General features: G+C 41.0%; 33 protein-coding genes and 1 long non-coding RNA gene across 61 annotated transcripts; 10 read left to right on the plus strand and 24 right to left on the minus strand.

Annotated features, from left to right (window-relative positions):
* Window positions 1-302: 302 nt before the first annotated feature.
* LOC117494217 (homeobox protein HOX3-like) lies at window positions 303-3017 on the minus strand. Its single transcript, XM_034145006.1, has 2 exons — window positions 2684-3017; window positions 303-1452 (listed from the first exon to the last, which is right to left on the minus strand). The coding sequence occupies exons 1-2, from the start codon at window positions 3015-3017 to the stop codon at window positions 905-907; spliced, it is 882 nt and encodes a 293-aa protein (XP_034000897.1). The 3' UTR covers window positions 303-904.
* LOC117494216 (homeobox protein Hox-C10a-like) lies at window positions 2832-56976 on the minus strand. Its single transcript, XM_034145004.1, has 6 exons — window positions 55981-56976; window positions 52826-54142; window positions 32712-32987; window positions 17693-17738; window positions 3180-3329; window positions 2832-2856 (listed from the first exon to the last, which is right to left on the minus strand). Exons 1-2 carry the CDS (start codon window positions 56654-56656, stop codon window positions 53865-53867), a joined length of 954 nt encoding a protein of 317 aa, XP_034000895.1. The 5' UTR covers window positions 56657-56976; the 3' UTR covers window positions 2832-2856; window positions 3180-3329; window positions 17693-17738; window positions 32712-32987; window positions 52826-53864.
* Window positions 11642-12956, minus strand: hoxc4a (homeobox C4a). Its single transcript, XM_034145008.1, has 2 exons — window positions 12521-12956; window positions 11642-12008 (listed from the first exon to the last, which is right to left on the minus strand). The coding sequence occupies exons 1-2, from the start codon at window positions 12954-12956 to the stop codon at window positions 11650-11652; spliced, it is 795 nt and encodes a 264-aa protein (XP_034000899.1). The 3' UTR covers window positions 11642-11649.
* Window positions 21562-24403, minus strand: hoxc5a (homeobox C5a). The gene is made up of 2 exons (XM_034145014.1): window positions 23815-24403; window positions 21562-22575 (listed from the first exon to the last, which is right to left on the minus strand). Exons 1-2 carry the CDS (start codon window positions 24284-24286, stop codon window positions 22367-22369), a joined length of 681 nt encoding a protein of 226 aa, XP_034000905.1. The 5' UTR covers window positions 24287-24403; the 3' UTR covers window positions 21562-22366.
* On the minus strand, window positions 25967-27147 carry hoxc6a (homeobox C6a). Of its 2 annotated transcripts, none has more exons than XM_034145013.1 (2): window positions 26754-27147; window positions 25967-26293 (listed from the first exon to the last, which is right to left on the minus strand). In XM_034145013.1, the coding sequence occupies exons 1-2, from the start codon at window positions 27145-27147 to the stop codon at window positions 25986-25988; spliced, it is 702 nt and encodes a 233-aa protein (XP_034000904.1). In that variant the 3' UTR covers window positions 25967-25985. The 2 variants fall into 2 exon arrangements, with proteins under 2 accessions (XP_034000904.1, XP_034000903.1); XM_034145012.1 differs by having other exon boundaries at window positions 26751-27147.
* Window positions 36335-39857, minus strand: hoxc8a (homeobox C8a). Of its 3 annotated transcripts, none has more exons than XM_034145011.1 (3): window positions 39228-39857; window positions 37703-37923; window positions 36335-37660 (listed from the first exon to the last, which is right to left on the minus strand). In XM_034145011.1, exons 1-3 carry the CDS (start codon window positions 39661-39663, stop codon window positions 37571-37573), a joined length of 747 nt encoding a protein of 248 aa, XP_034000902.1. In that variant the 5' UTR covers window positions 39664-39857; the 3' UTR covers window positions 36335-37570. The 3 variants fall into 3 exon arrangements, with proteins under 3 accessions (XP_034000902.1, XP_034000901.1, XP_034000900.1); XM_034145010.1 differs by having other exon boundaries at window positions 36335-37666; XM_034145009.1 differs by having other exon boundaries at window positions 36335-37923.
* hoxc9a (homeobox C9a) lies at window positions 43776-45825 on the minus strand. Its single transcript, XM_034145015.1, has 2 exons — window positions 45273-45825; window positions 43776-44220 (listed from the first exon to the last, which is right to left on the minus strand). Exons 1-2 carry the CDS (start codon window positions 45814-45816, stop codon window positions 43976-43978), a joined length of 789 nt encoding a protein of 262 aa, XP_034000906.1. The 5' UTR covers window positions 45817-45825; the 3' UTR covers window positions 43776-43975.
* A 7279-nt stretch (window positions 56977-64255) lies between the features above and the next one.
* Window positions 64256-67370, minus strand: hoxc11a (homeobox C11a). Its single transcript, XM_034145003.1, is given in 3 exon segments — window positions 64256-65196; window positions 66511-67241; window positions 67243-67370. Coding segments are annotated over 3 exon segments (1092 nt in total). The 3' UTR covers window positions 64256-64963.
* Window positions 67371-76519: 9149 nt separating this feature from the next.
* Window positions 76520-80293, minus strand: hoxc12a (homeobox C12a). The gene is made up of 2 exons (XM_034145007.1): window positions 79705-80293; window positions 76520-78621 (listed from the first exon to the last, which is right to left on the minus strand). The coding sequence occupies exons 1-2, from the start codon at window positions 80291-80293 to the stop codon at window positions 78383-78385; spliced, it is 828 nt and encodes a 275-aa protein (XP_034000898.1). The 3' UTR covers window positions 76520-78382.
* A 7684-nt stretch (window positions 80294-87977) lies between these two features.
* Window positions 87978-91221, minus strand: hoxc13a (homeobox C13a). The gene is made up of 2 exons (XM_034145300.1): window positions 90558-91221; window positions 87978-88381 (listed from the first exon to the last, which is right to left on the minus strand). The coding sequence occupies exons 1-2, from the start codon at window positions 91219-91221 to the stop codon at window positions 88125-88127; spliced, it is 921 nt and encodes a 306-aa protein (XP_034001191.1). The 3' UTR covers window positions 87978-88124.
* Window positions 91222-130596: 39375 nt separating this feature from the next.
* On the plus strand, window positions 130597-143640 carry calcoco1a (calcium binding and coiled-coil domain 1a). 2 transcript variants are annotated; one of them, XM_034145059.1, is made up of 15 exons: window positions 130597-130766; window positions 131963-132116; window positions 132204-132306; window positions 134787-134989; window positions 135135-135347; window positions 135638-135786; window positions 135883-135952; window positions 136069-136224; window positions 136660-136914; window positions 137560-137685; window positions 138167-138262; window positions 139149-139236; window positions 139410-139723; window positions 139924-140015; window positions 141579-143640. In XM_034145059.1, the coding sequence occupies exons 2-15, from the start codon at window positions 131985-131987 to the stop codon at window positions 141604-141606; spliced, it is 2025 nt and encodes a 674-aa protein (XP_034000950.1). In that variant the 5' UTR covers window positions 130597-130766; window positions 131963-131984; the 3' UTR covers window positions 141607-143640. The 2 variants fall into 2 exon arrangements, with proteins under 2 accessions (XP_034000950.1, XP_034000951.1); XM_034145060.1 differs by having other exon boundaries at window positions 139410-139657.
* A 3105-nt stretch (window positions 143641-146745) lies between these two features.
* rarga (retinoic acid receptor gamma a) lies at window positions 146746-189627 on the minus strand. Of its 5 annotated transcripts, XM_034144554.1 has the most exons (11): window positions 189551-189627; window positions 189321-189422; window positions 184118-184183; window positions 176368-176735; window positions 152712-152860; window positions 152181-152322; window positions 151036-151223; window positions 150437-150613; window positions 149959-150163; window positions 149613-149771; window positions 146746-149451 (listed from the first exon to the last, which is right to left on the minus strand). In XM_034144554.1, exons 4-11 carry the CDS (start codon window positions 176534-176536, stop codon window positions 149090-149092), a joined length of 1551 nt encoding a protein of 516 aa, XP_034000445.1. In that variant the 5' UTR covers window positions 176537-176735; window positions 184118-184183; window positions 189321-189422; window positions 189551-189627; the 3' UTR covers window positions 146746-149089. The 5 variants fall into 5 exon arrangements, with proteins under 5 accessions (XP_034000445.1, XP_034000444.1, XP_034000446.1 ...); XM_034144553.1 differs by lacking the exon at window positions 189551-189627 and having other exon boundaries at window positions 189321-189500; XM_034144555.1 differs by lacking the exon at window positions 189551-189627 and having other exon boundaries at window positions 151036-151199; window positions 189321-189496.
* A 3506-nt stretch (window positions 189628-193133) lies between these two features.
* nr1d4a (nuclear receptor subfamily 1, group D, member 4a) lies at window positions 193134-204155 on the plus strand. The gene is made up of 8 exons (XM_034144559.1): window positions 193134-193709; window positions 198778-199086; window positions 199178-199266; window positions 199359-199503; window positions 201468-202006; window positions 202106-202291; window positions 202421-202631; window positions 202757-204155. Exons 1-8 carry the CDS (start codon window positions 193688-193690, stop codon window positions 202951-202953), a joined length of 1698 nt encoding a protein of 565 aa, XP_034000450.1. The 5' UTR covers window positions 193134-193687; the 3' UTR covers window positions 202954-204155.
* A 1079-nt stretch (window positions 204156-205234) lies between these two features.
* On the plus strand, window positions 205235-207800 carry mfsd5 (major facilitator superfamily domain containing 5). Of its 3 annotated transcripts, none has more exons than XM_034144589.1 (2): window positions 205235-205358; window positions 205756-207800. In XM_034144589.1, the coding sequence occupies exon 2, from the start codon at window positions 205837-205839 to the stop codon at window positions 207301-207303; it is 1467 nt and encodes a 488-aa protein (XP_034000480.1). In that variant the 5' UTR covers window positions 205235-205358; window positions 205756-205836; the 3' UTR covers window positions 207304-207800. The 3 variants fall into 3 exon arrangements, with proteins under 3 accessions (XP_034000480.1, XP_034000482.1, XP_034000481.1); XM_034144591.1 differs by having other exon boundaries at window positions 205236-205401; XM_034144590.1 differs by lacking the exon at window positions 205235-205358 and adding an exon at window positions 205416-205567.
* Window positions 207801-208443: 643 nt separating this feature from the next.
* Window positions 208444-213828, plus strand: LOC117493991 (protein lifeguard 2-like). Its single transcript, XM_034144593.1, has 12 exons — window positions 208444-208715; window positions 210389-210473; window positions 210582-210670; window positions 210825-210889; window positions 210970-211023; window positions 211126-211176; window positions 211274-211313; window positions 211445-211482; window positions 211705-211792; window positions 211932-212027; window positions 212280-212333; window positions 212448-213828. The coding sequence occupies exons 1-12, from the start codon at window positions 208701-208703 to the stop codon at window positions 212595-212597; spliced, it is 825 nt and encodes a 274-aa protein (XP_034000484.1). The 5' UTR covers window positions 208444-208700; the 3' UTR covers window positions 212598-213828.
* Window positions 213829-214328: 500 nt separating this feature from the next.
* si:dkey-21c19.3 (sentrin-specific protease 1) lies at window positions 214329-221018 on the plus strand. Of its 3 annotated transcripts, none has more exons than XM_034144596.1 (18): window positions 214329-214957; window positions 215183-215238; window positions 215473-215531; window positions 215616-215691; window positions 215803-215995; window positions 216120-216255; window positions 216342-216460; window positions 216864-217147; window positions 217271-217334; window positions 217595-217633; window positions 217727-217811; window positions 217903-218058; window positions 218180-218308; window positions 218792-218995; window positions 219086-219165; window positions 219296-219380; window positions 219738-219833; window positions 219909-221018. In XM_034144596.1, exons 1-18 carry the CDS (start codon window positions 214824-214826, stop codon window positions 219969-219971), a joined length of 2058 nt encoding a protein of 685 aa, XP_034000487.1. In that variant the 5' UTR covers window positions 214329-214823; the 3' UTR covers window positions 219972-221018. The 3 variants fall into 3 exon arrangements, with proteins under 3 accessions (XP_034000487.1, XP_034000485.1, XP_034000486.1); XM_034144594.1 differs by having other exon boundaries at window positions 214330-214957; window positions 215350-215531; XM_034144595.1 differs by having other exon boundaries at window positions 214330-214957; window positions 215350-215531; window positions 217903-218043.
* A 75-nt stretch (window positions 221019-221093) lies between these two features.
* rbms2b (RNA binding motif, single stranded interacting protein 2b) lies at window positions 221094-240543 on the minus strand. Of its 5 annotated transcripts, none has more exons than XM_034144599.1 (14): window positions 240426-240543; window positions 232793-232986; window positions 229918-229976; window positions 228968-229059; window positions 226510-226667; window positions 226193-226272; window positions 225920-226029; window positions 225782-225828; window positions 225598-225691; window positions 224866-224916; window positions 224603-224713; window positions 223981-224061; window positions 223805-223880; window positions 221094-223698 (listed from the first exon to the last, which is right to left on the minus strand). In XM_034144599.1, the coding sequence occupies exons 1-13, from the start codon at window positions 240495-240497 to the stop codon at window positions 223818-223820; spliced, it is 1212 nt and encodes a 403-aa protein (XP_034000490.1). In that variant the 5' UTR covers window positions 240498-240543; the 3' UTR covers window positions 221094-223698; window positions 223805-223817. The 5 variants fall into 5 exon arrangements, with proteins under 5 accessions (XP_034000490.1, XP_034000488.1, XP_034000489.1 ...); XM_034144597.1 differs by having other exon boundaries at window positions 223805-223895; XM_034144598.1 differs by having other exon boundaries at window positions 223599-223698; window positions 223805-223895; window positions 232793-232983.
* Window positions 240544-247263: 6720 nt separating this feature from the next.
* Window positions 247264-333430, plus strand: lrp1ab (low density lipoprotein receptor-related protein 1Ab). 2 transcript variants are annotated; one of them, XM_034144957.1, is made up of 89 exons: window positions 247264-247859; window positions 258707-258838; window positions 269567-269704; window positions 275646-275765; window positions 276078-276206; window positions 276421-276681; window positions 284093-284255; window positions 284977-285199; window positions 286378-286567; window positions 286668-286811; window positions 286963-287199; window positions 287348-287528; window positions 287883-288105; window positions 288552-288741; window positions 288834-288956; window positions 289241-289381; window positions 289716-289841; window positions 291372-291488; window positions 291602-291682; window positions 291774-291941; window positions 293112-293294; window positions 293683-293880; window positions 293982-294227; window positions 294894-295091; window positions 296274-296478; window positions 296673-296837; window positions 297085-297329; window positions 298151-298282; window positions 299236-299463; window positions 299594-299768; window positions 300090-300184; window positions 300312-300461; window positions 300627-300767; window positions 301031-301159; window positions 301251-301382; window positions 301495-301629; window positions 301725-301854; window positions 301993-302119; window positions 302642-302793; window positions 302934-303058; window positions 303331-303702; window positions 307747-307936; window positions 308123-308327; window positions 308425-308617; window positions 309508-309633; window positions 309727-309855; window positions 310223-310342; window positions 310460-310573; window positions 310687-310836; window positions 310926-311048; window positions 311194-311310; window positions 311435-311563; window positions 311678-311803; window positions 312560-312700; window positions 312800-312987; window positions 313720-313903; window positions 313996-314081; window positions 314189-314308; window positions 314448-314635; window positions 314769-314974; window positions 316696-316884; window positions 317533-317681; window positions 317907-318000; window positions 318112-318228; window positions 318958-319077; window positions 319195-319317; window positions 320032-320154; window positions 320256-320372; window positions 321359-321465; window positions 321575-321707; window positions 322181-322303; window positions 322429-322551; window positions 322656-322793; window positions 323328-323465; window positions 323575-323694; window positions 325442-325698; window positions 325787-325965; window positions 326085-326191; window positions 326686-326805; window positions 326924-327100; window positions 327219-327359; window positions 327508-327681; window positions 328559-328720; window positions 328927-329098; window positions 329331-329432; window positions 329660-329733; window positions 329815-329908; window positions 330659-330803; window positions 331634-331914. In XM_034144957.1, exons 1-89 carry the CDS (start codon window positions 247787-247789, stop codon window positions 331769-331771), a joined length of 13614 nt encoding a protein of 4537 aa, XP_034000848.1. In that variant the 5' UTR covers window positions 247264-247786; the 3' UTR covers window positions 331772-331914. The 2 variants fall into 2 exon arrangements, with proteins under 2 accessions (XP_034000848.1, XP_034000847.1); XM_034144956.1 differs by having other exon boundaries at window positions 247265-247859; window positions 320032-320157; window positions 331634-333430.
* A 199-nt stretch (window positions 333431-333629) lies between these two features.
* Window positions 333630-364738, minus strand: fmnl3 (formin-like 3). Of its 5 annotated transcripts, none has more exons than XM_034144960.1 (26): window positions 364186-364738; window positions 350190-350273; window positions 349961-350041; window positions 349625-349701; window positions 347837-347920; window positions 347269-347415; window positions 346270-346378; window positions 346058-346134; window positions 345514-345607; window positions 344214-344288; window positions 343991-344101; window positions 343486-343635; window positions 342764-342865; window positions 342196-342556; window positions 341634-341720; window positions 341417-341541; window positions 340879-341081; window positions 340491-340794; window positions 340320-340400; window positions 340056-340185; window positions 339435-339595; window positions 339171-339272; window positions 338214-338306; window positions 337996-338119; window positions 336198-336241; window positions 333630-334979 (listed from the first exon to the last, which is right to left on the minus strand). In XM_034144960.1, exons 1-26 carry the CDS (start codon window positions 364297-364299, stop codon window positions 334941-334943), a joined length of 3159 nt encoding a protein of 1052 aa, XP_034000851.1. In that variant the 5' UTR covers window positions 364300-364738; the 3' UTR covers window positions 333630-334940. The 5 variants fall into 5 exon arrangements, with proteins under 5 accessions (XP_034000851.1, XP_034000849.1, XP_034000853.1 ...); XM_034144958.1 differs by lacking the exon at window positions 336198-336241 and adding an exon at window positions 336763-336874; XM_034144962.1 differs by lacking the exons at window positions 336198-336241; window positions 347269-347415 and adding an exon at window positions 336763-336874.
* Window positions 364739-365072: 334 nt separating this feature from the next.
* Window positions 365073-379423, minus strand: esyt1a (extended synaptotagmin-like protein 1a). The gene is made up of 31 exons (XM_034145083.1): window positions 378557-379423; window positions 377295-377336; window positions 375672-375806; window positions 375376-375449; window positions 375080-375152; window positions 374899-374988; window positions 374766-374821; window positions 373971-374091; window positions 373589-373765; window positions 373037-373119; window positions 372812-372860; window positions 372452-372541; window positions 371585-371680; window positions 371424-371495; window positions 371260-371346; window positions 370886-371035; window positions 370209-370391; window positions 369938-370114; window positions 369760-369842; window positions 369617-369665; window positions 369440-369529; window positions 368838-368933; window positions 368555-368626; window positions 368372-368458; window positions 368104-368250; window positions 367147-367271; window positions 366880-366972; window positions 366660-366791; window positions 366478-366583; window positions 366309-366358; window positions 365073-366185 (listed from the first exon to the last, which is right to left on the minus strand). Exons 1-31 carry the CDS (start codon window positions 378875-378877, stop codon window positions 366158-366160), a joined length of 3234 nt encoding a protein of 1077 aa, XP_034000974.1. The 5' UTR covers window positions 378878-379423; the 3' UTR covers window positions 365073-366157.
* A 4584-nt stretch (window positions 379424-384007) lies between these two features.
* Window positions 384008-385052, minus strand: LOC117494491. The gene is made up of 4 exons (XR_004557077.1): window positions 384987-385052; window positions 384864-384890; window positions 384594-384616; window positions 384008-384350 (listed from the first exon to the last, which is right to left on the minus strand). It is a non-coding gene; the product is annotated as an uncharacterized LOC117494491 (long non-coding RNA).
* Window positions 385053-386113: 1061 nt separating this feature from the next.
* On the minus strand, window positions 386114-392205 carry pa2g4b (proliferation-associated 2G4, b). Its single transcript, XM_034145027.1, has 13 exons — window positions 392000-392205; window positions 390027-390155; window positions 389841-389946; window positions 389658-389727; window positions 389460-389552; window positions 389305-389368; window positions 389117-389195; window positions 388944-389022; window positions 388721-388854; window positions 388524-388618; window positions 387322-387449; window positions 387178-387231; window positions 386114-387074 (listed from the first exon to the last, which is right to left on the minus strand). Exons 1-13 carry the CDS (start codon window positions 392085-392087, stop codon window positions 387015-387017), a joined length of 1179 nt encoding a protein of 392 aa, XP_034000918.1. The 5' UTR covers window positions 392088-392205; the 3' UTR covers window positions 386114-387014.
* A 1054-nt stretch (window positions 392206-393259) lies between these two features.
* On the minus strand, window positions 393260-406928 carry erbb3b (erb-b2 receptor tyrosine kinase 3b). The gene is made up of 28 exons (XM_034145026.1): window positions 406682-406928; window positions 404739-404893; window positions 404476-404662; window positions 404225-404350; window positions 404056-404118; window positions 403776-403894; window positions 402781-402922; window positions 402572-402685; window positions 402367-402484; window positions 402204-402277; window positions 401611-401701; window positions 400693-400895; window positions 400379-400511; window positions 400187-400280; window positions 399390-399547; window positions 399247-399303; window positions 398496-398637; window positions 398285-398404; window positions 397843-397941; window positions 397522-397707; window positions 397271-397426; window positions 397093-397168; window positions 396839-396985; window positions 396414-396511; window positions 396147-396323; window positions 395965-396036; window positions 394988-395273; window positions 393260-394848 (listed from the first exon to the last, which is right to left on the minus strand). Exons 1-28 carry the CDS (start codon window positions 406758-406760, stop codon window positions 393932-393934), a joined length of 4389 nt encoding a protein of 1462 aa, XP_034000917.1. The 5' UTR covers window positions 406761-406928; the 3' UTR covers window positions 393260-393931.
* A 2318-nt stretch (window positions 406929-409246) lies between these two features.
* Window positions 409247-413926, minus strand: arf3a (ADP-ribosylation factor 3a). 3 transcript variants are annotated; one of them, XM_034145364.1, is made up of 5 exons: window positions 413883-413926; window positions 412317-412499; window positions 412129-412239; window positions 411675-411799; window positions 409247-411572 (listed from the first exon to the last, which is right to left on the minus strand). In XM_034145364.1, exons 2-5 carry the CDS (start codon window positions 412462-412464, stop codon window positions 411411-411413), a joined length of 546 nt encoding a protein of 181 aa, XP_034001255.1. In that variant the 5' UTR covers window positions 412465-412499; window positions 413883-413926; the 3' UTR covers window positions 409247-411410. The 3 variants fall into 3 exon arrangements, with proteins under 3 accessions (XP_034001255.1, XP_034001256.1, XP_034001257.1); XM_034145365.1 differs by having other exon boundaries at window positions 412317-412554; window positions 413883-413902; XM_034145366.1 differs by lacking the exon at window positions 413883-413926 and adding an exon at window positions 413775-413793.
* Window positions 413927-417273: 3347 nt separating this feature from the next.
* wnt10b (wingless-type MMTV integration site family, member 10b) lies at window positions 417274-430954 on the minus strand. 2 transcript variants are annotated; one of them, XM_034145362.1, is made up of 4 exons: window positions 430901-430954; window positions 419026-419288; window positions 418426-418877; window positions 417274-418292 (listed from the first exon to the last, which is right to left on the minus strand). In XM_034145362.1, the coding sequence occupies exons 2-4, from the start codon at window positions 419186-419188 to the stop codon at window positions 417792-417794; spliced, it is 1116 nt and encodes a 371-aa protein (XP_034001253.1). In that variant the 5' UTR covers window positions 419189-419288; window positions 430901-430954; the 3' UTR covers window positions 417274-417791. The 2 variants fall into 2 exon arrangements, with proteins under 2 accessions (XP_034001253.1, XP_034001252.1); XM_034145361.1 differs by lacking the exon at window positions 430901-430954 and adding an exon at window positions 419880-420033.
* wnt1 (wingless-type MMTV integration site family, member 1) lies at window positions 422839-426626 on the plus strand. The gene is made up of 5 exons (XM_034145363.1): window positions 422839-422912; window positions 423196-423301; window positions 424946-425199; window positions 425378-425643; window positions 425761-426626. The coding sequence occupies exons 2-5, from the start codon at window positions 423201-423203 to the stop codon at window positions 426250-426252; spliced, it is 1113 nt and encodes a 370-aa protein (XP_034001254.1). The 5' UTR covers window positions 422839-422912; window positions 423196-423200; the 3' UTR covers window positions 426253-426626.
* Window positions 430955-438984: 8030 nt separating the features above from the next.
* ikzf4 (IKAROS family zinc finger 4) lies at window positions 438985-447037 on the minus strand. 2 transcript variants are annotated; one of them, XM_034145217.1, is made up of 8 exons: window positions 446457-447037; window positions 444888-444942; window positions 444683-444790; window positions 444281-444583; window positions 444024-444191; window positions 443019-443171; window positions 442738-442869; window positions 438985-441670 (listed from the first exon to the last, which is right to left on the minus strand). In XM_034145217.1, exons 2-8 carry the CDS (start codon window positions 444925-444927, stop codon window positions 440856-440858), a joined length of 1719 nt encoding a protein of 572 aa, XP_034001108.1. In that variant the 5' UTR covers window positions 444928-444942; window positions 446457-447037; the 3' UTR covers window positions 438985-440855. The 2 variants fall into 2 exon arrangements, with proteins under 2 accessions (XP_034001108.1, XP_034001109.1); XM_034145218.1 differs by lacking the exon at window positions 446457-447037 and adding an exon at window positions 445072-445159.
* A 221-nt stretch (window positions 447038-447258) lies between these two features.
* Window positions 447259-452218, minus strand: dnajc22 (DnaJ (Hsp40) homolog, subfamily C, member 22). Of its 2 annotated transcripts, none has more exons than XM_034145222.1 (4): window positions 452042-452218; window positions 448024-448633; window positions 447624-447916; window positions 447259-447471 (listed from the first exon to the last, which is right to left on the minus strand). In XM_034145222.1, the coding sequence occupies exons 2-4, from the start codon at window positions 448571-448573 to the stop codon at window positions 447295-447297; spliced, it is 1020 nt and encodes a 339-aa protein (XP_034001113.1). In that variant the 5' UTR covers window positions 448574-448633; window positions 452042-452218; the 3' UTR covers window positions 447259-447294. The 2 variants fall into 2 exon arrangements, with proteins under 2 accessions (XP_034001113.1, XP_034001112.1); XM_034145221.1 differs by lacking the exon at window positions 452042-452218 and adding an exon at window positions 449335-449405.
* On the plus strand, window positions 451494-466847 carry lmbr1l (limb development membrane protein 1-like). Its single transcript, XM_034145219.1, has 17 exons — window positions 451494-451717; window positions 456855-456939; window positions 458844-458877; window positions 459212-459351; window positions 460258-460361; window positions 460710-460833; window positions 460922-460990; window positions 461081-461145; window positions 461247-461319; window positions 461417-461506; window positions 461635-461711; window positions 461817-461894; window positions 463062-463135; window positions 463350-463440; window positions 463545-463611; window positions 464417-464578; window positions 465113-466847. Exons 1-17 carry the CDS (start codon window positions 451655-451657, stop codon window positions 465196-465198), a joined length of 1482 nt encoding a protein of 493 aa, XP_034001110.1. The 5' UTR covers window positions 451494-451654; the 3' UTR covers window positions 465199-466847.
* Window positions 466848-472088: 5241 nt separating this feature from the next.
* Window positions 472089-477533, plus strand: dhh (desert hedgehog signaling molecule). Of its 2 annotated transcripts, none has more exons than XM_034145055.1 (4): window positions 472089-472345; window positions 472694-473116; window positions 475629-475890; window positions 476256-477533. In XM_034145055.1, exons 2-4 carry the CDS (start codon window positions 472808-472810, stop codon window positions 477053-477055), a joined length of 1371 nt encoding a protein of 456 aa, XP_034000946.1. In that variant the 5' UTR covers window positions 472089-472345; window positions 472694-472807; the 3' UTR covers window positions 477056-477533. The 2 variants fall into 2 exon arrangements, with proteins under 2 accessions (XP_034000946.1, XP_034000947.1); XM_034145056.1 differs by lacking the exon at window positions 472089-472345 and adding an exon at window positions 472355-472480.
* Window positions 477534-481212: 3679 nt separating this feature from the next.
* On the plus strand, window positions 481213-512694 carry kmt2d (lysine (K)-specific methyltransferase 2D). The gene is given in 56 exon segments (XM_034145057.1): window positions 481213-481537; window positions 483907-483989; window positions 484218-484329; window positions 484448-484650; window positions 484817-484926; window positions 485028-485190; window positions 485800-485971; window positions 486103-486217; window positions 486372-486550; window positions 486644-486936; window positions 487213-487332; window positions 487475-488241; window positions 488348-488461; window positions 488551-488664; window positions 488780-488884; window positions 488963-489144; window positions 489817-489981; window positions 490201-490310; window positions 490449-490490; window positions 490599-490769; window positions 490864-491034; window positions 491132-491254; window positions 491394-491515; window positions 491613-491748; window positions 491850-491930; window positions 492011-492088; window positions 492196-492354; window positions 492512-492581; window positions 492744-492982; window positions 493113-493186; window positions 493736-493786; window positions 493906-495513; window positions 495602-495778; window positions 496049-496167; window positions 496306-498224; window positions 498623-498746; window positions 499226-499307; window positions 499392-499458; window positions 499565-499797; window positions 499907-501722; window positions 501725-502965; window positions 503051-503200; window positions 503281-503445; window positions 503920-504067; window positions 504172-504253; window positions 504342-504514; window positions 504638-504762; window positions 504848-504983; window positions 505237-505358; window positions 506330-507896; window positions 508002-508138; window positions 508385-508515; window positions 508901-509186; window positions 509383-509456; window positions 509545-509653; window positions 509763-512694. Coding segments are annotated over 55 exon segments (15474 nt in total). The 5' UTR covers window positions 481213-481537; window positions 483907-483940; the 3' UTR covers window positions 509856-512694.
* Window positions 512695-515639: 2945 nt separating this feature from the next.
* On the minus strand, window positions 515640-529104 carry acvr1ba (activin A receptor type 1Ba). The gene is made up of 9 exons (XM_034145100.1): window positions 528896-529104; window positions 521209-521439; window positions 520861-521118; window positions 520419-520649; window positions 519631-519798; window positions 519306-519462; window positions 518535-518659; window positions 518253-518383; window positions 515640-517913 (listed from the first exon to the last, which is right to left on the minus strand). Exons 1-9 carry the CDS (start codon window positions 528957-528959, stop codon window positions 517788-517790), a joined length of 1491 nt encoding a protein of 496 aa, XP_034000991.1. The 5' UTR covers window positions 528960-529104; the 3' UTR covers window positions 515640-517787.
* A 3734-nt stretch (window positions 529105-532838) lies between these two features.
* acvrl1 (activin A receptor like type 1) lies at window positions 532839-543292 on the minus strand. The gene is made up of 10 exons (XM_034145153.1): window positions 542736-543292; window positions 539304-539375; window positions 537656-537886; window positions 537116-537309; window positions 536927-537026; window positions 536690-536836; window positions 536275-536550; window positions 535555-535752; window positions 534528-534658; window positions 532839-533882 (listed from the first exon to the last, which is right to left on the minus strand). The coding sequence occupies exons 2-10, from the start codon at window positions 539371-539373 to the stop codon at window positions 533736-533738; spliced, it is 1494 nt and encodes a 497-aa protein (XP_034001044.1). The 5' UTR covers window positions 539374-539375; window positions 542736-543292; the 3' UTR covers window positions 532839-533735.
* Window positions 543293-551378: 8086 nt separating this feature from the next.
* On the minus strand, window positions 551379-553395 carry ankrd33aa (ankyrin repeat domain 33Aa). Its single transcript, XM_034144623.1, has 4 exons — window positions 553138-553395; window positions 552880-553009; window positions 552658-552798; window positions 551379-552178 (listed from the first exon to the last, which is right to left on the minus strand). The coding sequence occupies exons 1-4, from the start codon at window positions 553393-553395 to the stop codon at window positions 551379-551381; spliced, it is 1329 nt and encodes a 442-aa protein (XP_034000514.1).
* Window positions 553396-558890: the final 5495 nt, after the last annotated feature.

The raw sequence follows: 558890 nt of genomic DNA on the forward strand, positions 1-558890 counted from the left end.
TGGTTGGAGTACTGGAAAGACTGCCTTGTCTCAGTGATTAATGGTGGGGAACTCGGAGGCAGGAGCGAGGGAGAGGCTTATGTGGCAAGATTGTGCAACTTGAATGCACAATACTGTAGAGTTTTCAATGAATCTAAAGCATGCCTTAATTTGATTACTTTCCGATTTTATTTTCCCCCTTTGGGATGTAGTCCAGGAATCCTTAATCATGAAATACTGCTGGAAAAATGTAACTCTAATCAGCGATGAATAGGGTAAACATTGCACAAGAGCTACAGTTTTCCCAAATGCATTTATTAAGCATGTACAGTATATGACATCTCAATTAATCAAGAGCTGTATCAAAGACTTGCTGTATCCTTTAATGGCTTTAACAAAAATATAACATTGGTCGATATGAACATTTTATCACAGTTAAAACATTTTACACAAATTACCTGCTATTAACAGTAGATAATAAAAAAGGGGCCAAATGTGACACTTAGAAAATATGACAACCACTTAGCTATTCTCTGACAACAGAGGGAAATAGAAAAAAAATACTGTTAATATGATTCACACATGCATCTAACATGCAACGACAATATAAATGAAACAACGACAAAATTACAGCAAAGGGTGTCATTTGAAATAGCTTGAATGTCTTGTTCATGCAGTGTACAATACGAGCAGCAAGTTTAACCTGCAGTCTTCCACGCCTGAGAAACACAAATTATATCACTGTAGCTCTGCTTTAATTAAGATATGTTCATAGTTTAATTAAAATGTTTCATGAATGGCGAACGTTAAGGGGATTTCAACCCAGGGATTCTAATAAGACATACCCCAGTCTTTCATAAGTAAGTGAAAGTGGATGTATCATTGAAATTTGGATGAGCACAGGAGGGATGGCCATTATGGGGCCCTAGGGCCAGTTTAAAATGCCAGCATAGTGATGACTATCTACGGCTGTACAGGAAGGAGGTGGACCATTTGCAACAGATGGAAGTATGCCGCATTGATGGGACAGGTATGCGGGGTGAACACACTGACCACTGCCGACCTCACTGTAAGGGCCATAAAGAGAGGAGGACGTAGGAGCGTGATCCATGATGTGCAGCTCTGAGGAGGAGGAAGTTCTTACAACACATGCACCCGGAAACCCCAAGTGATCCCCACATGAGCTCGAGCTGAAGGAAGGCTTGCAGGGAGACCCCTGTGAGGAACCTGTCACCTCTCCATCCTTGTGCTCCTTCTTGTACCTCATCCTGCGGTTCTGAAACCAGATCTTGACTTGCCGATCGGTGAGCTGCAGCCCGGCGGCCATCTCCAGCCTCCGAGGACGACACAGGTAGGGACTGAAGTGGAACTCCTTCTCCAGCTCCAGCAGCTGGCTGTTGGTGAAAGCCGTTCTTTCCCTCCTGACACCCAGCCTTCCTCCGCCTGTCAGACCCACCGCCACATTGCCACTGACTGATGCAGGAGGGAGCACATAAAGAAGAGAGGGTGTTAAAAGCCACATTTCTAACAAGTCTATCAACCTCCACAGAAGGACTTCAAGTGCCAGTAAGGCCCACGTTAATCCTCAGCCAATCAACCTGGGACAAAGTAGGGCCCTCAGCTCTTCCTGTGTATTCAGTCATGCTTGAGACGCTATACAAGACTGGCTGTCTACTGTGTCATGTGTTCAGGGAAAGTTACCTCCCGAAGAAACAGTCTGGGGGAAACATCTGACGCCACTACGGCTGCCTGACAGGCCACATTAATCACAGCTACACACGGAAGCAGACCTGTCAAATCCCCATCTCAGTCACTTAAAAGGTACCTTGGGACCACCACTGAAAATAACCACAATTAGAGATTTTATTTGACATGTATATGAGCGATACCAGGGTCCTGTTGATAACAACATAACACACTGGGGTTAATGGATACTTAATAAGGCCTGTGGTGACCTTAGAGTGTAAAGTGCTCTCCTTATCACCAGACAGGGAGTCTGTAGTTGGTTGTATGCTAGCTAATGATGTTTATATATTTCTCTGAAAAAAGCATATTGGGGAATCATATACAGTTTTATTTTATCCATTTAAATCAATTTTTGTAATTATAACCATTTGTCGTAAAAATAACTGTCATTTTACACTCAAAATAAACATATTTTAGATTTTTACAAGATGCAAAATAATAGAATTAGGGTATTTGCAGATACAGGTTCATAGTTTTATTTAACAATAATTATTTACTGCAGCTTGTGACCATTACTTTGCCTATACCGACCCGGAAGTACAAACAATGTGAGCAAGACTGATATTTATTTAAAACTGCTGTAACATAAACACTTATAGATGTATTTAACTTAATAGGGAAGCAAGAGCCTTTACATCTGATAAATGTGTTTGTGTGCATGATATAAAAAACATGAGAAGTCAGACTTTTGCTTGCTCTGTGTGTAAATGTGTTAGTAGAAAGTGTTAACAACCAGGAGCTGACTGTGTAGTTTCAGCATGTGTCTTTGTGCAACAAAGAGTCTATAACAGCTAAGGTCAGATATCAGTTATGCACTCAATGAACAAATGATGGAAATGCTCATTAAATTTAAATGTATGGATTCACCCCATCAGAGCATCTAATGAAGATTATGTAGACTCACGTATAGCTTTAAAGCTTTAAAAAAGTAAATGACAATAAAGGAAAGCAGAGTTACCAGATTGTTCAGAGTCAGCTGTCCGTTGATTCATCCAGGGAAAGATAACTCCTGAGCGGCAGATGGTGAGTAGACTGCAGCTCCTGCTCTTCATGTCCAGCCTGCCCTTGGCATGGCAGTGAACCAGAGGCTCCAGTGGGCACCCAAACTGTTCACCTGGGTTCAACCTGCAACTGACACGAGCAGAGGAGGTCATGGTTTGCTGATGAAGACCAGCATCTTGGCCTCCTCCTCCTTCATTGTATCCAGCACTTAGTTTTGGCACTTGTCCAGAGCTCATAGCAAAACTGTTGCCATGCAGCTGCAGTGGGAGGGCAGACGGTTGGGGGTCCATCATGGACCCAGCTCATCAAACTGTCTCAAATAAATCCCTCAACAGTACTAAAGACTTGGACTTCTGTCTGTCTAATATCAGATCACAATTAACATGAATGTCTAAGCCCATGCAGGGATGAGCACTTGGAGTAACCATGTGGAATATTTGAATAATATTTACCAGAAGGGTGCCGTATAGTCACGTGTGACCGTTCTCCAATGGCAGAGCTCTGGACTTCAAAAGTATTCCGCTGGCAACTTGGGGCGCCGAAAGAAGCTTTTGCGATATTTCTTCAGACAACATTGCTTTGAACAGCCTGCATTTCTTTACCTAGGGAGGGAAAAAAACATATAACAGAATATGAGTAGAGGCCAACAACTGTAATCCGTGTGTGAGAGAGAAAGAGGGAGAATTGTTTATACGGAGAAAGAAAAATGGCAGAGGGGGGAGACAGAGATTACCATGTGTGGTGAGAATCGCCTCATTACAAACAGGGTTAGTTTCTTGTAACATTGTAAATCTTTTGACAGGACGCATTTTTTTTAGAAGGAGCCATCGCTTGCAGCTGCACATCCTGAAGTTTTTGTGGTAGGTTTTATCAACGCGACGACTTCCTGCTATAGTAGGCTGCTGGAGCTCGAGTAATATACTGGATAATAACACATTATCCACTACAACTCATTATTCTGCTGTATTTTTTCAGATGTAAAATGGGTTTTAAATACATCGTGTTCCAGGTTTATTTTTGACCAATTAACTCTAATGATAAATAATATATTTATTCCCGTATTTTCTTGGCTGCTCTATGGGCACTCTGCAATAAGCCTCCTTTTTGCCTGTAAAATAAATCTTTGCGATTATAATGGATAATTTAGTTTGCATCTCATTTAACAGCCCAGTTTTTAAAAATCGGCGGGATTCTTTAAATAACAATGCTTATAACTGTCTGAGTGGAAGTGTACGTAGCTTTGGCTTAATAGGATTCACGGGGAGTGGTCAAACAAAGGCTTGACAGTCATTGCCACACAAAGACAAAGGAGGCAATCATTAGAGATTTCTTTTTTCAGCGCATTTGCATTAATCAGGCATCACTGTACAGTATCAAGTGTCCCTGTCTATGGCTCTGTGAGGCAACAGTCAAACACTGCGGACGTTTTGGATGGTAAACATCCCGCTTGCTGCACGGCTGGTGGACAAAAGAGCAGAGGGAGATGTTCAGCAGTGCCCGTATGTGCGCCTGTTTACGCTCACCACACAGAGCACACAACACCAGGAACTTGGGAATATATTTATAAAGGTGCAAACCACTTAAGTCGAATGGGATTTTTGTAACTTCATTTAAAAAACCCATAATAAATATTTGTAGGGGTAAATTATGTTGGCTAAATACTACATCAAGTGTGGCCTAACTGAGTTACACTTTGAAAAAAAAATCTCATAAAACATAATTGCTTAATTTTCACACAGTACAATTTATGCAAAGTGCATAAATAACTAGAATAATGAAGCCATCACATTTTTTTAAATTATGCACCCAAAAGTATCTTCCAAAACTAGAGGGCTCTGTATATTTTGTGCGTATTAATCTTAGTTAAAGCAGGCTTTGGATATAAGTTCCATTTGGTGATTCTCTACAACAAAGCTGTCGAGAAAACCCTCTTTAGATGTCTCTCTGCGTGATGGATTATGCACTCAGGGTTGCATAGCTTGGAAGAAAAGGAGCCTTCCCCCTTTTTCGTTTCACCCCTGCTGCCACCGTCACTGAGGTTTTACCTGAACACCTCCACAGTGGAGTCACGTCCTTGGATTTGTTTTTAAATAAATGAAATATTTTTGATTTGTATTTCCTTTCAGTTCAGTTTGGATCAAGGGCACAATACCACAAACATGGTCCCACACTTTGGCGTATTATTGGTAACCATCGACATTAAAATGACTGCTACATGATGTTATTGTTGATCATAATTAAAGTTTAAACATAAAAAGGCTAGCTTGGAGACTTGGTTTTAATTTGGAAATAAAAACAGATTTTATTTTTTAAGACTGTCCATTAAAATAGCAGTGAAGTGCTAAATGTCTCTTCTGTTAATCTTGGTATTGGATGAATGTAGGCCATTAGAGCTAAAATAAATATAAATTTAAATATAATGGCATCTTCTTGTGTCTTGTTTTAACACCCCCCAATAAAAAATACAATAACAGTTATTATTATTATTATTATTATTATTATTATTATTATTTACAACAACAGGCGAATCAGGTCGTATACATCAGCGGTGACAGAAATGGAGGAAAGTAATTAAAGTCGTTTTGTTTTTCTTACCTCACACCCTTGAACACACTCTCTGAATTGGAGATAGGATCTATGATATACTAGCTCAGCAAGACCATAATTTAGCTCCTCCGCGCCTCCACCACAATTCTCCGTGAACTCTGTTTGAACCGCCTCAGTGGCAATAAATCATTTTTCTCTCTCACACAAAAGCGCGCCGGTCGCTCTGGATGTCAACCCTTTTACAATTCCTCCTTACCTTCTGCGCTCTCTCGCCTGCTGACACAAACAACCGAGGAAATCGTCGATAAACTTTTATTTTCCATACCAATAACTAACAGGGGAAACGGTACTGAGGTATAGGGGAGTATATGCAACCGCAGGGGGAATCTGTGCAATGCAACACCATCTTGCATTTTCTACTCGTAAATTATATATTCCTTACACTCAAAAAACATAATTGTTTTTCAGAGCTTAAGAATCGCACGGATGATCAGTTAATGTATTTCCAGGGGATAGAGCTGGGCAGATAAGAGGAGACTGAGAGAGAGAAGGGGAGAAGACGTTAATGGGCAGAGGATGCTGTCGGTTAAAACGGTGCATACAAATGGCGCTGTCTTGGCAGAGCAAGGAGAAGATTTATGAGCCCGGTGCCCTATATTGCTGTAAACAATGCAGAGTGAAATGAAAGGACTAGAGTTTGCAGACTGCACTTCATACGTGAGGAAAAGACACACATTGTCAATTTCCCAAACAAGTCCTGACTCTGCATTAGCATGTGCATTAACATAGAGTATTAATTTGGGCCTGTTTAAAGCACAGCTCACTGTAAATCCTGGCCTGTCTCTGCAGAGTGCACACAGCATAAATCCTGCAGCTCTGGGCCAGGGAATATCTGAAAGTGTCACATTTTGAGTTTTTTTCACTCAGGGGAAATATGTTTTATTCTGAATATTTAAATGTTTCGAATGAAATAATGCTGCAGCATAAAAACAAATATGTTATATATATTTTTCATGTGAAATCTGATCATAAAAACATATGCTATCTGTCTTCCTAGAAACCTTTAATGTTAAATATTAATATCTTAAATATAGCAATCATTTTATCAAAAGGTATATGCAAATCATTATGTGTGGGATGGCAGATTGTGTTTAAAGAAATGGAAGGGAGTTTTCCCTTTTGTGTTTACATTCAGATGATGCACTTTGCCTTTAACATTGAATTATCAGTAGCATGCTATTCAACAATATTTAACTATATGTTCAAATTGAATCCAAATGCTGCAGCATCTGTCTTCAGAGTGTAAGTATGAGAAGACTGTTGTAGAAATGCAACTGGTGGTCACACAAATGCACAAGAGAATCATTTGAGAGAGCAAATCAAATAAAAAGAGCATTTTCACTTAGCTTATAATTGTGGATCTATAGTCTCAGGATCCCATATTCAGATCATTTTTGCTAATGAAAAGTGGGCCCCCAGTGACACCTTGAACTGAGGGGAAAATACTTTAATTTCTAAGGTCTTCAACGATGCAGCAAATAGGCTAATGACACATTTCTCAGAGGCGTTATGATGACATAAAGTATTACTGGCAAGTTTACACAGGCCATCATTTCCTATGTGATGTGATGTTGGAGTGTACAGTGGGATATCAGGGTGTTGATCCAAGTTGCTTTGTCGGCCCCCTGCTTGAAATGTTTGCCAGCTCTGACAGCAAATCATTGTAACATGTCTGATGGAGTTTTAAAATCTAGTTTTATGTAAATGCATTAAACACACACACACTAAACCACACACACACCCCCACACACAGACGCAAAGGAACAAAAAAAAGAAAGACATGGTGCATCTGCTCTCTAGAGTGAACGGATGGGAGAGAGATTTACGGATTTATGACACACCCACTGCTGGTCAATGCGAGAGAGCCTCTCTGTCCCTGGAAAATAGCAGCGTGACCCCTGTTTCAACTCTCAGTCTTTATGCAACTGCCATGGCTGCCGTTTAAACACACTACACACTAACAATGCACTGGCCCCGGACCTTTCATCACACACCAGAGTGGCTGAAGAAGACACTCACCTGAGACGAGTGGAGAAAAAAAAACACATTTGTACTCTGACAATAAAAAACAGGTAATAAACCACACCAACGACACAACATCTGATCATATTGGTGTCATATTCGCCTCTTGTTCAAACATTTCGATTGCTGTTTGTGTAAAGTTTGTATATCTTCCAAGAGAGAGTCCTCGTCTGAGGTTCTCATAAATCACAGAGAGCCTGCAGCGGTGCAATGTGAGCTGAAAATCATGTGTGATTCAACAGTCTCTCTCCAGTCGGAAAAGAAACCAGTAAGGACTGAGTAAGTGTTCAATAAACACTGAATATCAAACATATAAAGACTACACCATATTCCGGTGCTGAGGTTAAGAACAACTACAGCCACTCCATTTTTACAGATTAAACCGAGTGAAAGCGGCAAGCTACAGGACAAAACTAGAAATAAAACAAACTATTTTAAACTGTAAATTTGAAATAGATACTATGCTGTTATTTTTGTTGTGTTGATCTTCTGATAGGTTAGAATAACTTTGACGTTAATGATTTAAGGTATCATTTGCTTCGTTAGCTCATGTGTATATGGTGTGCACTTTCTATCATGGTGACGCATATCTGTGCAAATATTGAGTTTAACTATGCACATAATCTCAAAGTTTAGTATCAAAAAGCGAAACAATCCTGATTTATGACTGACAAACGACACGAGCTTTTGTTTAAATAATAGCTTGAAATCACACTTTCTGTTTATTCTCGTAAACCAAACAATGCCTTATAAAGCCGTGTTAAGTAAATCATTTTCCTTGGCATGGAAAACAAAAACATAACACCAGCAAAGTATGCCTAATATTTTTACTTTACAAAAAAAACGTTTTAAACAAAATAAAACTACATCCGGTCCGTGTTTAGAGTGTAATTTTAAATGTGTCTACCCAAGGGAAGCTGAACAATCACTATACTATCAGATTAGTTGTTTAGGTTTCAGTGACAGCTGTTTATCTTAAAAGGCATGTTGTCGAATATTTTTCTCTCAGCGTTGAATATTATTATCATGGCCACAGAAGTGACCAAACGTTTTCAAATAATCAAAATAAGAATATTTAAGTTTGCTTGCGAAAACAGTAAACATAGTTTCTTATCTAAAGACAGTAGCATATATATTCTGTTTTTATTACAAACAATGATGCTGTTGAAGCGTAGAAGAAAACTTGCATGGGCTTCATAAGTGTCCTTCTATCTTATGTGCATGCGTAAAAATGTGCATTTGGATTACAAATGAAACTTTGGCTGAAGAGTGGGGTGTCAGTAGAAAGTTTGCAAGGTTTTAGTAACTAGAGTTGAAGGTCCCTGTCCATAAACTAATCACAATGACCAACTGTCCCAGTACTGTCAGAAAGACGTGGCTATAATTGGCAGCTTGCTTTTGAGAGGAAGTACTGACCTGAGGCCAGTTATTCTCTTAAACCACACAGAAGTCAAGTGACTATTTTTACTGGCCTAATGTTTTTGGAGACTTTGGGGGATTTAATTAATCCCTTGAAAATAGGACTTTTTTTAAAAGCTTTGTGCTAATTTGACTGAAATTGTAATTTATCAGTTTAAAATGAGTGTATGACTTAAAGATTCCTCTGCAAAATTGTTTTTATTATTATCTGTTTTAAGGTACCAAACACACAAATCTGATTGCATCCATGTACACTTCTGTGGTCATCAACTCGGTGAAAGTCAGCCCACGGTTGCCAGCTCGGTGTCAGATGCTCCAAAGAAGGTGCATGTTTGGAAGCCCGTCTGTTGGATGCAGAGAAGAGGACTTGTCCGAGAGTTTAACACTGTCCTGGGTCACTCTGACTAACAAAGGGAGCAACACTTTCAGTGATGCCCCACCGCAGGCCTCCCTAAAGGCACCATGCAGAAAGTCCACAAAGAAAACCGAGGCCAAGGGGGACCAGTTAGGGTGCTCACAGAAGGTACACGTATAGAGAGGGAGTCAGGTCACAGGGTGGGAGAGGTCGGCCATCCAGACTGAGATGAGCCTAATGGGACAGAAAATGTGTCCTCGAAGTGAACTCGGCCTTCTCCCACTTCGCCTCCTAACTTTAATAAAGTACCTTTTCAGCTTCGCGACATGGAGGCGACAGGGCCTATAAGGGGTTGGAGGGATGCTGCGACTCTGGCGAGAACATTAATTTCTCTAATCTGTCCAGCAACATAAAGGCTTCTAGATTCATTTCTCAGAGCCGTCTCACCACCATTCTAGTGCCTTTCCAAAAGACACGTCCAGAAAGCAGATGTTAACCGCTCTGGTCCACTTAATGTGCTTTATTTCAAAGTCAATTTAAACTCTCACGTTTGGGAATAATGTTCAAGGATAAGGCCGTGTACATAATATTTGGTAAACTCAAAACTTGCTGCTGTCGGAGCTGTTTTGCAGAATAACACAAAGCTCTGTAGTGAAAGATTGATGATGGAGAATACCTCTTCCCTTTGTGCTCCTTTGCCCCCCACTACGAGAGGCATTTTATAAGCCCTATTCATGTCACAATTCAATAATTTATCAAATTCTTGCGTGTCTTTGGGTTTAGTCATGTTAAAACGGAAAACCTTCTGTCCAGAAAGAACGACAAAAAATGAATGCATCTCTGTGAGAAAAATAACATCTCAAGACACTTTAGTGGAGGAGTTCAGATTAAGAAGTATTTCGTCAAAATGTTGTATGAGTCCAGCAGATCTAGTCGTAAATAGTTCTGCAGTGTTTTGGTCCTCCTAGACGATGACGTTGCAGTGAGACGCTTCGCGTTTTTTTTATTGTAGTTTTTATGAATTCTCGCGAGCTGCTGCACACTCTGGAGGCAAAGTGCCCACAGGGGAGACAGGAGAATATGTTACAGAGTTTACACAAGCACAAGTCAAAGAGTGAACATACAAATAAACATCAGCATTCCTTTCTTTTGGCCAAGGCAATGCTACAGAGCCTGATAACAAAGGTCAGCCAGTTTACTCCCAACACCACATGACGCATTACATTGAGTCTATCTGCACGACTTTATTTTTATTTTTTTTATTTCTTTACATTTGAAAACTCAGCCGCATGAAGCAGTGAACTATAGAAAAGCAGGGAAGCTACTCATGTAACAAAATGATTAAGAATATTTTCACAACAATAATCTCTAACAAATGTCCTATAAATTAAACGCATGCAGCTTTGTGTTCAAATCAGAACGAAGGGAGCAGAGGCAGTGCAGAGGGCCTCAGTGCTTCTCCATGGAGCTAATTGAATGCCCTTCAGACTGATGAGGTTGCACATAATGCACAGCAAAAACTATTTCACTTTTTAGAAATAACTTCAGTCCATTATAACTTAGGCTTTAAAATACACACGCACACTCACAGACATACACACACTCTCTCTCTCTCTCTCTCACACACACACACACACACACACACACACACACACACACACACACACACACACACACACACACACACACACACACACACACTGCCTGTACACATTGCTAATTCAAAGACGCAAGAATGAGCTGCAGGATTTACAAACACAGTTTGAAAACACAGTGATTCTTGTTACCCTCATGAAATGTTCAAGTATTCACACATCTGTACATTTTTTAGGGCAATCCCACAAAAAAAAATCCAAAACAATAGCAGACCTCATCTTGCCTAAAATGAAGTTCGACCAAACGTATTTAAAACTAGTAGACACTCACTGTTTTATTGACCAATATGATTATCACAAGTACACTACACTCCGTTTATTGCATTTCACAATAATCTGCTTTTAACGGTCTAATAAACACAACATCAACACCACAAAACTAAATTGTAAATCAAAATCCTGTTTCTGAAATACACGAGGTAATTCACACATTGGTTTTATCCAAAACATACAAGTTCAAGATCAATGGTGTGTTCCAGCTTTTTTATACCAAAAATAACTATTATTATATTGATTTCCTTCCAGTGTTGTTTGAAATAAATAGATTGTGCATTTCACATTGGGCAGCAGGGCAAAACAATGGCCCACAATAACATTTTGATAAAATGTATATTTTTTTCTACTTTTTCATCCTTCATTCAAAACATTTTTTAATAAAAAACATCATTTTAATTCAGCTTCAAATAAATTAAACCCTGTGTCACGTAAAAATAATTCATCGGTATTCGCAGTAATCCATGCTATATAACATGCATTGTATATAACTGTGGACTTAAAGGAAACCGCACAAGATAGCTACGAAAACAAAATATATAATTGTTCTATAAATAACCAGTTCTTTTTCTACCCCCGATCTTCTTGGTTTTATAACCTGGTAATATCCTCGCCTTGCTGTGCTCCGGAGAGTTCGTCGGGGGCCCCAGTGTTAGTGGCCGAGGCAGCGGCAACAGCGCCGGCTGCTGAGCTTGTGTTGGACCCGGAGGAGGAGGAAGAGGATCTCACTTTGGTGTTGGGAAGCCTGTGGTCCTTTTTCCATTTCATCCTGCGGTTCTGAAACCAGATTTTAATCTGTCGCTCGGAGAGAACCAGGGTGTGGGCGATCTCGATGCGCCTCCGCCGAGTTAAATATCGGTTATAGTGGAATTCCTTCTCCAATTCTAAGACTTGCTGCCGGGTGTATGCTGTCCTAGACCGCTTGGTCTCCGTCCCATTGTAACCCGAAACTGGAAAAAGGATAAGTGGAGAGAAAGGAAGGAAGACAGAGAAGGGAGGAAAGGAGGGGTAAACAAGAATGGCCTGAACTGAGATATGGCTAGAAAGATTTATTGGATATATGAATGTTTAGCTGTTTGAGAAATTTAAATGGGAAGTTAAGAACTTCTCAGGGTAATGAGAGGACACTCACATCCAACTATGAGCTAAATTATTAATGCAAGATTACAAAGCTCAATTTTTTTCTTATTCATTTCTCCCCCTCTCTCTATCGCGCAATACATAACAGCAGAAGCCACATGGTGATACGGCTGCCCTGAGTATACCTCGGCTATAAAATTTATGGTGGGTGTAATTACCAATGCCGAGTCGTAAATCCGCCTCAATTGTGCCATTTCAAAGGCTTCCCTGCTATCGGAGCAGGGGCTGGCAACGAGATGGGAGTCAGAGGGACTGATAAAGGGAGGGAAAGGGAGAGAGGAGCATGAGGAGTGCAGGGAACATAAACACACAAGTTGCCTACCATTGTTGGCGTGAATTTTCTTCATCCATGGGTACACCACGGGCTGCTTGGAGGAGGCTGTGCTGTTTGGATGCTCCGGGGTAGCTTGGTTGCAGGCGGAGGTTGCGGCCGGTGGGGTGGCGGGGGACATGGACAACTGTGGGGTTTCACAGGAAGCAGGTTGCCCTTTCCCTACCACCAGGTGCGCAGATTGGGGTACTCCATGTCCCCTTGGCGAGTCAGGTTCAGGGATGCTTGCACAGTTAAACTGGCGGTCCTGGTAGCTCGCCCGCGGAGGATATAACTCCTGATGGTGATGCTGGAAGCCAGACTCCCTTGCGCGGCTGTAATATTCTGGACTATGCTCAGGGATGTAGTTATTTTGCGAATATTCCTCGCATGGAGGAAATTTCGGATCAATGTAGTTAGACTCCATCAAATACGAGCTCATGATCATTAATTTCTAGAGTGGAAAATAATTTTTCTAGCTTTGTCGTTTTTCTGCTCCATAAAGCCCTCCTACTTGCGAGCAGCCCTGTAAAGTTACTTTTACCACGTGACCCAATGGCCCAATAGCAGAGTAAGAGGTAGTTCCCGGATAAGGAACCAGAGGTATTTAGCATACCTACAGTCACCATTGTGGGAACAAATCTCTCTCTCTTTCCCTCTCTCTCTATCTCACTCACTCCCTCCTCTCTCTCGTTGTCTTACCAAGGCAATTGATCTTGGGGACAAAACTAGTCGCTAGTTGCTGACCAAGGAAAAAATAAAATAGGCAACATCTACTGGTCTCAATTATTCAAAGGTAGAATGGGTGATCCGCCAAGGATAAGGCACAACAATAGCAAACCAATCATGTTGTTAGCCTGCTCCTTATATAAAGGTTATCTTCTAATTAATGAAGGCACATGCTTTACCAACAGCTCTTCAGCTGTGAAACATATTACGGTCCATTAATACACATAGGCATTACAGCTGCATCAGTTTTGTAAGATTATATAAGCATTTCAGCACTAATATTGAATAGTGAATCTAAATGTCATAAAGTGTTGAGATGCTCATGGAGGTGTGGTTGATTTTTTGAAAGTAGGGCTGGTAATTAATAATGTTGCAAAAAGGTGGACAGGAAGAGTCAGGCTGCTGAAACAAAAGCCTTCATTCAATTATGAGAGATTTGTCTATTTTGAAATGATGTCCATTTTCTTCCCAGGCTATCAATTAAAAGTCTCAGCCTTCAACTTTTAATTGGAATTTGGTGAGAATAACATAAAAAATGTGCCTGATTGAAAGTGTCAGGCATGTACTTTCAGTATAGCTGCTTTGAATGTCAAAGCAGCATAAATCAGCTGGAACCAAAGGGGTTTTACAAAAAAGGATTTACAAAAAAACAAATAAGGTGATAAGAATTAAGAAAAGCCATGTTCTAGAATATGGTATAAAAGGATAAAAGTAGAAAAAGAAGAAAAGCCAAAGTGTAAGATGCTCCTTTAACTTTTAATGATATTGTTATTCTGTAAGATACAACAATTATTAAACAAAAGCTTTGAATAATTACATTTAAATATGAATATGGTAATTGTGATGACACCATCAAAACAGTGTAGAAAAGCTCACAATACAATTATAACATCAGACTCCAGTGGATCAGCCAACAGGCCAAACTTACTCTATATGCTGTGAAATCACACAGTTCATAAAACAGCAGCCCCACTGCAGTGTCACAAACCTGACAACTGTTCAGAGCATCATGATGTCACAGACCAGCCAGCATGGGAACACAGGGTGTCTCAGAACCAATATCATAATAGAGAGTCTCAAACATAATTATCTGCTGATTTAACTGCAAGGGAGTCTTATGTATTGTGTCACAGAGAAGTTAAATGTGGTCGCTGCAGACCAGTTAAAGCCGTTGACCTCCCTCACTTTTAACTAAAGAGCTCACATGCAGCAAGTCCTGCTTGAAGATACATATGAAAAAATACCAAACACCATTAAAAATCATTTAAATTCTGAGGCTTTTTCTAACAAAAGTGCTGCTCTTGTCTGTATTATGTTCATCTTCTCCCGGCCTTCTGTTTTAACAACATTGGAATGTCATTACCTTTTACTAGCAAGACATGTTTGACCTTTGTTATGGCCTACAATAAAAACATGTGGCTACAATGTAATTCAGCCGACTGTGTGTGGACCTGCTACAACCCATATTATCTCAAAGAAAATGCTGAGAGGAAGTATTTGAAAAATGCCATACAGAAATACATGCAACTGATTTGTTTACTCTGTAGTTTTCTTTAAACTATAGTCCTACTTATTTCAACTTTGTAAAAAGAGGAAAAAAAACTATTAGAACATTTGCATAATATCTGAGTCTTGCTGCCTTCAAATGTTACATGCTATTCCTGGCTGAAGCCCTGACCACATTACTGGAGGTCTGCTGGTAAAAAACTGATCCTGCCTGGCTGTGTAAACTTGTCATGTGCTGTATGCTTCCCATTCTTATCTCAGAGTCAGCTGTGGTTGAAGAGAGGAAGATTAACTCCCTTTAATAGATTAGCAGCCTCCCAACAAAATCTAGATTATTATAAACAATGTTATTGTGGTTGTTTGCGCGTCAGCAGCGAAAATAACAAGGAAAAGATCATGATAATAATAATAATAATAATAATAATAATAATAATAATAATAATAATAATAATAATAATAATAATAATAATAATAATAATAATAATAATAAAGAAAGTCATAGGCTCCCACTTGGAGAAACATTAAGCCTCAGCAGAAGAAACACTCTATGGGTCAAAAGCAGTAAATTGCCAGTTAACCGATGTATCTATTTTCACAGCAATAACTACATAATATGGTTAAAAACGAGACGTGAAATGACATTTCTGGCTGTCCTGTTTGTACAGAATGCACACGACATTTCTATTACCCCTAGCGAGGATGTTAGAGGCGTTTTATAGAGCAATAAAAGCCGTAAATCAGTCACTTTTAAACGACCCCTGGTTCCTAACGTGTTTTACAGGGTCTGAGACAGTAGTAGCCGCACACTGCACACATGGGTTTGCTCTCTGTGGCCTACCTACGCAATCTACGGCTGTCTGGACTATGAATACACTTTGTGACAATGTTATTGCATTGCTAGTGCCTGGATATAGGCGGTATGTGTATATCACTGATGCTTGTGTTTTCAATAGCAGGGAATAGGAAGCCAGAAGAGACGTGAAGAGGAGCAGAAGCAGAAGAGTCCATGGCGTGGTATTTCAGTTGCCCATGTATTCCTGTAGAGACGTATTTGCGATTGTTTGTACTTCACACAAATTCGGTTCTACAGGGTACATATAGACAACTAATGTGTTTTAGGGTACACACTGCAAAGGAGATCTCTCAGGCAAACCTCTATGCAAGCAGGGTAGCAGGTCTGAAAAAAGTAGTGTCAGAAGAAATATTCAGGCTGCGAGAAATACTGCACATGAGATGTCGTTTATAAAAGAAATCATATAAATGGTGCTTTTCTGTCCAATAAAATGTGATTTTAACATGTGTTGCCCTATACAAAAAAACGCATATGCCTGCACACGCACACACAAGCGCGTCGTGTGCAAAAGGGACAAGGGGGTCTCTTTTCTTAACGTTCAACCTCTGCCTTTGAGGTAGCTCCTATATATGAATATTCAGTCACAAACACGGCGGATACAAAGGGACGGCGTGACAGCACAGATGAAAAATAAGTTTCCATTGTTCCCAACCATTCCTTCTGCTTGCTATTACCATACTGACCGCTCGGTAACCTTTCTTCCTGCCACTCTGGAAGCTAATGAGAAAAGCCTCGGATGAAAAATGCAATATCAGACATGTGACCCGTTTCGGGGTTATTAAAAACAGCAAACATGCTCAGATTGTGAATCAATGGAATTGATTACAGTGGAAATGCACAGGGGGCTTCAAACACTGTCAGAAATTATCTCAATCTACATATTTCTCCGAGTGTGTATCAATTTCATAGATTGCTTGTATTGAAGAACAAAGAATGTTTAGCCATATAACAGTGAACAAACGAACATTGTCACAAAAAAACAAACCCATGTTAATTTGACTTTGTCATATGCTCATCTAAATGCATGCAGTTTGTTGTGCACGCAGTCAGTGTGAAGGAGCTGCACGCACACCACATACTCCCTCTCGCTCGCTCCGGCGCACGCATTTTAATATTAGTTAGACAGCCTGACCTGCGTTTCACCCCTCGCGTTTGACTGATTCCAATAGTTCACTGCCAAGGATTATTGATGGGGGGACAGCAATGAATTCGTTCTCCCCACAAATGGCTTTCAGATCGTGCACCTAGTTCAATAACTAGTTATAATGTAGAAGTACAAAAAATGGGGCCCTCAGGCGAACTAATTTGATGTTTCATTTGTTCATCTGAGAAATTGTTAAACTCTGTTTTTCTCCCCATTGCAAAATAACAGCAGTAGTAACGTGTTCACACATGTTCATATGTAAACAAAATAAATCTGTGCAAAACTATGAGGAGGTCGTGGTTGTGTCCATGTATGGCACGTTTTTAATTTGGTGGCCCAGCAGCAACTGACCTGGATGCAGACAGTGCAATAATCTGCTCCCTGATGAACATTGTTACGATGCGCTTTTAATCAAACCCTTAACCTAATAGCCTTTACTCTCCCCAGGTGTAATAATGTTAAACTGGATCGTCCAGTTAAAATAAAAAGTTTTAATGAAGTGCAGACAGACTGGAGACTAGTTGGATATGAATACCCTCTAACAGCAGCCGCCAGGGGAGCAGAGGTGCTTTCAGATACCGGATGCTCACAGAAAACATGGGTAGGTTTGCAGTTCATTAGAGCAATGCTGTGGTTCATTAGACTCACACTGCAGACTTAAATCCAGTTCACCTGTGCAACTAGAGTGCAACTTTTCTGGCTATTAAAGCAAAAGTACTCTGCAGGAGGACAGTAATTCAATTTTTAGTGTTTGAAATAAAAACAAAAAAAGTAAAAACAATGTGATTTTTAAAACCGCAGTCTTTATGAACACCAGTTCGCTAAGAGTGCAGACACCAGTACCCGGGGTTAAGCCAGCTGTTTGTCTACAGCCAAATAACAACCTCCACAAAGTGTCACTTCTCTTGACTAAAGCCAGGTGGAAAGGCGTGGGGAGATTGAAAACACTTACTGATAAATCCACGGTCCCATGCATTCAATTTGACCCGATGGACTGCCTGAAAAAAAGAAAAAAGAAAACGAAAATCAGGAGCAGTCTTTTTTTTTTGTGAACATGAATTTTGTATCCAACCTGCACAATTAAAATGTGTGACAAAGGGCCCAACATTCAACACATTTTAAAATGTATATTTACATTTAAACAAATACATTTTGAATATCTACTGACCATTCCTGAATGAATCGAGCAAGTAGGTCAAATAAATCATGCTTAAAACGTTGAACTGAATGAATGCATTGTGGTCCATATGTCGTTTTTGCTACATTTAAAATTGCCACAATATCATACAAAGGTACTATTTCATAAAGAAGGGATTTAAATCAAATCATGAGCAACAGATGATATAAACGAATCAAAAACTCTATATTTATTCTCAGAACATTTCCCCTACAACTTGACTAAAGTTCACCTTGCAGTGAGAAAACACAACGAACTTTTTATGTTTCGTTATCATTTCATTTTAATGATGCTTCAGTTTGTCCCTCTGCGCCTGATCTCTGTCATCTAGCCTAATTGAAGGGAGGCTGCCCTAGAAAAGCTTTGACATGTGTGGGCTCGTGCAGAACTGGGACCGAGGACAGAACAATTTAGAACGGGTCATATTCAGACAGTAAAAGTAAATTTACAAGCATTTTGGTATTTCCTTGGGCAAATGTTCTATGAATAGAAATCCCTGGACTTCAACGGTGCTGAATTATTGCGCACAGTCCATAACAAAATCACGACTTTGTCTTCACATTGTAAATACATTTAGGCTGTGTTGGGAAACGATGTAATGAGACTTTATGGTTCCTTTTTGGACTGAGACAAAGGGAAGTCTGTGCCTACCCGGAAATGACCTCTGTGGATTGAATGATGACATGTGTCAGCTCCACAGGTCAAAGAAAGGAATACAGCAGTACAGAACATAGCAGTGAAAACGGATGTTTAGACTGTTACACTTTTAGTGAAGTGCTATCATTGTTTTAGGCTGGAGTGACTTTGATTCAGAAGCTTGATTCAAGCTTCCTCTGAAGATGCAAGGACTGAAAGTCATTAGAAAAAACACAACTTCGGTTATAATAAAAGGTCCTGCATCCTCTAAGGTGTCATATCGCATAATACATTTGTTCCCTATTGTAGCAGAGATACTATTTTACGTTCTGAAGGAACCAACTCTCTAAATATTATATTATTCTTTTAGTTTGGGAGTTTGATAATATTGTTTCCTTCTGATAACAGTAAAGAGTACAACGCAACTGCTCAAAAAATAGGACAATATAAAAATAAAATGATGCAATGGACAGAGCACTAATCCATACTTTTACGTGGACACATTACCCCCACAGTATGTCACCCACACATGAGCGTGTTACACAGTGCCCCCTATTGGAGGTGTATAATTCATTATCCTGCACACCTGAAAACATACTGAATAGTTATCCTATTGTTTTAGTTTAAACAATAAAGAAAATAAGGTTAATCAGGGTTTACAGATTCTAAAACATCTGAACCTGAAGCCTGGACACCCATCATTTGATTAAGAGTCGAACCTGCTGCACCTTGCTCTGCCAGCTTAACTAACATACAAAACGTATAATTCCAAAATGAGCAATTTGCAATTCCACACATTGATTAATAAAATGGAGGTATTTCCCGTCTGAACAGCTGAACATGTTGAAAAGTAAATAATGTACAATAGAGCAACAGAAAGATTATAGAGATTAAAATCACATCGCCTCATCAGTCTCCAAACTGATCAAATCAGTGATATGCAAAGAAGACAACAAGTCAGAAGGGGTATGCGGGTGGAGAACACATATTCCTTGTGCAAAAAAAAGGTGCATTTTTGTAAAACATGCAATAGTCACACTCACATCCTCACTGTGTGTTTCACACGCTCTGAGTTTAAACATGCCATAATTACACTGCAAAGTGCCTTTGAATCAAACCTGACTGTTGGCCCAGACATGACCCTAAAACAACAGATGCTCACCAGGACAAACACTAACCTCAAGGTGACACAGTGAGATGAAGCAGTTTAATAAGGAGCTTATGTGCTTTATAGCTTTTATGGTGCAGTATTTCAACTAGAACAACATTTTAGCATCACACACGGAACACAAGTCACATTATATTTTAAATAAACTGTTTCGGTTGCACTATCTGCACCCTTGAAAATAAAGGAATTAAAACAAGAATTACTCAAAAAGTGCATTGGTAAAAAAAAGTGTCCGTAAGTCTATGTTGAGAGAGAAGGAGAGGTGGGTGGACCGTGAAGCTGATGAAGATTTTTGATAGTCCTGTCTGACTTTTATTTCCCTCGGTCACCTCTCAAATATGTGGCTTGTTATTTTACATGCCAAGCAAACTGTTGAATCAAACCGACTGCCAATGTGTCTCATATCTTTTGAGATGCATTAAAATACCCTTTTTTGCATTTAATAATTTAACTAACCATGTACAAATATAAAGAGGATTCTGCAAAAACAATCATCCTCATTACAAAACAATAACCATGAGCGGCATTAATTCCGTTTCTTCCAGACTAAATATGCGACAACAAATCTCCTTAAAAATGCCTCAAAACAACAGTTTCACCAACATTTAAAAGACAAAAATAATAACATAATAAAACGCATATTCACCATCAATTAATACAGTTAATTTTGACGGTAGTGGTATAAAACGTACCCAGTATTTTCCCCATTTAAATAACGGCACAGTCGCAGGCCTGTGAAGGCGAAGTTAAAAGCAACTTACTGCAGTAGCTCGCAGTCCTCCGCACCACCGACTACTACACAGTCCGGAGAAAGGTACTGCATCCTCACTGCCACAAAGCCCTTTCTTCCTCAGATAAGGGGAAGCCAGCAGCTGCGATTCCGGACAGTTAAGATTATATATGATGTGTATATATCGAAGGTTTGTCAGCTCTTCCAGGCCATAAAACCCACTTAAATGACACCACGTGCTTCCTGCGCACCATTCACAGGCCCTGCTTGGGGCAATTGGCATGTGTAACCTTGTAAACTTTAAAATACCCTAAAAGAAAGACATTCAAAAAGGGATTCAATACATTGTCCACATATAGGTTAGGCCCAACAGAGCGCAGAGAAAGTGGACGCTGTGCTGACCGGTTCTCATAACCGTCAAGGGAGTTTAATATGAAGCTATTAGTTGAGAGGTGAGTTGATTTTTATTTTCTTTACTATAGAGAAATTACCTCACAACCTTGGGCTATGCTGCGTCATACTACTACTAATTCGACGAAAGCTGTTGGATACAGACACCAGGCAAAAGCATGATATAAGGTCACTATAGTGTTGTTTTAACTTCAGTGTAATGATGCCAGAATTAAAGAGCATGGCGATATCATAACGTTGCCATATGGCCTCAGCATTGATGACGCGTTTGTCTGCGGCCACAGGAAACCAAAGTTTTGCATCCATGTTGTGGGCTAGTGTTATCACAGGCAAGTGTCCCTTCCTTCCCTGGCAAAACAGGAAACGGCAGTCTGCCTGTGGTGGAGTGCTGGAAAAAGGGGCAATAAAGTTTTATGAGGGCCTTAAACTTCAGAGCGCGTTTGTCAGTCAATGAAATTCAGTGGATTCTGAGCCAGGCGCAAAGAAAACGTGATCAGTGGAATAAAACAAAAGAATATTTAAAAAACGTAGTCTCCTTTTTTTAGGGTACAATTTTTATGGTAGTTAAATTCAGTAGACTTATAGCACACAAGTCATTAAATATACGCGAGCTTTGTGATTCGAATACCTATCCCTGATATGAGAAAAATAACGAGACAAAAGTGCATACTGACCATAGGAAAATGTAATTTAATTTGATGAGACTTTATTGGTTACAATCGACAATCGAGCCATCTATCAGTTATTCCAGGCACCGTAAGTTTACAGAGGGCAAAATAAATGGCTTCATTGCACATCACAATATTATCACACACAGTGACTGAATAATACATAATGATTCAAATTCACAAGGATATAACAAACAACAGGGAAGATGCCTTCACAGAAACCCACTCACAACGATATTATCTCACAGGACATTATCTCACCTTCAACCACTGCAACATGGTAGAGAGTGAGTTCCAAAAGTAGAAAGAAAAAGTATTTTTACTGGAGATAAACTATCTGTTTATTATTTAGGAAAGATTGCAGCCAGAAATATTTGTGTCTTTCTATATTGATTCACTGACCTTAAAGTTTTATCACATGATGATGATATTGGAAATGATACAGGCCTTTGCCCAGCCTCCACTACTATTATCCTAATTAAAAACATATATTAGTAGCATTGTGCCTTTCAGTGCACTGCAGATCACACAGCCTTGCAGCGTGAAGGACCCCAGCTCCCCTCAACCTCTTGTCCCCTTCGTGCAGCAAAGTGAGGTTATCATCGCATGGGCTGCAAATTAATTTAGAAATGTAAACCGATTGATCAAAGAGAGTGATATTCAATACATTAGGTCCCAAACTGCAGCAAGTGACACATAATTGGTGATGAAGCACACAGAGCGGTGTCATGATGTCATTGCTCCTAGCAGTTCATCCGGAGGTCAGGCGGCACTCCAGCACTGTGCAGTGTGGGGCTGAAAACGTGCTGCATGCACCCGGGTCTCTCCTGCACTTTTTACTCCTTCACTTTGATCTTTGAGTCCTTCTTCCACTTCATACGTCTGTTCTGGAACCAGATTTTGATCTGCCTCTCGTTTAGACACAGGGTGTGGGCGATCTCTACGCGCCTGCGGCGGCTCAGGTACCGGTTGAAGTGAAACTCTTTCTCCAGCTCCAGAGTCTGGTAGCGGGTGTAACTGGTCCTGGAGCGTTTACCCTCCGATTCTGAAGTGGTATTAAAATCAGTTAGGAGCATTATACTGTTTAATAAATATAATAGCAGGCTTATAGTATTACATTTATTTTTAAAAGATTGACTATCCATACAAAAATTACATTACAAGCATACATCTATTAATTTATGACGAAACCCCCTTCCCTTGTTTAAAATATGCAATATATGTATTTAACATAATTTAACCTGATATCCTCACTGTAGATATGTGTATTAAAAGTGTATGTCAGCCTCATGAAGATGTTAAGATGCAATACATAAACTCAGTTTTAAGAAAGGAGGCCCCTCTTTCTTTCCTGGCATTAACACAGTAAAATATATATTTATATATATATATATTAGACTTAAGAAATGTTATGTTATTGTGATATGTAAAACAGGATAACTAATAATGTGCTGGCCTCCCTGTAAACACTGGCCTCGGCTTAATACGCAGCAGGAGTATAACATCGTGGGAGAAAAAACAGATGTGTAATATCTAAAGTCTAAGTGGGATTAGAAAATGGAATCTGATGGTTTCCAGATATGGTTCCCTATTTATAGACTTGTTCAGCGTGCTAAGTAAAGCAACAGGCCTTTTTCTGCAAATGGACTTGTATATTTTGTACGTCCATGCTGTGTGCTCCAGGATGTTTGCATATGGAGCACAAAACAAAAGTAGCTTCTTTTCGCAGCTAATGTGTTCACTGTCCATCTGCAGCAATTGTCAAGCAGTGGCTCCAAGGCATGGACAAGAAGCACGCATATTCAAATTTTTTAGAGGTGAAAAGTTCATGATTGGGTCAGGGCATTGGTGTTTCCCAGAGTTCAATTTAAGGCTAAAGCATCCCCCCCACACACACACACACTGACACACACACACATACACACATACACAGTGAGTCTGATAATGTAAAACATTAACTAATAATATAAACTCATCAGGGCAAAAACTAATACTTGGAGCTGAATTTGTGAATATTATTTCATAGTTTTATCAGTTTTGTTCTCTTATCCAATTATACCTCCATAAATCAGCCCACAGATCACCTCTCCACCGTAACAGAGCAGGTTTACGAGCAATGGATGCCTTTGTCATAAAATTTATGACCGCGAGTTTTTATTATTTCCTGCGTTTGGCCTATAAAACTCAAGAGGGAAACTGGATTGGGCGAAAAGAAGTGTTGCAGCGTAAAGAGTGAATAAGGGAAAGCATCTTAGTCGCACTTTAGAAAATAGGCAAACTTTACCGTGGCTCATGTGCAGTTTTGTCATCCATGGATAAATCTGTGGCCGCTGCTCACTGTCCTGACGCTGGTTCACATTTGTGTGTCGTTTCACCGTTTGCGTGTTCTCCGCGTTTCTCTCGCTGTCGTTGTTACCGACGGATTTTGCGCTCCTTTCCGGGTCTCTGTCCACCCCTCGTCCAAGCAGAGTGCTGCTGCCGTAGTTCAGCCCGCTTGAGTCCATGGACGAGCTGCTGGAGACCATGGTTATCTGTGGTCCTGACGGGAGAGGAGTATCCGTAATGCCACGCAGGCTAGTTTTCATCTCCTCCCGTTCAACAGAGGTCGTGGGGACGGGACAAGTGAATATCCCGTTCACATTAACACCCTCATAGTGGCTGGACGGGCGCCCGGAAAGATCGAAACTAAACATAGTGTTAGGAGAAGTTGTCTCGCTTGTTTGCCTGAGATTGCAGCTGTCAACATAAGAGCTCATTTTTTTCAAACTATCACCGACAATTTCTTTCTAAACTAGCGATAGCTGCGGGATGCAAGTTGCGGTTATTTCCCTGTTTTTGTTGATCATTGCGTTTCTTTGTAGCCGCTTTTGGAAAATTCAGAGCTGTCTTCCCTTAAAAAATAATCCACGATTTATAGGTGGAGTAGGCTTTGGTATCTTTTTTTTAATTCTTGATCCGACGTGCGCTGCCCAAATATGGGGTATTTGTATGGGATCACGTGCACATGTTGGCCAGTCATAAATTGGCTTTGATACTCAATGGGGATATTGATGAATAGCAGAAACGTGTCCGGTAAACTTTGAGCTGTTGTTGAGGACCAGGCAGGGATCTTTAGCGCAAAAAGGGCAGGACAGTAAGACAAGAGCGTCATCTGGTGTCTGGTATGGGGCAGGACGGTCAGAACCGGCCAGAAGTCTCTGTCCTGACACACTGCGAGTGCACGAACAGCCCCATATCATAGGCTACTAATAAGAACAATGACAACAATAATACAAATAATAATAATGACGATTACACTTTAAAGTGCTCATTTGTTAGAAATATATTTACGCATATGGAAGTGAACATTTTACGTGTCTGGAAGTTGTGTTATAGGAGCACAACTAGAAAAATGTAGAGATATTGGAACATAGCTCATTCCCGGGCTCCTATGAAGCCAATTAAGCTGCATTTTTCATATTAAAGAGGCCAGCATTTGCTTAAAAATCACTTAATTAGCTTATTTGTTTCCCAATTGCCTTAACAGCCTCAATTCCCCATAAAGGTAATGATGATATTAAAATGTAATAACAAACCAGATTCATGCTCTGAGTTTGGTGCGTATTATAACGAGTCTTAATATATGCGGTCATCTGAAGTGCAATGTTCCCAGAATCAAGACGATGTTTAAGTTTTTACAAATATTTTATTGCATGATACACAGTTATGACAAAACATGAATTCGTAACTCCCAAACAAATGTGAAGAATTACTAGTGTACAAATCTATCTCACAAGGAAAGCCTACTGTGTCAATGATCAAACAAAAGAGGGCTAAGCGCAGTTTTATGTTATGCAGCGTCTATCAAAGCGGCTAAATGCAGTCCTCATTGGATTTACATAGTATACTGTTACTTTGATTATATACAGGCATTTCAGTTGTGTGTGGACTGTAGTCTATATCCGTGCAACTTTCATGTTTATGCAGGACACTTTTCTGCAGATGATTCAAGTACTAGTTATACTAGGATCAAATAAAGTGTCCGTCCGGTCCTTTGCTTTGCTTCCGTGGAATGTGTATGTACAACATTGAGTTAAGTCTGACCAACACTGTATTTTATGAGGTGATCAAAGAGTTCACAGTGATGGATGGGGTGTTGGGGGATAAATACATAGATTTTACTGGCATGAGAAACAACGTATAAATGAACACTTCTTTTTATTTTCACAATACAAGTGAGACATTGCAATAAAAAAATCAGCGCTCCAAATGTCAAAGGGGGCCATATATGGCTGAAATAATCTTGATATCTATGGCTCAACACTCTTGTGGTCAGCATGGGATATAAGTGGGAGAGCTGCGGGCTAGCCATCATGCAGTGAAGTCGCTCTCAAGTCCATGTCGATTTTTTTTTAGGTAGTTATGTTGGGTTTTAATGGTCATCAGGTGTTCTTTCCCATCATCTTTTAAAAAAAACTATTCTTTCTTCTTGTCCTCATCCTTTTCTTCTTCAATTGCGCCACTGCGTTCCTCTTCCGGAGAGGCTGCTGTCTGTTCACTTCCAGTCACCGTGGATGTCAGGTTGCTCTCTTTCTTCCATTTCATGCGTCGGTTCTGAAACCAGATTTTGATCTGCCGCTCTGTTAAACAAAGCGCATTGGCGATTTCGATGCGTCTGCGCCGGGTCAGGTAGCGGTTGAAATGGAACTCCTTCTCCAGCTCAAGTGTTTGGTAACGAGAGTATATTTGACGTCCTCTGCGTCTGTCTGTCCCGTATCCCACTCCTGCTGAAATGCAAAGTGAATTCACTGATTTAATTGTTTATAAAGTTAAGAACATTTTAAATAAAAAAGGCATGCTTCTGTCTGTGATCTAATAATACTTTAATGCAGTTAGGAATAAGTTTTATCTCATTTTATCATCGTAATTGTTATTCAAATCCACTAAGAAAACCAAACACATTTTAACTGATAGAGAAATCCTATCCCAAAGGGCATCTTTGCTTTATTATCTAAAATAATGAAAGCATCATAATGTATTCTCCCTGTCTCACGCTACTGATTATAGCTACTATATCTCTCTTAATATGAAAGCTGTTTGTTTGCACATGTAAAGGCCCATCTACAAGTCTAGGGGATACAGTAATGTTTTATGGGGCCATAAAAAGTAACTTACTCTCTTGGTAAGACATATCGTAAAACTGGCCCATTTCCTTAATTTATTTGTCGTAGTAAAACTCACCGCTGTGTGAGTTCATTCGCTGCATCCACGGGTAGATCGGGATGTTGGCTTTCTGATCCTGCGCTCCTGCTCTTCCTTGGTCCAAACTATACTCTTGAGCAATGTGGCTTTGTGAATTGAGTCCCATGTTTGTTTGCCGGCAACTAGGGAGCACGTCCTTGTCTTGAAGAAACACGTTTGATCCATATTCATATTGTGCCCTGCCAGAGCCAAAAACGACATTGTCTTGAGGAGAGTAGAAAGGTGCATATATCCGATTCTGGGTCACAGCAGCACCGTACGACGAAAAATGTCTGACTGTGTCATAGGTGGTGGAGTTCAGGGGTACGTTAGGCAAAACATCTTGACCACCGGATAAATGGCAGGAGAGCGACGGGTTTGCGAAATAAGAATTCATACCTTGCCTGTAACCCTCTCTCCAACTCTCCCCACTTCTTTATCGGTCGCTTTTCAATCTCCTTCTCAGTAAATCTCCTTCCCGTCTGTGTCAACCAACCACACCTTTCTCCAATGTCTTCTTTTCCCCCCTCGACTTTCTTCTTCTCTAACTGGACGTGGACTAGTTTGAGGATTCTATATTATTAATTTCCAATCTCCGGTTAAGACGCACAAACCCGAGTGTTATAGCCGAGGCTTGGCTCGGTGAGAGACAATATGACAACGTCAGCTGACCGTTCTCAACCAATTGAGAGGCAGGAGTTAAGGAGAAACTGTAGCTTTTAGCTCAGAGCTTGAACATTAGTGCTAAATGCCGATAAACACAACGTAGAGTTGGATTGGCACTCTGTGAGCGAGGCTGGATGAGAAATGTTTGACTTGAAGTTTAAGAATATATGATATTTGAGGAGGAAGTATATGCTAAATGTGGGCAATGTCATTCAGTAGCCTACAGTGATCACATTCAAAGCAAGGCACAACATTTGCATAAAAACACATGTGAGCACAACTCCAACGGTGTGTTAAAGAGTTTATTTCAGCAATCAGCAATTACACACATTTACTCAAATATAGGTTAAGTCAAAACCCTTCCCTGCGATTTTGAATTCTCGAGATTTCTGGTAGATGTAGTGTGTGTGTGTGTGTGTGTGTGTGTGTGTGTGTGTGTGTGTGTGTGTGTGTGTGTGTGTGTGTGTGTGTGTGTGTGTTTCCAAAAAATCTGTTTTAATTTCACAACACCATTGCAGCGATGGTCTGCAATATCTACATGCCCTCATCCCGCAGGACGGACAGGCTTTGTGTGGATACTGAAATTAATATTGGCATTTATTGTTTATCTCGGTCATATCGACGAGTTTCTAACATTGTTAATGTTTCCGTATGAATTATCTGGCATGTGAGCAATTTCAATGCTTTTGCAGTGAACTGGGGGAGGGTGTAGGTGGTAAGAATGCGTTTATGGTCTCTCTTCTGTGAAGGCAATAAAACAAGTGACGTTCCACAGCACACCAACAACTATCTCTGCAGCAAAGCCCTGCAACACGAGTAGCAATCTCCCAGATCCAGAAATGAACGCACTGCACAGCACGTGGAGGCATAAAGTAAAGGCAAACAGCGTGTGTAGGTCCGACTTACTAGTAAAGAGCTGCGTTTCAGAGGATCATTTTTGCATTTTGAAAATCTAATCAGTTATGCGACTGTCCAGCAAACGTCAAACCAACTGTGCCCGGCGATAGCCCTCAGGTACAGTCTCTTTAACTCATAACAATAAATTATCCTTTCCTTTTTACGCACCAACATAGGAGTAAAATGCAACGTGTTAAAATGCTTATGCATGTCCCAGTCTTTTTCCACTGTTCTGATCATACTTCGACATTCCTCAGACACACACAGGGGGAAGGGGAACCGATAATTATCTCAGTAGCAAATTATGGGTTACAAAATGACTTCAGAGGTGTTCTGCAAAAATTTAACAAGACGCCTGACATAGAGAAATTTGCTACCTCTAAATGCGTAAAATTCCACATTAATAATATAAAAGAGACCAGCTTCAACCACTCTATTTTTGTGTTCAATATAATTAAATTACTTTGTGTACACCTAATAAAAACGCAGGTTTCCACCATCGGCATTTCAAAAAATAAAAATAAAACAAGCGCGTTTAGACAGGATAAAACAATGCAGCTCCACATATTAATTTAAAACAATATCATTCACATTATCTTGTTTTTTCCGCAACAGTCAATAATAGATAACAATAAGAATAATCAATACAGTTATTGAATAATGTCTGTTCAAACGCAGCAGTCTATTGGTCCACATCATTGATTTCTTCAATAGGGTGAATACTTGCAGCCTAAACGTGCAACACTGTTTGGTCTGTTGTTTGGGATCCTGAATAGCCCATAAAAGAGACAAGAACAAAGAGAAGGAAGTAGCTGGTGCAATAAAAGTTTCCCTTCACCTTATTCGTGGCCATATGTGACATCCTCGTCGCACACATTGTAGACAAATAAAGCACTAAAGTTGCTTTCCTGGCATTATTTCATCCTCCCTTTTATAATAAGTAACGAATCAGTTTAAAGATGGGACGCACACTCATACATGGGAGAATAAAACTTCTGGGAGACCCAATTTGTCTAAATGCATTTTTAACCCACAGTGTTGCTAAATGTTACAAAACAACAATTTACAGAAAACAAAAAAAAAGTTGTCACTATTTTGAAGAAGTAAATTCGAATTGAATTGTCCACAATTCAAATGAAGCTCAGAATGTGATTCATTTGATGAATGGCAGTCAGTGTTACTTTCTTGATTTGTCATACTCACTGCGCCAGAAACAGCATGAGAACACGATTATGTATTGTTTGGTTTATTATAACACTTTCTGTTGTCGTTACTAAGCAATTGGTGTAATTTAATCAATATAAAACGCGTTTACTTTTTTAATTAATATACCTGTTAAAAGCTTTATCTAAACTATATATAGAAAATATTTGGATTTCAAAACACAGATCTTCCCTAATTGTTATTCACAGCCCCACTGGTCCATAAAGTTTAGGTTGTAAATAAAGGCTGAACACTAAAGCCAATGTGTGGACTGGAGAGGCAGGAATGCAGCAGAGGCTGTGGCAGTGTGCAGAATTAGAAAGGTCATTCTTCCCCTCGTGTTTTAGTGTTTTATTGCGGCCCGTGAGGCAAATCACATGCACGGCTTTTGATGCAGGAAGGAATGGAGCCGTTTGGTCCACGTTTCCACGATCTTTAAAAGGATATTAAGAGCGGCGATGAACGAAAGTACTAGGAAGGACTGAGACAAAAAATATAAATTATTAACAATAGCCTGGTACTAAGTACTAACCATGGATATTATTAATTGGAATTAATAATTCAATAATGAATAGTGTATCCTCTTCATGTGTAGTAGTTATCCACGGTGAATGCGCAAGGAAGGCTATACGCATGATGGAAATAGATCATCCGCAACAGGGCTATATTATTATAAATATTATAATCATTTATATTATTATTGTTATATCTTTGAGGGATATTCGACTACTATCATGCTGGATTGGTTTTAACGTGGCTCTTAATTGGTTATTCAGCTGAAGGCCTTACTTTATCAGCCTGCTCCCCATACAACACAACAGGGCCCATCCACGTCCATGAACCTCTAACTTCTCTTTTGCATTCTTATACATCAATATCCCACAGCACAACATCACTCAGAATTAGTTATATGGGACCTGTAAAATTTCTACATTATCGGCCATGATTAAAAACACAGCAAAGAAGGCAAAGCGTGGTCTACCCCTGATGCTTTTTCCTCTCCCCCGCTTCTAACCTTACTAATAAGGAGTAATTCACATACTAACAATGTAAAGCCCTCTATAAGCACTTTACCATCGCTGGCTAGCCCAATTAATGTCCGGAAGTGTTCGACTTTATGCTCGTTAAGCACTCAGGAAGCTGTTGCCCAATGAGCGCATGTTGATCCACACATCATAAATTATGACCATTAGAAGGCAAAAATTTTGCCCTGTCGGGATTTGTAAGTGAGGTTCTAAATGTGGTGATGCGGACAGATTCATGACTTCATGGAGTTTTATGCGAAGCTATCTCTGGTTTTTAAAACGCTGCAGGGCAAAACAATAGTCTGTGGTTTTCCCCTCTTATATTTAAACTAAGATTTACCTAACAACCCAAATGTCATGTATTAAATGGACTCTCTCTCTCCCTTTCTTTGTTTCTCTAACTCTCTCTCTTTCTCTCTGCAGGCATATTGGGCAGCAGCGACACGATCCATTGCAACAGCAATGTTTCATAAAGGAAAAGCAAACAACGTTTGTAACAGTAGGTTATAAGACTTTAAAGGCTTCCAGAACGAGGCTTGCCAATGAGTGTGTTTTACAACATTGAAACGCAGAGACTGTTGAGCTTCAGCAGGGGACACAGACGCATGAAATCACTTTACGACACTAAAAATATTTGGTTTCAGCACAGACAATAATAAAACACAGAGGGAGCTTTTCAGCAAACTGAGCTTTGAAAAAACAAACGCTTTCAACTTCAAATGCACACAAAAATGTACTACTGCCACACACACACACACACACACACACACACACACACACACACACACACACACACACACACACACACACACACACACACACACACACACACACACACACACACACACACACACACACACACACACACACACACACACACACACACACACACACACACACACACACACACACACATGGCGGTGTGGTATTTAAGATGCCATTGGATACTTCTGCAATTACTTTGTTATGGGGTAAAAGGACAATAAAGTATCCCTTGCCTTCTATATTAATATATCTTTAACAATTGGTTGTATCTTATATTGTGTGGGGGGGTGTACACACACACACACACACACACACACACACAAACACAAAGGAACACAAAAACAGGAATGAAAATGGGTTTCATCTTGATCTGTGTTATTTTCCATATGCCTATAGCATTTAGAAAAACATCTGACATTTTTAATAACATTTCTTTCAGTCAAAATAAATCGACGAACTGCAGTGCATATGATCACAATCTGATTTGGTGTACTACATGCTGTTCAATGATATCACCCTGTCCCTGTCCACTAATGTTAAAATGTGTGTCGTTATTGCTGGTGGTTTGGATGATAATGAAGATGATATTTGTGATGCTTTTATGCAATGGGGTGAATAAAATCTCATGGTGCTCATCATAATGTCGTCAGTGGTTATGTCACAGCATCTAATAACACATCGCTGCATCTCGTTATATCAGAACAAAACCATAGAGCAGACCAATCTCTCATACTTCGAGGTGACAACAACAAATCAGACACAGGAACCCTCCTCGGTGGCAGCATTGTAACAGCTGGGTCAGCTGACATCCGCAGTGAAACGCCGCCGAAAACCAGCAGCCATAAACAACAAGCCTCAACATCCGCCCACTTCCACATGCCACGCTTCTGATCGCTAGGGGGCACTGCCGGGATCTGTGTTTCAGTGGGTGCATATGTGTGTCTGCGTGCATGTGCGTGCGTAAAAATGCATGTTATATCCAGGCCCTTGGCACAGACTAAATATAACAAGTGACAACAACTATGGGAACCAGATCTAATAAGAGCAATTGACTGCAATTTGTCACTGCCTGGTCAGCAGGGCCTGTGAGTGATGACAAAGTTTACTATCATTAGGCAATTCATCACCACACATTGGCACAGCATCTCTTAAATGCCTCGCTAATGTAGGTTTAAGCGGCCAGTACACACATGCAGGTGCTTCCACATCAGCCAGTAAAGCACAATGCAAATTGCCGTGGGCATCAGCAGCCTCCCAGGCTACAGGTCAGGTCACAACTACACAGAATAGACATCTCACTCACTCTTCTGCATCATTCATCATTTCAACCCGGCCAACACCGGCGGATTGCCAAACACAACATGAAAACATTAAGAAAGAGTGATAGAGATATGTGTAATCTTACCCCAGATAGGCTCGCCGTAGTTTGTGGCTTCGCTGTGGTCCAACAGAGCAGCTGAGGGGTCACGATGGCGAGAGGGAAATATCAACAGAGTGCACATCTCCCGCGTACTGTCTTCACACCCTGGCGATAAGAAGCCCGTGGAGGCAGGCTGTCTGTTTGCCGAGAAAAGTCTTTTCTAGCATGGCTCCTTTTTTCCTTCACAGTCGCGGCTTTATTGCCTCCGGGGGGGGGATAAACGCAGCGGCTGGAGAGGCGGTGACTGTCCCGAAGATCCCTCTGTCAGGAAGTCGGAGAACGGATGAATATCACACGAATCAGCGCCAAGATGTCTGTGCAGTGATTATATATGAGAATAAAGAAAAAAAGACGTTTCTACGCCCCAGCTTAGTCTGCTGCTGATACAAGGGAAGGACCAGAGAATAGACAACAGCATAAAGTTCATGTTCATAGAGCGTGGGCCACGTGGCTCGCTGCAGCCAATCGCAGAAAGGATTCAGTCGTAAACTTTTATTACTCAGCTGTAAATTTCTCCCTTTAACAACCAGGAATGTTTGCACCCATCTCTTCCCCTTTCTTTTTTTCGATTGCACAAAACTAAAAATGGCCACACGCTATGGAGCACGATGCTGAGATTTCCCATAAGTCACAGATCAGACGTGCGTCAAAAAAATATGACAGTTCCCCTGGTGGACAAGCAGTATGCCATAGTGTACCTATCCAAAGGGAAATGGGAAATAAAGTGTGTGAGAAATAATCAGAGGGAGGGAAGACAGGAAAAGAGAGAGAGAGGAGCATGAGACCTGGAGATGTCTGATTAAACTTCAATTAGCTAAACTACACTTTCCTATCAGGGCCTCTGTGTACCTGACTGACTCGGATATGTCAGAAAGCAGATATCATGTTACCCTCTTCATATCAAACATGAACTACATGCCCGAGCATGCGTGATGAAATGAAGAGTATATGTCAATGTGAGTGGCTGCAGGGTATTATCATTTTAAACTTGAAAAGCAAGAAAGGTAGAGATTGTAAGCCTGCAGAGAACACACACACATACACACACACACCCCCATAACAGCAGCTTCCAACCTTCTGAAAACAACATATAGCCTACTGTAAATCCGGTTCGAATTTACAACAGGATAAAATAATTACACCCACCGACAAGGACAAAATACGTACATTTGTACATTTTAGAAACAAGGACAACATAAGGCGGCCACAGGGTTTACAGGCAAATGTCTTCACCTTCAACAAATATATTGCAATGAAATACGTTTATTAGAAAATAGAAAAGAAAGAAGATTCCAGATAAAAAGAACAATAGAGGAGAAATATTTTTAATTTAAGCGCAGTTGTTGTCTTATAAATCCACTAGAGCAGGAGCTTTTAGTTTAAAAAAGAAAAATGAAATGATGACATTTAGTCTGCGTAACTCATAACATAAATGTCCTACATCCAAATATTAAAAAAGATGTGAGTTACCTACTCGGATGAGCGGTGCATCTTGTCCTTGCAGGCCGTGATATCCACACTGAGCCTCGGCACACACAGACAAAAGATGCAGAGCCATCCAAGCCGAGCCTTTACACCGCCAATAAAGTTTACAGCAGGTACACTAAAGTTTATTGGTTATGTCAGCCCTGTGGTAAAAGTACACACACACAATGGTGCAGAATAGCTGTTACTTGGGGGACACATCCGGAATTTTCTAAAGACTACACGCACCTAAAGAGAGCTATAAACACCCTGGGTAAAAAGGCTGCGTTTTGACGCAACATTGTTTCATTCAGAAAAACACAAGACACAATTGAAGGGAAAAGCCCTAAAGTAAAGATCTGCCAGAATGCATTTCCTTTTCAGCTTGGACTTAAATCTAGAAATTAAAAAGCAGCTTGCTGGCAATCTGCCTTTTATTACAGAGACAAAATGCAATCGAAAAGCCTGTTGGTAACACGGGGTTTTCGTTGCGATATTGTTGTATATATACACTTCAAAACTCACCCAGATTAAATGTTTTACCTTCTATATTTATCTAGATGTTCGTTTTGATTAAAAATAATTACATGGCTTAAACTATTAAGAATCAATTGTTTATTGAAGAAAATGCATGGCTTTGTTCATATGTGTCCTGTGTCTAAACATATGATTCCGTTTTGGTCTTACTTTTTCAATTCTCCTAATCTACCTTTAATTATAAAAAAAAAATTAAACTTTGTAAAACATGTTAAGAACCCAATAAATAAATAATTGAATAATGTTTCAATGTATTTGTATTAAGTATTTGCTTTCCCAATGTATCAGCCTACAGTTTATTCAGCTATTCTCTAACTGAGCGGATACAAAGCAGACTGGCTGCACCAGGAGTGTTAAATAATTTAGCTTCATGAAACTGAAACCACCACAAGGAGAGACGCCCATAATCAAGAAGAAAACTAATATTACATCAAAGTAAAACAAATATATATTTTATAAGCCTTCAAAATAAAAAATAGAGCTCGTCTTTCAGTTAAAAGTGGGTAAAATGGTGTTGCAAACATGGAGAAAAGGTCCAATTACTATTGCAAAAGAACGATTACATTTATGTGTATAATAATAATAAAGCTATAGCCTATTGTATCTGGTCAATTCTAAGAAGACTTTAGGTGACCTACATTTCTGCACCGTCTGTGCTACTTCAATGATATTGGGATTTTATGTTGACTCCTCATTTCCTCCGTTAATCCTAAAGCGTCATAATAAACGCAGCAGCAGCTGGGCAGGAGTGGAGGAAACACAAGGTGTTACCTGCACTTGGCCTCTTATTTCCGCTTTGATTTCTACGCTCCGATGCTTTCCGGAGGTTTGTCTGGACACCATGGATTCACACAACACATTGCATGGTATAGACAGATAAAGCCTCCCTTATGCTTTGCAATTATTTAGTCTCATCATTAATATCACGCCAGATGTTTGTTCATCTCATCTTAAACAGCCATTATTCATCCCAAGATTCATTAAGAAAAGCTTCGTGTTCTCCCTGAAGAGAGGAAGTTTCTTATTAAGAGGATGAATCAAACACGACTGGCTTTGGAGAGTATGCATGCTGTGAACGGGATTCGCAACCTTTCCTTAAAAGGTAAAAGGATACGTTTGCAAACGCACGTCTGGCGTGTTATTTTTATCGAATAAGTTCTAAAGTTTAAATTAGGCAATCTTTGATTCCTCTTCCCTCCTGTCGCCGAGAGTAAATGTTTTGAGCACATATGTGCTAAAAATCAAGTGATCATCAAAGCATCAACATGGTTGCACGTTAAGCCACCTCCTCGTTGAGTTGTTGGGATTGTCTGCATCAAAAGACTTCTGGATATGAAAACTATAAGGCGCATATTTGCCTCTACAGCCTTCCAAAGAGCATACTTCGAGAGAAAAGCAAAGAAGAGGCAAAAGGATGACATGTGTATTAAACTGCATATTAGATTGTACTCTTTGTAAATGTATGTGTGTGCGCTATACATGTTAACATGTGTGTGGGGGGGAAAGGTAATCATGTCAGTAACCGAGGCTGCAATATCAATAAAAAACAGAAATGGTAGTGAGCCATCTTGTTTATTTGTGATTTTACATCAACAATGGCGGGGACACACAATTCTGTCTTTCACAGGAGAAACACCAGGAAACGAGCATATTGTTAACATCAATATATAACAAGACGTACATAAAGATTATATTCAGTGCAAAACAACTACGCTATGTCACCAGCACATTAAAATAAAAAAAATCCCTTACTTTAAAATCATTGTAATTGTAGCAGGTTTTATCTTACACAGTTCATGTGCGTTATAGGCAGTTTTAGTTGTTGGGGAAATAGATTGCAATCAAGTCAGAGCAATGCCACAAGTGAGGAATATAAATTCAGCAAAGGCAAGGCTCTGAGTTTAGGTAGTGCCGTAGTACAATCTCAAAATTGTTTGCTTGGCTTTGAGCTAATTGTCTTTCCCAAGACTCACAAATTGTCTTCAACAAGTGTAATATTGTATATTGGGTAAATGCTACATACATAACTTAATAATATAATGTTGATATAGAACACTTTTAAAATTAAAACCATATGAAATCTCTATATTCAGAAATCTCTATTGCAATTCCCCCAGGTTTAGGTAGCATCAAAGGATTTCAAACGATTGCAATTCCCTGGTAAATCCTAGAAAAAGATGTCTGAGGAGCTAATGGCTATCTTTGTCTAGGCCATTCACATGAAAACGAGTAAAACAGTAACAGTAACAATTATAATAATAAAACTTGTGGTTTCTACACAGGCCGTTAGCCGATGCAACTGCTGCGATGATGTTTGAACACTTAATACTAAGTTATAGGCCTACATTTCGCTTACATTTTCGGAAAGGCTACTCTGAAATGACGTCCATGTTCTTTTAAATGTAAGCTATAATCTATTTACAACAAAGGTCGGCGTTGGTCATGTTTTGATATTAATTATCTTAATTGGCTATGCTTTTGACGCAGTTATTCAAAGCAAATTGTAAAAAATAGCTAAGCCATTTTCCATCTTACATGCGATTTAATTTACCCTTTTTTTTGCAAGGGCGACTGTTCTATAAAATAAAGTATGCTAAAGCTTTGAACATTTGAAGCTTCTACAGAAAAATCGAAATGCAACTCATTTTAGAATAATCGCGAGAAGGGATAATTTTGTCTATTTATGACAGCAATATTAAGAGGGATTCCTGTTGCCTCTTGACAAAATGAAAGGGGTGGTCATAAAGTGGACGCTCTCTGCCTCCTTGTGACTCTTCGTCTGTTTATGGGACCTCTCTTTTTTTCTCTTTTTCAGCCATATAACCATAAAAAGGACCATAAAATCACTCCTTGGTCTCTTCTTTCTCTTCCGCTTCTTTCTCTTCTGCCTCTTCCACTTCACCGTCCTCGTTGCCCTCTTCTTCCGCCTCAGCCTCAGCCTCAGCCTCGGCTTCAGCTTCAGCTTCAGTTTCAGCTTCTCCTCTCTGACCCGGAAACTTGTCTTTGTTGTTCTCTTTTTTCCACTTCATCCTCCTGTTCTGAAACCAAATCTTCACCTGCCGCTCGGTGAGGCTCAGGGCGTGGGACACCTCGATCCTTCTCTTGCGAGTCAGGTAAGGGTTGAAGAGAAACTCCTTCTCCAGTTCAAGAGTTTGGTAACGACTGTAGGTTTGCCTTCCATTCCGTCTTCCTGGGGCTTGAATAAAATAAAGCCAAAAGGTTAGCTGGGCTGACCACGGTCCCCCATAAAAAATATATTCAGATGACTTGTAATTAATTCTCCATTTGCTTCCCCTCAGCATAAATTCTAGTCGTTCAGCTTTCACATTCACTCATACAGAGCGGGGGAAGTCCTTATTTGAAGTGTGAGATTGTAAATGTACTACTCAACAAATATAAGTCATATTGTACAAAATGTGTGTAAATATCTCAAATTAATGTTATGTTTATACCATTTACAGATCTATCTGCAGGAGCTGCGATTTTCACTTCACTAAGGGGTTAGTGTGTAAGTGTGATTAAGATACTGTATTTATGTAAAATGGCTATCAATTATTAATTCATATACCTGTAAGTTTGGGTCAAAGTGCCTTAATTGCCATCTGTTTGTTGATGCTAATACAAACAAAATCAATATGTTGTATTTTAAATAAGTAGTCAAACTACAGGGGCACATAAGAATATGATTTTCCTCACAAGGGCCTATACAAGCCTGGTTGAGATTTTAAGTCACACACACAGTGACACACAGAGGGGGGACACGAGAAGAGGGGGGGAAAGTATGCGAAAAGAGGCAGATTAAGCTGCCCTGTAACAACAGATGGGAGCAGACTGATGATAAATATATCTGTGAGCAGATAAAAACGAAGCTTACACCTGTGTGGAGTTAATGTAGCCTGATAGCCTGAACAGAATGATCCATGAATGGAGGAGGTAATATCTACAAAGCCCTCATGATTATGGCTGTAAATGTCCGGGGCACATTGGGCCTGTGGGTCAAATTACCCCCAAACCCCTAAAACCCGGATTCTGTTTAATCGTGGCATGTTGTGTTTCAGCTAACCCTCCTGTCACTCTGCATGCTGGTGTGTGTGGCAACACCATATTTTAAACTATGACTTATTTATCCTTCCCCTAGTGCGTTTACAGTTTGTGAAATATCTTATGTCAACGATAATTGACTTCAAAGAGCCTGTGTTATGAGCTGTGATCAGCAATTCAGTGTTTAAAGGCACTTTTGAAAGCAAAAATTCAGCCCTGTATGGACATGTGCTGCAGAGTAACAGCAGCCTGCAGTACAGGTTGTATGTGTCCCATCATGTTCCCTGACTTATTTCGTTTTATAGTTAAGAGATACACTGACTGTATACTTAGGCATATTTAGAACACGTGCACACATACTTACAGACACACACACACTGACGCTCACACACACACACACACGCGCCCGCGTACACATAGTAACACAGAAAGAATAGGAAATAATTGTATGATTCTGACCGTGGGGTCTCATCCAAGGAAACATAAGAGTGGGAGAGGTGTTTTGATTTAAGTGGCCTTGTCCTTCTCCGGGGTTAGAGCTGCTCGACGATTTACAGTCTGGGTATTGCGCTAGGCTTGCGTCTTGCTGGGTACCATAAAGCGTTTGCCTCGGAAGGGCTTCATATCCATAAAATTTCGTTGCGTCTCCGTGGCAAGCCAAAGCGCACGGGTTCTGCTGGAATCCGGGGTTGGAGATCCCGGTGGTCCCGTGGTGGAAAAAGTCCTGCACATGATGGGACGGGTGCTGAAAGCCCGGTGCGGCTGCTCCGGGTCCGTAAACCAGCGTGTGGCTGCGGGCAACGCTTTGTGGAAACCTGCAGTCGTAGTAAGTTGGCTCCAGTGACTCGCCGCCTTTGTACTTAGAAAAAAGAGGGTTAACAAAATAGGAGCTCATGTTTAGTTAGCATCAAGCAGACGGGCTCTCTCGCAGTAGAATATCTCCTTTAGGATGATGGCAGCCTTTTGTTTAGGGTCCCAACTCGCACAGCGCGCACAGGCAGACAAACCGGAACTAGGAGAAACGCTGCCCCTTTGGACAATCTACGGCAGCTCACTCTCTCTGAGCCGTTCCTCTCATCGGATTTCGCTCGCAGTCGTGAGTGTTTTTTTCAGGTTTGCAGGCTCAAACCCGGCTCATGGCATGTGCTTTAGATGTGCGTTAGCTTGGGTTAAAGCTGGCTTGCTCAAAGCGGCACAGTCACAGCCGCTGCTCTTTTCTTTCTTTTTCCTTTTTTTAGCTTCCCACCGAACCACCCCCACCACAAGCGCCCCCCACCCTCCTCCACCCCCACCCCTTCATCTTCATACGACCGGTCAGACGTGGGCCCTACGTATATCCACCTTGAGAGGAGCTGCACTAATCATAAGCAACAACCCAATAGGCTTTAAATATGATCAATGATATGTTTATCACAAAAAATGCTTTGTTGTAAGATGATCAATGGAGTTATGGAGTGGTTAAAATATGAAGAGACACATGGTAGTACATTTCACTACAGTCTGATTTGAGCTAGTTGTCTTTGCATGGAGGTTATGAGGTGTTTAAAGCAAGGAAGGTCCCCTCTTTAAAAACGGATAAAGTTGTTATGAGTTGCTGTTTGTCATGTCAGGCCCTAATGATGTTTTACACTAATTTCCAGAAACTAGTTTAGATTTTATGGGCACTAGGGGGTCAACATAGCATTTCATGTTCTTGAAACCCAAAATGTTGCATTAAACACTACACATATAAAGCAAGATGCAATTCTAGTCATCACACAATAGTAAATAATGTATGAGAATAAAACAAACACATCCTCCTCGTGTAATCGAGTAAAGGCTAGGGCGACACACTTGCACCATGCGCTGTAAAACACCGACACACGCAAATATAAACACGACCTGTGAATACTAGGTGCCACTTACTGACCCCGTAAAAACCGACGAGGATACGCAGTAAATCTCCCACGTGGAGGAGTTCATAAAATTTTATATCGGATGTTTAGCTACAATGAGCACCCGCACAATTCCCAGCTCAATAGTTGTATGGGCTCTCTCTCCAAATATGCCAGTGCGGTTTTTGTGGGGTTACTGACGTTTTATACACATCATCGTAAAATATGAAGGCGCACTGGGCGAATTTATAGACCTTTCACACTCTATAAATATGCAGATTGCCAATCATTGTTGCATACTTCTTGGGGACTTTGAGCTACACACGTCACAACCAACACATATTAGGATATACAAAATAAGCAGTTAGATGTTTTTTTGTGTTTAACACACAATGCAGAAGACACTTGAATTGTTGTTAATATTTTTGGCATTATGATATTTATTATTGTACATATTCGTATTATTAAGTATTATTATGGTTAACATGTCAGTGTATTATGTAATTGTTGTATTTGATTTTGATGTTTATGCTGTTGTGACTTCTCTCAGTTTTGATTCTTTGGTATTGATGTAACTGATGCAATTTTCATTAAAGTCTTTATATATTTAAATATTTTTTTCTGGCTTTTCATTTAATATGTTATGATGTTATTATGTCAATTATGTATTTATTTTTTCCCCACTAATAGTATTTTAATGAATTTCATGACCATTAAATCCTTTGTTATTTATCCAAATAAAATACAAAATTGAAAAACAAATAAAGACACAGGATACAAACGCATAATGCCAAATTACTAATACTACTAAATGCAGATATTATTGACTTTTGTCAAAACTAAAACTTGTCCTATTTTAATGGGAACGAAATTCTTACAAGAAAAACTACATTTTCACATCTCCAGTAACTTATGAATTCAAGGACATTAAAGACGTTTCAAAGTCTAAAACAGGGAGCACAATACAAATTTAGCTCACAAGACAAAGGAAAATAAATAAATGAGAAATAAGTAGAAAATAAAAATCATGTTTATGCTAAAACTCTGTGCGCAAAACAACAACCAGCTAGCTGTATTTGGAGTACTGCTTTGTGGCCTATTACACATAATGCGGTGAGGGACCATATCTGTCATTTTGTCATCGATAGGTTACTCTTCATTTTTCAGCCAAGCCACAGAGCTGTAAAGAAGCCCTTCAACACACAGATCCTGCTCAAAACATGGACCAACAGCGTCATCTAGTGTTCAGATGTGGGCCTAAACCTGAATGAATCCACCAATCAGAAACTACAGCGATGTGGACCTAAAGGGTCTCCCCATTTATCCAAACCTTGTATATATCACGTTGTTTTCCTTAAATATGGTAGAGTTAAAGAAGCAGTTAACCCGATCTGTAACCATTGAATTCGTTGTTTTGCTTTTTTGTTTTTTTTGTTCGTATCATGGCTGCTCTTCTATAAGAGAGATAGCAGTGCTCTGCAGCACTCATATTTATGCACAATAACTATCGACGTTTCCTCATCTAATTGTAGGCTAATAGACCACTCATGTGATGAAGTGCGGGGGGGTTGAGGCAGGCCCATCAGGCAAAAGTCCCCTGAACGGTGCGCATGACTCTCCTTTGAAGGAGTCCACCACCAACGTCCATTAAAACCATAAAGTAATTTAGCCCAGACGTCTAGCCAGTTAGTCGAGTTTGCTTTGTTCGTCTGCATTTGAGACAAACAGCCGAGCTCCAACAGGGGCTGTAAAACTGGCATTTTTGTCCGAGCAGAGCGGAAATGCACTGGATTAGGCTTTGAAATTACAGCATCCTGTCCGTATTGTTTGCCACCACAAAAAGGCAATTTAGACCTATCCCAGGAAACAAATGGGAGACTTGGGAAATTGTCTCTCACTTCGACACTCAAATGTTCAAATTTAGACCCAGATTTTGAGACCGCCATGTGGGCCTGGCGAAAGGATACAACTATAAGTCTAAAAATATTTTCTAGAAGGTTATTTATGAAGAAATATACTTATTATATACCAATGCGTTCTCTGAAATGGGACTAACGCACAAACAGCTTTAAACACAAAGGCATATATGGCGTGGAGCAATAAAACAAATCACACATGCCTGATGCAATTGTGTTATTCTCTTTGGCTAACAGAAGGTGTTGTGTACGATTGAAGTAAACTATAGTTGTTATGGCTGCAGATTAATTGTATTTGAAAAAACGTACACAAAACAGCAGAAATGAACTTTTAACTCGTTTTCCCATTAAAAGACCAAACACGGCTATTTGTGCCTTTATTTCGTAGTGAGTGCACTTTTACCTAAATATATGTTCAACTTTAAATGCACGTGGCTGGGGATTAAATAAGGATAATTAAGCCCCAGTTCAAAGCTAAATTAAGACAGTAGCCTTTCTAAAGCCTCGCTGACAACATATATGTTAGACCTCGCCATTATTTTCGGTGGCAGATCTCTTATAGGCCTTAGCTGTTTTTGGAGCAATGATCGTCGGGCAAAACATGTTATGAATAATTGCGATGGCATACTTATTTAGCATATACCTCTCTGTTTGCAATATCTCGCTTAACCAATTAGTGATTTGGTAATTAGATTTTCTGCGGTTTTTTAATCAGGAAAACATTTAAACTGATATTGAATGAGATTCAGTTTGTTCTTAAACAGGCCCTTTATGTAGGCCTAACCAATATGCGTTTACATGCATGATATCCATATTAAGTCACAATGAACACAGCATACAACAACTTAGTGATTAAGTTTATATTTGCAGAGGTCTGTATCTACACTCTATAGTTAAACTCGTTAGCTACAATAAAAAAAGAGATGCACAAATACAACAACTATCACAAAATACAAGACAAACAAGTCCGGTCGCAGATGCTCTGTGTCTGTACAAAATACTACACCTGCACAACAAAGTACAAAGGAAATAAACATGAGAAAAAACATTTACATCATAAATTATGGATTTGTGAAATTCAAAAGAATTCAAGTATTCTCTTTCTTCAGACAGTTGTAACGTGTCTAAACTGCACTAATTTATCTTACAAAAAACACAAAGGTATTTCGAAGTGAAAGCAGAATTATTAATTGTAATTATCTCTTCAGAAGTTATTTTTTCTTTTTTCTTATACGGTGGACATATAAATGTGCACTGTAAAATAACATAATCAGCATCAAACAGTTTCGAAGATTAAGGTTAATAAAAAAATCCAACTAAGTGATACATATGAAGAGATTGGGAAGGTTGATTTGGTAAATCTGTGCTGTCCATGTGACTAGTGGTTATTATTGTTGTTTTGTGACTGCAGTCCACATTATTGTTCTTTTCTGTCGTTCCTTTCTTTGTTCATTTTCTTCATCTTCATTCGCCGGTTCTGAAACCAGATTTTGACCTGCCTTTCGGTCAGATTCAGGACCCTAGCGACCTCAAAACGGCGGTCTCTAGTAAGGTACATATTGAACAAAAACTCCTTTTCCAGTTCGAGAGTCTGGTACTTTGTGTAGGGGCATCGCTTCTTCCTCGTGGAGCGTGCGTGTATCCAATTTGCCACAGGGTTATCTGTAATTAAAACCATAATATAATATTAATAATAACAAAGACAGAACAACAATGTGGGACATTTAAAAACACGTAAGCAATGACTAATGAACACCACATTATGCTGAGCATTTGAAAAATGTGCCTCTGCATTTACAGCATTCATGTGGGCTAATTCCAATGTGCAATCATTACAAACCATGTCAAATCAAACATAGCTTTGATGTTTACCATTGTAGCTTAGCTGATAGTAAACATTTTAAGGAAGTATTCTAGCTTCAGACTATCCAACCTTACACTGATTTGCTTCCTTGTCCCCTTGACTTGTGAGTAACACCGTCGTAAAATACTCAATGCGCTTATTCACTTTATTGGCCCATAAAATGGCCCGTGGTTCAAGCCTTTACAGGTCCGTGGTGAAAGTCCTCCAATATGTCCCTACATTCCTCAAGTTGGCTGGAAGAGTCATGTGAATTAGTTTTGGACCCAGAAAGAATATGCAACTATATCTAGAGCATCTTATTATCATTATTATGTGGGGGAATAATGCACATCATTACTGGGGATAAAATAGAGCCTAACAGTGTCTTTCACTTAGAAGACGGGCCTACATTAATATAAGGACTGAAAGTCATCTTGTAGGGCTGCATGTGCCTTGTGTAATGGCACTGGGTCAAAATATGGTCGTAAAACTGTATCATAAAGCATTTACTGATGAATATTATTTCATATGTCGGTGTATGTCGCTCGTTTAAAAAGAGCACCTTGTATGTTTTTAACATCATGCAATAGCCTTCCAAATTCAACGTCTTCCTGTAGGTTTGAGTCCATGTTTACAACCCCGTCTGGTTTTATAGCCCCAATATTAGCCTAGTAGCGTTTGTCTTTTATAGTTCCTAAAGCTTTCCCCCTAGCAGAGGTTACTCTGGGCTGAGCTGAAAAGGGGGGATGAAACAGATTATAATTGTACTTTATGCATGCCGTTAAAATGCCTCTCGTCAAGAGCAGATTGACAGATTTTCAAACCAAAACTCCCACCCGGTTGTAAAAGACTGTATGGAGCTTGAACTTACTCGGATCTAGCTCCGGCTTCTCTTCTTTATGTTTCCCTGAAGCCAGGAGCTCCGACTCGGGAGAAGGGATACTCTGCAGCGCCTTGTCTCGCATGTCAGTGGATGAGCAGTACAGATAATCCGTGTAGGTACGTCCGCTGGAGCCGAGACACTCCGCGGCTCTGTGCTCCTGAAAGGCGTCGGGCTTCAGCCCAAAGTGCCTGCTGTTCCCCGGATAGGCATGGAAAGGCACGGCGCCTGATATCGGCTCCAGCCATGACCGCATATACCTCGAGTCTGTGCTTAAGTGAGGCTGGTGACTGTATGGATGGTAAACTACTGAGGACTGGGAGTGTACAGGGGTCCATGAGGTGGAGAAGACGGGAGGCTTGGGTGCGAAGCTGCAGGAAGGATAGTCGGCACACTCCGGTACTAGGGACGTCGTACGAGAGCCGGCTGGGTGAGAACCGGGAGCCGAAAACCGAGCTGCAGCAAGGACATCCTCGTTTTCATGGTTGATCAAGGAGTCCACATAATAATTACTTATGGGACCCGTGGTCGACATGTCGAAGCTTCCCCGACTCTTTTACATGCATCCGATTATTATATGGAGTGTATGTGTACTTTTTTATCTAGCCATAGAACAATCAAGGCAGGTAATTATTTCTCAACGCTTCCCTGGCTGCGATTGGCTGCCTCAGCGACACGTGATTATATTTACCCCCACAAAAATTGTACAGTGGATCAATGCGCCACTTATCCTCGGATCCAATGCACATAAATCGGATTAAAGAATGTGCTCTTTTGCTCTCTCTCTCGGACGTATTAGAGGTAACTTTAACAACCATGCTTCTTTATAAGGAAATGTGCCTCTGTAGAGCTAATAGTGGATCTTTATAGTCGCAGCACAGACCTGCGCACATTACGTCTAAACCCGAGCAAGGCACTATTTGATGGTGTAATCAATCTCTGTCTGGCGAAATCCGTAGCCCCGTGTTATTCCAATGGATAGTATTACAACATTAAAGTGTTTATTGAATCGTTTGCGCCTTTTATCTTTATCAAAGCAGCACATTTGATACAGTGAAGGGTTTATAACTTCCGGTGGAATGCTGTTTATTTCTTAATAGAGAGAGAAGGCTTCACAGTAGCTACATATAGACTAGACAGACGGGAGTGGTAATCATAATACGGGATGCAGGATAAACCAACAATTAAGTTTGCACCGTTTTAACGAGGACGCAACAGACCAACCATTTTCTAAATGGGATCTGCGGAGATAGGAGAGGAGGGGATTTGGATTCTTGACAAGCAGCCCACTACAGCGGGTTATATTCGGCTAGTGACCGTCCATGTTTTTATGCCCATCAATAAATTTTAACGAGGACCATTTGATTGTTCATAAACGTGTCGTTAATAAGGTTGCATCCGAGTTCCTCGCTTAACATAAAACCACCACCACGTTATGCATGTGAAACAATTCTTATGAAACAGAGGCCGAAGACAGGAAACAGAAGACTGCAGAGAGCAGAGGAGGTAAAAAGGTTCGTTAAAGGGCTAACTATGAATGCTTTCATAACAGGGATAATGTTACTGTTGTATCTAATGGCAGGAATTTACTGTTTTTCCCTGCGATATAGTGTAGCTTGTCAGTCAGTCTGTGAAACATCCCTGAACTATTGGGTTGCAGCGGCAAGGCAACAAAAGACCAATATAATTGATACTAATGTCACAGGTAATACAAATCAGACTAATTGTGGTTTAATGCACATTTTAATTAAGGATGAGGTCCAAAACAAAATAGTTGATGCATTATAAATACAAAAAGATGCACACATCATATTTTTGTGACGTGGTGACTTTGGTGCAGAGTGAATTTGCACATTTTAAGAAACTTTGATGCTGACGTTCTTACGGATCTTATCTGGTTTATGTGTGTTTTAGGCTATTTGTTCTATGTGATGTAGCCTATGATGATGTGCGTAATAGCCATTAGAGTACGATGTGTTTTTATTTAACTATGGATTAGTAGTAGTAAAAAAACGGAATTGAATGATTGTAAACTTTAAGACGAGGGAGCTAAATATGAATGTGGAGACCTCCAAAAGTTAAATCACAGTAGCTGCCTAACAAACTACAATTCGCTACGTTCACATTAACTGAAACTGAGTGCACTGAGTTCCATAAATAAGAAATGACAGTTAAGTCAGGGACCTAATTTCAAAATAAACCCTAATTTACGAGTGATAATTACTTGCTCTGTAGGAAAATAAAAACTGTAAAGTCATAGGATTTGAAAACAAATCTCCCCTTTGTCATCGCCAAGCTACAAGGGTCACATGACATTACAACTTAGTGCAGACTAAATTGAACTTCAGTTAAAATTCATACTTATACATGGAAATGATCATAATATGTAATATTTCGACTCCATTATGCTTAATGTTATCATTATAGGCGTTAGGATGTGCGATGTTTGTCATGGCTGCTGAGTTCAGATTCAACCATGAAATGTAAAAGGCCAGACGCCAGACCTTAACCCGGTTAACACCAAACGGCGTCCTGGTGAGCGTTGATGAATGCGCAAGTCTGCGGCTCGTCCAACATTTCCTCAAATGTTCACAGAAAAACAGCCGTTCAGTAGGTTAAGCAAATCTTAAAATAGATTTTTAAAGTGTTGTGTTTAATGCATTTTGAAGGGCGCAAGTCCATTTATTTTGCAGCTGCCATCAAAAAGGAACAAAAATGTGCATAGTGGCCATTTATTACTATAACATATGGTCATATAAAAACGTTATATAGCTCGTATCTATGTCCAAAGTAATCCACTTAATAATCCTTTGTGTGTCTCTGGTGTGTGTGTGTGTGTGTGTGTGTGTGTGTGTGTGTGTGTGTGTGTGTGTGTGTGTGTGTGTGTGTGTGTGTGTGTGTGTGTGTGTGTGTGTGTGTGTGTGTGTGTGTGTGTGTGTGTGAGAGAGAGAGAGAGAGAGAGAGAGAGAGAGAGAGAGAGATCTATAACAAGTGAGGATGTTTGTTTCTTACAATGTCTTATTCAACTCTTTTATCCATATGTGATATGTGTTGTGCTACAATAAAAAAAATGCATAATTAAATATTCCTTTGTTGTTGGTTCTTATCTCTGATAGGTCTGCCTTTTACTGTTGTTCTCCGTAAATACAAGTGAACTTGCAACATTTCTTCGGCAGTAAAATCTTAAAGGGCATGTTTTTTGCATCGCTACATTTGTGTATTTAATATCTAAGTATCTAACTTCTTCTTAACATTTCCCCGATACACCACAGCCTTATTTGGCAAACAAAAGCACTGTTCAGACAATTTTGTTTTAACCATTTATAATCCAGTATCAGTTATGTATGAACATAAATAATGTAAATTGAGAAATAAAGCAACAGTGCTCGTTTAGAATAAGACAAACCATACAGAAAGTTGGGATGATTTGCATTTAGACGAGGTGTTTGATCGTCTATAGTCAATGCAAGTCCATTTTTATCATAAATTACCAAATCACAAATTTGCCTATAGGCTTTTTTAATCTCAAAAAGTATATGTAGCATTTTGTGTTTTCATATTCACGTATGGCTTCTGGTTTTAAAGTACGGGATCAGGGATGAGCTGGATTTGATCAAATGCAAATTCATTCATAAGCTTATAACCAACTAATCAATTGATGCCGATAACAATGCTTGAAACTGGCTCTCATATTGCTATACCATTCGGTTTTTCTCTTGATATAAACACATACACACATTTTAATATAGACAACTCTTCTTGTGCAATATAACGTAAAATATATTAGTACTTATCGCATGATCACAGCTTTACTGAGGTTGACAATGTTTTTTCTGTTTAAACTTAAGTTATGTAAAGCTTTTTGCCTATATACATATGGTCGACGCTAACGGGCAAAAACATTTAAAGTAAGACTAAGTCTTTTTGCATGAGCGCCGCCGCAGTGCAGTGATGTTTGAATTTGGATGTCTTGGCAAAAAGTAGTGTTTTAGGACATATGCCGTTAGATCTAATGGCTAAATATCATTTCGGTTTAATTGCTTACTTCACCTAAATCGGTTTATAGGGTTAACATGCAAAAAAATATAATTATTGAAAATTGCAGCTTCAATTGAGATGATTAATCTGAAAATAGATTAAACAACAAGTCCCATTCCTCAGACCGGCCCAGTATGCATGTTCAAATGTGAGATTATCACATGCTTCAGATTTCTCTTTGTACTATTATAATCATAAAACAGATAAAGAAACAGCTCGACATGTTAAAGACCAACACACCTCCTGTTAAGGTAACTGTAATCCATCTTCATTGTCATGGGAGTCTGAACATTGTTTGTTTTCACCTCCGTCCTCACAACACGTTTGTGTGATTGCTGGTTACATGAACAACAAACAAAGAATTGAAGCTCTTAGTTCGTTGCAACATGACTTTCCCATCAGACACGTGCGGTCATATTTGCTAGCTTATGTGTGACGACAGGGCGGAGGCGTATTATTTAGCTGTCAATAATGAAGATATTAAGTGTAATTTCCTTCGAGAAATAGTCACAGCATTTGCCCATTAAAGCACACAAGAAACAAATAGTCTCTTAAAACAAGCTCACGGTGCAATTTAACCAAATAAATAAATACAAATGTGTGCAGCATTTGGATCATATTATACACGCTGAAACTCTACATATAAAAAATTCCCAAAGTCGATATATGAAAAGTTATTTATAAAGACCCATGTGCTCAGCAGAACCTTGTAATCCAAACTGAAGCCTATCAATGTCCTCGATAACCGCTGCATTTAACAGTTTCATCATAACACTGCTCCTAGTTTATTTATTAAGATTGTCCTAAAAGCAAACCCCTCCCTCTTCAACACATGTGCTGAGAAATAATGCTAATCAATAGGCCTGAAGATATCCTCATGGTGATGACTGCCGCACATTTTGCATTTTGGTCCTACCGGTTTTCTTAATTAAAGAGGCGAAGTAAGTCATACCGGCAAGTGATAATAATCCATTGATTTAGAATTTTAAAAAATGGCTAAGTATTGTTTCTGCTGCACAGCTGATCGCCAGTTTCAAATCATACCGATAAAATACACCCCAATAAATAATTGTAGATACATTGTTGCTGAAAGCGGCATATTAAATGTAATTTCTTCAGCAATCTTCAAAGAAATAAAACATCTGAAAATGTTCCAATGAAAGAAAGCTAGTGTCCATCGTTTTCTTAATTCCATGGTCCATATAGTAAAAAACAATAACAATAACTTCCTCATATATCCTAAAATAAAGCTAATAATAATAATAATAATAATGTCAAAATATATTTAAAAAAAAAGTAAAGCCGTTAGAATATTTTGCTCATGTCTGATCAGGTGGCAGTAACACATCTTCAGCTGTCCGGAGGAAGTGGCTGACTAAAGCCTTTAGTTCCTGTGCGCCACTACAAAGTGAAATAAATGGCTTTATGTGTATATGGTTTTAGGGTGAATCTGCGCAGCTCTCGGGGCTGTTTCCAGCGCTGTAAAGTCTTTGTCAGTGATGCATTCCAAGGGAGACCCTCATTCACTGAGCTGAATGAAAGTGACTTTGGATTCCAGACTGTCTCTTCCAGTTGCACTACCGGGGAGGGGGGCTGAGAAAACAAGGGGAAATTGTGACCAGGATAAACACTGGACTGCCTTAGGAAAAATGCTGACTGCGACACACAAACAGACCTTTTACGTTTTCTTCCTTTTAAAATAAACTCATCACTTTCTGAGGACTTTTATTTCACATAATGGCCGATATTAATCCACTCCTGCTTAGCACATCAATTATCTTAATAATCAAATGGAACTATGAGGCGAGGCTTAAATAAAGTTAGGCCTATACTTGTATTGGTTAGTGGCTCACTGACGTGCTATCGATAACAATATATAGGCCTATGTTATTTTCCGTTAATCAATTAAGTTAGTGCTATTGGACTACAATATCATATCAGTGATGCTATTCTAATCAAAAGAAGATAGAAGTATTATTATCAATACACTCCGCCAAAGTCTTAAAACTGTTTCTTTATTGATACAAATTAGGGTAATATAATATATTTAACTAAATACAAAATAAACGCAGCATCATCCCGATAAAGGTTCGTGCAAAAACAATATAAAAAGACAAAGTTTAAATGCAAACTATGTCATTAAACAAGATAAAGGACACCTAAAGCATGACATGTCGACTTAAACTGTTTGATGTGCAAAAATAATGTTTGCAGGAATTTTCCTGAAGAGAAATCCAATAGGCCTCAATTACCAAAATGTGACTTCTAATTGGACGATTGTTGCGAGTGTAAGTGTAAGGAAAAAAATACTTTCAAAGTAAAAATTATTTTTAAATAATAAAGTATCAAATATGTTTTAATTGTACACCACCTCACACTGCAACAAAGTGAAAATGGAATTACACGACATTTTGGAATAAAACATTTAAAGCAGAGTAGCATTAACAGGAACAAGACATATGCTCAAACACATAAAATGATGGAAATGTCAATACGCATCCATTTCCTGTTGTGGAGTCTGATTAATTTGTCACATAATTGAAAGAGTCAAATATGTGGCATCTATCTACTGGTATCAACCCATCTCTCTATTCAGATCATCATAAAGCAGCTGAAACCACTAAACCTCAGCAGACAGCCAGTGATGACAGATGCAATACAACGTAGTCTAAAACTTTGCCCCATGTTGTTTACAACCTATTCTCCTTCTGAGAGCCTCGGAAGGGTTTACAGCCCGCCACAAAATAACAGCAAAGAAAGAAAGCGTCTCTGTCCAAGGTATTGCAGCTCAGTTCATTTACAATGCCATTTGCGGGGACCTGGGTGACTATAGGGGGTAATTCAGCGGAAATTGTGCCCTTGATGAAGACGAACTGACGTAATCAAGGCAGTTTCTTGTTGCCGAGCCAGGAAGCCAACCCCAACAACATGAAACTACCTAAACCACGCTTCAGCTTCGCGCAAAGGGGTTTAAAATCCATGGAAAGGACAATATGCAAAATCCAAGAGAGGATTAACACTATTCAGCACAAAGAGAAAGGCGAGTACCAACACAATAAAACATAACATGACCCACAAGCGCTAGATATCATACTTTATAATCACAACTTGTATAGCCCGGCATGCCTTTACTCGTTTGCTCATAAAAACAGCGTCAGTTTTAAAGTGCTTTTGTTCTAAACCCATAATTAGCACAGTAGCAGCACACCACAGCAAGTAATTCGGCAGTTACAAAATATGAGAAAATACAATGTTTTTGTATACCCAGAAACATAAAGCAAAAATATGAATCAACCAGCATTATAAAAGCAGAATAGAGGAGAGGAGAAGAGAAGAGAAATAAAACAGAGATCAGCAGCGCTGATTGATCAACAACTTATAAACTATCGACATGTGCAGGCGTGCACCATGCGTGCCACAAGAGCTGTCAAGCAAGCTCCCCCTGACAGATGTGGCATACTTTCCAAAACAGGAAATAACAATATTCCATAAAATGTGAGTCCTACCTTCACTCGCTTCCTGCAGACGCTTTCCCGGTGTGTTTAGTTATCCACGTGTTTGCCGTGATGCCTGTTGTTATTGTTCCTGCAGCCGTCGCGGTCCCTTTTATCCACCATCTTTCTTATCTCCTGCTCCCATGAAGCTCCATTATCCTGGGTGGAGGCGGCTGCTTCTTCCAGCCCAGCGCCCCGGCTGGATCCTGCACATTGCAGTCTCTGCTGTGTGGATTAGCCCTCCTCCACACACCTTTAAACGCATCTTTACTGCTGCAGCACATTATATTTGCAGATCATAAAATCCACCCCCAACGCTTTCCAGGGCGAACCTGACATTAGAATTTTATGACCTTGACTTACTGTGGTCACCTGGATAATATTTAAATCAACGTTATGGTCTCTCTCTTCTATTAAAACTGCCATGATCTCCCTTTTCTCATCCGCAGTGTCTCTCCCTCCCTCTCATTTGCACCACTATGCCAGGGGAAGGACAAAGTTGGTAATACCTTTCCATTTCCCCCTCCTTTTATTGTTTTTGAATGGTTTGCCATGAGCTTCATATCGTCTTGTGCATCCACATTACATTGCACGGCTATGCCAGAGCAACAGACACCAACGAAGAAGCGGCACAAGTGGCTTAACATTCATTATAGCTCAGCAAAAAAAAACTGCTTACATGCCAAGAGTTATTTATAGACTGATTGGGATTGCCTCCTCCTTTTGTTTGCTTCATGTTATATTATAATTATCATCGGAAGGTAATTGCACCTCATCGTTCCAACGCTGTTACAAGTGTTCACCTGGTAGCTACTCAAGTGTAGTCTGCAGCGAGTTCAAATGAAGGCACGCTGTGGATATGTGAATGTGTGTTCGGTGTATGTTTAGCGTGTAAGTGTGCATATAGATACATTAGATAGATAGCCTATAATGATAGCCTACTGAATGCATAAGATTACACATGCATGTCTGTATATACCTGTCATGTAAATGCATATGTGTGGGTATGTGTATGTGTATGTGTGTGAGTGTGTGTGTGGTTTAAATGTCCTCAGGAATAGTTATAAACTGCATTGTGCCCCCTTTCTCGGCTCTCCCTGCTAAGCTTCTTGAGCTTCATGCGTCTGTTTTGGAACCAGATCTTGACCTGTCTGTCGGTCAGGTTGATACTCCGGCTGATCTCCAGGCGGCGCTCCCGAGACAGATACATGTTGAACAAGAACTCCTTCTCCAGCTCCAGCGTCTGGTGCTTTGTGTAGGGGCAGCGCTTCTTCCTTCCACTTTTGGCTTTTAACCAGCTTCCCGGTGTCTTTTCCGCGGATAAATCATCTACCGGAGCAAAAAAAAAGACAACGATGAACAAATGTGGCCAAATCCGGAGAGTAATTTTGTGCAGAAATCATGCAGCCTCCATGAGTACGCTAGATGCTATGTCCACGCCCATATCTCACATGCCCATTCACTAACGTTGATCTGGATCAAAATAGTTTAGAAGACCAGACTAACCGGTGTGGACCCTCCGACACTCTCCCTTGAACAAATGAACAACGTCGAACATCCCAGCTTTTGCTTCAACTCCTACTGCTTTCAAATTGCCTTTGTGTGATGTACAGCTATAATTAGATCAAATCAAGCTAGGGTGTGTAAGCACTTCTTTTGTCTGTGTTGGACCTCAGACTCCCATAAAATGTTATTACCTTTGCACGCCGGAGTCAAATGATTTTTTTTTTTGGAGGTTCATCCCAAACAAAACAAAGTCTCTGTAGCATAATACCAGATTGAGCAAAACAGTTATGTCGGTATTAGCAGGGAACACACACCGCTGCTAATTTCTTGATTAGGTTGCAGGCTCAAGGGAATAACGCCCCTGTTGCGTACACAGACAAGCAGAGGCGTACACACAGAAACACACCCACACACACACCATGCAGGTTGCAGTAATAATTATACTAATGTGAAAACTCAGTGTGTGGCCCAAACATAATCATTACCAAACATTTAATTCAGTACACACACACACACACACACACACACACACACACACACACACACACACACACACACACACACACACACACACACACACACACACACACACACACACACACACACACACACACACACACACACACACACACACACACACACAGAGAGATCCTATTGCATGCATGTATTTTTCGCAAATTACACATGAAATTGGAACTCATTTTTAAAAAGAGTTAAAGAAAGGTAGCAGAAGGGTGAACCATATTTCTGTAGGAGCTTTAGCATAAATTACTAGCATCCATTATAAGGGCAGTCTAATGACAACAATTATTCTAACGGTTAAATGTGTGAGTGTGTGGTGTGTGTGGGTTTTAATTATTATCAACCAATCGTTGCAGTTTACTAACAAAAACGGTTAAAAAAAGTGAATAAAGTTATTATTGCTAAAGTACATATTCGTAATTTTGTCAAACGGAAGAAGACAAATTTGCCCGAATCTTATTGAGCCGCTAGTGTTAGCATGAAGGAAATGATCATGAAAGAAAATGTCTCAGACGTGGATTTAAGTTTTAAAAACGGGACTGAATTATCGTTAATTATCCGTACAGCGAATTATAAATGTATTTCTGATAAATAAAATAAGGGAGAATTGTTCTCTGCGGTTTTAAAAAATCAAGGTAATTTTTCCAAACGATTTTTTCTGATGGAGTTAAGCTGTATAGTTTTACGTTGGCTAAATACCACAATTTTGATGCGTAAAATTGGCAATGTTAAAATGGTTAAGTTTCACAATGTAATTGGCCAATGTAACAGAAACAAAGAATGTGATAACGTGTGTGCGTGCGTGTGAGCGTGTTTATTTCGATGATAACTGCCCATCTCACATTCTCAAATTAAAGGAAAGGTGTTAAATGCCACGGGAACCATAACCCATGCCAAGCAGGCCTGTCAAATGCCCATACAGCCAATATGACTGCTTTCAAACACAAGTCTGCATTACTGGGTCATGACACAACACAGCATGCACACACAGCACTGATATAATTAATGCATGTGTGAAAATAGTTTTTGTAAGCACGTTGTGTGTCAATGTGTATGTGTGTGAGAGTGTACGTAAGGGAAGAGGAAGAGGAGGGGGTAAAGTCGTCTACCTTTTAATTCCCCGTCCGAGTTATCTGAGCAGCTGTCACTCTTGGCCTTCTCTTCCTTCCTGCTCTGACTCTCATCTGTGTTTAAAATCTCTCTCGCTGTATCCTGCGCCGATTTACTGCAACTTAGTGTCGATTCTGAGTCAACAGATGTCGCCAAGTGGGTAAGAGAGAAGCCGGAGGGGAACTGCTGCTCGTCCTGCTGCGGCCTCTCTCCGTTGAACACCTGGAAACAGCCGCTGGACGAGGCGGTTTGCTCAGGCCGGGAGCTATTGTCTCCGAGCCGGATGTAAGTGGCCGAGTCTGTTGTCTCTTTGCCCTTATTGCTGTCATCCTGATAGAGGCAACAACACGCCTCCTCTTTGACGTTGCCCGCTGGAAACAAGCAGGGTTGTAAACACTGGGCAACAGGTTGTTCGTCCCTACTGGTTTTGGAGCCTGGGGTCCATGTGGCCAGCTGTGTTGACAGGTAGGACGCATCCTGGAAGCCGCTGAGCGACACACCGCCCGGAGGAACCTCGTCTCTTTTGGGGAGTGAAGATGGTCCAACCTTCCCAATGTTTCTCATCACTGAATATCCGTACTCTGCAGCTGTGTGGATGTACATCCCGGGGTTGCTGGAATAACCCTCACCTCTGAAGGAAGATGACCCTCCCATTAAGGAATCCATCAGGAAGTTACCGGGAGCTATGTTATTCGGACATGACATTTTTGCATTTGGCAACACGGTAATCGTTAAGTGTGTTCCACCGAGTCTGAACTACGGGATTTCTCCTGGAGAATAAGGACAGTAGGATGCTGACATCTTTTGGAGGGGGGTGCAAAAATATCAGTAACATAATTATGGATGCTGGGAGACATGTCATGTGAATTCTAGGCCAATAGCGTCGTGGAAGTGGCCTTGATGCTCCAGACTGACGTGACGTCAGCTCGGTCAAGTTGGGGAAGCTGGAGGGTTTTTGATGGAGCAAGAGCGCCACCTAGCGACCAAACGCTGGCCAAGACAGCAGGCCAACACCAGGGGAACAAAGGGCGACTGCTGCAGTAGGATTTTTCTAAGGCACTTCCTACGTGGCTTTTGCTAACAAAAATATATTCGGTTTAAGTTAAGAACTTCTTTTGATTTGAAAGAAAACGTGTCTTTTCTTCACTGCGCTAGCGACGTGGAGAAGCCATCGAGGAGTATTCATTTGAGAGTGCATTTCGTGTCTGTTTTTGTATGTTTTGGTCGATTTGCTTTGTTGTTGACACCGATTTAGAAAGGTAAGTCGTACGCAGGTGTGTTATTAAAACAAATCTTAACAGAAATACCAGAAATGCGAAGTAGCCTACTTAATGAATTTTAAATTGAAAAAAGTCGTTGCAGACTAGGTTTAACCCTTGACATTGTGGAGTAGCTTCTAAATAAAAAAGGTTCGCTTTTGCCTAACCAGTTAAAATAGGATTATATTATCTTTTGAAATGTGTTACTGTCCTCCTTTTTAATATTTACAAAAATTGATTTTATGAATTATTACGAAAACCGTTTACTTCGGTCAGGTGTTTTCTTTTGACTTTCAGATTATTTATGTTTTCTTCATATGACTTTACTACTCCGACATAATTACACCATAGAATTCGTTAACAAGCAAACATATTAGATCTTGTTAGACCAATTAGTTAACTTTAACTAGACTGGGCTGGGCTTACTCAAGAAGCCGCAAACGGTTGTTAAACTGCTTTTCTTCTTGAAATGAGCAACAAAATATTAACTAGACTGTGGAATCTGTGCACCAGTGGATGAAGGGCCTATAAGGATATTTATTATTGTGGTGTAAAAGGAAAACCATACAGATCTACGTCAAGAGTAATGCTTCCCTTTTACAGTTCACACAAAATATCTTACAGGCTTATAAATAATTCATTGCATACCTGAGCTATTGTTATATACAATTCTATATTGTTTTCAGGATGTTTTCTCGGTAATTGTATGTGCTTTTATTTTGGTAAAGATATGAAATGGTGTTTACTATTTATTTTTGTTATTTTTTTCAATTAGGTTAGTACCAGAAGAGCTGGTATGTCGATTAAGTGTGGCTCTCATTTAAATGAATGCGTATTCATGCACTGAGACTTTATTTAAACACGCCCTGTGGATTAGTATCTATTGTACTTCTCCTTAAAACTATTTAGACGTTGCCAACATTATCGTTTTAGTTGAAATGTGTCCTGTTCAGTTGAATGTTTTTTTAAATAGTTGTCAGTAGCAAAAGGTTAACAAATGTGCTGTGCTGCAGTGGCTACGATATTTAAGAGGTAGACTGTTACGAAATGTGAATACGACGAAATGAGGAAACTACACTTATCTCGAATACACATATTGAAACACCTAAACTAAAACTCACGAAAATACAATAACGTGTGTGTAATATTTAATTAATTGGGACAAACATTAAAGGTGTTATTGAATATACCATGGAAGTGTGAATTGTTAATCTTCTTCTGTCAATGTTGCAGGTTAAAACTATGAAGTGCGTGTCTAACCTCCATTATTTTCTCACCCACAGTGTTGTGTTGGCTGTCTTTGTTTCGTGTGTGTTGCTTTGTGCCAGGCCTGTTTTCTGTATTGCAATCAGTACGTTTTAAGGACATCTAGTCCAAACAATCCCGCAGAATTGAACGATAATCACACTGCTGCAAAAACCTCACAGGCTTATAATTGTTGTTTTAGTTTGATAACGTGATACAAATCTCTACCGCACAAATACAACAATGAATGATGATATAGAAGCGGACACTGTTGGATTATTTTTCGTATTTGACATAAAAAGGACATTTTATAAAACTAATCTCATATCTTGTATAGATATTATCTAAAATGTCCCATTTGAAAAAGTCCTCCAAACGGCCATTGAGGCTGCAGTAATGTAACATGTCTAACACGTATAAGGTTTTAGGACTGAGTCTCAAAAGCATTTTGGTCTTTAAATAATATATTACTAACAGTTCTCTAGCAAACACTTCCAGACGGATGCAGGCAGATAATGATGGCATGCGTCTAGCCAGTTTTAAATCAGCTGCTGTCCTAGTTGTGTTTTGTTTGCACGCTCGCCTGTCTGTCAGTCCGTCTGTCTGTGTTCAGTTCACAATCATTTCCAAAGGCAAGGGCAGGATAGGCCGAATACAATTATAATTGCATTTCTTTACATATTTGTTATATATGTGTGTACAATGACGTTTCCACATGAAATAAAACCTGTTTTTGTATGTTATACTTTGAATGTAATTGAAATAAATAATAAGCAAAAACGGATAAAGAGTGTATTTCATGTTATCTCAATGACCAACATCCTACAGATTTATGAAATAAATAGGGCCATTCATAGCTAAATATGAAAAAGGTGTTTTATATAGAGGGACGTATAACTTTGAGTGTGCAGAACATGTTCCTCTTGAACCCTTTTAAAAACTAAAAATATAACACTATAAAACTGGCGTGTTCCGGTGAGTTTAAAGTAGGCCTACATGAAGTTCCTTAAAAATATAATTTGGAGAAGGACGTTTTCCCTCCAAATAACATGAAAATCCTGAAATAAAGGATTATTAAATTAAATAATTCTGACATATTTTGTAATCCCCACAGACGTTTTGACTTGTTTGGGATTAATTAATAAAACACACCCAATATAGTATACAAACTCTTTCACACACAAAATCTGTTTTATGACACATTCACACCTAGCCTGCACTTCGACTCAGCATATAGCACGAAAAAGGCATGCACATAAAAACAAATTATATACAACTTTTCAAGAAGCACAGAGCTCGAAATAACAACTATAGGCCTACATTTCAAATGAGACGCAGAGAACATATGACCTGCTATTATAATCCTACATGGCGGGTCATGTAAAGAGGTATTATTATACCATAGGCCTGTAATGACGAGTGGGACAGTATTCTTGTTGGAATTTCACACACATGAGAGAATTAGAGAATACATAGGGCGATGTCGCAGTAGAGTGTGTGTTGTGACGGCACAGTTAGTTTAGTTTCAGAATGTCCGTGGCAATAACATAATATTGTGATGTCACTGACCGAACAATGTATTAACATTGGCATTGTGAGGCCTCAGACGTAGTAGGCGAGTTTGTTATTTATCAGTATACTGCCAGTATAGAATAACCATTATCATGGCACATGCAAAATAAAAGAAGGTCTATGACTGTAACACGCACACGAGATTGTGTATCGGCTACACAAAGTATTATGACACAGGGTTGAGAATAGCAAACAGTTGCTTAAAAAACGACTTTGATGCTGTATGCTCAATAGCGGGCAATTCGTGAATATATATTTGAGTAGATTGGGCTTGTTAGCTCTACAGTTGTATATGATGAGTTATAAAAACAACACGGCTCTTCCCAAACTATAGAAAGGTTTTGACTGAGCAAGCATACCTTTTTGCTTCTATAAAATTCCAGACAGCTTTTTTCTCCATCCAGTTGTACTTCAATCATTGAAACACAAACGCAACCATGTATACCACAAGTCCATTCCTACACAATTCGTAATGTGTTTTCCTTGCAGATGTGGTGTTCAGTAAGCGTTAAGTAAAGTTTAACACACACACATACACACACACACACACACACACACACACACACACACACACACACACACACACACACACACACACACACACACACACACACACACACACACGACTGTATTTTACCACGGTCTTTACACTTGTCTAAACTAGAGCCAACACTTTCGCCACTAAATTGTCGACCAATTGATTGCAAACCTGGAGGCTGTTCTTATATTGCAAACAGGTATGGGTGTTGAATGCTGCAGGGCAGAAGGATGTTGTAGGCTACTAATCAGGATCCACTGCGACACAACTAATTTGCTCCTGCATGGCAGCCACTTTGAGATATATTTGCAGTTGGACGTGAGGAGGTTCTGCTTTGTGTCCTTTTTCATGCTGCTGTCCACTCCATGCGCAACTGCAAATGTATGGTGCCAGAATCATGTAAGTTCTTAATTAAAAACCAGAGTGGTAACCGCCTTTAAAGTAGAGCATAGCCTACTACATTATTGCCACTGAAGACCACACCAGATACACACACCAGCCGCCATATCTGACTTAAAACTTACGACAAATTACAGTCACACTAAACTTGGTAGCAACCATAAATAAATGGAAGCGTACAAATGCACTAATGTAAATTCAAGCGTTTTGAGTTATTTGGTTGCAGCAATAGCAGGAGCTCGTTTTACAGCGTCGAACTGTTTTATGGCCCTATAGAACAGGATAGGTGCTGAGATGCGAATAGTAGTGTATAAAACCATTCAATAGCCTATAACCCTTTTGATTAGGACGTGTAGAGAAAAATAAAGGAACACCCCTACATTTATAACACAATAACATTTTTTTAAATTATAACCGATGAATAGTTTCCTCAAATCAACAACAAAGAAATAAAAATGTTACAAAAACGAAAACACTTAAACATTTTTGCAGATTCCCCCGATAATCTACCGTCTTTTGTATTTATTTTCGAGGTATTTTTTATATTTTAATATTTATATATGTATATAGTTTATGTTTTGTATATATATTTAAACATTTGGTCATTTTCTATTGCTATGGAAACAAATTCGTTTTTATATTCAGTTAGGCCTACACGTTTATAATTCCTAATGTTGCCATACCATTTTTGTTATATTGTAAATTATCTTAGACATTTCAATATAAATACACACCTTTCCCTTGACTCAAAAAGCAGATATGTTTTGTTTATAGCCTCGTTAAATTCCCAAAAATAAAATAAAGTCTTATTGATAGTTTATAGCATCATATCGAAAACTGAGATTCTTTAAAACTATTCCTCAGATTTTATGGAGCTGAATCAATCAATGTTTCTTTTGCATTTTAATGGCACCAGGCTTCATCTTTCCCTCCTGGCTCGCCTCATCTACATAAAACGCACCGCCATTTTCATTCACCACCACAACAACTAAACAGGAGTGATCTCAGGAGCTGCATTCCAGCAGAGTGGACTGTACTTCTGTCACAAAACACACCTCGAAGTGGATGTTTCGAGGACTAATAATACTACTGTGATGTCACCGAGGCATCCATCTCAGGAAACGCTTTCAAGATCCCGTTGAGGAAACAAAACAGTGCAGAGGCCGGGATACTCCTGGCCCTCGTGTGGTTGATAGACAACATTTGCAGGAGCCTCTGCAGCCCTATACATTAGTGACGTTGTGTGTTGCTGAAACCATAGGCTACAAATTACCCACGTCACCGTCCCAGGGCCAAGGTTGGTGGGTGTGGCGAAATGGGGGCTCCTATAGCCTTGATCTCTGCTAGTGTGCATCGCCTTTCTTTTGTCAGAACAGCCACCTGTCCTTCCTGATATTACACCGACATATGCAGATTGAGCCTAACCTTAATTCCTGTAACATTTCTGCCAGGTGTTCATTAATACATGCACTAAAAAGTGTGTATTACGTGGATATCCACCAGAGTTTTCTTCCCCTTTTATCTTTTCTTTATTTGCATTAAAATAATGTAAAACCCTTGGCCAGAACCTTGACCGAGCCAGATCTAATTAAACACTCGGAAGTAAATAGAAAGCCATGCAATAGTCTGCACTGTAAAATCCACTTGATCCATGCACAGCAGCATGAGCAGGGTTCACATCTAAAGACAGATATCAAAGGATAGGCTGACTCACGTATACCCACGCACGCACAAACCGTCATGTTTGCCCTATAAAGGCCATTATGACTATAGCACGGTGCGACAGGCACACAACAACAACAAATTGTCTTCAGAAAAACAAATATAGGTCTACAGTTTATACCAACATGTTTTAAAACGTCTCATGCGTGAAAACGTATACATTTTACAAGGACAATAAAGTGTATTTACTGGGCGTGCTAAAGCTGGCCAAGTTACCTGCTGTAGTTTAATGCGAGGGGTCAAAGTTGGGCTCTGTACACATTCCATTTTCTGTTCCCACTCACTCCCATTGGCCCATTCCGCTGGTGCACACATTTCCGGGCTAAAGGGGCTCCTTGATTCCACTTTATTGCAGCGGGTTAAAGGTGAAGGCCTTGACATTATTGAAGTTCAAAGACTACATTTAATTATAAATTGTAGTTAATGCACACGTGCAATCATCATGCACATATGTTGGGGAACACACATAGGCCTATATACACATGCGCTCAACCCAAGGGACACACACGCACACATATTGCATAAAAAGGACATGCTAATTATGATTTCCTTTCCCCTCGCTATCTCTTCTTAGAACTTTTACCACGTGTTCCAATTAGTGGACAATCATTTATTCATAGCTGGCGTGTTGAAATAGGCTGAGGTTCGATGTCAGACAAATAGGCTACTATCTCAAATGCGTGGCTGAATCGGAGCAGCAAAACATTACAAATCCACGAGGTCTCTACGAGGCCAAATCCAGACAATTCAATAAATAAATAAAACTTACTCAATGGAAAATCTGTCCTCTGGAAACACTGGATTTGCCGCGGTTGTCCAATATTGAGATTAGAGGAATAGCGGACATGGCGGTTGTGTGCAGAGGGGGTTGGGATGGTTTGACGTTACAGACTACACAGACCTAGTTCATGTCGAAACCTCTTTTCCCCCTCTTGGACATCCAGGGTTGCTTGTTTACTATTTACTGCGGAAGTGGACGCCATTCCCTCCGAACAGGCGGTGCAATTAAGAGAAAAAAATAGCTATTTAGTGCCTCTGTCTTTATGGCAGTGTCTAGACTACAAGTGGCGATTCCATTTAGTGGGCACTAAAAGAGGTTATCATTCTAGTCTCTTTCTCTACATTTCTAAGATCTGAGCTATATCTTCGTTTAACATGCTTGATTACATTTAAACATGATCTTCCAGAGTGTTGTTATCTTAAAATCGCCGAAAATCTGACAAGTGTAGGCCCGCCTGACCTTTTCCTCAGTTTCACAACCGCCACCAGATCTGCCACAGCAAAATCGTGTATCGCCATGAACTAGCCTGAACACAAGTTTAAAGTGTGCTAATGTTATGTATGAGGGCCAGTTTTAAGTGAAACAGTTATGAGGCAGTTGCTTTTTCCAAAAAGCTCCGACTCACGAACGAGTAAAAGCAGCGAACATTTCGTGCTTTTATGAATAAATACATATTGTAATTGCAATTATGATGGCACAAAAAGCACAAAGTCGTTGAGTTTTGCCTATATGTTTTTGTTTATTTCATAGGTATTATATTAATGATACACAGGCCAATAATCTGTTGCTCCTCTCTGAAATCCAAAGCACCAATGTTTAAGCAAATAATTTAACGAGTGTTGGCGTTAAAGCTGTTAAAGTTGTATGGGCAGTGTACTGAAAAATAGCAGCAGGGATAGGGGAAAGGAAATTCAACATACGCCTATTTACAGTCACGAATGCCTAGGCTACTATGTACAGGGAGATATACTTTCACAGATTGGACGTCACAGTTGTTAAATGGTGAAAAAAATGTAGCCAGTATATTTGCTATAACTTGTTCATACTCTGGTCAAGAAATAATTAGATAATGATATGCTATATACATATACCAGAGGGACGGGGAAGAGCTAAAAGTTGTCTGCCCAATAAGGATTTAAACTGTTTGTTACATTTGATATTTTAACAACAAATATGTCTATATGAACAATATAATAACACAATAAAGAATCGTGATAAATAGAGAGACATATTCAAGAACAGCATAGGTATAAATGATTATTCTAACCATGTAGGCCTTTCTGGGGACCAGCAAGAAATTCACCGCCGCCCATGGGGCAATAAGAAAATGGCGACTTTATCCCATGCAGGCCTATTACTCCCACTGTCCACTTTAACATTGCACTGTTGGTGATATGGGCTCCTTTAGAAAATGGTTATGCCCACAATTACAATTCAATCAGATAAGAGTGGGCCTCAATGTCACTGACAAAGATTGTGACACTTTCTGCTCCTGCTCACAATAGGGGGTTTCCAGAGAAGTACTGGAGGCGATCTCTGCTCAGCTTCTTTTCTTTCATTCTTCTATTCTGAAACCAAATTTTAACCTGACGGTCGGAGAGGTTTAGCATTCGGGAAAGCTGAAGCCTTTTCTCTTTGTTGATGTAAACGTTAAAGAAGAATTCCCGCTCCAGCTCGCGAATCTGAAACTTAGAATAGGGACACCTCTTCTTCCTTGTGCGAGGAGTGCCTGAAAAAAACAAACATTTAAAATAAATTATTAGTATTAATTGCAATACATCACAGGCATTAACAATAATAATATGTATACAAAATAGGGGACTTTAGTTCTGATGTGACTAGGCTCACCAGATGCATATAGAATTCAGTTTCAGTGACATTCTGATAACATTTCAGTCAACATTCACAAGGCAAAGTGGCTGAGGCTATCATAAACCAGCCATAAAGAGTGTTAAATATCCGAATCGCTTAGAGGAAATAATATCAATTTACAGGCTCTAAGTACGTGTTTATCTGTTATAAATATACAACAACAAAAGTATTTCACCGCATTATGTCCACCACATTCCTCTGGAGCTAAACTAACTATTTACACAATCTTTTGGCAGTGAGTTAAAATACATCACCAATGGTTGCAATGGCCTATGTAGACCCCTGTGGCCTTATAACTTCTTATCAAACTGGTGACTTGGGAAATAGATGGAGTTTTTTATGTTTTCTGTGGGGAAGAGGGTCAGTCTCAGTTAGCTTGTGTCTGCAGCCTGGTTGGGCCAATGCAATGTCCATGAGGCTGAACACCAATGTCTAACAGCTATTTAGGAATTTTTTAATTAAGCATAATTTTACTAAAATCTTGACATTGAAGTTAACAGTGAACCCAGTTTACATCAAGGGAAGTCATATTGAATGGGGACATGGATTTGGAATTAAGATTTTTTTAAGAGGCTAATAATGTAATAGCTTAAATTGCAGACACATGCATTCTTCATATGGACGATGCAAAACACTGGATTATCTAACACTGATTCATTTAACCTACTGCCTGTTTGTAAACGGGGGAAACGGTTTCTAATCTGTCATTAGATAGATGGTTATCTAGATAGATGTCTATAAAAGGACGCATTTAACCGTAAAGTCTGTGATACACTGTGTAGCATGTCTTTTGCGGGCAAACCCAGTGCTAAAAGAAAATTCACAAGACGCCAAAAGCAATGTTCTGCCCAATTGGTTTTTACTCTCGACAGCCCAACGAGAAAATCCTTTAAAATGCCCAACGCAAGTTCATGATCAAAGTTAACATTTGTCACAATAGCTCTCTCTTAAAAATTTCACAGACTCTCACCATAGAGGCGTCTGTGTATAACATCCTCTTTTTTTCAAAGCGCTTTCCCATCGTAAAAATTCTTCTCGTAGCAAGAAAGAGCTTTGTAGGGTTATAATAAAATCCTTTGAATGCTTATAAAACTCCACATAAAATCTGACCGACAAAACACCGGGCTAGTCCCCTTAACCTTCCCCCATTTTACAGCTTCGGTATACCTACTCGAGTGGCTGCTCTTGTTGGCGGTGCCGTCCTTGGTTGTTGCGGAGGAAGACGTGCATGAGCCTGAATTTGTATGTTCCTCCTCATCGTCTGGGTCCTTTTCCTGCTCCGGGGCTCCGGCTACAGAGGCTATGGGCTGCTCCTGCTGCTGCTGGGAGTCGCTTTCCAGCTTTCCCCCCTCGCCCTTTTGTAAACAATTGTCTGACTGATTGTCCGTGCTGCTGCAGTATGCGGTCTCAAAAAAGCGGTCGAAACCTTGCGGGAGGACGCTGTTTTTCCCCACGCCGGAGTAAAAACCCGTGGAGGGGTGATTGGAACCGGGATGGGTGTGATGGTGATGGTGGTGGCTGTACACACTCTCGTTCTTCATAAGCATTTCTGTCATGGTGGATGGTGGGAGACAATCCCTATGCACCAGATCCTCTCCCGAGTAGCACGATGCATAATTGCTTCTGTGGTGCCATTTACTAGCAGGGTCCAAGCCATATGAAACTTCCCGAACCGGCTGTACTTGAGACAGATTTGTGGAATAAGGGTAGCTGATTTGCCGGGACGGGGCCTGGGGAAGAAACGAGGAGACGGCTGAAAACTCGGGGACGTAGTAGGTGCAGCTGGGGAGGTAGATGTTGGACGCGCAGCCCGTCCTGTCCCCAAACTCGGATGTCCGGTCTTTGCGCGTCTGGGAGCAGAAGTTGCCCAGATTCACCGAGTTAAACATCTTTCTCTCTCTCGTACTCCGTACTATAGATAGATGTTTTGGATACGAGCTGCAGCAGAAGGGGAAAATTTGGGAAGGCGAGATGACGCGCAATCCGTCTAAGTCGCCCCGCAGACACGTGATCGAAAGTAGATATTGTCATATATCAATTTGGAAGAGTTGGATGTGTAGGAGTGGTTGGCTTTAGGTAAGATCGAGGAGGTTCAAACGAATAATTTTCAAACACCACAGGCACACACAGAAAACCAGTAACAGATTCCTGCTTGCTGGGTTATGACAATTAGAGAGATATGTGCTGTGTTTATGTTTATGGGCTGGAGGTAGGCTAGCTAAACAGCTACAGCTCCTTAAACAGGCATAGCACAAACTGCAGGGTGCACTCAGTGACATGCATTTCATAATGTTATGGAATTTTGCAGGTAAGATAATTATTATTACTATTATTAAATTAGTTTTATTCATTAATATTATGATCATTAAGATACATTTCCAAATCACAAACTATTGTAATTTCAATATTTTAATAATAGAATGAGAAATGATATATGACACTGTTACGCACAGTACAACATATGCAGTAAGAGAGTATGGATTGATTAGAAGAATCAATGAATGTACAGCCAATAAAGTATAAGCCTGTTAAAAAAAAAATCCCAGGAGGATATAATCATAGTTTCACTTTTTACAAAAAGTTTAACAAATCACAGTGAATGAGTCGTGTTCTTCTACAACTTTTTACACTGTGGTCTGTGAATATGCATGATATTTTTCACAAGGGTTATATAGATTTGTTCTCCTATCTCCTGTTATTCCCTATACCACACGAGTCTGCTGCACACACGATTATCAATCAAATATTATGCAAAATATTAATTAATCATCCGTTTTTTCAGGGTCTTCTCTCTTACACTAAATGACACATCTTGCAACACTAAACTGGTTGTGTACAATTAGGCTGTGAAATGAAGTTGAACCAACGGTTGGGCAATGTAGGATGCACAGCATGCATGTTGACTGTAAATTAAAGTAATCGGCCAGTTTTCATTATTCCCTTTGACTTTTGATCATGACAGAGTCCATTGGAAACCACTGCGCAATTCAAGACCACATTGCAGGAGTTTCTGCAGGAGTACTACCAGTGAAGCCCTGGGACCTTGTATCTCATCCAGTGGGGAAATGCACCCTGACGATATAAACACAAACTCAGAAAAACGTAATTACTCCCCTCAAATTGCTGGATTCAGCGTTATTCCCTTTGGAGTGGTTATTGACAACACCGCCCACAAAATCTCCGCGATATGTGACCCTCTTCTTCTGAAAATATTCAAATTGATATGTTGGGATATGTCGTCTCATTGGACTCACTAGTTGATCTAAATTACATGCTTTGGGTTTGCATCTTAAGTCGATAAGCTTCAAAGCAGAACAACAATTAGTCTTCTTGTAAACGGCTATTTATACGCCACTCAGAATGGGCCTATTGAACAAGCACAATGAATATCCGACATTTGCCTCTAAAATGAAATAAGTCCCAGCTGATATTCCAAGCTGATGTGAACATTTTATTTTCTATGGTATGTCCTTTGAACTTTTTTTTGTATAAATGTTTTTATTTTAAATAAAATGTCATAAATTAACAGTTTGGTGAAAAGGTGCGCCTGCGTGTTCTTTCCTGCGTCATTGTAAACTTTTAATTGTACTGTTGAGGGCCATTTACGATTTTTTTATAGACTAACTGATACTATCACAAGGTGAAATTAATATGATGGCCCATTGGTTATGATTATAGGCTATTTCCTAAATGTTGCAATAGAGTTTTGAATTATTATCCAATAGTTTAATAACACTATCGTGTTTTATAAAAAATCACTTATATGACACGTGTTGTTTAAAAAAAAATGGAAACCAAAGTTTGTCGTCGGTGACTTCCAACAGCAAGAACAACAACAAACAACATTATTAGACCTCAGGATTGGACATGTGAGTCCATTGCAGGCGTATTTGTGAAAAAGGTGGCATTGGCATTAGCTTGTTTACTACCTCTACAGACAAAAGGTTGTCTCACATGATGCATCCTGCATCCAAGTACAAAGAAAGCAGACAGCTGTCCAGACACAGCACTTGAATTTGACCACTAAAATCCTCTCTATGTCCACCATAAAACCCCGAATGGCTGTAGCAACGCTAAATCCCTTTGAATCCCTTAGAAAACCATAAACCTTGAGAATGAAAAGAATTTGTATTTCAGCAACTAGATATTCTACAACTTTAATAAAAAAAAAAAACACTAGTCACATTTCCAGACCGAACAGAATAACGCTATTCTGCAGCTTGGTTTTGGTGTCCCTATTAAAACTGTAGCGATTACGGCTAAACTAATAATAGCCTAACAATGCCTCAACAATTCTGTGTTTTGACATGTTTTGCATTGATAAACATTTCAGTCGAATAAAATAAAGAGATCATGAATGTGACCAAGAATACGAAAAAAACAAGAAAATATAAGTGTGTGCAGTGAAGCACAGCTACTGGTGTAATTTTAAGTAGATTAATAACCGCAGCTATATAAATATTTGTATAAACATTCTGGCCTGTGGCCTTTATGGACACATGCTCGACACATGCTGCGGCATTCGTGTTTTGTAGCTGCATAACAATAATAATTGGCACATTATTAAATGTCAGTTCCTTCTAACATTATAAAAGATAAAGTGCACTTTGTAATTAAAACAAAATAAACGTGAGGCATGCATTTGCAGTTGAATTCCTTAAAATTGAAAGGCCGCCATACTAATTGGCCTATCATAAAGGTTTTGAATAATGAAATGTAAACGTATCAGTATGTCAACATTGCTCTGATCACAATCTCATCTGTAGAATGAAATACAAATAAAACATAACAATAAACATAAATTACAAACTTTTCTTCCAGCAGACAGATAGTCCAAAACCATTATGTCAAATCATTTCCTCATCATAATCATTCCAATGATGCGTATTAGCACTGTATAAATAAGTAATGTGAAGATATGAATAAGTGATAAACTAATAACATTTAAAAGTGAGGGCTTTAATCAAGACAACTGAAAAATGCTAAAGAGAAGTTTAAAGGCTACGTATACAAGACGAAATAAAGCCTTTAAACGAATGGGAAATAGTACTCCTGGCTGCCTTAAAGTCGCAGGGTTTGTCATAATGTGACAAAATATGACCAGTCAACGGCCATCACTTGGAAATATCCGCATTCCCATGGTTTAAACACTGGCTATTTTTGTCTTGGTGCGCTCAGACCATGAGTCAAAAAATAAGGTTTACCATGTGTTAATTTCCTTAGATGGACTCACAGCAGCTGATATTCTGCTAGCAGTAGGACCCAGGAAAGTTCAATTTGGTTGCACCAAATAAGCCGGCTAAGTATGCAGAGTTTGCACGCAAAAGTGGCTGCATCTAAGTTAGAAGTCCTCTACTTATTCTATTTTTAAATGACTCATACAATGATAAATACTATTGTAAATGTATGTCCTGGCTATTCTAAGTAATAGACTAAACGTTCTGCGTTGTGCTCCAAAAAGAAGGTGTTGCAAACATTTGCCATTCTTTGCTTAAATATCACTGTTGGAGCACTAACTTTACGACTGTGTCTGTGGAATTTAAGCTATGGATTACCTATAGAAACATAATTACAATGGTTAACCTAGGTGTCACCATCTTGAAAAAAAAACCTCTGTTCAAAAATGGCGCTCCTTAATATTGCAGGGTTTTGGCTCTGTCGATAAATCCTGTGCCAAACGATACAACACTCAGCACACACACAAACACAGCGACACAAACACAGGCGACACACACACACACACACACACACACACACACACACAATGGGCGCAGTTCACAAAGACACTGCTTCACAGTTAGCTGAAGTCAAGGCTAAATGCAGGAAGCCCGTGTAATCATATTACTGTCCCCTCATGGCCTAGATAAGTTTAATTGGATGTAAGTCGGGCAGTTAAACTTGGCTGTATGAGCTGCGAACAGTTTCAAGCAACACTAAAGAGCCCTGTTTTTTTACTGAGTTCTCAGTGAATGCACCTAGCGTGCAGCGACTGAGGTGGCAACAATAGCTTATAAGATAAGGATGTGTGTTGCTGTTACATTTAGAGCAATCTCTAGAGTGTATTTCTCTTTCAACCACCAGGACATAAAGCTTTCACAACAATGTGTTAACTTTTTTATTAGAAGTATTAAATGATTTCACATCTCAAGAAATTGCCCAATAGTGCTGGCTCCAGCTCCTGTGTGTTATTTAGATGTCCTGGAAAAATCTGGAAGTTCTGGGCAAAGGGACCGTAAACACGGAATCCATCTATGTTTGAACACATTCTAGTTAACTAAAAATAAGCTTGTGTGTGATATTTCTCTAGAGGGGTTCTTAGTTCATGCTTAATACCACTGTGCAAAAGTCAAATAAAGAGCATTTTGTGCAGACTGTACTTCAGGCTATTGCTTGTCACATGCCGATATATAAAAAAATATATTTGTAGGCGCTGCCTGTTTTAGACCTCTATTATTTGCACAATTAATCTTCTAAAATATCTGAATCACCTTTAAAATCAGCAAGGATAATATTCCTAGTGTTTGAACATAATTCAGGGTCGACTAAATATCTAAATTAAACAGTTTTTCCAATGCTTTGGAAATTACGCATAAGAAGGCACAGAATTACGCACGAGCTGCAAACTATTACCCAATGTTTTTTTTTTGTATGTGTTAACATACAAGTGATATAATTAGTTTAGTTACAATAAAAAAAGATTACAACTACACTTTGATCATATTTTGAAAGTATTTTGTATGTGCAGCAATTCTACAAAGAGATTTTTGACAGGATCAAGCCTTCGTACCTTGATGGTATATTTTTCTCCTTATTTGGTCAAATCTTGTTGAGGACTGATCAGGGTGCTTAAACTACCATAACGTGTTTTTCTCACTGTATGTCCAGTAAGCCAAAATTCAATGTGTATTATGAAAATATATTGAATTTGAGCCAAAGCGCTCACTGGTTGGTCTTCACGCACTGGGGGTCAAAATGCATTATTTTAGTTTGCGCTGGTCTTGCAGAGTATGTGGACCCAAAATAGAGCTCTGAGCCTCACGGTACAGACTCAGGTATCATTAAAAAGCTTACTCAAACATTTTGTACAACCATTTGCCCTAGCCGTCTTAGCTGCAGGTTTTTTTCAAGTTTTTCTTCAGAGCCAGGCGGTTAAACACATCGGGAAACTACATACAACATGTTGGTATTCTTTTAGAAAAAAGTATTGGATAAACTGAAAGGGCAATGAACCGATACAGGATAAACTTGAACAGGTGGCAGAGAGTTTTTAATCTTTGTAAATAGTAAGAGCTTTTAGCAGGCAGCGCCAGTTGTGCTGCTGTGTGCTGCATACTTGACCTTCAGCGTCGGCCTGGAGGGGATAGCCTACTTCCAAAATACTACACATTAAATAAAAAGTCCTATGTGCAGCAGAGGAAAAGGGAATTCTCTATTTTTATACAAAACATTGAAAACACGATTGACAAGCTAAGAATAAATTAATACTCTGCATTATAAGTAGGCCCTACATTATTTACACTCACTGACGAATGTCTTACACGTTGTCAAAATGTGGCCACATGATTTCAAAAATGCTACAAAAACAAACACAAATGGAAATGGACTGATGTGCAACCTCAATCCATTTGAATCGATTCTAAAAAACGGATCTGAGAGAAGTCCGGCTCTTCAAAGGCATACATGAAACATTTACGCCCCGTATTAAGGGGTTGTTTGACGTGCGATGCTAAAACAAATTGATAAGATAGTACATTTCAGAAAAATGGAGCCCAGAGAGCGCATTTCAAATCATGTCAAAATCAATATATAACAGTTCTGAAAGAGAGAAACTATCTTTCATGTTAAGCTGCCTTCTTCTATCTTTCTATATCACATTAGCATTTTCCTTCAAAGCGCACACACACTCTCACCCCAGACTCTCACGCACATCAACACACTCTACACTGCCCGACACAACACACTCACACTGACTTTAATAACATTGCTTTCTATTTCCCCAGCCAGCTTCGTACCATAAACGGCAGAGGGGTGGCGAGGGACGCAGACCACATGCCACACAAGTTCTCTGCGAAGGGCACTGTGAAGCTCACTGACCTTTGGGACGCGGAGACAGGCCGCCATAAACAGATTTAGCCAGTCTCAAAGTCAAAAGTGCTCAAGAGCAGTGAAAGACCTATTGTAATGACCTGCAAAGCCAACAGAGATTTCATCCTGTTTTACAATCCAAATATCTCGAGGTTCTTGGCAATGGTTTCTTTGAGGTTGTTTTTTTTATTCCGTCCTTTATCCTGTATAGAGTGAATTATACCGTGGATAATTAATATAATGCAAACAAGGCAAACAACAGAAAAATTATGTTAGCTTTTACACAGGATTATTTCTAGATTTTGAAGAGAAGGGGTGGTATAGGGAAAGACGCAGTGTGTTGTTGTATATAATGCAGTTGTATTGTTTGTTTGCCGTTTCCAGCAGAAGAGTATTTGCCATAAGCAACATGAAAGAGTATACATATCCAAAGAAATAGGATCCAGCATAAAGTTTTCCGTAACATAGGAAGATAAATCTTGTTTGAAGTTCAAGTTAAAACTACTTGTTTAAAGGCCAGTCCGCCATGTTGTTCAGTCCAAATAATCTCACCGTTTTACACAACAATCACCTAACTAGCCAGTAAAAGCACAAAGAAAGTTTGCATCATGAAATGTAGGACGCGGTTCACGCTGTGTTCATTGTTGTGAGTGGTTAAAATGCTTAAACTAATTTTCTCGTTGTCAAAATACATGTTTATTAACACATTATGCACATTATCGCCGCTGTGTTTTTATGTTAACACTTTCCTCAGTGAACGAAACGCTTGTCTACAATTGTATAATAATATACATAAATATATAAATAAACAAATTATGGATCCTGGATATATCTATCTCCCGCTCTGTTGTTGCACATCAGAGTGTTTGGGCATGTTGATAAGCACCCAGGCGTATAAAACTAGAAATATAAATAATTGAACCTAATTAAGTTATTACACATATTGATGTTTACATTTCAATAGCGTGTAAACGGAAGAGTTTCTTGAAGTCTTTTAAAGTTTTTTTGACAATATTATAAAACGTTGACCTTGAAGATTTCTTTTACAAATAATGGCTGCGTTACAGGACAGCGTCATGGAGCATTTTGCATCCATTATTCTCCTCTTACCCATTTAACAAGGCAATACACAAACATAACACACTAGTCTATCTTTTTTATAGTCACCAGCGCGTTTGATAGGCTAAAAAGATTGGTGTTGTTATGAATGATGTCATCTGGATGGTCTAATTCAACACATGCAATTAAATATGTCCTCAATATTATTTCATAGTCTTGGTAAGTATCATACGGCAGATAATACTTTGTACACTTCAAAACAAATGCATAGTCTTTTCCTCGAATTAAAAACATTCAGACGTATGTTGACATCGGTGCGTAAAAGGGTTAATATCCAAACATTACGCATGTATTTCGCTTATAATGCAGAGGAAACACCTGAAAATCCAATGCCTTATTTCCTCTGATATTCATGTTCAAATTCTAGGTATTCATTTAGTTGAAATGAATCTTCAAACCACCTTTAATCAGATGCGTAAATGCACATGATAGCGTTTTCAAAAACATATAACCAGCGGATGTCATTATTATATCCTGTCTCATTTTGACTATACGTATTGTATATTCAGAAATAATTTGACTTATTGCCATGATTTGTTTGGTATATTTCCATAAGTTTTACAACAATTTATAATGATTACTTTTCGGTATCAGTAAACTAAGGCATTTTGCATGTTCGAAAAGCTGCGCGTCCAGGCGGATTTTTCTCTGTCATGAAGGGTATTACAGTCTTATATTAATTCCATACATATACTGTTCACAAATAACTATAAGGTATTATGTTGATGGATGGAGGGCATGTGTAGCCTATTTGGGGAAGCTGCAGGTTTGGAGTAAGGCAAACAGTCACATATCAGAGGCTTCTGTTACCATCACTACAGTATGAGAGCACACTCAGCTAAAAGCCTCGTCGTAAAAACATTGAATCTGAAAAATATATATAATTGACAAACGTTCAATCCATTGGTTAATACAGCACCAAGAGGACTGTGTTAAGTAATGAGCTCACGTTGTTTTACATGTGTGCATTTGTCTTGAAGATCAGACAGACCAACCAAGGAAGGCCGGTTGCAGGAGCAGCCGTTCACAGTTCACTGAAAAGGCAACATCTGATCTCAACATTGAAACAGCACAAGAGTTTCCAGTTGGACGTACTTTATCTAACCGAGACTGGAAGCTGTTGAGGACAAACGCATTCATGGATTTTAAATCATATGATATGAAAACACCGCATAGCCCCGCATGACTTTACACTTCCTTGCCAGTAGGGAGCGCTTTGCGGATTAATGAAAATAATCTGAGTCATGTGTAAAAATGAATTAGTGTGAAAGCATTTCAGCTGTGTGTTAAATGACTGAGTTTTGATGTGCAATTATAACGTGTTTAAATCCCTAGTGCGAACCATAAGACACAGGCTGTACAGCCAGTCCAAGAGGGCTGACTATATATGGAGCACTGGGGTGTAGCCCTATTACTGCTTTACAGAGCTATTGCGTGTTTAGCTGAGCCGTTATAGGCTTGTAGCATAGCAGTGACATTGATTATGTTGAACTTCAAGGGAAACACCTTCAAAAGACTTAAGAACATGTGAAAACAAACATGTTGCTTAAGCCATAGTTGTATAAAGTAGTAATAATATCCAATGCAAGACGGGGTTCAATAGCCTATATGCACCTGGCCGCCATTTTGCATGTAAAGATATTATAGCTAGCCTACTTATAGCCTACCTTTGTATTCGAGCATATAACAAGACCAACCTGTGTGGGTTCCTATTGATTGTAGTTCAAAGCGTGTACAATTATGTGCCAACAAAACACCCTCTCAAATACTTCCAAATGTCCCATTAATGTTCATTTCATTGCGTTTGACACATGTAGCCTGTTTTTAAACTGTGTTACAGGTCACTAATAAAATAATCCCACCAGTCAGCACTCAGAAAGCGGATTTTTAAAGCAGGACATTCACAGAGGCAACCTAATGACAGACTGAGGAACACCAATAAACGTTTCAATATTCTGTTTATTGAAGACCTTACGCATATACATTCATATCATTATTACTTTTACAAGACAACGTAGCAATCCTTACAAGCGCAAAGAAGGGAATGCAATGAGGGACGAAATGAAAGAACGACAAACAACTACTACACTGAAAAGGGGTTTGTTTAAATGCCATGTATAGTGACACTTCGTCCATACTATTTCTTATATCCATTTTATCATAGAATAATAGTATGATATACTAGGCCTACATTTCCAACCCGTACAACCACAAAGAGGTTATATGGAATGCGATGTACAAGACGATCAAAAACATAAAGCACTATTACATAGCGATAAGGGATCCTCAGGCTGGATGCAACTAGTAACATATGTAATTTAATTTTACAAAGTTATACACGAGTACAAGTTAATGAAAGAGACAACATTGAGCACATTGCAAGGAGCAAACATGTATAGGCCTAAGCCCTCCGTCCTTTCATCTTAATAATAATAAACATTATCATAATACATTCTTTGTAGACATTTGTGTCAAAAATGTTTAAGGTTTTGTTCGATCTTGGATTGTTTTCAGGAAAAAAAAGGTATAAAAAAGTCACCTACAGAAAAAGTGGCCCGCAGAACATGACTTATAGCTATTTCACATCAATAACATGCTCATAATACATTTCACTGTTATATCTTACTCGTTATACATTACAGATGATGCACTGCATTCGCCCAATATTAAGAGAGCACACACGTAGACCTATGATTAACTTTTTCTAAATTTCTAAATATTTATTTTTATAATGAGCACCAAGTTTCAGAGATGCTCTCTCGGGCCTAAAAACGTATCCCCAACCCCAGTGCCCACTATATGCGGTTTCCTTGTTTAACCGAGTTGGCCTAAAATGTACTGCTGAACATTTCCAATACAGATCCTGGCGGGTTTAATTATGAATACACTATTTTAACGGGCAAAATATGGACATAGACTTTTAATAGCAGCTCAAAGTCGTATTTAAACGATGACCTCACTCAACTAAAGAAATACAATCCATGCAGGATTCTGGGATTTTTGTTAATACAAGGTAATACAAGGTAATACAAGGATGAAAAAATACCTTTAAACTTGTTAGCACATGAGCAAAGTCATGGCAATTCATGTTTCAATGCGCAGTCATGACGATATTGATACGGATTACATTGCGGTTTTAGCCCTCCCTCTTCTCATGCAGACTTGCAGACTTCCTGCCCGTGACCGTGAACGTGCCCACAAAGCCTGGAGAAAACTATAGGAGGGAGATAAGGATTATGTTCCTCTTACCCAACACATTGTGGCAGTGGAAGTATTAAGCAACCGAGAGGGAGATCTTAATTATAAATTCATAACCTCAGAGAAATGATTGCGCGGATGCGGCTGCAACTGGGCTTCTCTGTCTTTCTGGCTACACTGTTATTTCTAGGCCTATTTTTTTTATTTTACCAAGTGGCCTCCCTTCCTCCTAATTTCTCTGACAAAAAAAAAGTAACAGAAAGGATGTTTTCATAATTTGTCATCCAAAACGGAGCTATTGCCCCGACAGCATACTTCTCATGGTTTGCATGTGACTCATCTCTTGACCAATCAGGACACGCAAGAGATGTATCCATAACACATTCTCACATATTTTTGTGCGATTATACCAGACATGAAGGCAGTCTCATGACATGTCGATTATAGCTTTGACTGCCAGATATTGGCTGTTTGTGGATTTACGCAGCCCGCACCTTTGAGAAGAAATAATATCAGAACATTTCGTAATAATTGTTTGCAACCTAAAAGATGGATAGATGAGTGCATGCATTGAAATAAGACCTAAGGGAGCGTAGAAGGCTTGGCTTTTACTGCCTATCGATTCACCTTCTGCCGCATCTCTAAAAGTAGGCCAAGGCTTGCTCCCTCATCATGAGTCTCTTCTTCTTCATCCTGCGGTTCTGGAACCAGATCTTCACTTGTTGGTCGGTGAGGTTCAGACGGTCGGAGAGCTCCCTCCGCCGCTGCCTGGTGATGAACTCATTCAGCATGAATTCACCTTCCAGCTCAGCTAGCTGAAGTTTGGAATACGGTTTGCGCTTCTTTCTGGTCCGAGTGTGCATCGGGTACCATGGGGCACCTGGAGGAGAGGGGGGAGGAGGAGGAGGGGGAGACGGTTAAGTCACCACAGTTGCAAAATCACGGTCACCTCCAAGGTTACGAGGAGCCTATGGGGGCGTCAGTTGTCCAAGCTTGGGTAACAGCCTTACTTTGCAAGTGAATTGAACATTAACTTGAGCAGTAAGCTGGAGGGCAATATAACAAAGATATCTATAGGTCTGATTACATTATGGAGATAAAGCAATTCCTAAATATTTCGCAAATGTAGACAGTGTGATCCCTGCCAAATATCCCAGATGTAGGGATATTATGATTCAGAGAACTGACGCCCCTGGAAGCTGTCACTTCCTCCACACAAAGCCAAACTGGATTTGTTTTGGTCTCTGCCTTGACATATCTGACATATCAAATGCATCAGTGCAACCAGATCTGGCCCAATTCTATGCATTTTGTTTATCATAGGAGACTTTAGTGCATTTTTCAGCTCTCTATTTAGAGAGTAAGAGTATAACGACTTGTGTCACAAGACTTTTTATTGTTGTAGTTAAAGTAGCATTAACCTGATAATTAAGCCTGCTTGCAAACACCCCTACTTATTTGCGAGTTTCAGAGCATATTAAATGACTCTTGAGTACACAGCGACAGATATTAATTCTGTTTACGAGTCATTAAAAAGAAAACTCTCTCTACTCAATGCAGTCAACCAAAGCGCAGGTCCTCTTTAAATCACAGCGCTAATTTGTTTATATAAAGTATAACAATTTACCAACCATGTATATGCCTGAATCACATTTTTTTCGTTTAAGGGATGGACGTGCAATGAACGGACAGATCATTTATTCATAAACTGGTGGGCATTATGGTTTGGTGAGGTTATCTGTAACTGTATACAACCACATGGTGTGTGAGGCATTTTAGGGCAACCCCTAGCGGCGTTTGCACACCACGCAAGTACCCTGCAGACTAATCATGCTGCAACTTGTGCATCAAGATAACGAGATCTAATCACGATGTATACGCAAGTGTGAGATATGTGCAAGTCTCTAATACATATTGTGAACATGCGTTTATGATAATGTTGGTAGAAAAAAGGATCACCCACCTCCGCCTGCAGCTATGTTGCCTGAATGGCTTCCCGGTGACACCAGGGTCTGTGTGTCGGTGGATGGAGGCTTGCTGCCCTCGTTTAGCAGAGAGGAGCTGGAGTCGGATTCCAGTGACTGACAGGATGGCGGATCTTGTGTGAGCTGCTCGGTCCCATAATCGTATTTGGAGAAGGCGGCTGTATTGCCAATTCCACTGTGCATCCCGTGGTCAGATGTTAATGATGATGTGTCTCTCGCCCTATCCTCTCGTTTGAGGCTGCTGCCACCTGAACAGGTCTCCCTGTTCCCGTTGCCGTTGTTATAATAACATTTGCCATCTTCTGGTCTGCTGATTTCACACGACCGATTGAAAGAGGGGTTGATAGAAACGGGGCTGCCAAAGTAGGATTGAGAGTATCCATTGCACGGCTCCGAAGGATTCCACGGGAGGGAGCAAACATTGTCCCTTCTCGGGTAGGAGAGCGACGGTAGCCCCGCCAGTTGTCCCCCTGAGGCTCTAAAATTCGGAAAGTAAAATGTGTCTCCAGTGTGGATGTTTACCAAAGGTCCCACAAACCCTGGATTAAGGAGATTATGCTCGCCCATTTCCGCGGGCCCGACCAACAGCTTCTAGTTTATTGCAATCTGACATTTAACATAGTTAAACCTGGAGGGGCTCCTGATTGGTCCGCCCCAAACCACGTGTCCAGGCGAACTCCTGCTACACATGGTACCACCCACTCGGTCCTTCTCAGACAAAACAAAACATTAACTTCTGTAATACAGAGGTTTATATGCTTTTTAAAAATACTATAAACCTTTTATTAAAAATGTAGGATCTTGTTTTTCTGCACTTGAGTCACACTGAGTCCAAAAGGAGCCCAGGCTGCTTCTCCCTTTTCACTCGTGGAACTGTCCATGGCCTCGTTTAATATCTTTATAAGCTGGCAAAAGTTTTTAAAATGCTATTGCTTATGAAAACTATTTTTCTTGAAGGAGAGGGTGCATGTGACATCTTGTTTTCTATCAAATTATGGTTGAATCCCATGTCATATAAACCTGTGATGTCCCAATTTTACAAGCTTGTTTTAAGAAAAGACTGATGCTCATTGCCGCACTCTACTCATATTTACAGAAACGGGGTCAGCAGGTTGAAGCCACTGGCTCTGTAAAAGTGAACGATATTCTACAAGGTTACTTTAAGAGGGTATATTTCACATAATATTCCCTAGTACACCTCACATGAACAACTTTAACAGATACCTCCAATAAACGTTCACAGCCAAACTCTGGTGGGATTGTTATACCTCTCACAATTCTTTTATATGAATTTTACAAGCTATCAGAGGGCACGTAACTGATTCAATCAGCCGAGAGTCTCCTGCTTTATATCTGGCTAATTAGTTGATTTGTAGATGCAGCTCTGAAGACACTAAACAAATATATTACACTGTAGTCACGCCCTTTTTCTGACAAAAAGGCCTCTTTTTAACAGACATTTTTTTTCAGGGACCACAGCACACTTTGTTTGTAGAAAACTTCTCCGTGATGTGCAAAGGATTCAGGCATTTTGCCAACAGCTGGCGCAAGAATTTCTAATGTGGTTTTTGGTCATCAAACTGCCCAACCATCCTCCTCAAACATATCCTTATGTCTGACCCTTGCCTTTTGCATTCCTCCCTCTGGTCTACAGACTTTGCATGAAATGAAAAAAATCTTGTTTTTTTTCACCCAATCTTTATAACTTTCTATTATGTTATATCACTCCATATTTTGCTATGCCGTCCCTCTCATTTTAAATTCATTATTTAACACATCCCTCCTCTTGACTGCATGAAAGACAATATCAATGTATTGATCTCAAAAGTTTCCACAACTCAGCAGTGCAGGGCTGCTTATGTCTCAATTATGGAAATCAAAAAAAGATCGGACTGCGTCAAGGACAAAAAGTTAGACTCATCAATGACACGGTTTCCCAAATATAACCATGCACACACTTATATACGACTATACGCCGCCGTCAATCCACCCAAGTTCACGACACAGTCACGGTGGGTTGAACTTGATATTGAACTCAAATACTCCATTTAAATAAATGAAAGAAGAACATTTACAATAAACAAAAATAAACCTATTAGTTTGTGGCAGGTTAAAGTAAGTGCTATCAGCACGAGTTATATAGGCCTAATACGAGTATATTCCAATATGCTCACCTGGCTATTTCACTCATTTAAAAAGCACATATCATATTCATGAACATGAAACTCTGAAAATAAAATAATTGAGAAGTTTCCAAGTACTAAAATTAAACAAGCTGTTTAAATTAAATATGAATGGATGTGGAGTTAGGGATTAAAAAATGTACAGGGTTACAGCTGCTTGCACATGCGTGCTGACGGGCGCTGCTGCGTGCTACAAATTCGCCAATGAAGTGTTATGTGAGTACATTCATTTAAACATGGGTTTGTGAACGATTTGCAAGTCAGCCGATATTTGATAGCTGCACCCGTCACCAGTAACCATGTATCCTAGCTTACCCAAAGGCACCGAACCTTGCTCCAGCCTTAAATAGAAAGACAAATATCAAATGTTTAAACTGGAGAAGCTCTCAGGGATCCATTGCGGCTTCTTTCTGTCTCTTTGACTCATTGCCTCTCATATCACTGCACATTCTTGCATCTAGTTAGTGAGCCTCGCAATGCAGTAACAACAATCCAATATAATATTTTGTGCTTTATTATGAGGAGCAATGGGGTGTCGTGGCAACACTTGTCGTGATATTATAACGGCAACTACAGCAAAGCATTGCAGTGTGATGTTTACAACAAAATGGCCCGGATGCTCATCCAGTGAGAGAGTAACGTGAAGGCTTAAATCGCCACTTTACCTCGGAGAAAGAGCCCATGTGTTGCGCCTCCTTGCCTCGTCTCCTCACGCCTCCGATCCAGTCCCACAGATCCGCATTTCACATTCAAACAACTGATCGTCTGTTCAGTGCGTCTTTAGCTCAGCTAGCGATGATGTCATATATGTGGTATTGTGGTATCATTTAGCAAAATCAAAACCTGCTTCTTTTAAAAAAAAGAGTTTTGTAAAACGAGCACTGTCAAGGTCACTGTCTAGTACACCGTCTGCTCGATATTGAAATTACCCTCCTGGAATCCACTGGTCCTGTCCAGACAGGGCAATAGCCTAAACAAAGGGCTTTTCTTTCCCTATTCTCTCTTTGATTCTCTGCAGGCAGGTTGCCACAGTTATGGCCTTGTGCGACCCTTTTAAAGCTTCCTTCAAGGAGAACACACCGCCCAGGGAAGCTTAAAGAAGCCACAAAAGTGGTACCGTTTAAGTTGAAAGGGTTGGCTGATCTTTTTTATTTGTTTACAACAGACAATATTTCATTCGGCTTTGTGTCATCATTCATTCTCTAACAAAGTTCAGGAAAAAACATATGTAGGCTATTTTATATATTTTTTTAGGATTGTTCATAGGCCTATCTATCTGAAAATAAAATATACATTTCTTAAATGTCAAAGAAACAATTCAAATATAATAAATGAAAATAGCCCCTCACTTTGTACAATTTCTATGTACATGACAATGTTTATATGCAAAATATACATAGCAAACTAGCATTAGTAAAACCTTTGCGTCATTTGAATTTGACGTTCATTAAGTAAGAAAACGTTATGCCATGAGCAGCGACAAGATTTGCCAACATATTTAATTTACTTTATTAAAAACAATTTTGCAATTCCAGAATGAAAAATGTGTGTGTGTGTGTGTGTGTGTGTGTGTGTGTGTGTGTGTGTGTGTGTGTGTGTGTGTGTGTGTGCGTGTGTGTGTGTGTGTGTGCGTGTGTGTGTGTGTGTGAGCGTGTGTGTGTGAGCGTGTGTGCGAACTGTTGTCAGTCAGATTGGATACGTTTTATAACCCTTTCACTGTGTCACTTTTCAAACTACAGTGTTTTCAAATGTGTTAATTATAGCCTACGTGTATGACCTAAAACCATATAGCCCAAGGACATCAAGGAAAAAATCAAAACATAAATAAATCAAATTTGAAATCGTTGTAATCTGTGTCCCCTATCTCCGACATTTGATCCCACAATATCGGATATATTTCCACAGACCACCCATTATATATAAAAACAATGCCTTGATTGCTATAATGTACAATTAAATATAAACAAACAACTAGCCTAGTTTCAAAACAGCTGAAAACATTTTAGGACTCGTGTGGTTTCAGTTGTAATATATGTATTTTCTGTATCATACACCAAGCAGGCCTTACTGTAACCTATGTAAAACACTTTCAGAAATTATGAGCATTGTCAACTCCATATTTTATTAAAAAATATATATTATCAACGGCACTGGGAGAAAAAAAATCCACCACTGAGTTTAATGAGTCGTAACAATGCAACAACAAATCAACGAAACGACAACATCCCCAATTTAGAGACTGTTGCAGCACTTCCTGATAGTTTCCCCTGGTCACCACCAGAGGTTATCAGCCCCCCGTCTCATGCGTCTGCTCACAGCGGCCTGCAGAGTATAACGCCTCCACACACACAACCAAAAGCAATACAACTCTTCATACATTTGACATTTCAAGGTAAAAATCAGCAGCTGAAGATGCGTCCAAAGAGTCTAAAAAGTTGTGTTAATCTTGTGTTTGTATTTGAAAAGATGCTGTCCAGTTTAGTATGAATTCCGTGTTTTCCTAGTAACTGTTAATCCCGGGAGAGTAGACCATTTCCTTATTTTAGGTGACAAAATAAACCATTAAAACATTACTTTCTGGAAACTGGATATTGCAGTGCTGGGATAACGGAATATAATTCTATATTTCCTTTTACCATTGAATATAGAACTATTTTAAAGATGCGTATTTGGATATTTTTGTGATAACCCGTTGTGAAATGTTACATTTCTAAATACATTTCAAATTTAAATGTAATATCCATTCAAATTAAAAATGAAATGTGACATTGTAAGTATAAATGAAAGATCATTTGCATATTCTTACAGTTTTATCTCATTGTTTAAGATTATTAATGTTATGTGGCAGACGTAGCCTTATGTCATGTTGGACGCCATAAACACAATTATAATGTAGGCTATGCTTTAATATTGTTAAATGTCAGGAGTTAAATTGTAATTAAAGCTGTCTTATTTTATTTTTCTCAACTACATCACCGCATCGCGCTCTTTACTTTGACAAAAGTAATCACTTGTAACACGAAATACAAAATATTACTCTAAATTAGTTTTGTTTGTTCAATGAACAGCGAATTGTGTAAGCTACACAGCCTAAACAGCCACAACTATCCACGTAGGCGTAGGCCTACCGCCAGTAGGAAGAAAACGGCCTACCTTTAATCGTTATATTGTGGGCGACGTCGTATTATAATTTCCTCTCGCTGTGCAGACAGTATGGCTGCTTGCTGTGGGATTACTGGTGCGGTGTGAGACGTCAAAAGTCCTACCTGTCCTCCGTGGTCAATAACACACACCTCACGATGTGTGCATGAAACCATTGGCGGTTCAGAGTGCATGGGCCACAGCTATAACTTTTTGGCAGACTTCTGCAGAAAACACAGAAAAAGAACAGAGCCCAAATGTTAATGCAATGCTCTGAGAGATGGTCAGAAATGCAGGTCAGAGGATATCGCTACACTTCCCCTTTTTTATGTATTTATGGCATGTCATTAAGCTTGGCTGTCTAGACAGGGAAATAACACCTTGTTTGCCTACAAACAAACCGCCAACGTTGGTGTCCAGCCCCCTATTTATTATTCACAATCTGCTGTGATGTCAAGGTCAAAGTGACTGCATAGTCATGGTCAAGGGTAAATCAGGAGACCCAGAACTTTCCACAATGATTGAAAACCCAGGAAGCAGACAAACAGAAACTTGAAGTCCGACGGCTTGGATTCTAATCAACAACCTCAGAACATCCGAAGAGCTGGAAAAAGTGATAGGCCTGCCAAAGACTGACCTACAGAAAAATTAAACTACAAAAACACCAGCACACTTACATATATATTGCAAATGATACTGTATGATGTTTTCGGAAAAAGCTACAACATTAGACCTGTAGTATGGCTAGGCCTCAGACGTGATTCATTTTAACAAAAGCACAGGGGCCGTATTTATTTTTATTTACATCTAACCTTAAGACCAATCTGCGTTTATTAGGAATGGAAAGAAAATGATCATAGACTTGAGATAGATAGTCCTAGTAGGTTAAAATGAACCATCTTGAATTTGAATCTCATTTTTAAATATAGGCACATTTTCCCACATAGGCCTATATTTATTTTGTATAACTACAACTTAAGTAACCCAACTTGCCTTTAGGACTATAAGGTCTTAATACTCAATAACACTGGTCGCATGCATTCAAAAACACGTCCCGCAACCATACACACAAACACACACAATCTGCAAATAAATACACTATATCTCTAAACCAAACTAGAAGCTCAATCTGCAGTGCTGCTTCGGACCGATATGTGTACTTTATCGTATGTGTATTTCCGTTATTAGGTGTTTAGATTAATACAAATAAGGGGTTCATAGGTAACATTATAAAATGTATCTTCAAGTTCATTGCTAAACTCACCTGCTTTTTAACAGTGATAACAGGGTCTAACTTACATCCAAATACGTGCGGGTGATGCTACACCAAACAGGCATTGTGTGCTTCAAAATGTATGAAAATGCTTTGCCATTTTAAATTGAGCATTAATTGTTTATAAATGACAAAAAGCAGAATCAGCTAAATATGTGTGGGCCTTGTATAAAGCGGACAGGTAAGTGTAAGGAGAAGTCCCCGTGGAACTCGTGTATTGTGCGGGAACAATTCTCGTAATTTGAACAAATAAATTGTACCTGTGGAATATCAGAATACATGAAAATAATATTGTGCGGTCACAAGTTACACGTTTCCGTGATAGCGGACTCTTTTAATTTTGGTTTGTTTGTGATGATTCTGAAAACTGCAAAGTATCCTAGCAGGTAAAACACCTTTGACATTCACTTGGATAAAATGCGTTTGGATGTCAGGGAGGATTCGGACAAACAACACGAGTTTCTCTCAGCCACCGACTGTGTTCCTCTTAACTGATTATTTTTGAAAGATCCAACCCTACAAGTCTTCATATATAATATCTGGAATATAAATTTAAATATTATGATCCATTTTGTATATTGCAATGTGAGAAAAGCCGCCATGCTGTTCACCAACGACGCGCAATTACTACATCGTCTACTTTCGCCATTAACAACACTCCAGGATGCCCAATAAGTCTTAATCAAGCACTCCGCAGCATAAAATCCGCACCCACCCATCCGCTGCTGATGTTATGAACCTGAAGAGCAAAGACGACATTGCTTAGAGCTTCTGCTGCTTAATGACACCAGTGTAACTTGAAACGAGAGGAAATGCTGCAAGGATGGTTGATTGACTTGAATATTTAAGCATTTTCATAATCATCATTTATTTATGAAACACGTTACCAGTACGTAATTCAACACCACAATACAGTTCACATACTGCACGAAAGTAGAAATAGACAGGCTTCGTACACGGCGTGTGATCAGCTAATGCTACACTAACATTAAACAAAGACAAAAAAGTAATAAAACGATTGTGCATTTATGTGTAATACTCACTGACTTTTTAATGGTTTACAATCATTCCAGTTGCATGACAGAATCCTTCACTGACAAAGGAAAAACATACAGGTCTTGGGATATTCCAGTTACAGTTCCGCCATACAAGATAATATGAATTAAATAAAAAGGCATTGCACTATACAGATTAACAACATAGGAGCCTTTGTTTTATCACAGGCTTATTAAATGATTCCCCCACACAGAGAAACATAGCGTTTGAAATTAAGTAATATTTTTAAAAGAAGATCATTCTCTCTTTCGAAAGTCCTCTTTGTGAGCTTTTTGTTGAAGAAGTCTCTAAATCAGCGCGTCATTGCTCCACAAATTATGTCCATGTGGCGATTATCTTTCTATAATGACAGCAAAAAGTCTCCTCTGTTCTCATATGCTCATCGCAAGTTTAGAAATCAGTCCTTTTTTGAGATTTGGCTTGAAGAAAAAAAAAAAAGAGAAGAAGAATAACACGCAATACTTGTCTTTGAAATACAGATATCGTTTTAAATATTATATATTTATATATGTACATTCATATAAAACAAATGTGAAATGGATTTTCAATATTTTCACAGTTTTTAGAGCATGTACTCTAACTTGAAAACAGGGGACGTGGTAGCATGGTCGATGGAGATGATGGAAGTTAAATAAAAAAGCACTGCCAAAAATGTTTTTCAGCCACGATTTTATATGCAAGAGGTAAATATATGGCATGATGTTGGAAGGTATGAGTTGCAGCTTCAAGAAGGTCGAGGATCTTATCAAGTGGTGTGCATGTGATTGCTTTTGGATTTACTGACAAATTTCTTCTCCTTGACTCGCCGGTTTTGGAACCAGATGGTAACTTGACGCTCAGAGAGGTTGGTGCCGGCCGAGATGCGCCTTCTCTTGTCTTTGGTGATGAACTTGCTGGCTGCATACTCTTTCTCAAGCTCCTTCAGCTGCATCTTGGTGTAAGGGACACGTTTTTTACGCCCGCGGCGGTAACTGCTGACCTCAGGCTGCAATGGCACAACATCTAGAGAAAGAGGGAAAATGCCAAGCAAAATGTTAATGATGCGCAAAAACACCGCAATGTGCGACTTCACAAAATCAGCAGAAATTGTATTTGACAAAACTGGTCTATTTCTGAACAAACTTGCCAAGGTTGATATATAATTACTGACTTTAACTGATAATAAATAGGAAACTAGTTGCAAGGCAATTCAATTTTCAAGGTCGAAACTCGAAGGTGTGCGTGTGCGTGTGTGTGTGTGTGTGTTGTTTTTTTTTGGGGAAGGTGGAGGGGGTCATAACCAAAATGCAGTGAGGATCTCAGGTGTACTGCACCTGACATGTAAGAGCACAATTATAGAATCGTGGCATAGAGTTCACTATGTAAAATATACTCTTTTGTTACAGTGTTGAGCAAGCCTATATTTTCGTACATGCACAATCAGTATCATGTTAGCCACTACCATTGTCCTTCGTTTCAAATGAAAAGTGATCAATGTTGTTCCTTAGGTGCATGTCGATACTTAATCTACTATTAACTATCTACTACACAACCATCCTTGTAAACGCTATCTTAGGTCAATCTCTCACATGTGTAATTGAACTGCTGGGTACGATTGTGCAAATATAAACTGCAATAAGTCTCAATGTGGGTGCATTTCGCACTAAAAAACGTTTTGAAAATAGAAATCACAGACCATAATGCATTTAAAATGTGTTCTCTGAATTGTCCTTTAAAAAATAGATACATCATTTTGTTCCACTATGTGTTTTAGAAAGCCCCAAAACCGTCTGGCAGTGGCAACGGTTTTTGTTCAGGTAAAGTTCTGGGATTACACCCTTTCGCCAAGACTGGAGTTTAGTGCAAGACAGCCAATGAAAAACATGACAGGACAAGCATGGCAATACCTTGTGAAATAGTGGCAAGCTGTGACTCATTAGGCTTTTTAACCCATGTCATTTTAAATTCAAGAGTTGTGGATATTTAACCACAGTTTGTGTGAATACAACATTATGGAAGTTCTTAATTTGGTCAATCATAATTCAAATATTATCTTCAAGATATTCTTATTGTTCTTAAATATTTAGTTATAAGTACGTTAAGGATATCTGTAAGAGGTTACCGTTTTATTATCTTAAAGGAAAATAGTGTAGGCCTATGTCTGTTTTTGTGTATGTGGTTTGTGAAGCAATACAGAAAGACATGGACAGCGCGCTCTTGTGTTTTTGTGCATGTGTGCGCGCGCATTTGACTGCGTGCTCGTGCTTTCGTGGCTTGCTCTTGTGTATTTTTAGGGCAAATGTCGTGTGATAGAGCCAGTAGAGGTCTGAGAACTTCCCTGTTGGAAATAAAAATTCCCACAGATTTCACATACTTAATAAACCCTTGTGGTAAAAGAAGCAGTGTAGTAAACACTCTGTAAACTGCATACTGACCGGGCCTGTGTGTCAATGAGCATATATCGTGCATGTATGAAAGTAAGCAAAGCAAAAGGAGAGCTTGAATATCAAATATTAACTGATCAGTGGTTGTGAAGTACTAAAAAACTGATGTCCCTGCAATGCAAATATTGAATAAATGAATCCTACAAGCAGAGGACTAAACAGGTCGCTGAGATTTATTGGCACCACCCAAACACTGTAGCCTATAGTCACTATATATTGTCAAACAGGGGGCAAAGGTATGCACTGTTGTACCTTCCTTTTCTACGTGACTGAAACTATATTCATCATATGACTTCCGAAGAATTAGAATACAGGCTGTCGAACGGAAATGCTCCATTTATAGATGTATTATAACTATTAAAAAGGGGCCATTCAACTGACATTTCCTTGAACTCACAATTATGATTTTTACGCACAGTTCTAGTAGAATGCATATTCGTTTAATGTTAAATGTAAGAATAACATTACCTCTCTAACAGAGTAGGCATGGACATATGATAACTGACATACGACTTGACAGCTGTATGTGTATTCAGCAAACGTATAGTTTCCATGGAGGTATTTCATAAGTAGATATTGGCTCTTTTACGCAGTACAATATATAAACTAAGCAATAACATCAAGGCGAAAATAAAATGCATTTAAATGGCTATTTGGACGTCATGACACGTGTATTAAAAGCATACACGCGGTGGGACTAACGTGAATAACAGCCTAAAGACAGCTTTAAAAAACTTAACTGAATTTGTACATACCTGGAAAGGGTGATTTCCAAAGATGAGATGACTGCGTTTGTTCTTTGGAGCAGTACACCTGCCCATCCCAGCCATTGGAGAGAGCCCAGTGTTGGTAACCATCCATGGGGATCAGGGCGTCGTGCCTTGGTTCGGGATGGGCACTGATACCGGGCACCACTGACACGTCGAGATATCCAGGGACAGCCTGATATGAGCTGGCGAAACTCGGGTAGAAGGCAAACTCTTTCGCCCTGGTGGACAGTTCTTCCGTGGGCAGCGCTGTGCTGGTCTCGGCATATTTATCTGCGGGATGGTACGAGCAGGGCTTCTGCTGCAAGTTCACGTTGTGCGAATGAGACAATCTACAGCCGTAATATGGGTTTCCAAACGGATAACCGTAGCTCAAAGATGCACTGGATGACGTTTGAGGAGCGGGACACTGACGGCCGGCGTCTGGAGAAGAAATATCCGAGTAGACGGAGCCCTGGTGGGTCGCTATGGAGCCAGAATGTCGTCCCAGCGCGGGGTGCGACATTAGGTCCCTGCAGTGGGTCGCAGGGCAATTACCGCTCAGTCCCTCCATTGTTTGGCTTTTATTCTGGTTGTTTTCATTCGGGCTTTTTTCATAAACGTACATCAAGGTGTCCGCCCAGCGTGGATGCAGAACCAGCGAAGTCGTCATATCAGGGGCTGCCGATGCTTTTTAAAAGTCGACTACTCCAAGACGGACACCTCATTTCCAACTACATTTTACACCAAGCGCATGCGCACACAAGACCCCCGTGTGTCCACTTCATTAAGAATCTGGCACGTGATACGCTAACAAGTCCTACGAGATTGGGCTTGCGAGTTGGGGCAGAGCAGCCCTTTAAAGACCCACTGCCTCCCATGTCACCGTTTTTTCCTGCAGAATATCGAGACATATCATTGGTTTAAATCACCTAGACCCACACCCTTAAAGGGGAGTATATGGACACTTTTAAGATCGAGGCAAACGAAAACAACCTGTGAATTTTGGCCGACTCCGAAGACTGCCAGATAATATGATAACATACGAGACATGTTAGTTGTTACATGGAAAGGAGAACAAATAATATATTTCAATTGAATCGCTCAACTGAAATATATGTGTGCGTTTGTGCAGGCATGTTGTGTTTCACTCGTGACAGGGATATGTTCGGCTATTTCATGTTATAATACATATAACGTGATTTAATCTGAAATTCATGCAATGTAGTCAATTGGATGTGTATTATATAACAAAGTATTCAACATTAATAAATACAGTGCTCTCAACGCTAAGAGCACTGCTCTCCCCGTATTACACTTCCATGGGTCAACTATTAACATCCTGAGATGAGATTCTGTGACTAGTTGTGGATTATTACTTTTCCAAAAGGACTAATATTTATGTTTTCTACTAATCTTGCCTTTCAGAGATTGATATTGTGTGTAGCCTAAATATAGCGGAATAAAACTCTTGCAAGTGTAACCATTCAGTCAGTCAGAAATAACATCTACTTATCTACAGGGTGTATGCGTGTGTTTTCTGTGGTACAACCAGAACTAAGACTTTGACAAAGATAAATGTGTTGAATGGTTGTAGTTGCACCTTAGCATTAACAGCCACAGGACGAGGTGAAAGCTATTTCAGGTAAGATACTGTCATTTGTATTACCGTTCAGTAGCCTACACAGTGTATCTTCCATGTGAAGGGATAATTACAGTAATCAGCTACGATGAATCATATATTCTTATAGTTTATACAGGTTACATCTACTTGTGAGCGAAGACATTTTCAGTTGTAGTATTCTCGATTAGGCCCAAAAGATTTTTCAGCGACAACGTGACCAATTTAAATGAGGATTAAACGACTTCATGTGATGTTTCTGTATCACTAAGCTATTCATTCATAACATTGAGTAAGAGGACGCTCTAAGGCGAAAATAGGAACAATGGTCGCTTTCAGCAGGAGTATATTTACAGATATCACACAAAAACACTTTAATTGAAATGCGGACCTGTTTTCCATAAACTCCTCTGTTATGCACGCATCGTCCTTTAGATTTGAAAATCTGGTTACAGCTCTATTTTGAATCCAAAATGTATTTTTAGTTCATCTAATTTCCGGGCGTTGTATCACAATGCTATATCCATCTCCTTTTACAATAAACACTCCTAAGTTATTATTTAAAACTGTATTTTTAATTGAAATTATTAGATTGCACAGGCCCAGTTGTCCGTCAAATTGAGTTTTAGCGATGCCTATCCTATGAGTCACTCATAAAGCAGGCTACAAGCTGCCCTACGAAGGGTTCCTAGTTTATCAACGTTATTGCACTGCTGAGTTTCCTTGGGAATAATCAGGCCACCGTTTAGTATGTGTGTACCAAGGAAGCTAGACCCCTGTCCCCCCTCGGACAGAGACTATAGTTCTTTTGTCTCAAGGAAATTACAACTAACCCTCATCCAAACGGCAGCTGCACGGAAGTCCAAGGTCAAGGTAAAAAAAACGCAGACAAACAGGGTCGTAATCAGAGTCTAGACAGACAAGAATGAACTTCACACTAGAGTATGCATGCAAACTAGCTGTTATTTAGAGACCCTTACTCTAAAATATCTTCTGTGTGTGAAGAGAGAGAGAGAGAACTCTAAATAATGCCTTGTGGGTTGATTTTTTCCAAGGATCAGGAATTTGACAGCTTTTGTGCTGCAGGAAACCGGCTCTTTCAAAACGAACATTTTCCATGAAAGCTCAGACCTCAACACAAAGTTTCATCATCATTTACCAGTTTTTAAATGATAGTAGGCCTATATTATTTTTAGTTTGTTGCATTTTTTCATTCAGCTTAACTTCCACATCAAGCCAAAGTGTTTGTGGTCATAGTTTCCCCCCGTGGGATATACGGACCATGAAGCTTTGGTCAAACAGGCGGCATAGTCTTATTTATAAAGTTGTTCAATAAAAATAAATACCAGGGTTTGATTAAGTCAATTTTAATGTTGCAATGATCATAAATGACACGTCAAGCGTCTTTTTGAATCTCCAAATCTAAGATTGAAAAGATGGATAAAAAAATACATTCTCATAACTTATGTTTTACGAAAGAGAAATACAATTACAAGAAAGTACAATCTAATATAAAAGGGACAACTAAATAATTCACAACGAAATATTTTCTATTTTGCAATAACTAATAGACTAGAATTATTCGCGTTGGAGCCAGCAAATTAATGATTAGCCAAATATTAAATATTTAAGCCTCTGGCGCATTTCCACATTAGGCCAACAGCAAAATGAGCACTGCAGCGGCCAAATCTAAAACCAAATATATTCATGCGGCGCTATTATCTAATACACATCCTGCTAAAAGAAATTCACAATGAATTATAATACATCCAACTAACTACTGCTAACGTTAATTATTTTCTTCATTAACATGTTCAAGTCACACAGGTGGATTCTTAAAGGATGTTTTTCTTTTTCAATTTTCACATTTCAGGGCAGTTTTGTATTTTAATGTTACCACCTATACTGCCTATCAGGATGGTATTTAAAAATAATCCACCTAACCGCCTATTGTACTTTTAAAGGCAGCCAATGGATATGTAAGATTATATTTTCTAACCATCTAAACTATTTATTGATGCAGCGTTGGATGTTGGGTGGTGCCTTTGATGTGTATGAATTAAAAATAGTATGATGCGTAAACCGAAATGTTATTAATTAGAAATAATTAGTTGGGTTTACATTTAAATGTATACACAATTCCTAACACTCAAACAAGTAGCCATGGGCGAAAGGACAAATAATATTCGCGTGTAGCTGTCAGTATTATTTAACCACATTCGAAAATCCAAGTCCACTAAAATCAACCAAAATCCAAGACAGGAAGGAAAAGAACTACACACCTGCGTCATTAAAGCAAAAAATACAATATATAATCACCGATAGGTTTCACATAAATATAATATAATATAAAAAACACTGCTGCAGTGTCAGTTTGTGCATTAGAAGTGTTTAAAACGTCAATATGTTTGCTGGTTATTACAACTATTCATACAGTGCTCTGGTAAAACTTTACTGGAAAAATATATGCTTTTAACGAATGTGTTCACATTTCACTGTTTTACGCTCTTAAAAAGCGTAAAACAAATCTACCAAAAATGATTACTTTTTCGCTGCAGTTTCACTTATTTCAGGAATTGTTAATTGAAACCACTACCAATATCTCCACAACCAGCCATGATGTGCTGCTGTAAATATCTTGACAACCAGACATCGTGTCCTTCCAGACAGGCCCTGTCAGAGAGAGCCCGTCTGAGGCGGAGGTTTGTGGGGGAGGGGAGAGCACCCATCCCCATACAAATACTGCCTACCTGCGGCTTCCGCTCTCAGGAACTGACTGCATATGCACGTGAGTGAGCCGATGGATTTCATGTACACAAAATATGCTCTTCTATACACACAACGTGTACAAGTAGCATCTGCAGAAGCCTACGATGCTCCACCCTATTGAAATCATTCAAAAATAGTTCCTATTTTTCACATTACTACAAAAAGACTCCAATGGAAACTATTCAACATTGTCATTTCTTTGCCTTCATTTAAGGGAAACCTTTTGGCTACACTTTCTGCTGTGAGAGCCCTCCATCAAAAGGACTCCGTGTTTTGTTAAACGCCGCTAAAATGCCAGTAAAAAGCAATACTATCACTTGTCAAACATTGTCTCACCGGTCTTGAGAATGATGCAAATCCCTGGGCATAAAACAGTCTTTGAAGAGGCGAAGTAGCGATCCAAGAATGTGTTGACAGCTTGCAGGTATACTCTGCGCCATGCATGCTGAAATCAGGCTGCGTTTATGTTTACGAGTTTTCAGCCAGCTTCAGGCTTAGCTATGAGAACAGTTTTTTTATAATAATCAAAGTACACCAAGTGGTAACATTGACAGTGGACAAAGTGAACCAAAAACAAACAAACAAATAGATTCTCACAGCAGTATAAAGGCCAATTGCATTTTCAAAATGAGGATTGGAAGATTTAAGTGAATGAACATGTCACATTCAATGGAATAAACTTTGGACCCATTAAGTGTCTGAACTAATTAAATGGACAAAAATCTGACAGTAGTGCATACATAAATCTCATAATAAATCAAGGCTGATTTGAAAGTTGCGCATGACTCATGTGCGCATGGTCTGGCGTAACATGTATTTAGCATTTTGGTTCATGTCCTGCAACACTTTCCACAGCAAAATATGAACTTTCGCTTCCTTATAGTACTTCACGTGGCGTCTGTGTGCGTGTGTGTTTTAAAAAGAATTGGCCTGTTGTCCAGCACGATGGAGGGAGAGCAGAGCAGTCCACTGTCATGAAAACATTCCTCCAAAACTAAAACAGCATCTGAATCTGGTGTTTTCCCTCCGCCTGGCTTTAATTTACGATCAGAAATGTTCATAATTGCATAAAGCAGGACCACTTGCCTTCTATGCCAGCCGTCAGGGCACGATGTTGGCAATAACATACTAAAATGTTGTCTAAAATATACATAGAGCAGTGCAGTGTTGATGCGTAACAAACAGGAATAAATGGCTTCAACAAGAGAGGGACATTTCAACACAATCGTTATGCGTAAATAGAGTACTATGGACAGTTCTGTTTTCCATTTCGGCTAGCCACAATCCTAACGTATTTTCTAGTTCACTTTACTTTACTCACAGAATCTCACTGCATCTGCAGGAACGCATTTCCAACTCAGGACTGACACAAGCATGCACCATTTTGGACTATTATACAACACAAACTATAGAGAGCAAGGCAGCCCTCAAGTTAAACAAAAAACATCTATTGCAACTGTGCCACTGGTTGAAAGCTGTGTTTGCAAACCACACCGACATTATCTTAAGTATTCGTGAAACGACATACAGTGAATAGGGGACACAAAAAGTATCGAGTTTTAGCGTATGGAGGGAGTAACCCCCCTCACACTCATTTTACACCAACACTTTCTTACATATGTGACTCTTCTTAATGTCATCGAAGATATGCAGTGCCGCACATTTATCAAAGTAGATGCTTTAAATTAAGACATTAGGACTCCTTTAAAATTCAGGAGATTTCTGGATTGTTTCTGTATGATAATCATTACGAGGTAAATACATATTTTCTTATTTACCACTGATTATATATATTAGTCTATATACTAGCTGTTGAAAGCCATGCATGAGATAGATTAGCTCCAATACTGTTTAAGGCTAATTAACTTTGGATTAATTTTGGATTTGACTCGTTTAACCTCATCCAAAGCAGGTAGACTAGAGGATGGCTGTGGCTAAACCGCAAAATGAAGCAGGCAGGCGGAGTCGCGCCCACAGGACGGAGGGCAGGCTGGCACCGCTGCAGCCAGGCCAGACTGGATCTACGAAATACAACACAGGCTTTACAGCTTTTATATTCAGTGCACTTATCATATTGTTATTAAACCGTCAGTTGGTCGTTACTCGATGCGCACTGCCAGATTTGTACCAAATTTGAGAGGAAAATATCTATGTGCGTGTCTGGTGGAGTATAAAGTGGAATATCACAATTTCGAGTAATATTAAATTACAAGTAGGCTAGTACTAGAATAGAAGTGCGGATCACTGGCAAGCATGTTACTCTCTCACCCTTGCAATTAAAGCTTACGTAAAGAAATGATTGACTTTAAGATGAGTCTTATTACAATTTTTAGACAGAAATAGTCTACAACTTTAGACAAATACATATATTTGTGTATCCTAACATGAAGTTGGACATGCGCGACTGCATGAGATAATATGCATCTTTTACGCATGGTCACTAAAGGACTGTGCATATAGACAATGTTCATAATTCAATGTTTTGAGGTTGATACCTTATTACAATATATGTACCTTTAATAACATTTTAGGCCCTAGCAACAATTGAACAACTCATATCTTGACAATATTGTGGGCCTCAGCATACCCGGTCTAATATCTTATCAATAAAGAACTTGGCTTGTTATTGTTTAATTAAATGGGGCCAACACATCACGTTATCCTTCTACAATTAGTCATAACGCAGAGGATTATTCTTGCTGCAGATCGGTTGGTAAACCGGTGAGAAGCAGACAAAAATAAAACCACAGTTGGACACGTCTCGTCGGAAGTCCAAGTTCAAGTTAAGAGAGGCGGTCGCTCCATCCGTCCAGACAGCAAAACAAAAGACCCACACGTCCATCATTAATCATCTCACTTCTTCTCTCACAGAAAAAACAACCCTTTCAAAACTTTCAGCGCATATTTCAGACAATATGCAGGCTTGCCTAAACGGTACAAACATGCGTTGATGTGCATTTTAAAAGGTTTTGGGCCTCAATGGAAAACTTCTTGTGGATGTATTTCTAGAATTAGTTTGAAAGTTATTTATGGCATAACATGTGTATTTTAAATGTGATTATCAGTTATAAATTGATAAAAACAGGGTCATTTTTAGACCATGTGAATTGTGAAGGTCACCCCAGTTTCAATGGGCAGCTTTGCTTTCGTGCGTGAGGAGTCCCCTAGAAAATACAATCTGTATCACAATAATCTTCTTCTAGGATATCTTCCTAAATCTCAAAGCTTGAGTTTGGGTCATATTTCAACGCCACTTAATGTGAATGTAACACAGTGCAGCTTTCAAATGTTCACAAATAGAAAATGTGTCAAAATGCTGAGGACACGCGCTTTGCATTGTGTGAGCTTAACACATCGCTATATCTCCAACTGAAAAACTCTTTAGACAATAAAGTTAAATTATAAACTTGTTTTATTATAGTATTAAGATATATACAAAAGGGCAAATACTATACGTTTAAATCATGCCTGAAAAGTGATAGTGAATAAATGTGAACGAACTTCAATTGCAGCATTACCACAATTATTTCTCTATAATGACTCAAATTAAAATAGCACATTTCTCGACTCGTTCCTGAAATCACATTGTAGACGTATCTATGGCAGGCACATTTACACCTTACATTATCTTTAAAAAAAGAAAAAAATGCGTTAATGTTCTTTACATTTAATCAGGCCAAATTCAATTTACGTAAAGATACAATCTAAGGAATCAGTAAGATATATTACTTTCTTTACACTATCCAGTTGTTAATAGTGCAACACCTATACGAGCTGTTTTGCTGTTTAAAACGTAAATCATGAAGCTTATATATTTGGTATTGGAAAATGGTTTATTTATATATCCGACGCTGTTAAGACCACTCTGCTCAAGGACCTCAAATAAAAATCCGAGAAATGTACAGAAAGTGAGTTTAAGGACAACAACTTCCTCATTCTGCAGTGAATGCATGGAGATCCTAAAATCAACACGTTTTGCAGGGGGGAAATTAAAAAAATAGCTAATATGAGAATCTTCGAGAACACAGTCTGGTGCAAAGAACAGCACTATGCCACATCTATGTTTGGAGCTTTTAGCAAAGCAGCCATGTTATGATTTAAGAGATTATCGATGTATTTGGTAAGTAGACATTTCCAATCAAACGGATCAGAAGAGCTGTGCTACTGGAACTTGCGGACTGTGCCTTAGCCAACAAAGTATACCATGGTGAAACAAATACAACTCTGGGGCGATGGGGGCTCTAATGTCTATTTTGTAAACTGACAGTGAAGCTATAAGCAAAGCTGAATTCAGTCAGATGAAAATTAAATTTTAGACAGTCCAGAAACAGAAGTAACGGCATATGTTCTACTCTATTTAGTGAAGAAGTTTAGAGATGGCTGCGCTATTAAGTTGATACTGTAGGTCTAGTCCACATTGGAGGGTTATTACAAACAATAACAAACAGCTTGACATAGCTCCAGTACTTTGTGTGTGCAATGTGATATTTCTCAGTGCACCTATACCTGCAATCAAACACATGTGGTACTTACGCAACGATTGGCTCAAACCTCTAAGCCCACGTCACCCGCAGGATGTAAAACCAAGTATTTGTATTCATGCATGTTCCAACATTTGCCAACTGCTGTCCTCACATCGGCCCATTGATGTAGTTTTCACGCGATATTTCCATCAGAAAAGGTATTGATGTGAACTTAAGTATTGCAAAGAAGTCAAGCTTAATATGAAATACAATACATGTAATGATGTGAAAATAGCATTAAGTGAATCCTAATATAATTAACACATTTTAAAACACTTATTGAAAAAATACAATATTATTAATTGTGTACAAAGATTCAGCATATGTTAGAGGTATTATTTCTGGATTTAAAGTAGATTTGCTCAAATGTAAATTACTTCCAAGTCTAAGATCCCTCCCATGGTCTTTTTGGACCTATAACATACAATAAACACGAGTTCTTGTCCTGAGGACTGAGTTTTTGGCTTAAAAAGCGAAAGCAAACATACATTCTTCCGTATTTTTCAAATGTCCCATTTAAAAGTCGCCCCAGGTCACTACGCAAAAAACAAAGTACACAAAGCAACCAGAGCTCGAGTTAAATGAAAGGCCGAGAGGAAAATCAAAGTGGGATTATGGTGAAGTTTGTGTGTCGCCTGCTGTCTGGTGAGTCACAGCTCATTCTGCTCTGGATGTCTTTTGGCCTAAATGAACGGAGATTGATAGGCCAACGAGGCGCGTTTATCCACGGACTATAATTAGTGCAGGTTCACTTGTGGCAGTGAATTGCAAACATTATGAAGATGAGCAAGGCGAAGTTCAAGTTCAAAGTCGCTACTCAGACAGAGCAGGGTGAGCAGAGGACTCCCCTCACCTCTCTCACCTCGGCCATAAATCGAAAACAGTAGCCGTTTGCATACACGGGGTCCAAATCCAATCCTAATGTAAAAATAGCCGAGACTCCGATTCAACCTGCGAGCCAACAACAAAACATAAACTGTGAATAGTCTTATCAACCTCTCCAGAGCGAGTTCCAGTTACTGACAAATCACCAGGCATCTTTTTTTTCAATTGACTCCCCATGAACCAGCTTTACTTTCATCTATAAATAATAATGTTAAAGCAGTTGTCTGTAGACAGATCGGGCTCTTTATTAACACTGCTCGAAGATGCGTATCTACTGGTCTTTTGTTAATTTAATTGTGAATGACACATCAACTATATTATGTGTGAGATTTCCTTTACTCGGGAAAAACGTAAGCAACAAAGCATTGGTTTATAAATCCGATTAATTTACATTTGTATATCTAAGTGTTGGTAGGCCAACCCAAACTGTTGTGTGTTGTTGATCACCGGAAGAAAGGGATGTGAAACTGCGGCTTGACTGTAGATTTTCCTCTGAATTATTAATACTAATTCATTATTAATATTCATATGGATCTGGACAGACATCTGACACACATCAATGCAAGAAAGACACAAATTCAGTATTTTTGTTGTTATTTGAATCATAAAAATTAATAAAAATACTACAGATTTCCAAACTGGTCCCGGCTGTTCCGTGTTTTCTATTTTGTTAGTGCTTTTGAAAAGCTGTGCAGGGTTTTTCTCTGCATATTATTCTATAAAGAACACTTTAGTACAAACCAGCACTTTTATTAACATATTCAGAGGAGTAATAGGGCGATGAAAAACCTCATTCTCTCATTTTTTTTCTTCCTGCGTGGGATTTTATGGAAAAGCCAACAAAACTCCAAAACTTCAGACCCTGACTTGTGATAGGCTACTGTACCACCAGAAAAGTGCATCGGCGCTTCAGAGATTTCATTAATTTTCTATATAATTGCATAATTAACGATTGAAGGGGCTGTAAATATTCCGCATCGGTAAAATATTAAATGCGTTAGAGGGTTTTACATGAAGTTATGTGGCAATCTTTTTTAGAATAAGGTACAGGGTACAAATTAATAAGCAACATCGAGCAATCCTGACCGGACTGAACAAGACAACAAAAACGCCTTTATTAAATAAAGCCAGATATAGACTAATCAGTACAATTCTCGTGGCATAATACCAATCAAAATAATACAAAAGATGAATACTCATCATCAAATCTCTACAGTATATTTACACAACATTACACCATTTGAGGAAAAGTTTGGGAAATATTTATAAACGAATAATAGCATTATTGACCGTTTAGACATGCATAACAGTGCATCTTTTTGCGGGAGATATGTTGCCATGTTAAACAAAAAAATGTTTTACATCACTACAAACAATGTTTCATACTCGATAAATCCTTCTTAATGTGAGAGGTTGTTATAGTTGTACATTTTAGCATATGAATATCCTAAATGGCTAGGTGTATATTTTCAGATTAAAGGGTAATTCAATATAATATCTTTGCATTTTTGCAGCAAACAACATATCTAAATGAGAGCAGCTGCATAATTTGATTCAAATCATCTATTCAGGGGCCTTATTAACATTTAAACATTACATTGACAAAAGTAAACACTGTCACAAAATGGAGAGCGAATACAGATAAAATGTTTTAATAAATCATAACCTTTTTAAAATGAATACTGGTGGTCCACAAAACACCTCCCTGGCACAACTCCCATGACCGTTGTGGGATCCGGGAAATATCCAAGTAGAAATATTTGCTCATGACCTTGCTTAAGGTCACAATTAACACAAAAAGACCATTTAGCTTTTGCAGAATTGGGCCAGGAATCTGGGTAAATCCGTTCCAAGGACTGGTAGAGTTGTACAGTATACTAATGTTCAGCCATTCAACCTTACATAATAAACTGCCATTAAATAACTTTCTAAAACTACAGATTGAAGTGACTGTGAGGAACTGGCTCTTAAAGCCGAGGAATTGATCGGGGAGGGGGCAGTTTTAAGCTGGAGCCAGATGTGACCCGCAGGCTGCTAAATGAGCATCACTGTTTTAAAGAAATTAGGAAATGCTGCAGTTTGAAGCATTCATTCTCACTGCAGTGATGTTAAAACGATGTCTTATATACATCTATAACAGCATTTAATAAAAACACTATTAAGTTGTGTTGAGAATTGTGAGTGCCCATGAAGAACCTCTCTGCTGCACCCAGACCCAGTATAATTTCTGTAGTTTTACATTTTTTATTTACTTTGTTGGGAGTGCTGTATACCTGGCTAAAGTTATAAAGCTATACAAGTAATCAAAGGAGTCATTTTTTCATTTATGCAATTCGTTTTAGCTGCAAAGTTATAATATAACAATCGAATATCATTTAGAAAATAAACTAGTTGAGGCATTACATTTTATCAATATTTTTAGAGACAAATCTTGACCAAAATATGATGTGATATAAACATGTCACCCTTGCCTATGTTTCTCGTAAAAAGGTAATCATTGTTCTGTTTTGCCTTGAGCCTTAACGTTATGTCTCCTGCTAATGAAAGGCAGCAAACTCATGAAAGATATCACATGGATTCAGTTCAATAGTGAGCACATAATTTGTTGGAGAAATACTGTTTTTTGTCGCAGATCTGGACTCTGTTCCTGCATTATCTAATTAATGCAACACGCGAAACTGAATGAGGAAACAAGGAGCAATTATATATCACAAAAGAAAACAGTCTATGAGGACTAGTTTTTGTATTTAATGAATCAATTCCGCACGAGAGAACTAATTTGTGAATGTAGGTCAACTGTTCACAGGAACATCTGTTTTGTTGCAAACTATTTACTATTTTACTTCTTGTTAAATCAAACATTTTCAGAACTTTTATAAGTAAAAGAGAGGATAATTATCTTCGGAAACTGTTGTCTACAGTAGGATATCAGATTTTAATTCAATAAATTGATGACTGTCTCTTTGAGGTGTGTTGCATAAGCATTACAGCACATTGAAGTAATTTATTCGAAAGACAACTAATGGGATCTGCATAGATTCTCAGTCCTCTCTTTTCAGACTACACTCTCGTGCAAACGCATCGACTTGACTCAAAGCAGTTTTATGGAGAGTGATGGATACTCTGGGCAGAAAGATTTTGTTTGTGTTTATTTATGCATACTTAGGCCACTGAGCGAGGAAATGTCATTTTTATAACTCATTCCCATAGTGCTTGTGGGTATAATAACCGCAAGAGAGGAGCTTTTCCAACACCGGATATCTACCAATTGGAAAAAGTCTCACAGTCTCAATGTCTCTGCACATGTGCGATTTTCAAGCAGCCAAGCAGACCAAAACACCACTTCTTACAAGTTAGGACCAAACAATAGTTTTTACCCATGATTACTTTTGTCTGTTACATTTTAAGAAGATCAAAAATAAGTAATTGTACTAATGAGTTCAAGAAAAAGAGGAATTATTTTACACTTTAGACAAAAACATTTGTATATTTCTTGTTCATTTCCATCCTTCCCATGTTTCATGAAAAATATCTCAATCTCAATCTTTATTTATTTATAAAGCACATTTAAAACAACCTCAGTTGACCAAAGCGCTGTACAGGGAATAAATACAATATAAAATAACACAATGGGAGTAAAATAACAAAACAATGATTAAAAACATGATAAAAGCACAATAACTAGAAACATATAAAAACACATACAAATGTAAAGATGTTATGTTCAACTAGTGTTAAAAGCCAGTGCAAAGAGGTGCGTTTTTAGCTGAGTGTACTTTGTACATGATTTAAACATACTCTTTTTTTAAATAATTGTGTTATTATATTACAGTAGGAGTATATATTTTTCGAGTCTATGTCTGTTATTCGCTGCTATAATTTATTTTCAAGATCATTCATGTTACATCTCATGTTTTATTATGATTTGGAAACTATAGTCTATCAGAAGTTGGGGGAAATTAACTTCTAGTTGCATTTCACTAGACAAATTACATCAAACTTTTAGGTACTACGAGTCACGCTGAGTCAGGCTCACTGACAACAACTTTCAAGTGGCTACAGCACGCAGGTTTTACATCTATTTTATGGCTAGAAGGCAAATAAATCCTGACTGATTTCCCCTTCTCTTCACCTTTCCTCCTAATCCTTACTCCAATGCTTTTGATTCTTCTCTCTAATAGATGCAGATGCTTCAAGCTTGCAAGTCTGCCTTGTTAGCCACAGATTTTCTGGGCTGTGGAGTTTAAGGGGGGGATTTAAAGACATAGCTTTTAGTATACTACTAAAAAAAATACCCCAAAAGTAGAATTCTAGCCACAAAGTGTTTCTAAATCCAGGACCCTGACTTCAGAAACTGTGCACATTATGCTGTGCAAAAACTCAAAATGTTTCAATTAAGTGGCTTTTGCTTTATGTTAGTGTCTGGAATTAAACAAATCAACAATTTATTTCCAATAAAAAAAGAGATGTGAACATGAACACATACAAAACTAGAAGTTATCCAAATTACGCACACTGAGACCTTTTTTCTGAGACTTACCATGTAGTTACACCAGGAGCAGCATGTTTTATTCAAGGGAGGCGTGTGGTGCAGTGGGTTGTGCATTGGTGTTCGGATCAGGGGGTCACAGGTTCAAACCCCACTGCAGTGAGCATGTCGTTGTGTCCCTGGGTAAGACACTTCACCCCAAATTGCTCCTGTGGGGATTGTCCACAGTATTGAGTATGTAAGTCGCTTTGGATAAAAGCGTCTAAAGTGACATGTAATGTAATGTAATGTGATTGAACAGAGGGAAAAAAACACATCAAAAATGAATGAGAACATCTGCATTAATCCGAAAGAACTATCACTGGATTGAAAATAACTTAATGGTTAAAGTCATTTCAGAGGCAGTTACCTGCAGGAGCTGATGGGAGACTGCACACATGGCGTTCCAGATGCCCATGACTGGCCTTGGACTTCAGCAATAACATCAGCAGCTAGGAGACAAAATCAAGAAATTATTCAATGAGTACAGATTTATATATTTAGATTCTTGACCTACTGGGACCCAAAAAATAGGAAGACAGACATGGGGCAGAATGAACATATGTGTGTGTTTGGCCTAAGCAGAATTCATTTGGAACAATGCAAAGAAAAGGGGCAACCTCAGCAACTGGAAAACAACAACTAAATAAAGCAAATTAAAAGATTTCAATACCAACAAATCATGTAACACGCTAGAGGCACCTAGGGTTTAGTTTTTTTAAAGATGTTGAGTCCAGTATGCCAGATCAGAGAAACTATTTTTAATACTTGTTTGGCTCGCATAGGTTTCCTCATTCAGTTTTGCGTGTTGCATTCATTAGATGATGCAGGAACAAAGTCCAGATCTGCGACAGAAAACAGTATTTCTCCAACAATTGAACTACAATATAAAGTAAGTAACTTAGAGCAGTACAACTAAAACAAACACACACAAAATACTAAACAGATGACAGCCAATCGGCAGCGTCTTCACTTATGGTATATGGACATTCTTCTGGCTTATTCACTCGCTGCTCATGGGCATTTCCACTGTGCGGGATGTACAAACCAACAATATAAGGTTTCTGCTGCAGCAGGACTGATGCCTGAAGGTGCCTGTCTGCAACAGAGCCTTTACAGACTCATCTGTGATTTGGATTTTCTTTTTTTCACTCATTAGTTGCTGTGCTGACATTTATCTAACAAACAGGAACCTCAACATGATCGCTCCTTTTTGCTGCGCCATCAGTGCTGCAGTAAAGCCAATCTATTAAACTAGGGGTAGTTCCGGCTAGCTGGTACTTTTTCACAGTTTTCTGGCTCTCCAAAATCGAGGTTCTTTCCGGGCCAACAACCGGGCTGAGTATGCTAAACTAGTGAGAGAATCGCTGGCAACTACAACAAAATGAACCTATTTGACCGTGATTTAATTGTAATACACGTTTCAAAATGATGCCGAAGTAACAACATACTGATACCGGTTAGTAAAAACCATGAATTAATGCTTTGACAAGTCTGCAGACAGACGGCAGGCGAAAAACCTTTTAAAATGCGTGTTTTCTAAATGGAGATTGGCTAAGCTAACGCAGTATATGCTCCGACCGTCCACACTCACAACAACGGCCTATACAGACATAAATAAACCAGCGACTGTATTCACCATGACACAGGCAGTCTGTGGTTTGTACTAGGGCTGCTCAATTAATCGTATTTTAATCGCAATTACGATTTTGGCTTGCAACGATTATGAAAACAACATAATCGAAATAAAACGATTATTTTATTTATTTATGTTTATTTTTTTCCAGTTGAATTATACTTAAAGTTCAGGGTAATCAACTGTTAAAAACATACTGTTCACATTTTTTTTTCAATAAATGGATGTTTTCAAAGTAAATGGATAATCGTTTTTAATAATCGTGATATCAATTATTGACTCAAATAATCGAGATTATGATTTTTGCCATAATTGAGCAGCCTTAGTTTGTACTTGTTTAACTTTTGTCTAGTTTCTGAACAGATATGAGGAACTGTGAGCTTGAGTGCTAACAGCTAACGGCTGATGTTGGTTTTGTGTTTCGCATTGAAGATGACGTCACGGCTCCGCCTACACTGCGTTACTATAGTTACTACCCCAGTTCCTAAACTGTAATGGAAACGCAGCATAAAGTGAGCCTGGCCTACCAAGGCCCAACTATACCGTACTAAGCCGTGTGAGGCCCTGCAGTGGAAATGCGCCATTAGTAAACAGCACTTTGGTACAGATTGAAATATCTCAACAGTTATCAGATGGAGTACTATGACATTTGAAAACAGATCCACAGTATTCATAGGAGCCCTTCAATCACTCCTGTGTTACTCTGAGTTTTCATATAGCCCCAAGTTTTGATTTATCCACTGAAACATCTCAGCATGCTACTCAGACAATGAATTCCAATAAATGTTAGCTCACGTTTGCTTTAAACAACTCTGCAGATAGTGGTCCATAAATATTATTAGAGAGCATTGTAATAAATTCATTTAAGCAATAGAAGTCTATATTTGTCTATTATTATGGTCAATACATCTCCACTAATACTACCCACAAACCAAGAGAAGTTTGTCAGCTTGGCATTTAAATGCTTTCCAAACGGACACCGCTATCATTCCCAATTTCCAATATACTGCAAGAACATGTGCTTGGTGATAATCCTTTTTATTGGCATTGGAAGTGTTTAAAAAAAACTTGGCTCCACTTTGGTTACCACATCTATCCCATAAAAATAATCAATCATTTGCATATCAACCGTTTTCACCACACTCTAGGATTTACTAAATAAAGTAAAGACACTTGGCAAGAAGCGCTGCAACTATAACTTTATTAATCTATTAGTCTTTAAACATAATGCATCTGCATCTTTATTATGCATTAAGTATTGGAGTCACTTTTCAAGTTAAAATATGTACATTTTGTTGCCTTTCACTTGTTAAGTAAACAAAATTCTTCTGTTTAAGGACTGTTTGTTAGAAAAAACAAACCATTTTAATCATCAGCAATTATATACAAGTGAGAGCCCTGTTTGTGACACATCATTTACATTCAATTACACTTCCCTACTTTTGATATGATGTCAGAATCAGCCTGAGCTTTAGGCCCCATTTACACGGGAACGCAAACGCAAACAAAAACTAAACGCAAACGAACCGAATTCGATATCAAAAAAGTCTTCCGTTCACACGGATACGGCTCAATAAACGTGTCCCTTCACACGAGACCGCTCGACCCGCTGGAGACGCTGTAGTACATATGCCGGGCCTGTAAGTGGCGCTGTACTTCCGCCACAAAATACACCAAAAGCAGCGAAGAAGACCCCCGAGCATGGGTGCCATGGTTGCCCTTCTGTTTACTCTCCGTGGTGGATTTAGCAACATGTAGTTCATGTAGTTCTCCATGTCCACTTGTTGCTGATGGTTGTGGTAGAGGAGCTGTAGATTTTGCACTAACATTTGTAGCATGGTCAGTAGCAGTAGCACTAGCAGTAGCATGGTCAGTAGCTACTGACCATGCTACAGCAGTGAGCAGCAGAGGTGGGGAGAGGCGGGGCTATGGCTTCATCGTTATCAGGAAATGATCGTATAGGACGTACACACAGAGCCGTTTGGCCCCTCAGAGCGTTCCGTCTGCAGATCTATCCACCTTGGGACCCGTTATCGTTTTAGGGGTCCGTTTCCGCGGTTCCGTTACGGCCTCGTGTGGACGAACGGGCTATATGAAAGAGAAGAGTAGCGGATACAACCCGTTTCGTTCCCGTGTAAAAAGCACCTTACATGCATAGAGCAAATCTTTAACTCTCTGACCATTTCAGTATTTTGCGCTTTTAACTAAAGATTAATGCATTGAAACAATTACTAGATCAGCATTTTATGGTCCCCACATCGAGGCTAGCACAAGCCTTTTAGATGTTAATTATGCACAATCATACAACTTCAATACACTTACAATCTTCTGTCTGGCGTTTTTTGTAATTAAAGTCTTTATGCAGCCTTAACAAAAACTCATTTTCATAAACAGTGCTGCTTCAAATGATCACAGCAGACAGCCTTTTGTATCTGATTCTACAGGAGAGGCGAGAGCCCCGCTGTTGGAGTAATACTTTGTAATGGTATTAGGAGGGCTATAAAAGTGTCGGAGCCCTGTAAACAGGCAATAAGAGAGTGAGCCATGGTCTGTTGCTTTTGCAGGCATCAATCACTAAGTAATGTATATGAAGTCTGAAAAAAAACTGCTGGGCAATTGGCATAATGTGATAGGACTACTTTGTTTGGTATTACTAAACAGTAAAACTCTTATTCGCATAAATGCACAAGCATATGTGTAGATAACTATGACCCAGAAAACAAGACATCCCTACAAATACTGATATGAAATTCGGAAGGAAACCGTGTTATCTAGAATTCTTGCAATTCCTTTGCCTTATGCAACACATTAATGAAACATCAAAACTGATCAAACAAACAATATTTGTATATCTAAAGATTCACAGTTTCTTGTTTTACTTGCAACAGTTTGGATTTGAAATGAGAAAAAAGCAATTACATTGATTGAAGTATATCTAGCTGTGTTTCTGGTGATCTTTCACAATGAAATACAGTATAGAGATATATAACAATAGAGATAGATATAACAATATTTAAGCTGCAGGGGAGAATTCAGAAGTGATACGAGATAAGAGGGCGGGGTGGGTATGATAAGAACACTCTAACCGGGACTTTGTACACATTATGCCAACTGAAATTGAAAACTGAATTTAAAGGGGACCTATCATGCAAAATGCACTTTTGTACGTCTTTTATACATGAATATGTGTCCCCGGTGTGTCAGGGAACTCACCAAGTGTCAGAAAACACAACCCTTTTCCTCCATACCCAAATCTCTAAAAACGGGGCTGCAACAGAGCCGCTTATTATTTGAAATGGTTCTGATGTCAGAAACAGGGAGCTCCGCCTATATGGGCAACTCTCCACCTATCAGGGGAATGGGGGGTTGGGCCACGGCCACGGCCATTGCCGCTCGAAAGCGCTGGAGACGCTGTATATGCCAGGCCTGTAAGTGGCGCTGTAGTCTGCCACAAAAGCAGAATCAGCCCTTGCAAAAACAGGGCTGGAAAAGAGCAAATGGAGCGAAATGAGGCATGGCTAAAATGCATGATCTGTTTGGTATTTTGAAAAAAAAACTTCACAGACATATTTTATATAGGTATGGCCCTACAATATATTATTCAAATATAGCATGATAGGTCCACTTTAACTAATTATGCTACTACTTAAATGATCCTTTGCAATCACTGATATTGGATTTTCTTCTCTCATTGTAAAGAATTAGATAACTGTTTCTTAACTTCCATGTCAAACACTTTGGTTTATTACTAAATATCTGCAACACTAATGACATTCCCATCAGCCTCAGTTGTTTTTGTGTTGCCAATTAATAAAGGTTACCGTGCTTCCATACTAACTGATATGGTTAACATGCTAAATGTTATTCCTGCTTAACATCAGCATGTTACCATAGTCATTGTGAGCATGCTGTTGTGAGCATGCTGTGCCTCAGCCTTACAGATCTGCTAGCGTGGCTGTGGACTCTTTGTGTTGTTAATGAATGAGGCAACATCAGACCTGTTTATTGGGCAAAGGAGATACAGGAATTATGAGTAGAAGCACTTTACTATTCTGTAGCGGTGGTGCTAGCTCCAGTTGTGTAAATGATTTGTGTGCTCCCCGCACCTCTGACTCAGTGATGCAGAGGGTGGGTTGGCTGACTCAGTTTCAGAAGTTATGGAGGACAAGACATTGCTTGAAAGGTTTTAGACCACCCAAAACATGAATATATCTGAAAACAGGTGCTTGGGCTGCTGAAGAAGAGAGGGAACATTTTTCAAACTACCCATGCAACATAAAAGGTACATACTTCTAGCTACAGTGTGTCACTCCTATAGATTCCCTTTGTGTCTCCTGACTAAAAAACATACTGAATACCATAAGGTGGTCTCAGATTGGTGGGCCATCTCTTTTCTAAAGATGGTAAACAATGGACTTTGAATAAGTCTTTGAATTGCAATAAAGTGAAATGCAATAAAATCAAATGTCCAATGATCCCTTTCAGACACTTTCTATCAGCTTTGTTCATTTCTGCTTCTCTGATGCATGCTTTTGAAATGAGACAAACTTTTCTATTGTATCTATTGAGTTTCCTTAAAATGTTTTAACTGAAAAGCAAGTGTACTAAAGGAAATACTTTGATTATTTTCCCACATTATTCTTTAAAGGCTAGTTTTACTTGAGTATCATTAAAACTGTTTTAACTGTAAGGTCATAATAGACAGCTCTATAGTTTGAGTACAGAGTTGAAAAAAAAAGCTGTATCTAAAATGTTCTTACAACGCTGTTTCCGACCATATACCAAACCCACAGTGGAAGATCTGAGTAAACGTAAGGGCACATTAAGTTCAAGGAATCTGCAATACAGCAAAGCAGGGCGATCATGAGCTTTACTGTATGTACACACAAAATGACTTTAAAATAATGTTTTTGATGTAGTTCAGTTGAAATGGCAGTGAATAAGCTGTCTTTTGTTAGTTTTAGTCACAAGTCTAACATCAGAATATCTAATTAGTTGTAGCCTCTTAATATATCTTTAGGAAAACCAGTGAATAAAAAGCATAATATATATAAAATGCAAGACAAGAAGATTTTAATCCGATTCCCTGCATCTTGATGGCGTAGGAATGGCCGTACTGTTGCACTAGTTTTTGGCGATAGCATGAATCAATAATATTTGGTCTGTTGCATTCACTTAATAAGCAGGTATTTATTAAATGCAGCTCTACAGAAGAATCAAGCAGGGGCATATTGTATTAGATCTCAAATCCCACATCCCTGTAACTCAGCAGTTACTGAGGACCTTCCTGTCTTGCTTCAGTTTTAAGAAAGGCCTAACTTGTACTTTTTGTGGAAAATACCGTAGGCAATCTTAGTTATATTTAAACAAGACTGAGGGTCTTCTGCCCAACTGGCTCTGTGAGGATGCACTTAAGGAGCGTTCACATGACAAGTGGAAAGACAGCTCTGCGCTGACGTTATCAATGTTTTCTATGTAGAGAGCGGTGCCGCCCGAAATTGTCTCAAGAGCACTGCGCTCAAAATTCAAATTATTTGAACTTTGACCCCGTTACAGATGACCTTTCTACTTGCAACAAATCAGATGACAGCTGGAAGTAGCAACACAAGCTAGCAGGGGAGATCACCATCGAAACTTAACTGACTCTCTGCGCCCAACCTTGAGGTGAGCAAAGAGACATTTGTTTTTCAGCTTTCGATTAGGTGGAGCTTTAGAGCTAAAAAGCTAATGTCAACATGGCAACAATATTAATGACGCTACACTGATGTACAGCAGCTATAATGTGATCCATGTTCCCTTTCTTAGTCAGGATGCTAGCATGTTTAACCAGCCGTAAACAGTAACCTATGGATTGTGCAGAATTCCATCGTAAGGGTAAACATGAATAGCCTCAATGAGTGGCTTAAAAAGCTATCTCTTGAAATCATGGAAAAGTAGAGTACGATTTTATAAATAAAGGAATTATTATATACCAAAGCACAGACTCACACAATGTTGCTATTTTTAGCAGCCACAAAGGCGATGTCGGTATTGTTTTCAGTTTGTGAGTCATAGTGGCAAAATGTGGTCCTGGAAGCACCTCCTGTAAACTGAACTACCACCACAGCCTTGTTAAGTACTTTGCCAGGTGTTTATATTTCAGTGTGTGGAAAGATGTTATCACCGTGAAAGCGTCACAACGATGCAAGAAGCAGTCCCGAAACTACACAGGCGTGTAGTTCAGATCAAAGTGAAGGCCGAGTTTTAAAGAAGGGCGTTGTCCCAGCAAGGGAGATGTCCCATCTGTGATACATAAAAGTATTTGTTCCTTAACATAATGTAATGTTAACCAAGCCGTTTACAGTTTATGTTTTTGTAATTTGAGGCGTAGAGTTCAAAGCATAATACTACACCACACTTGTTTTGGTCAGGACAATTGTGACATGAACATTTTCAAATTATCCCATGGCTCTCCATCAAAAATCATCAAGACATTTCACTAAAAGCCAAAGATGTAAGTTTGATGGTGGTTCTAGACATTAACAAAAATCACCAAATTCACAAGGAGTCTCAAGGACTCAGAATTTCACAGTAAACAACTTGATAGTGGTTAACATACAGTACTTCAGTCTGGACCCATGGACAGACAGAGCCGTCACTAGAGCCATGCCACTTGTATAGACAAAACTCTAGAGCTCTACACTGCATGTGAAGGATTCACCTTGTAACAAAAAAAAAGTGTGTGGGAGAGAAACTCCCTCTGGAGCGGACTTTGGGATTTTAACCTTTGCAAACCATTTACATATACAATACATTACAGGAGAGGGAAAACCCCGTAAAGCATCATAGCGACCCTTTAAGAGGAAGAGTTCAACATTTTGGGAAACTTACCGACTTGCTTATTTATAGCTTGCCAGAGATCGATGAGAATTCAATGCCATTTTCACTCTCGTTTGGATTTTTTTAAATGATAAATGCATCTAAAAATCATATTTAGTCCGCCACATCACAGGTACAACTATTACATCTGAAAACTTTTATTTTTATTGTAATGGATGTCACAGAGAAGTAAAGTGTGGGTTGGAGTAAGTCTTTCAACAAGATCCCGACAAACGCAACAATTTACCAAAAGACCATCATATCGCCATATGGGCCAAATAGCAGTAGTGCCAGTATTTCAAATGCATGTATACATCCAAGCAAGACTACATTATATAGAAACAAATCAAGACGTACGCACACAAAGCAAGATGCCCATAAATGCACACAAGAGGACTCAACCGCAGTGAAAATCATAAATCAAGAAGAATGATTTAAATGGTTTGCAGTACAGATAGCAAGACATAATGAGACAAAATAAACAGATATAGATGGAATGAATGAACTCCCTATTTTAAGGCCAGTTTGCTAAAATATACATTGGCTAGCTGTGTAATTTAAATGCTACATTTATGAAAATGGCCACTCTCAATTTTGAGAAGTGATGCAGTTGCAGAGGGGAGCAATCCCAAAAACAACAACATAAAAATACATTATGATCCAATTTCCATGGAATTTATTAGATGGAAAGGTTACGTTTTGGAAAGAAAATATGCTTTTTAGTTTTGTTTATTCAGATCAAATGAGACTTCTTAAACAAATAAATGTTCTCTGTTCGTACTAGCCTAGGTTTTTAGTTGTATCTTTCTAAATGAAAAGTGCTTATTTTATGTATGTCTATTTATTTCTATAATACAAATGAACCGAGCAATTGGTGGCATAATGTGCAACTGAAACACAACACTGATTAACATTTCAAACTTAAAGCATCACATTAATTGCCTACTGGGTGCTTTTCCCTCAGGTTTGGGATCAAGAAAGTATAAATTATCTTATTTCTCTTATAAGTTTCTGTATACTTAAATGCCTACGGAGAAGCACAATATCGTCTTCTTCTGCAGTGATTGAGCAAATGCTAAGAGGAGTCTATTTGATTGACGCATACATGGAGTATAACTTGGAATATGTGTTTTAGTACATGTTCTCATTTCAAATTAGGTGTAACAAAAACTATTATACAAAGCTTGGGCTCCAAAGTTGGCTATATTATGAGTATTTATAGATATTTCATGAGCCATAGCTTTTCACAGTTTTTTCATCACATCGTAACTCAAAAATAAAGGTCTTCTTTACTAGACCTTTTACAATCAATAAACAGTTTTTTTTAATCTTGTTTAACAGTCACTTTCTGTCAGTTTTTGTATAAAGAAGTCAGGCTGTAAATTTAAGAATTAAATTTACTCAAATCGCTTGTTTTAACTTTCAGTGGGAGGTTGTCTGTTTATTTATGATTGGAGTTGGCACGGTTCCTTAAATAGTCTACGACTGCAGAAGCTGTGACTCTGATTCACTTTCTGTGGTGCATCACTCCCGACTGCCACTGCTGTACCTCTACAGTTAACCACATACGGTCATTTGACAAGGTCTTTAATTCCGTTCATCTAAGCAGTTTTCCCTCTACTTCTCTGTTTTCCATGTCTGCATGAGCACACACCCATGTCTGGAGCCTTAGTGTGTCCCTGTGAATAATTGCACGAGTATATGCATATATCATTGTCATAAAATCCTTGCAAAAGGAAAAAAGCATTATTTATAATCAGACCGCAAAACCCTTTGCTCTGCATCAAAAGGAAGGTGGAGTATAGCGTGGCTTTTGGGACTTATTTGGTCATGTGGGTGGAGCTCAAACTGCACAACAGAAAAGGAGCCATCTTTTCTCGTCCCCTTCTAACCAAATGGAAAAACTATCCCTCTGCACAACATGGCTCCTCCTTTCCTGCCTTCCTTAACAAAGTTTCCATATCAATTATTCATAAATGTTTCCTGTCTTATTGTGACATATGAAGGAGTTCAACCTCACATTCCATTAGGGCAATGACAGATACTACTTAATTACACTTAACATGTTTTCAGTTACATATGCGGATGTCCCTCTTTTTCACTTAAGCCTTTAACTCTACGTCTCCACCACCACGTAGTATTTCAGATCCCCATAAAAGCCATTAGGTGGCCTCTCCTCAAATAGCCAAAAGCATTTGTCCCTATTCATTTCTGCCTAGATATTGAATGGGTTCCATGCAAGGACTGTACTTATAGGTTATAGGGCAAAATATTTAGCAAAATGTCAGAAAGTGTACAAGTTTCCACCAAATTGTACATTTAAAAAGTCCTTATCTAAAGTATTGTGGATCCCATGAACATGGTAATTTAAAGCTTGATCAGTTCTGATGGATTTAAGTGATGCGATTACATCTAGGAAATGTTTTATCTCTCAGCAGCTAATGTTTTGTGTGAATCGGAGATGCTTGTCTTAATCATTTTTCCACATGTTGAGCTTTGCTTAGGTACTGACATCTGGGCATTTATAGTGCTGGCAAGTACTGGCTGCTGGCTGGGGTTGAACATACTTCAAGCCATACCTTAGAGGGCTAAGCAGGGGTTTGCTCAAACAGACGGATATTCCAGCTCTAATTTGAGCTAAACACAAGCCAAACGTTTCCCAGTTTGAAGTAAACTGGTTGAGATAACAACCATGTAGTTATTGTGCAGAGGTATTAGTCTTTGAAGAAATTGCTTTAACTGTCAAAATGTAGAAATATCCTTGTAGTCAGCAAAAAGACTGCCATATATTCATAAACATTCGAGATGCTTGTGTCACTTTGTCATCAGAGAGGGAAAACTATATTTGTGTTACTTCAAATTCAAACGTGGTATAGATACAAAAGAAACCCTGTATTACACAGTGCAGTTGAAAAGAACGTACCTCCAATGAATACTAACTATCCAAGCTCATACTAAGAGCAAGTCATATCATTGTTGGTTTAAATCATTTATCAGAATTGTGGCTTTGCATCTTATTTTAAGGTGTAACTTAAATATCAGGAGATTAAATAAAAAAAACAAGTATTTGTCAGGGGGTACAAAAAAGTCGGTGAGTAAGAGAACACTTTGTGTGACTCATTTGTGTAATTTGCTTATATTGCGTCAAGCTTCTGTATTCCACCACATTGAAGAAATAAATCCTAAATGTTGAATAAACTTTGACGCAGACAAAACCATCATTTTAACAAAGATGTATGTTCGCTCTAGCTTTTTGTCGGGTATAAAAATAATGGCACGACATTCATGCCTCTTTACTGTTTTCCTTATTGTGGTGTCAATCACCGTGTCATCCCCACAAGTGTATAATATAACAATAAATATGTTTATGGCAAGACATAACATTTGGCTGTATACATGTCTTGGCCAACACACAAATAAATGGGTATGCCAGTTGACTACCATATGCAACTAATTATGAAGTCTTTTTTTGTGTGTTTTAACAAGAAAGTGAGGGAGGAGAGGAGAGATGAAGGGGGACACGACAGTTAATCTTTCGCTGTTATTTTACTTGGCAGTAGTTTCAATATCTAACATGTGCATTCTTACAGCAAAAAAGAAAATAGAAAGTAAAGAAGAAGCAGAACGATGTGCACGCAACTTAGTTACTGTGATATTAAATAACTCGGCATGCAAAAAAGATGATGCAGGAACCTCCACATATTCTTTCATTTGCATATACTGTTTTATATTTACCCTGACAGCTTTCCAAATCTTACTCTGCCTCAACGAGAACACTTTGTTCCTGTGTTTAATCACTAGTAACTGGCAGCGAGAGACGACTGTGGTTGTGAAATGCAGCCAAACATTTCAGGGAATGCACCAGTGAGGAATAAAGGCTGAAGACACTCTCCTTATTTTACATGTTAACTTCAACGGTATTCAGATTCCTTTGTGCAGCAAATAACCAGTCAATCATTAATGATATTACAAACTCAATTTTGAGACTTCTTTGGTGGCTGATTGAGTTGTCCTTGGTCCAAAGAAACGAAAAGACTTAAGGGTGAGCAATAAATCAATGCAGACCTCGTTTCCCCTGGGCTATTCAGCCACTTGGGGTGTAAAACACTCAAAGGCAATGAACACTTGAAAGTCTGGAGCTACGGCCAGTTTCTGCCCAGCAATTATCCTGTCGGCGTGCCTCCTAAACACTGCATACCAGATATGCTTGGGCCTCTTCAGCAACAGTTCCAGTTATGGAGACACAGATACTAATGACACCATATTTTCAGAGCTGCAGAGACAGAAGGCCTCTGGCCATCACTTCTCAAACACATGCCACACAGCCTGCACCACCCACACCACACAGACCTGTTATTGATGACCATTGACGGCTCTCCTCTTCACTTGACTCAGGGTGGCCGCCATAGGCAACAAAGCAGTAAATACAACTTGTCTACTAGGTAATGCAACTTGTTCGTAACTGCTTATCATTTACTTACACGTGTCTTGTTAGTGAGGATAGATATCCTATAAAGACGTGTTTCTATTTTGACACATTAGCTCTTGTTTTATTACTGTTGTGCTGTCTAAGACTTTGCGTTTCCTTTTTGGGATGCTGCCCAGTAAGGAGCAGACTGACAAGCACCTGTCACATGGATTGATGTGTCCAGCTGGTGAGCGAGAGGTGGGCTAAGAGACACAGGAGCAGCACACATTAAATGTGATGGCCGAGACCAGAGGGGTGTGGTTCAGGCCCAAGCAGAAGGTTTGAAGGTGATAGAAATATGAGGTAAGATGGAGGGGTGGAAAAGAGGGAGGGGTGAATCAATGAGGGAGAAGGTGACAGGAAGTGACTCTACCTTGGATACCTTCAAGGTGACTCAGTACGACAGAACATTCCCAAGGGTTTACTACTGCAAAGAGAGACAGTCAGGGAGGGAGAATTTCAAGGTGCAAAAGCTCTTTGCAGATGTCCAAATACGCAGTAAATCACTCTAAGGACCTGAGGGTGCTCAAATGCTTTTTGACTGAATCTGTCTCCCAGCCCAGCGGCTCCAGAATGACTAAAACATTAACAGGAGTCTTCAGGGTAGGGGTAGCAGCAGCAGTCCACCCATCCCCCACTAGCGCATGCACAATCCCAAGGCTGTGCAAACATAAGGCCAAACCAAAATGGCCTCCATTCAGATGTCCAAATGCACGTTTTGTTTGAAACCAAAGGATTGCTCAACGAGAAGATAGGCTAGTACACAAACTAGCTATTTAGCCGTGTGTCCCCATACGAGTGAGTCATAAAGTTGCCCCTGGCATTTGAGTAGAGAAGTCTGTGTGTCGAGTTACAGGTGTTCTTTTTAACACGGTTGCTCGAAAAAAAAAAGGTTTATGACTTTTCTTCTATGGAGGGCTGAGGAAACAGAAGTGACATTGGGCTTGAAAAACAAGTTTAAGCCAGGGATATAATCAACTTTATAGCACAATAACAGATAGACCTGCACAGCGTGCTATGCAACCATACTTTTGCAATGAAAATACTTTTCTGCAAACACCCGCTGAGCTAAAAGCAGCACATTTTTTATCACACGGACAGTCAAAGTGCTGAGAAGCAGGAAACAAATTACTTGTGAATAAAAACAAACAGCAACATTTGATTTAACTATGTCCTATTATAAAACACATAAGGAAGCATTACAAGAAATATAAATAAGGAAATATAAATGAGGTTGCTTTCAAAACTTCATCATTAGTGGCCTGGAATCATTACTTGGTTTTACTTTCCTTGGTTTTGAATAAAAGGAAAAAAACAAAAACCATTGTGAATGTTCAGGCAGAAGTTTAGTACAGCAGCATTATCCTTTGCAATAACATTAATGTATCTATTTCGTATTGCTCATAAATGGGTCGTGTAGAGAAATAAATGAAATTCTTTTAACAGTTTTATGGGCACAAAATTACAACTCCACATTTTGAATTCATTGAACTGTAACTGGCAAGCTTACTTGGGAGAGTGAATAAATGTTCTTTTTATGTACGCCGTTTAAACTTTTTAAATGCTTTAACATTAATATGTAATAGTCTTAACATTTCCTTTTTCACCAGACATCGTCCTATAGATAAGAACTTTTCACTCCATACCTCATTTTGCCTCCTCTGACCTCCAAAATAGAAAATGACTGACATGATTTAATGCTAATGAAGAGAACATTAATGGGGGATATAAACCAGTGAGTGCTTCTAATTACAGCAGAGCTTAACAGAACTATATTCACGACTCAAAATAATAATTCAAATAGCAGCAATAATCTCAACAATGATTCATACAACATTACACAGATATGCTTAATTAGCAACTTGCTTTATCTTCTGATAGAATGACAGAAAGAGCCATCTTGCCACAAAGGGAGAAAAGGAGATCTGCAGAGGCAGGACTCTCTCACTCTCTGCTGCCTTCGTGTGTGTGCTCGACTGCCCCCTGGCAGATGCAGCTGTCATTGCACTAACATTTCACCAGAAAGAAAACCACTCCCTACAACAGAAAACCAGAGAAAAATGCTGCTGCGCCTTGCAAATGTGTCTTATTCCCCTTCTCATTTCTGCCATCTGCTTTGTTCGGAGTTTGCTCCTAGAGACTACGCAATTGACCGATGATCCAAGAAAGATGCAGGGAAGCACCCTAACACTTTACTCAAATAAAAAACATTGAGCTTCCAAACATTAGTAACCCAATGGTATTCAGAGCTTTGTAAAAGTGTACGCTTAAGTGAACGCTCCCTCTTTTAAAAAACTACACATTTAGGCTGAATGAAACCTTGACAAATTAAATGAATACAATTTATGGCAAATGTCCAGATTTTTGGTCTTGTGTAATAAAACATCAAGGTGATCCACTGCTGAGCGTAGCATTTCCTTTACATTCTGACTTTTCTAGCAATGTTTCTTTAATGGCTCACCAGATTTTGTCTGGTTTGCAGTTACACAGTTTACATTAGAGAACAGTATTAATATGAGCAAATGACCACTGTGTATCAACTTTGTGGAGAAAAGAGCATTTCCACACATTTAGCAGCAACACAAATAGATACCAATAAGTAACATTCCATGGGTGAAAAAGAAAAGGATACCCATCAACACATATGTAAAGCAAAGTATGAGAATGGTAAGGGTAAGGCCGTATAACTGCCTCAAATGCATGGGAACACAGCACTTCCTCACGGATATCATGTCTAGTTTTTAAACATTAATAGCACAGAGGGTAGAAAGCCTAACCGCAATTGGACAGTATATGTTTGTAACAGTCCATTTTACATAAACCCTGCATGTTCACTGGTGCAGTAGCTTTAATGCAGTAAGGTTAGATGTGTTGTTAAACTACCCTCTGTCACAAACACATGCTGTGTGACTGAACTGCAGAGCAGCCCACCAAAACTGACGTGAGGATTGGATGCTGCATTACAGTACCTCAGTCTAACTACGGGTGGCAGCACAGCCCCTACACAAGACTTCGCTAACTTTGATCAGAGAGCATTTAATGTCTCAACATTAACTACCAGGACCACAGAGTAACTTTGGCAAACAAAGCTGGCGTTGTGGCAGTCCCAAATGAACATTATAACATAATTTACTCATCAGAACTATTACGACTAGCTCTGTATACTTAATCAATTGTCCACCACTGCCACCATTTTCATGTGAGAAATACAACGTTGCCACTTTTCACTCATTAAGGGCTGCTTTGTGCTCAGTAACACCTTCCCCTGATAAATGGACACAGGGCAGGATATACTGGAGGGGCCACTGCAGATGAACATGCATCACTGCAACCATTTCGCAGTGCTTAAAGTCTGCTCAGTGCAGAATGACATCAGTCAACCAAGACTGGAGCCGAGGCAGAGCCTGTAAGGCGATTCAAATTAATTAACAAATGACCTTAGATTAAAGGGGGTGTCACAGATCAGACAATGAGGGCATTTATCAATTCAATAGGCAAGGCTATTCTCACATGATGCATTTATATCATTCCTCCATGCTACAAGCTAACACTCCTTTGCACTGAACAAGACACTCACACTGCTTTATACACAAGTAAATATAAAAAAACAGCTATGTGATATACACAATTTACGTTTGCCTCGCAGCCACTTTAATGAATCTGCCTTGTATTCAAATGCCTTTGGATAAAAAAAAATATCACCGGTTGTTTTTCTATTTGGGGAGGAAAATGCCCCAATAAAGAAGCAACCAGGAATCATGTCACAGTGCTGTCTGATAAAGTGTGAATTAAGCGTCAGCCCAAATGGTATTTTCTTTTATTTCAAGTACAGACTATATCTGAACCATCTCACAGAGACGAGTCAATCTCTAGGTTTGCTAATACAGTCCCATGGACAGGGGATAAATCCATGGTAGGCAACAAAAATCGGATCAATAAAGAAAGCATGTAAACAAACCACAGTGGAAATGAAGTTGAGATGGATGGAGAGTGGGTTAGTGAGGGTGGCCAGCATATGGCTGGGGACTGAAAATGGAATTAAAAAAGGGCAGAAAGTCAGGGAGGGGCATCAGGTGGGGGAGCAATGGGAGTGCAAATAAGGAGAGAGAGATGCACGGCCATGAAGGATACAAATAAACAGTGAAAAAGGGAACGAGTGGATGAGGGAGATGAGGGAAGCGAGAAAATGAGGGAGAGAGAAAAACGGTAGTTTAGAAGTGATTTATGCTAGTTGTATAATTTTCTACAACACCCCCAACCCACCCCCACCTTCCCCAATGGCTCTCCTTTCCTTCTCAATATCCAACCCTCCCACCAGGGTGTGCTCCTCCTCACTGTCACACCAAGGAACAGTCCCTGGCCACACCAACCAGTGATTAAGATTCTGCCGTGATGCGACTGCAGCACTTCGCAAATGGAAGACTGGACATAATTTCCCTAAAATGCTGTTTTTTATCACCTATTTCCCCTTCATCAGCTTGCCGCACACGATTGATAGCTGATGGCACCTCTGACAACTTAACGTTTTTATGGCTAGATTTATGGGCTATCTGCTCCTCTCCTTTTACAGCTCAAACTCTGTAAAAATGCTTATTTCTCAGATAAGGAGAGGGAGGGTGTGTGTCTATGTGTATGGAATGGTATCACACCCAACTAAATGTATGTATGAGAGAGAAGGGCCCCCCTCACTGCATTGCAGTCCAGATCTTTGCTAGGCTGCCAGGGCTTTATAGCAACTGAGACTGAAATTACCTCTGCAGAGCACCATGGATTAAATAATACTTTTCACTCCTTGGATAGTATTCCACCAAACTGTCACTATCTCCTTAGGATCAAACATTTGCCATCATCGCACTAACACTAAACGGATAGTCCTCTCCAGGAATACAATGTGTAATAGATGTCTATACTCTCCCCTACAGATATAGGCATAATTTCAATTAGTTTTTACAATCGAGAAAAAAAGACAAATAGGCATAAGGGATCGACAATAAAATATCTTCAATTTCAGCTGCGAAACATGTTTATGCCTTTCCTTTATAGAAAATAAATGTCCTGTGTACGCATGCTGGTTGATTATGTGAACAAATTGTAAAGCTATAGAATGAGAGCTCATTATCACTCTCAGGATAAGACAAGTTTAGCTAATTGCAGTGGCACTAAGATAGTTGAGCTTTAGTGAACACCTGGGTGAACACTACCTCTGGGAGTATTTGTTTTCATGTGTGTCTGCACATGTTGATGCAAGTACGAGCTTTTCAGTGTATTAGGGGGCTTCTGGACTAGCTGGTCTGCAAATGTGGCCACTGCAGGTTCTCCTCCCTCCCTGGTCAGATTTACAGCCAGGACGGACTCCCAGTTAGCTTCTCCCCTCCTACACTGATGATCCTGGCAGATCCCAGACAGACGCCCCAGGGGACTGGTGTGTGACAGGGAATGGGGGAGGGGAGCGAAGGAAGGGAGGAGAACGAGAGATATGTGAAGATTAGGTAGGAGAGAGAAGGGTAGAGAGAGAGAGAAGGAACCCGTCTGATGAGATCAGTGATTCATAGACACCCAGGAGGACACACCCTGGAACGGGGTAATACCACACATGTTTTAACTGGGCTGGCCCATAATTCATTAGGGTTACCAAGGCTACAAGAAGCACCTAAGAAGAGAGGCCCCAGAAATCATCTCTGCATGTTGTTAGATGCAGCCCGTATAGGGGATGGGGGTTGGGATTAATATTCAGGGCTACAGTATGTTCATCTCTCAGTGGAAAAACCAATCTGTTGAGTAGGGAAAACCAGCCCATTTGATGTCTGCATATTTCCACTCCATGTTGCTCTGAATTTACCCAGAGTCTTTAAGTCTTGGTTCCGCGTCTGCATCTGAGGGTGTCAGTGGAAATTTTATGACGTAAAATACCGTATGTAACTGGAAAAAGTACAGCTATAATGTGCTTAAATACAGCATTCCTCCCGGCGCAATAAACCCAGTATGGTGCTTACCTCTTCCAAAATGTTAAAAGTATTAAATGTTGCAAGTCCCATTGTGCCCCATGCTTTATAAAAAGGAGATAAATATAGTAATCACTGTGCACCATATAAAAAGAAGGCTGGTCCTGATTACCAAGTAAAAGGGAATTATATACCATCATCTTTGTTTATAAAGTCTTCTAATGAAGCAGACTTAGTAAATCACATCTCTTTTTAAATGTAAAGCTATACCACACCAAATCTCCAGACTATTTATATCTGCACAAATAGATACTGAGTTAGTAAAGAACGGCTCCCTAATAATATTCTCTTAATTCTTATGTCATCCTACTGTGGGATTCATGTTACCGAGAATTTTCGCTCAGGTCTTTCTTTTCTTCAATAAAAGGTTTTGTATATGTCTGGATTAAGGCTGTGCATTTTCAAGGATCTGACGATACACATCATATTACAGGGTTAGGATTCATTATATTGATATATATATATACGTTTTTGTTTTAGGAAAACTACAATAGTATATAGAAATAAAAATAGAAATGTGGGATCTGCATTTGCGTTTATCCCAGTCCCTTTAACAGTATATCAATATTTTCTTACACCATTAGTCGGAATGACACCAAAGCACATTATAGTGAAGTGTTGGATTCATGAGTAAAACTGTGAAGTACTTCACCTAAATTCAGAGTGGGTGTGATACGAGTGCATAGGAGTGTGAACAAAACACTGTACTTCAACAACACCCATTGAAAGCCTTTTCCCATGAGGCCCAAAACAGCCTTCCGCTCAGAGCTTAATTATTCAGATTCTTCCCTGTGATAGCTGTAGCTTTCTGTCTTGAGTTTTAGGAAGCAATTAACAGGTATGGTAAGTAAGTAAGCACAGGTCAACACATAAATGCCCCACATTTTTAGATAAATGTATCATTTATGTATCATGCTTTGGTTCACTCATCAAATTAATTCCTCATGTTCATTTACCTAAAAACAGGATAACGAACTAAAAGATGACGATAGTGAACGAGGCCATTAAAACATTACTCGTCACCTGGGAGGTCCTGTATGACTATACTGCTCTGGGGTTTATCATCACCTGTTTTCTACCACAGCACTGCTGACATAATACTGTGAAATTCTGAACATATGTGAAGTACTGAAACAAATTGAGAAATACCAGGTAACAACATGACCTCAGTGCAGTCATAAAGAACTCTTCATCATCTAAATACAATTTAATAGAAGCCTATTAATCACATAATGTAAAGCATGGTCTCTTCTAAAAGGCCACAAACTGGGTTATCCATTGAAAAATGGTCCCTTTCTGATTAAGCAATCACATTGCAAGCTCACGCTGGCCAGTTTTCATAAATCACTTCAAACATACATGGCATTTGATTAGAACCCATTAGCAATGAGCAACAGTGTGTGTATGATGTGTATGTGGGGAGGCATGCACATGCTTCTCATCTCACATTTTCCATGGCCTGCTCTTTAGGATGTTGCTCATTAGTGTGAATATTAATGCGACCAGAAAGGGGGAAGAGAGGAAGAAAAATGTATAAGGAATTTGGAAGGGCTTTTTAAAGGGGCCATTTCATCAGAATCGTTATTTTTTTGCGGTTCTCTGAAGGCTCGTAACTGGCGGTCTATGAAGAGAGACATGCCGCAGTGGGGCTTAATTTAAAACCAGAAAGGTCACTGTGCTAAGAAAGGTCCTCAGCTCAGCCAAAAATATAAAATGTGGAGGAGAAAGAGAAAGCAGTGGGGGAGGAGGAGTGGGCCAAGAAAGAAAGCAATATGAAAGAACATCAGAGGATGCCGATTGGGAAGGGGGGATCCAGGCGGGAGGAAATACGTTCAAGTAATTTGGAAAGACAGTGTTATGGAAGAGTGTACCAAAAGGGAAAAATACTGATGAAAGAGTAAAACAGAGAGGATAATGAACTGAGTTGCATTGAACTGGAACAAGCCTTGCATCAAAACAGATGCAAGAAGTTTTTTGTTTACTTTAATGGTGTTTTTGCAAGTAATTGGTTATAATGGCCAACAATTTCAGGGGAAAACACTGCATCCATACACAGTGAAGGATTGCCAATCTGTCCGACAATCTGTGTTGGCATAAACACAACCCTCCCTGAGCCTTTGCAGAATTGTGCTTGGTACTGGACCAGAGTACTAATGGTCAGATGGGAAATTAGCTTTGCCATATGCAACTCAGCACAAAATAGGTACAACTTTGAAAACAAACAACAATTCCCCAGATCGGTCGGTTTATACAGTGACAGTTGATTTGGCTGAGAAATGTGTGTCATGTGTTGGACTTGGACTTGTTAACAATAGTAAAACGTTCAACAATGAAGTTGCCCTCCCCCAACTCTACCTTACATTCCACAAACGAACATCCCCGTCTTAAATCACTTGTTTATCTATCAGCTCACTTTAATTGTCCGCTGGGTTTTTGACTGCACCACATTACATAAAAGCACACAGGAGCCTCATGGCAGCAGCACGACAGCCTCTGATGTAAAGCCTCACGCTTTGCAGATAAGACGGGTTCAATTTTAATGTTGCTAGCACACCGAGACGCACCAGGCTCACTTGTAAAACAGAATGCCCCCTTCGCTTGTAAACGCAGCAGCCCAGGAGGAGGGGAGAGATGGGGGTTGGGCCGGCTGAGGTGGGGCTGAATTAAAAAGGAGGAGAGGAATTCCACTTGTCCAACTCCTGCAATCCATCCAGTGGATCAATTTCTTCACTCAAATTCCCAATCCATTCCCCATCTCTTTTAAAAACTAATACCCAATTCCAATCACAGCTGCAGTAAAGCATATCTTGTAAAAGGTCATAGTGTGACCTCTGAGTTCTCTAAATTGGATGCTGGTTGGCCCACTTTCCTTTGAAATATTGCACAGCCTGAAATAAAAAAAAAACGGCCATGTTCACAATCACACCACCAGTGGGACCTGCCTCCTGCCCATCAGTAGGTTCATGTTCATTTTGATGTGAAGTGTCACAGCACAGGCAGTTTAACAAGATATTGGTTGTCTGTGTTGAAGGGAAACAGGAACCAGAACTCAAACCTAAAGTAGAGCGTGGGGACCCAGGGATGATTTTGGGATAGGTATATCTGTGTGTGCTTGCCATAGGCAGCAGTCATATAGTGGAGCATATCTCCTGCAACCAGCCAAGGGAACTGATCAGATGGACGATCAAACACTAATCATTCCCTCACGGCCCATACCGAGTAAAGCTGTCATTAATTTTGCGGAATTACATCAAATCTGAGACATTCTTTATGTGGCCCACGGCCTGTAGACAGTTATACGACAGGGACTGCTGCGCTAAGCAGATGGGGCAGCTTGGCCGTGCATACTAAATACCACCGTCCCCCATTTCTCCATCTCCGCCCTCCCAACACTCTGCTCTCCTTCCAGGCACTCTGCTCCCACTCCCTCTTTCTTTGTTTTCTACCCTTCTAATGCCTTTCCTTGACTGGATGGTCACACAGCCCTCACTGCTGACATCACTCACTACGATGATGGGTAATATTTAACTCAAAAGTGCTCAGATTGGTTTAAACAATATATCCATCATGGGAAAATTCATATCTAAAAGCTCTGTTTACACACTAGACACATTACACTTTAATTTATCATGATGAGAAAATAAATTGTTTACCGACATAAATCTTTTATGTTTGTCTCTTGGAGGTTGACAACTTTAACAGTTTACTTGCCTACACACAACAGAAGGTCATAATCCCATTCGAGGTTTCCTTGGCAACTGATTACTGCTGAAGGCAAGTTACAATTTATGACTAGTGACACATACCTGCCATTCCCTTTGAATGAGACATGTGGTAAGCTATATTCAGACAGACCACCTCAGGTAATAAAACTGCAGTAGCACTCAGGGCTATACCATTTTCTTATATTGAGAGGAATTCCATGCCAGGCTGCTAGAAATCAGCAGCCGACAGGGATTACATTTGTGCGGATTAGTACTGCAACATATAAACAAACAGCCTGCAGAAGCTTTTGCCAGAACAGTTGTAGTGGGTTTTTCCAAGTAATGCATAAAAGTGTTGATATTAGTCCAGCTTACAGTTTCCAAACTAAAAGTATGCATCCATATGGTGTGTGCGTGCGTGTGTGTATGCTCCTGTGTGTCTGTGTGAATGTGTGTGTTTGCCTGTGTGTGTCTGTTGGGGTGGGGGGTTATGACAGACAGAGGGGCCATAACAGCAGGCAGCTAGGTCAAGATCAAGCAGTTTCATGGACAATCCACTTTGAGTCTAGTCTCTATTAGGGTGAAGCCTCACATTCCTTCAGCACAGCCATCTTCTAACAACTTCAAAGTCAAGGCTAACTGAAGTCTGCCTGCCATACCGTTTTCAAAAATTACAGTGGCAAAAATAACACCAAACAATTAGCATAACAGGAGCAAGAAGAAGACAAAGTAGTGAATCATTATATCGGTGTTTAAATAGTGATGCATACTGGTTAACTGAAATAAAAGAAAGAGCAAGACACTTATAATGAATCTTTTGCCACCAAACTAAAATGTAGAGTATTCTTTTACATTTCCTCACATGCTAGCCCTAAACACACATGCAAACAGTTGTCACTGGTCTGAATAAGCTAGTCATTGCGGTACAAGCTATTTAATTATCCTATTGCATAGAGAGCCACTACTTCCAGCACCGCTTTGCTCACACAGGCTCAGCACACTATTAATCCACTTCAATACAATTTATAGGGTCTCAACATCGACTGTCCGTCGGCATAAAATTACATGAAGCGTCCTTATAGTGTCTTCAACAGACCAAATTAGCCAAACTGGACTTACTAATTGAGAAGAGTAAAGTACTATGTGCCTAGATGGACTCATCAATGAGCAGAGATAAATAAGAAGGCTACGGGAAAAACATCAATAACTTCAGTAATTAAGGATGCCCATTATTTAAACTGTGGTTACTGAGGCATTATAACCTTAAATCTTCAATACTCATTTAAATGTCCACCTCTATGATGTTGGTTCCTGCAGCCAACTGACTCCTATTGAGTTCACTGCAACAGAGATGTGTGTTGACTCTCTTTATCAACATGTTTGATTTAAATCATTTTAAATATAATGTGTGTGTGATTAAAAAGCCATTATTTAAATATGTATGTCAATAAAAACTTTAAAAAAAAGTTCCAAGACAATCAATTAAACAAATAACTGTAGTAGTATATCACTAAAGGGCTTTGCAGGGATATTTCCCTCATTCTGGGCTACCCACTTTTACTTTTGCTGTGCGGTTGCAATATTTGCAAAACCTTAGATGACTCCAGAAGCCCGTGGGACAGTATGAGGAGGCTGAAGATCATGCACTGTGTGTTATAGATGCTAAGAAATATATGCTGCAGCCTGAATGTAAAGCATAGGATTATCAAGATGGTATACTGCCATCTGCTGTCCGGAGCCCAACCAGCAACTGCTGATTATTTGTACCCCCACATGTTACGAGGCAATGTCTCTCCAAACTCATTGCCAAATTGTGACTTTCTTCTTTAAAGAAATGACTAAACATGACTAATACCTGAAAACTCCATCAAATGCAGAACATCGTTTTGTACAAGATGATAATTTAAGGTTATACAGGTAATCAGTGGTGTTAAGTAACTAAGTACATTTACTCATTACTATACTTAAGTCCAATTTTGAGGTATTTGTACTTTACTTGAGTATTTCCATTTCATGCTACTTTGTACTCAGGTAAATATTGTACTTTTACTCCACTACATTTATGTAGTAAGTTAAGTTACTTTGCAGATTAGTGATAAACAATATGATCAACACTTAAATTAGATTTGAGTTACATCTGTATTAAATTCTCATTCAACCCAGCAGTAAATAAAGGAATTCAAATGAGTTCCACCTTTACAAGCTATATAAACATATGAATACATCAGTAACTATAATTAAAACATATCATATATATATGTATTTATATATACGATTGCGAAACGGGCCAGTCTCAATAATAAGTACTTTTAGAAATGTAAGTATATTTAGATGCCAATACTTTTATACTTTTACTTAAGTAACATGTACAGGACTTTTACCTATAGCAGAGTATTCCTACACTTTGGTTCTACTATTATTTAAGTACAAGATTAGACTTCTTGAACCTCTGCAGGTAACTACGAAAAACCTTCATAATTCACTTTTACAGAATATCGATTCATATGTTTAGCAAAAAAAACATTACATTAAATACCAGTGGCAGAGAACATAGTATCTTACTGTGATTCAAATTAAATAGCCTTTATAGGGTGCATGTTTACCTTCCAGTTGAATAGGAAATATGCGAAATAATAAAGTTAACATTCAAAAGATTCTCTGTAACATATGAGATATAAGGTTGCAACAACAACACAAATTACAACAGAAATGTAAAGGATCAGCTTGTTCTCTCTCATACTGCTCACATCCGTTTAACTGCATCAACCGCTAATCGTTGTTTTCCTCATCGCAAACCGGAGATACTAATTCCCATTGGTCAGTATGCACAACTCTGTCAGACAGCCAGTGGCTCTCTGAGCTTTGACAAGCGATGAGAAAAATAACGGCAGTCGATGAGAAGCATCATATTACGTCCAGTGCGACCTCTACTGTTCTGCTCTGAGCCTGGGAAATGTAGTTTAAATTCGGTGTTTCAACGTAGATTTAGCCACATGATGAACAACAGCTCCCATAATTCCGCTGTGGAAGTGAAGCTGTCATGCTTGTGTTTTGCTTTGGTTTTTTTGTTATTGTTTCGGGTTATTGGAGCAACTGAGCCTGCAGAGGAAAGTGCGTGTGTATCGCTCATGTTTTTGTTGTTGTTTTCTCCCACATTGTGACTCCTGTATCTGATATAGAGACGGCTCGTCTAGACTGTTTACAGAGACGCGAGGGCGATAAAGGTAAGCAGGATAACCGGCCGAGACGGTGGAGGGATAATGTGCGCAGATGTCTTTGTAGTTAGCAAAGCCTGTTATTGTCTTGCCTGACGTGCACGCACAGCCTACTAACTAATGATACGTCGATAATAAGCGAGTAGGCCTCCAGGTTCAGATCCACCTTTAGCTGCTTTGTTGACATGTTTGTCTTCCTATGTTTGCATCGACGTGCACGGACACTGTTTTCACTACATGTGCTGCTACTGTTGGGCCTCAAGCCTCGTGCCGTGTAATGTGAACCCTCCGAAAGCTAGTGTATATTTTTTGTCACCGATCCATGTTTTTTGAAGACATCTGCAAAACGTTTTTTTAAATAATAAAACAATATGTTGTTTTCCTTATTGCAAAGTTTAGGAAGATGCATTACAAAAATAGAAACTGTACACCTCTATAGTTATTTTTGGTTTATACAATACAACACAGCTTATGCACTTTAAAGCCTCCACACCAAAGTGCTGTACAGAGAAACAATTAAATTAATAAAATACAAAAATCTAACAGCTCAGTTCACAAACCATACAAATAAGTGAAAAACTAAATTAACAAGAATACAAATGGATGTAACACGAGAGAGAAATATAAAGTATGGGAAAGGTACAGTTAATCTACAACTGTAGCATATGTACACTTTAGGCCCAAATAGTGCCTTTAGAATCCCCTCTCAAATTGAATTTCTTTGCAATTGTTGTCACCTGAATGTCTGTCAGGATGACCGGACGCATGCAATAGTTACTCACACTCAACATATGGTGGATTGAACACCCCACACAATGCTAAATGAATAAATAATGCCTTCTCTGAGCCACAAGTGGTTTAATGGTTAACTGCAGGCAGGAATTCCTCAAAAGTGCATTTGCCAGTGAAATTTGAGCCCTATACAAGCTGAAGGTTCTAGACACCTTGTCCTTCATGCTTACACGTGCACGGTGTACAATAGCAAATTATGTTGACGATGACTGAAATAGCCCTTGTGACAAACATGTAATGTCATGTTGCTCAACAGCAATGCTGTCACTGAGGTTACGTTCTGATGTTCTCTCCTCAAGTTGGCACAAATTAAGGATATCCACTTACACTAAATAAACGTTCACAGACTACAGGCTCTGTCTTGTTTGTCTTCCTAACAACATTGAACATTGTTTCCTACATGTGCAAAATAGCCTGCCTTCCTTTAGTGTTGCCATGGAAAACACTTGGCAGGTCGAGTTCAGAAACGTGGGCTGCAGTTACTTCCCTCAGAGCAGAGTCGATTGCCACTACACACTGAGCTCACAGCACAACTGGGCCAGCAATGACTGGATAGGACTCTTCAAGGTACAGTTATCCTAAAAACTGTCACAAAAATAATGTGGATGAAGAGTATTTAATGGCAAATAACATTGTGCATATTTTGTTCCTCAGGTGGGATGGCTGTCAGTGAAGGACTACCACACCTTTGTTTGGGCAATGGCCCCGGCTGACTATCAAGAGGGCATGGATGTCAACTGCTGTGTGCACTTCCAGGGTACTCATGCCCTTTTTTCTAATTGTATTTTATTTCCCATAGTTAGCCAGAATCTATACTGGTACGGTGCTTAGATCCGCATATAAAACCTTCACTAGGAGATTGATGTTTCTGTAAATTGAATTTCTCTCCAAGACACAAAAGGCTAGCTTCTACTCTATGGAGTGGAAGAAAATGTTATTTGTACCTTAAAAGAGTGTTTCCACTGAACTTATCCTAAACAGAAGACTAATATCCCTCAGCTTGGACTCTCACATGGGACGAGGCTGTATCATGGTTACAATACTGAGTTATGAGGATGACAAGCACAATGCCTCTGTCAAAGCCTGCTCCAACTACTACTAAATACTGAAGAAAACCGTTTGTACCGTTTATCAAAGGCAGCTGATAAGCCCATTCAGCGAGGGCCAGATGTACAGCGGGTGCAGCATTGACAGCATTTTCACTAAGTTAAGCGTACTGCCAAGAGCAGAGGGAGAAAAGTATAAATAAACTTCAGATGTTTCCTTATCATCAGCATTGTGACCTAAGCCGGTGCTGTAAGATATAATACAGCTCATAAACGTTGCTGTATGTCATTCTTCCTTTTCTGTTTTCCATCAGGCCCTTTTACTGTACACATTTTGTAAAATGGCAAAGTGTAGATCGTTCTAAACATGAAGCCTGTGTTAGATAAGGATACTATTATCTTAGCTTTATGGCCTGGAGGAAGTCAAGCTGTGGCTGGCTCCTCTGGGGTAGGAGTGGGAAGCATGGAGGCATCATCATCAGGTCCTGCTGTTTAGAATTAAAACAAATTGGTTAAACTAGCCAACAAGCTGAAAGTGGGTTGCAATTTTCAACTCGATTTAATTTCTAGCGCTTTCTCATACAATCATATAGCCAATATATATATAGCCAGATCGAGCACAGACAACAAAGTAAAAAGTGCTAAAATAGACTTCGAATTAATTACATTATGCAAAACTAAATATTCATGCTTCACAGAGCAAAATAAAAAATAGCACAGACAATAAAGTAAAGAAAAATAGACATAATAAATAATACATTTTCAAATAAAAAATGCAAAGTTAAAATAGAAATTAAAGTCACTTATATAAATAAACACAAGGTAGAAAATATTGAACCAATGATAGGTTGGTTGGTTTTATCTTGCTTTACAGAGCAAGATAAAAAGAGCACTGACAACAAAGTAGTGCAGAAATAGACAAGAATAATAAAAAAACTGAAATATTTGTGCTTCACAAAGAATAATTAAAAACAGCACAGAATAAACAGTAAAGAAACAAGAATAGAAAAGATTAAATCAAATAGAAAATTACATAAAGTCACTGTTATAAATACATGGTACACAAGCTATAACAAATAGTATTAAACAAATTATTGAAAACAAATGACAAGGCACCTTAAGTAAAAGCCAGTTAAAAAAGATATTAGTCTTAATGTCTTAGCAAAACTAAAGTGAATCAAGAAAGAAGTTATTTAGTAGCCTCATCAAAGCTGGTAAACCGAATAGGCCTACTTTCTGAGAGAAACAGGAAGCATTAATTAAAAGAATGTTTACGTTTTCTTTCTTAATTAACGATTATCTTCCATATTCCAAATGTTTTGATCAACCTTAAATAAATAGCTAAACCTTATTGTCGTTTAATGAAGAATCGGCTAGTTGTAAGAGAATACCGTTTTGGAGGGAGCTAGACATACATCCGGTGTTAGTGTAGGCCGCTCCTCCGATCACCTGTCCTCACAGAGACTTGTTTTACTAACTTTATGAAAGATTAAACTTTATATTCTCATCTAAATTAACAGACAGAATAAACTCTCATCTGACGAAATGTTAGTACTTTGATGACAACACTTGAAACAGCCCTCAAACGGGACAGATTAACTTACCTGCATAGGAAACGCTATCTGCGTTCATTAAGTATAATAAAGGTAAAAGAAAAGAAAATGGAAACTTACTCAAGGCAAGGTAGACTTCTTGAAGATATATCAGGATGGACAAAGTATTTTCCAAGTCGGTGATCAATAACAAACCATCGGTTAATTCTAAAGGAGCCCGCTAAAGTGTTTGCGAGCGTTGTGAATCAAATGTTTTGCTCTACGCCATTTATTTTGGCGCTCACCTGGTCTAATTGACGGAGTGCTGCCGCTCGTGGTGGGAAGCTGTATTGCAGCAATCCGCTCATGAATCAATTGTGGCGATACAATACATTTTTTTCTTTTTAAATCAATTTTTAAATTGCATTATTAAATGATTTGTTTTATGCATATACATTTACATTTAAAATCTAAACCCTTTAAATCATGTTTTATACTATTAAGACTGTTATTATAAAGGAAATTTGCTCTCCCAAAATAAGAGGAGTTAAATGATCTAGCCATCTAAATATAATAATATCATAATGGTAAAAAAAAAAAAAACACTGAAAACTGAAATGTAACATCTCATGTCTCATCTTTTTACCACCACTTCTTAGCCTCCTACCTACCCAAGACCAGCTCCCAAGATTATGAGTTCGTATACATCGACGCAAAGGGGGAAGTTTGCTCCCGCAGCTCCACATTTAGTTTCTGCGCTCCAAAGCCCCTTGAGGATCTGGTGACCTTTGAGGAGGAGCCCCATGGTGAGGAAGGAGGCACAGGCATGCTGCTGGTAGTGCCCAGGGCTGAACTGCTGCAGGTGAGCATAACAATCATAGAATATTATTTACAAAATAAGGTAGCAAAGTATTTTTGTTTTGCTAAATTAATGAGTGATGATAAAACAAATAAGCCGGAACATTTATTTTTTAATTTCCCATCCGCTTCCTTCTGTCTCTCGTCAGAGTCGACTGCAGGAATGTTTGCGAGAGCGCGCTGAACTGCTGCAGGCGCAGGAAGCGGAAAACAAGCACAGGGAGAAAGAGATGGAAGATTACAAGAGGGCCAGGGAGGCCTGGGACAGACGACGCAGAGGGCTGGAGAGTGAAACCGCCAGGCTGAAGGACGAGCTGAAGCAGAGTCAGGAGATGCTAGAGGAGATGGAGACGGAGCACAACGTATGTATAGAGCTAGGCAAATGACGAGGGAAAGATCATTTGCTTATGACCGATTCGCTTTTGGACATTTCCATATTTATCTTCTGTATCTGTGCCTTTATTCTCAGATGCAAAGCATGTCTTTGCTCAAACAATTTTTTTTCAATTTTAAGTACTAATGTAATTTAATAAAATGCCTGGGCTGTTATATTAAAATATTAAATTTAATATATTTTTATATGGGTTGCCTAGTGTATGTCATAATAAAATACAATTCCTCGTAAAAATTAAAAATGCCTCCGGTCTGTTAGGAGAAGCAGGCTTTTGGAGAATCACTAGCCCAGGAGAAAAGTGCTTTATTGGATGCGAGGGAGGCGAGCAAAGTGAGAATCAAAGAGCTGGAGGAGGATATGAAAACCCTGACACAGAGAGCCGTGGAAAGAGAGACAGAGTTGGAAAGGTATGACGTTTTTTTCCGCTTTGCCGCTTTTACATTAAGTTTTATGTGGGTTTCATGAGTACTTTTGATCATCAGTAACCAACTCTATGTGTGCAGGATGAAGGAAAGAGTAAAGAGGGCAGGAGCTCAGAAAAATGAAGAGGATAGTGAGAAAAAGAGCCTGCAGGTAATTTCAATGCAGATGAACATTGCTGTACACATCATAATAAAAGCGGTGTCTTAGTTGTTCTTTCTTAAACATCGCACTCTCTTTCCCCATCTGTGTCATGTTTTTCCTATAAGACCAAGCTTGAACAGACAGAAGGTGAACTCCGAAGTCTGTCGAAGGAGTTTCAGGTGCTGAGGACTTCGCTGGCTCAGAGAGACACGAGTGTTCTGCAGCTCCAAAACAGCATCACCACCCTCACCCAGAAACTCACCACTGCACACAGGAAAGAGGTTGGAAATGAGGGTTGACAATAATATACGGTTTGATAGTTAAAGCTGGAATCGGCAAATTTGCATGCGAGGGGCATTAAATAGACAAGAATAATGCTTCACTGATGTTCAAAATACATGTTGTCCTTTTTTAATGCATCACCTCCTTTAAGCACCGGCAAACCAAATGTATCTTCTTAACACATGGTCTCAATTACCTAAGATGGGAAAATATTTATTTTTCTATTATACCTCAACTTATACATGGGTGTATTTCCTAATTAACACACATAGCTTTAAATAATAATGAAAGCACATCCTAAAGTTTTACCAGACATACTTGAAAAACTACTTTGGCTTTTCATATTCTGTATTAGTTATAACCCCAACTGGCATTATTTGGGAAATCATCTTCAGATATGTAGCCAACATGCTTTCTTATCCCGTTATTTCCAGGCAGAGAACGAGGCCACACTGAAGGAGATGTGGAGCCTGCGGGAGCGTCTGAACATGAGCGAGCGCGCTGCAGAGGGCTTAAAGAGTGATCTAAATGCCATGGTGGCCCAGAGGGATCATGGGCAGGCGGAATTGCATCAGGCTCGTCTGCAGGCTGCACAGCTCACACTTCAGCTTGCTGATTCCAGTCTGGCCATGAGAGAGGGAAGAGCCCGCTGGACCCAGGAGAGGCAGAATCTCCAGCGCATTGCAGAGGTACATATAGCTGCTAGAACTAAAGTGCAGACTTTAAATCATTTGTGATAGGGTAGAGTTAAAGTTTGAATATAACTTCAATAGCAATGTTTTAACACAAAATATGATGTATTTAAGATCTAAATGTTCCTGTAGTGACTTTTTAACCTCATCTATACTCAAGCCACTGAGGGATGGGAACGGGAGAACTTAGTTCGGACGCGTGTTCCAGACGATAAAACAATGTCCATACGAGTGTATATCCTTGATTATCCTTTATTTTGTGTTCCATATATTCACCATATTGATTGTATCCATATTGCCTTTCTGTTACCATTCAGATGAACAATATGCCTGCCAGTCACGCTCTGATACATACAGGTTAACACAGCTCATATCGACACGGCTTCTGCCCACATGGTCAAAAACTGTTTTCTTCTGTCCCACACACCTGAATCGCATCACCCGGTGATTACATACACACTCACAACTGAATGCTCTATCTTGTGTTCAATGTTGGAACTGCATGATACATTCAACATGCAGATAAAATAAAACAAACAAAATACTTTATGGCTCCAACAGTTCCTTAGCTCATACATGTTCCAGTGAACCAATGAAGAATGTTATATACTGAGAAAGTGTGTGTGTGCTCCACCCTGACAGAAGAACCACGAGAGTCTGGAGAAATACAACGCTGAGATGCAGAAGATGGAGGAGAGGCTGCAGGACGAGAGGATGGAGAGAGTGAAGCTGGAGGTCGAGCTCGGCAGGGAAAAGGACTGCAACCGGGTGGGAAGACCACTCGGAACTTACTGCATTCAGGGTTCCTTGTAATATCTGGAGAGAATGGCTGTAGGGGTTCCTGTACACTTTGGCACTTGTGACTTTTAGAACTGTGTTTTATTTTGTCTGTGTGTGAATGTCCTTTTTGTCTGTAACTTTATTTTGTATTGCTGCTGTTTCTTAACCATGTTTCTCTGTAGCATCAAAACCTGTGTCTCAATAGATTACTTGTATAAATAAAGGTTATATAGCTAATATTTAAAACACTTTTATTTTGTGTGTTTGCAATAAACACAACAACATTTACCATGAATCAGTAAGATATTCTTATATAGTTAATTTCTAAGTACAGAAAACTTAAGCTATTCTTTATATATATATATATATATATATGTGTGTGTGTACTTTGTTTGCTACACAGTTGTATTTTGTAGAAGAGTATTTGTTTTTTCTGACATACCCTGTCCTGTGTTATCTGGCCTTGCAGGTTCAGCTGGGGGAAACCCGCAGGGAGCTCCAGGAGCTGAAGGCCAGCCTGAGGGTCGCCCAGAAAGAGAAGGAGCAGATACTTGCAGAGAAACAGGTCAGAAACTCACTTTAATTAAACATAGGGGACAACTTAAAGCTGAAGCCTACCGAATATGTGTCCAAAAAGGAGAAACTATACTGTTTTGAAAACACGTGCCTGTATAGTGTCACAGTTACTAACTATATGTGTGCTGTTCATTACCAGCTGACAAGGTCTGAAGGCCAATAAATGGCTATGGTATGGTATAGATTAACAAATAAAGTGTAACAGTTGTATCCTAATCAGCCCATAACTGCAGTACTTTAGTCATTATTAGCTTTAAAGTTAAGTTACAATTTGTACCTCTCTCCAGCTTGAGTGCATCTATAAATATGTTTTTTTTCCCTAAATGCTCGTTATTATTAATGTATTCATATCTTAAAGCTTACCGATGTAACATATATGCAAGCATAGGGATTGTGAATGTCCCAGGTGTTGGGAATCTTCGGTCTGTTGTTGTCTTCTTGGTTGTTATTGTGCAATATAAATGGTTTATAGCGTAATATAAATCAGTGGATTTCAGAGCAGTCAGTGCTGCCGCTGTTAAAGTGCCTGCAGAGTTTTTGTTGGATAACCACCATCACAATAGCCCGCTACTGGCAGAGTAGATAGTCAATGTTTTTAAAATCAGTGTCCAGCTTAATTTTAACATCCGCCACATGGGAGCAAAGCGGCCAATCTGTGGCACATGATAAATCAAACTAATGTTTAAATGTTTATTGAACAGAGATAATGATATTTATATAATAACAAGTGTTGCGGCTGTGCATTTGTTACCATTTTATGTGGCTTTGGCTGGAAGAAGTGGAACATCATGAGGGTTACGAGGGTGATGGCTGCTGAAGCCACGATGAAAGTCCTGCCCGGGCGTGTGATATGATGGCTGTATTTTCCACTACAGGAGTTGATGGAGTACATCTGTCAGCTGGAGCAGAAGATGGGAACAATGGTCAGAGCCAAGTGGAGTGCTGCCCCGATTGCCTCTACAGGTGAATGGAGCCACACATTAATCTACTGTATGCCCTGTAGATAAAAGTGTAAACTATCATATAACAGCAGCGCTAAATATTCCTCCGAACAGCCTCTGTAGGGGGGGGGCGACAGGAGCAGTGCTTTGAGGAAAACTGAACACTTTTTCTTTGTCAATTTCTCTATCTGGCAGGGCGGCCTGGCAGTGCATTATCCGACTCTGAGGACGAGAACCCAGAGGCTCTGCAGCCCCTCCGCCCAGCAAGACCTCTGGGTCACTACAGCTTGTGTGAGCAGGGCCAGTCAAACTTCCTGCTCCTTGCCCCCCCTCCTTCCTCCCCAAGGGAGGCGGAGAGTTGTGCGGTGGTCATCAACCAGCCAGCCCCGCTCTCCTCGCCACACCAGGCCGACGCTGACACTTTGCCGCACAGCTCTGATTCGGTGAGACACGCTATTCGAGCCATTCAGCGTCAACATAGTGTAATTGCATGCGATACTGAAAATGAGGTATGTCTTCATGCTGATAGGCGTGCACACCAGTTAATAATGGGCAGTGAATCGTTTGATACAGACATTATCTCCTCAGAGCAATTAGGCCGCTAGTGTGCAAGGAATTAGACTGTAATATATGCTCTGTGTGCGTGTGCGTGTGCGTGTTTGTCTTTGCGTGTGTTTGCTATGTGTGTGTATTGCTCTCTGGTGTGAAGGAGGAGGAAGCTGATACACTTCAGTGCGGAAGGCTCAGCTCTGAAGAGGAAAGAGCACTTCTGCTGCCAGAGCACACTGCCACTGTTATCAGGTAAAACACACACACATACACACACAGGGAGCATTACCAATTGGTATATACTGTAGGTATTGTTATTAAAAGCTTTAGGGAGAAAGTTATTTTCGCCTGTGCTTAATATAAATTATTTAGTACAGTACAGTTTTAAGGTAATTGTGCTTCACTATTACTATTAGAGGAGAGGACATTGCCTGAAGCTTCCACTTAGCGTGTTAAAGATTGTCAAGTGGTGTTAATCAATCCCTATTCACTTGTGACCCTTTTACAAACAAGCAGTGTTTTGCTGAGTTCTTTAGTAATTTTTGAAATGTCTATAGTTGTCTCTAAGCCTTTACTAGTAATGGAATATTTGTGTCTTGTTTAATTGGTGTTAAAATCTAAATTTAGGTTTTAAGTGATCCACCAGAGCTACTTATAACACTGTGACACATGCAAGAATCAAATGTTGCTAGAAATGTTAAAGCTTCTACAAATAATTTTTTTTTTTTAGATGGGCACATTCATATGAGACTAGTTTTAGATAAACAGGTTGTACTGTAGGTAACGCACATCCCAAAAACTTTAAAGGTGCTACGTTAAAAAATCTAACTATGGCATGAATCAGACAAAAGATGAAGCTTCCAGAAATTTTTATTTGACAAACATTTGATCAAACAGACCAAGATCTCAGTTAGATCATAAAATATCACAATCAAAATAGCTAGCTCATAATACAGTACGCATATCTTTTTACCTAATAAATAAACTTGCCTTCCCTTGAAATATATTCTAGGATTTAGGTTAGATTAATGCAGGGTAAGGCAAGTGACGACAACACAATTCAGCACAGCTGAAGATTTTATGTTCAAAGATGGGGCTCTGCATTACTACCTGCATGTTAAAAGGACATTTTCTTTAAAGGCCAAACAAGACAACACATTTCTTCCTGTCATACTGGCTGGTCTTAAACTCTAGCAATGCATCATATTTTATGAGCTCATGACTTGATTTGTGTGTACAACCTTACTCTGCAGAGTAATTAGTGAACACAGCAGCCAGATAACTGCAGTCTGGCAAAAAGTGTCATATTTCTTTCTTAAATGCAGCGAAGTATTTCAAAGAGAAAGGAATGAAGTCATTGTACTCATGCATAGCACCTGAGTGCAGAGTTTCCACTTCAGGTCTCAAAGAGAAATGGTTTCAGGCGCACACAGTGAATTCAAAGCTTACTAATGCACCCAGACACATGTGACCAATTATTTATGGTGACAGGGTGAGTATGGCTGGAAGATGGAAGTTTTGAATATGTGGTCGTAAAAGAAGTTGAGTCAGGGTGAGGCGGGGGGGACTGTGTGAGACAGAGCTGTGGCGTGGGAGGGGCGAGATGGGAGGACAAGGGGACAGATAAGTTGACAGCAAGCTGTAGGAATGATTTACCTGAGGGTTGTACTGAAGTCACGGGCCAATTTTCAGCATCATTAAAGCTCTCTCTCTCCCATTCACCCGCTCCTTCAGTCTAACCTCCTTTTTCAACCAGAACGTGTGTTTTCTTTCACTTTTTCACACACGCACACTCTGCTTTGTCTCATCCTGCAGTGATCTGGCCGACACCTCGCTATGGTAACCAGTGGACACTAAGCCAAGGCGGGCGATCAAAAAGAGAAGAAGGATTTTTATTTGAGTTAATGTGGTTCCACATTACTTCCACTAACAAGCACATATACAGCTCACTCACTACACACACAAAATGTTAATATGCAATTATTGTATCTGCAGTGAACCTTGATTTTCCCCTCTTAGACTGTTGTGTTATCGCCCTTGCTGTTAGTTGTTAGGAATGACATAATGCTCGTGGTGGCAGGTCAACACCGTGTTTATGACAGACATAAGGCTGGTGCACAGTATGAAACGGCGTGCTTTTGGGCTCAGGCGTTTGAGAGTTTGCAGGCTGTAGTAGAATGATTTCTGTTGAATCATTGCTATGTCGAGGGCTTTACGATGGATGTTATGTCGTTTTTATGACTTTTGTGATTAGGAGTCATGACAGGCACTGTAATTATGATGTTTTGTGTGGGCCCGGCTCCTCTTGAAATCATGGCAAAACTCTCTTCCAGCATTAAATTCTCCACAGCAGCTTTGAACGCTATTCACGGCAACATAAAGTTATGATACAGCATCGTGCTAGAATTATATTGCAGTAATGTAGGTTCATGGCATCATATTTCTCCTCCATTTACCCAGAAGTAAGATTTGATATGCACTTTCTTGTACGCAGTAGAAGTTGATTGTTTTCATGCAGATGCAGTTAAGGAGATATAATGATGCAGACGCGCTGTCGGGTGGAGATGCATTTGAAATAGAAAGCCTATTGAACAGATTGTGTTTAAAGTCTATTAAATAGATGCCAGATGCAACTTTCTACTTCAGTACCTTTATTTCACCGTTATTATAATATTAATGCTCATAAGCTCTTTACCATTTATCAGCTGCTGTTTTTACTTTGTAATGATCTTGGATTCCGTAATTATTTAAATTAAATGCTAAATTACTAGCTGGCCGTTTAGATATTTAGTGTTTGTAACGGTTTGTATTGTACAGAAATCTTGCATTCATGCAGTTCTAAATTTGTTCCTAGAATAATTTAAAAAATAATCAAAGAAAAAAAGCTTTATAGATCCCGACATCATGACATGGTGTTGGTATATTTCCCCTAGCCCTATGGCAATATAATGCCAAATAAAAATCGCTGCCTACCTTTTAATCAATACTGTATGCATTTTTCATGATTTTTCTATTTATAATTAACTTGGGCTATGCTGCAATGAAACTATATGCAGGTTTAGTCTTTCACGCAACTCTGTGCAATGTGTGAAAAAGTTTTCAATGCTTGGCTAAAAATATTTGCTAGACACTTTGATGCTTGATGATTTCATCAGCTAAATTTGCACCCTATTTTTACTATAGAAGAGTTTTTAGATGAAAAGTAGATTTACGGATACTTTATATGTCAGTCGTGTGTCCTTTCATCATTATCTTAGTCATTACCATTGTGTGTTGTGTTTACGTATATTTTATTTACACATTCTATTCTTACATTCTGCTTTAAAAAACGTACTTTGACTATAAAGATTTGAGTTATATTGTTTCGAGATATTGGTGCTAATGAAAGGGAATGAAACCGGCATGTTGAGTTTAAAGTGGAGGAAATTAATTGATTGATTAAACAGGATTATGAAAGTACTCACGAAAGGAGTTCATGTCTGTCCAACCTCTCACTTACCTTGTGTCACTGCGTACTCTGGTGTTGCAGTACATGTTGATTCTCCTTGTAAAGAAGTGGGAATGTTTTAAGGAGCCTGGTATTCTTTCCCAGAAGATAGCACACTACACTACATGTATCCTCCATAGTCCTTGTTTGTGGTTGTAATCTGACTTTATGTCTTAGGGAAGTTATTCTTTTGTTATCCCACTGAGAGTTTAAGGGACGAGTGCTCTTCATCGGGACACGTCTCCGGTTGCAATAAAGCTCCAGTGGTTATGGTTTGTTTTGAAGTTTTGTGTGTGAAGGTTATCCCACATGTACTGTGTATTTTCTTATCAGTCATGTACCGGGGTTTGGGTGGGGTTACGTATAATAAAGAGGTTTATGTATCCATTATCGTGTCTAATGTGTCTTTTTCTGGCCAAAGATCATAGCAATATTTTGATCCTCACATGACATTTCACTGGTAATTAACTATGCCATTTCTTTTCACACAGCTATATAACCTATATTCCCCTTTGGCTCATTGCCTGTTTCAGATACATTTCTCATTCTAGATTTTCTCTCCCTTCACCTTTGGCTCTCCCTCACTCTCCCCTCAGGCAAGAGCTCCTCATCATCTTCATCCTTGTGCGTGAACACTCCTCCGGCGGTTCTCCCGCTCCCTCCACCACACTCCCTCCATCTTAAGTCTGGGGTGACGATAGCTAATTATAAAATCAATGATGCCGGGCTGCCTAGTTTACAGCCCCCTCTAAAACCTTAACTGGGAAATCACTGTGGGATTGATGACCCCCCCACTCTTTATCTCTTTTAATTAGAAATGTAAAAGATATGAAGACCCAGAGGCCAGAACACATCTCCGAGTTTTTATGACCCTGACACCCGCCTTCCACAGCTCTCGCTTCCCTTCCCCAATTCACTCCTTCCTCTACCTGGCCTTGTTTATTCCCTCCTCCTCCTCCTCCCTTCTGTCCCACCCTCCATTCACACTCTTGTCACAGATACCTTTACCCGTTTCTTCATCACGTTCTCCATTACCCTTCCTTTAAGATCGCCCGCCTCCCTTTCTGTTCGCACATTGAAAGGTGTTATAATTGATGGTCTTTGCACTTGAAAACGTTTGTCACCTTCCCTTCGCCTCTTCTTTCTTCCCTTGACTGATTCCCAAGCCTCCATCGATTCGCTGCATATGTAACAAATGAGGAAGATGTCCTTTTTGTCCGTTCTGACCCAGGTAGGAGACAAATAATGTGCTGTGACCCCGCTTCCAACTCCATGCATCCTGCACATGACGCGTACGCCTCTCTGTCTTGTATATAGCTTTAGGTCCACGTAGAAAGACCCCACAGGTTTTTTTTTTATCACATCAAACCCAGGGCACCTCCACTCTGCTTTTATCACACCCTGAGCCCAGGCTCTCCCTCCCTAACTGCTGCCAGGAGCACTTGGGTTCAGTGAGCTTTATCCTCCCGATCACTCTCTGAGGAGCAAACCTCTCCTGCTCCATTATCTCTCCTGCGTGTTGACAAAGGTACCGCTGCAGTTTGCTTATGTTCAGAGCAAACTCAGCAGATGTGCTCTCTCTATGTTTAAATATTCAAATTAAACTATTTGGTATGCCACACTCATGACCTACTTCATAGATTCTTTACTATTTTATTTGAATAATTGATGTCCTGAGGCTACAAGTATATTACATGAGAGATTTTTACCCTTTTATTTATTCATTCAACAGTTATACCTTCTTTTCCAGAGGCCTTTCATTACACATTTTCATTTTTTTTTATTCTAGGGAATAAGACTTCCTTACTCATGTAATTGGTTAATCCAGCAATCATTGATGTGGAAGAGTGAGTATATAGAAATCTGGCCTGGCTCCTTTAAATGTCTCCTCCCTTGGGTTCCCATGGCAACACCGTCCAGGGGCTCAGTATATGGGGCCATTTGATTGTTCCTTGTAAAATAGTGTATAATGTATGGACCTTATTTTAATTCCAGTCTGCCGTTATTGATCTGTCTTTAATGATAGTTAATTAAAGCAATCATATAATTGATAGATTCTCATCTCTGTTTATCACCCTCCTCTGATTCTCTCTCTCTATTCATAAAATCAAGGTGAGGCAAAGTATCCCACACTGATTCGTCTGAAAAAAAATAAAGCTGTTCAGTATCAGTGGTCTTTTACAGAGAGGGTTCCTGTTCTTTATCAGGATGTCAGGAGAGCTGGTCTTATCAGTGACAGTGATGCAATTGCGGTAATAAATGTTGGGACAAACGTATAACTCTAGATTTTTTGTGACATTTATAAGGAATCTGAAATATGAGTAGGGTTTTTGCTTATTTTATTATTGTGCTTGTTTTAAATGAGTTAGCTTTGAGTTGAGTTACCAAACCCAATTCAGTTTTGGATCTTTTTTCTATGAGATCTAATATGAGTCCAATAAATACTGCGGCCATGTTTGACCATGAACATGTAAGTGTTTATCTGGAAGCATCACTTTCATTTTCCTTAGCAGAAGTTCAATATAGACATGACTAATATCTTGGGTTTATCTAACGATTTTTCAAAATATCAATTCATCTGCCAGCTATCTTTTTGATTAATGGTTTAGTCTATGAAACATAAAGAAGTGTGGAAACTCATTTGCACAGTAGGAGAGTATCTTCAAATCTCTTATCTAAAAGTCCAAAAACAATATATATTACCTTTACAATAAGATGGAAAGAAAACATAATTTCTACTTGAAAATACATTTTTAATTGACTACTTGTTATTTTTCATTCCTTTTCATGTTTCTTTAAATGAGATACAATAATGATATCTGATCTTTTTGTTTTCATTTGTTGTGTCGTAAGGATTTTCTGATTAGTCCACCTTTTCTCAGTTCTATAAATAAATCAAAACAGAATGATTTACATGGAAATTGAAAAACGATAGGTTCTTTACCTCCAACTGCAGAGTGAACAGACCTTTATCTGATGTCCTTGTTCAGCAGCAGGCTGTAATTTATTGGCCTCTGCACCCACAGCCCTCCGTGACCCATCAGGCCCTGCTTTCATCCTGCATGCAGGGTGAACACTGCTGCATGCAGAGCTGCCTGCAGTCATGGTGCAAGAGCTCCCTCTACTGATACATCTGGTACTGCATGGTAATACTCACTCAAAGCTACTCATTTACTGTGATTGCATTCATATTTGTTCCCTTGCATGAGCAACAATTCTGGTGTCACTTCTGATGCAACATAGATTATTTTAATGCATGAAAATAGACTACACTTTACTTACAACCAACAATAAAACGTGATGATTAAGGTTGCATAATCTGGATGCTTCAATGTGCGGAGGCGTGCATCAGAAAACTCTGTGTGTTTATGAGCTATGAAATATTATATATGCGTTATAATGCACTTTGATTACCCTCAAAATGCACTATACATATGGTCTTTATAGACAATGTTACCAATATTTCTGCAGAGAAATGTAATTAACAAAGTCCAGTAATCTCGCAAAAGTAGTTTATTGTGCCTCTTACTGTTTATATGGCTTTTCTTTGTATGACAAGAGTTGACATAAACAGAGGGTAGACAACACCTTGGCCATGTTGAAAAACAAAAAACATGAAACAACATAATCTCAATGTTCTGCCTGAATTACCATCATTGACATCATGACAGGTTAGCAGAGAGAGAGAGAGAGAGAGAGAGAGAGAGAGAGAGAGAGAGAGAGAGAGAGAGAGAGAGAGAGAGAGAGAGAGAGAGAGAGAGAGAGAGAGAGAAAGAAAGAGAGAAAGAGAGAAAGAGAGAGAGAGAAGGGATGAGGTCATCACAAAAGATCTTCTGTGGGACAGCACCGTGAAGACATTCACACAATGACTCACAACATGTTAAAGCATTCACACACACGCACGCACGCAGACATACACATACACACACTGAGGAGACCTGCACATATTCAGAAAATGGGACCTCTCACCGCTACAGAAAGAATGTTCATATTGCTTCAAAGAGAGACAGAAAAAACCCTCTGCGCTGTAAAGCAGCCACGCTCCCACAGCTGATCGCCTACTGAGACATTTTGGCAATAAAGAAAGGATACATGAGAACTCGTAATCCTCCATAGCTTCTTTAAAAAGAGTTGACGATATACACAAGAAGACAAGATGATATAATGGCTTTTGGGATGAGAAGGCAGTTTGTTTGCATGGAAGCCAGCGCGAGCACAGGCGGGGCAGTGATGATGACCATGATGATTCGCCCCCCTCTGGGAGAGTCACGCTGGCATCCATGCTGTTTCTCAGACTTGTCACCTTCTATGTACACGCAGAGGGGTTGAGCTGATCAAAACAGAGTCAAGAATACACACATAAATATTGCCTTTTTCTAGCTTGCTGAAAGCAGCTAGGGTTTGGTCCTTACTGAAAAGCCCTGAGTCTGATTCCAAAATGTCTTCCATAAAGATTCCTGCTTTTTTTTTTCTTGCATATGTTTTTGATCGTTGTGTTGATGCATGATGTTGCTACTGGATGTTTTTTTCTCCGTGCTGTAAGTGTGCATTCTTCTATTGACATCATCGGGGAGTGCTCTAAGTTTGATAGTATTCTGTGTGTTGATGTTGTCATCAGTTTGGACATGCTAATGGGAATATTGTAAGCTCAAAGACAGTTCACTCTCAGTGGACAGGATGTGCCTTTCATTGAATCACAAAAGTGCTACATATACGGTCTAATGTAAACCTCTGATGATGCCAGGTCGGCGCATCTGCTACAGCTGAGGGTAGAGCCAACGGAGTGTGTGTATGCTTGTGTGTGTGTGTGATATCAGGGTGTGTTAGTGCATGTTTGAATGAGCGTGCTGCTGTGAGGATTGCTGGATCAAGGCTGGTGTCCCTGCCAGTACTCAAACTCATGCTCCAAAAGATGACTTTTCTTAACTTTGGCACAAAATTATTTCAGCATTGACAGCACAAGTCGGCTACAATGAGAGCTTAATATAATAATGCCAATTCCCTGATAACAGAAACTGATTAAGTCACTGCAACATAACAATAGTCCTCTGGGTTGATTATCATTGACATCCACATTGAGCCATAGTGCCCCCAAAAGCCCCAGCTAAGCATATGTAGCTGATGAGGAAGACCCAGCCAGTTCAGATTACCCTTCTTTCCTTCAGAATATCTTCTCAGGAAAGCTCTTCAAAGAAAACAATGTCTAAAAGGATTCATATATAAAAAACCGAATAACAAACAAAGGCAAAAATATAATGGTATATAGATATGTATGGACTTATTCATAAATTGAAACAAATAAGAAAAGTAAAACTGAAAACAATATTCAAAAGCAATAACCACAAAAACAAAGGTTAGCATACTCGATTTGGTTTTGCCCTGTACTCTTGTTGTCTTTTGAGAAATGTGCTTGTTGTAATCCATTGGAATCAACTGCTCAGTTCTGGTGTCTGGTTTTGGCCGTTCCCCTATTCAGATACAAACAACAATAGTGGGAAAAAAACGGCGTTAAGCTTTCTCAAAGAGATTCTGTTCTTATTGTCACGTTAACTTCCCTCTCGGCCAGGAGTTCAAATGGTTTACTGTCATCTCTCCTTTCCTTTATTTTCTGTAGTTCAGTTGTCATGGACCATGAGGCCTGAGTTAGAAGTGTCTGTACACATAAGGCTCTGCTGTGCTCCGCTGAGGAGGACACAGTGATGTGCAGTAAGGAGAGACAGGGGGGAGGGGGAGGGCCAGCATTTTGTTGAGGTGGAGAGTAGGTGAGGTCGTGTTGTATGTCTATGTATGTTTGTGTTTTAACCTGTATGTGCATGTGTATATGTATGAAATGCTTGGTTCACTGCGCCCTCCCAACAAGGCCTTTCCTCGCCCCATCGATGACATCCAGAACCCCCCAGGGCTCCCCATCACTGTCCGAGCCCCTGTCTCGATCTTCATCGTCATCATTGTCTTCGTCTTCCTCCTCCGGCGATGGCTCGCTGCCGTTCTCTGTGGCCCAGCTGTCGTCCTCATCCTCGACCTCCTGCTTCACCTGGGCGGGCAGTGGAGGTGGTGGTGGTGGTGGTGGAGGAGGGGGGGGCGGGCTCTCTTTGTCCTCTGTTTGGTCTTCAAAAGCCTCTGGGTTCTCCAGCATCTCCCTGATCAGAGGAGGCATTGGCCCCGGGATCTCCATCTTCAGAGTGATGGCTCTCTCTGCACCTGAAACAAAGAGCATGGCGATGGTAGATAATAAGTATATTGTCTTTAAAACAATGCTCCCCTGCTACAAAGAGGATACAAAAGAAACACCAAAAGATTGAATGTGGTATGATTACGTTTGAATCCTTAATCTTTCTAGGAATAACTCTCTTTAAACGTACCCTTAGTGCTGATGCCCCTGAGGTCGGTGATCTTCATCAGCATGCGGGGGAACATGTGAAGTTTGTTGGGGCGACGGCGCCGGGCGTAGATCTTCAGAGCTTCAAGTAGAGGCTCTTGCAGCTTATCTACTTTCTGCGGCTCCTCTAGATCCATACGGTCTAACCAAGAGGGCAACAAAAATATATATTTATCAGAAAAGTACATTTTAGTAAAACAAATGTAATTGAACATTTTTACAAAATCACAAATCATGTCAAATCAGAGACATGAATGCTGAAACACAGATTTACTAAACCCACTTCCTCTTTATTGATATTTCCACTGTGTATGTGAATGCTGCAGTACCTCCACAGATGAGGCAGATGGCGCTGAGGAGGCCGGTCTCTGTGTCGTCCATCTCCAGGGGTAGAAGCTGACCAGCGAAGGCAAACACCAGGTCTGTGAGAGGTCCGAAGCCAGCGTTGTGCATCTGGGTCCGGTTCAGAGTCAGGCCATCTGAGAAGGTCATAGTGTCCTGTTCTGGGGTGTAGCGTGTGCAGATTCTCAACATCTGTGAGCAAAACAAAAGGGAAAACAATGTAAGCATTTAGCAAAATATGACATAATGTTGATTTAAGGTTTTCTACAAATATCTTCAGTAGATAAACACATGTACTTGAGCTATATAACTAATCTCACACAGCACAGAATAAGGAGGCTTAGTTTTACATTCTGCACTACCCGTTTTCACCACCAGAGGCCAGTATTACGTCATGTGTCAAGTACGTTTATTTGTAAGAAGTGAAGAGGACAAAAGGGAAAAACAAAGACCATAGCTCCTCACCAATATTTCCAGGCAGGCCGACTTCAGTAGAGTGATCTGGTCAGCGATGGTGAGGGTGGTGAAACCCGGCAAACGTTTGGCGAATTCCACAATCTTGATGATGCATTTGGTGGAGAGCTCACTGAACTTGTCCCATAAACCCAGATCCAGCTGGACACGGGTGTCTGAACTAGAGTTCTGAACACACACAGAACAGTTTGTTGGTACAAAGGTGGTGTGCAACCCTGTTTGCATCAAGGATGAGCGTGTCCGAGCCCCACAACACATTTACATTTTACATCAATCAAGGAGAAAAAAAAAGCCATTTACATGTTACATCAATCATTTAGAGGCCACACAGATGGCTTAATGGGGAACTGAATTAGTTAAACCACCACTATGTTGGGAAAGCTACGGTAAATGTACGTCTTTGCATGCAATCTGGGAGACCTCGTCATAGCATGAAGAATGTTGCCACATTGTGTGTGTGTGTGTGTGTGCGCGTGTGCGTGTGCGTGTGTGTGTGTGTGTGTGTGTGTGTGTGTGTGTGTGTGTGTGTGTGTGTGTGTGTGTGTGTGTGTGTGTGTGTGTGTGTGTGTGTGTGTGTGTGTGTAACTTACGGTGTGGTATTTGCCCAATTGGATAAGTGACGGGAAGGTTTCTTGGTGAGCTTTGCTGACTTTATTGACCAACTCCTCTAGCTCTCCACTTAGCTCATAGCTCTCTGGAAGCACCATCTCCTCCTTCACATCCTTCTTCTTCTTGTTTCTGTCATTACGCACCGCTTTAAAAAAAGACAAACAAGATGCTACACAGATCAGTTACAGAAAGTTCCTCTTCTCTATCTGTGATCACATGAAAAAACATCCACAGCACTCATGCTCTGTGTCTTTCACCACTGTCAAGGACATTGTGCACGCTAGTGGAAACCAGGACACGGAAACAGCGGAGGTTTGCTCTTAACAGTATTAACATATTTCCTTTAGCATGGGACGGACACTAGCAATCTCTTTCTTATCACCCGTTCTCTTCCTTGTCCATCTCTCTATCCACTTGACCGGTGCACATGAGCCAGTCTTCCATTCGCTCCCTCCTCTCCCTCCTCCTCCCATACTTTCCTTCCTCTCAGGATATCCAGTAATAGCAGAGGCACAATGTGATCCCGGTCTTAACACACATCCCACACAAACATTACACCCACATACATGTCCCATGAGCTCTGTGAAGGGCAAGAAACTGCCACTTACACACACAAGGTCAAAGTAAAGAGGTCACAAAGTGGGTGTTGGATTAAACCCACTGCATGAATCCTGGCGCCATTAGTTTTGTCAAAACCCCAAATCTTGTTTTGTGCTTGGTTGTCTTTATCAATGAAAGCAGTGTCTGTGCATGGCCGGAGGGGCGAGGTACTGTGGTGAAACATATTTCGTAAAGTGATTAGTCATATGATTGGTACAGTGCCCAGCCTCGCCCGGATCACCACCCCTGGTAGGCTCATCATCTGCTCTCGTCTCTCTGCTGCATAGTTTCCCAGAGTCTCTGTCGCTGAACATTAATAAATCAATAAGTTCACCCTGGGGCACATCCATACTTTGGTGGTATGTTTGTAACTGTTTGCCAATGTCTCCAAGGCATTCTGGTATATTATACTATGTCTTGATCTATGTCTGAAATATTTGAAGGCTGCCTTGTGATTGTTTGTGTGAGTAAATATCCATGTTTTGGAAGTGGGTATATTTTAGGACTCCAGTGTTGGAGGGCTCACCTTCCTTGGACATGCCGACCTCAAAGCACTTCTGCAGCCTGCAGTACTGGCAGCGGTTGCGAGTGACCTTGTTAATCTGACAGTTCTTGTCTCGGTGGCAGGTGTACACCATGTTCTTCTGGATACTGCGGCGAAAGAAACCCTGAAGCACCAGGAAGAGAAACACAAAAGGGGAGAGGGCAAAGAAAGCATGTTTTAGTCAAGTCATCAAATGTAGGATGTGACATTTAGTTTGTCTTTCATAATGAATCTTCTTTCCTCTTTTTGTACAAGCTTGAATCAAGAAGAGAAAAGCACAACATTTTAACTCTTTGCGTTATTATGATTAGACCTGTTCACTTTATTGATTCCATTTGTCATACTACGATCTAACCCATGTTGTAGAAGTAGCTTGCCTATTAGGCTCCTTTATTCTCACCTTAAAGAAAAGGCAGGTAACTAAAAGTGATTGAAACCCAGCATTTTCCCCCAAATGTATGATATGAATTCAGACAATGCAGAGCTCAAAATGCTATGGCAGGTTCTTCTCACCTTGCAGCCCTCACAGGAGCTGACCCCGTAGTGGTACCCCGAGGACTTGTCCTGGCACACAAAGCAGGGCTTGTAGACACGAGGTGGGGGAGGTGGAGATGGAGAACTGGGTAACATCTCCTCTGAGCTGGTGCTCTGGGTCTCCACCGCTGTTGGAGAAGAAGAAAAAAGACAGCGGAGCACATGAGCACATGATTTGTCACAAATCATTGTCCTACGGCTAGTCAGAAATGTCAAATATCAAAACATGTAGCAGATGCGGGTAATCGAGACTTTTCAACTGTATTCAAACAGGACATGACAGCTGACAGCATTTGATTCTTCCATTTGAGTTGTGAGGCCAGCAGGAAATGCTGAGTATTGGTTGTGTTCAGTTTGCCTGGAGATGGATTTAGATTTTTGTAGCTTTTCTCTCTGTGGGACAGAACTGATTACATAAGCGGTGAATAGAGTATGAACAACACACAACTGTTTCTGCTTGCAGGCAGCAATTACCAGGAGCAGCATTCAGGTGACTGTTTGGTTAGATTATTGTGTTGTGTGAACACAGACAAACAAAGGAGGTATGACTGCCTGACAGCAGAGACAAAACTGATTTTTACAGCAGCAGCTCCTGATTGACAGCTTGTCTGATAAGGCCGGCTTACAGAATGAGCTGCAGCCAAGAGTCCAAGCTGGCTCTTCCTCATTCCACAGACTGACGGCAGCTCATGATGACATCTTGCACGCACAGTAGACAAATGTCAAACGCACATGCGTGCAAAGCCCTCCTTCTACCTATCAAACTGGAACTGTGATGTCAGCGCAAACTTGAGTCACATGCTTGCTATGGCACATTAAACTTCACTTTATTCCTAACAGGAACACAAACAGGCTCTTTTGGACATTTAAGTGTGCTGTGTATGGATTCCATACTTCCCCTGAGAAGCATAAGCTGCAGCACACACATAGGACCAGACCCCTGGTCACACATGCTAGCCTGCAAAAGCTCACAGACACACATGTTGCTCGAGGGAAGTATGGAATCCATACGCTGCACACTTGAACATCCACTTACCCAACAGCACCTCTTTCAACTTTCACCCTTAGTTACCCTCAAACTTCACCCCCCAACTCTGCATCCCAGCACCCCCTGACACACAAACCCTATTTTTCTCTTGTTTCCTGGCCCTAAATTCCTCAGTGCAGCCCTGCCAGGTTTTAATAGAGGCCTATGCTCGTAAGGCGGCCTATAAAGGCGGTCCCATGGCTGGACTGGAGGCCCCAGCCCGGCTGGCCTACACTTTATTGGGACTCGGTCACCTTGGGCAGCTATTCACACCACCAGCTGTAGCTCCCAGCCCGTAAAAAAAAAGCCAATCATAAAATAAAAAACAGGGAGGCTCTAAAATTCTAACTTTTACAACCCCCACCTCCCCCCAGCACCTTCAATAGAAAGCACAGAGGGCTAGCCTAAACTTAACCTACACCCCTCCTCCTCCCCTCTCTCACACCCAAGGCTGAGGCAAAAACCACCAGCTTGGCTTTTTACAAGAGAGGGGAGACTTCAAAAAGAAGAAGAAGAAAAAATAGGGGGCATAAAAAGAGGAATTTCATAAAAAACAGAGAAAGGGGCAAAGGGGGAAAGGGGGGGGGGAGGAGGACACAGTTGCTCTTGAGGGCAAGTCTTGTTCAAGACCAAGATGACCATTACTGCCATTTCCTTCTACAGCTGCTGCGACTGCCCAGCTACGGCATTTTTCATTTGTTCTTGTTTGCTGCTCAAACATCTGTTTTTCATATGCATTTTTATATTGAACTATTCAGAATCCACATTCAAATTCCTGCTTTGAAAGCCTAACTTTGCTGGAGGCAAAGATGTTTTCCATTAGTTTTTTTAGGAGCGATCTCAAAGCCAAATGTGCAAATCAATCTGAAACCTGAAGTTTACACCCGCTGAATGTTTCTACAGCAGTTCTCATATCTTCCTGGCCAGAATGTAACAAAGCAGCAGGGTCAGTGGGAGAGCAGAAACCCTCTGAACGTGCCATGAACCTCTGTGTTTATGCAATAATAACAGCGGCAAATGAGGCTCCAGAGCAAGCGCTGACAACCCCTTAGAAAAGGACAAACCATATGTGGCGTCAAGTAACGAACACTGACTGACACCGTCTAAATGGAGGAAGAAAGCTCGCCAAAGAGAGAATGGCCATCCCGAAGAAAACTCGGACAGCGGTGAGAGAGAAAATACATCAGGCTCCATCAACACGTTGAACCTGGTTCCTGCCAGAGAACATGACTCCTGTACCCGCCTCCCAGACCTCGCCTCTTTCAGCCCGCTCCATCCAAATCCCCCGCACCCCAGGGCGCCAGAGTGAGAGGGCCCATTCAGGCAGCCCCTTTCCCTAGTCTCCTCAACTCAGCTCATCACTGTTTAGAAAACAAAGCCCTGTGAAATGAGAGGCCCTCCTTATCAGTGCTCCGAGGCCTGGGGCACCATTTGCATGACAATCCGCCGGCCAAGGCCTGTGAGCCGATGACGGACAGATGAGAGGAGAGGAGTGGGATAGGTGGGTGGCTGCTGTTGTTGGGGGAGGAGAAAAGGAGAAGAGAGGCAACAAGGAGGGATAGTTGGGTTACCAGTAGCCACTGTTCGTTTCCTGCCCAGTATCAGTTTACTCCCTAATCCCCTTCTCTCAATGCTCTCTGTGCACAAGTGGCCCAGCTGCACTGACCAGGCCTAATCCCCCGGTCATATACACACAGATACTATTCAATGGCTACAAACTAGCAAACACACTCACATAACAATCTGCCCTCCCCTACATTACACTAAAGTGCTTCAGCGTGAGTGGGATGTGCAGTACATCATTCTCCACAACCTCATTAGATCTGAAATGTTACTGCACACGACAGAAATAGCTGTTAAGCTGAAGGTGACTTCAACTAGGTCAATTACATTTAATTCTAGGTCAGGTCAACTGGGCCAATTGACGTCCCTTTAGGTTCAACAGATACAGTACAATAGGAGAGAAAAAGAGCGAATAGGAAGAGATTATAAAAAGAAAAGACTAAAGCTGCCTGTTGTTCACTCAACTGGAAAAGGGAGTGTTCCTAATGTATGTGAGTAAAGGCCGTGACTATGTGGCTCGTGTTTTGTGTTGCAACACACTCCTTTTAACTGAGTAGCATATGACATTCTGGCAGGGTAACAAGTATTCTTTCACAATAGGCCTGCAGAATTTGTCTACGTGACTCGAGTGTGATTGAATCTTTAGAAGGACACTGTACCAGAAGTCTAGTCTTAACATGTGGCAGTGAATGCACAGGCTGTGTGAGGACAGTGTGTGTACAGTATACGTAAGGCTGAGACACTTCTGTGTTAATGTTGTGTGTGTAACTCCAGCCAGCGCCGCTTGGCCACTCTCTGAAGCCTCGATTTGATTTGCAAATTCAGGACTGTTCATAGTAGTTTATATATTGAGCCTTACTGTTCCCCATTAAAATATCTTCCTGTCTGCGTATTCTTTTTCCTGTTCATGTTAAACTGCAAGCAGGGGCATGTGGGGCCTTTTGTCTGCGTCTCTACCTTCATTAAACAGCCTGTAAAGCTTGCGTGTTCTTGTCAAATGCACCGAGCAGTAAAAGAGTGTGTGAGACTTGGAGGCAGTGTGTGAGAGAGGGACACACAGTAGGCCTCACTGTGAAAAGAGGGGTGGGCACTGGGCAGAAAGCAGGGGCAGAAGGGGAGCAGATTGAGAAAGGATGGTGAACAGTGGGCTGGAAGACTTGCTGGCACACTAGGAGGGGCCTTGGGGGGGTGCCTTTGGCCCTTTACCCCGTGGCAGAGGCTGCAGCACTACAGGGAGCTGACTGAGTGACCAGCAACACACCGAAAGCTTTCTGTGAAGAACTGGGTTACATGAAAGAGGAAAAGAAAGTACCACACCCTTGACAGTAGTGCCAGCATGTTTCACTCTCCTTCTCTGTTTCTCTGCCCACGTCTTCCTCTGAGGCTTCTGCTACAAGGTCCCACACAACACGCTCGTTTCCTTCCTCTTGTCAGTACCAGTCTTTCCGGAGGATCTCCGTCACTGCTTTTGTGGCCACTTCTCGAAGTCCCTCGCTACTTCACCTTTCTTACGTATGCTGTAATTCCCCACAGGACGAGTGATACTGCTGCTCTGTTCAAGCACTGTTGCACACAGTTGAGTCACCTGCTTTTAGGTGGGAGGTCTATCAAGTCCCCATTGTGTTGAGTTACACAAGCACTCACAATGTAACCTGCCTACTACGGAGAAAGAAATGGTTTATATGGTGGGGAAGTCGAAAGCTGGGAGGAGGGAGGAATGTGTGTGTGTGTGTGTGTGTGTGTGTGTGTGTGTGTGTGTGTGTGTGTGTGTGTGTGTGTGTGTGTGTGTGTGTGTGTGTTGACAAGAAGGGGGGATGCTTTCATTAAAAGGTGCTGAGCAGTAGCAACGCCTTTCAACAGCTGTCAGAAAGCTCATTACCTGGGCTCCTACAGACACACACACATTCACTCACACGCATGTAAAGAGGCCCCGCTAAGCTGCCTTTAAAACAAGGTCTATGATAAAACTTGGCCGCCGACCAGGAGATTGCTCAGGTTTGACCGGTGAAAACACAGGAGTAGTGAGAAACCAGACATACACACACACACACACACACAACCCTCCAGGAATTGACACCTTTCTGTCAGAACCAGCAGAAAGCCATGAAACACAGAGAGAGATGGACACATGTGAACGCACATGATGCAAACATATGATCCCAGACCTGAGGGATATGTTGAGTAGAACATTTTGGCATGTGTTCATAGCTGCCACGAGTTCTAATGAAGAAAACTCTGGACTTTTGAGGGTGACACAACGTGACATGTCGCACAAACTCTTGCCAACACACACTTCGCACTTCTTCATCTATAGTTCCCCCCCGAAGAAGGCGTACAAACAGAGCAGAGCAGGAAAGGCAGCAGGTGGGATAAGCCTGTATCCTCAGGGCACATTTTAAAAAGTGGAATTACCCTTGCAGTCTGGTGGCGCTCTCAAAACACCCTTTCTTCTTTACAGCACCTCATAAAGGGCCTTTTGATATTTTCTTGATGGAGTCGGCCAAGCTAACATTTGGCAGCAAGCACCCCCCTTTTCCTGCACCACACAACCCTGTCAAGACACACACAAGTTGGCTTCAAACACACAAACTTGCCCACCACGCTGCCTGTCCCCCATGAACCCGACAAAAAAAAAGTTTCCTTCAAATGTCCTTGGAAGAAACCTGAGGAAGGAGGTTTTAAACAGAGAGGGGAAGTTAAAGGAATGAAGAGATTTTAAATGGTGGCCCTTTTATGGCTAGTGCAGAAAAAAATCTGACAGTCAAGTGCAGATCTGTGGAATAAATGTGCCCCCCTCATCCCTGTGGTGAGCTCCAGCTGACTCTTCATCTGCCCACCAGAAGACAGAGAGAAACACAGCTCTCCTCCGCTGACTGCAGAGTGAACCCAAAACCTGGCAATCTGGCGAGGGCCTGGGCCATTGATCATGTCAGGAAGACAGAACAACTCACGGGCAGGCGAGGAAGCAGACAGAGAGCGGAGGCAGGCAGACAGCCGAGGCGAGGAGAGAAGAGTCATCGAGGCAAACCCTGAGTCCTTTGATCCTCAGGTTGTTTCTCGTCCTCCCAGACTTCCTCTCACCATCTGTAGCCCTAGCTCTCACCTGTCTCTGGCAAGGCCACTAGCGCTCGTTCAATTGCTATTGCTTCCTCCCCACAACAATAGAAACCTACAAAAGTAGAAGTAGCCCAGCCCCAGCTGCAGCCTTACTCTGTCAGAGGAAGTGAAGGGAAAGGAGGATAACGTAAACAACAACAGTAGTATTCACTCCAGCTCATTGGGGAAGCACCGCAGACCAGAGCGTAAAAAAGCAAACCTCTTATTGGAAGGAACAATCACACCCACAAGTAGTAGCACACAGTTCATTCCCACTCAATATGTAAACGCACAAGCATCTGCACACACGACACTACGCGTTTCCCTCTGCTGTATTCCTTGGCTGTCGAACGTTACAATGTAACTATTTTGAATTTACAGCAACAATTTTCCTTTATATTTTGACTTCAAAGGCAGCACTATGAGAGACAGCATAGGATGGCTCAACAAAGAAAATGAGTGTGGCTTCCTGAGAACTGAATGATCACAGTGCGAAAGGATGTGGTGATATTTGTAACACTGCAATACTGGCACACTCCCTTCAACAGGTACAAATTCCCCTAAACTGGCACAAACTCACAGTCATACCAGCGCTGAGAAACTTCTGCTTTTAGTGTTTGATGGAGCAATGATGCATATCAGAGTTTTTCACTTCTGCCTGGCAACCGACCACTAACAGGTTGCCCAACCCTGCTTCTAGGAGGCTGGGTACTGACAAGAAATGTAGATTAGGGGCGTAGAATGATTCATTTCCTTCTCTGTCGGTCTCGTGATGTGTTGGAAGTTCCATTTATATATATTTATATATATTAAGCAATGTGTCATATTGACGTCATATATTTTGACATTTAGACTATAACCTGTTAGAGGATGCAAATATGTCACTTAGAGAGTAAGCAATGCCCATTCAACCCAACGCAGAAGTGCACCCTGAATTCATTCAGCATTCCAAAACAAGGCATAAATCATCCCTAGCAGCCCCCAACTCCTCAGCCGGATTGCTTCCTGTCTAACTGGCTGTCTGGCTGTCTGGCTGGTTCTCTCAGTTTTTTCTGGCAAATGTGAGGTGCTCAAACAGTGGAGAAGGAGCTGATAAATCCAAGCCTACTGACAGGAGGACTACAGCTGACTCTCATTCAATCACAGGACATGCTACGGTGAAGACAGGGACATACTATCTGCTAATGTGCAGCCCCCAAAGAGCTTTGGTTTCATGCATACTGTGTGTAAGGGAGAATTCATTGAAAAAGTGGGTGTTTACACACACTTCAGTAACCTGGTGATTGTGAGTTTTCTGAAGTAACCTGATTTATTTTCGTTTACAAAAAGATGATTTAATTTCCTTCATTTCTAGTGAAGGGAAAACTGATTTCATAGCCATGTTCACATAGGTTTGTAACAGGGTGCCCACAGCAAAGAGTCAGCATCAGGAAAGTATCGCTGTGATTGCAAAGCTATGGAATAAAAGAAAGGTAATTACTGCAGCTGTTTATTCCTTTATCCGACATACATACATACAACATCTGGCTGAAAACAGAAAGCAGTATAAAGAAGTCCGTTTCCAAAGGTGTACAGTAAAATGAGAAAATGTGGTCTGAGTCTTGGTTCAAAAATATGGCCATAGGTTAGATTGAAATCTGATAACTGACCAGCTGTAAGGTTTTCAAGATGTGAACAACTTCTCCTGTTTCCTGTCTTAACTTGATTTTCCAATAACCTGGTTTTATGTGCGCGTGTAAACATGCTCAGTGAGTAAACAGAGACACACACAAACACAGACACACATGCACACAGGGGCCTCTGTGAAGTTCTTCATGGACATTTATGTTTTCCCTTTTAAAACTGTCTAACATTGCACCTGTTCCGTTTCAGTGATCACAAAATATACACACAAACAAATGGATTAACGGAAGTATATACAAATGAACTGATGCACATATTTCAGGAAGAGTGGACATGGCAGTTGCACACATGCACATTGGCAGAATTTGACTAATGTCCAAGTGAAAACAACACCAGCGGGAGTCCGCCCCCCTCCCCCTCCCTCGGACAACTTCTCTTCCATCACTCTCCACCCCTGAGCCCAGATAATAGCTGCACTTCACCAGCCGCCCACCACTCCCTGCCAAACACTGTCGGCTGCGTAAACACAGCCCATTCACACATACACACAGGGAGGACAGTCGGGCTCGTCTGGGTTTCTAGTCCCGGCTTGCCTGTCCGAGCCCTCCGCTTCTCATAACAGTCAGCCCCTAGCAACCCTCGAGCCAAGCCGTCAGTCAATAACATGGTGGTACCAGAACTGCTATCTTCACACTCAACTCACACATGGCCCTGAGCTGACATACACACACTCCTATATATACGATACACAAACACACATGGGCAACCGTACATTGCGTGCTCACCAGTGGGATAAACTCTCACAGGTGCATGCACGAGTACAACACGCACACACAAACGCCAAGGTGCGCACACATAAATACACTACCTGCCAAATGCCCACGCCTTTGTATAAGGGAAAATGTGCCTGGCAGGCGAAGAACTGTTCTCAGTAAACAGTTACAATAGTAGCAGTCAGACATGGGTGTTAGGGCGGGCAGCCACAATACCCCTGTCACCAGAGAACTATTGTGAAAGGACTTACTTAGAAATTCCATTTTTTGCTTATGAAACAAATGGTTCATCTTGTAATGCGTAAGCACTCTTGTGAAATACCTACTACAAATCTCAAAGATGGACAGAAAGTCTGAGGTGACAGATTCAGCCGCCACATGGTGTTAGGTGAGTTTTATTTACAGTGGTGTGACTGACGCTGCTGAGGGGCTATAAACTGCTATTAGAGCAGAGCTGGATTCCAACACAGGCCTGTGGAATCTAGCCTGGCACATTGTCCGTCTCTGGATTTGACACAGCAGTCTGGGTGCCCAACGCCAGCCAAACAGGCACGCAAACACTACATACATTGACATATAGGAATTCACATACAGACTCCACACTCGCAAGCACAGGCTGACATGCTCATATTTATGTACAAGCAAAACCACGCATGAAAAGGGGGCTTGTGGAAATAACTTTAAGCAACTGCAGGGATTCAAATTGTTTATTTATAGGCGGCACTGCCTATTAATGGGCTTGGCTCTTACTGCAGAGCTGAGACAGATCTGTTAGCAGGGAGGTGTGATACTGCAGCACAACTCGTCCCTGTAGTGAAAATGGCTCCATGCTATGAAAATGTTTTCCAAGGTATAATGTAATGTAATAAGGTAAATATCTTACAACTATTATATGGTTAGAATGAACTTCATTTTCATTTCATATTCAGTCATATTCAGAATTCAAGTATGAATAACTACACCTGTCCTCATTGCCCATTTTTATTATCAGTAGTAATTATTATACCTAATTATTAGTTATATTCCTGTAAAACAAGATGCTGCCTGAGTTACTGCAAACTAAATTATTAAGATATAAAGTATACACAGACACAAACAAACACACTTTTTATTCTCTACAGATGTGCATTGTTTTGTAATTTATTGTATATATGTAACCTGCTTTTATCTGGGTAAATAAAGGTAAATTAAATACATAACAAGATTCTTACATATCAGCTTTCGCATTCACATGTATGCATACAAATTCCTAGAGAGCAATGCATCTTTTCCCAGAAAGGAGCTTAACAAAATGGGGCTTCTCATCCATGAACTGCACTCTTTAATGAAGTGCGTTTTCGATTACAGTTTGGAATTAGAGAACAGAAAAGGTTATTCTCATATTTTCAAACAGCTCATTTAGTTGCATTGGCATAATTGTTTTAAGAGACAAGTGAAGGCCCTTCCCTCAGTCGTATCAATTACGACTCACTGACCTTGGACCAGCTGACTACTTAAGCCTTTTAACTTCAGCACATTCATTTGACATTATCTTGAAAGGATCAACAAGGTTTATGTATATATAACAGCACTGACAAGTCCTCATTAGAACTGCAACCGTGGTGCTATAAGTCTCCTTCATATTCTCACACACACACACACACACACAACACACACACAAACACACACACACACACACACACACACACTCACACACACACACACAACACACACACACACACACACACACACACACACACACCACACACACACACCACACACACACACACAGGCCACACACACACACACACACACACACACACACACACACACCACACACACACACACACACACACCACACACACACACCACACAACACACACCCCACCCACACACACAACACACCACACACACACACACACACACACACACACACACACACACACCACACACACACACACACACACACACACACCACCCCCTACATAAGATACCACTATCTATTCCCAGTCCTGCCCCCTCAGGCATTCTAATCTTTTAATTGAATCTTTTGTAATTATAATGAAATAACTGCGGACTTCCATCAGAGAGAAAATGATCGGGGGCCAGAATGTGCCAGCGGTCACAGGAAGCTCTTACTTCTCTGCCTTTGCTGCCGAGATATACCCCCATTTTCAATTAGCCCCTCAATTCACATTTGAACAGCATATTAAGGGAAAACAAAGAGGCGTGTGTGCCTCTGTGTGTGTGTGTGTGTGTGTGTGTGTGTGTGTGTGGTTGTGTGTGTGTGTGTGATTGCCAAGTGATTGATCACTCTAGCAATCTCTCAGTATGATGTAACCCTCTTGTATGTATCACTTGCAACATCACAATTAATATCCAAACAGTGATCAAAGAGATTGAAAATAAGAGTGTATTTTGGTGAGAAAAACACACTTCTCCTTCTTCTGACCCTGGAGAACTGCTAAGCGTAATTGCCTCATTCTTCTACGTAAATGAACATTGACAGAGGGGGGATCGGCCTGCATAGGCTCTCTGAAATGGCTTCCCTGGCAGTTGACTAATTCAGTTCTCATTGACGTATGACTAAATCAGTGTCCATTATCCTTACGCGCAGGGCAGCTCAGATGTAGTACCAGCTCCGTGGTATAAGGCACTTAAGAGCATTACACAAGCAAAGCTGGTTGAAAGGGTCTCCTTTTCAGGAAGCTGACAAGGCCGCCACACATGGTGTAGATCTGACATTGGCCAGGCCGTAGCCTCTCACTAACCTCTGACATTGAGGTCTCCCACTGGTGAACAAAAAAACAGGAAAACTGACCACACACTTTCAAGTCCTCTGACTGTCCCGGGCTAATGGCCAACAACAGTGACACTTATCACCACAGGAGATTTACTGCCACGACAATAGGATGTACTCATTTGGCGGAAGATTTAGGGACACACACATTTTCCACAGATTTCTTAAGAAATAGTGTCCGTTTTGATTTATTTTACAAACATTCATGCTTTCACGGAATTCCCCTCCAACACACATTTTCCCACACTATTGAACTATTGTTTCAGACATTAAAAGGCGTAGCTTGACCACAGTAATTCATTGTTGAGTATCATGCCAGAGCCAGGTGACTATTTATTAACCCTGTGGTTATTTTGGTGTGCAGAGTGCATGCTTGTGTTAGCGCGTCTTTAGAAGCGAGACAGGTCCCTCTGTTGTGCAGCTGGGGCGGCTTAATGAGATATCAGACTCAAACATCAATTCATCAGCCTCATTGATGAGGACAATGAGGGGCAACTGCTTCTGCGAAGAGAGGCATTATGGCTCCTCATGTGGGGATAGGGCTGCCTTGTTTACAAAGGTTATTGGGCACAGAGGGCTTGAAACAGTACACCACACCAGCCTCCACTTTGCTCTGCTCTGTTAGTCTCAGCTCCCATACCCTCGGGGCAGCTTCTCTGGACTTTTTTAGCTCTTTGATTTTCTGAAACAAAGAGCCAATGGAAAATGTTCTTCTGGAATCTGGAGGCCTAATTTTCAAAATGTGTGTGAATGGGCTAAAAGGAAAGGCCATAGAAGTGTGATTGATTAAATAAACAAATCTCATCTTGTTATCATCAGGGCTTCCCTAGCTAACAGAGCAGGCTGAGCAGGCTGGAGTCCCCCCCTGGCCTCGGCCTCCAATGACAGGGCATCTGTCTTCATTAAAGCTCAGCCAGTGTGCATGACAGCCACTGAAACGCTGGTGTCTTCACGATTAATGAAGACAGATGACTCCCCCCAAGAGGCAGCGAAAAGGAACAAAAAGCAGGATGACGAACAAACAGGAAAATACCAAACAAAAAAATTCAGAACTAAATTCAAAAGTCTTTCCAAAAACAACAACACAGTCGTGCTGTTATTCCCACCGCTCTATCTCTTCTTGTGTTCTTGATTGTTTTTCCACTGTCATCTCTGGCTTGACTCTCTCCACACTTCTCCCACCATACCATGCATACACACCCCCACTCCTTTTCTACTCTCACACGCTCTCTCACAACAGTTGCGGCCCCCTGTAAGTGTATGGAAATGGACCCCAGTTTTGTCTGTCCGGAGACAGGCCTGTTGTTAGATTCAGAGACTTGTCTAAAGTCAGAGGCGGAAGCAGAGCCAGGGGAAATGAGAGTCTGACAGAGAAAACTGGAGAAAGAAAAGCTTGCTAGAATATCCCTCTGCTTATTTAGACTACATTACTAATTTATTCATTTATACTTTAAATAATTCATCTACTTATTAATTCATGGCTCCAGAGGAATATCATTATCCATCTTGTATCCAGAAGCATAAACAATTCTCTGACCTATGAGGACTGCGGCAGGCTGAACAAAACTTTCAACATCTGTATTATTAAACAGGAAATATTTGCCAATAACTTTTTGTGAGAAATGAATAGGAAACCAAACTTTGAAGTGTCAAAGATGAACCAAACCTGTTTGTGTATTCAAAACGTCAGTGTTTTCTCTTCCTGTCACACACACATAACTCTTTTAGTCTTTCATCTGGGTACACTCATAGTTTTGTTTTTAGTATACAGCACCTGGCAAGGTCAAACCTCAGGTGGCTTCACATTGTCATTGAAACTTGACTCCATATGCTTAAACCCAGAAGTCAAACATGGACACACACACACACATACATACATACAAGTACACAAACACACACACACACACACAGTGCAGATCATATCATAGCAGAGTTTCTTTCAGATGGTTGAGCAGCTCAAACTGGCTTTGGGCTGTGTGTGTGTGTGTGTGTGTGTGTGTGTGTGTGTGTGTGTGTGTGTGTGTGTGTGTGTGTGTGTGTGTGTGTGTTGCGGGGGGGGGCTTGAGGAGGAGAGGAGAGGAGACTGTCTGTCCCAGTCTTTTCCTGTGCTGCTCTGTAGCCCCTGACAGCAGCCCCCTTGGTTGAGCCCTGAGGGGTAAGCAAGCCAGCAATAAGGCAGAGAGAGAGAGGAAGAGCGTGTGTGTGTGAGTGAGTGAGAGAGAGAAAGAGAGAGGGAAAGACGGAGAAAGAAAGACGTGACGGTGTCATACAAGAAATCCAAACAGGATGCCACTTACACTGAACACTGGCACTGCCCGTCCAGGCGAAGGGGTCCAGCCCGGCAAAGAAGGGGCTTGCCTTCCGCAGCATGCATGCACCGCGGCTGGTGACATCATAGAGCTGACGGGGGCCCATTCCCAGAGCCTCCATACAGTCAAACATGGCACCCCCCCCGCCCTCAGCAAAAAATCACTAAGAGCCCTCAGTCCTGCCTGCGTCCTGCCCTGCTTCCAGCGCTCACGTCACTCGCTGAGGCAGTGACAATAACAAACAGCAGCAGCAACAGCTAGCCGGATCTGCTACCTTCCCTTCCCTGCCTCCACTTATCTCTGGCTGTCACTCTCTCTGCTGCCCTTTCCTGCCGATGCTGGAGTTTCCCCTCTCTCCCTCTCAGCTGGAATGCAGATCTGGTTCCTGCCTGGCTGAGCTGAGCGTTACTCTGACTCTCTCTCTTTGACTCTCTCTTCTCCCCCTGCCCTTGGGTGAGCTGCTCCCTGTCTGCTGTAACAGACCTAAATAACAGCCTCTCACAGCTCTCGCTGAGCCCCAGACACGGCGGAGCGAACCAACTGCCTCGGCATGACGCTCTGAAAGGGGGTGGAGAGAGAGTGAGAGAGAGAATGCTAGAGAGGGAGGGCCCGAGAGAGGGACCCAGGAGGAGGTGGGGGGAGCAGGGAGGGAGAGGGAGGAGAGGGGGCCGGCCAGCAGAGCCTGCACTAGAGAAAGAACTGATCTGGTTAGAGGACAAAACTCTACTGCTATTCTTCTTTTGCTTTTTTTGTCCGTGCTGCTTTTGTGTTTCATATTCCAGCACAGAATGCAAACAAACACGGTCCCCCTCCCCTCGTGTCCCATTCAGATCTGGTCCCTGTCTCTGTCTCTCTTTCCATCGCACCTCCCCCAATTCCCCTGCAGTAAATATGAGCCCCCTCCCCTCCCTTCCCTGAGCCCCCGTCTCTAATCATAACCATATTAAAGTCCAGCCACTGGCCGAGTGAGTATGTGTGTGTGTGTGTGTGTGAGAAAGAGAGCCGGAGAGAGAGAGAGCGAGACAGAACATTGTGTCGTGGTTGAACCCAGAAACCAGATGCCAGGGTAAATCCCTCCTCCTCTCGCTCTGTCTGTTTGAGGGAACAGAGGATGGGCAGTACGCTCCGTCTCTCCCCCTGGAAGTGCTTTAACAGTGATGAATGAGGGCTGCCTTGCTCAATCCCCGCAGTGCATTTACAGAGACAAATACCCCCAATATACAAACACACCATGTGCTGGACACACTTCTCACAGGTTCTCTTGACCTTGTTTGTGATAAATCTCTGAGCAACCATCATTAGGAAATACAGATGCAACGATACAGATGTGATGTTGTTGTGTAAGTATTCATTTTAATGTGCCCCCTTAATGTATCACTGAGCCAGAAAATGTGCCCTTCCACATTTAGCCCTTCTTTAACACAGGCTGTTCTTTGTATATCTAAAATAATTCAATTTAAAACATAGCAGTGGCGGTAAATCAAAGGAAATCAATAGGCGGTCTGCGGTCAATAAAAAAGCCTGTCACTGATCCTAACTGTTGCTCAGCAGACGGATAGACTCTGGCCGGGCTAAAGCAAACAGCTTGATACAATGGGAGATGTATGATAATAGAATGGCTTTGGTTTGTGTGCCTCTCACATTCATCTCCCCCCTGTCAGGCAAGTACAAGTGGTACAGCCCAGCAGGCAAAAAAGACAACATTTCCTGTCAATCTGTGCTGCTGGCTACGCTCTCCATAAACACACACTGCCCTCCCTCCTCCTCCTCGTCCGTCTCACACTTCACTCTTTTTCCTGTCTCATGAAAAAAAAAAACGGTGCCTTCACATTTCGGGCTATTTTGAAGGATTTTGATCAAAATGTTTATTGACCTTTAAGCTTTTGCTTCGGTTGGGATCTTGTGTTTATTTTGTTAGGCTGGCACACTCATACACACATTCGGGTTGATACAGCTCACTCACGCACTCACACATTTAACGGCTCTTTTGTTGCATAAAACAGTAAACAACATCAGTAGTTTGATGTGTTTCTTCATACAGCTGTCAGGTCATAAAGAGGAAGCTTTATGACAGCAAGAGAGAACAGTGGGTCAAGAAAACAAACTGTTATCTATCAAAGATGCCCCTGCTAACAGTTTGTTGTTAAAAGTTACTCTCTTCCTTTTCGCTCTCTACCCAATTACACAATAATTCAAAAAGAATGTCCTGATCTTAATGCATTTCAGATTAAATCATCGCTGCCACGAGTCAAATGTTTATGATCCACAGGCATTCTTCTCACACTCGTCTTTCGTCTGTTTCCTGTGTTGTTTTTTTCTTTCTCGCAGCTAGTTTCAAACAGCATCCTGGAAACTTTAAACTGGCTAATCCCCTGGTGTTCAAATGTTCCTTGTAACATCAGTGTTGTTTGCCAGGGCTGCTCTCTGGACTGATGAGGCCAATACAATCGATTTATAATATCATGTACTTACACTTCAAAATGATTTTGTTTTTGGAGATGTATGGACCTTATCCGACTCTCTGGTGGTTTTTACATTTCATTGTTACTGTGTTTGAGACTGTAATTCAGACCACTAACCCCAGGTTTTCCTCTTATTGGCACAGCACTGTGATCTGAGAGTCTTCCAGTGCTTCAGAGGGTTTGCAGAGTGAGTTTAGACATCTAATCTACACATACTCCATACTGCTGCTGACCCAGGCCGGTCCCTGCCTCCCCTCCCTCCTCCTCTTCCTTCCCCAGCCAGAGAGGTTGAACTCTAGAAGAAACCCCCACTGGGCCACTAACTTTCCCCCCAAACTTATCCTGCCCTCCCTCCCTCTCTCGCTCACTCTCTGGCTCACAAGTCTCTCCATCACTCTCCCTAATACTCTCCCCCATTTCATCAAGTTCCCTATGGCAATTTTTTACCCATAACAGCATGATTTGTTTTAGTTGACAAAATGCTCTGCTTTTGTTTCTGCTTTTGGAAATGTTTCATTTTCAGTGGCTGCCAACTCACTGGCCCTTTTGTGAGACTGCTGCATTTAATCAAATGTAATTGCTCCGATTAGACCAGACTTCTGCTCTCATTCAAAATATTTGAATGTTTCTTTTGTGATATGATGTTTCATGTCTTTATCTGTACAGTAGATAGCTCAATCAGCTGCTCCCAGACTGCTTATAGTTCCACGTGGGCTGGAGCCCAGGAAAATAAGGCTTTACTACTGTCTGACACTCTGATGCCGATTACAGATAAGACGTATACAACACATTGTTGCCACTTCCTCTCTATATAGTCATTCAGGTTCTAGCCAGGCAGTCAACAACACAGTGGTGTGTGAGGCAATAAAGACGGCTTGTTTATAAATGCCTATGCACTAAACGCAGCACAGTGATTTTGAAAGGAATGTAGAGCTTTTGCAGCGCTGATGTGAACATATGTGCAGTGTGTGGACGTGCTGAAACAGATTGCCGGTGATGATAGAGACACTGAACACCAGCACAGAGCGCCCTCTCACTGCAGACAGTTTCAGGTTACTCAGAAACACACACAGAGGTCCTATACTGTATAGGCTGTGCTTTCTAAACAAAAAAAATGAGGTCCATACACCCAAAACCAATTGCCGTTTTATAAATGATGAACCTCCTATGTTTGTTAGAGCACAATCCAAGCGTTCTCACTCATCACATCCATCAACTGCTCGACCAGCCGCGGGTTTTACACATGTTCAGCTCTGACAAGACATGTAACCTTATCCACTCATCTACCTAACCCACTCACAATCTCATATCTCTGAAGATACCTGATGTGTCACAGATGAGGGATGAGAGGAAGGTGAAGTATGACACGGGGAGCCCTTTTCGTGGCGGCGGCCATGTTGGCCTCTGTTCAGGTGCTGGTCCCAGCGAAGGCCTAACAGAGCTACTTTTCAGAGCTCTATCACTCTTGGCCATCTTTCAGAAAGTGTTTTTCACTCTCTGTCCCTCTTTCTCCCTCTATCTGCACTGTCATGACATTTTGCTACCCGTGTTTTGTGGGAAAAAAAGCGAGATCTTTTAGTTGTGCGGCCAAAAATATACCCCCCCCCCCAAGCCCGTCTTGTTCTTGTAGGCCCGCCCTGTGCCTACGCGCCCTCCCACGTCTTCTGAGAGCCCATCCCTCATTTCTCGCCATTGCGCGCTCTTTGTCTTGCACGTGCCCACGAAGACGCATCTGAAAACAGACCCCTCCCATTTTTAATAGTAGCCTCTTTATCTTCATCTGTCATCATGTCAGAGCTGTAGTAAACTCTGTGGCCTCTCCCTTACCAGCAACTTTTGCTGACTTTCCACACACGCAGGCATGCAGGCACAAGCAAGCGCACACACACACACAAGCACCAACAGACTTATACACAAACACGCAAACTTTCAGAAAGTTTCCAGCACTTAGGGCAAATTGGCTCAAACTTGCACAGAGGGATAACGAGAGGAAATCCAAGGTGGAGGCTGAGGAGAAAGAAAGTATGAGAAAAGAGCAAGGGAATTCAAGAGAGCATAAGCCTAAAGGGTTTAGGTGGATATCATCGGAGGAGCAGATATTCCACCCAGTTTCACAAAACCTCTGTCAGTTGGTGCTTTAAATTGACTGGGAAACAAAGTCATCCTTTATGCTCAGCTCATTCCCCCCTCATCTATTGAATCAAGGCCAGTGCTGGATACAAAATAGAAAAGAGCAATGTGAGGGGAATCGATTTCCAAAAAGAAAGGGGAGCGCCTTGGAGAGCTGTCATCTTGAAGAGAGCAGTCGCCAAGGGAGATGAAAGCGGGGATGTCAGATGATGCAGGGCTGTTTATTAAAGCAGTGGAGGCTCCGGTCTCACTGATAGATCAAGCGCTGAACGTGCTGTCATCACACACAAGTACACAAATGGTCCAGTCCTAGCGATGCTAATTTGCTATTTGGATCATGGTCACAGGAGCAGAGGTGCCAGCGAGCAGATGGCTCCTTAATGGCCCTTTTTTTTACTAATTATGTTTTTGACACTCATAATGATGTACCAACTGGATGGTTCATAATTTAATGTAGTAGTATCTTTACATTGATTCAAAAATACAAACCCGTTGAAGGTTAGAGATTATATTTGTAGTCTTATCCACAATTGTACCTATACAATAAATCAACAAATGTATGTATATACTTTATATTTAGACTAAAGATGTTGTTCTTCGTTAAAAATAAATACAACATTGTTTTTATTATTATTATTATATTATTAATATGTTTTTAAATACACCCGTATACACCATTACGGCCCCTACACACGGCGGCGTGCGTTGTCGCTTGCCGACGGGCATATCTGAAGCTCGACCAACAACCAATCACCTGAATCTCCCGCCCCGGAGAACACAAGCAGCGATTTGATTGGCTAGAACTTGTACTGGCATATGATTCGATTGGCGCACGCTTCCGTCGAAGCTTCAAAAGTAGAACATTGCTCTACTTTTGCAGCGAGCACCGCGAGAAAAGCTACGCTTTGCTCCCACAATGCAGTTCGGCGAAGCGTGACGTCACCCCATTCAAAGTGAATGGGCAGAAGCGTTGAAGCGTCAACGCACGCCGCCGTGTGTAGGGGCCGTTACAATCACTTCCAATGTTTTATTTCAGTCTTTTAAATGATTGTTATCCATATGCAACGAGAACATAATAGGCTACTATTAATCCCAAATATATTTCTCTCATTCCTGAAATTCTCCTGAAATTCTTTGAAATCCTCATTTAAAATGTTTTCACCCCAGGCTCAGGCCCCTTCAATAAATCTAACAGAGATCACAAATGACAGAGAGATGGAAAGAGGTCAGAGATGGATCGGCTTTCAAACAGAAAATCAAATTTTCAGGTGTCTCTGAGGGACTTTCGCAGTTTTTAAAAGAGCAAACGGGGAGAGAAAAAATGAAAGAGGGGACTCTTTCTGCGTTTGTACGGAAGCTTGTGACTTCAAGGAAGTGAGGGCCAGCAGGGCTCCTCATTTTAATATCCATACACAGCTCACTTTCTCTTTCGTCCCCCTCCCTGCCTCAAATATACAGTATACCCACACTCACAGTCAGTCACATACCCACCTACAGCACCTCCATCGAGGCTGGGCTGAAACCCGGCACTTCAACCTTTAGGAAAATAAATACAGCCGTACAATGTGCTGTTTGTGCTCTGCCCATATCCAGCGGAGAAGGCTTCACTCTGCTAGGCGAAATCTTTCCCTGATGTCCCTATCCTCCATTTAAAGTTTCGCTTTAACATTCCCTCTCATTCCACATTTTCCCACCAAAATGGCTCCTTTACGCAACTCCCCGAGCTCCCTAAGCCAACATGACCTCCTTGTGTATGTGAGTTTAAGAATGCAATGAGTGTTTTTAATTATGTCACTCTGCATGAGGATATTCTTTTCTGCTGGAACATCTTGGTCCTTTTCATAGTCTGTCTGACTTAATGGTGCGTGCGTGCGTGCGTGCGTGTGCACATATGGATGCATTTGGCTCGGCAGCCAGTATGCTAATGTTTGTGTGCGCGAGTGTGCGTGTGTGTGTGTGTGTGTGTGTGTGGTTTAAATCCATTCCCAACACACACTGTACATAAACTAAACATCTGTTCGCTTTATCTCCAGCAGAGGCACAACTGAGCAGACTGAGGCAGCGTTTACACAAGTTTCAACATGCTATTCATTCCTATCTATTAATACAATGCTTTTAATTTCATCCCACTGTGATGCAGCCAAAAACGTTCACAGCTGAGCCCCTTATGAGTTCATCACTCAACATAATGCGCAAAATTGAGGTCTGGATGTGAAGTCCAAGCACAGAAAAGGACTGCAGATTTTGGTCCAAGCCATGTGGGCTGTAGGAAATGACCTACTAGCTTTTCAAAACATCCCTGTGACTGGCTTTGGGGCCAGGGCTCCGGCCCCGATTGGTGAAAGCTTATAGAGGTGTTTCAGGGCTCAGTGGTGATGTTATCACATAGTAAGTGGCCTTAATGGGCTTCCAACTGTTTGTTTGAAGGGCTCCCATAATGACAGGGATCAACTGATAACAGCCTCTGCTACACACAGAGAGCCGTCAGACCCTCTCATGGATGAACAAACTCCTTTGAGAATTTATAAAGACATGGGTGGTAAGGGTGGGAGTCTTGCAGGACACCCACATGGTCAGTGAACCTCACCCACACGTGTTGAAAGTAAAGCACTAAGGTTTTCTAGGGCCACTTCCTCCATGTATGCATCAAGAATAAAGACAAGCCTTCTATCTCTTCATGTGCAAACACAACCATCCCTCCCCTCTCCTGTCTCTTACCACCTCTGTGCAAAACAGGTATTTCCAAAGACACTCTGGTGCCAAAACACAGCGCCGCCGTGGGAGGCGCTCCAACCTGTCGGCACAGCAGGCACGCCCAACAAAGGTAGGTGTCACCTGGGCTGTCTTTCTAACAAAAAATTACGCAAAGAGGCCTGTAGCCAGGCAATAATGCAGTCCTATTTACTGCACACACACAAACACACACAGACAGCCCTGACAACAATGAGCAGGCCTGTTAACTCATGGAGAAGAAGTAGAAGGAGAAGAAAAACAGGGCCTGGGGAATGTCCAAACCAAGGCCTTTTGTCTTCCCCGCTAACGTTTAAGAGAGTGGGGAACAAGACTGCTGTCAGTAAAATAACTTGTAACATTCCTCTTAAAGCGATACACCAAAATAATGTTTTAAAAAGGCGATACTAACAGCTGATAGTTTTTGGTCCACTGGCCAAACCCAAACTAATATTCACACATATTTTGAAACAGCTTTAGCACAAAATAAGCTGTAGCATGTCTAGTGCCAAACAGTTAGTCCATTAACTGGTTATTCCAACATAGAAAATCTAAAAAGCGTTGAGAACATCATTTTGCTCTGTGATCTTGCATGTCTCACTATTTCTTAAAAATATTATTACTCCAATAATAAAAACAGCTATGATTAAGAGCTCATTAGTCACCACTCTTGATATATTTTTTAGAGGTAATTAAGTGTCTAAAAAAAAGATAAAATTAGTTATTTGATTAGTTATTACTTCTAGAAAAAAAAACTGTCTTTATATTCACAGTATAATATAAGTCCAATATTGACATTGATTTGATCAGCCAAAGAAGAGGTCGAACGAAAAAAAGTCCACTACAATACACACAGATAACGCTGAGTCATCACTAATTGTCACTATGATCCAGACTTAATCTTTGACCCCAGCCTTGTTTAAGCTCTGACAGAGCTTAAACCAAATAATTGCTGTCTTTAACCCTTGTGAACGATACTACTGCCAGCGTGGATGTGTCAGTACAGGCAGTCATGTGTGACTGAGGGCCCGGTGCAAGTGGTTGCTTGTGTCTGTTTATGCTTTGATGCTTGTTTTTGTTTTAACTCATTCCAGTGTAAAAACCAAAAATAATCCATCTGTCAGTGCAGTGGGGTTTCACTCAGTATGTTTCTAGTTTTTAGATGAAAGAAGGGCCCTAGTGTATGGGTGTGTGTGTGTGTGTGTGTGTGTGTGTGTGTGTGTGTGTGTGTGTGTGTGTGTGTGTGTGTGTGTGTGTGTGTGTGTGTGTGTGTGTGTGTGTGTGTGTGTGTGTGTGTGTGTGACGGAGAGAGAGAGGTAGAGAGAGACAGAGGAAGAGAGAGACAGAGTGGGAAGAGTCTCTGGTGTTGTGTTTATAAGTGTGTGTCTGTGTGTTTTCCTAGCAGGGTGTGTTCTTGGATTCCACCACACTAGGACATTACCCCCAGGTGCTCTCTCTCTCTCTCGCTCTCTCGCGCTCTCTCTCTCGCTCTTCCGTCCTCCGCCTCTCTCTCTCTCGTTCTCTATCGCTCTCTCTCTCTCTCCTCTCACGCTCCCTCCTTCATCGCTTCTCGTCTCGCTCTCTTCTCCGCATCTCTCTCTCTCTCTCTCTCTCTCTGGTTCTGTGAAAATACCTTGAGGATTAGGTGGGCAGCAGCGACGAGGAGGAAGGAGGGAGGGGGTGAGGTAGTGATTGACGTCTGAAAGGCTGGAGAGGTGCTCAGGCATGCTGTGGTAGGGGAGAGAGGGGGACTGCACACACAGGCAGGGGGGCTCTCAGGATATGCACTCAGCTGTTGCCACCCACACCCATTATAGCCCCTCCACCACCTACCACCCACCACCACCTGCCGCCCCTTTAACACTGCGCCCAGATAACATTTCAAATAACTCCCTGCTTACCTTTACCTCACACCCTAACCTCAACGAAAGTCTCTCTCTTTCTGTCTCTCACCCTCACAGCCTCAGCAGCAGTGGTTTTATGAGAGGATACTCCCTGACCTAGAATCCTGATGCTGATCAAAACACTGCCTTTCGAAACTAGCAGGTGTTTCAAACAATGAGCAATGTATGTCCGCAGTGTGTAAAATCTGGCTAGTTTTTCCCTGATAGAAAAACGTTCTCAGTTGCCAACAATCTCCTCTTTGTACTCTTATAGTGTGTAACTTCCATCTTCCCTTTCTTATACTCCTGCATACAACAGTGCCCCCTGTGGTCAGGTCTGAAACAACTAGCCCGACACTGCTGAAGTTTGCTGCTGGTTCGTCTGGTTGTTTGATCTCACATTTCTTTCTATAATACGGTGTGGGGTATGCTAATTTCGGAATAAACAGTCAGCTAAGTCTTTGAATTGAAGTAGTGCTCATTTTCAAATATTTGTTGATGCTCAGAGCACTCATCACCTCACACTGAAAGAATGTTGTTGTGTCTCTAATTGCAGACCTGTGGGTTGACTGCCTCACAAAAGCACTGTGAGAGGTCCACACACACACACACACACACACACACACACACACACACACACACACACACACACACACACACACACACACACACACACACACACACACACACACACACACACACACACACACACACACACACACACACACACACACAAACACACACACACACACACACCACACACACACACACACACACACACACACACACACACACCACACACACACACACACACACACACACACACACACACACACACACACACACACACACACACACACACACACACACACACACACACACACACACACACACACACACACACACACACACACAGTTTGTGGTCATAACCACACCATCTACGAGCATCTATACGGAAACCACAGGAGCAGAGTAATCATTGTATTGATGAAAGTGGCCTTTTTTCTTCATGGTCTTTTGGGGGATTTTTTTATACCACTTTGTCCTATATCGCAAACAGACCCTAAGGTTTTCCATTTCCACACAATTACACATAATGAAGTGCAATTTAAATAGCAGTATTTCCCTTTTCCAGTGCTTGTTTAAATTGTATAATGTGGCTTGACTTAAAGGGAGGTATGGACCTATATGAAGTAAGAGTTGAATTAGAAAATTATATGTTTGAGGGAGGAAAAGTCAAACACACAGAAAATCACTTACAGAGAGCGGCCATCTCTTTAGGCAGGTCAGCACCGAATCTCCCAAACAGGCTGCTGTTGGCCAGCAGGTCGAAAGGGGAGTGGCTCCTCATGGAGTTGAAGGCGAAGGGGTAGACAGCAGGTGGGAAGCCAGTCATGTGACCCACCTGCTGTTCCCTATTGGTAGCCATGGCGACAGAGCACACCCAGGGGTCCGCAGCAGGCCGCTGGGTGAAAGTAACAGTTCTCACAACACCTGGAAAAATCCCCGAAAAAAAAGCTGAAATCTGTGTCCTTTAGTAGATTCTCAGGACGTCGGGAATGGATGAGTGATGAAGAGGCCTCTGGTTTTAGTGTCTCTCCTTTAGAAGGGTCATCCAATTCAGTTTTCTGCAGAAGAGAGGGCAAAGGGATGTGTTACCACATATAAGTGTGAATTGGCATGATAATACAATCAGAACAACAAACACAATTCACCTCATTTCAACTCTGAGACTGTGATCCATTCAATTCTGGGATAGATAACAGTTCATCTACCGCTCTAATGTAAGAAGGATGTGCAATTTCATAGCATCAGGTATGAGAGAATGGGATGGAAAGAGGAAGTGAGGAAGGGCGGCGAGAACCAAAACAGATAAAGACGTTAGAGTAAAAGAATGAGTGAGCTGTGAGAGGAGAAGCCAGAAAAACTGGGACTGGGCGAGGGGAAAAGAAAATAAGAAAGAAGTTTGGAAAAAGTTATAACAGGGAAGAGCGGGAGGGAAGCAGGGAGGGGGGGAAAGTGAGAGAGAAAAAGAGAGAGAGCTCTTGTTCTTGCAGTTTTGAAGAGCTTCCAGACTTCTACAGTGATTCCAGGCTATGCCATATGATTTAAATCACCAGAACTCTACTATAAAGAGCTCCTCTGTTCCTGCTGCCAGCCTAGCACAGCAGCCTGCCTCTCTGCCGCTCTCCCCCAGGACCAGAGGCCCAGACACGGGGTCCAGAGCATGAAGAAGGGAAGGGGTGGTGGTGATGGGGGTAGAGGGTAGGGAAAATGAGATCCACTGATTGCTAACTGCTGCTGTCACTTCCAACTATCTTCTCTTGAGGCTCCCATCCCACAGAGTCATTGTGGCCCTAGCCTCCTGCAGCCCGCTCCTCACTTTGACTCCACACAGTAGGCACAGACAGGCTTACGTGTGGACAAGGCTGCAGTTATGCCCCACTGTTGACTGTTAAAACAAGAGGGGAACAAAAATCCCAGAAAAGCCTCCCATTTTCTTTTTCATGTTTTCTTTTGTTTGCCTTTTGCTTTTCTAGCGTGATTTCATGAGTGGGGTGGTGTGATCTGCTTGTTTTTTAAATGTGGCTTTTGAAAAAGAGCAGAGCCAAGGAATTTGGAACTGCTGTGGCTTGTGAATCCGGGAGAAAAGACAGGGAAAAAAAATCTTGGTAATGAATTCGGTATAAACAAAGAAATGAGGGGGGGGGGGGAAAGATCTAAGGCTGAACTGGTGAACTGCTGAACTGAGCGAAAACCGCACTGAGGAACAGTGACAGGGTCTGGGCACTGGGGGGCACTAAGAGGTGGCGCCGTGCCCAGGAAAAAGAGGCAGAACTTTCCAAGATGCACACATATGAACCTCATAGTTGAAACACAACAGAGGCAATCAGGGGAAAAAAGAAAAACCTCTACACATGTGGTGAGAACACACACACACACACACACACACACACAGCACACACACACACACACACACACACACACACACACACACACACACACACACACACACACACACACACACACACACACACACACACACACACACACACACACACACACACACACACACACACACACACACACACACACACACACACACACACACACACACACACACACACACACACACACACACACACACACACACACACACACACACACACACACACACACACACACACACACACACACACACACACACACACACACACACACACACACACACACACCGCCTTTTCCAGGGCTCTGGCTCCCTCACTGCCTCGCTTTCTGGCTCTTTCTCTTTCAACAGAGCCAGTTAATTACACCCTACTGCTGCAGGCAGCTTCAAACCACCACTAATTTAGAGTTCCATTACAGTAAACTGTTCCACATGTGCATTCAGGGCCCAGGCAGGCTCGGGTGGCCACGTTTCAGGAAGGAGCAGCCGCCGATAGGCACCAACCCCCATACTGCCAACACAGCCATGCTGCCATCTTTCTTTTTCTTTCCTTCTTCCTCTCTGCATTTCTTTCCCAATCTTATTCAATCTAACTAATCTAAACTACTTGTGATTTCTTTCCCTTTTCTGACCCACCCCACATCTCCTCTCTATAATCATGTCCTTATACTCAATCCTTTCTCCCCCACCTCCCCCCACCCACACCCCATTTCCATCTCTCTACTGCTTATACAACTTGTACCATGACCCTGTGCAGCGGTTCCACTGTGTGGCTAACACACAAAAACATCACTAAAGATTTCACAGTGGGCCTAATGGGAGAAGAGGTAGAGACTGGAAAAACAAAACTGCCAGAAACTCAAAGGCTCATAATGTGGTGTGTGTGTGTGTGTGTGTGTGTGTGTGGTGTGTGTGTGTGTGTGTACGTGTGTGTGTGTGTGTGTGTGTGTGTGTGTGTGTGTGTGTGTGTGTGTGTGTGTGTGTTATGAGTATGTACTTGGCCAGCATTTGGCCCGTTTGGGTATCTGCCTCATGAACTCAAACCAGGCCCCTTAAAGGCAGCGCAATCTGTCTATGAGTGCTCAGAGAAGAGAGAAAAAGGAAGATGTGTGAGAAAAAGAGAGTAGCCATGTGATTTTTGTATTCCCATACAGGGAAACGACAGTATATCAATCAAAAGCAAAGCCTTTAATGAGTTCGAAAATCCTAACTCGGCAAAATAAACCGCAGTGCCACTGTACGTTCGCACATATGTCATTAAAGGAAAGAATCTGAGAAAAAAAAAACCTTAAGAGTACTGAGAGACACACTCAGCCTTTTAAAATAGAACCCAGTAACTTTACTCTCCCCAAACACAATAATGAATTAATAAAAGAGTTGGCGCCAGTGTTTTTTAATGAGTCACATCAGTCCAGCAGCTTTTTACAGAGCCATTTATTTTTTATGTTGGGTCCTGTGGTAGGTTCACTTCGCCAGCCCGTCTGGGGCTATAAGGGGATAAGGGGAATTTGGAGTGACCTCATCCCCTGTTAGCCAGGGCCAAATGGGCATGGAGGGCCTCCCCACTTCCCTTGAGCCTGGGGGGCACACAGGAGGCAGCAGGCGGCCAGGCAGGCAGCACCACGGCCAGCTATGAACGCGTTCCCGGCTGCTGCTGGGACTTTCCATCATTCCCTAAGAGTGGCGCTGTAGCAGTTTAAATGTACTTTGGTTGTTCCTGTAAATAGTGGAGTGTCAAAACGCACAGTAGTTCATCATCTTAAAGCACCTCATTGGTTTCTTGAGATAATCCATTGATGTTATCAGTACAAAACGCTGTGTAGCAAATGAAATGAGATCAATCACTTTGGAGATGGCGCTACAAGACGAGGCACGCTTATGGAGAATGAGATTCTCTTGTTTGCTTAAGAGTTTAACTTTCAACATGAAGACGTAGCAGCAAGTAGAATCGAACAAGAGTGAAAGAGACTGGAAGAGAGAGAGAGAGAGAGAGAGAAGTTCTCACAGATTGAATGTCCATCAAACAAAGGGTATCAAGTCCTCTGTGAGCCAAACAACAATTGTGCCTTAAACGTTGTGACGGCGTGAGGCCCCTCAAGCAATAAGAACTGCAGTCAAACATAACAAATAAATCACGGCATCTCAGGAAGCGCTGCACCACACAGACGAGAAAGTCAGTGGGTTTTTAAGCCAGCAGAAGAAACCACAGGTGATTACTCTGCGTATATGAGCAGGATTCTGGGTGCCATGGCCGACCTGGAAAACGTTTTCTTCTGTCAGTTACGGAAACACAACTTTCTTACAGTAACTGTCTGTGATGTTATATTGAGTTATAATTGTATGTTTGACTTTGAGGAAATGTGCCTTTGATGTCAAACTCTACTCCTCACTCTCTGACTCTTGGGAAGACTTTTTGTTTTATTTTTTCTGAGCTTGAGAAGGCTCACACATTTTCTTTGGGTTTTTCTGAACTGCCCAGAAAACCGCAATTTGCAATTTAAAGACATTTACTGTGAGGTAAATTAAAGAATATGTGTCAGTCAGTGCAGGTTGAGCAACAAATCAAAGCCTTTTACTGGAAGGACTGAATTGTAAATGAACAGCCTCCAGACAAATGAAGTGTACCATGCATCCTGGCAGGGGAAGCTTGGCAGAGGTTTCTCACTCTTTTTCCACCTCTGACTTGCCCACTCCTGCTCATATTTTGTTAGAAAACTGTGCATGACTTCCAGGCACTGTCCTTTAATTAACAACATCATAAAGTGATTTATTTTCAGCAACTTTGTAAAGGCCCCCGACTTGAAGCAGAGCGGCGTATGTTTGAGTTTTGGGTCGTTGGTGAAGTCATACTACCTCAGCAGTTTAACAATAATTTCACATAAATCCTAAGCTGACAGACTAGCTTACACCACTAACACTTAGTGGCATGATCACGGCTTAATATGCCGACAGCCATCAGAAACTGTTTGTGGACTGTCAAGACAGAGAACCCAAATATTCATATTGAAACATCAGGAGTGTTATCTGATCTTGTTGCTGGCGTCAGCAGTATCTTGCCTGTGAAAACAATATCCCTGACACTATTATCTGATGCAAGGCTGACAGCTCCCAGTCTTTCAACAAGTGGCCTGCTAATGGCTCTGCGAGAGACAACTAGTGACAGACGTCCAGAGCCTCCAAACAAACCGGCATTCCTTTGCCTCAAACCCGTTTGACATCTGCCTGCGCTCGGCATCTCACCAACACATATTTGCTCACAGCACCTCTGTGTAATCATTTGTCACTTTAAGAGGTATTATTTTCACGAGTGCCACCGGGGAGTGTCATCAGGCAATCCTTGTTTTTGTATCTGTTAAACATCACACGTTAATCCCTAAATCGTCTCTTTGTTTAAACATAATGTCACACAACTGTGTTGACTTGCAGTAGTGGAGAGAAGTATGGAAAGAGTGAGAAGTCAGTGAGACATAAAACACTTTGTGACATGATGAAGTCATCCTGACAGCTTGCTCTTTCCATGATGTGGTACAGCTCTTTGGAGAACCCAACATTAAGACTTCAGCAGTGGGTCCAGCAACAAGAACACAAAGCACAACAGGAAAAGGAAAAGGCAGAGGATGGCTAGACATTTAGAGAAACACATGAAGAGAGAGTCAGAGTGAAAGGACATAAAGCAAAAGAAAAAGTTAACAGTGTGATGGCTACTCCTCTAGATTTAAAAAGTGCAACTTGTACGTTTTTTTTTTGTAACTCAAAGAAGGGATTCACACTGAAGGTGTTTCCATTCCTTAACGCAGAGAGAAAACAATCCTTTCTCTGTATAAAGAGATGCATAATGGATGGGATCATCACCGCCTATTTTAGCCTCAGGAGTCAAAGCAACACGACTAAGACACAAGCAGGCCCAAACACACACATGCAAAACAACCCACATTCAGTTTAACGTTGTGCCAAAACATTTAATGAGAGCTTGAAGGCATGTTGAACATGTAAATCCTCCCAATCGGATCAGAACACCTGCAAAAATAGACATAGGAAATGGTGTGCAGATAGTTTCCTTGTTAATTATAGAGTGTTAGCAGCAGAGCCCCTCGATTCTCCTAAAACCACCTGTCCAACCCCTCCCTACTGCTCGGTCTTAATTGCTATAGAAATTCCAGAAAAAGACAGGTATCAACAACTCCCAGATTTACAGCTCAAAGTCATGTCACAATGAACGACTGTTTTGCAATCCAGACACTTTTAATGGGGCAAATGTTGTTACAGTGGTTCCCACAAAGCCTCATACCCCTCTACACCTGGAAAGTTTCATCACATAACATGCATGGGATTTGCCATTTGGTTTAAATAAAATGTATGTAACAAATATATAACAGTGTTGTGAGATTTTTTTTACTTTTATGGTTTAATTAAAAAACCGAAATCGTAGAAAATGTAATTGTAGTTATTTGTCGTTGTTATTATAATCTTCTCCCGGTATTATTATATTGTGTATCACTATTTGTTTATGATATGTCTAAGACTTAGTTAAGGCACTGAAAACCACCACTAATCACAAGTCTTTTATAAAACACCCTTTTGTGATTCTGTTCAAAAGTAGTTATTTATAAGATATTTAACAAGTGTAATATTCCTGATCTGTAGTCTGAAAATAAATTGTAAAGCTGGTCTGTTGCCTGATAAATATTTACAACAGCAGAAATGAGAGAATGTTTTTGGTGAGGCCCATAAAGCTGACATACTCATGATCACATGCATCATGATTAATGACACATTCCCATCTGGATCACATAACAGCAAGCACAAATAATAATTGATTCCAAACTGTCACTGAAGACAAGCAAAATGCTGTGACTGAACACCATGAAGGTAAAGCTGTTCTGCATGGACAGCCTGTCCTCGAAAAAGGGACCCACGAGTGGTGCTCTGGAGGAGGAGGACAGCGCAGTAATATTACTCAGAGAGGGGCTCCATTCCTTCCACTCCAGATGTCACCGACTGAGACGTGAACTGATGGACCAGATGACAGCGGAGGACGCCACAGATATCACTGTGGCCTTCAAGCCGGCATCCCTCACTCCACCGTGTGGGTGTTTTTTTTTTCAGTTCCCTTCAATCAAGCTGTCCCCCACACTTATGTCAAGTCCACCAAGGGAAATAAGCGGTGGACAGCAGGTGCAAAGCCAAGGCAGTCCAGCTGCAGCAATTTACCTACTGACCAGTCACTGCTGGAGCAATAAACCAAAACACTGCAGAAAGCTACACTGTGACATCAGGCGCATGATCATCTGATATCCAAATCAAACAGCACTAAATGCACTGTGTTACACATGGCTGTAACAAGTGGAACCTGTTACCCTGGCACGTATGCCAGCGTCAATAAATAATCTTGACTGACACGATGCTTACTATGGGAACACAATGAATACATGTCGATGTAAACTAAGACCAGAGTTTCAGACACACCTCACGCCACAGGAATTAGACTCTGCTGTTTAAAAGGTGGGAAACAATGCTTCTCTCTTCCAAGTGTTCATATGTTGCTTATTAAAAAAAAGGTCAAGGACTGGTGACTCCTCTGGTGATACATTCATACACATCAAACACATGCAAGCGTGTACACACTAACACACACACATATGCTAATAATAAAGAGCTCCACAGGCACTGGGTAACACTTGAAACACTCACTAATAAGCACATATGTGCACCCAGGCACACATGCTCAAGAATGTTTTCATATAAACTCAGTGTCACTCTCACATTTATAAATCAGAAAGGAACAAAAACACTGCATGCAAACAAACATGTGTGTTAGGACATTTTAGTGTTTACACATGAGAATCTGGTCGGATTTCGGGGAAAACAATGATTAATTGTCTCAAAGCCTCTCAAGTGTTTTGCACACACACAGTCTCTGTCTTCAATTAAAACAGTCGACCCCTTCCCAAAAAATGCAGTCTCTCTCTCTCTCTCTGTTAACGGAGAGGGAGAGGGACAAAACAGAAAACAAACAATGACTAAAGTTACAGTTTTTGAACTTTTTAAGCACAAATTACTCACCCCCTCTGGTGTTGATGAGGCCGACGGACAGATGAAGCTGCTGCCGGAGCGGTCTGATGAGCGGAGCTAGCCGGGGGAGAAGGAGAAAAGATGTGTGTACGTTCATCAGAGTCCTTCTGACAGCAACGACAGAGTAGCAGTGAGCCTCTCTCTCCCTCTCCCTCGCTCCCCCTCTCGCCTCTCTCCTCCTCCTCTTTCGCAGTCTCTACCTCTTAAAATCACTCTTTCACTCCCCAAACACAGGCACATACTCACTCTCTCACTCACTAAGAAATAATTATACTCTCTGATTCATAAAGCCTTCCTTTGTCACGTGACCCAACACTTCAAATATACAGCACATTTTTTCACAAGCCACAAAATGCCTGGGGGGAAGAAAAAGGCCCAGAGAGCTTAAGTTTCTGTTTTTAATTCTCTCTCCCCTCTTTGTCTCTCGGGTGAAATCTTTTTCTCTCCTTCATCTTCTTGGCTAAAGAGTCGGTTTACCCACAAACTGTTTGCGCATGTCAAAACGCGGCGCCATGTTGTGATCCTTAGATCGCTCATGTTTAATCAAGGAATTCACAGTTTAATAGGAGAGGATATTTCAGTATCCTAAACACAAACTATAATGTTTTTGATTTAACAAAGATGATGCTTTAAAGGTTTATTCTGAGTATTTGCACCTAGTTACTTATACAAGTCATTTGTCTTTGGCGTTGGGTTTTATTGACTTCAATGTTTGTGGGAAAATCTTCCCAAAGCTGTGGTAATAAATAACTACTAATAAATAACTACCATTATTATGAATACTGATAGGACTTCATATTAAAGAAAGTATGAGGACCCTTGTGAAAATAATTAAGTATTGGACACAAAGAAAACAGATACAATATGAACAACATCCTCACTGAGGATAAATGAAACCAGAAATTGGCATTCAAAGCAGGAATCTAACATTTCTGTCAACATCCTGCTAAACATTAAGCAGTTAGTCGTTTTTTTAGGGGAAATTCAAGCTTGTTTAAAAGAAAAACAGAAGATTTCTATGTCTAAAGTCAGTTCTGAAAAGAACAAGTAGTGGTGGCACAGGAAAGTCCTGTGAGAGATGGCAGAGCTGTGCAGCAGCAGCAGAGTTGGGTGTGCCCCGGAACGTGCCCCTCTCTCCATATGAGATCATATGTTTCAGATCTGTGTTTATGTGTTTGTGGTTATGGGCGTGTGCCCTGCTTTTCTGAATGTAATGTTTCTCAAGTTTGGTTATGAAGAGCACCTCAAACCTCAGTACTGGGAGGAGAGGGCACACCTCAACGGGCACTTTTACCTCTGATGCACAGGAAAGATAATACACCTTGTGAAGAAAGAAAGAAAAAAAGGTTAAATCCTGAAACATCCATTCTCACATAAGAACAATCTAGTCTTATTTATATCTAAATCAAGTAAGTGCAGCTTTTTAAAATAACAAGTTATATATGAAACTTCCTCTAAAACGTTCCCCATCTGGTAAATCGTTAATGCATCGCTACACATTAACCCAAATCTAACAGTCTGAGGCATAACTGACAAACAATGCCGCAAATAGAGGCCTTTAAGACCTGATATAACCGCTGCGTATTTTGTTTGTAAATCAGTTACCGGTCCGATTCAGGCAGAGATCTTATCCTCAAATACACTGACCCTAATATGTCTCCAGGATAAAGTCAAGCCATCATCATAATAAAAAACACAAGTGCCCGGCCCCGCTCTCCTTATTCCTGTGCGCTTCCGATCTTTTACTGCCACATATGGTCTACAGTAGGCTACTGAAATGCTCTTTCATAAATTTTTCAGATGTGGATTTGCAGGTACATAATCAGGGTAAATGAATGGATAAGCAGTGCTGCCTTTTTGTAGAAACCTTATATTCAGGAAGCACAGATCTAAGCCATACTGCAAAAAGCACTTCAGCTGATCCTTATCTTGTTTGCATTTGATTTATGTGTTGCTTATGAGGCCACTAGGGCTAATAGAAATCCCTTAGCTGTTTTCATGGCAGTGCTAAATCAGCAATATGAAAACAATAAGAAACAAGAAGCCATAGGACACTACAAACACTTGAAATTAGCCATAGAGTGATGAAAACAGGAAAGTGTGAAATTCAAGTCAGTGTGATGCAATCCTTCTGACGGAGACCATGCATTTGTGTCAGGAGAATGTGCATTTGAGTGCATGATGGCAGTCGTGTGTGTCAGCCCGCAGGGGCATGCTGTGCTCCTTATTAAATTATGACAGTAAGCTTGAGCAGGGGCTGTGTTTAGGCTTTGTGTGTGTGTGTGTGTGTGTGTGTGTGTGTGTGTGTGTGTGTGTGTGTGTGTGTGTGTGTGTGTGTGTGTGTGTGTGTGTGTGTGTGTGTGTGTGTGTGTGTGTGTGTGTGTGTGTGTGTGTGTGTGTGTGTGTGTGTGTGTGTGTGTGTGTGTGCATGGATGAGTACGAGTAGGAAGTAGCAGTGAGAAGGTCAGAGGTTACTGGTGTTTGTGTTTCAGTGTCAGTGAAGTGTGCTCCAGGCAGAGATTTATGATCATTGTGTCTGGGAGGCTGCAGAGTGGGGGATAATGAAGATAGATCAGGGTGCTATCTCTCTCTCTGGGCACCACTGGAAACATGGCCTATGGCCCCGTCCGTTCTCGTATCATTAACTTCAGCCTGTGACATCATAACACACTGCCCTGACATCAATCCTGACACAGTGTGCTCTGACAAAAAGTCGAACGCAAGAGAGGCAATTCCTCACAGGAAGTCATCCGGCAAACACAGGCATTGTTCAGCTTTGCAGCTTCTCTGGGTGTGTTTATGAAGATATGAAATATTCATGGAAACATCGTACTCAGTCGTGTGTTTCCACTTTAGATTCAACATATTTGCATTCACAGAGCCATGGAGTAGAGGCCTGAGGCTTGCTGGCAGAGGAAAAGCAGCTAAGGAAAGGAAAGAGGAAAGGGGGGATGATGGTGGGAGCAAAATAGGGAGGAAGTGAGGTTACAGAGGTTAAAGTGAGATGGAGAGGGGGAGGAGGGTTGGTAGGCAAGAGGGCCAGAGTACAGCGAATGTGAGAGAAAGGGGTGTGAAATAGTAACAGGGAGGGGAAGAAAATCTGGGGGGTGAGATGGAGAGAGGGATGGATTGTAGGCGGAGGGAGAGGAGGGGGGGATTTGATGGGATTGGTGGTGGGGGCATGTGGCGGCAGGTTTTAATCAGTAACAAGATGCCAGTAATGAGATCACTATTTCCCCACATTCAGATTGATGTCATGTTAAGTTTGGTGCCACACTGAGACAGGCAGAACACACACACCCCACTAAAGACTCATTTACAAACACACATGCAGAGCCACACCATGCACACACACACAAACACACAAATATACACTTGCTTGCACTTTCTTGGTTACGGACTTAAACACACATCCTGTGAAATGAAGGAGCTCATTCATCCAGCCTGGCAAAGTGCGCTCATTTAGAGTCCAACCGCCTTGAAGTAAAAACATACACAGAGGAATAGTAGTCACAGGAAAATGAGTTACTCATGGCAAAATGGAGACATTTATGTGTTAGGGACCGAAGGGCATATACCACTATGTACTCTTCTAACAAAAACAAATGAGCACAAAGCTTGGAACAGTTAGAGCCAAAAGCATTTTTACTGCTGAAGAAACTAAGGGAAAACGAGAGGGGAAGAGAAAATGAAAAAGAGGAGTGTGTGTGTGCTTTTTTTGGTGCATATTTTGGGGTGCATTCAGAGGCTGTCGACACAACTACCATGGTGTGTGCCAGCACATGAGCGCTCTGCCTATTCCCCAACATGTGTGTCCAATGAAAGGTGAACAGCTCTCCTGTCTATACTTTCCTAAAAAATCAGCCATGATGTCATCATGAACCCATCTTGAACCCACCTCTGTCAAAAAGCATTACGCCGGCCCTCCCTCTCGCTGCCTCATTTTCTGTTCCACCTCTCCCTCCTTCACGCTCCGTTCCTGCCTTTCAAATTCTTCACTGAGCTCCCATTCTTTTGCTTTCCTCTTTTTCATATTTCCGTATTCTTCAACATTTCCCTTCTCCTGTCCATGTCTCTTTTTTCTCTCCCTCCTCTCTCACTGAAGCACACAAACTCTTTTCTTTTTTTGGCAAGCGTGGTCTAATTGAATCACCAAAGAGCGCAGCCATTTGCCAAAAATGCCAGGATGTTCTGATTATCATAAACTTTGTTTAAGCTGTGGTTTTACAAAAAAATGCCCTGAGTGCATGAGGGGTTGCCAAAAAATAAAAGCAGAAAAAATGAGGAATAGGGGAGAATGCAAATGAAAGAGGGGAGAGGGAAAGAGAGAGAACACTGGGGAAGAGAGGGGTGGTGGGGGCAGCGAGAAGGCAGCCAGAGAGCCACATATGGAAGTGATTCTGTAATTACTGCAAATCTGTGAGCTCAAAAGGAAAGGTCTTCTTTTCCATGCCTCCTTCCCTGCACATAAAACTGCCCTTGTGAGAAAGCTGGGCACTAAATACTGAGCAGGAAATATGAAAAAAACCTAAGTTTTCATTTGCTTTTGCTTTTTGGCAAGAGGTTGGTATATAAAGATGTATATGCTTAGTATGTTGGAGGCCATATGTTTTTGCTATTTATCTGCACAGACAAAGAAGAAAAAGATTTGCTGATCATGAGGTTGATTCCAGAACTCTACCATCCTGGAAAAGTATCTTAATTATTAGCTAATTAACTCGGGATCCCTGAGCTTAATCCACCATCCTAGAAGATTTTCCAAAAAGAAACTGTAGGGTTCAGCCTGGAATAAAGTGAAGTCTATCAACAGCCACACACCGAACTGGCATCATTCACATAAAGCACACATTCAACAAGGTGCGTGGGGGAGGGGGGTGGTTAGGGGATGGGTGACAGACATACGGAAAGACAGAAAGACAGTGATGAAGACTGTCTTCCAAGCCTCAGGCAAAGCAGGGGTTTTGCAGGTGTGTATGTTGGCAACGACTTCTGTTCTGCACAGTCCCCAAACAGTTTCAACAGCCTGTAATTATCTCGTGCCCTGCCATAACGTGTTCTCATGATGAGTGCTCGAGTCTTACTCACACAAATACAGTAAACACACCCGGACTGACGCAGCTTGAGCTACGTTTATTCTTAGACACATCCAATTAATCAGGCCAGGAGATGATTTATGTAAAGTACACAATCCTACCTTCTTTGACTAGAGAAGCGTTTGCCTCGGCTTCAGAAGCGAGCTCACCGAGAAGTTTGAAACATAAATAGTGGATGACAAGCGCACGCACAACGAAGTTTTCTGTGAAGGAGACAAATCAAAGTCAGGGCCAAACTCGAGAGAAATCATCAACTACAGAACAGCAGCTTGTAGACACCGCTCCATTTGGTTTTATGCTTCAGAGATCATTTCAGTCATTTGTCAGATACCTTCGTTTGTTGCCAATCCGTCACTGGGTCCCGGCAGCAGCTCAGGGGCGTCGATGGGTGCTACCGTGCGGGGGGATTTCTGGCACGGTGTCTCCCCCTAGTGACGGAAGGGAGGGCTGCAGCACTCATTCTGAGGAGAAAGTATGGGCTTAGATATGTCTCATAATTATTTGTGTAAACATAAAAATAATTTGTGTGTGAATATGTGATTTGTAAATGTAAAACACCATCCACAAATGCATTTAAAAGATTTGCAAACCCACAAATAAATTTGCAAATGTAAAACGGATCTGCAAATACGCAAAATATTTTTACAAATAAAAAAAATATCTTTGAATATCTCTTTAACATTTACAACTTTCGATCAGGCATTTGTTAATCCATTTTGTATTTTTCGACCAAAAATGCGCTTGTGGATCTCACATTTCTGCTTGTGGATCTCAAATCTCTGCTTGTGGATCGTCTTTTTACACACACGGAGTTTTGAGACAAACTTTCCGCCGGTCTCGGCTAAAATCTACTCGTTTCACTCGGTTATTTTCGGAAACCACGTGATGGCCTGCTGATGACGACATTTCCGCATGGTTTTCAAAGTAAGAGCATGATGGTTTGTTTAATGCGCAGTTTTTTTTTAATGAACAGCGGAACGTTATGCATTCTTTATCACCATCATCATCATGTTATAGTGATACAGTTAGTTTGTGTTAGTTTATTGGTTCAACTTTCTTCATTGTTTTTTGTGTATTCAGTCAAGCGGGTCAAAGTTACAAAGCACTTCACATTTTATTAATCGGCCTAGTTTAACCTTACCAGTGCAGTGGTAAGGTAACATTAAATGTTATAATATTCATCGTGTCCTTTCTACTGTATATGCATATATTTCTGTCTATTGCTTTAATTTGTATGTTATTATGTTTATACTTGTTTCCACACATTTAACAATTTGGGATGAATTAAGTATCTATCTATCTATCTAGGGGCGGCGCCAGGCGGTAGCTTGCAGTTGCTACAGCAACACCAACAATTGGCCTAGCAACTGCTAAGCAACCCCAAGAAATGTATGGGGGTTTTTTTATATGTGAAATTCATAATTTGAAAAATGATTGATTCGAAAATGATATGCTACAGTACAGTACAAGTAGCCTACTTCTGGGTGTTTCATTCAAGCTCGGCTCCGTGTGTGTGGCACGAGCGAGCGCGAGAGAGAGAGAGAGAGAGAGAGAGAGAGAGAGAGAGAGAGAGAGAGAGAGAGAGAGAGAGAGAGAGAGAGAGAGAGAGAGAGAGAGAGAGAGAGAGAGAGAGAGAGAGGGTGGATAGATGGATAGATAGATACTTCATTCATCCCAAATTGTGAAATGTGTGGAAACAAGTATAAAAATAATAACATTAAATACAAATGAAAAAGAGCAAAAAGACGACCCACAAGCAGAGATTTGAGATCCACGAGCAGAGATTTGAGATCCACAAGCAGAAATGTGAGATCCACAAGCGCATTTTTGGTCGACAAATACAAAATGGATTCACAAATGCCTGATCGAAAGTTGTAAATGTTAAAGAGATATTCAAAGATCTTTTTTTTATTTGTAAAAATATTTTGCGTATTTGCAGATCCGTTTTACATTTGCAAATTTATTTGTGAGTTTGCAAATCTTTTAAATGCATTTGTGGATGGTGTTTTACCTTTACAAATCACATATTTACACACAAATTATTTTTATGTTCACACAAATAATGATGAGACATATCTAAGCCCATAAGAAAGGAAGCCACATAAAAACAAAAACAAAACAAGTAATTACCAGAGGTGGAAGAAGTAGCCTACTCAAAACTATGACTTACCTCAATGGCTAATGCACTTTCTGCCCCCTGCACTTTAAACGACTCCTGTATTCATGGTTGTGATTTATATATTTTCTATGTAGGATTGTGTATGTCAATTATTTATATGTAATTATTTAAGAGTGCAGGAACACTTTATTATATAAGTACAAAAGTATAAGCATCAAAACATACTTAAATGACCCCAACGTAAAAACACTCGTTAAGCAGATTGGCCTATTTTAGAATAATATATATTATATGTTTTGATTATAATTATTGATGCATTTAAGTTTGATCAAAGCTTGTAAAGGTGCAGCTAATTTTAATTACTTTATATACTGCAGGGTAGCTTGTGAATATTAAGTTCTTATTTAAGTGTTGATTATATTTGACATCATTAATCCAAATCTGCAAAGTAACTAAAGGCATAAAATACATGTAGTGAAGTAAAAGTACACGATTTACCTCTGATTTGTAGTGGGGTAGAAGTAGCAAGAAATTGAAATACTCAAGTAAAGTACCAATCCCTCAAAATTGTACTTAAGTACAGTACTTTAGTAAATCTACTTAGTTACTGTACACCACTAATTACCATGTATGTATCCTATGTAAATAAATAGCCTACTTAATCTGCTCATCCTTGTCAAAATTAAGCAGGATCTACTTTTTTGAGCTAATCAACTTTAAGACGTCTTTATACTGTTTAAATAAGTAACAATGAGAAGAGGAATTAAAGAAATGAATTACTAGATGGAAAATAATCATGTACATACATTATAATAGAACACTCTTATTACAGCTTTGTAATAAAAAACATTCATTTGGTTCATTTTAAGAATAACCTTTATACCAAAGCAGTGTATTTTTCAGTTGTATGCTTAACTCATGTCTTACTGTTTAAAATTAATTTCTGATTATCAGCAATGTGTGTTGAAAGTAAATCCAACTTAATGCAAGTCTTTACAACATATGAAAATATTTAATTACTAAGACTTAATATGTCTGAAGTAACAACATTTATGTATGCTCTTCCATTAAGACTTCATTTTTTCTTGACAGACAGATCCTGTGTATGCGGCAATGCCATGAATGACCACTGGGTGGCGCTTTCTACACGCCGAGTATGAACCTGCATGTTACGCAGCAGGTTACAGAGTTTGTTGCTGACTGAATGTTATACAACTTAACTTTGGGCAAACATTTAAAATAAGGAGTATGCTTAAGTGAAATACATATTTGTTTAATACTTAACTGTCTGAGAGTGGGACTGTTTTCACGAAACAGATACATGCTGAAATAATATAGGATTTGCATTTCCCAGCATTCAATATTTTATCCGCAATTGACTGTTTACGTACGGCTCGTCATATATTATTGTTGGCGTGCCATAGGGTTAGTTGCGCATCTACAGTTTCCTTTGGCACAGGGGCTTTACACTTTACACTTGCTTGTTGAATGGCATGTCAGTGTGTACCATCCGTTTGCAGGGCTACTTGTCAGAGAGGCATGCAGTCACGGTGAGCCACGCCTATTGTCCATGTGCTTCATCCTCCAATCTCTCCATCACCGCGCATCACACGCTCAGTATTTTGCATAAAAAGTGTATCAGTAGGGCAGCGCTCTCCCCGGCACATGCAGGGCTCACATGTAGCGTGGCTTTTACTGAACTCATGCACGGTCGAATAAACGCATCACACTCCCCTCCGCTCCTGATCCCCGCCAATGAAAATGCACAAAAGCGTGAAGGAGAGAGAGGGAGAGAAGGGAGTCCGCGAGATACAAAGAGTGAGCCAAATCCCACACAACAGACACAAGTTGATCACTCTAAAAGGCGGCCACATTTCACATACTCACCTACAAACGTGATAGATGTGGGTGTGTGTATCAGTGGGTGTGTATGTCATGCCTGACACTTAGCTCACGGATATGCTGATTTATCTTTTTTTTCTCATCATGAGAATCTTTTAATCTTCGCTCGTGCAACACCACACTCGCTCGCGTCGAGGCGCAGTATCTCGAGAACAGAAGGCATCCAGGTATCTTTGAGAAGACCAGCCTGTTCAACACACCTCTGCCAGACCTGAACTGAGCACCAAGAGAGACACATCTCTACAACTTACTGGGAGACAACTTTACGCTCACTGGAAACATTTCCATCACTTCTTGATATTTGTAGCTGTATGGAGCAGGTGTTTTACGCAAAGCTGTTTTTTGACTTCCTCACCTGTCTTCAAAAGACTTTAGCTCCAGTCTTGTGACTTTCAACTACATCTATTTTCAAGTCCGTTTGAAAGTGATAGCCATCTACAAGAGAAAATGGATAACAGCCCTGGTGGTGGTAAGTTTCACTTTACCATTATATAAGAAATTCTTAACTAAGATTGCGGAATTGGTTTGCAGCGTTTTCAATGATTTTGTTGCTAACAATCAATAGGGGAAAACAATTAAGATGTGTCTGACTCAATCTAAACCTGAAATAAAAAATATATAACTTCAGTTTAAGTGTAAGAAATATTTAATAATAGGCTATAATGCAAAAAGGCATTATTTATTATTTGACTGAAATCTCTACATTTAATTTGTTGCCAAATACGGTATAATTGTCAACCATGTGCAATCTAAAGTGTAAGTTATAATTATAGGTCAAACATTAGGTTCCAGAAATATAAGTTTAGCAGGTTTGACTTATGAGTTTTTCTTTATTATAATAAGACTCGTGCGATTTGGTCTTCGGGAATTATCATGTAAACTTTAATAAAAGTACAATGCAGGAGGACTCTACGCAAACTTTGTTTTTACTTTTTAACTCAGCGTTGCCCCAGTTAGAACACCATAAGGTTGTGGGAAGGCTGGCCACTTCCTGTTACTCTCCATGAAAACAAACTCACGTGGAGCTTCAGTGCACTGGCTCTCATTGTATTAATAATCTTCCAGAGCCAGCACTTTATGTGCACTAACCCTTTATCACCTCACGTTGGAAAAAATAAAGAAAGTTTGGCGTAAAGGTCGTGTTTGTTTCTATTATCGGTGCCTGCAGGTTACATGATAACCGTGAAGATGATTAGACAGGGCTTTCTCGAGGTCAGCCAAAGGTGCACATGCTTTGTGCTTCCCCTTGCTAATTGACGGTGAATCATTTACAACAGCGATAGTCACGTTACAGTACAGGTGATGGGCGCTCCCTGTAAGCAGCGTCATCATGTAACTCTAATCTGAGGGCAACACTAAACCCACTCACCGAGTTATGACTTTCTATTTATGTGGATAAAGTAGGTCAGTGGTTGTCACGGAACAAGCAATGCAGTTAAATGTGTAATCACAGATAGTAGATGTAGTATTAGTCAGCCTATAAAGATGAATACTGCATACTGGGTTTACTGGTTTTGTGTGATGTTTGAAGGATGTTATTTGTTGTTGAGGGGAAAATTGGTAATTTCAAGCTTTAATTTGATTGTCGGTTGATATATTTTACGTTTTATTTTATTGCTTATTTTCTATTTAACTGGCAGTGCATCTTTTATCTCTCCATACGTCTTTTGTTATTTTGTCTTCCTCTCAGCTTTCTAACTCTAAAAGAACACCTTGAACTGGTTTCCCTGACCTTTAATGTTATTGGAATTCACATGACTTCATTGTATCCATGGGGTCAGTGTAGTGATCAGAGACAAAGCTAATAAACATTAAACTTGGCAAAAAATATGTCTGCAGTGGGGGGCTGTACCGATCATAAAGTCTAGAAGATTAAATGATTGTGTGCATGTGTTTGTTGACACATAACCCCTTCCCTGCAGACATTCTTGGGTAATTGGGTTGAACAACAATTAAAATCCCATTTCTTATACTAGCATACAAAACGAACCTAAATATGCAGGTATAATGTTTACATCAACATAACATAAACATTCAGGATCAGTTGTAAGAGTTAATCCCATGTTTTGAAAGAAACTAAATCATTTAAATTACACATGTGTACATCCTCAGTATGCAAGTTGCAACATACATCCTTGACATAAAGTGAAGAGGTTAACTGTACTTTGATGTGACTGTCATTTAACAAGACAAGCCCCCTTAATCTCTCATAAAGGCAAATACAGTATGGGCCACATTTAAATTAGTATTCTCATTACTTTTATTTGGTAATATTGCAACTTTTTAACCAAAAAATACTGCCTGCCTGTGAAGCTTTTCTGAGTGGTACAATTGACCATTTCCAATATTCTTATATAGGCCATTTACAATAATTAAATTAGTAATTAATTATCATTATAAAAGAGGGTTTTACGAAAACAACGTGTATAGGCCGATATCAAACATAGGTCTCTGGGCCATCATTTGGAAGAAATAACGTGATTATTAGAGAAGTAGGTGTTCATATTGCATTTCCTAAGAACATAAACCTGGGTCTGGCCCACAGGTCTGGCCACATACTTCACATATTGTTCCTAACATAGAAACAGCCAAGCTGACAGTGCACGCGCTGCTGATGCTGGTGCACAGACCACCCCGTCACATAACATGCTGCTCTATTTAATGTGGCTCTTTAATTGTGAAGCGCCTGGCGGGCTGTAGAAGCTCGGGCTTCTGGCTAGAGCGCAATTCGTGTCTTCCCAGAGAACACTCCGTCAAAAGCCTCCTCACGTGGCTTCCCTCTCTGAGCCGCGTGCGACGCGTGAGTTCCCCGGGCCCTCCCCCCGCCACTTCCCCGCTCTCACGGACGCTTTTGTACGGATGCTGCCTGCGGCGATGGTGAGCCTGGTCAGTGGGTCAGCGATTGCATGCATTTGCTTTTTTCTCTCTCGTCACGTTTTCCCGCCACATGCGCCTTTTGCTTGTATCGAAGCCCCCCCCCCCCTCTTGAAACAGAGCTCGCAGTGCGGTAAACTGACTTGATTTTGACTCTGCAACATCTGTATGGCCTACCCATCGCGTCGTTTTAGATCGGATTAGGGTGGGTTTCAGCTGGAACGTGACTCTGCTGTTAAACACAACATCTCTCCTCTCATCCGCTTCCCTCGCCAACGATGCTGTAACAGATATCGGATTAGAAACATTAAGGCTGCATCCCTCATATCCTACAAAAGGATGTTTTTCAATCTATGTTGGATAGCGTGTATGCCAGACATTAAGCAATTTCAGCCACAACAACTGTAAAACCCAGGGCATTAAGACTATAGATTTCAAATCATATCCTGGTGTTTGTATTATATCTCCTATCCCCTGTGATGCTCTGATAGCCTACAGTTCCTCATGGTCAGTGCATGAGCCAGAGTGTGTGATACAGCATCAGAGATGCTGGAGGCACATACACAGAGTTCTACCAAGTTCCTGTGATATTGACCTACTTACACAAGCCTATGAAGTATACTGCAAACACCCAAGTAGTACTCACCGTTTCGCTATTTTAAGTAGCACAACTCTTTATTGGCTTTTACATATAATAAATATTAGTTACAAACGTTACAAGGGCAACACTATATGGTCGCCTTAACTGTGGGTCTTCTCATGTCCTACATTAGAAGTTGATTGAGTGAAAGTAAAAGATAAAGGACAAGAAAGGAACTGCTGTGCCTGTGCTCACCGCTCACGTTTCTCTGCCGCACCAGTCCAAGTCAGATTAGGGTTTGCATGGGTAGGCTAAACTTTACATGAGCATAAATAGATACATGTGAAACACTTGTATTTAGAAGCTGATTGATACTTAAGGCTGCCAATACTAAGAATATAAAGCAGGGCTGATGACAACTACAGCTTTCTTTGACTTCTTTAACCATATGTGGCAATGATGCTATGATCACAATATAACCACATTTATGAAGGGAGTGTGAAATGTTTATATATTAACCTTTTGACTATGGCACTTGACACATGGAGGTTTTATAGTATTTGTCCATCACTACTCGCGGATTGTAAAAGGGATTGTTCATTGACAGTGTTTACAGCAGGGCAGCTATCCAGGTCATTCATAAATACTTCCTGTAGATGTGATTCAGGTGGACCTACAATGTGTTTGGTTGCAGTGGGGGTTGGGCTATGTCTGAATGTAAGCTCAGGAAGAGTTGAGGCTCGGGTCTGCTGGTTCTGGCATGAGTCAACAAACCACCAACCCGTGCTGGGTGAGGGATTATCAAAACATAAGAGCTAAAACAAATACTTCCGCCAGCAACACACATACACACAGTGAGAGGTCTGCTGCACTTGTGCATGATTTAAAGGCTGAGTTAAACTAATGTATGATGGCACGATTTTGGATGCAAAGTATTCTATAGGCTATTTGAATATTATCCATATTTCATCATGGAAGTTTTACAATGAAACCATATTTGTTTGTATTATTTGGAATATTACCCATTATATAATGTGTCATTAAACGTCACTCTGCTGGACTCTACTGTACACTGAGTTGTTAGTATATTAAATACACCAGTCCAGTACAGCTGAGACTTTTTCTCTGCAAAAACGTGACTCACATTCTCCAATTGTTGGTGGTGCATGAACAGCAGTGGCTGAGATATGGTGCCACTTGACGCCCGGGGAGCTTCCCAGTCAGCTTGTGTTTGTAAACAACGATCTGACGTTTAGATTGTTGACGTGTATTTCGACACGAGACTGCGGATTTCAGTCAGAACAGTAACCGTGTCAGCAGTCCATGCATGTGAGGCGGCGGTCAGGTGTCGTGCAGTTAGATGGCGCAGGGCACGGTGCCAGAAGCGCGAGGCTATTATTGGAGCGGAGGAGGCAGCAGACCCTGCAGACACGTGAGGCCGCGTCTCAGCTCATCCACAACGCATGACTACAAGACAGAGAGGGGCGGGGGGGGGGGACATTTACAAACATTCTCAGATGAACGACGAAAAGAACATTCCACATATACGGGTTCTTTATAAATAGCCTACTGCATGAGCATGACGCAGGAATTATTTACATAAGGAGCCTTTCGTTGGTTCTCCTTCTAGAAGCCTGCCTGCTTTGTTGCTGTGCTAACAGCAGTATTTTTAGCGCCTACTGTATCCGCTCGAGCGCAACATTATGCATATTGAACTCAGGACAAAGACACGGCAAATTATCAGAGCTGTTCACTGCTGCCCAGAACTTGCGCGACTTCAAATCACGTTAAAAGTTATATAGTTGCTTATTTAAAAAAAAGAAATAGGGATAGCCAACGTAAAAATGTGTGATGTTGATTAAGCCATCACTTTCATATAGCATATACAAAATAATAATAATAATAATAATAATTATTATTATTATAATAATTATAATATAATATAATCTTAATAATAATATTTCCAATATCTGGATAATTACATTATGTGCTTTAAGTCTAGAGCTTGAAATGATATTTTTGACCTGATCGCAAACTTTCAGCTCAGAGGTCTGATGTTCTCCATTCTGTCCCCTGTCTGCAGGCGTCATCTTGTACGCAGGGTCCTCCGGCAGCTCCAGCCCCAGCCTCGGCAGCCCTGGAAGCCCCTCCAGTGGGTACCAGACACAGTCCCCTTCTCCACACTCCCAGCCATCATCTCCAGAGGAGGTGGTCTTCACAGAGATTGGGGTTGTTAAACAAAGGGCAGCTTCATGCAGAACCTTATCCTCCAAACTGGTATTACAGTTTCCACAGCTCCAAAGTGCCCCCCCAGCGGCAGCCACTCCACAGCATACGTTTGCACACCCCATTGCAGGAAAGAGGCCATGCGGGTTCACAGGAGCTTTCACAAGTAAGTGTTTCCTCACTGTTGTTTTGCATTAAGATTTATACTTTAATCGATATTTTGCAGATGATCTAACAGTCTGTGAACCCTTCCTCAGAGACGGGTGGAATGGTCCTGCTTTGCAAAGTCTGTGGTGACATTGCATCTGGTTTCCACTATGGAGTTCATGCATGTGAAGGATGCAAGGTAAGACCCTGATAAGAAAAATCACACGGATTGATTCAACAATGTGTTCCTTTTCAGTGCACCAGTTTCATGTGATTTTATTTTTGTTTCAGGGTTTTTTCCGCCGCAGCATCCAGCAGAACATCAACTACAAGATGTGTGTGAAGAATGAGAGCTGTCTGATCATGCGCATGAACCGCAACCGGTGCCAGCACTGCCGCTTCAAGAAATGCCTCTCTGTTGGCATGTCAAGAGATGGTGAGACATCCTGACACATTTTTCATGAGAGAGGCCCTTGTGCAGTTGTGCCAAAATGCCACAGTGCCCTGATTAGCCAAAGCATAGGGGAATTAGGTGGCCTGAAAGAGGCAGAGTGCTGATATCTAGGTCTGTGTGAAAAATGTAATGCGGAAAGTCTTTTGAGGTTATCGTGCCAGTAGCTCAGCCACTAACTTAATCAGCAGACCTGCACCTGGCTTGCCCTTCTTTGTCACCGCACTGCCAAACACTACCATCTGGCCTTGTATCACTCTCTTACGTTTCTGTGTGTCTTTCTCGTGCCTTTGCAGCATCCTCCCATAATTTGCTTACCTCTATGCTCTTGTTCAGTACAGTACCTCCCCCTCCACGTACCCACCATGTTCCCTCAGCTCTCTTGCATCTCCCATTCAGACAATGATTTATGAGAAGAGGAGCCTTGGCGTCCCCAAAGCTATCTATCATCTGGAAAACTGCAGCAAACACAGGAATTATTTTAGGAAATTGGAACAGGGTCAACTTGATTACCTTGTGTATGCCCATAGAACGTCTTACAGCAATTAATGAGGGACAACATTTTAGCAAGGGATGCAGAAAACAGCCAATGCGTGATCAGGCATGATGCTCACATCAAGTAGTTTTAGATCTGATTGCTGAACTTTGATTGATGACATATCATTACAGATTAAGAATACAGCTGGGCTGACCTAGAAAAACAATACAGAATTAGGCCTATAGTGTACTCGCACACCCTGACCTACTTGGTATAGTTTGCCTTCCTTCTTCCTCTCAGTATGGTTTCTGCTTATCTCCACCCTCCAGCACCCGTCATTGCTTTATCAAGTAAACAGGTGGCTGTTCTTTCTGCATGTGCTTGACACTTCTGGTGCACAGAGAATATAGGGTGTCATAATACGACTCAATAAGAAAACAGTTAGGTTGACCCTCATAGAGGCAAACTTGAAAATGCTAAATAACCACAACCTAGAAACCCATTTTTGCTCTGCTTCAATCATTACGAAAACAGGAAAACCGCATGCAACTGCCTGCAGCCCACAATAAATACTACACCCTGATTTCACACCACGCAGCTGTGTGACTTTAGCTCTGCAGCATAGGCAAATGATTCAGTCCGTTGGCATGATGGCACATTATTCTTCCTCTAACCAAAGCATTATTTTTCCGCATTTGCTTCTTTATTTGAGCAATATCTGTGCATATTAGGTTAAGTGAATCACCTCGTTCAACTTAACACTGCAGTTTTATGTTTTATGTAAATGTCATATGTTTAACATAGTGGGAGTAACAGTACATTGCTTTGTAATACAAATTATTTATGCAGAAGAATCTTTTGCCACACTTCTAAAAAAATACATTTAAACATACTATAAAAATTGTTCTGCTATCTTTAATCCACCAGCACAGAAACACTAACACACAGTGTTACCCATCAGTCTCTCACATCAGTCCTCTTCATGTTCTTAAAACATGTCTCTGCAACTCGTTTATGCCCTTCAAGCCCACCTCTCTCATCCTTCTCCCTATCACGATCTCAGTGCCAGTGACATCATGCTCACGTTGCCCCACTGCCCTACTTACAAAGGGAGGGAGGGAGCTTGAGAGGAAGGAGACGGGTGGATAGAGAAGAGGATGAGGCAGATGGTAGCAGGGGATCTATAAATAGCCTCACCAGCTGATGGTTACTGTGGGAAGGGGGTGAAGAGAGGAAAGTTTTATCTCATAACTTGGGATGTGACTCTTTAGAATCTTCCACATGTTAGGGTGATTCTGTGGTCTGTATATAGAGGTTTCATGGGTAACTGGTTCACTAAGCTTAGTTTAATCTATAGCCAGCCTCTTGATCTTTAAGAATGTGTCTAAGGTTTTGTTTGAGAACTTGTCAAAATGTCATGTTGTTACAATAGCTGAAAACTGATCTTTTCTCACTGATTGTGTTTCACCAGCTGTGCGTTTTGGCCGCATCCCCAAAAGAGAGAAGCAGCGGCTCCTGGATGAGATGCAGAGCTACATGAATAGCCTGAATGAGTCAGCTGCCATGGAGATGGAATCCCCTTCAGTGAGGGAAACTGCCAGCTGCACAGAAGATGGCAACTCAAAAGAGGCCATCGGGGAAATCTCCAGAGCCTATCGCGACATCTTCACCAGCAGCAACAGCGAAGAGAGATCAACCAAGAGCTCTAACATCTCTTCCAACACATGTCCCTTTTCTCAGGATGCCAGCTTTCCCCAAGTGTCCTCTCACCCCGCCTCCATCCAGAGTTATCAGTCTTACCCTGTTGTCCCTAATGACAACACATCCACATTCCACAATGTTGACAACAATTGCTCCTCCTACTTAGTTTCAACAAATCAGAATCAAGATCAGTCCAACAGTACAACCTCTCAAAGGGGCAGCTCTGCCAATCATAACAGTTTTCACAATGCAGGTTCCCAAAACCAGCCCTCCTGCCCATGGAAATTAGCTTCAGGAGCTAAAGTGCTGGTAAGTGCAGAAAGCATATGATCAGATCATAACTCTTGTGATGTGTCTTATTTGATCAGCAACTTATTAATTGTTCTATTTCTTTTGTCTTTTCTAAAGGCATGTCCCCTCAATGCGTGGCCTGTATCAGGGGCAGAGTGCACGAGTCAGCAGATATGGGAATCCTTCTCGCAGTGTTTTACTCCTGCTGTCAAGGAGGTGGTAGAGTTCGCCAAGGGCATCCCAGGGTTTCAAGAGCTTGGCCAACAAGACCAAGTCATGCTGCTCAAATCAGGCACTTTCCAGGTAAGGACATACATTTTTGATGATTAAGATGAAATATGTAAGGCATGTGGCTCCTTCTTTGCGAGTCCAAATGTTTGCTTAGTGTACGTTTTTGACTCAAACTCATCTTTTTGTTTCTTGTGTGTTTAGGTTTTGATGGTGAGGTTCTGCACCTTGTTCAATGCTGAGGAGCGTACAGTGACTTTCCTGAACGGCCAAACTTACCCACTGTCCACCCTGCGGGCCTTAGGCATGGGCACTCTGCTGGACGCAATGTTTGACTTCAGTGAGAAGTTGGGCTCCCTGGGGCTAGAGCCTGATGAAATGGCCCTCTTTATGGCTGTGGTGCTGGTGTCTGCAGGTGAGAGAGGCACACTATTTACATAATGAAAACAGTGACAAAGGAGTAAAATGTTATTAATGAACCAATAGTGTAGTAATTGTTTCTGTCAAACACTAACACTGACGCTCCTCTGTGCTCCTTAGATCGTTCTGGCATCTTGGACATGCAGGCTGTGGAGCAGCTTCAGGAGGGTCTGATCCGTGCCCTACGGTCACTGATCACTCGCCGTCGCCCAGATGAGAACACCCTCTTCCCTAAACTCCTCCTGCGCTTGCCAGACCTGCGCACCCTCAACAATATGCACTCCGACAAACTGCTGGCCTTTCGCATTGACCCTTAAGCAGGCCACTTGTTCACGGAGAACACAGACACAAACTGTTTTACAGAAAAACATACAGAACACACACAGATATTATCTTCCATGGACAGGACCTTCTAGAAAATTGAAGAAAAAGGATTTGTAAAACCTGAGGAGTGGTTTTCAAAGAATAATTGAAGGCAGTAACAAACCTTTTGATTCACTATTGATTATACTTACTCATGTATACACATAAACCTCAACATCTCTTGAAAGACATTGTCTCAGTAGAGAAATGTATGACCACGTAGATTTAGTATTGCTGTTTTGGAGAAATTATTTGTGCACTTGCTCAATATGTCCAGTGTACCTAAGAATAAAATCTGTTCACTTCTGTTTATTCCTTATGCTGTGCAGCTTCCATCACTAAGCAGTAGCTAAAAGACAGCACTCACTTAGGGAACATTAGGGCTGACTGACTTTGTATGTCTGTGGTTAAGGTAAAGGGAACCTGTACATAATACATAGTGAAAAGCGAAATATTAAAGGTAAATGTGTATCAATGTTTCACAAACATACCACCTGCATTACTCAAATGAGACCACTATTTTGGCACTTGTACACAACAGCATACATTCAGTCTCTTACTTTTTTGACAAATCTTCCAGGCGCACCTTAAGTCTAAGTTTGACTCCTTCATAAGTGAATGGCATGTTTTATTATTTCAAAAAAACATTGTATCCGTGTCACTATATTGTATGACTGCTGGACTGGTCGAGACACGTCATGCATGTTTGGATTTGTAGTTCCTTTGTTTATTTTTGATGCTGTAAATATTATATGACCCTAATGTCAAGGTATCAATGACTGATTTGATGTGATGGACAGGACAGACGAGTTTGGTGCAAAGAAGAATGTACTGACCTTCCCGTATTAGGTTTGGGTTTGGCCATGCCAAGGGGGTTTTGCACAGGAGAATATGAGGTAGGGATTTTTTAGATGGCTTAGACGCACTGATGATGTAACCAACCAGCATAATCCCTGAAGTCACCAGCATTCACTCCAACGTTCACCCTTCCTCTGCCCCCAATGTTTGTCATACAAACACAAGAGATATTTTTGTGAGCAATCTTATTTGATTGGTCTTCTCACTGTTTGTTTGTTTGATTTTGGCTGATTGTACATTTTGTAAATAAGTATTCCTATATAGAAATTATATAATGATATAAAGTTCAAATAATCTATTACTCTGTTTTTGTGTCATTATTTGTATCCATTCAGGCAAAATGTAGTAAAGATGAAGTTAGAACCAGTGGTGGAAAGTACACTTATTTTACTATTTTAAGATCAATGTGCTGCTTTAATGCTGCTTTATTTTTTAGGACCACTTAATTTAAGAGGGAAATGTTAAACTATTTACCGTAATACATTTATTTGACAGGCATAGTTACTATTTACTTTGCCTATGATACTATTACATTATAAACGTACACATTGTTAAGAGTAAGGATCAAATGACTGGTTGCCAATCTCGTTAACTTTAACGCTAATTTAAAACAAATACATCCAGCATTAGAGAAAGGTCCAAATAATAAATAGCCTACAAATGTGCAGTGTTTTGTTCTTTCTTCCTTCCTCTCCAGTTAATCATTTTACGGCCTCTCGTATTTATCTTGCAGTCCGACCTAAACTACATGTATTGTTAATATACTTTATTGTTAATACACCTTAATCAGCTTCGACAAAACAATTTTGCTTTCACACTGACACATCTGTAGTGACATGTAATACTGACATGTAACAGTACCAGTAACAGGGAACATTTAAAAAAAAGTTATTTCACTTTTGATATTTAGGATTCTGGATGCAGAACTTTAATTGTAATAGATTCAGCACTTTTTAGGACTGTATGGATATAATAAATGAGTAGCCTCGTGCAACTAAAAGTGTGCTTTGGCATAAATGAAGTTAGACGTACCTTGTCATTGTCATTATATTACATAATACCCGTTGTGTTGTTTGGGTGTGCATTGTAGGGTTACATAAACGGGTGTTTGCCTAGCTAGAAATCTAGGTCAGACATTGGCTAGTTCATTAGCATTAGCCTTTAGCATGGTGTAAGCCTACAGATGTAGTCTGTGTGCCTATTTCCCAACACATTCAGTTTTTTTTACAAATAACACTTACTTCACATAACGAACTACCTTTAGAGTTCATAGGTCTGAGATAGTTGCAAAACAGGAGGTCTGGAAATATGAGAAAACGTGTTCCTACCTGCTGGAAAACAAAAGGTAAAGTAGTGATGCCATGCCACCTTGTGGTGAAATAAAAGAACCCGGATCCCGGAAGTGAATAGCCTGTTTGCTACTCTTACCATTCACCATTCATCACTTAGTAATGGTTCATGTACGCCGTTTACTAATATGGGACCGGCGTCAAACGGCACGGTAGGATATACCATAAAGTATATAATATAATCAAAAACATATGGTAGGTTAGTTCCGCAAGTTGTAATTGTATCTCAACGTCTGCAGCAGGTTAGCATGTAGGCTAGCGTTACCATAATAACAAAAGCATTTCGACAGGGTACATTCAACGTGTTAAAGTAAACAAAACGACATTTTGTCACATGTCTAACTTTCCGTCATTGATGCAGGTAACCAAATACTACCACTACTATGTCTAGCTAATATCGTATATGTTGTGTTGTTAACAAAATGTTCTAGAGCAAAAGCTTATTAGCAAAGTTAGCAGCGAATTACCACGACGAATTACTAAACTGATTCAGTGGCAACGTAAACGCTCTCATTTCTGTCTTTAATCTCTGTTCTCCTGTCTCCACAGTTGCTGAGAAATAGAAAGAAGAGAGTTGAAAACACCCTAAGACGTGAGGTTTGAGCCCAAGTGGGTGCAGTTTATCACACCATGTTGGTGACAGCATATCTTGCCATCATTTTCCTGCTTGCCCTGTGTGTTGTCCTGGAGCTCACAGCACGCCGCCTCACCCCACCTCAGTCTGCTCCTACTGCTGTAGCCAACCCCGCGTTCCGTCGCTTCCAGAGTATATTCCTGCGGGCATACCTTTTGGCTTTGTGGGCAGACTGGCTCCAGGGTCCTTACCTCTACAAACTGTACCGCCACTACAGCTTCCTGGAATCTCAAATAGCGATCTTATATGTGTGTGGCCTGGCCTCCTGTGTTCTGTTTGCCCCTTTTTCAGGCTGGCTCCCTCAAGTCTTGGGCCGCAGACAGACATGTCTTCTCTTCTGCGTATCCTACTCTGCTTGTTGTCTCACCAAGCTGTCCACAGACTACTTTGTTTTGATTGTGGGTCGGATCCTGGGGGGTCTGTCCACATCCCTGCTCACCACCACATTTGAATCCTGGTACGTGCACCGTCATGTAGAAGTACACGATTTTCCCAAGGAGTGGATCCCCACTACCTTCACCAAAGCTGCTACATGGAATCATGGTCTCGCCGTGGGAGCAGGGCTGGTGGCTAACTTGCTGGCTGAGTGGCTCCACTTGGGGCCGGTGGCTCCCTTTCTCCTGGCTGTCCCCTGCTTGGCGTGCTGTGGCTGGGTGGTGTTAACAGACTGGGGCAAGGAAGAGGCTGAAGAAGGTCTTGAAGGGGAAAAACAGAAACTGCCTCTTGGCACTCCAAATGCAGGGGTAGCCCGTTTGTCTGCAAGGGCCCGATTTTCACGCAGCTGCCATGATGGGTTGCGCTGCCTGCTCTCAGACAGGAGAGTCATGCTCTTAGGTGGAGTGCAGGCTCTGTTTGAAAGTGTCCTCTACATTTTTATTTTTCTGTGGACCCCAGTTCTGGACCCCCATGGGCCCCCTTTGGGAATCGTTTTTTCCTGCCTGATGGCTGCAAGCATGGCTGGCTCCTTGCTCTACCGCCTGGCCACCTCCACCCGTTACCGCCTGCAGCCGGGCCACGTTCTCTGCCTGGCTGTGTTGATGGCCTTCTTCTCTCTCTTTATGTTGACCTTTTCCACCACCCCTGGTCAACCTAGGCCACGTGAATCCTTTCTGGCCTTCCTGCTGCTGGAGCTGGCCAGTGGGCTGTACTTCCCTGCAGTCAGCTTTCTCCACGGCAGGGTGATCCCAGAGGAAAAGCGGCAGAGTGTGCTGGCCTGGTTCCGGCTGCCTCTCCACCTGCTGGCCTGCTTCGGGCTGCTGGCTCTTCATGGGGAGACGGCAGGAACAGGTGGAGGGGAGGAGGGGAGCGGCACCAGACACATGTTTGGAGGATGTGCTGTTATGATGCTGGCTGCTTTCATGGCTGTCGTCAGTCTGTTCACTCTGGGTAGAAATGACACAGATCTGAGAATGGAGGGAACCAGAGGGGAGGGGGAGATGGAAAACATATTAAATTATGATTGACTGGTTTTATATAAAATGTGCCAGTTTTATGTGACTAAAAGTAGAGAACTTGTGTGTTTCACTTAAAAAGTCATAAAACAATATTTTGCCAAATGACAGCGGAGGAAATCAATGTCTAAAGGGGATATTTTGCTAAATTGAAATACATTTTCATTTTTACATGTTGCCTTATTACTGTTTTTGTTGTTATTTTTGGGAGATCATTTTACATATCCTGTCTGTGTATGTATGCTTTGCGAACATGGCCGTATCAACTTTCATTTGTCAAGTAAACTGTTGGAATATCTTAAAACTTCTGTCATTCCTTAAAACGATTCCAGATATCATGTCATTGCATCATTGTCACCATCTATAGGGAACAGACATGACATACTTTACAGAGAGCTCAATAAAAATCCAAAGGAATGTCATGAGGAGCATGTTAGTTCTTCCAATATTTCTGTATGTGGTTTTTTCCAACATCTTTTTATTTTTATTGAAAAGGAATCTCAAGTTGATCCAAGTTTGAATGTTTCTTCTGCACCATCAGAATATCTTCTCTCTGCATTACCTTAACAGTTATCTGCTCTTTACACTCTGAAATAAAGGTATGCATATTGTACATAATGAAAATGTATTTGTTGATTCAACTGGAAATATTATCTACTATTTCGTAACATATTAAGAATTCATAATATTTATTCAGTATAAAATAAATCCAAAATTGGAAGTACCAAATGTCTACTTGTATATTTATGTTATAGTAAATGCTGACCTTGTTACTTGAAACTTGTTTTTGTTTCAATTCATTAAACAAATGCTCTTTAGCATAAAAGTCTAATTTGGCACCAATCATTTGAACTAATATAAAACATTTATTATAGTGAAAATAAAAATGAAAGTGAGCTGTAAATTTGTGATCTTTACTTAAAAATAAGCCACTTGTTTTATGTTATTAAAATGCAACAGGCCTTTTTACATTTACTGAAAAACATTTAAACCTATTTCACTTTCTCCTAGTTGATTCTGCAGGCCATTCTTCCAGAATTGTCTGGATTTCACTCATTACGCACCATGCAGGCATCCATCCTCCCCTTTTTCCCTTCTGCATTGGTACAGTCCCAGCTTTTCTCTATGATGCAGCTTCACCTGGATGCTGCTAGAACATCCATCAGTGGGTGAGGGAGGGGTAACTGCACAAGCCTTAACTGCGTTGTTTTGGTGGATTACATCACAAAATCGTCACATGGTGTCCAGTCTGAGCAGGCAAGAGGAGCATTATTAATCCACGGTCCTCTCTCACAGCTGTCAGTACTCTGGCCAGACACTGCAAAAAAAACCTTAAAGAAAGGAGACACCAGAGCCCCATTGACTGGTTGGACTACTGAACAAGACAACAGGAAAAACAGACAGGCATCATGACACAGGGCAAGGTATGACTATGCTTTAATGACTTTCAGTTGCTATTTCTGTCTTATTCTGCATTTTGATTTTCTGAGTATTCCATAACAGTCACTTGATATGCTTGTCTCTACTTCCATCCCTTAGGTATCACTAATGCTAAATTATTTTTGGTAATACCACCTATTTAGTTGTGAAGATCACCATAATTAGTCATTTGAATCAACTAGAACTTGAGGCAGTGGATTTTTAATAAACAAGCATAATTCTAGCTGATTCATTTAGTGACCTTGTGTTTTTTTTAATAATTTCTGCAAATATATTTGTTTATGGTGTGCAATGCCTAACAGTTAAGTATTATGTGTATGATATAATGTATGAATGAAGTGCGTCACATGTTGTTTTGCCATGTTGCGTCACCATCACAACACATTTGTTTCTGTAGCTCTGGAAGCCAATATGTATTCCCAGTGTGTGCCTCACATAATTTTCTTCCAGCTGGTGAGAATAGTATAAGAGGGTTTTTGAAAAAATCTGCGGAACATAGATAGCTGATTTTAAACGACCTTCTGGCTTTTATAAGCATAGCCGGTAGATTATCTTCCAACGCAGCTGAAGTCCGATGCTGTGATAATAAATAATGTAGCCTATTAGCGTCAATGACGTGCAGAGGGCTACGCAGGCTAGTCTGACGTAGTGACGTGCAATTCCAACTGCGCACATTTCCACTACGGAATCCTATAGTTAAATCCTATTGGCAATGATAATGAACATGCTTATAATTGTTGACATAGTTTCACATCAGGGTTCGAGTTATAAACTGAGCTCTATGGGGGTATTTAAAACTAACGCGTGCGCACGCACGCAGGAACGCGCGCACGCAGGCACGCACACACTCAAACATTATACACTCAGCCAGGCCACTACCATTTTTTTTTGTGCCATTTTGCTGGATTTATTTGTCAATATTTACAGCGTTGCTGCCCATAGTGATAGCCCTATAGTTTGAATCTACTACCCCAAAATAAACATATGGACATGGGTTACTATTTAAAGAAAATGTGCAAATGTATTTAGGAACCTATCCATGTGAACATATTTTAAGTGGGGGTGGACCTCAAATCCTCTAGGGGGGTAAGATATCATTTTTTATTTTGGAGTTAAATGCATCAATCTGGTGCATTTTGAGGGGGAAATAAAGAGACTAGATCTATGGAAACACGCATATGAAACATAACTATATACATTTAAATAGTCATAAAATCATAAGAACATGGCCATAATAACCAATAACATACCATATCCAATATTAAAAAACATTGAAACTTGTTTATTTATTTATTTTCGGTTCATTTAAAGTTGCGAGTGTGTCTGGGCTCCTGAACCAGCTGAAAGAAGGGTAGCAAGTTGTAGTCGTTTTTGAAGAAGACAATGTGTCAGTGCTCCCCTCTGAAACCATGTAAAATATCAATTGCCATGTTGATGGGTAAAAGCAGGTGACATGTGAGTAAAAGTGTAGGCTTGATGATTCACCTTTAATTGCAGCTTATTTATTTGTGATCCCTTGCATCACAGATGTTCACTTTATTTGATATGTTGTAGGGATTTCTTTCCGATTCAAATCTAGTCTTACTCTCAACTAAAATGTGAAACACACTAAATGGAACGTATAACAAATTGTTCTTTTTTTGTGCTATTATATCAGCTGTTACTTGCAAATAAGAGCGCCAATGGCAGTGGAGAAGTCTTAGTGGCGCCAATTCCTCCCAGCTATGAAGAAGCCACTGCAGGTATACCAACAACTTGTCCTACTACATTTACTCTTACTGTTAGTGTCGTTTTATTTTCTAAATTACATATGGTAATGTTTATCATGTTAATTAATTGTTTTTCTCCAGGCACCAGTGCGCCTTGCTACAATGATTGTGAGATGCTCACAGAGTTCACCTGGGATGACCGTAACATCCGGAGGATCTTCATACGTAAGGTATCGAAATCTTTAGCATTAAATTGATCTCAATATTACATAGTGAATGCTGTGTATCACTGATAATTTACTTCATATTAACATGTTACCCTTAAAAGACCCAACCTGCACATATCTGTACATTTACCGTTATGCAAATGTTTTTATTTATAAGGTGTACACCATCTTGATGATCCAGCTTTTGGTCACTCTCTCTATTGTGGCTCTTTTCACATTCTGGTGAGCTTATAATAAAAAATGTGAACAACATTAAACATGTTTTTCTTGGTAGCAATCTTACCTAAGACTGTTCTTTTTAGTGACCCCGTGAAGGACTACATTCAAACCAACCCTGGCTGGTATTGGGCATCTTAGTAAGTAACAGGTTTATTTAGTAATACACCATTAGTCTGTCGGTTTGGTTCATGTCATTTCTATCTAGCAAAATATCTAACTATGTTTTTGTTCTTTAACAGTGCTGTGTTCTTTGTCACATATCTGACCCTGTCCTGCTGCTCTGCACCAAGGTAATGTAAAGGTTATGAAGACCAGAAATTGACATCCTTGATTGATTCTCAAAAAAGTAAAAATAACAACATAAATCACTTTAACTTACTCTTACAGGAGACTGTTTCCATGGAATCTGATTCTGCTTGGCATATTTGTAAGTACAAGGCAAATATGTATATTTACATAAATGTTGTTTTCTATATTATAAATGTTATTCCAAAATAAATGTATATTATATGTAACAAATGCCAGATTTTTCACATGACTATCATATGTCTTTTTCAGACCCTCTCCCTATCATACATGACAGGGATGTTGTCCAGGTACACTTCTATATTTTATGCACCATTTTATGTAAATGTCTTGTTCAACCTTGCATTATGTTTTGCTGCTTCAGTCTCTCTTATTAGTTAGCATGATGGCTTTGCTTTCAGATAATTTTAGCAGCAATGTACTTTTCTACGCTATTTGAGGTTATGTGTTTGGTTTTACATTTCTTGAAACATTTTCAGTACGTTTTGTTTGCATGTTTCTTTTTTTAATAGTTTCTATAACACCAAGTCAGTGGTATTGTGTCTGGGCATCACAGCAGCAGTCTGTCTCCTGGTCACAGTCTTCAGCTTTCAATCTAAGGTGAGAAAAAAAAACATTTTCCTTAACTGTATATCATATATTATGTGATATACTGTATGCATGATTAACAGTAAAAAACATTTGCTTTTCACATTGTGAGAATAACACAGGGTTGATGTCATGTGTTTCCTCCGTCCAGATTGATCTGACATCATACCAAGGGGTGCTCTTTGTCTTCTGCATGGTGATGTTTGTCTCCGGGATAGTGCTGGCAATGGTCCTTCCCTATCATTATGTAAGTACGAGAATCCAAATAGAGCCACTGTACCCGTTATTTATCAGGCAAGACTAAAACGTGCATTTTGAGTCGACCAAGATGAAGTTTGATCAAATACAAATGTTAATTTAAAGTCTGAGATTGACATAAGACTAGTGCAGACTTTACTAAAAACGGATATCACTGTACCATCATATGCTTTCAAATATGAAGGAGTGTCTTTTGTGTGTGGTGACCTAAACACTGACATTGCATGTTTTTCCCATTTAGGTACCCTGGTTGGATGCCACCTACGCTGTCTTGGGAGCAATACTGTTCACCATGGTAAGAGTACTTATGCCGTTAGGCTATATCTAATATCAACTATAAATAACCAGATCCATGAGAATCAAAATAACCAAAAAGATGTCTTGCTTGCTGTTTTTTTTTCTGTTTCAGTTTTTAGCATTTGATACCCAGCTCATCATGGGTAACAAGCGCTACAGCATTAGTCCAGAAGAGTACGTATTTGCCACTCTCAACATCTACCTGGATATCATCTATATCTTCTCCTTCTTCCTCCAAATCTTTGGAACAAAAAATGATTAAACCATCGGCCCACCTTATACAAGAGATGGGATTTTAGGCAGACAAGATCAAAGTATTTTGAAGGTTTGTGATTTGTGGTGACAATGCTTCCAATTGTAACAACTTCATTTTTTTCCTGATCCTGATTAGGCCACAAATAATTTGTTAATCCTATGTACAGCTATACACTTACATAGATATGTGTTAGTGTTCAAATCCAAAATGTCTACAACCTTTCCCTCTTCTCTAGCATGTTGTAAACCTACACCACATCATAGGGTTAGCTTACTAGCTTTACCAGCAGGAAACAATCATTGATCTTCCTCCATTTTAAATAGATAAAACATACTGTGAGTGTTCATATAAAGCTGTATTGGTGTCTTTATGTCCATTCCTGCCTATAAATCAAATTTGTATTGCACACAATAGATGTCAGTGCTCTTCAATAGGTATGTGATCTACAATTCAATATGCATGGCTCTTAAAAAGCCTTAACTTTGCCAAGATAGTCATCCTATCTATTGGGGGAGTCGATTTTGTGACTGAAGGCACACATATGTCTTTAAAAAATACTATTTTTGTGTTTCCAAGCAGATCCAATGTTGTCTGAATACTGTGAATTACAAGAAACACTTTCACTCTTGACAATCTAAAAATGTTATTTATTTGATTTGGGATGTTGCTTCACTTCTGCCTTGATTTGTTATCCATGTTTACTCTGTAGTCTATGTGTTTATTTTTCTCATACTTTTATTCCACTTAACTTAACTCTGAGGCTGTCATTTATTGCATTCACATTGTTTATTATGTAATTTGTTTAATATGTATGTTTGAATCTAAAATGTTTTGAGTTAAATATATTTAGTATGTGCAAAAATAGATATTTGGCATTCTGGTCCTATTTATTTTTAAGTATTTCATTTGTTTGAAGTGGTGACACTTGATAATTAAATTAAACAGTGCCATACATGCATGGAATCTCATGTAACTTTTGATAAGGCCTGCAGTTGTAGAAAGGCTTGAATGCTGTATTTCATGACATTTGAAGTGTATTTTTTATGACCGAACGAAATATATATTTCAGAAAGTGTGAGTTTAAAACATGAAATGAATTCATAAGTCGTCTAAAGTGGCCTTGGACTATCTTTATTTGATGATATTGATGAAATATATTGTGTAAAGAGCACCCTGCATTTCATCGAAGCATTGGTGTTACTGTTTTTAATTTATTAAAGAGTGGATGTGTATGAATGAACTCTCTTGGTCTCTATCATTTAACCAATAATACACCTCTTTAACTGATTACCTTTATTTTTAGTCTGTGTTACTCATGTAACTCCATTTAAGAAATGAAAGTATTGCTAAAGTTTTGTACGATAACATAATCTATACATCAATACATTTGGAATGTATTGTTATGATCATAAACATTTTTAATAAAACACAGAACAATAGAAACACTTAAGGTGAGTTATTGATTATTGTATTATAGTGCTGATAAAAAAATCATTAGATAATACATTAATAAGGACATATTAATTACAAAAATTAAAAGACGCGAGATGTGAAGATTCATTAAGACTCAATAAAACAAGAGAGAAAATGAGTTGTGAACCTAAAAACATTATTTTAATGATTAAAGATTTGTTCCATACCGCCGGGTGTGACGTGAAGTTAAATGGTCTCCACCAGTCTGCCTTCAGCCAGTAGATGACGGTTACACTGGGGTTTAAAACACCCTGTCAGCCAATCACAATGAGCGATGGTTGAGCGTCCTTTTCAGCCATGTTGTGGTTTTGAATGAGGAAGAAGCGGGAGATAATATTTTTCAACGAGTTTATATACAATTTAAAGTATCGTTAAAGATATATAAATGAGTTAGGGTGTAACTCAACATGATAAACTTTTTTCCGAAGGCGTTGTTTGCGACTTGTCGCATTCCTGTTGGAATTTAAACATACTTCAATAAATTAGCCGTTTAGCTAGCTCTGTTAGCTAGCGGGTGGTTAGCGTAGTGGGCTATCTAGGCAACTAGCTAATTCTCAGCTAACTAGCTAACGGTTAGCTCGTTTCGTGGGAAAGGAAAATGTTAATTGTGAAGAGCGTTAGCCTTTGAAATAGCCTCAGCTTACCTGCTTTAATCGAATGATGCGCGTTAGCTTCATTTTTTTGGGACTATATTGACAGGTAGACTGAAAGCAACTTTAGCTATTTATTTTCAAACCGGCGGTTATATTTCTGAAAGCCATGTTGAATCAAATATACGGATGGATAGAAACAAGCTTTGCCAATCTTCGCAACGGTGTCCCAGCTGCGGAGCACTCTGATGCTCACCCGGCACAAGCAGACGGTCCGGTGAGGAGGAAAAGACCAATTGAATGGTACGAGCTACAACCGCAATATTCCCATGTGTAGTCAAAAGTCAGTATGTTTAAAAAGACCGACCCGAAATTTGTTTTCTGTTATATTATGGGTGAACTTAACAGTTTCTGTAGAGCTGCCATTCATTGTCTCGATTCAACATTTGTTATGTGAATATTTCTATCATCACTTGTCTAAATGAATGTGTTATTAACTGTATAGCGTCAATCTGTTTCCCCTTTAAGTTTGGAAGATGGGCATAACCTCGATGAAGATGGTGTAATAAAGAAATCTCGAATGGGTAAATAATAACTCACTTTGCTACTTGTTATGATGTCCGTGTATGTGATCATATAGTTGAATCAGTGTTATGCTACTTACAATCTTGTCCGTCTGTTTTACATTTCACTAGGAGATATTATTGACACAGTAAAGGTTGCAGCTGAAGGGGTTAAGAGTCACAGCTCCAGTATAGCTACATGGATGAGGAACAATGTGAGCCCTGCTCTGAGAAATATACTTCCTGCCACCCCAGGTCCTTTACCTCAAGATCCCCAGCCCTCAACATCTGCAGCAGTCTGGGCAGGGATGCCGGTAAGGATGCTCAGTCTTGGCTGTTGAGATTCCATAACATTTCACGCTTTTAATTAAAAATGTCCTATATTCTTTTGGTTTAAGATTGTTGAAAGGAACTGCCTGGATGAGCACTTCGCTGCTCCCTCGACCACTTTTGATTGGAAAGCATCCAAATCAGGTTAGATGGTCACTAAGAGCATTCTATTGTCATTAGAATGAAGGTTGGTTTGTGCAGACGTAAGGCTCTTGGAGAGAAGTTCATTATTGTACTGTTTTTTTTCAACTCTAGAATGGTCGCGCAATGAGAAGACCAATGTGGGATTCAAAGTCTGTAGGCGACAAGTGTGCATGAGTCCTACACATCGTGAAGTGCCAAAAACAAATGGGCACTCAGTCAACTTGCCAGCCTCCATAACTCCAAAATTGCATCCCTCTCCAAGGCTCGGCAGGCCCCTAAACCTGCGACCATATGGAACACCAAGGTATTTCTTTCACCTTTTACCTCAAGACAAAATAGTTCAGGGCTCAACAATAAGGATTGCTGTTGCTTTTTGTTATATGAACTTCAGTAGGTAGATGATTATTATGCTAATTTTGTCTTTGCAGTTTTACTGGAGTGACAAGCAGCTCCTGCACCAGCATGTATGAGAATAACTTTCCCATCAAAGTGGTGCAGAGCCCAACACACAGCAGCTCATCTGGGCGCCTTCACAATGCCCGGACCCACTGCACAGCACAGGAGGTCAGACATACGGACTGTTTTAATAACTTCTAACTCAGTTTGTGTGTTTTTTGTTGATTTATTGCTTCTCCTTTGTGTTTGTGCAGTCTGTTTGTGAAGAGGAGAAGGAGGTCTACAAGCAGCTCCTGACCATGGTCTCGGGTGGTCAGTCATCTTTTCTTCACAACGGGGGCTCACACGCCATCGTGAGATCACACAGAGATTTGTACGCATCCATACAAATGTAGTAGACTTGACCAGTGTCATATTCAAACTGTTGATAGGTATAAAAGTGAATACAGAATAGGGGGGGCACAGGGGGAAAGTTGTGTCAGAATTCAGTCACAGGCCAGTCGGGGGCTTCAAAAGCAAATAAGGTCAACCATGGTACTCTATCCAAAATGTGTTATTTTTTGTTCTGTTGCCAACAGTGATTCAAGCATGCTTAAGGGGTAGTCACATCTATGTTTTGTATTTGGAACCGGCAGGCAAGGAATACAACTAATAGATATATCCATCTATCAAAAACTGAATTAAAAAAATGGATAAATAGTAATAGTTCCATGTCTATACTTAATATCTGTGTTCTGGATGGTATCTTCATCTTATTCCTGTCACTTTCTCATCAGTTCCAGCTTCCTCATTTCCAGCCGCAGACTGCAACAGTTCACTTCCCCTAGCTTGTCAGCAGCGGGGGAAACTTCAGAGGGTCCGAGCAATCCCCCCAGCCCCAGGGGGACGTCGAGCCACAGTTCCAGCAACCTCCCGAGCCCAGGTGGGGCCTCCAGCAGGCCAGGGGTCCAGACATGGTCTTCGGACATGGACCCCAGTTCCAGCAGAGCAGCCACTCTCCCATCAACGCCCTCTCCATCTGCTCTGCAGGATAACTCCTCTCAGGACACACAGTCATCAGGTACCATTTCTACATTTTTGAGTAAACAAGGCATCTTGATATGGGATGTTCATAATAAATTGAATATTAGCTTGCTTCTGTATTTTTTCCTTTTTGCTATAATAACCTTTTCTTTTCTCTCAGCTCATGGCAGTGACTCTGTTATTATTGTTAATGAGAAAAAGGGTAAAAAGCAAGACGGCTCAAGGTCAGTATTTATTTTCACTAATCTTTGCACTGTTGTTCCTTGCGTTGTTTCGTCACCATAGGATTTCACTGGAGTTAGTGGAAATGAAACGAGTAATATCATTTTACGTTATCGAAGCATTTGGTGCTGTTAATTTAGAAAGTGTAAATGAGTTTAGTACCATGTAAAGTCTGCTATACTTGGTGGAGTAAAAACAGTGACTAAAGTCAACTCGGGTGTTATGATTGTATGCACAATAACACATTTCTATTCCTTTACAGCCTGCCATGTTTCCAAGCCGAGTTATGGATAAAGGAATTGTAAGTACTTTCCAATGTGTTTAATTATTGATCCATTATTCACTGATGTTATGATTGAACAGAGGAAACATGAGTCTTTTTTTGTCACTGTAGGACGAGTATGTATGACTCCCGTGCCAGAGAGAGGCGGAGACACATTGAAGAGCAGGAGGCGCTGACGGCCCTGCTGCTGCGGCAGGTCAGTGCGCACCACTGCAGCTCTCTTTCAGATCCATTTATCAGCTTCTTCTCCTCCCAGTAACGTATGTTGTGTTGTTACTGGTTCCCAGCGCCTGTCCGAAGAGGGGCAACGCAGCCCAGATGTGGAGGTCCACGTTCGAGTTCCTTTGGAAAAGGAGGTTCCTTTGACTCGTGTGATCGAAGAACCAAAGCCTTTGGAAGAGAAGCCAGAATTCCCTGAACTCACAGAGGTGAGGACTTTCTCTGTACGACATCAAGCTTTATGAATTTGGGGACAAATGTGTATATATAATGATACAAATATAGAGGTTAGATGAATACATTGCTTTCTGCTTTTTCACTTGTATGCTCTCTCTGTGTGTTAAGGAAATGGATGATGAGGTGAACGGGGCGCTGGACGGAGCTCATTATGAAATTTTGAGTGAAGGTTTTGGTCTCAGTCTCACCCGCAAAGACCTGCAGACCCTCAGCGACCTCAACTGGCTCAATGACGAGGTGAGTGCACTTTATCCCAGAGGTCAGATCTGCGTGTGAATGATCAGCAGGCTGTCCTTTATTGGCAGATGTGTACATCAGATATAAAAACAAGAAATACGACCATGATTTTAATTAAGCAATAACCCACTAGAGTGATTTGAAAACAGCTGAAGGGTGTCATTAGTTAGTTTCTTAATGCTTTAATGAAACCATCTTTATCAAATATACCCGGCAAGGTTTCATAAAAAGGAACAAAGCCAAAATAATTTTTGAGAATAATAATAACAATGTGCTCTATTCTGTCCCACTAAACAAACCACTTCACAATATGTGACTAATGGTGCAGTGAAACAATTGTAATGCGATCACAGCTGTTTGAACAGTATTTAACATTGGACTGGAACTATCCTTTTCATAATGCGTCTGTAATTCATGTAGCACAACTGAGCCTAGAGTTGTGCTTGTTCAGTGAATTGAAACTCTCCCTCCTTAATATCTCAGGTCATCAACTTTTATATGAACCTGCTGGTGGAGCGCAGCAAGGACCCAAAGCTGCCGTCGGTCAACACCTTCAACACGTTCTTCTACCCCAGGCTGCGCAGCAGCGGCTACTCTGCCGTGCGCCGCTGGACTAAGAAGACAGACATCTTTTCTAAAGACATCCTTCTGGTTCCTGTCCACTTGGGGGTGCACTGGTGCCTCTCGGTGAGTTTTTTTAACATGATTTTAAACCTGGAAGTAACAATTTGGTGATTTTGTATTGCAGTTTTTTTACTGTGCAACTCTCTCTCTCAGGTTGTGGATTTCCGCAAAAAGGCTATTATGTACTTTGATTCCATGGGAGGAAACAATGACGGCGCGTGCCAAATATTATTGTAAGTTTCAGTATCACATATAAGAGTTTTGTTGAATGGTATATTTTCTGGGAGCTAAATGTAACTAATGCTCATTGTTTTTCATGTGCAATAATAGAGTATAAAACGTTATTTGTATTTGTCTTGCCAGAGACTACCTGCTACAGGAAAGTAAAGACAAAAAGGGCAAAGCACTGGATACTTCAGACTGGACTCTCCACAGCAAAAAGCGCAGTGTAAGTCCTAAACACACAAGGGTGCAGAGCATGCATTTGTCTTGCCATTTCATGTTGTGTTTTCAAATGGCATGTGTTTAGGAAGTTTGGCATAGGCTAATTGTCAACACAAAGCTCTGTATAATAGTTTTAGAAAATGCCCAGCTCGTTCAGGTTTGTTTTGCACTGCAGCGTTATAACCCAGTGAAGTCGTTTTAATCATCATGAAATTCGGGATTCATAGAGGTGCTGGAAATCCTTTAACACATTCATTTTATTGTGGTTTTTCAATGATTTAAAAAGTAGGTTTTCAGATAAATCATCGGGTTTGTAGAGGGGGAATGTCAAATAACCTCTTTATTTCTCTTATGCCCTCAGGAAATCCCTCAGCAGATGAATGGTAGCGACTGTGGAATGTTCACATGCAAATATGCAGATTACATCACCAAAGACAGGCCAATCACGTTCACACAGGTAATGACAAACAAAGATTCTGGTAATCATCATTTCAGTGGCCTCAAAATGACGTGCTCTTTCTTTTCTTTTCAGAAACACATGCCCTACTTCAGAAGAAGGATTGTTTGGGAGATTCTGAACCACAAACTGTTGTGATATCAGTTCGAGGCTTATGAACTTTGATAGTCAGTCTCGAACGTTGAGAAGTCTTGGCGATGGCTGAGCTCAATAGCAGGATCCACTCACAGTGGTCCTGCTCTGGGAAAGACATGCAGACCAGCTGAGGACATCAGGAACCAGCTCTGCTTCCCTTCATCCCCTCCTGCCAATCCAAACCCTCAGCTGCAACAAGCCCCGCCTCTCAGTACTCTACTCCACTTTGTTGTTTATGTGGTGCAGCCGAGCATCAGTACAGCAGGTGAACGACACACTGCTGGTTTTGTAACGCCCAGCGGAAAACTGTACTGACTCACAAACCATACTCTGAGCTGCAATGTTTGGATTTCGTCATACAAAGTGTACTTGTTTTTGTCTTACAGGGAGAAGAGCGCATTATGCTGTATCATTTGTTTAACAAAAGTAATAGTACATTTTGGTGTCTCTTGTCATGCTTTGAGACTCATAGTGCGTTCAAAGTAATATTTCACCTTACCATGAAAACTGAGATTTAAACGGCATCTAAAAGTCTGTCTCTGTGTTTTGCATCAGAGTTTTTCTGTGCATCATGTGAACATGTCACCTAAGACAGAACTATTTTTGTAATTATTTTTCATTAAAAGGCACAGAAGTCTTAAAGTATTGCCTCAGACTATGATTTATAGTGATAATAAAATGTTTCCCATACCACAGATTTGCTAAAACAAGTCTTGGTCGCACCCTAAAACAGGAGGGTATAAAATCCTTATCTGCTTCTCTTTATAAAAGATGTAAATTGAGGTTCAAAGTCTATTTTATGTCATTCAGAGTCTCTTCTTTTACAGCAACTTTTGGGCATATTCAGTATATTTTCCACTTTGTATAAAACATACAGCATCTTGAACAGTGTAATATACTTTTTCTTTACATTTTTCTTATCTATTTTTTATTTAGATGCAAGTGTGTTTTAGAAAGGAATTCTTATGTATTGTGACTGTTTGTGTATTACCTCAAACTCTATCGGGTTTATATGAAAACTGCCACATTTGATAAAGAAGAGAGAACCTGGTCATGTGTCTCGGCTTATTTGAAACGCTTCATGTCTTTTACGAGGAATTGTCTCGTGTAACAAAAAACACAAACCACAGGGAAAACAATTTATTCAAAAAAAAAAATGACAAGTTCCAAATCTAAACAAAGTTAAATGTTTAATAGCTTTAGGGTTTTATTCTATGAAGGAGACCGACTGAACATTTACTGAGAGGTTGGTGGATGCACACTACAAACAAAACACACACATCTCTGAACATGAGTTACAAACTGACCCCATGTGACTTAAATGTGATGACCTAAACATTTCTATTAGCAGCAATAGTTATTTACACTAAATTAGCCATCATTACATTTACTTTCAACATTTTGGATGCAAATATTTGAATGACAGTGGAAACGAAGATAGTAATTTAAAAATGTAAATGTTTCTATGTTGCTTCATAGATCCATGTTCAGAGACGTTCGATATGACAAACCTTACATCTAAGGCATTTCTGTGAAGTTTAATTTTCTCCTGGAAATGAAGCCATGTCACCTACTAAGCAAAAAGCAATTTGACTAACGGGACCAGATTGAAAAAATGTAACCAGAACATAAAAAATGCTACCGGATGGAAGAATGAATTACATCTTCATGTAAAATAGAAGTTGGGTAGATAAGTGGACGACACCTGCCATTTTTATATTTCTTGGAGTTCCTACTTTTTACAGTCATTTAAACAACCAGATTTTGGTTTGAAATAGTTCCCTTTTAATGCAGCAATTGTACTAACAGTTAATGAACCAGACATGAATGTGTCAGTCAGAAAGCAAACAATTCTTATCAAAGATAAAATCAGTGAGGCAGAATGTGAAGTCATATTGTGAGGCGATCACTTTCACGATGGAAGGGATATCTGGAGTATTGCATTTGTAAGGACCATAAATTAATTGCATAGATCGTCAGACCTTGGGAGTGTTTCCAAACACTGGACGGAGGAGTTGGAAGAAGTGGACACAGTACCAGCTGTGAACAGCCATGAGACCTACTGTTGTTGGTTATTGCCTGTGAACCATGTACACAAACTGAATCTACGTTTCTCTGGCAGGATGAGGTAAGTCGAGGTATTGAGCAAGTATTTCTCTAACATTGTTCCCAAATGCTTGGGGAACAACTCTGTATCTGAACCTAGCATATGTAACTATCAGGAGTAGTGCCAACATTTGTAACACAGACAGAACTGAAATGTCTTTGACATGAACACTGACAACAGAACAAGAGAAGTATGCAAACTTAAAAACAAATCACTATTTCAAAAAAAGATGAAAACATCTATTTCACACTATGTGAAGCACACAACACACTATCAAAAATAAACACACAACTTCTTTGAAAAATAGGAAAAAAATCTTAAACGTATTAAAACTGAATCAAAACAAAACAAGAAAACCTTTAAATAAGAAATGTAAAAAAACATGAGGGTGAAAAACAGAAATGCAGTAAGTAGGTAGAAGTAAGTAAGCAGATGCAAACACAAAACAATGGCCAGTATTAAACTGGCCATAATAAACCTTGATAGTGTTTTCTGATGGAATAACAGAGCCACACTTTAGCAGTTGTTCTCCATGTCCATGTAATAAGAACTTCAAACTCTAATAACAACATCTAATTCTTGCTTCAGAAACATTTTTGGGATGTTGTGGAGAATCAGCTTCCCCTCATACAAAAAACACAGCAATACATATATTGCATTGTTCAGACAATTTGGTATAATATTGTTATTAAAAGAACTGAAGCATTACTAGACTGATGATAGGAAATCAAAAGAAAGCCTAAATACATTTAAATCTCTTATTTACAGGCAGCTCTGTGTGAGATGTAAGAAAACGTTGGAGTGGAGCAGCTCATCTTCCTGTGAATAATCTCTGGAATGCTTTAATCTAGCTCTTTAAAATAAGTCTTCCTGTGAAATCATCTCTACATGTTATCTTTTTTGTTATCTTATGATTGTCTGCAGCTTTATCGAGATTGTTGGAACTATAAATTATTTGAAGTGCCAAAAAGAAGCGAGACCACCTCAGGTAAGGTTTCATACCTGATCAAATTGCTGTTACTTTGAGAGAGGTCTAAAGCATGAACTTCTGGAAATACTTCTCCTTTTAGCCTAGAGAGCCCTGTATTTATACATTTGCATCAGTCAAACTAGGACACATGAAGCAAGAAACACACCAAAACAAAGAGTTATGTACAAAAAGGCAGGTTCAAAGCCTGAAAGCATCAAACTAACAAAGTAAAATCGGCATGTCTTACAAAAAAGTGAAAGAAACATGACTCAAAATAAAACATGGTGTTGAAATGGTGTTTTCCTGGTTTCATTCTAGCTCCCCGGAGTATTATTCGAAAATAATATATAACTTTCACAAAAACTTTGAAGCATTGACTGTGTGTGTCTGTGTTTGACTCTTTTCTTGACCTATATCAAAATAGATGCATCCTTGTTCTGTTCTTCCATTGCCTGCCATCCTCCAGCCGGGGTTGTTTGAAGTTAAAGAGTTTGTTTTAAAATATGAGTTTGTAGAAAATATATATTTTGTTGTCCTTTCTGTGTAACAGTCCGTGTTCCTCCCGAGTGTCTGGTGCCATACGTTCAGAGTCGTGTGCAGAGTTTCAGCACTTTGGGCCCCTCGAGAGAGCAACTCCGGCTCCAGGAGAAGATCTGACAAACAGTAACATCAAAGTGAAGCGAACATTTATTTTTGGATTAATATTATGTTCACATACACAGACACAAAACAAGCAAACAACAACTGGTTAAAACCCACCTCTGCCACCTCTTCACTTGTTATGCTGGTAGGTGTAGGCTGCGTGTTCTGTGGCTGTCTCTATGGCAACAGGTGGCTGGACGGCACTTTCCTGAGGCAGGAAACAATGATTAATGTTTGTGATTATTCAACATAACACTTAAACTGTTCTCGTGAGGACAAATATAGGTTGTTACCTCAACTGAGATGTTGGCGGAAGGCACTTGGGTGTACTGGGGGATGTAGGTCCCCTGCATAGACGTGTTAGCAGGCATGTACTGCAGGAGAATAGAGAGGATATGACCATTAGATCATGGAAGCTACATTGGCGGTAACTCTGTCAAATGAAGCTGTACTAGACCCGATTTATAAGCAACATTACAACTGTGTTTATCAGCTAAGGTAGCAAAGCTTAGCTGAAACTCAAGATAACATTCAATCGAATTTTAACTAATTTGATTGATCTAATTTGCCAAATAAAAGTCTTCTTCATTATATGGATTCGGCAGATCTATAAAAAGAGTCAGTGAATCCTCAGGAAAAGTTTCGATTATTGCTTTTCTCATAACCTTACTATACACTTATGTAGGTGTCTGTTGGTTGTGTATATAGGTTTATACATATTTCTATATATAATTGTATTTTGTATTCAGGATTGTGGGAAACGGTATTTCGATCTCTCTGTCTGTACACACAAACTGAAAGATTGACAATAAAGTTGACTTGGACTTTCTTGTATAACACAATCATAGACTGGTTAAACTATCTAACAGCTGAACATCAGCTAGCTAAATGATGAAGGTCCTGCTCTGTACTGACGGTGCCGCTGCTGCCCATGGAGAGGTGGCTGAGCTGCTGCGCCAGGGGCCCCATCATGGAGGTGGGCTGGATGGACATGGTGTGGTCCATTCCTGGCGTCAGGACGGCTCCCTATAAAGAAAACAAATACAGCAGGGTAAGCAGTTGCCGTTAAAATAAAGACACCGTTAGTCAGACAGACAGAGTGTGAAGGCAGCAGAATATTAAAATGCTTCTCCTGCAACAAAAACAGGAAGGAAGGCTTAAAGAAACCTGATACTCACTGTGGGCGGCATGATGTAGGACTGGTGATGTAGCCAGGATGGGTTGTGTACCTGTAGGAACAAGAAAAACATAAATAGTTTCAAGCAAAATAGAAAATAGTCAAGAAAAGCCCCATAAATGAAGCAGCTCTGTTTTAAAGATTTCAAGCATTTTTGGCAACTCATGTTTTACAGTTTACAGGAATTTGACAGCAGGCCTGGGTTTGATTAAGCCACAGTTTAACATCTTTAAAACATATATTTGATTACCAAACAAAAAACAGACAGCATAGATATTGCCAAATTTCAGAATGTGAAAAAATAGTACAAAAAAGTAGTTACAAATACAGATATAACATACATACAAAAATGTGTCTTAGTTACAATTAGATTGTATGCTTCTTTTATGTTCAATAACTCATTTCTGAAAAACGTATGAATGCATCCCTGTTAAATGCACTGTTTATTGAATCAACGTGTCGGTTATTTGACAAAATTGTATGACTGTAAGTCAATTAAGAATGTCTTTTGTTAAGGACAACTTTAGTTACAATATATAGATTTTGTATTAAAGTCAGCAGTCAAGTTGACAAAGAGAACTGTCCCCTTAGGAGAAACAAGCAAAGCTTCTAGGCATTGTTTTTGTTTGCCAGATACGAGGATAGTAAGTTATTTTTCACAGAGGGGAAAGAAAAAAAGGAATGTTTAGCATCTCAACTAACCAACAGCCCAGCTCTGAGGGTCTGAAAGTACCTGGTAGGTGGACATAGGTGAATGCATGTATGGGGAGAGGGAGGTGGGCCCCATCATCCTGTTGGGGGCGATGCTGTATGGAGAGGAGTAGAATCTGAAGAAAGAGACATAACGTTATTAGTCACCACAACATGGTCGCACTCCCTCTGGGTTTTAAAGGGTTTGTCTTAGTAGAAGTACTGACCCGTTCTGTAAGGCTGTGGTGGGGTCATAGGTCAGAGTCATTCCTCCCTGCAGAAAAGGGACAAAGGACTGTGTCACAAGCAAAGTTGCATACTAAAGTGTTTCCACAGAAGACATTAACACTAAGAAATAAACTCACAGTGTCGCCATCTCTCGCCCAGGGCCGGCCGTTCTGCAGATATTTTCCTTGGCTCTGACGCTTCTTCTGGCCTCCGTCAGCAAACTTACACAACAGGGGCTCTGGTGGCACTGGACCAGCGAGAAAATATGATGTTATTTGAAGATAAATATTCAGTACGTAAGTAAGTAAGAGAATATTACTTGTTGTGTATCATAAATACTATACTCTTTCTTCCTATTATTTCTTAATAATGCTATATTCAAACGAGATGTCATATAAAATAAACCTCACCTGGAACTCCAGGAGGAGTCTTGATATATTTTCCATTGAAATGTTGGATGATAGCTTCACATTTCTCTGTTGACTCCATCCTATAGAAAAATAATATACTAAATTATTATTTTGTTAACAATAGCAGGTTACAAGATATCGTGCTGAGTATATATCCACTTGGAGATTGGCTACCCTCACTGGCCACCAGAGGGCTCACTCACCATGGAAAATACTGAAACTGGATATTTTCTTCATGGCTCATGACGGTTATGCCATCATTAATCAATTTGACCAGCTGTCCTAATACATGTAACTCAATAACCAAAGCTCTTAACCTGGCAAAGCCCACTCCTCTGCTGGTTCCGTTGGCGTCACGGAGGATTCGGGTGGAAATGGCCTGGCTGAAGGGCTTCAGCATGCTCTCCAGCTCCTGCTCGTCCATGGACATCGGCAGATTGGAGATGTATAAGTTGGTGGGGTCCTGCTCTTGTTGCTGAATGGAGAAAAAAAAGCCACACGGTAATTAATGCACGATGAAATTGAGCTGACAGAGCTCTTCTTTTTCGTGCATGGCAGAAACCCAAATGAATTATGATGTCAGGAGCCCTTCAACAATCAAGGGCCACACATTAGCTGCAGGCTAAAGGGAATTTATATAGCGTTTAGAAAGTGTGTGAGGTGTCTGATATTTAAAAGGGTGGCAAGACAGTTAAAAACTGTCTGAGAATGACAGTGGAGTGTCTGGAGTGTATTTTGGCGTGAGCTGCAAGGAGGTCTAAGGAGAAAAGAGAAATTCAGAGATGGTGGAGATAGTATTGGCTGGACTTCAGCTGAACTCATTTCTCTATTTCTGCCTCTACTTGTACTCTTCCAACTTCTTTACTTCTCCCTGCTTATCTCTCATACTCCATCACCCCACGTTATGACCAAAAGGGTATGACAGGCTCATTATGAGAGACTAGCCTCTTTTTTCAGGATCCAGGTAATGTAATATCAAAGCATAATTACATTTCATATGGCTCTTCATCCATGGATGATTTAAAATGATTATGTGCTCTCGCTTGGTTGAGAATCATAGAAGAGACATTTTGGACAAAGACCTTTGGAAATGATCTGAAGAGAATCTAAAGCATTATGCTATCATCGTCCCCACAAGGCTAACATTGTCATCCTGTTTCCTAGATCATGGTAATATTGTCGCTTGCATTCATGCAGTAATATTTATGGGGTAATCCCGACCTTGAATGCAGGCATGAGGCCGGCACCGTCGGCTTGCATAAATCAGGCATATTATGCAGGTTTTTGAAAACTGACTTGGTAATTATTAATGAACAACATGAAAGAAACTCCTAGAAGTGCTTCAGTTTAGTTTTGTGCATTTGAACTATTTTGTAGGCTTCGTATTTCCTTACTTTCTAACCCTAACCCTCCTGCTGAAAATTAGATTTGAACAACAGCATCTTGTAAGATAACCAATCTGTACCACCCTCTAACCATAATGCATATTCATTATCTCAGTGCAGATGTGATTAAACCTGTAAATGCAGTGTGAATTAATTTTCACCCCATGAATAATGCATGCAATAGCTGCGACCTGTGCTGAAGGTGATTTCTCCTTCACCTCCCTCCTCCTCTTCCTCCTCCACAGCAGTGTTACTAGGAGATGAAGCTCGAACCCATGTGAGCAAAGAAGACCTGCTGTGTATTTCAACCGCAAATGAGTCACAATGAGTCAGAGAGAAATCTGACTCAAACATAAGCCTCGCTGTAAACCCGGAGAGAGGAGGTGAGTGAAATCAAGTTTTTCTGTGAGCAAGAAGCCGTATGAGTGTCAGTGATCCAGCTTACAGGGAGATCAGCTTTCCCAGGGTGTTGGTGGTGTGTGTGGCTTGTTTGTGTGTGTCATAATCCGTTTGAGGCAAGGCTGGTGAAGTGCGTGTGTGTGTGTGTGTGCGTGTGTGTGTGTGTGTGTGTGTGTGTGTGTGTGTGTGTGTGTGTGTGTGTGTGTGTGTGGACAGGGCGGCTGGCTGGGCACAGGGCCCTGCTGACTGGGGAGCTGCTCTAGACACTGAGTCAGATGCCACCAGGGAGAACACACAGCTCCTTTGTACAGGGGGCAGGGACACACTCCCCCAACACCGTCCCCACTATGAAGCATAACATGCACACGCACACATCATGTACACGTTTGTGCACACTTATTCTACAGTGCATTAATACCCATAAATACACTCATTTAAGCCTACACCCAGTGCACCGCCCAGCAAACACACACACACACACACACACACACACACACACACACACACACACACACACACACACACACACACACACACACACACACACACCACACACACACACACACACACACACACACACACACACACACACACACACACACACACACACACACACACACACACACACACACCCAGACATGCTCATACTGAGGCTTAATTGGCTTATATTCCTGAACCGTGGCACAAATAATAACAAAAAACATGGGGAGAGACGACAAGATGGAGAAAGAGCTTGCGGCAGCTCTAAAAGAGACTTTTATAAGCAGCAGATAAGACCGAGGAACAAACGCTCTTCCACTGGTTAATAATTCAGCAATTCATTTTTTATTTATAATTAACCCTTGAACTTTTGCTGAGTCACTGTGAACATTTGGGAAAGTCTGATTTTCATGTGCTTATACTTTTACTCCACACACATTATTTGATTAAAGCCAAAACTAAGTCGTAAGCAATGAACTCTAAATATTAACATCTCAAATGGTGTTTTTACCTTGGCCATCTGAGCCTGCACTCCTCCCGCCTTCAGCGCTGTCACTGCCTTCTGAGCTGAGCCCGGACTGTCAAAGTCAACAAAGCCATAGCCTGCAGGGAGCGATACATACAGCAAGACATACACGTTATGACAATGACATGCATACCGCAGGACTCTGTGGACACAGGCATGTAATGTGAGCTCATGAAGCTCTTATAGTACGATTGAATCTGAAAAGACAGCCAGTGAGGTTTGGACTGTGCTTCTTCACAGATAACGTTTTACAACACACAATACACACCTGTAAGGTACGTATAGTTGTGAAGCTTAACAAAGTACACCTTTGGCAACCAAATAAAAACTTGAGATAGCTTTATTAAGAAGAAAGAAATAGCAATGTGGTGTACCTGCAGAAGAGATGGAAACTATTTAGTGTTGCGCTGATGTCATTTCACCTTTTTGTGTTGTAGTGAAATTAGAACGTGATAATATAGGGTGGTATGAACTTATTTACTGACTATATTAAAGAAATAATCTAAAGATTACAAAATGGAAAAATGCCTGCTGAGGCTTATCCTAATTGAACAATAGGAACTGATAGGAAGTCAAACATAAATAAGTTACACAAAGGGAGAACGTTTTTTAAGAGGGAGAGGAATTTACAAATGCCCTTTGGCTTAACTGACTGTCATAACAAAAGTAATGTAAATGAAACTTTGGCAGGCATTTTTCCTGTAAAATGGTTGCAGTCAAACAAATTGTGAAAACCTCAGACAGTTGTCAAAACAAATGCTACAGAACCTCTGATTCCTTTCCAAGCCTTTGTGTCTTCCTGTGACTTGGGGAGTGTTGGTGTTTCTCTGTCTGAAGTTACATGAATCTTTATATCAAAATGTACTTGTACCACTTCCTATCATTAAACCTCTGCAGCATAATTGATTTTAACCTGCTGAGGCCTTTTCTCTGACCTTTGCACTTGTTGGTAGTCTTGTCCAAGATGGCCTTGGTGGACACGATTTTTCCATACCTGAAAAAGAGTAAGGTTCACACTCAATGACTGGACTAGCACTGTTTGCTGAAAATAAAGCCTTGTTTACATTCAATATTAGCATTAGCGTGGTTTCTCTCTAAACTCAACACACCCTATGGGATTGTACTCCATGATGACTGAATTATAATTCACCTGACAGATTCAATGCAGTGACACTGAATACAATTACACCATCTTATAATAAATGATGTGCATAGGGAAATCTTTAGAGAGGAGGTGGGACATCAATTCAATGAAATAAGAATAATGTCACGTGGGTTTCTGCATGCTAGAAAACTATAGATTTCCCATATTTTATTTATTCCAGGTCTCACAAAGATGTCAATAGGGATCGTAACTCAAGGGGAATCCAACATGATGTGAACATATAGTAAAAAGAAATCCCTCTGCTGCACTTTCAGATTGCTTCATAATTGTACTATCAATACAAAAATCCTGCATTATCCATCCAGCTGGCCAGCTAAAGACACTGCCGATGCATAGGATAGTCCCTGACTTAGGCAAATGCTTGTGTGCGGCAGAGTGTCTATCGGTTCCCATCTCTCCAGGCATGTGCATGCAGTGTAATCTGATATGCCTCTCCTTGGCTGTCCTGTCCAATGCTGGCTTCCAGCCATACTCTCATTCTACTAACCAGCCTCTCTCAGCAGCGCTCTGCCCTCCACTGGGTCTTAGTGCCTCTCACAAAGCAATCCAGCTTTCATTCACTGACACTGCACCACTGCCACATATAATCCAGGCCAAAAGAGTCAATTTTTAAATATACTCGATTAGTAGGGATTATGCAATGACCTGCTAAAATGTTATTCTGACAGTTAATCTCTGGGATTACTAAAATTGGATATTAAGTTGTTCTAAATGATTGATAGTTTAGAGATTTTCATCGAAGTTCGACTTTCTCTTCCTGCTTGGTATGTCAACCCACTGAAGCATGTTTATACTCAGTGGCTTTAAATAACCTCAAACGTTCTGTTTATCTTCATTCTTGGGTCTTATCTGTGTTTATCCCCTTCATAAAACCTCCTCGATATGTTCTCAATTTTTTATTTTCCATAGACATTTTATTATGTCACTATTTCATGGAACATTTCTGATTTTAAGCCATAAAATGCCACTAAATTGTCTTAGAATATTTTCAGATGCATCATTACTGGGCGCACAGCAATAACACCAGTCCAAGATTTCACATTATTTCTAGCATTCAAGCCGTCAGTTCTACTCACTCTACTCTCCTGCTTACGAAGTTGAGATAGCCGTTTAATGAATTGCGCTCAGAGGTCTTTGACTTTGTGATGCAGAACGCAGAGAGGGGCTTGAGACTCAGCCATGTGTGAGGGAGCATACTCCAGCCCCATGTCCATCCATGGTCAACCACTAGATACAGACTAGGGCGGCAGCGAGGCACCCAGAGAAACTACTGCAGGGGCCGGAGATGGAGAACCAACCCCCATCCCGTCCTCTCATCCCTCGCTCCCAACACAGTACATCTCAGAGCGAGCATACAACAACTCTGAGTGTGGGGGAGGGGAGCTTTGGGTGTGTTGTGTCCTGAAACCATGCACACATTTGCTGTTCTAACTTGTGTTAACTAAGTCAAATTGTCTCCATTACTTGTATTCCCTACTGCTTTACATCCTTATCGAAAAGCATTTCCCCAATTAACTATTATTGGAGACAGTATCCTCTCTCAGTCTAGTTTAACTGAGAGTTACATTGGCTCTAATGTGTTCTGCTAAAAGGCAAATTTCATGCAGTGATTTTATCTGCTCTGTAAAAGCAGAAATTTGAGAACTACCCCCACAGAACACCACCTGACACACAAACCCTGAACTCCATCCACTCCTCCCCCTCTGATTCTCTCCATCCACCCCCTTCAGCCCCCCTTTCTGCTGTTGCCCTTGTTTGTCTTTCCCTTTCCCCTGGGCTCGCCGTTTCCTGTAGGGTTGGGCAGCCTCATGTGAGCCATATCTTCCAGACAGCTGTAAAATAGCAGGCCTCTCCCTCCCTCTCTCCCTTATCCAATCCCCCCATTTTCCCTCCTTTTCTCTCACTCTGCTCTTCTGGTCCTCATCACCAGGCTCCAGAATTCAATTACGTGAGCCCAGACCATTCATCTCAGCCCTACTTGTTGTGATGTCTTCCACTGAAAGCCTTACAAACATATCAGATGGATTGGATGATGCCGTTGTTTGATGTGTGACTACATGCTGCCCACAACAGAGTTTTCAAAGACTCACAGTCGCACTGATGAGCAACATGAGTGGGTTATTTATAGTGCAAAATATGACAATGAATGAGTAGAGCATAATATTATTCACATCATACTGTTTGATGCTAATCTACAAGACTTAAACACAGAGGAGAAATAATTTATGTGGGAGCAAGAGGAGACATACAGAAAGAATTAGCGTGAGAGAGGGAGACTAAACATTCTGTACCTAGTTGTTGGAAAGTCTGTGCTTAGCTGTGCCAAAGTGAAAGGTCTACGTTTGCTGCCAAAATGATTGTTGGTTTTTCCACAGGGCCACTAGATGATGGGCTTTAAAACACGTGGATGAAAATGTGGCCCTCTTATTCGCTCCAGAAATACCTGCTAATGCTTAGGCAGGTAAGGAGGAAATGCAATCCTTGACGCATTCAGCCGGTCAGCCATCTAACCATGCACCCTGAACTCTGTTCTATCTTAATCTAGTCTGCAGCTATAACTTGGTTAATGTTAGCAGCCAGCATACAGAGAGAGAATTATTGGATGTGCATGTGAAGTTGGAGCAATTGGTATTTGGGTGACTTACGGCTGGCAGAGTTTGACTAGATCCTGGTCGGTGGTTCCTGGGTGGAGTCCGCGGATGTACAGGTTGGTTTTGCTCAGCTGCTCTCCCCCACTGCTGCAGCTGCTGCCATTGCTGATGGAGGTGGTGTTGCTATTGTTGTTGTGGTTGGGGCTTGGAGGAGCCATGTGATGGTTGGAAGGGGACACATACGTCTGCTGGAGAACAAACACAGGGCATAGTAAGATTTGGTATCGTTCAAATAACACAAAGCAGATTTGCAGTATCTTTCTGGATGTGGAACAAGAAAAATCATTGAAAGGTCAAACATACAAAATATCTTTGCAAGTTGGTGTGATGATTTGTAGACAATCAATCAATACATTTTGTTTGTACCATGTATTCATAAGGTACAATTCCAGTAAAATGTTATCCCAAAAGTTCATTCAATTTTTGTATTTAAAAGAGTTAAAATGTATTAATGGACTACAGGCTCTTAACGTGCCCTGTTTTGAGATGGAAATCATATAAATCAGCCACTACAAGGTTATACAGATACTTCAAACATTTACTGGTAAAATTAACTGAACTCCTCTACAAGCAGCGACATGTAAACTGTAATACCGTTTAAAATAATGTAGCATACATGGGAACTATTCTTTGGCTGTCTAGTGAAGGCAACTGATCCCATGTTACATGAAAGCATATGTAACATCGAATCTGGTTGGAATTAAAGTTGCTGCGCTCCACACTGCTACAAGAGAGGCTTTTATGTTGTTGGATGAAGCTGGACTTTTTTTCATTGGGAGCTTTTGAAACAGTTCCAATCCAAACTGTTCACAGGGAGAACTGTGGATTATCAACCGTAACCAGGAAATTGTTTCCGGACAGAAACTTTTATATTGGCTTTTTTAGATTATGTTTTTCAGTGCTTTGAACAGCAACAAAACTAACTCAATTTAACAGTATTGTCTGTATTGTTGGGGTGGCAAAACTCTGTGTGGCTACATACTAGTAAATGCTTTTTGAATGACTTGAATGAACTGGGACATATGAAGTATTTTGAAGGTCACATATATTTATCCCAGTCTGCCTACTGCAGGGCTATTCAATTGGCGGCCCGCGGGCCAAATCCGGCCCCGGGGTGATATTTACTGGCCCTTTGAGTATAACGTTAAAAAGTAATCAATTTTTTTTTTTTTTTGTGCCATAGTGCCTTTATTCCAGAGAGGGTGTTACATTGAGAGATAGAGGGGTAGACAATGCCTGAAAACTTCGACGGGCTCGGGTTTCGAACCCACCTACTATACTGTAGTGACAACTCCTGTCATTGATTGCATCTCTGCGTGAATGATTAGATCATTTCACCTAAATGAAATCAAATGAAACATGTAGGCCTACTGAGTTCTGAACTTGCCATTTAGATCTATAAAGGCCTTGGGGCTATGTTGTTTGATTGAATTAAACACAATATATGCACTCCACTATGCTGTTGTAGTATTTACTGTATCTGAAGCTCTTAAATATGATTGCTCATATTTCAAGCCATCTTTTTCCCGGCCCCTTGCTTTGGATCATTTTCATCAACCGGCCCCCATTCCAAACTAATTGAATAGCCCTGGCCTACTGTATACATCCACAATGTTATTTGTGTGCCTGCTGTTCTCAATAATCGCATTTAAAAATCTTTGAATACTACAAAACATGGAATAAACTAAAACTGGATGTCAAATGTCAGCTAAGTTTGGCCTTGGTATTGCCTTCCTGCCAGTGCTGGTGGATGAGGAACTGTTTGATTAGTAAGGGTCAGCAGGCTCTGCCCCAGGGAACAATGGGATGGCTTGTTGGACACCACAAGGTCAGCACTGGACCACCAGCTTATTAACAGAGAGGGAGCTGTCAAAAGACTGCTAGAATCAAGCTAATGATCAACTCTCCAGTACATCAGAGGCCTGTACTACGAAGCTGGATTTTCGCTTAGCCGGCTAACTTCAGGGAAATCTCGGGCTTTCCGGTCCTACGACGCTGGTTCTCTTTTTAGCAGGCTAGATTTCCATGTTAACTTATGCTGAGCGGCAAACCTGCTCCGGAGCAGGTTAGGTGGCAGGCTAAGAGATCAACTCAGTGAAAGCACCGCCTGCTGACCAATCAGAGCTCCGTGTGCGGAGTTTAAAGCGATCAATTCATATTACAGGATAGAGGAAATACAGAAAAACTGCCGTTGCAGGAAAGACGGCCGGCCAAAATCAACTGACTGTGTGAACGTGAAAATTAATAGAATATCCCCTCCCATCTTCAGAGCAATCAAACTATTATAATATTAGCGTTAAGAAAGCTTACTTAAATATCTGCCACGACATAAGTAACCGGATCAGAGTAACATTAAGTACAGTCCGCCGCACTGTGAGTGCAGACGTCGATGTGTCCCATTATCATTCATATCATATCACATCATAATGTATCATATATTTCCTTATTTGAGTCAGCTTCTTGAGCCGTATCTGGCCGTGCAACACTCACAGTGTCACATACTGTATGCAGAAGTATTATTTAAGCAACACATTAAGTTGATGAAACACTCGAGTCAAATTCTCCTAATTAAAGTCAGATCCACTCGTGTCTTGGACGGGGCAGTGATTTCATAAACCTGTTAATGTACGCATTCAAACACTTTTTCTTTTACCAGCTGTATTCACCTTGCAGGTGCAGCTATGTGGCTTTTATCCTGGATAAAGTGTTTAAGTCATGGATGTTTAAAGTTTAACTTCTTCATATTTGACTAATATTAAAGTTCACTTTTCATTCAGGAAGTATGACGCTGCGCTGTCAGTACGCTTGTCCGTGTTTGAGATTGGTCGAATGCTCCAAATACCACCCCTTTCATGTGAACGCGCACCTAACTAGATAGGACACGGCTGGCTTGAGCGATCCACTTGATAACCAGCGTCGTAGTACAGTTTAGCCAGAGCGCGTATGTTTTGGATTGGGCCAACCGGCTAACTCAAACATATCCAGGTTAGGTTGAACCAGCTTCGTAGTACAGGCCTCTGTTCTACCCAGCTAGCACATGTTGTATTTGGGAAACACTATAAAATCTCTAAAGTAACAACACATTTTAAGAAACTAACAATTGAAAGTTCACTCACTATGGTTGCAGTATAATTCCTGCATTGTTACAACATTAAAATCAATTCTGATATTCTTCAATTAAAATATGGTATGAATGTTATAACTGAAAATAACATTAAAATATAAATATGACATCAACATTTAAGGAAGAAGGAAAAGGCAGTAAACAGCTCTGGGCGGGAAGTAAAGAAAATCAACCAATCATGAGTATGCCAACATACCACAACCAATCAACTAACAGAGCTGTTGCTATTCGCGTTTGTATTGGTTACATATCAAGTCAGTCAACATCAGAGGTCAATACAAAAATTCGACAACAACGCTAACTAGATATCAGGGAAAGGGCATGAAGCTGCATTAAATTAAAAGTAATCAGGTTTGTAAGCACTTCATTTTTGCGATGTGTTATATAAACTCACAAACAAGGTGTTCACGAGCTGTGACATACTGTACTTGTGCAGAAGAAACATTTTGAACATTTAGCGTTAGCTAGCTAGCTGGATGTCATGCAATGGAAGGTAGCTGCTGTTTTTAAAACGAACGTAATACGAATAATTACATGGCATTTCTCAAACTTTGTCCCACATAAAGTTAAACTTTAAGCCCTTACCTACGTGCAATACATGCCGCTTAAATAATGAGACCTCATCTTATAGTTTAAGGAAACTACTTCTCAAGACTTTAAAACTGTGTTTCCGGTTAGCGAAACTTTCAAATACACTGCGTTCACTCTACATGAATATGAACATCAAACCGTGATCTAAAGTCAGCTGATGATCTACAGGCAATATAACTAGCAAAATGTACATTTTATGCAATATTTCCTAATACAAACAAAGTCATTTTTACCTGACAGCTTAACACCGACTACAGGTTAAATGTGTACTCTGATATCTCGTATTACTTATGAGTTTCATATGTGTAAAATAACTAACTAACATTACTAGCAACAACAATAACTCTTGCTGCTTTATTTTATCCACATTACCTGATTGGCTTCCTGATGTTTTCCAAAGTGGAATCAGCCTTCAGAACTTACTCCCTGTCTTTTTAGAGCCCATTCATCTCAGCCCTGTTCTCTAATCTCCTTCTCTTCTAAGCATCAATAGCACACTGTTTGCTTTTCCACAATCACAGCCTCTTCCTGTGCTTTCCCTTGCCTTCACTGTAGGTGGCCCGCACACACTATCAGGAGGGATGCACCTGCAGAGGCCTGGTGAGATAGGATCTGACGGGAGACCGAGTCTGGGCCCTTGCCGGGCTACTGAGGCCTGTCTAATTAGGATCTGAGCTTGTTAGCGGAAAACACTAATCCCTCTCATGTGCTCTCTAGTCAGAAGGTAGTGTCTCATTAAGATCGCTCTGCTAGGCTCCTTCTGAGGAAAATATGGCAGTGATTCAGATCCACACCTACTCCCCATCTGCCCCAGAGCCCAGCTCCAGGTGTTTCGCCACCCATGTAAGGTAATGCCAAATGCAGGAAAATGTGCATTCAGAACAAAAAAGAGAAAGTCGTTAAGTGTCTTAAATGTGCATGATAGGAGATAACTTTTTTTTAGCTTTTAAGGTTGCAATTCCGTTCAATTTGTCTGCCCGTAATCTGACCTCATCTTTCTGATTTCCTTCCTACTTTTTACTTGTCAGTCCACAGCCACACACACTTTTCTTTACACTGTTCTTGACATGCACCACAGTGTCATCTCTGAACATTCCTTACATTCCTCTGAAATTCCCAAATGTTTATGTTTCTCTCCTTAAAGTGAACGGACATGTTTTTGATTTAAGATTATGGATCAAGCTCTCATCGTTAAATTGAACTACATTCCTGAAGGCACAGCTCTCTGGGAACTGATAAATACAGGAAACCTTCCTGTACACATGTACAATTAACAAATGACATGATAAATGGATAGAAAATTAGATGCATTACTTCTATGTATAATAACAAATGATTCCTATTCTGAACAATTTATGCTCAGTTAATTCAAGCAAATGTAGTACTTACTGTACAGAGAAACTAGACATATATATTTTTTATATATATATATATATATGTAGAAAGAGTCCTCACATCCCAATTAATATCAGAGACTACGGAGTATAGTTGCAGTAAGATGAATTGGCTCTTTGTATTATTATTACAGTTGTGAAAGAAGCGTAACTACAGTAAATGGCCAACAGCGTGATGCAGAGAGAGGCAGTGTGCTCACAGCAGCAGCTGTAGACTGATGAGGTGATTACAGTTGGGGGGGCAGAGGTGATGCCTGTAGGGAGCGCAGGTGACTCAAATACTTTTTCATCCAGGAGGGAACAATGAGTGCCAAGTGAGGCATGGTGTATGCATTTAACTCTTAAGATATAGCTTAGATACTAGTCTGGTTGTCTGACGCATGAAAAAGAAAACATCTCTCTGGCAACACAAATATTTTATGCAACTGATAAGGAAAATAATGCAATTAAACAATCTAACAAAATGTTCTTAAAGGTCACATATAGTTCCCATCTAATTATCTTTATCTCTAGGAAAATAATAAAATCAATTAAAAAATAAATATGAACGTAATACTAGCAATTAGTTAAAATCGATTACGTTTGCTTACTTTCAACATAACTGCACTTTCTATAATCATACCATAGCATTTAAAAAATGCACAAATGAACAGTCAAAGTCATAATCTCCATATTTAGAAAACAGTAATCATGCTATGCAAGAATATTTTCACAAATACATTAAATATTTAATCTTGAATGATAAATATACAAAAGATGAAGTCCTACCTGCTTTGCTAGAGAAACTTTAAAAGGCACTGTGGAAAAGATCATAGTGTAACAGAATACAAAATCTTTATATTATATCCCTGCAGCTGCAAGAAAAAATGTACAATGTGGAATAAACCAAATCAGAAAATTAATGAAAATCCTTGGCGTCCTGTGGCTAAAAGGTAAGAACTCTCCTTGCACTCCTTCTCCAGTCTCAGTCCAGTTTTATTAAAAACAACAGAAAAGTCTCTACAGACGACTAAAAAAGTATTTTTCAACAGGTATCCAACACCATGAAGACAGCAGAGATTCGTCAGTTAGGAGGAATGTTCAGGCTCTGTTCCGTGTGAACAGAACCACTGACAGACAAGAAATCAAGGTATGTGAAACACACCGGGGAGAAAGGAGAAGGACGCGGGGAGTTAATCGAAAGCAGAGGAAAGGGGGGGGGGGGGGGAATGTCTTAATCCTTTTCTTTTTCTCCGCCCTTTTTCTCGTAGTAAAAGACAGGGACCAGGGGTTAGCACTTGACGTTGGATTTACAAGTCTTTCCTCTGTGTGACTTTGGCGCTCTAACAATGCAAAATGTGTAGTAAAATAAAACATGTGTGCATGTCTTCTTTCAAGGAAAAGGTTTGAGTTTGCAGAGCCCCTCTTGAAATGAGCACATTGTCTGAATCCAGGATTCCAGGAATTCCAGGTCATTAATCTGAGCAATCTGAATTCCTGCCAGCCGCAAGGCAGGGAAGGGAATAACACAGGGAAGGAGGGAGGTATTTGATTTCAGTATTGTTCTTGTGTTTTTCAAGAAATGTTGAGTCAGGCGTCGACATATTTCTCTTCAAACACATTTTGGCATGAAACCTTAGTAGTTTAACTATTTATTTAAGAATCACAAATCAAAATGCTCCAAATCCTATACATGACTAATACGTTTACACTGTTTGTGCACACAGTCTTCTGTGATCTTGTAAAACCTTTATCCTAGAATTAAAAAAAATCGATATAGTCTACACAGGAAAGGTGGTTGAACAATGTCACCCCATGAATTATTCATAGGAGAAGACAATCTGATCAATATAAGACCTTAGATATTGATCCAGCTCTGTTGACAATGCTCTATAACTGATCTGAACATCCCATACAGCCACATATGTTACATTAGTCTTATTACATGGGCTCTGTAACTTTCCTCTTTTCCATAATGCCATGCAAAACCCACTCAGTCATCATTAGAAGGACCGAAGGGGTGGGGCATATGGGTACGCGTAAAAGAGGAAAAAAAGACTTCGCTAACTTCTGGGTAATTCAATGAAACATGACCTAAACATTACGCAGTTGATTCAACCCCCACGAATTCACATTAAAGTCGAATATAGTAAGCGTTTATTAGCTTATTCGCAGCCTAACGAGCATCTACAGCGCATTTATAAGCGGTTCTCTGCGTGCAGGCTAGATGTAGGAATGGAAGAGCGAGCCTTTCGGGAAAAAAACGAAAGCAAACTGTTGTAGTAATCTACAGGCAACAATGTAACGGGACCCGTGTTAGTTTGTACAATGTGGCAACAAAATAAAAAAAGCCCAAAGCAAAGGTTGCAACAGCAAGTAAGAGAGTTTAAACGTCGCCTGTGATCCACTTTCAAGGACACTGCAGCTTAAACAGCCGAGCAGCTTTTAACTGAAGGGCTCGAACAGCACCGCATCGAGAAATGACTGACTGTTAATGAAAAGGAGAGGGTAAAAGTAGGCTGCGTGTGTTCTTATTTACCTTCTTGATGATTTTGCCCGTGTAGCCGTTGTACGGGTTGAATCCTGTCCTTGGCGGCACAGAGAGCAGCATTTTTACGCGGCGCTGTGTCCGGAGGAGCGGAGAGCCGAGCAGTCAGCTGACGTCAGCCGGGGATATTCAGCCGGGAACAGCGGTGGGGATTGGAGTCGCTCTTCCCAGCACTTTGATGTGCTCTACACACTCTACATGGTTATATGATATTGTGTGTCTCATATCTCACTTTATTTCAGGGTTTTATGCCTGCAAGCCTCCTGTCCAACATTTTGAGGGTCATAAAGGAAATAAATAAAAGCTAGAATGATAAAATCCCACTGTACAAGTAATCCAAGTCACCCTGGATAATTTAGGATTTGAAATGGAGTATTAGAATCTAATATTTTTTTTTAATTGTCCCACATGGATACAGCACCAAGTAAAAGACTCTGCTTTAAACCCACTTTAGGAGAAGTGGGCAGCTATTATATATAGAGCCAAGGGTGTAACTTTGGTTTGAGAAGTGGGGGGGACACAAAACAGGGGGTCCTCCGCAATGAAATATTTTCTCAATTTAATTCCATTTCCTGCCTTTCTACAAATATATTAGGGACTATAGTGTTAACAAATCCAAGAAAAATGTGTAGTGTATATAATGAGTGTGCACACTTATCTAGTATCCTATCCATGTGAACCTGTTTTATTTGTGATTACCTGACATCCTCTAGGGGGGTCCGGGGGCATGCACCCCGGGAAGATTTGTTTCTTTAAATTGAAGTTGAATGCATCAATCTGGTGCACTTTGAGGGCAACATTAAGAGATTTATGGATACAGTTCTCAACACTCATATGAAACAGAACTGTATATATTTCAATAATCAAAAAAACATTATAATATGCTCACAACCAATAACAAATCATTGATAAACTCCTCTCTCCTATCTTTATCTTACCTAGTCTGCATTTTTTCTTTTTATTTATGCATATTTGACTAATCACTCCCCTTTCAAACTGTGTTTTTTATTTTTGTACTGACCTATAGTACACATTGGAAGGATTTCTTAATTTATTTTATATACAACTATATATTACATAGATGGAAATATGTGTTTACATAGATGACCAAACCGTTTGAGACCCACTGAGATAACTAGACTAAAGTTTACAACCTAATCACTCAGAGAGTCCTTTACCTCCCTGAGCTGACGTTATCTCTCTCAGTCCGACAGGAGAGGACTCTCCCTCTCCTTATTGTTGAAACAGCTTCTAATCTCCGTTAGCTCCGAGCTAGCACCAGATGCTAACAACAACCCACGTAACTCTCTCAGTCTCTCTGTCTCTCTCTCTCTGTCTCTCTCTCTCTGTCTCTCTCTCTGTCTCTCTCTCTCTCTCTCTCTCTCTCTCTATTTCTCTCTATCTCAGTCTCTCAAAGTCCGACAGGAAAGAGCTCTCCCTCTCCTTATTGTTGAAACAGCTACTAATCTCCATTAGCTCCGAGCTAGCACCAAATGCTAACAACAACCCCTGTAACTCTCTATGTCTCTCTCTCTCTGTCTCTCTCTCTTTCTATCTCTCTCTCTCACAAGATGCGCTCGTGCCACACACACACACAGACGCTCCTCCGTGACGATGACCGCTTGCGTAAAAAAAAAAAAAAAAAAAAAATGTAAAAGTGGGGGGGACATGTCCCCCCTGTCCCCAGTGGAAATTACGCCCATGTATAGAGCGCCTTGGGAACAATGTGGGGGTCGGATGCCTTGCTCAAGGGCACCTCGCCCATGCCAAGGAGGTAAACTGGCACCTCTCAAAGTACCAGTCTACACTCCGTACTTGCTCTGTTCGTTGGATTTTGGTAAATAAATGCAGAAAAGCAGATATTTGTACAAGTCAGCTTGGGAATTGTGATTGTGAAATGTGTGCATTAGCATCATGTTGACCCATTCATTCGATACTTTAAGCAGCTGTTTTAGTGTAAATGAGCTCCAACTCAGGAGATGATAACTCACCAGAAGTGAAAAGGAGCCTGCTACTATTTATAAGCAGACATAATTCATTGAAACCTGGAAATGACTTTTAACAAATGTGTACGGTTTATACTGAAAAAGGCGGCATGGAGGTCATTTAGGGTTGATATGTTTTTTGGTTCCATCCTGGGCTCCTCCAGAGTTTCCTTGAGACACTGAACCCATAACCGCTCGTGATGAGCAGGTTGGCAGCTTGCATGGCAGCCATCAGTCATGCGTGAATAGGTGAATGTTTGGATGCAAAGTTTGGGGTTGTAAGCCCCATATAAATACATGCAGTACATCGACCATGTTGCATATATTTTTCCTTAATTCCCTTATTGGAATTGTTATTTGAAGTTAAAGGAAAGTTAATAGTTAATATTTCTCGAAAATTGTTTTCAGAGAATATAGATGTAGAATGGTAAAATAGTTACTTTCCCAGGTGTAAAAGTATAACAGATCCTAATATACATTTACCCTTTTCTTTTTTATCAAGTTGTATTGCTTTGTCCTCTAAACTATTATGGTTCCAGCTGATCAAGTTAGAAAGAAAGAAAAATACGTCACCTGAAACCAATATAAATTATCATAAAATCAGGTTATTTAAAAAAAAAAACACCAATGTCAAATCCTTATTATCGTATCTTTGCTATCTTTATCATTTTAAATCTAATGTTTGGTATTTGGTAAAAAAGTTATGAAAGGGTTAAAGTAAACAAAATAAAAATGTAAAAAAGTGAGATTATTTGATTCCAGCTATTGCTAGCGTACTCTTTCATTTTGGCTTTTTTTTCAAACAAGCACAATCACCTATGAAAAGCCTTGAAATGGCGCACTAAACAAAGACCATTTATCCATAGTAATCTTCTGAATACAGTAAGAGAGCAACAGGACATTTAGTGTCCTAATAGTTACATTAAGCTACTTTTTTGGAATAAAATCTGAAAGTAATGCTTTCCTGAAAAAATACCTTATAGTCGTTATGGTAGTTTATTAGCCTATTATACTGGAGCTTCAAGTGCATCCAGCTATTTCTTATATCACTTCTTATGGTTTTACTGCTGTTAATGGTGGAAGATATGTCTGCAACTCTGCCAACAAAATCTCTTAAGAAGATGAACTGTTTAACTAAGTCAGAAATGATCTTACATCCCTTCACTTTTGTTGTAATTAGTTGTCAAGCTTAAAGATGGCCCTCATCATGTGAATTCAAATTGTGTTTTCATCAATAGAAGTTGCCTGGCAACTAAATCCCATAACCCTTTTGGTTGTCTAGCGTACCCTGACTGATGAGCACTCAAATGTGTAGAAATTGTTCATTCAGCCATACAGTGTGCCATAAACTATACCTTTTTTGACATCACATTTGCACAATACAATTCAGCAACACAGAAAGAGCGGAAAGGCCTTTATACTTATGTTGGTCTGGAGGCACAAGGGATTTCATCCAGATTTCATCATGACGGTCTAGTCAGACAGACAGAAGAGCCTCAGCTGAATTTCTAATCTGTCTCTCTCCCTCTTTCCGTCTCCCACACACACAATATCAAAACGTAATGCTTTGGTTTTATTTGCATAAAAATAACAGTATTCATATACGTTACTCTCTATTGCCAGTTTTTGACACTTTTTCAAGGTGGCCATTTTCTGACCTCAATAAACTCCCTCTGAGTTTAATCTATGCAATGTTTTGATATGTGTGTTAAAGCCAGATTGGCGTGAGTTCCGCAGAGCTCAAGGACAGTTTGGGGAGTGACTCAACACTGTGAACTCACCAGTATCGGGAATAGCAGGGCCTGCTGGGAGTATTGGGTTTTTGGATAGGGTTTCCTCCACTATTGGATAACTGAAAACAATCTTATGGGATTGCAACTGTTTAATATAATTTTGTTGATCAAGCATTTTAATCTAGAGGTGCAAAATCGGTGTTCTGGTTGAAAAAAAACAAAATAATACAACACCTTCATTATCTACAAGTCTATTTAGAAGCCTGTGAAAATGTCATGCTGAACTTTGTGTCGGACTGGGGCTCTGGCTAGTGGGTTGTGTGGGGGAGGGTTACAGATGGGGGAGAAGTGAGTGGGGGTGAGTGATGAGGGGGGTTAGGAGAACACAGGCTGCTGGTGCATGCTCTGCATTCCTCAGGTGTTGTCAGCATAGCTTGCTCAGTAATTACCTCTCTGTGAAAACATGCACAAAGCCACACTTCACTAGCAGGCAGCAACCAAGAGAAGCTGTTAGGGTACATGTCAGAGACAGATGGGAGTACATTTATATTCTCATTTAGGCGTAATATGAGTTGAAATGGTAATTTTTCAAGAGATTGAGTGTGCCAGAGTAATATCTGTTAAAATATCACAGGAATGGCGTACTTCATGCATGCAGTGTAGTTACAGATGCACAGTGGGGCTGTGTGAGAGTCAGGAGTTTGATTTATGCAGCAATCCATCTTCTCTCAAGGATATTGGAAGGTTGGGTAATAATTATAGCCAAGCCATGCTTATCCAGTGGTGTGATACAATCGTACAGTTGCGAAAAGATAGATTGCAAGGTTGCATGCAGGGAATCTTGTGATCCTCTCTTTTTTGTTTCTCTCAGATGCGTTCCTCATTTCCTCACCAGGAAGCAGGTTCTCCCTGTCTGGGAACTCTTCTCCTCTCCCTCCTGTGCCCTGCTCTGTCTCCTTGGCTGGCTTGCTTAAATCGGAGGGATTGTGTGCAGATGTGCCTGGAGAGAGTCCAGCCCCTCTGCCCTGGGAGAACATGTGGTTCGGGAGTGTTTACGCTGGCACTCTCTCAAGCTGTCTCCCACACAGCATGCTGGCGTCTGTCTCTCCTGGGTGACACTACTTAACCCTCCTCTCACAAAGGGGGCATTCTCAGGTTGAGGTGACATCATGTGGATTTATTGACAAACAACAAAGACAGCAATGTAAATATAGAGTAAATTCATTTGATAAAATAGTCTTTTGGATTAGCTAAGCTTGAACATACTATCTCCCCTTTGACCTTTCTTTGCATTTATATTCAGTTTTGATGCTTGGGGTGAAAATATGTGTGGATTCGACAGATATCCAGACACCTCAGGCATGTTTTTCACAGATTCTCGACATACTTCACATTCTCCCCTGTGATTCAGGCTCTGGGTAAACATCTGTAAGCTGAAATGCCCTGAAAGGCACGCTTATTTGTAACACCAGTAACCAGCAAGGTTACACCGTGTGTTTTTAGTACCCAGGTGGGAAAAGGGGAGACACACACTGCATAATGCCATCAACTTGCAGAAAGAGTAATTCATGTGCGTTTCAGTTACAACTGACTTCGACTTTGGTAGAAGCAAAGTTCCAAGATTCTCGATATAACCAAATGTCTCCTTTATCAGAGCTTCCTCAGAGGTTGTGCCATGTAAAATGTACCAAACATTGCATTACATTTTATCATTTGTTATGTTGTGTAAGTGAAATGAGTAACAGTCTACATTTGTCTTTCTGTAAAATAAGTATTCAGTGCCCCCTGCAGGATTGGATGGTTTATGAGTACCCATCAAAGCTCTAAAGAATAATTTCTCAAAGAATTGACATTGTTAAGTTTGCACTTGTCTTGAGGAAAATATTTTGGCTAAATGGTGACTTGTGAAAAATCTTGAATTTGTATTAAAGCCAACTATATTTTCCTGTAAAGGACATCCTTTTCTTAATTTATTCATATTTTAAAATCCAGATCCAGCTATCTGTATAGTTTGCTTGTTTTATACTCAAACAGCGCAACATTACTGGATAAAGTGGACCTTAACAAACTTTAAAAACAATTATCTAGCTTATTGGAATAATGTCTGCCAAATTGTAATCTGATTGTTAAATAGATTGTGAATATACTGTAGGTGAAGTCTGTATCTGACCTACAGAATCATCTTTTTTTAAATCTTAACTTATAACTTGTTGGGCAATTGTATTTTTTGCTCAGCCAAAAACATATCAATATCAAAGCAATCATACCCTTGTCTCTTTTTTATTTACCACTAGGGGGCATGATTTAGTGAAGAATGCAGAGGTTGAAGGGCCTACACACACACACACACACACACACACACACACACACACACACACACACACACACACACACACACACACACACACACACACACACACACACACACACACACACACACACACACACACACACACACACACACACACACACACACACACACACACACACACACACACACACTTCAGATAACAGTATCGCTGTGCTATCTTGACTATGTGCAACTCTGAATGTTTGAGCATGAAAAGAAAACAATTTTTAAGTTTAATGCCAGAATTTATTGCAGGGCTTCTTTATCAAATGTGATTCAAAATAATAACATATACTATTAGAGTCATAATTCATCATGTGGATTCCTCAGTCAAAAATATGATTGATACAAAAAAGCAGCCTTGTTACATTATTGCATGGCGTGAAAATATGTATTTACTTCTTACTGACATGACATATCCCTTTATAGGTAGAAAATGTATAAATGTCCTAGATTTGACTAAACACCTGCAGACGAATAATTGTTGAACTAGGGGTGAACACTTCGGGCATGTCAGGGTTGCACAGGGGTTCAATTTGCTTTGAAGTATTCTCATAACGAAAGGAATCACGATTATTTTTTGAAATATTGAGCCAACATGGCTGATCTCGTAGCGCAGTTGCAGGCAGCGCCGACTCTCTCCCACCTCCACGGTGGTTGGTGAAAAAGCGCATGAAATAGGAGAAAAGGAGGTGTGTTAGCGCATGCGCAGACGGTGCTCACCGCTTAGTTATGCCATTTTTTGAGGAGTCGAGCTTACGTCACGGGCTCGTCCACAGTCCTGGAGCTTGAGATTCACCATCCACTCATGCAACCACAAGCAAAGGGAGACATTGGTGCTCCGAGGGGAAAATACGCTTTTACTTTTTAATTTTTCTTTTTAGTTTGGCACGGAATGAGCTGAACGGATCCGGAGGCTGCTACAGTGCGTTTGGACGTGTGGACGACTCCAGTGGCATGGTGTGCTGAAACAGAGACCCCAGCAAGCACTGAGACAGAGGTTACCCTGTGCATCATGTTTGAATGCCGATAATCAATTAGAAATATATATGACTGTGCTACTGCATTACCTATAGCCTCGCCGGGCTGTAGCCACTCTCCTTTTACTGCTGAAGCCCGTCTGAAGCGGACACCGTGCTGAGGGTGCAGCTCAACGGACAATCGCACCCGGACCATTGGAGGGGTTCGGATGAGGTGGTTGCTCGGGCTTTTAGGTTTTAGAAATCCAGCCAACTTTTCCTCTATTCCTTTCTAACAGCAGTGCCGCCGAGCATTGCTCAGGAGATGGCGATGAGGTTGTTCTACTTGGGATGTATACTCTGCTTGGAGATCATATCTCCTAACGGTGCAACCGTAGGTAAGAAAGCCTGTTGTGTTATCTTGCATTGTGATACTCGTGAAAGCATGACCACTTTTTCTCCCCCTGCAAAGCATCTGTGCACAGGCCTATGTTCACCAGAGTTGGAGCCAACACAGCAGATAGGTTTGGCTTCACAATAACTGTGCACACAACGGTCTTCTCAGAGGAAGAGATAGATATTTGGGAAAACCTTTAATCAAACCGCACAAATAAGCAGCGTGTTGATTTAGGCTTAAAACCAGTCTGCGTTTTTTTTTTAGCAGTCTGAGCAGACAGAATGGGCCTGTCTGCAAGGATGGCAGATAGTGAGGTTGCTCAATGTTAGAATACCCAGCAGGTAAAAGGCAACACTTGCATGAACGATCTATCTCCACAAAACGACATATTGTCTGATTGACTGCGACAAAATGGCTATATCCCCTCTCATTTATTTTCAACAAAAACACAATCCGCATGTATATTGACTGTATGGCTACAGCTGATAGCTACAATTCAAACGTGCTGTTGTTTCAAGGGGAAAATAAAAAGCAGCAGGCTTTCCTATAAAAACCTGTGGGAGCCGTCGGTCGGATCAGCTTTCATGTTTGTTTTCAGTTCCTCCTCGCGCATGAAAACAACAGTTGTGTCTGCTCGTAAAGGTGTAATATTAATGGCGCGGCTTGTCCCGACGTGTAGCGTCAGAGCTGCTGGGAATCACAACTCAGTGACAGCCAGGTACTGTGTGCTAGTGAAATGAATAGTGATCCTGTTACGTCCCGGGAGCTCCTTAATACTCCCGAATACTCCCGAATCCCTGATAGTAATAATGAGATATTAAAGGCACCATTGCTTTTGTGACAATGCAGTGCAGACCTGTTGAACTAACTGCCTGCTATTTCTTTCTTGAGCACTTGAATGGAAATCTAGAGGTACAAAATAGCACATGTGGTATTCTACAGATATATCCATAGGTAATATTTAATGTTGCATCTGCATACATAGTATTATGAAATAGGTTTATCCAGAAGGCACATGCTACAATCAGAATTTATATTTTTCTGGAGTCCATTGTGACTCATCCATAATATTTTGTGAGTTTAAAATATTTAAGTCATGCACTAGTAGCGATGTCCTCTGTCCCTTCCAGCACAGTCCTGACAGCTGTGATTATGAAAAACATTTGTAATATCAATGTGACAGTTAATTTCCCTCTTTTAGCCCATGTTTACTTTCATGCCTAAAGCAAAAGCAACACATTAGAACCTAGATTTTGCCACTGAAGCTAAAGTTAATGCTGCCAATGTCTTTACAAAAATAGCTCCTGCCCCTCTCTGTGTTGGGAGATCTTATGTAAGTTTCATTAGATTTTGATGGAGCCTGTTCAAAGTAAAAGCCATAGCTGATTTCACAAGCCCCTCCTACCTCCTCCATCAGTATGTAACATCTGGACACAGGGAGACCATTAATCCAACTTAGATGTGACTGCAAGGGGGGGGGGGGAGGGACCAGCTGAAGTGCTGGGGGTGAGGGCGGGTGAAGCGAAATAAACTTCCAAGAATCAGTCTTGGATGCTCCCTTAAACTGACACTTAGTTACATCACAGGGAGTCCGAGATGGAATGATATAATGTGTGTTACATCATTAGTAACAGTTGATTTATCATCCTTCCATTGCAGCGGTGTTAAACCAAAAGGGTAGAGGTGGTGTGAGTGAGTAGTTAAAGCCCTAAGGCCAGCCACTTGGACTGGATTTGTCTGGATCACCACTGGGCCGCGGCATACATTTATGAATTCAAAGAGATTATTGAGAGGAAAGTTATAGTTATCAGTTTATCATTAGACCAACTTCCTTTGTTTATTATTGATCTTTGATGTTGATTTAGAGTTTATTTTTAGGCACTTCATATTTTTTGGACTCAAAATCCAGTCGAATGTTTATGGGTCCTGATTATATCGGGGAATTAAACATGAACACAATATGGAACTGGTGATTGCTTTCAATGTAGGATTGTTGAAATTCAGAATGCAACCAACGATTAATCTACAGTTCCTTTTTGCAGTAAAATCAATAAATATTTAGTCCCCTAAATGTGTTTAAACGTGCTAAACGCGCCATGCACCCCCACAAATTCCCAGTGCCCAAAGCGGCATATTCAAACCAGTTTGTCCAGCCAATTGTCCAAAATCGAAAGATAATCGGTTTCCCATGAAACTAGGACAAAGAAAAGCTTACAATTCTCTTGAAAATTGAGATTTTGCTTGAATGATGAATCAATAAATCTGCACCAATTTTGGTTATCGATTAATTGTCATTGTATTTACATTTTAAAGTTAAAGTAGCGTTCCAGCTCCTCAATACCGAGGATTCGCTTCTAATCTTTAGTGTATGTGGTGTTTGTTTTGGTTACCCGATTGTCATTGGGGTGCAAAATGGTCTTTTGTTAAATTAAATCCTCCTCATTGATTTATAGTTTGGAATTATACCATCAAGATGTCCATGTCGCAATACTTGAAACTACAGAGCTTACATATAGGATCTTTATAACCTTAAGCAGAAGAACCCTGTTGGTAAAAAGTGTAAACGTAGGTCAGAGGCTAAAGAGGTTGAATTCCTGAGGAGCCTACACTCTGTTTGCCTGACCTTTTTAATAGGAGCTGGCTTTACCTTTTCCTCTGAACTATCACTGGAAACATCTGCTGGAAAAATTCAGCATCCCTCATACAAATTCAACAGCTAATGGAACTTGGATTGCTCTCTTCAGCTCTTCCAAGTGGAGGTCACTGGGGAGTGGTTATTGTAACTATGTACACCTAAGGCTGTCTGTTGATGTACTCTTATCGTGTGACATCGATAATCCTCATTATGTTTTTCTGGCATTAAGAATGTTATTGCAGAGAAACATAGAAAAAAAGAAAAGAACGAAGTATGTGGATTGAAATACAGCCAACGTGTTGAGCACATTCTTTGGCTTCGGAATGAGATTTAATGTAAAGCTTGTGTGCATGTGTTTTTCATTTTGGTTTTAACCTAGTGAAAGTATTTGTGAAATGATAATAGTAGACACCAATGGGATTCTCTACCCTAGCAGCAGAAAAGATCCCCTTTGTATCCGTCTTCTTCCTGTGCTGCATTGCAATCATCTGTTAGCAGAAGGTAAAACCAGATTAACATAAATATCCTCAGTGTTGTTCCCCACATATTGAAGGCGTGAGACCACAGATGAAAGAGTTTGTTGATTGTGAATAGCAGGGGTGTTCTGTAATTGGTGTTTTCCGCTAGCTACATTACTGTTTACCCGGTTTTGCTCCTAAGACCCAAAAAAAGAAGCGGATCAGCCGCTTTAACAAAATGAGGAGTGTGGGTGTGTGTAAATGCAGAAAGATTAAATGGGTTATTGATGGTGATATAATCAGGCCTTTCCTTTCCGTTCCTGTCATTAATATGACGATGCCTACTTGAAATTAGTATATTTTTTTGACATGACAGGTATTACCATAACACATCTTTACATTGCACCACATTGCATCATAAAGAGAGTAAACAGAGTTGTTCAAATGTTGCAAAGAGGTGCAACATTTGCCTGACACCTGACACAGCTGTGGGAATACTGGCTTTGTGATTCCTGTTTACTTTGACATCATTAATTGTGAACTCCTCACCTGTTCTTGACACTTTCAGTTCCTTAATTCCGTGTATTGTTTCAGTTGGCTTTACCAGGTCACACTCATGTACGGCTCAGATGTTGTGGATGCCACTGACTCTGTGTTGTTTGGGACGTCGAGTTGATCACTAGTCAGAGGGAGAATCTAATATGGAAATAAGATTCCGATTTCATGGACTGCTGCTATGTGTCAAAGTATCAGCAATTAAACAAACATTTATTTTATTATTGTTGTCGTAAAGATAAGGACACATTGATACGTTGGCGGTTGGTCCAATTTGTTTATCTCATTCAACTGAATTGTTGTCTGAAGTGTCTTGTAAAGACAAATGACAGTCACTCCCTCAAAACAGTGATATACACTTTTCTGAAAAGTTTGAGCTTGACATCATTTAAGACAACACAATTGTGTTTCATGATGTCATAATTTCTTCTCAATACATTTCTATTAATAGAGGGTAAATAATCACAATTAAATGACTGCCATGTCATATTTAAAGGCTATTTCTAATCTTTTGAATTTATATTTCATGCACCTCCTTGTTTTCTTCTGTTATCACCTTTAAACTATTCTGCGTGTGACTGGGAAGTTAGATATACTCTGTGGTTCTTAAGAATACTATCAAGATTAAAGGGTGTGTGTAGTCTTTGACGTTAAATGTGCTTGCCAAGGTCCAAAGCTTCTTTGTACAGTAACTACTGAAAGTTGAGTTTTCAGGCCATTGCAATTTTCTGTTATTTGTAGGAAAATCATACTTTGCAAGAGTTAAATCACTCATGCTGGCATTATACTGCAAACTGCATTTTTCAAGGCCTAAGCTAAGGAAAATTCATGTGCAGATCTCACTGCTGAACAAAAAAGGTCTTCTCTTAAGACAACCCCCTATTGTATTGTTTACAAGTCACTAGCCATTATTGAGCCAGGAACATTCATCCATCCTGTCTCCTTTAGACCGAATCCAATGAGGTACTCATGGAGATTGACTTTCATTAAATCACAGAAACATTTCAGCCTTCAGCTGAGTTAAATCCTTATTTAATAACGTACTGTATTTCTACCTTATTCCTGTAGCCTTGGATTTTGTATTCCTGGTAGCTTTAAAATACATGATAGTCTTGATTTACAGTCATCTCGGTTGCTGTGAATGCCTCAATTTATGTGATCCATATCGTGGCTCACATAGCTGAATCTGGTTTTACTTTTCAGAGACAACAGCCCTGGTGTGGAAGAATTATCTTTATAGCACCATGATGCCTATTTGCATTTATCTTTATGTCCATCAATCACAGTAACTCAGTGCATGTCTTTTTACTGCGTTGCCTTTAACTGCTCTGGCCTGTGACGTCCTGCGGATCCTCATCAGGTTACCTCTGAGGTCAAAGTTGCACCCCTTTGTTGTGTGATGACAAAAAAACAAGGCTTTTAGGCACAAGAGGAAGTATTAACTCAAACTTAGACTTCTCCTATTTATGCATATTCAACCTCTTTGAAAATAGTTATGGTGGATTAGTACTTAAATAGCCCACGGACATTGGATGTGCATTGTGGGCTGGTTAAAGTGCTCCAGTGCTTGTCATGGGCTTGGTGTGTCACAAAGCAAAGTGGTTCTTTCCACTGGATGGGCACTGCACAATGTGGAAATTGAGAAAAAAAAACATCCAATGGCCAGGACAGTGGCAATGGAAGGACTTTACATTATTTTTATCACACTTTTCTAACCGTGAAATATCTAAGTTCGGGCTAAAATATAGTCTATGAATAATTAATAGACCACAGAATATAAAATGATGACATTCCTGTACCCTCATTCTCTTCCCTGTGGTCATTGTTTGGTTTTAATTGTTATAAATAATGCATCGATTCCTGCTTTGAAATCCTGTTAAACTGAGCGCAGAGTAATAACTTCAAACTTAACTTCAGGGGTCTAATTACATACTGTAGTTCGTTCCTCTTTTCACTCCCTGAAACACTCAGGAAGAGCTGCGTTCTACAATAGAGGACCAGGAGGGGTAGAAGCGTGGGATGATGAGAAACAGTCCTGGGTTTATTTTAACATTCTCCTATTGCTTCACTGTACCAGTGCCATGTATTTACTCATATTCCCATTAGTACTGTTAGCTTTTAACAACATTTAACAAAATCCATCCACTTCTGCTCATCCAAGAAATAATCTAAAGGGGATTGGGTTGGTTGACTACTAGGATGTGCTCAAAAAGTATACATCATATAGCCAATAGTTTGGTGCACACAGACTCATTGGTGAAGAATGTTTTACGTAATGTGAAGCATGAAGTCAGTCTCGCAGCAAAGAGAAACGAGCAAAAAGTTAACTTTCCCCTGAATTCACAAGCTGTTTTGTCGAGCAGCAAGAGCTTTAAATCCTGCTGCTCGTCTGTAACAGATTGTCTTTTTCAGGAAAAGCTACACACATGAAATCAATTAGAAGGTGATGGAATGTGCATGGATCTGGAGTTGATTTGTAGAGCAGGGATGGCCATATTGAGAGAGACGGATCGGAGCGGGGGGGGGAGTGGGTCAGTGTTGTGTCCCAGCTGGTGACGGTGTCTGGAGGCCTCCATCACTTGGCGTTGAATTGGTGATTTACTCACCCTTCCCATCATGTTCCATCCCACAGAGTTCAGCATTTAAGATTTTTACATGTTTTTTTGGATTTCAAAAGCAAGACAACACTTTGAATTGTTCTTGCCATTAAAAAAAGCCATTATAGTTATTTTTCTTTTTACTAGCCACTCAGGCTGGAAGTTTCTATAAGAGCCGGGCTCTGTACGTTTATGCATTTGCTCATTCACTCGTGTCTAATGTTTTTTGCCATGCACAGTGCTGAAGGGCAATTCAGTGTGCACTGTTTAGACAGCGCAGAGCTCCAGTGGCCCTGCATAAGGAAATACAGTGTGTGCTCCATTCAACTGGCAGTATGCTGAAAATCAAAACCAAGTCAGCCAACTGGAAACTGGGAATCCACATACTAGGAAGCAACTCTATAGGATTTAAAGCTCGGTATTAAAGCATGTGTCCGGTTAGTATTTCAGTGACAGAATGACTTTAAGTCGTTTTATTTTCTCTTACACCAGAATGCATAGTCCTTTTTTCGAACTCCTGAACACTTAAAACATGTTCATTGGTTTTTACCACCTAATTCTGGGACACCCCTTATGTTTCTCCAAATAAGAGTCTGAAAACGTTTGTAAAACCATTGTAAAAACTTGAACACATGTTGTATTTGCGTGTAGAGAACCGGATGTTTAGTAGAAACCCTAATCCCGTGACTAAAGAATTTTTTTCTGCTTTACTTCTAGTATAGCGTTCAGGCATTCTTGGGTTTACATTTGCCAAAAGGACTTTCTCTGCTTTTATATTGTAATTCCATTGCCGTATCACTCTCCTTTTAAAAATATTTACTTTAACACTTAGCGTGCAACGTATTGAAACTACATTACAGTGACAGAGTCTAGCATTTTGTTTTTTTGTTGAAGACAGCTGTTTCATGTTTTTGAACCAGCCGAATAAAGTATTTTGGTACATTTTATCATTTCAGTAATTATCTGTATTATTATGTAGAGTAATGATGTGAAATTCAAAACTCTTGAAGGTTTCAACTAAGTCAGCGAAAGTTAGTTTTCTAATTTCTTCTCTAATTTAATTAATGTTATGCCCTATCAGAAACCCAGAGTTAGATACCTCAGGTCATGTTAATGTGGCGGGAACCATTTTTTATGTTAAAGTGTGTAGAAGATATCTAAATTGACCATAAGCAACATAATGTGATATTATTACTTATTGTTTTGAACATGTGATAAACATTTCTGCTGTTTATGGATAGAAGAGTTGAACACTGTGAGATTTCCTACCATATTAGTCACAGCAGGGTGATCAAGTTGCGTTCAGCTGTGGCAGGAAATGCTTTAGTTGGAATGGCATTATCAGGAGGAGACTCTTGGAGGCGAACACTCTGGGCTTATAGCAGTAAGTGGAGTATGCACCTTGATTAAATGGGTTTGGTGTTTGCTGTTGGGCCTATCCAAGTCTACTAAATAAAGACCTTCTTCATTCCCCTTTGTAGGTAAAACCTGACTGAAATGCTTTACTTCCCAGCCTGATTCGGACCCTCCGAAAATTGTTAGCATTTGGCAGGAACTTTGGAAAAAAACACGACTTTGCATACTGAATTAACAATTCACATCTCTGTTTGAGATATTTCAGTGGGCTTTGAAAGAGGACTGCTGAGGGGGAAGGCTGCCAGTCTTTCCCCCAGCCTCTAACCCCTCCCCTGCCACAACCTCCAATTAGGCTCAGAGGTTCTCCCCTTTGCGGTCTGTTCATGCTGGTGTGTAAAGGGATGATAAAATTAGAACCCACAATGTTTTATTTCCAGTTTTATGCACTCATAGGGAACAACAAGCTCAGCCCAGCTGCTTCAGACGGGGGACCAGAGGGATGTAGAGAATGTCTTCACATAGCAGTCTGCCGGAGGTTTCAATACTTTTACTCATTAGGCGCGTTCACACCAAGTACTTTGCCGTATTTAGTGCCGGCACTCAGTGCCCCGGCACTTATTACCCCAGGGCATTTAGTACAGATCGCGTTCACAACGGAGTACTTTTCCCTGAGGGAAGATTACGCAAATGAGCCGCTGACGTCACTTCGTCTTCTTCTGCTTTGGGTTTACTGGCAGGCCGCAAACAACTTCACGGCGTATACTGCCACCCGGAGTCCCCGGCCGGAAGTCCCCGGAGTTGGGGACTGGCTTCAGTAGAAGCTGCTGGGACTCCCAGCAGCTTCTACTGAAGCCTTCCGAGTAAATCGCCGGAACGCCGACACCTCCTCATCTTCACCGCTCCCATGTTTTATTTTGTGTTGCCATAAGTTAGTCTCTCTGCGTTTGTGCACTGGGCAAATGCTAATGCTAAAAATGCTAATGCGAGGATAATAAAATGGCGGCTCTACAAAACATTTCAGAGTTGTACGGGGCGTGGTTTGCAATTCGCCCAGCCAATCAGAACTGGGGCACTTTTTTCCCCCAGGAAAGTACCATCTTTCAGCAGGCACTAAAAATGGGGGTAAAAGTTCCCGAGATTAAGTGCTCTTTTTGGTGTGAACGCAACATAAGGGGTACCAACGGAACTAAACGCGAAAAGTACGGTGAAAAGTACTCCGGTGTGAATGCGGCTATAGAGGCTCACGGCTCAGTCAGTGTGGCCGTTTGTTTAGTAGTTGTTTAGTCTGATTAAATGGCAACATATAAGCGCAGGCAACTTCAGTGCAACTACCGCCATACGGAGTGTGACAGGACATTTGTAATCTGAAAGGAAGCTACATTAACATGTTGGCCTCAGGCCATGGCTAGCCTCTATCTCATTCCTTCACTGATGGGTCGGGTGTGTGCATGTCGTCTGAACTTTGTCCGTCACCAGTCCATTATTTTACAGCTCCGTCTCACTCTGATCTTTAATATTATAACCTTTCACATTCTTATGATATTTGATACAGAATCTGTATTATAGCCTGCCATGGCTGAGTTTAAACCTTATTCTCCTGTAAGCCTTGCCGCTGCCATTATGTGAATAGAAGAACGTAGCGAACGCTCTGCATTTTAAAAGCCCGCGCTCTCTCTTTTTCTAAATCTCCTCAAATAACAGGGTGTTGTTCACATATGGAAAGCTGTGATCTGATCCATACAACCCTTAAGCTCCTGTATTGTATTTACAAAAACATGACACTCAGAAGACTCAGCGTTTAGTGCTTACACATTCACTGCGCTGTCAAGTGAAAAGAGACCAGGGTCTAAACCCCTTAGTCTGACAGTCCAAAGGAACGTGATTGCAATGATACACTAGCCTCATGCTCTCTTGTGATTTCAGTCACATCCCAGCACCCTTGTGGTGCACCCCAACCCCACCACTCACCCCACACCTCTCTGCCTGCCAAGTATGTAGGGAGGCGAGTCATCCAGGGCGAGAGAGGGCTCAGTCCCTGCAGAGAATCACAATGAGACCTTGGGTCTGTCTCTCCCAGAGCATTACTGCACTACAGTACAGTAGCAGCAACCTCCTGCCTCAAATGGCCTTTGTGGTCAATTTTTTTATTGTTCGTTTTAACCACTTGCATAACGGGAAGAATTTCACTTGTGTGTATATATGGCAATCTATTTCCATTCTTCCTTAGACTTGCATACATTTTACCATGACATCTCAACTAACTATTTCCATTTTTTTGGTATTCAGGTTATTTCTTACAGAAATAAAGGTAAATAATAAAATATGATTAGTTCTTCAGATTGCTAAGAGTGACCGGGACAAACATTTTGAAGATTTTAATTTGTCGTGAGAAAATTAGAATTCGATTCACCTAAATTGTATTAGGGGTTGAGCCATAAATCTCAGAGACAGCTGTCTAAACCTGGGGAAATAAAAGTAATATCCTGGGCCAGACACAACAAGAGTGAGAAAAATGTGTTTTGGGGGCATTTCTAAGTTGCATATTTAAATAAGTTACTAATTCAGTGTTGACGGACTGAATCAACACCATGGAGGTAGAGCTCCATTGGACGAGTGTTTTTGTGAGTGCGGCTGAGTTAAAGCATGTGTCAGACTGCTGATGGGTCTGGAGCGTTGCTGTGGTGCTGTTAGCCTGTGGTACACCTCAACAATCTGTGCTGACTTACTGCCCAGGACTACCACGCTGTGCTCTTTCCCATGGGTCAGGCGCTGATTGAATGCCCAGTTATGTCTCTGCTGTGACACATGAAAGAGCCTCTGTGGTAAAAGTTGAAAAACACCTTAGGAGTAATACAAAAAAAAAAGCGGAAAGAAATTAGATGTTCGTAAGAAGAGAGGAAACAACAAACAAACCCATGAACTAAAAGGCCCCTCTGTTAGCTGTAAACTTGTAGAGGAGATTTATTTTCCTGAATAGAGTGTGCCTGTGGGACTGTTGATACAAAAACATCATTGTAAACTTGGGCTGACCCTTGCATGTTACTTTGCCTGGCTCAGCTAAGATCTATGCTGCTTGAAGCTGGAAATGTCCTATGTAGATTCTGCACAGGAGAAAATAACAGTTGGAAAAATGCCTGAAATCGCATTTCTCTCTAAATTGACTTTGTATTACAAAGCCTTTCAAGACACAGTTGATTTTTTTGTGGCTATAAATTAACTTTCAACTCCTTTTTTTCCGCCCCCAAAGTTGATGACCCGCCGAAGACCTGCAGCCCTAAGCAGTTTGTATGTAAAGACCAGGTGACCTGTATCTCCAAAGGCTGGCGCTGCGATGGGGAGAAAGACTGCCCAGATGGCTCAGACGAATCCCCAGATATCTGTAAGTATTCCTACATGAGAGTACTTCTAAAACTGTCCCTCAGCAGACTTGTGTCCTCAGCTCTCCTGTTCTCTGCTCGACCTTGGTTCAGGGCACTGGGGACTAGTTTTACTTAGCCTTCTTTTCATGAGATAGCCAAATAGCAATTTACCCATTTTAAAACATTTTCATTATCACCAAAACGTTGTTGCCGCACATGAAGTTATATAACATCAAATTCATTACCTCTAAATGGCCTTCAAGAGACAACGGCACAATGTTCAGACAGTTTAATTTGGGCCTGAATAAGAGGGTGGGCTTAGCTGTAGCAGGGACACAGACTCGCAGTGTGTGCTCTGGCTGCTCTGCTGAATTATAGCTCTAATTATGCGGCTGTGTTTAGTCTGAATGTTCATGGATGTGTCTGCTCTTGTCTGGACTCTTATGGGATCTGTGGAGTCCCTAAGTGTCCCAGCGTCTCACATCTGTCATGCTCTCCATCCTGCAAATCCATCCATAAACTCTGCCCGGTAAAAGCCTTCTCTCTGATTTAATGTAGGCGCTAATGGTGATTTTACTGTCTGCATCTGCCACACCTTGCATCTGTCAGGGTTCTCATAACAGTCTGGCATGCAGAGACAAGCAGCTGACACCCAGCATTAAGGGACTTGTTATTCTGGGTGAAAAAGCAAATACGTATTAACACAAAGGATTAGGGATTTATTAAATGGCTAAGGGTGGCATGATGTATCATTTTCTGATTCAGAGCTTCACACAATACAATACAAAGATGAAGCTGAACCGAAAAGTTATCTACCATCAGTCACTTCTATATTGATTTACACAGATAAGAATGTACTGCTAACAACAGCTATCAAATAAATTGCTATCAAATGTTTGGGAGATTATTGTAGTGAACAACACAGAACATGATTGTGACCCACTTAATTCAATCAAGCAAGCTGTGGCTATTTCATTTCTGCCCTTTTTTCTACTAAGCAATTGAACTGAGTGAATTTTCCAGAGTACTTATGTGATTTAGTGACACAGACAATGATGTGATTCATCTTCTGCATGGAGAGATGGAGAGCGATGTTTCACCAGAACATCAAGATATGTTCTGGTCAATTACCCGCTTCCCATTGGCTCTACCCTGCCTGTCACTTTACCTTTAGTTAAGGCACTATTTATGTGAGTTTCCGTAGCAGTCATATTAAATATCTCTTACTGCAATGAATGCACTTTTGTGTTTGCAGTGTAACAAGCACAGTCCAAATGTTCCTCTTAGTTTCACAATGATAGCTATCCATACTGTATATTATGCTGTCGTTTATTTGATCCATCCATTAAATGTGAGCCATGTTTGGAAAGGACTGCTACAGATAAATCTACAGAGTGAGCCTGCACCGATGGAAATGGGAGAGTTTGGAGGAGTATGTCTCCTTGTTATTTAAAATACTGCTCTGACTCAGAGGAATGCAAGAATGTTTGACTTTTTATCCTGTTTTTTCCATTCACGGGTTGAAACGGTTTGCAGATCGTTAGCCCGGTTTTTCCAAACGAGGGAGCACCATAAGAGGCAATCGGACTGCCCTCAAATGAGCTGTTATGGAAATGGTAGATATAAGTAAAGGTCTAACATTGGTTCATCCGAGAGGACTGACATCTGGATAAACTGGGGAACTTTTGTGTTGTGTGTATTTTGTATTAAAAGCTGTCTTTTTTTATCAGACACAGTTTACAAAAGCATTCAAACTTTCTCTTCCAATCATAGTGATAGTCTGAGAAAACCAGAAGATTCCCAGCTCTCTTGACTCTTGTTCCAACATGCCCCCTGACCACAGTCTAGTTGTGTGTGTTAATGGTGATGGGAATAAGAGTGGTGCATGCTACTATAATTACGGCATTATCTCCAGTTCAAGTTAATTACTAACTACAGGCCTTCTTTACAAACAGTACTCTCTGAGATTCCCAAAGGCAACAAGATTTTCCTCTTTTTTTTGCGACATCTTTCTATTCTTCCCCTCTTCCTCCTGTGGCAGCTTGGCTGTGCGCCGGTCTTGGTGTGGGATTTTGTTTCCTAAATTGATCACTATGTCATTTAAATAGGAATCTCCCTGTATTATTCCACTCATCCTCAAGTGTTGTGATGAAAACACAATGTAGCTAATTTGGCTGAAGCGCTGGTTTCGTTTCTGGTAAATAGTAAATACCACCGGTTTTATTTTTACGATGATCAAGAATTGCCGTCAGAGTGGTGGCTGCTGTAAACGTGTGCCTCTGTCTGGTGTGCATCTTTGATCTTCACCTCTCTGGTACCCATGCTGGAAGAAAGTGCACTCCTCAGTATCGTACTGTCTGGAGGTCTAATTGCCTGTTGTTTCCAAACCATTCATCTGGGCTGTAATTATGTTGAAATGCTACAGACAGACTTCTGCCACAGTAGTGAGGTTGTAACGTTGCATCACATGAGGCGTTGACATCCAGAGGTTGAGACGGCAGTTGACACCTAGGGTCAATGTTAATATCCTATAGCCTGTTTGTTTATAGAAGGGGAAACTGAAGCAGAGTCAGGGGAACGTATGTGTGTATGGATGTACGTTTTTGCAAATGGATCTGCATGACTCGTAAAATGACAGATGGGGTCTGGGCAGGTTGCCAGCTGTTGGGCCGTCAAAGCCTTCAGACCCCCGGTGTGCACCTCCCTCTTATGGCCCCTAGTACACTCTCAGATAGCCATCAGCAGTCTGCCTGTACAGGCCCCTGTCTGCAGGTGTGACCCTGTCATCCTCTCCCAGGGACTGCACTGACTCTCCCTCGCTGCAGGGCTTCAATTGGTTTCAGACAAGCCATTTCACCTCAATTACATACAGGCTTAAGGCTCAGGAAGTGGTTGACACATGCCCTTAAGGCAGGAGTATATGTGTCTCAGCGATGGTGCTCTATGCAGGACTGCTGCTTTTAATGCTTCAATAGGTAGTTGTGTAAAACGGTTAACTTTTGTCTATCTAAGATAAAGTAACGAGGTGGGTTGTTCAATATGTCAGTGCATGGCTTTTCCTGCAGATATTGAGCAGACGGTGTTCAAAAGTCCACACTGATGAGCCATTGTGGATTAGGGTTTCTTGATTGTGCATTCGGTTTGTGTCCCAGTGGGTTTTACGTTGCACTGATCTCCGAAGCATTTTCTTTTGGAATAAAAATAGTTTATCCATAAAAGACACAACTATCAAAAATAAGTTTATTTTTGATGATGCTTTTCTTATTTCCAGCTCTATATTTCTTGGCTTAAGTATGGAGGGGTTAAGAAAGTGTTTAGGGGGTAATTTAACAACAATACTAGGATAAAGGTTTTTCAAATAGTCCAACTATAATATGAAATATTTCATTACACCAAATCAGAATAAGGGTATATTGGCATTAAAGTGTGTAAGTTGAACAAACATAGCTTTTTTATTTTCTAACCATTCCAGTGACAGTTTTTTTTATACTAGACTTAAAAGTGCTGTGTCACAACTTTAATTCCATTTCAAAGCTCTGTTGGAGCAGTTGATGTTCAAAACACTGACTCCCTGTCTGTTTCCCAAGTCTGTATACAATTATGATTTTTGCCTGAACCACATTCATTGTGGTTGAACCAGCGAATGGGAACAGATGTTTAAGTAAGCCATAGCATGTAAGCACTTTCTCCATCATGAGAAGTGCTTGCCATGGAGGAATCCCTTTCATCATCAAAAAACCTTGGGCAACAATTGTCTGCGCCTAATTCTCTGTTAGACGTTTTAGCCCCTGACTTAGCATGAACATTTCCGCAGGAAGACTTCCAAGCAGGGGGTGAAATGCATCTCAATCATGCAAATACACTGCCTGTCTTTCACCACAAAGTGCTTTCCACTTTCATTCAGGGTGAGTAAATGAGCTGCTCACAGTAGTTAACACTTGCAAATGACAACCCCCCCCCCCCCCCTTGTACTTGATCTGTCAAACTGTCATTTAAGTCCAAGTATTACCCACATGTACCCATGGACACATTTATTAGTGTACCTCGTTGATTCTTGAAAGTAATTTTGAGGGGATATTCTTTGGAATGCAGTTTCATAATGAATTTGAGGGACCCTTGGCTCAAGAGGCTGAAAGTATTTAATGTAACAATACCTAAATGTTGTTTCTCAAACACAGACATGCAATTTCATTTAAATCTTCCAGTAGACATGTGATTTCATGTCTTTGCTTCGAACAGGACAATTTGCACTAACACACTGGAAACTCTTTCAAAGAGTTTGTCTGATGTAATGGCACGATACTGTGGTGAAAGTAGCCCCCAACACACACACATCCATACCCTGACCCTTGGCCCACACTGTGGTCCATGCCAGTGGATGCCATGGCCTGGGGCCCGAGCTGGTAGGGCGGTCTGATGGGAAGATTGAGTTATCATCTCAGTGCAGCTGCCTGAGGCACCGTGGGCCACACAACGAGGTTATCTGCCCATCTCTTGCCTCAAAACCCCCTCTGGAAGCTCGCCAGCCTGGTCCTTTGTCCGGCCCATCTGACAGTTATGCCTCAGCAGCATCTCCAAGACGACAGGGAACAGCCGGCTGCTGAGGTAGTGGGATGGGATGGAGCAATGGGGAGAAGGGAGGATCCTACAGTAAAAGCTTTTGTTAAGGAGAAAAGTTCTGATTAGCTTTCAGGCTAAGGAGGAATATGGAAATATCTTTTGTTAAGCTTTGATCCATTCGTTGTAGAAACAGACTTAAAAAGTAAATGTGTGGTAGGGAGGGGGTCTTCTGGTAGCTTTTAATCAGTTTTGTAGCTTTTCTTGCAGGGGGAACCATGCAGGGAGAGTCTGTAGCGGCAGTGGTTGACACACTGCTTCCACAGAGGAAGGAGCAAAGCCCTGTAAATCCCTCTGGTCTGTGGCCCTCAGCCTCCTCAGCTTCACGGGCCTATCAGCAGGCAGAGAACACAGGGCTTTCTCACGCCACACAGGCACCACTTCGCTCTCTCTGCTGTCTCCTCCACGCCCCGTCTCCTTCTCTCCCTCATTCTTTCTTTCCTGTGTCCCACTGTCTTCCTCTCTGCCTGTCAAAGTAGGCGGGGAAGCTAGACTCAAATCTTCTCTGTTCCCTGTTCCTCATATCTCGTCTCCAGTCTTTCCTCTGGTGTAATTGCCTCACAGCTTTCCACCCTGGTTGCAGATGTTTTTTTGGTTTCCTTTTGCTAGCTGTGTCTTTGTATGTTACTTTAAGGAAATGTTCTGGGGTGCATTTTACACAGTGACAGTTTACTCTTTTGCAACACATTTAACAGGCCTGCTTGACATGTTTTAACAAGCAGCTACACAGATTTATTAGATTTATATTAATGTTTTACTGGAAGAATTTGGATTTTCAATCTTACTCCACCCAAGTTTTATCTTTTTATTGTTAAACACCAATAAAAAGGTGTCTGTTAAGACGTTTGTAAAAAAAATACGTGTGTATATAGCCAGATCAAATTAGTGTCAGTTGATTACCATTTATGGGAAGACATGCTCATATTCAACCTTTAGGACTACGGTAAGATAAGATAAGATAATCTTTTATTAGTTCTACAGACGGGAAATATGCAGAGTTACAGTAGGAAAGGGGATCGTTTTTAAAACAAGCAATATCAATAAAAAAACAGAACAGAATAGAAGAGAATATTAATCAGAATATAATAAGCAGACCGACTGAAGAGTTGAATTACCATCATTGGACATAGTAAATAAGCATGTTTCAGATTCTCCCACTCTGTGCCATACTGTAAGTCCTGTGTGCTTTGGCTGCCTCAGTAGGGTTTGCCATAGCCATGTGCTTATTGTGCATGCTGCTGTTAAGTGTGATTCCAGAGAGGGGAGAGTTAGTCAGTGGGCCGGCCTGCCTGTCACCCTGCACAGCATATTCATTCGAGCTGACAGCAGACTTTATGGGAGTCAGTCAGGGGCTGGCATGGACCCCGAAGAGTAGGAAGAAAAGACGGCTTTTATGCTAAGGACAAAAGATCGACAGGGGATCCAAATTTAAGGTCATTGCATAACTACGGGAACTGAGGGATGGGGGATGGTGGGGTCCAGAGGTTGAGGTGTTGGAGGGAAACACACATTCGGAGAAACCTTCTTCCATGTCACAACCCCAACGCCCAGCCAGGCAAGATAGTGGAAATCAGAGCTAAAAACAAGGGACGATTAAACTCTGTGGGGGGGATTATTTGAAGGTGACACGGGAAGTGATGAATTACTTAAATCTACACTCTTCTCAGGGGGAATGTGTAATATTGTCTTTGCACAAAGTCATATTTCACTCTTAAGAGTGCACGCTGCGAAGAGGGTTTCAATAAAGCAGGAACTAAGTTCTGCATTATGACTCATAGTTGATAATGTTTTAATCATGACGAATCCCAGCGCTCATTGCTTTAATGTGTGTTTCTCATATCAGGCTAAGAGAGTGAGATCACACGGCAGATAAGAGAAAGATTTTAAGAAATAAGATCCCTGAGGACACAGTGATGATATGCTAATATCGCTGTTAGCTGATCACACAGTTTAGTGCGATAATGTAATTATCTTCACTCTGCCGGCGTCTAATAGGTGTGAGGGATGTAATTTCCCCTCCTTTTCTTTTTCCGTTATCCACTGCACTACCAGGCTTCTTCCATTGTTCTCACTTGCAGTGCATTGTCTCTGAGATTGCCAAACTCACTGAAACTTATCTGCAATTCTAGTGAAGTGGCATGTTAAGTTATTTTGGATATTGCTCTGTATTAATTATACTCATTTGCACCTTTAGAAATTTCTATAGCCTCTGCTAATGATACTTTAGGGCAAATCATGCCTATATTAATAGACATAGCAATCCAGATAGTCTATATCCCTATTCATCTAGTCAATCCTTAGTGCCCAGTGAAATATCCATGTTTTGAAATGATTAGTTTCACATGTATTTACTTGTGGCCTACTGCTAACTGAGAAAAGGATTCAGGAAGGTATCTGCAAATATGGCCCTGAACAGATGCAGATGATAATTATTTATAATGTTATCTATGTTTTATAGCACAGAGAGATTCGTTTTATGAAGATTGTATCCGAGCAGTTGTACTGTAGTTTTTATGAGGTGAGAGCGCGGAGGCACTTTTGACTCAAGGCAAGGCACAAGTAAAACAATTAAACAACTTTATCAAGATGAGTACACTATAAAATACATTTCATTTTGAAAATGTTTGTGTTTGAATATAAATAGATCTGTCAGCCTGTTTAAAAATGAAAAACAAGTCTTTGGTTTTGGCTTTGCAATGACAGGCAACATAAATAAGCGTATAAATGTTAGTAATAAGGTTTACTTTGCATTTAAGTTCTCCTTTTAAGTGTTACATTTATTTTTTCCAATGTAATCAACATAACAATGCAAAGAAAAGCTGTGCTGGTAAATACATAACTTGCCACAAAGGAATGTGAATAGAAAGCTGGACCCTCTAATGCAAGTTTAGGGTTAAGATTAAGTTTCTCTGATGACTATAAACACAGTGTGCTGATTTCCCAAAATGTTTAAAGATCTGAACTTTGTATTATTAACTTCCATACCAAAGCGTATGACCAAGTTAAACAAAAGAACCACCTGCTGTAGTTCTTATTGTGACAGACAGGGACAAATATTTCATTATATAAACACAATTTATCTTTCAGATCAAAAAAAGGCACTGCAGGCTTGATGAATTGCTTTACACGTTGTTGCTTCACTGACACACTGAATACATATCCAGTTTGACTATGAAAGCTGCCAAAACCTTCATGTGATCACATTGGGAGTAGGATAGACACATAGACAGAAACTAATGAAACATAGGAAAAGCAGAGGAGCATACTTGCATGATGACCAGTGAGTAGAAACGGCTTTAAATTCAGATCGGCCAATGCTGCTTCCTGCGATCAGTGATCTTCCCAAAATATAAACACTCAAATGAGATAGTTGATGACTGTGTCACAAAGATTAGTGAATGCAATGGAGTACTATTTTGTCTGTGTCAATAATATAAAAAAAGGACAGAAGAAGTTCGTTCCCTTCAGATTTGTGTAGTAATGCTTGGTTTCCACTGACAACAGATGACGCAGGAAACGACTACTGCCAGTATGAGCAGAGGTTATTGTAATACACTGCCAACAACTTCCCAAACTGGAGCAGGAAGTACAGGATTCATCTCCATTGTCCTTCCTGCAAAGTTATTTAATCCTTCATATTGTTCTTTCTATTTAGTTTACTGCTGCTGGACTCTATTCAGCTCCTGCCAAGGTATTACTGTGTTGTGGAACTCAAACAATTCCTTCCGGCTGTTTTGTATCGCTGGCAGTTAAACATATTCTGCTGCTGCCCGGTGAGTGAAAAGGTAGAAGTGTGTGTGTGATGGAAAGCAGAGTTATTGTTTTGTCAGTGTTTGCTGGCAGCAGTGTGTAAGCACCTGGTTCCTGGTATAGTGTACCACACTGTCAGTTAATTAGTTTGTCCGTCGGTCAGCTCAATCCGTGACACATCATTTTTTGTCAAATATGCTAACATGCATATAGTTGCAAAGACAGACCCGACCCGATCCATGCAATGGGGGGCCGTAAGATGACGTTCTGTCTTTTTATACTCAGAGAAAATGGTTTACATATGACAAATCCTAGGCAGTTGTTCCATTTCCAGTGTGCAGTGAGTTCATTCTGGTTGCTGCAGTTTATGTCAAAAGCCCCGGGTTGGCAGTTTATTGAATGTAAATCAGGCTGGCTTAGAGGCTGAGGTTGTAGGGGGGCTGCTAATATACTCGCACCCCCCCCAGATGGGAGAGCTCTCTCTCTCCCTCCCTAAGCCAGATGTATTTTAAAGCTAATTCTCTGTTGGAATATGCCACATTCTCCACAGAGGCTGCTGTGGTGGGATCATTATGCTAGCTCTTGTCACTTTAAGATGCTTGTTTTAACTGAGTTACATTTTATGATCTGTGTGGTTACTAATCTATTGGATGGAGAGAGAGGACTTGGAAGGAATGCTTGTGGTTTCTTCAGGGAATGCCGACATGCATGCAGATGTCCTCCCTCATAAGTCTTTATGCACATCCACACTTTAATACATGTGATTGCATGTCTTGTATGAATACGAGAGATTTATTTTAACTTTCTTTCAAGAGCTTATAACTTCCCATAAGTCATACTGGATTTGCATGACACAAATAACTTACATACTGAATGTCAAGTCAATCATATGTTTGTAACTTACAGTACAACTCCCTCTAGTCTCACTTCAGAACTCATAAAACCCAAACGCACAAGGCAGAAAAAAGGGTCCAATGATTTGCATTTTAGCTGCTTAATATTCAGACGCAAACAAAATGAAGTTCACCGCCTTAACGGGAAACGATCTGTAGAGTTCTGCGGGTTATGTACGGTTCTGGGAAAGGCTGCAGCCAGAGCAGCTAACATGTTTCACTTGCCTCCTTCAGAATCGGAGTATGTCAGATTCCGCAGAACTCTGCAGATCGTTTCCTGTGAAGGCGGTGAACTTCATTTTTTTTCCTTCTAGTGTTTTTATAAAATGGGTCAGCAGATGTTAGAGAGAGAAAGGAAAGAGGTGGAGGAGGAGGAAGAGGAGGAGGAAGAAGAAGAAAGACAGCCAAAACAAACTGTTTGCTCTGCAGTGTGGGTTGAGAGGAGTGATCGAGAGAGGAGTGGGAGAGAATGAAGGAAAGAGACTGTATGTAGATCGGTAAAGAAAACATCTTTGCTTTCTCTGGACCAGAGGAGATCATGTTCTGTCCTCCCCTCCCCCCCCCCCCCCCCCCCCCCCCCCCCCCCCCCCCTTACATTGAATATATTGCTCAGAGTGTTTACTTTTGTAATATGTTCCTTCGGTATCTTCAAAATGATTGCATTTGCACACCATATTTCACTTGTTTGCCATATTGTGCAATATATGTGCACAGTATATGGAGTAACTGCATGTGCACATGTTACATGCAAATAATATTTGACCTCGCATGAAGGGAATATCTAATGTGCTAAAAAATCATATCCAACAGAACCCCTTATCTGCCTTACCTGCTATGGTTTTATATGTCAATGTGGATTTAACCAGTACAATGTTGGTCCACCCTGGCAACACTTGATTGACGAGTGAAAATGAAGGTTTAAAGGCTGTAGAGAAGATGTGCTTTTTTTTTATGTTGATTGATGATAGTGCCTTTGTCACAACGGGAAATAAATGAATTGAACAATGTGAATGTGAACCGCAAAGGCAGCCAGTTCCATTTGGTGATTTCGTCTTCTGTTTGATCCAGGCTGTGTTTTGATGTGTGTCTTATCTCTGTGTATGTATTCTGTTGCACTCGGGTCTCTCTTTCAAAACAGTTTTTGATCTCAAACAGACTTCCTGATCAAGTAACAGATATAATAATAATAGAATAGATGTTTTCTTCTTTTTCGAATGACCTATATCTTTCCAGGTGGGATGAAATCAAACTAGAGGGCCACAGCTAGGGATTCAACCTAGCCCATAGCCATAGTCCAAACATATACTCTAAGATCAGCATGTGTAGGCTGTAGGTTTATCAAACCAAATACAAACATGTTAAACGCTTGATATTTGTCATTTAAATGTGGATTTATCCACTTCACGCAAGTCATTTGTTGCACTTTGGTTTTCTATATTTTGCTTTGTACTGCTGTGTATCCTTAAATGTTTATCTTTTTTTCTCCAGGCTCTCACAACAGGGTGAGCCAGTGTCCTGTCAATGAACACGGTTGCCTCGCCCCAGATGTGTGTATCCATATGAGCAAACTGTGCGATGGAGTCCCCGAGTGCCCTGACGGCTGGGACGAGGGCCCTCACTGTAGAGGTAATTAACACACATGTATACACACTCATCTACTCACTCCCATTTTCTGCAAAACCAACTCCGAAGAGATTGTATGATCTTTGTTATGAGTAAAACATGCTAGCATCTACTTGTCTTCTCATCCAGAACCATAATCTCTGTCCAATAATCTCCTGTATAAGGCCCTTTAATGAGCTGTTCTGCTCTTGCTTCTGCTGCAATCACAATGGAATTTCTCTTTCTGGGGGAAAAAAGTCATTAATTTATCAATCAGCTCAGCCATGAGGCTTTTCCCCCAATCCCTGTGGGAATGATGAGCATTCAGCCTGGAGAAGAATCCCATCAAATCCTCTACTATTAATTAGAGTCGATTGAAGAATGTGTGATGGTACATATTGGGTCCATAGTGTCGGTCTTTGTTGCAGCAGACAAAGGAACAACACTGGCTTCCTACAGAGGATGGCTTCTGTATTCAGTAAGGCAGTCCTTAGATACAGCTGTCTGAAGCTCTGTCTGTTTATAGCTGCAATAACTCATGTTGAGATACATACTTTTATCTTTTACTCTTTGTTGTGCACGCCTGTTCATCTGTCTCTCCATTCTACTTGTTGTAGTAAGAACACACTGAGATATTCACTATCAAAATCCCTTACCTTGAATATAAAATCACTTGTTCAAATATTTACAATCAAATTTCCATGAACCAAAGTCCTAGAACATGGGTTGGTTCTTAAGCAATGTCTGTAATCTTGGATCACCTTATCTCTTCTGCCAATTTTTTAATGATAACCAACCCTTCTGTTGTCTATGCCAGTGTGGTATTTGAAGAATTATAAATAGTTTAGGTAAGGTAGGTCTGTTTATTTTTAAAATGTGTATTTCTCTTATTTCTTGCAATGCGGTATCTCTAAATGGTGTTCTTCCTGTACACAGTTCGGCAATAGAGTTTTTAGATTCAAATGTTTAGTGCATTAGTCAGAGCCTTTTATATGTTGCTCTTGGCGAAGAGCAGGATCATTGTTGGGCTGATGAAGTGGACAGTTGTACAGAGTGGGTGAGAGTGTTTGCATCCCACACATTGGTCATCACTGCAAGACAAGCCTTTACACAACACAGTGATGATGTCATCCAATCACAACATGCACTGCCTGTCCCTGAGGACATAAGTCCAGCTGTCCTCGGTCATGAGCTTATAATGCATGCATATACTCACACAAACTCACATTCCTGCAAATACACACCCAAACACACCAGCAGTGTGTCCAGTACTTTGGGCATAGCTGTTTCTGAGCTCCCCTCTTTTTGGGGAAAGGCCTGGCCTTTCACAAGCATCCTTGTGTTTGCTTGTACAAACTGCCAGGTTGTGCAAAGTATACCTGGGCCCTGATGTCTGAAAGCACACTTTGTCGCTTGGTGTGTCCAAGTTATTCTGCCAAAGTTGTTGACAGGAGTGGTTAGAAAGGGGAGTGTAGCAATGCTAGGCAGGAATTGTATCAGGCTGAAATCCTTTTTCTCAGCATTTTTATTGTGGGAGGCAATTTTTCTGATAAATTGGCTTGATTGCGTAAAGCACAGCACTTAATCTGACATTTGATTTGAGTTTTTTGACTCTTTTCCAAAGCCATTTCAACAGTCCAGTACATGAATAATATTCATATGCAGTCTTTGAAAATGAAAATGTTTTTGAAGCTTTTTTACTTACCACTGAGAAACTATGCAATATTATTAGGTAGGTACGCTACTGAGCAGGGTTTAGACATCAGAACATTAGCTGGCCGCAGAATAGCCAGGGTTACTGCACTTACTCTAGCTGAGGGCAGCGTTGGCTACCAGATTAAAAATGTTACCCTTTTTTGATTGCAAAAGAAAGAGGCATAAAGTCATAGTAAGGGATTGGCCCTTCCTCAAGAGCACCTTAAAGACACATGATGAGCATGTTTTCCTACTTGCTTTAGTGATCCAAACCTAAATCATGCCTTTTAGTCAGCTTGTTTTACTTTCGTTGCCATCCTTTGGTTAAAACACAAAGTATAGTTTCAGGCCTATACTTAAATGCCTTTTTTTATTTTGTATAAACTAAGTGTAGCCAATTGGCAGTTATCTTGTTTTTCTGTCATATGGGTGAAAGTTGAGTCTTCATTGATCTGTAAGTCTGCATTTGTCCTTTCTGTCATCTTGCGGGCGATGGGGCCTCTGTTGGGGGGCAAGGCCTTAGACCTGCCTCCCTCAGAAGTGACTGATTGATAGGGAAGAAGAAATGGGGTCATGGCACTTCTCTTGAGGCTTTTTTCCTTTTTCTCGCCGTCTCAAAGGGCTCCCTGATTATTGTCGTGGCCTGATGCCTTTGTTTATGCATGCAGAGGGCTTTCATTGTCCTTCATGTCCCACTAACTGTGGAAGGAGGACCGGTCATAGGCTACTTAAAGTTGCCTGTAGTAAGACCACATTTTCTTCTTCAGTCATGAGTGGGTCTTAACCTAAATGAGTTTATTGGCTGCAGTTAGAGTTGTCTCTCATGACTAGGCCTGTTTTATTGCCAGTCTTTTCCCATCACTGTATTTAGAAACACTAAAGTGTTGTGAAACTGTCAAATATTGATTTGACTCTAAATGCGCTGCAGATTGAAGAAAGCCTGAGTATTGATTTTCTCAGGAAAGTTAAACTGTTTTGTGACACATTGTGTACTTTGTGTGTCTGTGTGTGTGTTTCAGTCTTTGAACTGGGGCTGCATGCTGCCACTGTTTGGGACTACGATAGCCGTTGTTTGCTAATTACACAAGCCACTGCCTTTCTCATGTTTGCAGATGGTTACTTTGCCCTCTTTGACTATGCAGCTCCATGCAACTGCCAATATATACACTTTCAGGTCCGTCCACACCTGGATATACACATTATTATACATTTTAAGTCTGGTTTTCGTTCTCAAATGTCCTCACTGTTAATACACCCTTTACAACCAACCTATGTGTGGTGGAATGCCCCAAATAATCACAAAGCAGAGTCACAGAATGCAATTGCCTGACTGTGTGTTTAACTTAGCATGGCTTTTTATTTTACATATTTTATTTTATATGTATTCTCAAAGTATTAGTGAAAGATAAGTTTGTCCACATTCTTCATACTGTTATATGCAGTGCTAGAATGCATATGAATTAAGTAAAAGTTATACATATCCATACAAAATGTACATAAATATGTACAAACCATTTTATTTACGAGGTAGAAATAATTTGATAAAGCCATGTAACCATAGGCTCCTGTCAGCTGCAGGTAGAGGACAGGGGCATGCATGGACTTGTTTCCAGACAGTGAGAGCACAAAGGTAACGGAGGAATGTGCTTGGAATTGCCTCCCTTTAAATGTCACACACTAGAGTAGCCTGTTTATAAAGTGAGTGTTTCCTTGAATTTAAGCTTTCAGTTAAGGCCTCAGTCTGGACACAGAAATACAGAGGCTTTATATTTTTATTTTACAGTTTTTTGTCCTCAGGCCAGTTGATGGATAGATCAGCTGATATTTTAAGGACTTATGTTTTTGAAATCATTCAGTCATTACAGTTTTGTTGTGTAACTACAGCCATGACCTCAACACCACCCAGGCTCTGTCTTAGTCACACACTCACACCCTGCGTCAACTTGTTGCTCCCTTCCTTGTCAGCTTTCATATATTTCCTCATGGACTGGCTGTGGACACCATCCAAAAGCAGTTTTTACTCTTCTTAATATCGACGTTACCTCTCTTTGTTTTCTTTCTCTCCTTGTCTGTAATATTGTGTTGCTGTTCATGCTAATCTCCAAACATAGGACCACTAGTTCCAGACATATTTGGTATCATATCATATCATATCAGATGTAATTTCTTCTAAAAGTAAAACTTTCAATTTTTTCATCAGCAAGTTATTGATGTCTGTTTAATTTTGCACACACATGTAAGATGTCTTCTGATTTAAACCTGCCTTCCTTCAAGCATCGTTACACTCTCACTGCCTGCTTCCCTTTCAAGAGCTATAGATGAGTGAAATTGAGGGTTTCCATCCATGCAGTAACAGGATCAATGGCTTTGGCCTGCTTGTTTAGGACTGAAGGCATGCAGTGTGTCACTGTGTGATTTGTTGGCTTCCTTCATTAACCCCTGGTCAAACGTCTGACACGCTGCTGTTGCTTGTTTGCTTGGAGCTGGAACTTTCTCATCAGTCTATATCCTTAAGCCCTTTCCACCTCTGTTTGCCCCGCCTCCCTCTTCTCCCCCCACCCTGTTTCTCTCCATTCGTCTTCTATGTTCTCTTCACATCGTCTGTCCTCCCTTCTCTCCTCTGCTCTTCCTTTTTGTATCACAACTGAAAAGCTCTCAGAATTAGAACAAGTATTTTCTTCCCAGTCTCTGAAAGGAAATTATGAAAAAAAAGGTTTTATAATGACTTAACAGTTTAAGTTAACTAACACTAATAATTGGTCAATTCTAAGTTGATTAAACTGTATTTATATCACTTGTTATGTAAATGAGAAATACAACTTTTACTAATTATTAATAATGCATTAATTGGTGAGGTTTGAAGAGTTTATTGTTTGACACATTATAATTTTTGTATTGTATATTAAGTACTTACGTTACTAATTACCAAAACATTTGGAGAAAAAAAAATAACACAAACTCAAATACTATATAAAACAAAAAAATATTTATAAATGTACAAATTAGAAATGATATAATATAAATATTTTATATTCGGTATATGTTTTAGAAATGGATAGATGTTAGTTGGCTGTACAATTGTAATACTTTGTTTGATCACAAGTTGATATTGAGATAATATTGATGACAATTAGAGCAAAACTGACTTTGGCAATAGCACCCACTCTAAGTTAGACACTCGGGTACAAATGGAACCGGATGACCCATGACAGAGGTGGGTTTGTGGGTATTTTAGCCCTCAAGTTGCCTGAAGTCTCTCCAGTGTGAGGCTCAGTGAATGGATTCGATGTGGACCACAGTGTTTGCTGGGGGACTATTCCTTTCAGTGGGGCCACAACAAAAGGGGCATTGTTGCCCAGAGTGCCACAGGCTTTAAATAATAAGGGTCCTTCACTGATGCAATCTTCGCTCTTCACACCTATAATATCACCAGCTACTGTAAGCAATACTGTGCCCATGACCATTAACTGTTTTTTGTTGGTCACCGAGGTCCATTTCTTTGTGACAGTGGAAGCCTCTTTTATTTACAGTTTTGTTATATTGGTATTTATACTTGGTAAATGATTACATGGAAATGTTTCTAAACAGTTTCACTTAAGTTTTGAGTAAAATGTAGCGATTTAGATCAGCATGGGGTGTGTTAGTGTTGGAGGTTCTTTGGAGGTTTAAGGCTAATGGAAGCTGTCAGCAGTATGTTTTGTAATATCACACACACACACACACACACACACACACACACACACACACACACACACACACACACACACACACACACACACACACACACACACACTATAGCATGATGAGTGCATGCCCCTCTTTCATTTCCTGCAAAAAGGATGTGTCCTTGAGTTCCCTCTGGGGGCGGGAAAGAAGGGGCCCCTAACGTGTGCACATTCAAATCACCTCGTCTGTCACATGCACAGATGAATACACATGATCCACGTGTGCAACCCCCTCTTTCTCTTGTGCCTGCACACTCACACACACCAACACAACACACACAATCCTATCGGAATCTCACGGTGGAGATGTGATAGGATATGACAGTGTGGTTCCGTGAAGATAGCATTGGGATAAAGTTTAGCATTAGAAAGCTGATACAATACAAACCTGAGACAATTACTGCTGCCTTTAGCCTCCACTGTTGCACATAATTTTTTTGCTCTATAATCTGATATGCTGCTCCCCCCCCCCCCCCCTTTCCATGTTAGCCTCCACACTATTTCTTATTTCTCTGACTTGTTGTTTTTCTCTTTCTCTGCTTCAGAGCGGGCACTAGACTGTGCCTCCAGTGGGTGCCAGTTTCACTGTGCTGTGACTCATGATGGGCCTCTGTGCTACTGTAGCAACGGCTATGAGGTCGCTGCAGATGGAAAGACGTGTAAAGGTGAGTGGGTGATTTGGAAGATGTATTTTAGCCTTGCCAAAGTAAAATTCATGAAAATCATCTGATTATTTTGGACTTTTTGCTTGCTGGCTGCATTCAGAGAAAATAAGAATTGTTGTTTTGTTTTTATCAAACCAAAACCAAGATAAAAGATAAAATCATATTCCAGTGTTTGGTATTTCCATTTGCTTTTGTTAGCTATTTCCTAAAATCTTAAGCACACCCAGTGCAGTGAGTTGTAACAAGTTGTGTAGCTTCTCTGTGTATTTAATCCCTGACTGTGTCTACAAATGCATTGTTTTTTTCCTGTAGATTTCAATGAGTGCAATGTGTACGGGACGTGCAGTCAGACGTGCATGAACACTAATGGCTCCTACATCTGCAGCTGTGTCGAGGGCTACCTGGTGCAGCCTGACAACCGCTCCTGCAAAGCCAAAAATGGTGAGAACGCACAAGCACAAAATGACAAGATGTATTTATCAACCCTAAAAAATGAGTATATTGGTTTCTCCTGCTGTATCGTCTTTTGGTTTACAAGCTTGTTCACTAAAGAGCTTTATTGAACTTTTATTTATCTTCATCTCCTCTTCCTATCTCTTTCCCCTTATGCCTCCTCTCTCTCATTTTGCCCTCTCTCTCTGTGTCCCCTCCCCAGACCCAGTGGATCGTCTGCCTATGCTGCTGATTGCTAACCTCAATGACATCCGCTGCACTTCTCTGAGTGGATCCACGTCCCGGCTGCCCTCCATTGCCACCAAGCAGACCATGGCTATGGACTTTATCTATGCCGAGGAGACCGTGTGCTGGATAGACGTCGGTGACACCCCTGCTGCCACCCAGCTGAAGTGTGCCAGCATCCCTGACCTCAAGAGTGTCATCAACATCCGCACCATCAACATTTCCCTCAGCCTGCATCGTGAGTCGTAGTTTCATTGACAAAAATGACTCTGATTGTAACAGAAATCTTTTGTTTCTAGACATTTTATTTTCTGCTGACACAGAAAAATGTTGTCAGGTTCTTTGAGGGCCATGACTGTTTAGCTGTAGACTGCCAGCGAAAGAGAAACAAATTCCTTGCATACGAGCACTCAAAGCAATGCTGAGGTAATCAGTTTGAGTTGTCAGCCCGCTCCGTGTGAAAATTCTGTTCTTTGCCTCAGGAATCAAATGGTCAACTTTGCATCTGCTAGCTCAGACAAATGTAAGACGTAAAGCAATAAAGCCTCATCTCCGAAAGCTGCTCAGACCAGCATAAAAGTGCCAAATAAAAAACGCTGAGTCCAGCTTTATTTTTTAAAAGGTTTGTCTTTGAAGAACAGGGGCTTCCTGACGCACTACTAAATCATCCCGTAGAGGCAGTATATGTGTGTGTAGTTTACTTACAGTGATATGATTCATTTATGGCTGGCAGCATGCCTTCAGGCATTCATTTGCACATTTCTTGACAGGCAAACTGTTACCTACTGTGTAGCCTGATTTATGTACCAACTGTGCATTGCTATTCATAAGCTTGGAAATGTATTTTTTCCAGCATCTTGTTTAATGCATTTGAAAGTAATCGGTTGTAGCCAACTCTGGCTCTGATTTTGATATGACATTTGGCGCTAGGTTCTCCTACAGAAGTACTCTGGCTTCTAAGTCCTCCCAAATACTGTACATTTTGTTCTGAAAGGCGTTGTAGGAGGACAGCGCATGATTGTATGTAGAAGAAGGATATAGGAGTTTTATAAACCACAACAGATACACATTGACAGTGAAATGTCTTGCCTGTGAAGGCAACGACCTAACTCGCGCTTTCACACAGACACAGAATAACATACAGAGTATGAGAGCACTGCCCTCTGAGAGACTTGTTCATATAATGCTGACATGATTTATCACTGATTACGAGCCTGACAGGATTTGTTTTTATGCGACTGGCTGACAGAGCCGTTACTCCCTAAGAATGGGGGCAGAAATGTAGACAAAACATAAAAGCGAGGGTGTGAGTATGTGCGTGTGGGAAGCGTTCCCTTGAGAACTAGCCCGAGGCATGAAACGGCAGACATGAAGAAAACAAGTGGAGATAGACGGTTGTGCAGACCCTGAAAACCTGCGACGTGATTTCTTGGCTTATCCTCCTGGGACCCAGACCATTGAAAATGTCTACTGTAGTGGACATTTTGTTAACATGCATCTCCTTTTTACTCTTTTGAGCTACTCTATCAATCTCTGATGTACTGTACAGAGGACATCCTGGTCTTTCCAGTGATATGTCATTGGTTACAATTGCATGCTGGGAAGTTCCTCTTTCTTTTCATCCAAAATGGCTGGCATACCAAAATCAACATTTTATAGAAGCAGGAGGAGAAGTCAAATATTGTTGAATAATTGCAATTTTTACCATGAAAATCATATACTGTATGTTCTTGTTCATTAACATCTGAGGAACTATATAATTAGTTCTGAAAGCAATTAAATAATTCAAGTTTTGAATTAACAGCTCTTTTATAAATGTCCATTCTAGTGGACGTCAGGACCATCTTCATGGACTTAATGACTCAATATTGTTGCAGGAGACGGAACTGAAGCAGACATTTTCTGTACCAGATAGTTAAGGGAGATTCAGATTTGGAGCTCTCGGATGAGAGAGATGAGGATTTCACACCTGGGATAGAAGAGGGTCAAGAAGAAGGGGGGGGAAAGATGCAGGAGGCTCCATGAGCGCACAGCTACAGACATAGAGACAGATAGGGACGAGCTGGAAAGACATGGCCCTCTGTGGGCCAAGAGTAGCACGTATGTCTTATTGTTGTTTTTATTTTAAGTGGAGCCATGAAAAATGAGAATTGCCTCAGGAATGCCAAGTTTGTTTCTATGAGCATGGTCAAATGGAGACCACATCCATAAAACTAGTCAAGATGACCCTGCAGCCGACTGGAGTCAATGAGGTACTTTTCCCAGTACAACTACAAAGTCTTTGAAGATCTGGAAAGATTCACCAAAAACCAAACTAGTTTTCTAGTGACCAAATAAACAGCAATGTTTGGATCAATTACTTATTTATGTTTTAAATAAAGGTGAATGTATTCTTGTATTAATATCACTCTATAACCATAATACGTTACATAGTCTATCTGTTAATTTTGGCTGTCTTTTCAAACTAAAATGGCCCTGACGTCCTCTACAGTGGACATACTGTAACATTTAAAAATTAAATTAAAAAAGTCTAAATTGCAAGATGTTTCTTTAACCCTAAATAGGTAGGAAATAAAAAATAAAGAAGATTGGAAAACATTTTTTTTTCTCGGTTCCCAGATATGCACTTTAAATGACGCTTGTGCAACTGCTGTCTCTGCTGACAACCGGGCAGATCCCAGGCTCAGTGAACCCTAGCATTTTCCAGTTGATTCAATGCACTCCCATTAGTTACCCATATCCCACCTTACCCTCATTGTGTTGGCTTGCCAGTGTGGCTTCCAAATCCACCGCTCTGTTAAGTGGTCTGAGAGGTAAATGGGGGCGAGGGGTGGAACTGTAGAGTGGACCCTGAGAGAAAGATTGACGCAAGGGAGACAAGGCAATGATCAAATGAGAGGGGGGGGTGAAAGAAGGTAGTGATTTTCTGTACCTTGGAGGTGTGTGTGTGTGTATGCAAGTGGTCATGCAGATGGTATTTACATTCCTCTGTTGGGTTATGTCAGCCTGAACAACCCCTACATTCCTCGGGCCGTCTCATGTCCTGTCCAGTCAGGTCACTTTAACACGCTCATAGCTGAGGCTCAGACGCACACACTGACCCATATACCTTTGACTCACAGACCCATAACTTAGTGACATATTAACTTTTATGATTTGTGACTTTTTACTCATTCCTTTGCAATGCCACTGTACACATACTGTATATATCCATGTGCTGTCTCACTACTGTACACTTTAGATAATGAGATGGTTGCATTGTGCCCTTGTTTTTCTAAATCATCCTGTAAATGAGAGGCAGCATCTAAAATTAAACTTTAATAAGCAGTTGCTTATACATTTAAGTTGTATCTTGTCAAATGTTTGTATTAGAAAGTGCAGTTTGGAAAACAATTGGGTAATTGATTTCCTAATCAATCTAGGATATGGCTGGGTAGTGAGCTGTGTCGGGCGTATTGACTTTCCAACGGCTCTTTGCTTTGCTTTCCTTTGGTGTACAGTTAGGGTTTTCTGGAAAGGGTTTCTGCCCGGAAATTGTTTAGTGTTGGTAAGCCACCAAGATCTTGTTGCATCTTGTCTTGTGTCTAAGAACAATAAACACTCTCATTAAATGACGGTGCTTTCCTGTATGACATGGCACCGTTCACATCTTTTCCTGGAAGTTTGTTTTGTTTCATAAAAATCTATTGAGATGTTATTTGATGAATTTAGAAAAGGTGTACCGCCACTATGAAACCCTGTCTGCAGTCAATCAGGGAGCAAACAGACAAGAGGCTCTCTTTGTATTTTGGCTGACTCATCATTTTAAAGTTGCATCAGTCTGGCCTTTCCACTGTGATAAAGAGCAAAGAAAAACCTCTGTTATTTTGTCTGGGTCAAAAGGCAATTTACTGCTTTTACTGTATGATTTCCATTGTGGTCATTCGCTTTAAAATGCTGCAGGTCTTGAACAACCCATTTGCCATGTTTTACTTGAACATTAGCTTGCTCTTTCAAAACATTTCTGATTCCATAAATGGGGCCAGCATGGGCTCTTTGTCTGCCCTATTTGGTGTTTTATAATGAGTGGGGCTCAGGTGCTCTCCTAGGGCAAACCTAGGGATTGGCCTTAGATGGATATGGATGAAGGCAAGTGGGGGTTGGTGCAGGGTTCACACAAACAGGCTGATTTATAGCTTCTGGGACCCGGGCAGATAAGTGGACGAGGGTTCCAGATGTGGCCCGCTCTGTCTGTATGTGTGAGTCTCTGACTGGGAAGATAAAAGGAGTGCAGAGCCTACTCATCCCATCCTTTTCACCCTCAGAGCGGAACTCCTCAGCAGGGACCAGCCCCCCTCCCCGTGTCCCACTGCCCATCGTTCATACCTCCTTCTTCCTAGCCTTTGTTCTTCAGGGTTTTTTCCAGAATAAATTAGTGAACAGAAATGTCTATATATTAGTCAAGATCTGATTATTAATGTATAGTTTATTGGGAAAAATCCTCCAAGGCATTCGGTCTTATCAGAATCAGAGTTTACTGTATTTTATTTGTACTAAATACTAATGTGTTAGACTTCAATGTACTACATTATCCAAATAGAGCATGACTATCTGACCTCGAGGACATGTGTTTAACCCATTCTTTCTTATCAATAGTTTTTAGTCATGGGTGGAATTATGTCACATTAGCCCTGGCCATCCGGTCTTCCTTTCCAGCCAATAACCTCTCTTTTCCACTTGCAGCAGATGGGGATTTGCCAATGGCATAACTGTTAGGAATTATAGCCTCTTAAATGGATTTCATATGTCAGATCCTTATGGAAAATCATAATGGCTTAACTCTGAAACTCTGCTTATGAGAGGTCAAAGAGGTTTCTTTTGCACAGATTAATAGGATACTCTTGGCACGGGAGGATTATGAAAACAGCATGATGAAGATTATTTTCTGCTTTGCGCTAAAATGTAAATAAAGGAATACGCGCGCTGACATGCAAACAGAGGAAATAACATTCATGTACACATTTTAAGATGCTATTCCCTACTCTAGGCGCTGCTGGGTGACTCGGTTGAAGAACTCAAAGGCTGTGGCCCTGTATGTAAATACCTATGCTATTTTGGCAGAAAGCATGTTTGTTGTTGCCAGTAAGACCCCCTCAGTTTGTGAAACGTTTTCTCAGAGTAGTGTGAGCTGTTAGGTGTTAAGGGCAGGAAGCGAAATGGGGTTGTGAGGGCAGGGTGGTTGGATGAGGAGAAAGGGGTGGGTTCATTCAGTTTCCCAGCAAACGTACCACTTTCCAGAATCTGAGTAAGTGAGCATGTCAACAGACTGGCTGGCTCTGGATAAGGGGGTCTACTAGATTTAGGCTATTGCACAACGCAATAGAAACTGTGTTGCATAACTGGCTCCTCTACTCTGTATATGAATCGAATCAATGCTTTGTGCAGACAGGCTTCCAGCTGGATTTCTTTAAAGGAGTGTGGTTTCAGAGCTGATACCAAAGGGAGTATCACTATCCCTCTCAACTCCATGACAAACTTCCCCCCATTGTCAGAATCGTGGTTCTGTTGTTTATGAAACATCTTGGACTGGTTTTAACTCCCTCCCTCTGTTCCTCTGACTATGAGTTTTTAATTGCCCCATGCATTTACAGTTACCTCCCTTTTTTAAACGTTAGATATCCAAGTCCTTTGCCAACTGTCAATATATTATGTCCCGCCTCGAGGCACACCGTTAAATGTTCTTATACAGATTTATTTCGCTATGATTATCTTTCTGTCGAACAGTGCCTCAACCCCATCCTTCATGATTTCCCATTTTCCCCTCAGAACTGTTTATATTCTAGCACCAGGCATACTGTAAGTCCCATGTGAGGCAAGTCTTTTGAAGCTCTGTGTATGTTTGGTAGGTGGGGTGGGGGATTTTACATTAGGCCCAGATGTGTTTGCTCTTTTGTGAAGCTTGCTTTGGCTCTGTCTTTAAGCAGCATGGTTGTCATTGTTGGGGAGGCTCCAGCGCAGATGTTTTCTTTATGAATGGTCACAGCCCTAGGACGATTTGATGGTGTTAGAACTCAATAATGTACCCCAACATCAAAGTTGTTGCTTGGATTACCTGGAGAGACACGTGTGGTCACTTTGATACGTTATGTGTGAGTAGCAAGCCTGTCTGATGTGTATGTGTGTATACAGTGTTCTGCTTTGAAAGGAAGTGTGGTGGCAGCTGTTAAAACACAAGGCTGAACGTATCTTCTCAGCAGGGTCTCCCTGTGGTTGGGGATTTCTGTACCCAGTCTCCTACAGGACAGAGGTTCTCAGAGAGGGAGACATATTTCCAATGTTAACTTAACACTTCAATCCTCCCAATGCTGGGGGTATGTCTGAAATAAGTCCCCATCAGCAAATCTTCCTCTTTCAAAGTTGCCTTAGTAAGCAGTGGGGCTACAAAATGTCAAGTTCCTTTATCACAAATGTTGCAATAGTATTTTTTGGACACTTTGACCTATCTTCAAGTTGATCGGTAGCATTTCATAGCTCCATGTGTCATGTTTCTGTGCTGCCATGGTTTTTGTTATTACATTTCCTTCCTAACAAAAGTATGTTCATCCCTCCAGTAATTTTGAGAGACATTTGTATTTATTAATTGATTGAATGTATTGAATTCATTATTCAAAAAACAAATACAAGACTGCATTGCACTCACAAACAATGAAGCCCAAAGGCTTATTTCCATTGTGGTTCTCATTTATGCTATTCATACTTTGCCTAGTCACTTTGTGTTGTTTGGTTTTCCATTTATGGTCACACGCATATGCTTCTTGTAATTGTACTTGTTTTAACATCTATGCACAGAGAAAAGTGTCATGTATTTTACGTCATGTGATCGGCTCTCCCGATCGGCCTTTATAGAGAGCACCGATCGATCGGCAGAGAGTGAATATCGGCCGATATCGATCGGCGGCCGATCGATCGGAGCATCCCTAGTAGGCACACTACTACTACTACTACTACTACTACTACTACTACTACTACTACTACTACTACTACTACTACTACTACTACTACTACTACTACTACTACTACTACTACTACTACTACTACTACTACTACTACTACTACTACTACTACTACTACTACTACTACTACTACTACTACTACCATATAAGTCTTATGTATTTACAATAAGTGAGCCATGCATACACTACCTAAGAATTTCACAATACAGTATGTTCTTAAATTAATCAAAAATTCAAGTCTTCAAGAGAATCTCTCCTCTTACAGCAGTTATTTATTATTTCTCAAATCCACTGAAAGGAGTTCAGCTTCGAAAAGTGCAGGCCTTCACCTCTCACTCTTTATCTGTCACTTGAGTTTTTCTTTACCTCTCCCCTGCCCTGCTTGCCTTAATCAAAGACAAGTGGAGTGCTGGCAATGGACAGCCTGTTGGACCCAGCAGTACATGAAGATGATGGCTCTTATTAGTTCAGCGCTGTTATTTTGTTTTTCAAGAGTATGGGCACTCTTGAGGAGAGGGTCATGGCATCATGAAGTGAGGGATTTTTAAATGAGGCTGGATTATGACCAAGAGTTACGACTATACTCCAAGAGTCTCTGTTTTTTCTTTTTAAATTCTTCTGCCCTGTACTCAACCTTCTCTCCTCTGCATCCCTCAGATGTGGAGAAGATGGCTATCGATTGGCTGACCGGAAACTTCTACTTTGTGGATGACGTGGACGACCGGGTGTTTGTCTGCAACAAGAACGGCCAGACATGTGTGACCCTGCTGGACCAAGAGCTGTACAACCCTAAAGGCATCGCGTTGGACCCGGCAATGGGGTCTGTACTTCCCTCAGCTCTTCTTGACCTAAAAAAGTACCCTCAGTACGGTTTTAGCATCATTTGAGAGGAAAATGCTGTCCTATGTTCAGACGACGTGCTGACCAAGCAGGCGGTGGAAAATCAAAGCACTTCCTCCAGATGGAAACTAAGACCGATACTTGTGCGCCACACACACACTTGCATGTTTGCTGTTTCAGGTTCCTGATACCGACAAGTTGCTGAATGTAGTTCCCTTTTCTTAAGTATCACTTCTGTGTTTCAATTCTTCTGGAAGTCATTTTGAATCCATTTCACCGACTCATACAGCCATCTCTGTTGTGGTCATTGGTGTTGTGCCAAGACAAAATGATATATGAAGTCAAATAGCAGTCATCCAATTGCTTAAAGTGGCTATATAAACGTTTAAAACCTTCCATAAATTAACCTTATCCAGAACTTAAGGGAGAAAGCAAGAAATAAATTCATATATATGATATCGTAAGTCATTCCCAGTGGAGCCCAGAGTAATCTCAGTTCAAAGCTCCTCTACCAACAGCGCAGGGTGTCATTATTGTATAGCCAATAAACTGTGCAATCAACATTCACTTCATAGTGATGAGTTACATCAATATTGCTACTTTTAAGTCGGTTCCTTCTCTCACTAGTAAAAAATACATTTTCTGTCAATTTACCATTATTGAACTGCCTCTTCCTTTTCGCTCCTCTTCTTCTGCTACAGCAAAGTGTTCTTCACAGACTACGGGTCTACGCCCAGGGTGGAGCGCTGTGACATGGATGGCCAGAACCGCACAAAGCTGGTGGACACCAAGATCGTCTTCCCTCATGGCATCACACTGGACCTGGTCAACCGGCTGGTGTACTGGGCTGATGCCTACCTGGACTACATCGAAGTGGTCGATTACGAGGGAAAGAACCGACACACCATCATCCAGGGCCTGCTGGTGAGGTTTAAAGGATGTTTGGATGGGTTTCAACTCATTTAAATACCAACTACATCCAAACATACACAGAGATGCAGCCAAGGATATAGACTTCTGATTGTTCAGCCCTCTTTTAAACCAAACAGCAATAGCCTGACGTCTTGACTAACTTCAGATTTTCCTTCGTTAACACAAAACATCTGTTTTCCGAATCTGTATCAGCATTGATTTAATATCAGCTTGAGAGACGGCAATGTTTTCCAGTTGCCTCCCAGCATTAAGGCAAACAGAACCCGCCTTCTATCTCCTTGGTAGTCCTTTTTATTGCCTGATTAATCTTACTAAAGAGTGTGTGATATTCCTGCTTAGTGCCTCTCTTAACATATTAGTCTGGCCCTAGTGAAGCTTGGCTAAAACGTAAAGTAGAGTAATGATCATAATGAAATCAGGACTGCAGAGATGGTGCTTGTGAGAGAGGTAGAGGAGGTAATTTGATCCCAGCCCATACATCTTTCTGACTGTAGAGGAGAGCCGCACAGAATAGACCCTTTAAAAGTAAAACCTCTCTGTGTAACAGCAGAAGGGAAGAGGAGCCATTATGCTGCCCTGTGCCAAGTTTACACAAACTCTCTCTGTTTCTCTGTCCATGTCTATATTTGTCTGTCTCTGTCTGCCAGAGATCTATTCACATCTTGAGAAACTTTTAAGATTTATTTTATCATGATTAATAGTTTAAGAAAGTTTCATTATGCAGAAATTGACAAACAGCGTTCAAGATAGAATAGTCTCCACAAACTATAACAAGAGCCATTAGTCCTTTGCACTAAGCTTTTTTACAGAGGTCTGGATTTTATTTTATTTTTTAAACTTAGTTTTTATTGTTTTTCGTTTTTTGTTACAATAATGAACAGACACACAATATGAAGGCAGACATGGTCATCCTGGGTAAAGAGAAATGCTTACTATGTTGTAGAAAACATTATACATAATATACATAGTTACAATACGTACTTGCACACACATCTATACAATCGCATTTAGATGCTCCAACAGTATGTGCATACGTGTATACATATTTAGGAATGTAGGGCTAATAAAGGCAGGGTTACATCACACTATCAGGGTCTAGAGGTCTGGATTTTCAAAAGCAAACCAAAAAAAACGTTTAATTTATTTTGTTGCTTTATGGTCTTTTTCAGATTGAGCACCTGTACGGGCTGACTGTATTTGAGAACTACCTGTATGCCACTAACTCAGACGAAAGCCACCTCAACTCAAAGACCAGTGTGATCCGAGTGAACCGCTTCAACAGCTCCGACTTCCAAGTGGTGACCCGGGTCGATCGGGGGACCGCGCTGCACGTGTACCACCAGAGGCGCCAACCCCAAGGTACAGGCTCTTAGCTTGACTCCTTACTCACCTACTCCATTTCCGTTGATAAGTCACCATAGCATGACGGCTGGTTTTGTGCCCCTCTCTCCTGGCTTAGTGCGCAGCCATGCGTGTGCCCTGGATCAGTTTGGGAAGGCTGGAGGTTGCTCTGATATCTGTCTGCTGAGCAACAGCCACAAAACCCGTACATGCCGCTGTCGCTCTGGATTCAGCCTGGGCAGCGATGGAAAGTCCTGCAAGAGTACGTTTAAAAAAATATATAGTTTGACAAAAATGAACCCCTTCCCATTAGTTTCAGCACTGATAATGGATGATGGCAACGAAGGTGGTTACACAATCGCTGGCAGAAGTAATGACAGTTTTTCATTGCAAGTGTTTTCTTTTTCGTGCAGAACCAGACCATGAGTTGTTCTTGGTGTACGGTAAAGGTCGTCCTGGAATCATCAGAGGCATGGACATGAACGCTAAGGTGCCTGATGAGTACATGATTCCCATTGAGAACCTCATGAACCCTCGAGCTCTGGATTTCCACGCACTTAGTGAATACATCTACTTTGCTGATGCCACCAGCTACATTATTGGCCGGCAGAAGATAGATGGCACAGAGAGAGACACTATACTCAAAGAAGGTAAGTACTTTCTTACCAAATCCTGGAATTCAAAGAGTTAAATCACATAGTCAGGTCATTACACAATCTTTTCATTTTATCCCCTTGATAGTCAATCTGAATTTGCCGGCAAATTTTTTCTCACACCGGCTTCTTTGGCTTATCTCAGGTATTCACACAGTAGAGGGGATAGCAGTAGACTGGATGGGAGGTAATCTCTACTGGACAGATGATGGGCCTAAAAAGACTATCAGCGTTGCCAGGCTGGAGAAGGCTTCTCAGACCCGCAAGACGCTCATTGAGGGAAAGATGAGCCATCCTCGTGCCATTGTGGTGGACCCCCAGAATGGGTGAGACACTAAAGGGGAGGGTATTTCCATCTTAAATAGGAGTTATTTTCTCATAAATGTTTTGTTGAAGTTTTTAATGTTTGGGTGTAGCCGCATGTCCGAATGTATTGGGAGAAGATGGTCTGAGGGTCTGTGTCTTGCAGCTGTGTGGGCGGCCTGCATTGTAGATGTTTAGCACATTTGTTACATTGATGTGTCTGTGGGAGCTGATCAGCTTTCAAGGGATTTTTAGAAACTCCCTGTTGTTTGTGTTGGTTGACGTTTCAATGGGCATGGAAACTTAAAAGCTACATTTTGACTGCACTAGCTCTCACAGAATTGTCTTATCTTACTCCACTTTTGAATGTGTGCCAGATGGATGTACTGGACTGACTGGGAGGAGGACCCCACAGAGAGCAACAGAGGAAAGATCAAGAAAGCTTGGATGGATGGTTCACATCACCAAGTTTTCCTGACGAGCAAGACGGTGCTGTGGCCCAATGGCCTGAGTCTGGACATTCCCCAGGGCATCCTGTACTGGGTGGATGCTTATTACGACCGTATTGAGTTGGTTTACCTCAACACCACTGAGAGAAAGGTTGGTAATGCTTTTAATGTTTCAACTTTGATGTATTTCTGTGTATACAAATCATTTAAGAGATACTACTTGGGCCACTGTGGCTGCGAGGGAGAGCAGTCGTCTTTCAACCAGAAGGTTGTGGGTTTAATCCCACCCCATGCAGTCAACATGTCAATGTATCCTTGGGCAATCCTTGTGTGTGAATGTTAGTTTCCTAGAGCAAGTTGCATTGATATTTATGAATGTGAATGTGGTGAATGATTTGTAGTTTGTTAAAGTGCTTGGAGGTATAAAGACCTGATAATAGCGCAGTCCATTCATCTTTTTATTTACTTCTAATTCATGTGCAATGTCTTATCTATGGTGCTGTGACGAACAATAACCCCAAATTGGGATCATTCAAGTATATTTTATCTTACTATTTGAAAACATAACTGGAGATCTAATGTTTCCTCACTCATCAGGTGGTGTACGAGGGACAGGAGCTTAACCACGCCTTTGGATTATGTCATTACAAACAATTTCTTTTTTGGAATGAGTACCGTGGCGGCAGCATCTACAAACTGGACCAAGTCACTAAGACCGTCACCCTCCTCCGCAACGAGAGGCCCCCTATCTTTGAGATAAGAGTGTATGATGCACACCAGCAGCAAGGTATAGCTCCCTTTTATCCTTTTCACGTCAAGAGTTTCTGATAAATAAAATGCGATGATAATATGTTCTTATTTATTTTAATTTTCTTGTAGGTTCCAATAAGTGTCGAATTAACAACGGTGGCTGCAGCAGTCTGTGCCTTGCTATTCCCGACGGCAGGTCCTGTGGCTGTGCTGACGATCAAATCCTGGATGGAGATAATGTCACCTGCGGAGGTACTTAGCGGCTTCACCAAACATCAATTAGGAGGGTTAAGGAAAAGTCATTACTCAGCAGGAGTTAAGACTGTTAAAGAATTCTAGGCTGCACTTTCCATTTGCTAAACTAAATTCCACTGTGTTTGGGAAATCTGGAGAGAAGTTTAAAAGACCTCCAATAATATTTTGCAACCTTAAGAAAGCTGAAAGCTGACCTCACCAAGGCTTTGTTTTGTTTTGGTGCTCGGCTCTTGTCTAAATGGCCCATCTGTTTCTCCCCCTGCCCCTGATCTCATCTCCAGCCAACCCCTCCTACGTGCCCCCGCCTCAGTGCCAGCCCGGGGAGTTTGCCTGCAAGAACAACCGCTGCATCCAAGAGCGCTGGAAGTGTGACGGGGACAACGATTGTCTGGACAACAGCGATGAGGCCCATGATCTCTGCCGTAAGCGTGCCATGTCATTGTCATAGTTACACAGCAACACATATATAAACAAAATCTGTGTTTTAGGGCCTTAGCTCACGAGAACCATGCTACATTTTCCAAGATTGTCTCTTTCCATGCAGCGTAATGTGTAATGTCACTCGCAAGCTTTCCTCTTTGCCAGGCGATAGTTAGAAACAGGGACTCATATTTTTCTTGGACGTTGTTTTCTCTTCTCTCTTGATTAAAAGTGACATGTAAAGGGCGAAGATGATTAAGCCGGCTTTATATTATATCCAAAACAGAAAACGTTTATTAACCAGGTGGCTTGAAGATTATTATTTTCCTTTCCCAGACCAGCACACCTGCCCAGCTGACCGATTCAAATGCCAGAACAACCGCTGTATCCCCCTGCGATGGCTCTGCGATGGAGACAATGACTGCGGCAATGATGAAGATGAATCCAACACCACCTGCTCTGGTATAAACAAACATGGAGGTCCTTGTAGCTCAAGGAGTATTACAGTTTGGCTATTGGTTTGCAAGACCCCAGAAATTAATTGATTGGTGTGGAACTAGGGTGTTTTCTGTTAGATGATGAGTATTTTAAATAGTTTTAAATAGTTTCAAAATTGTATAATTGTAAAAAAGCATCATGTTGAGATTAAGAGAAACATTAAAAGTGAAAATAGAGAAACAATGGACTTTGGCCAGACAGACAAGTTGCAACTAAAGCAGACATGTTTGGATTTGTTCGTTCTGAGTTAATCAGTTACGATTTGTGTGTTGGATGCCAGCATGAATTTGCAGTCCAGGAATATTGATCTACACCATTGTTATGGGGATAGGCTGGACCATAGCAACAGTACTCAGCTAACAGTATTTGTAGCTGTCTCTGTGTCTCCAAATAATTTAAGGAGACAGCAATATTTGTATTATATTTTATTTATATTGTATTTAGGTAACACCTATTTAAAGTACTGATTGCAGCAATAGAATATGGGAAATGAGGTAGTCAATATCTTATTTAACACTAGAACCGCCAGAGTTCGCTGTATACCTAAAACCGCCAACGGGTCAAATTGACCCGCTATTGATTTTCAAGGTACAATGTTCTTTTATTTATCATGTAGAACAGTGAGTTTTGATCGCACAGGGATGAAACTTATACCAATAGAATCTATGGACTTTTTTTTTTTTTTTATGATATAGTTTGTGCAGGTAGCATGAAGTATAAAATATCGCTACCAGTGCTGATTTAAATGCTTGGTGTTAGACTTGTGTTTTGTTTAGGTACAAATCTCTCTATCTCTCTCTATCTTTATCTATCTATCTATCTATCTATCTATCTATCTATCTATCTATCTATCTATCTATCTATCTATCTATCTATCTATCTATCTATCTATCTATCTATCTATCTATCTATCTATCTATCTATCTATCTATCTCTCTCTCTCTCTCTCTCTCTCTCTCTCTCTCTCTCTCTCTCTCTCTCTCTCTCTCTCTCTCTCTCTCTCTCTCTCTCTCTCTCTCTCTCTATCTATCTATTTCTCTATCTCTCTATCTATCAATATATCTATCTATCTATCTCTCTCTCTCAATCTATCTCTCGATCTATAAGGAACGGCAGTAGACAAAAGGCGTTGCTATAGCAACACGTCATGTTTACGCTGCATTTTCTATGAGGTAAATATTACCCGCTGGCGGATATAGGTATAAATGGCAATTCTTTTGGCGATTTTTTTCAATCTGACTTCATATTGACAATTTTTAACAACAGAGGGTGCTACATAACACCCTTTCAGGAAAAGTCACGGACTGGGAGACCTTAATATTCTATTGAAAAAAAGTTACATACAATCAAAAAACAGCTGCGGGTCAAATTGACCCGTTGGCGGTTCTAGTGTTAAGGGCCATTAGGCAAAGCAAATGTAAATGTTGAGTCATGGATATGGAAAGAGGAACCTTTAAAAACACTTTCCTGTTTTAACCCTTGTTCTCTTGCCAGCTCGCACATGCCCACCAAACCAGTACCCTTGTGCTAGTGGGCGCTGCATCCCCATTTCCTGGACATGTGACCTGGACGACGACTGTGGAGACCGCTCAGATGAACCAGACTCCTGTGGTGAGTCTTTATTTGCTCTTGCATATTGCAGCTTTTTTTGCAAGAACGCCTTTACCAAAAGGCAATAAATTATGTTATGATGTTTATGTTTTCTCTCTTTTAACCATCCTCAGCCTACCCAACCTGCTTCCCTCTGACTCAGTTCACCTGCGCCAATGGCCGCTGCATCAACATCAACTGGCGCTGTGACAACGGTAACCGTCTTCTTAGACTTCCATTTGTGAGCTGCACATTATAAAACAATGCAATAACCGAAAATGAAATATTTTACGTGTTTGTGTACAGACAATGACTGTGGGGATAACAGCGATGAAGCCGGCTGCAGCCATTCCTGCTCAAGCGTCCAATTCAAGTGTAACAGTGGCCGCTGCATCCCAGAATACTGGACCTGTGACGGCGACAATGACTGTGGAGACTACAGTGATGAGACTCATGCCAACTGTACCAACCAGGGTAAGGACCAATGACAGTGTGTACCAATCAGACATAGCTCTGGTCTAAGAGTTACTTTGTGGGACATTGTTTGTTCTTTCGCTAGCTGTATCCGAGTCAAGCTCTCATCAGACCTTGTATTGTGTTTCAATTTGTTTACATGTTTCTTTTTTGCAGTAAAGAGGTTGTAACAATGAAAAAGGGATCATTTTTCTTTCTATCTGCTCTCCATGCCCCTGCCTGCCCTCTGGCTTTTAGATATCACTTACAGAAAATCCTCTCTGTTGCTCTGTTCAGGATGTGATTGTGTTTGTCGTTAGATAACAATTAAACTCTTTCCTGGGCTTGTGCAACGGGCACAGATGTTTTGACTTTGCTGCAGATTTACATGTTTAGAGTTTAAAATAGCTAGCAGCCACATTTGGCTGTTTTGGAACATTACGTTTCACTGTGACCATTTGTGTAACGACTGGGGCGGCGTCATAGCACAGTTTTACAGTTTTTCTTCCGTCCGCCTGAAACATTTGCTTTTGTTTATTGTGTGTTTGTGTTTTGATGTTGTATGTGCTGTCTGATCCATGCAGACACACAGCCAATTGCTGTCAAGTCCCAGCATGCACAAACAGGGCCCAGCGTGACCTGTTGGTCTAATGAGCGATCTGTGCTCTGTGTGTGTGTTTGTGCCTGGCTATGTGTGTGTTTTTGGGCTCTTTCGCAGTCTGGAAGTCATTAGCTGAAATAAAAATGCAATACTATCGCCTTCCCCTCCAGTGTATTATAGTCCTGTGCTGAAAGGCCCATTTCCTGCCTTAGCGGAGCCAAGTGCTGACCTTTGCCATCAGGGGAAGTCATTGTGCCACATCACTGTTGGTGGCCTTTAATCTGCCTGTGACATCCGTCAGTGAGCTGTGTGTGTCATTGTTGTTTGACTTGGCTCAGTGTTTGGTGGTTAAAACAGAGTCCGGGCATACCTACAGATTATTAATGACTATAATGGCCGATTCTTTGTTCTCTTTGTTTTTATCCAAGTGTGTGTGGTCTGTGCGAGTGTTGTTTGCTGGTTAGGATTTCACTCTAGGTGTTTTGCAGCTGCTGACTTCTACTGATATTTTATTGATTCTTTGACATTTGATAAACAGCACCCTCCTCTTTTTTGTTGGATAACACTTTGTATTTCTGTTTTTTCTCCAGCTACCCGTCCACCAGGTGGCTGCCATGTAGACGAGTTCCAGTGTCGGATGGACGGCCTGTGCATTCCCATGCGCTGGCGCTGTGATGGAGACACAGACTGTATGGACCTGAGTGATGAGAACAACTGCGAGGGTGTGACCCACATGTGTGACCCAGCAGTCAAGTTCAGCTGCAGGGACTCTGGTGAGGGACTTCAGATGTTAAGGATGATTAGGGATTTTTGTAATAATGTTAGTACAAATAGGGTTTTATTCTCTGACACATAAGGACTAATCATTTCAAATGCAGCTTGTTTATGGTTTGGTTAATTTGTGGCAAACAACGAGGAAAGTTATGACCGTAGCTTCTTATTCGGCAAGGAGGATTATTTATATTGGCTAGTTCAAGTTTCCTCTATTTATGAACTCTCCAGTTCAATCCGTTCTGACTTTAAGGGTCAAGACAATTTTACAAAAATGTAATTCACTTTGCATTTCTGAGCCAATCCACTGACAACCCAAGCTTTAACTTGTTTTCATCAATCTGGATAAATATGTTTAAAATAAAAGTCTTAATGTTGTGTTATTGACAGCTCGTTGCATCAGCAAGGCATGGGTGTGTGATGGTGACAGTGACTGTGAGGACAACTCTGATGAGGACAACTGCGAGGCGTTGGCGTGCAAGTTGTCTCACCACATGTGTGCTACCAACGACTCCATCTGTCTGCCTGCTGAGAAGCTTTGTGACGGCACTGACGATTGTCCGGACGGCTCTGACGAGAAACTATGTGGTACACAACATTTTTTTACTCAAAGCGCAACTCAGGTTAAAAACATACTACTCCCCTGTGTAGGATATGTTCCAACTCTTTCATCCTTTTCTTCCTGGCAGACTTGTGCTCACTAGACAACGGTGGCTGCAGCCACAACTGCAGCATCATTCCTGGGGAGGGCTTCATGTGCTCGTGTCCCCTGGGCATGGAGCTGGGAGCCGACAACAAGACCTGCCAGATCCAGAGCTTCTGCGCTAAACACCTCAAGTGTAGCCAGAAGTGCGAGCAGGAGAAATCCAGTGTCAAGTGCTCCTGCTACGAGGGCTGGGAGCTGGAGGCGGACATGGAGAGCTGCAAAAGCACTGGTAATTAAGAACAGGGCCTTTTATGCCATTAAACGTGTTATTTTTACCTTTAGATTTAGAGCACTATAATTGTTCTTGGGCTGAAGAGGCATTACCATACTGATTCTACTCTATGTATACAGTATTAAGTCAAAGTCAAAGTCAGCTTTATTGTCAAAAATTCTACATGTGTTATACATCCAGAAATCTCAAAAACTTGTTTCCCGCAGTCCCACAGTGTGACATGTATACATAAAACAAAACAAAAAGGGCCTAGATAAACGTGGTATACATAAAACAAAACAAAAAGGGCCTAGATAAACGTGGTATACATTAAACAAAACAAAAAGGGCCTAGATAAACGTGGTATACATTAAACAAAACAAAAAGGGCCTAGATAACCGGGGTATACAGTTTAAAATGTTAATAATATTTTTAAAGTGTTCAAAGTACAGTTTCAGTGCAGTAGAAAAAATGCAACATCATGGTGTTGAGGATGTTTTTATTCTAGATGGGGAGCAGCAAACCCTTTCAGTTATTCAGTGTTTTTCTTTGAAAGGGACAGATGGAAAAGAAAACATTTCAGAGACAGGATTTTATCCAAGACCAACAAGGGGTTTGGGAATTTGGACTTTGAGATGAAATGTACTCTTAACACTTTTCCGGTTACACCTTATTTGCCCTCAGATCCCTTCAAGCCTTTTATCATCTTCTCCAACCGCCATGAGATCAGAAGGATTGATCTTCACAAGGGGGAGTTCAGTGTGCTGGTGCCAGGGCTCAGGAACACCATCGCTCTGGACTTTCATCTCAACGAGAGCACTCTGTACTGGACTGACGTCGTAGAGGACAAGATCTACCGTGGGAAACTGTCTGAAAATGGAGGTGAGGCAGCCACTTAGCTACTGCTTTCTGTAATTTGAGGTTACTCAGAAAGATAAATTGGGTGGTAAAAATGAATTTTAAAAGTATTTATATAGTAATATGTCCTTTTTTTGTTACCTCCTTTTATAAGTAAAATAAAAATAGTCAAATGGATTGTTCATTCAGAGATATAAAGTCCTATTTGTGCTTTGGACTGAGCATTTCTAAGAAATTAACTTCCACTGAGCACTCTCTAATTTCCCAGAGCCAAATGTTATTTAAAAAGAGTCTGTGGTCAGCGGTCTGTGACCCTGAATAAATGGCCAGGTCATGGCCAGCCTTTCCTGATCCAAAACCCCAGGTCTCCTTGCCAATCAAGGTTGTGTTCCCAGAACAGCACTTAGGGGGCACACGGAAGGCTTTGTCTCTTCCCATTTGTCTCAGTACTTGATGTGCGTGACTGCAGCCAAAACACTGATGCAGCGTAGGAGGCAAACAAGCTGCAGTTCCAGTTCCCAGCCCTCCAACTTCACCATTAAAGCAGTCCAGAGCAGAGACACTGTGACCAACTTGTAGATCAGCTCCTGCTGCTTGTTATTTAAGCCATTTCAGAAACTCTATAGTTGTTGGCATACTCTGTGTAGTGCTCACAGCTCAACAAAGACACCCCTACCCACACAAGGCAGCCATAACTCCAGCAAACTGTGAAGAGGGCCGATCCCTCTCCCTCTAATTACCACTGGAAGGCCATGTGAAAAACTTGTCTCATCGCCCTGAGCCAGAGATGATCGCACATTTTGGTTTGCACTTAGTCTGCATGAGAGCCGTTTCTGGCTGAAGAATAAAAGAGTGAGAGATCTGGTGTTAGATGTTTGTTTTCTTATAGCTTGGGTAATGGCGCTGAGCAGATCAGACACAGCAGCACTGCGTGCCTTTCACTGACAGATTTAATAAGTTTAAATCATTTTAACAATTCATTGTTTGTCAGGGTTTTTATTTTTTATTGCAGTGAACCACATTTGCGGGCTGGAAATGTGCTCTTTTTGTTGAAAGTGAAATAAGCCAAGCCTCTATACTAAATAAGATGAATTGGAGCATTAAAATAATAAAAGCTCCCTTTTTCAGCTTGAGTTTCATTTGTCAAAAGCATGATAAAGTACCAAACACCACTGCTAGCTTTAAGTCTCCTTTCTCTGTGTTCAGCCCTGACCAGTTTTGAGGTGGTGATCCAGTATGGACTGGCTACACCAGAGGGGCTGGCTGTGGACTGGATAGCAGGAAACATCTACTGGGTGGAGAGCAACCTGGACCAGATAGAGGTAGCCAAACTGGATGGGACCATGAGAACCACCCTGCTGGCTGGGGAGGTGGAGCATCCAAGGGCCATCGCCCTGGACCCACGAGATGGGTAAGAAGCATATATCTAAGGATAATGATACTGTAATCAACCTTTAGGAAAATGAAACTTACACTTCCAATACCTTTACAGCTCATGATATATCCCTTATACCTACTTACTATCAACCTGACCTGTTCTCATGTGATGATGCTGTTAACATCTGTGAGAACCCCTCCTCACATTAATTTATTTTCTGTTTGCAGTATTCTATTTTGGACCGACTGGGATGCCAGTCTTCCCAGGATCGAGGCAGCGTCTATGAGCGGAGAAGGCAGACGCACCATCCACAGAGAAACAGGCAGCGGTGGCTGGCCCAACGGACTCACTGTTGACTACATGGAAAGACGCATTGTCTGGATTGATGCCAGGTAGCATTTGGCAGCAGTCTCTGAATACAGAGTGCTCTCATCGCACTGCATCCACCCACTCACTTATTACATCACCCACTTGCTTAGTCTTTGTTGCGTGTCATTATAAATGTTTTAATAAACAAGCAAATGTGCACTGCTTATGTAAAATGACACACAAGTAAAGACTCGTATAGTAGAAACATGTATACATTTAGGATGGTGCATATCATGTAACACTTTTGTCTCTGCTTAATTCCTCCTCCAGGTCAGATGCTATCTACTCTGCTAAGTACGACGGTTCTGGACTGATTGAAGTGTTGCGGGGTCATGAGTATTTGTCCCACCCCTTTGCTGTTACCATGTATGGAGGCGAGGTGTACTGGACCGACTGGAGGACTAACACTCTGGCCAAAGCCAACAAATGGACTGGACACAATGTCACTGTAGTCCAGCGAACCAACACACAGCCCTTTGACTTGCAGGTCTATCACCCCTCCAGACAGCCCCAGGGTAGGTTGCACACTAGATAGATATGCATAAAAGTTCAAAGAGAAACGCACTCACGGAGAGAGAGTGAGAGAGCTGACTCAGTTTGGCTTTAAATCAAAGGAGAACAAGATCACAGTTAATTATTGACTGTATTGATTCACAACTCCTATTCTCCAAAGACAGCTGACCTTTCAGAGCAGCAAGACGTGTTGTCTCCTCACACCAGCAGCAATTTGGACACCTCCTGCTGCCTTGTTGATCAAAAAGTCACTTCACTCTTTGGCATTTTCCACTGGCTGGATGGGAAATAAAACCTTCCTCCAGCGACTTAAATGTCATTTGTTGATCTTGAAGAAACACATGATTGACAAGATGACAAAAAGATTTGCAGTTTTTTGTCAGATTGCCACCTTTAATAGCCACTGGCTACGGGATACAAAGTGGCCAGCAGAGAGGCACTCGGGTCTTCTCATGGAAGGCAGGAAAAGAGAGATCTCAGAGTTGTTGATTGACAGCTGCAACCAATGGCCATGACAGTGATGAGGCAACAAGCTGGCTTGATCGGTCTGGCAGACAGTCTTCTTGGGCTCTCGCTTAGTTGAGTGAGATTGATTGAGAGGTCTATTAGACACTATGATATTCTGAAAAATATCTTCTCTCATTAAGCTATCAGCTTTGATTAATATTATATTGTATATGCTTATTTTATTCTTTTTGTGGAGATGGTTTTGAAAATATATACACTGCAATCTGAAGAGTGAGGCTTAAAGGAAATACCTCCCCTTTGTCTTTTTGTGTCTCTCTTTTTCAAACATTTCATCTACATTTTCTTATATTTTCAGCTCCTAACCCGTGTGCTACCAGTGACGGTAAAGGCCCTTGCTCCCACCTCTGTCTCATAAACTTCAACCAGACCTTCTCCTGTGCCTGCCCTCACCTCATGAAGCTCCAGCCTGACAAACGCACATGCAAAGGTAATGACAGTTAGTCACAAACACCTACATTTTTTTCTTTTTAAAACCTTCATCCAACACTTTCATATTTAATCCAATTCAGCAAGTAGCAAGACACAGGCTCTTTGTTTTCAGGAATCTATTCTCACAACTGTCATGACTGGTATGGTGTGCTCAGCTCCCGAACGTGACATCAACGGCATACGCTGTCATTTTCTACCACAGAATATCTAATTACTCCTCCTCTGTCTGTGCCACGTGGCTTTCTTCACTTTTATCTCCATTTCATTTTAAATAAAATACTGTCACAAGGTCCTAATTTATTGCTGTGTGATTTTAATGAGGGGGTTTCAAGGGGTATCTGTGGAAATCTGTGTGCGTGAGTGTCTGTCTAAATGTTACGCATTCTACAGAACAATCCTCATCTCAGCAGTGTAGATTTAAGCATAATTGGATTAGAGGGTGTCTGATGCATTCCCCTTCAACACGATAACTTTCAGGGAGCTGAGCAGAGTGTCAGCTAAACTCAACTCGGACCACTTACAATGATTAGAGCACCATGCATTTTTGACTGAGAGGAAGTCATTTGTTATCCCCCCCCCCTCTCACCTCTCGAGATGTAATGAAGCCTTAGCAAGAGCAACATGTTTCTGACGGGTCAGTTTGACACTCTTGAGCTTTATCTACTGGGATCCAGCTTGTTTCACCCTTTGATTGCTCAGGCTAGTGCAGTGAGAAAAAGCCTGGACTTAACTCATCTTTTAATCACCATGTATTTGAATGATTATAAATGGGTGGGAAACACTTGAGCATGTGGTAAAAAGTCTTAAGTAAAGCAAGCTAAAAAAAAAAGGACTTCTTCCCTTTTCACTTCTCTATTTGTATAATTTGTATAAAAAATTGAAATAACTTAGAAAAATGCAACATTAGTGAGATTTCTTTTTCTCAGTACATTATTTTTTTCTTCTTCTCAGAGTCCCGCAAGTTCCTTCTATATGCCCGTCAAATTGAAATCCGGGGTGTTGACATCGACAACCCTTACTACAACTACATCATCTCCTTCACTGTGCCGGACATAGACAACGTGACAGTGGTGGACTTTGATGCCGTGGAGCATCGCATCTACTGGTCCGATGTCCGAACGCAGACAATCAAGAGAGCTTTCATTAACGGCACAGGCGTGGAGACTGTTGTGACTGCTGGTGAGCACAAAGACATGAATATCAGTCTAACTTATTTTTAGTTACTTTTATTTCAGTTTACAGTTTCTGTAGCTCTCTAGAAATCTGATGAAACCCTAACTTTCTCCACTGTGGTTCTGACAATTCCCAGACCTTCCTAATGCTCACGGGCTTGCAGTAGACTGGGTGTCCAGAAACCTGTTCTGGACCAGCTATGATGCCAATAAGAAGCAGATCAATGTGGCCAGACTCGATGGATCCTTCAAGAATGCTGTCATCCAGGGATTAGACAAGCCCCACTGTCTTGTGGCGCATCCACTACTGGGGTGAGTGTTTTCTTTCACTTAATAAGGCCTGCATTCAGATTGAGATATGAATTCTGACTATTATACGCTTTTTCAGTTTTCTATTTCATAATCAAGAGCATATTTTTCCCTATGTGCTTTATAACAATATACTTGGGTGAAGATGTTCTAGGTACAGCTGTTGTTCCAGGCTTCTTGTTCTTCTTTAGCCTGCTTGTTGTTCCCCATGTGTTGCTTCTGTGCTGGCTCCTACCAGGATAATTATTTCATAGAACATTGCTCTGCTCAGAAAATAAATTTCAGCTCCTCTTCATGTAATGAAACATTTATATCCCTCCTCAGGAAGCTGTACTGGACTGATGGTGACAACATAAGCATGGCTAACATGGATGGCGGCAACCTCACTTTACTTTTCACTGATCAAAAAGGACCAGTTGGTAAGTAGATGAACCCCCCAATGAGAAAGATAACTGTCTGCAAAATGATACTGAACCCCTATTTAAATTTAGGGGTAAAAGCAAGGATTTAGCATATTTTAATAGATTGGTAATTCTTTCCACTCAGGCCTCTCTATTGACTATGAAAAAGAGCAGCTGTACTGGATCAGCTCGGGAAACAGCACCATCAGCCGCTGTCAGCTGGACGGAACTAAACTGGAGATCCTGGAAGGTGTCAAAGGAAAACTTACCAAGGCAACTGCTCTGGCTATTATGGGTACGATGAAACATATGTTTATTTAAATGTTACCCTCTCTGTTTTCCAATGTTTCTGGTCTAAAACTTGATAGTTAGATCATTTTACTGCTTACATGCTAAGACATCACTAGCCGACATTAAAGGGATGACATCCTAATACACAAATCAACTTCCCTCACTGTAGGAGACAAGATGTGGTGGGCCGACCAGGGAACTGACCAGATAGGAACATGTGACAAGGAGGACGGAGGGAACTGGAAGGTTTTGCGAAACAACACCTCGCCTATGATGCACATGAGGATCTACGATGAGGACGTACAGAAAGGTAGGAAAATCCCTTGAAGAAAATCGTTGATATGCTTTATATCAATTATCATAACACATTATAAAGCAGTTTTTAATGACTTATAAGATAATGTTTCTTGAATATTTGTATAAAGCACTATGAATATGTACGTAAGTTAATGGTGATACAGCATGTGTTTATAGTGCATTATACTGTAGGGCCTACAGTGTAGGCTTTGGAGACATTGATACTGTAACAATATTTTTTCGACATCACTGATCCTCTCCTTTTTCTCTTTTCAGAGGGTATCAACCTGTGCAGCAACAACAATGGAGACTGCTCCCAGCTGTGTCTACCCACCTCACCAACCACCAGGGCCTGCATGTGCACCGCAGGATACAGCCTGAAGACTGGACAGCAGTCCTGTGAAGGTAAGACAAGGCTCCACAGCTGCAGTCATACACTCAGTAACAATACAGTTTGCCCTGAAAAACTAAAACATACTGTATCTTCTCTGAGCAGGCATGGGCTCCTTCCTGCTTTACTCCGTTCACGAGGGAATCCGAGGAATTCCACTCGACCCGGCAGACAAATCTGACGCCTTGGTGCCGGTGTCTGGCACCTCTCTGGCCGTCGGCATCGACTTCCACGCTGGTAAGTGACACTGAGCGACATCAATAACTTGATTGAGTGACATTTTAAAGCTGCCATTATCTCCGTGAAGTGAGTATTCATAGGATGACACAAAACACCTCTTTGTTTTCAGAGAATGACACCATCTACTGGGTGGACATGGGCCTGAGCACCATCAGCAGGGCTAAGAGAGATCAGACGTGGAGAGAAGATGTCATCACCAACGGCATCGGCAGGGTGGAGGGCATCACCGTCGACTGGATAGCAGGTTTGATCCTAACATATTTGAAATCCTATTTCAGTTCAATTGTAAATATTACACAAAAGACCACATAGCTGATTGGTATACCTGTTATTCTATAGGGAATATTTACTGGACTGACCAGGGCTTTGACGTGATCGAGGTGGCCCGGCTGAATGGCTCCTTCCGTTATGTCGTCATCTCCCAGGGCCTGGACAAGCCCAGAGCCATCACTGTTCACCCAGTCAAAGGGTAAGTCTCCCTGCAACAGTTGAATACTCTTTAATAGCCTTCAGGTTCTCACAATCTAGACTGAATCTGAAAGAAATATACAGCTAAATTCCCATAAAATGCACTTTTAAATAATGTTGTTTGTGTCCCTGTGTTTAGGTATCTGTTCTGGACTGAGTGGGGTCAGTACCCTCGGATTGAGCGCTCCCGGTTGGATGGCTCTGAGAGGTTGGTCCTGGTCAATGTGAGCATCAGTTGGCCCAATGGGATCTCCGTCGACTACGAGGTGTGTGGACCACAGCAGACTTCATAGCACCCAAGAACTTCTTTGTCATAATTAATAGTATCATGCTGGTATCTTCCTTGCTAATTTGAACAAATATACTGTGACTTTTCCAAAGACTGGATCATTCGTCAGCTCTTATTTTATGCCATGAGAATGATCCATACATTTATAGATGTATATTATAGTAGGGGTTCAGTATATGACCTAAGATCTCATATACTGTATATATAATTTATGTTTGTAAATAACTCAATTTAATCTAGCCTCAAAATAGTTACGTTTATTCTTTGTAAATTGTACCAGTCCCCCATATTACTTATATTACTTTCTGCTTGGTATATGTGACTTAATACTATTACAAAGTACTTATAACCTAGATTTAGAGCTGCCACAAGTTCTAATTAAGGCCAATGATGGTCTACTAAAATCACAACTTAATATGATCTAGTATTCTATATTTAATATGCAAGTTCCTTACCTTCCTTGAAAAAGTAACATTTTTATTTCTGCTTTTCTCTGCAGGGGGGGATGCTGTATTGGTGCGATGCAAGGACAGATAAGATTGAGCGTATCAACCTGGAGACTGGAGAGAACAGGGAGCTGGTGCTTGCCAACAACAACATGGACATGTTTGCTGTATCAGTTTTTGAGGAATTCATTTATTGGAGTGACAGGTCGGTTCTGAGGATAATTGTTTTGTTGAACCAACCATTGAACCATCTTTTTCTATTGCTCTATTATCCAGTCATGCATGACAGCTTTTGAGTCATGTGGAAGATTTTATTTTGTATTGTGCTGTTAATCTTTTGTTCAGGACTCATGCTAACGGCTCCATCAAGAGAGGCAGCAAAGACAACGCTACGGATGCTGTGCAGCTCAGGACTGGCATTGGTGTACAGCTGAAAGACATCAAGGTTTTCAACAGGGCCAGGCAGCAAGGTAGCAACACAGAAAACCCCCATTCTCATCCCAAGTTACCCACAAACCCACTTTTTTGCAATGAAGTCTGTTAAAAATGTCCTCACCAAAATAGTGAGCTGCCCTACGTTTGTTCTCACATAAGCAGGCCCTATCATACTCCCAACCATCAAATCTTTTACCACCCAACGTAAATCCACACCCCTCAGGACTCAATGAAATTGAAAATGTGTTTAACAAGGTGCATTATTTGTTTAACAATATACCTCGTAAATGTGTTACACCTACCCCAGGCACCAACGTCTGCAAAGATAACGGCGGCTGTGAACAGCTGTGTCTTTTCCGTGGCAACGGGCAGCGCACCTGCGCCTGTGCTCACGGCATGCTGGCAGAGGACAACCGTGGTTGCCGTGACTATGACGGATACCTGCTTTACTCGGAGCGTACCATTCTGAAGAGCATCCACCTCTCAGATGAAACGAACCTCAACGCACCAATAAAGCCGTTTGAGGACCCTGACCACATGAAGAACGTCATTGCCCTCAGCTATGACTATCATGGCGGTGGAGGGAAGGGAGCTAACCGCATTTTCTTCAGCGACATCCACTTTGGCAACATCCAGCAGATCAACGATGATGGCACAGACCGCAAGATTGTTGTGGACAGTAAGTATGGAGTCATTAACCACATGTCATTCTTTTCAACACTTCATGAAATCTACAAAACTCTCCACCTCACATCACAGAAACATTTCCCTCCACTCTGTCTGACTACATATACTTCAGCTGGGTTGCCTTTTTTGTATTCTGTCCATTAATAATTTAATGCTATGTCTCGTCTCCTCAACACTTCAAACAGCCATCATCACACATTTTGACAACACAAGCACCCACAAGGATTCACTGTGTGTACACACAGCTGCAGCTTCTCAACTAAAGGAGATTGACATCACTAAGGGCTGCCACTTGAAGAAGAAACACTTTCAGACACAACCACAAACTTACTGTGTTTTTCCTTGTTTCTACACTAAAGTGTCTTTTAAATTCCCATCTCTTTTTAAATGATTAAAGAGTAGGTTGTAGAACTACATCCAGAAGCACTACATTTAAAAGCCCAGGACCCTAAGCTGTTCTCAGTAAGCAGTATGCTAAAATGAATTCAGAATGTGAAAGGAAAGGAAACCAGTACAGAGCATGGGGTTCGTTTGTTTATTGATGTTGTTTTGAACATATTTTGAAAATGATGAATAGTTTTTCCACATTCTTTTTTATCTACCTACTAGAGAACATTTTCCAGGTCAGGAATTGAATACAGCTGGGGTTAGAGGAGTGTATTATTCCTAGATAAGGCAATAACACATAACAACTTTGAACCTATTTTAATATATTGCAATGAAATGAGTCATAGCATCACTTTGACTACTGGATATGTAACATTTTATACATTTCCATACAGCAACATATTAATATATGAAAAAAAGTCAAGCATTAAGTGAGAAAATGAGGTAGCAGTGTTTTCTTTCGGTCCAAAAAGTCAGTTTTGGCCGATCTCTGAGGTTGTGTCCAGCTCAAAGCGCTGTACCATGTCCCTGCCCATAACATCAGGGCAACCAATCAGACAGCTTCTGCACGTTGCCCAGCGTTCTCTCCCCAGCTCTAATAAGTCTCGTCTAAACTTCTGAGACATAAACCCATACAGTATAGGGTTTACCACTGCTACCGACGATGCCAACAGTCTAGCCAGGATGGCAAAAGTTTTGTAGCCAGGTGTGAGCATTATGCTTCCTCCAATGAAGGAGAACATGAGGCCGTAGGAGGGCAGCCAGAGGAGAGTGAAGACCAGGACCAGGAGGGCTGAGGTGAGTGTGACCTGGCTCTGGTAGCGCTCCAGCTGGGGAGCGTTCCCCAGCAGCCGTGCATGTCGAAGAAAACAGTAGATCTTGGCATACATCAGTACAATGATGCCCAGTGGAAGAGCGAAGCTGAACAGGAAGAGGGCGATGCTATAGACCAGCTGGCTGAAGTCAGACAGGAAGGCAAAGCAGTATACTGCGCTAGAGACGGTCACTGTGCGGAAGGCAAACTGCGGCGCTGCCAAGGCGGAGGCAGGGACCCAGAGCAGAGCTACAGTCAGCTTAATGTGTCGGTGCATTCTCGATCGGTACGTCCAGGTGGGGTGTACCACTGTGAGGTAACGTGTCACAGCCAAAGCTGCCAGGGTAAAGACTGAAGCAGACGAGCAGGCCACACCCAGGAAGCTGATGGCCTTGCACATGAAGCTGCCGAAAGGCCAGAAGCCCAGGGTGATGGCGGAGGTGTGGAAGGGCAGGCAGAGCAGCAGCAGCAGGTCGGCAGCACTCAGAGCCAGCAGCAGGGTGTCCGTACCATGGGGGGGTTGACTTTTCTTCCTCCTCCTGCCATTAAGAATGGTAATGACCAGGGTTTGACCCACCAGGCCTGTCACCAGAATCAGTCCATCCAGGATGGGCACAACGGTCTTCATCAAAGACTCATTTGCCCTTTGCATTTGAGCAAAGCTGCTACTGTTTGCGTTCTGTTCTAAAAGCTCCATTTATTCAGAATTAAAGTTCATTGAGTAATTCATCTATTGGCCTGTTAATGTTTAGCATCAGAGCACTTGGCTGCAGTGCATGTCTTAAATTAAATTCATCACAGGTATGAACACTCTCCATTTAGGCAGCTAATACCCTCATAATAATAGCAATTAGCTAAGCGGTTACGATTGTGCTGGTCATTGACATTTATAATCTAAGTAAAAACAAACATTTCGTAGAATTAATTTTTACGTTGCCAGAGATAGTCAAGTGGTGAAGTCGCTCCCCCGCGAGCCACACATCCTCCTCCTCCTGTCTAGTTGAATCCCTCTAAAAATGTGCCTCTTCCACTGTGTCACCTTCACTGTTTTTTCCAGATGTTAGAAGAAATGATATCTACATAAAGATGACACTCGGTTCCGAAAAAAAGTGAAATGTCTAAAACTCCCGTTAAAAGTCTCTGCTGTTTTCCAGTTGGAGTAGAAAGCAAACATGACCTTAAAGTGCAGTCCTCGCACACTGGCTTTTCCTTGGCTGCATCAGCATGTCCTTAATAATCCAAGAAATAGGAAATGAAAACTGGAACGATGTCATTGCAGCACTTACTTTATGGCTGTATTGATTTCTTGAAACCAGGCAACAGTTCACAGATTCATCCCAGTGGTTGCTAACAGAAATTCCACTTAAAAAGCAGTCAATGCTACTTGATGCTAAGTGGTCGCCTCGGCAGGAGGCATCTTGTCCATTTAGAAGCTCTCCAGAGACTTGAAACCTTGTCACAAGCAGAAGAGATACTGTACGATTCACATGACCTTCGATCGTTGAAGCAAGAAAAGCGTAAAATAAACTGTAACAGAAGATAAGCTATTCTCAAGTCTCCCTTGGTGTACTACACTACTGCTGTGATCGTAAGAGAGGCTCTGTCCTCAGTGGAAAATGTCTTTCCGTCAGGTTTTCCCACTGTTTGCACAGTAACAAGGGGATGAGCTGATCCAGGCAAGGGGAGGAGAGACATTGCTGTTTCTCATTACATAATACTGCCTCAAGCCTACTTTATTAATCCCTGTTTAGTATGTCATCTTCTCCTAACCGAAGCAATTAGCTGCCCAAGTACACCTTTTTCTGATTGTTGAAGATGGAATAAACAAGGTTGTCTTTGTTTGCCTGACTCCGTAGGCAATCGTTAACCGGTCTCTTAGTCTCATTTCGTTGATTAACAAGGTATTGAGCCTTAAAATTGTCCTGCATTAACTTTGATTATGGCACTTCTTCATTCATTTGAAACACCTATTAAAGGGCAATTATTGACTTTCAGCCAAGGGCAAACAGTTGTGTGGAGCCTTTAGGTTTTTATTGTTGGGTGTAAGTGGTCATAAATGTGGTTGCTAGTGTGACCAGGAACAGATGGATACACACATTGGAACCTGTAAGGCTACACTAAAGTGTCCTTTTCCATGATGTTGTCTGTCATAGTTCATATTGTTACTACAACTGTATGTACTGTAAAGATTTTGGAGGTTGCAGGACGAAAGGACGATAGAAATTGAGAGCAACCACTTTATTTGTGTCCTTTAACTATTGTCGTCTTAACCCTGGCCTATGTCCCTAAAGTCACGGAAGCTGTTGCAGTGTCAGAAGAAGTAACCACACAGGAGAGTCCACAGGGAGCAGTATGTGAAGGCAGTCAGCCATTAAATGACAGGTTGATGCATACGCCTTAACTCCATCCAGGAACAGCCGGCATGGCGTATACTCTGCTCTGTGTGGTACCACTTCCATTTCACGCTGTCTTTTTAACTTTCCTTTTAGCCTTGTCCTTCCTCACACTGTTTCACCATGCATGAACTAATGCAGGAAGATAAGGATAAACATAAAAGCATTAACTACTGCCTCTTTGAAAACGTCTCACAGAGTTAACCATAAGGCAACTTGTTAAACTATGACGATGATTTGTTGAGTTCTTGCCCTCATTAAATCTCCCACATACACCCCTGGGAGTCGATATATTTGTTATACTGAAATAAAACGGCTTCTCAAGCGTTTTGCTTTTTACAGCTTAGGCTGGAAGACGACAAAAGGACTATTGTCTTAAAGATTATTGTCATGGGTGTATAATATTAACACAGGGCCAATTTCTTCCTTCTCTGCTCCACAGATGTAGGGTCAGTCGAGGGCCTGGCGTACCACCGTGGTTGGGATACTCTTTACTGGACCAGTTACACAACCTCCACCATCACTCGCCACACTGTGGACCAGAGCCGCTCTGTGGCCTATAACCGCAACACTGTGGTCACCATGTCTGGAGAAGACCACCCCAGAGCCTTTGTGCTGGACGAGTGTCAGGAGTGAGTCATTAATATTGAAACTTGGGGCTCTGCACTGTGTCAGGGCCCAGCTCCAATCCTGTTTTTTCTCTTTCTTTTGAACAGTGGATTTATTTGAGTTCAGTCAAACATAACGTTTATACCAAGTCATTTTTGGAGCTCCCACTGCACATCATTATTCTTATCCTGTTTTTGCTCCCACTACAGTCTCATGTTCTGGACCAACTGGAATGAGCAGGCTCCAAGCATCATGAGGGCCTCTCTGAATGGCGCCAATGTGCTAGCCATCATCGGCTCCGACATTAAAACTCCCAATGGCCTGGCCATAGATCACCGTGCTGAGAAACTTTACTTCTCTGACGCCACACTGGACAAGATTGAACGCTGCGAATATGATGGAAGCAGCCGTTACGTAAGACAGCCCTTTATTTTTTTCCTTTGACCAAATCGAGGGGGTTGACTTGCATTTCAGTGTTCTGTGAAATGATGCCTACATCGTTCTGCTTCAGGTCTTGTTGAAGAATGAGCCTGTTCATCCATTTGGCTTGGCTGTGTATGGAGACTACATCTTCTGGACTGACTGGGTGAGGAGGGCCGTCCTCAGAGCTGACAAATACACAGGAGGAGACATGAAACTGCTGCGTGCTGACATCCCTCAGCAGCCAATGGGGATCGTTGCTGTGGCTAATGACTCCAACAGCTGTAAGTATTGTTCACTGAAGTCACCATAAGGTTTGTGTAGGTTTCTCCTCCCCTTGGCAAATAATTCATAATAACAATGTTAAAGGCTTGTTTTGCAGTGTTTCCAAAGTCAGTGATTTTAATTCATGATTGTAGCAGGGATTTAGGAATGTCCATGACAGTCTGTTTTTTCACCAATTCAGTGTGAGGTGTGAGTGTTTTTGATATTCTGGCACAGATATCCAGCTCAGGATGAAATGTAATCACTTTGGTGATATCCGGAAAATCTTCAAAATTGTATTTGACAAACTTGAATATCTAAAGTGCTTTGACAAAAAATCCATAAAAAAATGTCATCTGTGGAAGCCGTAATACTGTAAAAAGCACGACCAATCATTTTAGCCGGCCCGGCTAAAATAACTGGATGGCCTACCTGCCTGTCAGCCTTCCTTCTGTGCACAAACTTATCTCGTGCCCTCATTGGTCATGTGCGCGTTCGTGTGTGTTGGAGGAGGGGCTCTGTAAGGAAGTCGCAGATTTTTTCCGGCTGTGTATTTTCAAATTCTAGCGCACTCGAGCCGGTTTCTCCAAAATTACCTACCCCACCTTTAAGGTACAAATACCTGCAAAAAAGTGTCCATTCCCACTAGCTTCAGCTGTACTTGTCTTTATTGCTAATTAGCAAATGTTAGCATTCTAACAAGATAAAGTAAGATGGGGAGGAGGGTTAACCTGCTAAAACCCAGCATGTTAGCATTGTGAATGTGACCTTGTTGCCTTGCTGGTGTTAGCTGTGATTTCTTGGTCTTGTGAAGCCTACTTCCACAGACTTAACATATGGAAAATAACTTCAAAAGGATATAACGCATTACATTATTACCTCCTAATCCTCCTGTGTCATTCTTCCCTAGGTGAGTTTTCCCCTTGCCGATCAAATAACGGAGGTTGCCAAGATCTATGTCTTCCCACATCTGATGGACGGGTCAACTGTAGTTGCCGTGGAGACAGAACACTCCTGGATGACAACACCTGCTCTGGTAAGAGAAAGTCTTAAGACATTTAACAATTACATTTTCCTTTTGATTAAAAGGTTGAGAGTTGCTGAAATAAAAATGTTCCTACCTCACCAGCTCTGAACGTGTCGTGTGGAAGTGTGGATGACTTTGAGTGTGGAAACGGCGACTGCATCAACTACAGCCTGACCTGCGATGGCATGGCTCACTGCAAGGACAAGTCTGATGAGAAGCAGTCCTACTGTGGTGAGGATTCTTATTAGGCTATTACTTAGTAAGCAATGAGCTGTAACAAGTCATCGTTTAAATGTATCAATTGCAGATAATTAGCTGATGGTTGTAATAAAAGCAATTGAGAATGAGTTTAACGATACAATTAATTGTAATTAGATCATTAGGGTGTGGGAGAGCAAGAGATAAAATGTTACTTTAGAATAGCCAAGGAAACAAGTGTGAATCTTTAGCTAAGCGGAGGGGTGAAGAGACATTTAGTGTTTGATACAGAATATGTAGTCTGTTTCATTTATATAATAATGAATTGGTGGATAAGGCCGTTTTTAGAATATGCAAAAAAGGGCTCTTCAGGCTCTAATCAACTGTTGTTCATCCACAGCCAATCGACTCTGTAAGAAAGGCTACAGACGCTGCATTAATGGCCGCTGCATAGGCCACCAGTTCTGGTGTGACGGCACAGACGACTGTGGTGACCACTCGGATGAACTACCCTGCAACAGTAAGTCACTTTTTCACTAGCTGCAACTGATCGGAAAAAAACCTTTTATCTTTTGATAGATGAAAGCTTTTGGCACCGTTGTTTCCCATTTGTGATAACCCTGTGTTCCTCCCACAGTGACCCTGTGCAAAGTAGGAGAGTTCCAGTGCAAAGATGGAAGCTGTATCTCCAACTTCAGTCGTTGTGACCAGGTGGTCAACTGTGAGGATGCTAGTGATGAAATTAACTGCCGTAAGTAATCTACCATCATGATTTAATCAAATGGGGAAAGCTGATGAAAATAATATGAATGGATTTGTCGAGATTGTTTTCGAGGTTTTTAAAAGCTTTTCCAATATTCACAGACCAAACTGATTGCGCCCGTTTCTTCCGCCTGGGAGTGAAAGGAGAGTCTTTCCAGAGCTGTGATAAAACCACTCTGTGTTATCTGTCCTCATGGGTCTGTGACGGCAACAACGACTGTGGAGACTTTTCAGACGAGAGAAACTGTCCAGGTCTGGTGTTTTGTCAAACCTCTAAAATGCTTAATGCTTTTCTTAATTCGTCAAAGATTCTACAATACGTTTTCCTTTTTGTTTTTCAGATAAAAAGAAACTCAAATGTCCAGTCAACTTCTTTGCGTGTCCCAGTGGTCGCTGCATTCCTATGAGCTGGACCTGTGATAAAGAGAATGACTGTGAGAACGGAGCTGATGAGACGCACTGTGGTCAGTATACAAGTTTTCCTTGTGTTACCAAAAGAAAAACAGGCTTTTTTCCTTCAGGTTTCACATATGGAAAAACCTTCTGTCAGGCTAAATTAAATACTTAGCTGTCTCCTAAATGCTAAGCTCTCCTTTTTCTTCGTTACAGACAAGTTTTGTACATCCACCCAGTTTGAATGTGGGAACCACCGCTGCATTTCCAGCCACTGGGTGTGTGACGGCGCCGATGACTGTGGTGATGGTTCAGATGAGGACCAGAAATGCAGTAAGTGGCGTATTACTTGCACTTGCAAACTACTTTCTTCCACACCCAGTGAAGCTATTTGACTGTGTGCGTATGATTTCCTGACATTAAATCATCATGTAACTTTCCCGTAATGACGTCACAGAATCCAAGACTTGCAGTCCTGAAGCCTTCCAGTGTCCCGGCTCCCACATGTGTGTGCCTCAGCGCTGGAAGTGTGATGGAGACAAAGACTGTCTTGATGGAGCTGATGAGAGTGTCAAGGCTGGCTGCAGTGAGTGGAACAATTACAAAATAACCTTAGAAAATGTTGTAAGTGGAAAAATAACCAAACCCTACCAACCAAGTTCCATCTCAGTTCACCAAAGTGTGTTCTTTTCCCTTCCAGTGTACACCAACAGCACGTGTGATGATAACGAGTTCATGTGCCAGGACAGAGAGTGTATCCCCAAGCACTTTGTGTGTGATCACGACATTGACTGCTCCGATGGCTCTGATGAATCCCCAGAGTGTGGTGAGTGGTTGTGATCCTGTAGAGCAGGGGTGTCAAACTCAATTTAATCGCGGGCCACATCAGCATTATGGCTGCACTCAAAGGGCCAGTTGTAACTTTAAGACTATATAAAAATACATATATAAAATAATGTATTATATTACATTATTGCCTCTGCATTTAATTATTATCAGATAGGGTAATAACTTCATAATTAACTACGTCTGAAAGCAGAAGTCTGGGGCAAATAATTGCAAGTCTCTTCAGTGATAATGTCACAAAATGATTTAAAAAGAAAAGCCAAATTCTGGAAAAAAAAGTCAAAATCAAAAAAGGAAGTGACATTTAAAAAAAAAAAAAGGAAGTGACATGCGGTGCGGTGCCCCCACAAATAGAATCAAATTCTGTGGGAAACACTGATCAAATTCTGAGAAAAGGGCACATTCTAAGAAAAAAGGCATATTTAGAAGAAAAAAAGTCAAATTCTGAGAAGAAAGTCTAATTTGAGATGCATTGTGGGACATGTAGTTTATGGGCATCGTGCTTCTGTAAATCATCATGTAACCGTATAATAAACATATATTATTCGTTGCAACCTCTTGTGGGGCCACAGAAAATCAAGTCACGGGCCGGATTTGGCCCCCGGGCCTTGAGTTTGACACCCCTGCTGTAGAGATATGCAGGAAGACTGAGCAGAAAGCTGGACAATTAAGGGTTGTGAGATATTTGTGATTGCTTTTGAACATACCTGATGAACATACTCTTCCTCCGGTGTAGAATACCCAACATGTGGTCCAGAAGAGTTCCGCTGTGCCAACGGCCGCTGCCTCAACCAGAAGAAATGGGAGTGTGACGGAGAGTTTGACTGTCAGGACGGCTCTGATGAAGCTCCCAAGAACCCACGCTGCACTGACTCAGGTTGGGATTAAGGGGATTATATTCTTGTTTAGAAAGGCCATAGCTGCATCCTGTTTCGAAGTGACACTAATGCAACATGCCATTTGTCTATGATTTCAGAGAGGACGTGTAATGAGTCAGCCTTCATGTGCCGCAATGGGAAGTGTTTGAATGAGACTCTGCTGTGTGATCGCAACGATGACTGCGGAGACGGCTCTGATGAGCTCAACTGCTTCATCAACGAGTGTCTCAACAGCAAGCTCAGTGGCTGCTCGCAGCTCTGTGATGACCTCAAGATTGGCTATAAGGTAAGCCGTCTAATTGGCGGTTTTAATGCCTTTTTTGACCCCAATTTTTCAAGAGAATTAAATCAAATCGAATTACTTTTTGAACTCAATGACTTTAATTGTGCAAGAAATATGGGTCTAATAAGCACGCAGACAAATTAGGGGCTATTAATGGTGAGAACCTGAAGTAAAAAGCTCGGGAACCACTCACTTCAGGCATGCGGTTATGTAAGACAAAAACATGTTTTGGCTCTCTTCCTTGAAGGTAGGAGGCCAGTCTTTGAACAGCTCGAACTCTGTGTGAACTCTCATGTCTGTGGTGGTGAGGCTTTTGGCCAGCTTTATCTCAAAATGATAAGACTTTTAAGCCCTAAAAGTTTATGACCGCTTTATAAAACACAGATGTTTATGACAAGTGAAAGCTTAAGCAGATTTGACGAGTAATGAAGAGCTCTTTTGCCGTGCTTTCTTTTAGATGATGCTCATGCCACTTATTTGACACATTAGGTGCCAGGTTATTTTTTAGTCATGTTTTCTTACTTTTGTGCAGCTTACCTTACAACTGAAATGTCATGACAGTGTCAGGATAATTGGCAGAAATATAAGTTCCACTCTACATTGGCGAAGAACAACACATGTATCAGGTTGACTGACAGATTTCTTATGACAGGCAGTGGCAGACCCTTTTCATTGGTCCAGACTAAAGGTGAGAAGTGAGAACTGACATTGTTCCTGTGCTCTTGGCCCCTCCAGTGCAGGTGTCATGCTGGTTTCCAGCTTAAGCGGGACGGCAAGTCGTGTGTGGACATAGACGAATGCACAACCACCTACCCCTGTTCCCAGCGCTGCATCAACACACACGGCAGCTTCCACTGTCTCTGCGTAGATGGCTTTGAACTCAGCCCCAATGACCCCACCATCTGCAAGTCCACATCGGGTAAGCCATGCTGGTGTGTGTTTGGCAATTGGCTGGTTGCTTATATCCCATTCATTCCTAACCAATCTTTCCTGTCTGGTTTATACGTGTAGAGGAAGAGCCCTACTTGATCTTTGCTAACCGCTACTACCTGAGAAAACTCAATCTGGATGGGTCCAACTACACTCTTATAAAACAGGTGAGACTCACTGGCTCTCAGTTTGACTTACTGAAACAGAACAAGGTGATATTGTTATTGTTCGCACACCATACATTTTTTTTATATTGTTCCAACCTCTGTTTCAGGGTCTGAATAATGCAGTGGCACTGGACTTCCACTATGCAGAGAATATGATCTACTGGACAGATGTCACCACTCAGGGCAGCATGATTCGACGCATGCTTATGAATGGCAGCAACATAGAGGTCAGTGAGGAGTCTAGGAGGAGTCTCTCCTTTAAGCCAGCCAACATGTTATCCACAGTATATACCACTTTTAATGATAGCTATGTGACTTAAATCTTTATTTTTGTCTAATCATTCCTGTGTCCTACTATTGTGGCAGGTGTTGCACCGGACCTCTCTGAGTAACCCGGATGGCTTGGCAGTGGATTGGGTTGGCGGGAACCTGTACTGGTGTGACAAAGGCCGGGACACTATTGAGGTTTCGAAACTCAATGGCGCCTACCGGACTGTGTTGGTCAACATTGGCCTGAAGGAACCTCGCGCTGTGGCTGTGGATGTTCGCTATGGGTGAGGAACACAGCTTGAATTCCATTTACATGCTATCAAAACAGTCGTATCTGATTATGTGTAACACATAGAGTAAAGTGAATCGTAAATAATTTATCCTAACTGCATCACCTGCTTAATCCCCGCTGCTTAGGTACCTGTATTGGTCGGACTGGGGAGATAACCCTCACATTGGACGAATCGGGATGGACGGCACCAACAGAAGCGTCATCGTAGAGGATAAGATCACGTGGCCCAATGGGCTCACCCTGGACTTCATCAATGACCGTATATACTGGGCCGATGCCAGGGAGGACTACATTGAGTTTGCCAGCCTGGACGGCACTAACAGACACACAGGTAAAATACCAATTTACAAATGGCACAGAAACAAAGACAGAGCTAATTCCAAAACAACAGCAAATCTTGGGGTTTGAATTCGACTCCTAACAATCACCATAACCCTTGTTGAGACTGTGATAAGGGGCCAATAGTTCCTACTCGTTTTGCGCTTTAGTTCCTGAGATAGGAAACAGTTGATTGCTAGATTGTTGCATCTTCAACTTGAATTATTAAGCATTTATTGATTAAGTCTATCAAGTAAAGCTGATGTCTTATCTAGTTAAGAAGTGAAACTACGAATGACATTGCCACACTAGTGCTGAAACTGAATATATAGAAAACTGATGTTTTGTTGTCCACATTTTATAGTGGGACAGGCTAATGGGATTGTCCTACTTGTTTGGCAGCCACCGAGCATAAGCAGGCAGGTCAGATTGTTGCCCGCCAGGCTAAAGTCCTGCAGCACAGGCGCAGCGGACAGAAGCCTTTTTTGTTCTGACCAGTGAGGCCTCCAACATGTATGACGTCTGCACAGCGCTCTGTTGTTTAGCACAATTACTACAATAGTTGATATTGTCAGCAACCCAGGCGTGCAGAATAATTCTGGAGCGCTGCTGGGCGTCTGTATTGTTTAATTTCAGCTTCTGAATATTTCATTTAACACAATTTTCTAGCAGGAAAACTGCACTAATGGAAGCATTGTGGATGGAAAAATACTATTCAGAAAATCACAATTCATAATAAAACATCTCCTGTAATAGCTTGCAGTGTAAGCCCACCAGTAGTTTGTCCAGGGAGTTATTCACCCATCCTTTGATACACACACACGCATACACAAACATACACACACCATACAAACACCAATGTGGCCTTGTGTGAGTTTGCAGAACGAGACAGGGCTGTTTGAATTCCGATAAGGGTTGACCAAAGGGAGCCTCATGTTAATCTGACAAATAACAGTTCTGATCACATGTTAACAATTTCATTGAATTAAGCACCCCACTTTGTATAATCAAAATAAAACCATAGTCACCTCATCACCAGTTGTTTCCAACATGTACCATGTGTGTGCTATGTGTGTCGTATTGCGTGTGCCTATCCAAGCGTGTGATGTACACAGATTGCTGCGTTTAACAACAGAAACTAATGTGTGTTTCCATAACGCGACAGCCTCAAACACTGAGAGCAAACACATGAAATGAAAAGGCTAGGGGAGTTGAAAAGGTGAAATGTGCAATCAGAGTGTAAGCCTAATGAGGCATATAGTAGAAACTATTACATAACAAACAGTGGAGCCGCTTTAGCTGTGCATCTCACCCTGCCTCTGTTTTACATTAGCAGTGCATGAATGTTTCAACAGTTACTCTTGGGAAAAAGCTTGATTGCTAAAATCACAGAATTATGTAATTGTCTGTTATTTTTATTATGGAAATTCAACACATTTATTACTAAAAGAAAACTGGGGGGTTTTTCATATGTATTTGATTAGACGCTTATACTGTGAGCTGGATGCACACGTCTCAACTTCTTAAGTTCCTTGTTAGGGAGAGCATAGAAAGGATGTCTATCTGTGCCTGTTATTGAAGCACATTATATAAATCTAAGCAAATCAGGAGACCTTTGTGTTAACAAAACTGCTCTGATAAGTTAAATACCAGTGGGTAACCTTCTCATAACATATTTACTGTACCTAACAAATCATGAACCATGTGATTCCATTGTTGTCTGTTCCTTTGCAGTCCTCAGCCAAGACATCCCCCACATCTTTGCCATGACTCTGTTTGAGGAGCACATCTATTGGACCGACTGGGAGACAAAGTCCATCAACAGAGCTCATAAGTCTCTGGGTACCAACAAGACCACCCTGATCAGCACCCTGCACCGGCCCATGGACATCCACATCTACCATCCGTACCGCCAGCCTGAGGGTAAGACACGCACTGTAGTATAAAACATGTAGCACTAAATAAATAAAGTTATGGGAATATTACAAAATATATCATGTAGTATGTCAGTCCTAAAACACATAATAACACATTGTTGTGCGCCAGCTAGTGTAGAGTCGGTATGTGATTTTTAGAGTATTGTTGTGAAATAACACTATTTGTTAAAGCACAAAAGCATAGGTGTTAGCAATGTTTAAAAATATTAGAGCAGTACTTTCTTCTTAACACATTTTATTTGGATTAAGTGGAGGCACAAAAAAAGTGTAAACTGTCAAGAAAAAAGTTCATGTGGTATCCAATTGGATACATATATTAACTACTTTTCCAACTACTTCCAATTTATCATATTTTAAAATTTTTACAAACTCCCCAAAAAGTTAAAAACATATTTTAGTGGCTCAGTTTTTAATACAGAATAATGTTTACCAACTAAACAACCAGTCCAAGAATTAACCTTTGAAAAAGCTTTAAATTGTGTTAAGTATATTTTTGTATGGGCAGATTAGTATAACGAATCCACTCTCAAACACATATTTTCCCTTCTTTAATCCAGATATTATATAACCTCAGTCTGAAAATATATCTATGCAATCCGAGGTTAAACCATTTCCCCCCTTTCCATCTCCTTAGTTTTAAACCACCCTTGCCAGACGAACAATGGCGGCTGCAGTAACCTCTGCCTCCTCTCTCCTGGAGGAGGGTACAAGTGTGCCTGTCCCACCAACTTCTACCTGGCCAGTGATCAGCGCGCATGCATGTCCAACTGCACCGCCAGCCAGGTGAGGAAGCTGAGTAAACATCATCAATGCGAATATCTCTGAATGGAAACAGTTGATAGTGGATTTTCATATCTCCATGTCTCTATGGCTTGTTTGAGGAACTCCTTATGCCTGATGAATGTGTATTGACAGCTGGCTGGCTGCCCAGCTCTCTTCAGTAGCTACAGTAGCTCCTGCTGTTATGCCCTATCATCTCTTTGATTGTTGTTCCTCTTCCTGCTTTAGTTCGTGTGCAAGAATGACAAGTGCATTCCTTTCTGGTGGAAATGTGACACGGAGGACGATTGCGGTGATCGGTCGGATGAGCCAGCAGACTGCCGTAAGTGTTTGAGAAAAATAATCAGGAGGGTGTGTGAATTGAGTGTTAATAATATTGTGGTATACCTCTAGCATGATCCTGACACACTTTGACTTATTTTTTTCACAACAGCGGAGTTCAAATGCAGGCCGGGGCAGTTTCAGTGTGGCACCGGCATCTGCACCAACCCTGCCTACATCTGCGATGGAGACAACGACTGCCAGGACAGCTCGGATGAGGCCAACTGCGGTATGTCTCTCTGATTATTATATTGTTAAAAGGTGTTGACCTGTGGAATAACAATAATGATGAGCTGAAATATTGTACAAGTCTATCTAAACTAAAACTATTATTTAGAAACCAAATCATTAATGGTTATGAGCAGGACCTGTGAACTCATATTTGTTATTTCTTGTCATTGTAAAAGTGATTTCTTTTTTGCTTGAAAAAAAAAACATTTGTTTACAACATGACGAACATACGGACATGTCCATAAAGGGACATGAAAACAAAAAAATGTAAAAAAGGGAGAAAAAAAAAGTCGGGATAACGGGTTAGTATCTCGTGCGCACGAGAACGAGATATCCCGAGATATCCCGACGAGATATCCCGACCAGAAACATTTTTTTTAAGCAGCTTCTTGCCCCTGTTGAACATGACAGAGACTGTTTGAGAATGTATTTATTTTAATTTTGTTTTGTTTTGCATCTCTTTGTTATACCTATTATTATTATTATTATTATTATTATTATTATTATTATAAAAAAATAAAAAATGTTTCTGACAATATTCAATAAATTGATTAATAATAATAATTTTAAACAATTACTAAGGTTATTTACCCCCTAATAATGATCTTACACAATTAGAAGATGATGATAGTAGTCTACAACTATAAAACGACAGGGCAACATGTACTTTATTTATCAAATCTCTTTCTTGTTTCTCTGTTTGTCTCCCTGTGTAACTGCTCTGCAGATATTCACGTTTGCCTGCCCAGCCAGTTCAAGTGTTCCCATCCAAGCCGCTGCATTCCAGGCATTTTCCGCTGTAACGGTCAGGACAACTGTGGAGAAGGAGAGGATGAGAAAGACTGCCGTAAGTCAAAGCTTTTTTCATTTACATAATTTAGGATAGAGATCCGGACCTGAAATGCTATATCATTTTATGATATATTTCACAAAGTAACTCTAAATCTGTAAATCCCTCCCACAGCCGAGGTCACCTGCGCTCCCACCCAGTTCCAGTGTGCCATCACCAAGCGCTGCATTCCTCGTGTCTGGGTGTGCGACCGCGACAATGATTGTGTGGACGGATCTGATGAGCCCGCCAACTGCAGTAAGTCTCATATTTTTTTAGGAATGTTTGTTTAGTACGAGTCATCTAAATCAACTATTGAATGTAACAGTGTTCATTTTGGCAGCTATTTTAGATTCAGTCGTAGTATTTAGACGAAAAAGTTATTAGTTTTAGTCACATTTTATCCTTTTTATCCTTCATAGTTTTAGTCTAGTTTTAGTCGACGACAACTCAAAATGATTTAGTCCAGTTTTAGTTGATGAAAAATCTAATTTTAGTCAACTTTTAGTCCAAATGTTTTCTCTCTTTAAACTAATTTAATTAGGCAAATACAGGTATCTGAAATTAGAATCAAGGTGACAGTATCAAGTGTTGAAATTCGTAAAGCAACATTTCACTCTCTTAACACTTTACTTGTGTAATAAGAGTGACATGTGCAGATTCCCAGAATCCCAACTAATTCAACCAATGACAGGGATGCATTTTGACAGACAAGACGGACAATTGGGGGAAAATATCCTGCATTTTGAATGTCTGATAGTCCACCACTAACACCTTAGTCCCGTCTCGTCTCGTCAACGAAAACAAAATATAAATTTCGTCATAGTTTTTATTATCAAAAATCAATTTTTAGCTCGTCATCGTCTCGTCTTAGTCATGTAAAAAAGGTCGTTGACGAATATTTTTCGTCATAGTTATCGTTGACGAAATTAACACTGGAATGTAACCACCCCCAAATGTGTCCCTCTCCAGCCCAGATGACTTGTGGTGTGGACGAGTTCCGATGCAAAGACTCCGGGCGATGCATCCCTGCTCGCTGGAAATGTGACGGCGAGGACGACTGCGGCGATGCTTCAGATGAACCAAAAGAGGAGTGTGGTAAGAATATCGCCTCCTTTTCAAATTAGACAGACGCAACTAAGGAGGCCTTTGGTGCACTGTTGTTGCTTTTTTGACATGTTCTGTTATTTGCCCAGCTGAAAGGACATGCGAGCCGTACCAGTTCAGATGTAAGAACAACCGCTGTGTGCCGGGCCGCTGGCAGTGTGACTACGACAACGACTGTGGGGACAACTCGGATGAAGACAAGTGCAGTACGTGTCACTTCAGTTCAGAGACAATGCCTCCATACTGTACTGTCGGCATCTGTTATCTCACCTGGTCCAGTGTCACTTACACTCATGCCTTGTCCACTAGTAGCATACTAACCTGTTAACTCTGCATAATAAGTCACACATCCATTCTCTGTCATTTCTGGTGCATCTCACTTCATCTGATATTTGTTTCATTTCATACTGTCCTGTTGGCATGAGCTAGAGGTAAGTTACTCCACCTTCATATGTCACCTCTCTGCTGTGTCTGCTGCCCCATGCTGTCTCCACTCTCACGCTCCTGTCCTGCAGTGACCCCCACCATCTGTGAGAGTCTGAAAGCTGAGCTCTAGATAGATACATTTAGTAACGATACAATAGCTTGCTTAACAGCTAGCTATTCTATTTCCTTTTAGATGCCACTACATACCATTATACTGCTCGAATAAATACAACTGAATATCCAAATCAACCAAAACACTTTAAAATGTATCCTTGTCCGCAATATCCTCTGACATCATCTTCCCTGATGGAACTTTAGCTAGTTTAAAATACAAGCAAAGATAACAATGAAGTACTATCCAAGAGTTTGAGAATAGAAATCCAGGATGAAATAGTTTGTCATCCTTTGTTTTTCTTTGCATGCAACTGTGCCAGTGCTTTGTCCAATAAAGGCATTGGATACACACTTAGGAATGTCTTTTCCTAAATTAATAAAATGTACAAAATTGAATCCACATCCACATGGAACATTTTAACAAAAATACTATTACAATAACATGTAAACACCACAAATAAATCAAGTCATTTAAACAACATTGAGCTCCTTTCATTCTCTCACATCATCTCCTTCTGTCTTCCTCTGTGGTTGTTTCAAAGTTTGTCTTGTGTTTTGTGCTGAAGGCTAGAACAGTCATAGCTAACTGTTAGTTGTGTTAAACTTTGTGTCATGTCACTGACCTTGTTTGCTTATCTATCTTCTTCTGTAGTGCCTCGACAATGTTCAGAAAGCGAGTTTGCCTGCACGAACGGCCGCTGTATTGCTGGGAGGTGGAAGTGTGACGGAGACCATGACTGTGCTGATGGATCTGATGAGGTGCAGAAACTCAATGTCCTTTATATCATTTCTGGTATTCATCTGGATAGAAAGTTGAATAGTATGTGGTATGTGTTGTGTGTTACTTATGCCACTGATGCTTCTTCAGAATGGCTGTGATCTGAAGTGTGACAACGACCAGTTCCAGTGTAAAAACGGTCACTGTATCTCCATCCGCTGGCGATGTGACGCCGACCCCGACTGCATTGACGGCAGCGATGAGGAAAATTGTGGCAGTGGTGGTAAGTGTCTGTTTGTGTCTCTATATGCTGTTATATTTAATTGTATTAGTTAGTTCTATGCTAATATTTGTCTTTTCAACCTTGTCTGGCTTGAAGTAGTAGTTTGTACGTTTTTGTGTTTCTCTTATTTTCCTACGATACTGTTATGATTGGCTGTGAATAAGAAAATATGAAGGACAGACCATCTATTTATATTTATTTATTTATTTTGATAAAGGGGCAGGTAATATAAGATGATTTTCTTCTCCCTGCTCCTTTTCGGGTATGGTGTGTTTATAGAGACATGTTTTGTAAATAATTGTTATACATTAAGGTATTTTTATTGTATGTACAGCACTATGGCTCGACCAAAAATCGTTTTAAAAATGTGCTATATAAATAAAACTTGATTTGATTTGAAGTTGTGCATACCATGAATGGAACAAATAAAAATGAAATGAAAGTACTCAAAAAGCTCTTCCTGTTTTCCTCAGCTGGGCGTCACTGCCCTCTGGATGAGCTCCAGTGTAACAACACGCTGTGTAAACCCCTCGCATGGAAGTGTGACGGTGAAGACGACTGTGGGGACAACTCTGACGAGAATCCTGAAGAGTGCAGTGAGTGCAGCCTCGAGAAATCACACACTTCAAAATGTTGAATATCTATCCTCCTTCTTTTGACCTGACCTATTTTCCATCCTCTTATTTCCCCCTCTTGTCCTCTTTCTCCGTTCGGCTTTTAGGGAGGTTCCAGTGTCCTCCCACCAGAGCTTTCCGCTGCCAAAATGACCGTGTATGTCTGCAAGTGTCAAAGAGGTGTGACGGTGTCAACAACTGTGGCGACAACTCGGATGAACTCAACTGCCGTAAGTTGAGGAGTCGTTCAAATTGCTGTTAAATCCTTTCCTTCCTCGACTTTGATCAAGGAGATTGTTGACTTGTATGTGTGTGTGCGGTTTTATGTCCACAGAGACCACTCCAGCTGTTCCCACATGTGAGAAGGACGAGTTCCTGTGTGCTAACGGCAGATGCATCAGCTCCACTCTGCGCTGTAACATCTTTAACGACTGTGAGGACTATGGCTCTGATGAGATCAACTGCAAGACAGGTACCTCATGTCAAAACTGATTTCTATGTTAAATGTTTGTCAACAGCTTTAAAATCAAAACTGCTCCACCTGTTAAAAATCTGCTCAAAGATTGTTGGTCAATCCTGTCAGAGACTTTATGACTCAGCCTATCATAACAACCTAATAAGGCTGTCCAACAACATAATCTCTGACCCAAACCATGTTCTGAACAGTGAATATGAACTGCTACCATCTAATGGGAGATTCAGGGTCCCGCATTTGAATAAAGTCAGAATGAAGCACTCCTGTGTGCACCAGTCAATCCTCACAGTAAATACAGAGCTGAATCCCAGATCAAATGCACATGAAAGGGTGAAAATGTTTTCTCTCAGTGATGGTGACGTTACTTGCTGTGATGCAAGTCAAATTTCAGACTTGATCTGACCATTAAAGTATGATCATATTGTATCATTACAGCTCAACACAGATGTGAGGTTTGAAATGTTAAGTATCAGCAGTATTAGTTGTTTTAAAAAAAATCTTCCAACTAATGTTTGACTTTTTTGTGTTCAGACACCAAACTGAATGACTGCAGGAGTAACAGAACTCAGTGTGGAGATGGAGACGAGGCCCACTGTGTCACCAACGGCACGGACGCTTTCTGCTCCTGCAAACCAGGCTTCCAGAAGACGGGACACCACACCTGTGGAGGTATATATTCCCTAAAAAAAACACTTCAATGCTTTGGAGGCGACAAGCTGGGCTTTGATTTTTTGTTCTATTTAATCTCTGACTTTTCTTTTGGCTCTTCATTTTTCAGACAAGAATGAGTGTCTGCAGTTCGGAGTGTGTTCCCACGTCTGCAACAACACCAAAGGCTCCTACAAATGCAGCTGCCACAAGTACTTCACCAGAATCAATGACACCTGCAAGGCTGACAGTGAGGACCAGAGCTGTTTTATACACTGCTTTTCCTTTTTTATTTTAAAACCCTCATAATAGTCCATTTTAGTTTCAATAGCCATCTATATCAAATCAAATCAAGTTTTATTTATAAAGCACATTTTAAAAACGATTTTTGGTCGAGCCATAGTGCTGTACATGCAATAAAAAACACTTTACTGCGATAGCAAACAGAAGACAATAAATTACAGCAAATGTAAAAATCAAACACAGGGAAATGTCAGGAGTCGTGCTCCGCTCTGACTAGAAAGCCAGGGAGAAGAAGTGAGTCTTTAGTGGATTTAAAAAACCCTAGGGTCTGGGCCGACCTCACATGGAGGGGCAGAGTGTTCCAGAGCCTAGGGCCAGCTGCTGCGAAGGCTCGGTGACCTCAGGTTTTTAGCCTGGTCTTGGGCACTACCAGCAGCAGCTGGTCAGCAGACCTTAAAGCTCTGGCTGGGGTGTAGCGATGGAGGAGTTCGGCTATATAGGCCGGAGCCAGCCCATTTAGTGCTTTAAAAACAAAGAAAAGGAGTTTAAAATCAATTCGGAACCTATTTGGAAGCCAGTGTAGTGAGGCCAGAATTGGGGTGATGTGGTGACGCTTTTTGTGGCCAGTGAGAAGACGCACAGCTGCGTTCTGCACTAGCTGCAGGCGTCTACTTGACGCCTGGTCCATACCGACGTATAGAGCATTGCAATAATCCAGCCTTGTGGTAACAAAGGCGTTAATAACCCTTTCTAGGTCTTTAAAAGATAAAAACGACTTGGTCTTGGCCAATAGTCGTATTTAAAAAAAAAAAAAAAAAAAAAAAAAAAAAAGAGCAGGTTTTGACTACGGTGCTGACCTGCTTATCAAATTTAAAAGCGCTATTGAAGGTCACTCCAAGGTTCATGACAGAGGGGAGGATGTTTTTATTGAGGGAGCCCAGAATATCAACCGGAGAGGCTGGAGGTTGGGGTCCAAAAAAAGATGACCTCGGTCTTGCTCTCGTTGAGGTTGAGGACATATTGGCTCAGCCAGGATTTGATCTCTGTCAAGCAGTCCATCAATAGCTGTAATGAGTTAACATTTGAATTGAGTGGCAGATAGATCTGTACATCATCCGCGTAACAATGGAAGGGGATGTTGTGTTTTGTTAGAATTGAACCTAGGGGCAGTATGTATAGTAGAAAAAGGATGGGGCCCAGAATAGAACCTTGGGGAACCCCACAAGTAAGAGGGGCTTTGGCAGAGGAGAAGGCACCTAGCTGTACCGAGAAGCTACGGTCTGTCAGGTAGGACCTGAACCATGCAAGGGCAGAGCCTGTGATGCCTGCGGACTGTTCGAGCTGCGACAACAGGATGCTATGGTCCACAGTGTCAAAGGCAGCTGTCAGGTCTAACAGCACCAGGACAGCTGGGCTACCTGAGTCAGCGGCTAGGAGCAGATCATTAAAAACTCTTAAAAGGGCTGTTTCAGTGCTGTGCATGGGTTTGAAGCCAGACTGAAACTTTTCATGAATGCCATGAGTGGTTAAAAAAGACTGCAGCTGGGCGTAGACTACTCGCTCCAGGACTTTAGATAAAAAAGGTAGCTGGGAGATGGGCCTAAAATTTGCGAGAATGGAGGGGTCGAGATTTTTCTTTTTAAGTAGTGGCTGCACCACGGAATGTTTGAAGGCAGCTGGTACACATCCTGAGCTAAGAGAGGTGTCTATTAGTAATAACATACTTGCTCTGACTTTTTCTACTTCCCTTCCAGGCATGAACAGCAGTCGACAGATTCTCTACATCGCCGACGACAATGAGATCCGCAGCCTGGACCCCGGCATGCCCAACTGGCGCTACGAACAGACCTTCCAGGGCGACGCCAGCGTGCGTATCGATGCGATGGATCTGCACATCAAGACCAACCGCATCTTCTGGACCAACTGGCACACGGGCCGCATCTCCTCCTACGAACTTCCAGGACCTTCCACATATTCGACCTCTAGTGAGGGCAGGATCACCAACCTGCAGGTAATAAAGACAAACAAACTCCCCATCACACCGTTACAAACACACAGTCCCATGAGCATGCTGTGATCGCCTCTCCGCTCGTTTCCAGATCAAAGAGCTGAAGATGCCTCGTGGGATAGCGGTGGACTGGGTGGCCGGTAACCTGTACTGGACCGACTCGGGTCGAGATGTGATCGAAGTGGCTCAGATGTCCGGCCAGCACTGCAAGACCCTCGTATCTGGCATGATAGACGAGCCTTATGCCATCGTAGTGGATCCACAGAGAGGGTAAGAGATAGAGAGTGCTGAGCCTCAAAGCAGCAGTCGTATAGAATATAAGATTTATATCATGGCTTTGTTGTTGTATGTTTTTTTTAATTGTGTTTTCCAACTCTGTTTCCCTTCAGAACCATGTATTGGGCAGACTGGGGCAACCACCCTAAAATTGAGACAGCTGCTATGGACGGCACTCTGAGACAGACTCTAGTCCATGAGAACATCCAGTGGCCAACAGGTCAGTACTGCATCACTATGACCAGCTTTCAACATATTTTAATAAACTAGGACTTCTTTCATATACGTTTTTTTTTCAGTACTAAATACTGCTCGTCACTGTACAGTATTTAACATTAATTGTGTGACCGTCTATGTTTCTTGTAGCTATTGAATTGCTCTTTTTACTTCACTGTTAGTGTACAGTTTTATTATTATGCTGCTGTGTTTATTGTATTTTTGTAACTCTGGCATAACAATTTCCTTCGGGATGATTAAAGTCCTATCTTATCTTATCTCTTAACATATTAAACCATTCTGTTTTTTATGTTTATTACTTGTTGACATACAATACTATGATGTGGACCTTTTTTCATGTACAGTGCCTTTTTTCAGCCTTTATATTGTTACGAGACATTCTATATACAGTACTATGAAACATTTACAGTCAGACAGCTTTACTTTTTGAAGCTACACATAAAAATGACAGCATTTTCTTCCATTCTGTCTCGACAGGTTTGGCTGTGGACTACTTCAACGAGCGTCTTTACTGGGCAGATGCTAAACTCTCAGTGATCGGCAGTGTGCGTCTGGATGGCTCTGATCCTGTCGTTTCTGTCTCTGGAATCAAAAACAGTTGAGTTCTTTCTACACTCTAATCAAACATGTGTGACACATGACATTCAGAAATCTAGTATGTTGTCTGCTGATGTATTTCTTTTTAACGTATTACTGTTTTTTTCCCCCCTACCAGACCTGCTTCATCCATTCAGCATAGACATCTTTGAGGACTACATATATGGCGTCACATATATCAATAACATTGTCTTCCGGGTCAACAAGTTTGGCAAAGGCCCCATGGAAAATCTCACCACAGGCATCAACCATGCTACTGACATCGTCCTCTATCATCGTTATAAGCAGCCAGAGGGTGAGTTACCCTGCATCCTGAAACTCACAAGACTTATTCATTTATACATCTTAAAAGGATTTGGAATTCCTTTTTATACAGTTTTTCTTATATGATGCCCTTTTTTTCTCTGCAACAGTGACGAACCCCTGCGACAGGAAGAAGTGTGAGTGGCTGTGTCTGCTCAGCCCCAGTGGGCCGGTGTGTACCTGCCCCAACAACTACGTGGCCGACAACGGCACTTGTGTGGAGAGACAGAAACCCACCACGTCCCCATTCAGTGAGTCACAGTACACTGAAGTACACATACAGTTAACTGAGCAATAACCCCACTTTTACATTGGTTGGTTTTCTTCTGGTAGGCCTTATATTCAGATGCTGTATACAACATTTTAACTTCATCATGGCATTGTCCTCCCCCTCCACAGCCCCCCCCTCAGGGCCCTGCGACCTGCAGTGTCAGAACGGTGGAAGCTGCTTCCTAAACTCCCGCCAGGTGGCCAAGTGTCGCTGCCTGTCCAGCTACACCGGAGAGAGATGTGAGATCAACCAGTGCAGGGACTACTGCAAGAATGGAGGCACATGCACCGCTTCTCATACAGGTAAGACACATTGATCTCAGCTGTGTATTTTCTGTACATTTCCAAAAGGTGAATGGCCTTTTAATGCTTTGTAAGACCAACCTAAGTGGGAATACCTTAATCTGTCTGGATGTCTTTTAAATAGAAACCTTTTAGTGAAATAAATATGGTATGGCAAATGTTATGTTATAATTATTTTTCAAGCATTTACTTTATCCGATCCAACTTTATTTATGTAGCACATTTAAAAACAACAGAGTTGACCAAAGTGCTGTACATCAATAAATATATAAAACGCAGCATAAATACATTTAGACAAAACAGATAGGACATAAAACAAATGTAAAACACGAGACAATAAAACCATACTCAAAGCCACAGACTAAAAACTCTCATACATGATGTAAAAACAATATAAAACACAAGAAAATAAAACCCCCAATTTAAAAGCATAGACTGATAAGTCTTATATGTGGTCTGCAAAAGCACGGGAGAATAAGTGGGTCTATAAACTTAAAAACAGGCAAAGTGGGAGCAAGTCTGATCGGGGTTGGGGCAAATCGTTCGACAGCCTGGGAGCAGCGACAGCTAAATGTATTCCACAGACGGCAGCTGAACAAACTTTTTTTCCGAAAATTGTTAGTACCATTCCTATCATCCTTTTGATGTCTTTGATGTAACTAATCGTCCAGAGAATTTTCAATCACATGCTGACATGCTTCAGCGGGTGATTTCCAGATATCCCCTGATTCTATAATTAGCAAAATATGTTTTCATTTCAATTATTAATGAACTAAAATTTGGCAAATCTGTAAAAGATTGTAGTTGTTGAGATAAACAGCTGCATCCTTTGTATAAGTTCATTACATTTCTCTCCAATGTATTTCCTGTGTCCCAGGTGCCCCGACCTGCAGATGCCCGAAGGGTTTCACAGGGCCAACCTGCAACCGTCAGACCTGTCAGGACTACTGCCTGAGTGGAGGAAACTGCTCCGTCAACATGGGCAACCAGCCCACCTGCAGCTGCCCCCCCGAGTACCAGGGGGACCAGTGCCAGTACAGTGAGTGAACCTCAGAGGCTGCTACATTTAGAGAACTAGACTCACTCGTAGACTGTAAATGGGTGATGAAACAAATCTGAATGGATGCACTTATTCTTCTGTTGTACTGGATGCAAAATCCCCACCATTAATACAATCCATTGAAACAAAGTTAGAATCTATGTCAGTTCTTTGCCCTTCTCACACGTCTCTCTTCCCGTCCTCAGCTAACTGTGAAGGGTTCTGTCACAACGCTGGAACCTGCTTACAGACCGCCAACTTCACTAAAATCTGCACGTGCCCCTCACAGTTCATCGGACACCTGTGTGAGCTGGCCAAATGTTCCTTCTGTGGAAAGGGCAAGTGTCTGACGTCAGCCTCAGGCGAGGTGTCCTGCAGGTAGGTTCACTTAGAAGTCTTCACAAAATAAATGATATTTAGATTTGTAATGTAAGTGAATGTTTATTTTTTAAATCAGACATCTATCTATGCACATCACCTTGCATGTTGCATTGAGACATAGCACCCATATGTTTTAACATTCTTAATGTGTTAATGCTGCTATATCAGGACTTATTATCAAGCAACATAAATAACTGTTTTCTGTATGTGTGTGTGTGTGTGTGTGTAGCTGTCCCAACGGTCAGACCCAACCCAGCTGCTTTTCCTGTTTGGACTATTGCTTAAATGGACAATGTTCAGTGGACACCCGCACACTGCTGCCTCAGTGCAAGTAAGATACAGTATGACACACAACGACAAACATTATTACACTTTCTTCATCCTTTTTCTGTCTTTTAAACTCACAATTTTTTCAAGCAAATTCACTTGGAATTAAGATTTCTATTGTACTGATAAGTCGAACCAAAGTGTTTACATTTCTACTGGTAGTGACCCCGATTTATTAATAATTTGCATACATAAATCACACATACTGTAACTGTCTCATTGTGTGTCCAGGTGTCCTGAGGGATGGACGGGGTACCAATGTGAAATTGCAGCACCTTCTGTGGATTCTGCTACTTCCAGTGGAAGTAAGTTACACATTTCAGCGTGTCTTGTTTGAAAAATATGAACTTTGGTCCTATTTGCTCACGTTATTTGCTCTCTCACAGGTTCTGCCTCCGTGGTGATCCCAGTGCTCCTGCTGCTGTTACTGGCCCTGCTGGTTGTTGGTGCCATCTTGTGGTACAAGCGGAGAATGCGCGGGTGAGTCTTCTTAGACTTTAGATCATAGCTCCATTGTTCATCTGTTCCTCACACTATCTAGCTTCTCTTTCTCCCTTATCTCCTGATAACCAACGATTTCCTGTCTCCCAGGTCTCTATGGCGGGGCAAATCTCGCTCTCAGTCCTCGCGGTAACTTCATAGGGTTACATCATTTACCTGTTGACCCACAAATTGTGTCCCCTCCCCTTCCCTAATATCCAGTCAGATTGGCCATACTGTATGTCAGTCCATATGTCCAGTCTGGTGGTATTTGTAGAAATCTGTCTGTCCTTGCCTGCCATTCTCCCACCCAGCCACACAGGGACGTATTGACTCTTATCTGATGTAGCTTTGCTGGTGATGCACAAACTATTGAACCGTTTCGTCCTTCTTGCATCTCCATACCTTCCCCTTGTTTACATGTTAGGCTTACACTATGTGCTTGCATAGTAAAATATATGACTGTGCATCTATGAACAATGTTTATGTGCTTGCAAATAGCAGAATATTTGCAATGTGGAAATCCAAAATGTTCCACAATAGACATGCTGCAGTATATTCTCTGGGTTTGATCATATGACCTTTTTGCAAAAAGCTCATTTGACAACCTTAAATATATGTTGTATTGATTGTGTGATTCGTATGTTGCTGATGCTGAGTCAGTACCTGGTTCATGCCAAGTTGTCACACTTAATTCATTTGTAATTGCTTGCTTTGTTAATGAATGCGTTTGCCTTTGTCTGTCTGCAGTGCAAAGGGCTTCCAGCACCACCGAATGACAAATGGAGCCATGAATGTTGAGATTGGGAACCCTGCCTATAAGATCTATGAAGGAGACCCCGACGATGACGCTGGGGAGCTCCTGGATTCAGACTTTGCTTTGGACCCAGACAAGGTAACAAGCTTAAAGTGCTCTTAAATAGTGGTCTGCTCACAGAAAAAGAAAAAGAATTGACCCCAAGTTGTAAAAAGCAATGCTAATGTATGATTTGTATGTACCTGCATTTCTGGGAACTCCTGCAACCACCCTCAAGGAGAAGAGTGCAATTTGATGTTTGGTAGCATTTATTTGGTAAAAAGTAGATCGAATAGAAACTACTCTAAGACAGGCCTATGAATTATCCAGAGTGACCAGGACAATGTATTTTGAAAGGCACACTCAATGCTTTGATCCCAATTTGACTTGCGTTGGTAGCAGAAATATTACTCTTGATATGTCAAACCCTCAGCTTATGACGTTATTTATCATCTATATTATATTTAGGGATAGATAGATAGAAAAAAATGCATATATAAACTGAAAACAGCTTTTTGATGCAACAACCTGTTACAACTTGAATTAATACAAAAACAGGGTTGAACCAAATTCAATTCATTAAGAAAAGTAAATAAGATAAAATCAAAGTAGTGTGGGCTTCCCTGCAGACTCTTATGACTGAGAGCGAGCGAGAGAGATAGTGAGGAAGAGGAAAGGTCTTTGTGAGGTGCTTCTGACAAAAAAACAGGAGCCCAGACATGTTGGCGCAGGTTCTGGTGGTAGGAGGGAAAATCTTTGGTTGTTTCTATTTGGGTAAACTTCCCTTTAAGAGCCTAAATGTTTTTTCTTGTAATTTGAATGTTCTGACCTTTTCAAACACAACATGCAGTAAATGCCACCTTCACATGTTAAGAATCTCTGCCTCTATGTGCCCTTTGAGTCACCATGTAATTTCCTTTGCTCTGCAGCCCACCAACTTCACCAACCCAGTGTATGCCACCCTGTACATGGGCGCCCAGCACAGCCGCAACTCTCTGGCCAGCACGGACGAAAAGAAGGAGCTGCTCTCCGCGGGCGACGAGGACATGAGTGACCCGCTGGCGTAGAGCTCGGACTGAACTCTGCCAACCCAGCGCTGAGCCCACGAGCTCTCTCATCTTATGCCTTTACCAACTGAAAAGAAAAGCAACAAAAAAAGCGAGAACACTGTATAAAATGTATAAAATGAAGGACTACTTTTTTAAGTGATTGCAGTATTATATTTTGTTCTTTGACAAAAAAAACCCTCTGGTGACGAAAAGGAACCATTTTATAGACATTTATTCAGTTCTTCTCTTTAATTTTTGCTCACCTCCTCCTCACAACTCTCCCTCCCCTCTCACGCATATAGCCACTACCTCTGTGCAAATGTAAAAGATAGAGAGATACAAACGGCAGTGGAACAATTTTTATTTTTTATTTTTGTATGAATTCTATAGGGGAGGAGGACAAAAAAGAATATTGTTCCATCCTAGAAAACGTTGCCAAGTCTTTGTTGTTCCTGAAAGAGAAAAAGGGTCAGTGCTCACTAAAAATGCTTCCTGGTGTGGCTCTGTCTTTCACGTCATGTGTACTATGGGATGTGCTGCTGGAGGTCTGGAGGAGTTCACATGGAGCACGCAGAATCCAAGATGGCGTCTGTTGTGTTGTCTCGAAGAACTACATTCAAGTGATTGTCTTTGACCTCCTTGCACAGACTGAAGTTATACATATATATATATATATTTGCATATATATAAACCTATTAACAAAGTGTCTTGAAAATATACCCAGGAATACAAACATCAGTAACAAATAGCAGTCCGTACTTTTAAACTTTTTTTTCGTATAAGCGGCATACTTTTTGTCAGCAATGAATGAGTCAATGGCAGTGTGCTGGATGAAGATGATTGTAACAAAGTCCACATTCCAGGAGGAAGAGTCTGGGATGGATATCCGTGGCCTTGGTTTACTGCAGGACACTCTGGAGACGGATTTAGCTCTGAAACTGTTAAAGGTCTTTTTTTTCTTTTTAGAGTGACGGTAAGCTTCTGTGAATTTCCGGTCATCACTGAAAAACACCCTGCGATGATCAACTAGCTGAGGATGGTTGCATTTGGCTTTTGTTCCTTGTCTTTTGATTGTAAATGTAATTTCAGGAAAGTGCGGGGAGGCAGTTTGATGGTATGTACTTCTGTGCGAGATTGAGTTTTTTTTTGTCTTTTTAAATTGTAGGCCTATGTAATTACATGGACGTGTAATTTAGGTTAATGCTCATTGTTAAGTGCATTCCCAGGAAGGGGACGAGCTTCCTGATAAGCATTCCTTTGTTAATTCCTTTGCCTTGCTGCTAACGCTAACCCTCTGTCTGTCAGTCAAACTGGTTTTTAGTCTTAAAGTGTTGCTCTCTCTGTCTCACTGCTCACCACGATGCTTTTAACTGAGCTTATCAGCCATACCTGTCATATCACTCTGCATGGTGCTCACACACACACACACACACCCACACACCCATCCTGTAGGAAACTAGCTTTGCCCCTCACTTGTCAAAAGTATTCATCACATTTGATTTCTTTGCATCCTGCTCTGTTAGATTTTCACATGTAAATTAGAACAATCATTTTTCAGTTGGAGAATTTCTTTTGGTGGAAAAAACCCACATGGATATTTGTGGTTCTGATTGTTTTGTTATGATTTTATTTCTTTTTGATATAAGAAATTAAATGGATTTTTATAGTAGAAAGGTACGGTGGCTCTGTCCCTCATTTTGAGAGAAGGAAAAGTAATCTCTAATTATTTCTGGTTGGAGTACATCACAAGTAAACAAATATCCTTTAAGAAATCAGAAATAAAACATTAAAATATAGTAATCACTTGTTTTGAATGTTGCTTCATCAAAGAAAGAACAGCTTTGTTTAAACTCTGAGATATAATGACAGTCTTGTATTTACATAATTGTATCATATTTATTATTTAGGAATGTTCATCTTTCAGTCAATATACAATAGCATTGAGCATATATTTTAAAAAGTAAATTTCTTGATTTGAATGTACATGAATATAAATGTCTACTAAGACAAGTGTCTCATACATTGAGCCAAATTAAGTAGTGTAAAGATCTCTCGCTCCCTTTGTGCCAATGTCATGTAAGTTTCATCATCTCTCAAAATCAAAAAAGCTTAAGACCTCATAGGAATGGAAACGTCCTTCATCCATCACCACATCTATAGCAGGTTTAAATCATCCGAGCCCTTACGCAGCAGGTTTCTTCTTTACACATTTGTCACCTCCCAAATGTCACTTTAAAGTGTGACAGAAAGTGTTGTCGAGGCATATAACATTCATCGTTAAGAACTACTTGGACAAGGCACAAATAAAAGTCCATTTGTAAAGACATTTATCTACTAGAGAGGTAAACAAAATAGTTATCTTACGTTCTAGTTGTTACCTTAAAGCTGGACGTTTCATCTTTTGCATATTGTCAGTATTATAAGACTAATGTTATACAACAAGGCAATTGAAAATACAATCTTTAACAAATGAAGGCTGTCAAACAAGAAATGATGGCTGATAACACCGTTTACACAAAAAGGCACTTCTTAAGCAAAACATAAAACATTGAAGACATTTTGGTTTGATTAGCTTGTCCAAAAGAATCAGAAGAATAGACGCTCTTCCCTCCAAGGTACATGCGATTGAAGTCTTGATTGAATGTGTTGAAGTAAGGAAACGTAAATGCCTCATGATATAGAAGCTTGTCTATTATGATTAGAAGTCTCTTTAAGGCAAACATCCCAGCAGCAGCAGAGTTGGCATCTGTCCTTGGCTGACTCTCAGTCCTGCTACGTCTGCATAATCTGAGGAAATGAACAGTCTCTGGGAAAAAGATCCACATGGTGGCAGGCATTTGTTCGCAAAAGCAAAGTTCTTCCTGCTCTGTGGTCCGCCAGTCCTCAACTCACCTGTCTCGTAGTCCTCTCTCTCCCCGTGGCACAGAGCAGGGAAAGTCTTTTGTCTGCCTTGAGACAGAAGTAGCCCTTCTGTAATGATGCCTGCTCACTTAAAGTGGCTGTAAAGGGCCTCCATAAATAAATAAATTACCCAGCTCTGTCCCTCCTCTCAGTCTTTGTGATCTGCAGCCTCAGGGTTGAGATAGACCATCAGGACACAGGGGGGGGAGGTTATAGTGTGGGGGGGGGGGGGGGGGAGTATAAGTGACGAATAAGTGGTTTTAGGGTCTCTTCCAACCGCTCCGGATCAATGCGTCAGCTCGCAGGAAAGGCTGGTTTCGGAGATCTGTGAGTAGGGGGGGAGAGAGGGGTGAGAGACGGGGGCACACATGTTAGAGGACCCAGGGGTCAATCTGCAAAATGTCTTCTTCCTATCTATTGTTCTCTTTTCCAGTTTACCAGTTCAACAGCTACACCTAATTACCTAAGGTGTTTCTATTATTTTGTCCAACACTTCTTTTCAGAGGGTAAGACAAATAACAGAAACACCTTTCTTGTTAATGCAATACAGCTCAAAAGTGCCACAAACATCCTCCAAAACTGAACGTTATAAACATAATAAAGGTAGGATTGTTGCATTAGATTTATCTAGGTATCAGTAATAAACTGGCAATTGAGTGTATATGTATATTTTGGTCAAATTATAAAAAGCTATTACTATTTAATTACTTCTGCAGTTAAAACTTGATCTACTGTTATACTCAAAAGTATCAAATTAGCAAATAAGGGCATTAACAATAAAGACTAAACATCAAATGACACGTTCCCAAAACCTTGCATTTCGCCTGGAGGTGGTGATGCATAAAACAGTGAAATGCAAGGCTTTGGGAATGCTTGTTAGGACAACTTTGTAACACTTATATTGCAGCAGTACCAATAAAAATAGCCATTATTATTACAGTTACAGTAAAATGGTCAACAAGCTCTTTAAATCGCTCGGCAATAATCGAGCTGAATGTGCCTGAAGTAACAGAAAAACCTCTCAACTCTGTGACAAATGACACAGACTGAGTTCATGTGCTGTTTATGTGACTGAATGTGGGATATTTTCAGAGCCTGTTGACCAAATAGCTGCTCAGCACAGCGCGGATGACAGTTAGCAAAGACAAAACATGGCGGACGTTGTTGACAGGTAAGGGTGAATGAACACTGGACAACATGCAACACATAATAGGAGGAGTGAGGATGATGATGATAAAGATGACCTTAAGATTCACAAGGGGGCATTTCAAATCTACAAATATGTTCTCAAAGACTTGGTGGAAAAATAAAAAAGGGAATTCATGTTTTAATGGCTGTTGGGGCAAATCATATTGTATTCCAGTCTTTAATGATCTTGTTTTCTAACTAGTGTGTTGTAAAGCAAATTTCAGTGCTGTGAAGCTTTCTCTTTTTTAATGTTTTTTGCATAAAAGCTCGAGCTGAAGCAGCTGACATCACTGTAGCAGCACACAGGAGCCGGAGGGCCAAGCAGGCCGGGACTAAGCCAGGCTACCTTCCTTACCCTCTCATAGGAGTGGGAAATACTGTCATTAATCTTCTTTTCAGCTGGAGGTGGTAGAATAAACAGTGGTGGTTGAGGAAAGAAGAGTCACATGTTAGCAGGAAACCAACACCAAACAAGTTAGTTTCATGGAACAGGCATTGTTGATAAAATTAGCCAAACCTCTTTGAGCGACCATTTTATATCCAGTTAAATGAAAGAAATATGCCATAATAATGCACAGCCTTTTACATTCGTCATGCAAGAAGCTCTCATTAAAGAATTGTATCGTAGTCATGGCTGGTTGTACTCGTTTTTATCAATATATTTTTTTCACACACAAAAATATATTGACCCTGTACAACTTTTTTTCCCATGGTGCTTCAGGCAAAGAGGTTTGGCTGACTCCTATCACCTGACGCCTGATAGGAGTCCTTTAAACAGAAACAACCAAATGACGGCCCAAGTTAGTTCACAGTAGTTATAGTGAGGGTGAGGGTGAGGGTGAGGGTGAGGTTGGGGAGGTGACAGGGATCATGCTGCATGCACAGTGGGTCATGAGGCGTACGAGAGACCCCTGGACAACCTTGGCATTAGGGGGAGGGGCTAGCAGTTGGCGTCGTCACAGAGGTTGGCTTCACAGAAGAACCGTGAGCCGCGTTTAGCAGTGCGCGCTGTGAAGGGCACGCTCTTCAGTACTGGGGGAGGAGGGGGGGGAGAGAAAACATGTCACACCTGAGACACTGCCCTTCATGGGGGACAAACACTGGATCTCCTTTAGGTTTCTTTCAGGGGTCCGTAAAACAAACCTGTGACATTTCTTTATGTCGCACAGATCTGTAGAAACACACCTGGTAAAACCCTCAGGAGGTATTTAATAGGATTAGGGACAACACTTTACTATAAGTCGCCCTATTTTGTAAACAAATAGACATCATTTTACAAAAAACAGCTGTAATTATATTAAATAAGTCTTCATAGAAGAAATGATAGTCCCTGATAAATACTACATTAATGAACACTTAAACATGTCCTTATATTTACATACGACAACATTACATTATGGTATAAAACATTTATCAAATACTTGCTAAAAAAGGGTACTTAATGTAAAGTGTTATCAGATAAGGGGCACCGAGGATATCTTTGAAAGGTATCATTTGCAAAATAAGCTGTTAACAGCTTAAATAGTAGTGGGATATAAGCATTATTAACTATTACAATAACATTAATGCAACATTTATATTATTTTAAGCACTGATCCTGACAAAACATTAGTCAGTTAAGGTGTTATCCTGAGGCTGTACAGTAGATGTGTATTTCTTCTTTACGTTAAAGCTCAGATATGTGGGAATCTAAAACGTCTAAGTATTATCCACGGTCTGTGTCTCAGTTCCTATAAACAGAAACTGTTATTTGAATAATAAAAATGACTTAAATAATGATACTGTAAATAATGATTCTGCAGACTAAATGTAATGTTCATTTGGAATCAAACTGCCCGTCTGACTATCTACATGTTGAGGCTCGAAAGCTTTAGTGCAGTGCATTTCTAAGCCGGGAGTGACCGGAGGCTGCTGTGCTGCTCTGGGCTCCAGATGTGCTGCTCTGGGCTCCAGAGGTGCTGCTCTGGGCTCCAGGTGTGCTGCTCTGGGCTCCAGATGTGCTGCTCTGGGCTCCAGATGTGCTGGTGTCTGGACTACATAGCACAAGGTGCATTTCAAAGGAGCTGAGCAGTGAATGACCACAGTCATCCTCGACCTGCTACCGGGGCTGCTGGCCCCCACATGGGGTCTTTTTAGGGTATTGTCTGTCCCACCTGTGATGATGTCCTCTATGGTGCCATCCTTGCCCTCGTACACGGGCCGGTGGTCTTTGGCCTGCCGCTTGCGCAGCTCTGCGATCAGCTCGTGCTGCTGCTGCCTCTTCTTCTGGGACTGGACCTGGATCAGCGGAGGAGAGGATATTTGTCCGGTTTACTTTATTTAGCTCTGAGTAAACATTTGAGTATTCAGCTCTGTTGCACTTTGACTGTACCTTGGGCTCTTGCTGTTTCGCCTCCTGAGCCAGTAACTTTTCTCTCATTGCGTCCTCCTGCTTTTTCCTCTGCTCGTTGTCTGCCACTGCATCCTGGTGAGAAGAGAAAAACATGATCAGTAAGTGCAACCAAAAATAAAGCTCAAACAAATCCAAGTCAATACATCTGTGGCCCTAAAATGTATGAAAAACAGGATAACATTTCAACTAAGACTTTTGATTACATTTTCATAATGCTTTACTATGAATTTATTACATTTTATGTTCAAAATACTGAACTATGATTTGTTTAACATGACATTTTTCATATTTAAAACAACTATACGATTTATTCAATAAAGTCATATTTTTGAATATAATATTACCTTTTTCATTATATTTTTCTAAATACTACATATGTCTTCTTTTATGATATTTTTGACATACTGTACGATACTATGATTTTTTTAATATGCCATTATTTGTTGTTTTTCCTATTAATTTTGAAACAACTGCTACAATGTTTTTTTCACACACACACACGACACACGACACACACACCAACACACAAACACACACACACACCGACACTGACAAACACACACACACACACATACACACAGAAATCCTTGTGTTGCACGTTTCCTTAAGCAGATCCCATAAATCGAGACTGAGAACAATCTCAGGAAGTGTGTTTTGTGGTGGGGCAGGGCGAGGCGGGGGTAAAGGGGGAAGAGGGAAGGGGGGGGTGGGGTGCAGTCTAAACACCACAGCTGCAGCTCTGGAGTCAGACCCAGCTGGCCTTTCCTGTTATTTGGCCTCCGAATATACGCCACGTCCTGTGTCGCAGAGGCCTCCAGCGCTCTGCCCTGCTCTCAACGAGACTGACAGCCTCCGAGCGCTAAACCAGGAAACCACTGGTCTGAGCTGCACCCTGTCAGTGAGGAAAGATACATAGATGCTGCTTGGTGTCCTCACCTTGTAGGCCTTGATAAAGCGCACTAACACGGGGAAGAACACCGAGGGCGGAGTCGTCTTGGCACTCTCTCCGAAGTAGTTCACCACATTGTTGAAGGCTTCCTAGAATCGGGAAGGACAGTGCCAGAGTGGAAGCATTGTATGTAAACACTGTTGAGTCATGATTGTTTGTGTGTTAGAGGTCACAGAGCTGCACCTGGGGTACAGTTAGCTTTTCTGTCTTTTATGCTTTTTGAGGTGAGGCGGTAGGACTGTGTTGTTTACCTCTGCTGTCTTGGCGTCTTTCTGTAGCTTGTCCAGCTGTGTGTCGTGGGCCTGGATGAAGCCTTTCAGCACCGCATGGTCATGGAGACTGCACTCTCTCCGGATCAGGTCCATGCCTTTCCCCAGCTCTCGGACATCAATCAGCACATTTTCCAGGGATACTTTGAACGCAGTCCATAGGGAATATGTTTTATTGGCAATAAAAGAAAAGAGAGGAGAGCTTTTCTTTTTCTCCAATATAAAAATAGGATGAGAAATGAAACTGTCTTGTTATCTGAACATGGACTTGTAGGAATTTATCTTTTTCTTTTTTTGATGTTATTATTTTATTTTCTCCCTGGAAATGGGTGTATGTATGTATATGTGTACATATGCATGTGTATGTATATATAGCATTTTGTTTATCTCTGTGAGTATTTAATCATCATCATTTTTTTCTTTATCCTGCTAATTTTGTTTGTTTTTTCGGATGTATAAACTGTCTAATTGTTGAAATAGTAGAATAAATAAATTTAAAATAAATTTAAAAAGACAACAATATATGGACACGATTTGATGTAAATGTGAAGATATACCATAACTGACATTACTATTAACTTATAAGGAATTGACGGATCTCACCTGCTGCAGCTTTATCCACATAGTTCAGTTCATTGTGGAAGTTAGCCAGTTCAGGGTACTTCTCTTTCAAAATGAGACTTATGTAGTGGAGCAACGTCATCTTCCTGTCTGTAGACTTAGTGTCCAGCAGCTGTGTACCAAGAAGAAAAGGAGAATCAGTGAGAGCACTGCACATATGAACTGTGAAATGAACTTGCTATTTTTAGTAAGGGAAAAAACGAAGCACTAGGAAAATGTCTCCAAATTCTGCTACCTATTACTCACCAGATCAAGACTTTGTAATTTGAAACCATAAACGCAGCCTCGCTTGTCGCTGTTCATGTAGTTTCCCAAGGCTAAGATGATCTACAAGTAAACCAAAAAGAATAAATTAACATGCACTGAGAATACCAACTCTGATGCAAAAGAAACACTACTCAGATAAACATTTCTTACCTCAAGCACTCTTTTTAACTTTGGTGCGGATTTGACTGATCCAGAGGCAGCAATGACTGCATTGAGCTGCGGTGTGAGCATGTTCAGGTTGTCAGAAAAGTTCCCAACAAAGGTGATGATGTTCATTCTCTGCGTGAGCCTCTCAATCTTGCTGAATAACAACATGAAGCGATCTTCCTCTGTCAGCTGGTCGAGTGGACGCCGCTCCCGCTCGTACTGACGCATCACCTTCACCTCCGTCTCCGTGGGCAGGAATCGCATCAGGCACTCCACAAAATCGACGGGTAAGGCCTTGAGGTCAAACCTGAGTGAGGATAACATGTATTTAAACTGTTTTCTATCTGGTCTATAGCTCAAAATGTATTTCAATATAAGGTAAAGTGCATACTTCTCTATTGATTTGCAAATCTCCTCTGAAGGCTTGTTAGCCTTCCGCAGTGTGATGGCTAAGTTCTTGGAGCGATTGGCGTCGAGAAGGCTGATCTTGTTTACCGCCTTCTGGGCTACTTTGCTCTTCGTGCAGGAAAATTCCACAATTGGACCCTGGGCTCTGGTCTTAAACAGCTCCTCAAACCTCTCCAGATCCAGCTCCTGCAGAGGGACAGTTATTTACAACATTTATTAAAAGGTCCCAACCCATTTGCTCTAATAGCTTCTTCATATGAGCTTCTAGTATTTTCTGTTAAATATTGAACAGTTATGGTTCATTTCACACAAGCAATATCTTTAATATCTTTGTGCACTTCTCATCTGTTTGGGCGGGGCATATTGCAAAGAGGTGATGTCATGTATTTCAACGCACCAATCAGGATTGATCTAATTTACCTGAGCTTTTGATTGTAAACGATACATAAGAATGTTCTTTGTCAAGACTTTAAGTCATGGGTTTTCAGGATCTTTTTAGTCATTTGATTTGCTTGATATACCTCCATCACACGTTCATCATCAATCTCGTTGAAGACTGTGCCATTGATCTGATTGGGCTTTAAGGCCGTCCAGTTGAACACAGGCAGGCGGAACTTGGTCTTGATGGGCTTCTTGATTCTGATAGCTATAGAAAAAATGTATATGAAAGTGTTATCTCAGTTACTTGCGGTGGAATAGAAAGCAAATGTATACATAAGTATTGGTATTGGCTCTCACCTGAAAGACCCAAACTCAGGATAACTGATGGAGAAGTGCCTGGCAGAGGAGGAGCGGGAGGAGGTGGCGGGACGGGTGCGCCATGGCCTATAAAAAGAACAATTATTAATACACTTTTCACTGGAACACTTGAAAAAAACCTGTTTAGAATTGTATTCATGTATTTATTTGTTTCATTGTGTTGTGTCTTTTAATCTTGATTATAACTTTAATTTTCTGTGTCTTGATTCTTTTTAGTTCTCCTTATTTTTAACCTTCTACAAAAGAGATTTCTTTTCATCATGAAGCCTTTTCCTGCTTAGATAAAGTTGCAAAAGGAGCTGAACACTGCTGTCAGTACTGTTCATCCTGTGCTATTCTGCTTGCACCCTCACACACAAAGGAAACCACTTGTATTTCCCTTTCCTGTCTGGGGTAGAAACACACTGCTGTGACCTATCACCTGGCATGTCACGAATCAACAACGAAGGGGAACTGAAAATAGACATCCTCTGAGGGACTTCAGTCCACTTTCACATATACGTGTCACCCGACATAACCACTGTGCGTCATTGTCTGTCACCTGAAGCAGAGGGAAGAGGAGGAGGAGGTGGTGGAGGTGGAGGAGGGGGTGGAGGTGCTTCACTGGCTGGGGGTAAACTCGTGTCTAGTCCTGGTTGGATTAACCCAGCTGTTGAACCCAAAGAGAGTTGACCAATGTCTCCCAGTGGGATCCCGAGGCCACTTGTCCCAACACCACCCCCGACAACCAGAGGCTCAATGGCAATGTCTCCGTCAGCCTTCTTGTGCAGGCGGATGGTGCCTTGCTGTTCCAGCTCCAGAAGTCGCCTCTCGATGTTGACGTGCCTCTGAGAAGCGGCGTCCTTCTCCTTGATCATCCTCCTCAGGGTGGTGACCTGGGTGTTGGTCGACTCGTACGTCTCCTGGAGAGTCACCAGGGGGCGATAAAGAGCAGAAACACAATGACTTTACATGCCAAAGACACATCCTGTTTCCTGCTGACCTAAATTGCAATCACAGCAATTTAGCTACAAGCATCTATACAGATCTCTGCTGACACACAATGAAGGGAAGCCTTTCTGGAGAGACACAGGCTAAGAAATATGACATCAGTAAGACTGCCAACTTACCCGTATTGCATGCAGGTCCTTTTCTTTCTGAAGCACCACCTTCTCCAGATCAGCTACTTTCATCATTGTTTCATTCTCAATCTCCAGCAGCTTCTCCGTGACCTGGGCGAGAAGACGGAGAGAACAACAACAGAGAGATGAGAGGAGGTGAATTCAAGAATCGATCCTGGGCATGGGCATCTTTCCCAGTTCAACTCCCTCCCACTCCCTCCCACTCCCTCCCCTAGACACTGTGCATCATCAATAAGAAATAAGATATATTCAGCAGCATGACACAGCAAGAGCATGACACAGCTTTCAGTTTTGTTTCTGGACAGATTACACATGTTGCATAGGAATCCCCAAAGATTCCTCACTCTCGTGTCCTCCCCCATCATTCCTAACCCCTGAGAAATGAGTTTGTTATGAAATTCCTCAAGTGATGTCAGATCTGCCCACAACCGTTCTATGAGAAGGTCTTTGCATAGCAGCGTGGGATACGAAGGCCACTGCCCAGAAAGAATGAGCCAAAACTAGAACAATATTAAGCTTGTTTCACACGCAGTGTTTTCCAGCATTCTCCACCCCGTCATTATTCCGAACCACTTGTGAAATGCAAACACTGAGTAGATGTTTTAATCACCACGTAGAAACACGCAAGTTAAGTACATGGCTGGCTAACCACAACAATCTCATAAAGGAGAGCTGTGTTGGTGGTCCAGGCTGGGGGGGGGTGCACTCACATGGGACAGGTGCTCCTCCAGTTCGTCCACCTTCTCCAGAGCGGCATTCTTTGTCTCCGCATCTTCCAGCAGACCACCCACGTCAAACACGTTATCCAGGTAGGCCTGGATCTGCACCGACAGCTTGTCACTCTCCGTATGCTTGCTTTTCTGAAACGAGGCAGAATAAATCAGCATTAAAAATACTCTTCAGCAAATGTGTGAATAGGCTTCACCTGGGGATTGACTTTTTCAAGGTAAGGTACGTTTATTTATATAACACAGAGGCAATTCAAAGTGCTTTATCATCATCATTAACACTTAATAAGAAGACAAAAGAAAGGAACACAATAAATAAACATAATGGATAAGAACCATGCATAAAAGAGATACAGAATAGTTTAAAAACAACATTGTAAATACAGTAGGTGCTAAAACAAGGGAAAAGACTTCGGGGTAAGCAGCTGAAAAAAGTCATGTGTTTAGACCTCAGGTTTTCAAGTTTGTCCCATCATCCCAACCTCACCTCCAGGTAATCATCCAGTCCCAGCTTGGTGAATTCATACTGCAGATGGACTCTGAAGTTCATGTCCTCCACTGAGTGGACCACGATGTTGATGAACTGCATGCAAGCAACCTGGACCAAGGACACGGACAGATTTAGATGCAAATATATTTAAGTGGATAGATAGATGGACATGCATTCACATAAAAAAGAATACTCATTGATAAAACAGAGCTTATCTTACCATGTAGTCGATGTTTCCCTCCTCACAGCGGAAGTAATCCATCAGTCTCTCAAAGCGATGCTTCTCCTTACACACCTGAAATTCATAAGATGTGGAAATAAAGAGGTGGTATTTTAGTGATGATTTACAAAAGTGTTATTAAAAAACTATTAATTCAATAACAAAACACTAACATGCAGAGAAACTAAATGGAAGGTCAAAGTACAGTTTTTTTAATCCTTCAATTAGGATGGTTTGCCTACTTTTTACTATTTAAAATATCATCTATTCTCCTTGTCAGTGAGATCACACATCTCTGTATTATGAGGTGTGAGTTTTTGCCTTGAATTGATGCAATAAAAGTTTTATATATTTGATCAAAGCAACCATCAGAGGTCCTCAGAAGTCCTTTATGTATCTACTGTATTATAATAAGACATGTCAAAACATAATACAGTAGTTTTCTATGATGAAACACATTCCAGATTCAAACAAGAGCTTAGCTGTATATAAACAGAGGACAGCTTCCTCCATTTGCAACAACAACCTCTTCTAATTCATGGGAAGTGAAGCCAGGGAAAGATAAAGACATGGGACACATTTATTTTAGCCAAATTCCTACACAAAAATGCACTGAAGGAGACGGAAAAACAAACACTGCTTTCTCTACTCTTTTTTGTCAGTACTGTAAAAATAATGTCTGACTAACTAGAAATGGTAGTAGTCCCGGTCATTATACTTGATTACAGTACAGATGTGGTTGAGTAGGTAGCCTGCTTGAGATATTTACAAAACCTGTCTGATTGAATTAATGTCTCATTTAGAAAAATACCACTACAGAAACACCATTTTGTTTTGACTGGTCGGTTGATTAGCTCGTGTCTCTCTGGGGCTTTTTGACTGCGAGGTAATTGTCTTGTTCCGGAGTTTAGATGAGTGCGAGGCAGAAACCGAGAGGCTAAGCAAACCTTTGTGGTCCACCGGCTCCCATCGGGGAGTAGATCCTTATCATTGTTCAAGGTTGGCTCACATCTGGTGTCCTAATGAGACTAATGACCTCGGACAGGCCACCGTAGAGCTTAGCTTACACCCTCAGTCGACATGAAATCTACCAGAGCTGCTCTACTTTCATCCCATTACACTGCTCCTTTATGCCCCCATGCACACCAGTGATGTGGGAACTGCTGGCAATTTAACTAATGTCAGCTCAAATTGTTTTTCTTTGCGCATTCAATTCTCACAGGGTAAGCCATATTGCCACCAAAAAGCAAAAGTGCAACTTGTTATGGTTCAAGTTGAATTAAAACATTGCTTTGGGCACCTCTTTGAAGTTGTCAAACGCTGAGAGGATGATCTCGTGACCTCCTCGGACGAGACAGACCGCAGCCAGCAGCTCGAGGACCAAGGCTTTTGTCCTGGAATTACAGGAGACACGCGTTAAAACTTAACTGGATAAGAGTAATACTCAAAACACTTATTCTCTCAAATTAATAGGTGGAAAAGAAAATGTTTTATGCTATCTCAACAGAAAAATGTATGTCTTCAGAACGTAAATACTGGAATTCCCAGGAGCAGAAATCCATAATCCATACTGAAGTCTGAAGCAAGGGCACATCTTTATAGCTTTTTAAGTGTTTACGCTCCAATCCTTCATTATGAAGTGATCAGCCTTAGCGGTTTACCACTAATCTCTCTTCAGTAAACATTCCTTTAACAGTGTGTATATACGCCTCTGATCCCCAGCTTCAGAGAGAAGCTGAGCCCCATGGAGAATGAGAGGCATATCATATGAACTGGCTGTAGGGTTCCCCCTATTGTTTGACCCAGCCCTGCGTCCATGGAGACGGGGGGGCCTCAGTTCTTACCGTGAGTTCTTATTGTTCAAGCTGAGAGCAATTTCATTGACTGCGTGTGCGTGAGACATGACCATATTGAAGCCATACTGCATGAAGAAGAGAGAGAGAACAGGATGTGGTCAGAAAACCTAAGATCATATTTAGCAGTTGATTGCACATGAAACAGATAATGCTCTCGCTTATAACAGATATCTGTGTCTCATGGTGTGCGGTGGCGTTACCTGGTAATTCATGATTGCTCTCAAGCACATGATGCACACGTGCACGTCATCTTTTTGGCTCACCAGGCGGGAGTTCTTGATAGTTTTGCTGGTGGAAACCGTGCCATAGCTGCAACGAATGGCAACAGTTAATATCTGGTAGTGATTCAGTTATTAAACTTAGTGTTTATGGTAAATAAGATGTTTAACCACAGCTTGTTTCATTTATCTGCAGAGTTTATCTGGTGTTCATATAACTCTTGTGTCACGTAGGAAGAAGCAGAGAGAGAAAATTACAGAGAACAAAGTCTGACAGAAAAAACTTAGATGGCTTTTGAGGTCACAGATGCATGATGGGAAATGCCTAGTTTCCTTGCTGCTGTCAACAGACCAAGGTCTCTGCACACAGACAGCTGTAATGCAACTGCACTGCCCAGTCATCCCCATGTGCATATACTATAACCTTTCTTGTTCCATTTATAAATGGCTTTTACAGTATGTGGTGACCCAGCGTTTCTGAATCATATACGTACAGCCTATGTGATACATAGAGTTATACTAATACAGATTCAGAAGTCATCTTAACAGTATAAAGGCTGAAGTTTCCTTCTGAAATATTTGTCTTTTTAATCACACTTCACATCTTGTGTCCCTTTATCTCCTGTCTGTGTGTGGTTGAATAATGAAGAACACAACTGTCCAGCATATGCTGCAGCTCACAGCTGCCTCTCATTTGAAGACAGTGCGGACGCACATCTGGACAGATGAGGGAGGAGAGAGATCCATAATGCAAAGATTTTAGTATCTATGTCTGATACAGTTCTTCATCTGATTGAGTTTGTGCAGAGCCTTGAGGTGAGGAGAGAGGTCAGCAGACTCATCATTAACCATTCAGGCAGCGTCCTGCAACAAAACAACACCAAGACAACTGGCTGGCATGCTAATACATAGCATTAAAGATTAGCAGAGCGAGGCAATACCAGGGATAGGTAACAGCGGGGAAGCTTTAGCAGTACGTACCGGAGGACAGACTGGCGGGCGGAGCGCACCAGGGTGTTGCAGAAGGGCTGGGTGCTGTTGTGGTGCAGATCCTCTATGGACCTGCTCCAAGATTTAGCCTTGTCCAAGAAGCCTTCCTCCCCATTTTCCAGGCCCTCAAAATCCAACCTGAGCCACATACAGACAGATAGACAAGCCAGCACAGAGGCGAAGGGGGGGGGGTGGTGAGAGGCACGGGGGAGGTTAGGTCAGCAAGGCAGCTTGGAGAGCCAGGGGTTATCACAAGGACTGTCATCGAGCTGCATGATAAAGCTCAGCACAGAGACTCTGTCCCATTCAGGCAGGGTATAGCTCAGCACCACACCACATAGCATCTACCCAGATATGCATTCAGTTTGCCGGGTAAACCAAAAGGCATACAACCCATCCAAAGAGTGCGACTTGCAAAAAGCACATTTATAGATGCACAAGCAGTTTATTACAGGCTCTAGAGGACATGATGCCAACCCTAGTTGTTTTGGAAACTTGTTTGGGCTATATGAGAGAAGTGTGTGTGTTTGTATAAAGTGTGTTTTTATAATGTACTCACATGACAGTACACTGGGCAAAGGAGAGGTACTCCACCAGGACGTCAAGACCTCTGTTCTCATCATTGAGGAACTCCCTGACCCACCTGTGACGCACGGGAACAGAGAGGAGTTAACAGGGCAGCAAATCAAGAACACACCCTTATCCTTTTAGGACAGGACAACATTTGACACTATTATTTTTGATGGATCATAGTATAAAAACATAGAGGTAAAATAGTGATTGGTGTAATTTTCTAAGATCCATAAACGTTTTCAGATTTTTCTTTCAAAAAAAGATTCAATAGCAATTTCACTAAACGATTAGATTGTAGCAACTATTTCCCAATGATTCAGCAATGATTCGGGTAAGTATAGTGTTACCATAACTGATCAAAATAATGAAAGATACAAAAATAGGATCCTAGTTGTAATAAAGTGGAATTATTCTTTAAGGCAGCTCTGAGGGGGGTCTGCCCTCCCCGGAGTGAAGGATCTTGGCAGGAATGTCGTGGAAAGTAAACCAGAGCAAGGCTTCAGATTTCCTCCACATTTTGGAGAGAGAAACAACTCCAAACAAAGGAATTCCCATTGCGATGAGAGGAAGAATGTGGAGGGCATATGGCTGAGGGAGTGGGGCTCAGGTCGAACCCCTGACAGTCAACAGTATTTAGTCTGCCTCCCCCACGGACCCCCTTCACCTCCTCTCCACTTCTTCAGAGAACTACAGTGGGGGGGGGGGGGGGGCAGGATTGGGGTAAAAGATTCTTAAAATAGTCTTGGATAGCTGGTTAGGATGACAGGAAAGCAATCAAGAGCCTTGAAGTAGCAGAAGGAGGGAGGGAGGAAGGGAAGGAAAGGGAAAAGGGGTGAGGAGAAGAACTAAGGAAAGCAAACAAAGCAGTAAGAAGATTGGGTGCAGGAGGGAAGAAAGGGGGGGGGGTGGACAAGAAGGCGGGCTTGATCATCAGTTTCCTGTCTACCACCACCCCTCCCTCTCCTTCCCTCTGACCCCTTCCTCTCTCCCTCCCTTCACTTCTCTCCAACCAGTTGCTATTTCAGATTTTCTTGGCAATTTCTGGAATAACACATCAGAACGGGCTCAGGATTCAGACACACACAATAAGGCAGCATCTGCTAAATCCCATCCACAGAAAAGCTTCTGAAAATCGTTTCCTTGTCTGTGAGTCTTTCTGGGAAACGCATTGAAACAGACCTTTAATGATGAGGCCTAATAGGATACGAGTTCAACTTGTTAAATATGAAAGTATCTGTGTGATTCATATCATCAAGTCAAGGATCACGTCTGCAACCATGAAGATAAAGAAAGGCTTTACATAACATCCACAAACACAGTGGGCGTGTATTGAACTGCGCAGTATTGAATGTCTCTGACAAAATATGACAACACAATAGAAAAGGATTGTTTGCTTTCAAATGTGAGAAATGTGTAAACATGAAAGTATCCTTGTGTGTGTTTTTGTGCCTTGTTCAGCATTGGTCCGCCAGGCTTCCTGTCCCTCTGGCACACACAACAAAGCTTCCTGCTCAACACTATGGGGGAGTGGACGAGGCAGCACAATGGCTACCATCTGGGCATTATGAGGAGAAGCTCTATGAAGTGGAGCTGTAGAGCTTGGCAAGTTAAAACAATGGGGGATATCTGGGCACCAGAAAGAGCTCTGGGTCCCTGCAGCAGCACGAGCACAGAAAGGACTATTCTTTACCAGGGGAAAATGTGGTTTCCTTAAGCTGTGTGCACCATTAAAGAGATCTGTGTAATTTACGGGGGAGAGACAGGTAATGATTACCCAATGTGGTTGGTCCTCAGTGAGATCTCCAGCTCCCTCAGGACTTTTGTAGACTCCTGCACCCGTCTACGAAACTTCTGCAACACATAATGAAGGATAAATGTCATTGTATTCAAGCAGAGATATGAGTATCCCAGAGGTCTAGTTCCCTCACGTTTTCTACAGACCCATGGATTTCTTTTTAATATTCAAACGTGTAGTCTTCAGCCCCACAAAAGACAGTGCCTTTTTTCACATATGGAGTAGTGCACATGTAAACACACTGTGATCTGTACAATTGTTCGAGTTCCCCTTAATGTGGACACTGAATTTGAAAGGTCATCGGTACTTTCCCACCTTTCGTGTGACTCCAGGGTCTAAGTATCCTCGTAGCTTCTGGATGTAGGTGTGAGGCGGATTCTTCACCTGAAATCTCTCCTGAGGATACACAACAGAGTAAGCATTGTAGTGAGCAGTTATATAAAAGGCATTGTGATGGTGCAGCATGAGTAAAGGGATAACAGCAGGTGTGTGTACAGTGTGAGCGCTGGTTTTGTTGTTCATGAATAAGAGTTTATGAATGCACCTGGTCGCAGATCAGGTCCCACTTCTTGTCGTTGTCGTATTGTCTGAGGAGCCGTGCTTTGTCTGGAGGCAAGTTCATAGAATTCTGAAAATGAGAATAATATAAGTGTTAGTTTCATTAATAACCACACATTTCCCTTTTTCAGTTTATTTGACTGTGTGTCAGATACTGGGTCTTTACAGGCCTTTGGCGCCTGACATTTTTTAGGGACACCATGACCTCACTTCCTGTGTTGACACTCAGCATCCTGCCGCAGGAGATGAGCTGCATCTCCTCTGCAAACTCAAGTCTTGGTATCGCTCAGGCTTTTAACCACAACAAGCCACTACCAGAGTACAGGCCTATCCCCAGACCCGTCAGATAATCCAGTCGTAAAACACTTGAACGCCACGCGAGACCTCCTGAGGCAGCCACTTTACTGCGGCTCAAATTAAACCCTAAATGCACTCATTTGTGTTTGGAGACCAACCAACGTAAGCACTTTATGTCCTCTTGACAACAGTACAAAAATAACACAAACGATATGAAACCGTCTTTGACTAATCACTTCCTCGCCTGAGCCAAGATAAACAGCGGTTGATGCGGAAATCTTAAAAATGAGGAAGCACAACAATATGAAGGAGCTGCCCCTGAAACTGATCACCTCAGCGATTATTTTCTCACGAGACATGAGGGATTGTTTGAACTTGGAACCGTCATTTACCCCCCGCATCAAATGAACCCGGCCTCAAACGTCCTGTCAGCTTGACCTTTAACCTGCAGCTATAACTCAGCCTCTGGTGTAAAACACAGCACCCTGTTAACCCATCTCAGGCAAGTTGTGATGCTCACACTGGCATTTTCCCACTGGTGGAGGTTTGGATGGATGGAAAATTACATATTCCTGTTCCAATGACAACAACGCAGTCAGTGGTGAGGGTGGAAAATCACATGTGAGTATTTTTAAAATAGGTTTTCCACATCAGGACCACATTGTTCACTCTATCAGCACATCATGAGTCATGTTGTCAGAGACTGAGGACACTGAGGTGAAGAAAATGGTGATTCTGTATTTCCTGACAAATTACTCCTCTGCCAAGGAGGTTAAGTTAGTTTGTCAGCAGGATTACACAAAATGTCTTTCATGAAACTTGGTGAAAGAGTGTAATGTTTTCGACCAGACACAAATCGGATGCAAATTGGATGCATAAACAGATTATTATGTAACATTAACATTGCAAGGAATGGCACTGCAATACATAAAACCTATTTAAACTGTTGTTGAATGCCACAGAAAAGCCCTTCATGCAATGCCTGATAGAGCTTAAACTGTAGAGTAGTACATTGCAGAGATTTTGCATAGGGGCCTTCGACATAACCTGATTTATAAATCCTTCGCAAGAGAAAAGACATGCATACCAGATGTCAAGTATTACAGGAGAAATATGTATGTTTATAGTAGTAGTTTATTGAAGTACATTTTTTCTCTCGTCTGACCCCAAAGTGGCTCTCTCTTCCTTCGTCTTTCCTGGGAGAAATCTACGAAATGATCTTTAGGAAAGTCATACTAGGAAATGAAGAGTAGTTTCTCCCTTATGTTTGTCTCTGAGTATTTTTGCCCTAGAGTGGACGCTACTGTAATCATCATTTATCACTGATAAGTTGTGCTAGTACAGTAATTAGTAACCTCTCATTGGTGATCAAAAGAAACAGAAATATTTGAAAAAGAAAACACATATTAAGAGCTTTTACTTTTTCATTTAGGACTCAATGAATTATAACTATAACTATATAACCATAATGTATGGATAGAGATCTTTAGGATTTACTGTAGAGCTAAAACGATGAGTTGATTCATTTATGAGTTGATTTCCAAAGAACACATTTAGCAACTATCATGAAAATGGACTAATGGTTTCATTTCTTTCAAGTAATGAGTACAAATATACAGCTTTTCAGATGTGCAGTTTGCATGATGTTCCCTGTGTCAAATAAGGCATTCAAAGACATCATCTTAGGCTCTGGGAACCAATGGCTGAATGTTTTATTGACAAAGAAACTAATAAATAAATCAAAAGAGAGAACAGATTCATCAGTATTCAAAATAATAAATTGCAGCAGCTCTTAGTAACTGTATAGGAATATAACGTTTGACCTGAGCCCACCGAGAATTAAGGGATTGCCCCTTAGGCTAAGTCATAATGAAATAATGACTTTAAAGTACCAATAGCACTAGGTGGATATCTTTAAACTACTCCAGATTGTGTTTCATAGGCTTGAATTGATTTAAATACCTGGGTGGTAAATGAAAAAATAAGCCCAGATATCTGCTCCAGCATCTGTCCAGGCCCAAAGCCTTGTACGATTTGTTTTCTTGGTCAGTCATGCATACTAAAGTAGAACTGGGGGGCAAACAGGCAAAGAGCAAGGCCTCCTTTTGTAGTAATTTAATTCAGAATGACTGGAAAACATGCAGACCAGACGGACGCAGATGTTCATCCATATAGACAAAAGGAGCTAAATGAAGTCAAAACCTGCCGACTGTTATTGGATTTAGAGTTTTGACAACATGAATTAAAAGTGAAAGAAGTGTAGCGTTTCAGTTAGCGATCAGTAAATGCAATATTCGAGACACATACAACACTTTAATATTTGGTTTAAAGGTTAGTCTCTTTGTCAGTTGGAGCCTGAGGTAATGTCAACAAATACAGGTGGGACCGGAGCAGATGTGATGAGCTACAAATGTTACAGGTATTCAAGTTGTCCTGGGATGACAGAGGGGGTAGAGAAGAGGTTTCTCCAGCGACAGAGCAATAGGCAGAGGGGATGTTTCCTTTCTGACTTGATTTGGGTAATTTGAGCCAAGTAACCCAATTAAACTAATTTCATTTCACTTTCTCCCACAGTGATATAATCTTGCCCTTCCTGTGTTCATAAGAAGCTCAAAGAAGTAGCTTCCTTGGGGGAGAGGGAGCTGCAGTACTTAATAATTTGGGATTCTTCTGCCTATATTAGGGGTAAAATACTGCAGAAATGCCAACAATGTTTGTGGTCCATATGTGCATGTCGCCCACATATGCTCTCCTCCAGCAAGGCTTTTCTTGTTTAACCTGAGACTGGCTTGACAAAAAGATTCAATGTGGCGCTTTGTTATGATTTGGTGCTGTGCCATTCCCATCCTTTGACATTTGAGCTATTTTTTTCCACATAGAAATGTGCTAACAATGGCTGGTGGGCAGGGTCAGCGTATGCCCCCTGGTGCTGTGCGGAGCAGAATCCGGCTAACACAACACCAGCACACTGCACAACCAGATGAACTGGTTCTATTATCAACACCATCTACCCAATCAGGAGGGGCCCATTGTGAGCCAGAACTGGAGGCAGAGTTTGCAAACAGAGAAAAAAACCTTCCATTGTATTAACCTTTATCATAGTTTACTTGTTTGAAAACAATATTAACTTTGTTCGCTTTTTAAATAGAGATCTCTAGCACACAGTGAACAAATATTAATGGAGGAAGAAAGATGTAGGCTAATAATGAATAGAATAAGGTTGAAAATTGATCAGAATTCATTGAGATTTATTTATTTGCTTTTCGAGATATAAGACGTGGTTTTGAGAAGCAATGATGACACCAATACAGACTAAGTAATGTAATAATTGCTGAAAAAAATTAAGTGTTTACCATTTAACTGATAGAAGAATGTGATCCAGTACAAGAAAAATAACAGGTAAATAACCCCAAAAAGTACACAAAATGGGTTTTGGGTAGGTAGTAGTTTGTGTAGGAGAATTAACTAGGTGTAACACCGCCCAACAGAGAGATATCTGAGCTGTAGACTAAGGAAGACGGAGGTTTTAAAGACTCAAAAGTTAAAGTCATTGAGGGGGTCGGGTTGCAGGTTAAGGAGACTGAGGAGTCCAGGAGAGCCATCAGGGACTCAGCAGAGCGCTCAGGTCACGCACCGACCCCCCACAACCGAGGGGGGGAGGATGCTGCAGAGCCCACGGTCACCTCAGACATCAGTCAACAGAGCATCTGCCCTGAACTAGACAGCTTCCTAATCCAAACTGATTTACAATCAGCCTTGACTTAAGTTTATGACTAGAAACTCCAACCAGAGGCTCCCAGAGAGACAAATGGAAAAGAGTGACGGCATGTTTCCTCCTGATCTTTTTCACAGCTTCACACTTTCAGTCAGGATAAGACATAACACTGCCATACCTCAATCTAAATGACAATTTGTTTAACAGCCGTCAGCCTGTGTTTTTTTTGTGGTCAAGTTGCTAAAGTTGTTCAAAAGGTTTTTACCAGTCATGCAATAAAAGGCTTTTTGATAAATGTGAATGTTTTTGGGTTTTTTTTACTTCAAAATCCTGGAAGCGGAAGCAAAATTAACTTTTTGACAAGTATTCACTCTGTATTATATTGTGAATGTCTTTATCATTGGAGGACTGACAATGATGATGATTGTGAAATTGTGTTTTTTTTCGTTTTGTTAAAAAAAGGAATTGTGCCTTGAAACTGTGGTTAATTCCCATCTAAGCAGATGCATTAAATATGATTATCTTTTTTGAGAGTGGGTTGGAAACTCCAGAGTTTTTTTGTTCTACTTTTACACAGGCCAGACTCTGTTGTCATCAGCTCAGCAGGAAAGGAGTGGGAGGCTAAAGATCTCCCTATGGCCGACGAGCACAGTTCAGACATTGAGACCCAGACAGTCCTCTTCACCCCCAAATAGGCCGAGTCTGCTCATCGGGGTGGGGTCCTGGAAAAAGGGACTGGACAGGGACATAATTGATGGTCACAGCCACACAAAACAAATAGAGAAAAAACAACAATAAAAGATGAAAGTCTTAATATTAAAGAAATCATCTGACCTTTTGTATAGACCTTTTAGTTGACAGTTTTGAAACATAATAGTTAATGTTATATTATTGTTACAGCTTTAGCAGATTAAGCCTAAAAAAAACTACTGGAAATAAATGGATCTACTTTTACTACTAACAGATCCTGTTAGATGTAATGTAATCCATGCTACACTTTTCAGGGAACAATAGGTTTACATTGTGAGTGATTTCATTTGGCTGCTGACATTCCTGAGTCCAGGATAACACTCAGATATGTGGCTGCAATTTACCTTTTCGAGAACAAACAGTGTTATCATTAATGATATCAGACAAACATTCCTGGTTCTCTGGTCATTTTTATGAACCCAAACAAAAACACTGACATACAGTATATTGTTTCAAAAGCACCTCAGCTATATAGGAGACACCAACACATGTATGAACACAATTCAATTATCCAGTTAAAAAGGAAAGTATAGGACCAGTCAATGAGAGGGAAGATAAGGTTAGTGTCTGAAGTGGTTTGAAAAAGCCGAGCCACTGAACCCCGTCAGGAACTACAGCCAAAAGGAGGCAAAGAAAACACTATGAATATGGGACTTGGCATGAACGTGTTTTCTTTAAGCATATTTCAGGTCCTCACAATGAAAAATAAAGCGATGCACCAGTCATTATGCCAGAGGTGGCTGGATATAGTTCAAGATAAATGTGTCCCTCAGGAAAAATAAGAGAAATAAATAACCGTCTCCACCCGGACAAACAGTAAGAAGAACGGAAAGGAAAAGATATATATAACGAATCCCGGTTGTCTGTCAGTCATACCGTTACCCACTGATGACTACATGAGGTGAGGCTAAATAAGCCAGATGATCTAATTAAATGACATCATTCATTGCAAACAAGTGTGCATGACATTATTAAACCAGGTTTCATTGATGCATAATGCTGTCAGTGCTTTTGTTTGGATCTCTTTCCTTGCTAGTGAAACACAATGAGAGGAGACAGGATGAGGGGTTGTCGTCACTGGGCTTCAGGGACTTCCCTTACTCACCAGGATATCAAAGTCAAGTCAGGATTGTAATTTAACTGTTACGTGTAATACAAGTGTCTATGTTTTTTAGCACATCCACTACAACAATGTTTTTATGTGTGAATGAACGAATTGTAGGTGTTTTTCCAGCTCCCAGGTAATCCTCGTGGAAATGAAAGCGACAGAGCAGAGTGTGAGAAAACACTGCCCACCCTTTCTTTGAGCAGATATCCGATCACCCTATCGCTCTTTGCAAGGTAACTCGAACCAGGCAATCACAACAAAGCATGAGTCCCTGCACAAAGATGCTGGAAGACCAAGAGGCTACCAACTCTCCAAAAGAGACTGAGGGTGGGAGGGACCAGAGAGGACAAGATGTTTTTCTAACAGGCGGAGAGGTAACGTTTGGATGAAGCATTACTCATCCCTGTCCGCCCCTCGTGATGCTGGTCCTTGTTGACAAAGCAAATAGACTGAGTTAAGAGCTTGTTTGTTTATATATTAGCATAACAGGTAACGGCAAACCTAATTTACATGCAAACGTGGAGTCAGTGAGCAGACCACATGTCAAACTCAAAGCATTTGGATAAGTGAAAACAACGTTCAATTTCCTAACCATTTGTCAACCCTCAACCAATACACGTCACAAACTCTTCTCAGTCAATGTAGTTTTATTATAAACAATCGATAAGGGCTGAATATAGATATAATAAGATACGATATATAAGATGTTTTAAACATATGTCATTAATTGTTCCTGATTAAATGTTAATATATTATTAAGCTAAATGTAAAAAAACGTGAATGTTAAAAGCACTTTTTCCAAAGCGCAAGGAACCTTCAAATTGTTTATTCTGAGTAACCTTTGAATCTTGAAGCACCCAATATATTTCCTAAAATCCGGATACTGTATCTTGAGAATTGTCCCTCCAAATGTAAAAAAGTCGAAGCTATGACATTTAAAATCAAATGAAAATAGAGAAATGAAGAGACTTGTGCCTGAAAAATTGACTTGAAATGTTAATAAATGATGATGATAAACATTACATCAATAATCAGAATTGCTCTCCGTTTATTTGTTGGCTGTTGCGTATCTAATAACGTGACTTGTTTCATCAACAGAGCACAACTGGTCAAAAGTCAACAGCTTTTCTATTGGCTGAAACTTTTCCTAAGTGGTGTTACAGCGCAAATCATAGAGTGTTAAATCCCCATTAAATCAGGAGTTTAAAGACAACACAGTTTACAGCTGTGGTGTGAGGTTTCTTCTCTGCCCTCCTGTTAGTCCACAACCTTCTCCTGCCTGAAGCCTTCACTCTTCTCCCATAAACCAACGTCCTCACTATTTAACCTCTGAGTCACTCTGTAGGGAGAAATAACTTTTCCTCAAGTCTTTTCTTTACAACTCTAGACCAAATGCGCATTCCACAGTCAGTCAAGGCAACAGGAAGTTGGTTTTTCGGTTGAGGAATCAAGAACTACCTCCCAAAACCCATTTGCTAATCCGTTTATTTGCCCGGTGACACAGTCATGATTGACAGTGGTGATAGCTGGGTTCAAACCGGAGACGGTTATCATCACAGGGTTCTTAAAGTTACACCAAGAGATAAAGACAAAAATGTCCTGAGCTCAAGGTCCTTCTGAAGCCAGATGTTCTTCTAGCTTCAAACGAAAGCAAACTTGAAATGCGCATTTGTTTACATGAGCTTATCTAAAACGTTTTGGGGAGCTCAGCAGGCCACTTGACAACTATATTGTTCTTATTTTTGTTTTTTTAAATTGTATCTAGGAAATGTGAACATAAACAAGAATATATGTGACGGTAGGACTGAGTTATAAATAAGTACTACAATCAGTTATGAATCGGAGGTACTCGTTCATTCTTGTGTTTGCGAACATCCTGTTTGTTCTCCTCCGTGCGTCCGAGCAGGGCTCAGGGAAGCCCCGGCCAACAGATGATACACACAGGGAATGTCAGGAATGCAGGTACATGAATGCCTTAATAACTCATGCCGGACAGGCCTTTTGACTTTGAAAGATGAAGGTCAACCAACGAAAAAGGGGCAACAAATCTAAGCCTGATCTGTGTAGAAATAAAGTTTTGAATCAAACAGGATGTATCTTCTGGGTGGAGGTTTGAATTGGAGGGAGGGGGAAATGATGATGATAAAATAAAGAGGAATAAAAACCAAAAGACAGTCATGACACGTTGACTTCACATGAGAAGGACTGAATCACATTAGCAGTCATATGTCTTAAGAAGTTCCCCTTTATTTCTTAATCTGACATCATTTATTTTGAGTGTTACTGTAAAAAGTGCAGAAGCAGAAGTGTGATAAAGAAACGGTATGTCATTAGGGGAAGGCCTGGGAAATAATGACAGCATGTCACTGGTGTGTAGGAGAGGTAGCTGCTATATAATCTACTGGCTCTTTAAATGGGTTTACAGCAGTTCTTCTGAGCGTCCGTGTAGAAGAGCGTAGCGGCACAAAGGGCACCAGGGGATGAGGCCCCCTTTCTAAAACAACACTGACTGACAGAGTCCCCATTGTAGTGAGGAGGAAACTACTTCTCCAACCTACAGCCGTAGTGCAGCTGCATGAGAGCAGCATGCAAACCCCCCACTGTCACGCACAAATGCACGCACCAAAAAAACACTTACATATGCACAGGAATGAAAAACACATGTCGTTTCTTTGCATAAATTAATAAGTCCAGATCTCTTCACATTTCTGTTATGTGAACAAACAACAAATTCCCTATTAGTTGCCGTTTATGAGGACAGAGAAGTGGAAAATAACAAGAACCTTGGAAATCTGGAAATGGAAATGAAATAACCAATACTTCTCTGTCTATCTCTGTTGGTCAGTCTGACGTTGAATTTAATAAATGTCATTTTTGAGGAATACGCATAAAGCTAATCAATGCCAATCACTTGTTTTCTAAACATGACAGGCAGCCGCCTGTTAGCTTAGCATATGAAGCATTTGCATTTTACAGAAACAATATAAAACATGTTTTTAAGTTAGCTTTAGAAGTGCTGGTCAGACTTGGATTTGTACAGAGCCAGGCCAGCGCTTTGTTTGCAGTATTTATGCTAAACCAAGCTAATTGGCTGCCAGCTGTAGCTTTGTATATTTACCAGAAAGAGACGAGAGTGGCACTTGCATGGATCTTCTCATCTAAATCTTGGCAAAAAAATAAGCATACTTGTCAAAATGTTGATGTATCTGGATATGTTATATGTGCTCAGCCGTGGTCTTTAACTTGACCTTTGCTTTACAAAATATCTGCAGGGGAGAAAGTTGGGGAAGCACTAAACCTCGCCATAAAGCCTGCTCCAGATTGGGGAATGGTAGCCCGAGGGTGGAGAGAGCCAGGTGGACAGCCTTATGCTGAACCCCCTCTGCCTGCTGCTCTAAAACCAAGTTAACTGTGTCCGCTCAGCTCCCATAATCCTCCTCTTCCTGGGACATAGTAGTGGGTGGCTGAGCCAGATGCAAACCCTCTTCCAATTTAAGTGACATAAAAAACTCAGCTTCTCTTTTTAGAAAAGATGATGCATGTGAGAAAGGGAGTGGTAGACATACTGAGCACATAAATAAACAGCGACCGCCATTAAACAAATAAAAATGATTTAGGTTTTATGTCCTATGAACACATCGCACAGCTTGACTCCATTAGTTCCACTTGACTGGCATCTATCAGACACAGCTTTCTTTAGACATCAGCCATCAAGAAGCAGTGATGTCAGACCGGGCGCTGGAGTCACATGTCAGCATTTCTGATTTCTCTACCACTGACTTTTTATCTGTAGTTTTCCCAACATTTGCTGTTGCTTCATGGTGACACATCCCTCTAAAACAATCAAACCTCAAAAGAAAAAGCTACCCCAGCCCATCTACGTGTGATGCAACTCAATGTCACGGTATGAAAGATGTGGGAAGTTGAGCAGAGTCAGACAAATCGGTTTGGATGGTTTCCAATGCAATCAAGTGGTGAAATAAGCCCACGCTGCTCCTGCAACAGCTCTTAAATATGTGTGCGCTGTTTTACATTTTTGGTAAAGTCATTCCAACCATGAACAGTGGCAGACTGCCAGTTCAAAGGGAATTTTCCCTTTCTGAGTTCTCCTGTGGCCTCACTTGAGACTAGACCACAGGAATCCAGTTGGTAGATTGTGCTCGGGTACTTTGAAAGAGGATCCCAGGCCGGGCCTGCACCTTTGAAAAGTGACTCACTCATCTCACATCATTTTCTTACTGAGAAAGTTATTTTGTAGTTCAGACCCAAAGTTAGACTTAATTTGTGGGAAAGGGGAGGTAGGAAAACCTCAGTGGGTGAGTGAATGATAGGTTTCAGTTTAATTTGGAATCACACAAAGCCAAAGATACAGTAAGAGCTAGCAAGGACAAAGAGAGGGGAAAAAGAGGCTGAACTATTACAAGAATGCTACCAATGACTAAGATATAATTTTGGAGATAAGGCTTCTATGTTGTGCCTCTGTGAGGTCTAGGTAGATCTGTATCCCTGGCTGAACTAATGGCATGTTCTGCCCCAGTAGCAGCCTGCAGGAACACAGTTCTTATTGAAAAGCCAACCAACCGCAACGACCATTGCCTACAATGCAATTTCCTCTGTCAACGAAGAAAGGAAAATGCCAGGCAGCTGTTTCCAACCACAGAAGACAGTTTGTGAGGATGCTGGACAAAGGAGACGGCATGGAGATGATGCCTTTAGCACATGCTGCCGCTCAGAAATGACCCAGGAATTTTATTAGCAGACCGCATGAAGTAGTAGAAGCCCCTCCTCTGCTCCCCTCCGCCGTCTACAGTAGAGCACGCCTGGTAAAGTCATTAGCCTGGGGATATTACTACACTGGCAAAAGCTTCTGACCATGACATCATTATGGGCTGCTGTCAGTCCAGAGGGACGTCTGTGAGCTGTGTCTGAGAGGAGCGGGCCGTCCCACTACGCAGAGACAGACACATCCCGTCACACCCGTCAGCATGCCATCACACAGCCGGAAACACAGTGTACTAGAGGAGGGAAATTACCCATTTCAAAATATCCATTTATGAAAAGTGTTATTTCTGAGACTGCAACAAAGTGAACCAGCTGAAGAAAGAACATCTTCAACATTTAGAAAAAGCTAAATGATGTCTTGCAGACTATTTTTAGAATATATATAACAACAAATGGCCATAGCCAGACAACAGATCCATGGCTTTGTCTTCCTTGTCTTCCTCTAAACACGAAGACAGAAGCTATTTATGTACCTGTATCTCTGAACAAGGGGCCGGCAGGGCAGAGGGCCGAACATTGTCTGATAAGAACACTAAAATATACAAGCATGTTGTTCTTTCCCACAAAGTAAAGGAAATCTGGAGCTACTATGGGGTAGAGTGGGGTGGGTGGGGTTAGAGAGCTTGAAAAACGTTCCCAGTCAGAAGCACAACTAAATTGTTGAGTCTACTGTATATTGCATAGAAATCATCTGCTCTGCCCGGCTGAACATAATAACAGGGATTGACTTTGTGTTGCAGGGCAGTCAAACAACTACAGACTGTTCCCATCTCCAAGCAGGATATGTGTTGATCTTTTCTCTTTATGGGAAAATGTGACGGCTGCAATCACAGGGAAACATTTTATCAAAAAGGCCCCAAACAATGAGCCATCTGCGTGACAGAGACACAACTTGAGCTGTCATAATAGCGCGTACAGTGTAGTAGAGTGTAAAATTGTCATAATGACTGAGGCTTAACACAGCAGTCAACAAGCAGGCCTTGAATAGCTTCTTGCTGTGCTAGTCTTTTCATATGAGGGATTTATTTTGTAGCGGCTGATAGCTCTGGCAGGCAAATAATGGCTTTATTCCAGAAACATGGGGGATCCACAAAGTGTGCAAGAATGAGACGATCTGAGGAATGTTGTGAAGATCCCAGCTCTTTGCTGCTTGATGCTGTAATTAAAGTCTTAAAAAGCTGAAAATCAAAGCCGGGTGTGGTTATTAGAATAAGTACCTGTGAGAAACAGGTGCTGTTTAACCAAAAATAAACGTGTATTGCTTCTATGATAAAAAACATTTTTGCATACTGTAAATAAGTATTGTATGCTTCTCTGAATCTGTGGTGCTGGATTACTCACACTGTATCAGAGCAACAAGTGGGAGGGATGTTAAGCTCTCTGTTTTCTGTTTTGATATGCGTACTCACGGACCTAAACGCGAAAAGTACGGTGAAAAGTACTCCGGTGTGAACGCGGCTAAAATAACTCAATTATGCAACTTAAACGCAAGTTCTGTGAATAATACATGATGAAAGTGTTCCTCAACTAAATGTAACAGATAGTAACAGATAGTAGCTCTTCTGAAGCGTATTCAACCACTGTGTTAATGTGTGTGGTTTCCTATAACTTTGTCAAAGAGTATACCTAACACCCTATGAACATGTGTTCTAGTCCAGCTCTCCTCAAGGTGGCAATGATTTTTTTTTCTGAGATATTGCTTAGACGAAGATTAGATTTATGGCCAATCAAAATTGAAATATTGTGCCATTACTGCTTTTCAACCTTTTTGGCTTTTCACTTGTAAAAATGCATGTTTGGCGAAAAAGTAAAATGGGGTATTTCCAAAAATGTTGAACTATTTCTTTAAGGGATTTTTATGAATATGATTTTATGACTAAACTAAACATATTTATAGTTTTTTTCCCCCGCAGAATGGTCCCTTTAACTATCTGGTGACCCCTGAGTTTTATCTTGGGACCCCTTCATCTACCAACCACTGCTGTAGTCCACTCTTATTACACAAGTCAAAGACAAGTAGAACATCCTCACTTTAGAGGAGCTGGAAACCAGGAAATATTCTGTATTTTTTATATTTCCATGTGCAATAAATATGTTCAATTTGCACTGAACCTTGATTGACTTCTCAGCACCACTTCATCATTGTTACTATTACAATAATTTGATACTTTAAACCGACATGTACTTTTTATTATTATTTTTCCACAATAAATGTGTTGTTTGCTTTTTCTGTTGTGGTTAATGTCCCATGGCCTCTTGTATCTTATGTTTGTGTTTTAAATTTCTCTATAAACCAAATTCCCCCTTGGGAGATAATAAAGATGAAAGATATGACCAAAATGATTACATGATCAAAGTTGCAATAGATTTACAGACTAATGAAAGATCTACTTATTTTCCACCCTTAGAGATGAATGACCAACTAGCCCTCACTTCTTAAGCCTGGCCCATAAGAGAATAAAAGAAAACCATTTGTTCCTGGATACAAATAAACTACGTAAAGTCCCTAATAGAAGATGTGTCTGCTGTAGGATGACAGAGTCACTTCACTGTGTTGATAGTTGGAAAGTGGGTGTTGACTGTGTGCTCATTATTACAAAGCGCTCAGACAGCTCAACTCCAGCCTGATGTGGAGTGTGTAGGGAGGGAGGGGAGGAGAGAGAGAGGAGAGAGAGAGAGAGAGGAGAGAGAGGAGAGAGAGAGAGAGAGAGAGAGAGAGAGAGAGAGAGAGAGAGTTAGGGTGTGGGAGTTTTGGGGGGAATTCAGAAAATGCTGCTTTCAGATAGTTAGCCTGCAGCGAGAAAACTTTAAAGAAAACCCAGACGTAGATGTGCTCTGTCAAAGATATACAGTATAATGACCCCCCCCCCCCCTCCCCTCACACACACCTCTCAACTCTCCCCATGCTGTGCTCAGTGTTTGCCACTTCAGCCAAACGCTGAGTTGTCTGACTTTAGGGGAGACAAAAGAACCGCAGGAGAGGAGGGGGGACAGCAGGCAGAGAGAGGGGCGGGACAGCACAGGTCGCTTCTCTTAGAACATCAGCACTTCATAATGCACGATAAAGAAATGTAAAATAAACATTAGGCTACTCTTTCATGTGTCAGAAACAAAAACAAAAGAGAAAATAACCCCTCTAACGCAAACCACACACCATTCATTATTGGGGATGTTTGTTTTGACACTATTTTGACTTTAAATTAAGTTAAGGATTCATGTATGAGACAGATGGTGGCAGAACAATTGAAGTTAGAATTTTACCACATTTTTTAAGTTCCCTTTATCTGACATTTGGACCACGTATGAGAGACTGAGGTGATCACAACTTACCAAAACAATGGCAAACTTCTCCTCCAGCTCGGTGGGGTCTGGCATCGGGACCTTCAGAGGCATGATGTGATGCTTCATCTCCGAATGGCCATCCACACTCTCTATGTTACCCATTGTGCCCCAGATGTGCTGAGTCCTCCGGTCAACTCGAATCCTTCAACTTTTTCCCAGTGATGATAATCCAAGTAAAACAAAGATCTCCGAAATATTCCAACAAACTCATTAACGGATCAATCCAAAAAATCCACTTTTCCAAACGGAGATAAATCGCTGACAGTGCAGTAGTCTCGTATAACAGTCCAAAAATGCCATTTACTCTTACTCACGCGTTTAGGTTTACAGTGTGTCCCACTGTAGTTTCCCTTAAAAAAACGTACTTTTTAAAAGTAACAATCAAAGTGCAGATGCTTTCTCTTCCAGAAAGTAGTTTTTAATTTGCCAGGCCAATCCATTACTTAAAACAAATTTCCCCTCGCGACAGATATCTCTCAAATGCCGACCTAACCGTTACTTGAGTTGCTGCTTAACTTTCTTGGCTACGACGTGTTTCCATTCATTATTGTTGTGTGATCCTGATTAAAGTCTTTTGCTGTTGCCTCCACTCAGAAGGCAGGTTTCTGCTCTAGCCCCGCCCCCATCTGGGATAGGCGTCACTTCTGTTGGTTCAAAGACCTGTCAATCACCACATCTCTGTTCCTCCACCCCTCACATCTGCAGGACATTCAATTGGACTGAAAAGTGAAGGGTTGTCTGCACTTTATTGCAACCTGGTGGCCAGATATGAGTATGACATTTATTTGAAAACCCCTAAAATGTTATAGTATAATATGTTATCAGTATGTAGTTTAAACAAAAACTTTTACCAAAAAATGAAATCACAACACTGGTTTGATTCATGAGAGTGCAAACTTTAATCAACAATTTCAGCAGATAGATGATGATATGTTCAAATAAGGTCAAAGCTCAGCAGTTTTCTTCTTCAGTTCTGACACTTAAAACACTTTTTTCTTTCCATCACCACAAATCAGTACCCAGGCATTTGTGGTGAGGTGACAGCGGTAGGTCATAGGAGCTGTCCCACTGCTGGCGTACAATATCAGCTTGCTTCTTACAAGGTCATAAACTGTTTTGCTTGGAAAATAAACTCTAAACATGGCCGACAGCTTCAGCCTGTTTCCTTTAGCGCCACAAACATGTATAAACACAAAGAAGCGCAGGTGCAGTAACACCGCCAATGTGTTTTCAGTATCTACAAAGTTTTCTCTTCATAAAAGCACAGTGATTTAGACTCTGCTTACAGTATCATAACTCTGTTTTCAGTGGTAAATGTGAGGGTCTAGGTTTGTAATACTTTGATTTATAAAAGCAACTTCGATAAAGCTCTGGTTAAAGCATATAAAACTTCATTTGGAACATAATTTATAAACAGTGACAAACTGTGCGCAGATTTGTAATACTTAAGGCAATCATATAAACATATAATCTAATAACAAAGTAATCTTGGGAATTATTTTCAAAGTTGTAAAAAATAAAAATTCAAAGAAATGTCTTTCGTTGCGTTGGATGCTGTAAATCCATAAAACATATCATACCTTAAGATATCGACAACAGCACAAGCCCTTTTTCTGAATACAATTCAAAGAGGGCTTTGACATGCTTTTGAACACATACAAACTTGGTAGGCTGTGCAACATAGTTGCATTATTATCAAATATCTATTCAGCCAAAATATTCTACTGAAGAATCTGTCCAGGACAGCACAATTTCACCACATATTTTAACACTCTACGGATGACAAGCTACATGTAAAGTTTCTTAAATACTGATGGTCTATTTTTTGTGGAGCAAATATGTTGTGATTTTTTCTTCAGTGACGGTGGACATTTTTATTAAAGCTGAATACGCAAACACACAGATCACAGATCACAGAAGCAACACTTAACATTATATATTACTCAGACCGTCCATTCCTTTAGTTGGTCTCTGCTACCAAATCGTACCTGGAAAAACAGAAAGGATACAATTTATTGTTCAAATGATCTTGCAGAAAGAAATATATGAACATACATTTGTTGACAGCTCTATTTTATGCAATATTGATCAGAAGTTGTTTAAATTATTACCATTGTGTGACACCAGTCTTCAGGTCAATTTGGTCCAGGTCCAGCAGCAACTGTCGGCAACAAGTAACAGAAAAGAGGATGTTTAATGTCTGGCCATATTCAAGTCAACACAAAGGAATTGATGCGATGCTCTGAAATAACTAACTGCATTTCAGACAATTTTCTATACCTTGCCGATAAGCTCCCTCTCTCTGCTCATGAAGGAGACGCTGTTCTTCACAGACAGGTCCAGTCTTCTCTGTGCAGACTCCTCCAGGGAGAAGTCAAAGTCAAACCTGCAGAAAGAAAAAAAAAGTACATTAAAATCCTCATATTCTCTTCCCCATCATGAGTCTAATTTTCCTGTCTTACCTCTCGCTGAATTCTGGGTTGAGGTCTCTCTTCTTGGTGGCAGTCCTCCTCTTGGTGGTCGCCTTCTTGTCCGGCAGCAGGATGAAGGTGACATAAGGGTCTGCCCCGTCCTTAGAGCAGGCTGCCAGGGCTCTGTGGGTTCACAGCAGCACATTTACAACATGTGTGCTTCAGATAAAAAATTGTGATAATTAAGAAGTAACATATGTTATATCGAGACCTGCAGGCGTGAACGGTGACGAATAGCTTGCTCTCCTCGATGGAGTAGCTGAGGGTAAGCTTCACCTGGCCTGCTGAGTTTGGGTTATCAGCCCTAAAGACACAGAGCAGTAAATGTGATTATTTACATCATGATGTCTTTAAATCTATAGGGCAAAATAGAATGAAGTAAAAAGGAAAAATATTCCACTAAAACAGACCCTGATATGTTAACAGTGGGGTATAGTGGCTACACAATGGAGCATTAATGCTTGCATGTGTAACTCACGCGTTAAATCCACTTCTCCGTCTGAGGTCGAGATGAGAAGGAACCCATCTGGGAATGACTTCTTCTCCCTCAGATCCTGCCTCCCCCGGGGCCCGACGACACACCGCCAGCTGAGTGTCCAACACCTGCAAGATACGGATTATAGCTCAGCATGACATTGCTGCTGCATAATAATCTATAACTGGTTTTAATAAGGACTTTATTTTACAGATTATCCATGCAGCAAGACTTGAAATTGCCTGTGTTGCAACTTTTTTTGAAGGGGAAATCCAAAGTCAGTACTGGTTCAGAGATATATGGCATCTGGGGTTCAGAATGACTTTCAACCCCCATGTGTGTTGATTAACAGCTAAGAGCACAGATTCAAGAAAAGTGTGTGTGGCAGCATCCCATGTAAAATTACTACTTTTTACACAATAGTTTTGGATGAATTTAACAATGAGTAATGTTTTATTCCATATTATTCAGAGGTGCTGTAAGGCCTATGTTTTAAACCCCATAGTTAGTCATTACAGCTTTAAGAATACCTACTGAAAGGTCAGAAAATGTAAATGAATGTCTGTATTTATGTATAATTTGTCAAGATTTAGAAGGAAAGGAGTAACGTATGTCTGTGTATGTGAGCAATAACATGTAGATTTGAGTGAACTGTAAACTGAGGCGGGTGTGATTGTTATGTACATCTCCATGTATGTTATATATTTGTGGAATAAATAAAAAGTTCTAAAAAAAAAAGAATACCTACAAAGCAAAACCCAGTTTTTCTAAATGCAAAGACATTGTGCAGGATATATGTTATCTTCAGTGTACAGCACATGATAGTACAGTACAGTATTCCGTGCAGTGCAATGCTGGTTTAATAAAGAGAAAGTGATACTGCCAGTCAGGGCATCACTCACATGGTCACATATTGCAGCATATTGGTAGTGTAGATAAAGGATGACATATTGTCAGTACCTTGAGAGTGGCCCTCAGTAATATCTGGCTTTCTGGCAGCGCTCCATCCAGATTAATCCAGCGATCCAGCACTAAGCCTGGCTCCATCATCACCTCTCTGAGAGGGAGTGTGAAGGACCCGAGGGCCTGGCCCCAGCTGTGGGAGAGCTAGAAACAAACAAACACAAACATCATGGAAATTACAACGTACTTCAGACTGCAATTCATCTTTAAGTTATGACATTATAAATAATATGGATGCTTGCATTGCGATGTTTATGTCTTTCACCTTCACTATGACTGCTTCATCTCTGGGGTCTCGAACCAGAAAATGAAAGGCTTCGTCCCATCGAGGGGATGTGGAACGCTCACAAATCTGAGGAAAGAAAATGCAAAAAGAATGTAAGGACTTTTCAAACTGCATTATTCTTTTGTTGCATTCACAGTCTCAACTAAGAAGCCATGATCTCACCTTGGTTTTGTAAGAAAGACTTTTGAGGATAATCTCAGCCCCGACTTTAGGCTCCTTCCCATTCTTCTTCAGCTGAAAGTGAGAATATTTGTATATAAAAACTGTACTCAATGGGAACTACAAAATTTAAAGCACATATTACATCACCAGTCATTTCATATACATATGAGAATGCAGCTGTATTTTGTGGAAAACACTGCTACAAAAAGCAACTATTGTGCACACACACAAAACCATAATAAACAAGAAATATAGCCCCAAGGACACATAGCTATGATCTCACCGGCAGGCCATGGGCACGCTCCACATACACAAACAGCACCGCTGCTGATGGCACAACCTTGTTATGGTACGACTGCTGAGACTGGAACTGCAGGATCTGTAGGAATGATATCACAGAGAGACATAAAGAGTGAGAGTTTAGTGAGACTTAATGTGCAATAAGAATGTTGTGGTTAAATCTTCCGTTGCAACCCTACCAAGAAAGATGTGAGCATACATCTAACAAATCTAATCTACACAAAGTCTCTCACTGTAAAAGTTCTTCCTGTTCCTGTTTTGTAACATTTTGTATCTGCCAACACACTAAACAACAAGGCTAGAAAACCCTGTAGGCTCTTACAGTAAAAGAAGCATCAATTTAAGGTTAGATTTGGATATTTTCTAAGTTTGCTTTTTATTCCTCCGACTCAAATGGAAATACATTTAATTTGTTTACGATGGAAATAAAACGTTCTACTCAAGACTGCAACAGGATATGTTTTAAACTTAGTCAAGGCTTTCTGGCAATTTTAAAACAACTGCAGTATTTTGCATGTGAGAACTGTTTATCCAAATAAAAACTGAACAAAAAATGAAGTTAAATGTTGAGAGTTAATATCTTACCTGCTCCAGTCTGGGTAGGTCAGAGACTCTGGGCAGCCACTCGAGCACCAGGTGAACTCGGCCTGACTTCACATCATTTAGAGTGTACCACTGTAACAAAAGGCACAGAAATGTCCAGGTTATGATATAAATAAAAATAATATTTGTTATATGATCTGTTCACTATGTGTCACTCACCGTGTCCATGAATTGTGAGCTGATGATATCCCGTAGGTTAATCTTGAACCTGCAAAGAGAGGACTCAGTCAATACTTCCCTTTCACTTCATTATATCCCCTTTCAGATATGCTGTAAAGTTGTATTTGTTTGTCCAGACGCACCTTCCCAGAAAGTCATCCTGATCAATGTCCTTGTCAAACAACTCAAACTGGATCTCCTGACCAGGAAGCTGGGTCAAAATCACCTGAATCATAGAAGAAAAAAATGTCCAGGCTTAATCCAGGCTTAAACATAATCATCTTATTAGTCGAGTCGAAGAGAATTAAACAAAGGTAATACCTCATAGAGTTCATTCCAGATGGGGTTGAGGTTTTCTTTGATGGTGTGGCTACGGAACGTGATACCAGCCACACGGATCTTAACGTAGGGGTCACTCTTTCCCTTCACCATGCCCCCCATGAAGTTGTCCTTTGCTATCAGGTTTTGGGCCTCCACCAGATGGATCCGCAGCACGCCCTGTGAGCAGAACAAGGGCAGGTAAGGCTACCATAGTGTGTGAGAGAGAGAAAGAGGCTGTTGGTGCTGCAACTGCTTGAATCTTTATTTTTACCTCAGTTGCAAACTCTGGGTCGGGCGTGGTTTGCTGTGGTCGTATTGGCTGAGGTTTACCTAACCCACCGGGCCCCATAGGGTTCAGTTCTGAGCTGATACCCCCCTGACCTATCCCAGGCCCAGGGTTCACAGGCCGAGGAGAGGGAGTGGTAGGAGTGGCATCCTCACTAAGCCACAAAATCTAGGAGGAAACAAATAACCAGTTAGTACATTAAATGCATGTTTCTCTTTTCTGTTTATGTGGACTGCATGTTCTCACAAGGATATGAGGATGAGGCAGAAAGGAGACTTTAGTTAAGCCAAGGCATGAGAAGGGGAGGAGTTAAGAGTTGCTGTAGAACTCCATAAACTCTCCAGTATCCCACATTCTTTCATTTCAGGGTGTCATGTTCAACAGGATCTAATTTCCATGGATAAAAGACACACACACAGCCATTCATGGTACGTTTAATTTGATAGCCAGGCTTTGAAGGGTGGCTGTGGGCGTTATACTGAAACATGTGTCTGATAGTTTCCTGAGGCAAAAGCGGTCCTTTTGGAGCTGGTAGGATTTCAAAGTCTTTTACACAGACACTGTAGCTGGTTTTATTCTTAGCAACAGTCATGGAATTTTTACAACAACACCGTACACATGTGACCATGCAGAGAAAAATAGTTTGTGGGTGAAATACCAACCCTAAGAACAATTTTGGCGTAGATGCGGCTGGCAGAACCAGAATTCTCCAGCTGAAACCATTGGTCCATGGTGAGTTCAGGGGTATCCATTAGACGGCTCAGAGGGAGAGTCAGACTGCCCAAGGTCAGAGCACGGTCGTCATCTTTCACCTGATTTTAAAACACAGGGACATACATGTGGAGTTAGGATAAAGGAATTATCAGGATGGGAAAAGGGCCATGAATAGGTAAAAAAACAAAGAAAAAAAGAGTGTAGTTTATATAAATAACAACGAATAAGTGGAAAAATCAATAAAGTATTATGTGGTCTAATGACCATATAATTGTAGCTATAGCACGATCAATATATTCAATCATTAGCCATAATGACTTACTTGAATGTCAATGTCTTGTTTGCGAGGATCCTGAATAAAGAAGGTAAAGGCATCCTCCCACACGGGACTGTTGGTCCCATAGCAGGTCTGCAGAGGAGAGGGGGAAAACTCTTTATAATGCTCAGAGTTAGGTTCAATATACTAAGAGAAGATTATTTCATTACCTTGCTCTCTTTGGTTGCATCCTGTATAGAAATCTGCACCATTGGGCTCGGGTCCTTATTTCCTTTTCTCATCTACAACACGTGGAATAAAATGGATGTGGGTAACAGACAAATATGAAATGCACATCAAATGAAAGAGTCTGAAATTCTAATGATCTTACAGGTAGTGCATTAGCTTGATCAAGATAGATGGCCAAGATAGCAGCAGATGGAGGGTCAGCCGTCTTACTGGTCAAGTTCTGGTTCTTCTGGATCACCTGGTGAGGAAACAATGAACACAATCAAAGAGCAGTGAGGAAAATGATCAACCAAGGGCCACAATTTAACTTTTCCATACAATAAAAAGTTGATAAAGAATGTATTAATTCACAGTTTGACAGTTTAAGATTGGTCTTATTTTTTTGGTTGATATTGGTCATATATTGTCTATAAATTAAAGGAATTGTCCCTTAAACAAAAATACCTAAAGCATAAAGAAATACATTAAACCTTTGATCAAAATATGTCAAACCAACCACATAAACTCACATCAAACAATGGACATCAGGTGACAGCATAACATAAAATCTGTACATCAAGCAGTCTTCATCCAACCCAAAGGTGCACCCTTGGATTGGTTTTAGAATATTTGTGTGAATATTTATCCAGGATTTAACAATACTTTCTTTGTTTAACACTGACATGTTTGAAATGTTACATTATCTGTTTTGTTTTCAATCTGTAAGTTGTTTTAATGTTCCTTTTTGTGTCATTATCTCCTGGCAAGGACAGTAGTGTATAATAAACAGGGAATCTTTTCTAGGAAAATAAAAAAGTTAAATTATAACTTTTTTGGGTGTCATCCTCCTCTCTCACTGCATTTCCTGTTTTTGAAACTGCCAAATGCCTAAAACAATATGGCATTTGAATACAAAAATAATGCTCTGATCCTAAACAGTGTTTCAATGTTGTCCACATCACTACCCAAGCCCTGCAGCTGCTTCATTACCATTAAGATTCAGTTCTAATAGGCTGTTCAGCAGACTCACCTCACTCAGTCTGTCAGCAGAGGACAGCAGAGAGAGCCACTCCAGCCGGAGGTGAACGCTGCCAGATGGGACGTCCCTCAGGTTGAACCACTGTTTACAACAACAACAGATTCATTAACACACATCTCCTCTGGCTGATGTGTTTTAGACTGGCCAGGGATAGAAGATTAGAGAACATCACGAGGGGGCCCAGGAGGTCTGCAGTGTCACATGCTAACAGGATTACGGCAGTATTCCTCAGATGTGAAACAACATAATAACTAGATTCTTGTGCTTGCTGATCATCATATGATGAACATTTTTTAATAAACAGACTTTTGAAATACTGAATCTGGGCTAACATACGCAAACAAAACTTACATCATCCACAACTCTGGCCTTCTTTACAATATCAAGATCCACCTTGACCCTGAAAAAGAGAGAGATAAAGAGATATAGAGACAGAGTATCAATGAAGCAAACAATCAAAGATACTAAGGCGTTCAAAATGAGACAGAATCATGGCCCACCATGGCAATAGCAGAGATGTGAATGGCATGAGAAGCACATAGAGACCAAGTAAATGAATGAGAATGAGTAAGCTACCTCCCCAGGAAGTCATCCTGGTCTGGGTCTTTGTCAAAAACTTCCACTTCCAACTCCTGACCAGGTACTTCATGGACAATCACCTGACACACACACACATTTACACACACAAATAATTGGACAAAAACACACAACAGATATACAGATATAGATACAGCCACACATGGCACAATAACACAAGGACATGCAAACAGAATCACAAATGCAAGAACTTTTCACTTTTGTGTTAAGTAGATAATAATTTAGTATCTGTTCAACGGTTCTAATAAGATAAACAACAAAAAACATGCATCCCTGCACAAGCTGTTTTCGCAAAAACAGTTTTCGCAAAAGCTGCTTATCTTTAAAAGAGTATCTCCCTGCTTTCACAGAAAACAGATAACAGAACTGTTTCTCAATATGTGGCACATTAAATACTTAACCACTTCCCTACACAACCCCTATGAAGCTAGCAAACTAGCAGCAAGCTATAACTTTTACCACTTTAAATGCATCACTCAAACATCAAGCTCGTTTTTAGATGTATCTCTTATTTCCCCCTCCTCTTCTTACCTCATACATCTCCCTCCACTGAGGGTTCAGGTTGCTGTCCACATGATGAGAGGTGAAGATCTGTGTTCCTACACGCAGAACGGCATACGGGTCAGACTTCCCATCGATTAAGCCCTTGATGATCGTGTCCTTGGCAGTCAGGTCCTCAGCCTCCAACAGGTGGATACGCACGACTCCCTAGTATGTGCATACACATGCAGGAAAACACATGCACAAAGAAAATGTAAATGTTAGTCAACTAGCTTCCTCACAAAACAAGGATCCATGTTTATCACAATGTGAATTTGCTGTTTGACTCTCAGACTATGTGTTTGCAGCTTATATGCTTGGACAGTTTCAGTCAGTGTAGGTCCATGTTTCTCCAGGCCATTAAGACAGTTACCCTTGGGAGAGGGGAGCGGAGCTGCGCAACGTGCAGGTCGGCCACCAGGGGAATAGTAAGACGGTTGGGGAGCACCAGGTGGGAGGCTATTGCATCCATTATCATAGTGTCCGACATGGCACTGCAAATGAATGCGAGGATGATGATGGAGACACACAGGAGACACACAGACAAACAGACAGAGTCTATGTACTACTGCTGACAATACGAACATGCATAATAAACATGATATTCATGTTCTCAGCAACAAAACCAACAGGAAACTCCCATTGGTTAAGATGAGGACAATTCTAAAGTAATACAATTAAATAATAATGACACATTGTCATTTAAAGCATCACCAGAGAAAACCGGTGTGCAAGCAACAAATGTACACCTCTGACAATGCTTTTATTGTATTTTCATAAATGCATGGAGTCATAATATACATACTAAATAAGTACAATAATACCAATAAGGCATAAAGTTGTCAAGTTAAAGGTTGAGGGTGACATTTCATTATTTTTCACACTTAGCTTTAAGGGATGTGAAAACACAGATCTGTTGATTAACCGAAATAGTTTCGCTCACATTACTAGTTAGTTTAGCAACTAATGACTAAAAACAAAACAGACTATCTTTCTACTCAATCAATTCCTAAAAGTGCACCACCCACACCTTTCCAACTTCATTAGCTGACTTCACAAACAGGCAATCCTAGTCAAAAACGATTAAAAAAACACCAAACAGACACAACAGATCAATGTGGCTGCACACTCAAATCTGAGTACACAGAGCTCCATCATATAAACTTACTTCAGCCCGGGGATATCTAACAGATTAGTCAATCCAGTCCAGTTGATGTCCAGTTTCTGTGACACAGATAAAAACAGACATTAGATAACAATGCAGTGCAAAATCAGACGAGCTTCACTGGTGCTACACTTACAGGCTTGCGGATGAAGAACATTGTGATGGCTCCAACCAGCGGCACATCTCCGATCAGAGGCTCAAGGATGACACGCAGCTTACCGTGAAGCTAAGGAAAAAAAATATAATAATGAAAGGACGTTTCATGCTACTCAACTGTCGCTAATAAGTTAAGATTGTCTTAATATTCATTCTCATACCTGGACTCCTTTCACTCCAGCTTTGCAAAAGTACTTCTTGATTTCTACATTTATCTCGACATCACCGGCATAGCTGCAAGAAGAAGAACAGTGACACACTAGAGTAGAGATACATGTTTACCTAGGTGAAGCAGTTTATATGGTATTCAAATCGAGCTGTGTAAACAATGATCTGTTGACAAAGGATAAGCCCTAGCTAAGTGTCAGAACTTCAAAGTTACTCAAAGATATGTCAGTGTCTGACTTGACTGACTGGGTGCTTATAAACATGCAATATGATAGTAGTGATTCATTACCTCAGGTACAAATCCAACATAACTTGTCGCTTATCGTGTTCTGTGTGAGCCTTTACACCAACCACCTTCAAAGCCTGTGAACACAACAGCTGCTATTAAACAAAGACAATAAGAGTGATAGACTTTGTGCAATAACACAAGCAAAGATCCACATGAAGATTCATTCTCTGTGATGAAATCATCAATCTTTAAGCTTGTAATTAACAGGCTAGTGAGACCAGCCTTCCACTGTATTTTCTTGGCTGTAAAACATTAACAGAATAAATTGCTGTTTTTATGACAGGCCATTCAGATACCTTGTCTCCTAGGTTGACCTTGGTGAAGCTGAGAGTCTGCAGATGAATGCTGGAGGCACGGATGGCGGGGGCAATGGTTTCCACCAGCAGCTTCTCCAGATACTGACCAATGAAGGGCCAAGCCTGCTGCAGGATCTACACGATAGATAATATCCAATGTATGTTATACATAAGATACATAAGATAGTATGAAGCAATGAATGAATACAAATGATCAAAAGTGGTTTATGTTTTTATCCGCAGTCATATGATTCTGTGAGCAACAATGCATGCATCTTTTATTGTGGCAAGGCACTTCCAGCGAATAAGAAATCATTATCAGAATATGACAGCATATCAAAGAACAATAACCAAAGCACACACCATAGTCACAACACACAGAATCGCTCTCTCTCTCTCCCTCACATACACACACACACTTCACAATTCACAATGCCAAGACTACTTGTTTGAAATGTTAAGGCTTTTCAGAGAAGCTAAAACCAAGTTTCTGACAGAGATCGGAATCTAAACATTGAACAATAGCTCAGTCATTTATAATTCAGCAGGGTGGTTATGATGAAGTGAATGACTCAAATGCACCTCTCACTTTGGAGTCAAATTAAAAAGGAAAAACAATCGCTAATGCTTTACTTTATGGGTCAATCATTTCCTAGGAGATTTTTCAGTAAGAGCATCTATAGCTATAATTCTGGGGAGTGAGTTGAATCAATGTTTTCACTCCACACAGATCCCATTTGTGTTAGCTTCAGCATTTCAGTGTGAGGTGTAAGAGCGAGGTGCAAAGTCCTGTCAGCTACTGTTTACTGACCTTTTGACCTCTACACTCCCCATGAGACTAGTGATGCTAGTGGCGTAAACCTTAGGAGAGTATCTTATATTATTTATGATACAGTTATTGACATTCAGCTAGGAATTATGCATTATACAAGAGTGTAACTCCTTTTTTACTGTGTTGCTCACAGCCATCCCCAGCTCTTTTTATTTGCAGATGACTATTTTTTGTTCTTGTCAAATATAATAAAAGGTGAGAACATTTCAGGGCTGATGTGTGTTTGTTTACAAGGGAGGAGGGGTAGTGTGAGCATCTGGGTCACACGTCAGGAAGCCCGGAGGAGAGACGTGGGCTGCTGAAAGATGAGTCCTGCAAATTGCCCTCCCATAAGCTGGGCTTCTGTCAATAAGTTCATTACATTTTTCCCTCCAGAAGGGTGCTTTGTATTATTAGTATTCATATGCACACTTGCCCTATACTGATGCGAGGTCACTGTACTGACAAAGACAAAGAGCGCTGAGATATGATCTGAGCCACTCTCTCTGCCTCTTAATTATACTGGGAGATAATCAGCTGGGATGGAGAGGCTGCAGCGGGAGCCGGGTCAGTTAAAGTCCACACAAGTTGTCTCCATAAATAATGTGAGGCATTGCAGCTACTGGGTTACTCAAGTGAAACGTCAACACTTTATCTTGGAATCACTGCTGTTTAAGAGTTCAGCTGAATGAAGCGAAGCAGTCTGTCTTCATACAAGCGTGTTAAAGAAGATTATTGTCAAAAAGTAGTTCCTAATCATAATGTATGAATACACAGCCATAGCTGCGCATTTAAGTCTGACAGGGACATACCTTATTCAGCCACTCCACCTTTTCCACATCAGGAAAGTTGACCTGTGAACAAGAAAAATTGGTCAGGCATGAACTTTTCATTTCATTTCATTTTTATTTGTCCCGCTCATGGTACGCAAAACCAAATGTACAATAATTGCCAACAAAACATGTCTCTACAACACACCATTGAGCGAAAAGGAGCAGGGAGAAGAAGAAAATCTTATATGACCTGCCCCTTTCTAAAAAAATAAATAAAATACAAATAGATGGTCTGCCCTTCATAATAAAAAATGTTCACAGCCAAACAACTCAATACAACACTGCCATAAAATGACCTCCAGCTCTGAGCAGAAGAGCTAATACTTGAGATGAATGTTATATTTACGTTTTTCTGGTTGTGTGGAATGACCTGAAGTAGATAGGTTCTAATTTAATTTTGGAGAGTAATTTTAGATCATGCCCAATTAAACGATAAGAAAAAACACAGGCTGAGCAACTTAGATGTGAGACAACATTTCAGGAAGCCATCAACCACGTGCACATCAGCCTTTCCTCTAAACCACAAAGACATGAGATCTGATGATAGGGTCTGTCATCACACACACGCACACGCATGCACGCATGCACACACGCACACGCACACGCACACACACACACACACACACACACACACACACACACACACACACACAGTTTATTCCCTCGTGCTCTCTATCCAGATATGGTGGTCCTGGGGAAATATGTTGATGAGGCATCACGTTTTTGGAGCCGAATAAGGTCAAACGCTGCTAGTGAAACAGGAAAGGGAAACAAAACAGAGAATCTCTCCTACTGCTAGATATAAATATATTTTTCATCATTTTAGAATAGACGTGCATTTCACTGTCTACTAAGTCTAAGATCCCATAGTTCCACTCCCTCATCTGACATTTAAATATACATTCCTGAGTGCAGTTAATCCTCCAGGCACTGCACTTTAGGAAAGTCTTAATATGGGGCTGGATTTGGACAGTAGGAAGATACTGTGAACAAAAAGGACAGTGTGCACTATGAGTGTATAATGGAGCAAAATTCTCTTTCTTTTTATGCGTGAATATCTTTACTTGATGAAGTCTGGATCCTACAATTAAACAGCAAGCCCCAACTAATGAGTAATATGCATGTAAGAGCCTATCACAGTCAGAGATGCAAAGAAACTGAGGTGCAGCTCAAGTTCCGCCTGGAAGAGGAGGCAGATGTGACAGGTGAAACAAACATGCAGGCGGTGAGCCAGTGCTTACCCAGGGAGGTAAATCCCTTTTGGCTCTGAAAGCCTTCTCGGTGGTAAAACTCATCTCGTTGTCCAGGAGGTACATGGCAGATTTGAGCCTCATCACTTTCTCCAGTCGACTGTGTTTCCATCCCATGTAGATCATCAGCCCGAACAGCACTACACTGATGCTGAAGCCATAATATCCGGCCAGGTACACTGGTAGAAGAGCACCGAGGCATTTTGCAAACGACCACAGCACACTCAGAGCTCGTTCACCTGGGCTGGGTAAGGCCGGGGCTGCGATCGCAGTGCCTCCGCTCATGCCAGGCTCTGCCTCCGCGGTTGACATCGCACGATCCGTTTGAATTCACTGGCTCTAGCTGGCCTTCAGCTTCACTGCGTCTGCGACAAAGTGGCACTGAAGAATTACCAGCGTATTCCTACAGAAACCATCGAGAAATCACCTATAAACTGCGGGCTTCGATCGTTGAATTCATGATCACGGCTGTTCTCTGCTACACTCCCCCTCAGTTCCGCAGGGCACTGAAGCAGGCAATTCCGACTTTCATTTACGTATAACGCTTCTCTCACAGAGCAGGGCAAAGCAGAGACCAGGACCCGAGAGGGCGGGTTCTTCTTCAATCCCTCCTTCACAAGAAATCCAGCAAAAACCTAAACCCTAGAATTAACTTGGAGCGTCATTCATCCACTCAGGCGGAGCGTATCGCGACTCATGTGCAAAGTGGTGGATGACTGTTTATTTTAGCTCAAGACACCAAAGGCATTTTTTTTTACTTATCATCACCGTGTTAACAAAAAAAAACACTCCGCCCAAAAGGATGTAGACACTGCCAATGCACATGCTGCACAACCCGTTATCTTGTCCACACAACCGGATCAAACCCTGCCGCATGCGCAAGCGCTCATGTCCTCTGCAGCAGCTTTACAACTGAGCGTGACAGCGCCAACAGGTCTGTTGACAGAAAGGTGTAAGCTTCCTGCTTTATGGATGTTCATTAATCAGCTGCCGTGGTGATAAGCGTCTTAAAAAGAAAATCCAAGCGGCAGAGTCGTGATCTGCGCAAAAGGTCACTACGCAATGTTTACGCAGTACATTACAGGTCGGTCTAAAGTAGCCTAGTTTAGGATTTGTCATTCAGGTGCATTTTGGGAGGTGGTTTTCCTTGTTTTTCATTCATAGCTTCATTAAGCTAAGCGACTGAAACAGCAAAACCCCTGGTTGCCTAGATACAATGCATTACAGCTGAAGGCTTATTTGCAGAGGCCAAGCAGTCAGTTAAACACCAACAACCAGTAAGGGCCTAAAGGCAACCATTGAAACAGTAGGCTTACACATAATTAAAATGTCTTGGTTTAATAGGATAGTGATAGGATTATATATTTCTAAGATTGTGTAATGCAACAAATGTATAGGCTGTAAAGGCTCTTTATATATAATAATAATAATTGTGCAGATAAATCTAAATATTGTTGTTGTAAAGAAGTAGTAACAGCTTGGTGCTACATTTTGACCACATTGTAATGCCTTGTCTGTCACATGTTTGTGTTGTTGATATAGTAAACCTCCAAACTGGTATGACTGTGTTTTGTCTCTGTTTGGCAGCTGACTGTGTTCATAAAACATATTGGCTATCTGGCCCCCTTAGTCTTTTTAAAAATCCAAATCTGACAGGAGCGCTGTTTACAACTACAATTTATACAATATGTATGTTGGCAGTAAACTGGTCAGTGATCTATCTGTAAAATGCCAATTGTTTGAGAATAATGTTCTTATGCTTTCACATTATTAGTTTCTATTTTCTGCAGTAACATCATGACTCACTGGACTGTTTGATAGAAATCTGTAGCAATCACAAAAACGCCCCAAAGCGCACAGAAGGCAACTATAACACACATTTCACGTGTTAGGCAACGCTATCAACAACAAGGAACAACCATACATTATCATTGCATCTCAATAATGAAACAGTTCTAATGAAAACAGCTGTTTTGTTCTCTGCAAGCAGAAGTAGCAGTCACAAGATGATGAGTTTATCTGTGATGTTGAAATAATACATGTACAAAAATGAAACACAGGGCAAAGTTCAAGAACAGGTCTGATTCCTATTTCCCAATAAGTCTTTACATGGATTTAAAGTCAACGTTGCAAATGTATTAAGGGCAGCAAGAAAAAACTGTTAATTGGATAGACAAAATTATTTCTATCCCTATGAATTATTGATGTTATATTGTACAACAATTAGTGACAACTTTTCATGAAATAGCTAGCATTCCAGTTATCAATACTTTCATGCTTATGTATAGGCTACAACCTTTCCCTCATGTAACAAGCATCCTATATTTACCAAATGTGTTGAGTGAAGTAAGAGCTATATAGTGAAACTGCAAGACAGCCTATTTAAAGAGGATAATGTATACTCTTACAGCTGATTTCTGGGCACATATACAAGAGAAAACTCACTGGTCAACAACTTCTGTTTTCAGAGGCTGCAGTTGCAAACTCAGCAGAGGCTATCTGAAGTGAGGATATTTCGATACCATTGAAGTACACATAGAAAGTAAGGCTATAAGAAGCTAGATTTAATAATTAATGTTAAGTGTTTACTTGGCCATGCTGCCTCCAGACAACAGTTGTGTCATCTGTTGAACAGGCCTGTAAAAATTATTAACTTAAATTACATTCTGCCTTGAGTGATCGAGAAGATGTAAGCAGTGTTGAGTCTGTGCTCTTTGTGTTACATAATCCTATATATGCTCCACTTTTTAGGTCACTGCTAAGAGACAGGATCTCTTGGAGCTTGGCCAGCACACACTTTCATTAACACCACCTGAGCAGATGAGAAAACACAAGGGTCGTAAATCAAATTACAGTTACAGATGATGATATTGTGCATCAGTCATTTGTCTTTATACCTAACAGGATAAGTCATATGTCTTAAGACCGGATGAAGTCCACTTTGGTTTTCCTGTTTTGAAATGTACCGATAGAACTCAATGTTTAGGAGAGGCTTTTGTCCGTTTTAGAAAATGCATTGTAGTGTACCTTTACTTCTGCATTAATAGGGGAAGCATGTCTTGTGGTTCCATCAAACATTATGTAATACATAGTGTACTAAAGAAAGCAGAATTCTCTTCACAGTTCATGTAAAAGAGAATCCGTTTTTTAAAAGGTTATTCCAGTAACAGCCTGATTCGAATCACCTTGGCTCAGGACAGGATGAATGATTGGACTGCCTTCAAGGTTAAACACATTAGAGTGGTTTTTCCTTTGACTGAGCCTCATAAAAAGGTTAAAGCAGTCACACACCCACTCGAAGCATAAGATGTGGATAGAATCTGAAATGTTTTTAAGAAATTCACCCACAGCTTTCCATCAGATACCATTTTCGCATATTCAACTGCCTGGAACTATATTTAGTGGTTGAAATGGTGCTCCACTCATAAGAGGATCCATTACTAATACAAGAAAAAATTGTTTTACCCAAAGATGTTTTGACAACTCAGGGTTCCTGCAGGTTTCGCCAACTCAAATTTAAGACTTTTTAAGACCTTTTTAAGACCACTTTGAATAGAATTTAAGACCTATTTCACGGCAAGAAAGTATGAAGGAAAATTGCTATGAAAGAAGAAATACGTCCCATAATTACTTACAAAGTAAATGTATTCATGTTCAACATAAGAACAATGACTGAACATAACAGCATAACAGTACAGAACTGTGTTAGACAAAAAGTGTGTATGTGTGTGTGTCTCTGTGTGTGTGGGCTGTGCAATTAATCGTATTTTAATCGCAATTACGAAACATAATCGATTATTTTGCTTTGCTAGGTTGTGACAGTGCACTACAACATATTTGATCTAATTAATTTTAGTCTAATTTATTTTTATTTATCATATTTATATATGTTTAGTAGCTTGTGGAAGTGCGCTCCAAAATATTTTTTGGTCTTGTTTATTGGTATTTATTATTTTTGATATTATTTATTTAAATGTAACATTTATTTAATTAATTTTTTCAGTTGAATTATACGTTCAGGGTAATCAACAGTTAAAAAGATACTGTCCAAATTATTATTTGTTTTAAAGTTCAAGAAATGGATGTTTTCAAAGTCAATTAATAATTGTATTTAATAATTGTGATATCAATTATTGACCAAAATAATCGTGATTATGTTTGCCATAATCGAGCAGCCCTAGTGTGTGTGAGAGAGAGAGAGAGAGAGAGAGAGAGAGAGAGAGAGAGAAACAAGAGCTATATTCAGAGCTCTGCTGCCTTGGCTACAATCTTTCATCATTGCTGTTGTATGATTGGTGTTTAACTACGGTATTTAGCGTCTACAGCACCTCCGCTTTTAGGGTTGACGTAGACCCAAACGTTGCCCGGAGGTCCCCCGGTGTTGTTGCGGGAGCTTCTGCACTAGCTAACGCTGCACTAGCCAAACAAACACTAATTTATTTTGCAAAAGGTGCAGCGGGCTTCAAAGACGTTCCCCTCCCCTGGTTTCAACAAAGCACTAAATTCGATGTTTTCCAACCAAATACGGTTGAACTTACACTTCCCCATATTTATTTGTAAGTAGATTCTAAGATACATTACTTTCTGACTGCCGTTAGCTGAAGCTTGGTTGCTAGGTTACTAGCTGGGTGGTGTTCTCCGATAAGGGGCCGGGGGAAACAAAGTTAGTGTATACTGGTTCCATGTTGATTTATTTCAATACAAATGGTTCGGGGGAACTGAAAGGCTATTACCGTACTGGTTACTTTGCAGCCCGGACATTTCCCCCAAAACACATTTAGACGCTATCGCAACAAAGTACCTTTCAAATCCGATCATTTTTAAGACCTTCTAAATCATATTTAAGACCTTTCTTATTTTTTTGGTCATATTTAAGACCTTAAGGCCTTAAATTCAGATTATCAAATGTAAGACTTTTTAAGACCCCGCGGGAACCCTGCAACTTTAACCACTGGTCAGTTTCACTGAAGGTGAAACAGTCTGTCACTTGTTGCCAATATGACTTTTTCTTAGTGATTTGAAAACACTTTTAACCATGTGCAGACAGGCACTGCAGTGTCTGAACTCTACACATCTTAGCATTTGGAATAGTTGTCTAACACATATGCACTGCATCAGCAGATTAAACAACCCATATGTTTATAAAGTTATTAACTTTAGTTACCTCTACGAGTTCTGCACCACTAAAGCGATGGACACAATAAACCCATACTTAACCCACTGGGACAATTCTTGAAATTAGTCATTCAGCACGAGTACTATTGAAGACTAGAGTGCATTTTGATCCTTTTAAGATTTTAAACAGTACTTCTCAATTTTTACACTGTAGTGATTCTACTTTTAAGCAATTAAAATATCCAAGTACTACTACAGATAATAGGAACACCTGGGAAAGGCACCTCCCTTGAAAGCAAACAGCTAGTAAAAACCAAGACCTGCTAGTTATTTAGAAACCAAAACCTTTAATCACAGTATAAACAAAAGTTGAGGAATTAAGAACAATGAGTCCAGAATGTCCCCGAGGAAAAGCCTGTTATCCAGCAAGTCTTCAATCAGCGCTCCAGCATGTGTCAGCTGCTGCAGCAGCTCCGCGGCCTCGTGTTGGGATGGGCTCCTGTTGTTAGGATGGGCCCAACTGACAGACTTCACACCGGGAGGGTCCTGGCCTGGGTCTTCAGCTGCTGCTCACCGGGCTGCTTGTTTCACCACATGTGCTGCCACAGCCATGGCGGAGAAAACAGCCTACTTGGACCTCTGCCTCATCTTCCTCCTTTTACGCTTCAGTCTGAAAAAAGGTTTACAAGAGGCAATGAGACTAAAATCTTTCAACATGTTGTAACTTGTATTTGGTAGACTTGATGTGTATTTTGTCTTATTACTATTCTAACTGTATGCATACTTCTTAATTAATGTTAAGCGATCTTTAGCTCTTTAGTTGCTGCAATATAAATGTCGCCTCTGTGGGACGAACAAAGGTATTTTGATTCCGATATCATTGCATTAAAAAACATGCGCCATTAAGTCTTACCTGCGCATGCGCTTCTTCCTCCACTGTAAAAAAAAATAAGAACGACGACGTTAAATGACTTGGTTAAATTATGTGCATTTTCTTAAAAGACAAGCACATGTTTGCAACGACTGTTCAACTACACATACAAATGGCATAATACAATTGTTACAACTAAAAGCAGGTGAGAAGGCTGTGCTGGGCCGTCGACATGCTCAAACTGGCGAGCTCGCTAATGTTAGCATCACCAGGAACAATGATTATTTAATCATACAGACATGAAGTACAAACCTTAGCTCTCATGCCGAGATGAGAAGACTGAAAAGAGAAGGAAACATGTGAAGGATTAGTTGGATTGATTCAAAAACACGATGATTCACATGGATTGTGATCAGCAGCTAAGGTCTCACTTACCGAACGCTTGGGAACCGTCTGCAGGAAGACCGTCAAAACATGGCGACGTCCTTTTTATAGTGGTTTTCATACGTCATCTTAATGTGACCGCAGGAAAATATGGGAAATGTAGTTTTCTGGAAAGAAAAATACTAGGTACGAATCAAGCCAGCGCCATATAGATAGTTATAATAAAATATATATAAAGTTATATTATAATTCTATTATACGGCTCTGCGTCAAGCCATAGCTGTAGCCTTTTATGTGATTTGCATGTATCTTGACCTGATATTGACCCAGTTTATATGTTATTTCTTCATAACTTTGTACTGTGCACAGATATAAAATAATAAATTATAAAGAAATATAAAAAATTAGGACGTATTTTATATTAGTAGAGATTTTTTCTCAGATGATTAGTAATGCTATATTGATTCAAATATATTGTCTTTAGGGCCCTAGCTAGCATTTATAACAGTCATGTGGTATTTTTTTATATTTAAACTGTGTTGTGTGTGTGTGTGTGTCTGAATTTCTTTTTATACGTTTCTGTATTTTTAGGCATAGTATGCTCTACAGACCAACAAGAAACTAAATACTGATGCTTCTGAATTTTTTCCACCCAAAATATTTTTCCTGGCAGTGGTGAAGGATTTAACAGAACATTTACAAAAAGTAAATTAAGTTTTCAATCAAAAAACAAATATGAATATAGCTTTAGTTTCATCATAACCTCAATAAGTCTAAAATACATTCTACAGACTTTTCTCATACCAACAGTGTGTTTGTAGTACACAAGTTAATGCTGGTTGTTAAACTGTTGTTTTCTAACCAATTCCTGATTCAGATTTTAAGTATATTTTAAAGTTTAGGATTTTAATATCACAAAATTATGTTATCAAAGAATATCCAATTATGCCGTATATATGCTCATATTCCCCAATAACGTGTTCATAATAGATGATTCCTTATTTATTTCATAACCCTTTTTACTCTGTACCAATCTTATGGTTTATGACTGATTTATGCAATGAAATAGGATTCATTTTATTTGAGGGTTGATCATTAGTATTCAAAATCATAAAAAACACATTTTTCATCAGCATAATAAGGTGAATACACGCAGTCCAAAGACACAACTACACAAATGATGTCAGGTGGCTTTTTAATGTTTCCAAAAATAGTCTCTGAAACTAGGATTTGTTTTACAAAATCATCCATATATCATCAGGTATGGAGTTCCTATGTAAACACAGACTCGATGATGGCACCAGAAAACTGAATGCTGAACCCTTGGCAGGAGTTAGACCATCCACAACTGAGAAATATTTTCTTGTTAAATTGCTCAACTACAAGGTCTTAAGTTGTCAGTTTGAGAAATTGTTAGCAGAGTAACCTACAGTTTATTCCTAGAAGAGTACACAATGTACTAGAGTAGACGGACTAAGCGAGAGCAGTATAAATGTGGTAATTAATGTGACTAATGTCAATCAATAATAATGATGTCATGCTTAAAACTTCATGGTTCAAGACAGGTGTTACACATTTCTGCCCACGACAAGTTAACACTCATTTCAAAAAGGCATGGCTTCAGTTTTAGGACCTCAAGGAATTTATCCAAATGCCACACAAAATACACTGACACAGAATTGTGCATTCATCATCCTTGGTCGCTCTGTCAAACTCATTTTATTTTCCATCTTTCACTACAGTTATGTGGAGAAAGGGACGAAGGCTCAAGGAGAGTCGAATGGGTAAAATGTTCCAGTGACTATTATGCCCTTTCACAAAACATCCTCTTTTGTAGCAGAATTGTCCACTGTTAAGAGGAGAGGCTGTCTCAAGGACAATGAGATTTACTAGGGATGTACAAGTGTGTGTGTGTGTTATAGGTGGAGTGACAGAATTTAGGAGCAGCATCATCCCAGACTGACATCAGTTAGATTCAGAGGTATTCACAGCGGCTATGCCCGCAAGTGCCTCAGACAGCTGGGACAGAATGATTCATGACGTCTGTTCTTTGGGTCATCACATGTCTGCTAGACAACTTTATTCTGCAGCTTCGGTCTCCATTGCCTGTCCGGTTGCAGTCTCAACAGTCTTTGTAGCCTTTAAAAAAAAGAAAAAAAAGATACAGATATTAACAATGATTGAAATTTAATAAAGGAAAACATTTGGAGCAAGTATTTTTTTATGCTGCCCTGTAACTCACCTTCTTTTTCTTCTTCTTCTGAGTCTTGCGGCTGGCTGAGCTTTGAAGCAAAGTCTTAAAATGAAAAAAACAAAACAACAATGACTCTCATATCCTCAAACAAAACATCAACACATGCTGGCTTTGAGATGTAGCACATTTTACCTTCAGCTCTTCGTCCTGAACCTCATGCTCAGACTTGTAGAGGTCTGGGTCAAAGAGGCTGTTTGTGATTCGCAGAGGTCCATTGGCCATGAGCAGCACGGTGAACTTGAACTGGGCAACAAATTCACCTGGACAAAGAAGGGATTGAAAGTTGCATTAAACCGTCTGACTCTCTCAAGTTTAGAAATCAAAATGTTACAGTTCACAGGGCAAAATAAGACATTGACACAATTGTACAGATATCTCTAGAACAGACTCTACAGTCAATGCCTTCATCCTACAGGTACCGTCAGGCTCGAGACTACGGTCACTGCGGGGAAGTCTTCTGCATCCCAAACCCAATTTCCATTGACATGACAAGAGGAAAACACCCTGTTCTTCCCTGATAATGCTACATTTTGAACAACAAATATTAAAAGAATACACTAGTGCTGTTAGTTAATAGAATAAAATGAAAGGCCAAATCTTATTTATTATGACTTTTCTTCGAACTGCATATCAGAAGAGACAGGTAGAGTCTTATCAACACTGCCAATCAGAAGGATGTATGAATATGCTTCTCTTAAAAAAAATTATTTAATTTAAAAACTGCAAATGACTTCATTCTTTTGCAGAATGACAATAATGAAGCAAACCCTTTCAATGTCATGTAGTTGTGCTGCTACAGGTACCAATGACATAGAAATACAATATAATACAGTCTGACAGTTTGAGGACACCCCTATACTTTATTTTCCATGGGACAGAAAATACTTTGTTTACATGATAACAAATTGAATATATTTTCTTTTGGACAATATGTCTGACAATTGAAGAAGTCACCTTGGGCTGAGAGAAATTCTTTTGGACGCTTTCACCATTTTCTTTTGTCATTTTATGGGCAATTCTATTTATCAACAAAAAATGTCCTAAATGGAACTCTTAATATGAACTGATGTTTCCCTAAACTTCCTGCCATTTTCTATTTATTTGGAGGTCATATACCAGAGGATCGAATTCTGTGTATGGACCACTAGTTGCACAAAGCCAGAAGGTTAAGCAAATAATAAATCACCCTGGCCGACAGATTTAAGTATAGGAAAATCTTCCAAAGATTTCCGAAGAAACGTTCAGACTTCACTTCATTTTGTTCCCATATAAACAAACGTATACGATTGTTTTTCAACTAAGCCCTTAATTATAGCCCTTCTTGTTTCTCTCACCTTCTTTCTCATGCAGCACGTTGAAAGGCTGCAGAAGCTCATGTTTAGCACACTCCACCACACCCAACCTGGCCTTGCCTTCATCCTCAAACGCTCTGGTGACGCAAACAAAGAAAAGAATAATGAGTGGGTGAAACTTCTGTTTTTTAAAAGAAAAATTCAAGTGAAATAATTGATGTTTAGTTTTAAGAAGCTACCTCAGAGTGAACGGCATTGTATCGAAGCGCCTCTCCATCTCACTGAAAAATGTTCGAGATGTCTTCATCTTTAAGCCGTACACCTTGTTGGGGTCTCGTTTGTAGACGGTGGTCCTCTGACCTCCATCCCTTGCCTATGTTGCAAAACATTATATTAGATATGCTTTTAAGAAATTGTAAAAATGAAGAGAAACAAATCACATTACACCAAGTTTCCTCTCACCTTTCCCTCTCCAGTGCTGATGAGCACATCCACTGCATATACCTCATGCACTTCAAACTCAGCCTTCTCATGGTCCTTTCTACAAAAACAAAGGGACAAAATCATCAACTGTTAAAAACACCCATCCGGTTTAATGTTAGGTTAGACAGGAAGAAGTGGTTGAGTGAACTCACTTTTGCTGGTCTGTTGGGTTTTGGATGATTGTTTTCTCCCCATCGATCACATGTTGTTTCAGCTGATGGGACAGCATCCCTGCACACATTGAAGGAATATGCTGAGTCAAGCTGGTCAAATTACATTCGGAAATGTATACCATTGGAATCACAAGGATTGAAGGTGCCAAATGTTCATAAACACCCACCTTCAATAGGGGAGCACTTGAATGACTTTGCAATCTTGTTCCAGGCGTCTGTGACCTGGGAGTTCTGATGGAAGAGAGGAAATGATATTTATTAGATGAATTAAAAAAAAGTCATGGTGTTGCTTTTGTCAGTGGTCATGGCGGGTGAGTTTTACCTTGTTTCCTGGCTTAACAAGACGAATAGCAGCCTCAGCACACAGGTGCGCCGCAATCAGAACGTCAGCCTTGCGTCCAGTCAGTGGGTTTTCCTGAAGTGACACAAAAGGAACGTTTATTAGTTAGATATAAGAGGTTACGTAGCAAAGTTTTACTAGCCATTAATGGTGTCGTATAATTCAACGCTGACGACAAACCTTGGTCACTCCAACAACGAAGCTGTGAGCCACATTTGAGATGAAGCCATCAACGTGCACACCCAGATCACTGTGTACAAACAGAACAGGAAAACATGAGCCAGAGAAAGTATCTGCAAACCAAATATAATCCATCGTGTATCTAGTTCACAGGATGGATAAGGGAAACATTTTGTAGCTTACATTTTGACAACGTCTCCGTCCTTCAGTATGACATCAGGGTCACTCTTCAGAGGGGAGTGATGGCATACGGTGTTGTTAACCGACACACAAGTAGGAAAAGCACTTCCTGCGAGAGAGAAAGAGGGTGAATGAGGAGTGCTGACAGAGACATTGATGATGACTGATGAACTGAAACAATAGACATACCTTTCTTCATGTCTTTCTCCTTCTTGAAGATCTTCCCAGTTTCTGCCATGACAAAGGCATCTCCCTTTTGGCACAGGCTGAGAACAGAGACTCCAGGCAGAGCTGCCTCGACCACTGTCTTCAGAGCCTCTGCAGGACGAAAGAGAAAAAGAAGCCATGATGAAGTAAAAATTGTAGGTCAGTAAGCGAGTACATATGGGCTGCAGCTGATGATTATTTGCCTTATTGTTTATTTGAATGATTATGTTTGGGGCAGTTGATTAATATTTTTGTTCCACAAAACATTATAATTTAAGAAATTTCCAAGAAGATTTTCTAAAAGTTTATTCGCCTAACCCCCAGTTCTACACAATATATTTTCTGTTTATTTCTTCGATTAATCCCTAATCATTCCAGCAGTATTAAACAGGCTCACACACTGTGGAAACATAGCACGGTTAGTTAAAAGAAGGCTCTTGCTCACTGTTCAACACCCATCCCTGCATTAGAGCATCATTACACTGTGAACAACTAAACTGGAGTAACGTCAAGTAGAAAACAAACATCTGACAGATTGTCTGACAGCTGTACATCAGCTTGAAACAGCATAATGCAAGCGGTAAATTAGATTGTCTTAACCTCAGATAAGTAGGTCAGCTGTGATAAATGTCAATACAAAATCACAAGGACACACGGTGTCATTTATGCAACACTGATGTAAAGACCCTACAGAATGAATCTCCACAACCTAGCAGAGGTCCAAGGACAGACTGGGAATGAAAACCGACCGTCACTAAAATGTATACTGAGCCACACGATTTTCTTTCCGTAAAGATCAGGATAATTGGAACATTCAATATTTTAAGGCTAAAGTTAAGTGTTTCCCTAGCAACACAAATAAATTATCCGACATTAGTTTAGTTCAGATTAACTGTGGCTAACACGTGGAGGTTTTACTATAGGTGTATTTAAATGGCACGAAGGTCAGCTGTTCATTAGACTGTTGGCTTGCCAAACAAAGACTGTAGAGCAGCTGACAGGTGTGAGTGTGTGTAACCTTTGAGTGTTAAGATGTGCAATGTGAAAAGGCGTGTTTTAACATGCCTTTTAACTGGATTAATCAAATGTAAAAATGTTATATTGGTGTTTTGAATGCTAAAAAAAAAATCTGAAATATTGATATGCCTTAAGCTATAAATGCAAAAGACTGATGCTTTTAAGTTTGTTAGATTAAGATTGTAATCACATATAACAAACTTCAAGGTACACTATTTATTCCACACTAATGATGTTGTGTGCATACACGTGGTCTTCAAAACACTATATGTATTTGAACCTCAAGCAATAACAGCATGTTTAGCAACGTCTGCGATTCATGTTGGTTACTAAAAATGTAGAATGTGATTTAGTTCAATACGTAATTTTAGTTGGACACGCAGTAGTGGGTATTTAACTCACGCTAGCTTCTACTACTTACTTCTGACTTTAAATGACACCGTATAAAACAACAAGATTTCCAGTTTCTCAAGTTACACAACACTTTTATATATCTCAGTTAGAAAGCCCTGTATGTTTACATTTAAATGTCGGCTACTCAGTACTTGAAACAAGCCCATATTGTTGTTCAATTGTATACTTGTCATTGTTATCCGTTACGTTAGCAGTCGAAGCTAGCTAACGTTTGCTAGTGAGGTAGCTAAGCCACATAGCTGCTCAGCTAGCTCACCAGGCTAAGTTGACAGCAATGGGTCCTTTAACAAATATGGGCTATGTTAAATAAAAACTCGATCTAACATTACAAGCTATAACAAGCGTTATGCTGTATTGATATTAAAACAAGGCCCGCTATCTAATATGATCTGCAGTTGGTACTGATGCGGCACATGGCACAGCAGCTGCCTGGGTATGACTAGCTAACACTGCTAGCTAACATCACACGGGTCCTGATACTTATGGACAGTCAAAACGGTGCGTTAAAGCTGCATTTCACTCACGATTCGCAATCTCGGCCCCCATCTTATACTTGGTGACCACCAAGTCATCAGCGATGGTCTGCTCCTGTGAATCGTCATCCCCAGACATGTTGGCAGTGTTGTCTGCGAAGTCAAGAGTAACTTTTTGCCCGGCGGTTGTCAGTCAGTCACAGTACGGACCACGCTGCTCTCCGATCGGCCCGCCCGACTCCAGCAGCACGGCTCTAGATCCCGCCTGCTGCCCAAGACACACTTTACGGTCAAGATAGTTCACGGCATAGCAGCGTCTTCGTCGTCGTGTTACACCCGTAAAAGGCAAGGGTGATATTTTAAATCACATCATCTGTGTTTAAAATTAAACCATGGACAAGTATTCATAGCCAACATCAACGTATGCTCACTAATAGCTGTTAATGTCTTCATTCTGGCTATGGCAGTCTTTGCTAATCACTTACTCACATGATCTAAGTCACTTAATTCCTATGGTATGGAAGAAGCAACATTGACTGAAAAGCTGATACTGTGTTACAGTATGTATGTACACGTGCTTTTGATTAATATGTTTATTTATGATTCTAAGATATTTATAATATTTGTGTTTATGATTCTAAGAGATTTATGTGTGTTTATGATTCCAAGACACTTATGTTTATTATTTTAATCATTTACACAAAAATTGACCTGTTCCCTATTTATCAAAAACAATGACAATGTTATAATTAATGAGACAAAAATCAGAATATATAAAAAAGGAAAGATCCCATTTAAAAGAAATTAAGAAAATATAGATGTAAAATGTACCAAATAACCTATTATTCTTAGGATACAGTTTATATTGTATATATTTATTTTTGATGTGATAGACTAGACTGCATTAGTGCAACTCTCAACATAGGACTAGCTAAATCCTTCTAAACTAGCTTACACACTTCATTAAATTGTGGTAAACCCTTTAGCCTATAACTGTGTTTAAGCGGAAACGGAAAAAGGCAGCACTGAACTCTCACTTCACCGATCATCTTTGATTGTCCTCCGACCAAATCGCGCGCGAGTGTGTAACTGATGCGTTCACATGCCTCCATCTCATTTTCTGCTGTTATCTGTATCACAAATACCTCTGTATCCTCTGTACATATTCAGAGCACATGTGTAAAAATAATTATTCAATTTTAATACATGATAATGATTTAAAAAAGTAAATATAATATAATGTATTATATACAAATATAAATATGTCCGATTTTTGTATTGATTTACTACTCACACAATGAAATGACACAGTTTATTTGATGTTTGAAAAATTATTGCATTTATTTATTTGTATAATAAAACATATTGGCAATAACAAATTGTACAAAAGACTGCTCTACAGAAATCCGTCCTCATCATCAAACTAGCCTACTAAACATTTCACAAGTCTTGTAACAATGTCACAACATATTTATAGAAAATGCATGGCAACAAAGACATACAACACTATCATGCATAATACCTTTTTGTTGAGGAAATTGAAACGTTTAAAATGTTCTAATTTGTTATAAAGTTTGATATGAGTAGTCACTCATCATGACACATTTGGCATACATTTGCTGTCCAGTGTCTCGTAAGTCCATGGGCTGGGCACCATATGGTAAAGCACACTAAAATAAACAAATCCATTAATCAAAAATACGCAGGTACAGCGTTAAGGTGAACTTAAAAGTCTCAACAGACACTTTCAAGCACACAACATGTTTGCCTTTATTTTGTGATTCTGCACCGCCTCACAGTTGGTTTCATAAACATTTAGATACTGCATAAAACTGTGAAATGTTGCACAGGTGTATTTCTTTTATCACTTGAAGCTTTAAAGTTTGTTGGATGCTCAAATTCTTCAGGAAAAACTTTACAAAATAACCCAAGTTTATGGCAGGAAGGAACATCAAGCGGCAGTATGTGTCCCAGTCCACGTCATTAGGTAAGTACAGCATCTGGCTTGATGAACAGTCTGCTGTGCCAGTAGTCCGGGTTGTCAAATGAAGAGTTACTGCCAGGCTCCCCCATGCCAGCACACACCTTGATGTATCCCCCGATCCCCGCACACCTGCCACTGCCCATCTCTTCAGAAACATTTCTCCCCTTCACTGGGAGGTTCTGGTAGTCTGCCTGCTCCCACCCACTGGGCAGCGCTCCAAATCTGGTCATCTCCTCATACTCCTCCACCATTTCTCCCCCAGCTGTGAGCACATCTGGCCTGGGCATGACTATACTGCTCGTATTTCCCTGAAGTGCAGGTTGTTTATTTATGTTATGATCCTCCTCTTCCTCTTCCTCTTCCTCCTCAAGCTCTTTTTTCAACACCTCCACTGATTGGTCGGATGCCTCTGCGGCACTCTTTGCAGATGTTTGACTCCCACGTCTCTCCCATGCTGGATCCTGTGCCTCCGTAGAATCAGATCGCCTGATATCCATGTATTCATACCTGCCTACTCCTTGGGCTGCCTCTGCGTTGTTATCCGCAGCTCTGATGCCATTATCAGAGGAAACCGTGAGCGGATGTTTCTCCGTGGAGTCTCTTTCCTCTGCAACACCTGCTTCACAATCCTCATCTACTTTCTTACTTGTCAAAGCTGAGACTTGTTTCAGAGTTTCAACATGTGTTGCGTTCTCTACAGGTAATGGATTCATGAAGGTTGGTGAGGGTAAAGGTGAGGTTTTATGACAAACAGCAACAGAAGTGGCTTCTTCCGGTAAAAAGACACTGCTGTTTGAGCAAGAATGAGCACTTGACTCTTTGCTCATTATTTCATACTCCAGAGAGGGATTCACCACCACGAGAGACAGATCATTCTTGAGTCTTGAGTTTCTTCGCCCAGAATGAGACACTCTGACTGTGAGCCAGGACAGAATAAGTCAAAGAAAAAAGGTCAGGGGGAAGAAGCCTGGATTATGAATTGCTATTGATAATATTTATTTACTTTTAATACAGTCAAGCAGATAATATGATAAGTTAGCATGCTGATAGTTTACCTCTTTCAGGGGTCACAGGTGATGCAGCCAGGACATAGCCATAGTTGTCCACCTCCTCCTCTTCCTCTGCCGTCCACACCTTATAAGAGGAAGGGCTTGATGCTGTTGAGAGTTTCCTGTTCTGTCTGATGGACATACGAGGAGTTCCCCTCTCGGAGCCAAACCTGGCCCTGTGAAGTCTCCCGCTCTGTGACCCCTCCTCTCGCGGCGCTGCCTCTCTCCCTCTGAACTCTGACCTCTCCGGCAGCGTCCGCACCGAGCTCAGTCGAGACCTCTGGAGCCACAGCTGAAAGAGAAAAGCAAATAATTGATGAAGCAGCTAGGACAAATCAATAGTATTATTTTCAAATGAGACCAGTGGGACCAGAATGATACATTTAGTCTTACTTCCTGAGGCCATGACCTTATTGCAGAGCTGGGTTGTAATATTGATTTTTTTAGGACTATCAGCAAAGTGTAGCACTAATACTGATTGAAGAAAATGCTGTTTAAAGTTAGAGCTAAATATATCTATTACCTGCAGCGGTGGGAGAAGAAGCCAGGCCTTTTACTTTACTCTACAAGATAAGATCATGTATTCAAAATGTATATATTAAGTTGCATGCAAAAGAATGTACTCAAAGTACAAAAAGTAAAACTACTGCATGGCCTTTTTCTGATTAATATTACTATTTTTTATACTATCGGGTAGCTTTGGAATTTCACAAAGGGATCAATCACCCACAATAACACTTGATAATAATAATTTGTTAGGTTTTATTATTCATCTGAATCTATCGTCAGAGTAACTAAAGCTGTCAGATACATTTAGTGAAATAAAAAATAGAAAATCTTCCCGTCACCGATCCCCTGTGCGATTACAGAGTGTCAGTGTTTGTGTGAGTGTGTGAGTGTGTGAGTGTGTGAGTGTGTGAGTGTGTGAGTGTGTGAGTGTGTGTGTGAGTGTGTGAGTGTGTGAGTGTGTGAGTCTGCATCACCTGGCGGATGCTGTCCACAGGGCTGGGCGTCATCGGCAGGTATCCCACAGGTCCAGCCTGAGAGGTACCACTCTACAATTCAATGTAAAAAAAAGTGTTACGTGCTGGTTTCCTCTGCCTCTGATGTATTAACAACAATCCCCAAATAGGCTTAATAACAATTCTAAGGTGTATTTCATTACCCTGTAAGAATTAATCCGTGAACGGGACAAACTCCAGGATGGAGAGTGTTGGAGAGGAGGAGTCGTCAAACCGTCCTCCAGCCCCTCCTCGTCTTCGTCCTCCAGATCTGCATCCAGAAGCCCTCGCTCAGATTCCCTTCGATGGCTCTCTACCAAGGCAGCCTCTTCTCCTTCCAACTATACAATAACATGGAAGTAAATAGTTTACGGTCTTAGTAAACAGCCAGTGAGACTAAGCAGTAAAAGTAATGCAGGTGACAGCCTCACCTTAATGACCAGGTATCTGGGGGGGTCTCTGGCCATGCGAGTAAAGTCACTGGCCAGCTCTTTGAAGGTCGGCCGAATGTTTTCATCAATCATCCAGCCTAAAGAAAGGAGATAATTTAAGTTATATTAAAGGTAATGTACAAAACAACATGTACTTTCTGATAGTATCAGTAGGTTTGTTGATGTTTGTTTTGCATTGAAATTGTATCAATACTTATACATGATTACTATTATTACTAACACATGTCTTACTTAATTTTGTATTTTATTCTATTACCAAATGTTTCATTCATTTTTTGTAACCAGGTTCATTCATTGTTTTTCACAATGATAATTGATGTTTGGCAGTGAACTGTCCTGGTAATACAATTGAATGGAAACTTGATTTATATCTTTGTGTGTTTGTGCAAACTGGTCCCACTCACATTTCACCATGACCATGTAGACGTCTATGGTGCAGATGTGTGGCTGTGACAGTCGTTCGCCCTTCTCCAGCAGACTCGGCACCTCCTGAGGCGGCACAGATGTGTACGGCTCCGCCCCAAATGACATCATCTCCCAAACTGTCACCCCTGTGAGGGAAGAGAGATCACATTTAAAAGCTCCCTGTCAAAAGATTGTTTTATTGGTACATACTGTCTAACACTACACAGACTCACAGTGACACACAGCCACTTACCATAACTCCAAACATCACTTTGATGAGTGTATCTTCGAAACAAAATGCTTTCCAGTGCCATCCATTTCATGGGTGTCTGGATTAAGACACACATTGCAAAGTCAGACAGATGGCTTTGTGTACATCAACAGGGTTGAACAATTCAAAGTGTATGCTGAACTGAATGAGTCATTACCACCTTGGTGTCAGTGAAGACATATTTCTTGTCGTCGGGATAAAGCAGGTCTGCTACGCTGTAGTCAGAGATCTGGACCTGGTAGTCGTTCTTCAGCAGGATGTTTCGGGCAGCCAGGTTCCTGTGGACCATGCAGTGCTCCTCCAGGTAGTACATACCCTGAAACACGAACGTACATACACTATATATAATCTGGCATCTTTATATATAACATTTAGTTGAAGTGTGAAGTCTGTAATTCTGGCTGAGCTCACTTTAGCAATCTGCACACACCAGTTGAGCAGGCGCTGGGGGTCCAGGCTGTTCTTGTGTTGCCTGATGTGCTCCAGTAAAGACCCCTGGGCACTGAGCTGGGTCACCAGCTGCAGACTGGGACCCGGACAGATGCCCAGCAGCCTCACGATGTAGGGATGATCCAGGCTGCCCATGCACAGCATATGCTACAACACATAGCAAGGTGAAAAGTCACAGTTTACTTTACAGATACTTATCTTTTATCTGTATTTTTGAATGAAATGTCAAATGTATTGCTATTTCTGTAGTTATAACTTCTTTCAATAAGCTTCCCTTCTCACATCAGTAATCTCATTGAAAGTCTGTCGGCCCGAGCTGTCCTGGATGGTTTTGATGGCCACAGGGATCTTCACTGTCTCTCCCCAAGGAGTCCAAAAACCCTAAAACACAAAACAGATGTGGAGAAGAAGTCTCAAATGAGTCTGTGAAGCTTGATGCTGTTTCAGATTAAAACTGTGTATCTATGAGGTTCCGGTAGTGCATACAAAATCACCACAAATACATTATTTACATAACTATACATATATGTAGTATAATAATTGTAAACAGAGCTGATTATCATCATCTAAGCAACATGTTATCTAAAAACCGAAATGCTCTCAAATGGAGATATTTGGTGGACATTAAAGCTGCACAATTAATGTGTTAAGTCATTTAAAGTAGTAATAAAGTAATGGCACTTAAATCATTGGATAAAATGGGAACAAAGACAATAATGAATACCTTGTGCACGATGCCAAAAACTCCTGAGCCAAGGGCTTTGATTTTCTTCAGCTCCGAGGGCCTCAGGATGCGAGCATGAACCTTGGTACCTTTCTCTCCAGGACCCAGAGGCTCAAAGCTCTGCCAAAAAATACAAATAACGGTTCATTTGTCTCACTCTCTGTAACAAATGCATGTAGTGAGGGCAGCTCATGAGGTTGAATGGTCTCACCTCTCCACTCTCCAGGTATCTCCTCATGGCTCTCTTGCGGCGGATGGCCAGGCCTCGGTGGTACAGCACGCCCAGGAAAAACAACACCAGGCAGAAAATCAAACCAGCCGGGACGCCTAGAGCTATGCCTGTGATCTGACCACTGGAGACGGGAGAGATGCATAGTGGGGATACAAGCGGAACATCAGAAACAGGGCTTCACATTCATATTCATTATTCACTGACTGTAGTAAAAACAAAAATGTGTAAGAAGTGGTGAGTGCATGAAAAACAAATAACATCTATCAGGGTACATTTTTTCAAATCCTAAGTAGTTTACTATAATGTCCAGTGTACTTGTTATTCATTTACATCACTTTTTTAGTTCTTGCATTCATTTTGTGCATGATTTTTAGGACAAACAACTTCTCAATGACGAGGTCAAAGGTCGCAGGCATAGCTAAGCTCACTTACTGGTAGCACCCAAATGATATGAACTTTAGGATTCATGCAACTACTAGAACAAATTGAAAGAAGCATAAGACTTCACAGATCGAATTTCACCTTGGTCTGTACGGTAGGGAGGATTAATCCGTTTCTGTATTTATATTTTCCACTTTTAGTTTTGTTTATATTCAGTATCATTATGATTTGTCTCATTAAAGTCTCAAATTAAACTTAAAGGTTCAGGTGTGCAGTCTGTAAAGTTATTAGTCCATGCATCACATTGCAGTGTAGTGTTTTATATGCACCAGCAGGGGGAAACACTCACCTGCTGACTGCCAGTCTGACTGCCTCTAAACAGTCATTCAGTCCTGGGCCTGAGCATCTGTCACAGATCAAATCATTGATTTTAATTTTGTTACACAGATGGACACAATAAAATACAAACATATATTTTGAGTCCAGTCTCACCCCTGTGTGCAGTTGTGGTGACATGGTTCACAGTGACCCTCCCTGTTTGGGTATTTGAAGATCAGTCCTCTCTGTCCATCGTTCACTCCCGTGGGACAAGAGGACATGCAGTACGGCCCGTCTCGAAGGTTGGCACACGCCACACACTGGTCTGCACCCTGTCAGAGGAAAACAGGACATTGAGTCATTGAGTATTCTAACCTGAAATGAACCAAAGTATACTGCAAGTATACTGCTTTTGTGCAGTACTTATAGATTGATTCCAACTACGATTTAGACCATATGTTACTGCATATGATTTTTTATTATATATTGGGTAAAAGGTGGAAGAGATTGATGAAAAAAATGTCTTAATGGAAGTAATCAACAGTTTTGACAGTATTTTGTTAAGATCTGTTGCAGATTTTACATTTGGGTGGACATTGTGCCAAGGGCATCAGAAGTATAAAGTAGTTCAAAATCAAATTAGTTTTCATGGCCATCATTTTTTTGGCAAAACATAGCTCATCTTCTGACGGTATTTATGTTACTGCATCAAGATTTAAGGTTTGGGTTCTGAGGTGGTGAGACACAGTAAATCAAACTGAAATTAAAGGAAACATTTGATTTTGAGGGTTTGTGAGTGTGACATGTCCCTGCATCCCGAGTGGAAATTAGACCCTAGCACTCTAGTAAAGGTATAACTTTTTTTAAACCTTTAAAAAAAAAAAAAATGCCCCCTAAAAACACAATGAGTGGGTATAAATAATTCATATAAAGGCACTAGGCCCCAGTTTACAATCAAACAAAGTGATTACCGGTCCAGTACAGCTGTCTTTCCCCCTCTGAGGCTTACACTCAGGATGACAGGCGACACACCCGCCATCAGATCCAGCAAATTCCCTTGGAGCTCTGGGGACACAACATAAAAAATATATAAAGTCAGAGTCAGATTCATTACCATAACACACAATCAGTCAGAATATAAACACATAGATATATCTACTGACCCAGTGTTAAAGTTACAGCTGCCCACACACGTGCCGTCTCGACTGAAGTTCCTACAGGAGAGACACTGGTCGGGCCCCGAGTCCCAGCACCCTGAGTCTGAACACAGCGGGTCACACACATGGCCCTCTGCAACTGCACACAAAACAATGATGTTTGGAGAATGTATTTTTTTATGACAACAGTATAGCCTTTTTAGTATAATAATAATAAAGAGATTGGTACAGTATATATCAAAGTTTGTTCAGCACAAAGAATAACAAAGGATAAGATGGTTCATTTGTATTATAGGCAGGTTTACAGTGTCTCTCCTCACCACACTCTGCCAGCGGCCGGTTACTGCTGAGTTGGTTTATTCGAACTCTGCGGCCTCTGAACAGCTTGGTCCAGTTCACAGTGTGGTGGAAACAGAGGTTGTTATTCTGACTGATGTACACACTGCCGTCACTGATCTCACGGAGAGAGCGCAGGCCCAGTGAGGTAAGAGTGCGGATGCGCATCACCATCAGAGAAAAGTGCCTTTGGTGGGAGGATGGAGAAGGACAGAGACAAAAATAAATCAGCGAGATAAAACATTTAAATCAGCCAGGGAAATATTTGAAGTAGAGCAAATTCAAGAATTAGTCACACTGCAGCTTTTGATTACAGTTATTGGGATCACACACACACACACACACACACACACACACACACACACACACACACACACACACACACACGCGCGCGCACACACACACACACACACACACAACACACACACACACACACACACACACACACACACACACACACACACACACGCGCGCGCACACACACACACACACACACACACACACACACACACACACACACACACACACACACACACACACACACACACACGCACACACACACCACACACACACACACACACACACACACACACACAGCAGATAGGAGGTGTAGATGTTATGTGAGAGTAGTGATGGCATATGCTTATGCAACACACTTTATGTCTAATACAGAGAGATATCATGTTTGGCAAGAACACAAGAATAAGAATCAAACTGAGGCATAAAGAACATTTATTTTAAGTTACATGAAATCATTGTGGCTTTTATTCCGTTAAAATAAATGCTCTTGTTGACAGATTATTAGTTGTATCAGGTTAATCTTTTGTCCTTTACCCAACTTCTGCTTGGTCATCTTCAACTTACACAATAATAAACAACCAGTGCTTGTGAATGAGCCTTACTTGAAGAGCGACCTCCCTTGAATGGTTGTGAGACTCGAGAAAACGGACAGGTCATTCAGTTCTTTGGGCCACGACTGGATGTTCAGGATATCTGATAATAAAACACAGTGAAAGCATTCAAATACAAGGTCAATTAAGGTTGATATAATTGTTTTTGTCCACCAGAAGCATTTTACATGTACTGTAATGATGTTCTTCCAGATCATTAGATGGATAAATGCAATAGGCATAGAAAACAACACAACACACATTCTGCCGTATTGTATCCATAACTTGTTTAGTTTACTGTATTTATCAAAAAGCAGACTGAATTTAACTGTGATTAAAATATTGTGCAGTATAAAAAATTGACATTATACTAACATTTATTTTTAAACAATTGTCAACAGGGAATAATGACATATACATTTAAAACGTACTTTGAAAAGTATTATATAGCCATTTTAAGATAAGGCTCAGAAGTAAATATGCCATCACAATAATCGTAATAATTGTTGAGAAAGATAATTCCTTTTCTTGGTCATTTTTGTCTGCATGTATCCGAATCTAGTAATCCATTATTAACAACATCAATCTTCGCTGTATAAACAAACCTGTTATTTCTCTGACGGTGCGAAACACTTCCAACTGTTTGGCATCCAGGGGCGGGATGTTTTTAAAGTCATCTCTGAGAAGAATAAAAACAAGGTCAAATTAACAAGCCGCCTGTACATCACTACACTTAAAGATCCTTCAGGTAGGACAAATACAAATTACCCAAGAATCCCTGTGACCAGGAAGTGAAGGCTGCCCTGGATCTTGGTGCAGTTAATGAAGCTGTCGATGTTGCTGGAGTCCACCGTCTGTCTGTGTTCAGCGCCAGTGCCTTCACACACTGTAGGGAGGACCAAACACTGTCATTATCTCTCAGGACTGACTATAAACTCAGTCAAAAAGTAGAAAGTATTTATTAAGTGTCAACCTTTTGGACAGAGTCCGCTGCAGAGCTCACACTGCTTCTGGCCTTCTCGCTCCACCTCCATCTTACCTGGAGGACAAACGCTCACACAGGAGCTGTCGTCCACCACAAAATGTGCTACAAGGAGGAAGAAAAAAACCCTGTTAGGATTCAGGCTTGCAATATCAGGAAGGTTAACATATAAGACACCATGTTGAGTATCAAACACTCACTGGGACACTGGGAGACACAGATGGACCCATACTGATACTTGGCATTGGGGTTGGTCTCCATTTGAAACGTCTGCTTGTTATAGATCAAAGTCTGGGGACACTGGGGCACACAGGCTCCAGAGTCGTTGAAATGACGACATGCCTACACAGGCACACACACACACACACACGCACAGGCACACACACACACACACACACACACACACACACACACACACACACACAACACACACACACACACACACACACACACACACACACACACACACACACACACACACACACACACACACACACACACACACACACACACACACACACACACAAACAGAATGAGATGTGAGACCCATTTGAGAAGAGATTGTAAGAGATTGGTGAGGGCGGTATTTGCCGTCCAAATTGCAAAAGAACAAGGTAGATGAACAAAACAAACACTTTATCAGCTTAACATCAGAGAACATCATGTTACCTAAAGGCACAGATGTCGCTAAAGGCCTACAAACTCACAGCTGCTAGCATGGCTGTAGACATGTTATGTTGTCAAATAAACTAAACCAGAAGTTACAAATATGGAAATATATTTTAAATTATAATCTCCATTTGTTTTTCCTTAAGCAGCTGCCTCAAATATCAGATGAAACAAAAGAAGAGGGTTTTGAAAACAGTTTGCATGCACAGCTGTACGTTGATGACAAACATAAAGTGGGTGTAGCGTTCAAAGTGAGCCATTGTCTGCAAGGGGATTTCCAATCTACACTATTGTACACAGTATTACTGTAACGGAAATGTGTAGATGCATGGAAAAACCAGACTCGTTCGTTCCATAGTTTGTAATTGTAAAGTCCTTTCAACAAGTGTGAATATAACAGTAAAATAAAAGGAGTGAAGGAGTTTGGGGAAAAGGCTTCTTTACAGCTTATTTTTTACTGAAGAATAAAAGACCTACAGAGTATAGACTGCCTTTCTCTTCATGTGATCAAAGATGGAGTACTCACAAAACAGTCCATGTCCAGAGGGCCTTTACATCCCGCTGCACACTCTATGTGACAGCAATCCCTGGGGCTCGTCCCAAAACAGCGGCCATTACACTGCGGAGCGCACACCGTCTTAGTCACTGAGACACACAGGAAAGACGGGTTGAACAGAGGTCAGCAATGTGTGTGTGTGTGTGTGTGTGCGTGCGTGCGTGCGTGCGTCCGTCCGTGCGTGCGTGCGTGCATGTGTGTGTGTGTGTGCAGAGAAAGAATGAGGGACACAGAACAATTGGGCACTCACAGATCTGACACTGGTCCTTATTTGGCCCCCAGCAGTAATCTCCACAAGCTTTGTGGCAGGGGCCTGAGATAGAGGGAAAGAGAGGCATTACGTAAGAAAGGGACCAATTTATTATTTGGGATTTGAGATTATTTGGGGACGTGTGTAATAGGACTATTCTAACACCGACCTCTCTCTCCATTGAACTGGATTTCAATAGGAGCACTGTTGTCCCTAATGATATCTTGCCAGAAAATCCAGGGGCCATAACTCAGGTATTTGTTGTTGATAATCTGCACTCCTCCCTCCAGAATCTCTGTGAAGAAATGGTGAGAAATGATGCTCAAAGAGAGAGCAGACAGGACATGTTAAGCAGACACTTCAGATAACGAACATGTTACACACTCCATGCTTCTGTTTAATCTCTAAACCCTCTTTTACCTGTCAGATTAGCGAGTCCTAGCTGCCGCAGGCCGTTGGAGCCGTCCTTGGGATAGTTAAAGAAGACAGAGAGGGCAAAGCGTCTCTCGTAAAGGCTGTTTCCTCTGATGACCCGAAGTTGGCCTAGAGGAATCTCTTGGAAATGGTTCATGGCAATAAGGACGTAGCCAGTCACCTCTCGGATTGTCTGGAGGGGAAAAAGAAGAGCACGCTTAAACACCTTCTACATTTCAATCAGGGGAAAGAAAGGAGAGGATTTTTACCTTGAGGTAGGAAAAGTCCCAGTTACTCTCAATCTGAGTGATCTCCAGGTTTCCCATGATGATCTCACAGCCATCATATCGTTCCTTAATCAGATTGTACTGAATCTCCTGAGAACCTGTGGAGCTCAGTCCGTTCTGCGTACCTGAACACACCACTGACATACAAGAGACACACATATTACTCTAAGTTTGACAAAACCAAGGAACACTCAAAGGGTGGTTCAGGGGCAGACTAAGAGAACTGTGTGTATCACTTTTACTTTACGATGTTTAAGGACTCTTTGCATGTTAAGCCTGTTTGCTACATATCCAATTGACTTTATATCACAGCTTATTAAATGTCAAACTATGCCCTTGTATTTTCGCATTTATTTTTCCTGTCTGAGTTCCATTCATCTCTGTAATGCTTGATATAATTTAGCAGACAATTAAAGCTTTTTTCATTGTGTGTCATCAAGTGTGTATTTGCTCACAGTTACACGGCCATTGCAACATGATGCACTGCAATAAAATGTGTGTGGTTTGGACAAAGAATAACATAGATAGACTGTGATGCATTGCTTGATTAAATCAACATTTAAGAGTTGAGTCTGCTGCTTTGAGTGGTAAAGGAGCTAAAATATACAAAAACACGTGTATGGTACTTTAAAGATGAACCAATGATGAGTGTTTGAGATTTGGCGTTATTCGGTTTCTGCTGTATTTATGGGCGTGGTGAGTCTAGTCTGATATTGTGTGTGTGCTGCTGTGTTGGCTGGAGAGTTCGATGTGAAGCACAGTGAAACAGGCAGGCTGAATCCCTGGTACGTGAAGCAGGCCTGGGGCTGATGGAGTGGATGGAGGGTCGAGGCAGAGGGGCTTCCTCAGACAAAGTTCCTCATTGTGATAAAGCTATAAATGTGGACTGTGTGTCCCAGTGACTGAAGAGTGATGCAGTGACAGTGGCTCTGTGTGTGTGCATGTGCGTATTTATGTGTGAGTGTGTCTGCTTTGCTGAGATCATACCCACAGACAATGGGCCGTGTGTGAGTAGGACTTTCTGGCAGAGGGAAGGGAAATATCGTGGACGGAAGGAGACATGCACACCATCTCGTACTCATCAACAAAAACTGTGGCACTGGCCCTTGTGTGCAGAGATAAGACACCTGCTCGTCAACACAAGACACGTTTCCTGTCTTTGTTGAGAATATGCAAAGGTGTAAAGCAACACTTAAAACATGTATTACCTCTATGAACTGGTTTGTGTGTGATTTATGGAAAAGTGCAAATTGACCGATGACTGTATAGCAACACCCATATCTTCATAGTTATTCATTAATGCATGGGACTGAATATAATAGACACAGCTTATCTAAGAGAGTTTCATTATAATTCAGACTGTTGACACTTTCAATGGAAACAATTAGGGTGTTTAACTTTTAGAAGAAAAATAAAATCATCTGAAGATTTCACAAATGAACATGATCAGGATCCATTGTCTTCAGTAGCTTTTTACAACTGGGGTCATTGCCATGAAGGCTATTTGGTGTCCACTGCTGCCAGTCATCACTAGCAGCATATAAAGTGGTGATATATTGCTGCCTTAAGAGCCTTGATTAGAGCCCATAACAGTAAAAAGGCTCTCGAGCAGGAGAGCACAGTGAGTGCTGTGTGAGGATGGACAAGGGAAAGCAGAGTTGAGGGTTTAGAAAATATAGACCCCTCAACAACATTCTCAATTAATTATTTGATCCTTTTCTATTCTAGTCTATTCTCTATCAGTTATCTTTTGTCCTATGCCATTCCATAAAATACAGACTATAAAAGAAGCTGTGACCTTTAAAGGCAGCCAAATGCAAAACCAAGTAGCCATTCAAGCAAGACAAACAAAACATCTTTTTTTTAAGTGAATGATCAAAACAGGCTTCACACGTTTTCTGACAAGGAATGATAAATCCCCCTACCTTCATGAGTCTGGGATGATGCTGTTTCCAGCCTCCATGATAATGACACACACACAAGTATGACTCCCCACGAGATCATCTTGTCGATGTTGAGCCTATTTAGTTAGATTGTATCACATCACACAGGTTTAAGTAGTTCTCCAGGTAGCCAATGTTGTGTAGGAAAGTGTGGATGTAAACAAAAATAAAATGTTCAGGGCTCCCTCTCTGAAAAAATCCAATATCATTAAATCAAAATGAAGCAGAAATGCAACTCCTTCTTTAAAACGTCGCACAAAACATCAGTAATAAGACCAGATAAATCGCGCCAATTGCAAAACTGAAAACAACGAACAAGTGGCAGTTTATTTTGACGCTCGGCCCCCCCTCCCCTAGAGGCACATGTGATTGGCCAGGAGCCCGATATATTGACCAATCAGAGGTTGGTCCGTCGTTTTTTTACAAGCTGCTGCATAAAGTGTTGCATTTAGCATCAAACCGGCTAACATCCTCTTAGATTAAAGCAGAATATTTATAAAGAGATTGTTTTTGTTCCCCTCAACAAATAATGTACCTCACAACGAACACATTAGGAAAATATAAAGCTGAAAAACACTTCAATTCATGCACTTTTACTTACGCCAAAATGACTGCATTTGTGCATACACTAATGATGATATGCAGATTATTATATGGCAAAGAAATGCGTGTGATAAACTTTTGCATGTGCATCCATGTGAACAACGTGGACCCTATATGTCCCTTTATGTGCAGTTATTTTGGTTTCATGTTGTCAGCTGCTGTGTGGAAGCAGTGTTGGGGTCTCCCAGTAGCACCCAGTGCAGTGAGTGGCTGCACTGTTTCCCCTGTAAAGAGCACTATTGTCCCCACAGCTCTGTCAACTGGTTAATCACTTCTTTGATGCGTATGGAGCGGCCTGTCACAATGGGCCACATTGTCAGATGGTCAAGTGACTTCTGAACCCTAAACAAGAAAATGCTTAATTTGAGAAAATGGTCTCAAAGCAGACGAGATTCCTGAACATGGAGCAGCAAGTGAAAAGTGGACGACTCACTAATGGATAGATAATCAGTAACTGATTCCGACACATGTACTGTTAATCAGATTTTGTATGAGAGACAGATAGAAGAACAGTTGCTGTTTGTTAAGAAGTATCGGGAATTCAAAACATATTCAATTGTAATTATTATCTGTTTTCAATGAAAATGTGATTGTAATGTTGATCTCTTGATCCATCTGATATGTTCTTAAAGCCACTATATACAAAAGAATGATGATGATAATTACTGTAGCATGGTTTAAATTAACAGTAATTATCTGTGCCTGTAATATTAAATGACATTTAAAGCTGTCCATAATCTGTTTCTGTCCAGCAGGGGGAGACAGAGACAGAGGATTCAGAGCTCAGATATCAGATCTGCCTCAGGGCCAGGAGGAGGACTCTCTGGCCCTGTTTGCACCTACAATGATGGTTTTACATAAATATTATTTGACCCATACCAATACATATTTTATTAAAATCAACTGAGACTCGTCCAGTTGCCTCTGTAATGATGCAACACTTTGCTAAATATTTCTCAGTATGTTGGAAAACATTTTCACAACTTCATTCAATTAAATAACATCTGTGTGATTCTTCCATTCTTGCTCACTTAAAAAGTATAAAGTGAAAATATCAGTGGAAATTAACAGATAAGTGTTCAGGGATTATTTTCACATTCTCTATTGTCAGGGCAAGAAAAGTTGCTTCAATAAAGGCCTCCATGGTTTCTGCAGTCAGGCAGTTTTGCGTCGCCACCATGGTGTCCCCTTCAGTGTCCCCCTCAGTGTCCCCCTCAGTGTCAGCCTTGGTGGCCCTGTCCCTTCCAAGGCGGGCTGTTGGGGGGACTGCTGTGGCCTTTTGCAGAAACCACTCCCTTCAGAGATTGATGAATTGATTGTGGGGCTGCTGCCAGTGTGTCTGTGCCCTGGGTGAAGGCGTCCCGGTTACGGGTGGGAATCCCAGCTATGGCATCCGCCCTGGGGCTACTATTGTGGCCGTCCTGCAGGGGGCCCTGGGGGCTGGTGGCCCTGGGAGCAGCTCTGACCCACATACTGCTGTCACACCCCTGGAGACACAGCGGCAGTCTCCCCTACATGGCCCTCGGATTGGCCCAGACTAAATGACTCTGTGTGGAGCGCTGCAATTCCACAGGGAAACTACCTGATTGTGCCAAACTTCTTTTGATGGCAGCAGTTAGGAAAGGCCAAAAGAGAAAGAGGATAAAGATACATGTTCCTCCCACCTCTTTACCAGGCTCTTTTCAAGACTGTGGCCCCCAGGACATTCAACAATCGAGTTTTTCGATTTAATTGTAAGAATGTTTCTCCGGTTTTTCTTTGATAAACAGACACAAATAATTATTTTAGAGTATTTTTTGTATCAAAACAAATGTGTAAGGGATAATTTATTCAAAGTGGGCAAAAGGCTGAGATCTAAGCATAGTTAAATAAGCACCATCTCATAATGTCTTCACGGAGGAGGCAATTAACAACAAGGGAACAATGAGTAAGGCAAAGCAAAAGTGTGTTTTTATATTTTTATTGATTGATCCACATAGTGCCAGAAATCATTAAATCATTCAACACTTTTGCACCAGTACGCGTTGTTTTTATTTCCTCCTCTTGATAATATTCCACTCAATTACATAATCCATGTTCAGCTTAAAATAAACCTTATTAGTTGGAATGTTCTGCACTTTGTTTTTCTACATTTTCCTAGTGGATATCCACCAATAGTCATTGAAAGAAGGTTGTTTAGCCAACACAGTATAGTGCATCAGTGTTGCAGATCATAGGTGAGATACTCAAATGTTGAACATTCTGACATACAAACCGGTTATCAAAGAGAAAATAAAAACACTGGCATTATAAGGCCACAAAAACAATTTTCACACCAAACTGAACGTAATGCACATCACACACGCAAGCTGCTGTCAGTTATACATATCTGCCAACACACTGACCCCGAATCTATGTGTATCAACAACACTTTCAATTTGACCGCAAATACCATGGTTTACTCTTCTTGTTACATAAACCTATATACAGTTGCGCTGACATAGAAAACCATGCTTTTGCATATTAGAAGTTTGTTTGGTAAACTTTACACTAAATCCATAACATTTATCAGTACAGCATTGTTCCAACCGAACCAGCAGCATTAATTAAGACAAATATAGTCTGAGGAAACAGTCTATTATAATTCACTTTTATTACAGATCTTGTACAGTATTAACATGCCTTATGATGCAGTATTACGATTATCCTCTCTCATATTTTTTCAAATCATGGGGTTTGTGAGAACACGCCAAAAGACAACTGTATGAGCTAGAAAGCAAATCAGGAAACAACACAAAATCAACACTTGCCTTTTGGTTCAAAATAAATGAATACTCCATTCAAACAGACATTACATTTTGTACAACGATAATGCATCTAGAGATATTTTGTGCAACATAATACACAGAAACACTAGAAACACAACATTTCACGCCAATCAGGTATGAATAAATCAGGATGACAAGCAACATGAGTTCTGTTGACGGATATATTGCAGCTGCTCGCACAAACTGACTTAACAAATAAACATTCGTAAACTATGTAAGCTGTCTGATATTGCCAATCACATGCTCTGCTGCATCACTCTCAACAGGCCAATAGCAGTGTTTTTTCTCCCTAAGCCACAGAGCTGGTACGATGTGCCTGTTCTGTCATCTGTATCAGTTCAGCTATCACACCTCGCTGACGCCAGACAAATTGTTTAACCCTTATTTAGCCAGGCACGTCAAGTAAATCTGTATTTACAGCAGCGGCCTGTACAGCTTTCACAAGCCCACAAACCAGTACTGGGGTCTTCTCCATCTCCATGCAGACTGGGAAGTAACATACAGTGATACCAGGGCTTCTTTTTTCACTAGCTGCCTTAGCAGTAAATGCATATTGCAATAAAGGGAGAGAAACCACACGATGCACTTAGAAAATCTAAACAAATGTAAGAATAAATAAATAAATACATGTCAACAAAAGTATAAATAGTTTAAGAATTTCCAGTTTGTCATCAAGTGTTGTTTCGAATAAAATAAATAAAAAGAATAAACACATTTGCATATAATTATTTTACAGCACAAAATGAGCTCTGAAGCACATAGGTTTGTGGCAAAACAGAAGTATGGACAAAAAGACAATTTTACATTTATTAGAGCCTGTCTGAGTAAGATGTTTTAAACAACGTTATATTATTCTGAGATAGTAGTAATAGTAGTAGCTCCACTTATACTGTTATGACATTCTTTATAATTTACATAGGTTTAGTGTATCAGATGGGTGCTTTATGAGTCTATATCGTCATTATTCAGAAAAAGTTAAAATGTGATGGAGGTCAAAGAGTCTGCAGAGTAGGGGAATGTATATGCTTTTACAATAACAAATGTATGTATTCAGCATGTAAGTCATTTAGGTCAACACCATTGGTTTGTTATCCTTAAAAAAATGCTCACTCCAGATCCAAACAATTTAAATTGATTATAATAAAAGAAGTGAAACAAGTATTTTGGGGGGAGAAAGCCATTGAGAGTCACCCCCCTGGGGGCTTTTCAGCACAGCCTCTCCATGTAAACTCAATGGATCCACTTAATCCCTAACCTGGGAATGGCACCCAGGCTCTTCCCCACTCCACTGACCTGATACCTCACTTTTTGTTTTTCAGCTGATTGGCCAGCCAGTCCAGGCCCTCGTACAGACCGTCTCCACTGGTGGCGCAGGTGGCCTGGATGTACCAGTTGCGATGGCGTAGGGAGTGTAGACCCAGCTTATCTGTGATCTCTGCAGCATTCATTGCATTAGGCAGGTCCTATAAGGGAATCCCATCAGGTGGGTCAATCAGGAGGTCTGAGTCGGTATAAATGTGCAGAAAGAATTGAATGCAGATGAGGGGAATTGATGGAGGCTATACCTGTTTGTTGGCAAAGACAAGAAGAACAGCATCCCGCAGCTCGTCCTCAGCCAGCATCCTCATCAGTTCCTCCCGAGCTTCGTTTACACGCTCACGGTCATTGCTGTCCACCACAAAGATCAAACCTGCAGGGACAAATAAGTGTATTCTTTAAGGGTTAAATACATTAAAAAGTTCTACTGTGCCAGTATCACTTTCATCCCATGGTTTAACAATATGCTGACGTCATATTGCTTAATCCATTTTTTTTATTGCCAAAGCTTTCAACACAACTAAGCTGATAATAATTTGAAACAGTTGGAGGCTGTATTGAAATGACCTCATCTAAAACATTAGTCAGATATGCCCAGAGTTGCTGGGGGGGAAGTGTGCGATGCAGGATTTGCCACAGGACCCTTTTAACTCCAACATGGCCGACTCGTGCATCACCAGAGAGGCTGCTGGTCTGGCTCACCCTGGGTGTTCTGGAAGTAGTGTCTCCACAGGGGACGGATCTTGTCCTGGCCACCCACATCCCACACGGTGAAGCTGATGTTCTTGTACTCGACCGTCTCTACATTGAAACCTGAGTGAAAAGCAATAATCAAATGAGTTACATAAGCGCAGTGACAGATGGATCCGTAATAATCTTTTCCCACGCACCGATTGTGGGGATGGTGGTAACAATCTCCCCCAGCTTCAGCTTGTAAAGGATGGTGGTTTTTCCAGCAGCGTCCAGCCCCACCATGAGAATCCGCATCTCCTTCTTGCCTATCAGGCTCTTCAACAGGTTACCAAAGAGATTCCCCATGATGACTGACGGCTCTCACCTCAACTGCAACAGAACTGCAAACACAGGTAACGGAAGAGACCTCTTTCCATATATAGCAATAAAACAAACCTGTGGACCACATATAGAAAGTAAAAGATGTGGTTAGACACAGTAGCTCTTCAAAAGCAACTCTCAACATTAACACCTCATAAAAGTAAAAGCAAACTTCACACCTCGTCAGGCAGCTGATCAAACTTAAAAGCTGTTGCATTACATTTTTACAGCTAGCAAGGAAAAGCAACCGCCATGTTGGATCTCTGTTATGTGGATCAACTTTCATGTGGTGCAGAGTAACTACCTTTAATGCTGTCAATTGAATGAATGCCAGTGTAACAATCAATTCATATTACATTAAATAAAACATAACCTCAGGTTGAGAGAACATGTAATGCAAACAGCCTACAGCTTTGTGAGTGTTTGAGTGTGAGTGCATGAGTTTGTGTGTCATTGTGAGCGTCTTATGTGTCTGACTAACTCCTGATTAGGTCACAGATGGGAGATTATGGGATGCAATGTTGTCAACTTGGTATTATGCACTCTGTTACAATGTTTACTTTGTTTTATTACTAATGGATACAAATTATGTATATTACATTGATGTAACCATTTATATTATGCTGCATTGAGAATACCAGTTTATTTTAGGGAATTCTCCTTCACATTCCCTTGAAAGTTATATATATTGTGTTTTTTTTACAACAATAAGGATGTATGTCAATAAAGAAACACACAACACAGAAGCTTGAATTAGTCCATGCTGTCTTGGTATGGCTCCTTTAACTGGCCACCTGTCAACTTGGGCTAATATTTTCCACCTGAGTGGCAATTTGTATGTGCTTTAGTGATATACCAAGAGTACAAAAATGCACACAAAGCCAAATGTGATGCTGCAAGAGGATCACTATTGCCCTGTATAAAGACGTTATTTTTATGATAATAATCTAGTTTAGTATCCATTCATTTATATCAATTGTATAGGCTTTACTGTAGCTGCTAGCACAGCCTGTTACAGCTGCAGTGGCCGCACAGCATGTACATCTGTCATCATAACGCAAGAGGCTGATGCTGCAGTCCAAGCAGGCGATGAATTTGAATGAGACACATTTCCTACATAAAGCGTAAAACGATAAATATTCGAGCTAAGGTTAGATAGCGACAATATTACGTGTTCAGTTCTGAAAAAATAAATTTCTCTGGGTCAATTTGTTTGATGTAATCCTCCTCGTACAGTCACGACAAGGCAGCACATCAGTCGGCCTAATGTCGTCGATTAGCGGCGGTTATTTTACCGTAAAGCGTTACAAGGCGTTTAAACAGCAAAACAACGCTGCGGTCATCTTTATTACTTAGTATACATCTTGGAGCATTTTCACCATATGCATCTCATTCACACTTACCCGTCCACGGCAGGCAGGCTACCAGCTGTATTCATGCAGAGGAGAGGACTCGAAGAAAGTCTCGCGATCATAAGAGGATGTGAAGTGTTGTATTCTCGCGATAGTTGAATGTCAAGATCACCTCTCACGTTTGCAATGACTTGTTAAAAGCCAGGAGGAATTGCTGGAGGGCAACAGTAATTTAAATGTCTCTTTATAAAACATGAATATTTTTGTGTAACATCAGCATCGACCTGCTTTGAGATTTTACCAGCTTCAGGTTTAATAGTGTCCAGCTTTAATTTGAACACAATATTCTTTATGATAGATACACATTGCATGTTTTAAATGTTAAATGTATTTTGTGTGGTGTTACAGCAGGCCAACAACAAAACCAATATGAAATGTTACACGGAGTCTGCAGCCAAACATGCTTAAATAATTAAAACAGGAATAATCTTAATGAATAAGTAAATGGCTTACTGTAATAGGATGCCAAGTGATACTTCCTGCCTGTTTCTGTCAATGAGGTGACAGGAAGCAACAAAACACTGAATCAATATAGCAGATTACTTACAGTGAGTACTAATTTTGTCATAGTATCATATATCATAAGGTGATACTGAACATGTATGAAGTGGTGAAATAAATGTACAAATAACAACTGTGAATATACTCCACTACAACTAAAAAGTGCAGCATTCAAAACTTTACAAAAGTATTTAAACATTACCTGAAGTATTAAAAGTCAAAGTACATTTCATGCAGTAAAATACTCCCTGTCTGTGTTTGACTATTATATACGATGCTTTTGGATTAATCCCCATTTTAATATTTAAGGTTGTGCGAATTTCTAAATAAATAAATAACATAATTACAGATGTCAGCTTTGTAACAATGCTTTTTCAATTTGATCCAATAAAGTTTTCAAATACTTTATTTAGCTTAAGATATAGGATAATATTCTTACCCTAAATGTGCTGAGTTACATTCATAATTGCATTGATGTGGTTTTACAGGTGGCAGTGCGTGTCAAAGTCAGGAAGAAACCTCCCTCCAGTAGGTGTGGGTTTAACTCATTACCTTGAAAAAAAAAAACCTAGTGTGATTAAATGACACGCCGGATCCCAGCCCTAAAACCATAGGTGACTCCAACATGTATCCCCCTCTTCCTCTCTGTTGTGTGTCAGTCAGCGGTCCAGTGATAGATGTGTTTATCAACTCAGTGGTGAAGGCAGAGGAATAAAGAGGGGAGCAGATGTTTGCAGCTGCAGACCAGATTATGGGGTGGAGGAGTGGATGGTGGGGGAGCCTGCCGAGTTTGTGCGCGGGGAGTTTTGAGAGGGTTACAGGGGGGTTACAGTGTGGCAGAGAGAGGTGGGGTGGGGAGCTATGACTTAAAGGAGCCTTTCCTCTGAAGTGTCTGCCAGCATGCACCCCAGCAAACACAATCACAAGTCTCGTTGGTTCTGCTAGCTGAACTAATGAGGGCCTGCGCGTTGAGGGCAGGAGCTTTGATGTTCTGGGTAGCTGGCTCCTTGTGTTTTCTCTCCCGCTCTCCTTCTCTGCCTGTCCCACATCAAAAAATGAAAGGGGAGTTGAGAAGCAGATGTTTTGAGGCATGTATTTATACAGAGTACACTTTATTCACCCCCTTCACCATACCCCATTTGTCCTTTGCTTCTGCATCTCCGCCGTACGTACAGCGAGGATCTATCTCCCCATCTTTATATCCAACTAAACACACTAAATCGCCTTACTTTATACATATAATCATCCTGTCAATCAAAGTGGGTCACTTTTATCTCTCCTAACTTCCTCTCTCGGCCTTCCTCTCTTTAATTTCAACCCAGTCTGGTTGTCATTACTCGGGGGGGCAGTCAATGTGTTGCTATGCATGCGTCTATGTCTGCAGCGATGAGGGGGAGAATGGGAACGAGAGGGAAAAGAACGCACAGAGGGAGCGAGAAACCAATCCCAGGCTGTCCACCAACCTCTGTCTCACACATGCGAGAAACAGTGACAGGAAATTCCCTTTCGCAGCAGCTCCAGGGGGAAATGATAAAGGAATGAAGAAATGCAAACCAGAAATCTTTTGCCTTATCATTCCATACGAGTTGCTGTCTCTTTTTTATTCCCTCACTAAATACCAAACAGACAAAACAGTTGATTCGGCCACTGGCACCACCATTCCTTAGGAGCTGAGGGAGGTTTACAGGAATCCATACAAACAACACTTGAATGGCATTAAATCTTATTGTGTCAGATAAAATATTGTGTTTGGATCATCCAAGATATCTAGGAATGCTGCCATCGTTAATTCAGTCAGGTGTTGACATGGGAATTTTGCTAAATCTGCAACATCTCAGGTCACCAGGAGTTCTGTCTGACAGTTCATAAATGTGAGACAGCATGCATGTTTTTGATTGTGCATCAGTGCCAGTATTCCTACATGTAAGTGTCTTTGTGCATAAACAAATGCACGTGTTTATGTGCCTGTGTTTACATTTGTGTAGTCTGTCTCCCAGGTAACCATGACACAGCATCCCACGTGGTTTAGCGAGTCCCTTGGTTGGCCATGAACTCTGGGACAGATGATCCCCTCAGATGCTCGCACAGCAGAGACTGGTATAATCACCCCCACTCTCTGCTGGCTTGATGCTTCTCTCCAGTAATAAAAGTCATACTTTAAGGAAACAATATCCTGCAGCCATAAAAAGTCCTTCTCTCAGCATGAAGTGGCCATAAAAAAAGCTCTCACCTCCCAAATCTGTAGTGCGTAGAACTTGCCCCCCCATTTACACAGCAACAGACACACACACACTCAATACACACTTCCTTCAGCATCAGTTCAAGACTATAGCCATCTCTCACTTTGACATGTACTACATGTGGGAAGAATTTAAGGAGTACTCTGACTGATGAAATTGACAAAAGAAAGCACAGAATAAGAAGCGCTCTGTCATCACTTCATAAGAAAAATGACACATCATATCACAGCTATATTCATAAAAAAATATGACTACTTGCGACCATTTTCTAACGTTCGAACGGTTTGCATAACCAACATTGTGTTAGTGGTTCAGTCTTAGGAATTTAAGGGCTTTGCCACTTTTAGTTTTACCAGTATACAAGTGTTCTCTCTGTCCTGAGATCTATCAGATGTATCAGTCAGTTAAAAACCACAAAAAACAATTTCCTTCTTCCATTAGTTAAAGCCTTGTCTAAATGTTCTGACTTATTCAAAATAAGTATTGTGGCCCTTTTCTAGTCACAGGTGCAAGACATTCAAATGGAGTTAATATCTTGGAAATCTGCTTACTCCGCGAACCTGGCTCCGGATACCGGTTGAAAACAGATGGATGTATCTTGATGATCATCAGAAGAGACCAGTTAAATGTGATATAAATTGCTCTGTTTTACAGCACTAAACCACTCTTACGCATAAGTCTGTCAGTAACTATAACCAAAAAGAAAGGCACAACACAATCTTAATATTAATAATAATACATTTACAAATATACATGTACACATTTAAATACACACCTATTGTACAATGTGATGAGTCATCATGTAGACATTAAAATAGAAATGCTTCTTTGCTGTTCACTGTTGCTTTGTTTTGTGGGATAGAAAAGATTGGGTATTTGCTGTTTTCATGGCTGAGAGGGCAGCGTCTAAACAACCATAGCAGGACAAATGTCGTGAGTCACCTCTTCAATCTCTGACTTGGCATTTTGAGAATAACAGCGGCTACAAAGAGAAAATAGATCCCAGATGATGGACCCAAAAAAAGGAAAGGGGGGATAAACAGACTTCTGGGAGAGTTACACAAGGAGGATAACAAAGGCTCGAACAAAAGGAGTGGGCGAGGGGACAGGCTCACCATCTTGAGTCTGGGATGGGTAAAGGCATCTGGGACTTGGAGATCTACTTGCACACACTGACCCACTCTGTGAGACGACACTCCTCACACAGCACGTAGCAACACCAGTGGAACCTGCAGTTGCAGCGCTCACTGCGTGTCTGTCTCAGGATGTTGTGTCCGCGGCCGCAGCACAACGAGCCGCAGCTGTCTGTGCTGTAGCTGGTTTTGTTGCAAATGCGTCCTTGTGTACCCGGAGAGTCTACAGAGGCATCGTGCTCACAGAAGTCAGGAGACTTCTCAAAGTACACCAGCTCTCTGGACATGGTCCGTCGGCGACCTCTGTTGGGTCCGCCTGTGCTTCCGCCGGCGCTGTTTCCTGTTCGAGGGTTGAAAACCCCATTGTTCTTGTTCTGGGAGTTGACAAAGATGGCTGACAAGAACTTTTCCCTGAGTAGAGAACCCACAAGCCGGAACTCTGGAGACACATGCCAGCAGGTCTTAAACTGGCAGCTCCCTGATGTCCCGTGACATTTGCACTTCCTCTTCATGTTGTCAGTCACTATCTGTGTAAAGAAAAGACAATTGTGTTACAAATCAGAAATGCAACAATGTCACCTATGATTATATAGGCCAGTGAGAGTGTGGAAGTGAGACTGCTCTCTGAGCAACACTAAAACATTGTGGATAATTCCTCACCTGTCGTCCCACACGGTTGTTGTGTATCCTCATGCGAGCGTGGATGTCTCTTGGAGAGCCGCGGGAGTCCAGCCAGTCCCTGGAAAAACGGTCCCCAAAACGGACGTCATGGCTGCAACCCCCCCACTCCCACGTCTCCTGCATGGAGCTCAACTCATCTGGTATGGGCTTGAGCAGGGCCGAGGGATGGGTGGAGCGCAGGTTAGCGGGCAGGTCGCCATGGTGACCGTTGAGCTCTGAGGGTAACGATCGTGACATGGCGAGGCCTACTCCACCCTTCTGCAGGGTCTGCAGCTGCAGCTGTGTGAGTTTCAGGCGGATCTTGTCATCGTCCTGGCGACGCTTGGCCTCACAGCCACACCCCCGCAGCTTGCCCATGCTGCAGGCCGAGGCCACAGAGTGAGCCACGCCCGCTGCCAACAGGGCCAGGGAGAAGGCACTCTCGCGAAAACCTGGGAACAGGAGATAAACACTCAGATGATGAAAAAAATAAACAGACCAGCATCTGTGTGCAGAACAACCTCTACTCCCATATTTACATCTCCACCCCCTGTTAACCCAGGTCACATTATGACCATCAACCATGCCTCCGGCTCTCACCCCTGTTGAGGATGGTGTTGTGGTGGGGAAGCTTGCCAAGTCCCTCCAGTGAGGAGCAATTCCAGCGCTGATCCCGGAGCTGGTGCTGGCATTCGTGAATGGCCACCTGGATGCCCTGCAGAGCGGAGGCCGTCACATCGGGGCTCCGCACACACATCCTCATCTGACGCTTGCTGAGGCCTGCCAGCCTCAGGCACACTGAGTTAGGGGTTAGCACTGGATCTCCTGCCACCTTCAGGCTGAGAATATCATTACACAGCACCCTGCAGAGAGGGAGAGAAAGAGAAAGGGAGAGAAAAAGAGAGTTAGTGGGGGGGCCATCAGAGCTTGTCAGGAGTTCATTAGTCAAATCCGGAGAAGCATGTCGAAAGATGCTTTTGGATACTTAAGAAAATCTAAAAATACAAAACAAGTAAGATTTAGGATGGATATACTTCACAGTAATGTATCTCATTTATAAGTGATTTGCTGAGGCTACAGTTAATAAAATGTGATAATCAATTGCACAAGGATTTACAACAGAGTTTCATCAGATGTTGTTTAAAGCGGGGAAATATAATTCTAAACAGAGCATCAACTGTGAAGTCCCAAAAGCAGAAATATACTTGCCAAACACATCTTATGGAGAAATAACAATAGTGTAATCTACAGTAAACTGATTTCTTTATGGCCTTGCTAAGACTTGTAGACTAAAATATTAGTAAAAATTGATTCTTATGTTTCAACATTACACACAATCTGCCTGTGAAATCATAGGCAGAGCTTTCACTTTTAAACTAAATATGTTAAGTATTCTTTTAAAGTCATACACAGTAACTTCCATCAACTCTCCTCGCGCTCTCAAGTGCACTCACGTTAATGCAGGTGACATAAGTGCTGCTGCCAAAATCAGGAATTGGTCCCAACGGAGTTTGTTTGATAGCTCCATTTTGTTAAGCGTCTTTCGCGACGTGACATTAAAACACTCGTAATAAAGTCCTGTATTGAATGAGAATATCAAAAAAAGAAGAAGAGTGGAGTATTATCGATGCACCGCCAAACGAGCGAGGAGTGAACACGGAGAACAGAGGAGCTCGGGGGCGAGAGTAAACGGGAGGGGGGAGAAAGAGGGGAGGGCAGGAGATGCCTCCACAGGCGGCTGTTTGCTAAATATTGGCCAACATGAGAGTTGGATCAACAGTTGATTATTTTATCATTTGAGTGTGAACTTTTGTGCGAGCGTAAAATGACGTCTCCAAACTTTTTACGCACAAGTTCCCATCCGCGCAATTGTCAAAAGTTTTGGTAGATGATCAAAAGTACTGGATCATACAAGCATATTTAATAGCTTATATAAATATTATTATATTTATACTTGGTCTTTATTGAGGGGAAGGTAAATTGTGAAACACATTCCTTCATTTTCGATGACAAATAACAAAAAACACTCCGAAAAAATGAAATATGAAAAGTCAAAAGAGATTTTGTTCATAAAGGGTTGAGTTAAATGATGAATGGGGGGAGGGGGAGGTCTTCTGGTTCCACTGTACGGCAGGGAGGCAGCAGCAGGCAGGCGGCTCCGCTAACAGACCCTCCAACAATACTGTTTTTAGTCATGTGGTCCCCCTTCCTCCCACCTCCATCAGTGCGGCTGTTCCTCATTGTTGTGTTTGAAACAACTTCACTTTGTCACTCTAAAGTCTTTATTTCAGAGAATAACATTATATACATAAATTACGGGAGTGACAGCTCTTTTTTTGGGTCATGATTTATCACATTACGGCGTGACATGCTCCAACAAAAATCTAAAGGCAAATAACACCTCTTGGTTTTAGCAGGCAGTGTGTAAGTATAGGGCCTCAATGGTCTTTAAACATTTCATTTATATACAAAATATGATATCTAATCAAATCAATGTTCATGCTCAATAATGACTGGACCTATGCTCAGGCACTCTGCCAGCATTTAGGATACTGTGGCAGCTCGGCATCGAATCAATCAGCATATTGATATAAATAAGTCAACACTAAATCAACATGTCCATCGCTGATATAATTTTCTAACAAATAAAAAAGGATTCTCGACCAGACATTAAACAATAAGAGACACTGCTGTTGGAATCTGGAAGGTGCATGTGGGTTACTCTCATAAAATTAAGTTAAAACCCCCCTCGAACACCGTTCGCATAGTGACACCAATTCATCTAATCTCCTTCCATTCCCTAAGCTGCAGCAATGAAAAGTGCATTAGCATTCTGCCTTGGCGTGTATATCTAAGTGGCTTAAAAAGTGATTTGAAGTTGATTTGTATATAAAAGGCCCCCTTTATCCGGATTGAAGCTCTAATCTGCTCGGTGTCGCTTGACTGCTCCAGGAAACTCGTTTGAGCACCTTCATATAAGGCTGGAGTTTAAACGTAGGATGGCTGTCATTAAATCCTTTTTTTTTTCTTTTTTTTTTTACAAAAGCCCACTTCCTTTTACTGTCATCTGAGGGAAAAGAGGGAGAGAGAGAGAGATGAAGCAAGAGGGATGGGGAGAGATTATCCAAACTCCACCGCTGCAGTGACTAACGTTGGAACATGCAAATTAGCAGATAAATGTCACATAATGAAACATTCCGCCATGAACCAACATGGAGAAGTTTGGGGACATTGAAGCCTGCTCCTAGTCTGGGGTTAGATGGAGATGCCGCAAAGTGGCTCAAGCTGTGATTACACTGGGCTATGTGCGTCGAGGGAGGTCTGCAGGCCAGATGTTTGGAATGGTTTTTATTCTTACTCGTCCCCCTCTTTCCTGGTTCATCATACATCAAACTTCTGATTGGAGACCGTATATCATCCCTACTGCGTTTGAAAAAACATTTAAGTAGCCCAGCAGGCAGTGTGAGTAATATGACAACTTAGAGCGTATTATAACAACTATGCAAGTTTCGTTGTGCGTGTGCATGGCCATGGGTTTATAAACACTGGCGATAATAGTTGTGTCTATTGGGCCTAATCTTAATAAGAATCTTAATAAATGAAGAGCACCTCGTGAAAAGGTTTTAATAAAATATTGTTCATTGGTACAATTACCTCGTGTGTATTTATAAAGGGATTTGTGTGAAAAGGAAACGAAATGAACAGAAATGTCCTTAGTCACTGCACATTTTTAGAGCGCGTTTGGAGAAAGGAGGAGGAGATGTGGTTAGGGAGTAGGCTAATCCAACCACCGGGTAAAAAGGGCAGTTTTAGATGGCTCATATTCCGCTGTTACTGTATTGCACCGTGACACCAGTTTGGAGCAGCGGCGGAGCACCAAACCGGGCGCACCCACAGCATCTGTACCAACACATCACTGCTGCAGGGCATTTCTCCTTTCTGCAAGACTGGATGTGGAACCAAGCGCACGGCCAGTGGGAAAATACTTGCAGCCGCACACATTTACAGGGAATCGATTATGTGGTGACCGTGAGATTCCACAAGTAATATGCGAAACTCTTGTGGATTGCCCTATTTTTTCTCTTCCTTTCTCCTTTCTGCCCAGTTGTGTTTCCGTATTCATTGTGCGCCCTATGAAGAGCATTAACTATCCCTCCCTCCAATCCTATTGAAAAGGCTCCGAAAAAAACAGAGGGAGATGAGAGCAGCAAATCCCTTTTTTATTCCCTTCGTAGCGCTCAATAAGAGAAGAATGTGTTGCCTATCAGTCACCGAGGGGATCAAGTCTTCGGGACTGTCCCACGCGTTCAATGCGCCGTGCAGAGCATCACTGAGAGAGACAGAGTGAAGAGGACTGCAGCAGCACTAGCATCCTGCCTGGACACTTCACATCATTTAGCAACCTGTCTCCACTCAACATCCATTTAAGTCAATTAGGGCTGTCTGCTTCTCTCACCTTTCAAGTCGCCTCACCGGACCGTGGCGTGGTGAGTATCCACCTTGCATTACTTTAACTATTGAATTGATCATTAACATTTTAACCCATTATCACACTTAATGGGTTTTTCGCGATGCAAGGAAACAATGTAGCCAATTGCCAGACGTCTGTTCATTTGTCCCTGTTTAAGACAAAAGGTTTATTATGGGTTATTAGATTGTTTAACTCCAAGATGTGCTAGAGAGTTCAGATGATCCAAGGTATCTGGGACTTGGCTATAACTTTGTCTGAACAAAACCCATTTGACATTTCCCTCCTCATTTGACCTGAAGACACGATGAGGAGTCTGGCGCTGCTGATAGGGGTGAAAGCTGCCTGCATCCTGCTGGTGTCCTCGCTCTCAGGCACAGGGGCCGTCAACAACAGCGGCCGGTGGTGGTGAGTTCAGCAGACATGCACATTCATTCAGTGATCAGCATCCTACATTCGGAAAAGTTCTGTTTAATGCTGGTTTGGGCAAGGAAGACCATGCGCTACAGTGTATAACGGTGTTTTATTGGGGTTGCCACATCCCGTGCTGCATGCTCTAAATAATGTGTTAGTTTTGGCATCCTTTACAACTTCTGAGAGAGTAACCGCATGACATATTAAAGTCTGTGGGCTTTTTTTATGTATTGCTCTTTCAGTGTAATTAGATTATCTATTAAACAGTAAACGAATTACATTTGTAATAATTACAGGATTACCTTTTATTTGCGGTAGATTTAATTTGCTCTCTCTTTCTCGCTACTGCCCTGTCATTTGGACAATGTGGTTTGAACAAGAGACAAGATTTTTCAGTCCAATGTGGGAGAAATTATATATGGATTTGTTTCATAGCTTAAAGGAATCCCAAGAGGTCTTTTCAAGGGTCACGTTGTTCTGATACTGTAAATTCGACTGAAAGCAAATACTAAAACGGCCAATTCCACAATATTTTGTTACAGAACAACACTATAATGGGATCTGTTTAGTTTTGCGTCAGTGGGCACATTGCCTTGCTTTTGTTAAAAAGTGTATAAACTGTGGGTTGGGTTTGTGGAGGTTATGATTTAACGAAATAGTTTGTATTTTTTGCGGTCTCATTAGATGGACATTATTTGCGCACAACGGCGGGCGTTTCCAAATATTTAAAATGTCAGCTGATATAAAAAAAAAATGGGAGGAAAAAGACACCGCGGAGTTGTTGGAAGGAAAAAAAACATTCAAAAAGTCGACATTATTATTAATGCTCCCAGGCCTCACCACACAACTGTCTGGGTTGGCCCTCTAACAGGCCAAGACTCCCCCGATTTTCCGGATGATAATGCTTAACAGGAGACGCATACACTACATGTGAATCAAAAACACATAAATCTAAAAGAGGTCGGCAGGAACTAAACTGGAAAATTATGCAGCCTGTGTACAGAAATACTAAACGTAGAATTGTTCTGAAACATGGCCAGTAAAAGGAGTGCATTCAAGCCATGTTCAGTGATCTGACATTTGTAGCCCATAATGGAGAAGAGCAGGTGCGTGCCACTAACTGATATTGTTTTGAAGCCAAATACACATAATACTTTCTGATTGCAACAAATACTTAGTTATTCATATAAAAGCAGAATAATAATTGATGGACGACTTGTAACATTAAGTTGTCTAAAGAATATGAGTTTTTACATCTTTGGCAGAGAGGATTTTAAATGTACTGCTGTGCATTTAAAATCCTCTCTGCCAAAGATGTAAAAACTCTACAAGCCTACAAAGCTTAAGGCCTTATGTTTAGTGACTAGGTCTAGTACTTGTTGACAGGATGGTCATATTGGAAAATGTCTTTTGACACTTTAATCTAAAAGTGCATGCAGACCATTTTTTCTCAGATTTTGGGTATTACTTAATATTTGAAAAATAACTAAATAAAGTAAATGAATGGTATCCATCTGGACAATACAGATTCAACATGCTGATGCATAATTTTACCAGTTTGGAGGTTCACAGAAGGAGCTACATCTATAAACCGCTAGCTCCTTAACACTAATTACCCTTATTTTTGTGCTGTGCCAGGGGTATTGTCAATGTGGCCTCCTCATCCAACCTCCTAACCAATTCCAAGAACGTGCAGTTGGTCCTGGACCCGAGCCTTGCCCTACTGAGTCGACGCCAGCGCCGGCTGATTCGGCAGAATCCTGGCATCCTGCATGCCATCGCCGCTGGGCTGCACACTGCCATAAAGGAGTGCAAGTGGCAGTTCCGCAACCGCCGCTGGAACTGCCCGACCACCCACAGCCCAGCAGTCTTTGGGAAAATTGTCAATCGTGGTGAGCCTCTCTTGTCTTTCTCACTAGCATTATTTGGACAATTTTGGCCAGGATGTAATGGAATCTGTTGTGCACTTTGTCTCTAAATATTTTCCAATTTTAGGCAAAGAAATTGGCACAGTTGAGTCTAAAAGGCTGGAATCGGTTCTGATGGGAAGTTTTTATGTTGTTTCTTTAGGTTGCCGAGAGACAGCATTTATTTTTGCCATTACCAGCGCAGGGGTGACCCACGCTGTGGCTCGCTCCTGCTCAGAAGGGGCCATTGAGTCTTGCACATGTGATTACCGTCGCAGAGGTCCTGGAGGGCCAGACTGGCACTGGGGGGGCTGCAGTGACAATGTAGACTTTGGCCGGATGTTCAGCCGTGAGTTTGTGGACTCCAGCGAGAGGGGCAGAGATCTTCGCTACCTCACCAACCTACACAATAATGAGGCAGGCAGAATGGTAAGAACTTGAAACTCAAACTTTCCAAAATTGTCTATCTTCATCAGAAATCCCAAAAGTTTAAAAAGCATTTGAAATCTCCACTTTGTTAAAAGCTTATGTTCTTCCTGTTTGCAGACTGTGTCATCAGAGATGCGTCAGGAGTGTAAGTGCCATGGCATGTCAGGGTCCTGCACCGTGCGCACCTGTTGGATGCGCCTGCCCAGCTTTCGCACAGTAGGAGACTTCCTCAAGGACCGGTTTGATGGTGCATCCAGAGTTGTTTATGCCAACAAGGGAAGCAACCGTGCTTCTCACAGAGCCGACCCCCGCCATCTGGAGCCTGAAAACTCGGCTCACAAACCACCCTCTGCCATGGACCTGGTCTATTTTGAGAAATCACCAAACTTCTGCTCCTACAATGGCAAAACTGGCACTTTGGGAACTTCTGGGAGAACATGCAACAGCTCTTCTCCAGGCCTAGATGGATGTGAGCTGCTCTGCTGTGGACGTGGGTTAAAGACCCGGACCGAAAGTGTGACTGAACGTTGCCACTGCACTTTCCACTGGTGCTGTCATGTCAGCTGCTTGAATTGCACAAGTACACAAACGTTACACCAGTGTCTATGATCACAGGAGGACATAGACATATGAAAGGCAAAGAAGAACTTCTTAGCATGACAGGCAGTAGGCTGAGAAAACCACTGGCACGGAAGGGATTTGAAATGTTAGGTAGGAAAACTTCAAGGCGGGTATACTGATACAGGGATCAAAATATCAATCAATGTTTTTGAATAGAATGAAAAGCACAAATATATGAACAGGGTAAAGAGGGAGTACATGTGCTTGCTCCTTGCCTTTGATGCCTAAAAATATCAAGAGGGTTTTTAAACACCACAAACATCTGTGCAGAATGGAAATCATTCATATCCCTCAAGTGTTTACACTGTGGAAAAATAGATTTAGCAGTAAAAAGGGAGAAAAATGTTTTGGTGGCGAATCGATTGCTGTAACCAGGTAGAGCCTCCTTCTCTCCCAGTGAGGGCAGAGACTGGACACAATGTTTCACAGATGTTTCTGTGGCCAGAGAGCCTCAAACATGTGCTCTCATAAACTGGTGAAGACCTCTAACAAGAGGAGAGTAATTTGAAAAAAAATAATCGTTTTTTTGTTTTCTTATGCGGAAGTTTGGCTTCTCTTACATGAAACTGTGTGAAGTTAATCTCTAGGGATGGGCCGTCTGCTCCCAACTTGTGTACTTAGGCCCTTGATGCAGCCCAACCACTTATAATGTCCTCACCACATTTGCCCTTTTTATTTAGTTTCTCTATAGTTGAATACACTTCAATCCTGATTTGCCACTCTTGACTTACCACAGGATGGTCCTGATGACTGGGGCCCAGTGCTCAACCAAGGAAAAACGAAACTGAGTGAACAATTGTTACTAAGGCAATATAATTTGAATGTATTATCAATACACTGAATATCAGAGCATGACTAGATGTAGTTTAGTAATTCAGAGGGTTCAATATTATAAAAAGAAACTAAATGTGACCTGCAGAATCTCACCATTCTCTCAAAAATGAAAACAAATGCCATTCCGAGTATATTAAATTAACAAAAAGACACACATTCCTGTTAATAGATGCGTGGTATAAAACTGGTGCAGGTTTAAAATGAGGTGTATGTGTAATACTCCAGGATAAGCTGTTAACAGCAGATGACATTTTACTTTGAAGGAAACAACCTCTGCAGGAGAGATGATTCTGTATATCAGCTTTTAGAACCAAAATGTTGTAAATATTAAAATATATGAATATATTTATAATGATGTCATTTGTAAGTTTGCTGAATGATTTATGCACCTGTCAAAGGCTGGAGAATTTGCTATCAAAAGTGTCAGGAGATGTTTCAATCTTTTTTTATTTAGGTGTAATGCAGCTGACACAAATCCGACTCTTACTAGAAACCAAACATTATCACGTCTTTCTGTCCTTTTTCTGTTCCTGTAAAAACACTTGTGTTCATGCACTGAATATTTACTTTTTTATTAGTGTAAATACTAAATATTTATTTCTGAGCATTTTTATACTGTTATAGAGATATGTAAAAGAAGAAATGTTTTGTTTAGATGTTAATCAAAGGATTTAGGCTCCAGTTGGTTTTGTATTGTATGATAGAACAATAAAGTTTATATTTTCAATTAAGTTGCCCTCCTGAATGTGTCAAAAGATGCCATTATGTCTGTTGTAGTCTGTGTTTGAGATAGTTTTGACAACCAACCAAGTGAACATATAAGCCTGTCCCTGGGTGTCCTTCGCCTAATCCTATTACCATCACCAAAGCAGCCTTTTTTCTCCAGCTCACAAAACATCCCTGCATCTGTGCTCCCAACCACAAGAGACGGCCCCTGCTTATCCAGCCACATACCTTATTCGATACAGTATAGGACTTTACTGAATTGAATATTGTGCTTAATTTGCCTAATGTGAAAAGGAACTATAGAAATAGTGTGAACAATCATGGAAAATCTTAGTCTCCCTCAGCGCCTGGCAACCTGACTAACCACAGGAGTTTGGAGAACTTTGCACTTTCACCACAGCACAGAAGCACCCAGGGTCATGCTGATAGAGCAGAGTAAGGCCACCAACACACACTCAACACTCACAAATAACAGAGCAAAATAAATAGTTGCAGGAAGAGAGATAGGGGATCTGGATGAGACTTTTCTGTGAATTACAGTCATGATGTTACCCAATAAAAATGAGGGAGGTAAATATGTTTGTCTGAAGAAAGCAAGCATTTAAGCAATACATTAATACATTGAGCAGTGAATGGCCAGCATCTGAAAGAAAGAGTTCATATAGAGCTGGGAGGTGTAACATAAAAAGGTCAAAAACAACAATACAGACCAAACTGAATCAAAAATACTGGGGTCACATGAGGTTGGAAGGCCCACTTAGAGAGAAATACAATAACTTAAATGATATATTGCTCACAGAGTTATAACACTGAATTGCTTCCAAACCCTAATACTCTGTCTTGTATTACTGCATCAGGGGTACAAATATGATATGGCTTTAAGTAGGAAATAATAAAGAAAGTAAAAAGTCAAGGGAAAGCAACAGGTCAGAAACGTGAAAATGATACAAGTCTGTCTGGAGAGAGAATTAACAGTCGATCAAAGGTACACAGAAAGAAACCAAAGACATAGAAAGTGGCAAACAGATTTAAGGAAAAGAAGAGGGAAGGCAGAGTTCAAATCCCAGGCGTGAGAGTGAGGTGGGAGAGTTTGGAGGAGAGAGTGAGTGGAGGGGGTGCTGCCTGTGGGAGTGCTGAGGAGTCAGTGATAATTAGCTCAATTAGTGACAAAGGCAGTGTAATAAATACCGACTTAGTGTCTGGGTCCCTGCTGGCCTCTCCCTGCGCAGCCTGCGATGTGGCCCTGGCCTGACGGACAATTCATTAAACTGACAAAATACCCCACCGTCCAGGCGTGACGCAGCGAGTTAGCCCCCTACAGGCCCGGCTCATTGTTCTAATTGTCTGGGCTGGAGTCACTTTGTGGCCGCCTCCTCCTTCACCCACCCCGCCTTCACGCTCTGCCTTCAGAAAACCCATGGAGTTAATGCCCCTACCTTACTCTGTAAGTAGGTGATCGGCAGGTTGGAGGAAAAAAAGCAGTAAGAGTTCCTTGGGGTGGGGCGGCTGGTGGGGGAGGCAGTGGGATTAGCGAATGGAGGTTGCCTGGGAGTGCTGGGAGCAGCCCCGATCGGAATGTAGGAGAGATGAGTCCAGAAGCTCGGATGCAGGACAAAGCGAGAGTTAATAAGGAAAGATTGAAGGGGCTGGCGACAATGGGCCGCCACCCGAGTCGAGATGAAATTGCTTCCGAGGATTATTGGGAGAGGGTGTGAGCGTTGTAGGCTTTTTGTGTGAGTGTGTGTTTGGTTGGGCATTTTGTGTGTGCAGGGGCAGGGGGAGTGCTGGATTGATGGCTGCCCCTCTGGTAGGGGAGCAGGGGACCAGGGGAGGCTAACCGGCTGTTCCCACAGTCTGTTCTGCTGCAGCCACCTTTGACACACGGGGCTGCCAGGCGGCGAGCAGGCAGCCATGGTGGGGAGGGCACAAACAAAAACAACAGCTCCACCACACAAACGTTACTGTCTCTGGGAGGCTGGTGGGGAAGCGCATGATGGAGGTGAGGGTGTGAGGAGGGAAAAAAGGGTAGGAGGTCACGACAAGTGTGACAGGAAGTATGAAAAAAAGAAATAGCCATGGCACAAAATCCCCTCTGTTACCGTATTGCCAACATTTAAGATGATTTAACTTTTTAAGTGAACTGTTTTTGTGGAAAATGACATGGTCCTTTCCCTATCAGGATAAATATTTTTCCCAAAGAAAAAAGCTTTTTGTCGTTGTCTTTATAGAAGCCAGTAAGCATCATTACAGAGACAGGGGGTTAAGCAAATTGACACTAACAACTACAGCCACACTGCCTGCAATTGACCTGAGAGTGAGTGTCACTTAGAGGAAAAAGGTTTTTGATGATTTAAGCTTGAGAGAGGAAACACTTTTCCCTTGCCCACATTGTGCTGCTTACAATAATCAGGTCAATCACCAGAGAACATGCAGAGATGATACAGGACAATGAAGGCTCAGCAGCTTCCTATTAAAATTCCTGTTAAATTGTGGAAAAATGTTGCCCCTTGGGTGGAGTTGCCTTTAATATGAAGGGCGTATAATGTGGAATTTAGAATTGGGTCTGGGTCACCGCACTGAATGATGGGCTGCTCACTGTGGTCGTGATGGACAATGTGGCATGGCTTGGATCTGGCGCACTATCCTGATTTGACTTTCGTGCTGCCTCAACAATTTATTGTAGCATTAAAATTGTGGGCACACCGCCAATGAATTGGGACATTGTTATGACAGAAACACCCTTACACCACTCATAATGATCTGAAGCATTTGTGGGCATGGGCTGTTATGTATTAAGTTGCATTTATAGCCGAATGAAACATAAGGAATAATAATAATAATCTCAACTTCACCTCAAAAAATTAATAGTGGACACTACAGTGAGTCAAACGTACTGAAACTCAATTCAGATTTATAGGAAAGAATGGAAAGAGTGTGAGTGTGTGAATCGTGTACATGTGTGTGTGAGTTTCAGCGCATACTTGAGTGTGTGTGCATCTCTGTGTGTGTGAGTGGGTGTGTGGATGGCAGCTGGGAGGCAGACACGGTCCAGGAGAATCGTCCCCTAGCAACTGACCTTTCGGCAGATGGCAGCTCCAGACTAACAGCCACCCAGCATCACAATGGCCGTGGCCTCCTAACATCTCCATCACTTCATCATCTACCAGCCTGCCACAACCTGTCACACACAGGAGAGAGGGAAGGTTACATTCATCACAACACGCATACACGCACTCAAGTGTCCTCTCGCCTCGAGTCCACAACATTCCACAGACATCAGTTCGGGTCTGCCCTCGACTGTTCCCATGTTCCTGGGGTAAGCAGCGGGGCAGTCGAAGGGGATGAGAGGAGGATAGATTTAGGAGAGACACAGTGGACACTCACTGCTGTCCGCAAACCTCCAGACACTCTCAAACCACTGTTTTCCGTTGTTGGGTTTTTCTGCACATACTGAATCAGGGTGGGAATGTGGACAGACCACTCGACCATGGTGAGCAATCAGTATGATGTCTGTGGTCGGGCTCTGCGCCCCTGTGGAGCGAGATGGAGAGCGAGCCCTGCAGTTAAAGGCCAGAGGGATATATATTTTTGCAGTGTTTTTGCATTTGTGATATGCCAGCACTCTTCACGTGTATGAAGATGTTGTGAATAGCAGCGTCAACACACACAGTGATATATATATTTGGACTTATCAACACTCCCCACCCTCTGCACTTACACAGCATGACCTCTTGATAGTCTTGGCTTGAAGGCCATTTTCTCTGCTGGCCCATTATGTGTCGATATTAAATACTTTTCACGACCAGAACTGCTGAGATAAACACCTCATCGCCATGAAACATCACCTCTAACTAAATACCTGAAAGTGGTCTTCAGTCTATTGCAAATACCTAATGGTCAGCTTTAAGTACCATTCAGCCAAAACATTGGATTGCACAGGCAGTATTTATCCAACAAGAAAAAGGTTAAAATACCCAATCACACATCTGTGAATGGTTAACCTAGCAAGACCGTACAAGAAACAACAAACGGATAAAGTGACATTTCAGAATCGGTTCCACAGGGATTAAGTGTTATAGTTGGAAAACTGTGCGTCAGAGTGCGACTTTAAACCACTGTATATTCTGAGGGAGATCCTATGCTAGCAAACACTGTTAGCATTCTTGTAAACAGAGTGGTAATGACAGGGAAAGACACAGGGCAAGGACAACCAACGGTGAAATATGTTTACAGACATCTGACAATGTATGGGTACAGCAAGGCAGCATTTCAGCTCGGAAATTCGTCATGAAATATGACACAACATAAAGCTGCACATTATTTCACCTGTCAGCAAAGATGACACCTGCATTTATTTAAATAAAGCAGACTGGTTTGTGATAAATGACAGCAATATGTGTCCGGCTATATCAACAATATCTATGTTAACAGTTATCTTCATCAGAATCTAAACTGTCAATATGTTTGATGTTTTTGTACAGTTACTGAATTTCTTACTAGATGTGAGATAATTGTGCTACACAGTAAACTATGATTAACCACAGTAAGTCAGAATTACTGTAACTGCACTGAACCAATAAAGATGATTCTGATGGATTTATTATCAGTTGGCTCACTTTGACACATATCTGGACCAAAACATGCCAATAAACAGTACTGAGACATTTCTGAAGGCATAGGGCCCTCTATTGTAGTAATACTGTTGGAAACAAAAGGAAAAATGCTCAGTTTTTGGTTTTAATTACAAGCTGTGTTTTACAGCGACAGTGGGCGAGGGCTCAGCACTGACACAGCAGTAGAGGAATGTTTATTTGCTGCAGTTTAGGAGCTGAGTGGCTTGCAGGCACTATGACACATTCCTGTGTCACTGGCTATTGCACTCGCAGACACATTATGGCATTCACACACTGGCGCCCCATGTGTCGCTTCACGGCTGCACAGACACACACAACTACTCCCATATGCGCACATCAACAAAATGTGCCACCTCTGGAATCTGTAAGCATGCCCAACCCATATGCTCATTCAATCGACTTAGTGTGACATGACTTACTAGGCCTAATAATTCCCCTGTGTGTCACTGTGTGTGGTTGTATGTGTGTGTGTGTGTGTGTGTGTGTGTCAGTTGTACAACAGTGACTTCAAGATGAATTATTCACGCCTTATCTCAGCATTATGGAGAGCCCTGCCCACAAAGTGTGCAACGTGTGAATGTGTGTGTGTGTATTAATATGCGTGTGTGGCTGGCTGTACGCACCTCTCCATCTTTCCTTCTGCAGTCCTATCCATTATCCCTAGCATCTGGCAGCCAAAGCCTGTAAAGAAGACCTTTCTCTTGGCAACTGTTTTTTAAAGGCAGTGACACAGGGGACAGCCAACCACAGGAGCCACACATCTTCCAATTTACATGCATACTGAGAACTGCTTGCATAACTGAACCGCCCCAATCTCCCTCTCTCTCAAAACACATACAAGTTCTTTCTCCATTTCCCACTCACGCATGCACACATGATACTGCTCCCACCCGCCCTTGTCTCTCTGCAAAATACTCACCCAAGCTTTGAGGGCTAATCACTTCCAGAGCAAGAGCTGTCCTACAAAGTGTGCCAGCAAGCTTTCAGTACATTTTGCACCCTAGAAAGTTCCTTCTGGCCCCTAAATGAGTACTGTGTGAGTGTCACACACAAGCTGGGTGAGCTACACTGCAGAAGTGCTGTGATTTTATGTACAAATGTGTTTAATTTAGGGACATAAAATGTGGCATGTTGTTGACCAAATTGCAGAGTTAAATTATGAAAATGTCATAATTTGGGATGCTACAGCTATCAACACATGCTGAATGGACACTGAACCCTCAGCATTGCCTTGCAGACAAGACCACCACAATAATAATTGTATGCTGGGTTCACCCTAATGTGTCCTTGGCTGACACTTAGCTGTTGAAAAATAAACACATTCTTTGTATATTTGAAATGGCACATCAATTCCATTAATTAATATCACATGCATATTGTAGCCCATTAAAGCTCCAGTAAGCAGCTCATTGGAAGACATATTTGTTTTGCTTGGCTGCTAGCTACTTTTCTAGCATCTGGATCATCTAAAAGGCAAATGGGTGTGTTAGCGTGATATAATAATTGTTTTTATTTTGATAGGCTACCAGTTACACATTTATCTATCAGCCAGGGGATTTTAGGTTTATTAAAATTCTAATTGATTTACTGTTTAGAAGATAGATTAATGATGTGGCTTATAGAGAACTGCAAATGTAAGATATGTCAGGTGAATTGTACACTGTATTGTCCGCACATTAGTCCAGATATTAATGGTGTGGGAGTGGTTACCTGTGTTTGCACTGCAGGGGTGGATATTTTTTCTAAGGGGTCTCCTCTCTTGTTTATGAAGAAATGTGGTCTTCAGAGAAATAACAAGACTTCATCTTCAGGGTTATATTTCACCTGCAATGCTCCCGTGGGTCCCTGGAGAAGGAATGATAAGGATAGGAGATATACAGTATGAGGAAAGATTGCTTCACACAAGCACACCTTAATAAGTACTTGTTCTGGAATTTTAACACAAAACATCCTTGAGACAATAATGCTAACTAATGAGCCAATATATATATTTACTAGTACAAAGTCGACCATTTCAAATGTTGAACACTGCTGAACACATTCTACATAGGCCTACAATTCAGTTACCAAAAGCCCAGTGGTCTCTAATTTAGGGTGAATGGGGAGTGTGGGGAAACATGCAGCAAGAACATGCACAAAATATAAGCTAAACCCATATCTGGAATTCACTGTATGTTTTACAACTGTGCAGCAGTAGCTCATGCTAAAAAGTGCTGCCCAGCAGAGCAAAGAGAAGACATGGCCCTAGTCAAGTCAGCGTTAAAGAGCAGTGCTGCCATCTAGTGAAATAAACCTCGTGTTACACAGTATCAAACAAAACGATCTATATTTGCACTGCAGAAGTGACACACTTGTTGAGAAAGTTAATAGTACACAAAAAGAGACGAAGATATGCTACAAGAACAGAAAGACGGGTTAAACTGCCTTTTTTACGCTTACAGTTAGGACACTTTAGGAGGGAATAATGGGTTTCCTCTGCTCGAGTGTCACAACAACAAAGTGAGCCGATAGACGACATATTAATATCCTTGACTAAAACAAGGTTTATGATAGTCTCAAAAGAAAAAAACCGGAAAGAATACAATACATTGACGTTAAATTATGTTAAATGGGCAGTTAACTTACCTGAGGTCTCGAGTCACTTAGGTAAATTATCATTACACCTGGGTAAAACAGAGTCCATTCTCTTCGGTTCGAAACATAATCTCAGCAAATCCGACGACTTCTCAGTTGCAGTGGGTGACATTATTGTCACTAGTAAGAAGGAAATTACATACCTAGGATCTATTCTTGAGGCAAACCTCTCCTGTGACAAAATGGCATCCAATGTAATAAAAAAAGTCAATCAAAGAACTAGATTCCTATACCGGATCTCCTCTCTGGTAAACAAAAGCACCCTGAAAACTCTGGCAGGAGCACTCATTCAAGGGTACTATGACTATGCTTGCACGTCATGGTACCATAGCACCTCCAAGGCGCTAAAAATAAAACTTCAAACATCGCAAAAATAAACTGGTCAGACTACATCTAGAACCCACCTCACCTCTGCCCACTTTGACAACCTAGGATGGCTTAGAGTAGACGACAGAGTACAGCTACTTGCAATGGGCCTGGTCTACAAGATCCACTACACCTCTATGGTACCCATGTACATGTCAAAATTCTTCCCAAAGGTCAAGGAATACCATGATCATAACACCAGAGGGAGCTCCACAAATCATGTAAAACCCAGATTTGGCACAAAAAAGGGGGAATACACGTTTCGCAATTATGCCACATCAAGGTGGAACGCTCTTCCCACAACTGTAAAGGAAAGTAAAACTATACTTACCTTCAAAACCTCTCTTAAAGAGCACCTTCGGGGGAGAGCATTGCAAAACTGGCCCCGGTAATGGTACAAATCTCAACCTGTCGTACAATGGACAGCTTCCCCCCCCATCTATGTATATACTCGCATTTTAGACTCTGTTACTAACTGTATATCTGTAGACTTGGTATGTCTTAAATGTCCGGTTAGGATGTATTAGAACGAAATCTAAAATGAAAATTGTAAATAAGCCATCTGTATGTAAAAAACCACCTGTATGTAAATTGTAAATAAGTCATCTGTATGTCAAATATGTCTTATATGTCTTAAATGATATGATGAATTGGAAATGGGGGACCCTGATGTAAACAAGACGAAAGTCTTTCTCTGGTCTGCATCCCCTTAACAATTGTATGTTTTGAGCTGTACTGTACTGTACCCAATATACAAGCTGTTAATAAACTTTTCAATCAATCAATCAAACTTCTCAGGTGAGTGGAGCAGTAATGCTAACGTTAGCAGGTAACGTAAGCTGCTTTAAAACACAGGAAGCATCAAATCCTGGGTTTCCTAACACAAATAGTTTATAAAGTAGCTATGTGGCAGAATAGTGGGAAAGGATAAAGAAAGGGAGAATATAACAAGTTAGTACTCTTACAGAAACTGACATAGGCTTGTTTCACCATCCACAATGTGTGGCTGTGTAGGCCTAACGGTGTGCTCACAATGTTTGTTGATGTAACATTGTTACTAACTTTTTGAACAAACAAATACAAAAATAAAAGCCAAGGACGTGACTATGGTAATCAGTTATTTCAGGTTGGTGTTTGACAGACATTCACTCTGGATCCAGTCATCCAGTGGCGTCTTCTTCCCCAGTTTCACAATGTCTGTAGTAGGACGGTTAGCTCACATCCGAGGCCTCGATCTGAACCACCTTTACAGTAGATGTTAACCTCAGGGGTTCACTTAGGAACCATCAATACATTCTGCTACCGTTTAAATAATATGAGATTCCAGGGCTGATTTTGAGTCCCATTTCGCCCCTCCTGGACACCGACCTAAGAAGACCCACCTCTTTATTTTGAATTGTATCAATTCATTTAGTAAACAAATACAAAATTCAGCTGTTTTTTACTGATAATTTTTTCATCTGTTTCCAGGTCTTGTGACCCAAAGACACCAATCATTGCAGCATTGTGTTACACCACTGGGCAGGTAGGACACAACTCTTGTTATTGTTTATCAGTGTTTTTTGTTTTTTTTGTGTAATATAATAATATTCTTTTTATTTTAAATAACTTTCTTATCATGTGACTCAGTGACTCCACATACATACAATATAGTAGTAGTAACTAAAATGGAAAAACAAGACAACTCTTTTTATTGTACTTTAGTCCCCTTTTTATGTAATATTTGTATTGTAAATTGGGTGGGTTAACACATTACAGAATGAATCAAAAGAACAAGCTTACCGAAAGCTTCCTGTTGAAAGGCAATTCTTTGTAAACGTAAATTCACAACTAAAACTCAGTCTATTCAAATAGGGATTGTGGGCAGATTATTTCCTCAGAATTGTCAAATCTGCGCATACCACAAGTACGGATATTTCTCAAGTTCTCAAGTAAATCCTTACCTTTAATGATTGAAATCCCCCATCATGTGTACATTAAATAGTTTCAACATCTCTTATCTTTAAAAAATATTAATGTTTTTAGAGCCTGACTGAAAAAGGGTTACCCCATTCAGAAGCCGTGAATTAATTAATTTTGTATTTCCTTGTGCTGTTTGTTTTGTTTATTGTTCTAGTGACATTTGCACTAACAAATGGTTCGGATTTGCACGTGTAGTCAAAGTTCAGAAAATTGAAATCTAATTTACATTTTAAAATTCTACTTCAGTACAAATGGGGACATTTAAGGTCACTCATCTAGAAGTGTGAGTTGTCAAAGTGAGACACTATATTCTGAGTAGTCATATGTGGATTTTACATGTAATTATTATTTTGTACATGAAGATTGGTGTCATTCACTTGGGGCTGGCTTTGCTAATATTTTTTTAATTGCACCCCGAAATTTGTAGGAGCTCAACAGATTTTCCACTGCAGGCGGAACAAAAACGGGGTTCTGAACAGAGTTTTCAAATTGTTCCACTGCAGAAACAACCAACCTGAAACTGACACAACAAAAGTCTCTCGAACAGGCCAAAATGTCACATGAATAAAAGCAGTCTAACGTTAGCCTTATACATCAATAAAACTCAGCCTATTTCAAATGTTTTTCTCAGAAGAAATTCAGCACCAGTGTCTCTGAAGTATTAACATGCATGAACAGTGCACATATATTATAATCTATTTTAGACATATGACATCTTCACACAGTATATGTGCAGTGACAGCCAGACAGAAACAACTGTCATCAAAGACATTAATTTGATATTTTTGTAAGATGTTGTGTGTTTTTGTTTTTTTAAATCTAGTGATAGACACACTAAGAAGTGGTTATGAATTGTAGTCAAGGATTAGAAACATTTAAAATGAAAACACATTGTTGAACTCTCCTTCAGTTCACTTCAATACTGATGGGTGCATTTAAGGTCACACACTGCAGCGATGTGTGTTGTCAAAGCAAGGAAGAATACGCTGTGTTTTCGTATGTGGGTTTTACATAATTTGGTTATTTGCACTTCTGATTGCTGCCATTCACTGAAAGGGTTGTCTTTTTTGATGTACTTTCTGAATTGCACCTGGAATTTGTATGTAGGAGCCGCCGCAGACAGAGTTTCCACTGCAGAGGGAAAAAGGTCAAAAGCAACCTGAATCTGACATAACAAAAGTCACAAAGGCCAAATGTCGGTGTGAATATAAGGCAGACTATTTTAAGCCTTATTCATTTTTAACACTTTCCTGTTTTCAAATGTGTTTCTCGGAAGAAATTAACTGCTTATTTGATCTTTGAAGGCTTAACATTCAATTTAAAGTTCAAATATATTAAAAACTAAGATATATATATATATATATATAAGATATATTAAAGCAACACTGGAAAATACAATAGATAAATACATAATCTTTACTTTAGGGTGACAATATATAATATGTTTTACCATTTTATGTTTTTTTAAGACCTTTTGTTCATTGAGAAACTGATGGAAAAACTCTTAATGTATAAGTCAAACCAGAAAATCACTTTAACAATAAACTCAACTTTATTGACAGTAAAAAGTTTTGAGAATATCAAGGGGCACGCATTTGTAACGGCAAGAACATCTTGAAAAGCAACACGACTTGTTAAAATAATGAGGCAGTTTTACATCTTTAACTTTGAGGTAAAGTGTTTTGTCATGTTACATCTTTCACAAAATATCGTATAACATTGAAAAGTCCACACAAGGAGACAAAAACCCATGCCTCATTTTCACTTCTTGAAATCACTTCACATTTTCAAAAATAATTCGCAATTCAGGGAAAAGCAGAAAATGACAAGCACACATGCTATATTCCATTCACACACATTTCTCTATTTATCAAACCAAGTGCATTTTTAGGTTACTTTTTTCTCGAACAGTTTCAAGTATATTTTTGCCTGCAATCGAAGGAAATTAAGTTAAACTATGAAGCAGCAAACCAACAATAACAAGTAAGAATACTGAGTTTGGTGTCATTCATGTTCCCAATATTAACATTATCAGATAACTCACCATACTGTAGCAATAAGGTATTAGGGTGCTATAAAGAAGCAGGAGGTAACATTTCATGGACTTGAGGAATATGCTGGATAAGATTTGGAATATAGCTGATTAAATACACCAAGGCTAAAACAAACAACACTAAATAGATAATCACAAGGGATAACTGACAGATCCAAACTGATTTGTTAATCTTTAAATATTAATTAAATTAATTTGTTTTCTCATTATGCAAACTGTTTAAAAACTCAGCCTTACCTGCTGAGTGCAAAACCACAAAATAACGATTGTAGTTTAACAGATTTTTTAATTCTCAGTTACACATTGCAGCAAACTTGAGTGTAGACCGCAGAACCAGTGCACATGGTGGGTTTCTGTAAAATGTCAGCTCTGTTAAAAATACACTGGTGTTGCAAATTAGATGATCAATTATTGTGATTACTATGCAATTTATCAGTGCAGTAGAACAATCACAGAAAAAAACAATTGTAAAGCCATCAAGTGATTAGGCAAGGATGTTCATATATAAGCAGGGAACCTAAAAAGTGCAATCCTGTAAAAGCACTCTGGGCCATCTTATGACAAGGCTCCTGGTCTGATCTGCACCAGTATTCTAAGGCTCACTTTAAAATCCTAAAAAACTGTTCTAAGCCTGAGCCCTGAAGGCCCTAAAATGTTTTCAAGTTCATTTCCCCTCACAATTTCATTTTGTCCTGATAGTCTCACTGCGTTGTCTCTTTGTGAAGCATTGAGGTGACTTCACACATGCTGTAAACAATGTATTTCCACAGCAACACACTACTGTAAGAGTTAAGGCAATCCATTTCTGTGCTTTGTCTGTGACAAAAGCTTTTCCTAAACCCAGAGCTACAAAGCTCTCAGTGCATATTAGGCTTACCTGACACACGACACAGTACCCTCCTCAACCACGAAAACAAAGCTCTTAGTGCATTCTTAGCGTACCAAATAGAATTAATAAAATGTACATGCCATGCTTTCCTTAACAGCCTGTGCACATGACCTTTAAAAGGTGCTAACTAAATCACTTAGGAAAAGATGGCTAGTCAAGTTTTTTTGAGCACCACTTCCCCTCCATTTTTTTTAAGTCGAGAGGAAATCCTCAAAGAAGGCACTTTTGAAGCAAAACCAGTTGTTTTGCCAGATGATTTGATATGGGAGTGCAATCAATCATAGAATGTATTTTGCCTCCACTGAACTTTAAATGATGCGGTAAAAAGATTGTTTTACTCACTTTAGTTTAATAAATATCCTCACAATAAAACCACATATCCTTCTACCTACACTAGGGATTTAAAGCAACTGATCTGGTGCAGAACAAACAGGAGCCTACAACTTTAAAGCGCAACAGTCACCTCTCCTAATTTGTCTACTATCCCCTCTCCTCAGTCCACCTGATGCTCTCCGCGGCTGATGTGAGACGAGAACTCGTAGCGGTCCTGGCTGCGGTGGCCACAGATGTTGCATTCGAAGGGTTGGCGGAAGCCATGGCAACCCATGTGGATGGTGAACATGACATGGTCAAGGAAGAGGATGCGACAGTGCTGGCAGTGGAAGGAGCTCACAGCCCGGCCATCCCTGTCTAACACCTGCACAGTCCCCCTGGAAGAAAGGGGTGAGACAGGGTTCCTCTTTGCTATGGTGGGGGGCACAGGACACGCTCTCCCCCACTCCAAGTCTTTGGCCCGCCTGGGGCTGGAAGTGGGATGGTTGCGGGGCAGTGCTGGGGTCTGGTAGTGGAGGTGGTGGTTGTTGGAGGTACTTGTCGGGGCTGTAGCCCTTGTGCTCTGCTCTTCTGCTGTGCTCTCTGTGTCTGTAGAGTCGGGGCAGCCGTTGGGCGAGGCAGTGTGGCTGGGGGCTGAGCGTTGGTCATCGCGGCCTTCACCTACCTCATGCCCAGCGAGGCCTAGTGACACTGCCACCAGCCCACCCCCACCACGTGCTCTGGGGCCTTGAGGATTCACGTTGCTTTTGATTGAGCCCATAACCGTGCGTAGCTCCGTCAGGAAGGCAGGATGGAGCTGAGACAGGGCAGGCGGCTCAAGGTGATCCCCTTTACCCCTGCTGCCTTGGAGACGGGAACCAGCCAACCCAACAAGGTCCCCTGCTGTCTGAGAGTTCATAATGTCCCCCTCTTTCTCAGAGCCGGAGGACAATTCATAAGGTGCTTCAGGTAGGTCAAGGTGCATGTGCTTTTCACCTGTGAGAAGGAATATCAATAATCACTATTTTCCCGCCTCGCGGTCGAATGCTTTGAATTTCTTTGAGATTGTCATGATTAGCATATAAATTCTTGAGGAACAGAAAATAACATTTTTGTAAGGTCACAGTGACCTTTGACCTTTTTGACAACCAACATCTAATCAGTTCATCCTTCAGTGGAAGTGGATGTTTTTGTGCCAAATAACAGGGTGTCCGCGGGGTCTTAAAAAGTATTAAAAGTTGATAAATCAATTTGGACAAAAATTAAGACTATTAAAAAGTATTAAACGGCATTTTCCAAGGTATTACATTTTGTAGCTTGTTTTCAATAAGTATATAAATTGTCCAAAGAGCTTGTATTCTACAGTGTGCCTGAATGTAATCATTGCGTTGGTGTGTAGTGTGATTCTGTGTAGTTTATTTATGGCAGCCCGTTGGATTTGACGTCATCTGAACAGGACATCACGCGCTCACTGCTTGATAGCGTGCGAAGGTCCGTTTACGCCGGTTGTTAAACAACATCGTTATGGGGAAATGCAAGTTTGCGTCCAAATGGTTGGAAGATAAGGAGGAAGGACAATCAATACTGTATATAGTAAATGTGAGGTAAAGTGTCGCCAATGTAACCGGTTAAAACTCCAAGTGGCGATGAGGTCTTAAAATGTATGGAAAGGGTCTTAAACAAGGTCTTAAAAGGTATTCCATTTGACTTCAGGATTCCTGCATATACCCTGAATAAGAAAGAAAACTTGAATGCTTTCCTGTGATATTGGGTTCTTGAGAATGGGACAAATGGATGTAAAGAATGAGAAAGTGATTGACGACACAACGCTGACGCAAAGGCATTATAACAATTAACATCGATTCTGACCCGTCACTGCAGGACAACTGTTGACATTAGACAAAGACCCAGTTCATATGATTTATGTTCTTTATCAAGCTAAAAACATATCAATATAACTATATAATGGACATTTAAAAAAGGAATATGCATGCATAGTAGGTTATACAGTACACTTACTAATTCTGACAAACATGGATTGTCTTTAACAAAAATAAACTCACCTAAAAACTTCTGTGGCGTTGACCTCTTGCGTTTGGTGATGCTGATAGCCAGTCTATCCACAAACTGGACTTTTTCATTGGATGGCTGGAGCAGAGGTTTAGTAATTGTCTCCATATTTACTGACTCTTCACCTTAAAACAGAAAACACATAGTCATCAATATACCAAATAACTCATGTGCATAAATATGTTAAACTTTCTTTATTCAATCTATTTGCATTTACAACAATGCAGAAACGTATACGTTTGTTGGTGAGTTTCATGATTGCTTGATATGTTACCCTGTGCTGTCTGTGCGCCGACTGCTGTCTGGTGCTCCAAACTCTTCAGATAACTATGGCAGCGCTCTAGATGTTCATCCAGTGTGCTCTGTTGTTTGTAGCTGCGACTACAATAGCTGCACTTGAAAGGTTTGCCCACGGTTGGAGAAGAGGCTGCAATTCAGAAAATTCAGAAAATATATTAAATCGGATCTACGGGTATAGCTCAGTGATTATTGCCAGCGGCCCATATGTGGTCTCCACTGCCAAGTATGCGGGTTCAACTCACTATCATAGAACGTCTTTCCATCTGTCTTCCCCCTCCGCCTTTATCTATCAATGAAGGCACTATCTGGCCCAACAAAAAAAACCTTAGACGAAGGAAACTGTTGATCAAACCTAAACCCATAGTGGTGATGTTTATTATTGTATTTGTTGGAGGGGATTTTTGCAAAGTATAACTTATTTATGGCTAGGTATGAGAAAATGGATTTCCCCGTTGATTGGCAATTCCTGAAATCGTTTTATATTGCTCGCCACTGACGACAGAAAACGCCTCACCCTTCACCGCAACGTTTCCTCTCCGAAAGCCATCGAAAAGACTGACGTCAATTCGCTGAAATCCAGTTTGCAAGAATCTTTTCTTCGAAAATGAACCTGAGACCCGAGGAAATCCACCAAACAAGACCTACTGTAACTAGAGGGTGTCAACACCTGTTGAATGTGTGTTCCAAAATCTATAGAGCCAACAGGATTTCCTGTTTTCAAAAACTGTTAAATGTCATATTTAGTCATGTGTTTTACAGTACATTCTGGTGAAGATGACTTCCTACTTTCTTCACAGAAGGGGGCCGTTCTAATGAATCCCCACTGTTACACACTTTATAGCCTTCATCATAATACAAGTAATAATAATGTTATGGGACAACTGCATCCATCAGGTTCACTAAATAATTAGGTACATGAAAAAGCTCTTCATGCTTTTGATGATAGTTCCTGTTGTCTGGCACTTAAAGCTCACTTTACCTGCATGTGTGCGCAGATGTCCAGCCAGGGCGTCTCTCCGGCGACAAGCGTAGTTGCAGACGTGACATTTAAAAGGCTTCTCTCCTGAATGCAACTTGATGTGGCGCAACAAGTTCCCCTTCTGGGTGAAGGAAGCTCCACACTGGTTACACTGGAACGGCCTCTCACCTATGAACACATGGATAAATGGACAGAGGATTTAATGACATTGAAGGTAGTATTCTGTCTCTAAAATGTACTTGTTGGCTTGTCCTCACCTGTGTGGCTACGCTTGTGCACCATCAGCACGTTGGGTCCAATGCAGATCATCCCGCACACCTCACACTGGAGCTTCCCATTGGGGAGCCGGATAGGTCCTGGTGAAGAAGTATTTGGACTGGCCATGTCATTGTAAATGCTTCCTCCGTCTTTTCCAGCCCTAGCGTACTCTGTGCTCCCTTCCTCCATGGGGTCCCCTCTGTCATCCCTCCTGATATCGTCCCTCACAGCCTCTCTGTTCTCCGGCTGTGGAGCACCTGGTGACTCATCATCGCTGCACAGCTCGACCTTGATGGAGTTTTCTGAGTAGAGCGGGTAAGGGAAAAAAAACTCATTGACTTAAAATATTCATTTCATACAGACTATGGGGCCACAATGAAAACCGGGGTATAATAACTGACCACTAAGGGAGCGGTGTGGTGAGGACTGCTGACTGTTTGGAGATCTTACTGAAGGGCCCTGCGACCCGCTATAAAAATCCTGTTCCGTAGATGATTCTCCTCCATTACCTGAAACACAATAATGCCCATGTTATTAAGGGAAACATTGAAGCCTGGAGACTGTACCTACCAATATACAAAGTTACTTCTTTACATATAAATGTACCTGGTGCATATGAGCGTCCATTGCAGTCATCAGCATTCATTCTCTCCCCAGATGCCTACAAAAATAGGATACAAAAATCTAAATGTTACTATTTTCAAATTGTTGTTGAATTAATTTCTTAAATGTTAATCACATGAAAATAGCATATATCAACTTGGCTGCTTATCATATAAAATATCCTTACCAGCTCTTTGTTACAAGAATAAGAATAGCAAAGATATAGTTCTTTGCTTTCGGATCTAAGTGTCTTAGTTCACTGTTATATATTAATTAAACTTCTGCCCTTATGTATCATGTAGATTCTTCCACGCCGTGGCCAGCAAATGAATATGAGAAGTCTCACATTTATACAGACTTAAAGTTTTAGAGGAGGAGTTAAAACTCCAGGGTTGGACAAAATAGCTGGAACATCTTAAACCTCATTGACTCAAGGAGGGAAATTAAGCAATAGAGCAGAACAAGAAGACAGAGATTGAAAGAATACGGATGGATAAGAACATTACTTTATGGCTACAATAAACAGATTTTTGCAAATCCAAGTTAGAAAGCTATAAATAGTATGTTCCTTAACCAGTGTTCATAAATGTAGCCTATTTGCAAAACCAGCATATGTATGATATATTCCGTAATTATATAGCTTCACAAACCTTCTCATTTTTTTTTGAGAATACAGGTTATATTTATTTTTTGTAGTTCCTTAGTTCTACTGTTCCTGTTATTTTGTCCACCCCCTCTGCATACTTGTAATTGGATAATAATTATTCATTTGGGTTTTTAATTCTAGGTTACATAGTGCAGTTACCTCAAGTGGTATGCAACACATTTTCAACACTGGCGGTGTAGAGTAACAAGGTTTCCAGAGAACATGTTGATTTTTTGTGACCACAGTTATGGTGAAGCTTGGTTTATTTTCATGATGGAAAAAAATGGACAGAAAAATAACACAGATGCTGCACCTTTTGCTCAAATGGATGACAACAACAATGGACAGAGGAGACTGTGAAGCGGGAAGGGGGGGCGGAGACAACGGATCGCAGGGAAAATGAATATCCTGGCATTGGCCGCGCATGGGGAGCAACAGGCGCTGATGCAGCCCGGAGACGCGCCAGTCACACCAGGGCACGCCGATTAAAAAAAATAAAGGGGGGGGGGGGGGACGCGCACCAGCGATAACCCTTGTCTGACAGTCCTTTCAGGGCGACTGTGCTATAAAACATACTGCCTTACATGTTCAAATAACTATCATGCCTCTTCTTCTGCCATAAGCGTGGCTACTTGTTGTAGCTGCTCGGTGGATGTGCTCCGTTAATGTATGACACCAATCAGCTCATAGACGGTCGAGACAGCGGCTAGACAACACGACAATTTGTTGCAGGAGTTGCCCCGGTCCAAATTGTCCGCATGAAGGCGGCTGTCATCCAACATCGAGCCCGTCAAAGCGGCCAGGGCTATACAATGTTTCTCATGAGCCGTTGCTATGGCACCCGACCACACGACAAATGGCATTCACCCAACCAACTATTCAAAAACATGCCGCACTTCCACATCAAAACCGACGGATAGTCTTACCGAGCGCCGCGGTGAAGTCCACAAGCCTTCACCTTACCTGGCGACCGATCGGTGTTTTCCTTTTTTAATTGTCTGGATGGCTTTTTGTTTTCCCAGGCGACGACAGCATCTCCGGGATTTTTTTTTTTTTTACCTGGGAATCCCAAACAACTTCCGGGCCCATGCTGGGATACAGACCGAATAATTGTACAACAGAGCTCTTGATTCAGTGATCGCCGAATGCATCGATGCATGTCAGCTTCGTGTACAGGTGCTAAAAATGTGATGTTATGTTTGCCATGACAATAACTAATAGGCAGACTTATTTTGGCTGATGAGCATACATTTTTGTTTGGATAAAGACACACTGGCTGCACAGAGGCCAGTTTACCTGCTACATGTTATCAAGTTATTCAAAGCAAATGCAGACAGTTTATGATAAAGGCCTCTTCCGGAAATGCAAGAGGATGGAGTAGGTTTTTTTTTTACAAGTTATTTCCCTTTTTTGGCGTCTGTCTTTGAACTATAATAACATGAATACAGCATAATTTAATTTTTTTTTTATTGAAATGCTCTAAAATGACAGGATATGTAGGCAACTTGGTGTTGTTAGGCAAGCATGTAATAGCAAGAAAGCACACAGTGAAACAAGTACAATTCTTGTGATGAAATAGTTTATGGTGACATTACACCTGTAACAACACAAGGTGGCAGCAAAGTGCTGCTTGAGACTAAATATATGCCAAGTACTCTGTGAAATGCTGTGTAAGTCTTTTTTTTTTTTGATTGATGTTCAATACAGAATATAAAAAATGACTGAAAATCAATGTCATCAAGAGTCTCACTTTATTCGGGGAAACTATTTGAATCTCTGAGGTTTGTGCCGTCGTAGAAGGATCTCATAAGCCTCATTGATCTTCACAAACATGGCCTCAGCATCCTTGCTGGGGTTATGGTCTGGATGCCATGTCTTGGCCAGTTCCCTATAGCTGCGTGTTATGTCTTCTAGGGAGGCCTCTATTTCCAATGACAAGACCTGCAACACAAATATATCCACATACACAGTTTTGAGATTATGACAAAGCCAGATGAGTTGCTTTACATGCTAAAAATGCTCAGACTGATGCACAGTATACACCTTAAGGCATATATGTCACCTAGCCTTTTCAGAGGTATGTGTTTACTCACTCGCAGAGCCTCTTTTTCTTTCTCAGTGTACTCTTTCAAAAGTATTTCCAACATCCTCCTCCAAGCGTCTTCATAGTAACCTCCTCCAGTAATTACACACAAGAGCCGATATGGCATTAAAAGAATGTACTCAAACACATTTCGGAGCCAAGGCAGGAACCAGAACATATCCAGCAGTGCTGCTACACAGTCAGACAGGTAGTACAGTGTGGCTGTGGTGTTATGGAAAATACAGTAACCCAGCGGAGCAGAGAAGGCCAGCCAGGCCAGACCAAGCCTGTAAATCCGTGGTCCTAAATAAGACAGAAGAACATTTAATTGTAGTGAATCTTAAAGGTTTGGTGAGGGACAGTGAAAGTACAAGTAGAACTGATGGTGTTGTCTTGTGAGGTGTTCTCACCTAGTTTCTGTGAGCTCCCTGGTGGCGGTGGAGGTCTGTGCCTGCGGTGCGATGCAGCAGTAACACTAGCAGCCAGGCTTATAGGGAGGGTGGATAAGCTGCTGCCATAGAATATTGGGGAGGTTATGAGACAAGTAGTCAACGTTTTCCTGAGATCGGAAGTCTGCTGGCCGATACATGACACCAGATGTACCCCTGCACCCACACATAAAGGCAGGACAATCAAGTAGAAGAAACTGAGGGAGTTCAGTCCAATCAGAGCCACGGTGCCGAAATAGATCCCAACAAACACCTGTCCAACAAATCTGACAGGGCTCACAGGTGGGAGGACCATAGTGGGACGTGTTTTTCTGTCTTTTTCTGCCTCTTGATTGGCCTCGCCAACATATGCAGGAATACGTATGAACTCTCTGAGCCAGCCAAACCCGAATCCTCCCAGGGTGAGCATCCATAACAGAGCATGGCTGTCTCTTCCTAAATATACATGGTGAAGGCCCAAAGGCCCACCCATTGCCCACAGGACATAGGCTACCATGACACTTTTTGCCATCCTGTGGCCTTGGTGGATCACTTCCTCGACAGTTCAATATAAGTCCTCCTTCATGAGTACCTGCACAAAAAAAAGGAAATAGTTAAGTCTTCATTTATGGCATTTTTTTTAACATCTCAAAACCACATCATAGAAAACCCACCATAACAATCCCTGAACACCAGACAAAAGAAAGACATGTAATAAAATAGTGTAAATATGAGGTCTGACTAATACTATAATCGAAAATAAAAAACAAATAGACATAACCAATAAACTAAGGTGAATCAAAACACAGTACATACAATGTTAAGTACATTTGTCACATTACTTCTCCGATTCTCTGTTATGCTGCGTTGCCTGCTGATAGCTATTTTACATTATGTATGCATTTTACCTCTTTCACAAGTCATTGTTGTACATGTCAGTGTGTTTTCTCAATGGCGTGTGTGCTCCTGGTATCTCGGCAAGTGATTTTAATCTCTTTCCTGGTTAAATAATATATTATATAAGAGGGATTTATCTTAGCTCATGATTTTATGCCATTACATGATTGAAAATGTTGCCGGCTGTAACTGACTATGTTTTTAGATGTGTTTTTTCATAGAAAAAACCTCACATGTTTTACAAAAGGTCAGAATTTGACAAATGCACCAACCTTTTTTATAGAACCAATCCACAGTTATTCCAAAGGCTATATCAGTCTGCCCCCTTCAATGTATTTATTTAAAAAAATACAACTAAGATCTATTTTATTTAGCAGATAAAACAAGGTTACTTACTTAACCCATGATTTTTAAATCCTTATCCCCATGAATCCTTTCCTGTTCTTTCAGTAGTTGAAGTTGTTGCATGTTATTGCAACAGTTGGACTTTGAATCATGACAAGGAAATTACGCTGAGGCTTCATCCGCATTTAGGTCGTTTGGTCATCTGAACTGATAAGGTAAATAAAAGGTCTAAAGAGGACACGTGTACGAGAAAGGACACTGACTATCTTAAGTTACTCTGTACACAAAAACAATTGTTCTCCTTTGTTTATGATCTCAGAACAGTGGAAAAAAGTGTATTCCATGATCATTGCAAAACATTGGGCAGATTTATTTTCAAGATTATTTTTGTTGTGTGCACCACTAATCCATGTTCCCAATAGTAACAACAGCAGAAGATTAGCAACAATAAAATGAATTTTTAGCCAAAAGAAAAAGATTACTGTCATGTCCTATCTTGCTGACACACAGTATGCATGTGCTAAGGTTCAAATTAAAACCTATGATTCAAACTCATGGTGAACATCTTGTGGCCGAAAGTAATATTGCAACAACAAACAATCCCCTGCATCAACATTTTCCCCTATACCTCGTTGGAGAAAAAACATTTTTTTTAAGAAACTTGGAAAGATTATCCTTGCAAAACCTTTTTTTCACCTGTTCTTCCGGATTGAAAACAATTGAAATTGAGATATAGACTTTGAAAATTGATCAACAGATGTATTTGTTTTCTCACTTGCCTCTCAGTGCTTCAAAACATAATTCCATCTCAAATGCAGACTTCACTCACTGTACTTATTAAGTAGACCTACTTCAACAGTTGTTAACATTTATTAATACAGTGGTGTAAAGTTAATAAATAGATTTACTCTAAGTACTGTACTTAAATACAATTTTGTGAGACTTGTACTTTACTTGAGTATTTCAATGTTTTGCTTCTTTGTAATTCACTACAATTCAGGGGTAAATGGTTACTTTTACTCCACTACATTAATTTAATACTTTTGGTTACTTACTGAATAATGGTGTGATACATAATCAACCCTTAAATAAGACTTTAGTTAAACCTGGAGTAAATTCACATGCTACCTTGCATTAAACAAAGATATTGAAACATGCTCCACCTTTACCAGTGATAACACTCTAATGCATCAATACTTTTAATCAAAACATATCATATATATTATTCTGAAATGGGCCAATCTGCATTTACTTTTACATTTGATACATTAGCTATAGATGCAAATACTTTTCTAGTTGTATTTGAGTAACTATTTGAATGACTTTTACTTGTAACGGAGTAGTCACTCAGATCTGAGTATACAGTAGCCTACATGTGCACATCAAAGTGATGACCAATACAATCCGTATCTGTGCTATTTAAATTATGTACCTTCACCTTTGTATATGAATACCATAATAAGTGTGATGATACCGATGATGCTGACGTATTAATTACACTGATGACGGATGTTTACCTTAGAGAACTCACTGCTCCATAGTTTTAGTTTCCCCCTCTACATAACCACGAACATTTTGCACAACAGCAACTTTACACAAATGTAATCTATATACTATCATATGTTTCTGCTAATGTAATATATATATATATATATATATATATATATATATATATATATATATATATATATATATATATATATATAAGTCTGTCTATTTCTGTTGCTGTAGTATGTTGGTCTTTTATAGAACAGTCTAACTTATCTAGAACATTTTACAATAACTCATTTCTACTGTATACACTGTTGCCCATAAAGTTGGAATAAAATATGTTTTACCTCTTCTCATGAAATGATTGTGACAATTTGATTTTTTCTTGATAGATAAAGTGTATATCTTGTCAAAACTGTATTAATCAATCTCTTCCAAACATACCACAGTGAAAATTAAATAGGAATACAAATAGGAATGTGTCTGAAAACCAAATTATTCCAACTTTATGGGCATCAGTGTTTACTTGCTGTTTATTATTTTCACTTTTATTTTATTTTATTATCACCTCTTAATTATTTTTAATTAAATAAGTTCCCAATTTGGGATCAATCAAGTATCTACCTGCACACATGTCTGCTACCCCCCTCCCCACCCCCCCTCAGCGTGGCCCCGCCCCCTCACGACCCCTCCCTGCTTGTCTTTTATCAGGGTGACTGAAGCTAGCAGCTCACGGGCTAACTCAGCAGTTTAAATGCAGCCGGGCTACACAGCCACACATCCATGGCATTACTCACAAGATGCCCCGTGTTTTAACTTTTTTAACACATCCTCTCCTCCTGCGCTTCTCAGCCTGAGGACACTGTAATGGTTTCGGAGAATGGAAACGGAAGACGTGTCGGTTAGGGAGCAACTTTTCCACAACCGTGTCCGGGAGACCATAGTAAGTAACGTTACCGCTGTGCTAATGTAAACGTCAGTTATTATGCATATGAGGGGTCTCCTCTGCTCTCACAATGCAAACAGCTGCATAATCAGGGCAGGAAAGCCACGTCGTTTAATTAGAGTGTGTTTCACGTGATTTGGTAGCTGCTCAACGCTCCAGTTTAAGTTGACAGTGTCCCTTTTCAGCGTTATACAAGTATAAGTTTGTCGTGACTTTTAGGTACTCTGATGTTAATTCTCTGGCAAAACTTCTGTAAACGTTAATTAAAGCACGCAGGCAGCTGGTCATTATTGTGTGACACAGGAACATCAAGGAGCTTACTCAGCATCTGGTGCTCTTCCTTTGTTTTTCTGAAGTCCCAGACCTCTTCTCAAATCTCCATTTTCTTGTGTCCATGGTTTGGATCAGCCTGCTTCACATTTTTCAGTTCGACTATACTGTTAATGATGCATCTTACTCTTAACTCTGCTGTGTTTGACACTGACTGACTGGTTTGTGCAACGCCTATTGAACTTCAGACTTGCAAGAAAGATCACTACAGTTACAGCAAGGCACATGGATTGTGACCTTTAACCCTAACAAAAGTACAATCAGATTGCAATGTATTTTCACAGACTGGTGATATTGCTGACAGTGTTGCATAAGGTACAATGTTAAACATGTTCTGCTGCATAGGATTAGTGGTTGACTTATCAATTTGCCCCTTGTAAACTAAAAGCTCAAATTGTACAAGACGGCCTTCTACAAGAAAGGATGTACACAAACTGTCCCTCTGTGTAGATTAGGCCAGCAAACGGGTGTACATAATGGGTGAACGATGTACTATGAAAATGAATGATCCGATAGGAGGTTGAGTATTATAAAAGCAAAGACTAAGGTAGAATAAAATAACTAGTGGAGCCAAAAGGCCTTTTGCAGAGCAAGCCTCACCTTAGCAGCAAAACCACAGATATATTAACATCAATAATTTCATATTGTGTTTAGGTGTCCCCATTTCAGGGTTCTGGTATTGTATTGGTTAGGTTATGGTACTTGGCCATAGTAAGTGCTTAACACCTGTGATTTGTTTTGCTTTCTGCCTTTCTGGATTTTTATTTTCAAGGTATTACTGAATCTGCCGACATGCGGTATGACAGGCAGAACTGATTACATCCTCTAGACCAGGGGTGTCAAACTCAAATACACAGTGGGCCAAAATAAAAAAATCGGTACTAGTCGAGGGCCGGACTGGTTCAATGTTTATTGCAAATCTTATTGAAATGAACTTATTGCACATATTAAACCTGGGACTAACAAAACTTAAATGATTGCCTATAAAAACAACATTAAATAATCAGTTGCATTAATTTCTTATGGCTCTATCTGCAGCTTTTCCAGAGTCATTTCTTATGATTACATTTTTCCACAATAGCTTCAAAAAAACAATTCCCCTCAAAGAAAAAACCAAACATGCCCTGTTGTCGCAAGAAAAAAAGTGCAGAAGGAAACATCTATTGAAACTCAGTTTGCTGCTCTTCGATGCTAGTTCAAGCCAGATACTTGGCATCTCATCTTGGGTGCAAGTTCATCAATGTTTGGGGTCAGGCTCTGAGCTGAGGAAATCCTCAGGATTGAGTGAAGGTGTGCGTGCAATATACCGGCGGGCCAGATCTAATAGTAATTAGAAATTATCCTGCAGGCCGAAATAATTTTTTTATGTAATGATTTGGCCCCCGGGCCTTGAGTTTGACAATCCTACCTCAAATAGTACTCTGAGTAGCAGAGAGATTTTCATTTGTGTGTAATCAACTTTACACAAGCAGCATATAAAGTACTCAGTCTTATGCCCTTGTTTTGTCATTGTCCCTTTCCCCTAATGCTATTAGTCCACACATCCTTCTTAATCCCCTGGCTGACCAACAGCTACCATCTCCTCCCAGTGCGCCCTGTCAGCTGCCCCTGTTTAAAATGAATACATTGACCAAATGTTGCCCCAAATGGTGCTTATCCCTGGGAAAATTAGATTAAGGCCAAACGTCTTTATTCACTAGCTAACATTGTTCAAGCAACATTGTTTATCATCTTGGATCAGAGCATCTGGCAAGTTTAACAGGTGTACATTTGTCTAGATAAATCGTCATGGTAAAATGGTGTTCACATTAGAGCCAGGAGAACACTCCCATAGCCAACGCCTGAGCCGCGAGGGATTAAGAAGGATCAATTATCAGCAGAATATAAAGTAACAATACGTATCCATGGAACGCCCAGCATCAGAACGCCTTAAGATATCGAGTCACATCACACTCATGAAAGATGGTTGAGTACCATGTTATCTATTAAATAAATTGACCCATGGACTTATTAGTACATTTAATAATCCACTACATATTTGTGTCTTTGGAATCATGTTTTTAAATTTGTATATCAATTCGGCTTCCTACTTAGTTCTATTTTTTTTTAATGGTAAGGCTGATGTATTATGGCTGTGCTTGTGGGAAAAATCTAAGCACACTTTCACTGTTATACTTTTTCTGTTCTCAATAACAAAATCACCTTTTTTATCACTAATCCATCACATATTGCATGACGTGGTTCAGTAAAATGATCCCAACAAACTACAGCTGCCAACCACCTTCTTTTGGATTAGGATGGCTTTGCCTGTGCAACATTTGAAGTTATTTCTGGCTCTTGAATAAATCTTGAGTAGGTCTTGCCTAATCTATCCTCTTAGTTATAAACAAAGATCGTCATACTTTGCCTGAACGTGTTTATGGGCGCCCCTGAAATAATACATTCTCAGGGAGTCCACTTGACATCTAGCAAGGGTGTGCTGTGTCACTGCCAACCTCCCATTCCTTTGAGTTATAACAGGAAATATGAGGTTATGCAAGATGTGAAATAATTTGAGCTTTATTGTGTTTTGCTTGAATCAGCACAAAGATGTTTGGGTCAGTCTGTGAATTTAAAAAGATATCCCTCTGGATGCTGGACTCTTTTTAAACTCTGTGGCCTGCTAGGTTCACCCAGCTCTCAACATTGCCTGTCAGCGCATACGTGTCCCCATATTTGTGGACTGAAGGGGTGTTTTTCTACTCATCCACATATTTCTCACCCCAAACCCATCCTTTGTTCCCTGCTTTTCCCTTTGTTTTTTAACATACCAAACTAGTCTGCATCATGTTGCAGACTGAGCTGGTTAGTTTTACAGTCGTTGTTGTTTGTGTGATACAGCTGGTATATTTCTGACGATCCAGCCCTCTTACACCGTTTCTCAACAGATTTTATGTTAGTTTTACATAAGATAGTTTATTCAACAAGTCTTTGTTTACATTGTAAACTGGGTCAAAATCTTGCAATTCCTGGAGCCATACAGGAGGAGGGGTGTAAGCCCGCACCCCAACTCCATTGTTATTGTAACATGTCCATATGTCCCAGTGATCCAATTTGTAATGAGCGTGGAAACATAATGTAAATGCACACTGTCTCACCATGAATAGTTTTGCGAGGCCCTCTATACCGTTGAGGGTATTTTTATTGTTCACAGTATATGTATTGAACTATTCCATTGCAACATCACTTTAATGGAAACCCGATGCTAATAAATCTGTAGGCTTTTTGTTCTTCCATGAAGTCATCTATTTAAGCATTAGTGTTACACCTGTAAGTATGTCATCACATCTCTGTCTTCCTACAGAGACCCTCTCTTTGATTGCTTTTGCTGTTCTGACCTCAAAGGCAAACTTCTGCTACTGCTACCCTTACTGACTTTTAAGTTGCCATGTGGAAATGATTTCTGATCTGGCAACATCACTTCATTCAACTGTCAGTCCAACACTTTTGTGAACTGCTTCTCAACTATTGAATGGATAAAATATGTAGGAAAACAGTCCAGCCTCAGCTGTTCTTTGACAACTAATAGAAATACTTATAGGTAGCAGGCTACACTACTTGCCATTGGTTTAAATTCTTTAAATCCTTGTTTCACATAATTGTAACTTGCACTCTCTTACACAACTAACATACTAACCTACTAACATGGCTTGCAACATAGAGCTGAGTTAGACTAGCTGAGAGCGAGGTTTCCCAAAATGCCTGCTGCAAAGAGAGTAAAGAATTAAGATTTTGCTAACAAGGACCATTTTGACCAGTAGGAGTAATGATAGAACTGAAAAGTTATCTATGAAATGACTTTGTTTTTTTTGTTTAAAATAAGTGCTATGGCCTAGTGGGGCACGCAGTGTGGCAAAAGGCTTTAAGTCTTGTTAAGATTGCTATTAATGTTGAAAATTAGTAAGGGGAACATTGTGCACAGGTTTGTTTGGGGTGCATCTAGGAATTGTTTTGCTCTGACTGACGGCATGTTTTTTTTTACCTAACAGGTACACAAGGTTTAGAAATATTGTATTATTAATTTGTAATCATACAATGTGTGTCTGAGCAATAACAAGGTGTTCTACATACTGTCAACCGTGGTGCATGGAACGGACAGTTAAATTGAAAGATGTGAACATTTATTTTGTATCCAAAGGTATCTGTTCCATCATGTTTTGTGTTGTCATGCATGCAGTTTACTTCAGTATTTTGGGTTGAAAGGTTACAAGCTTTGCCAGACAACTGATTACTGAGTGAATGTAGGTTTAGTCTAAATTGTTAGCAGAATTGGAGCAATGTCAGATGATGATCTTTACAAGCAGCATGGGGTCTATCTGTCACGGGTATAAACCCATCGTTCTTCTGCTTCTCCTAATCCCCCCGAGTTCATCACTGTCACCCATTTCACTCTTTGTTGGGATCAAGTGGTAATCTGCAGCCTCCATCTGTCTTTTGTGACCTGTGCAAAATGGTGTATGTTTTGGGCTGTTTGCATCTATTAAAAATATTTCTGCCTGTTTGTTTATATGCAACAGAATAATCTATGAAAGAACAAACTGTTGAAGCCGACCGTGTCCTTGCCATGTCCTCTTATCTTTTTCTACCGGATTCTTTAAGTGTTTGTGCCGTGTACAACCCCCTCTTTTTCACCAGAGAGCCTGAATACATGTGTTGCTTATCAGAAGTATTGGGCAGAACATGACTGTTTGTTTTTATTGCTGCATTTCCTTTATGCAAGTAAAATAAATAACCTTATTAACCTCTTCTTTCTGTCTTTCTACAGATATGTGTGCTCCTGTTTATTTGCCTTTACATAGTGTCCTACCTCATACTTACCCACTTCAAGAAGACTGCAGAGTTTATCACAGGTGAGTTTTTTAATATGACTCTTATCCTGGATTTTGGATTGAACAGGTGCACCACACAAAGACTGCTCTGTGAGAAGATTTATTTCAAAGGCTTATGTAGAATAGCTTGGGGGTGAATTGATGGTGTTGACAAGTAGAGTGATTACATCTGAGTTTTGGAATTTCTTCCACAGAGTATGTTTGCCAAAGCAAGCCCAGGTTTTGTTAAAACACCACTTCTCTATTTTGAGTCAATCGGCTCTTATTTATAGTTCGTGGCTGAGTTTACGGCTACAGCAGCAGCAGGGTCTAAAGCTAGATGAATCTCAGGAAAGCAACGCAACGACTGAGTAATGTTTGCTATTTCCCAAACCTTACTCCGTTTCATCAACGTTCCTGATATAGCCATACTTTTGAATGATTGTATTATACATAAATATTTGTATATTTGAAAAACAGCTATTGTTAATGGAGCTTACGTTGACAGTAACAATGCCAGGCATGCACGTTTTAACCCAAGGCTCTGGACCTTGGCTGGAGCATTCCAGAGGGGAAGAATGTGTGTCTTGTAACCTGTACTGTGTCTTCAGGGGGGTATCCCTGCTGATCAGGGTGGTGGAGGGGCGCTGAAAAATGTTGCTACACGGAAAACAGTTGTACTTTGGAGTTAATGTTTGAAGGCTTTATAACAACTCAAAAGTACAACTGTGTTTTCATATGGCAACATACTCTGCTACTACGAGGAGAGAAAGATCTCAAAGTACTTTTTATTTTTTTAACATACTGTTCAGTGTTCAACCATCAGCATCCCAAAACTGGCTTAATCTCACATTACTTTCAGTTACTGCCTTTTTTAAATTTTTGACAGTTGTAACGACATATAAAACTATGTTGTGTGGTCATCACAGTAATGCCAATTAACACATGTTTACTGACAAGCATTTTCATTAATGCAACATGCCTAGCGTATTTGTATCTACAGTTATTTCTCGATTATTAAAACTAAGAAAATATTTAAAGTTCTGCAGGGGGAATGGGCTGCCAGAAACTTAACAAATCAAATAATATTCCATTATTGGAAGCAGATGTTGGATGTCCTTTGCAAGATCTCTCTGCTCGACTGAGGCTGGGCTGAGTTAAAATCCTGGGATATGACCAGCTCTTTTTTTGAGGGGGGGGACCTGCTATGTACTAGCCCACTGTTGTAAATGTTATCTTTGCATCAACAACAGCAGGACAGTTTTACCCTGCAGCTAAATGCCAATTGTGCAATACCTCTCTACTGACTTGTTTGTGAAAATAAGGAGCCAAGAACTGGTTTCTGCTCCTCAGGCTTTTTGTCGTTATTAGAAAACTGTGCCAACATTTGCACAAGAAGAAATGACAGTAGCATATTCTCTAGAGCACACGTTTAGAGATGTATAGCAGGTTTTGTAATACTTTACAGTGCTTTGGGCACATAGTAACATTTACAGACTGGTCCCTTTCACACAAATACTTCTCTCTTTGCAGTTTCCTGCTCATGTTTTGCACTTTTTACTCAATCAATCTCAATCTTTATTCATTTATATAGCACATTTAAAACAACCTTCAGTTGACCAAAGTGCTGTACTAGTGAGTGTTGGTCTTGCTTGAACAAAATGTTCCTAACATGCTCGCCCCCACTAACTCCCCACTCTGAGGCCAGGGAGACCCTTTTTATCCTGCATAGGGACTGAAGCTACTACACCTTTTCCCTATATATCTATGTATATACAGTTTACACACACTGCCCCAGAAGCTTTTACTAACACCTGCTCAAAAACACATAAGTTGGCTATATCTGTGGCAACATATAGTTTTAATTATGTGTCTAGTTAAAACATAGATTGGGCACCTTTTCAAAAAATGTAAAATAAATCACACTTTTATAATGTCTCTTTCAGATGATGTCGAAGATGCCACCGTCAACAAAATTGCGTAAGTAAAGCCCTTTTTAATAATTACCTGCTTCACAGCAATCTGTTTTTACTCACTCGTATTATTGTGTCCATGTGAATGATTGAGCACATGCCTTAGTCAGGGTGACGTCTGGTGGGCTGAGGTAATTGGGCTGTAGTTTTATTGCCCTGTCGTGTGTGTGTGTGTGTGTTCTGTGGGTGTTGGTTGGGATGAGGGCACTTAGGTGTCACTCTGCCCTTTGTCCCTACACGCTGGCGCTGTATTATCTCAGTCACCCTTTCACCTTGGCTGTTAGGCTAAACACAAACACAGTTGTGTCTTCACTGATGGCTTGTTTTTCTCCTTCTTCCAGGCTGTGGTTGTGCACGTTCACCCTGTCTGTCGCAGTGTGTGCTGTGCTCCTTCTCCCTATCTCCATTCTGTCCAATGAGGTGCTGCTCACCTTCCCACAGAGCTACTACATGCAGTGGCTCAACGGATCTCTCATCCACGGTACATCCTAATGTTTTTCTAAGTCAACAACACCTAAGGGTTAATATTCATGAAAACCTGTCTAACAGCAGTAGGCATAACTTTTTAATTTACAATTTTGTATGATAATCCAACATTTATTTTATCAGGCAATTCCGACTGAGAATAATCTCTTTCCCAAGGGAGCAGCCGTGAAGTCGGCAGCTCTAGTGTTTCAATCAAGGCTACATGTGAACATTTAAATGACAAAAATAAACAGGAATAGTGCTAAAAATCTAATTTGTGATGTTATCTAGCTAATTTAGGTTTAAAAAAAGCAAACAAATATTCTGTGTTCCACAAAATAAGTCTTTGTCTATGGAGTATCTCCAGACTTAACACCTTACAGATCACACATTTGATACTAACTTCTCAGGTTTATGGGTTTAAGAGAGAGTAGCTCGTATTCTCAAACATTGATTTAACTTTCTTAGGCCATGGAAAAAACACATTATAATTTAAGTGGTGTTCCCCTTTAAGGATCACTATTAATAACCTCCAAATCAATACACTGTGCAGGCCTGTGTCCAAACAGATAATTATTATGGACAGAGTGTCTGTGACCTTGCTGTGTGCAGAGCAGTGCATGTTCAAACTGTTTCACAACTGCTCATGTTGACCTCTGCCGAGCCCTCTGACTCCGTATAATTACTGTTTTACTTTCAACTGATCCTGACGCACAAAAACTTAAAGAGGCCTGTAGTGTTGAGAAACAATTTAATGTAAATATTTTCACAAATGTTTTGATATTTTATTATTTTTGGTAGGACTATACCTCACAGTGGTTGGCAGTGGTACTGCTGAAATGCCATGTCACAGCCCTTTTATCACTAAAGAATGTGTGCACTGAAAACTGACATGTAGAACATCTCTCTTTCTCTTCATCAGGATTGTGGAACCTAGTTTTCCTTTTCTCCAATTTGTCGCTGGTGTTCCTCATGCCTTTTGCCTACTTCTTCACCGAGTCTGAGGGATTTGCAGGGTCCAGAAAGGTACTGCCTTCAGCATTTACTCACCTCTAGACTCCAGAACCATTTAATAAAGACTTAACAGAAAATTCAACTTGACATATTTTATCATTATTGATTACTATGTGGATTATTTTGTTGTTTATTTGATATCGTTTTTTGTATAAAATCTCAGGAAAATCCAAGGCGAAGTCTTTCGTATTCAGTTTAAAATAACCTATAACACGGAAATCAGTAAATCTCTATATTTGAGAGGCTGAAAACAGATTTGATTGCCTTTTACGCATAACATAAGATAACTATACAGTTATCAAAAAAGTTGGCTATTATTTTTCTGTTGCACATCACAGAGTATGTGTTTTGTTTGTGTAGGGTGTTATGGCACGAGTGTATGAGGCCGTTGTGCTGCTGTTGCTGCTGGCTCTGCTCGTGCTGGGCATTGTGTGGGTGGCATCGGCCCTCCTCCACGACAACATCGCCAGGAAGAGCCTCTACGGTGAGTCACACGCATTATACCTGAAGAACCCTGCGTAACAATGGGTTTTACAGTTTTAATAAAGCTGCTCTCCTTTTCTAAATGTCAGACCTGTGGGAGTATTACCTTCCCTACCTATACTCGGGCATCTCTCTGTTTGGAGTGTTGCTGCTCTTGTGTAAGTATGTCTTAATCACAATGACTTGAGCAGCTAAAGGCTATGACATATGACACTTTCACATCACCATCTGTGTGCTTCCCTCCTCAGTGTGCACTCCCTTTGGGTTGTCTCGAATGTTCATTGTCACTGGCAGCCTGTTGGTCAAACCGCGGGTGAGTCACAGTTACTACACTTCCCACTTTGCATATTAACAGTCATCTTGTGGCTGTAAACTGTAGTTTCCATAGTGATTGATGTCTCTTATATCCCTTAGCTGTTGGAAGATGTAGAGGAAACGTTGAACTGCACAACATTCGAGGAAGACTCGCTCTCCAGGAAACTGAACTGTGAGTGTGTCACCATAAACATTTGCCTTTTTCTTCACATTTAAAGCTGAGTGATTGACTGTTCGTTTTTACTATGTGATGTTGTGTCCGGTTGAAGACGGCAGATCGGCGTCATGCTGGGTCAAGCTGAACTTGGAGGCAATGACAAAAGATCATCAGATAGTCCGGAGCAAGCGCATTGCCCTGGGTAAGACTGTTCAACCAAGCTGCTCTCTGATAGGCTTATCTCACTGATTTACATTGTAAAGCAATATGTTGCTTTACACTAATTTATTGTTGGTTCTTTCTATTTTATCATTTTGGCTTATCTCACAGAAATGCGTAGGAAAGCGTCCGCATGGCAGAGAAACCTGGGATATCCACTGGCCATGCTTATGCTGCTCGCATTGACGGTACCCTACTATTCTTTTATGTATTCTTACTGCCTGTTTTAACTCTGTTTTTCACAAAGATGGTTGTTTTTAATTGTTGTATAATTACTGTTTGTGTCTTTTCAGGTGATGTGCGTACTGATGGTCTGTTTCAATGTGCTGGAGTTGCTCCTGGATGAGACTGCTATGCCCAGAGGAATGGAGGTGAGGATTTATTCAGAAATAACCTGTGAAGATGCTTGGTGTGCTACACTGGCTGCGTTTCACTTCGGTTAAATGGATTCCTTGCGTCCCTCACTTGCGTTGTTTCCCTGCGACTAGTCCCTCCCACCAGGGAAGCATGGAGAGACGCAAGGACACCACGAGAAGCAGGGAAATGAGTTTAAGAGCAATGGGACATCGTTTCCTCCGGAGCGGCACGTGAAGCGATGTCCGTTTGCGATGACGCTGCACAGCTGATCGTCTGACAGCAGCCAGCTCTGTCCCCGTTATTTTCACAAACACCCCCGCCTCTGTTAGTACACATTTACTGACACAAACATTTGTATCATCTGTTGTAGACCCAAATAAATAAAATCAAATAAGAACTCATTCTCAAATAAGAACTCATTCTCAAAAAAGATAAACGCCATTCTTAAAATGTATAAACGAACATTAGTTTGGTTAATATTGATTAGAGTGCGCAATAGAAATAAAATAATTGAGAGAAGAAAAAGAGATATGTTATCTATCAAAACCCAGTTAGATTAACATTCATTGGATTGCACACTTTGTTTGTTTGTGTGGATATGTAGCAAATTAACATTTTAAATAGCACTTAATGACTGACTGAATGGAAATGACAATAAATGAAAATGTAAAACGAAAAAAGCGATCATGAAAATGTTTCCAATAAATGAATAAAATGATTTTTGACCACTTTGTTGTTCAGATATATCACATATTTGTAACTAAATTATACATTCATTGAAACAAAACACAGTATAAACTGAGGAGTGAGTCTCTTGAGGTTCATGTGTTTTCTTCACTCCGCTGGGAAACTGCTCTCATGTCAAGAAGCATCAGATCATTGCATGCGCTGCATCGTCCAATCAGTGAGTGATACACAGTAAGGGGGCGGGGCGAGTGTCTGAGGATTTCATCGAAGGATGGTCTGGTGGTTCCTCAATTATCGCTCCTCCATTATCGCTCCTCGCTCCTCGGTCCTCCGGCAAAAATAAGGCCATTGGGACGCTACTCAAGATGGCGCAGACAAATCAACTTCCGGTGAGACCGCGACCGAGGAGCGAGGAAATGAAAAATAAGAGAAGTGAAACGCAGCCACTGAGTCATCTGTGTACACTGATGGTTGTTTATCTTTCTGTCTTTTAGGACCCTCACCTGGGGATGGCCTCCTTCTCCATGTTCGGCTCGCTAGGCGCTGCAGTTCAAGTAGTCCTCATTCTGTATCCTCATTTTATTCCATTCACCTGTGAGTGTGTGTGACCATGTCCCCTTTGGCTCTGACTCAGCCATTTACAGACTACCATTCCTATTTGACATGTGAGTTATGTTTACTCATGATGTTCCATCCATACATTTAATAAGCATTCAAAATGTACTTGGATATTTCTATCTCTGTAGTCTTCTTTCCAGTGTTTTTCTTAAAATGAATGTCAGCTACCTGATGGTGTCCTCAGTGGTGGGCTTCTACAGCTCCCCTCTTTTCACTAGCCTCATGCCTCGTGCACAGGACACCAACCTCACACAGGTAAATGAAAGCTAACCTTTGCATGCATTTTATCTCAAAGTGAGGTATACGAGTGATGTGTTTATTCCTCATAGTAACTTCAACATTTCTGTTTTTTTCTTTAGATAATTGGAAACTGCGTTTCACTTCTTATCCTGAGCTCAGCACTGCCAGTCTTTTCACGCACTCTTGGTAAGGAAATGTGTCTATATAAGACTACAGACAGGTCACAGTTCTATATATCATACTGATTTTTAGCAGATTTTGAATATGTGGTGTCTTTACAGTGGAATATTGAAGTATACAAAATATTCAAGATGCATAAAAAAACATTTTTGATACTTGAGAGTGCTGTTTTGTTATTGTTCCACAAGGCAATGCACAAAACTAAAGTAAAAAAAGAAAGTGTGAGACAGTTCAAAGGAGATCATGAAAACCTAAAAAGCAGTATTTAATCTGTGGAAAAAAGTATGTCCTTTTTCGTTTAAATTACATTTATTTTATTTAAAAGGAATATCCATTGACAATAAAAATAATAATAACTTTAAGCCCCTTTCCAACCGCATTTACGAAGTGCTTTACAATAGAACAAAAAATACATATTACATTTAAGCCAATTCATCGAAAAGCTTAATTTTAAAATCCAAATAGTTTGCCACCAAGACTCTTATATATTTATATATATATATATATAAAAAAAATATATATATATATATTTTTTTTATATATATATAATTTTTTTTTTTTTATATATATATATATATATATATATATATATATATATATAATTTTTTTTTTTATATATATATATATAAAAAAATATATATATAAAAAAACACATGGCAACATTTTATAAGAGCTTGCTGATTCAACATTTTACTCGTAGTTTTAGTAATGCCCACAAGAGGGCATCTGTATGCCATGACCACTGCAGCTGAGGTCTGGCTAAGCAGTTTAATCACAAGCAGAACATTTTATTTTGCTTATCTTCCATCAGGGATCACCCGCTTCGATCTACTGGGAGACTTTGGTCGGTATAACTGGCTCGGGAACTTCTACATCGTCTTCATGTACAACATGCTGTTTGCTGGACTCACCTCGGCCTCCCTGATCAACACCGTAACCTGGGCCGTGCAGCGAGAGCTCATCCGTGCCTTTGGTCAGTCTAAGTTTTATTTTATTCTTTCAAGCAAATCAAAGTACTCTATATGCATATATTTTTCTGTGTGGCATTGTGTTACTGAAATTCATTGCACTCGTATCATACGTTTTCCCACGTTTGGCCCCATTTCCTGATGGGCTGGTCTCTCTTCCTCAGATAGAAAGAATACAATTCTTTCAGGAAAGTGTAAAGGGACAAGAGGAGAGTCAGGTCTCCTTGGGGACCTTTAGGCACACCACCCTAGACCCCTCGCAGCACACACACCCACTACCCCTCCACCCAACACAAACAAGCGCTTAGAGCTTGGACACGCCAAACACACACACACATGCACACATTCCCCTTCCTCACAGTATAGATAGCATCTCTGCAACGTGGCAGCTCTCCTGCACTTTCCCATTGCCTCCCAACCTACTTTTGATCTGTGATTAATAGACTCCAATTCAACCTAAATCAGTCTTTTTCTTAGCTTTACAAGTAAAGTGCTCCACTGTGTGCGTGATGTTAAAGCCCTTCATTTTTTTCTTTCAGGTCTCCACAGATTGCCTTTAACTGTGTCACGCTCGACCGTACCCTTCAGACTCCTCCTGGCCAGTGGACTGTCTAAAATCCAGTGACTTTTCCTCTTCACTACTGCCTTTCCTAAACTCACCCACTTCAAATGTGCAACTATTGGATTAAAGGCATTTGCAGTTCAGTCGGTTTGCCAGTTGGTACACGGGACAGGGCGCCCAGTGTGAAGAAACCCAAGAAGGTGACAAGTCTCCGTGTCCAGTGGGAGCTCTGCTGTGTTTGTTGACCAATACATCAGGGTCCGATATTGTGCAGTTCTTTTTTTGCGGTTAGCTGAGTCATGGTTAAGACTAAGACTAGGGAAAAGGGATTTAAGCCATACCGGCAGTCTTGCCATAGTGGACAATAAAAGTGCAGTCCCCCTCACAAAGCCTGGTGCTTCATAAAAAGTGGATCCAGTGGATAGTGGTGGTTTAGATGACACATGTGAAAGTCAGCAGAGTTATTTTGAAATATTACATTGTAACTAATTTCCTCTTCCTGCTCCAGGTCACTTGAGCGCTCTCTCTTTCTCTGTGGCTTCCCCACGCTTTTCCTTCTCTGGTTGTACCACTATTTTAAGATTGGGAATCTTACTTCCTTGTGTTTGGTTGTCCTGTCTGCACCGGTGTTATGTTAGTAAATGAGAGGAAGGGCTTATTGGGAACAAATAGGACACAACGTACCTTGTCTATCTATGGATCTTCAGGTTACACAGGGAATATGTGAGTGGAGTTATGATCTTAGTGTTGGAGCTATTTTTATAAACCCAGTTTACGAGCAAAACTAAGAGCATTTGCTGCAGTGATTATTAATCAGGGTTTTTATACTTTAGTAGATGACGGTACATTTACTGAGTCTGAGGATTACTCATACATTTACAAAGGTACATTAAAAAGAAAGCTTTACACTTTGTCTTATGCAAGACTTTTAAATGTCAAGTGACACTCACTAGGAGGAACTTCTGCCTTTGACCAATCAAACTGTGAATAAAGAATCTATGGAGAGAAGTGCAATATTTCAAAGGTAAACGCACAACATTTAACTTTACCAAAAGTCATTTTTAAGTCTTCTTAGTGCTTTTATTTTTATTTTCTGTGAAGTATTTGTTCATCTCGTTCCTCTTTGAGAAAGCTCAGAATAGTTTCTAGAATATTTTTGAAAAGTGAATGTGACCACCACCAATACAAGCATTTCCAGTGTTTTTATTCTTACCTAAATGCTTTTATGTTTATCAGCTGTATCTCATCCTCTTAAATGTGTTGGTGACCCTGTGTCACCGTTTGCCATTGCTGCTGTATCAGCAGGTTATTAGCTGTTAGTTTGACCAGCAGAGGACAGTGTCTCTTAAACCCAACACCAGCCTCTGGGTAGTCTCTCTCTGGTCAGGTATTATATGTATAATAAATATGGAGCACCCACATTTCTTGGGGAATTTTCTTTAGTTTTTTGGGGAACACGAAGTTTATAATGCGCAGTTTTTATTATTTATGGGCATTTTGGGATCTATACTTCACATGTTAACTCTTTTTAACAGTCATTAAACAATGTTGAATGTGATACGGTTGAGACAAAATAAATTCTTTAGAGTTGTTCTCAAAGATTACAAAAAATGGTTTTGTTTACTTTAAAAATGTTTCCAATTGATGAACATCATTTTTAACCATCATTGTTTTAAGAGCAAAAGGCAATAAAAACCGTCTTGTGTTTTTAACTGCTTTGTGTCGAGATGAATTTCACTGCTAATGCCGCTACATTTCATTTAATGTAACTACACTAGTTCTGATCTGCTGTGGTGATGGTGAAGGCGTCTGTCCTCTGTGTCCTTCCACCCTTTTGTTGCACTTCTTTAATCAGCGGCAGAAGAAAGCCATATTTTGGCCTGTCTGTCAGCAGTGTCCAGCCGCGACGCCACTACAGTCATAGCCCACGCTTTCCCCACTCTGATGCAACTGCCAGATTAAAACCTGCAAATCAGGAGGAGAAGCCACATCCACTCACATTCACTCCTCACGTCCCCACCACCCACCTCCTTTCTTCCATCTCTTTTCCTTGCCTATTGTTCATTTCCTCATCTAATTTTTCTGAAGTCAGTTCAAGAAAACCCAGTCTCTGATTAATTTCTCCCTCTTGATTTTTGTTTGCATTTCTTGTTTTGTTTTGTTGGATGTTTTAATTAAGCTTATTTGGATTAGATTTTGTTTTGCACTGCGTTTCCTTTGCCGAGAGGAAATGAACTCAAAGGTCGCTGTAACATTACTTGCACATCTGGAGAATGGTTACCCTCTGAGGAAACATGTAAGCCAGATATAAGGTGTGTGGAAAAGGAGTTTGTGCATTATCATTGTCTTGAAAGAAGAAGCAGCTTTTTCAATGTGATTTTTGTTTGGAGAAACCCAGACCAATGCTGTCACAAGTGAGGTCAAAAGGGCCTGTCATTATTCACCAAATTCCTTTGGGGAACAACTTGGACAGCACATTTAGCCATTGCTGAACAATGCTAAGTAAATATAAACAATTACTGTAATATATAATATATTAAAATTGTTTGTATAATGCTCTCCCCAAACTAAAAGTATCCTTGAGTTTAAAAGAAACAATGCCAAGCTTTACTTTTGAAAGTTGTTTTTAAGCCAGGTGATTTTTATTAGCTTATTAGAGAAAGTAAAGCAAACTGGATTTGAGGTACATTGTTCACACAGACAGCAAGTAACAACCTGACATATTCCTTAATCTTGGATTTAGTTGGAGAAACATTGGGATAGCACCTCCCTTCAGCAAAATATAAAGGTTGATAGCAGTGCAATCAAAGTGTCGCAGCAGTCCCATTGGGTAACACACTCTATTGGACTGGCTGTTGGCATATCGGGGACAAGGCGGGAGACGGGCAGTGTGTAATTGGATGAGATAGGCTATCTTTATTGTCAAAACATAAGAATGAAGGGGGGAAAAAGATACAGATTAGCTTTCCTGACAGTCGGCCGTTTGAAGTCGGTGCCAAAGTGCATTAGGGGCTGTTATTCCCTCGGTTGTACGCTCGCAAATACAGAACCACTGACAGGAAAAGGCGAGTCTTGCCCGCTAATCAACTGATAATGGGTCACACTGTCCGTTTGTCGTAGCTGCCCGCCATCCTGCGTGCACACTCACGGCACACTTGCTTCACACAGTCGACTGTTGCAGGCCTTTGTTTCATTAGGTCAGGGTGAATGGCCCTAAATGGCTGTTGAGGACTGTAATATCACAATAGTTAATTATTCAAGCATACACTGTCTGATCTTTACAATGTAAATCATGTTTTTTGGGTCAGGTTTACAAAACAAGGTACGCATCATGCATGACCTTTGACCTGCTTGTCTGGGGCCAGGAAGTCCCACCCTTTTTATTCTATTGTCCACTTCAGAGCAGCATCGCCTCAAACTCAGCCCTCTGGCGTTCGTTTTGAAAGGCCAAATCAAGGCTGAGCAAAGCAGCTTGAACCTGGACTTGGTGTACGCTGATGTCCAGCAATTTGTGTTCTTAAAGGTCTCCTACTATTTTTAGGCATATATTATAGGTCTCGGATATATACAAATATATAAAAAACATGTCTATGAAGTGTTTTGCTCAAAATACCAAACAGATCACCCATTCTAGCCATGCCTCATACCCCTCTATTTCAGGCCTGTTAGAGAACTGCTGATCTGGGTCCCTAGCTAATTGAAAAAAAAAATTGAAAAAAAGAGGGGGAGAGCTTATGCCTGCTCAGAATTCTACCCTAAATGCTGCCGTGATGAAACGCCATATCATGTTCAAAACCACATCAATGATTATTTCTGAAACAGTATGGAGCTCAAATGCTTATTTTCTTGCAGGTTTACTACAAGGTGAGTTCCTTTTTTTATTTCCTGCTTTTCTACACATACTCTCTCCAGTACAGCTTAGCTCTGAGTGTTAGCGATGCTTGCTAATGTAAACAAAGACCATATTACTTCCAAAACACGTCGTGCATTGTTTCTGATAGCGATGTTTCTGATAGGGTTGTGGGTGTAAAGCCATCCCACATTTCTGATATTACGTCATATTGGACGCAAATCTGGATCAGCTCCGTTGTACCCACGTTTTTAGAGATTTGGGTACGGAGGAAAAGGGAGAGGGTTTTGTTTTCTGACACTGTGTGAGTTCCCTGACACACCGGGGACACATATTTATGTATTAAAGAAATCAAAAAGTGCATTTTGCATGATAGGAGACCTTTAAAGGTGAGGTGAGTAACTACAGACACTCAGTTACAATACATTTGCCAAGAATCATCCAGCGTGTGCAGCCACATCAGAATGCACCACCCTGCCTCTTCCTGCACTGATAACATGGTGAGAGATAGTTGGGGCGGTGTAATGTTGGGCAGAGAGAAACGACTTGTGTGTGTGTGTTTAGGAGAGGGGGGTGGTTAGGTGTCAGTTCCTTGACTTTCCCTTTCCTCGGCCTCCATCTGAGGAAGTGAATCCTGCAGAGTGTCTATTCACTGAGAAACAAGACAAGCACTTGAGATGTCAAAGCCAGCATTGTTTCCCAATCTAATTTCTGTTTTAAAATGACTATCCTTTAAAATCCTGATTTACTAATTTTCTCTCCTCTATATTTGCTGATTCCTTTTTCTATTTTAGTGTTCCTGCCAATCACTGATAACCCCGCAGAAGAAGAAAAACCCAGCTTGCAGGTGTGATTTGTATTGACCACGAGCCCAGGTGCATTCAGAGGCGTCCATTTTGAAAGAACAAAGCAGGGTAGGCTAACCCGAGCAGGAAAGATCTCGTTTTCTGTGCTGTGTCTTTGCAGGAAACCCAAGCGTTCCCTGGGCCATGTACTCCCATCCTGAAATAGGGGAGTGAAATGCTGAAAGCCAGAAGGAGGCAGGGGGAGGAAGGAGGATGGGGGCACCAAAATAAAAAACTAATAAGAATGACTTTATTCCCATCTCCAGCCCGCAGATGTTTGCTTCCTTCCTTTCCCTTTCATGTCTGATGAAAATCTCCTCTCCTGTTCGGCTTTGAAGAGAAACATTGGTGCGGGTAATTGTAGTTATGAAAGTGTTTGTTGCTTTTTTTTGATTGAGTCATTCCCTGCATTTGTCATGAAGGCTGATATCTTTCATCTGTGTTGCTTGGGCCAGACTTCAGCATTCTTCCATGTTTATCATAAGGACAGGAAGATGCAGCTTCGCCTTGCCACCCCTCCCTTCAACATCCTGGGATCTTCTGGAAAATGTCCCTAACAAGGATGCCTCTCCATGGTCATAGTGGAGCTTAGTGACCTTTGCTTTTTCATAGATAAAGCTATTTTAAAAGAATACGTTGTCCCCAAAACTATCAATTGTATATCAATGAATCCCCCACTGTGTTACCTTGAATTTCTGAAGAACACTTTGTTATCTCACATGCCTCCAGGGTGAACAAAGAATCCAAAAAGAGGAAAGACTTCTTGATGAATTGAAGTAAAGGGGGCCAGTTCAACATCAGCAAAACAATATCAAACCATCCATTTACAAACTCTCACATAACTTGTGCAGTGTAATCCCATTTTTCACAAAAACATGCATTTTCACTTAAACCTTACCATTAAAAGCTCACCTCATGATAGAGCAGGCTTACTGCTCCTAGGAGTACTGTTTATGTGGAAGACTTGGATTATACTAGTTGTGTGAGATAAACACAATAAACGTTTTTTTGAAAATAAATCTTTATTGTCCACCAGTGTAGAAATGTGTCTTCAGCTCACCAAATAACACAATAAAATCAGACAGAGGGTAAAAAAAAACAGGTCACATTACACGATAAAACATCTCATGTCAATGTCTGTGGCTTTATCACTTTGTTCTGTTAAAAACATCGATGGGATTTGGGATTAAGAACTTTTTAAACATGTCTTACATTTACAGGGACTCTTTAGCACTGATTACAACAATAATTGTGGGTAGTGACATATTCCTTTGAGTGCTGTTTTAGATCACTCACAGTTGAATACATGTACAGGTGTTTTATATTAATCTCTCTGTGCTCATTGGATGAAAGACTGTATTAGTGGGTATTTACTATTGAAGCATATTTAGCATGCAATCACAGCAAACTGAGATATGCACAGACTCAAAACGATGAATAAACATAAGTGCAGCGTTATTGTGAGTGGGCTATAGATTCTTTACAACAAAGTAACTGTAGAGAAACTGACCGTGATGCACTGAGTCAACCTCAAGCGTTCCAGGAAGCTACAGTATGACACACTACGACCTTTTAATCTGCCATTAATTTAAGCTTCCGTATGTGATTACACATGTCAGACCCCTGAGACACCACGATTCCTCTCTTTTCTTCTCCCTCATTGGAATTATCTGAAAACATTTTATGACTCTCCCAGCTATTGTTCGGAGAAAGATAAAAAATAATATGTTGATGTGGACAGCGGGTGTTTCCAGTGGTAGAGGTCTAGGGTTTACAGGGTTCAGGGGGGTCAGGCTGGCTCCCCAAACACAGGAAGGCAGCACCGTAAGTCTCATCCAGGGGTGTCAAGGCTGGACACTTGTTGTGTTCCCTCATAGACCCTCACCTTCAACTGTGTCTATTAATAACATCAGGGACATCACAGTGACCCGTCCACTTATGATGGGTGGGATGAGCTGACAGAAGCAAGGGCATGCTGGTTTTAAATGATTAAATTGTCATGAGTAGTTTTTTGTAACTGTAAATATACTGCATGTTCTAGAAATTATAATGTGTTAAAAATAATTTTGTGTAAATTGGTGAGTATAATCTTGATGTGGAAGAGTACAAAACTATCTTTAACTACCTTTAAATATGAAATATTGTGAGGGAGGGTGGGGGGTCATTGTGTTAACATAAGTAGGCTAATCATATGTCCTTTGTAAGGTTGAATTGGAGGCGTGTGCTGTAGGAGTGGGAGCGCGCAGAGGAAGGGAGGGCAATCTTGTCCGGACGCTAATAAGACCCAATGGCTGGTGCAAGGTGGCCAGGAGCTCTGAGACGCGACACAAGACGGTGGACGAAGGAGAGGAAGAGAGGCAGAAAAAAAAAATCTTGGGAGAAACTTTTCTGGATGGACCGAGAGGATGAGAGCGCCGCGGGAGTGTCTATAGGAACTGCAGGGAGCGGTGCGTGGGGCTTTTAGCGTGCGTCAGTTCGTGTGTCACGTCAAAGGAACTGCTTGGAGCGAGAAGCGGTGAGTGACCAGAAACACCCGAAAAACACCTGCGGCGAGTACGTCAGGCACCTGCCAAGGACGTATGGGGATGTTTGTGGCTTAGAAGCAGCTGATAGTTGGCGATATATTTTGGACAGAAACCTTAAAGATCTAGTGAGTCTACTTAAGTTTGCTGCTGGGGCCAAAGTTCATAAACTCTGCATGTCAGCCAATCAGGACCTTTCTTTGAGCTATGACTTTTGTTCAAACTGTACAAACCTTAAGAAAGTCAGAACAAATATAGTTTTTGACAACTATAAAACTCCTTCTTTCCAAGAGTAATACAGTAAATATAACTTCCTGTTCTTGTTGTCATATCTTCATCAGCTCTAGTACCACATGATTTGGAATGGACCAAGATTTGACCCTCATTCACATCACACACCTGGACCCGGGGTATCACTGTGATCCGCTGACTCCTGGGAGCCCCAACCCTCCCCAATGAAGCAGTCCTGGTTGGCCCGCCTGGCACAGCTCGGCCTGCTCGCTGTGTGGACCTGCATGTGGCTGGTCCAGGGATGCGGACCGGGCCCTGGGTATGGTGTCCGCTCAAGGCCCAGGAGACTCACAGCCATGCACTACAAGCAGTCTTTCCCCAACTTCTCAGAAAACAACCTTGGTGCCAGCGGGAGAGCAGAGGGCAAGATCACACGCAACTCTGAGCGCTTCAATGAACTTGTGTGCAACTACAATCCAGACATCGTCTTCAAAGATGAGGAGAACACCAACGCAGACCGCTTCATGACTAAGGTGAGACTGGTGTGGTTTATCCAGTTCATTTATCTAATGTTTTAAGGATGTTGTTGAATAGGATGATACACTGGTTTGCTTGTTTGTAATAACCCCAAGTGATGCCCATTGACAGTTGTATTGCAAGTACAATAAAATAGGCATCCAAGGCAGAGAGTAACCTGAACTTTTTCAAGCCAACCACTCTTCTGGATGATTGTTTAACTACATTTCATGAAAGGATAGGCAGCAGTTCACGGCTCACACCCTGCCACCCAGAATGGCACCTTATCAAATCATTCATTGTTAGCCATACCTGCTCTTTGCCAGGCTCCTAATACAAACAAATGTTCCACACAGTGTGTAGTTTTAACAAATTACCCCCTCCCTTTTCTTGAGATAAGAAGATCAGGATGTAATTCAACACTACCTCTTAAAGAGACTGCCTTCCCCTTAAGGAACACTTCCTTTTAATCTTTAACCAAAGTCTTTGTTAATGGAAATCAAACTATTTCTATGACAGGTTCTCAGGGCCACTTGAACTTAAATGCCTTAATGTTTACTTGGGACAGGTATCCAAATTCAAATCTCCTACCTAGAAAAGGCTATCTTGGCATAGACTTGCTTTTTGACAAAACATTTGAAATGCCACACTGCTGAATATGACCACAGGGTTTCTAAACACTAAGATGTCGCCCTGGTCTCGATGCTGCGGCTTTCTGTGATTGTTTAAGATACAAATTTGTGTTCCTTCCCCTCCCCGTGTGATTGTATGTGATGGAAATCTGTGGTCGTTTATCTGTGCCCAGTTTGAGTGTGTGTATGTGTGCCTGTGCCCCACTTTTGCCCAGATGTGAAAGACTCTCTTTGTGTGTCATTTGGATACTCTGAGGGGTCGCCTATACAAAATTCCCGCCTGCTGAAGTAACGGCACTGTCGGAAAAGCGGCTATTGTAGTTCTGACAATGAAACGCCTCTCTTCAATGGCATTGCGAGAAAAATGTACCCAGTTTGTTTTCTGTCCCTCTCGCTTTCTCACTCTTGCTGTCACATTCCCATGTCATGCCCATACATTCCTCCCCTCTGCCCTCTCTCTCTTTACTCCCAACATCACCCCGCCGCTACAGCGCTTTCTTCTCACCCAACCCTTTCTCCCTCAATCTCTCCCACTCACATCCTCACCACTTTTCTCCCAACCCTATTTTTTTTTAACTAACTTCGCAAGATTTAGGTAATCAATTTAATGTCACAACACCTGCCATATCAATAGTCACAAGAGAAATATGCGTTCAGGAGAAGATGATGAATGTATCACTTTGGTTGCTGACGTCATCATTTTTTAAGCTTGATATTTGTGACAATGCTAACACAGTTTGTACCATCATGGGCAGCGGGGGTGTTAAAAGTCACTCTGCACATTTCCGATCAAATGTCTTGGGTGAAACCGAGAAAACTCATGCCTGGAACAAACTGGAAAAGGCAGAGAATGGCCTTGATTATACTGTCACCCTGTAGAAAAGGCCAAGGAATGTGGCAAACTGGCTACAGTAGCTTTGTTCTGTTACTCTGATTGTTGGAGCAAGGTTGAGTTGGCCTTTAGCAGAGTAAAGGAGGAATTGTGTGATGATGCCAGCAGACAAACAATTATAACTTATGAGACAGAGACGCTGTAGAAATACGTCTTTTCTTCTGAGTTTTACTGAAATCTGTCAGTGCACTGAGGTGTAGAGTAGGCAAACATACTGCAAATACTTCTTGTGCGTTTAAGCTGTGCCATCCAGCCTGTTAATAAATGATTACAAGGGTTCCTTCAGCTTGTGTGAAGTTCAGACATGCCTTTCACTGTACATGGCCAATGCTACGGATCGGTGGAATCAAAATAAAATGAGTCCATACAAATAAATCAATAATCCTTTTGTAATATGTAATTTAATGTACTTTTATATCAAAAGATACAGAGAAACACACACATCCAACATACAATGCATTTTAAAAGGCAAAATAAAAGAGACAAACATTTAGAATTAAAGGTTAAAATTGATACAATCCACACATTATACGCACAAAGGGTACCGTTGAATATAGATTTTAAGAACTAAGGATGTTGAACAGTACATATTTGCTATTAGAAAATGGCTATATTAATATTTTTTGAAACATATTTTGCTATTAGAAAAAGAAACATTATCATATGAGATAGGAAACTTGTTAGACTGTTGTTGTGATGAATGAGTTACCTGATTTGATCCCAACACTACACCTTTCTTTAGAATAATGTTATACGAGAGCCTGATTGATAGTGGAACACTTTTTTCTTATAAGCATAACCAAACATGTTTGATAAGGATCTCTGTATGTACTGGGTGGAAAATGATGGACAATCATTTTTGAATGATCTGTGGTTTGTAAAAGATCCAAAACATATTTTTCATCGACCCACATATGTGCTCATAGCAATTTATCTTTGATATTGGCTCATTTATTCGTGAATAATTCCAAATTGAACACCTCCCCTCTGTCTTCTTCTGTCTAGCGCTGTAAGGACTGTTTGAACAGGTTGGCGATCGCAGTGATGAACCAGTGGCCCGGGGTACACTTACGTGTGACGGAGGCCTGGGATGAGGACGGACACCACCCTGCCAGCTCTCTGCACTACGAAGGCCGGGCCGTGGATATAACCACTGACGACAGAGACACAGACAAGTATGGTCTTCTCGCCCAGCTGGCTGTGGAGGCCGGCTTTGACTGGGTCCACTACGAGTCCAAATATCACATCCACTGCTCTGTAAAAGCTGGTAAGTTTAAGAAGGGAGCTTTCATAAAAAAGAATGCCGTGTCAATGTGTTCAGTGGTGGAATAGTTAGTTAGACCCTTCACCTAACTAAAAGTACTAATACAGCTGGGAAAATTCTCCAGTTCAATTTAAACTCCTGCTTTGAAAGGCAATGAAAATGTGTAATCTAAAAAGTAAAAGTTGCATCAATAGAAATACAAAAGTAAAGTACAATTACCTTGAATTTGTTGTCTACTAAATAATTGTACTTTCTACTTTCTAACTCTGGTCATATTACATCACTTCGCTACATGATGTATCAAGACATTTAGGACAAAAAAAGGATAGGTTATATCATCTTGACTGTTTCTGCTAATCTTCCTGCAGATCACTCTGTTGCTGTGGAGAAAGGGGGCTGTTTCCCAGGCTGGGCCCGGGTCACTGTTGCTGGAGGGGTGCAGAAGAGCCTGTCGTCCTTGGCTCTTGGGGACAGAGTCATGGCCCTGTCTGCGACGGGCAAAGTTGTGTGGAGCCAGGTCCTCTTGTTTCTGCACCAGGATCAAGAAAGCTGGTCTACTTTTCTGTTTCTGGAGACAGAAGATGGTCATAGATTGGCCCTCACTCCAAATCACTTACTCTTTTTCGCCCCCCTTTGCAGACTCCACAGCAGTGAGTATCAGGCTCAGTTTGCTAGCAGAGCCAAAACAGGAGATTGTGTTCTCATCCATACAGCTCAGGGTCAAGTACGTCCATCACGGATCATCTCAGTTTCAGTAGAGGAGAGTGTGGGTGTGTATGCGCCCTTGACAGAAGCTGGAACTGTGTTTGTTGATGGGGTGCTGGCATCCAGCTATGCTCTGGTGGAGGACCACAGACTCGCACACTGGGCATTTGGACCTGTGCGACTCCTCTCCTCATTCAACCAGCTGCTTTTGGGGGAGACAAGAAAAGACCACCAGACCACAGACAGTGAGACAGCTTGCACTGAGACTCCATTTCATTGTAGCACTTTGGCATACAACGCAGGTGTGTATGTGAATAATGACACTCTGAACAAACAAGATGGTCAGAGTCAAACTCTGAGGATGGAAATGAAAGAGAAGCAGACATCAAATGTGCACTGGTATGCTAGATTACTATACCGTTTTGGATGTATCTTGTTAGACTCAAGCTCATTTCATCCTTAAAAGCCTAAAACTATACTCAGTAATCATTGCACTGTTCAATGTTAAAGCTCTAAAGCATGCACCCTAACACTTCCTTATTTTCTTCAATAAATGAAAGCACTGGAATGGCTTGCTTGCTTTTTTTATACCCGTGTTTGCATTGTAAACTATCATCATGATATACCTGAAACTACTTAATTAATATTTTGTAAGAGATGACAATCTGAGAAGGTTACTGTAAAAAATGATATTGAAAATAACTGTATAATGCTCTATTTGTACATCATGTTATTTCTGTTAATTATTTGGGTTATATATGTGTAAAACATATATCTTATTCTAATGTGATAGGAATTAATTTTCCCACAACAATAGAAACTTTATTTTTGTACTTTCTGAATCATAATATATATAAATGTTAAATTGTATTATAATAATTACAATCCATGTATTGTATGTCACATGTCATGCCATAAAATCAGATTAAAATGTCATTTTATTAAGCAACAGCCTGGTTTTCTCAGCTTTAGTCTAAATTGTGTCTGTTAAGCTGATTTGTCATTTGCTTGTTAAGCAGAACTGAGTGTGAAAAACATGAGATGCATGCACAAATATATTTCCCTTGGTCTTAGTTGAGCATTATGTACTGTATGTCTCAGTGTTTAAGAGCTCTGTGGAAATCAAGGCCAGCAGGCTCGCAGGTTAATGAAAAGCCCGGACGTACTTAATATTCCCCATACTGTGCCACCACCTTGACTTTATCACAGACTTTATCACATAGCTACTTCAAGGGAGTGTTTGCTTTTCTTACAATCTTAAAGGACACAGTTTTTCTTTTTCAGCAATCACTGATCAAATTGGGTCACAAGTATATCTATTGATGGTGTTGTACAGTTCATTGTTCACATAACTTTCTATGGCTACCAGTCCCTATGTACACTTTTTACACAACAGATGTGCCCTTTTCAAGTTAATATTATTGGATTTAGTTTACTTTTAAAAGGTTTATATTTATGTGTAAATGCCATATTCAGGACAGTAGTATAGGGTTATACACCCTCTTGTGGAGAAAGCTGATATCAAGCCTGAACATTACATTTACAATAAATGCACTTGTACATGCAATAACAACTCTAGATAATAAACCGTAGTTCAACAAACTTTGATTTGATTTGTACTTTGTATTACTTGTAGTATATTAGTCAATAAATACAATGAGGTGGATTAATGTGTTCACTGACAAAACAGTACATGTTTAACTGAAGTATTCAACACCACGTTATCACACCATGAACCTAAACAGGTCCACAAACTGCATTATGTTTATTCAGAGCTGTTTAAAGTCAATAACTGTCACAAATACTGAGCACTCAAACTGTATTCTCTTCTTTAGGTTTATGTTCTGTTGTAAACATCTGTGGAGTACTGGAGGGGATTATCCTTGAGTTACAGGGGGCAGATGGGAAAGCACCAGCTCCACTGACCGGCCAATAGGATCAGCTGATGTCCTAATACTACCCTCTATTTACATCCATCAGCCAATCAGTCACTGTCTTCCAAACAGTCTCAGCCCCCCAAAATCTAATCCAATCTTGCCAAAGCTGAATAGGGAGTTAAGTAATCCTGTCAGGGTGACCAATAATAACCTATTTTCCAAATTAAAACCTGCACACCCCACATTCAGACAATGAGAAGAACATATTTTCTGATCTAAATATAATTCTGTTTGCACAACAATATTCATTTAAAAATGAAAGAGAAGGCTGCATCAGTGGAGATTTGTTATAAATGTGTTGTGAATTAAAAACACTTATTGAGTGCCACAGAAGATATTCCCAAACATTATCAAATGTTCTGCTGAAATCGGGGTAGGCTTTTTTTCTTTCATGAACAATAAAGAGTATAACTCCATATGTGATAATAATAATAATAATAATAATAATATAATCTAAGAAACCTTGACCTTGAATGACTTTAATCATAGAAACAAGTTACTCACTGACTAATCCAAAGAACAATTCGAGGAGAAAATCAAAGTCAATATGAAACCACATTTATTCTTCAAAAACTAAAGGATGGAAGGACAGCCTTTTAAAAAACAATGTCTTATAGTATCATTAGGAATGGCTATCTACCAGAAAAATCTATAAAAATGTTAGGCTCCTAACTAGAATGTGTGGGTGTGAATCAGCATTTCTTAAGTCTTGGATTCTGGTCACATTTGGAAGACAATTCTTTATTTAGCTGCATGCTTTAGAAAACCAACTGCATTCATCCGGTTGAAAGAATTCTTGTAAAATGTTTTATCTTCAGCGATTTCAACGGAGCCCTGAGGCCTTTAGATGCCTCTGCACATATGCATTACCAACGATTTTTCACAGTGCAGGGTCAGCTGCAGATCACCCACGCTGCAGCAGGTGCCCCTGCTTGCCAAGCACACAATGTATTGTGAGGAATGCATGTGTTATCACTGACATAACCTTTACATTTGGGACAAGTTTTGAGTTATACCACAAATAAGTAACTTACCAGCAACTTACATTTTGTTCTCTGGACAATGACAAGAGATAACTGATGTGACTGTAACCTGTGACCTTCTCCCATAGGACAGAGTGTTACCTAACCTAGTTTTGTGTTAGTTCACAATATCATTCCAATGTCATTCAAGTTTTCCTGGATGTACTGCTTCATGCTTTTTGTTCACGGACCATGAAAATATGATATGGGGAGGTTGGTGTTGTGATTTAAGAAGCAGAAAAATAAGAGGATTTCTGAAAACTTAATTAAATGTAATTTTAGACTGTGCTGTTCAAAGGTTTTGATTGAAGCATGCATTTGATTTGGCCCTAATCTGCAGAACCATTGAAAGTTGCTGCTTGCAAAGCATTAAGGTCCACATGCAGTCACTTGGTTGACCTAAAACCTTAAACATTTAGAAATTGAGCGTTCTTGAACCCATCCTTCCTGAGGCCCCCATGCCACAGGGGGTTTCTCACAGTGATAAGGCAACAGAATGACAGAGTAGGCTAACCTCTCATCCCCACCGCCATAGGATCTTTATAATGTTTAGCCTCAGTATACTTTATGATTGCTTCTTATCTTAGTTGAAGACTAAGGGTTGATAAAAAAACTGTACAGTGTTGAGTGTTTTTTTTGGGGGGGGGGGGGCAAACATGTCAAATACCACCTACGTGGATGGACAAAACAATGTTGCCACCAGTCGCACGGGATACAAAAACAGCTATTTTTGCTCAATATTATCAGTGAATCTGCTGAAAACTAGGTCATGGTTTATTTCACATCCTTGTAGTTTAAAGTAATCTATAAATCTTCCCAATCGCTCTCAGTCACTCGCTCCAGCAAAATGCGCAATGCATAGCAGTATGGTAACAGTAGGAGAATACAGTAACATAAGCGGAATAAGTCATTAGCAACCACGATGAAGTGCACAGTACACATTGTTTATGTTAATTACAAAATGAATTTGCACTAAGAATTATGATCCTATTAGAAGTCATTAATATCGGTCCTGATTTTCAAAAACAGATGCATTTGTCCATCGGCATATCAAAGGGGCTTCGGTTCTACAACCATAACAATCTGATGAAAAATGGCTTCCCTGGATCTGAAAATCTAATGAGTTGATATCATATATCCACCATATTTCGGTGGTGGGAGCTTTCGAGATTAGACCCGTATGTTGTGTGCTAAATATCATATTGGCACAAATAATCCATTACTACACTAGAGCTGTAACACGGTTTACTGTTATCTAGTGATACATACAAATGTTTTTATCGTTCTTTTGCATGAATAATTTGTTGACGTAGTTGTTATTAGCTAGCTCTGCTAGCACTCGGCGGAGCAGCAATGTGCAGAAGCAACGCAGTTCAGCAAAGTGAAGCGATGTCCCATACATGAGTACTACAAATACAAAGTTGAGCTGCACATTTAGGCAGATAAATGTTTGCAGTGGACAACAACTAACAGTAACAAATATTGTCTTTAGTCCCAACAAAGTTTTGCACTGTAGTTTTAGCATGCACTATGTTGTGCAAACTAGTAAATTAGTAGCTTTAACGACCTCGCGAGCGAGATTCCAGAACAGAGCAGAAGCTAGCTCCTGTTAGCATTCAAGCTAAATCCACCAGCAGGAGCGAGATATCTGGTTAGTTTCTGGATTCACAGCTTGATGCTGTGGAGCCTATGAATGGACTGGTTAAAGACTTTTGGCGTTGTTTTATAGTTCCCCGGCAGTATACGACCACTCTACACAAAGTTCGATGTGCTGGATAGCAAGCTAACCATAGCATTATCCATCTAGTTAAGGAGCTAGCTGCACTGCCTGCCTTCCGCCGAGGTGCACTTCCCCCACTCTCCCTCCAGCCGGCTAGCCGCAGCGTTAGTCCGGTACATAAAATGAAGCGACCATCAGCGTTTTGGGAAGCTGTGTGGCTGTTTGGATTTTGCTGATGTATGAGGAGACGATATTGTTTTTGTGAGGTGAGCTTGTTTTTATTATGGCCGCCTTGAACTTCTTGCAACAGACATACCTAAAGACATATCAACCCTGACCTTAGACCGGGTAATGTTAGCTCTGCTTCGGTAACACTTAGCTGTTAGCTTCAACCAAATGGAGGGGTCTACTTGCTGGAGAACTAGCTATGTTACCTGGGTGTTAACTTTACGTTGAAATATGTTTTACGCTGGTTGTGCCCAAGGTATGATAAGAAGAGTAGCCGGTTAACATTTTAGAAGTTCATTAGCATGTGTATAAGATGGGGTGTATTTCTCGTAGTTTTGCCTCTTCGGGACACTTTGTTGCTACGTCACCATTGGTAGATGTTGGCTTTTCCGTTTCAACCTCTCGCCGGTGACACGGACACGGCTATTTGCTGGACGGAACCAACCCTTTGAAGTCGGTGTTTACATTGAGGAATAGTGCTTAGCTTTGCAGTTATTCAACTGTAAAATCTTATTAGCTTCTGCCGAGGCGCTGAAAATAAATAGCTGCTGCTTTGACTGACATTACAAAACAACAACAAATACATTAAAGTTAATTTGTATCGTTAACACTTTTAACGTTAACTTAGCTAGCATGGTGTTAAGACGGTAACTTGGCCATCATGTCATCCCTTTTGCTCTGATCAGTGCCAACTTCATTTTTAGAGACAAAGCCGTTTCACTATGCTTATTATACGTGATGTAGGCATGTAGCACAAGGTTTTTGTAATACTTGGTTTTGACGTTAGTTTGTTGTCAAGAGAGTGCGTTTCCAGTATTGTTGCCACCGAATGCGTTTGTTACGAAGATGTAACGTTAATGCTTCATAGAGAAATTAATTTGTCCATCAGCTCGGTTTGCATCATGGCGTTCACGGCTTATTTTGCCATATGCCAAACAGCGTTTACATGTAGATCCAGACATGGTGTGTGTTAGGTGAAAAGGGTCAGTATGTTGCATATTACCTGGGGAGTTTTGGATGGACATGCGTTCAAAAACACTACTAAATGATTATGACAAAGATGCACTGTAATTGATTTGGTGTAATAAATAAATGCATTCTGAACTAATGAAAAATAAATAATCTGTTCTATGGGTCCTCGGTTGGGATCTCCTTGCTGCTGCTTCTGTGATAATGAAAAGGAAACATGTCGAAATGTGTGTGTTGGCTCACAGGATGATTTCACGAGTATGGTGGCACAGTTTCTTGTTTTAAATAACAAAACACTGCAATATTTTCAGCTTGATTTATATTTCTAAGCAACCGTCACATATATTGTCATGTGAGCCCATTTGATCAGGACATACAGCATGGCATCACTGACGGTTTTGTCGTCATCTATATTATTTTGTGACATGAGATTTAAAGCTATATAAACACATATTGGCCATTCTGTGATATAAGCCTACTATGAGTAAAACACACCATTCCAATGGAAGCTGATCTGCTCATGTTTAATTGTCGTCTGTTAGTGGCGTTTACACGTTCAATAACATGACTGTATATAACTAACTATGTGAATAAAATAAAATGGTGATACAGCCAAGTCTTGGATAGTTTATTTTACAGTATTATTTGATAATGTCGTGAATCTCACAGCGGAACCATGAAGCGACCGATAAATGTTTTGCACGAAAGAAGCTCCGCTGCAACAGGAAGTTCTCCATACGGAAGTTGTGTTTTCTTTGTGTATCCCGATTTATGGTTGTTTTATTTGGGGAAAACACCATTTTAGTTTTATCATTGTGTGCTTTTTCACGCTGCCGTTTCACCGATTTGGATTATGCATTGCCTGGTAAATGATAACTTGAATTGTTTAAGCGGTTTCCGGACGATCTGTGTCCTGTAACACTCGCGCTATTTTCACGAGTTTCCGAGGAAGCTCGGCTGCATTAGTGCTAGCGTTAGTCAGATTAACACAAGGAAATAATCTAAAGTGAGCACCCAACAGCCATATTTCATTGGTTGCATTGTTTGTTCGAAATCTGTTTGAGAAAAGTGGTTTTGGATTGTTAGTGAGGCTACTGTATACTATGTTTTGGAAAAGAAAAATGCATTTTAGGAATGTATTTTCATGATGATAAACATATGTTGGCTAATGAAAAGGACATTTTATATTTCTAAGTAGAGACCTACATCCCACTTGGTTGTTTACTTCATGTGGGAGAAACTCCCAATCATATGCCTTTTTAGTAATGCTTCTAACATATATATTTTCTCTACAGTCATTGGTCAGTGATAGCACACTCATGTCTTGCTAGCCAGTTATGAGATAAAGGTTGTTTGCATGCTGGGAACATTTTAGTTAAATTAATGTATTTCTGATAAACATTAACAAGTTGATTTGACTTCTGTTTCTGAATTGCAGATCTCTGTCAAGGAGGTCAACATCAATACGGGGGATGGACGAGCAGAAAACAAACTGCGATGAAAATGAATCTGAACCAACAGGTAATGCATTGTTATTCAAATGTCACCATTTCCAAACATCATCCACTATTAATGTACACTTTTCTGCTGGATGATAAATAATTTACCTTTGGACTTAAAGAGAAAGGCACAGGGCTGAGAACAAAATATATTTGAATTTGTACAAATCATTTATTAGAGGAGCTAATGGCAGGCAAATCAAATTGGGGTTAGTCAAATTCACTTATTCCCTTTTTTTCCATTCCCTAGCTGATGATAATGCCCCTACGAAGAAGCTTGTCTCCTCCTCTGAGGAGTCCAAAGCCCTTCCTGCTGCCGAGGACCTGTCTGGTGCTACCTCAGCCCCGTCCAGCACACCTGAGTAAGTTATCAATTCCTATCAAAAATGTTTAAGTCAATAGTCTATATGTCAACAAGCTGCTCATTGTTGGCAAAACCAAAAACGGAATCTCTGATGGTATTTTTTTTTTACTGTACAGTGGTAGCGTCCGAGCTTGTGTGCTCTGTAACTGTGTGGAGCGGAGCCTGCACGGCCAGCGGGAGCTGAGACACTTTGGGCCGTCTTCTGAACGGCCGACCCTCAAGCCATCAGCTTCCCTACTGCCACAGCCCGGAAATGATGACCTGTCTTCCATTGGATTTTCCGACTCCCCCTGTCTGGCATCGTTCTTTGACGACTCAGGTTGAAAACAACATTATTCTATTCTATTTTGTTTGTGTACAATAACAAATAGCTTTCAGGAATCAAGCATATTATAGGTTACATCATCTAGAAATGTAGCACACAGGTGTAGAATTGGACAAATAATGTTAGAGATGTCACTGACGCTGTGCTTTATATTAAACAGGGGGCTGTTTGGTTCATCACTGGTGTGCTGCGTGGTCGGAGGGGGTGAAACAGGTGGATAATGAGGAGCTGGAGAATGTGGATAAGGCCGTTATCTCAGGGACACAGCGGGTAAGTTCACTGTCCATCGGTTTTGATTATAAATATCAGGAGAGAATATAGGAATGAACAGGTTTCCTTAATACATCTTTGTTTCCATTGGTTCGTTTAAGCTTTGCGAATACTGCAAAAGGCTGGGTGCAACCATTCGATGCCATGCTGAGGGCTGCTCGCGGTTCTACCACTTCCCCTGCTCGGCGGCCAGTGGATCCTTCCAGTCCATGAAGCAGCTGGTCCTCCTCTGTCCAGAGCACATAGACAAGGCGGAGGAGTTGGGTAAGAGAACCAGACATCCTTGTCCAAATTGTGATGTCTACTTAGTGCTTGCTCACAGCCAGGCTTATACTATGTGCACATGTTTAAATATAGTGATGTACTATATGAGAAAATAAGGGGAAATGTATACAATAACATTGTTGAATTTAGCAAGAACTAAATTACTTGCAATAATAGCTATACTCTGTTCAGCTTGTCTGCTGATTTCTATTTCTGCTAAAATACAACAGATTAATTATTGAATTAAAATCTGAAAGGAAATTATTATTGTATATTATTTTATTGAATCGATATAACGGATTCAATGGTATGCTGAAAAAAGAATTGTGGTTACATTTCTATTGGCAGTTTTATTCTGAATTTGGTTTCTTGTCTGTGAACTCTACATTTGAATGCTTTTGTGTAAATCAAGTGTCGACTGCCAGCATATGCTGAAAGTTGAAAAAAGCGGACTTTGGGACATGTCCTTGAATGTTGAATATTTTCAGGCTTATAGAAACAATACCTGCTTTGTGAAACAAAACACCAGGCATCTATGCAAAAGTGGCTACTGGCTTACTATCTTGTGTTTTTTTGTGTTCATATGTATTTTAATTATTTTCTTTACAGCAGGTGAGGAGTCTTGGTGTGCAGTGTGTGACTCAGCGGGGGAGCTCACAGACTTGCTGTTCTGTACGGGTTGTGGCCTACATTATCATGCGGCCTGTCTAGAGATCGGTGCCACGCCTATCCAGCGGGCAGGATGGCAGTGCCCAGAGTGTAAAGTTTGCCAGACGTGCAGGTAAGAAAAACAATTCTTAGATTGTGCCTGAATGTTTTTTATTATATTTCATCCTGTTTTCTTTTTTTTTTTTAGCTTTTTTTTTATTCTTTTTTTTAAAGATGAATGTCTTTATTATTCATTTATTTTAGGCAACCAGGTGAAGACTCCAAAATGTTGGTATGCGATGCCTGTGATAAGGGCTACCACACCTTCTGCCTCCAGCCAGCCATGGATTCTCTTCCCTCTGACCCATGGAAATGCAGAGTAAGTCACATTTGTCTTTCATCTTGGTACAAAGACATTACTTTACTTCCAAAATGTACCTAACCGAAGAAACCCCTTTTTTAAATCAGGATATTTGGGGCTTCTTTGACCATTCGGTTTACAATTTACACCTTTTTTGTCTGTTTTTTCTCAGAGGTGTCGTGTGTGTACGGAGTGTGGTGTCCATGGACTGGGGCTGCCAGGTTCGGCCCAGTGGTTTGACAACTACGCCGTGTGTGAGGGCTGCCAGCGGCACCGCAGCTCGGTGTGTGGTGTGTGCAGCAAAGCTGCCAACACATCTGTCACTCTGCAGAGCTGCAGCACATGCCACAGGTTAGTTTGATGCAGAAGCAAAATAGTGTTAATTTGTGCTGGCTTATCGCTCCTTGTCATACAATATTTCTCATAATCTCCTAATTGTCCTAGATCGGTGCACAGTGAATGTTCTTCACCGGGGGAGCTTCCAGAAGCAAAGTGCATTTGCCGGCTTTGCAAGGAGGGTCAGCTGCAGCCTGTCACTAAATCATACACAGCAGAGATACAAACCAGAGAGGCGTCTGAGGAGACTGTGGATTTGGTGGAGGCGACAATCCAAACAGATGCAGACATGGTGACAGAAGAGCACACAGACTTATCAGAGCTGGCACCAGGGCAGAAAGGTGCATCGGAGAAGGTTCAGGACGAGGCCACGACTGATAAAGAGACTCCCATGGTCCTGGGTAAGTCTGCATCATGCACATTAATGCATCTTGTTTGTGCACCTTGGCAAATAGAAAATACATTTTCTCTATCTCTTATTCTTTCCAACTGCAGCACTTAAAGCAGTTCAGATTATTTGTATATGATCGATGTACTTGATTCTTCCAATTTTTTGGTTGTATCCACATGGTTGAATGCACTTATTGTAAGTTGCTGTCGCTAAAACGTAAGCTAATTAAACGATTTGAAATGTCAGGCTGAGATGTGCTTCTGATGTTAACTACTTTTGGCTTCAGGGGTGGAGTCCGCAGTTGTTGAGACACCAGCCGTTGGGGAGAAGTTGAAGCAGGACGAGCCGCAGGGAGCAACAGAAGAATCGCCTTCTGAGGCTCCCGCTGTTCAGACTGAGGCCACAGGTAAACTTGTAACGCACTGTAGACATTTTTTAATATGAACACAAAGCAGTAGTTTATTATCTGTATTATGGTGTGCCGTAACTAATGATATATTTGTAAATGTTTACACTAGTAACCACGCATTCCTTAATCTTAATTGTAGATTGTGCAACAAAAGAACAGAGGGCCTCTTGTCTACCTACTGATGAAGAGAGGGTAACAGAGGCAGTCAGCCGTGGGACTAAAGACGCCCAGGCCCAGGCCCCTCCAGCAGAGACACAGTCTGACAACCCTAAAGAAGAACCATCACCGGTGTCAGAGCAGGGTCCTGAAAACATGGAGGTGGAGAAGGAGGATAAGCAAGAAACCACTCCATCAGTGGAACAAGAAGTACCATCAGAGCCATTAAAAAATGTCTCCAAAGTCACGCACGTCCCACCACCATCCAGTAAGGATCCACCAAAGTTACCATCTTCTCCTGCCTCTGTGGACAAAACGGAGCACTCGCCTATGGATAATCGGCAAGAAAGAAGTCCATGCCCGGACCCTCAGTCTCCTTCTCCTCTTTCTATATCAGGAGACACACAAGAGGCCCTGTCGTCTATGGAAATGGAGCGGAGGTTACTACCTCACTCTGAGGAAGAGGATGATGATGACGAGTATGATGAGCAAATGAAAGGAGATGGACTTATTGACGACATAAAGCGGGAGCCGGACGATCTGTCCTACCTGAGCCATGGAGACGAGAGCAGCAGCGGCTTTCTGGGCTCTCCAGGAGAACAAGACCCTCAGCTCTCCATGGAGCTCGGCCACTCGCACGCAGATAACCTGCTGTCTGAGACCGATGACTCGCTTCCCTTCGAGCCCCTCAGAGGCGACAGAGAGAAGGTGAAACGCAGAGGGTCCCCCGGTCGCTCGCGGGTCAAACAGGTTGGTCTTTCTTTACTTGGTATTTTTCTGCTCAAACAGCTGATGATGGTTTTAAATTAAGTTGTTTGTAGGACTTGACATTGAATTGGTTTAACTCTGCTTGTAGGGGCGAAGCAATAGTTTTCCTGGGAAGCGCAGACCCCGAGGAGGCGGTGGAGGGAGAGGGCGGGGTGGGAGGTCCCGCCTCAAAGCCATGGCTTCCTGCATCGACGCTTTCTTGGTGAGCTTCATGAGGTGGTCATAATCACTCTTTTCATACTTTGGTTATTGATATTTTTGATCTTTAACTGTTGATCCCCTTGTTCACAGCTAAGCATGACCACAGACACTGGAGTGAGTAAAGAGGAAGACGAGGAGGAAGACGACACCATGCAGAACACAGTGGTTCTTTTCTCAAACACTGATAAATTTGTCCTGCTCCAGGTACAGCTCTTATGTCATCTTTTTAATTACCCTGTGGCATAACTACAATTTCCACTTTCAAATGCACCGCAAATACTCATTGTTTCCTCTTTGTTATATTGTCCTTTCTTTCTAGGATATGTGTGTTGTGTGCGGCAGTTTTGGAAAGGGTTCAGAGGGGCAGTTGTTGGCTTGTGCTCAGTGTGCCCAGTGTTACCATCCTTACTGTGTGAACAGCAAAGTAAGCACAACATTTCCCTTTGTTTTTATGTGTATTTTTTTCACAGTATTTCTAAATGAAACCTGATATTTCCTGTAGATCACCAAGACGATGCTCCGTAAGGGCTGGCGCTGTCTGGAATGTATTGTGTGTGAGATGTGTGGAAAGGCTTCGGATCCCTCCCGTCTGCTGCTGTGTGACGACTGTGATGTCAGCTATCACACCTACTGCTTGGACCCGCCCCTGCACAATGTCCCCAAGGGTGGTTGGAAGTGCAAATGGTAAGCGTAATGTTTACTGACAAAAAACGGACAAAATTTCAACCGTATAGTTCGGCTCTATTCAACTAATTTTAAGAAACCAGTACTTTTCTCTATTTTAATTTCTACTGCCACCTGTCTATCATGAAACCAATCGGGTACATTTGCACTACGTCTATTGTGTACGTCAGTTTGCATGCTGACATCTGGGTCTAGTGAATTAAAACACTGCAGTCACTATTGACGGTGTCGCACTGGAGACGTTTGACCAATCAGCGGTCTGCAGTGTTTAAACATCTCCTTCTGGTATCAGCTTAGCTCACTTTTTGACCTAGACCAAGGCAGTACCAAAAAAAGGTCCAGGTGTACTGTCGGCAACTCTTGTGAAAAAACAAAAAAGACTAGTTCAGTATCATGCAGTAGAAATGCAGCATAAGAGCACACTGTTTCATTCAGCATGGTAGCTTTGAATAGGGCCAAATGGAAATGAATACATGTTCATTTGCATATTATGTAAAACACTCATGCCTCAGCCTGCATTAGCAATTCAGAGGCCCATCCCTATGCCTCTTGCTTCTGTAGCAACAGAAACAATATTGCAACACTCAAAATAGTTCCTGTACTTGTTTGTTTTCTTCAATCTTGCATATGAGCTTTATATTTAACACATAGTGCTTCACTACTTTTGTGCAGGTGTGTGTGCTGCGTCCAGTGTGGTTCAAACACCCCAGGTTTCCACTGTGAGTGGCAGAACAACTACACACACTGTGGCCCCTGTGCCAGCCTCGTCACTTGTCCAGTTTGCAGAGAGAACTTCATGGAGGAGGAGCTGCTGCTGCAGTGTCAGTACTGTGATCGGTGGGTGCTGCTCATTAGAACTACACACACACACACACACACACACACACACACACACACACTCTGATGTATTCATGAGACCGCCGCTAATGAAGACGAGCGGGGAATGGATTATTTATGTATTTTTCATATCATGAATTATTCCGTTCCATCTTTGATTCGGGGTGTGATTTGTTGAGGAAAGTTTGTGCATCAACGTGTTTCTGTGTGCCTGTGCAGATGGCTCCATGCTGTCTGTGAGAGTTTGTACACAGAGGATGAGGTGGAACAAGCTTCTGATGAAGGCTTTGCATGCACATCCTGCAGCGCATATGTTCCAAAACCTGTGGGTAAGTTCCACAACGACACTATTTAGAAACTAAGATTGGAAGAATTTGCTTTGAAAAACCCTCATAGGATATTTTCTTGTTTACTGATGACATGAATCTTTTTTTTTTCTACCTGCTTTTTGCCTTTGCTCGCTGTAGTAGAGTCAGCAATTATGGCTTCAATAAAGATCAAAGAGCCAGGTTAGTGGATTATGCTTACTAATGTTTATAATCCCAAGCACATTTCCTATGGTCATCTTTTGTTTGTTTTTCTGTTACTCACTCATATTTACAAATGTCACTTTACAGAACCCCAGTTCTACCGGTTGGAAGGTGTGTGGCTGACAGAGTCGGGCATGTCCCTGCTTCGCAGCATCTCCATGTCTCCTCTGCACAAGAGACGGCAGCGCCGCTCCCGTCTCGGGGCTCTGTGCTGTGAAGGAGGCTCTGATGGGATGGATCTGAGGGAGGGTGACGAAGGTTTGCACACTTGATTCAATGGTGTAATCAAATGTTTGTTGGGTTTGCTCCTTTTCAATGTCAGACTCAATTTATTGTTATCTTGTTTGTTAAGGATGTGGGGAGCCCATGGAATGTGAATCCAAAATGGAGAACCCTGGGAGCCCTGACAGAGAAGGAGGTGCAGACGTAGGCCCTGATGGCATGGCCGACTGCGATGGTGTCAAAGGAGGAGCAGAGGAGACTGAGGACAGCAAAAAAAGAAAGCGGAAACCTTACAGGCCTGGTAAGCTATCCAGAATTTGCCAAAAGACTTAAAACATCTACAAATGTCTTGAGTACCCACAATATATGAACAAATCATTATCTGTATTTTGCAACAGGAATTGGAGGCTTCATGGTGCGACAAAGGAAGTGTCACACACGGATGAAGAAAGAGTTCTTCGCCCAGCTTGCTGGAGAGACTACATTAGATGGACAGCCAATAGAGAGAACCATTGACGAGGGTTGGTGACAACTTTAGAATTGAATTACATCCAATACAAAAATGCAAAAATAAACACTTATGTATTCAGAAAACCCATTGATGTTTTTTTTGTAAATTCAGTTAAATTGTGAAACTGAATTGCATAATTATATGTGCAGGACCTCACCCTGACACAGATAACATCATGGATCCTAAACCAGTGGAGGGCGAGGAACAGGCCAAGAAGCGACGGGGACGGAAGAAGAGCAAACTTGAGGACATGTTTCCATCTTATCTCCAGGTTTAACTCTCTCTATGCCCACTGTTTTAAACAGTTTTTAAACTGATTTTATCCAGTGAGGTAACGTTCACCTTTGAAATGTTTGTACATTTTTCAGGAGGCTTTCTTTGGGAAGACACTTATAGACTTGGGTAAGAAAGCTGTGATGACACCTCCAGGGCAGAGGCCGGGCGCATGCCTGGTCCGACCTTCATTACCAGCACCGTCAGGGGTCAGAACTTCTGCCCCAGAGAGTAAGAACACTAACTTGACCTCTGACACCTGAAAACTGCAAATCATTTGTGGGTGTGGATGCGATGAGCACCTTTTGTGACCTTTGCGCTTCTTTTACTAGATGAAGATCGTGTGGTGAAAGAATATTTTCTTATCAAGCAAGAGGGGGGTGATGGCCCCCAGGCTCAGGCAGAAGGTGCAGGTACGTTTCTGTTTGTTTGCTGCTGGTTTATTCTTAGTGTTGTAATTGCAGGTTGGTTTAAAATTATACATTATTTTTAGGAGTTTCTGCACCGTCCTCATCACTGAAAGAACAGGCGTCAACTGATCCTCATGACTCTGATGCAGAAAAGAGTGAAGGTATTCCCACCAGAGGTTTCTTTGGTCTAACAGTATGCAACATCAATCAGTGGGGAGAATACCTGATGTAGCATCCTACCTTACATGCTGTTGTCCTTGTGTGGCAGGTCTTCCGTTAGGGGTGGAAAGTCAGGACTCTGAGCAGTTCTTCAGGAAGGTTCTGGGATCGTCAGACGGCTCCTCTTTGGGGGGCATGAAGCCCATCTTGGAGGGCAGTAAGGGAGAACTCAATCGTAGCGCTTTGCCGCAGAGAGCTCTCCTCTCAGGTGTGTACAAGGACATGTCATCAGCCAGTCTTATGAATAAACAGATACACAGACAGTATAAAACCATATCTGTTGTTTGATTGAGGATTATTTACAAAATGAATGTCTAAGTGAATTGTGGCTTGAGATTAATTTGAGCGTGCACCATCTCTAACAGGGTCCCTGCCCTCCGCTGGAATGATGGATGGTTTTCCTGGCCTCTCTCAGTCACCGTTCTTTGATATGCGGTAAGACCAATACTGCTTTTCCTAAGCATTTTATTTTACAACAATTTGTAACTGTTGCTGTAGATCGGTTTGAATTCATACACACACTTAATTCTTTACAGTGTAGTTAACACATGAAAACCTTTTCATTTACAAGACAATAACTTATCATATGGTGTACAGGGAGCGAGGAGGATTGTTCAGTCCAGATGGAAGTGAGGAAAGCGCCTGGGCCAATCCCTCTACCCCAGTAACCCCTTCCTCCCCACCGACCCCCACTGAGGGAGAAAGTGATGGGCTGTCCTACAACCAGCGCAGCCTCCAGCGGTGGGAGAAAGACGAGGAGCTGGGAGAACTCTCAACCATTTCCCCGGTGCTTTATGCCAATACCAACTTTCCCACTCTCAGACAGGACTACCCAGGTAAGAGAGGACGAAATAATAATATATACACAGTCTATAAGAGGACAAAACAGACCTTGTGCTTTTTTTAAAGTAAGTTTTATATCTCCGTTATATATTGGGCAGCTGTTAAATATTTCTCCTGTCACAGACTGGGCTAATCGCTGTAAACAAATCATGAAGGTCTGGAGGAAGGTGTCAGCTGCTGACAAGGTTCCATATCTGGTGAGTTCTGTTTTTATTGCTTTTAGTTAAATATATAATATAATTTAAAAAATATATATCTATATATCTATATCAAATCAACAATTGTTTCCTGCGGTTCTCATGTTGTGCATTTTCCCAAATGGTTATCATAGACCTTGAGTTCTTGTTATTCTGTTTGAATTGTCCCTAATGGCTTATTGTACCTTCACTTTCTATACATAAAGCCTTGAGTGAAAAATGACCAAATACAGAAATAAACGAAACTGTAACTCAAATGTTTAAGTTTCTGCTGGGTATTACTACATTTAGTAGTAAGACCATCCATATTGACATTTAAGTACAGTATATCCGCATTTAAAGGTATATTGATCACGGCTCTCAACATGGCTGACTCTTTGACAAGTAGCTAACATTGCTAACAGCAAAATACAACTTTATAGTACATTGCTGTACTATAACTTAACATTGCACATTTTTTCCATGCTGATTTATAATAATGCATGTTTTTGTTATGCATAAGTTCAAATGGCATTTATAATATTGAAACAATCTCATTACTTTTTGCAGCAAAAGGCCAAAGATAACCGAGCAGCTCAGAGGATCAACAAGGCGCAGAAGGTGACTAAAGCTGAAAAAAATCATTTTTCTTTTTCAAAGCAAATGCATGGTTTGATACCTTTTCATTCAGTCGTGGTGCATATCATTCATGCTTCCTCTGTACTCTCCTCTTCCCACAGCAGGCGGAGAGTCAGGTGTGCAGGCCTATAAAGACGGAGGGAGTGCGTGTGAAGACGGAACGGCCTAGTTTGCACCTCCAGATCCCTCCACCTTCAGGCTCTACATCCATCTCTTCCCAGCCCAGTTCTGCAGAAAGTCCATTTCCCTTCCCTCCAGATTCAGGATCCTCCTCTGTCTTTTTCTCAGACGGGCCTCTTAGGACTCCGGGTTCGGCTGAAATCCGGACAGATCCCTTGGCCAAGCTTCCTCCTCAGTCACCTCATTCTCACTCTCACCCAACCACACCGTTCCCCCATGCTGGGGCCAGCCCTTTACAGGCCTCTTCCTCAGGTTATTCCGCTTCCGGCCCACAGGGTCCTCCTCAGGGACGGCCAGCCAGTCTTGGCCCCTTTGACATGCAACCAGGAACTCCTGGAACCCCCAGACGGGCTCAGCAGGTTGACCCCTACTTCAGATCACAGCTGCAGCAGCAACAGGGTCATCTACCACAATCACAGCAAGGCTCCCAGGAGTCACTCGGACTTCCAGAAAGTCCTCATTCGAGAGGTTCAGGGCTTGGGGAGTCGCCAATATTCTCACCACCCCACAACACCCATTACGGAGACCCTTTCAGAAACCAGCAAGGGATGGGCCGGCCTGAATATGGTTCATCCCCGTCGCCTTCTGCAGTGGCTTCCTCCCCTGCAGGGCAGTACAGGGCTGATATGAGCGCCCCCTCTCCACGCTCCTCTGCTGGGAGGCCTGATCTATCCACTGGCTCTCCTGCTGGGATGCTGGACTCGGGGGATGGTTTGTTCAAGGCACCTATGACCCCACGAATGCACCAAGGGGAGGTGCATCCTGGAGCATCTCCAGGACACCCCTCTGAAGGCTACAGGCAGTCTCCTTCTCACTCTTTCTCTGACCCCCACGCCCAGTCACCACTGACTCCCAGGCCGCAGTCAGCCGACAATTGTCCTCTCGGGCTCCAGAGACATCCTGTTGCTCAACAGGAAATGTGCCCTCGAGTGCCCTCCAGCCCAAATTCACAGGGCAGCTCTCAGTCTCCCCACACTCCCGGGGGCCTCTCCAATGATGCTTACTCTGTCCATTCTCCTGCTACGCCTCGTTTCCAATCCCCGGACCCTTGTTCTCAGCCACCTTCAAGGCCACAATCTAGAGACCCTTTTGCTACTCTCCACAAACCCCCTCGCCCCCCTTCTGTTGCCCCAGAGGGAACAGCAAGTTACAAAGGCTCACCCAATCCTCACCAGCCACCTCCACTACATCCCACCAACAGTTCCATAGGGGACCCTCTCTCTGGTAAACCGTCAGCACCTCTTACTTTCAGTCGCAGCCCCAGCACGGGAGGCTTCCAAATGACCCAACAGCAGAGTCAGATGTTACAGGGTCAGCTTCAGCAACAACAGCCACAAACTCTACAGACAGACGGCTTTGGCTCCAGGGGGCCAAATCTCTCCGGATCTCAAGATCTGATGGCTGTCCGCCCTCCAGATGCACATCAGCAGCCTGGCCTGCCAGGCACTCCAGAAATACCTGACATTTCAGCAGTTCAGGACCCTGCCTTAGTCGGCCTCAGCCCCTCTGAGCTAGAGAAGCACCGACAGGTATGAACATATTAGCCATTAACAATCATGCTCTGCACTTTTCAGGTGTTTTTCTAATCAATTCTTGTTATGTTTTTGTTTTTTTCAGCGACTCAGACTACGGGAATTCTTAATCAGACAAAAACTGCAGAGAAACACCATCAGACAAGAGAAGGAGGCTGCTGCAGCGGCTGCTGCTGGCAGTGGATCCCCTGGCTGGCCTGGAGGAGAGATGGGAGCCTTTCAACAAGACAAGGCCCACAGAGCACCGCCACCTTATCCACAGGTATGCAACTTACGAATATGCTGTAGACTTAAGATACCTTTGAATGTCACTCATTTTAATTGCACCACTTTATAGCTGAGGATGTACTTTGACCTCTCTGATGTTAGTGAAAGATGGTCAGATGAGTGCCTTGCATTGTAGCTCACATCCATTAATGTGTGAGAGTGGATGTATGGCAGCAAATTCTAATGAGGTTTGGATAAAAGTGTTCTATAAACGAACAAAAGGAATGTTACATCTGCCTCTTTTTGCCATCATTACTTCCTTTAGGATCGTGTTGCTACTGGTCAGGCTTCTATGACAACAAAGATGCCTATGACTGGAGGCATGGGGGTCATTCGCCCTCCACCTACAGGAACCCCTGCCATCATGGATCCTAATGCACTAAGGTAACCACGTCAACCATGTAGATTTACAATATGCCGAATCACAATGTTTTCACTTTGTAAAAAAGAAAATTCAAGAAATCTGATATACCATGTTAAAACGTTAACATATTTTCTCTTCTGTGTGTTTCTGTCATTTAGGCAACCAGGGCCCCCCAGACCTCAGGGCATGTATGTTCGTCAACCGTTCCCTCCTCAGTGGCAGGGCCAGGCTCAAGGCCCAAGGAGGTTCCCCCAGCCCGGCATGGAGGCCATGGGCATAAGACACAATCTCAACCCTGCTGTCAACATGCAGGGTATGGAAGGCATGGGTAACCCTCACGCCATGATGCCAGGACATGGAGGAGAGACCATGCAGTCAATGGGTCAAGGGCCTCCACCACAGTTCATTGAATTGAGACACAACTCACAAAGACTACCCCTACGACCTCAGTTTATACCCCGTGTACCCCAGCCGAGACAACGGCACTTTGTCCCTCAGCAAGAGATGGCAGCATCTTTTGTTCAGCAACATCCAATGGGTCAAGCTGGTGGCATTCAAACTGACGGGGGCAGCAACTCGCATCTTAGGTTACAGCAGGGTGGACTTCCAGCTTTAATGCCTCAGTCAACAGGCCCAATAACACAGCATCCCCACCTGCAGCACCAGGCAGCTACTTCCAATACAAGCATTCCTAGCACTGAGCAGCATCATCTCCAACAACCAAGCCTGGTCACACACTCCCAGCCTGCAACAGCAGTGAGTAATGAGGAGCTGCCAGAACCTGACCTTGAAGGCCTTGGGGATGCCCCAGGGGATGGAGGTGTGGATGATGAGGATGATTTGGCTCTGGACTTGGACCCTGACAAGGGAGATGATGACTTGGACAACTTGGACAACCTGGAGACCAATGATCCACATTTAGACGACCTGCTTAACAGTGACGAGTTTGACCTGCTGGCTTACGCTGACCCTGAACTGGACCAAGGAGACCCGAAAGATGTCTTCTCAGACCAGCTCCGGTTAGTGGAAGCAGAGAGTGAAGCACCTGCATCTTCCTCTGGATCTGCACATGTTAAAGTGGAAGTAAAAGCCAAGTTGGAGCCAGGGCAGAAGTGTCTCACAACAGTTGCTGGCACTGCAAGAGGGTCTGCTACTCAACTGCCACCCTCTGCAGACATATGTGATATCTCCAAGGTCAAAATAGAGGACAGAGGTATGACTCAGATGCATCCAGGACACACTGTGGTAAAAGATGAGTTTGGAGAGGCTGTGTCAATGCTTCTTGGTGGGACCACGCCATCTTCCAAGTCTGCACAACCAGATAACCAGTCAGCTTCACTCAGTTCTGTTCGGTTAGGGGGACTTCAGTACCCCCTCCCAGGACAAGCTGGTGGATTGCCTTTTCCTTCAGCTGCTTCACATTCAAATATGAATGATGATCCACTGGGTCTGCCTGATGTAGGTGGACAGCACTCCCCTGCTGTAGATTTGGCAAAGGTAGAGAGCTCTTTAGATGGTGAGCTGCCCCTTCTTATACAGGATCTGCTGGAGCATGAGAAGAAAGAACTACAGAAGCAGCAGCAACAACAACAACAACAGCAGCAGCAACAACAACAACAACAACAACAGCAGCAGCAGCAGCAGCAACAACAACAACAACAACAGCAGCAGCAGCAGCAGCAGCATCTCAGCTCCCTCCACCAGGGAGGCATGGCGCCTCATTTTCCTGGCATCTCAAGTCAACAACAGCCGCACCCTCAGACTCCGGGCCAGATAATGCTGCCACACCACCATCGTCCACCACCACAGGGAATGATGGCTCAGCCAGGGATGGTACCCCGTGCCCCGCACATGATGCAGCAACAACAACAACAACAACAACAGCAGCAGCAGCAGCAGCAGCAGCAGCAGCAGCAAAGACTTATGGGAGCTGGAATAGCCCCTCCCATGATCATGGCCCAGCAGCAAGCCATGGTGAGGATGGGGCAGCCGGGGATCCACCCGGGTGTCGGTCATCAACCGCAGCCGCAGCCTGGGGTTAAACTGCCTCTGGCCAACAACTTCTTCCCAGATAAAGGTAAGCTCAAAGCCTTATGACATAATGCAGCAATGGACATGGCCTTAATAATTATTTGAATAGTTCACGTTATATTGACATACATGATTTTTGACAAGAATGTCACCAACATTTTTACCAATAAGATGCCAAAATAAACTGAAGGGTCTTCCCTCCCATACATTTTTTTTTTAATTGCACAGACATTGAACACTGTTTTTTTTATTTAGCATTTTGTTTTTAATTTGTTTCTAAAAGATTTACTTGCTAGATGTACTTACTATACGATCATTTCATCATGCTTAGTGGCATAAAAGGGCTAAAATCACATTAACATCGTTCATCTGAATTATTTCTGGGATCAAATATCTTCCATCCATGTCACTGTATCATCAGACCTTTTTCCTATTTTATTGCAGATTTGGACAAATTTGCTACCGATGACATCATGGATCCAATTGCCAAGGCAAAGATGGTGGCCCTTAAGGGTATCAAGAGAGTGTTGGCACAGGATCCAATGGCTGTTCCCCCTGGCATTAACAGGTATTTTTTTTAACTTTAATTTGTTCGGTAGATTTTTGGGGGGCCTTACGTTTGATTCTGTTTGATTTTAATAAACAATTTTAAGTTGATTTTGAATAAAAACAAACATTTAAATGAAAAAGACAGAAATGTGTAAAAAAAAAAAAAAAAATCTTCAATATTGAAAGATTACTAGTTTGAGTAGGATGTCCCGTGTTGTGCGAGTGACTATCCCTGTAGAAGAGTTGCAGATAAAGCATGTTGTTTTATCTTAAAACTGTTCTCCACTCCTAATTTTAAAAGAGAGTGAATTGGTATGTAGCAGTATCAAAGTTTAACTGTCCTATCTTATTCAATATAACAAAACACTCATGGTGATGAAAACATCTTGATAATTTTAACGGTTTCGATCAATGATTTGGAAACAACTTTCCATCCCAGACAATTGTTTGGTATGTTGCAGTTATAGTTGTATGTTTTATGTTTTGATTCCTCTTCAGGCAACAAGTGTCTCTGCTTGCTCAGAGGCTGTCCTCTGCCCCCGGCACAGATCCAAATCAGCCTACACTTGTACCTCCAAAGGTATGCTGTCAGGCTTGTCAAAATGTATTGATTAACTTTTATTTTCACTCTTATGTAGCTTAATAAATGTTTGTTTGTGTTTAGGAGGGAGAAACAAGTGATCCTACCGTGTCGAGACCTAACCCGCCTCAGTTTGTGCAAGGAATCATCAGTACGTTCTACCCTTACTGCCGATAAAAATACATTTAATAATTTGAAAAAGGTTATATTGCCGTTTCCTCTTTTGTGGTTGTCTTAACTTAATCTTTCTGTTACAGATGATGCAGAACAGCACCAATATGAAGAATGGCTTCTGCACACCCAGCAGTTACTCCAAATGCAGTTAAAATTCTTGGAGGAACAGATTGGAGTTCACCGCAAATCACGCAAAGCACTGTGTGCTAAGCAACGCACTGCTAAGAAAGCTGGCAGGGAGTTTGCTGAGGCAGATGCAGAGAAACTAAAGTTGGTAACAGAAGAGCAGAGCAAAATTCAAAAACAGCTTGACCAGGTGTGTAGATTTTATATTAACAGTTTATGTATAAGTATAAAAAGGCGTCCACAGAAACGGCACATGGCATCTAGATTTGCAAAATGATATATGTTCATAATTGTTCCAGGTACGCAAGCAGCAGAAGGAGCACACCAATCTCATTGCAGAGTACAGAAGCAAACAGCAGCAGCATCAACAAAGCTCAGGTATTCTTACCCCAGGTCATTCTGCACAGGCGGCCCCTCCTCACATGTTTCCCAAGATGCCTGGCCAGATGATGATTGGCCAACAGGGAACACCAGTAATGGGCCAACACCCTGGTGTGATGCCCCAAGGTGGAATGCCTGTCAGGATGCCTCAGGGGCAGCCTTTTGTTGGTGGAGCCCAACCCCAGCTTCCTGCAGCCATGGGAGCCAGCGTTGCCAGGGCCCCTGGTCCACCTGGTGCTCCAACAGGATTCTTCCCACAGGGGCCTGGAATTCAAGGTGCAGACCCCAGGCTTCTCCAAGAAAGACAGCTTCAACATAGGATGCAAATGGCAAAGCTCCAGCAGCAACAGCAGCAACAACAGGTGATGATGGGGCAGCAACCGATGCCACACCCAAATCAACCGCCTGGCTTAGTCCCCCAGCCACCGCCCGGCATGATGGGGAACCCACTTATGGCCCAACAGCAAGCAAACCCTCAACAGGGAATGCTAGTCAACCAGGCCAATCAGCAGAGTATGGTGCATGTCCCACAAGGAATGGTTGGAGGCCAGTCTGTGGCTCCACTTCCACAGAACCTCGCAGGAGGCCAGCCTATGAACCATGCTCAAGCCATGATGGCAGTTCAACCAGGGATTATGGGAAACCCCACTGTTGCACCATCACAGCAACAGAGGCCTCAGCTGGTGGTGGGTCAGCAGGGAATGGTTGGTTCTCCGGGTCATCCTGTGCTCAGGGGTCCCCAGACCCAATTGACTCCACAACAACAGAGCATACTGGCCCAACGCATGGCTGCATCTCAGCAACAACAACAACAACAGCAGCAGCAGCAACATGTTGCAAAGAATATGGCACACCTTCAGCAGCAGCAGATGGCACAGCAAAGACAAACACAGTTGATCAGTCAGTCCAGCCAAGAGCAAGGAGTTCTCTCCCAACCCTCTACCCCACAGATGGGCTCCTCGCCTTCAGCAGGAAGTATCACACCCCAGCCACAAGCAGCTACTGATAACCAAAACTCAGGCCCCAAAGAGGGTGGGATCCTCAGCCCTGATTCAAGAACGCCACCACAGCATAGTGGACCCTCAACACCCAATCAGATGTCCCACCTAGGCTCTGCAAATGATCATCAGAATGACTTGGGACGACAGCAGTTACAACAGCAGCAGCAGCAACAGCAGCAACAGCAACAGCAGCAACAGCAGCAACAGCAGCAACAGCAGCAACAGCAACAGCAACAGCAGCAGCAGCAGCAGCAGCAAAACCAGATGTATATGGCTCAGCAGCAACAATTAAATCCCCAGTCTGCCCCTGAGCAACAAACAGGCTTGGTTGAAAATCAACAAGCTGTTGTGCTTCAGCAACATCAGCAACAACATCCTCTCACTCTCCAGAGGCAAGGGTCCCTCGGTGTTGACAAGCCTATGATGATGACCATAAAGGAGGAAGTCAAACCAATTGAATTCTTGGCTCATCAGCAACAACAGCAAGCAGGTCAAAATGCCATGCAGCAATCACAAGACCCCAACCTCCAGCAGCAGATCATAGGCCAGAACCATCCTGGCCAGCCACAGCCTGTTGTGATGGGTCATAATCCACAACAACAACAACAACAACAACAACAAGCCCTCATGGCCCAGCAGCAAAAGCAACAGGCCATGATGGGCATGATGAGAGCCCAGCAGCAAGGGATGATAGCGCAGAGGCCTGTGGGTCCACCTGGACAGATCCGCACCCCATCAACATCCAGGCCATAATTGCTCAGAATCCCCAGCTTCGTAATCTTCCTCCAAACCAGCAGATTCAGCACATCCAGGCCATGATTGCCCAGAGGCAGCTCCAACAGGGACAGATGTTGCGGATGTCCATGGGACAAGGTCAGTTAAGGCCTAACATGCCACAGGGACAGATGCCACAGGGACAGATGCCACAGGTTGTGCAGCAGATGCCATATGGAGCCATGGGGAAACCAGGAGCAGTGGGCCCTCAGCAACAACCGGGCATGGTGGGTCAACAACCTGCTGTGGCTCCCCAAATGCAGCAAGGGATGATGGTCCCCGGGCAACAACAGCAACAGGTGGGAGAGATGATGCAGCAACATATGATGAGAGGCCAGGTGCCAGTGCCGCCTTCCCCATTGGACCAGGGCCGTATGGTAAGACCAACATCTCCACGTCAGCCAATAGCCAACTCTCCTGGGCATCCATTTAATCCAGCTATGGGGATGCGTCCACCCACTCCCAACCAGAACCAACAAGCAATGATGGCAGCTGCAGCAGGCCGCATGCCGGGTTCTCCATCCCATGCATACTCACCTAGAGGGCCCTTCGGCATGAGCCCAGCCCACCCGGCCTCACCTCACTCATCGCATGTTTCCTCACCTTCTATAGCTGACAGTAGGGCTGGAAGGGGGAGTCCGTACAGCCACGTCAAGGCATCTCCACTCAGGTCACCTGGAGCCAAGAGTCCACTCGATTGTCCAGGAATGAAAATGGAAGCTCAGATATCAGGCAATGAAATGTCTCACCCAGGCTCAGTTATTCCCAACGGTCCACAGAAAGTCATGAATATTCAGCAACATGTGCAGCAGGTCTCAGAGAGCCACGGTCCTCACACACAACATGGCTCTAGAGTAGGAGAGATATACAAGATGACCCTACAGAACATTAAACAGGAGCCAAGGGAGTTTCATTGTGATGGTGCGCCAGAGGCTCATTCTGGGGCTATAAAGAGAGAGGCAACGGGGGAGGCAGTTACTTCTGCTAACAACACCTGCTTCATCAATGCTGGAGATCCTGGGAGTCAAGGCCCTCGCCCTGAAACTGGACAGCAACTACTTCAGAAACTCCTGAGAACCAAGAACCTTCAGCTTGGTGCCCAAAGGCCCTCTGAAGGAATCCACAATGAAATAAATGGCCACATTAACAGTAAACTAGCAATGCTGGAGCAAAAACTTCAAGGAACTCCACGAAATATGGAGGTATGTTTTTCTTGAATGCTTTCTTTTTTGCATAATGTTTTTGGTGGGGAAAGAATCTCTCATTCCTTTTTTATTTATCTTACAGGATTTACAGTCTATAACCAAAAGGTCTCCGGTACAAAAGCCAAAGCGCAGTAACAAGGCAGCTGGAGACCGAGGCCCTAATGCACGGAAGAAGAATAAGAAGGAAGAAGTTGGAAAAAGTGCTGAAGCCCTGTTAAAGCAACTCAAACAGGTAAAGAGATAGCTAAATTAAGTTTCATGAAATGTTTCAAGTGGTTCATCCTTGTGTAAACTAACCGATTCACCCTTCAGGGTCTCTCTCTACTGCCCCTGATGGAGCCTTCAATCACTGCCAGCCTGGATCTGTTTGCCCCTTTCGGAAGCAGCCCAGCCAACGGCAAAGCCCAGCTCAAAGGATCCTTTGGAAATGCAGTGCTGGACAATATCCCCGACTATTATTCACAGTTACTCACAAAGGTAAAACAAAACATGTAATGGTTAGCTGTTGCAGGCTGCGCCAACATTTGCTTGCTGATTTGCTAGTAGGACAGCATATATTATTATACTATATATATATTTTCTTTTTTATAAATACTCTTTATTGAGTTTCACACATTTAACACAAAATACAGAACAATACACAACACCCCCCACCCCCCCCACAGACAGCCACACAGCACATCCACAATTTGACAACAATTGAATAATACTAATAATCCTCATTTACATAATCACAATAATATAGATAGACCACAAAGGATAAATAAAATATGTGTATACACACGCATATACATACACCTCATGCTGGAATACTATACTATATTTTTGTTATCGACAACACATCCGATAATTTTTTTGTTTTATCGTTGCACCTCTAATTAAAGCAATTTAAAGGATAGAAACTTTAAAAACAAAGTTGTTTTACAATGAAACTGTTGTTTGCCTTTACAGAGTAACCTTAGCAACCCCCCAACACCTCCATCCTCGTTGCCACCTACTCCTCCGCCTTCAGTCCAGCACAAGCTGCTGAATGGAGTGACTTCTGGGGAGGAGCTGTCTGAGGGTCAGAAAGACACCGAGACAGCAGAAGAGCCAATGGGTAAACAATGAAGGATTTGGCATGAATGAATGTTTTTCATGAATATACAATTTGAGTTTGTTGTGCAGAAATAGGGTTCTAAATACTTTATATTTTCCCTGCAGATTCTGTGAAAGAGGAGGTGAAGAGTGTAGACATCCTAGCAGCTCTCCCCACCCCACCACACAACCAGAATGAGGACATCAGGTACCACAGGAGAAGTCTGATGTCAGCTTGAATACGTGGATTTCTTGTTGCTGAATGGCTTTTAATGTAGGAAATGTCTCTCTTACAGGATGGAGAGTGATGATGAGGACGCTCCAGAAAGCATCATTCCGGCATCTTCCCCTGAGAGTAACGTAGGAGATGAAACGCCACGTTTCCCTCAACTACGGGAGCCCAAAGAGGAGGAGACGGAGAGAGCAATATCCCCAATCATCCCCCTCATACCTCGCACTGCCATCCCAGGTATTACACAACATTCTGGACGTTTTACGTATATATGTATCTAATATCAAACTTTTATATAACTTAAATGCTAGCTTTTATGCAAACTGCATATACAAATAATGTACTCATTTTCTTTTGTAGCATTCCCTGAAAACAAACCATTTGAAGCATCCGATAGCAAGGTAGTTTCCACCACCAACAATTGGGACAAGGCCAAAAACAACGAAGTGGCCGTCACCTTCACCCTGTCCTCTGCTGCAGCCAAGGTACAAAGCTATGATATCTTTGACTCTGTTTAACCTTTCTCTATTTTCAAGCAGTTAACACAAATTTGAACTGACTTTTTTCCAGAAACTGAACCACGTCATGTTGGCCATGGCCCAGCTGCTTAATATACGGATGCCAGGTTCTTATGAGGTGACGTTCCCAACCCAAAACCCTGACATGTCTGGAGTGGAGGGGCCTGGAAAAGGACCCGAGCAGTCGGGTATGAATTTAGAGATTACTGTTCATGTTGTCTCATTGGGTTCAGACGATCACGATAACATACTGTGAGTGTGGCTCATACAAGTGGAAATCTCCGGTTTTGAAAAGTGAAGCTAATGCTGGAAGGGCCCTAAACTTGTATTCTTTCTAATGGCCAGCAAGGGGCGACCTAACTTAACTTATTGTTTATCTACAACCTGTAAGTGTATTAAACCATAAATAAAGATTAATAATGAGATGGTCATGTTTTCCAGGGGCTTTGTGTACAAAGGACGGGGCTTCACTCAGTCAGGATGAGTGGCTAAGGCAATTTGACGTGTCTCTACCAGGCTGTACGTTGAAGAAACAAGTGGACATTCTGGCTCTCATAAAACAGGTACGTCATCACAGTCTTAAAGGTCCCATGTCATGGCCATTTCTACTGATCATAATTCCATTGTTGAGGTATACTAGAATAGATTTATATTGTGCAATTTTCCGCACCCCCAAACGCGGCGCACCTACAGTGTAAGCGCGCCACAGTTTCCCCGCTGCGAGGCTCCACTAGCACACACCCCCCCCCAGCATGTCACAGTTTCGCCGCTGAGAGAGTGTGTGTGTGTGAGGAGCTCCACGGATTGGATTTGGGTATGGGCACGTCACTGTACCCAGGAAGAAAACAATGGAAAAAGAGAAATCTCCAACGAGGCGTTCTGGGGCAGCATAGACAGGTCTTTTCTGTGTTAGAGTTTTACTCGCTACAGGGTGTACTTTGAGGGTTTGTGACTTTGCAGACCGTTTACATGCAGAAAAAGCTACATAACCAGGGGTGCACATAACTGGTACGCAGATACGCATGCGCGGCAACAATCTGAAATGCGTACAGTCACTTGTGTCACAAAGCGCATTTGTGTACCGACGTACTTGTGAAGCTTTTCCAGAAGGCGGTTAGATCACCGGACGACAGAGTCGGTCTCCGTGTGCACAGACAGGGCTGCTGTTAACGTCGGTCTGTCCAGCAGCACTGCGCTAAAACAGCTGATCACAACGTTCACACGCTCTGTATTCCACTACCACCCCCCCCCCCTCCCGTTGACATTCGCGATACAGAGGGCTTCATGGGAACTTTGAGGGGAGCCAGAAGTTGGAGTACCAAACACTGACTCCAGGTACTCATCTGAGTACCTCACTGAGAAAGTTGTGTGCACCCCTGTACATAACACACAAGGTGATGGGTAATAACCGGAAAAGCATGACATGGGACCTTTAAGAACTGTGTGAAATATTGATTTGATGTAATACAATCAAATGCAGCATACGGTATATTCCCTGAAAAGTGTTAACTTCATATGTGCATTTTTCTCTCAGGAGTTCCCAGACGGAGAAGACAAACCGGCTCTGCACTGTTACACCACCAAAGTCTCTGACTTAGATGTTCGCCACCTTCCGGCTATTCCAGTGGAAGAATCTCCCCCTCCATCGCCTTCCCCTCCATCGCCTTCCCCTCCACATCCTCCTCCATCGGTCCCAGCTCCCACTTGTGAAGCCGAACCCTCCAACAAATCAGCTTCTCCATCTCCTCCTTCCTCCAGTCCTACCCTTCAGATCAAGATCAAGACTGAGCCTGAACCTGAACTGGGTGATGGTCCTCCTATTGATGCTGCTCAACCAACTGATGTCACAGAGTCTGGTGTTGCCCCTCCAGAGTCTCAGAAGGCTGCACCACAGTCGGAAGATAACACACCAGAGTCTAAAGATCTTGCAACACAGTCTAAAGATGCTGCTGCAGTGTCTGAGGTTGCTGCTCCAGAATCTGAAGTTGCTGTTCCAGGATCTGAGATTGCTGTTCCAGGATCTGAGGTTGCTGCTCCAGAGTCAGCCTGTGATCCAGCATCTGCCTCTGAAGCTCCAGTTCCTACTGATCTTACTCCTTCTGAAGATCGTCTGAGTCTTGCTATCAAGGAGGAGAACTTGGCCACTGATCTTGATCAACCAACTAAAGATTCGGCACACATCATGGAGTCTTCCCCAAAGGCTATCAAGCAGCGCAGGCCGCTCTCCCCTGATGAGGTGATACATCCCAAACAGAAGAAATGGAAGGGGATTCGCTGGAAGCGCCTTCAGATTGTCATCACGATACGTAAGGGTGGGTCTAAGAAAGAGAGCAGCCGCGAGGTGTCGGAGCTAATGGAACGCCTTCGCATTACTCTACGACCAGACAAACTTCCTCGAGATAAACGTAAATGCTGCTTCTGCCACGAGGAAGCTGACGGAGCCACAGATGGGCCGGGCCGGTTGCTCAACATTGATGTGGACTTGTGGGTGCACCTCAACTGTGCCCTGTGGTCCACAGAGGTGTATGAGACGCAGGGCGGGGCCCTTATCAATGTGGAGGTAGCCCTGCGTCGCGGATTGCGGACTCTTTGCGCATACTGCCAGAAAACAGGGGCCACAAACGGCTGCAACAGAATGCGCTGCCCGAATGTTTACCACTTCGCCTGCGCCATTAGGGCACGCTGCATGTTTTTCAAGGACAAGACCATGTTGTGCACCCAGCACAAGCTGAAGGGCCCCAGTGAAGATGAACTCGGCATGTTTGCTGTTTTACGGCGTGTGTACATTGAGCGTGACGAGGTGAAGCAGATTGCCAGCATCTTACAGCGGGGTGACCGTATCCACCTTTTCCGTGTGGGTGGTCTCATCTTCCATGCTGTTGGCCAGTTGCTACCATCCCAGATGGCCAACTTCCATTCGTCCACTGCCATCTTCCCTGTTGGCTATGAGGCCACACGCATCTACTGGAGCACACGTGTGCCCAACAAGCGCTGCCGCTACCGCTGCCGCATCAACGAGGACGATGGTCGCCCTCTGTTCGAGGTGCGTGTTCTGGAGCAAGGCATGGAGGATCTGCAGTACCGGGACACTACTCCAGAAGGTAAAGACTCCTGAAATGCTTTCACTTGCTTTCAAGTTGCATTGTGAATCTGTTATACTTGTCCTCTTGATATGAAAGTGTTTAATTCGCCTCTCTTGTCTTTAGGGATCTGGGAGCGGGTGGTTCAGCAGGTTGCTAAACTCCGAGATGACTCGGCCATGTTGAAGCTGTTCACTGAGCATGTCAAGGGAGAGGAGATGTATGGCCTCACAATTCATGCTGTCATGCGTATCACTGAGTCGGTAAGGAAATGTGTCAGGAAACAGTATCAGTATCACAGTTAATTGGTCTTTGTCTCCCAGTTGTAATTCAAGCACTTAGAAAACCAATATCCACACACACTAGGGGTTGTCATCTCCTTATATAGTAAACTTGTGAACAGATGACAAAAAACAAACAACTTTAAAGTGTACCTGCCAAATCAGTAGAGTATTGGATCTGTAGATCAAAGTGCATGGTTAACATGATGTGTGTTTGTTGTGTTTCAGTTGCCTGGAGTGGAGAATTGCCAGAACTACCAGTTTCGATACGGCCGTCACCCTCTGATGGAGCTCCCTCTCATGATCAATCCCTCTGGCTCTGCTCGCTCTGAGGCCAAAGTCCCCACACAGATCAAGAGGTAAAGCAGCATCATTTTAACAATTAGCCAAAACGGGTTTACAAAAAACTCTGCTGTACACATGTTCTGGTAGACATAACATAACTGACAAAGTAAAACCTGTGTGATAATGCTAAAACTGTTTATTATTTAAGTTCTATAAAATGTGTACTCCAACTGGCAACATTCACAAAACTAATTGGCTTAAATCAAGTAGTTTGACGTGACTTTCAATGTTAGATAAAAGGAATTGCAGCTCATTTAGAAACCAAGGCACAGCATTTGAAACTAATAATTTGTTGTACTATTGCTGTAGACATTTTATTTACAAAGAACCACACATTTCCAAATATATCTTAGAAATGTCTGCATACCCACTCGCATGTTCTTCTCTGTTTGTCTGAAGGCCTCACACTCTAAACAGCACCAGCGTGTCGAAGGCCTACCAGAGCACCTTCACTGGAGAGCTCAACACACCGTACAGCAAGCAGTTCGTCCACTCCAAGTCGTCCCAGTATCGACGGCTGAAGACTGAGTGGAAGAACAACGTGTATCTGGCACGGTCGCGCATCCAGGGCCTGGGGCTGTACGCTTCCAAAGATCTGGAGAAGCACACGATGGTCATCGAGTACATCGGAACCGTCATACGCAACGAAGTGGCCAATCGGCGGGAGAAGATCTACGAGGAGCAGGTACGCCAATTTAGCAATAGCACTTAAATGCAAAGCACTCAGTAATTCAAGGAATGCACAAAAAGGGAAAAATAGTTTGGAGGTGCGGAAATAATGAATTGGATGCGATCCAGATTTATTCTACAGCTGCAAAAGCCTTCAGTAGCTTCAAGAAAAAGTGTTTAAACGTTTTCTGTTTTTTTTTCTCCCAACTTAGAACCGTGGGATCTACATGTTCCGCATCAACAACGAGCAGGTGATTGATGCCACTCTGACAGGAGGTCCAGCTCGGTAAGTGTTGATTTGCGATTGGCTTCCTCATTTTAAACCATAGCGTCAAGAAGGTTTTTTTTTAAACTGCCGTTTATCTCTTTTCCAGGTACGCCAACCATTCCTGCGCCCCAAACTGTGTTGCAGAGGTGGTCACATTTGACAGAGAAGACAAGATTATCATCATTTCCAGCCGCAGGATCCCCAAAGGGGAAGAGGTACGGTGCATTAGATAACTAACCCCTACAGACTTCTACACATCCATTTGATACTACCGCCTATTGCATGTTTTTGCAGACATTAACTGCCTCCATTTCTTATTTCCAGCTGACCTATGACTACCAGTTTGACTTCGAGGACGATCAGCACAAGATCCCTTGCCATTGTGGAGCCTGGAATTGCCGAAAGTGGATGAACTAACCAGAAGAAAGAAAAATGGAGAATTCCCCTCTCACTGGTGCCAGAACACTCCTGCGCCAAAGCCTTTGAATCCTACATAGCCAGTGCATAAGCTGTTTTGAGAGATGTGGAGGAAGGCCGGCCTCCATCACTGAGAGACTAAAGCGTTGACACCTGTAGCCAAAGGTTTGAAGAGCATTAATCAATAAAAGCAACCGACCTCCTCCATCAACAGCAGCTTGATGGTGGGACTTACTTTCATGTTTGGACTAGTGAATCACCTTTTCCTCAGCCAAAACCCTTTCCCCCCCCCCCCCTCGACTGTTCTTAATACTCTTTACAGTGGCTGGAATACAATCCTCAACATCTACCAAATGATTCTGACCCTCTGGTATCAATACTCGTAGTGGAGAGCTCAGCTGGAGCTTCGACAAAAAGCCATTTTAAAATACTAAGAATGAACTAATGATGCATTTTTATGTTTTAAGTCGGACCTATTTCCTGTCCCACCTGACCACACCTCCCCCCCCTCATCTCCCAGAAAAAGGCACTTTCCCCATCAAGTCACCAAGACAACACGGATATTGGCTAGCTAGACAATCTTGATGTGGCTCTGTGTAAGAACTACATATGATCGATGGAAAAAAAAAAGATGAAAGTTAATATAAAATTTGAGATGCTATTGATCTGTGGCTCCAGTGGCACCAGATGTTCTGACTGTGTGGAGTCCCATGGTGGGTTAGTTGGACCCAGTCTACCTCATTGATTTATCGGGAAGCGACTGCTTTGTATAAAAACTGTTAACTGCTACTGTGGAACGGGGGGGGGGAAAGGGGGAATGTTTTTATGGGCCTTCTCGGACAAGCAGGGAATCTTAAGCAGCAGGTTTGCTCTATCTACTCTATGCTGATGATGATTTACAATAATGAGCCAACATAATTATTATTCATGAATTGTTTATACAGAGGAAATATATGACAGTTTTGATAAGATATTGCATTAAAAATCACAATCAGAAGCTTAGCGGGTGTCCTGTATGCCACCAAATCCTCCTGGATGTAGCTTTTTCTTTTCTTTTTTGTTCTTTCTATTTATGCGTCTCAGAAAACCATGTTATGAGCTGTGTGAAAGCACAATAATATCCACCTTTTTTAAGTTGCTGAAAGACAGTAATGGTGTGAGTGAATGGCTCTAGGATCATGGGATAAGCAGTCTTTGAAGAAGACTACGATGTCTGAAATTAACCAATTACACATTTGCTTGTTGCTTCATACATTGAATTTCCACTTGATGAAAAACCAGCTGGTGGATGCATGACTACTGTCCCATGAAATGCTTTTTATTCTCCCCAATCTTTTCACAACTCAACCTTGAACTTTGAATCATGCCTCTTCCTCTCTGTATGATTTAGTGGACTGTTGTTAAACTTGACTGTAGTAAGTCTTCCTCTGCCTGAGTACAGCCTGCAGTGTTTCTACTTCCCCTGTAGTGTGCTGGTACTGTTCTCTTGAGGCTGAACTGACAGCAGGGAAAGACTTATTGAAAAAAAAGGGCATTTGTTTTCATTTCTATGTAAGATGAATGAAAAAGTCTTTAAAGGGAGCTTTACTAAAACTTCCTACCTTCCCATACTACTTTGTTTCCTCCTCCCCCTAACCTAAGACCTCACATGATTTTAAAATGCAAAGTTGTACAAACTGTATATATAGTATATGCATTAGGGGACAGCAACTCTTTATCAAACCCCTTTGTAATCAATAAAGTCAAAAGTGTAGAGAAATAAAATTGAAAAAAAATCAACCACTGGATATCATTTTAACAAAGATAAAGCTGTATATAAATATAAATATATGTAAAATGGCAAACTAATATCTTTATGTATATGAACCAGAGTGTTTTGCATTTACCTGTTTTTCTATTAGTGTTTTTGCTATAAGCTCTCAGAGACAAGTTTGTTAAAATAGGTTTGAGAATAATGTCTTCTCCAATCAATTGTGACGAGAAGCTGGTGTGAACTGTTTGGATTCATGTGGAGGTCGGTAATTAGACATGAAAATCCCTTCTTGCGTAAAGCAGTACAATGGTGCATAGCATTTGTATTTATGTAATATTGTTTGTGTTTATTTTCTTTTTATTTATGCTACTGCTTGTTGATTACCAAAACTTGTCCCTTAATCGGTCACAATTGGATTAATATACTCTTGAATGGAAAATCTTGAATCCCTAGAATATTGTTAGTGTTTCGCTTTTTTATATCTTCCCTATAGAAGTGAATGTGTTGGTAAACCTTGTGAAATGGTTACTTGGCCTAATGTATGTTATGATGTAATACTCAAAGTTAATCCCATACTTATTCTGGTAATGAATTGCACTCTCATAGTATAACGGAGAATTTCTCTAAAGTGGTAGATATTGATCAAGTATCCGAAGCAGTGATATATATATTTTTTGGTATGTTTCTATTTCAAGGGAAGACCATGATGAGACATTATGCCGCTCACTGGATTTTAGCCTGAATAATTTTTAACTTCTCTAAATCTTAATTTAAGTTCTCTGCATATCTTATAATTTAATAAAGTTTGCTCAAATTGAAGGTTTTTTTTAACCTCACCTACTTTTTAAAAAGACGTTGCATCTGTACAGCAGAGATACTTTTAGGGAATATGAATAAATCTAATGATCATTTTTATTGTATGTGGCATGTTTTGTATGGATATTATTTTGAATTGTACATATTTTTTTCAGGACGCCAGAGGTTGCATCTCTTTATATACAGCTGTCCCACTCCCCTTTCCCTTCATCTTATTTCTTTGTCAGCTTTTGTTTCTTGTAAAGGAAAATAAAATGCATTTTAAATATGTGCCATTCTTATTTTAATTAAGGACTCAAACGTCAATTACGATGAAGGAGCTTGATGGTTTATTCCTGAAATTATATGATATTATTATAGTGGACCTTTAGTCCTATGAAAGCAGGTGGTCAGTGAAACCATACATGAGATGCAGCTATAAGCTCTGGATAAAAAAAAATCAAGTGAACCATTAGTGGTGAATTTCGTCAAAGCACTGACATCTATTATAGCCTCTGGATTAAAACTGCTAGCTAAAAGGCCAGCTGAATAGAAACACAAATTAAATGTAACTAAAACTTGGCACAAACAGCATTAAGCTTGCCGATGATCTTTAAGCTGTCGCGCAATGCATTATGGGTGAAATAACACTTTACAGAAGAGGAAAACAATGGCCGTTGCAACCATAGATATATATAAACAATAAACGTGTTTATATATATATATCTATGGTTGCAACAGGGACACTTAGCGGCAGACTTTAGATTACAGTCTGCAACACAATGTAAAATTGTGCACTTTGAATCGCCACGTGCTGAAAAGTGCTATATAAATAAAATTGCCTTGCCTTGCCTTGCCTAAAATACCGTGCACTATTTAGTAGTTTTCTATCAACTGGACGGAAATAAAGAGAAAATAAAAGAAAAAAGGATAACAACATGGAGCCGAAACGACGTCCCGAAAATATATGGTACAAGAATAAAAATTGAAAGATAAACAGTTGAAATAGTTACATACATGCCAACCTTTCCAAATCCAAAAGAGGTAGGTTTGCGCGCGGCAAATGTGCACGCCCAAATTAGGTAATCAGAAGAAATGGAACCCCAGTAATTACATGTATAAACCATGTATTTAACATATATTGCATCATTTTATGCATTTTTCAGAAAAAGTGGTAGTTTGGTAAACAGTGACATCAACGACATGTTTGGTCTGTAAAATGCCCGAAAAGTAAAAGAATGGGATAAATATCCCAAAGTCTCCACATTTTATTATATTTTTAATGTGTTTCTGGTCCTCTTTCAGTTGCATTGTTGGAGAAGCCTGTGACATAAGATTTTCAACAACATAATTACTCTGTAGTTATGTTAGTTTGACAATAAAGAACCTTGAACCTTGACATTGTAGATCAGGGGTGCCCAACCTTTTTTGAACCGAGAGCTACTTTTAAAGTTGCCAGTCTGCCGAGATCTACCAGTCCAAATAGAGAGGCGCAGCCATTACTGACAGCCTACTACCAGGTAAATACACACTTCTACTTGTATAAAACTGACCTTTGTACGATTAATACTTCATAAAATACTGCAGATCCTTTATCTTACCTCTTTCTAATCTACACACATACAAGTATTTAACTGAAGCTACACAACAGTGTTGTTGATACATAGTTGGAGTTTATTCACACGTCACATACTACAGTGGGTAATGTTTTCAAGAAACATTGAACAGTGCTGCCACATATGACACAGGAAAAAAAGAAAAGACTCTGAACCCTTTCTTTGCCATTATATAAAAATAGTGTTGCTACAAAAGTATAAATTAGGCTTACTAATAAGACAACTCAGATCTGAAGCTACACAGGAATCTGCTGCCAAAGTGCAATAAAAAAGACACAATTAATAGAATCAAACCCTTTTTTTGTTGCATTTTAGTAGAGTATAAAAATAAATGCCTTTAATAGGATGCAAGCAACACTAGTTTCTTAACCTGAATTGATAATAGACTATAATCAATTTAAACAGAACAGATCTTAAAGTTTGCATTTTTATACAATCATTATAATGAATAAGTTCAAACAAACTAAAACGTACAGCTGATTAATAACGGTATCTAACTTGAGTTTTTATTATATCAAAAACCTGTTAAAATGCTACTGTTATTTTTACTGTCTCCAAAAAGCGCGTCGGCAGCCTCCAGGAATGCTTCTTTCACAACTTCGCCGTCTTTGACAGACTTCATGTGTTTCGCAAGAACGTGACTGACACGATAAGATGCTATGGTAGCAGCCTTGCTCTTGTTGTTGGGCCTGGTGAAAATGGACTGCTGTGCATTTAGCTGTCCTTTCAGGTCCCTCACCTTTTGGGAGCGTAGGGCAGAATTAGGAGGGAATTCCGTCTCGTAGCGTTTGTGCACTGTTTTGAAATGCCGCTCCTAAATTACCCTTCTTCGATAAAGCCACGCTCGCATTGCAGATGAGACAGATGGACTTTGAATTGGAATAGATACAAAAATAATCATCCTCCCACTCGGAGTGAAAATTATATATTTGGGGCTCTTTTGCTTCTGCCATAATTGTGGTCTTGTGTGTGCGGACTGCCCACCAGCCACGTCCCGATACATGGGGTCACGCCAATCACAAAGCTTTGATGCGTTCAAGTGCATTATTCTGGCACAGGAAGATTATGTTATAGGACATTAACGATAAAACAGAATATTGTTGTTCTATTTTTAGACACATCTCGCGATCGACTGAAACACAGAGGACTGTTTGTATGATGGGATCACAGACACGCTGCAAACGGTGTCCGCCAAAAGTCGAGTCCAGTGTCTATGTAGTGTCATTTTTATTTGTTATAGTTTGGGAAGATTGAAAATCGGTAGGGAGAGTCAGCTAAATCGGTAGGCGGTAGAAACATGTCAAAAGCGGTAGACTACCGCCCAAATCGGTAGGGTTGGCAGGTAGCTAAAAGTAAAGGATACACAGATAAAATATTAAGGTAGCTATAAATAATGGATAAGCTTACAGTCATGGAAACAAATATTGTAATAGTTATCTTAAAGTAGTTCAACAGTTGAAATAGTAAGATTAATATAAATGGATAAACAGTTGAAAAACGTAGTTTATAGTAATGGATAATAGTCTTAATAGTTAGCTAACGTAAGCTAAAGCTAATTGCGTTAGTAGAAATAGTTCTCGCTGCACGACATTTTGAATAAGCACCACAGTTGAAGACACATAAGAAAAAGAGGAATTTATTGTATATCATCTATATACACTTTTCAACATGTTCTGAAAAGATTTGCACAACATGAATTTTCTTTAAGAACAGGATGTCTGATGGTCATAATGGCAACGAACCAAACATGGAAGGTAGTGTTTTGACAATTTTGGTTCAACTGACAACAATGTCTCCGTTTTCTCTGCCAGCTCTTCTTCTCTGATCGTCATGCTGAACTTCCACCCATGTTAACAGTAGCAGCAACATGTCTGGGGTACATAGCCAACGACCCGAACAAAAAGGAAGAAAACAACAGGTAGGAAGAGGGATATTTTTTAAGTTCTACTCAGTGCAGAAGACCCAGTGTTTGAGACAGCATGCAACAATTGATTCTAACATGACACATGGATTCTGGATAAAGTGATGACACTACTAACATTAACTCAAGTCTATGTGGACATAACAGTGCAGAGCCCAACAGTGACAAATGTCAGTGTAATACTTTCATAGTTTTGTAGCAGACAGACAAGCTGCAGAAGTATAATGAAAACATGCAGTTACACTTAAGAGCATGTCAGTCTTTGAAGGTAAAACGTCTCAACTACTTTTCACATCTAACCGTATGTTCCCTGTGTGCGAACGCTCAGAAGCCTTGTTTATTTCTGAATAAATAGCCTTTGGCAGTATCAGAATTAAAGGTTACATGACACTCCTAAATATTCCAGTGTCAATGAGAAAGAGATGTCACCCCGGAGCACATTATGCAGAAACAGATCTGCATTAGTGAACTCCACAAGCAATTCCAACACTCGTACATACAAAAATAAAAACAGGTTGCAGCAAATTATCTGGGATCAGTAGTATCACCAAACTGCTATGAGAGGCAAGATAAAATTCCAGCAGATGAATGTCTATTTCCTGGCACAGTTAGGAACCATGCAGACGGATCACAACAAAAGAAAAAGTTGCATTCAAGCGAAATCAATGTTCAAATGTCACACTGGTGCTTCTGGCATAAAAAGGGGAAAAAAAAATGCATATTTTATATACAAATCATATGTACCTATTATCAGTAGTTTCTAATGTCAACGTCAAAAGAAAAACACCCATCATGATTTTTTTTTATACACAAAACTAAAAAATATTTAAAAACACAGCTCATGTTCACAATGTCTTCGCCTGTCACCAACAGGGGTTATGGCTACATCCATGTTAGCACTCAGTATCTTATTACAATGAATGCAACAACCCCTTAATCTAAGGTCTGAAAGATGGTCAAACCTGGACTGAACTACAACAGTAATTTTCATATCATATTAGATTCTGGCTTGTCACATCTCACAGTGTTCATTAATATGAAATAAAAAATATCCACAAATAAATAAAAAGTAAAACCATCCCAAACATTATCCCTGCCAAATTAACAACTGGACTGGACCACATCTGTTATGCGATACCTGCAGGTGTCACACAGTGTGGAAGCTACAGTAGAGTGCAACTCCTTTCTGTGGGATCAAAGAGCAAAAAAATTGCTTTTCATGCTTAATTACCAAATCTCCCATTACTGGATTTGTCTAACACGCTACAGCCTATACCAGAGGGCATCTTGGTGTCTTTGAAACATGCTACTAGTCCAGACACCATTACACACCACTAGAAACAGTGCTTTGGCGTCCTTCCCCCTTACACACACATTCACAGCAACACAATGTCACGATGCATTGCCGACAGAATAAGAAGTGTCATTATTCTTAAACTTAAAACATTCCCGGCTTTTGAGGACAAGGTAAGTCCATCATGGGACATATTTCAGAGGTAAAAAAGAACAAACAAAAATATCCCGTCACTGTACAATAGTAATAATTCCTGCCATGGGAAATGAAAACTAAAAAAAGTTTGGAGTGTGATGATATTAACAGTGGTAGTGCTGTGGCCCATGGAGTAGGGGCGGTAGAAGGGGAACAGGGAGGAGACACGAGGAACAAAAGGAGGCAGGGGGAGAGAAAAGTCAGAAGGGGAAGGATGACTCAGTAGTTTTGGCTAAAAAGGTGAGGTAGGCCTCGTCACAACTTGGAGTGTGGCTTTAAAACTGGCAGGGTTTTTCATTTGCAGTCTTTAGTGTTTGTTTCCTATGGGAGTGTTTTCTGGAGGTCAGCCCCGGGCCGCTCACATCTTGACATCCTCCTCCACGCTGAGCTGAGAGAGGGTCTTTTTGATGCGCAAGGCCGTCAGTCTGGCTGCCCCATTTGCATACCAGCACTCCCTCATGATTTTCCCCATCACACGCAGTGACTGCAGGAAAGGGAACACATGATTGGTTAACAAACGTTTTCGAAACATAAAAAAAGGAAAATGACACTTTATTGCAAAGGTTGCAGATAACGACAACAATCAGTATAGTTAACCAACATTGGGAATAAAACACTGCTGTGAAACATATCAATTTTCTGGCGAACACAATTTTAACAGTGGAAATAACATCAATACTACGCCACAACATTGATAAAGAAATGACCAGTCCCTGGTTATCAGGATCACATGTTCAGTCCAACTGCCTTTCTATACACCCACTGAGAGTATTTTTAGAAAATAATCAGCTGTTATTGTATAGCTGATACGAGTGTGAAATACCTCGTAGCTCTGCCACCAGTTGGGCACATTGGGCCTCAGTTTCTGGTCACACACCAGCTTCCTCATCTCCTCTATGGAGGGGTCCGAGGGCACGAGGTCGTAGTAGGGCAGCTGGTACTCCTCGTGGATACCTGCAGAACACAATGAGGAGGCCTTATCAGTCTCTGTTCGCATGCTCCTGTTCATTAGACCGGATCATTTGTACAAATACATGTGTAATTATAATTTATGAATACACCACCCCCCCCCCCCCCCTTCATCAGCTGTTGGTGGTGGTCTTACCTCCTGCATTGCAGCGACGCGCAACCTCCCAGTACACCAGGCCTAGCGCATAAATGTCAGCACACTTGAAGGAGTCAAAGTGTTTCATGTTGATGGTTTCGTCCAGGACTTCTGGAGCCATATACCTAGAGGCAGCAATGAGTAAGAGCAATCATTAGCATTTTCATATAACACGTTAAACATTTTCAACTATCTTATTTAGTGACATGAAATCTTAACTTTTTAAAGCCATTTTCTCATTTAAGAATAATTATATTTTCAAAAACTTCTATGGATTTACAAAAGGATAATGCTGGACACATTCTTTATTGTTCAATTCAACATGAGAGACAGTAACAATGTGTCAGTCGATACACTTTGTGACTATTCTACCCTGTTTGTTGCACTCAGACCCAAGGCCATTGGGTCCTCCAAAAGACGGAAAAATGTGCTCAAAAATAAATAGTTTTATTTTGTAAGGTAAAGCCCTTCACAAAAAACGGGGGGCTATTTTCAGCTCAACATTAGTAGATTCTACTAAGAATGAACAGCAACAGTACAGTGTTGAATGTGGGATTTATACTTTAATAGTTTTTGGACACAGTGAAAGTCAGGGGCACAGAGCAACAAGCCGTATACTTGTGTTCTATTTATTTACTGCTGCTTTTAATCCTTTTGTTGGATTTGTAAACGATTTAAGAAAACTTCCTGTAGCCAGACTTGGCCTTAACAAATCCCTTATGTATGCCTCCGTCTGTTTGCTTTTAAGTGAATGAGTATGGAAACATTTACCTCTTTGTGCCCACGCGCTGGTTCGGAGCTATATCGATTGTGTCTGTGATGGACTCGTGGCGGACTGCCAGGCCGAGGTCAGCTATGGCACACATGCCATTCTTCTTAACCAGGATATTTTTAGACTTGAGGTCACGGTGAGCAATGCCAGGCTTACCTGCAGGAGAGCAGACAACACATCATTACATTTGCATCAAAAGCAGAAATAGCAACATGCTTGCTGACTGTAAATAACCACTGTATTGTGCATATGAATTCATGCACCTGCAGTGTTCATTTGGTTTATTAATTGCATTCCGCGCCGTAACATGACAGTCCATCTCACCCTGGGTGCCGAGGATTTCCATGTGTAGATGAGCCAGTCCGCTGGCTGCCGACAGGGCCAGTTTGATCATCCCCTCGATGGTGACAGAGTAGCGGTTCAGGTAGTCAAAGAGAGAGCCGTGCTCATGATAGTCTGACACTAGCCACAGCTGTGTCCATGTACCATTGTCTGAAAGAGAGCAAATAACAATTAGAGAACAAATAACAGGGAGTATATACACTTACATACACTACATTTTAATTGAATAATGAATTTTGCCAATAGCCAGGTGTTTTTCTTTAACCAAGCAAGACAGGAGGCCGATAGTGTCCTTGTTTGCCCCAGTAGCTAACAGAAGCCATGCTCAGTAAGAAAGAGTATTAAAAAAGGAAGTTATTTTCAGGTACTTTCCACAGGAGTAGAAGTTAAATTGAAAAACAAAATGCATCATGTCCGTTGTTGTTGGTAGTTGCTGGTCTTGTTGTTGGTAGTTGCTGGTCTTGTTGTTGGTAGTTGCTGGTCTTGTTGTTGGTAGTTGCTGGTCTTGTTGTTGGTAGTTGCTGGTCTTGGGAGGAAAACGGAAAGTGATCCCATTGTCTTTGCGAATGGGGTGCCAACACTCTCTTTGACACGCTTGGTTATGATATAATGTTTTCCTCTAAAATAGGGTTTCAAAACGTCAAAAGATGACATTTGGTGCCCTTTAACTGTCTGTACTTCCTTTAGTTTTTGACTTGTTCCTACTGTGACTTTCTTGTGGGTGGTCTAGGAATTGCGCCAAGTTTTACACAGCCCACACAGTTTCTCACCTTTATTGTCTGCTGCAATGAATCCCAGGATGTTCTCGTGGCGCAGCATGATTGTCTGGTAGATCTCAGCCTCTCTGAACCAGGAGCGCTCCTCTCTGGAGGAGAAGATCTTCACCGCCACATCTCCTCCCCTCCACTTCCCCCTCCACACCTCACCAAACCGACCCTTTCCTATTATCTCCTGCAGTACGATGGTCCTAGCCACCGTCCTCTGCACAAACAGGGGCAAACCTGTAAGCAGAAGAAAAGAGGACAAATTAGTCAGACAGAATGTCTTATGTCTTATGACAGGTTGTGACGAGTGGTTCAGCAGTTTGTAGTTCAGGATAATTTCCCTAAGTGTTGCAATTACATTTACAGATTAAAACATGAAAGACTTGTCTGCTACTGTTATTGTTGAGAAGACACATAGGCTGTGAACATATAAACAGCATGTACTGACCAGAGCCTGATCCAGAAGTGGACATGTCGTAGATGAGGTCCTGCAGGGTCTTGTCCTTGGCCATGTACAGATGATCACAGGACGGGTCCTCTACCTCTAGCCTCTGCCTGTGGCTATAGGCCCTCTGGTGATGCTGGAACAGGAACACTCCGACCATCAGCAGCACACAGAGAAGGAACACCGGCCCCGCAATGACTGCCACCAGCTCCACCGGCCCCCAGGAGGCTGAGGCAGACCAGTCCCCCTCCTTTGTTGGGACTAGGAGAGCAAAATGAAAGCGGTTACACTCACTTGAAACAGTGCCACTGTCAAACTGATAGTGATCTGATGTTGATGATGTAGCCTTACCAGGGACTTCAATACTGTTGCAGTAATCTGAATAGCAGCAATGTGTGTTGAGCAGGCCTTCAGCGCTCAGACAGTAGAAAGGTTGTCCTGGGGGGACCAGATTGTCCCGGTTGATACAGATGCGTACATGTTGCTTCTTCTCCTCGATGTAGTATGTGGAGGCCATGCAGGCGCCATCTGTTTCACATTCAAAAGCAGTCTTTTCACAGTTTGTGCAGTTACAACGTAACGCTGCGGGAAAGGAAAGTGAGAGTTAATATCAATTCACACAATAAGGTTTTGAAAGCACCTATTTAACGCCCACATTACATCCAGCAGGGGGCGAGCTAACCCCAGACATTCATCACAGGATTCAGTAGAGGCATTTTGTGAGATGCAGACAGAGCTCGGAGTTGAGAAGCAGCCAGGCGGCCCTGAAATCAGATCCTTCACTGCAGATGAACCCAAACACGCAGGGTGGAGACGGACCGGCTCAGTGGGACAGACAAAGTGAAACCCAACAAGGGGAGAGAGAGATCCGGCCAAATCCCCAATGCAGCATTCTGCTCCATTACTCTTCTCTGTCTCTCACACAGAGAGCTGCCACTGTTTAAGCTAATGAGACAGAAGTTTTATTGAACACAGCACACTCCTGCTCTGGGACCTATTAAAGCAGATACAATGGAACTCCTGCCACCGCCATAATAAAACGTCTGTGCTCCATCTACACATTTAAATAAGGTCAGTGCTAGAAAGTCCACAAAAAAAGCTGCCACGTCAAGAAACAGAACCAGAGTTGGTTGGGAAATCTAAAAAGCAAGAAATGACCAACTCATTAGATTTGGAGTTTAATGTGATTTTGAGTCATAGCACATGCTTCTCATTTAAAGTAAGGTCAGCACAAGAGGCTTTTTCCAAGGTTTTCTACAACCAAACACACTCAAAGATGAACGCGGAACTAGTTTCAATGTGGGGAAAAGACAGGGAAGCCGCTAAGCTTGATTGAACCTCTGTCAGTGGTAGATGACAAATTGTCTGACTGACAACAGAGCTGTGCATGAGGCATGACAGGCCATGACCTGATCCATCGTTCGAAAAACAAAGACTACACTATACTCAAAACTAAACACTGTAGACTTGGCAGGACAAGATGATTGCACCCAAAACAACACAGGAGGAGACACAATGCAGAGAAGAATTTAAATCTGTATTCTCCCTCATAAAGGAGGCGGTTGGACCACGGACAATGTCTGGATCAGAAGAAAGAAAAGATTTTAAGAGTGGCAAGCTTCCACTAATCCTCTGTGTCTTATCCTGAGGGTTTCTTTGACCAGATGAGCTCACTGATCTCCGCTGTTTGCAACAACTTGGGTCCCTGTCAAAAGGTGTTAGTTGAATTCAGCACATTCTTGAACCAACTGAGTCGTCACACAATTACTCTTCTGTTCAGTTCAGTTTTTTTTTTTCAAATACTCCAAATGAATGGTTCTCTGATTTCGCCATCTGCATGCAACATCCCAGTGGCCAAAACCACAAACCCGTGTCATAGGAATATTTTCCATTTATCTGAACCCTGGGAGGATGCTTTTTGTTTGAATGCATTCTTTGCATGTAGCGTGTGAGCTATGCTTGTCCACTGTGCAGTAACTGGAAATGTGGAAAAAGTATATTTCTCATCTGTTTGGGTTTGCGTGTGTCTTGCTCTCCAGGAGGTTATCGGGAAAATTGCAGGAAGTCTTGGCGGAGAATGTCCAAATTCACCAGTGTGCGTGTAAATGGAATTTCCTGCAGATTACACCGAGGTAAAGCAGGCTGGAACTTATTAAGAGAGAATAAACAAGCTGTGTGACACATCACACTAATCTGCAGCAGTAATAGATCAAATAGTTTCGCCAAAATAAAACACATGACAAGAGTAACGGATATAGGTTAGAATGCTGGCTGACGCTGAATATTCATCATTCAATTCAGATAACTTTCGCATTTTTCCATTAGGCTTCTCTCTTTTAGGCATGACATCAGCTGGGTTTAAGGGAAATAAATCATTCAGCAAGTCCAGAAAGGAGACATCATCATAAAAAAGAAAACAAATGGTTCTTCAAAGGGCATTTTTGTGATTATGTTCTCCAGACTACACCGCATTACATCCACACGAATGCAAGCTGGATTTGATGTCCTTCATGTTTCTCATTAGACTTAAACTGAAGGCTATAAACTACTTCTTATGACTTACACATTGCGCAAATATGCAATAACCTTAACAACAGCAATCTAATAAGAACACATGATTTTAAATGAACAGGCTCATCCATCATGGAGACTCAGTGTGTGGTAAGACAGATGTTACACAGACTCACAGACTGAAGCTCAGGAAGGAAACCAAACATGGCTGAAAACACACACATTCCCTTCTCCGATCTGCAGTGGATGGTTTGTGGTCTACCAAGAGTTTGGTTTGTGGCAGGACTTTGCCTTTCGTGAAGGCTAGCTTGTGAATATAACATATGTAGCCTGCTTCCACACAAACAAGCAGTATAGGTGGCCAATATGGAGGAAATATATGACAGAATCTGCTGTTTTATTAATAGAGATAAAACATTTTTTAGGGAAAAACATAATGTTAGTGTTCCCTAATAAATAATTGAGGACATTCATCACATTGAAGCAACAAGTCAATACTGCTACAGTCCTGCTCATTGATTTGCCTCTTATTATTATGACCCAATACAACCGGACATATGAAAGGAAAGGAAAACCTCTATAGGAAAACAGTGACAGCACAGAATATATATTACCATATCATCTGGCCGTTTGCCTTTTTAAAATAATGGCAAACTGTTAACACAAATCCAAAAATCCAAAATGAACATCATGCAAGACAGGGTACTAGTACAAAACAAACTCAACCCATATCTAAGAAAGACCTCCTGGCCCACTAGCCTTCAGCAAAACGCTCTGCATATCTCACTGTATTCAGAGCAGAAGTGTTACAAAGCTAGACTTGAATGAATATTATCCAGCCTAAACACACATGGATCTGAGTAGAGGCAGTTTCGGAGTGAACTCTGCTCTTGTATCCACATAATTGGTGGTCTTTACACTGGTCCTTTGTGCTGAGATTAAGACGACATGAGGAGGGATTGGACTGGCCCCGCACGAACAAAGAGCAGAGTGGAGTGGGGGAGCGCACTCCTGCGTGGAGCAGCGAGGGGGGATGGGTGGCACACAGGGGACAGACCAGGGTTAGCAGCAACAACCCCAATGTTAGGGGGCTGCTCTGGGTCAGACAGGATGGGGGCGGGCCCCACGTTGGTCAGGACAATACGGAGGGAGGGGGCAGCAGCGGGGGAAACGAGCGGGCTTACAGGGCCCCCCAGCTGCGGTTGGGGTTTGCCCAAGTGACCAGCTGCGACCGTCATTAAAACCCAGTCTAGACTTTGACTTACGGGAGGGGGTGAATAACAGGAAAAGGGAACATTGGAGAAAATGGGGAGAACACTGCATTCGCAAAGAGCAACTCCTTTGAGCTGTTAGTGTGTGAAGTTCCTATCATTCCGTTCATGTTGAGACAGGAAATGGCTGACACAGCGAGGAAGGGATTAATAAAACATTGTTGCCTTAACTTGGACCCAACTAAAAACCACAGCATAGTCCCACTCCAAACACCTTTACACATTAACCTTCATGACCGCCTTTTGTGTGCTTGCTTGTATGAGGAGGAGTTCACTCTACTCATGCCGAGCAACCCAGTCAAAACAGGAGGTGAACTTCCTAGTATGGTGAGATAATAATAAAGTCTGTGGAAAATACACGTGGTCGCCGCAGGGCATCCGGGGTGCACAAACACAGTGGGTTTCTGGGAGCTGAGCGACGCAGACAGAGACAGTCGGGTACTTGCGCGTGTGTGTGTGTACGGATAGCAGAGCCCCATTACCAAAATGCCCTGGCTGAAATTAGATCCATACAGATACCAGACTGAGAGCTGATCAAGACAAGCAGACGCCACCAGACAGTGTGAGTGCAAACACACACACAAGGGTGCACATACACACACACCGCAACTGTGTCCTAATCAATGCTAGGGGATGGAGGAAAGTCATTACCTTTGTCTGCATCTCGGGGTCAAATTACTGATCTGATTCTAAAGTGGAGTCTCTGGGGCAGATGATGCTTCTACTATCTCTACCAACCACCCTCTAGGCTACATCCCATCCTGTCTGTCTGCTGTCCTGGATGAGTTCAAAGGCACAAAAACATTAGCACAGGCCTACTTTGGATTTTATGCTGCAGCTCAAATGTCCAAACTGGTCCATTTTGCCTCTATAATGCAACAGTATATTACAGCACTGTGAGCTAATGCATTTGCCATGTGACTTGAGATTAAACCCCTTTCTGAGTATTAGCAGACCGGAGATTTAACAAGTACTCCTTTATCTGTCTTACTTACTAACCGTTTTATTGAAAAAGCTCAGCTCTAGCTAGAGTGTGGGATCTTATAATAAAATCCTATTTCATGACACTTATCTTTGGTGATGCATACTTTCATTGAACAAAAGAAAACGAATAGAATAAAAAAAATACTCTTACCAAAGACTACAAATAAATAAGATGTATGGAAAAAGAATAATGATTATAAGGTTATTTTGCACACAACGCATAATCAGATAATGTTCTGACACCAAAACAGCTTCTCTTGTTATCCTCACCAAATGTTCCAGACCCAATGCTAAGTTAATGTAGTAAAAGTGCCCTTTTGTATTGAATTGTTTTATTTGCATTGTCATCATTGCATTGCGTTCACTTCAAGCACTAGTTAGACAATACACACTAACACTATATCCCCCATCAAAAGATTTCTTGCCAACTACCATTCTCCGGATCGCACACCTTCAAGCAGAAAACAACGAGGCAGGGTAGGTCTAATCTGCATTCCAACTGAAGCCAACAAAAACTTATTTAACACTTCTTCAAAGAGATGTGTAATGGAGGACTGGTATCAGGTTCAGCCCTTTAGACATGAACTCACATAGCTACCGGGTCTGTCTGGGTGTACTGTGACAATAACAACACTCCAAGTACACTTTCAAGTTTGGCACAAAAAGCAGATGTAAATTTAACCCGAAACATACACAACAAAAAAGGACAAAGTGTTCTGGGTAAATTAACAGCATGTGAAGTGGTCAGCAGAAGGTGGAATAGCTGGCTCTGCAGTGCTAATAATCCCTTGTGGTCCAACATCAGTAATGGCCACGCTGGGTCAGTCAGAGGCTACGCTGTCTGCTGTAGCAATTAGGGCCCCGCGCGTCCGGGCCATCGGAGGTCATTACCAACACTGGTCATTATGGGGGGGAAACTAGACCCCCCCCAGACCTGACTTGACCCCATCTGAATCAATGCCACATTATAGAAACTGTTGGTAAACACAGGTGTGTTTTATATTTTTTTTTAAAGAGAGGAGGATTCCAGCCCAGGGAATAACCTTACCGTTTAAATATATTTAAAGCTTTATGCAATCATAATTTGCTGCAGGGGTTCTGCAGCCGAAACATCTGTCTGTCTAGAACAGGTCCCGACAATCGCAACATATTTTAAGATAAAAAAATATAACGTTCTCATTTTCAAGTTTGAGTCTGGAAATATTACCACCACCCCTTCTCTGGCCAAACGCTCTGCTCTTTACTGAAACACACCTTTGAACCCATTTAGTTTCAACCTTTCTTCGTACATTCCCTTGGCTCCGATCTATTGGGCAGGTGTACACATGTTCCAGGCTGAAACACTCATGTTTCCTCCACCTGAACTCATTCACATGATGACATTAAACAGCACCTGTGGCTGAGTTTAGCCCCGCACAGGCAGTTCCCTAAACAAGTTGAGAGGTAGAGATTTCATTGTCTCCTGTTGCCTTATCTTTGATTTTACACAGAAGCAATACAGAGATGTACAGGAGTCTCTAGATAGCTTGTAGAAGGGCTACTAAAAGTGAGTGTTCAAGAGGTAACCAGCGGCCTTCCTTTAACCTGGGGGGTAACCATAACCCATGATAAAGCTTGATTCAGGACTCAATGGTGGCTGGTAGGTAAAACAGAAATGGGACCACAGATAAAGTACAGACTACCTTCTGATAAAGCACCAGGCCTATTTATATGACAGAGATGGAGAATAAAGAGGGCGTGGGTAAATGAGAAAGAGAGAGACGCGCCCTACCTCACGGCAATGTGGTCGACAGTGCCCATATCACATTGCTATTTTGCTCAGTGCACCCAGGAAGACTGCGTCACACAGGCATGAAATGCGGATAACACTAGTGACTCCTGAATACACATGAAGTCAACAACAGGTGACACATCCATCAAACCTGTGAGTAAAGAGTATTCTCACAGAAACATACTACACTAACCACAGGCCTGGAATCTGCTTTAGCGCAGCTACTTTCAGGTCTGTCTGGTTTCAGCCCATGTGTGGTGTAATCCATTATAATGGTGTGAAACTGTGGCTCCAGACAGACGTGTGGGCCCCCTAAACGGCAGACCTCGCCAGCTGGACAAACCCATCATCGCCTGTCTGCAATGGCCACACATTCACCCCCACTTTCCCCTCACACATCACTGATAATATTGGAGTAACCCAGCCAAACAAACTGACCACTCAGGTGTGAAAATATTTACAGCATGCCTTTAATGAAGCAATCCACCTTTGTGTACTGCACCCTTAACTAAGCGGGGGAGAAACATTTATGATTCTTGGAAACATGATTCAACTGTTTGAGGCTGTGTGGTTGAGCTGTGTCTCAGCTGCAGGAGCAGACGGGGTATTCAGACTGAAGCAGCCCCATAACTGGCGCCTCAAAAGACCCCACTTGCCACATTTCCATCACAATGAACCCAGACTTCAACTGTGACTTCTGTCTGGGTATCTGAAAGCACGGCTGTTGTCACCCTATGCCAGCATTCACTTTCTGCTGGAGGCCACTAAGCAGCCTTTTCACTCCATACAAATGGACCCCAATAGAAGGGCTGCCAGTGTTTACTCTCAATAACACATTTCATGCACAAAGTAGGTTAGGCCTTCATTCAGCGACTCCATTCTGCTCCATCCAGTGCAAACATGTGACGACACTGCCACTGAGCACATTGCATGTGTTTAACCAGTCCGTTATCAGCACTGAGTGTTGTCCCATTGCAAAACACTGATAAGCGGTCACAATCCAACAGGAGATTGTTTTATAAATATGTTAGCCCAGCAACAGATAACTTCGACAGTAGACTAAATATAATATACTACACAACAGTAGACCGCGTTCATACAATTGTTGTATTAAAATGTTTTGTTGACTAAGGAAAAACAATTAACAACATTATTAAACTTTAAACTGTTCATTATCCAGTTAGCTAGCCTGCGTTAGCCTTGAAACAAACACCACCACCATGTTGTTGTTGTTGTGGTTACTTGCTATGTGTTCAATAACGACCATTCACATGGCGGATTTTTCCTCAGTTGATAAAAATCAAAATCAGACAAAACGAACAAACCAGCGGGACTTTTGTATCGGGCAAACAGCAACAGTGGTATTGAGGTCAACGCTAGCTTGATACGGTTAGCCAAATCCCCGACACAACGCGCCATGACGAGGAGCGACAACAGGCGATGCCCAGTCCGGGAAAACAAATCGAGACAAAAGCCGGAGAGGTGCTCAGATCAAACTTACCTTCACCGACGGCCACTAACCCGCACAGGGCCAGCAACGTTAGGGCAACTTCTCTTAGAGCCATTTCTTCAACATTCCCATCTCTGCGCGATGAAATGCGTCCGAAGAGTGTCGTTATCAACACGAGCAGAGCTGAAACACAGCCACAGACCGACCGCACACACAGACACACCGCCAAACACTAGCCAGCCAGCCCGGGGAGTGACGCGTTTAAAGGGGTGTGCGCGCATGTTTAAAGGGGAGGGCTGCCCGCTGCATGTCCCCTTCTGCCACCGCCGAGGTCACGGCTGTGTGTTGTAAATACAAAATGTTGAATGGATTACAAACTTCCAGTCTAACATCATCAAAAGATTGTGCACGAGGAAAGTTTACGCACCGTTTGAGTGAAAAATGAACACATCTTAACGTTATGCTGTCTCAATGTATGTAATGTGATTTTCGACTAATTCACTGGTCCATTGCATGAAAATGGCCGAAATGCTGTTTCTAGCCTCTTTTTGTACGTCAAATTTAACTGAGTATCTTTGGATTTGGACTGACAAAACAAAACAATTAAAGATATTACCTTGGACTTTAAGGAAATGGGATGGACATTTTTCTTTTTTCTGACATTTTATAGACGAAAAGATTACGCTAAACTAGATAATAAATACAGAATAAATAGCATGTTAATGATCATGAAAGTAATTGCTGCAACAAAGTAATGTGTAGCCTACAGATTTAAACCAGATTAAACACTTGTGAATTCAGTACTGATGCAGCCTTCTATAACATATTCCTGAATATGCATTTTTATTTAGTTTTGATTGCTAGATACAAGCATTTTTTATCTTCTGTAATCAGTATTCATTTTGATGGGAGCAATGTGTTTTCAAAGACTTTATGGATGAATACATTCAATCTTTAATATTGGTTGGGGTCGTAATGTGGGATGTGGAGAAAGATCAATTTGAACTATAAAAATATGAGAGCCTAACTCCATGTTATTACTAGAAATGTTTATCATAAATTAACAGAAACTTTTCTGTTTTTAAAATCTGTCAGGTATATCTCACATTTTTAAAAGGATCTATATAAACTAGTTTTGATTGAAACTCCTTAGGAAAGGCCTGAAACTATTCCATAAAAAAACCAAAACAAAACAAGTGGAAGGTTATGTTGAATCATGAAATGCCTCTGACATTTGAAATGGGTTTAATCATTAAAACAGATCTATGAAATGATAATTAAATTGGGAGTCAGGTTGGATTGGTTTGGCCTTCTTGACTTATGTGGTGTGGTGGGTCTGTTTGAAGCAAAACATTTATTTAGGGACTCTTCATTGGTTTTATTAATGAAAATGTAAATTCATGTTATTTTTAGGAATTAAGAAATAGATTTCAATCATAAAGATAATGGTAAAGAAGGTCAAACTGACACTTAGCCGATGACATCTCTGTTATTTTTACTTAAAAATATGTATTCAGTCAGCATTTTATTTTTTAAACACTAAATGATGACTTGTTCTCCACATCATGATTTTGTTTTTATGATATACAATGTTTTTTTCAGATCATGCCAAAATTAACATTATGGATTAATTCTGTATTTTTGCCTAAATTGTTTTTTTGTATTTCAAGACTTGAAACAAACTGCAACAATATGAAGTAGTCAAAATACATTCATCTGCTCGGGTCAACATTGTTATGCTCGATTTATGCAATCCTGATAAGTCAAAACATACATTTTAAAACAAAAATGTATTCAGAAAAAAACTTGGTCAAGCTTCCCAACTTCCACTGACATTATTGCTGAAATAATCAAATGTCATACATTAGGACATCAAAATAATAGTTTTGAAGATACTTTTAAAACAATGGTCAAAATAGTGAAGCAATGAGATGAGTAACATGTTGTTTCTTTGAAATGTATATGCAACACAGGTTCAGTCACCAAACTCATGACTCTAATTTTAACTGCCTACGCCTCCCATTCAAAGTAGACATTTTGAGTCCAGCCTGACATATTCCTCTTCAGCAAACGGAAAACTGATCCATTGTAACTGTGACTGTCTACAAAGCCTTTTCTCTTATCATGGATGTAAGTGAGGGACTTTCTGCATTTGTCCTTGCAGCACCAGTATTAAGCTAGTCAAACTGTGACACATGTGTCTATCCATCCATAGTCAGTGACTGATCAATTATCAAACAAATCCCTTATGGGATTATAGCTTCAGGGCACTGCAGCTGTCTAATCTGTACTTCCATCAGCTGTCCTATCAGCTGTATCTTTGAGACCAATTTGGCTTGCATAAAAAAAGACCTGCCACATTTTTTCTTTACAGTTTCAGTTTATCTCAGATCACATATCAGCTGCTGTATCCGAAAGTTACAGCTTGTGAAACAATCAGTAAAGACCAGTAAAGCTCCATTGGTCCAGACCCGACCTGGGTTTTCTCTCAGCTGAGAGTCCCGACCTGTCCATGCCCCACTAACACACCGAGCTGTAGCCAGGGAAGAGGTGGATCAGATACATGTGGGACTTTATCTGTTCCTGCTTTATGACCTGTACTCTTGCTAGCACTTTCACTGATCCATCCTCAAGCCTAATAGTGTCTGCATAGTGTCCTCTGTGGCGAATCATCTGTCCATTATCAGCCCTGTCCAATTTATCTCCACATTTCTTCAGTGAACAGTGTCTGCTCAACAAATCCCTCTGTCTCTACAGAGCCAGTTGGAATGATCCCACTGTGAAAAAGGATACACAGCGGGAGAAGTGAGATGGGCTCCTGCCCTCACAGACAGGGCGTTTGGCCTCTCTGATACTTGAACAACCCCCCCTGCAGTGTTAAAAATAACCAGCTCTTATGGGACTGACCAGACAGACTGGGGCTTTGAGGGAGTATTATCTCTCTGGAGTTTGTTCAACAACCAGGCAGGCAGTAAACATGCACACACCCCCACACACCCCCCCACCCCCCCCACACACACCCCCCACCCCCCCCCCCACACACACACACACACACACACACACACACACACACACACACACACACACACACACACACACACACACACACACACACACACACACACACACACACACACACACACACACACACACACACACACACACACACACACCACGAAGGAGCTGATACAATTGTTTTACCAACCACTTGAAAGATTCTTGGCTATTTTGATCCATTTTATAAATATTGTATTTTTTCAGTGTGGCATTCTTCATCTTACACTTGTCGAAACTAAACATATTTCTGACTCATGTGAGGAGTACACAAATGTGATTCACAATAATTATGATTTTTAGAACAGGCGTTTCTGTTTTTTAAATTACAGATTTGTCGACTCTTTTAAACAGGATCTATAAATCAGTTTAAAATTAAATTTGGCCTGAATGTTTGCATTATCCTTGAATAATTATAAAATAGAACGTTATGTTAGTTTCATCAATGTGTACAGCATATAACAGCAGTACTGTAGGAATAATGCACAAAAAATATATATTAACCAATGTGTCCATGTTTTTTTAGGAATTCAGTCAGGCTTGTCTTACATGATTTTATTTATATTTTCTAGTTTAGCATCTCATTATGTGAGGAAAGTGTGACTGAGGGAAAATGTAAACATGTTCACATCTTATCTCAATGACATTCATGCAGGTGACAAATGGGCTTTAAAACTTGATGATGTATACGTTGTGTAAAATAATAAGTCTCCTACTTTCCCCTGATAGTAGTATATGTTAAATATACTTGTTGTTGTGATTACTTATTTGACTTAACCCTTTTTTTTAAGAAATCACAATCCAAAATGACACCTTTAATTTTCCAGTTGAAGCTGCTGTTCTGTAAGCAACATTAGGTTCTCTGATTTCTGATGACCCCTACTGGTCAAAGAGAGAATTGCAAACATTAATTGGTAAAAAAATCGTATCTACAGAGCAAACTGTTGAAAAATACAATCCTTTATTCAACATAATACAATATTACATATCTGTTTGTGGATTTATTTACTGACCATAGTAATGGTGATGATACATTCTTGGCCTACAGAAATGTAAAAAAAATACTTAGAAAATGTTTTGTAAGAAAGTATATAAAAAGTGTCTCATTTTTTAATAAAATAATCCAATGGAGATAGAAGGCAACAGCTTGAATGCAGTTTGAATATGTACAACTAAATAGCTCAATTTGCCCATGTGCAGATAATAAATGCTTATTTTATATAAGTTAAATATGCTACCACAACAGGTAATGTGCTTTGGTATTTTATTACTTACATTTCTTTCTTTCATTTAACTTAAACAAGGCCTCCAAGGCCGTCTTTTTGGCTTTGGTCATTATATGGTAAAACCCATTTGTTCAATTTGAATGTATTTCAGAGAAAGTCCATAATGACATGCTCCTTCTCTTCTCGATAGAATGATGAGTAATTGTGCAATGCCAGACTTCCCTCTCTGTCATGCCCATAGGGGGGATTTAGACAATTATGAATAAGACTCTATGAATTTGTGGGTTTTTATTATTCTGCTTTTAAAAAGTATTTAATTAGCTGAATATGATAAAAGTAATATAACATGTCCCAATAGTTTTCTTGTTGGGGCCTTTTGGTTTAAGGCACCAGAGAAATGGCAGATGGAAATTAGGCCACAGAGAATAGCCTCGGGAGCCAGTCTAGACGTTGTTGCTGAAAGTCATATGGTTTCAATATAATACAGTGACTGTGTGAGTTATTATCTTGAAATGATGCTAATGATATGCACCTTGTGCTGTCGGATTGTAGAGCATTTTCCCTTCAGGCGTTCTCAATTGTCTGTCCCCTTTAACTCCCGACTTTCTGGACTAGATGTCCTGCTTGAGTTTCTCAATGCTGAAGTCACTGTCAGTGTCCAGTTTGGAGAGAGTCTTCCTCACCCGCAGGGCAGTGAGGCGGGCTGATGGGCTCTGGTACCAACACTCCTTCATGATCTTCACAATGGCCGTCAGGATCTGGAAAAACAGGACCATATGAATTACTTCTTGGCCATCACAGTAGAATAAAACATGTGAGGCACCGTAATTATGTGTCCTACAGGGTATGTGCTTTACTTTGCACCAATTTGTGAGTTATGAAAATGTGTGAACATCTGCTTAAGATAGGGGATTTACTCTTTCCCATTGCCAGCAGACAAGTATTCTTCTCTCTTTTTTCCAGTGTGTAGCGATTGATGTCACAAACACGTGGGGAAGCATAGTAAACAGTTGAAAGCAGCTACGGTGGATGCTTTTAAAAAATGCTCTTACTTATTCAGCCTGTCTTTCAAACTTTTAATCCTGAGTTGGTGCATGTTGGAGCACTGGAAAGCCTATCAAATATGTTTTTGATGACTTTTAGATGAAGTGTATTTTATGTCATGTAAAATAACTGATTCTGTCGATGGAGTCTGGTGGCTTCAAGGAGATCTGATCCATTACTGATTTGTTTGAGTTTGCAATAAGTTAATATATTAGTTCCGGAAATAATGCTGATTAACCCTTCCAACTATAGACTAAAACCAGGTGTGATAACTTGTGCAGAGACTTTTACAGCCACATAAAAAACAAGAGTACCCGTGTGTGCATGGAAATGTGTGCAAGTTTCATCAGATGGCTTACAGGATGGGAATGGAGCCTGTTGTGCAGACTGGGCCTCTGCTGATCCACACACACCACTTTCTTCATCTCCTCAAAGCTGGGATCTACAGGCACCAGGTCAAAGAAGGGAGGGCGGTACTCCTCCACAATCCCTAAAACAATCCAAAAGAGAGACAAAAACAACACTCAGTGTGCTGTTCCTTTTCCAAATGAGCTGAAGAACAAATGCCAAATAGTCACAACAACTTTCTTTGTTGTGGGATTCAGTAAGTGACGCGTAATGTTTAAAAACAAACTAACTTTTAAACCTCCATTCAACCTCCCCCGATAGATTTTCACAATATAAATATATTTTCATGCACATTTGGGAATTGTGATAATCTGTAGTGGGAGTTTTTTAAAGCATGTTTGACTAAACTAGAGAGCAGGGAAAGATATCAAATCCCTGGCGACTTCACTGGGGTGGATATCTGCAATGCTGCTGTGTTTTGTGTGGTGGTGATGTGTGTGTGTGTGTGTGTGTGTGTGTGTGTGTGTGTGTGTGTGTGTGTGTGTGTGTGTGTGTGTGTGTGTGTGTGTGTGTGTGTGTGTGTGTGTGTGTGTGTGTGTGTGTGTGTGTGTGTGTGTGTGTGTGTGTGTGTGTGTGTGTGTGTGTGTGTGTGTGTGTGTGCAGTCGCCTTAACATGGATGCATGCTTGCATCTACAAATTGTGTGCGTGAGCATCTGGACTATGTACAATTGAGTGCTGACACCAGATAAGACTGTTTATAATTACTGCAGTGCTAATCATGACAGAGGATAGTAGAGACAGACACAGAGTAGGAAAACATTGGAGTGCTGAGAGACATGAGACTTACTGCTTCTTATGTGTACAGAGCCAGACAGACAAAAAACACATGATGTGCCTGAGCAGCCTCAACTTTTAAAGGTACATGCATACATACAAATACTGTGTGTCTCGTTCTTCCTAAAGATTAAACAAAATCTATTTATATCTCTTTAGATGACTGTAAAGGCGCCCCATTCTGACAGCCTGACTCCTCTTACCATTGACAATGGTCCTGCGGCTAATTTCCCAGAAGACCAGGCCCAGGGCCCAGATATCAGTTTGCTTGTAGGACTCGAAGACGTCCATACGAATAGTCTCATCCAGGACTTCAGGGGCCATGTAGCGCTTGGTTCCAACACGAGGGTTGTTTCCCACATCGAGGTAGTCCTGGGACTGAGAGTGTATCACAGACAAACCTGAGGAGAGTAGGCACAGAGAACCCACTTCTTATTATTTTTCAAAATCATCATATAAGATAAGATGGAACTTTCTATTACTATTTATCCCCTTGTCAGAGTCAAAAACAGGATTCACACAAGGTACAAATAAAGATAACATTTAATTAAAATGTATATAATAATAAAAGAAATATTTAAAAATAAAGTGATAAAGTAACTGTTGAAAAAATATATCACAGTTAAATGTTAAATATGTTTACATAAGTGTGCAGATGTGAGTGCAGGTTAAAGTCTTGTAAAAACAGTGCAGGTTTTATGTATGCACAGTCCTGGATACTATTAACGGGTTACAGGGTTTAGCCCTTGATTGTGCAGCCTGATGGCTACAGGCACAAAGATATGTACATATATATATATATATAACAGCTGTTCAGTCTCAACATATTATTCATAACCAACAGCAGAAGTTGGACATGGATACAACAAGAAATATAGAGGATTTATTGTGATTTTGCTGTCCTTTTTCTGCACGAAACTCACCTAGGTCAGCGATGCAGCACTCCCCATTCCTCTTTACCAGGATGTTTCGGCTTTTCAGGTCTCTATGGGCGATAGCTGGTTTTTCCTGCGCGCTGACAATTTCAGTGTGCAGGTGGACCAGACCGCAGGCCACAGACAGGCACATCCTCAGACAGCTCTCAGGCTCCAAGCTGCTGTACTGGAGGAAGTCATAGAGGGAACCCAGCTCATGAAAGTGGGTGACGAGCCACAGCTGGGTGCTGGAATTCTTGGAAGTCATGTCAGAGGCTATGAAACCTATAGACAGAACAGGACATGGTTAATTTAACGTCAGTCTCTTGGATGATGCTTTTTTCAATTTACCCTACCCCTTTTTCTTTGACAGAAAATAGTATGACCAAACCGATTTTTTGGGAACTGCAATATGCTGCCTTACCCAGGATGTTGTCGTGTCGCAGCTGTACAGTGTTGTAGATCTCTGTCTCTCTGTACCAGGACTGCTCGTCCCTAGAGGAAAAGATCTTGACAGCCACACTCTCCCCCATCCAAGTTCCCCTCCACACCTCGCCATACCTGCCTTTACCTGCAAACACAGTGACACAATGTCACAACTGAAAAGCTATAAACCAGACTAGGCAAGGAAGAGTAGCAGGGATGAAAAAAGGAGACTGACCGACACACTGGACCAGTGAGATCTGTCGGGCCATAGTCCTTTGGACCAGATAGGGCAGTCCGGTCCCGCTCCCTGATGTACAAAACTCATCAAAGATATCCTGAGACAGAAACAGAGAAATAATCCAAGTGCGAGAACTCAAAACCTTTAAACATCCTGTGATTGTGTCTGATGTCAAATGTCTCTTACGCCATATGTTGGGTCCTCTCCATTTGGGACCTTGAGCATGGTGACATCATGGTCTTCCAATTTTTTCAGTCTACCATGCGCACGTCGGAAGCGCAGGAACAGCACCAGGCCACACACGCTGGCAGTCGTGATTAACAGGAGCAAAGACAACGTGATCCACAGCTCCAGACGAGTTGTATCTTTCACCTCTCCATCTGGATACACAAACCCATTTAGGCACAAACAGACATTTTTTAGTTTGTGGAGCTAGTTGAGAACATTTCAACAAATTGAGGACTTGAAGTTTGAATGTTTTAGATAAATACTTCAACACATCATGACATTCAATGCAGCATCTGTCCAAATGAAAGCGACACTCTATCAATTTTGCTCTTACTGACCACAAGGGGGAACCAGCTGCTATCTAGAGTGATGCTTTGAGTCCCATCAGTACAAAGCAATGCAGGATGTGCACTGAACTGTAGGGGGCCCAGTTCCACAGTGGTCACATTAATGGATATGATGTTAAAATAATGTAAAGAAAAGGGTTTGGGTGCTGACCTATGGTTGGAGGTGGCGTGAAATTGGCGGTGCAATAATTCTCTCTGCAGCAGGAGATATAGTAGCTTTCGAAAGAGGTGAAACACTGCTCTTTGTAATACTCTTTGGGGAAACAGCCCCACTCCTCTTTCTTGTGTATCCAGGTATAGAAGCAGTAGTCGTCTCTGCACGTTCCATTCACGCATGTGCCTTTATCATTCTTGCATGTACACATACGCTTCCCATCGTCATCTGTGAAGAACACACAGACAGTGTTAACAGAAAGGCCTTCGAGTCATTGGATACTGATTCATAGAGAAATAACACAGATGAATGATCTGGGAAATGTAAAAGAAAAGGAAAGTGAATTTGAGGCCAGACAAAGTTAACACAAATCATTCATTAAAGATTAGTGGGTAAAGTGATACATTATAGTGCTGAAGACACCTAGGCTTCCTCAAGGGAAAACCCCTTTGGTAATAGAAAGAAATATGTAAATGGATTTCCTGGCAAGCACAAAACATCACATGGATGTCAAAGGCTGTATGTTTAACCAGGGGAGGTGTTTTGGGATACAATAGAAGAATAAAATGTCTGAATGACTAAATGAAGGTGTGATATTCACAGTGATACTTTCATACCCTCTATAAAGTATTTGCATAGACCTCTGCGGAAAGGACATTTAACCCACAAAGCAGGCTGTATACATCACAAACTCTAAACGGATCAATTGTTAAAAATCTTTAAAGGTCCCCTATTATACTGTTTTTCATCAATATATAATAGGTCTCAGATATATACAAAACATGTCTCTGAAGTGTTTGGCTCCAAATACCAAACAGATCGTTCATAGTAGCATCCCATAATCCCCTCTGTTTCAGCCCTATTTCAAAAGTTCTGATTCTCTGTCTGTTACTTTAGATGAAAATAAGGAGCCACTCCCCACGCCCCTCTGCGAGATATTTGGTTAAAAAGAACACAATGGTGCTCTAGGAGGAGATTCAGGTGATAAGGTGGGCGGGGGTTACCTTGAATGGTTAGTGGCTAATGGTTACACAAGCCAAAACATCGTTATGACATCATAAAGTGGCCAAAATCTGATCAGCTCATTTTCAGACAGGTTTTTATATAAATGGATCAGGACAAAAAGTGAGCGAATCTTTTTTCCTGAAACGTTCAGAATCTCTTTACACAGAGGGGACACATGTTGATGTATAAAAGACATGAAAAAGTGGATTTTGCACAATAGGTGACCTTTAAAGCTGCATTGTACAATTTCAAAGTCAGAAATTCTCAAAGCTGCCCGACCACCTGACAAATGTAAGCAAAAATATTCCTGAGCATTTTAGCTGTGGTTTGGTTTAGCATTACCTGAGTAGTTACGGAAATGTCTTCACCAGCCACTTACTTATTTAGACTTTGCATTATGAAGGGGAAGGGATTATAGGCCACCTATTGTTTGATGCAGGAGGATTGGTGTTTTGATTCTCTAGCTCACACAAAGAACATACACACTGACTTAGTCCGTGCTAGTGATGCTTATTTATTTTAGTCACATGATTTATTTTCAGAATCAAATTGTCCCTTTTATGGAGCGTTTATTCAATACAACAAAGTTAATGCCCTGTATGACAGTAAACATCGGGTTTACATCCGATCGTAAACTCACCTGCATGGATATCAGAGATCCACAGAAACGCCCCGAGCAGCACCACTGTAAGCAGAGCAGAGCTTCCCATCTCTGTGAATAAGGAACAAAAGAATAAATAACATTTATTAAGATCTAAATATGAAATTATAAAACAATGTAGTCACTTGATTAGGAGCTGTCATAATAAGAAAAATCAAAGACTTAATCTGGGGCATTTTGGGAACACAAGGAACCAATAACGGCAATTTGATTAAAATGTACAGACTGTAACATAATAGTGTCTGTGAGGAGTCGAGCTCTGGTTAAAGCACGGACTCTTTGGAGGAGGAAGCTATGAGGTCAGAAACAACAGCCGAGTGCCCAGCCTGTCTGCCTGCGTTGTAATTGCATCGGGTGGGGAAAGGGGGCTTATGGGAAGGAGGATGCAGCACTGCAAAGTGTTTGTGTATTTGTGCTGAGACTGCGTGTGGCGCTGGCTACCCGACTCCAGGCCTGTGTCGACTCCTCCGCTGCCCTGCTTGCAGAGTAAATATTGATGGCTACGCTTCCTGCCATTGAGTGGCCCCACCCGGCTGGCCGGCGAGACTCAGGTCTGCTCATTGTTTAGGGCTGCACAGCAGAGGGTCACGCAAACAGGAGGGCCGTCATACACAGCTCGGTCATTCTCACTGCTGAAGCACACTAGTCTGTTACACGACACCAAGGTGTGCTTAATATATGACAAAAAAGTCACAAAAGTAGTTGAAAATAATGTATAACATCTACTGTAGCAAATTCTATTGGGTTTTTTCTGTTGCCACTGTGCTAATGAAGTACATCAAATGGGTGAACCGTGTTTCCTAATAGCCTCGAGTTTATGCTCTGTGTACAGTTTAGGCAACATTATACATTTCAAGCGCTTTGTCACCGAGGATGTATAAAAAACTGAAGAATTTAGATGTATTTACCATGCTTTAGCTTTCTGTCTTAAGGAAGCACATAACACAAGAAACCACATAAACCAGATATTTAAGCCGCCAATTGGGCTGTGTATTCAGATACACTTGACAGTTGCCACTGAGAGTAAGGTCCAAAATTGATACAAGATGTTTTTAAAGTCTTCTGCCAACAACTCGCAATTTTGAGTCTTTTCAGAACAAGGACAACATGTGGATACAAAACTGTACAGGTCAGAGTTTGCCTCAAATCGAAGCGAAATATCTCAATATAAATACATCTAGACGCACTTTGAACGTCTTTAAAGACCAGTTGGGCAAACCGTAATCAAGAGAAACCAATTGGTTTACAATACAGGAAGCTGTCCCGTTACCTATGGCATTGTGTAAAGTCGTGTCAAATGTCACTGAACAGAAACTAGAGTAGGAGGTGTTTAGCAAGAATATCTGTATCTTTACTGAACTGATACTGAACTGATACTTTCCGCTTAGTAAGATTTCACATGAGAAAGCTGAAAAAATGTCTGACAAACTATCTTTAGACTATCTTATGCGGGTAAGCTGTGAGGCTCTAGCTCAACAGATGAGAACCAACTGCACTTTGCTCTGACTTGCTAAAACCACAAGCCATATTTTAGCATACAGAAAAAAACACTTCCTTTGTTAAGCAGACTTCATGTCAGGGGTGGTTATTCTGTGGGTCCATTGGAGGAATAGCCTAAACAAAACTCCACCAGCTGCATTAACTTATTCCCAGCGGAGGAGCAGGAAATATTTCACAATCAATTTTATCATCCTGACATAGAAGAGTAATCTTGCCCTCCATCGTAGTCAGTCTGATTTAAGATTCAAGCACACTTCCTCTCTGGGCAATCTCTTGTTTTTCTGTTGAACACTACTCCCTCGTGACCCAAATCCATTGTCATCTCTTCCTCTCATCTACAGAGGTTTAACTCAGGGAGGCAGATCTCTCATTCCATCTGGATGACTGTTCGGTTATAGCTAAGGATTGTGGGGGCATGGCATAGCACAGCAGCCTCCAACAAGCCCTCCACTGGGCCTCAACACACCAAAAAGCCCCATTATTCTGTCTCTGGGAAGAAACTTTAAGCGGTGTTACTGTAAAAGCTTCTATCATGTGGTGTAAATGGCAAGAAAACATTGCATTCAATCTTTTCTTTAATAACATAGCCACACATTTCAAACATTTTCTGTCCTGTGTGTTTTATAGGTGTAAAAAAAAACTCTTGTGAGTGACTGTCTGCTTGTTACAGCGACATACTGATTGTATCTTCATTTCACAGACAAAGCTATGGCTTGGCAGGCTTTATGGCTCAGTTACTGTTTGCATGCTCTCACATGCATTCCTACGATGAATGCATGTCTGGGGAAGAAAGGGATGAAGACAGGAGTATGAGTGACACACACCTGAAGTCATACACCTACAACGGCAGCACCCTGGAAAGATCCAATGTGACTTCCATCATGACCTATACACATAAAGGGCAAATGTCTCCCCTATGTGGGTGTGCATGTGTAGGATGGGTGAAGGAGATGGAGGAGTTAAAGATATGCAGGGAGGAGAAATTCAGTAAATCCAGTAAATATGCAAATTCTGCAGATTTCCAAAAGTATGAGCTTTTCAACTCAACATGTTTTGAAATAAGGATTGGCCAGTGATGCAGGAATAATTCAGATCCTTTACTTAAGCTGAAGTATGTGAAAGTCTTATTTAAGTAAAAAATACATATCATGACAAAATGTACTTATGGTATCCAAATTATGTAACTGATTGAGGACGGACATATTTAATCTTCTTTAAATCCTGTTGGGTTGTTTAAACTATACAATACTATACTATATAATTCATATTTACAAAATGGTATTGTGTTTTATTTTGAATCTTAAAGTGTAAAAGTAGCTTCTTATTATAACCCGACCGAAACTAAATACTTTTAATGGATGATAAAAGGATGATTCAACATCAATATTTGATAGTTCAAAAAAATATGCTTAAACCGATCACATGTAATCGGGATGCTGCTGCTACCTCATACAGTATGTAAATTGTGCATTTACATATATGATATATCTTCAAAAAACTAATATCGGCCACATATTGGCTTAATCATGTAAAATGTAATGTTGTAAAAAAGAGTGGAGTAAGTGTTAGAATAATTGTTAAGTCAAAGACACCTTACCATTGTAGGCCTACTTTATAGACTAGGCTAGTGAATATAGCGTTCAGTATCTAATTTATTATAGCTTGTCATTCACAGGAGATGCATTTAAGGACATCATTGACTGTTGTTAATTTGACTTTTGGCCAGGTAGGCCACTTTCAGACACCTGTTGGTTCACATCTGTAAACACGTGGAGTGATTTATGGCGCTGTCAAAGGTGATAAGCATTCATGTGTTAGCTATTATATACTTGTTATGGTTTTAATGATCACAGCAAAGCATAAGACACCCACAGGAGAAAAAAAACGATGCTTTTTACACCATCAGCCTACCTGTTGTCTTCACGCCTATTATCTTAACAGAAATAAACGCCGCACGTCTCCCATATCCAAGTTTGCTTCAAGTGTCCCTCCGTGGCCAACGTGTTTAAAGTCAAAAGAAGGTAAGTTTAAAACACAGCTGGCTCCATTTCTAGAGAGTGGAGTAAACCGTGTTAGTTTTCGTCTCAGTTGCAGATGTTCACATCCTTTCCTGCTCCTCCGGTGACGACCAGCCGCCTTCTCTGGTAAAAGTTTGCCCGCAGTGTTTCCTCTTGAATCCAAAACTAAAATCTGCCCACTCGTTTAACAACTAAGTATCTTCCGCTTGCCGAAAAAGTGAAATATTAAAAAAAAAAGAGCTGGCAGTTCCACCAAAAGCTATCTCATCTCGGTTCAAATCTGAGTTGATAAACCGACAAAATCGTCGTTGGTTTGTGACCAGACCAGACTCCTTCCGCTCTGAGAACCTCAAAGTGAATTCCTTCAGTAAGTCGTCTACCACTAAGTATGAAGGTTTTTTGTGGTTGTCAATAAGTCTGATCTAAATGCTAGATAACAGATGTCTAAATAGAGCACAGCTTTGTCCCACCCCTTATTGTCCCGCTGCACAGGGTCGGCTCTGCCTGGAATGTGTTCTCATAGCGGTTTTCCTGTTTCTTGCTAAACCTCTCATTTTCCTTTTTCCACTGTGGACTGCTGTCTGCACTGCACTGACAGGAATGTGCTTCAAATATATGGGATTAGTTTTGTTTCATAAAGATAAAGCAACACTTTCTCAGAATCAAGCAAAACTAAGAGTTTAAGAGAAAAAAAAAACTGAGTCAAGCAAAATACATTTAATTTAAAAAATAAAACTATAAGTTGCAAACAAATCATTTGTGTTATCATGTAAACTACAAGTCTGTTTTCTTTGTTCTAACATATTTTTTTGTTTGCAGTTCTCTTTGCTTCTTTCTCAATTGCCGCGTTCACACCAAGTATTTTTGCCGTACTGAGTGCCGGTGTTGTGTCAAATTATGCACCCCCATCATGAAATGCCCCCCTTGTCACGGGAACGCGCATTTCTAAATGACACGTTTACACCTTAAAACGATGTTTAAAACGAAAAGTAAACGTTCAGGGTTTTTATTAATGGTAATTTTCAGACTGTGAGTTGTTTAGTGGTAGCTCATATAGTCTTGATTCTTGTGGTTAAACTTTTCGCTCCGTATTTGATGGTAGTGGTGTCGAAATTCATTCGTCACTTCCTTTTCAGTTTTTTTTTTTTTTAATCTTTTTGTTTTGTTATTATTGTTATGTCCTGTCTGTATACACGTGCTTTACAATGTATTGTTTAATTTTACATATTTGTCATATAATAATCAAAATATATGTTTACAAATGTTACATAGTCTTTGTCAGCATATTTTTGCCACGTTATGCACCCTTTGCTATCTTACATAATAAAAGTGTCACATTCATGAAACGTGCTCCATTCATTGGTACTAGTCCTACAACTATACCCTGAAAAATGCTTGAGGGTGGGAATAGTAGAAACATCTTTTCGGGTGGGGTGCATTTTATGACAGGCCTGGTTATCACAATATGCCCCCCCTTGCTATCTTACAAAATAAAAGTGTCACATTCATGAAACTTGCTCCATTCATTGGTACTAGTCCTACAACTATACCCTGAAAAATGCTTGAGGGTGGGAATAGTAGAAACATCTTTTTGGGTGGGGTGCATTTTATGACAGGCCTGGTTATCACAATATGCCCCCCCTTGCTATCTTACAAAATAAAAGTGTCACATTCATGAAACTTGCTCCATTCATTGGTACTAGTCCTACAACTATACCCTGAAAAATGCTTGAGGGTGGGGTTAATACACACACACACACACACACACACACACACACACGCCTGAGGAAGATATGAATAATCAACAGATTTGAATGCAATCTCTAACATTTTCATGTAGAATAAAGACAAAAGAGTGATTATACAAATTACATTTATTGAAATTTTAACCAGAAGATGAAGTCTCAAAGAGTGTTTTAAATAAAAGGACATAAAACAAAAAGGTGGATGGATAATAATAAAATATATTAAATGTATATGTAAAGACATTTGGTCAAATTAAATGACACTGAGCAAGTGATAACAGCAACGCCCAGCGTGGATGAAGCTGGTGCAGGTCTTTCTCCGTGGATCTGATGCTGTCCCCTCAGAGGAAGTGGGAAAACGGGATAAGACCTCTGGACACCACGCTGTCTCAATGATCCACGCTGTTAATATGAGAGGAAAATAAATGTTTTAGGAAATGAAAAATATTAAGTTAACAAATAAAACTCAGCTCAGGGGCAGTCATGGATGGTAGGTTTTCCTACAAAGAGAAGAAGTAAACTCAGCCTCCATTGATTTTCATATCAAATTAGCGTGTTAATAAAATAAGCTATCATGGCTTATACTTGCATATCTAAACAGAATCATGAAAGCCTGTTGGTAGAGTCAGGCACACGAGTCTGTTTGAGTGTGTGCGCCAGTGTCTGAACGCTCACTCACTGCTAGCTATGTAGCTAACTGTCCCTGCTGTTAGGCTACTTAGCTTGCATTGTTATGGATCTAAAGGTAGCAAAAGCTAACTTTCATAGCACAGCTTTTCTTTACTTCTCACTTAACTAACACAATAAAGAAACAGACCGTATAGTACAGCACAAACAACACAAATGATCAATACTTACATATATTTTCACTTGTAGTCAGAGCCGGCTCGACCCATTAAGCGACATAAGCGGCCGCTTAGGGCCCCGCAGCCACGAAGGGCCCCCTAGCAAAAAATGAAAAACATTTTTTTTTTAATTTAATTTTATCTCAGTACACCGTTTTTTTATCTCAGTACACCGTCGCCGTAATAAGTATGTTTAATTAATTTTGTTAATATGCCTAGATTGCCTACTCAAAGTCATGTATTATATTATTGAGTCAATCATATAATACATTAACCGTGCTTTACCTGAACCTCATCATGACACTAGAGAGGACGGTAGGATTGTAATTTCCCGTGTTCAGTGAATGCAACAGAGGCAAGGCACCAGACCAACCTGAGAATTGAATGGAAATAAACATCTGTCTTATTGGCTGACAGGTACCTATCCTGTGAGCTGTGACAATGTTTAAAATAAACTGTCAGTCTCAGACTCAGAGTTTTTGAAGATGGACATAAGAACATTTGTTCTTAAAAAAGACGACAATTCTCAAGTGGTGGTTCACACAACAACCCCAGAGCCAGCACTTGAGCCAGGAGAAATTACAGCTACGTTGACGTTACTTTGAATCGCGGGGGTAAGCTAAACCGTTAGCAAGTAGCTATAGCTAGCCAGATATATTAAAGGAAACCTATCATGCTATATTTAAATGATATATTGTAGGGCCATACCTATATAAGGTATATTTATACGTTTCTGTTTTCGAAATACCAAACAGATCATGCATTTTAGCCATGCCTCATTTCGCTCTATGTGTTGTTTGCTGTCTACAGGTCTGATTTTGTGAGCTGCAGCTGACCACGCCCCCCTGCAGGAGAGGGGAGCCGCTCTGATCAGCTGCTGGGCTGTCAGAAGAGGGGGAGAAAAAGAGATCTCCGTCCTCCGTGTTTTATTATAGCCTATATAGAGTGGTTATTCATTTGTTTTAAAGCTCAATAAATAACAAAGAAGACCTTTGACCGGCACTTTTCTAATTTTGTCCGGAATATTTCAACTTTAACGGACATCTTGACCGGCGAAAGAAAACCTAACTGAAACTCTGCCACACGGTCCCCTCGTTCCTTGGAAGAGGCGGAGAGGTGGGTGTTTGTCATCTGCTGGTGGACTAACTGGAGAGAATTACAGTGCTTGCCTCGACGGGGAGGGATTGCATTGAATTAAAGCAGCGGGAGCAAACGCTTGCCTTGGGGAGGGAGAAAAAAAGCCACAGCGGAAAATAAACAGAAGGGTAACCATGGTTACCATATGCGCGGGAACTCTTCTTCGCTGCTTTTGTGGCAGACTACAGCGCCACTTACAGGCCTGGCATATGTACTACAGCGTCTCCAGCGCTTTCGAGCGGCAATGGCCGGCCGTGGCCCAACCCCACATTCCCCTGATAGGTGGAGAGTTGGCCCAATAGCCGTAGCGCCACTTTCCTGACGTCAGTAAAGTGTTCAAATCTGGATCAGTTTTTATCAGTTCCGTTGCAGCCCTGTTTTTAGAGATTTGGGTATGGAGGAAAATAGAGAGGGTTGTGTTTTCTGACACTTGGTGAGTTCCCTGGAACACCGGGGACACATATTCATGTATAAAAGACGTACAAAAGTGCATTTTGCATGATAGGTCCCCTTTAAATAAACACTTTGTCATACAATCTAAATGTAATGTTTTTTAGCGTTACCTGGTGATTTCAAAGAAAGCTCTCTGGGAAATGTTGACTTACTGTTCGACATGAAGCTAGAAGCTACCTTACAGTACACAGTTGATCCTGAGTCCTGTCAGTTAAAGTGTTTCATAGTTAGCTTAGCTAAGCATCAACCTAGCACTGAAATATATGGATGTTATGTGACAGTATTTCTGAGAAAAAGTCAGCTGAAATGGTGGCATAGTTGCCACTGCTTTACGTGTCGACAGCATGATTGAACGTATTTGCAGCAGTAAATGTGGCTGTTTGGCCACTGACGTTGCCATAACAACACCTGAATGTAAATGTGCAACCTCTTTTTGTGACAGATTTTTGCATGAAATTATAATTCTTCTGAATGATATTACTATTGACAGCTAGTTTCTATGTGAACATTATGAGATGGACAGCCAGAGAGAATAAATGAAAAATAGTTATGAAATACTATATGACCAAAAAAGAATACAGTTTAAAAGGGGAGTGATTTGTAAAATATCCAAAAAGAAAAATCTGTTTACAGTTCTGTTTCATATGGGTGTTGAGAGATGTATCCATAGATCTCTTAATTTTGCTCTCAAAGTGCACCAGATTGATGCTTTTAACTTCAATATTTAAAAAAAAATCTTCCCGGGGGAGCATGCCCCCGGACCCCCCTAAAGGAGGTGAGGACCCCCCTAGAGGATGTTAGGTACACGGTGTTTACATGCTTATTTATACAATATGTGTGCTTATGCTAACATCATAAGACAAAAGTTGGTTCCGTGTTGTGTGTAGTGAGAACGCGCTAGAGTGAGGGGGGCCCCCAAGCCAAAGCTCGCTTAGGGCCCCCAAAAGTCTAGGGCCGGCCCTGCTTGTAGTATTATAATAATTGAAATGCTGGTTCTTCTGGGGGTGTTCTATCCACGCTCAGCTACCGCACCGCAGCTGCACTGTACAATCGCTGGAGGAATGGGCTGTCACTCAAAAACTGAGTAGCCAATGGGGACGCACCCCTGAAAGTTCCGCCTACCTGGGACGTTTGTGTCAGAATCAAAAACAAAAAATGAGGGAGCGCAAACGAGAGAGCTACAGCAAGAGCAAAAATAGTTTACATGATTACACAAATGATTTGTTTGCAATTTATAGTTTTATTTTTGAAATTACATTTATTTAGCTTGACTCCGTTTTTTTTTCTCTTAAACTCTTAGTTTTGCTTGATTCTGAGAAAGTGTTTCTTTATCTTTATCAAACAAAACTAATCCCATACAAAGACCCCACCATATAATAACATTGCTGTGGTTAACAACAAGAACTACCATACTATTCCCCCTACTGTACCTTCCATTTTCACTACAATCCTATTTTCACAAGAACTTATGATACACCCTACACAGTGAACAATGAATTTAAATGTCCCCACCTTTTCCTCAAGGCGTTAAGATTCTCAGTCTTGTACAGTTTTTGCACTGTTTAGTAGAATCTGCTCTTGTGTCATTCTGCACAGTTTTTATCCTAAGCATCAATTAATCAATGAGCGTAACCCATTTTTGAGTGAAGTAGGACATTATGATACAATGTTCTTCTTTATCCTGACAATCTGTGTGTCTAATGGATTTGGGTAGTGTTGTAAATCTTACATTTCCCCTCATATTTATGGTAATACAATTGTGCACAAAAGCCTTTCTGTTACTGCAGTCAAAGTGTCTCTTTATGGAAAATACGTTTGTCTCTTGGATGCCAGACAGACTCGGCTGTGTGAAAACACTTCATTCAGTAGAGCCTGAGAGAGATAACTTAATGTCTGTAATATAAATTCCTGCCTTGTTCTCAGGCTCCGTAATCTCTCAGTTTTTGGCTTATGTCTAGCGAAACAGCTGGAGGCTCTCACATCAGCTGTCATGTAGGAAAGAAACAGCAAATTGTTGTCTCTTTTTAATCTGCACTTATAACTCTCTTCTACTTATCTGTGATTCAAAGAGACACACGGTCAAATTCCCTTGAGGTTTTCTTTAGAGGGCACTATTTATTGTATAATCTACTTGGGTATAAGAACTGCGAATTTGTTTTAACAGACACGTTTTCATACTGTTTTTTTATGAGCAAGTTCTTAATAAAGCCACGACTTAATTCGCAACTAGTAAACTTTCTAATAGTCAATCTTTTTTTCACGGACAGCCTGTCACAAAGCCCATAGAATAAAAATGTAATCCTGACCATAGTAGTTTTCATGACAAATGTAAAGTGTTCCTTCATTACAGTCTAGAGATATTTATCTTCAGAAATGACCTCAGGTCACCAAGTTCCCCCCTGTGAAGAGGAAGTGAGCCGCAACGCTGAAAATATAGTGTGAGAAGGTTTGTAGACCTGTGCTCTAGCTTAATGTTGTTGTATGAAACTTTACATATTTAAATCAAACAAAGATTTCTTCATTTAAAATTCCATGAAATGTTTTTGAGCATATTCAAGTAGCCATTTTGGATAAATGTTACCACCAATTAAAGCTAATTGTGATGTAATGACACTGCACATTGGATTAAAAGATTACAGAGTAGGGTTTAAAAGCCACCTCATGCCACACCAGAGAGCGCATTATACTGTAGGCTTCCTTAAGAAGCTCAAAGTTACTTTATTGTAAGAGAGTAACCAAGGTTATGTGCCAGAGGCTCATCTGTCACGTGAATGCCTATTAAGGAAATATTCCATTTATAGCGTGTAAATACAAAATGTTCACGTCATACAATGGAGAAGTGTTTTAAGGAGCTGCGTAAGAGCAGTTAGTTTAAAATCCATTTCTGTTCAATAACTGTTTATTAACAGATCACTATATGTCCTATAACCACACTGACATATATGAATGTGGTTCTTTCAGATCCCTAATGTAAAGTGCAGTGAAGACAAACACATTCACTTGAACAGGTCAGTACATTTATTCAAAGCTTGCATTCACGCACACACACACACACACACACACACACACACACACACACACACACACACACACACACACACACACACACACACACACACACACACACACACACACACACACACACACACACACAAACATTTAGTTTGTCTTGCACTTTTTCAAGATGTAGAAGTCCTGAGTTTTCTGTGTGTCTCAAAATTATGCTATCATTTTTTGTAAGAACAATATATATATACATTAGTTTATATCTTATATTCTGTAATAGTTACATTATTTGTTGGAATGTACTGTAGATATTGCAGTAATAGCTTGATGAGTTAGGATTGTATCAATCATCAAGAATATAGCATATTTTATAATCCCCCAATTCAAGCTGGACCCAAAGAGATTTCTTACCAAACACATTATTAAGAACAGATTTCCTGAGGAACATTGTGTAAAAATAGTTTCTATTTCAAATGTTACTTTGCACAAGTGAGGTCTGCTATTCATATAATGCAAGCAACATTTCCGATGTCCTTTGAAAGCCCATCAAATATGACATAAAGCACGGCAGTATTGTACACCAGCGAACAGTTTTTCTGTATGTTCACTGCTTAAGCACTCATGTGCCACAGCCAGTTGGGTTTTAAAATCCTGTTAGATAGACATAATAAAGGCAGGTGCTACATTACATGTTGCAAACAGAGGAGATTGGATAGCCTTTAAAATTATACTGGTTGACAGAATTCAAAATAAGGATCTCAATCAGACACATAGCTGCAATGTACTTCCTGTTTCTGAAACTTTGTCAACAGCCCTACTGTTTGAGCATGTGGCTTAGAGGAGCAAAGCACATAGGTTGAAGATGTTTATCCTCTTTTAAAACAAATGTATCTGGCCATTGATCATATAAAAAGTATTTGCTATTGCTTTGTTTTTCTTTGGGTTCCGTCAAATACCATAATAGCATGCTGCATGGAGACCACAAAACATTGATAAGTAATAATGTCATTGCAGGTGTTTGGTCAGTATTTCTTTGCATCCCCTACAATCTGTCAATTTATGAGGTAGGGCTGAGCCATTGCATGTCACCGTGTATTTCCAAACCAAATAACATTTGGTTAAAAAGATTTCAGTATTCCAAAGATTCAGAAAAATACATCACATATAGCAAATTCAAGTCATTCCAGTTTTCTCATCCCAAACAAGGGTTCAAAATTCATCATTGTGTTTTCATTGTCGATTCCTCACTTCCGAACCTGTATTCTATTAAAATAGGCCACACTGTAATCACATGCTCGTCCCTGATGCATGTCTTTATCACAGTGAAAGATTTAAAGAAAAAGACAATAATCATTTTTTGCTGGAATGTTTGGACCCCTTTGTTTTTTTTTCTTGGTCTTTTTTCTCTTTTTCCTCCTGCAGCTTCATTTCTCTCTTTTTCTCCTCCTTTGCCTCCTTGTACTTCCAGATAGGAGGCTCCAGGTATCCCTTCTGCCTTTTCTTCTTCTTCTCTTTCTTTGGAGTTGGCTCCCCAGATTTTGTGACTTCAATCTTGGGAATACAGCCCGAGGGGAAGATGCTGTTTTGCCCCATGCTTTGGGGAATAAAGCTTCCAATGCCATGGTGCTGGCAGCAGGAGGCCAGAGACACATAGGTGGCTGACACACCAGTTTGAGAATCTGAGGTGGTGACGGAGCCATTACTGTGGGACACTGTGCTCTCCTCCAACTCCTTGATGTTGTGCTTTTCAAGCAGTTCAGGGACGGCAAACCGTCGCTTGCCAATCTCTGGGGGGCTTGAAGGACAGAATGGACGGCAAGCAGTGGCTACCAGGGGGCTGTGGAGGCCTGTAGTCATCCGCACCATGTGGTCCATGACCCCATTGTCTTGGGCGTCTTGAGGGAAGCTGAAAGAGAAGCTGTCTTTAAAGCAATGCCTTAGCTTCTGACCAGCTGTTTTGGTGGTGGTGGCCTTCGCTACAAGTAGCTTCAGCTCAGGCCACTCAGGAATGTAACTTTCACAGAACTGCACAGCGACCGGATGAACAAACAGGCGGCGTATTCTGTTAACAGTCTCAAACCTCCCTGTCTTAAGGGCCCAGTCATTTAGACCTCTCCCCTGCACCAGGTCTATGGCATTCATATCCGCACCTGCACATGAAAAGTGGAGAAAATATACTGTCAAAACAAGAACACAAGTTTTATAATCACTGGAGGCCGAGGGACCTCGGTAAATCAATTGCTCCTTCAGTAAAATTACCCCACCATGTGGTCACATTTGGGGCACAATTTATTGACTTGATGAACAGTGTTAACACAGTAAATCAGGCTATTACACAGAATAACAAAAAATGATAAATATATAAAAATCTGGCCAGAGTTCTTAGGATTTTCTACAACTCATTTTTGGAGGAAGACTATGTCAATAGTTTTCATACTTGAATCCATGTTGTTTCTTCTCAACCATTAGATATGTACCGTGCATGAAGGTCTGTACCAATTTCCAAATATGGTCAGACTGCCTCTAAATGAATCTATTGTGCATGTGTGCATACACATCAGAAGTTCCTCTTTTCAAAATTGTGAAATGCTGCAAAGTTTATAGGATGTCTCATGTACCATTAACTTACCATGCATTAGCAGGGCGGACACACACTCTGCCTGGCCCTGCAGGCCTGCCTTGATGAGGGCTGTGAAGCCGCGGGGATCCCTGACTTCAGTGTCCACACCAGAGAAGAAGTTAAGGATGAAGTTTAGAATGGTGACAAAGCCTGCATTGGGGGAAAAAACCATTATATGCATATGCCCTTACTAGATGTTGATGTTATATGCTATGTATGTCTTAGACTGACCTGCCTGTGCAGCAATCATGAGGGCAGTGTTGCCATCATTGTCCTGGTGATTGATGTCAATCTTTGGGCATGTGTGCAGCATGGTGACTATGTCAATAAACCCCTTGACCACAGCCAGCATCAGTCCATTCTGAGGGGGATCAAGGTAGAAATAAATGTACTTTTATGAAAGTATTAGTTGTCTGTTCTAGAAAATATCCCAAATTCCAAAGTCACTTCAGTTGTGTGATTAAAAGGAAACACTGAAATCCATCTCACCCTGCCATTGATGTCCAGTTCCATAGCCTCGTCTTTAGTGACTCCTCTCTCCAGGATCTTGAGCAGGGATGTGGGATCGTTCCTAGCACAGGCCTCGTACACCGTTTTAGCCGGCTCTGTATACTTCCCTTCCATTTCATATTGGGGAAGCACCGAGTCATCAGAAAGCACACTCCCTGACTCCGAATCATCCAGGAGGATCTCCGAGTCCCCGGAGGGGCCATCGCCCAGGTGGGGGTCATACTTTGAACTGGCCATTGGACCCCCTGCTGCCTGGGATCACACCTGGGTGTCAGGTCTGTTGCGCAACACCCACATCTTGAATAGGAAAATATAAATGTTGTTATGATGGACACAAATTGAACACATTTTCTAGTTTCCTCCATTTCCCCCAATTGATGAGACAACTGTGCACTACCTCTGAACTCAGTAGACCAAAGGGGGCTGCAGTGAAGGGCATCCCTTAACACCATTCAACTTTGTATGCCTGTGTAATGCATTTTTTGTAATGCTGTGTAAAGAGCAAGACAAAGAGCCAGGCAAACCCTATTCTATTTTACAGTCAAACAGCTACTTGTTTTTCTAGATATATGAAATGGCATTTTTTGTTGCAAATTACTAGTTTATTCTTATTCTTTATGTCGGGTAGAAATTGACATCTTATGTGCCAATCAGATACTGTCAAAAATCGATTCTTGGGTAAAAGGTGTGTGCAAAAGAAATATCCTTACAACTGAATTTTGTTTTGTGCCGCCTTGAGCAGGTTTGTGGACATTTTCTTCTCCTTAAAATAAGCCTGTTACACTAGATCAAGTATGACTGGAGGACTGATAAAACAACACTGGCAGCCTTTTGATGTTGACCTGTTAAACAGATCTGATGACTTGTAAGGGCCGTGTGTAAGGCACAGTGCCTAAAGAGATTGACCTCACCTCAGCACTCCTGTTGGAGCGGCTGATCTGTAAGTCTGTGATTTACAAGAAGGATAAGCTGACTTTAACAACATGCTTTTTGCCTATATTTGCTCACCAGCTCAGCCCATTATAAAAGAGAAGAATAAAGGGTGTAGTTATGACTCTGAGTGTAATATTTGCAATATTGCATACTTGTATGTAAAACTATGAGAGATATATCAACAAGTCAATTCCGGTACAGAAAAATGTCAAGAAAAACTGTAGGCATTTGCAGAAGCTCTGTGAAAGTCGTGTGAATGTGGGCATAGTAGGAGGAGGGTAGTGGGTTGAGAAAGGCCATATGGTGCCAGAAGCAATGGGGGGCCAGGCTAGTGACAGCATCTGTCATGGTGTCTTAACCATGCCACACTGCTCTGCATTACAAGTGCACTGGGGTATCCAGTGTGTTTTCTGGTATAAATTTAAAAAACGATACAAGTACAAATGTTCTGTTTGTATGAAACCAGTGATGACACTGATACACGTATTCCATCTTAATGTTTAGAAGGAGCTGGAGATGAGAGTGGAAAGAGTGTGATTTGGTCCTGCATACAACACTACACCATATCCACATGAGGCAACCAGATTTCACAAAGGCAGCTTTGCACCTGCTGACAATTTATTAGAGTAATAGCATCTTTTGGCAAAGCTCTTGTTAACAAATTGAATAGCTCAACTCCTTTAATCCCACAAACACATGCTCCTATTTCAGCATTGTGTCATGAAGAAGGTAGATTACTATCACACAAACGTTTCTCTCTCTTTCTCCTTCTGCACAAACACAGATGCTCTATTTTTTACTCTGCCATTGTGGCCTACACTTCCTTCTAGATGAACACCTTGCAAAGGGCCATTTGCTGAAGCCTAACTGTGAGGTATGGAGTGAAGATGAAACAAAAGTAGCAACAGTTTGTGCCAAAGTTTTTTAGAACAAATAGTGATAGCAAATGCTCACCCTAAAATAATCCAGCCATTGGTTACTCCTCTTCTCTTCTGCAGTCAAACCAAAACCATCTTCATATTTTGGACTTTACTTCCTCCTCTTGGCTCTTGGTAGAAACTGTTAACGTTTAAGTTTCCCAAACTGACTCCAGCTGAATGCCTTCCCCCTCCTCTCATCTTCCCTACTGGCCAGTTAGGTTGCCTCCTCAGCCGGCAATCTGTCCAGGTCCCAACATAGACTCTGCTGTCCTAAGTCAGGCAACTTGCTCTCTCCCTCTCATCCTGATTAGAGAAGATTTAAGGATTAAGAGAAAGAAACAGACAGCAGCCAACAGTTACAGTCTGTTAAGTTAGTCTGCTCTCTATTTCTTCTCCCGCTCACTTGTTTCCACAGCTCTCCCCGAGTCAGTCCATCCACAGCTCTCTGCTGCCCGTCTGTTGTGTCAGGAAAAGATCTCTAACCGTCCAAATCAGTGTGGTGACTGAATCATAGAGGCTCTGGCTCCTAAATATGTCTTTCTGCTGAGGACCCCCTGCCTGATTCATTTGAATGTGTCTGCGTGATGAGAGGCAGCATTTTGGGTCTGTTTTCCCATGGAAATCCATTTGCTGGGACAACAAACTAACCCTGCTGCTACTCTAAGCCAGGGCGCTTTGCTCGTAATTATTCCCATGACAGGGATGACACATGCAGACATGCAAAGAAACACATGGGCATTCTGTGATGCATGCACACAATTGCTCAGATATAAGATGCTCTGCACACACGAACACACATGGTACAACGACACAGATGCTCAAATAGTTAGAATCAACGGATTTTCAATAGGCATCAAAGAAGACATGTTTTTTCTCTATCACAATTATGCTTTTAACAAGCCCAGATCAAAAGAGAGCTCACATATTATTTTTTATTAGTATTCACATTTTCATCAAACGTTAATTTAATTGTCTTAACCTGGTGATTCGGGTAACGAGCCAACAACAAAATCACAAATTGGAACAACTCAAGTCATCTTATATTCCATTTATAAGAAACCAGGCCAAGACACTTGAATAATTGTTTTCGTACTAGTTTCACGATGGTTCCACACCCCGAGCCCTGCTTGAATTGTGATGCTTTGACAGCCAAATCCTACATGTGGACAGGACTATCGCGTAAACAGGTTTACTCATATCATCACAGACTCAATCACATGGTTTTAAAGGTGCATGTTAATAGATTAACCCTGATTGTGAATTCGAGAAGAGCCAATCTGTGACTTCGAACATGTGAATGAAACCTGCCTTATGCAACATGTCCTCTGTTAGAGGGATGACTACTGCCCCCTTCTGATCAAACTGGGCCATGCAGCGATTATCCATGAATCTTGTTTATGTAATTCAAAATGATATTCAGACTGTTCATGTCTAAAATAGCTTCAAAATGAACCCTAACCCTCATTATCTACACCCCCTTCAAATGTATCAACAAACGTGTAACGAGGCACATCTTGTTTGCTCTGCACTTACATGTCTTTATTTGACAGTTTAATCCTAACATACCATCAACGAGTTCTATTAGATACTTCGTGCCATAACATTAACCAGCAAAACCTTTTCAATATAGAGCTCTGTCTTGACTTAGAAAAGCCACTGTGACAAATTGGACGCTCACTCAAAAGCATTTTGATCTTATAGTTGAGAATTATAGTTGCTGATCTGCTCTCAAGAGTTAGCCAACAAATACATGTTGTTGATACCAGCCATGTGAAGTGGTCACAAACCTGAACATAATCTCCATCAAATGACCAGCCAATTCCTTATCAGAAGCTGCCTCAGATCAGCATCAGATCAGATATAACATCACACTAACTTGACCCATTAATCTAAAGGTGCTCTGTTTAGACACAGGAGCCTGAGGTGGGTTTTGACCGCTCACTGATATGAAACACAGGAAGTAGAAGAAAGTCCATGATTGGGGGGAAGATTTATAGCTTGTGAAAGGTCAAAACAAGTGGATAAGAAGATTTTCAGAGGAAAGGGAAGTCTGTTTGGCAAAACAGGGTGGGGTGGGGTAGTGTTGGTGTGTGTGTGTGTGTGTGTGTGTGTGTGTGTGTGTGTGTGTGTGTGTGTGTGTGTGTGTGTGTGTGTGTGTGTGTGTGTGTGTGTGTGTGTGTGTGTGTGTGTGTGTGTGTGTGTGTGTGTGTGTGTTATCCTGTTAGATATACAAGACTGATCTCACAGCTGTACCAGACGAGGGCAGCACAGCATACTTCAACCTCAGCATTGTTTGTTTATCACATAGTAAAGTCCCAAAGATTTGTACAATATATGAACTAATCTGATGTATGTGAGTGAAGTACATTTTGTTCTGACTCCTACCTCTTGACAGTGCTCACACTTTCCTTTTAGGGTCACAGTTATTTCCCTCCTGTTCTGCAAATTCCTAACAGAGTTATTCACTCATTGCTGCAAAAGACAGCTCAACTTCTCCCCAGGCAGCAGAGTACCCAGCAGGGGTCACTGGTAGAGCAAAATCATTTTTGGAAAGAAGCTTGGGAAGCAACAAACGAAGTTTAGCCAGCTTAGTGACTGATGTTAAAGACAGCCATGTGCTCAGCTAATATTAGACAGTTGGCAGTCTCTACAGGACAGTCTCCGCTTAGGTCAGACTCTACGATCATCTGCTATATTATTTCAATCTACGGGTTAACACACAGAACCCATGCTACTTGTTTAAAAGTGTTTATCCTGGAGGGATCAGGTGTATGGAAGGAAACACGGAGCCGGAGGAAACATTACTGAAGGTGTAATGCAAACATATTGCAATAGGAAGTGGACGTTTTTTTTTTTTGTTGCTTTGATACAATGGTGGGTGACTAATGCATGGGTAACAAATACTGCACACTAAGACAATGATTTGCTCAAACCTTTGAGTAATTCTCTTTTACTCAAAACCACAAAATGAGACTTGCAATGGGCTGGGTTAGTGTTGGGTTAGGGCAAGAAAACATGAGGTAGAAAAGTATTCAAATGGGCACCACTACTCCTTAAATTCTGGTTGTGCATATTCTTTTCAAAATATTTAAAGGAGGTTGACAAAAAAGTTGACTGATATAACAACGTAATATTGCATATTCTGAAATAACTTTACATGATTCAGCTGGCTCAACAGAGAAATATGAAACCTATTACTTTTGAAAGATTCCTTGTAGTTTGTTCCATAGTAGTTTTAAATGAAAGCAATGCAGTACAGGTCAACATTTTATACTGTTTTTATTTTTGTCATTTCATGCCTTTTAAGAGCAAGTGGAGAGATGACAGGGAATGATGTGAGGCGGATTAGAAGCCAGTATAACGTGCTTCTCTTCTAGCTGCCCTGGTTCAGAGAAAGTGATTCTGATGTGTCCAGTCAGTCTTGACCTTGTGCTAAAGGCTAGTCTGAGCGATGTGGAAACTTTGTATGATCACAAAGTGCTTGTTGAAAGCAATCATTGCGTCTTCCAATTCCAAGCTTAGTGTTTCCTCATACTCACATCTTCACCTCTGCCAGTACAGTATTTCTCAGAGGTTTTTACTGCTGACTAAATGTTCTCAATAAAGATGAAATCCAGATCTTCTATAACACCCAAAGCAATCAGGAAAAAACCCACGTTTGGTATAGTGTGAAGCATTTGAAATATCTTTCTTAATATTTGACAAAACGCTACCAAAATCTTAGAAAACAATCCAAACAATGAATATGAAATACTAATTAGGAATATGTGTCGCAAGGTTTGGATCTCTGTTATTTACTGTTTGCATAAACTGCCTCAGGCACAAATAACATACCCATCCTTTTATTTCTATGCTGATGAAACTGTCAAACTATACTTT

The sequence above is a fragment of the Trematomus bernacchii genome, unplaced genomic scaffold, assembly GCF_902827165.1.
Source record: "Trematomus bernacchii unplaced genomic scaffold, fTreBer1.1, whole genome shotgun sequence".
NCBI classification, from domain to species: domain Eukaryota; kingdom Metazoa; phylum Chordata; class Actinopteri; order Perciformes; family Nototheniidae; genus Trematomus; species Trematomus bernacchii.

Excerpts from the sequence above, each read along its gene's own strand:
- dhh (XM_034145055.1), top strand. The coding sequence starts at position 472,808 with ATGAAGCAGTCCTGGTTGGCCCGCCTGGCACAGCTCGGCCTGCTCGCT. Across the intron at positions 473,117-475,628 it reads CAGACCGCTTCATGACTAAG|CGCTGTAAGGACTGTTTGAA; the intron begins GTGAGACTGGTG and ends TCTTCTGTCTAG. Across the intron at positions 475,891-476,255 it reads CCACTGCTCTGTAAAAGCTG|ATCACTCTGTTGCTGTGGAG; the intron begins GTAAGTTTAAGA and ends ATCTTCCTGCAG.
- acvrl1 (XM_034145153.1), bottom strand. The coding sequence starts at position 539,373 with ATGGGAAGCTCTGCTCTGCTTACAGTGGTGCTGCTCGGGGCGTTTCTG. Across the intron at positions 536,551-536,689 it reads GCGACACGACAACATCCTGG|GTTTCATAGCCTCTGACATG; the intron begins GTAAGGCAGCAT and ends TTCTGTCTATAG. Across the intron at positions 535,753-536,274 it reads GTGCTGCATCGCTGACCTAG|GTTTGTCTGTGATACACTCT; the intron begins GTGAGTTTCGTG and ends TACTCTCCTCAG.
- rbms2b (XM_034144597.1), bottom strand. The coding sequence starts at position 240,497 with ATGCTGCTCTCTGTGCCGCCAAGGACAGGATTCAACCCGTACAACGGC. Across the intron at positions 229,977-232,792 it reads CTAGTCAAACTCTGCCAGCC|GTATGGAAAAATCGTGTCCA; the intron begins GTAAGTCACCCA and ends ACTCTTTTTCAG. Across the intron at positions 224,917-225,597 it reads CACCTATGTCCACCTACCAG|GTACACAACCCATCCTGGCT; the intron begins GTACTTTCAGAC and ends TTGTTCCTACAG.
- hoxc9a (XM_034145015.1), bottom strand. The coding sequence starts at position 45,816 with ATGTCGACCACGGGTCCCATAAGTAATTATTATGTGGACTCCTTGATC. Across the intron at positions 44,221-45,272 it reads GAAGCCGGAGCTAGATCCGA|ATAACCCTGTGGCAAATTGG; the intron begins GTAAGTTCAAGC and ends TTTTAATTACAG.
- arf3a (XM_034145364.1), bottom strand. The coding sequence starts at position 412,464 with ATGGGGAATCTCTTTGGTAACCTGTTGAAGAGCCTGATAGGCAAGAAG. Across the intron at positions 411,800-412,128 it reads CTACTTCCAGAACACCCAGG|GTTTGATCTTTGTGGTGGAC; the intron begins GTGAGCCAGACC and ends TTGTCCCTGCAG. Across the intron at positions 411,573-411,674 it reads TTGTCTTTGCCAACAAACAG|GACCTGCCTAATGCAATGAA; the intron begins GTATAGCCTCCA and ends ATTCCCTTATAG.
- si:dkey-21c19.3 (XM_034144594.1), top strand. The coding sequence starts at position 214,824 with ATGTTGAATCAAATATACGGATGGATAGAAACAAGCTTTGCCAATCTT. Across the intron at positions 217,148-217,270 it reads TCAGGACACACAGTCATCAG|CTCATGGCAGTGACTCTGTT; the intron begins GTACCATTTCTA and ends CTTTTCTCTCAG. Across the intron at positions 219,834-219,908 it reads GGCCAATCACGTTCACACAG|AAACACATGCCCTACTTCAG; the intron begins GTAATGACAAAC and ends TTTTCTTTTCAG.
- LOC117493991 (XM_034144593.1), top strand. Across the intron at positions 210,890-210,969 it reads GTGGCTCTTTTCACATTCTG|TGACCCCGTGAAGGACTACA; the intron begins GTGAGCTTATAA and ends TGTTCTTTTTAG. Across the intron at positions 211,483-211,704 it reads ATGACAGGGATGTTGTCCAG|TTTCTATAACACCAAGTCAG; the intron begins GTACACTTCTAT and ends TTTTTTTAATAG.
- esyt1a (XM_034145083.1), bottom strand. The coding sequence starts at position 378,877 with ATGTCAACCGCGGAGGCAGAGCCTGGCATGAGCGGAGGCACTGCGATC. Across the intron at positions 371,681-372,451 it reads CTGCTGACAGACTGAGTGAG|GTGATCCAGAAGAACCAGAA; the intron begins GTGAGTCTGCTG and ends TTTCCTCACCAG. Across the intron at positions 367,272-368,103 it reads TACTGAGGGCCACTCTCAAG|GTGTTGGACACTCAGCTGGC; the intron begins GTACTGACAATA and ends CGTATCTTGCAG.
- hoxc4a (XM_034145008.1), bottom strand. The coding sequence starts at position 12,956 with ATGATCATGAGCTCGTATTTGATGGAGTCTAACTACATTGATCCGAAA. Across the intron at positions 12,009-12,520 it reads GAAAATTCACGCCAACAATG|TTTCGGGTTACAATGGGACG; the intron begins GTAGGCAACTTG and ends TCCTTTTTCCAG.
- lmbr1l (XM_034145219.1), top strand. The coding sequence starts at position 451,655 with ATGGAAACGGAAGACGTGTCGGTTAGGGAGCAACTTTTCCACAACCGT. Across the intron at positions 451,718-456,854 it reads ACCGTGTCCGGGAGACCATA|ATATGTGTGCTCCTGTTTAT; the intron begins GTAAGTAACGTT and ends GTCTTTCTACAG. Across the intron at positions 463,612-464,416 it reads AGTCTTTTCACGCACTCTTG|GGATCACCCGCTTCGATCTA; the intron begins GTAAGGAAATGT and ends ATCTTCCATCAG.
- LOC117494216 (XM_034145004.1), bottom strand. The coding sequence starts at position 56,656 with ATGTCATGTCCGAATAACATAGCTCCCGGTAACTTCCTGATGGATTCC. Across the intron at positions 54,143-55,980 it reads GAAGGCCAAGAGTGACAGCT|ATGATTTATCCGCGGAAAAG; the intron begins GCTCAGATAACT and ends TTGCTCCGGTAG.
- fmnl3 (XM_034144958.1), bottom strand. The coding sequence starts at position 364,299 with ATGGGTAACATAGAGAGTGTGGATGGCCATTCGGAGATGAAGCATCAC. Across the intron at positions 346,135-346,269 it reads GAGCAATCATGAATTACCAG|TATGGCTTCAATATGGTCAT; the intron begins GTAACGCCACCG and ends TTCTTCATGCAG. Across the intron at positions 344,289-345,513 it reads CGTTTGACAACTTCAAAGAG|GTGTGTAAGGAGAAGCATCG; the intron begins GTGCCCAAAGCA and ends TATGAATTTCAG.
- dnajc22 (XM_034145222.1), bottom strand. The coding sequence starts at position 448,573 with ATGGCAAAAAGTGTCATGGTAGCCTATGTCCTGTGGGCAATGGGTGGG. Across the intron at positions 447,917-448,023 it reads AGGGAGCTCACAGAAACTAG|GACCACGGATTTACAGGCTT; the intron begins GTGAGAACACCT and ends TGTCTTATTTAG. Across the intron at positions 447,472-447,623 it reads AAGAAAAAGAGGCTCTGCGA|GTCTTGTCATTGGAAATAGA; the intron begins GTGAGTAAACAC and ends TTTGTGTTGCAG.
- wnt10b (XM_034145361.1), bottom strand. The coding sequence starts at position 419,953 with ATGGAGCTATCAAACAAACTCCGTTGGGACCAATTCCTGATTTTGGCA. Across the intron at positions 419,289-419,879 it reads CTTATGTCACCTGCATTAAC|GGTGCTGTGTAATGATATTC; the intron begins GTGAGTGCACTT and ends CCCTCTCTGCAG. Across the intron at positions 418,878-419,025 it reads CAACACCATCCTCAACAGGG|GTTTTCGCGAGAGTGCCTTC; the intron begins GTGAGAGCCGGA and ends TCCTGTTCCCAG.
- hoxc8a (XM_034145009.1), bottom strand. The coding sequence starts at position 39,663 with ATGAGCTCCTATTTTGTTAACCCTCTTTTTTCTAAGTACAAAGGCGGC. Across the intron at positions 37,924-39,227 it reads TCCTTGGATGAGACCCCACG|CCCCAGGAAGACGGAATGGA; the intron begins GTCAGAATCATA and ends ATTTTATTCAAG.
- erbb3b (XM_034145026.1), bottom strand. The coding sequence starts at position 406,760 with ATGATCTCGTGGGGAGTCATACTTGTGTGTGTGTCATTATCATGGAGG. Across the intron at positions 404,351-404,475 it reads AGGACTCGCTAATCTGACAG|AGATTCTGGAGGGAGGAGTG; the intron begins GTAAAAGAGGGT and ends ATTTCTTCACAG. Across the intron at positions 398,405-398,495 it reads GATACCTGGAGAGTGGAGAG|AGCTTTGAGCCTCTGGGTCC; the intron begins GTGAGACCATTC and ends ATTTTTTGGCAG.
- calcoco1a (XM_034145059.1), top strand. The coding sequence starts at position 131,985 with ATGGAAAACACTTGGCAGGTCGAGTTCAGAAACGTGGGCTGCAGTTAC. Across the intron at positions 135,953-136,068 it reads GTGAGAAAAAGAGCCTGCAG|ACCAAGCTTGAACAGACAGA; the intron begins GTAATTTCAATG and ends TTTTCCTATAAG. Across the intron at positions 136,225-136,659 it reads CCACTGCACACAGGAAAGAG|GCAGAGAACGAGGCCACACT; the intron begins GTTGGAAATGAG and ends CGTTATTTCCAG.
- hoxc12a (XM_034145007.1), bottom strand. The coding sequence starts at position 80,293 with ATGGGCGAGCATAATCTCCTTAATCCAGGGTTTGTGGGACCTTTGGTA. Across the intron at positions 78,622-79,704 it reads CAACATAGCTGCAGGCGGAG|GTGCCCCATGGTACCCGATG; the intron begins GTGGGTGATCCT and ends CCTCTCCTCCAG.
- hoxc5a (XM_034145014.1), bottom strand. The coding sequence starts at position 24,286 with ATGAGCTCTTATGTTGACAGCTGCAATCTCAGGCAAACAAGCGAGACA. Across the intron at positions 22,576-23,814 it reads AAAACTGCACATGAGCCACG|AATCGGAGGGTAAACGCTCC; the intron begins GTAAAGTTTGCC and ends ATACCACTTCAG.
- pa2g4b (XM_034145027.1), bottom strand. The coding sequence starts at position 392,087 with ATGTCTGGGGATGACGATTCACAGGAGCAGACCATCGCTGATGACTTG. Across the intron at positions 387,450-388,523 it reads CGTGCTGCATGAGAAAGAAG|GTGAATTTGTTGCCCAGTTC; the intron begins GTGAGAGAAACA and ends TTCTTTGTCCAG. Across the intron at positions 387,232-387,321 it reads TTCAGGACGAAGAGCTGAAG|ACTTTGCTTCAAAGCTCAGC; the intron begins GTAAAATGTGCT and ends TTTCATTTTAAG.
- nr1d4a (XM_034144559.1), top strand. The coding sequence starts at position 193,688 with ATGGATAACAGCCCTGGTGGTG. Across the intron at positions 199,087-199,177 it reads GTTCACAGGAGCTTTCACAA|AGACGGGTGGAATGGTCCTG; the intron begins GTAAGTGTTTCC and ends ACCCTTCCTCAG. Across the intron at positions 199,267-199,358 it reads ATGCATGTGAAGGATGCAAG|GGTTTTTTCCGCCGCAGCAT; the intron begins GTAAGACCCTGA and ends TTTTTGTTTCAG.
- ikzf4 (XM_034145217.1), bottom strand. The coding sequence starts at position 444,927 with ATGAATGCTGATGACTGCAATGGACGCTCATATGCACCAG. Across the intron at positions 444,791-444,887 it reads TGGACGCTCATATGCACCAG|GTAATGGAGGAGAATCATCT; the intron begins GTACATTTATAT and ends ATTGTGTTTCAG. Across the intron at positions 441,671-442,737 it reads AACGCCACAGAAGTTTTTAG|GTGAAAAGCACATGCACCTT; the intron begins GTGAGTTTATTT and ends TCCTTCTCACAG.
- acvr1ba (XM_034145100.1), bottom strand. The coding sequence starts at position 528,959 with ATGGCTCTAAGAGAAGTTGCCCTAACGTTGCTGGCCCTGTGCGGGTTA. Across the intron at positions 519,799-520,418 it reads CATTGCAGCAGACAATAAAG|ACAATGGTACATGGACACAG; the intron begins GTGAGAAACTGT and ends GCTCTCTTTCAG. Across the intron at positions 518,384-518,534 it reads GCGTCGCTGCAATGCAGGAG|GTATCCACGAGGAGTACCAG; the intron begins GTAAGACCACCA and ends TGTGTTCTGCAG.
- lrp1ab (XM_034144956.1), top strand. The coding sequence starts at position 247,787 with ATGGCGATGAGGTTGTTCTACTTGGGATGTATACTCTGCTTGGAGATC. Across the intron at positions 289,842-291,371 it reads ATCCAACACCACCTGCTCTG|CTCGCACATGCCCACCAAAC; the intron begins GTATAAACAAAC and ends TTCTCTTGCCAG. Across the intron at positions 325,966-326,084 it reads GTAGTGGATCCACAGAGAGG|AACCATGTATTGGGCAGACT; the intron begins GTAAGAGATAGA and ends GTTTCCCTTCAG.
- wnt1 (XM_034145363.1), top strand. The coding sequence starts at position 423,201 with ATGAGGAGTCTGGCGCTGCTGATAGGGGTGAAAGCTGCCTGCATCCTG. Across the intron at positions 423,302-424,945 it reads AACAACAGCGGCCGGTGGTG|GGGTATTGTCAATGTGGCCT; the intron begins GTGAGTTCAGCA and ends GTGCTGTGCCAG. Across the intron at positions 425,644-425,760 it reads ATAATGAGGCAGGCAGAATG|ACTGTGTCATCAGAGATGCG; the intron begins GTAAGAACTTGA and ends TCCTGTTTGCAG.
- ankrd33aa (XM_034144623.1), bottom strand. The coding sequence starts at position 553,395 with ATGGCCAGTTCAAAGTATGACCCCCACCTGGGCGATGGCCCCTCCGGG. Across the intron at positions 553,010-553,137 it reads AACTGGACATCAATGGCAGG|AATGGACTGATGCTGGCTGT; the intron begins GTGAGATGGATT and ends GATCCCCCTCAG. Across the intron at positions 552,179-552,657 it reads GTCCGCCCTGCTAATGCATG|GTGCGGATATGAATGCCATA; the intron begins GTAAGTTAATGG and ends TTTCATGTGCAG.
- rarga (XM_034144554.1), bottom strand. The coding sequence starts at position 176,536 with ATGGCTACCAATAGGGAACAGCAGGTGGGTCACATGACTGGCTTCCCA. Across the intron at positions 150,614-151,035 it reads AATTGGGCAAATACCACACC|AACTCTAGTTCAGACACCCG; the intron begins GTAAGTTACACA and ends GTGTGTGTTCAG. Across the intron at positions 149,772-149,958 it reads CATCTGCCTCATCTGTGGAG|ACCGTATGGATCTAGAGGAG; the intron begins GTACTGCAGCAT and ends CCTCTTGGTTAG.
- hoxc13a (XM_034145300.1), bottom strand. The coding sequence starts at position 91,221 with ATGACGACTTCGCTGGTTCTGCATCCACGCTGGGCGGACACCTTGATG. Across the intron at positions 88,382-90,557 it reads TTGGAAATCACCCTTTCCAG|ATGTTGTGCCATTGCAGCCT; the intron begins GTATGTACAAAT and ends CTCTTTCTCTAG.
- mfsd5 (XM_034144589.1), top strand. The coding sequence starts at position 205,837 with ATGTTGGTGACAGCATATCTTGCCATCATTTTCCTGCTTGCCCTGTGT.
- hoxc6a (XM_034145012.1), bottom strand. The coding sequence starts at position 27,147 with ATGAATTCTTATTTCGCAAACCCGTCGCTCTCCTGCCATTTATCCGGT. Across the intron at positions 26,294-26,750 it reads GCGAATGAACTCACACAGCG|GAGTGGGATACGGGACAGAC; the intron begins GTGAGTTTTACT and ends GCATTTCAGCAG.
- LOC117494217 (XM_034145006.1), bottom strand. The coding sequence starts at position 3,017 with ATGGACCCCCAACCGTCTGCCCTCCCACTGCAGCTGCATGGCAACAGT. Across the intron at positions 1,453-2,683 it reads AGCTGACTCTGAACAATCTG|TCAGTGGCAATGTGGCGGTG; the intron begins GTAACTCTGCTT and ends CTCCTGCATCAG.